This window comes from Hippopotamus amphibius, chromosome 6 (genome assembly GCF_030028045.1).
Source record: "Hippopotamus amphibius kiboko isolate mHipAmp2 chromosome 6, mHipAmp2.hap2, whole genome shotgun sequence".
Taxonomy (NCBI): Eukaryota; Metazoa; Chordata; class Mammalia; order Artiodactyla; family Hippopotamidae; genus Hippopotamus; species Hippopotamus amphibius.
The window spans coordinates 168,785,100-169,340,952 of NC_080191.1; the positions used below are offsets into that span (position 1 = coordinate 168,785,100).

At 43.9% G+C, this 555,853-nt stretch overlaps 6 protein-coding genes, 2 long non-coding RNA genes, 1 other non-coding gene and 3 pseudogenes across 12 annotated transcripts; 4 read left to right on the forward strand and 8 right to left on the reverse strand.

Moving 5' to 3' along the window:
- Positions 1-101,414: 101,414 nt before the first annotated feature.
- Positions 101,415-267,749, reverse strand: XXYLT1 (xyloside xylosyltransferase 1). Its single transcript, XM_057738755.1, has 4 exons — positions 267,097-267,749; positions 238,711-238,858; positions 172,558-172,690; positions 101,415-102,926 (listed from the first exon to the last, which is right to left on the reverse strand). The coding sequence occupies exons 1-4, from the start codon at positions 267,559-267,561 to the stop codon at positions 102,530-102,532; spliced, it is 1,143 nt and encodes a 380-aa protein (XP_057594738.1). The 5' UTR covers positions 267,562-267,749; the 3' UTR covers positions 101,415-102,529.
- Positions 118,972-124,341, forward strand: LOC130855312 (uncharacterized). Its single transcript, XR_009054294.1, has 4 exons — positions 118,972-119,014; positions 120,206-120,317; positions 121,336-121,501; positions 123,715-124,341. It is a non-coding gene; the product is annotated as an uncharacterized LOC130855312 (long non-coding RNA).
- Positions 267,061-337,113, forward strand: LOC130855311 (uncharacterized). 2 transcript variants are annotated; one of them, XR_009054293.1, is made up of 4 exons: positions 267,061-267,187; positions 269,006-269,120; positions 270,173-270,331; positions 336,755-337,113. It is a non-coding gene; the product is annotated as an uncharacterized LOC130855311 (long non-coding RNA). The 2 variants fall into 2 exon arrangements; XR_009054292.1 differs by lacking the exon at positions 336,755-337,113 and adding an exon at positions 283,457-283,772.
- Positions 272,387-416,675, reverse strand: ACAP2 (ArfGAP with coiled-coil, ankyrin repeat and PH domains 2). Of its 2 annotated transcripts, XM_057738753.1 has the most exons (23): positions 416,330-416,675; positions 367,489-367,546; positions 358,098-358,217; positions 357,271-357,324; positions 328,276-328,334; positions 326,480-326,663; positions 322,561-322,605; positions 319,585-319,680; positions 315,207-315,281; positions 309,806-309,918; positions 302,596-302,647; positions 301,220-301,320; positions 300,515-300,620; positions 294,616-294,824; positions 294,198-294,267; positions 291,908-291,999; positions 290,313-290,497; positions 289,063-289,155; positions 287,816-288,003; positions 286,893-287,002; positions 285,516-285,626; positions 282,928-282,989; positions 272,387-276,915 (listed from the first exon to the last, which is right to left on the reverse strand). In XM_057738753.1, the coding sequence occupies exons 1-23, from the start codon at positions 416,380-416,382 to the stop codon at positions 276,815-276,817; spliced, it is 2,337 nt and encodes a 778-aa protein (XP_057594736.1). In that variant the 5' UTR covers positions 416,383-416,675; the 3' UTR covers positions 272,387-276,814. The 2 variants fall into 2 exon arrangements, with proteins under 2 accessions (XP_057594736.1, XP_057594737.1); XM_057738754.1 differs by lacking the exon at positions 289,063-289,155.
- LOC130856223 (U1 spliceosomal RNA) lies at positions 314,322-314,470 on the reverse strand (annotated as a pseudogene).
- Positions 341,313-342,161, forward strand: LOC130855522 (splicing factor U2AF 35 kDa subunit-like; annotated as a pseudogene).
- On the reverse strand, positions 369,628-369,700 carry TRNAH-AUG (transfer RNA histidin (anticodon AUG)). The gene has a single exon. It is a non-coding gene; the product is annotated as a tRNA-His (tRNA).
- Positions 416,676-428,589: 11,914 nt separating the features above from the next.
- LOC130854819 (high mobility group nucleosome-binding domain-containing protein 4-like) lies at positions 428,590-429,045 on the forward strand. The gene has a single exon (XM_057737675.1). It carries the CDS (start codon positions 428,607-428,609, stop codon positions 428,877-428,879), a length of 273 nt encoding a protein of 90 aa, XP_057593658.1. The 5' UTR covers positions 428,590-428,606; the 3' UTR covers positions 428,880-429,045.
- A 14,900-nt stretch (positions 429,046-443,945) lies between these two features.
- On the reverse strand, positions 443,946-470,080 carry PPP1R2 (protein phosphatase 1 regulatory inhibitor subunit 2). The gene is made up of 6 exons (XM_057739547.1): positions 469,646-470,080; positions 458,578-458,685; positions 456,795-456,872; positions 456,175-456,275; positions 448,394-448,561; positions 443,946-446,420 (listed from the first exon to the last, which is right to left on the reverse strand). The coding sequence occupies exons 1-6, from the start codon at positions 469,765-469,767 to the stop codon at positions 446,374-446,376; spliced, it is 624 nt and encodes a 207-aa protein (XP_057595530.1). The 5' UTR covers positions 469,768-470,080; the 3' UTR covers positions 443,946-446,373.
- Positions 470,081-490,761: 20,681 nt separating this feature from the next.
- APOD (apolipoprotein D) lies at positions 490,762-539,003 on the reverse strand. Of its 2 annotated transcripts, none has more exons than XM_057737968.1 (6): positions 538,863-539,003; positions 503,842-504,017; positions 500,358-500,510; positions 496,310-496,431; positions 493,018-493,106; positions 490,762-491,241 (listed from the first exon to the last, which is right to left on the reverse strand). In XM_057737968.1, exons 2-6 carry the CDS (start codon positions 503,881-503,883, stop codon positions 491,006-491,008), a joined length of 642 nt encoding a protein of 213 aa, XP_057593951.1. In that variant the 5' UTR covers positions 503,884-504,017; positions 538,863-539,003; the 3' UTR covers positions 490,762-491,005. The 2 variants fall into 2 exon arrangements, with proteins under 2 accessions (XP_057593951.1, XP_057593952.1); XM_057737969.1 differs by lacking the exon at positions 538,863-539,003 and adding an exon at positions 503,601-503,756 and having other exon boundaries at positions 503,842-503,984.
- Positions 508,933-509,271, reverse strand: LOC130855015 (enhancer of rudimentary homolog). The gene has a single exon (XM_057737818.1). It carries the CDS (start codon positions 509,269-509,271, stop codon positions 508,933-508,935), a length of 339 nt encoding a protein of 112 aa, XP_057593801.1.
- Positions 518,923-539,001, reverse strand: LOC130855082 (ubiquitin-conjugating enzyme E2 L3-like; annotated as a pseudogene).
- Positions 539,004-555,853: the final 16,850 nt, after the last annotated feature.

Consider the following 555,853-nt stretch of genomic DNA (forward strand, 5'->3'; position numbering starts at 1 on the left):
GAATATTTTCTCGCATTATGAGAGTTGTCTTTTCATTTTGTTTATGGTTTCCTTTGCTGTGCAAAAACTTTTAAGTTTAGTAGGAGGTGGATCAAAAAAGATCTTGCTGCAATTTATGGTAGTGTTCTGCCTATGTTTTCCTCTAAGAGTTTTATACTATCCAGCCTTACATTTAGGTCTTTAATCCATTTTGAGTTTATTTTTGTGTATGGTGTTAGGGACTGTTCTAATTTCATTCCTTTACATATAGCTGTCCAGTTTTCCCAACAACACTTATTAAAGAGACTGTCTTTTCTCCACTGTATATTCTTACCTCCTTTGTCATAGATTAGGTGACCGAAGGTGCAAGGTTTATCTCTGGACTTTCTATCCTGTTCCATTGATCTAGCTTTCTGTTTTTTGTGCCAGTACCATACTGTTTTGATTACTGTAGCTTTGTAGTATAGTCTGAAGTCAGGGAGCCTGATTCTTCCAGCTCCATTTTTCTTTCTTAATATTGCTTGGCTATTTGGAGTGTTTTGTGTTTCCATACCAATTGTAAAATTTTTTGTTCTAATTCTTTGAAAAATGCCATTGGTAATTTGAAAGGGTTTGCATTGAATCTGTAGATTGCTTTAGGTAGTGTAGTCATTTTGACAATATTGATTCTTCCAATCCAAGAACATGGTACATCTCTCCATCTGTTTATGTCATCTTTGATTTCTTTCATCAGTATCTTATAGTTTTCCACATACAGGTCTTTTGCCTCCTTAGGTAGGTTTATTCCTAGGTATTTTACTCTTTTTGATGTGATGGTAAGTGGATTGCTTCCTTAATTTCTCTTTTTGATCTTTTGTTGTTAGTGTTTAGGAATGCAAGAGATTTCTGTGTATGAATTTTGTATCCTGTGTCTTTCTCAAATTCATTGATGATCTCTAGTAGTTCTCTGGTAGCATCATTAGGATTTTCTATGTGTAGTATCATGTCACCTGCAAACAGTGACAGTTTTACTTCTTTTCCAATTTGGATTCCTTTTATTTCTTTTTCCTCTCTGATTGCCATGGCTAGGACCTCTAAAACTATGTTGAATAGAAGTGGCCAGAGTGGACATCCTTGTCTTGTTCCTGATCTTAGAGAAAATGCTTTCAGTTTTTTACCATTGAGAATGACATTTGCTATGGATTTGTTGTATTATGGCCTTTACTATGTTGAGGTAAGTTCCCTCTATGCCCATTTTCTGGAGAGTTTTTATCAAAAATGGATGTTGAATTTTGTCAAAAGCTTTTTTTGCATCTATTGAGATGATCATACGGTTTTTGTTTGTTTTTTTGTTTGTTTTTTTGTTCATATAGTTTTTATTCTTCAGTTTGTTAATGTGGTCTATCACATTGATTGATTTGCATATATTGAAGAATCCTTGCATCCCTGGGATAAATCCCACTTGATTATGGTATATGATCTTTTTAATGTGTTGTTGGATTCGGTTTCCTTGTATTTTGTTGAGGATTTTTGCGTTTATGTTCATCAATAATATTGGCCTGTAATTTTCTTTTCTTTCTTTTTTTTTTTTGTAGTATCTTCTTCTGGTTTTGGTATCAGGGTGATGGTGGCCTCATAGAGTGAGTTTGGGAGTATTCCTTCCTCTGTAACTTTTTGGAAGAGTTTGAGAAGGTTAGGTGTTAACTTTTCTCTAAATGTTTGATAGAATTCACCTGTGAAGCCATCTGGTCCTGGACTTTTGTTTGTTGGAAGTTTTTAAATCACAGTTTCAATTTCAGTACTTGTGATTGGTCTGTTCATATTCTCTATTTCTCCCTGGTTTAGTATTGGAAGGTTGTACCTTTCTAAGAATTTGTCCATTTCTTCTAGTTGTCCATTTTATTGGCATATAGTTGCTTGTAGTAGTCTTTTATGATCCTTTGTATTTCTGTGCTGTCAGTTGTAACTTCTTTTTCATTTCTAATTTTATTGATTTGAGTCCTCTTCCTTTTCTTTTTGATGAGTCTGGCTAATGGTTTATCAATTTTGTTTATCTTCTAAGAGAACCAGTTTTTAGTTTCATTAATCTTTGCTTATTTTGTTTGTTTGGTTTGTGTGTGTGTGTATGTCTATTTCATTTATTTCTACTCTGAATTTTATGATTTCTTTCCTTCTATTATCTTTGGGTTTTGTTTGTTCTTCTTTCTCTAGTTGCTTCAGGTATAAGGTTAGGTTGTTTGAGATTTTTCTTGTTTCTTGAGGTACGATTGTATTGCTATAAACTTCCCTCGTAGGACTGCTTTTGTTGCATCCCATAGGTTTTGGATCATTGTTATTTCATTGTCATTTGCCTCTAGGTATTTTTTTATTTCCTCTTTGATTTCCTCAGTGATGCATTGGCTGTTTAGTAACATATTGTTTAATCTCCATGTGTTTGGGGTTTTTTACAGTTTTTTTTTTTCCTGTAACTGATTTCTAATCTCATAGCAGTGTGATCAGAAAAGATGTTTGACATGATTTCAGTTTTCTTAAATTTAGCAAGGCTTGATTTGTGGCCCAAGATGTGATCTATCCTGGAGATTGTTCCATGTGCACTTGAGAATAAAGTGTATTCTGCTGCTTTCAGCTGGAATGTCCTATAAATATCAGTTATGTCTATCTGGTCTAATGTGTTATTTGAGGCTTGTGTTTCCTAATTGATTTTCTGCCTGGATGAACTGTCCATTGGTGTAAGTGGGGTGTTAAAGTTCCCCACTATTATTGTGTTACTGTCAATTTCCCCTTTTATGGCTGTTAGCATTTGCCTTATATATTGAGGTTCTATGTGGGGTGCATACATCTTTACAATTGTTATATATTTGTCTTGGATTGATCCCTTCATCATTATGTAGTGTCCTTCTTTGTCTCTTGTAACAGTCTTTATTTTAAAGTCTATTTTGTCTGATATGGGTATTGCTACTCCTGCTTTCTTTTGATTTCCATTTGCATGGATTACCTTTTTCCATCCCCTCACTTTCAAGTCTGTATGTGTCCCTATATCTGAAGTGACTTTCTTGTAGACAGCATATATATGGGTCTTGTTTTTGTATCCATTCAGCCAGTCTATGTCTTTTGGTTGGAGCATTTAATCCATTTACATTTAAGGTAATTATCGATATGTATGTTCCTATTGTCATTTTGTTTATTGTTTTGGATTTGTTTTTAAAGGTCTTTTTTCTTCTCTTCCTCTTTTGTTCTCTTGTGATTTGATGTCTATCTTTAGTGTTGTGTTTGGATTGCTTTTTGTTTTGTGTGTGTGTGTATCTATTGCATATTTTTGGTTTGTGGTTCCCTTGAGGTTTTGATATAGCAATCTATATATGTGTAAAACTGTTTTAAATTGCTGGTCTCTTAATTTCCAATGTGTTTCCACCATCCTGCATTTGTACTCTCTTCATCTCATGATTGCTGGTTTTGATATCATATTTGTGTGTGGCTGATTTCCTGCCTTTATTTTATGTTTGCCTTTAATGGTGAACTTTCCCATTCATAATTTTCTTGATTCTAGTTATGGCCTTTCCTTTTCTGCCTAGGGAAGTTCCTTTAGCATTTAATTCACAGCTGGTTTGGTGGTGCTGAATTCTCTTAGCTTTTACTTGTCTGTAAAGCTTTTGATTTCTCTGTCAAATCTGAATGAGAGCTTTCCTGGGTAGAGGACTCTTGGTTGTAGGTTTTTCCCTTTCATTACTTTAAATATATCATGTCACTCTCTTCTGGCCTGCAGAGTTTCTGCTAAAAAAAAAAAAAATCAGCTGATAACTTTCTGATTCCCTTGTATGTTATTTGTTGCTTTTCCCTTGTTACTTTTAACATTGTTTCTTTGTATTTAATTTTTGTTAGTTTGATTAATATGTGTCTTGGCATTTTCCTCCTTGGGTTTATCCTTTATGGGACTCTGCACTCCTGGACTTGGGTGACTACTTCCTTTCCCATGTTAGGGAAGTTTTCAACTTCTATTTCATTAATTTATGCTTTCACATTATTTTATTCCTTTTATTTTCTTTAAGTTTACTCTATACTTTTTCTGGTTTCGTGAGTTGTAGGCTTAGCTCATTCATTTTCAGGCTACTTTTTTAAAAAATAAAGCCTTTTATTAAGGTATAATTTACATACCATATTAATTCACCCATTTAAAGTGTATAATTCAATGGATTTTTGCACCTTTGCAGAGTTGTGCAGCTATTACCATAGCCAGTTTGAGGGCATTTTATCACCCTTAAAGGAAACCCTATACCTATTCTCTTAACATGCCTCCCTTTCTCACCCTCACCCCTAGGTAGCCACCAATCTACTTTCTGTCTCCATGGATTTATCTAGTTTGTACATCTCACATAAACGGTACTATACAATATATGGCCTTTGGTGACTGGCTTCTTTCACTTAGCAAAATGGTTTTGAGGTTTAACCATGTTGTGGCATATATCAGTACTCAGTTTTTTTTCACTGACAAATAATATTCCATTGTATGGACATGTCACATTTTGTTTATCCATTCATCAATTGATGGGCTTTTAGGTGGTTCCCACTTGCTGACTATTATTAATAATGCTACTATGAACATTTATGTACAAGTTTCTATGTGGACATATGTTTTCATTGCTTGCGGGCTTATATTTAATAGTGGAATTACTGGGCCATATATGGTAACTATGTTAAACATCTTGATGAGCTGCCACACTGTTTTCCAAAATGGCTGCACAATTATACATTCCCACCAGCAATGCATAAGGGTTTCAGTTTCTCCACACTGACATCAACATTGCTATTATCTGTCTTTTTTATTATAGCCCTCCTAGTGGGTATGAGATGGTGTCTTGTGATTTTGATTTGTATTTCTCTGATGGTCAATGATGTTGAACCATCATTATGCATCATTTCATATGCTTATATGCTTTTTGTATATTTTCTTTGGAAAAATAATTATCCAAGACCTTTGCCCATTTTTTAAATTGGGTTGTCTCTTTATTATTGAGTGCTAAGAGTTCTTTCTATGTTTTGTAACATAAAAAGTCCCTTGTCAGACATATGATTTGCAAAATTTTTTCTCCCATTCTGTGGTTAACTTTTCAGTTTTTTTAAATGGTAGCCTTTGAAGCACAAAAGTTTGTAATTTTGTTGATGCCCAATATTTTTCTTCTGTTGCTTGTGCTTTTAGTGTCATATCTGAAAAACCGTTGCCTAATTCAAGGTCATGAATAATTACACTTATGTTTTCTTCTAAGAGTTTAATAGTTTTAGCTCTCACATTTAGGTCTTTGATCCATTTTGAGTTAATTTTTATATGTGGTATGAGGTAGAGATACAACTTTGTTCTTTTGCATGTGGATATTCACTTATCCCAGCACCATTCATTAAAGACTATTCTTTCTCCATGGAATTATTTTGGTGCCCTAGTTGAAAATCAATTGACAGTAAATGTGAGGGTCTATTTCTGGACTTCTAATTCTATTCCGTTGATCTATACAAGCTACTTTTTTTTAAAAAATAAATTTATTTATTTTATTGGCTGTTTTGGGTCTTTTTTTTGCTGTGCGTGGGCTTTCTTTAGTTGCGGTGAGTGGGGGCTTCTCTTGTTGCAGAGCACAGGCTCTAGGCACGTGGGCTTCAGCAGTTGCAGCACATGGGCTCAATAGTTGTGGTGCATGGGCCTAGTTGCTCTGCAGCATGTGGGATCCTCCTGGAGCAGGGATCGAACCTGTGTCCCCTGCGTTGGCAGGCAGATTCTCAACCACTGCACCACCTAGGAAGCCCATACAAGCTACTTTTTAAATATATATATGTAGGTAATCCATTTCCCCCTAAGGATCACTTTAGGTGTATCTCACATACTTAATAATATTTAAATATTTTCATAATTTTAATATTACTTCTTTAATCCATGGATTATTTATAGATCAGTTTTTAAATAACAAATTAAAATTGGTGTATTGGTTACATATTAATTTTTAGTTTTATTATATTGTGATCAGGGATTGAGGACTATAGATGTTAACTCTTAGATGATTTTTTTGGAGATTTACTTATGACCTAAAGAGAATTCAATTTTTACAAATGTTACATGATATTGAATATATCGCTAACCCCAAACTCCTAATTTATCCCTCCCCCACCTCCTTCCCCCTTTAATAACTGTAAGTTGTTTTCTATGTCTCTGAGTCTATTCTGTTTTGTAAAGAAGTTCATTTGTATCATTCTTTAGATTCCACATATAAGCAATATAATATGGTATTTGTCTTTCTCTGACTTACTTTATTTAGTATGATAATCTCTAGGTACATCCATGTTGCTACAAATAGCATTATTTCATTCTTTTTTATGGCTGATTAATATTCCTGTGTGTGTGTGTGTGTGTGTATTTTTATCTTTTCATCTGTCAGTGAACATTTAGGTTGCTTCCATGTCTTGGCTATTGTAAATAGTGCTGCAGTGAATATTGGGGTGCATGATCTTTTTGAATTAGAGTTTTCTCCAAACATGTGCCTAGGAGTGGAATTGCTGGATCATATGGCAACTCTATTTTTAATTTTTTAGGGAACCTCCATACTGTTCTCCATAGTGGCTGGACAAATTTACATTCCCACCAACAGCGTAGGAGGGTTCCCTTTTCTCCCTTTTATTATTTGTAGATTTCTTGATGATGGCAATTCTGACTGATGTGAGGTGGTATCTTATTCTAGTTTTGATTTGAATTTATGTAATAATTAGTGATGTTGAGCATCTGTTCATGTGCTTATTGGCATCTATAAGTCTTCTTTGGAGAAATGTCTATTTAGGTGTTCTGCCCATTTTTTGATTGCGTTGTTTGTGGTTTTTGTTGTTGTTGTTATTGAGTTGTATAAGCTGTTTGTATATTTTGGAAATTAAGCCCTTGTTGGTCACATCATCTACAAATATTTTCTCCCAGGCTGTAAGTTGTCTTTTAATTTTGTTTATGGTTTCTTTTGCTGTGCAAAAGCTTATAAGTTTGATTAGGTCCCATTTGTTTATTTTTGCTTTTATTTCTTTTGCCTTGGGAGACTGACCTGAGAAAACATTGCCATGATTTATGTCAGAGAATGTTTTGAATGTAGTCTCTAAAATGTTGGTGCATTATCCACGTGTATCCCATTGGTCAAACATTAAATATATTATCCAAATCTTCTCTATTTCTAGTAATTTTAATAATTAACACATTCATATGGCTTAAAAATCAAAATAACATAAAAATATATACATTGGAATGCTTCACTCGCACCCATGTCCCATCTACACATCCATACTCCAACCCTATCATCAACAATAGTTACTAACATTTTTGCATATTCTTTCCATGTCAGTGCAAATACACAAAGATAAGGGTATAAATTTTTATTTCCACCCTCCTTCTTAAATAAAAGGTAACTAATTATATAGACTTTTACTGGCTTTCTTCAGCTAACAATATGTCTTTAAAAAATTTTTTTTTCTTTTGGCCGTGCCCTGCAGCATGCGGGATCTTAGTTCCCTGACCAGGGGTTGAACTTGTGCCCCCTGCATTGAGAACGTGGAGTCTTAACCGCTGGATCACTAGGCAAGTCTCTGTCCTAGAATTTTTTTACATCGGTACATAAAGAGCTTCATTATTTTTTGTAGCTGCATAGCCATCTTTGTAGATGCACCACGATTTATTTAACCTATCCTCTAAACAAAGACACAGGTTGTTTCCAGATTTTTTTTTTTTGCTTTTACAAATAATACTGCCACAAATAACCCTGTCCACATGTCATTTTGTACATGTACAAGCTCTGTGCTAATTTTAGACACACTTGCATTCTTTATCTATTTTCCCCCTTTCCTGGAACTCCAGTCATTGTGTCCATCATGTTGCTAGATTCACGTGCAGGTGGACATGTTCCTCATCTTTGGTGTGGGCTGTGTGTTCCCTGAAACTCTTTTCATCCCAGGTTATTGACTAGTCCCTCCAGAGTGTTGCTATATTCACTCCTGCAGGTAAATCAAAAGTATCAGCAGCCTGGGATCAACTTTTCATTAAGGTTTTTGGCTTGGGAGTATCCTAGACTTCTGGATGGTATAAATTCAAACTTAAATCTATGTGAGACACAAGCCCTGGGTTTTGATTTCTCAGGGGAGAATTTTTTACATGGAGCCCAAGCAGAGACACACATGCTTTCTTGTTATCTTGCTGAGGCAGTGAACAGGTTTCTTTCTAATCTGTACTTCCCCTGAGGGTGTGGCCCTCTTAGCATACCATCTATAAGTTTCATTCTAACTCCATGCCTTATGTGACCCAAGATTTCATTTCCTGTCTCTATGTGGATGTGAAAGCCCAAGCCCCTAGGTGCCTGAAACTGGCAACGTCTACCTCCACAACAGCCACTCCCACAGCTACCCCAACTCCACCTCAGAGTCAGCAGCAGCAGCTCTTTCACTTTCCACTAAAGCTTTTATTCCCCTCTTCATTTCTTGTGCCTGGTGAGTTTCCTTTCTTGCTTGCACCCTTGGATATTCACTTACAATAATTTTTGTTGTATTTTATCTAGATGCCTGTGGCAGAAGAATTTATGCTTATCCAGTTATTTTCCTACAGTCCATTTCCTTCCTGGGCTTTACAGTAATTCACATCAACACTGTTAACCATCCATCTACCCCAGGACCTGTTTGGTAAATGCAAGTAACTACTCCACATAAGCATCATGGTATTTTAGGCTGGTAAAGAATCATACAGATAGTCTAAGACTTTAAGGGCTAAGTTTCAGTTGCTGTTACAGTAATTCTATTCAGGCTAGGATTCTGGTACAGTCCTTTTCTCTTTCCATTTTGCTTCACGGTTCTCCTTTTATTCAGATTAAAGAATCATCTAAGTTATGCATTTTTAATCAAGACCTTTAATATCTATTTTGTAAACAGCCAGAGATGGTGTTAATAAACAGATTCTCATTTTAATCCCAATATTTTCAGATGGGACATGAGGGTCAGGAGCGTTTAATTGATATACTTGTCAGTGCTTTGGTGGGGCGACATTAACCAGGAGTGAAGAGCTCTTTCTGACTCCCCACATAGGCAGTGATGATTGGAGTTTTGATTAATATTTCTGCCCTTTTGTTCTTTACCGTTAGGTACTATGAAGCTATTTGTCAGTGTCAGTTTATTATCTATAAACAGAGTGATAATCTGCATTCCTTTTGTTCTTAGAACATTTTCCCTCTACCTCTTTCCTGACACGTAGGACTTCTGTACTGTTGATATTCCTCTAATCTACTGATGCTGGGCTTGAGGGGGACTCAGGCAATATTTCTTATGCCAAAGAGTGGCATAAAGCCCCATTCCATATGGAAATAGTTCAGTGCATTGGACAGGTGATTTACATCACAAAACATTATGAACTGACCAGAAGATAGAAGGAGACTTCCTGGAACAAAGATCTCCAGACTGGTGCCAGAGGTCATGTTGACAAGTTAATGCCTCCCATTTCTCTCAAAAATACATCTGTTGCTGGTCATTGAATAGATGTTATGGTGATGGAAGTGGTTGGGGGGACCCAGTAAAACTAGATTAGACTTGCAAAGCATTCAATGGTTTTGTGATTTTTATATAATGAGCCTTGTTCAAAAGGTTCCTCTTTCCTTTGATCCAGACTGGGAATATATAGCTCTGTCCCAATATGAAGCAAGCATTGTAGTGTTGGAACAGTCTTTGTTTTCTCCCTATTATTCCAGGACATATGAGGGACCCAGTACTCATATGGAGATCCTGCCATCAGTCTGAAATGTGTGGTTCCTTCAGAGCTAGAACCACATAGGACACTCCTATATCACCTGCTGCCTCAAAAGCTGCTTCCAAGATATAAGCATTAACTCAAATTCTCTAAAGAGAACAAAACTTTGATAACCCAGAGTCAGCAGGGGAAATGCTGAGTTTAGGAATAGAAAATGCCCAAAGTCACCAGCAAACCAAAAGAGTATATATCGAAGTGATACTCCATTTCCAGTCATTCCATCATGCCTGCTCAAGAGAGATGAATACTGTGCTAACTCATCAGTCAGCACGATGGTACATCTGCTCCATGATGATTATCTGATACTTGGGAGAACTGACCTGGAATGAGAGTGCAAGAATCACATAATCTATTCTAAGCACACAGCATTGTTAATCCATTCCCATGGGGAAGCTGAAAGGCAGGTCACTATAATTTGCATAGGCTAGAAGTAATTTGATTTTGTTAACTTACTTACAATACCTAGAATTACAGAATCATAAAATCTCAAGGTTGACACGGAATGTAAATGTTATTTAGCCCATCCAGTTCAGGGATAGATTTACACAAGCTCTGCTTCAATAGCTTCAGTGATGGGGAGCTTGCCTTTCCCCTGGGAAGGCTAATGGGACTATCTTTTCCCCACTATGAGGAGACAGAGATTTCCCAGGGAAGGTCACAGCTTTTCAAAAACCAGCTTTTCATGCTGAGCTATTGTAGTAGGCACCTCCACTTCCTCACCACCCCATGATTCACCTCTTGGGAGTTCCCCAAACCTTTCCCCTTTGTCTCAAATCCTGTCCCACCACCCCTTCCCACCTCTCACCAGGCATCCTCATCTCTACATTTATTGAGGAAGTCAAGACTACCAGACAAAAGCTGTTAGCCTCCTTCCTTCCGACTCTCTCATGGCTCATCGTTTCCTTCCCTTTGTGCTCAAGGAAGAAGTATCTCTCTTCTTGACCCAATGTAAACCTTCCTCTTTCTGTGCCAGGGTGGGGTTTATGGTGAGAGTGTGTCTCAGCTTTTGCTACCTACTTCGATGAGGGTATTTTCTAATTTGCCAAATTGCGTAGGAGTTGCTCAGGTAGCTTCCAGATTTGCTTCAAAAGGAGTTGTTTCATGTGTAGCTGTAGATTCATGTGTCCATGGTAAGAGATGAGTTCAGGGGCCTCCTATGTTGCCATATTGGACACCATAAATCTTCCTCTTTTGCTGGAAATCACACAACTTCTGTCATGTATTAAACTTGAATGGTCAGGCAGGTCCTCTCTTTTCTGTAGCTTCAACATCTCCACCTCTTCTGGGTCATTCTACTCAACCTATAAATATGTTCAAGTGTTCCTTATATTTAAAGGTAGCCTCTCCGGTGATTAAAAATCTCCCAACAAACAAAAGCCCAGGGCCAGATGGATTCATAGGCGAATTCTATCAAACATTTAGAGAAGAGCTAACATCTATCCTTCTCAAACTCTTCCAAAATACAGCAGAAGGAGGAACACTCCCAAACTCATTCTACAAGGCCACCATCACCCTGATACCAAAACCAGGCAAAGATGTCACAAAAAAAGAAAATTATAGACCAATATCACTGATGAATATAGATGCAAAAATCCTCAACAAAATCTAGCTAACAGAATCCAACAGCACATTTAAAAAAAATCATACACCATGATCAAGTGGGGTTTATCCCTGGGATGCAAGGATTCTTCAATATACGCAAATCAATCAACGTGATACATCATATCAACAAACTGAAGGATAAAAGCCATATGATAATCTCAATAGATGCAGAAAAAGCTTTTGACAAAATTCAACATCCATTTATGATAAAAGCTCTCCAGAAAATAGACATAGAAGGAAATTACCTCAACCTAATAAAAGCCATATATGAGAAACAAAAAGCCAACATTGTTCTAAATGGGGAAAAGCTGAAAGAATTCCCTCTTAGAACAGCAACAAGACAAGGGTGTCCCCTCTCACCATTATTATTCAACATAGTTTTGGAAGTTTTAGCCACAGCAATCAGAGAAGAAAAAGAAATAAAAGGAATCCAAATTGGAAAAGAAGAAGCAAAATTGTCACTCTTTGCAGATGACATGATATTATACATAGAAAACCCTAAAGACTCTACCAGAAAACTGCTAGCACTAATTGATGAATTTCGTAAAGTAGCAGGACACAAAATTAATGCACAGAAATCTCTTGCATTCCTATACACTAACAATGGAAAAGCAGAAAGAGAAATTAAGGAAACTCTCCTATTTACCATTGTAACAAAAAGAATAAAATACCTAGGAATAAACCTGCCTAAGGAGGCAAAAGATCTGTATGCAGAAAACTTTAAGACACTGATGAAAGAAATCAAAGACGACACAAACAGATGGAGGGACATACCATGTTCCTGGATTGGAAGAATCAACATAGTGAAAATGATTGTACTACCCAAACCAATTTACAGATTCAATGCAATCCCGATCAAATTACCAATGGCATTCTTCACAGAACTAGAGCAAGAAATCTTACGATTTGCATGGAAATGCAAAAGACCCCGAATAGCCAAAGCAATCTTGAGAAGGAAAAATGGAGTTGGTGGAATCAGGCTTCCTGACTTCAAACCATACTACAAGACCATAGTGATCAAGACAGTATGGTACTGGCACAAAAATAGAAAGGAAGATCAATGGAATAGAATAGAGAACTCAGAGGTAAGCCCAAGCACATATGGGCACCTTATCTTTGACAAAGGAAGCAAGAATATACAATGGAAAAAAGACAGCCTCTTTAAGTGGTGCTGGGAAAATTGGACAGCAACATGTAAAAGAAGGAAATTAGAACACTTCTATACACCATACACAAAAATAAACTCAAAATGGATTAAAGACCTAAATGAAGGCCAGATACTATAAAACTCCTAGAGGAAAACATAGGCAGAGCACTCTGTGACATACATCAAAGCAAGATCCTTTTCGACCCACCTCCTTGAATAATGGAAATAAAATCAAGAATAAACAAATGGAACCTAATGAAACTTAAAAGCTTTTGCACAGTGAAAGAAACCATAAACATGACTAGAAGGCAACCCTCAGAATGGGAAAAAGTAGTTGCCAGTGAAACAATGGACAAAGGATTGATCTCCAAAATATACAAGCAGCTCATGCAGCTTAATACCAAAAAAGCAAATAACCCAATCCACAAATGGGTGGAAGACCTAAATAGACATTTCTCCAAAGAAGACATACAGATGGCCAACAAACACGTGAAAAGATGTTCAACATCACTAATTATTAGAGAAATGCAAGTCAAAGCCACAATGAGGTATCACCTCACACCAATCAGAATGGCCATCATCACAAAATCTAGAAACAACAAATGTTGGAGAAGATGTGGAGAAAAGGGAACTTCCCTGCACTGTTGGTGGGAATGTAAGTTGGTACAGCCACTATGGAAAACAGTATGGAGGTTCCTTAAAAAACTCAAAATAGAACTACCATATGATCCAGTAATCCCACTACTGGGCATATACCCAGAGAAAACCATAATCCAAAAAGAAACATGTACCATAATGTTCATTGCAGCACTATTTACAATAGCCAGGACATGGAAGCAACTTAAATGCCCATCAACAAATGAATGGATAAAGAAGATGTGGCATATACATACAATGGAATATTACTCAGCTATAAAAAGGAACAAGATGGAGCTATATGTAGTGAGGTGGATAGACCTAGAGTCTGTCATACAGAGTGAAGTAAGTCAGAAAGAGAAAGACAAATATAGTATGCTAACTCATATATACGGAATCTAAAAATGGTGCTGATGAACTCAGTGACAAGACAAGAATAAGGATGCAGATGCAGAGAATGGACTGGAGAACTTGAGGTTTGGGGGAGCGGGGGGTGAAGGGGAAGCTGAGACAAAGTGAGAGAGTAGCATAGACATATATGTACTACCAACTGTAAAATAGATAGTCAGTGGGAAGTTGCTGTATAACAAAGGGAGTTCAACTCGATGATGGATGATGCCTTAGAGAACTGGGATGGGGAGGGTGGCGGGGAGTCAAGGGAGAGAGGCGATATGGGGATATGTGTATAAATACAGATGATTGACCTTGGTGTACCTCAAAAACTGGTACAAGAGTGTAAAGCAATTATATTCCAATAAAAAAAAGATAGAAATAAATCCATTATATATAGTATAATATAATATAATATAATATAATATAATATAATATAATATAATATAATATAATATAAATAAAGGTAGCCTCTCTTCACCCTGCTGCACTTCTCATTTCTCTTGCCTCAGTCTTCTTGTATTAATTAGGTCAGGCTAGGTTATGCTGCTGTAACAAACAGCCCCAACTCTACCATAACAAAGGTTTGGCTTATTTTTCCTCACTCAGGCAATGTCCACTACAGGTTAAAGTGATTATCCAGGGGAACTGTCTTCCATGTGGGGGACACAGAAAAGCAGACTACTTTAATCTTGTGTCTCCCCCTTCTCAGCACAAGTTCTTCTTCACTTGCTGCAGCAGGAGAAGTGATAACCTCCTTCTAACTCTAAGGGTGAAAGAAAAGTTTCAAGGAAAAAAAGAACTGGAAATTCACTAGAAGGTTTTCACCATACCTTCACCAACTTCCTTGACTACAGATTCAATGTCTGCTGTCTCCACTTCCTTGCTTCTGAGTTGTACCTTAACTCCTGAAAATGGCTTCCACCCCAACACTCTACAGAAAATGCTCACTCTCCCAATGACCAATTATTGTCTTGGCTTTTCCTACTTGAATCACAGGAATTCAGCCTCCTGCAGAATCCCCTTTACTAGGCTGTGTTTTAATGTCTTGTTCTGGGCTTTTCTTGACAGTCATTATAAGAAACATCTGGAATTAATTTCCTACATTTATTACGGAGGGTTTTTTTTTTTGAAGAATTAGTCTAATAAATGCCCCCTTTCTCCTTATATAAATGCTAGGTGAAAAATAATTTTAGAATTTAGTGCCAGCAAGTGTCTCTTCTCCTAAGAAAATATGTTTACATATTTTACATAACATTCCATGTTTTATTTTTTATACTGGCTGCCAAGAAGCTTAGAACCAAACCATATGATCCATTTTAATAGTGATGTATAGTAAGACATCCAAATCAGAGAGGAAGAAGTAAAATTACCTTTATTTGCAGGTGATATAATCTTATATATAGAAAAATCCTAAAGACTCCATCAAAAAACTGTTAGAATGAATCAGTGAATTCAGTAAAGTTTTAGGATACAAAATCAACACACAGAAATCAGTTGCACTTCTAACACTAACAATGAAACATCTGAAAAAGGAAAAGAAAGAAAGCAATCCCATTCACAATAGCATCAAAAACAATAAAATGGTTACAAATAAATTTAACCAAGGAGGTGAAAGATCTGTATACTTAAAACTATAAGACTTTGATGAAAGAAATTGAAGACACAAACAAAAGGAACGATATCCCACATTCATAGACCAGAAAAATTAATATTGCTAAAGTGTCCACAGTAGCCGAAACTATGTATAGATTCAATGAAATATGTATCAAAATTCCAGTGGCATTTATTTTTACAGAAATAGTAAAAGCAATTCTGAAATATGTATTGGATCACAAAAGATCTCAAATAGCCAAAGAAATTCTGAGAAAGAGGAGCAAAGCTATTGGCACCACATGTCCTGATTTCAATCTAAAGCTATAATGATTAAAACAATATGGTACTGGCATAAAGATAAACACATAGACTCATGGAACAGAATAGGAAGCCCAGAAATAAACCCTAATGTATACAGTCAACTACTATTTGACAAAGTAGCCAAGAATACTCAACAGAGAAAGGATAGTCTCTTCAACAAATGGTATTGGGAAAACTGGATAACCATATACAGAAGAATGAAATTGAACACTTATCTAACACCATTCACAAAAATTAGAGTGGATTAAAGACTTAAACATAAGAGCTAACCCATAAAACTCCTAGAAGAAAACATAGGGGGAAATTTCCTTGACATTGGTCTTGGTAATGATTTTTTGGGGGGGATATAACACCAAAAGCACAAGCAAAAAGAGAAAAAATAAATAAGTAGGACTACATCAAGTTAAAAAAACCTTCTGCACAGCAAAAGGAACAATCAACAAAGTGAAAAGGCAACCTATGGAGTGGGAGAAAATATTTGTAAATCATATATCTGATATCCAAAATATATAAAGAGCTCATACAACTTAGGAAATAATCCTAATTGGACAGAGGAGCCGAATATAAATTTTCTGAAGAAGATGTACAAATGGCCAATAGGTACATGAAAAGGTGGTCATTGTTACTAATCATCAAAGAAATGCAAATCGAAACCACGAGATATCACCTCACATGTATTAAAATTACGATCATCAAAAAGACAAGAGGTAACAAGTATTGGCAAGAATGTGGAGAAAAGAAAACACTTGTGTACTGTTGGTGGGAATGTAAATTGGTATGGCCACTATGTGAAATGGGATGGAGGTTCCTCAAAAAATTAAAAATAGAACTACCATTTGATCCAGCAATCCCACTTCTGCATATACAATATTTCCAAAGGAAATGAAAACAGGATCTCAAAGAGGTACCTGAACTTCCAAGCTCATTGCAGCATTATTCACAGTAGCCAAGGTATGGAAACAGCCTACATGTCCATCAGCAGCTGAATGGCTAAAAGAGATGCTGTGTACCCATACACAGTGGAGAACCATGAGAGAGAAAGAAATCCTGCCATTTGTGACAACACGGATGAGACTTGAGGCAGTTATGCTAAGTGAAATAAGCCAGATAGATAATATGTGTATAATATCACATATATATGGAATCTAAAGAAGCCAAACTCAGAGACAGAGAGTAGAGTTACCAGGGGCTGAGGGGTGGGGGAAATGGGGAGATGTTGGTCAAAGAGTACAAATTTCCAGGGCTTCCCTAGTAGCACAGTGGTTAAGAACCCACCTGCCAATGCAGGAAACACAGGTTCGATCCCTCGTCCGGGAAGATTCCACATGCCATGGAGCAACTAAGCCCATGAGCTACAACTAATGAGCCCATGTGCCACAACTGCTGAAGCCTGTGAGCCTAGAGCCCGTGCTCCACAACAAGAGAAGCCACTGCAATGAGAAGCCTGCACACCACAATGAAGAGTAGCCCCCGCTCACCACAACTAGAGAAAGCCCACACGCAGTAAGGAAGACCCAACACAGCCAACAAATAAAAATAAAGTTTTTTAAAAAGAGTACAAATTTCCAGATTTAAAATAAATAAGTTCTGGGGGTCTAATGTACAGCATAGTGATTATAGTTAACAATACTGTATTATATACTTGAAAGCTGCTAAGGGAGTATGTCTTAAATGTCCTTACCACAAAAAAGTGATGGTAATAATGTGACATGATTGGGGTGTTGGCTAAAGCTTTGGTAGTAATCATTTTGCAATATATGTGTATCAAATCAACATATTGTACACCTTAAATTTACACAATGTTATATGTCAGTTAAATCTCAAATCTCTAAACCTGGAGAAAAATACTAATACTTATTGTTTTAGCTTACTTTCTTCCTCTTTTCCTCAGTCTCAATTTTCTCTACTTATCCCTCCAGCTTACTTGAAAGATACCTTTTCTTGTGAGAACTCCAATTTATTTTTTAAAGCATTGGGGTGTAAACACATTAAAAAGCCTTTTCTGACCAGAGTGGAGAATCTACCTGTAGTGTTCCTAACTCTACAGCAGAGCCGGAGGGTCTTACAGAGGCCAGCTAAGCTGCAGTCAATCACAGTTCTGTTAGAGAAAGTGGGAAAAGGTACTCCAGGCAGCAGAAATCCCCAGCTCTTGTCTGAACCTTCCAAATTCTCCTGCCTGAGCTGCAGGACAGACACAGGAGATTCTGAAGAGAGAACAGGTTTCTGTAGCTGCTGACTCTGTAGCATCCTTCCCCACTAGCAGCACAGGATGGGGGAAAGTCACTGTAGTCAGAGAACAAGTGGGACAGGAAACCAAAGTTCGGAGGAGAGAGCTTTGCTTAAGAAGATGAACTGATGATCAAGATTTGGGTACCAGGGTGACGCTATCTTTGTAGAATTAAATGAGATGTTTTTCTAAACTCTGGAATAAATGGCTTGTGAATTGTGCTTTAAAGTTTTGGCATAATTCACCCATGGAGTTGTTCTTTGAAATCTGTTTGACTCTTCTGATTCTTTTTCTATAATAACATTTATTTTCTGAAGATTTTCAGATCTATCAGCAAATGTACTGCACAATGTTCTCTTTCACTTGAAAACAATGTCCTTTGTTCATGTGGGTTTATTCCCTTTCTCAAATCTAATGTTAGATATGTCTTCCCTTATTTTCTTGGTTAACTCTATTAGAGATTTGCCAATTTTATTGTTTTTTTTTTCAAATGAGCACTTGAATTGTTTATTAATTTTATTATTTTCCAGTTTGTTGATTTCTGCATTTGTTTTTGTGGCTTTCCTTAGGTCTGTTTGTTGGGTAGTAGAGGAAGAATAGCCTCCTAAGGTGAAGGTGGGGTCCATTTATTTTTATTTTTTATTAAATATCATTACCAATTAATGCTATAAAATTTCCTCCAAGTATAGGTTTGGTTGCACCCCTTGGGTTTTATATATAGTTTCTTGGTATTGTAGTTTTACTTTACAAATTATTTATTTTCTAGCCATATTGCTTTGTTACTAGAAAATGTGGCCTCCAAGGTTTCTACATTTTCAAATGCATTGTGTATTTCCTAATGATTCAGTGTGGTAGGGAGCTTCTAACAGACTTCCAATGATCCCATTCTTCTAGTATTCATGGCTTTGTATAATCCTCTCTTCTATAGTGTAGACTGTACCTAGTGACTTGCTTCTAATGAATAGAAAAAGTGATGTGATGTCACTTTCAAGTTAAGATTGTAAAAGACTGATTTATTCTTTCTCTCTCTCTCATTTGCTCACTCTTATGAAAGTCAAATGACATGTTTTAAGGCCCACATGGCAAAAAACTGAGGGTAGCCTCTAACCAACGCACAGTGAGGAACTGAATACTGCCAGTTGTCACATGAATAAGCTTAGAAGTGGATCTTTCCCAAGCTGAGCCTTCATATGAGACCACAACTTCAGCCAACACCGTAATTGCAGCCTTGTAAGTGACTCTGAGACAGAGGGCGCAGCTAAGCTGCACCCAGGTTGCTGGTCCACAAAAACTGTGATAATAAATATTGGTTTTTTAAAAAAATGTATTTGATATTTTTGTTGAAGTATAGTTGCTGTACAATATTATATGTTACAGGTGTATGATATAGTGATTCACAATTTTTAAAGGTTATACTCCATTATAGTTATTATAAAATATTGGCTATATTCCCATGTTGTACAATATATCCTTGTAGCTTATTTTATACATAATAGTTTGTGACTCTTACTTCCCTACGCTTATATTGCCCCTCTCCTGTTCCCTCTCCCCACTGGTAACCACTAGTTTGTTCTCTACATCTGTGAGTCTGCTTCTTTTTTGTTGTATTTACGAGTTTATTGTATATTTTAGATTGCACATACAAGTGACATCATACAGTATTTGTTTTTATCTCTGTGACTTATTTCACTTAGTGTAATACCCTCCAAATCCATCTGTGTTGTTGCAAATGGAAAAAGTTTGTTCTTTTGGCTGTGTAGTCTTCCATTGTATATATATACCACTCCTTTATCCATTCATCTGTTGATGGACACAGGTTGCTTCCATATCTTGGCAATTGTAAATAATGCTGCTATGAAAATTGGGGTGCAGGTATCTTTCCAGGTTAGCATTTTTGGTTTTTTCAGATATATACACAGGAGTAGAATTACTGGAATATGTGGTAGTTCTATTTTTAGTTTTTTGAGAATACACTGTTTTCCACAGTGGCTGCACCAATTTACATTCCCACCGGCAATATACAAGAGTTCCTTTTTCTCCACATCCTCACCAACATTTGTTATTTGTGTCCATTTTGAGGACAGCCATTCTGACAGGTGTGGGGTGACATCTGCTTGTGGTTTTGATTTGCATTTCCCTGATGATTAGTGATGTTGATCCTCTTTCCATGTGCCTGTTAGCCATTGGCATTTCCTTTTTGGAAAAATATCTATTCAGTTCTTCTACCCTTTTTTAAATCAGGCTGTTGGTTTTTTGATGTTGAATTGTTGAGTTGTATGATCTGTTTATGTATGTTGTACATTAATCTGTTATCAGTTCTATTATTTGCAAGTATCTGTTCTCATTCAGTAGGTTGTCTTTTTGTTCTGTTAATAATTTCCTTTGCTGCACAAAAGCTTTTAAGTTTAGCTAGGTTCCAATTGTTTATTTTTGCTTTTAGTTCATTTGCTTTAGGAGACGAACTCAAAAAAGTATTGTCATGATTTATCTTAAAGTGTTCTGCCTATGTACATTATCTGGTCTTACATATAAATATTTAAATGTGGGGGGGTTGGTTTGTTTTTTATTTTTATTTTTTTGTATATGGTGTTAGAGAATGTTCTAATTCATTCTTTTACATGTAGCTGTCCAGTTTTCCCAGCAGCACTTATTGAAAAGACTGTCTTTTCTCCATTGTATATTCTTGCCTCCTTTTTAGTAGATTAATTGACTATAAGTGCATGGTTTATTTCTGGGCTCTCTATCCTATTGATCTGTGTGTCTGGTTGTGTGCCTATACCATGCTGTTTTGATTACTGTAGCTTTGTAGTCCAGGCGTGTGATTCCCTAAACTCTGTTCTTCTTTCTCAAGATTGTTTTGGCTATTTGGAGTCTTGTGTTTCCATACAAAATTTAAAATTATTTTTTCTATCAGTAGTTCTGTGAAAAATGCCATTGGTATTTTTTTAGGGATCGCATTGGATCTGTATATTGCCTTAGGTAGTATGGTCATTTTAATAATATTAATTCTTTCAATCCAAGAACATGGTACACCATTCCATCTATTTGTGTTATCTTTAATTTCTTTCATCAGTGTCTTATAATTATTTGAGTACAGGTCTTTTGCCTCCTTAGGTAGGTTTACTCCTAGGTATTTTATTCTTTTTGATGTGATGGTAAATGGGATTGTTTTCTTAATTTTTCTTTCTGATATTTGGTTGTTAGTTTAAAGAAATTCAAGAGATTTCTGTATTTTTATTTTGTATCCTGCAACTTTACTGAATTCGTTGATGAGTGCTAGTAGTTTTCTGGGAGTGTCTTTAGGATTTTCTATGTATAGTATCTTGTCAGCTTCTTCCTTTCCAGTTTGGATTCCTTTTATTTCTTTTTCTTGTCAGATCTTGTGGCTAGGGGTTCCAAAAAAATGTTGAATTAAAGTGGCAAAAGTGGGCATCCTTGTCTTTTTCCTGATCTTAAAGGAATGCTTTCAGCATTTCACCATTGAGTATGATATTAGCAGTGGGTTTGTCATATATAGGCTTTATGGTGTTCCCTCTATGCCTGCATTCTGGAGAGTTTTTATTATAAATTGATGTTGAATTTTATCAAAAGCTTTTTCTACATCTATTGAGATGATCATATGGCTTTTATTCTTCAATTTGTTAATGCAGTGTATCACATTGATCTTGAAAAATCTTTGTATCCCTGTGATAAATTCCACTTGGCATGGTGTATGATTCTTTTAATGCATTGTTGGATTTTATTTGCTAGTACTTTGTTGAGGATTTTTACATCCATATTTATCAGTGATATTGGCCTGTATTTTTCTTTCTTCATGGTATCTTTGCTTTTGGTATTAGTGATGCTGGCCTCATAGAATGAGTTTGAAAGTGTTCTTTCCTCTGCAATTTTTTGGAATAGTTTGAGAAGGATAGGTGTTAACTTTTCCCTAAATGTTTGGTAGAATTCACCTGTGAAGCCATCTGCTCCTGGACTATTGCTTTTGGGGAGTTTTTTAATTACTGATTCATTCATTAGACTGTTCAGATTTTCTATTTCTTCCTAGTTCAGTCTTGGGAGATTGTACATTTCTAAGATTTGTCCATTTCTTCTAAGTTGTCCATTTTATTGGCATATAATTGTTCATAGTAGTCTCATAATCTTTTGTATTTCTGCAGTGTCAGTTGTAACTTCCTCTTTTTCATTTCTGATCTGATTGATTTGGGCCCTCTCTCTTTTTTTCTTGATAAATCAGGCTAAAGGTTTATCAATTTTGTTTATCTTTTCAAAGAACCAGCTTTTAGTTTCATTGATCTTTTCTATTGTTATTTGTCTCTATTTCATTTACCTCTGCTCTGACCTTTATCATTTCTTTCCTTCTGCTTGCTCGGGGTTTTGCTTGTCCTTTTTTCTCTGGTTTCTTTAGTTGTAAGGTTAGATTGGTTACCTGAGATTTTTCTTGTTTAATAAGATAAGCTTGTATTGCTACAAACTCCCTCTTAGAACTTCTTTTGCTGTGTCCCATAGGCTTGGGATCATCATATTTTCATTTTCATTTCTCTCTAGGCATTTTTTAATTTACTCTTTGATTTCTTCAGTGATCCATTGGTTGTTCACTAGCATATTGTTTAGCCTCCACGTGTTTGTGGTTTTTGCAGGGTTTTTTTTTTTGTTTTTTTTTTTTGTTTTTTTTTTTTGTAGTTGATTTCTAGTCTCATGGCATTATTGTCAGAAAAAATGCTTGCTATAATTTTAATTTTCTTAAATTTATTGGGGCTTGTTTTGTGGCCTAGAATGTGATTGAAGATAGAGAATGGTCCATGTGCATTTGAAAAGAATGTGTATTCTGATGCTTTAGGATGAAATGTTCTTTATCAATTAAGTCCATCTGGAGACTTCCCTAGTGGTCCAGTGGTTAACACTCCACACTCCCAATTCGGGGGCCCTGAGTTTGATCCCTGGTCAGGGAACTAGATCCCACATGCTGCAACTAAAGATCCTGAATACCACAACTAAAAAAAAAAAAAAAATATCCTGCATGCCTCAACAAAGATCCCAGATGCAGCAATGAAGATCCTATGTGCCACAACTAAGACCTGGCACAGCCAAATAAATAATAAAATATTTTTAAAAATTAAATCCATCTGATCTAATGTGTTATTTAAGGGCAGTGTTTCCCTACTGATTTTCTGTCTGGATGATCTGTCCATTGATTTAAGTGGGGTGTTAAAGTCCCCCATTAATATAGTGCTACTGTCAATTTCTCCTCTTGTTTGTTAATCTTTGCCTTATATATACATAGGTGCTCCAATGTTTGGTGCATATGTATTTACACCAATTTATTGTTATATCTGCTTCTAGGATTGATCCCTTGATCATTACATAGTATCCTTCTTTGTCTCTTATAACAGACTTTACTTTAAAGTCCATTTTGTCTGATGTAAGTATTGTTACTACAGCCTTCTTTTGATTTCAGTTTGCATGCAAACTGATTTTAATTTTCTTAAATTTATTGAGGCTTGTTTTGTGGCCTAGAATGTGTGTGTCTCTAGATCTAAAGTAAATCTCTCATAGGCAGCATATATATGGGCCTTGTTTATATATCCATTCAGCCATTCTATGTCTTTTGTTTGGAGTATTTAGTTCATTTACATTTACATTTAAAGTAATAATTGACATGTATGTTCTTATTGCCATTTTGTTAATTGCTTGGGAGTTGTTTTTGTAGATTTTTCCCCCTTTCTTCTTTTGTTCTCTTCTTTAGTAATTTGATGACTATCTTTAGTGTTATGTATGGATTCCTTTTTTCTTTTTTGTGTTTGTGTATCTATTACAGATTTTTGGTTTGTGATTACCATGAGGTTTTTGGTATAGCAATCTGTTATATATGTAATTGTTTTAAGTTGCTGATCTCTTAATTTCAAATGCATTTCAAATGCATTTTTGAAAAAACTTGCATTTACTCTCCTCCCCTCACAATGACTATTCTTGTTATCATATTTTACATCTAATTGTTTTGTATATCTCTTGACTGCTTATTGTAGATATAGACCATTTTTACTACTTTTATCTTTTAACCTCCTTTTTGTGGGTGGATGATTTCCTACCTTTATTATATATTTGTTTTTACTAGTGAGCTTTTTATTTCATAATTTTTTTTTATTTCTAGTTGTGGTCTTTTCTTTTTTGCCTAGAGAATTTCATCTAACATTTGTTGAAAATCTGATTTAGTGGTGCTGAACTCTTTTAACTTGCTTATCTGTAAAGCTACTGATTTCTCCATCAAATCTGAAGGAGAGCCTTGCTAGGCAGAGTATTCTTGGTTATAGGTTTTTCCCATTTTATTACTTTAAATATATTCTGCCACTGCCTTTTGGCCTGCAGAGTTCAGCTGATAGCCTTATGGGAGTTCCTTTGTATGTTTTTAGTTGCTTTCCCATGTTGCTTTTAATATTCTCTCTGTATCTTTAATGTTTGTCATTTTGATTACATGTCTTTGTATGTTCCTCTTTGGGTTAATCCTGTATGGGACTCTCTGAGCTTCCTGGACATGAGTGACTATTTCCTTTCCCAGGTTAGGGAAGTTTTCAGCTATTTTGTCTTCAAATATGTTCTCAGGCCCTTTCTCTCTTCTCCTTCTGGGACCCCTATAATGTGAATATTAGTGCACTTGATCTTGTCTCAGATGTTTCTTAAACTGTCTTCATTTCTTTTCTTTCTTTTTTATTTTTTGTGTTCAGCATCAGTGATTTCCACTGGTCTGTCTTCCAGCTCACTGATCCATTCCCCTGTAGCATTTAGTTTACTATCAATTCCTTCTAGTGTACTTTTCACTTCAGTTATGGTACTCTTCATCTCCGGTAGTTCTGTATGTTTTCTAACTCTTTATCAAAAACTTCTAGCTTCTCACTCCGTGTGTCCATTACTCTCCAGAGTCCTTTGATCATCTTTATGATCATCACTCTGAACTCTTTCTTGGGTAGATTGCCTGTCTCCACTTCACTTAGTTCTCCTTCTGGGGTTTTATCTTTTTCCTTCATCTGGAATACATTCCTCTGTCACCTCATTTTGTCTCTGTTGCTATTTGTATTTTTATATATGTGGTAATTTATTTACATTTCTCAACCCTGGAGAAGTGGCCTGCTGTAAGAGATGTCCTATGTGTCCCAGTAGCCCACTCCCCTCTCATCACCCAAGCTGTATGCTCTAGGTGTTCCCCCTATGAAAGCTACATAGGTCTTTCTATTGCAGTGGGCTGACTATGTGGGTGGTCTAGTAGGCTTGTTTGGCCTCTAGCCCAGTTGATTGCCAGGTGGTGCCTTGTGCAGTTGGTGCTGACTGCTGGTTAGTGGGACCTGGCCATGAGGCAGCTGGCTGCAAAGCCCTAGGTGGCCCTGGGCTAGTGGTGCCTCACTGGTGGGCAGAGTCAGGGGCTAGAAGACTCTGGGGCTTGTGCTTGCCCACTGGTGGGTGAAGCCAGGGCCTGGGGTTAGTGCCAGACTACTGACAGACAGCACTGTGTCCTGAATTCTGGCTGCAGGGCCTAGGGATCCCAGAGCTAGTGTCAGATCACTGGTGGGGGGCAGGGAGACCAGTTCACTACACAGCTGGGTACAGGGTACAGCATGTCCTGAAGCTTGTGTTGGCCTGCTAGTGGACAGGGCTGGGGCCCAGCTGGTCCCAAGGTAGGATCTGGCCTGCTGTGTGCAGGCTGGATCCACAGGTTGTGAGGTTGTGGTTTTCTTGCATCTGGTGTCTTCCCCCTGGTGGGTAAGTCTGGCCTAGAGGCTAGTGCAGGCTTCCTGGAGGGCAAGGCCAATACCTGTCCTCTGGTGGATGGAGCTGGATCTTTGCCCTCTGGTTGGCAAGACTGTGTCTAGAGGCATGTCTACAGGTAGCTGTGGGCTCAGGAAGTTTTAGGCAGCCTGGCTGCTGATGGGTGGGCCTGTGTCCCCACCCAGTTAGTTGTTTGGCCTGTTGTGTCCCAGCACTTGTGCCTATAGGCTGTTGGGCAGGGCCAAGTCTTGGCACTAATGAACTAGAGGGAGGGTTCCAGGGTGGCAGCCACTAGTAGCATATCCACATGGTAGAAGGAGCCCCCAAATATGGTTCCTGCCAAAATCTATTGCTCCAGGGTGAGCTGCAGCCACCCCCACCTCTCTGGGAGATTCCCCAAGACCAGCAGGTATGTCTGTCCCAGGGTTCTATCAAATTATGCCTTTTGTCTTGGGCCCTGGAACAAGTGAGATTTTGTGTGTACCCTTTAGAGTGAAGTCTCTATTTCCTTCAGTCCTGTGGGGCTCCTGAAATTAAGCCCTGCTGGCCTTCAAAGCCAAATGCTTTGAAGGCTCATCTGGAGACTGGGGAGCCCAATGTGGGGTTCAGAACTGTCACTTCTGTGGGAGAACCTCTGCAATATATTTACTTTCCAGTTTGTCGGTTGCCCACCTGCATGTATGGGGCTTGATTATATCGCAAGTCCACCCCTCCTAATTGCCTCCTTGTGGTTCCTTTTTTATGTCCTTAGTTGTAGAAGAAGACCTTATATGGTAGGTTCTGCTCTTTTACATCAATGGTTGTTCTGTAGATAGCTGTGATTTTGGTCTGCTCATGAGAAGAGGTGAGCTCAATATCTTTCTACTCCACCATCTTGGCTGATCTCCATAAATATTGTTTTAAACCCCTAAGTCTTGGGGTGATTTCTTACACAGCAATAGGTAGCCAGCTGATATATTCACATTGATCAATGTGTGTATGTTGCATAATTTTTTTCTTTGAAGAAATGTTTTCTCTGCTCTCTCTGTGTATACACACACACATACACACTTATGTATGTGTGTGTATGTATATATATACACATACACACACATACATATATATATTAAATAAAGTTTATTCATTTTTTACAAGGTTTTCTCTCAGCATTTGACATCAATGATTACTCCTCCTTGGGAGTTTCCTTGACACCACTCTTTGCTGATTCTTCTGCCTTTTCTCTAGTATTTAGAAGTGATCTAATTCAAGCCAAATATAGCCTTCTCCAGAATTTTTCTGCAAAATTTATAATTAAAGGGAAAAAGGGAACTTTCTATTGGAATTGATAGAGTTTCCAGTGGTTATCTTGCTGCCTCATGCAGAGAGGTTGTAAGAAATTAAAGCCTTGCATACAAGGGCAGAAAGATAAACAGTGTCTGAGGCCTGAGGACACTGTTTAAGCCCTTGGATCCAGCCATGCTTACCTTCCTTAGGCTTCCCAGATCCACACATAAATAGACTTTCTGCCTAAACTAATTCAAGCTGGACTTCTCTCTCTTGCAACTAAACATCCTATTTTAATATCACCCCGAGTATTATCTCTTATCTCAGCATTTTCCTGGAGTTTCCCACATCTCCAACTTCATACTGATTCCTTCACACACTAAAACACCTCCAAAAAGTCATCTTTTCTATTAATCATGCTCATTTCTTCATGATTCTGTTTCTTTAGAGGTGCCACCCACATCTGAGTTACTTAAATTTAAAACCCCAAATTTTCTTCAGCGCACCTTCTTCTCTGTTCATATTGTTCTTATCAAGTCTGTCCTTCCCTAATCATGGAACCAACCTGGTTAAGACTTTCCTCTTCTCTCACCTAGACTGTGTCAGGAGCCTCTTCCCTGGTCTCTTTGACTCCCATCTCATGCCCTTGCAACTCAGCCTGCACAGATGACCAGGTGATTTTTCCTAAATTTCAGCTCTGGTAATGTCACTCCTCTAACCAAAACCTGCACTGGCTTCTGATTGCCCACAGAATAAATCTGGCATTAGGAGCCCTCTGGTCACATGGGAGCTGACACTTAGCATCTCCTGCTGCCAGGCCTCACCTGAGCCCTCTACCTACCTTAGTCTTCATAGAACCCTAAGAGGTTCTATCATTATGTCCATTTAACAGAAGGCAAATAACTCCCGAGGTCACAGAGCTACTAAATGGTACAATGTTTGACCTGATTTTCACTCACTGTACCCTATTATATTGCATAACATATCCTTATAGAAATATCTCCTTAGCTGTCACTTTACTAAAGATTACATTTCAATAAAACTATTGTGTGACTCTCCAGTTCCCTCTTCCAGCTTCCCACCTCCATGTTTTTCTTGTGCAGTCCCCTTGCCCAGGACGTTCTGGCCATCATCATCATCCTTTAAGACCCAGCTGATGCCTCTTCTCCCAGGAAGCATTCCCTGAATATCCCAGTTAAAAGCAAGCTCTTCCCTCCATGAAATGCATTATTTAATTTTTTTTAAAAATTCTGGATAATTAACTCATGACAAGGTATAAAATACAAAACATATATTTAGAATGATTTGGAGTAAAACAGAATAGTCTTTGCATCCTATTAACCAGTTTCCCTCCCCAGAGGCAATCAATCCTAACAGGCTCTTAAATACCATTTTAGAGATATTCTATGCATTTATAATCAAATATATGTTTTTTCCTTTTTTTCCCACAAATAATATAGCAATGTAGCATACCATAGATACTGTTCTAAATGCTGCTTTTTTCACTTCATTTATTGAACATTGTTTCATATCAGATGTGATAAGCTGCCTCATGTCTGTCTGTCTTTCTTACAGAGATAAAGAGCTATACTATCTATCCATCAGCCTTTTGAATTGAATTGGGCTTTATTTGTATACATTTCAAGTTCCTCGAGGATAGTAATATTTCTTTTTTTTAATCAATTTTTTAATAATTAATTTTTTAAAATAAATTTATTTATTTATTGGCTGCATTGGGTCTTCGTTGCTGCACACAGGCTTTCTCTAGTTGCGGCAAGTGGGGCTACTCTTCATTGTGGTGTGCAGGCTTCTCATTGCGGTTGCTTCTCTTGTTGCAGAGGATTGGCTCTAGGCGCACAGACTTCAGTAGTTGTGGCATGTGGGCTCAACAGTTGTGGCTCATGGGTTCTAGAGCCCAGGCTCAGTAGTTGTGGCGCACGGGCTTAGTTGCTCCATGGCATGGGATCTTCCCAGACCAGGGATTGAACCCACGTCCCCTGCAGTGGCAGGCGGATTCTTAACCACTACGCCACCAGAGAAGTCCCAGTAATAGTTCTTTTACTTCCTTTATAACACAGCCCGTGGCATGGGTGGTCCAGAGGTCGTGGGGTTTTCTTTGTTATTGTCTTTCTTTCAGAGAAGTTTCAGATTTGCAGAAAGATTGGAAAGGGTGCAGAGTTCCCATATGCTCTTCCCTGTGCCTTTTTAACAGCTGATAGTATTCCTCAGTGTGGATGTTCCACAGTTTATTAAACCAATCCCCTACTGATAGTTATTTAGGTCATTTACAATCATTTACAATGATTAAATATTGCAATTAATGCTCTTAAACATGAGCCATCTTGTACATGTGCAGGTATATCTATAAGATAAGTTCGTAAAGGTAGATTTGCTGGATCAAAGGCTTATGTAATTTTTTGCAAGATGTTGCTAGTGTTCTTCAGAGAAGTTGTACCCACTTACAGCCCCACTAGTAAGAGTGCGACAGAGCCTGCTCCTTCCCACCCTCACTACATCCCCACGTTTTCCAGCTTTATTGCCTTTGCCAGTCTGACAGGCAGAGATTGTAGCTCATTGTAGTTTAATTTGCATTTAATTTTTATAAATGAAGTTGAATATCTTTTTATTTGTTTAAAACCTATTTGTATTTTCTCTTCTGTGAATTATCTATTCACATCCTTCATCCATTTTTCAGTTGGGCTGTGGGTTTTTTCTTATGGCTTTGTAGAGGTTCTTAAATATTGAGGCTTTTATTTATGATATAATCTGTAATTTTCCTAATTTATATTCAGACTTTGTTTATGGTGTTTCTTTCATACTGAGCTTTTAAAAAAAATATGTACCTAAATTTATATGCCTTATGGATTCTGGGTTTGCAGTTATACTGAGAAAGAACTTCCCTACTCTGAAAAATGAAAAAAAAAAATCTTGTGGTCTCCTACAATATTTTTATATTTAAATATTTGATCCCTTTGGAAATTTCTTTTGATGCAAAACATGAGGTATAGATCCAAGTTAATTTTTTCCAGACAGCTAACAATTGTACTAATTCTATTTATTAAATAATCCATATTTGTATCACTTATTTGAAATGCCTTTAATTTGCTGGTATATTCTTGTGGCTAATACTTCATTTGGGATTTCTTTGCATTGATAATCAAAAGTGAAAGTGGTTTGCAGTTTTCCTTTTTTGTGTGATTTTTTTGGGGTTTGGTGTCAGTGTTATGTCGTAAAAAATTTTTTTCTGTGCTCTGGAATAACAACTAGCATTATTGTTATCTACCCTTTTAGATTTTTATGGAATTCTCCTGTGAAGCCATCTGAGTCTCCTGATATTTTTGGTAGTTGTTTGACAATATTTTCTCTCTGTTCTTTATTAATTTTTCTGTTTACATGTTCTATTTGGGGGTAAGTTTGGGGAATGTGTACTCTCTTACAAAATAATCTATTTCATCCAGATTTTCAAAATGATTTGCATAGAGTAGAGCAAAGTAACATCATAGAACCCTCTTAGTTTGCTCTGTATCTGAGAATATCAAGATTAAGTTATAATTATCAAGGAATAAGTTAATAAATAAATGCATTAAAAATTAGTGAACCTTTAGATTAGAAAAATAATAAAAATTAATAAATCTGAGAACTGCTTCTTTGAAGTAAAAAAGATGAACTATTAACCAACCTAATCAACCACTAATCTTTTTACTATCTCCACAGTAAATAGAGTAAATTTTGCTCTTTCCAGAATGTCACATAGTTAGAATCATTTGGTTATGTAGCCTTTACAGGTTGACTTCTTTTACTTAGTGAGACACATTTAAGATTTATCTGTGTCTTTTAGTGAGTTGACATCGCATTTCTTTTTAGCGCTGAATAATATTCCATTGTCTGGATGTACCACAGTTTATCCATTCACCTATTGGAGGACGTCTTGGTTGCTTCCACATCTTAGCAATTATGAATAAAGCTGCTATAAACATTTGTTTGCAGATTTTCATGTGGATGTCTTAGTGAGCTAGGGTTGCTATAACAAAGTACCATAGACTGGGTGGTTTAAACAACAGATATTTATTTTTCCCAGTTCTGGAGGCTGGAAGTCCATGATCAGGGTGCTAGCATGGTCAGGTTCTGGTAAGAGCCCCCTTTCTGGCTTGGAAACAGCTGCCTTCTTGCTGAATCCTCAGCAGTGGAGACCTGGTCTCTTCTTATAAGGGCACTCATCCCATCATCAGAACCCCACCATCATGACCTCATCTAAAACTAATTACCTCCCAAAGGTCTTATCTCAAAATACGGTCACACTGGGGATTAGGGCTTCAATACATGAATTTTGAGAGGACACAAACATTCAGTCCTTAACAGTAGACATCTGCTTTCAACTTACATGGGATGCAATGCGGATAAGAGTGTGTTAGTTTAGTAAGAAACTCCCAAACTGTCTTCCAAAGTGGCTGTACCATTTTACATTACCACCAGCAGTGAATGAGAGTTCCTGTTACACCACATCCTCACCAGCATGTGGCATTGTCAGTGTTCTGGAGTTTGACCATGCTAATTGGTATGTAGTGGTACCTCGTTGTTTCAATTTGCTTTTCCCTAATGGCATATGATGTGAAGCATCTTTTCATATGCTTATTTACCACCCGTACATCTTTTTTTGGTGAGGTGTCTGTTTAGGTCTTTTGCCCACTTTTTAATTAAGTTGTTTGTTTCCTTATCGTTGAGTGTTAAAAGTTCTTCGCATACTTTGGATATCAGTCCTTTATGAGATATAATTTTTGCAAATATTTTTTCCCAGTCTATGGCTTGCCCTCTTATTCTCTTGTATCTTTCACAGAGTGGAAGTTTCTAACTCACAGAGTTGTCCACATTAAGTCTTCAGCAATCGTTGATTACAGTCTAGGTTTTCCTAACTTGGTACTTGTTCCCATGGAGAGTTCTGCTCTAGTAAGTTGTGATTCTCTGTTTATTCAATTTTGGGGGCAGTGGTTTGCCCTGTGATCTCCCTTCTCTGACAGATTTAGGGAGAGTTGTTTATTTTTCAGTTTGTTCATCTTTTTACTTGTTATTAGGATCAAGTGGCAACTTCCAAGCTCTTACATGCTGGGACAGAACCCAGAAGAATACAATTTGGTTTTATTTTTAAAAATTTAAATAATGGGAATTTTTGCTTCTAGTTTTATCCATTTTAATTTGTATTCCATTGAGATCAAAGAAAGTCTATACTAGTTCTACTTCCTGGAACTTACTGAGCTTGCCCTTATGGACGGCAGTAAGGTTTGATCATAGCCATCATATGCTATGTTGATTTTTGTTTCAGCACAGCCTTGCAGGGAGGCCTGAGTCAAGGTGGTAGGGAAATGTAGGGAGGGGTCTGGGAATAATAACAATTCTGTTCTATTTAGCTGTGAAACAGACTGTGCCGGCTATAAGTTTTGTTTGCCCTGAGTCTTTTCTCTTTCTCTTTTCTTCTGCTAACAGAACCCTTCCTTAAAAGTGGGAGCCCATTCCATGTGGATAACTCCTTCCCCCACTATAAGGCTGCGTATGATCCAGGCCTGGGCAATCACAATACCCCCCTTTATGGTAATAATGATTATTTCAGAAAGGGGCACATGATCCTACAAGAGCCAATCAGAGTCTTGGCCAAATCTATCAGGGCTCCTTCAGATAAAAGATCTGCTGGGGAACCACTTTGCCTTAATGTAGGGAAGTCTGTCTGGGAATGAAGCCAACAAAGAGGAAAGCAGGCTGTGAAGAGAGAGAATAAAGAGCCACATTACTGACATTTGCACTTAATCCCTTGAATCCTTAAGTCACCTGCACCCTTTAAAACGTTTTAGTTACATGAATTAATAAATACCTTCCTATTTATTTATACTAATTTGAATTGGTTTTCTGTCCCTTGTGACTGAAAGAGCCCTGACTAATACAGGTATGCAAGGTGCTTTGGTTGGGATGTAGAGAAGAAGAAAGGCTGGGGATGGAGGCTGGGCCACATCTCTTGGCAAGCTCCTAGCCAGCATGTGCCTAGCAGACGGCTCAACATGCAGCCAGCACTCTGCCGAATTGACTTGAACTCACTATGCAGTAATGCCTGTTAGTAATACAGAATTTCAGATCTGACCCCTTATTCATGATGCAGAAAGCAGGCTCTGCCTGGCAGGCTGGCAGAGTCCCCTCTCTACCCACCACTGGCTATGAACTACATCGCTGCTTAACTTGGGGAGTCAGCTCAACAGAGCAACCATGAAATGAGAGAGCAGGCTGAGCCATGCTCCCAGGGAAGCATCTGTCTTACCACACTTCCTGTGCCCTGAGCCTGTGTGGTAGACAGCTGGCCACACCAGAATCCAGCACCCCCATCCTAGCACCAGGGTCTCCCCTTCAGGGCTTCCCCAAGGGCCAGGGACAATTTTAAATCATTTTTAGTGAGGACACAAAAGAAATTGCAAGATGTTCAGTGACAGGATCCTTAGAAAGCATCCAGCTGGGGAATTAGTTTGCTGGGGCTGCTATGACAAAACACCCCAGACTGGATGGCTTAAACAACAGAAATTTACTTTCTTATAGTTCTAGAGGCTGAAATTCACAGGTCAAGGTATCTGCAGGTTTGGTTTCTCCTAAGGCCTCTCGCCCTGGCTTGCAGATGGCCCTTTCTCACTGTGTCTTCATATGGCCTTTCCTCTATGCACCTGTACCCCTGGTGTCTCTTTGTGTGTCCAAATGTCCTTGTCTCATAAGGACACCAGTCACATTGTACTAGAATTCACCCTAACAACTCACTTTAATGTAATCACATCTTTAATGGTCCTATCGCCAAAAATAGCCATATTCTTAGGTACTGGGGGTTGGGGCTTCAACTTATGAATTTGGGGAGGGACATAATTCAGCCCATAACAGAAGGGTGGGCTTCTCCCTCTCTTCTCTTCACCACTCCTACTCTTCCTCCTTCTCTTGCTAGCTGCAGTTTCGGCCCTCCCTAGGGTAGGCACTCTGGGAGAGAAAGATAAGGCAAGGAGAGTAGGAAAGTTTTCACTCACCTGGTTCTGCGGTAGTTTCCTTTGCTGCTTTTCAGAGGCCAGCCCCCACCTATTGCTGCAGATTGCTCACTGCACGTTCCCTTAAATGAGTGAATACATCACCATCCCAGCTCATCCATGCCTCCCCCCTTTTCACGCACAGGAATCCACAGCTCCTTCCTGCTGAAGTAAGTTCACCATCACATACCTGTCCTTGATTATTAAGAAGAGCATGCTTCTCAAACACAAGCCCAAGGTGGTGACAGGTAAGTCCGTGGGCACAGCAGGACCAGGCTCAGACAAGAACCAGACACAGATGGGACCCAGGTCCAGGTGAGAGCTGAGCACAGGTAGAGTGGCTGCAGGTTGTAGATGGAGCTAAGCCCAGGTGTTACAGAACCAAATGTGGGTCCACCTGCAGAAAGCCAATCTATTGACAACAGGTTGTAAGGAAGGAAAGAGAGGCGTTTACTGCAGGACACCAAGTAGGGAGTCTGGGCAGCTAATGCTCAAAAGGCCCAAACTCCCCGATGACTTTCAAGGAAAGGCTTTTAAAGACAGTGAGGGAGAGAGTTGTGGGGGATGTGGTCAGCTCATGGACATTCTTCTGATTGGTTGGTGGTGAGGTAATTGGAAATTAACATCATCAACCTTCTGGTTCCAACTGGTCTGGGGTCTATGTGCTTGTGGGCAGCATGCAGTTAACTTCTTCCACCTGGTGGGGCTTTCAGTATCTGCCAAACAGCTCAAAGGGTGTGGCTCAGGACATTATCTGTAGCCCTTGAGGAGGAACTAAAGGTCCTTGACTTTGTTTAATGGCTAAATTATTATTATTTTGTCTTGCTTGATTGCTTTCCTTTGTTCCTTTATTTTCTCATTTTTCAGATTAAATCTGGTCTTTGGGACTTGAGGAAGGCCTAGGAGGCTAAAGTTTTCCTATAAACAAGAGGCAGGTGGAGGACATGGGGTGGTGGGGGTAGGGAGAGGATCTGTCCTTGGAAGGCCCCATAGGGTCCTGCTCATTTACAAAGGTGCATCCAAGAGCAGATGGTTGAGGGTACAGAAAAGAGGGTACTAACAGTAATAGGTGTGCCACCCTGGCATTAAAGACTGCTTATGCACCAGTAGAACAGAGTTGTTTGCAGAGAAACTCTGCTCCCTTGCAACCAGAAGTGTTGATCCTGCAGGCCTAACAGCAAGAGCTAATGTTGAACAAGTGTGTGTGAGGGGCAAGGCACAGTGCTAAGCACTTTGCATGCACATACTGACTCATTTAACCCTCCCAATCCCTTGGAGCATGTGCTCTCATTATCCTCAGTTTACTGATGTGGAAATTGAAGCACAGAGAGGTTATATAATGTGCCCTGGTTCACACAGCTGGGAAGCACTGGAGCTTCAGTTAACCCAGAAAGTGTGCTTCCAGAGCCTATGTGATCAATTACTATACTATCCCACTTTTCAAAGGAAAGGCTGTTCAAAGGAGACAGTCACTCAACACCTGGTTTGCAGGTTGGACTTGGTGGGAGGAGACCATGTTGGGAGCTGGGTGCTGCCTCCCCCATCTTCTCACAGGAGCCTGGGTTGGGAGTTGGCCTTTCTCCTGTTCTGCTGCCCATGACATCTGGGTGAGTGGCTGGGAGAGATTACCACTTCTATCCCCATTTCCTTCCATAACAGCAGAGATTAAGCCCCCAGATCTTTGCTCAACTGAAACTTGACTTTAATTTGCCAACCATATGCAAACCATGGACAAGTCATACTCCCCCCTAGAAAGTTTCTCCACTTGGCAAACGTAATCAGTCCCATCCACTGACCTCAGTGTTCATTCTCCCTTTCCCTCCAGCTCAGGAGTGCCAATCCTAGCTGTGTGTTAAAGCCATTTGTGGCACTTTTAGAAATAACCATGTCTAGGCCCTCAAATCAATTAGATCCTAATGGGGGTGGAGGGGCACCAGGTAATTCTACTGCACAGCCAGGCTGAGAACCACTGCTCCTTATAACATCCCAATCAAACCCATAGGCCAGAATCATTTCTTTCTCTCCTCAAGCAAGATAAACCAGAGGCACTTTATGGAGGATGATTTTAGGAGCAATTGCTTCTCTCCAAGGCCATTTTTACCCAGATCAACCCAAAATGAGATGTTCTGGGTTGGGCAGGCCAATCCTCAGGCCCCTGAGTGGTCTGTCAGGCTGGGGGAGGCATGGCTCATGTTCTGGGAATACTTCACAGCAACATGGCTCATTCATCTCAGCTGAACACCCACATCAGCTGAGAGAAACCTGGGCTTTCTGGAAGAACTGGAGCAAAACTCTTATCAGCCAAGAGTGCCTGTGGGGACAGGGTCCAGGACTCGAGTGGAAGTAGGTTTAGAATTTATAAATTCAATGAGATGATTGCATTCTGTGAAGCACTAGCAGCTAGCATATTGGCACCCTCTCACAGAACCCATCTCCTAGAAGTAATGGAAAATGAGAAATTTTCCTCAGCAGAAACAGAGGGAGTCCCCAGGAGCCATGATATAAGTTCTGGGCTCTCTTCAGCCCACAGATGAGTTTCCCCTTACACAGATATCTGCTTGTCAAGTACAGGGACAAAGGTGAAGTAACAGGATGGGCCCTAAATTTTCAGATCAAAAAAAACTGGATTTGAAGGCCAGTGCTGCCCTCCACTCACTCCCAGCAGGTGTGGCCTGGCTTCCCCATCTCTCTGGCCTTTGTTCTCCCAATCTCTGCAAAGAGCACATCAGACCCAAGAACACTCAGATTCCCCTAGCTCAAAGGCTCTGGGGTTTCTCCCCATGGAAGGAACTTTTTCTTTCCTACTGTCTCATTCTGGAATAGCCAGCAAGCTTCATGGATAGTTCTTACTCCTGAGAAATTTACCCTGTGAACCATGAGGGACAAATTCTCTGGAGAACATGAATTTTGTTTAACATCTTTTCATTGCAAGAAGACTGTGATCCTGAAGGAAGGAGTATGGCTCCTCTGAGACCCCTCCCCAGTAGGACTTCTGGGGCTCTGATCTTTATAATTTCTTTCCTTCTACTAATTTTGGGTTTTGCTTGTTCTTTTTTTTTTTTTTATTTTTTTTTATTATTTTTTTTTTTTATCTAGTTCTTCTTTACCTAGTTCCTTTAGGTGTAAGTTTAGGTTGGTTGTTTGAGATTTTTCTTGTTTCCTGAGGTAAGTTTGTATCACTATAAACTGCCCTCTTAGAACTGCTTTTGCTGTATTTGATAAGTTTTAGATCATCATCTTTTTGTTTTCATTTGTCTCTAGGTATTTTTTAATTTATTCATTGATTTCCTTAGTGATCCATTGATTGTTTAGCAGTGTATTGTTTAGCCTCTACATGTTTATGTTTTTTGCAGGTTTTTTTTCCTTATAGTTGATTTCTAGCCCCACAGCCTTGTAGTTGGAAAAGATTGTGGATGTGGTTTCAGTTTTAAATTTACTGAGGCTTGCTTTGTGACCCAGCTTGTGATCTATCCTAGACAGTATTGCATGTGCACTTGAAAAGAATGTGTATTCTCCCGCTTTCAGATGGAATGCTCTATAAGTATCAATTAAGTCCATCTGCTCTAATGTGTCTTTTAAAGCCAGTGTTTTCTTACTGATTTTCTGTCTAGATGATCTGTCCATTGATGTAAGTGGGGTGTTAAAGTCCCCCACAATTATTGTGTTACTGTCAATTGCTCCTTTTATGTCTTCTAATATTTGCCTTATATATTGAGGTGCTCCTGTGTTGGGTGCATATATATTTACAATTGTTACATCTTCTTCTTGGATTGATTCTTTGATCATTATGTAGTGCCCTTCTTTGTATCTTGTGACAGTCTTTATTTTAAAGTCTGTTTTATCTGATATAAGTATTGCTACTCCAACCTTCATTTCATTTCCATTTGTGTGGAATACCTTTTTCCATCCCCTCACTTTCATTCTGTATGCACCTCTAGATCTGAAGTGAGTTTCTTTTAGACAGCAAATATATCGGTCTTATTTTTGTATCCATTCAACCAGTCTATATCTTTTGGTTGGAGTATTGAGTCTATTTACATTTAAGGTAATTATCAATATGTATGTTCCTATTGCCATTTTGTTCACTGTTTTGGATTTTTTTAATTAATTAATTGATTGATTGATTGATTGATTGGCTGTGTTGGGTCTTCATTGCTATGTGCAGGCATTCTCTAGTTGCAGCTAGCTGGGGCTGCTCTTAGTTGTGGTGCACGGGCTTCTCATTGCAGTGGCTTCTTTTTGTTGCAGAGCACAGGCTCTAGGTACACAGCCTTCAGTAGTTGTGGCATGTGGGGTCAATAATTGTCACTTGCAGGCTCTAAAGCACAGGCTCAGTAGTTGTGGCACACAGGCTTAGTTGCTCCATTGCACGTGGTATCTTCCCAGACCAAGGCTCGAACCCCATGTCCCCTGCATTGGCAGGTGGCTTCTTAACCACTGCACCACCAGGGAAGTCCCTGGGTTTATTTTTGCAGGTCTTTTTCCCCCTTTGTTCTTTTGTTCTCTTCTCTTGTGATTTGATGACTATCTTTAGTTTTATGTGTGGGTTCCTTTTTCTTTTATGTGTGTATAGCTGTTATAGGTTTTTGTTCTGTGGTTACCATGAGGTTTTTGTATAGGAGTCTATATTTATGCATGTTTGTTTTAAATTGCTGATCTCTTAATTTCAAATGCATAGACCCTGCATTTGTAATCCCCTCTTCTCACGATTACTGTTTTTGATATTATATTTTATGTCTAATTGTTTTGTGTATTTCTTAACTGCCTATTGTGGATAAAAATAATTTTACTATTTTTGTCTTTGAACTTCCCTACTAGCTTTGTGGGTAGATGATTTCCTACCTTTATTGTATGTTTGCCTTTACCAGTGAGCTTTTCTATTTTGTAATTTACTGGTTTCTAGTTTTGGCCTTTTCCAGCTAGAGGAGTTCCTTTAGCATTTGTGTAAAGCTGGTTTGGTGGTGCTAAATTCTTTTAACTTTTGTTGTCTGCAAAGTTTTTGATTTCCCCATCAAATCAGAACAAGAACTTTCCTGGGTAGAGTATTCTTTGTTCTGGGTTTTTCTCTTTCATCACTTTAAGTATATTGTGCTTCTCCCTTCTGACCTGCAGAGTTTCTGCTGAAAAATCAGCTGATAGGCTTATGGAAGTTGCCTTGTGTATTATTTGTTGTTTTCCCCTTGTTGCTGTTAACATTCTCTCTTTAACTTTATTTTTTGTCATTTTGATTACAATGTATCATGGTGTATTCCTCTGTGGGTTAATCGTGTATGGACTTCTGCACTTCCTGGACTTGGGTGACTGTTTCCTTCTTCAGGAGAGGGAAGTTTTCAGCTGTTACGTCTTCAAATATGTTCTCAGGCCCTTTCTCTCTCTCTCCTCCTTCTGGGACCCCTATAATGTGAATATCAGCAAGCTTGGTGTCGTCCCAGCAGTCTCTTAAACTGTCCTCATTTCATTTCATTCTTTTTTCTGTTAAGTGGTGGTGATTTCCACTACTCTATCTTCCAGTTAACTGATCCATTCTTCTGTATCACTAAGTCTATTGATTCCCTCTACTGTATTTTTCATTTCAGTTATTGTACCCTTCATCTCTATTTGGTTGTTCTTTATAATTTCTAACTCTTTGTTAAAAAATTCTAGCATCTCATTCCGTGTGTCCATTATCCTCCTGAGTCCTTTGATCATCTTTATGGTCATCACTCTGAACTCTTTCTGCATAGATTGCCCGTCTCCACTTCACCTAGTTCTTCTTCTGGGGTTTTACCTTTTTCCTTCATCTGGAACATGTTCCTCTGAAGCCTAATTTTGCCAAAGTTGCTCTTTGTATTTTTTATGTATCTGGTATGTTAGTTACATTTCCTGACCTTGGAGAAGTGACCTTCTATAGGAGGTGTCCTATGTGTCATTGTCACCCAAACTATATGCTCTAGGGGTTCCCCCTATGAGGGTTGTGTGGGTCCTCCTGTTGTGGCAGGCTGACTATGTGGATGGTCTGGTATTCTTGTTTGGCACCTAGTCCAGTTGGTTGCCAAACTCAGCCTTGTTCAGAGGCTGCCAGCTGCTGGTTGGCAGGGCCTGGTCATGAAGCAGCTGACTGCAGAACCTCGGGGACTTCCAGGGTAGTGCTGTCTCACTAGTTGGTGGAGTCAGGGTCCAGAAGACTCCAGGGCAGTTGCCTACCCACTGGTGGGTGAAGCTTATCCTGAAATTAGGACCAGACTACTGACAAGCAGAGCCAGGACCTGGAGGATGGTTAAAGAGCCCAAGGATTCCAGAGCTTGTGTCAGATTGTTGGGGGGTGGGGAGGGGAGGTTCCTGACACAGTTGGGTGAAGGGTACCAGGTGTCCCAATGCTTGTGTTGGCCTGCTAGTGGGCAGGGCAAGGGCCCAACTGGTATTACGGGAGGGTCTGGCCTACTGTGAGCAGGCCTGGCCCACAGGCTTCTGGATTGTGGTTTTCTTGCATCTGTTGTTTGCCCACTAGTGTGTTGAGTTGAGTTCTGGCCCTCTGGTGGGCAGGGCTATGTCTAGAGGCATGTCTAGGTAGCTGTGGGCTCAGGAAGACATTAGGCAGCCCATCTTCTGATGGGTGTGGTTCTGTCCCCATTGAGTTGTTTGCCTGGTCTGCAGTGTCCCAGCATTTGTGCCTGCAGGCTGTTGGGTGGGGTCAGGTCTTGATGCTAATGAGCTAGAGGGAGAATTCCACAATGGCATCTGTCAGCACCAGTGTCCATGCAGTAGCAGAAGCTCTCAAAGGTAGCCGCCACTAGTGTTTACATTCCCAGGGTGAGCCACAGCTGCCCCTCACCACCTCTCTGGGAGACTCTCCAAGATCAGGAAGTAGGTGTGGCCTAGGCTCCTATCAAGTTACTGCTTTACACTGGGTCTTGGAGTGTGTGAGATTTTGTGTGTGCCCTATAAGAGTGAAGTCTCTATCTCCCCCTGTCCTTTGGGGCTCCCAAAATTAAGCCCCACTGGTCATCAAAGCCAAATGCTCTGGGGGATCACCTTTTGGGTTCAGGACTCCAGGTTGGGGATCCTGACATGAGGCTTAGAACTCTCACTGCTCTGGAGAACCTCTGCAATATAATAATTCTCCAGTTTGTGGGTCACCCATCCAGGGTTATGGGACTTGATTATATTGCAAGTCCACCCCTCCTACCTGTCTCATTGTGGTTTCTTCTTTATGTCTTTAGTTATAGAAGATCTTTTCTGGTCTTTTTCATTGTTCTGCAGATAGCTGTAATATTGGTGTGTTCATGAGAGGAGATAAGATCAGGATCTTTCTAGTCCGCTGTCTTAGACAATTACTGAAAGATTTTTTTTTGGTTGTTGACATGTAGTTGATTTACAGTGTTGTATTAGTTTTAGGTGTACAGAAAAGCAATTCATTTATATATTTTTTTCAGATTTGTTTTTATTATAGGTTATTACAAAATATTGAATATAGTTCCCTGAGCTATACAGTAAATTCTTGGTTATACATTTTATATATAGTATTGTGTATCTGTTAATCCCAAACTCCTATTTATTTCTTGCCCACCCATCACTTTCCCTTACGGTAACCAAAAGTTTGTTTTCTTTCTGTGCGTCTGTTCTGTAAATAAACTCATTTATATTATTTCTTAGATTCTACATATAAGTGATAACATATAGTTGTGTTTCTCTGTCTGACTTACTTCACTTAGTATGGTAGCTCTATCCATGCTGCTGCAAATGGCAATATTTCATTCTTTTATGGCTGAGAAGTATTCCATTCATCTTATTTATCCATTCCTCTGTTGATGAACACTTAGATTGCTTCCATATCTTGGCTATTGTAAATAGTGCTGCTGTGAACATTGAGGTGCATATATCTTTTTGAATTAAAGTTTTCATCTTTTCCAGATACATACCTAGGAGTGGGATTGCTGGATCATATGGTAGTTCTATTTTTAGGGTTTTTTTTTTTTTTTTTTTTTTTTTTGTAAGGAAACTCAATACTGTTTTCCATAGTGGCTGCACTAATTTACATTCCCATCAACAGTATAGGAGGATTCCCTTTTCTCCACACCTTCTCCAGGATTTATTATTTGTAGACTTTTTAATAATAGCCATTCTGATCAGTGGGAGTTGATACCTCATTGTAGTTTTGACTTGCATTTCTCTAATAACTAGTGATTTTGAGCATCTTCTCAGGTGCCTGTTGGCCATCTGTATGTCTTCTTTGGGGAAATGTCTATTTTAGAACTTCTGCCCATTTTTTATTGGGTTGTTTGTACCTTTAATACTGAACTGCATGAGCTGTCTGTGTATTTTGGAAATTAACCCTTTGTCAGCCACATCATTTGCAAATATTTTCTCCCCCTTTTGTAGGTTGTCTTTTTGTTTTGTTTATGGTTTCCTTTGCTGTGCAAGAGTTTCTAAGTTTGATTAGATCCCATTTGGTTACTTTTGCTTTTATTTCTTTTGCTTTGCCTGATCTAAGAAAATATTGCTACAATTTAGTCTGAGAATGTTTTGCCTAAGTTTTCTTCTGGGAGTTTTCTGGTGTCATGTCTTAGATTTTTAAACCTAAATTTTGTGTTTATTTTTGTATATGGTGTGAGGGAGTGTTCTAATTTCATTATATGTGGCTGTCCAGCTTTCCTAACAGCACTTGTTGAAGAGAGTATCTCTTCTCAATTGTTTATCTTGCCTCCTTTCTCAAAGACTAATTAACCATAGGTGTGTGGGTTTATTTCTGGGCTCTCTATTCTCTTCCATAAATCTATATGTCTGTTTTTTGCCAATATCATATTGTTTTGATAACAGTAGCTTTGTAGTATTGTCTGAAGTCTGGGAGTTTTATGCCTCTAGTTTTGTTCTTTTTTCTCAGGATTGCTTTGGCAATTCTGGGCCTTTTGTGGTTCTATATAAATTTTAGGATTATTTGTTCTAATTCTGTGAAAAATGTCATGGGTAATTTAGTAGAGATCACATTAAATCTGTAGATTGTTCTGGGTAGCTTGGCCATTTTAACAATATTCTTCCAAACTAAGATCATGGGATATTTTTCCATTTCTGTGAGTCATCTTCAACTTTCTTTATCAGTGTTTTATATGTCTACTGCATAGGTCTTTCACTGCCTTGACTGGGTTTATTCCTAAGTATTTTATTTTTTGATGCAATTTTAAATGAGATTTCTTTTAACTTTCTCTTTCTGATATTTCATGGCTAGTGTAAGGAAACAACAAATTTCTGTGTATTAATCTGTATCCTGCTACATTGCTGAATTCATTTATTACTTGTAATAGTTTTTGTGTGGAGTTTTTAGGGTTTTCTATATAGAGTGTCTTGTCATCTATGTATAATGACAATTTTACCTCTTCCCTTCCAATTCGGATACCTTTTATTTCTTTTTCTTATATAATTGCTGTGGCTAGGGCTTCCAGTACTACATTGAATAGAATTGGTGAGAATGAGCATCCTTGTCTTGGAATCCTGAATTTGGCAGGACAGCTTTCAGCTGTTCACTGTTGAGTATAATGTTGGCTATTGGTTTGTCATAAATAGCTTTTATTATGTTGAGATATGTTCCATCTATACCCACTTTGGTGAGAGTTTTTATAATGAATGGATGTTGAATTTTATCAAATGCTCCTTCTGCATCTATTGAGATGACCGTGGGTTTTTGTCTTTCCTTTTGTTAATGTGGTGTATCACATTGATTGGTCTATGTTGAAGCATCCTGGATTGAATCCAACTTCATCATGGTGTCTGATCCTTTTTATATATTGTTGGCTTCAGTTTGCTCATATTTTGTTGAGGATTTTTGCATCTATATTCATCAAAGATACTGGCCTGTAATTTTCTTTTTTTTGTGGTGTCTCTGTCTCATTTTGTATCAGGGTGATAGTGGCCTCACATAATGAATTTGGGAGTATTCCCTCCTTTTCAGTCTTTTGGAAGAGTTTGAGAAGGGTTGGTATAAGTTCTTCTTTGTATGATTGATAGAATTCCTCAGTGAAGCTATCCTGTCCTGGACTTCTGTTTGCAGGGTTGTTTTTTGTTTGTTTGTTTATTTTGTTTTGTTTTAATTATAGATTCTATTTCACTTCTAGTGATCAGTCTGTTCAAATTATCTGTTTCTTCTTGGCTCAGTTGTGGCTGGCTGTACTTTTCTAGAAACTTGCCCATTTCTTCTTCATTGTCCAATTTTTTGGCATATAACTGTTCATAATTTTTTCTTATGATTTTTTTGTATTTCTGTGGTATCAGTTGTTGTTTCTCCTCTTTAATTTCTTATTTCATTCACTTGGGTCCTCTCTTCTTTTTGGTGAACCTAGCCAGGAGTTTTTCAATTTTGTTTATCCTTTCAAAAAAAAAAAAACAGCTCTTGGATTTATTGATCTTTTCTATTTTTTAATTCCTCTTTTATTTATTTCCTCTCTGATTTTATTATTGTCTTCCTACTGCTGACTTTGGGGTTTTTTGTTTTTGTGTTTGTTTGTTTTTTGTCTTGTTTTGTTTTGTTTGCTTTTTGTTTGCCAATTCTTTTAGGTGGTAGGTTAGGTTGTTTGAGATTTTTCTGGTTTCTTGAGGAAGCTCTATATCGCTATGAGTGTCCTTCTTAGAACTGCTTTTGCTGCATCCCAGAGACATTGTAAGATGGTGTTTTCATTGTCATTTTGTCTTGAGGTATTTCTGATTTCCTCTTTGATTTCATCATTGACCCACTGGTTTTTTTAGAAGCATGTTCAGCCTCCATGTGTTCTTTTTTCCCCGTTTTCTTTCTGTGGTTGATTTACAGTTTTATACCATTGTGGTCAGAAAAGATGCTTGAAACAATTTCTATTCTCTTAAATTTGTTGAGGCTCATTTTGTATCTGAGTATGTGGTCTATCCTGGAGAATGTTCTATGCATGCTTGAAAAGAATGTGAATTCTGTGTTTGTTTTGTTTTGTTTTGTTTTGTTTTGTTGGGGTTTTTTTGTATGTATTGTCCTGTAGATGTCAATTATGTTCAACTGTTCTGTAGTGTCATTTATGATCTCTGTTACTTATTGATTTTCTGTCTTGAAGATCTGTCCTTTGGTGTCAGGGGGGTATTAAAGTCTCCTACCATTGTTGTATTCCTGTCAACTTCTCCCTTTATATCTGTTTGTATTTGTTTTATATATTTAGGTACTCCTATATTGTGTGCATATATGTTAACAAGAGTAATATCCTCTTGTAATGATGCCTTTATCATTGTATAGAATCCCTCTTTGTCTCTGTTTATGGACTTTTTTTAAAAGTCTCTTTTGTCTGATATGAGTATTGCCTACCCCTACTTTCATGTCATTTCCATTGGCATGAAATATCTTTTTCCATCTCCTCATTTTCAATCTTTCAGCCTACAGTGAATCTCTTGTAAGCAGCATATTGTAGGTTCTTGGGGGTTTTTTATCCAATCTGCCACTCTATGTCTTTTGATAGGGATATTTAGTCCATGAACATTTAAAGTAACTATTGATAAGTATGTATTTATTGACATTTTAAACCTTGTTTTCCAGTTGATTCTTCAGTTCTTTGTTTCTTCATTTTGTTTTTCCTTCTGTGGTTTTATAGTTTTATTTTGTATTATACTTGAGTTACTTTCTTTTTGGTTTTTATGAATCTATTGTATTTTTTTTATTTGTGATTACCCTGGTTTTCAAGTATGTTAACCCATAACTATATCTCCTCGTTGGAAACTGACATTCATACAAGTTCAAACACATTCTAAAAGATCTACATTTTTTACTCCCCTCCCCACATTTTGTGGCTTTTGATATCCTATTTTACATCTTCATGTTTGTCGTTTTGCTATTATTGTAGTTGTAATTGCTTTTACAAAAATTTTTAATTTCTTTTTAATCTATGTACTGGCTTAAGTTACCTTCAATCCTTTTATGTATTTGCCTTCCCTGTTATGTTTTTCCCTTTCCTATAGATTCTTGCTCTTTTCTACTTAGAGAAGATTTTTCAATGTTTCTTTTAGGGTAGGTTTAGTGTTGCTGCATTACTTTGTCTTTCTTCATTTCTCCTGATATTCTAAATGGTAATCTTCCTGAATAGAGAGAGTATCCTAGGTTGCAGGCTTTTCCCTTTCAGGGCTTTGAATATATTATGCCATTCTCTTCTGCCAGGCAAAGTTCCTGTACAGAAATTAGCTGCTAGCCTTACTGGGGGTTCCCTTGTAAATGATTTTTTGATTTTTCTCTTACTGGCTTTGAAATCTTCTCTTTTTCTTTAACTTTTTCCAATTTAATTGTATGTTTTGGTGTGGGCCTGTTTGGGTTCATCTTGTTTGGGGCCCTCTGTGCTTCCTGTACATAAATATCTGTTTCCTTCTTTAGGTTTGGAATGTTTTCAGCCATAATTTCTTCAAATATATTTTTGATCCCCTTTTGTCTTTCTTTTCCTTCTGGAACCCCTATAATGCATAGTTTGGCATACTTTATATTACCCTATAGATCTTATATATTGCTCTTATTTTCTTTTTATTTGCCTTTCTGTCTGCTGTTTTGCATGGTTATTTCCATTATTCTGTCTTCCAGATCACTTATTTGTTATTCTGTATTATTTAGTGTGCTCTTCATTGATTCTACATTGGTTTCTATCTCAGCGATTGTATTGTCTAATTTTGATTGGTTCCTCTTTATATTTTCTAGTACCTTGTTACAGTGACCTGCATTTCTACTGATAATCTTTCCTAATTCCTTTAGCATTTTTATTATCTTTTTGGACCTGGGGTCTGATAGAGTGGAGTGGTCTGTTTCATTGTTTGTTCTTTTAGGGAATTTCTCTTGCTCTTTTAATTGGCAGTAGTTCCTCTGCTTTTACATTTTATTTAAATTTCTCTGACTCAATGTATTTAGGAGAAAAAATTATCTATGGTGGTCTTGAAGGCTGTTTTTATGTGGGAGTATCCCTGTGTAGACTGTGGGTCAAAACTTTTTGGTGTGGATGCCAGCTATGTCTTTCCTCAGAGTGTGCTGGCAATTGTCCCCTTGACAGGGGGTGTATTTTGTGTTGTGGTGGTTAGAGCCTGCACTGGTTGTTGGGCAACTTCTCCTCTTTTCTCTGTGGCTGTCACAGCCCTATCAGGGGCAGGGTTTGGTCCCCAGTGTTTGGAGTAGAAGTTCCCAGATCTGTCTGTAAGCTGCAGTGTGAGGTAGGTGGAACTGGAACTCTTCCATTGGGAAAGGAATCCCTGTATATTCCTCCCCCAGGGCTGTTCACTGGGGCCATGAGTTTCTGTTACACCATCCACTACCCTATGTGTAAGTCAACAAAGTCCATTGTTCCTTGACCTTCCCCCAGACCCGGCTCCAGTACCCCACCTCCTACATGTGAGCCCTCACAAAGCCTGTCATGGACAGAGCTGCACCCCACCATAGCATGGTGACAGTGGGTGTCCTATGGTGGACCCATGTCCCACCTTGTATGCACTGATAATAGGGATCCTATGGCAGACCTGCACCATCTTGTACATGTTAACAGTGGTGGCCTGGACCACACTCTAGGCCCTTAAGGCTGTCTCCACACAGTTAAACTGAGTCTTCTCCAAGGGTCTGTACTCTGAAGCCCCAGTTTCAGTAACTAGCCACTGCATGTACCAGCAGGCATGCGTTTCAGGCTAGGAGATGCAGTGACCATGGCAGCAATCAGTGCCAGTCTCTCTCTGCCCTGATTGCTAGCAAGCCAGCACTCACACACTCCTCTCAAGCAAAGTCCAGGCCTCTGCAGCCCCCACCTGCCACAGTAGACCTCCCAGCCAGTGAAGGGGATTCCCAGGGCAAAGGGTCATTTCTTCTTTCACAGCTTCCTCCCAGGGGCACAGGTTCCATCCCAATTCCTTTTTTTTTTTTTTTTTTTTTTTGGTCTTTTCTTCATTCTACCTGGTTATGTGGAGATCTTTCTTGCAGCTTTTGTTGTATAAACAACAGTGGTTTTCTGGGAGAATTGTTCCACATGTAGATGTATTTTTGATGTGTTTGTGGGGGGGAGTGAGCTCTACGTCCTACTCCACCATTTTGATCTCCGGCCCTGAAAGACTTTTTTAATTGAGCAAGAATTTAAATATCACCAGAACAATTATCCAAGATAATTGTAGTACTTTTTTATTTTGCAAGAGTTTTACATTCACAGAAGAGTTGTAGAGATAGTACAGAGAGTTTCCCTACACCCTTCACCCAGCTTCTCTCATGTTCATGTCTTACATAACTAGGGTACATTTATCAAGACTGAGAGGTTAACGTTGGTACACACTGTTAACTAAACTATAGACTTTATTTGGACTTTACTAATGTCCTTTTTTTGTTCTGGCATCCACTCCAGGAGACCACATCATTATGTTTCCTCAGTGTCCTACCATCTGTGACAATTTTTCAGAGCCTGCTGCTCTAAATTGGGGGTTCTCAGCCCTGGCTGTCCACTGGAATCACTTAGGAAGACTTTGAAAAGCACCAAGGCCAGAGCCACTCACCAATTACACCAGAGTTGCTGGATGTGGCTGGGACTAGCATCATTTTTTCTATAGCTCCAGGTGATTCTGATGTGCAGCCAGCCAGAGCTGAGATATACTGCTCTTAAAGTATCAGAATTCCTACTTGTCCAGCCAAAGTTCTTAGTATGCACAAATGACTATTTATAATTTAATTTTTAATGACACATGAATGTTTAAATGCATTTCTTATATAGTGCTTTATAACTATTTAATCACATCCGAACATTGCAGACATATGTTAAGTCTGTTTTCATTATCTCTCAGTTATACTCTATTCCCCTTCTCCAGAGACACAGACACCCTTATGACTTTGGTTTGTACAATTACAGACTTTTTTCTATGATTTTTCTTCAAAATATTAGGAAACAAGACGGTATTGTGTGCTTATGACCTTAAATGGTATCATATGTAACGTTCTGCAGTATGTTTTGTTTGTTTGTTTTGATTATTGTTTGTTTACATGCCTTTTCTTTCCCATTTACTTTTTTTTAACCTCTTTATTGGAGTATAATTGCTTTACACTGTTGTGCCAGTTTCTGCTGTACAACGAAGTGAATCAGCTGCATTTATATATATATCCCCATATCCCCTCCCTCCTGTGACTCCCTCCCACACTCCCTGTCCTGGCCATCACCCATCATCAAGTTGATCTCCCTAGGTTATACTGCAGCTTCTCACTAGCTATCTGTTTTATAGTTGGTAGTGTATATATGTCAATGCTACTCTCTCACTTCATCCCAGCTTCCCCTTCACCCCCCACCCTGTGTCCTAAAGTCCATTCTCTACATCTGCATCTTTATTCTTGCCCTGTCACTGGGTTCATCAATACCATTTTTTTCGATTCCATATATATGAGTCAGCATAAGGTATCTGTTTTTCTCTTTCTGGCTTACTTCACTCTGTATGACAGACTCTAGGTCCATCCACCTCACTACAAATAACTCAATTTCATTCCTTTTTATGGCTGAGTAATATTCCATTTTATATATGTGCCACATCTTCTTTATCCATTCATCTGTTGGTGGGCATTTAGGTTGCTTCCATGTCCTGGCTATTGTAAATAGTGCTGCAATGAAAATTATGGTACATGTCTCTTTTTGGATTATGGTTTTCTCTGGGTATATGCCCAGGAGTGGGATTACTGGGTCATATGGTAGTTCCATTTTTTGTTTTTTAAGGAACCTCCATACTGTTTTCCATAGTGGCTGTACCAATTTACATTACCACTAACAGTGCAGGAGGGTTCCCTTTTCTCTGCACCCTCTCCAGAATTGATTGTTGCTAGATTTTGTGATGATGGCCATTCTGATTGGTGTGAGGTGATACCTCATTGTGGCTTTGACTTGCATTTCTCTAATTATTACTGATGTTGAGCATCTTTTCATGGGTTTGTTAGCCCTCTGCATGTCTTCTTTGGATAAATGTCTGTTTAGGTCTTCTGCTCATTTTTGGATTGGGTTATTTGCTTTTTTGATATTGAGCTGCATGAGCTGCTTGTATATTTTGGAGATTAATCCTTTGTCTGTTGCTTCATTGGCAAATATTTTCTCCCATTCTGAGGGCTGTCTTCTTGTCTTGTTTATGGTTTCTTTCACTGTGCAAAAGCTTTTAAGTTTCATTAGGTCCCATTTGTTTATTCTTGGTTTTATTTTCATGATTCTAGGAGGTGGGTCAAAAAGGATCTTGCTTTGATGTATGTCATAGAGTGTTCTGCCTATGTTTTCCTTGAGGAGTTTTAGTGTGTCTGGCCTTACATTTAGTTCTTTAATCCATTTTAAGTTTATTTTTGTGTATGGTGTTAGGAATTGTTCTAATTTCCTTCTTTTACATGTTGCTGTCCAATTTTCCCAGCACCACTTATTGAAGAAGCTGTCTTTTTTCTACTGTATATTCTTGCCTCTTTTGTCAAAGATAAGGTGCCCATATGTGCTTGGGTTTACCTCTGGGCTCCATTCTGTTCCATTGATAGATATTTCTGTTTTTGTGCCAGTACCATAGTGTCTGGATCACTGTAGCCTTGTAGTATAGTTTGAAATCAGGGAGTCTGATTCCTCCAGCTCCATCTTTCCTTTTGAAGATTGCTTTGGCTATTCAGGGTCTTTTGCATTTCCATATAAATCATAAAATTTCTTGTTCTAGTTCTGTGAAAAATGCCATTGGTAATTTGATAGGGATTGTGCTGAATCTGTAAATTGCTTTGAATAGTATAGTCATTTTCACAATGTTGATTCTTCCAATCCCAAAACATGGTCCCTCCATCTTTTTGTACTGTCTTTGATTTCTTTCATCAGTGTCTTATAGTTTTCTGCATACGGGTCTTTTCCTCCTTAGGCAGGTTTATTCCTAGGTATTTTATTCTTTTTGTTGCAATGGTAAATGGCAGTGTTTCCTTAATTTCTCTTGCTGATCATTCGTTGTTAATGTATAGGAATGCAAGAGATTTCTGTGCATTAATTTTGTGTCCTGCTACTTTACGAAATTCATCAATTAGTGCTAGCAGTTTTCTGATAGCATCTTTAGGGTTTTCTATGTATAATATCATGTCATCTGCAAAGAGTGACAGTTTTACTTCTTCTTTTCCAATTTGGATTCCTTTAATTTCTTTTTCTTCTCTGATTGCTGTGGCTAACACTTCCAAAACTATGTTGAATAATAGTGGTAAGAGTGGGCACCCTTGTCTTGTTCCTGTTCTTAGAGGGAATGCCTTCAGTTTTCACCATTTAGAATGATGTTGGCTCTTGGTTTGTCATATATGGCTTTTATTATGTTGAGGTAATTTCCTTGTGTGCCCACTTTCTGGAGAGTTTTTTCCATAAATGGATGTTGAATTTTATCAAATGCTCTTTCTGCATCTATTGAGATGACTGTGGGGTTTTGTCTTTCCTTTTGTTAATGTGGTGTATCACATTGATTGATTTGTCTATGTTGAAGCACCCTGGATTGAATCCAACTTCATCATGGTGTATGATCCTTTTTATGTGTTATTGGCTCCAGTTTGCTCATATTTTGTTGAGGATTTTTGCATCTATATTCATCAGTGATACTGGCCTGTAATTTTCTTCTTTTGTGATATCTTTGCCTGGTTTTGGTATCAGGGTGATTGTGGCCTCATAGAATGAGTTTGGGAGTGTTCCTCCTTCTGCTTATTTTGGAATAGTTTGAGAAGGATAGGTATTAGTCTTCTCTAAATGTTTGATAGAATTTGCCTGTGAAGCCATCTGGCCCTGGGCTTTTATTTATTGGGAGATTTTTAATCACAGTCTCAATTTCAGTGTTTGTGATTGGTCTGTTCATATTTTCTATTTCTTCCTGGTTCAGTCTTGGAAGATTGTACTTTTCTAAGAATTTATCTATTTCTTCCAGGTTATCCAATTTATTGGCATGTAGTTGCTTGTAGTAGTCTCTCATGATCTTTTATATCTCTGCGGTGTCTGTTGTTACTTGTCCTTTTTCATTTCTAATTCTATTGATTTGCGTCTTCTCCCTTTTTTTCCTGATGAGGCTAATGGTTTGTCAATTTTGTTTATCTTCTCAAAGAACCAGCTTTTACTTTTATTGATCTTTCCTATTGTTTCCTTCATTTCTTTTTCATTTATTTCTGATCTGATCTTTATGCTTTCTTTCCTTCTGCTCACTTTGGGCTTTTTTTGTTGTTCTTCTTCTTCTTTCTCTAATTGTTTTAGGTAAGTTAGGTTGTTTATTCAAGATTTTTCTTATTTCTTGAGGTAGGATTGTATTGCTATAAACTTCCCTCTTAGAACTGCTTTTGGTCCGTCCCATAGGTTTTGGGTCATTATGTTTTCATTGTCATTTGTTTCTAGGTATTTTTTTATTTCCTCTTTGATTTCTTCAGTGATTTCTTGGTTATTTAATAGTGTATTATTTAGCCTCTATGTGTTTGTATTTTTTACATTTTTGTTGTTGTTGTTGTTGTTGTTTGCTGTAATTGATATCTAGTCTCACGGCGTTGTGGTCAGAGAAAATGCTTGATACGATTTCAATTTTCTTGAATTTACTGAGGCTTGATTTGTGACCCAAGATGTGGTCTATCCTGGAGAATGTTCCATGTGCACTTGAGAAGAAAGTGTGTTCTGCAGTTTTTGGGTAGAATGTCTTATAAATATCAGTTAAGTCGAGATGGTCTAATGTGTCATGTAAAGCTTGTTGTTTCCTTATTTATTTTCTGTTTGGATGATCTGTCCATTGGTGTAAGTGTGGTGTTAAAGTCTCCTACTATTATTGTGTTATAGTTTATTTCCCCTTTTATGGCTGTTAGCATTTGCCTTATGTGTTGAGGTGTTCCTATGTTGGGTGTATAAATATTTACAATTGTTATGTCTTCTTCTTGGATCAGTCCCTTGATCATTATGTAGTGTCCTTCCTTGTCTCTTGTAATGGTCTTTATTTTAAAGTCTAGTATTGCTACCCCAGCTTTCTTTTGACTTCCATTTGCATGGAATATCTTTTTCCATCCCCTTACTTTCAGTTTGTAGGTGTCCCTAGGTCTGAAGTGGATTTCTTGTAGACAGCATATATAAGGGTCTTGTTTTTGTATCCATTCAGCCAGTGTGTGTCTTTTGGTTGGAGCATTTAATCCACTTACATTTAAGGTAATTATTGACATGTATGTTCCTATTACCATTTTCTTAATTGTTTTGGGCTTGTTTTTGCAGGTCTTTTCCTTCTCTTGTGTTTCTTGCCTAGAGAAGTTCCATAAGCAATTGTTGTAAGGCTGGTTTGGTGGTGCTAAATTCTCTTAACTTTTGCTTGTCTGGAAAGCTTTTGATTTCTCCGTCGAATCTGCATGAGATTCTTGCTGGGTAGAGTATTCTTAGTTGTAGATTTTTCTCTTTCAGGACTTTCAGTATATCCTGCTACTCCCTTCTGGCCTGCAGAGTTTCTGCAGAAAGATCAGCTGTTATCCTTATGGGTTTTCCCTTATATGTTATTTGTTGCTTTTCTCTTGCTGCTTTGAATATTTTTTCTTTGTGTTTAATTTTTGTTAGTTTGATTAATATGTGCCTTGGTGTATTTCTCCTTGGGTTTATTCTGTATGGGACTCTCTGCACTTCATGGACTTGATTGACTATTTCTTTTCCCATGTTGGGGAAGTTTTCCACTATAATCTCTTCAAATATTTTCTCAGACCCTTTGTTTTTTTCTTCTTCTTCTGGGATGCCTATGATTTGAATGTTGGTGCACTTAATGTTGTCCCCAAGGTCTCTGAGACTGTCGTTTTTTTTATTCTTTTTTTCTTTTTCCTGCTCTGTGGCAGTTATTTCCACCATTCTATCTTCCAACTCATTTACTGGATTTTGTGCCTCAGTTATTCTGCTGTTGATTCTGTCTGGAGTATTTTCAATTTCAGTTATTGTGTTGTTCATTACTGTTTGTTCTTTAGTTCTTCTAGGACCTTATTAACTGTTTCTTGTATTTTCTCTATTTTGTTTTTGAGATTTTGGATCATCTTTACTATCATTACTCTGAATTCTTTTTCAGGCAATTTTCCTATTTCCTCTTCATTTATTTGGTCTTGTGGGTTTTTATCTTTCTCCTTTGCCTGCAAGGTGTTTCTTTGTTTTCTCATTTTGTCTAATTTATATTATTTGATATCTCCTTTCCCTATGCTGCCTAGTAGTAATTCCTCTTGTGTCTGTTCTCTGCTCCCTGTGGTGGAGTTGGTCCAGTGTCTTGAGTAGGCTTCCTGATAGGAGGGTCTGGTGCCTGCTTTCTGGTGTGTGGATCTGAGTCTTTTCCCTCTGATGAGCAGGGCCATGTCAGGTGGTGTTTTGGGTGTCTGTGAGCTTAATATGGCTTTAGGTAATCAGTGTGCTTATGCGTGGGTTTGTGTTCCTGTCTTGTTTGTACTTTGGTGTGAGGTATCCAGCACTGGGAGTTTCAGGAAGTTGGGTGAAACCAGGTCTTAGACTGTGATAGAGGCCTCTGTGAGAGTTCTCTGCAGTTAATATTCCCTGTAGCTGAGGACTGTCTAGTGGTCTAGCATCCTGGACTCAGTGCTCCTTCCCCATAGCCTCAGACTTGACTTCTGGTTGAGGAATCCAGATTCCACAGGTTGCTCATCCCAGCAATAAAGGGGATTCAAAAAGACTATCCAAGCCCCAGACTATTGGTAAAAGGTTAAGTCAAACAAGCAAATACTGGATCAAGGAAACACATACATGCACAAGAAAAACAAAAACAGAACCCAATAGAACATAAAGCACTAGAACAACCTGACAGAAGAACCCCAGAATGCAATCAGACACTTAAAGAGAAATCCAACAGAAATTCAAAACCAAAAGAGAAACGGAACCTAAGCAGAGTGCCAACTAAAGACTGATGCAAGAAATAAAACAAACCGACAAGCATGGTGTAAAAAAAAAAAAAAAGCCAACAACCAGAGGAATTATGAAAATGAGCACCAAATATAACAGGAACCAAATAGTAACAGGGAGCAAATATAACAAAGAGCAAGAGAACAACCAGATAGACTGAAGATTCCCAATAAGAAATCAAACAATTATAATTAGAACTAAGATAAAGACAAAACCTAATAACAAAAACCAAATCAGTGTGTCATCTGAAGAATAAAGCAAGGAAACAGAGCAGGCCAATAATATTGATTAAAAGTATAATAAGATAAAATAAAAAGGGATAAAACAGAGCAACAGAAGAGTATAGTATAACTGGAAATATAAAAAGAAAAAAAATAAAATACAAATGTATTAAATATAAGGAAGAAAAGAAGATAGGGGAGATAAACTCAGCACCTCAGAAAAGCTAGCTAGAAATTGAAATATACAAAAAGGATAAAAATTAAAGTAAAGTTAAAAATAGAATAGAAAATATGTTATATAACATGAAGATCCCTTAGGACTAAGATTGTAATTTAAAAAAAAAAAGCCAGAACTGACAACAACATGGATCAAATCAATAGAATTAATAATAATAATTCTGTTTCCTTGGGTTCTCAGCTGTAAGTGTCCTTGTACACGCTTTGAGCCTCAGGCCACCTTTGCTCCCTCAAGAGGCCCTCCTCTGCCTCTGGGTTGGACTCTGGACCTGCTGTGTGTCCTGTGGGGTCCACTTAGGCTCTGATCTGGCCCAACTTCTGTGTGTGCTTGCTCCCCAAGTCCACAGCTGCCAGAGCTAAATCTTTTTCGTTTGTGGGAACATTCATTGTCTACTCAGATATTCCAAAGACATAGGGTCTACCTAGCTGATCACAGGGATTTAGTCTGCAGCTTGTATATCTGATGGAAAGATTTTAGAACCTCTTCCTTAGTCCCCCTGTCCCTGGTGTTCAGCTTTGGTCTTGTCCCTGCTTCTGCGTGTGGTCCAATGGATGGAGTCTGGTCCTGAGGCTGCCTTGGAGCTCTTTGGGTCTGCCTCAGTGAGGGTTTCCTTTTTTGTTCATCTGCAGACACAAGTGTGTGGGGAGAGAGAGGCTTTGATAGTGGCTCCTCTCCCTGCATGTGACTCAACAGTAGCACCCTGCTTGGATTGTGGGAGCCCCGGGGTTGACACCGAATGTGCAGGGATGCTGGCAGCTGTGGGTATAGGAAATCTGGCCTTAGTGTGGTTCTTTACTGGTGCCTGGCATAAGGCACCTGAGGGGCAGCCCTCAGGAGCCTTTTGTGTTACTCTGCGACCAGCAGAGCTTCCTTTATTGTTCATCTGTAGGTACAGATATGTGGGGAGAGAGAGGGTACAATAGTGGCTTCTTCCCCTGCATGTGAGTCAGCAGTAGTGCCCTGCCTGGGTCACGGGAGTCCTGGTGGCAGTGGTGGTGCCTATTGCACAGGGAAGCTGGCAGGCTCAGGTGTAAAAGGAATATCTCCAGAGATGGCCCGCTCTGCCAACTTCTGGCTCTTGGCAGCAGGCACACCAGACCAGCCCCCGAGGGGGCTTTTTCTATCCCTTGTCGACTGGCACTCAACAGCCAGGCTCAGAGGGGGCCTCCCTTTGTTCGTTGCAGGTGCTGAGAGAGAGACTACAACAGTGGCTCCTCCCCCATGCTTGTGACTCAGCAGTAGCTCCCTGCTACAGTGGCATCCCAGTTTTCCCAGTAGCCATTCTCTGTTGCAGATTTCTTCCCTCCTGTCCCCTCAGTCCATCTCCCCACAGCCAACAATTGTTCTCATCCTGGGCCAGTTCTCTGGTCCCCACATTCCAGCTCCCAGACCCCCTGTACTGCTGTGAACCCACATCTCAGTCCAGGACATGCAGGGCCATGGTAAGAACACTCAGTGTGTTTCTCACTCTTTCCCATCTGCCACTTCACCCTCTTTGGACAGTCCCAAATGCCTCCCTTCTGACCCAATCAAATTCCCTGTTGGAGAGGAGGTTTCCGCATCGGATAAGGGTGGTTTCCCCGAATTTGGTAATCTCGCCTCTGTTTCAGCCACCCCTGCCCCAGGGTGTAGGATCCCTCCCTTTTTTTTCTCCTCATCTTTCTCCTTTTTTTTTTTCTATCCTATTCAGTTATGCTGGGATCTTTGTAGCCCTTTCTGGTGTCTAGGGTCTTCTGCTAGTGTTCAGCCAGTTTTCTGTGGGAATTATTGTATCTTTTGATGTATTCCTGATGCATCTGGAGAGATGCACTCCACGTCTTTCTACTTTGCTGCCATCTTTCCTTGCCCCTGCAGTATGTTTTTTCACTTGATATGTCTTAGAGATTTATCCACATTGTGACATATAAGTCTAGCTGATTCATTTTAATAGTTTCATAGTATTTCATAGCATGAAAATACACTAATTTATTAATGGACATTTAACTTATATCTTAGTATTTGCTCTTGCAAGCCCTGCTGCCACGTACATCCTTGGGCATGTCACAGAATGCTCCTTACAGTATAGCATTTATGTTAATAAACACAATACCATCTGGTTTCCAGCATGTTTCTATGTAAAAGAATGAATATCTAGAAGTAGAAGTGCTAGACCTCAAAGGGTGTGGAGTCTGCATTTTTTTTTTTAGCCGATATCTTATTCTCATCCTAACCAGCTTTCCTAATTGATTCTCATTTTATTCTCCCAGAAGGAGTGTATGAGAGTATCAATTTTCCCAATATCTTTGCCAATACTTAATTTATCAAACTTTTTAATGCTTCCCAAGGAACAGGTAATAAATGTTATCTCATTCTTTTTATTTGCATTCAGTGACTATTTTAATAGATCTATAAAACACCAGAGTTGAAAGAGACCTCATTGATTATATAGTCCAATCCCTCTGTGTAAAGAAAAAAAAATTTTAATTGTATGTAAGTAATACATGAACACGTTATCACGGTAAGTCTAAAATGAAATTATGATATATTGAATAAAAAAATGAAAGTCCTCTTTTGCATCTTCCTCTGACCCCCTTACTGAGAAGTAATCTGATGTTAATTTGTTGGTGTGTTATGATGTCTTATTTATTACATATGTACATGCATATGTAAATGCACAAAAAATATAGCAGGTGGTGATGGTGTTTTATGTAAAGGGGCTATAGTTCTGTGTATTTTTCTGTAGTTATTATTTTCTCAAACAACGTATCTTAGAAATCTTTCCATGTCAGCACACAGAGATCTACTCTATTTTTAAACTGCTGCATAAAATTTTACATACAGTATGTGGTGTATTAGTTATTTACTGCTATGTGACAAATTACCCCCACATTAGCACTTTAAATCAACACACATTTATCATCTCTTCAGTTTCTGAGGCCAGGAATCGAGGAACAACTTATCCTGGTGGTTCTGGATCAGGGTCTCTCATGAGGCTGCAGTTGAGCTGTGGGCCAGGGCTTCAGTCAACTGGAGACTTGGCCAGGGGTAAAAGATTGGCATGTAAGGTGGAAGCTGTCACTTACATGGGTATTGGCAAGAAGACTCAGTCCTTCTCTGCATGGGCCTTTCTATAAGGCTGCTCACAAGGCAGCTTCCTTAGTGATGAGAAAGAGGGAGAAAACCCAAGATGGAAGTTGCTGTCTTTTCATAGCCTAAGTTCAAGAATGGCATGCCACCACTCTGCCATGTGCTGTTGGCTGTTGGTCATGTATAACAACCCTGGTTCAGTGTGAGAGCACTACATCTGGGGCAATACCAGGAGGCGGGGTCATTGAGGGCCACCTTGGAGGCCGGCTACCGCATGAGGTTACCATGGTGGTCTTCAGGTTGTCACATCACATGCAGTGCTGCCATGAACACCCTTGGGCATGCTGCTTGATGTACCTGTACTTCTCTCCAGGTCTTAAAAGAATTACTGTGTTCTTTTTCATTTTCAAATAGGGGAACTGAAACCAGAGAAAAGCAACTTCTCCAGGGTTACTCAGCTAATCCCCTGCAGGTCCAGGATTACAACTTCAGTCACCTGACTTTCAGTCTATTCCATTTCCAGAGCCATTCTGTGGGCAAGGTAAACACGGGCTGAGATTTCAAAACATAACCTGAGATAAAGCCTGGCTGGTAATTGTCAACAGTCGATTCCCAGAATACCAGCAAACGGAACAGCGAATCTTGCTTTGTAGGTGCTAAATACACGTCGCTGTACACAAAGGCTAGCTTAGCCAATGCATGAATGCCTGGTCTGCCTTGATTAAAAAGAAGCTGGTGGAAACAAGGAGTCCTTTCTGTGCTGTCATTAACAGAAACACTGGAGTCAGGCAGACCTGTATTTGAATCCCGGCCCTCGCTCTGTGACTGTGAGCCAGCCACACAATTCCTCCGACCCTGTTTCTCCATCTGTAAAGCGGGAATGTGCAGAGTACCTACCACCCAGGGCGGTGCTGAGGACTAGTCATGCTGCTGCACGTGACATGCCAGCACGGGGCTGGCCTGTGCCATGCAGGGCCACCACGGGACCGCAACCCTCTGTGCTCTTCCTGGTGGACCCACGAGCGATCCAGCAAGCTTCCCGACTGAATGAACTATATTTCCCCAAAAATAAATGATGCAGACAGAGCCCCTCTTATTCCCTTTCCCCACCTTCTGACTCTCTGTTTACACCGACCATTATCTTGTGGCCTGTGTTTCCTGTTGCAGAGGATGGAAATCTGGGGGGAAGGGGTGTGCCGGAAGCGTGGAGCCCACTGAGGGCTGCCCCTCCAGCCCAGCGCACGGCGCTCTTCCTGGCCCTGGCATGGGAGGTAGTCGTCAATGCTACTCTCCTGTCAGGCCTAGCCTAAATCCTCCTCACCTCTGCTCCGGTAGAGGGCCCAGCACCTTAGAAACATCTGGAATGAATGAACAGTTGAATGAATGAAAAGGGATCAGTCTGACCAAATCAAGTGAAATAGGTTCATCAAAATGGACATCTTTGGACATCGATGATCACCTGGATTCTGATGTAAGATGTTAAGAGTTTTGCAGGATGTGGAATCACTTTGAGTTCTCAGACGTCCCGCAGAAGGAAGGATAGGGCAGAGTGGACAGAAGAGGGAAGAGGGGCAAGTGAGGAGTTAGTTTCTATGTGGTCATTTTAAGGTGCCCTTGGGACTTCCGGAGTAGACGTCATCTACTGGGTGGGGCTTGAGAGAGACCATGACTTTTCACCAGCTAATTAGCAAATGGGCTTTGGACCACAGGTCACTGGATTTCCCTGAGCTTCAGGAAAGGATTTCTGGGACCCCTACTGTTCTTTAGCATCTAAAGGCCACAGCCAGAGCCGGACAAGGACAGAGATGTATCGATATAAAGGGGAAGTGACAAATGTCCCAGGCAAGTGATTCCCAAGGCCAAAACCAGAAGGATACACGCATCCTCTCTCTTCCAGGATCCTGAAAAGTCCAAGGAGGAACAGATGAGTTTGGCTTCCCAACCCCACCCCCTGCCCCAGCACTGACTCCACAGCCCCAAGGAAGATGCGGCTCCCCGAGGGAGACTGACTCACTGGCTTCAGGAGTGAAGCCCACTTCCTCCTCTGCTTGGGAAGCCGCAGGGAGCAGGGCCGGGCGCATCGGCTGTCCTCACTGATCCGGGGGAGGTGCCCCTGGAGGGACCTGGGTGGGAAGGACAGGGCCCTAGGACACCCATGCAGTGAGTGCTGGACTCAGCGCGGCCACGACGCCACTCCCGGCGGGGCTCTGGGGGCACGCCAGGCAGTAACCCTAACAAGCAGAGGCCTGGACAGGCCAGCACACCCAGCCTCTCGTTCCACACCCCGTCACTGTGCTTCCTCAGGAGGCTTCCTGTTGAAAGATAAAGGTTCTGCCCGTGAGCAAACGGATTTATACTTATTTATTTTCCTTTCCTCCCAGACCTGCGCCAGCCCAGACAGGTCAAGGGGCAGATTCCAAGCAGCTGAGACGGTCTCTCGAGAAGCCTGGAATTTCCCTGTGACACAAGTGTGGCAGAAAGAGGCAGGCCTGGCAGTTCCAGCGCCCCATGATCCCTTGGCAAGTGGGGCACCCCTCAGGGTGGGAAGGGGCCCCCACCGGTTTGGTGAACCTGGCCACTGGTGCCTGAATCTCTGTTTTCAAGGGCCCTGAGGGGCTTATGCCCCAGGAACATGCAGTCATCACAGAGCATTTACACCCGAAATCCACTTTCCTTCAAAACAGTGCCCAGGTCAGAGTAAGCGAAGGCGATCCCGTACGCTGTGGCAGACGAGTGATGGGTCTGTACCGTAACTGGGCGTTGAGAGCTGGCACGGAGGTCCCCTACGTGATTCTCATAGGAGAGCGCTACAGAGTTCCTGGCAAAGTCCCCCATCCGACCTGCCAGGAAACAGGAGTTCCACAGAGGTGACTGTGGTAGGCAAGTAAAGACCGTTCCAAAGGGTAAACTTAAAAAAGTTTTTTTATAATGTAGATGTAAAACTTCCTAAAAACAGTATACTCACTGTATATTCTTAAGCAAATAAATTGAATAAAACAGTGGAGTAAGTCAGACAAAGACAAATATATGATATCACTTATATGTGGAATCTAAAAATTAACACAAATGAATCTATATTCAAAACATAAACAGACTCATGGACAGAAAACAAATTACAGTTACCAAAGGGGGAAGGGGAGGACTAAGTCAGGAGATGGGATTAACAGATACACACCACTAGACATAAAATACATAAGCAACAGGGATTTACTGTATAACACAGGGAACTACGCTCAGTGTCTTATAATAACCTGTAATGGAAAAGAATATGGAAAGAACTCTCTATATATATAACTGAATCACTTTGCTGTACACCTGAAACTAACATAATATTGTAAATCAACTACACCTCAATTTTTAAAATTGCACGTAACTTGGTGGCTCAGGGACCCCCTCAGGTCCACTGGGGAGGGTGGGGCAAGTGGCCCTCCCCAGGTGGTCCCCAAGGGTCCTGCTTTGAGTTCTTGTCGTCGTTGGCTTTTTATACCTTTGTGGCCTGCCCCCTTTGTCAGGCTGTCCGCATGTGACCCTCAGCAGCTTCTCCACCTCCTTGAGGTCATTGTTTCCAGGACTGGAGCCAGAATGTGGTACATGCAGAGCAGCCGAGGGGGCAAGAAGGTCTGATTCTGCCCTCGTCCTCCACCCTGGAGTGTGTAACTTCTCTCCTGCAGACCCCGGGCTCCTCATCTGAAACCCATGGGATTAGAAAAAGTGATTCTGGAAGGCTCTAAGCTTGGTAGTGCTGTAAGTGATCTCAAACTCAGCCTATCAACCCGCAGGAGATTACGCTGCGGTTATCTGTGTAGCTGCCTCGCTCTTCCTGTAAACCGCGCATTCCTACGGGCAGGGACCATCTTATCTTCATCCTCCAGTGCCTGGAAGGTAGCAGGTCTGCGATACACGAGGGTGGACAGGCACATGGATTGACCAGCTAAGACTGAAGTGCAGAGTCTTCCCAGCTGTGAAGCTCCCACCTGTCTGCTCAGCTGGGTGACAAGCTCCCTGGGAGTGAGGAACAGACCTTTCCTTCATGAGGTCTCTAAGCAGGGCTGACGGTCACTCGGGATGCACCGGTTGTGCCCAGGCCAGTTGTTAAAGTAGTGAAATACTTCTGTCCTGCTGCCGCCTGAACCCCAGCGAGTCCCCCACCCCCAGGTGCCCAGCATCTCCCCCAGGGCCCCGGGTCCCCCATTTGGCTGCTACAGGGTGGTTCCCGGCCTGGCAGGGCCTCCAGGACTCTGCTCAGCTCTGTGGCCGCATGCTCCTCACCGGGCAGTGTCGTGCCACGCCATTGTTAAACGTGCAAGTGATGGACCAGCCTGACGCAGGTGACGGGGATGCAGCAGATGCCTGGTAAGTGCTACATGCTGCCCGAGAATCGACATACATGGGCTCTGGTCTCCCAGTGGACTGAGGGAGCTCTCAGCAAGGAAGTGGGCAGAGTCTGCTGCCTGATGCCAGGAAGACAAGTTTACAGGGTCCCTGGCTGTAAAGGAAAGTACAGACCTGCTGGCCTTGCCACCCCCATCCCTGTCCATCCGTCCATCCGTGCGCTGTTTGGGGACCACACTGTGGGCACATCGGCTCCAGGAAGGCCAGAGAGCAGGTTATGCAGTGCGATGAGCTGGACTGGAAGACAGGTGTGGGGGCAGGAAGAGGGCAGACTTGGTGCCAGGAGCAGGTCTGAGCCCCAGCCCTCTGACTAGCCTGGCGGCCAGGCTCTTGGGGCCTGTCTTTCCTCTTCTGGGCAAGGGACAGAGTTCAACCTCCCTTCTAGCTTGTTTGAGGCCTGGTGAGTCTAACACAGCCTCTGATCTGGGCCCACTGTTGGGGCTTCCCCTCCGGATGGGATCTTATTTGGATAAATCAGGGCTTTAAATATGACAGAGTGGCTACACAGATATGTTTTGTTTGCAAAGATGCGTACAAAGCAGATACGGTAAAAACCTAAAATACCAAACATGTTCTCAGGCATTGAAAATATTATCAATAAAAAAGTTGAGAGGCCCCAAAACAAATAGCTGAGCAAAATCTAGGATTTTAGTCCTAGAGAAAATTCCTCAGAAAGGTCATTTTCAATCATCAATTACCTCTTTCAGCACAGAGGTGGGAGGGTATACAAACCGTCCTGGATACATTTTTCTCCTTGAAACTGTTTAACTGGTGCGTTTCAGCAATAGCAGAGCCAGATAAATAAGTCTAAGTGAGAGCCAGCAGAGATGGGGATCAGGTGAGCCAGGGGTCGTTCAGTAGACACGCTTGGCAGAGTAAATGCCGAGTTAGATGGGGTTAATTGCATAGTGATCAGTGCAGGTTAAAAGGGAGAGTGATACGGCCCTTACCGCAAACCCAGAAGTGGGCCTTGGCCAATCAGAACTAACCACTGATCATTTTATTTCTGATCCAGGAAGTGCTGCAATGTTGACCTTCAAGGTTCAGAGAAGTCTGTTGAGGACACAGTGAAACAGACAGCTGCAGCCCCACCACAGCGGCGTTCCTAGGGTTTCATCAGTGCAGGAAGGGTGGGTGGCGAGATGGTTTCAGGCCTTTGCAGTTTCCGAGGACAAGGACAAGGCACTGGGGGACTTTTTGCTTCCCATCTGCTGCTCCAGGAGTGTTTATGTTCTTCCCATCTTGGCTGGTCTTCAGACAGGGCTCCCGGATCTGGTGCGGGGAAATGCAGTGAGTCCCCGAGTTCACCAAAGATAACTTATTCCCATGAGCTTATTTGAAACCAGGCTGTGTGGAACTCAGAGCGTGTGTCGCGTGCAAACCGTGCCCTAAACGGCGCTGCGTGCCCAGCTGGCCCACCACGTCTACGAGATCCGCCCACATACCCGTGAAGTCCTCATGGCTCTAGGGCCCCACCACCACGTCGCCACGAGCAAACACTTTTCATCCAGCGGGCAACTAGGAGGTGGGCTCACCTGTGTCCATCCGCATTCCTTCCGCACACACTGCTGGGCACCTACTCTGGGCCAGGTCCTCACTGGGGGAAAAACAGCCTAGGGCAGAACTCAGGACAGGCGCCAAATACCTACACCCAAGACCAAAAGTGGTCCCATTCGGAGAGGTGTGTTTTGAGTGCAAAGGGGATTCCAAGATTGGAGTGGGGGTGGGAGGGGTCACAGCCAAGGGAACTGAGGGAAGAGGGCACAGGGGGACTTGGAGGAGGGGCTGGCCTGAAAGGCAGGGGGCGGAACATTCCAGGCCAAGGATCAGCATAAGGAAAGGAAGGACAGGCGTTCTCACGAGGCTTTGGAAGGACAGGGGTGAGTCAGGCACGGGGCCGGGACCAGGCCCTGAGCTGAGTGAGGAGGTCTTCGTAAGAAGCCAGGCAGCAGTGGGCAGGAGAGATGAACGCCGAGAGCCTCACAGGACACCCCATGTTCCTGAAGCCTGGGTGCCCCAAGGCAGGCAGAGATGGAATCCTCCAGACACCTTCCATTTGCAACTCACCCAGCCCCTCTCCAGGCTCTCTCCTCTTCAGGTGGAGGGGCCCAGGGCCCGGCGGCACCACTCCTGTCCACCTGGGAAAAGCGGAGGTGGGTCCAAGAGACACAGTCTCCTTCCTCACCGTTGGGGAGAGGTGGGGCGCGTCTCCATCAGCTCCCCAGACGGCCTTCCCGCCTGGGGCCTCAGAGAAGCCTCAGAGAGAGGATCCCTCCCGTCTGGGCGCAAATCTTCAGATCAGTGGATTCACGCCACCGAGGCTGTCCAGACAAACCCTCTGCTACACCCCTCTGCTCCTGGCGGGGCTCTTTCTGGAGCAGCAGAAACAGTGTAAGTAACTTCCTGTGCTTTCCCAGGGAAGTCAGAATTCAGAGCCAGCCGGCCGGGCTCTTGTGGGTTCATTCATCTGGATACCAGATGGGAGGGGCAGAAAGAGGTCTCCTTAAAGCAGAAAGAAATGAGAGCTGAAGATAAAGTCTGCAGGCAGCCAGGGGCCTGCCCACCTGCAGCAGCCAAGCCTTGTTGGTCCCAGAATCTGTTCTCCCTGTTCCATGGGATACTTAGCTGAGAAGGAAGACTGCGTTTCCCAGCATTTCTTACAGTAGATATGGCCATGTGACTAAGATCTAGCCAATAGGTGAGTGCCACTTCAGGGACTTTTTGAAAGGGAAGAGATATACCTTTCTCCTTTTCCTCCTCCTTGGTATCTGGAATGTGGATTTAATGACTGGAACTGGAGCAGTCATTTTAAAGCAACAAGGCATATCGATACTGTGAGTTCTTGACCCCATGGAGCTGCTATACTAGCACTGGGCCACCTACCTCTGGATAGTTCTGTGGAAAGAAAGAGCCTTGTATTTTGCTTAAGTCATTTGCTATTTTGGATTTCTCTTGTACTAACAGTCAAACTTAATATTACACCATTTTTCAAGGTGCAAATCCAGCCTCCTCCAAGAAACACGGCCAGGTAGTAGGTTGCTACTTGCAAAGTCCTTTCACGTGCTTTAAAAAAAATCATTTCCTGTTTTCTGCACAAGCACCCTAGGTAGGTAGTATTGCCAGCACACCACAGGTAAGGAAGGGGTGGCTCAGAGGGGTAAGTGGTTTTCTGATTTGGCAGCACTCTTCAGCTTAATGTGAATTACTAAAGCCTGTGTCCATCTCCCTTCCCGTCTGTGATCTTCTCCATCGCCCAGTGTGGGCTGATTCAACTCTGGTTCCTTCCGGGGCTGAGGGGCCCACCCTCAGCAGGTGCTCTATAAATTTGTGCCAAATTGATTTGCTTTAAATGCAGCAAGTTCTCCTCCATCTGAGAATATCAATTTCTTCTAAACTCCATTTCTCTTGTTTGACATTCTCCAAGAAAGGGAGAAAAACTCCAAGTAGAGAAAAGAGCTTGGTCCTTTCGAGTGAATCTTTGGCCTGCAGAGGGCCAGGTGGCCAATTGCTTGGCAGCGTATGAAGGGACCTGCTCTGGGGTGTCCGAGGACCCGGGACAAACTGCCAGGGACCCGGAGCTGGGCTGCAAGAGGCAAGTGTGGGGAGAAGGGCCTGTGAAGCTGGGTGGCCCAGCAGGAACCCCACTCAGCTCCTGCTGTGGGGGTGCGGAGCCCAGGGAAGGCAAAGAAAGGAGCTGGTTCCATAGCCAGATGGATTTTGGAAGTATTACTTCATTGAACCTCACAGCACTCCCCCGGAGTTGGGTGGCAGGCAGTTTCATCTTGAAGGGAATGGAGAGCTGAAGGAGGAGAAAGAAAAGGAAATCTGCTGACCTAGCTATGACGAAAAATCACTGCCCCAGATTTGCAAAGCTCCTGCGGGGAGGGAGAGCCCCGAGGGTTCTACCTCGTGACAGAAAGAACTGTTCTCCACCTACGTTCAACCAACAGCTCTTGACTGGGTTCAGAGGCCATCAACTTTGATCTGCCCAACAATTCTTTGAGGACAGAGGCAGGCATTGCCCCTTTCAACAGATGAGAAGCCTGAAACCCAGAAGGGGAAATTGACTCACCCAAGGTCACACCGCACCAAAGCTACAGTCTCGATGTCCTGCCCCACACTGCTCGCAGCCTGTAGCAGATAAACCTGGAGAGAGCGGTCAGCCTCATCTGCTCAGCCGCTTGCAAACCCCTGGTGCGCCCTGCTGCTCGTCAAGACGCAGGCCATGGGAGGGGGAGTGGCGACGACTGGACCCAAGCCAGCTCTGCCCCTCTGAATGGGAGCCTGGGCCCCAAGAATAAATCAAAGGCCAGAGTGCTACAGCCCGAAGGGCCGCGCAGAACGTGAGGACACTGAGGCCCACAGAGGGGTGGGGACTTGCCCAAGGTCACACAGCAAGGGCAGCGGCAAAACCAGGACCGCAGTCACTTCTTGGTCTTAGCAATGGAGAAGGGGCCTTGGGTGCAGCATTGTCACCTGGGACTTCAGACCCCTTCTTCTGGCACCTTCTGTTGACAAGGGCTCCCATAGGAGACTGGCTTCCCTGGAGAGACCATCCTGCTTTTGGCTACTAGAGTGCCCTGTCCCACCCCAGGAAGTGCTAACCATCCCAAGACCCTACTCAGGTGCCACTTTCTTCAAGGAGGTGTCATTCATCCCCCTTCCCCCACGGTCCTCCAACAGCCATGACGCACGGTCTGTGCCCTGTCTCTTGTGTCACATGTCATCACTGACCCAGGTCTTGGCTCTCTGACTACTGGGTGCTGCCAGGGCATGCCCCCGTGCCTGGCTGCCCCGCAGGTTCCTTGGGTACGAGAGACAAGTCGGAGTGGCCTCCCGATGGAATGAAGTTAGCTGGGCTGCAGGACGGTGCTAAGCACCCGTGGTATGCACTGGGCCCTGGGCGGGCCGTCTCGAAGGCTGGGGGCGAGCGGAGGGACGGCAGCCTCCCCCTCAGCAGTGCTCCAGGCAGGCGTTTCCCTGAGGGGCTTGCGGAGCCGAGGGGAAGGGCCCATGAAACCAGCCAGGGCCGGGGCTCCAAGACACCTGCTGGCGGAGGCTCCTCCAGATGCCCAAGAAGGGCCCCTTCTGCAAAGGAGAGGTGCCAAGCCAGACCCCGTCACCCCAGGTGGGCCTTCCTGAGCTGCCCTGGCGTCTGCCCAGGGGCGTGGGCTCAGCCCCAGAAGCCACCGTCCTGTGACACCCCGCCAGGGTGAGAGCAGTGTAATGCCCTCCCCCAAATCCTGGGCTCCCACCTGCGCACCATGGCTGATGGATGTCCGTGTAATTCAAATAAATAGCATCAAGCCAACGGCAATGAGTAATCTTAAAACTAAGGAGACGCTGAAGCCAAAAGGATCATTTTCCCTCTTGTGTCTTAAAGCCATTTTCTAGGTAAGGGGCAGACGGCTGGCTGCTCAGCTCTCGGGGGCTGGAGAGCACACCTGCCGGGCGGGGGGCGGTGCCACACGCCTCCCCCTCCCCCTCAGTCCTTCTCTCCCCGAATGTTTCTAAGTGTGAGTTTTGAGGAATATGAAAATGCTAGAAAGGCGGGCCCAGTCACATATATGAAAGAGAGAGTCTACTCCTTTTTTGTTAACTTCAGCCCACAGCTTCCTCAGACACCTCCCAGGACTGCAGCACCTAAGTGCTCCTGCACGTGAACGTCACTCCTTTGATTTCCCCGTCACGGCGCTTCCGCAGGATGTCGCACAGCGTTCCCACGCCCCTCGGCCCCCAGCGCCAGCCCTCCCGGAGGGCCCCTTCTGGAACTCTCGACAGGGTCTTGACTCGCCTGCATCAGATTCTCCCATGGCTCTCCCGTACCCAGAGCCGGCTCCCAGCCCTGCCTACACAGCAGAGTCACCTGCGAGCTTCAAAAATATACTGACGCTCAAGCCCCAATCAGATCAATTAAACCAGAATCTGGGGCCGGGCACAAACTGTTTTTAAAAGCTCCCAGGTAATTCAAATACAGAGCCACTGGTCTAAAGGGTGAAAAGGGAGAAAGCTCCTCTTTCAGTAGAATGCCAGCTAACAAATCCAGAAGGAATGAGAGAATTAGCAAAGCACTTGCATTTGCAACCACTGATAGAATAAAGGACACCTGAGAGTCAATGGAGGCTAAAACCACTGGGTAAGAGGTCACTGGGGAACAAGATATTCACACAGTCCCCAAATAATACGCCATCTGAGGGCGTGAAGAGATGAGACTAGAGCAGGGCGCTCGGGATGTGGCCTGGGGCATGCGGCATCACCCCCGGGGAGCAAATGCGTGGCCCACCTGGGGGCTGCAGCAGGAATTCTAGCGCTTGGGGTTCCAGCAATGGTTTGACACAGCCTCCAGGTGATTTGAGTTGGAGGACCACTTTGCTCGAGAACCTCTGGGGTGGGCACCACTATGGGCTGGTCAGACCCTCTTCCGAAGGAAGGATCCATCGTCCCCACTGCTGAGAGCATTGCCAGACAACAGCCTCCACTCTTGGCCCCATGAGGTTGAGCTAAGCTGAAGAAACCTGCCTGGAACAAGGTCTCGCCTCCCTCTGGAGCGTCCCGCAGTGGGTAAGTGACCAACCTAGGGGTATAACTGTCTGGCCGCTCCCCCAACACAGGACGGTGCCGAAGCACCACCCCTGCCCCCAGCCCCTGGAGCCAGCGGAGGCCTCACCTTCTTCCTTTCTGCAATCCTGTGTCCTCCCCTCCCCCCCCACAGGTGTGGCGCCTAAAGCTCTCCCCAGCACACGCCCTTCATCTCAGAGTCCACTTCCTAGAGAGCCCATCCTGCAGCAGCCGCGGAGGCTCCGGCCCTGGTCGTCAGCAGCACCGTCGTCTGCACCCTCACCACGGCGTCTCGCTCACTCACGACCTGCAGAGCCAGGGGCTGAGGACCCAAAGTGCGTGTTTCTGTTCAGTCCCCAGGCCGCCCCGGATCTCCGTCTCACAGGTGAGGCTCAGAGAGGTGAAGGTGGAGGGTCAGGGCTGGTCTGTCTGACGCCAGTATCACTCTTCTGTCCACCAAGCTTCTGTCTACTCGCTCTCCGGTCTCCCAGGGATGCCCACACGCATGGGGGTCTGTGGGGTCGGGGCGGGAGTGTCCAGGGACTGGGAGCAGGGTCCCAGCAGCTCATTGACACCCTCAAGGAAGTGCTGTGCCGACTCCAGGCTCCCCACAGTAACCCCAGAGCCAGCAGCCAGGGCTCCTGAGCCACACAAACAGTCCAGAGGGAAAGAAAGCACACGTAAGTCCAAAAATGATGAGTGCCAGGAATGAGAAAGGGGAGGGCACAGGGAGGGCACTGGGAGAACTGGGGGAGACTTCCTGTGGAGGTGAGGTGCAGGACACCAGGCAGAAACCCAGGGAGACCAAGGACTTGGTGAGTCCTGGTGTGGGGTGGCAGCCAGGCCAGAGCCCAAACAGCTCTGCAGGGGCAGCTGCCCGGTGGGGGGACGGGCGGTGCGCTGAGTGGGGGAGCCCCATGGGTGGGGAGGCCTTGCCCAGGTCCAGACGGCGATGGGGACAGCTGCAGCTCATGCCCAGAAACGGACAAAGAACACAAGCCAAGCCTCGGCCTCTCGACCCTCCTGGGACATGCACGGTGGCAGGGGCAGGGCGGGGGGCTCAGAGTCAGACGCTCTGGCCGCATCTCAGCTCTGCCACTTGCTGACTGTGAAGCTTTGAGTCAGTAATTTAGTATCAGTAAGACTCATTCCTCATCTGCTAAATTGGTGCAATATGCCTTCCTTTCAGAGTTTTTCATTAGGTTTAAATAACATGAGAGATGTAAAAAGCACCTGGTTAAAGAAGAATTAATGGGAAAAAAAGCACCTAGAATAGAGGAGGGCCACGATGTTTGTTCCATCCTGTTTCGCTTTACCCTGTGGCCAGTGACTTGGAAATAAGCATGAAATGACCACTGTTACCCCTGGAATCAAGCAGTCATACTGAATGGGCCCCACCTGCAAAAGGTTCTTACCCATCCTTGAATATACTCCAAAACAGCAATTCCTTAAAAAGGATTCTGTGGTGAAATAAATTTGAGATGTCTCAGAGTAAAAATAGACATAGTTCTCTCCTGCAGGACTTCTCAGAGTCTTTAATATGTATGCAAGAACACTGTGAATCTCTGAGAAAGGGATCCAGTGTGGGTACGGGGTTTTCCAAACATTTGTCCCAGAAACCTTTTGACTTCCGACCGTGAAATCTTTTCTTTTTTTTCTTTAACAGCCATTAACATGTTCTGAGAGATGCTGATCTAAGCTCATTCCATTACTTTACAGATGGAAACTTGAGGCCCAGAGGGATAAATTAATATACTCAGCGTCACAGAGGAACATAGCTGGGATGAAAACCCAGCCCTCCGCTATTTCCAGGATCCCGGAAGACGGTAGGAGGTGCTTCCTGATGTTCTTGAGCAGGATGGGGTGGGGTGGGGGCAGCTACTGGTGAGTAAGTGGTGCCGTGCTTGGCTTCTCCTGTGGAATCAGGTCACAAAACAGCCCACTGCCATGCACACCTGTTATTATTGTTACAGTTCCTGGGATTATGCTGGTCCCTTCATATACTGTTGCCCCAGTGTCTGCCTGAGTTTCCTAACAGCAATTTCTGTGTGACCTGAGCTGTGTACCCAGCTCTTCCTTCAGCCTCGCTGCCAGCAAAGGCTCCATGAAAATAAGCGTGTCAGTGAGGAGTGGTGGGGTCAGCCTGCAGTGCTGAGGGTGCGGTAGGCAGGGAACAGGCAGGGGACAGCTTGACGCTAAGGCCCCTCCAGGCATGGAGAGAATAAAAGGCAGCCTCTTCCCTCTGCATGAAAGGCTTTGCTTCTCCTAGCAATACGGGTGGAGATGCCCTGCTTCTCCAAGCAAGCTGTTCCTTCTCCATGCTCAGGCAAGGCTGAGCCAATTGGTGATACTTTCTGCTAAGAACAGAACATTTGGCAGCTAGAATCACACCCTACTTAGCCAACCAACCACACAACCAACCAACCAGCAATCTACCCATTCATCCAACTGTATATGCAAGAGGAATATGCAAAGAATTGTGTAAGCAGTGATGTACTGGTATATGTTTAACCACCAGCAATCTGGGAGAAAAGCCCTGGTTTGTGGTGTTTGCCAATTTCTGTGGTGTAAATATTCTCACTGTAATTGAATTCAAGCTACCGACATGACGTCACAGATGCAGAGTTAAGAAAGATGCCCAGTGGTCTGCTTTTAGGTGGTATTTTCACCATACATACACAGATAACCTCAAGAGCATAGAAAATTGGAAAATGATATAAAATCATTAGGAAGTGAGAAGTTTTGAGTATTGGTTATTTTTGCTTTTAAGATAATTTGTCTAATTGAAAGTTTATATAGTTTAATCTTTAATGATGGTTGCACTTAACCTAAATGGCAGTTCTGATCACTATTTCCAATGAGCGGGTGTATGTGCAAGGGCTGGGGGTGGGGCGGGGGTCCCCACGGCACCCAGAAACTCTCCAGACACCGCCTGGGCGTTCTACGATTTAACTGAGTTCTGACACTGTCTACCCAGAGACAGCATCTGATCCCCTAGTTTAAGGGCTCAGTCCCACAAGACTACCCCCTCCCCCACTTCAGACACCAGCCACAAGTCCAGATTGTTACCTGTGCTTGTGACCGACCAGCTACAGATCAGAGGTTTCCACGACCTCCATTTTTGGGTTCAATTAATGTGCTAGAGTGGTTCACAGAATTCAGAGAAACATGTTACTTACTAGATTACCAGTTTGTTACAAAAAGATATAACTTAGGACCAACAGATGGACAAGATGCATAGGGCGAAGTATGTGGGAAGCATGCCCGTGTCCTCTCCAGGTGTGACAGTCTACCTGAATCTCCACATGTGGAAACTCTCCAAATTCCATCCTTTTGGGGTTTTATGGAGGCTTCGTACATCGGCATGATTGATTACATCGTTGGCCATTGGCAACTGAGCCAGCCTCCTCAGGGGTCGAAGGGCGAGAGAGGTGGCACTGAAATTTCCAACCTCCAGTCACAAAGTGGTTTCCTCTGGCAACCAGCCCCATCCTTAGGTGACCTAGGGACATCCCCAAAGTCACCTCACTCGCATAACAAAAGACACCTTTATCTCTCTGCCACTTAAGGGTTTTAGAAGCTCTGTGCTAGAAACGGGACTATTTATTTCTTATTATAAATCACAGTATCACAACCAGACTGCAAAATTCCTGACAAATTAACAGTCAGCTCTTTCAAGCTGATATGCGCCAGCTCCAGAACAAAATAGATTTGGGGCACAGGAGAGAAAGTAGTTCTCTACTGGGGACAGGTGTTGAAAGGGGATCGCTAGTGATGTGACAGCCAAAAGTTTTAAATCTGTACTAGAAGGAGAAGACCAGTCTGATTTAGCTCAGTCTGAGTTCATGTTGATTGCACTGATATAGACCTTCTGGCATTTTTTGGATTGGGTATTGTGTCCTCCAGTTCTGGGAACTTTTCTTATATTATTTCTTGTATTTTCTTATAGGTCTTATATTATTATTCCTTTGGTAATATCCTCCCTACTACTTTCTCTGATTTCTATTTATAGAACTCCTGTTGGACCTTCTGAAATGACCTTACAATTTCTTTCTTTATTTTATTGCTGTATAGTTGGTTTACAATGTTGTGTTAATTCCTGCTGTACAGTAAAGTGATTCAGCTGTACATATGCATACATTCTTTATCATTATGGTTTTTTCCATTTTGGTTTATCACAGGATATTGAATATAGTTTCCTGGCTATGCAGTAGGATCTTGTTATTTATCCATCCAGTGTATAATAGTTTGCATCTGCTAACCCCAAACTCCCAATCCATCCCTTCTCTACCTTCCCTCCCCCTTGGCAACCACAAGTTTATTCTCTATGTGTAGGAGTCTGTTTTGTAGATAGGTTCATTTGTGTCATATTTTAGATTCCATATATATGTGATATTTGTCTTTCTCTTTCTGACTTTATTTCACTTAGTATGATAATCTCTAAATCCATCCATGTTGCTGCAAATGACATTATTTCATTCTTTTTTATTGCTGCAAAGTATTCCATTGTATGTATATGTGTGTATGTATATATATATGAATATATATATGAATAGATAAAGAAGATGTGATATATATACATCTGTCAGTGGACATCTAGGTTGTTTCCATGTCTTGGCTATTATGAATAGTGCTCTATAAACATAGAGGTGCATGTCTTTTTTTTTTTCCTTTAAGCTCTTTATTGGAATATAATTGCTTTACACTTTTGTACCAGCTTTTTTTAAAAAAATTTATTTATTTATTATTTTGGGGGGGTACACCAAGTTCAATCAACTGTTTTTATACACATATCCCCATATTCCCTCCCTTCCTTTACTCCCCCCCGCCAAGTACCCCCCACCCTCCCCACCCCAGTCCTCTAAGGCATCTTCCATCCTTGAGTTGGACTCCCTTTGTTATACAACAACTTCCCACTGACTATCTATTTTACAGTTGGTAGTATATATATGTCTGTGCTACTCTCTCGCTTCGTCTCAGCTTCCCCTTCACCCCCCGCCCCCTCCCAAACCTCGAGTTCTCCAGTCCATTCTCTGTATCTGCGTCCTTGTTCTTGTTGCTGAGTTCATCAGTACCATTTTTAGATTCCGTATATGTGAGTTAGCATACAATATTTGTCCTTCTCTTTCTGACTTACTTCACTCTGTATGACAGACTGTAGGTCTATCCACCTCATTACATATAGCTCCATCTCATCCCTTTTTATAGCTGAGTAATATTCCATTGTATATATATGCCACATCTTCCATATCCATTCATTTGTTGATGGGCATTTCGGTTGCTTCCATGTCCTGGCTATTGTAAATAGTGCTGCAATAAACATTATGGTACAAGTTTCTTTTGGGATTATGGTTTTCTTTGGGTATATGCCCAGTAGTGGGATTATTGGATCATATGGTAGTTCTATTTGTAGTTTTTTAAGGAACCTCCAAATTGTTTTCCATAGTGGCTGTACCAACTTACAGTCCCACCAACAGTGCAGGAGAGTTCCCTTTTCTCCACACCCTCTCCAACATTTGTGGTTTCCAGACTTTGTGATGATGGCCATTCTGATTGGTGTGAGGTGATACCTCATTGTGGCTTTGACTTGCATTTCTCTGATGATTAGTGATGTTGAGCATCTTTTCATGTGTTTGTTGGCCATCTGTATGTCTTCTTTGGAGAAATGTCTATTTAGGTCTTCTGCCCATTTGTGGATTGGGTTATTTGCTTTTTTGGTATGAAGCTGCATGAGCTGCTTGTATATTTTGGAGGTTAATCCTTTGTCCGTTGTTTCATAGGCAATTATTTTTTCCCATTCTGAGGGTTGCCTTTTAGTCTTGTTTATGGTTTCTTTTGCTGTGCAAAAGCTTTTAAGTTTCATGAGGTCCCATTTGTTTATTCTTGATTTTATTTCCATGATTCTAGGAGGTGGGTCACAAAGGATCTTGCTTTGATGTATGTCACAGAGTGTTCTTCCTATGTTTTCCTCTAGGAGATTTATAGTGTCTGGCCTTCATTTAGGTCTTTAATCCATTTTGAGTTTATTTTTGTGTATGGTGTTAGGAAGTGTTCTCATTTCATTCTTTGACATGTTGCTGTCCAATTTTCCCAGCACCACTTCTTGAAGAGGCTGTCTTTTTTCCATTGTATATTCGTACCTCCTTTGTCAAAGATAAGGTGCCCATATGTGTTTGGGCTTACTTCTGAGTTCTCTATTCTATTCCATTGATCTTCCTTTCTATTTTTGTGCCAGTACCATACTGTCTTGATCACTATGGTCTTGTAGTATGGTTTGAAGTAGGAAGCCTGATTCCACCAACTCCATTTTTCCTTCTCAAGATTGCTTTGGCTATTCGGGGTCTTTTGCATTTCCATGCAAATCATAAGATTTCTTGCTCTAGTTCTGTGAAAAATGCCATTGGTAATTTGATCGGGATTGCATTGAATCTGTAAATTGCTTTGGGTAGTACAGTCATTTTCACGATGTTGATTCTTCCAATCCAAGAACATGGTATGTCCCTCCATCTGTTTGTGTCATCTTTGATTTCTTTCATCAATGTCTTAAAGTTTTCTGCATACAGATCTTTTGCCTCCTTAGGCAGGTTTATTCCTAGGTATTTGATTCTTTTTGTTGCAATGGTGAATGGGAGAGTTTCCTTAATTTCTCTTTCTGCTCTTCCGTTGTTAGTGTATAGGAATGCAAGAGATTTCTGTGCATTAATTTTGTATCCTGCTACTTTACTAAACTCATCAATTAGTGCTAGCAGTTTTCTGGTAGAGTCTTTGGGGTTTTCTATGTATAATATCATGTCATCTGCAAAGAGTGACAATTTTACTTCTTCTTTTCCAATTTGGATTCCTTTTATTTCTTTTTCTTCTCTGATTGCTGTAGCTAAAAATTCCAAAACTATGTTGAATAATAATGGTGAGAGTGGACACCCTTGTCTTGTTCCTGTTCTTAGAGGGAATTCTTCCAGTTTTTCCCCATTGAGAACAATGTTGGCTTTTGGTTTGTCATATATGGCTTTTATTATGTTGAGGTAATTTCCTCCTATGCCCATTTTCTGGAGAGCTTTTATCATAAATGGATGTTGAATTTTGTCAAAAGCTTTTTCTGCATCTATTGAGATGATCATATGGTTTTTATCCTTCAATTTGTTGATATGATGTATCACATTGATTGATTTGCGTATATTGAAGAATCCTTGCATCCCAGGGATAAACCCCACTTGATCATGGTGTATGATTTTTTTAAGGTGTTGTTGGAGTCTGTTAGCTAGTATTTTGTTGAGGATTTTTGCATCTATATTCATCAGTGATATTGGTCTGTAGTTTTCTTTTTTTGTGACATCTTTGCCTGGTTTTGGTATCAGGGTGATGGTAGCCTCGTAGAATGAGTTTGGGAGTGTTCCGCCTTCTGCAATATTTTGGAAGAGTTTGAGAAGGATAGGTGTTAGCTTTTCTTGAAATGTTTGATAGAATTCGCCCGTGAACCCATCTGGTCCTGGGCTTTTGTGTGTTGGGAGATTTTTAATCACTGCCTCAATTTCTGTACTTGTGATTGGTCTATTCATGGTTTCTATTTCTTCCTGGTTCAGTCTTGGAAGATTGTATTTTTCTAAGAATGTATCCATTTCTTCCAGGTTATCCAATTTATTGGCATAAAGTTGCTTGTAGTAGTCTCTCATGATCTTTTGTATTTCTGAGGTGTCCGTTGTTACTTCTCCTTTTTCATTTCTGATTCTGTTGATTTGCATCTTCTCCCTTTTTTTCTTGATGAGTCTGGCTAATGGTTTATCAATTTTGTTAATCTTCTCAAAGAACCAGCTTTTAGTTTTATTTATTTTTGCTATGGTTTCTTTCCTTTCTTTTTCATTTATTTCTGATCTGATCTTTATGATTTCTTTCCTTCTGCTCACTTTGGGGTTTCTTTGTTCTTCTTTCTCTAGTTGTTTTAGGTGTAAGTTTAGGTTGTTTATTAGATAATTTTCTTGTTTCTTAAGGTAGGACTGTATTGCTATAAACTTCCCTCTTAGAACTGCTTTTGCTGCGTTGCATAGGTTTTGGGTTGTTGTGTTTTCATTGTCATTTGTTTCTAGATATTTTTTGATTTCCTCTTTGATTTCTTTAGTGATTTCTTGGTTGTTTAAGAGTGAATTGTTTAGCCTCCATGTGTTTGTATTTTTTGCAGTTTTTTTCCTGTAATTGATATCTAGTCTCATGACGTTGTGGTCTGAGAAGATGCTTGATATGATTTCAATTTTCTTGAATTTGCTGAGGTTTGATTTGTGACCCAAGATGTGATCTATCCTGGAAAATGTTCCGTGTGCACTTGAGAAGAAAGTGTAGTCTGTCGTTTTTGGATGGAATGTCCTATAAATATCAATTAAGTCGAGATGGTCTAATGTGTCATTTAAAGCTTGTGTGTCTTTATTTATTTTCTGTTTGGATGATCTGTCCATTGATGTAAGTGGGGTGTTCAAGTCTCCCACTATTATTGTGTTCCTGTCGATGTCCCCTTTTATAGCTGTTAGCATTTGCCTTATGTATTGAGGTGCTCCTATGTTGGGGGCATAGATATTTACCATTGTGATATGTTCTTCTTGAATGGATCCCTTGATCATTATGTAGTGTCCTTCCTTGTCTCTTTTAATAGTCTTTACTTTCAAGTCTAATTTGTCTGATATGAGTATTGCTCCTCCAGCTTTCTTTTGACTTCCATTTGCATGGAATATCTTTTTCCATCCCTTTCCTTTCAGTCTATATGTATCCCTTGGTCTGAAGTGGGTATCTTGTAGGCAGCATATAGAAGGGTCTTGTTTTTGTATCCATTCAGCCAGTCTGTGTCTTTTGGTTGGAGCATTTAATCCATTTACATTTAAAGTGATTATTGACATGTGTGTTCCAATTACCATTTTCTTAATTGTTTTGGGTTTGTATTTGTAGGTGTTTTCCTTTTCTTGTGTTTCCTACTTAGAGAAGTTCCTTTAGCACTTGTTGTAAGGCTGGTTTGGTGGTGCTGAATTCTCTTCACTTTTGCTTGTCTGGAAAGCTTTTGATTTCTCCCTCAAATCTGAATGAGATTCTTGCTGGGTAGAGTATTCTTGGCTGTAGGTTTCTCTCTTTCAGGACTTTCAGTATATCCTGCCATTCCCTTCTGGCCTGCAGAGTTTCTGTACAAAGGTCAGCTGTTATCCTTATGGGTTTTCCCTTATATGTTGTTTGTTGCTTTTCTCTTGCTGCTTTTAATATTTTTTCTTTGTGTTTAATTGTCATTAGTTTGATTAATATGTGTCTTGGTGTATTTCTCCTTGGGTTTATTCTGTATGGGACTCTCTGTGCTTCTTGGACTTGGTGAATTATTTCCTTTCCCATGTTGGGGAAGTTTTCCACTATAACCTCTTCAAATATTTTCTCAGACCCTTTGTTTTTTTCTTCTTCTTCTGGGATGCCTATAATTCGAATGTTGGTACACTTAATGTTATCACTGAGGTCTCTGAGACTGTCTTCTAATCTTTTTATTCTTTTTTCTTTTTCCTGCTCTGTGGCAGTTATTTCCCCCATTCTATCTTCCAACTCACTTATTCGTTCTTCTGCCTCAGTCATTCTGCTGGTTATAGCATCTAGAGTATTTTTAATTTCAGTTATTTTGTTATCCATTGCTGTTTGTTTTTCTGAGTTCTTATGAACTGTTGCTTGTACTTTCTCTATTTTGTTATCGAGATTTTGTATCATTTTTACTATCATTACTCTAAATTCTTTTTCAGGCATTTTTCCTATTTCCTCCTCATTTATTTGGTCTTGTGGGTTTTTTCCTGCCCCTTTGCCTGCATGGTGTTTCTTTGTTTCCTCATGGTTGTCCAAACTTTTGGGGTTGCTTGTCCTGGTGATAGAGGTGTTTATAGAAGACTGTCCAAGCCTCAGACTAATGTCCAAGTATTGGAGTAAACAAATATTAAGTCTAGGAAACACATACATGTATAAGACACACAATTACTGAATCCATTAGGACATAAGGCTCTAGAAAGACCTGACAGAACCCCAGTGTGCTATCAGATATTCAAAGAGAAACCCAACAGAAATTGACAACTGAAACAGAACAAATCAGAGACAAAAGCAAAAGCAAACAAACAAACAAATAACACCCTACACATACAAACATTAGTCCAGGGAGATTTTGTAAGCTAGGACCAAATATAGAAAAGAGCCAGAGTACCACCAGAGAGAATGGAGATTCTCAGAATGAAATTAGACAACTGTACTAAGAATTAAGATAAAGACAAAAACCTAATATTAAATACCAAGGTGGTGCGTCATCTGGAGAATAGAGCAATGAATATGAGCAGATCAATAGTGTTGCTTATAAGTATGTTAAGGTAAAATAAACTTAAAATGGCTGGAAGAAAGGGGAACAGAAGAGCGTAGTGTGGTTGGAAATATGCAAATAAAAAGAAAGGAATAGAAATGTATAAAAGATAGGGATGAAAGGAAAGTATGAGAGATATATTGTCCATACTACCAAAAACTTAGCTAGATATAGAAGTATATAAAAAGGCAAAAAAAAAAGAATAAAAAATATCATTAAAAAATTATGTTATAAAACTTGTAGATCCCTTAGGGCTAAGATCGTATTTAATAAAGAAAAAAAGAGAGAGAGAGAGAGAGAGAGAGAGAGAGAGAGAGAGAGAAGAAGAAAAAAAAATCCAGAACTGATCCCAGAATGGACCGGTTCAATAGGAATTGATACTACTATTTCTCTTTCCTTAGCGTCTCAGCTGTAAGTGTCCTTCTCCTCGCCTTGGGTTTTTTTGCATTATTCTGTGACCAGCAGAGGTTCCTTTATTGTTCGACTGTAAGCGTTGGTGTGTGGGGAGGGAGAGGGTACAATAGTGGTTCCTTCTCCTGGGAGTGAGTGAGCAGTGGCGCACTGTTGTTTCTGTCGGGCTTGGAGGTGCCTGTTGCAGAGGGCACTGGTGGCTCAGGCGTACACAGAAAGTCTTAGAGTTGGGCCTCTCTCGGGTTTTGTTGTTGTTGTTGTTGTTGTTGTTGTTTTTTCTCAGCAGCCTCCCTGCTGCCAGCGTTCCAAGGGGTTTTAATCTAGCCCCGCCCGAGTGCCTAAGGGTGCTTGTTATGCCTGAGCACCTTAGGTGGCCAATGGGGTGTCTCTCCACTGCCTGTTGCAGAGGCGCCGAAAGAGAGAGAGAGGCTATGCCCGCGGCTCCTCCCCCCCGCCCGTGAGCCTGCAGCCTCCAGCCACCATCATGGCCAGGCAGCTCTCAGGGACGGGCACTCCTCGCCGCGGACCTCTTCCCTCCTGTCCTCTCGGTCCATCACCTCACTGGCAAGAATGTTTCTCACCCTGAACCAGCTCTCCGGTTCCCACGCTCCTGCTCCCGGACCCTCTGTTCAGCTGTGGATCAACGTCCTGGTCCGGGAACGCTGAGCTGCGCTGCGGACCCTCTGTATGTTTCTCACTCCCTCCCGTCTGCCACAGCTCCACCGCTTCACCCTCTTTGAGCCGTCATAGATGCCTCCCTACTGGTCATGTCGGGCTCCTTGCGGTCCTTTCCGGCGTCCAAGGCCGTCTGCTGGTGTTCAGCTGGTTCTCTGTGGGAATTATTGCGTCCTTCAGTGTATTCCCAATGCATCTGTGGAGAGGGATGCATTCCACGTCCCTCTACTTCGCTGCCATCTTTTTCCTCTCTGTACCAGCTTTTGAGGTACACCAAAGTGAATCAGCTGTATTTATACATATATCCCCATATCCCCTCCCTCCCGTGACTCCCTCCCACCCTCCCTGTCCTGGCCCTCTAAGGCATCACCCATCATCAAGTTGATTTCCCTTTGTTATACAGCAACTTCCCACTAGCTATCTATTTTACAGTGGGTAGTGTCTTTTTGAATTATAGTTTTGTCTAGATATATGCCCAGAAGTGGGGTTGCTGGATCACATGGCAACTTTATTTTTAGTTTCTAAGGAACCTCTGTACTATTTTCCATAGTGGCTGCACCAGCCTACTTTCCCATCAATAGTGTAGGAGGGTTCCCGTTTCTCTGCACCCTCTCTGGCATTTGTTATTTGTAGATTTTTAATGATGGTCATTCTGGTAGGTGTGAGATGGTACCTCATTGTGGTTTTTTTTTTAAATAAGCTTATTTATTTATTTATTTATTTATTGGCTGTATTGAGTCTTCATTGTTGTGCGGGCTTTCTCTAGTTGCAGAGAAGGGGGCTACTCTTCATTGCAGTGTGCGGGCTTCTTATTGCGGTGGCTTCTCTTGTAGAGCATGGGTTCTAGGCATGCGGGCTTCAGTAGTTGTGGCACACAAGCTCATTAGTTGTGGCACATGGGCTCTAGAGCTCAGGCTCAGTAGTTGTGGGGCAGGAGCTTAGTAGCTCCACAGCATGTGGGATCTTCCCCAACCAGGGCTCGAACCTGTGTCCCCTGCATTGACAGGTGGGTTCTTAACCACTGCTCCAGCAGAAAGCCCTCATTGTGGTTTTGACTGGCCTTTCTCTAATAATCACCGGATGTTGAGCATCTTTTCATGTGCCTGTTGGTTATCAGTATGTCTTCTTTGGAGAAATGTCTGCTTAGGTCTTCTGCCCATTTTTCAATTGAGTTGTCTGGCTTTTGTTGTTGTTGAGTTGTATGAGCTGTTTGTGTATTTTGGAAATTAACCCCTTGTCAGTCGCAACATTTGCAAATATCTTCTCCCAGTCTGTAAGTTTTCTGTTCGTTTTATTTATGGTTTCCTTTGCTGTACAGAAGCTTGTAAGTTTGATTAGGTCCCATTTGTTTGTTTTTGCTTTTATTTCTATTGTCTTGGGATACTGCTGTGATTTATGTCAGAGAATGTTTTGCCTATGTTTTCCTCTAGGAGTTTTATGGTATCATGTCTTATATATTTAAGTCTTTAAGCCATTTTGAGTTTATTTTTGTGTCTGGTGTGAGGGTGTGTTCTAACTTCATTGATTTACATGCAGCTGTCAACTTTCCCAATACCACTTGTTGAAGAGACTGTCTGTTTTTCCCATTGTATATTCTTGCCTCTTTGTCGAAGATTAATTGACCGTAGCTGTGTGGGTTTATTTCTAGGCTTATTCTGTTCCATTGATCATGTCTGCTTTTTGTGCTAATATCAAGCTGTTTTGATTGCTGTAGCTTTGTAGTATTGTCTGAAGTCTGGGAGGGTTATGCCTCCTGCTTTGTTTTTTTTCCTCAGGATTGCTTTGGCAATTCTTGGTGTTCTATAGTTCCATATAAATCTTAGGATTATTAGTTCTAGTTCTGTGAAAAATGTCATGTGTAATTTGATAGGGATTGCATTAGATTGCTTTGGGTAGTATGTCTATTTTAACAATATTCTTCCAATCCAAAAGCATGGGATATCTTTCCATTTCTGTGAAATATCTTCAGTTTCCTTTATTAATGTTTTATAGTTCTCAGCATATGTCTTTCACCTCCTTGGTCTGGTTTATTCCTAAGTATTTAATATTTTTGGATGCAATTTTAAAAGGGATTTTTTTTTTACATCCCCTTTCTGATATTTCATTGTTAGCGTAAAAAATGCAACCGATTTCTGTATGTTAATCTTGTATCCTGCTACTTTGCTGAATTCGTTTTTCAGTGCTAGTAGTTTTTGTGTGGAGTCTGTAGGGTTTTCTATATATAGTATCATGTTATCTGCATAGAGCTTCTAATTTAAAAAATTTCTTTACTATTTTCCACCTTTGTCCTCCCCACCCCCATTTTCTAGTGATTTCCCCAAACTTATCATCCAACCCTATTATTAAATTTTTTATTTTAGGTATCATTTCTAATTTTCAAGAATATGCTATTGAAAGGAAACCAAAAGAAGAGAAAAAAAGAAAAAGAGAAGGAAAAAAAGAATATGTTATGATCTCTGGCTGTTCCTTTTTTTAATAGCTTCTATTTGTGTCTCGTGAATTCAGTACCAACTCATCTTTCTGAGGATATTATCATTTATTTTGACCTTTTTGTGTATGTGTGTGTATCTTTGGGTGCCTTTTTTCTGATTGTTTTGATCTCTGTGTTTTGTGTTGGAGGTTTTCCTAAAATATTTGGTGGAACTTGACTGTGCCTTTGTGTCCAAATGTTACAGGAAACTAGGGCACAGATGGGATTAGGAGATTGGCAAGCTTCCTTGTGGGGTGGTCAGGTGGTCCATGGTATTTTCACTTAGGACCCCCAAAGTTATCCCTGGGCACTTCAGTTTCTCTAGAGAATAGAAAGCTTCTCTTCCCCCTGCCTGCCCAAGGATACACGCCTAGCTTCAGGGGAAGAGGCTGGCGCAGGCTCACCTGTCAGGTTGCAAATCTTGCTTAGTCTGTTATTCTTAGGGCTTCCTCACTGCCCTCCCACTCTCAGACCTCCCTGGTTCATCATTCAGAGAACAAAGTTCCAGTCTCTTGCCTGCTTGGGGAAATGGTACTCATTAGTGGGAATCTGGGCAAGGACTACTTCTTACACAGATTTTCAAAATCCCCTCCCTGTTTTCAGGCTCCATTTCCCTGGCCTCCCTCCCATCTTTCTTATCTAGTGCCCCCACTCCTATTCCTCACAGGGGTTCTGCAAGATGGACCAGATCCCTTCCTGCTGGTACCCTCTGTCTTCAGGCACTTAGACTGAGGCTTTCTCCTCTCTGCTAAATCATTTCTCGTCCCTCTGTCTACCTCCCATCTTCATATATTGTGGTTTGGAGTTACAGATATCTCCTCACTTCATCAGACTTGGAGATTTATTTTAGGTTTTTGTTTTATTTTGTTTTGAAGGTGATTTTCGAGAGGAGAAGGAGGGGGTGCAGTACAGCCTCACTTAACCATCATGAAACCACAAATCTCACTTTCAGATGGATAGCCCATAACTGATCTCTCCCCTGCACTCTGACAGTATATTTGAAACTTATACTTGGTTGTTTTAAAAAGAAATCTCACATTTGTCATCAACAAGACACAATTTCTTCTGTGCCCTAGGGGAAAAAAAAAGACTGCTTCTCTCTAAGTCTTCTCTGTCTTAATAAAGGCATCCACCAAATTGCTTGAGCTGAAAACACAGGAGAAAGCCGTAATCCCCCTCTTTTATTCATCCCAGCCTGCTTGCAGCCCTTTTTCTCAGCAAGACCTGACTGCTTTCCCTTCAAAATGCATCCTGTTCTTTCATTTCTTGTTCCACGTTAACTGGCCACCAACCCAAGCCTACACATTTTTTATCATCTTTTGCCTAAATTATTTTATCACCTCCTAATTAGTCTTCCTCCTGACGCACTTGCCCACCTATAATCTACTTTCTATACAATGACCATATTATGTCACTTCCCTAATTCAAATTCTCCAGTGTCATCCCATCACACTTCGAATAAAACCCCACTCCTTCCTGTGGCTGGTGAGGCCCTCCTGATATGACCTCTCATTCTAACCCCACCTCCCTCCCTGGCCCCCCTCTCTGTCCTCAGCCACCCTGGCCTTCTGACAGTCCTTCAACAGGTCTGGCTGTTTCCTTCCTTGGTGCCTTTGCTCTCGCTGTTCCCTCTGCCTGGCATCCTCTTCCCCCAGGGTTTCACAGGGCTGCCTCCTTCTTGTTCAGTTCTTGACCCAAATGTCACCTACTTCCCTGACCATTCATTCTAAAGCAGCACCTCCCACTCCAGGAACTATAGTATCACCTTTATGCCATTCATCACTGTGTAAGATGATCTTGCTTGTTTATTGGTTTATTTCTTTGTCTCTTCCCATAAGAAGATAAGCTCCATGAGGGCAGGGACCATGTCTGTCTTGATCACTGCTGTATCTCTAGTGCCTTGAACAGTGTTTGATACACAGTAAGAACCAAATAAAGACTTGTTGAATGATAGAATAGCTGGGAACCAGGAGTCTTTGCTATCATGCCAGTTCTATGGCTTTGAAGCTAGGCAAGCTTAAGCAAAGAACTTGACCTCTCTGAGCCTCAGTTTACCTTATATGTACCATGGGGATAATAGTCCGTTTCTTTTCCATCTTTGATGGTTGGGGGGAGGTGGTTGGCACACTGTTGTAAGACTAAATGAGGCTGTGAAAGTGATGACCCTCTGCAAGGGCTTGTTTATGAGCCGTGAAGTCCTGAAGATGCACGGAAGGGCTCCTCTTTGCACCCTTCCCCTGCCACTCACTCCATTTATCCCAAGAAGGAGTGGGAGTGAAAGGAGGGCTGGGAAGGGCAGAGGGTAACTGGGTTTAATACCCTTATTTCAGAGAGAAAGGCCCCGCTGCCATCTGTACAGAAAGAAGCCGCTGGGTGGTGTCTCTGTGGTTTTTACCCCAGACCTGAAGCTGGCGGGGCTCTTGCGCTACCCTGGCCAGGAGAGTGTGGTGGCCCAGGCACTGTAAGCTGAACCCAGAGAGGGCTTAAGCCAACCTGGTGTCAGTCGGTGACCAAGGACTTCCTGGATTACAGTCACTCAACTGTAGTCCAGAGCATCCGTAGCGTTTGTTGAGGACTTTTTCTTTTTTTTTTTAAGAAAAATCACAGCAGGAGCTGTGTGGCACTGGTATGTGTTACTGGGTTGGGTCAGGATGGCTCTGTCTCCATTTTGCTAAGATCATTAATCTTTTAATGTTGTAATTTTTTTTAAAGGATATTGTCTTTTGCTTTCCAATACTACTTTTATTAATCCCCCTCCCTTCTCAGGGTTTCAGCCCATGTGTGTGGCTTGAACTGAGAGCTGAGCAGCACATGGGCCAGAACCACAATCAAATCCCTGCAGCAGCACGAGTTTCCATCAAGCCCCTTTTCACCACCTTTCAGGCCAGGCCCAGCCTGACGCCCCTTCCCCAAACCCCCTCCCTCCCTTCCGGGTCTCTGTCTGCCTGTGGGATGCTCAACGTGACCTTCTATAGTACTTCTTACAGGAGGCTGAGATCACCACATGGAAAGGTGGGAAGGGAGAGTGATGAGAGTATGAAGGGATTTGCACAGGATTCTGGTCCTATAGCCTTTAGAGAGGAGTCTCCTTCCTAGAATTAGGCGGAACCTGAAAATGCTCAGCTGTAGAGAGTAAATGTTTCTCAGTGCAGTTAGTTGTGGAGAAAAAGGGCAGGGAATGGGCTTGGAGATCGAGAATCTCAGAGTTATCAGGGACACAGAGGTCAGGCCATGTGAGCTTCCATCTGCTGTTCAACGTTCATCGCATGTTCTCTCACATGAGGCTGCACAGCCTCTGCTGGCATACCTCCAGTGCCATGGAGCTCACTACCTTTCTAAACGTCTCTTTCCCACTCTACCTGCACCTCAGGATTATCCCCCCCGGTCCCACTGAGCATGGCTAATAGAATATTTGAGGGCATCCTCCAATCAGATACTGGGAATTTTATGGGCAAAACAATTGCCACGGGGACTGTCAAGTCCCAGGAACTCATTTAGCTTGAAGGAAGGACCAATGTGAGCATAGGATATTCATTAAATGAGGACACAGAGGGAGCTTTCCTGGCATGAGTGTTGACTTCCGGGCCTCTACCCATATCCCCCAGGTCAGCTCTAAAGCTATGTCCCCCCAGTGTTCTCCCATTGCCTCTCCTTTGGCCCTTCCTGGGATTCGGTGACGCGGGCCACTCTGGGCCTTTCTCCACTCTTCCCTCTTGCTCCCAAACCCACTGGTGCCATTTCTCTACTCAGGGTGTGAGCATGGCTTTGACTTATTCATGCAATCAGATGACAATGGTTGAATGCACGCCCACCATGTGTCAGGCCTTTGTCAAAGTGCTGGGGGCACAAGGATGCCAGGGTCCCTGCCTTCGAGGTGTGCACTGATTACTGGCAGAGTTGGAAGAGTGGCAAGGCAGCAAGATTACAATGGTGTCTGGGCAACAAACCCGTGGGCCCCACGTGACCCAGTCCCAGCCTTTTGTGGCATCCAACATCATGTAGTCCAACAGCCAAAGTTAAATGCAAGAGCAAGATCAATCTCTATTTATGTGTCATGAAAAAGGGGAAAGGTGATCACATTCATAGCCCACTGCCACCAGTGTCATCAGGTCTTATAGTTTCTGGAAAACTCCTCACATCTCCACGTGCCTCCCCTGCTCTGCATCCCTCACTCATGACCCGTTTCTTAAAACAGGTCCTAGCACTTCTCTGTCCTTTCCCCGATAGTCCAGGCCTCACAGCCACCTGCCAAGGGGCCCCTGGACTCCTGCTTCCCTCTGCAGGCAGGGCCAGGGACTAGAGGACGCATCGAGTCAGAGGGTCTTGGGCCTCCGTCACGCCTGCCGTGCAGGAGATGCAGCCCACTGCTCAGTGTGACTGCTTCCTCTTACAAGAAACCCTTGACACATGAAATCTGAAGAATATCTATTTGTCTTCTCATTTTTTTAAAGATTTTTTTATGTTTTATTTTATTTTATTTATTTATTTATTTGGCTGCAGTGGGTCTTCATTGCTCTAGTTGTGGTAAGCAGGGGATACTCTTTGTTGCTGTGCATGGGCTTCTCAGTGCAGTGGTTTCTCTCATTGCGGAGCACAGGCTCTAGACCTGCGGGCTCAGTAGTTGTGGCGCACAGGCTTAGTTGCTCTGCGGCATGTGGGATCTTCCCGGACCAGGGCTCAAACCCGTGTCCCCTGCATGGGCAGGCAGATTATTAACCACTGCACCACCAGGGAAGCCCTTCTGCTCATTTTTGATTGGGCTTTTTTGCCCCCATACTGAAATATATGAGGGATGTGTGCGTGCGTGTGTGTGTGTGTTTGTATAAATATTTTTTTGGCCATGCCACATGGCATGTGGGATCTTAGCTCCCCGACCAGGAATTGAATCCCCTGCATTGGAAGCGTGGAGTCTTAACCACTGGACTGCCAGGGCGATCCCTGTATATTTTGGATATTAACCCCTTGTTGGTCATATCATTCAAACATTTTCCCCCATTCCATAGGTGGTCTTTTCGTTTTGTTGATGGGTTCCTTTTGCTGTGCAAAAGCTTGTAAGTTTGATTAAGCCCCATTTGTTTATTTTTGCTTTTAATTCTTTTTGCCTTGGGACACTGATCTAAGAAAATATTGCTACAATTTATGTCTGAGAATATTTTGCCTATGTTCTCTTCTAGGATTTTTCTGGTGTCATGTCTTATATTTAGGTCTTTAAACCTAACTTTTGAGTTTATTTTTGTATATGGTGTGAGGGACTGTTCTAGTTTCATTGATTTACATGCAGCTGCCCAGCTTTCCCAACACCACTTACTGAAAAGACTTTTCTCCATTGTATATTCTTGCCTATCTGTGAAAGATTAATTGACCATAGCTGTGTGGGTTTATTTCTGGGCTCTCTATTCTGTTGCATTGATCACATGTCTGTTTTTGTGCCAGTACCATGCTGCTTTGATTTCTGTAGCTTTGTAGTATTGTCTGAAGTCTGGGAGGGTTATGCCTCCTGCTTTGTTCTTTCTCCTCAGGATTGCTTTAGCCATTCTGGGTCTTTTAAAATGGTTCATATACATTTTAGGATTATTTGTTCAAGTTCTGTGAAAAATTTCATGGGTATTTTGATAGGGATTGCATTAAATCTATAGATTACTTTGGGTAGTATGTACATTTTAACAATATTAATTCCTCTAATCCAAGACCAAAGGATATCTTTCCATTTCTGTGAATCATCTTCAGTTTCCTTTATCAATGTTTTATAGTTTTCAGCAGATAGGTCTTTCACCTCCTTGGTTAAATTTATTCCCAGGTATTTTATTGTTTTTTGATGAATGGGTTTTTTTTTTTTTTTTTTACTTTCTCTTTCTGATATTTCATTGTTAGCGTAAAGAAATGCAACAGATTTCTGTATATTAATGTTGTATCCTGCTACCTTGCTGAATTCATTTATTCTAATAGTTTTTGTGTGAATTCTTTAGGGTTTTCTATATATACAGTATCATGTCATCTGCAAACAGTGACAGTTTTACCTCTTCCCTTCCAATTTGAATAATTTTTATTTCTTTTTGTTGTCTGATTGCTATGGCTAGGACTTCCAAAACGATGTGGGACAGAAGTGGCAAGAGTGGGATCCTTGTCTTGGAAACCTGAATTTAGCAGAATGGCTTTCAGCTTTTCACCATTAAGTACTATGTTGGCTATGGGTTCATCATAAATGGCCTTTACTATGTTGAGATATGTTCCTTCGATACCCCCTTTGGTGAGAGTTTTTTTTTATCATGAATGCATTTTATCAAATGCTTTTTCTGTATTTGATCATATTGTTTTTGTCGTTCCTTTTGTTGGTGCGGTGTATCAGATTGACTTTGTGTATATTGAACCATCCTTGCAAACTAGAATGAATCCAACTTTATCATGGTATATGATCCTTTTTATATATTGTTGGATTTGTTTGCTCATATTTTGTTGGGGATTTTTACACCTATATTCATCAAAGATATTGGCCTGTAATTTTCTTTTTTTGTAGTGTTTCTGTCTGGTTTTGTCAAGGGGATGGTGACTTCATAGAATGAGAAGGAGGCAACACTTCCAAAGTCAATCTTTTGAAAGAGTTTGAAAAGGATTGGTATAAGTTCTTTGTATGTCTGATAGAATTCCCCAGTAAAGTCACCTGGTCCTTGACTTTTATTTGCAGGGTTTTTTTGTGTTTTTTTTTTTTAACAGATTCTATTTACTTCCAATGATCAATCTGTTCAAATTACCTGTTTCTTCTGGACTCAGTTTTGGAAGACTGTATGTTTCTAGAAACGTGTCCATTTCTTCTAGATTGTCCAATTTGTTGGCACATAACTGTTCATAGTATTTTCTTATGACTTTTTGTATTTCTGCAGTATTGGTTGTTATTTCTCCTCTTTCGTTTCTTATTTTGTTTATTTGGATTCTCTTTCTTTTCTTCTTGGTGAGTCTAGCTAGCGTTTTATCAATTTTGTTTAATTTTCAAAAAAGACAGCTCTTCATTTTATTGATCTTTCGTATTGTTTTTTTTTCTCTCTTTTATGTATTTCCTCTCTGATTTTATTTCCTTCCTTCTGATGACTTTGAGTTTTGTTTGTTCTTCTTTTTATAGTTATTTTAGGTAGTAGGTTAGGTTGCTTGAGATTTTTCCTGTTTCTTGAGGAAGGCCTGTATCGCTATGAACTTCCCTGTTAGAGCTGCTTTTGCTTCATCCCAGAGATGCTGTAAGGTTTGTTGTTATTTGTCTTGAGGTATTTTCTGATTTCCCCTTTGATTTCATTGTTGACCCATTCATTTTTTAGCAGCATGCTGTTTAGTGTCCATGTAATCATTTTATTCCCATTTTTCTTTCTGTGGTTGATTTCTAGTTTCATACCTTTGTGGTCAGAAAAGATGCTTGAAATAATTTTAGTTCTTTTAAATTTATTGAGGCTTGTTTTGTGTCTGAGTATGTGGTCAGTCCTAGAGAATGTTCCACGTGCGCTTGAACAGAATGTGTATTCTGGGGATTTTTTGGATGTAGTGTCCTGTAGATACAACTAAGTCCAAGTGTTCTATTATGTCATTTATGATCTCTATTGTCTTATTGATTTTTCTTTCTGGAAGGTATGTCAGTTGATGTCAAAGGGGTATTAAAATCTCCTATTATAATTGCATTCCTGTCAATTTCTCCCTTTATATCTGTTAGTATTCTATATATTTAAGTGCTCCTATATTGGGTGCATATATGTTAATGAGTGTAATATCCTCTTCTTGTATTGATTCCTGTATCATTATATAGTGTCCTTCTTTGTCTTTCTTTAGGGACTTTGTTTTAAAGTCTGTTTTGTCTGTTATGAGTATTGCCTCCCTCTGCTTTCTTTTCATTTCCATTTGTATGAAATACCTTTTTCCATCCCCTCACTTTCAATCTGTGTATGTTTTTCACCCTAAAGTGGGTCTCTTATAGGTTGCATAGTGAAGGTTCATTATTTTTCTTAACCAATCTGCCACTCTGTATTTTGATTAGGGCATGTAGTGCATTGACATTTAAAGTAATTATTGATAAGTATGTTTTTATGATTTTTTATTTATTTTTATTATCATTTTAAATCTTTTTTTTCCAATTGACTTCGTAGTTCTTCTTTGTTCCTTTCTTCTCTTTGTTTTTCCTTCTGTGGTTTGATGGGGGGTTTTTTGTATTATGCTTGAGTCCCTTTTTTTCTCCCAGTTTCATGATTTGTGGTTACCCTGGTTTTCAAGTAAGTTAACCCATAACTATATCTACTTCCTTTAGACTGGTAGTCATATAGGCTCAGACATATTCTAAGAGATCTACATTATTTTACTCCCCCCCCCCCCACCAACATTCTGTGATTTTGATGTCCTATTTTACATGATTTTTTCTTTCTTTTTTAAAAAATTATAGTTGATTTACAATGTTATGTTAGTTTCGGGTATATAGCAAAGTGATTCAGTTATACACATATATCTATTTTTTTCAGATTCTTTTCCCTTATAGGTTATTACAAAATATTGAGTATAATTCCCTGTGTTATACAGTAGGTCCTTGTTGGTGATCAATTTTATATATAATAGTGTATCTGTTAACCCCAAACTCCTAATTTATCCCTCCCCCCTTCCCCCTTTGGTAACTATAAGTTTGTTTTCTATGTCCATGGGTCTACTTCTGTTTTGCATATAAGTTTATTTCTATCTTTTTTTTTTTTTTTTTTAGATTCCACATATAAGTGATATATATTTGTCTTTCTTGGTCTGGCTTACTTCATTTAGTATGATAATCTCTAGGTCCATCCATGTTGCTACAAATGGCAGTATTTCAGTCTTTTTTATGGCTAATATTCCATTGTGCATATATACCACATCTTCTTTATCCATTCATCTGCTTATGGACATTTAAGTTGCTTCTATGTCTTGGATGTTGTAAACAGTGCTGCTATGAACATTCAAGTGCATGTATCTTTTCGAATTATGGTTTTCTCCAGATATATGCCCAGGAGTAGGATTGCTGGATCATATGGTAGTTCTATTTTTAGTTTTCTAAGGAACCTCCGTACTGTTCTCCATAGTGGCTGTACCAATTTACAGTCCCACCAACAAAGTAGGAGTGTCCCTTTTTCTCCACACCCTCTCCGGCATTTATTATTTGTAGTCTTTGTGATAATGGCCATTCTGACTGGTGTGAGATGATACTTCATTGTAGGTTGGATTTACATTTCTCTAATAATTAGCAATATTGAGCAATTTTTATGCACCATTTGGCCATCTGTTTGTGTTCTTTGGAGAAATTTAGATTTTCTGCCCATTTTTTGATTGGGTTGCTTGTCTTCTTAATATTGAGCTCCATAAGTTGTTTGTATATTTTGGAGATTAGTCCCTTGTTGGTCACATCATTTGCAAATATTTTCTCCCATGCCATGGGTTGTCTTTTTGTCTTGTTTATGGTTTCCTTTGCTGTGCAAAAGCTTTTGTTTAATTAGGTCCCATTAATTAGGTTTTCAAGTATGTTGACCCATAACTAAATCTACTTGCTTCAAAACGGTAGTCACATAAGCTCAAACACATTCTAAGAGGTCTACATTTTTTTACTCTGCTCCCCCTTCCCCACATTCTGTGCTTTCAATCTCCTATTTTACATCTTTATGTTTATCCTTTCACTACTATTGTAGTTATCATAGCTTTGACAACTTTTTGATTGTTTTTTAACATATGTACTGGGTTATTTATCTTCAATCCTTTTATTTATTTGCCTTTCCTATTGTGATTTTCCCTTTCCTATAGATTCTTGCTGCTATTCTATTTAGAAAAGACCTTTCAATATTTCTTGTAGGGTAGGTTTAGTATTGCTGTATTCTTTTAGTTCTTGCTTGTCTGAGAAATTCTCTCTCCTTCTATTCTAAATGATAACCTTGCTGGGTAGAGTATCCCAGGTTGCCTTTTTCCCTTTCAAGACTTTGAATATATCATGCCGATCCCTTCTGGCCTGCAAAGTTTCTGTAGAGAAGTCAGCTGATAGTTTTTTGGAGGTTCCCTTGTAACTGACTCTTTGTTTTTCTCTTGCTGCCTTGAGAATCCTTTCTTTAATTTTTACCATTTTAAGTGCTTGGTGTGGGTCTGTTTGGCTTCATCTTGTTTGTGACCCTCTGTGCTTCCTGTACCTTGATGAATGTTTCCTTCATTAACTTTGGGAATTTTTCAGACATAATTTCTTCAAATACATTTTTGATTTCCCTTTCCCCTTTTTCTTCTTCTGGAACCCCTATTATATGTAGGTTGGCACTCTTTATATTATCCCATAGATATCGTAGGTTGCTTTCATTTTTTTCTTCCATTTGTCATTCTGTCTCCTCTTCTGATTGGGTGATTTCCAATAAATCTGTCTTCCAGATCACTTGTTCATTCTTCTGCATTATTTAGTCTGCTATTCATTGCTTCTAGATTGGTTTTTATCTTGGCAATTGAGTTATCTAATTTTGATTGGTGGTTCTTTATAGTTTCTAGTTCCTTGTTGCAGTGATCTGCGTTTCTATCAGTAATCTTTCTTAATTCTATCAGAGTTTTTACTGCCTCCTTTTTGAACTTGAAATCTAGTAGACTGGTGAGGTCTGTTTCTTTGTTCTTTCAAGGGATATCTCTTGCTCTTTAATTGGGAGCAGTTCCTCTGCTTTTTCATTTTACTTAACTGTTTCCCCTAAAATTCATAGAGACAGAGAAAGTTATCTACTGTGGTCTCAAAGGGCTCTTTTTATGTGGGAGCATCCCTGTGTAGAAGGTGCGAGTCCAGTATTTTTGGTGCAAGGGCTGTTTTTGATGTGGATGCCAGCCAGGTCTTTCCTCAGAGTGTGCTGGCCATTATCCCCTTAATAGGGGGTGTGATTGGTGTTGTGGTGACCAGAGCCTGCACTGGATTTTAGGCAGGGCCTCCTCTGTGCTTTGTGGCTGTCATAGCCCTGTCAGGAGCAGAGTCTGCTCCCCAGTTGTTGGAGTGGAAGCCATAAGGCTCTGTTGCCCTTGAGTGAATGCTTTGTCTGAAAGGAGGTGATCACTGAAGCAAGTGAGACTTGTGTGGTCACAGAGAACCTATTGCTGCCTGTGCAAGCATCTGTGGTTCTGCCCAGAAGCAGCCCAAGGTCATGTCCATTTCTCCATTGTGTTTGTCCCAAACCTAGTGCTAGGATGTGATGTGGGTGGGTTGGTGCTGGGGGCTGGGGCACTGTGGTTGCAGGAATTGAGATGGTTGTGCTGCTTCCTGGGACCTGGGCTGCCTCCTTGGCAGGCGTCTCCCAGGACTTGTGTGCCCCAGATCTGGCTTCAAGCTGAGGTCTGGGGTAGGCAGAGCTGGAGCACTCTGAACCACTGTGTACTCCTCCCCAGGGGCTGTCCACCTAAGATATGACTTTCTGTGGTACCACTTGATGTGAACTCTGACAAAGTCAGATGTGGCCAGAACCACCCCCACCACATGCACACCAACAAAGTCTGCCCAGCAGACCAGCCCTTGCCATGTGCATGTTAACAGTGGTCTCTGAGGTTTAGACTGGACCACGCTCCTTTAGAGAGGAGTCGAAGCCCCTCCAGCCCCTCTATCTGTCCCAGTAGACCTCCCAGCAGGCAAGGGAGCTCCCCAGGGCAAGGGCCTGCCCATGTGGACCTTCTCTCTTTTATACATAGCTCCCAGGGGTGCTGGCTCCATCCTGATGTCTTTTTTTTTTTGGGGGGGGGGGTCCTACCTGGTTACATGGAGATCTTTCTTGCAGCTTTGTGTAAAGAGTTCTTCTACCAGTTTCCAGTGTTTCTCTGAGAATTGTTCCACATGTACATATTTTTGGATGTGTTTATGGGGGGAATTGAGTTCCACATCCTCCTACTCCATCATCTTGATCCCTCCTCCCCAACTTGGATTTTAAATGTTTATTTCCAGAGTTGGACAGACTCTGGTCCAACTCCTTTCTGTTACAAAGGATGCAAGGTTAGAGATGGGATGTAAGCTCCTCTGGGTCACATGGCAAGTCGGTGGCTGTGGCAGGGCAAGACTGAGAATCCTAGCATCCCAAGTCCCACCCAGACCCTGGATTGAACAAAGTCCTTAGCTATTACTTACCCACTGAGCTCAGGTAATTTCCTCATTCCAAGAAAATGGTAGCTCCTATATTTATGGTAGTAATAGCCACCATGCATTGGAACTCTGGTCCATGAGTTGGGACCAGAGACTATGATACTTATGTTATTTCACTTAGTCCTCACAGAGGCCAGCAGATGGGTATAACAGTGGTCTCTGAGGTTCAGACTGGACCACACTCCTTTAGAGTGGAGTCCAAGCCCCTCCAGCCCCGCTGTCTGTCCCAGCAGACCTCCCGGCAGGCAAGGGAGCTCCCCAGGGCAAGGGCATAACTGGGAGGCTCAGAGAGGTCAAGTATGTTCCTCAAGGGCACACAGCCATGCTGTCTCTCACCAGGGGTTGGGGTTCTTGTTGCATCCTCCAAGACACATCCCTCCCCACTAGTCCGGATCCTAGGGTGCCTCTCTATGTGCACCCATGGCAGTGAGACTACCTCACTGTGTGAGAACCTCTGCTGTGAGAACTTCACCCCTGTGACCCCAGAATCTAACCCACAGCAGAGGCTTGGTAAATATCTGTGACACACACAGAAGAACAGCGTCACAGCTGGGGTATCAGCGTGGGTCCCCCCTCCCCCGAAGCCCATGCTCTCCTTACAGAATTATTCCTACGTCCTTCCCCTACAGTGAGCAAAAGGCGAGCCCGTAGAGGCCCACATCGCCCCTGGCAACAGCAGATGCTCCCTTGTGTTTGGGGGGGTCCCGGACCTGTAGCGAGCACGCCGCCTGTTACGGTGGCCAAGGTCTTGCTCTTCCTGCCAAGTGACCTCCCTACAGCCTGTCCGTGGTTCCTGGGCCACACGTAGATCTTGGAAAGCACAGAGGCAGGTGGCCCACTGGGCTCCTGCAGGGACTGAAGTCTGGAGGGAAGGGACAGCAGATAAGGACTTGCTCCCTACAAACAGCCAATGCCCTTCCCCCGCGTTGCCCGCAGGACTAGCCTGGCACCGTGGGGCGTGCTGGGCTGTAAAAGGGGGCAGCGTCACCAGGGAGCCTGGGCTCCTGCTCAGAGGAGGGCCAGGAAACCTGGAAGAGGGCAGAGCTGAAACGGGAAATGCCCACAGCTGGAAGACTTTGAAAGAAAAAGCGAAGAGTAGTTCAGAGGAAAGCCGAGGAGGGAGATGCAGGAGGAGGGCTGTGGGCAGCTGGGCTGCAGGGCCAGGGCTTCCAGAGTGGACACTGGTGCACGACCCAGAACCCCCCTGGGGCAGCCTGTGTTGTGACTGGACAGGAGACGGTGGAAGGCCCCATTGCCAGGCTCCAAGCAGGGCTCCTCTGCAAGGCCACCCCAGCCCCAGAGTTCTGCGTGGGACTGGCTAAGGGCTGCATCATGACTGCCTCACAGCTCAGCTTCTCCCTGCCCAGTCCTGCTCCCCTCCTCTCCCACAGAACCTTCCCCAGGAAGCCTCTGGCACATGAATCTCCACCTCAGAGCCTGCTTCCCGGGGTGGGGGGCAGCATAAGCCCTGTTAGAGGTGGGGAGTGGTGTCAGATCACAGCAGGTGGTGGTTGGGACACAGGGAGCGGTGGTGGGAGCCTCCGCTGTGAAGTTTCAGAGCACGTGGGGTGGCAGGGCATCCTGAGGGCCCTGGGCGAGGAGGTTGGGCTGGGGAAGGCAGGTGGGAGGGGAGAGGCTCCCGGAGGGATGCCCGGAGGGGAGGAAGGTTGTCATGCTTCCTGGAGTAGAGATAAGGTTAGTTTTCCTGAAAGGTGGGACGGGATGAGATGGACCCAGGTTTACCATGAAGCTGCTGGTCTGTGACTGTGAACAAGGACTTACACGTTTCAAAGCATGTGTTCACGTAGCCTTGGAAGATTACCGACATCCCTGCCACCTTATGGCTCAGCCTGTTGCTAACAAAAGAGGCTTACCTACATCTCTGACAGCACACCTTCAAGCACAGAAACTCTACACACATCTAGCGGGTGCTCTTAGCCCAGCATCGTGCTTCAGGTAAAAGCGTTCTGTGCTCTGGGAAGTGCCAGGCCCAGGCCGGATGAGGGTTAGAGGGTTGGAGCTCCCTGGCTGCCTGGGATGTGAGAGGAGGCCTTCCGGAGAGGGGGCAAGGTGCCATGACGGTGCAGCCTGAGGGTGGTTTTTGTCTTTCCTTTTGTTGATGAGCTCTGTCACATTGACTGATTCGAATACACTGAGCCATCCTTGCAGCCCTGGGATGAATCCAGCTAGATCATGGCGTGTGAGCCTTTCTACGTATTGTTGACTTGGGTTTGCTCATGTTTTGTTGAGGAATTTTGCATCTATATTTATTAAAGATGTTGGTCTGTCATTTTCTTTTTTTGTACTGTCTCTGTCTGGTTTTGTATCAGGAAGATGATGGCTTCATAGAATGACTTTGGGCGTATTCTCCCCTCTTCAGTCTTTCGGAAGAGTCTGAGAAGGAGCGGTGTGTGTTGTTTGTGTGTTTAGTAGAATCCCACAGTGAAGCTGCCCAGTCCTGGACTTTCGTTTGCAGGGAGTTTTTGTTTTATTACAGATTCGATTGCACTGCTAGTGATTGGTCTGTTCAAATTATCTTTCTTCTTGACTCAATTTTGGCACCCACAGGGACTCCGCACCGGGGCCAGAAACGCCCCGGGCTCCACCCGTGTTGCATGGTCCTGTGGGCCAGTGTGCAGGGAGCGGGGCCCGGGGGAGGACGGGAGCAAGTCCCATCGGGGAAGGGGGTCTGGACGTAGCAGCTGGCCTCTAAGGCTCTGAGGATGTGCGGTGCTCAGCGAAGCTGCAGGGTCTGCATGCAGCAGACAGGTCTCCCTCGTACGGGGGTACACCTGGAGACACCCTGGGAGCTGAGCGAGCCCCAGTCAAAGAAGCCTTCACTCCAGAAGGGCTTTTGACCTTTGCAAGCACCTCAGGGAGGGACTGGCCAGTCCCTTCAATGTGTCCTGCAGGGCATCTCTACTGGCCGGGGGGCTCACGGCTCAGGCCGCCCCAGGGTGACGCCCGTGCGGTAGGGGTGCAGCTATAGAGCAGCTCTGCCTGGCAGGCCCTTTGGGAGCTGGTCACATGAGCCAAAAGCTCAGACGAGATTTTAGCTGCCACAGCTGAAACCAGGGGGCTGTGAGCAGAGGGGCTGGGGCTCAGGGAAGGCAGTTGGTTTTCTCTAGATCTTAAATACGCCCCCCCACCCCGCCCTCAGTTCGTCTGGATTCACTTTGCTTATCCCAGCTGGGGGGAAGGGAGTGTGCTAACAGCACGTGTTGAGTGCGTTTCAGTTTGAATGGTCATCAATTCCAAGCCGGTGACTGGTGAGGGGAGGCCTGGAGGGTCTGCATTTGATTTCGACTCCCTGCCGTGGGCACCCCAATGGATGTTACTCCCAACAGAGCCGGGGCGGGGGGACTGCTCGGAGACCTAGCCCAGTCCACTTCCCCCCTTGTTTTTCACTGATGAAGACACTGAACCCAGGGAAGGGAGGGGGTTTACCCAAGGACCCCCAGCCTCCTGGACACACCAAGGCCTCTGCAGAGCGGTGTGGCTCACAAAAAAATCAGCCTACAAGCAAGCACCTGGTCATCCAAGGACTGTAGGGATGACATTTAATGTGCCCGGAATGGCTCATGTATTATTTTATTTTTTTTAGAGATGTATTATTTATTTGGCTGTGTTGAGTCTTTGTTGCTGCACACGGGCTTTCTCTAGTTGCAGCGAGTGGGGGCTACTCTTTGTTGTGGTGTGCAGGCTTCTTATTGTGTTGGCTTCTCTTGTTGTGGAGCACAGGATCTAGGCACGTGGGCTTCAGTAGTTGTGGCTCGTGGGCTCAGTAGTTGTGGCACAAGGGCTTAGTTTCTCCGCGGCATGTGGGATCTTCCCAGCCCAGGGTTCGAACCTGTGTCCCCTGCACTGACAGGCGGATTCTTAACCACTGCGCCACCGGGGAAGCCCTCATTTATTTAAGTGTTTTAAGTAGTAACTCTAAGGATTCCCTTGCATCTGTGTATTACTTCGCAGCCCGCCGAGCCCTTACACATCTCTTTGCTTCCTACAACACTGCTTTGAAGTTCTCATTACCTGTTCCTAGAAATGAGGAAAGAGGTGATCTTGCTTGTCCAGGACTGCCCACGTAGTGAGGGCAGAACGTGGACTCAAAGCCAGGCCTGTCTCAGGTGAGAGCTCCTCTCCATGGTTCCACCTTGCTCACTTGGAAATCTCTGCTTGCCTTGCCAAACTCCACGTTCAGCCCAACCTCGGGCCTCCATGCTGAGGTGCAGAGGCCTTTGGTCAAAGCAGGTACCGAGTCACGGCTGCACTTGCCCCCTTAGCCCACAACCCCCCGGGGTGCCCTAGGTTGGGTTTGCTGAACCAGCATGTCACTCTTTAGCTTGAGATGTTATGGAAAGGGGGTGCTGTAGTTTGGTTTTAATAAACCTCTTCAACAAGCCCACAAGCCTTCCAAAGGCCATCGTCATTTGTGTACACACAAAAGATGACAGTATCCGAAATGAAAGCAGCGTCTGGAGATGCTATTATTAGATCCTTTTTATTTGGAGAACTAGCCCATCCACAGGGAAAGCTGAAAACCCAGAGCCTATTTAACCAAGATTATGTTTTCTTATGGGTGATGGTGACCACGGCCAACCGCAAGCTGTAAAGAGGCCAGGATGATGCCAACCTGTAACTGTAGGGAAGGCGGGTGGCGAGAATTTTACAGCTTTTGTAGCCTTTATTGTTTATCTTTAAAAGTATTTTTCACTATGGAAAATACAGAAGTAAATACAAATGAAGATTAAAAAGCACCTTAATCCTACTGCCCAGAAAGGTTCTCTTCTTGGCCTTCTGTTCCGATCTCACCTACAGGCACATACTGCACTCACAAGGCAACTTAAACAGCACAATTAATTATGTGCGCATTGCACTGATTATCACGGGACCCCAGTCAGGCACCAGCCTTCCAGGATCTGTCAAAAACTTGCTTGTGGAAAAGCACAGGAGCACGTGATGGCTTTGTTAGTCTCGCTGGGTTTCTTACTGAGTTATTTTGCTGTTCACCGTGGAATTGTAAGGTCACGGTCATTGGTGACAGAGATGGGGGAAGCTCCTGAGTAGGTGATCTCAAAGGTAAACAGGCTTTTGTTTGGCTTTTGCCCATTTTGATCTATCAGTTTATTGCTTTTTCCTTGCAATGACAAAAATCTATGCATAGCTATAGAAACACTTTAGCTATGGAAATTATTGCAGCAAAAATACCTTTGCTGTTGTGAGTCTAAAATGCTCTATAGTGTTTCACTCACTTTTTTCCCCATTAAAATAATTTTTTAAATTTATTTGTTGGCTGCGTTGGGTCTTTGTTGCGGTGCATGGGCTTCTCATTGTGGCCTCTCATTGCGGAGCATGGTCTCTAGGTTCACAGGCTTCAGGAGTTGTGGCACTCGGGCTCAGCAGTTGTGGTGCACAGGCTTAGCTGTTCCGGGGTATGTGGGATCTTCAAGGACCAGGGATCAAACCCGCGACCCTTGCATTGGCAGGTGGATTCTTAACCATTATTCCACCAGGGATGGCCCAAAATAATTTTTTTAATGTGGTGTTTGAAACCATGAATTTTTTTAGGAGTTGAACTAATGAAATACAGCAGAACAGGCTCTCTGGCTCTTTATTTTTTAAATTACATGTATGTCTATGTAGATATAAAAACTTAGGATCATACTATGTATATAATTCTGTATTCTGCATTCTTAATAGCATATTATATGCATTTTCCAAGGCATTATTTTTCAAAAATATGATTTGTACTGCCTAAAATAGTCTATTATATGGCTACAACACACATTACTTATCCTTCCCCTATTCAGCATTTTAAGTTGCACCCAGGTTTTCTCTACTATAAAAAGGTTGTGATAAACAATGACTCTCTGTCCACATCTCTTGTTATTTTCTTACAATAAATTTTAGAATCTGAATTACCTTCACGAGGTTTTCACGCGTCTCAGTGATAACGTGTATCACAGGTAATGCAATTCTTGGCACAAGACAGACATTCAGTAACTGGAAGCAATACTTGGGAAATCAAGTACCTAACAGAACACCTCTGTTCTGTCAGAGCTGCGAGTCAGCAGAGACGTGTGCTCCGTTTTGTCAGGCGATGATGTGGCCGGACGGTTAGGGGTTAAGCAGATGAGAAGGGACGGGGTGGTGGGTTTGCTCCCAGAATCAGATTGGCCTGGAGTGATTCTCTACTTTGAGCCCCATAGAGCCTTCTCAGAGTGCTCCCCTCAGGCCCCAGGGACCCCGTGAGCATGCTTCGCTCAATCCCACGGGGAGGGAGACGGACACGGATCACACTCTTGACTCAGGTCCCTCAGGTAGTAGGGAAACTGGTCAGAGAGCAAACAGCATAAATCACTGTGTTCTCAAAGCATATTTATTAGCTAGTCTCACGCATGGTGGAAAAAAATAAATGAAGCTGAAATAAGATGAAAATCCAACAACATTTCTTCCCCAAGGACCTCAGGTGGATTATACAAAATGGACCACTAGGGGCTTACGTGTTTGCAGCTCACTTATAGGAAAACTCATTAAAAGCAGAAATTAAGTAATGACAGCCTAATTTCTTCTAAGGTATAGGGCCTGACCTGGTGCACGAAAGTCACAAGGATAATTCTTCCACGTAAAGAGATGAGAATGCTTATGAGTTTAGGAGCGACACCCCTTCCACGCTGTGTGGTTACACTCGGGCACTGCCGGGCTCCCCTTCGGAATGTGTCTTCCCAATCCAGACAATTCCATCGCCTGTCCTTGGCGGTGGCCAATCTCTTCTCTGTTCTTTGATGGCAGATGTGATTTCTGGGCAGAGTCTGGTCACCTGGAGCTGGCTCAGATGAATGAGGGACAATGAGGTTCCGTGACGCAGTTGGGGGAGAAATGCTGTGAAGGCTACAGTAATGAAGACCAGTCTTCTTATGTGGTCTACAGGTGGTGCCGAAGGCCCTCCCCAAAGAGGCGGTGATCGTCACACCTGCACCAGGCGCCACGCGCATCACCAGAACGACCACAGTCTCCGCGGGTGCGTGCGCGGGAGGCGAGCGTTCATCTGGATGCTTGAACTCTGGGCTGGTTGGTAAGACCCTGGCTCGCGCATTTAGAGCTCCCCGGGAGCTACAGCAGTCGTGTCTGTCCTGTCTCCCTTGTCAACTTAAAGTACGTTTATATTTGGTCTAGGAAGGCCCAGTTCTTAAAAGGGTTTCCATTCCTTGGGGGCGGAAGGCGAGCGGCACCACTTTGTTTCCTTCCCCTTCGAGCGCTTGCTTCCCAGCCCAGCAGGGCCGGTCTAGGTGCTTGTCCCTCTCCCGAGCACCAGCAGGGCGCAGGCCAGCCCTCACGGGGCGGCCTCGGGACAGCGACCTGCGGTGGGAGAGCTGCAACACCCGCTCACAGGCACGTCCCTGCAGTGTCTCTCTGGGCGTTCAGACCCAGCCCCGGGCCTGTCCCAGCCTGAGGGCACGGCGGGCGAGGAGGTGCCTAGGCCTCTGGGATAGGGGTGTTGCAGTTCCCGTGGTAGATCTTGACGTGGCCCTCACACCGGAAGTAGGCATCGAAGACGTCGCTGTAGCCGTGGTCCCTCCACCAGGTGCACAGCTGCCGGTTCCAGGTGCAGTCCAGCACGTGGAAGAGCTCGGGGTGCTCCATGCCGATCATGGTGAAGAAGTCCTGGTCCCCGAGGTGCCCCCGGAAGCGGTACTTGTCGGCCAGCTGCTGCACCCGTGCCGGCTCGAGCAGGCGGCCGTACAGCGGGGACTGGCGCATGGCCTCCAGGTTGAGCAGCATCACCCCACTGTTGAAGCCGGGGAGCCCCTCGGGAGGGGGGCCCCCGACCCGGGTCCTGGGGTTCTCACGGCGGAACTGCCAGAACGTGTGCCTGGGGAGGGAAAAGAGAACAGACTTAGCCTGATGTGTGCGTGTGTGTCGGGGGGGACAGTCTGCCAGTCCTGGTTCCCTGGATCTTCACAAGCACCCAGGAGGGAGGCCCCATCGTCACTCGTCTTATAGCTACGAGAACTGAGACCTTCTGAGGTTCAGAACCTGCACCACGACGCCAGCAAGACAGAGAGCCGGTCCGGGTCTCCCAAGTCCAAGCCTCGTGTTCTTCCCACCACCCTCGGGATGACATCATCGTCTCCATCGGTCACATCTTTACAGGCTTAGCGAGCACCAGGCACTGCGCCCTACGAGGTGGGTGCTCAGAGACAACACGTCACCTCACGCCTGAGGAAGCTGCACAGAGAGGTTCAGAGATCTCCCCAAAGTCACACAGCCAGCAAGCAGCGGGTGCAGAGCCTGAACTCAGGCACCCAGCTCCAGTGTCCACGTCTGAGGAGAGAGACAACCTAGCTGGAGCTTCCCCGGCCCTTGTCTTTGTGATCTTGGAGAGCAGAGGAGGGAGAAAAGCGGGGAAGCAATTCTGAATGGTGCTCAGGTAAAGACACAGGGAGCTAAACGCAGGCTGAGTCAAAATTGTGTTTTGCTTTAGAATAAGCCTCATCCATTAAGACCCCACGCCTAGCATTCCTGAAACAGCTCAGGGCACACCCACGGGCAGAGTGACAGTGCCTACATGGGATAGCCAGGTAGAATTATGGCAACTTTAGAGAGAAGGGCAGCTCAACTTCCGTCTCTCTCTAGGCAGATTTAGAAATCTGAGCTCAGTCCACAGCTCATGGGGTGTGAGAGCCAGGGGGCCCCTCCTAGGTCCTCTACCCAAACGCTTCCATCTGGAGACGGGACGTCCGATCCGGAAACCTCCCGGTGGGTGACAGGGTAAGAGCACTAGCCACTCTGTTCTCCAGCCTCCTCAATATCAAGCTCCTGCATGGGGTGGGCCCAGGACGGGGCAGAGAGAGCCCCCCACCCGCAGAGGTGCCGTCACAGCAGAGAGGCCTGGAGGAGGGAGGAAAGACGGAGGGCCCTTTGTCGTGGGCAAAGGCAGGAGTGGGCCGGGGAGTGTCCCGCATCCGGCTCCGACGCCCCTGGCTCACCAGCCGCACCTCTTGCCGCCCTCTGGCCTCCCACAGGGCAGCTCCCCGACCAAGCACAGGCGGGAGCTGTGCAGCGGAGGGGACGGCGCCGTGGAAGGAAAGCCAGAGGCCTGGCCCTGGGGGGGCCACCTGATGCATCTCCCGGTTCAGCACGTTTCCCCGCGTCCGGGAACAGAGAGCGCGTCCTCGAGGCCTCGCCTGTCACAAGCGGGCCCAGAGTTTGCTCCTGGCCAGGGGCAAGGCATTGCATTTGGACATCTTACAAGTGGAATACACAGGTGCAGTGTCTGAATTTCACCGTCAGTGGACTGTGCGGGGACAGAGCTCTGGCGCCTACTTGATGGGAACAACCTTGGCAAAAATAAGCTTCCAAAGCAAACAGAGATGCTAGATCTTTCTCGCCACCGAAGCCTGCAGTGATGGGATCACAGCGGGGTTAGAATGCAGTTAGACAACTGTTACGCGAAAATGAACTATTTCTTCTGAATGGTTGGTTAATTTACAGGTTTCAAACCAGCTAAAATTCTACCAAACAGACCTGGGCTACCACGGCATGATAGAGGAGGGACTCTCCAATCAGGTGACGGTTTTGTTTGTTTCGTTTTTTACCATTCTAGCTGGAAATTTTATTACCCTCTTCTCAGTAATTGATAGAGCAAGTAGACAAAGGATGTAGAAGATCTGAACAAAGCTATCAACCAGCTTGACCCCGTCGACATTTGTGGAACTCTCTACCCAACAACAGCTGAACACATTCTTTCTCCTGCACATGGAACATTCACCAAGACAAACCATATGCTGGACGACACAGGTCAGTACACCGAAAAAAAAACTCATATAAAGAATTCTCCCTAACCAAAATGGAATTGCACTTGAAATAAACAAGATAAAGAAAATTTCTAAATGTTTGGAAATTAAGCAACACACCTTTAAACAATCCACTGACCAAAGAAGAAATCGTAAAGACAATCGAAGGATTGTGAACTGAATAGTCGTGTGCCCTTTCATTTTCAAAAGCAGGAGACCAGCTGTTCCATGTCCTGAGAAACGCCTAGTCCTAACCTCAGGCAGACCAGGACCGCTGGTCATCCACTGAAATGTCTGGGTTCAGACCAGTCTGCACGTCACCTTAGGTACAGGGCTTTCCTCCCCCGCTGTCTTCTTTAAGGGGAGGGCGGTTTTGCTGCCAAGGCACTGGATTCAGTCTCCAGAGAGGAGAGACCTGGGGCTGGGAGGAGAAGACGACAGCAGAGAGGTGCTCGTGGGGCCCCGGACACCTCACACTCCATCCAGCCCGCCGGTCCTGCTGTGCGTCTCCCACGGTTCTGTGCCCCCCTCCCCGCAGCTGCGAGGGCTCCCAGGACCGCCACTGCTTCTGCCTCCTCAGCACCTGGCGCAGCAGAGCCTCGGGAACCATGACGTGACCATACGGACGGAGGGAAAGGTCAGTGCAGCCCAGGCTCTGTGGCCTTCAACGTCATCTGGCACCAGGGGCAGGAGAACGTCAGGACACAAAGTTGCTGCTGCCGAGAAGAACCCGCTGCTTGTCCGCACCCTGGACCCGTGGCTGCCAGGTCCACCTGTGGGGAGAGGGAGGCGCAGGGACCCACGCCAGGGCGCCAGGTCCACCTGGGGGGAGAGGGGGGCGCAGGGACCCACGCGAGGGCACCAGGTCCACCTGGGGGGAGAGGGGGGCGCAGGGACCCACGCGAGGGCACCAGGTCCACCTGGGGGGAGAGGGGGGCGCAGGGACCCACGCGAGGGCACCAGGTCCACCTGGGGGGAGAGGGGGGCGCAGGGACCCACGCGAGGGCACCAGGTCCACCTGGGGGGAGAGGGGGGCGCAGGGACCCACGCGAGGGCACCAGGTCCACCTGGGGGGAGAGGGGGGCGCAGGGACCCACGCGAGGGCACCAGGTCCACCTGGGGGGAGAGGGGGGCGCAGGGACCCACGCGAGGGCACCAGGTCCACCTGGGGGGAGAGGGGGGCGCAGGGACCCACGCGAGGGCACCAGGTCCACCTGGGGGGAGAGGGGCGCGCAGGGACCCACGCGAGGGCGCGCAGGTGTTTTAAAAAGGTTCGGAAGGGCTTCCACTCTTGAGCAAGCTGGGGAGCGAAGGGGCCCTCAGTAGCCCCAGGACACCCTTGCCAACCGCTGCAGGGAAGCCCCCCGGAGCTTCTTGTCTACACCAGAGAGACCTGGTGCCGAACCTGCTGGGCTCGGCGGGGGGGCGGGCGCTGGAGGCAGAGAGGTGGACAACATCCTTCTGGGCAGAGACCACCACCCAGGTGGCCCTCCGGGAACAGGCTGCCTAGCACCGCTGCCGAATCAAGACAACGAGGCATTTCATAACAGAGCCAGAAGGAGCCAGGTCTCGGACGCCAGCGCACCATGGCTCGTAAGAGGGAAAGGACACTGGAAACGCAAGCTGCCCGGGGTGTCTGAAGCGGACACACAGCCTGAAAATGAACCAATGATTCTCTAAGCACAAAATTATCGCCCTTGTTTAAAGCATTCCTACTACCCCAAGACGAACCCAGCAAAACAGAGCTCAGGGGAATGGTGGGTTTCTGTGGCCGCACGTCAGCTGGTTCTCGTGGAGGAAGTGCGCCAGCCCTGGGGTAGAGAGTGATATAGGGATGTGGAAGGGATGAGAGCTCACGTAAGGGGCTGTGATCCCACGTGCACCAGCCTGACAGGGTGGGGTCCTCAACTCCTCACCCACGGCAGCACGTGCGGGCGGCAAAGCCCTCTCCCGACGTTCTACCCCGCTCCTCTCCCGGCAGCACAGGGACGTGACCGCCTGCATTTAATGGGAGGAAACAGAGGCCCCTGGTTGCCAGAGGCGGGGCCCCGACTCAGATCCAGGCCTCCGATCTCCAAGGTCCCTTTCATCTTTGCCTCCGATTCCACCACGGGCTGATGTTCCCAGAAGCAAGCACTTGGATTTCAATCTGATTTCTGACTTGCGCTGGCATGCCCCAAGGCCAGGGGCGCCGGGGACCGGGCCAGCAGGTGAGGCCGCCACGGCTGGTGCGTCCCTGCCTCGGGGGGGTGGTCAGAGAGCACCCCAGACGCTCGCCCTCCTCCCAGGGCCGGGCTGACCGTATACATTCGACGGGGCACTGCCGGGACACATGCTGAGGCTGCAGGAACCTCTGCTTGAGTGAAGGAGTCTGGTTCTGAGAGCCTCCAGAAGTTTCTCCGGTTAACCTCCATGCCCACGGCGCAGCCACGTGGCGCTGCCCAGCTGCACGCGGGCCCGTGCGGGGTCTTGTTCCCACTCCCATGCTCACCTGGAGACCCACACGAGAGGGGACACTGTTTCTTCCCCTTTAGAAATAACCTGAACTATAAAACGAGCCCCTCTGCAGCGGGTCCACTGTAAATACCACGTCCTTGCAGGAGTCGACGAGGAGACGTCAAGCACATTCTTCTAATTATAGGTGATTCCTAAGTTCTTTATATCCAATATGTCCTAACTAATAATCATTAAAAGGACAATGAAAAGCTAGTGGGCTAGTTCTAGTGAGGAAAACCCATCTTTACAGGAAGGGTATTTGAAGTATTATAACTCTGAAAAGCACAGCCACTTCCTTCCTCAGGTCTCTCCCCTGATGACCACTGCTAAGGTCCCTCCAGCGAGTCTCTCAACCAGAGACCCTGGCTGAGACCCGAAGGCGCACGTTCTCCAAAAAAGAACCCACGTTGCCACGCATCATCCCTCTCTCCTCCTCCCACCACCCCAAATCACAGACCTTTTGCCTCCCTGTTTCGTCGTGACGTTTTCTCCTGGGTTGGCCTTTCTCAGCTCCTAGGGCTCAGTTTTCTACTTGAACTTCCAAGGGGGAGAAGCAAAGATGGGAGCACACACCGGGCCCCGGCCGTCTGCACAACACCCCCCAGGAAGGTTCTGGAGGCCCGTGCCGACTCAGGCGGAGCTCGAGCCCTAGGCTCTCAGGCCGAGAAGGCTCCGCGGCAGGGCTGGGACGCACAAGGACGGCCTCACCGGCGGCACGTCTCACCAGGGCCCCCCCCTCATGTGCTCCTCAGAGCTGAGGGCAACGGCACTAAGCGGGGGGCCGGCCTGCCCCGGGCAGGAACACCAGAGAGCGCGCCGAACTGAGAAGGATCAATCAGCGATCGCTCAAATATTTAACAGAGCATCCACTAGACCCAACCCACACAGAGGCGGTGAGTAGAGCATCCCTGCCCTCAGCGTGCCGCAAGGAGCGGAGACCCGGCTGGGAGCACACCAGCAGTCGCGGTCCCGAGCTGGGCGCTGCGGTGCTCTGCCCGGACCCTGGGTGCCCGGGCTGAGGACCAGCTGTGTGAGCCACTGGGCCTCTCGGGGCCTTGGTCTGTTCAGCGATAACGTGGGGACAGGGTGAAACGCCCCTTGGGGCCGTGCTGGACTCTAGGAGCAAACGCACGCCAGACCCCGCCCAGCGCCAGGCCCAAGGAGTGGCCCTGGCTGTCACCGAGGGGCTTCCTGCCCAGGCTCTTCTCGGGTGTGGTGGTGCCCAGGGGGCAGCCCCCTCCCCATCTGCGCGCCCGCAGGGCTCTGTCCCGACGCGGCTTCCTGCCCCAGGGAGTCTGGAATGGCCATCTGTCTCACTACCAAAGCGGCACCAGCTCTGACCTGTCCACCCCTGTGGGACTCTGGGAGAGCTGGCATCGCACCGGAAACACGGAGCGTGAACGCCCCCACCGGCAGGGCTCTGACCTGCCACAGGACGGCCCTCCGAGTGCCTAAGCAAGTCAACGAAGTGAGAACACACCCTCCCACCAGACACAAAAATAAATTTGAAATGGCTTAAAGACTTATATATAAGACATGACACCATAAAACTCCTAGAAGAGAACACAGGCGAAACATTCCCTGACATAAATCGCACCAATGTTTTCTTAGGTCAGTCTCCCAAGGCAACAGAAATAAAAGCAAAAACAAAAGGACCTGATGAAACTTCAAGCTTTTGTACAGCAAAAGAAACCATAAACAAAATGAAAAGAAAACCTATAGACTGGGAGAAAATATTTGCAAATGATGTGACTTACAAGGGCTTAATTTCCAAAATATACAAACAGCTTATACAACTCAATAACAGAAAAACAAACAACCCAATCAAAAAACGGGCAGCAGACCTAGACACACATTTCTCCAAAGACGACATAAGATGGCCAAAAAGCACATGAAAAGATACTCAACATAGCTGATTATTAGAGAAATGCAAATGAAGTATCACCTCACACCAGTCAGAATGGTCATCATTAAAAAATCTACAAATAACAAATGCTGGAGAGGGTGTGGAGAAAAAGGAACCCTCCTGCACTGTTGGTGGGAATGTAAACTGGTGCAGCCACTATGGAAAACAGTATGGAGGTCCCTCAAAAAACCAAAAATAGAGTTGTCATATGATCCAGCAATCCCACTCTCGGGCATATGTCCAGACAAAACTATTTCAAAAAGATACATGCACCTGTATGTTCACAGCAGCACTATTCACAATAGCCAGGACATGGAAACAACCTACATGTCCATCAACAGATGAGTGGATAAAGATGTGGTACATATATACAATGGACTACCACTCAGCCATAAAAAAGAATGAAATAATGCCATTTGCAGCAACATGAATGGACATAGAGATTATCCTACTAAGTGAAGTCAGAAAGAGAAAGACAAATATCATATGATATCACTTGTATGTGGAATCTAAAATATGACACAAATGAATGTATCTATGAAACAGAAACAGACTCACAGACAGAGAATAGACTTCTCACTATCTATGGTGGGGGAGGAGATGGGGAGGGATGGATTGGGAGTTTGGGGTTAGCAGATGCAAACCTATATACAGGATGCGTGAACAACAAGGTCCTACTGTACAGCACAGGGAACTATATTTGAAATCCTGTGATAAACCAGAATGGAAAAGAATATGAAAAAGAATGTATATATGTGTACAACTGAATCACTCTGCTGTACAGCAGAAATTAACACACCAGTGTAAATCAACTATACTTCAATAAAGAAAAAAAAAAGAAGAAGAAGGCACTCTCCTCCAGGGACAGGGAGCTGAGGCAGACCCCCTCTGACCACACACCCTGCCCTCGCCCTCACGGAACCTGCCTGTTGGTCCCTTGGGAGTCTCTGGGGCCCACCTCTCCCTATTTTCTAGACTGTCAGTCTCTCCTGGCTCCCCTGGTTCCCCACCTGGTGTAAACTGCCCTCACCACACCTCACCGCATGCCTAGAATGTGACCGTGTTGAAAGCTGCAGAGGATGAAGAGCTGGCAGTGCTGCGGGAGGCGCCTGAGACCTCAGAGAGGTGAGTGGTGGAGCCTAAGAGGCCAAACACATGGCCCTGGGGGCCCAAGAGCGGGGGAAGCAGTGGCAGGCCAGGCAGATACACCCGCAGCAAAGAGAGGGCAGAGAGAAATAGTTACACAGAGGGAAGATGAGTATGTCCACCCGCCGAGGGGAAGGGATGCGTGTGCCAGATGAGAGAAGACACACGGGATGAACGGCAGGGTGGCCCTCTGAGGAATGACGATCTTGACAATGGCTAACATTTAGTGAGTACTATGTGCCAGGCCCTGTTTTAAGTCCTCGTTTAATGTCTGTCACAAACCTGTGAGGTGGGTACTGTTATCTCTATTTTACAGATGAGTGTGATAAGAAACTATAAGATATTTGCCCAAGGTCAGAGGAGCCAGGCAGAAGAGCTTGCCAAGAAGAGGGAAGTCCTGGGACGTACCCGAGCCTGGAGGAGGGACAGACATAAGGAGATGCAGTGGCTCTGAGGTGGGAGTTAGGGACATCGGAAAAAGCTCATTTTTGGTGAACGCTAAACCTTGGGAAGGTAAGAGGTGAAGTCACCTCGGGCGATAGAGGAGCTGGGGTGCAAGAGGGCCCAAGAAAGAGACATCGTTTATGAGGGCCCCAGGGAAATGCAATAAGGAATCATTAAAAGATGAATGAAAGAATTTGCCGGAGTAGCGAGGGCACGAGGAAGCCCTGGATTGACAACAGGATGTGCGCTATTCACCTTTATGTGCTGAGAACCTAGCGTGGGCATTTGAGTCACAGCACGCCCTTGAGAACTGTGAGGTTTCAAACGAATGGACGGATGAATGGATTAAAGAATGAACAAAGGAATAAGAGAGACTATAAAATCAGATGGCAGAAATTTAAAAGAGGAGAGTGTTGATGAAGGTGGTGAAAAACAGCTCAGAAAGGGAGCTGGAGGAGAGTGCGCCCCGGGCCCGGCACGGGGCCCTGGGGATCTTCACTGGGGGAGCCAGGTCTCCCCCAGGGTGAGGGCAGAGAAGGCGAGGCAGAAACGCTGGTCCCATGCGCTCTGGAATCCACACCTGTGATGAGATGCAGGTGTGACAGATGCGAGCCGGGAGGCGCCCCAGGTGGTACCCTGACCCGGCGGTGCCCACAGCCCTGTGGACAACGTCCTTCCCAGCGCTGGCCCTGGAAGAGGCCCTGGCCTCCAAGTAGCGGGGCCTGTACATCCCTGCTAGGGAGCAGCTCAAATCTGGTGTGAGCCCTGGGCCCCACAGGAGACCACAGGGCCTGCAGCCAGCAGGCTGGGCTGGTCACCACCCACGCGCAGGGGGGCCCGCGCTCAGCTCCACCGTCCCGCCCTTTCCCAGAAGTCGGGCTGGGGGAGGGACTTCATCAGGGTGACGACAAAGCCAGAGAGAGTCACCTTCAGAACTGGCTCGCTGCTCCCGCGGCAGCAGGACAGCCCTGCGGCACCAGGGGACACGGGGGACGAGGGCCCGGGCCGCCCGCCAGGTGCTTTCCGGGACAGCGAGCAGCGCGCGCGCGTGAGCGGGCGGCTCGGGTGGAACGCAGCCCTGTGTCCGAGCGAAGCTCGGCGCCAACCCAGCCCGGCCGCCCTTCACCCAGCCTGGCTGACCCGGCACAAAGGCGAGCGCGCTCCAGGAAACGGTCACCTCCTGTGAGCCCTGGCGCTTCACCTCGGCTGACCTCTGCCTCTGCCTGCCCCTGCGCGCTGTCCCACACACGGCGGCAAGGGTCTCGGTCAAGGGTAAGACGAGAGATTGGCACGCTGACTCAAACGCTGGGGATCTCCTCCCACCTGTCAGGCACAGGGAGAGGCACGGTGGGGGTGCCAGACGCTGGCCCTGCTGTCACGGGCAACAGCGCGTCTCAGACGTCACTGTGCCGGGGGCTCCCCGGGGTCTCGTTAAAATGCAGGCTGTCACTCGGATGCTGCGTTTCTGACGCGCTCCCAGGTAATGCTGGTGCTGCTGGCCTGAGGGTCACAGGACTTGGAGGGAAAAAATGGTATTTTCAATAATTTTATAAAGAAATGAAAACTACGCTGAGTAGCAGTGATAGTTTATCCTGAAAGTGGCCATGAAATGGATGGTATGGCCACTTGCACATTTTTACGCTAATATTTGCTGAGCCTTCTCACGTTGCAGTCCTGGGGGGCTGCTGGGGAGATGCTTCCTGGAACCAGGGCGCTTGGGGTGCCAGGAGGGAGCGCCCAGGTCTGCCACCTTCCATCCCAGGGATGAGCAGTCCGTTTGGGGTGGACGGGGTGGCAGGTATGTATTCGTTGTCCACCGACTTGAAAAAAAGTTCCCGCGCATGACGGGGGCTAAGAGGTTCTGGGGCAGACAGTCCAGGCTCAAATCCTGGTGCTCCGCTTGCCGCCCAAGGTGCTAACGTGCTTTGTGCTTCAGGTCTCCCGTACGGAGACAGGGCTGCTGTGAGGATTTTATGAGATGCCGCAGGGAAAGTGCTCTGTCCCGTCAGATGAGATGACGGAGGCCGAGGACACACATCACATTCAGTGAGAAGCAGCGTGGATTCTCTGTGGCTCCGTTCCCACCCCTGCCCCACCGAGATGACCCCTGGGGTCTCTCCTCCAGTGTCCCCAACAGCAGAGGCCTCTGTCCTCATCAACTCCTTCTCACCCATATCCCTAACTCTTCAGTAAATACCTGTTCAAAGCCTAGTACGGGCCAAGCGCCGTACCTGAAATAACCAGGAGGAAGAGGAAAAGAGCTGCCGCCACTCACTGCCGCCCTTCGTCAGCTTCACATACATTCTCTCAGTCCCTCGTGACATCTGTGGTCAGTACAGATAAGAGAGTGAAGGCTCAGAGAGGTTAAGTAGTGTGCTTGTGGTCACACAGCCCTCCTGTGAGGCTAAGCCCAGAGGAGAGGCTGTGCGGGCAGGAGGAAGTGCCCTCCCAGCTTAGCGCTGTGCTCCCAGAGGGGCCCTTGAAGGTGTGGAGCCCATGGGGTGGGCTCTTAACCTCCTGTGCTCCCACCCAGTTCAGGGCAGGAGTGAGAAAGGACTCAGAAAATAGATTCTCAGAGTGCTCTGGTCCTCAGAGGAGGTCTGGTTGGTGGAGCAGAAGGCAGGATAGGGCATTCCACACACCAAGACTGGGGTGCGGTCTGGATTCCGTCAGGCCAGTTCCAACCATGGAGCAGGACAAGTAAGGGCAGGAGGCCAGCAGGGGTGAGCCCGCGAGCTCCCTGCCCCAGCTGCACTTGGAGGCAGGAAGCCTGGCTCCAGTTCTGGCCCTGGCCCTGGAACCAACATCCCGTAGCGGAAAACACCTACAGAGATCACCCAGGAACAGAGAGAGGGAGCAACTTGCACAAGATCACCCGGCTGAGCTATAACAGCTCACACGCCCGGCACCAAAAAGCTGCCCGAGGGCCTCCCACCCCAGCAGGGTGGCCGCCTCAACTTTCGTCTCATGCTTTCCAGAGTCTGACTGAGGAAGATCACACTCTTTTTTTAGGGTCATAGTACATCAGTTCTTTCCCTAAAATACTTAGGTCAGCTCTTGCTGCCTGTTCTTCACGTGCCATCATCTGGTGCGTTTAACCACCCAAGGATGCTCTCTGCAAACCCCCAGCCCTGCACACAATCCCAGGACCGGATCAGCCTTTGAAACCAAACCGCAGGGATCCATCCCAGGGGCCTGGAATGTGCAGGGCACTGAGCACACAAAGGTGAATGACACAGAGACCTCTGTCCTGCAGGAATCACTTAGGATGGGACAACCAGTCACCACGCTGGGGACAGCTCACCTTGGCTCTTGGCGGGGAAGTGTCTCTGACGATGCCTGAGACAGGCATCCCGCCAGCCACAGGAGCTCAGGGTAAGAACCTGCGGAGTCCATGCTTCCCACGTGGCCACGATGTCTTCATGCGGACAGAGCCTCTAAAGCAAAGGGCCATCCCCGTGAGACTTAAATTATTCACGCATTCTTAATCCTCCTGCATGAGGTCAAGTAGGCAAAGAAACTACTGTCATTTGAAAGTTCAAGCTGCGGACAAAAGGAGGCTCGGTGGAGTGCCCGCAGGATGGCTCAGAGAAGGGGCGTGTGCTCTGGAGAGGACATCTAGGCTTGCCCCACGGCCCCGCCCCCTCCCAGCCTCTGCAGGGGACAGTGACGTGGGAGCGGTGTCAGAGTCCCATCCCCATCCCTGTTCCCGCAGAGACGTCAGAGAAAGGGGGCGGGCGCTGAGCCCCGCGCGCCCCGAGGGCCCTGCCCTGCCTGTCCGTGGGCTGCGGCGGGTGCTGATGAGCCCGTGCCTGTGGGTGGTGACAACCTGGCAGAGTCCAGCACGGGCGACGGGAGGCCACGCCCGTCCTGCGATCATCCCGACCCTTCCCCCAGCGACGGGCCCAGGGTTTCGTTCACGCTCTCGGGCCCCTCAGAGCCTCGCCCTCCGAGGGTGGTGGTGGCACGACCGCGGGGCTCAGCACAGGAAAGAGGCCCTGGACCGGGGGCTAGGCCAGCCTCTCCCTCCACCCTGGGGGCTGGCCGGGAGGCAGCTGCCCCTTCACCGCCGCCTGCTGTGCGTGCAGGCCACCCGCAACTCCACGGGGCCGCAGAGGCAGAAGGACTGCTCTTGACGGTTTAAGCCTCTCCTCACCGGGGGCTGCCAGGGGCCCACGCGCGCGGCAGCGGCATGAGACGTCATCTGTAGAGAGCACACCTGAGCCGCACGCACCTGGCCTCCGGCCCGCCCGAACACCCAGGCTGCCCCCAGCCTGGCAGCATCCCCACACAGCGGGCTGCACGCTGTGCCCTGAAGCCGTGCAGCTTGGTACTCCACTGCACTATCTTCGCTGTTTCATTTCTTTTAAAGAAGGAAAGAAGAAGAAATTCCACAAAACAATCCGTCCTCCTGGCAGGCCAGCTCAGGTCACAGCTGAGCCAGGCTGAATCAAAGAGCAGCATCCCCCAGGGGTGATCAGGACTGTCTGCCTCAGAAAACACACAGCTCCTCAAAGGTGGCCGGGATCCCAGCCGCTCCCCGTGCACAGCGTGCTGGGACGGAGGCCCCTCCCGGTCTCTACGCACGCCGGGGGTCCAGCAGGGACCACAGACCTGCCGTTCCATTCAACACGCACAGGCATTCAGAGCAGGGGCAGTGGAGTCAGGCCTGGGCTGCCGTCTCAGGGCTGCCCCTCCCCATGGGCGGGGCCTCCAGCCATCTCCTTAACTCTCTGAGGTGGTCATCTGCAAACCTGAGAGAATGAGATCTCTTTGAGGCTTAAATCAAAGCGCCGGGGGGAGCCTGGCACATGTATTAATTGAAGAAATACTTACTGAACATTTACTGTGTGCTAGACACCATCTAGGCCCTGGGAGACGGCAATAAACAAGAAAGACAACGATGGCTCCTACTCTCACGGAGCTGAGTATCTAGGGAAGGTGCAACCCCAATTCCGGCTGATACGAGACCGGGTGGCACAGCAACGGGGAACCGTAAGACCCCAAAAGAGAGGCGCCTCACCCGGTCTTACGGGGTTCACGGAAGGCTTCCTGGAGAACGTGGTATGTGAGCCCAGACGTGAAGAGCCAGGCAGGCGCAGAGCAGGGCGGGCAACCGCGCGCCTGGCCTGGGGAACTGCGCGCAGCCCGGCCCGGCCCGCGGCGAGACGGGTGGCAGGCAGGGGCCGGACCAGGAAGGCTCCTGCGGGGAAGGTCAGAGAGGCTGACCTTGACGCCGAGGGGAGCAAGGGGCCTGGGTGTGAGCAAGGCCCCTGGCTGGGCAGGGAGGGCCGGGAGGCGGCAGGGCTGGAGTCAGCACGATAGGTGGAGGCTGCTGCAGTGACCCAGGGGAGCACAGCAGTGGTGCTGGGGATGCAGGGAAGCAGAGGATCCCGGAGGGGATCGGCAGGCCCGGGACAGGACCCGAGGGCTGAAGGCCAGACAGAGGGGCTGGAGGGGGGGGAGGAACCGTGCCCGGGTTTCTGTCTGGAGCACTCCGGGCCTGGCATAAAGGGCAACAGCTGTTTAACCACGATCGCCGACGTGCGTGGGGACACCGGCCAGGGCATGCCCCTGTTCGGGCCTTGTTCTCCCACCGGTACAACAAGGAGGCCCTCCCAGCCCAGATCCGTGTGGCTCCGTGCCACCCACAGTCAGCTCGGTACCGGCACCACACTCACTCCTGCCTTTGTGCATTTCTCCAAACACAGGACAAGGCTGCGAGGGCAGGGACAGCTGTGAGACGCTGGCCCGTGCGGCCCATTGACACGCCGCCATCTTTGCAGACGACCTGGAGCAAACCCGTCTCTCCCCTGCTGCTTTCTGATGACGGGCACCCTCACCCTCACCCCCAGCCGGTAGGCGTCCCCTGCCTCCCCGCCCACTTCCTAGGGAGATGTGCTCCCCTCCACCCTGGGAGTGTAGCCCGCAGCCACCCCCTTGGACCTGTTCTGCTCAAGTCTCTTCCCCACGCTTTCCAGACACACCACCAGGATCTCTGCTGAGTCTGGCGTGCTCCCTCTAAACGCAGAAAAGGATAAGAACCACCCTCACCCCCTCTCCCCACCCCGCTCTCTACTCTAGCTTCTCCCGGAGCGAGAAGAGCACTGTGGAGAGCGACCCCGGCCCCACAGCAGACAGGGCCCGTGACGTCTCAGCTCTCCCTGCGGCCTAGGCTGGACCAGAACAGCCGACCGGGGTCTGAGTAAAGGAGAAGAGTGGAATTTTAAAAACACAGATCAAAGTTGGCCTTAAACTTAGAAGCTAGCCAAGCCACCACCTGCAGAGAGTAATCAGAATCCTCTGAAAACAGCAGCAGTCTGCTGGACACCACTCCCCGAGCCATTCTTCTGGAATTCTCTGGCTGTCCAGGGGGCAGCTCTTCCTCCTCCAGGGCTCCTGGCCGCCCTCTCCCCACCTTTCTCCCTGTGGCCCTGCAGACTGCCCACTTGCTGACTGAGGAAGACGTGTCCTGACTGGAACCACAGCCAAAAGAATTCGGTGCTTATTTTCGCCCCCGCATCCCACGGGGGCCCGCATCCTGAAAATTCTGGTGCTGCCAAGGGTGGGGGCGCTGAGCTGCTCTGCTCTCTGCCCTGGGTGAAACCTGCAGGGCCATCCTGCTGGGGAGGCCACACGTTCCCAAGTAGTTCTCAGCGTGAGAAAAAGCAAGAAGAAAGCTGGGCTGCGGACACACCTTGGGAAGGAGGCAGAGAAGGAAAGCAATGCAGCCATGCAGCAGAGCCGGGCCGGGCCCCGTGGAGCCCAGTGCCAGCACCCTGCTCACACCTGCATCCACGCCACAGGGGGGCTTTGATCTTCAACACCCCCGTCCCCTGCCGGACCTCCTCCTCCCCCTCCTCAGAGCCTCCTGGGCCCTCGCCCAAGACCTAGATACCTGCCCACACGCATGCAGGCCCTCAGGGGCCCAGCCGGCCTCCCACCATTCATCCTGCCCGGACACACACGTGCAGGGCTGCTCCCACACCTCGTCAGAGCCGGACTCCTCGTGGGACCTCAGGCAACTTTTACCCACTGAAGCCCTTCCAGCCTCTGCTCTCCTCCTCAGAGGCCGTCCAGGCGCAGATGTCTCACAGGGCCGGCTCCGAGTCACCTGCCTCTCCCAGCAGCCGCGGCCTCCAGACGCGTGGGGCCACGAGGCCTGTACAGCTGCCGATGCTCCCGGCTTCCCGTTGTCTGCCTGGCCACACGGGCAGGAACCAAGGGGCTGCACAGTCGGGGCCCCTCTTGCACGGGCTGGGCAGGTACTTGCTGATGCCGTTCTGAGCAGACAGTGCTGCCTCTCCTCCGTGGCACCCCCGGGTGGACTCGCGAGGCTCACGTCTACCCCCGTGAAGGTTTTCTCGGCTAAGCCCTCTCTTCCTCCCCTTCCCAGCTTGGGTTTCCCTTCCCTAAGAGCTGTGCGGTGAGTGGCAGGGCTGCGCACACTTTCCTGTGCACACAAAATGTGTGTCTGCAGATCCAGGCACATGCAGCTGGGGTTCAGCAGGTGGGACAGGCGGGATCCTGCATTTCTGACAAGCTCCTAGGTGATGCTGCTGCGGTGGTCCATGGGCCACACTTTGGGGAACGAGAAAAGAAAGGCAAGAGACGTGGCGGTCAGACGTGGAGTGCCAGCTTCACCAGAACCAAGCATCACACCTCCAGAGACTGCTGTGAGGATTACAGGAGGTAACGCAGAGTCCACAGCCCCTGAAGCCGCAGGTGTGCACAAAGGCGACTTCTCTTCCTTTTGCTTCAGTTTTCTCCCAGTAATCGGAGGAACGTGATACCTCAAGAGAGGTATTGCCAGAGAATTAAATGAAATCACATCTGAAGACCGTGGTGCAGGGCAGGTGACATGAGCGTTCTCCCTCCTTTCCTTCTGCTGTTAGTCCTGGGCGTGGCACACAGCCTGTGCCCCGTGTGATCAGGGAGGGGGCTGGGAGGGCCCGAAGGCCTGGCTCTTAGACCAACGGTCTCCACGTCCAGCTCTGAGTGCCTATGCCTGTGGTGCTGGGGAAGTGGGTTGTTTAGGTCATGCTGAGGGGTGATTCCTTAAGTGACTCTGCGGCCTGAACGCGTGTGCGTGAGCAAGGATGCCTGCTAACACATGGGAGGAACCATACAGAGCAAGGACCTGCAGATGGCAGCCAGCCTGGAGAGCCCTGGGTAAGGCCCCAAGCCCCACTGCCTCCTGGTCGGGGCAGTGACCACTGGAGGGGACTGGGCGTCCTCACTTAGTCAGATTCTCACTGCAGGTCAGCCGCTCAACAGAAGAAAGGTAGGTGCTTTCAGATGCTGCATTAACCAGTCTGGCTGAGAAGAGGACCATTCCTCTCCTGTCCCTTTTCCTGGCCTATAGGTAGTCAAGCAGCTTCAGAGATCTTGTTTCCAGGGAAAGGTTAGGGACTCAGGGAACTGAGCTCAATACGTGATACACAGCAGTGCTGCCTCTAAGGTTTAAGGCAAAGGCAAGAGGAGAAGTTAGACTGATGGCCAATCCACCTTCAGTAAGCTTTTACTGAGCCAGTCTGCATCCTAGCCTCCCCTGCCCCGCACACATATACAAAAGCAAACCCCTTTGATCCTAAGCAGAAAATTACACTGTTTTAGCTCATACAACTCAATATCAAAAGAACAACCCAATCAAAAATAGGCAGAAGACCTAAACAGACATTTCTCCAAGGAATACATACAAATAGCCCACAGACACATGAGAAGATACTCAACACTGCTAATTATTAGAGAAATCTGAATCAAAACAATGAAGCATCACCTCACATGGTCAGAATGGCCATCATCAAAAAGTCTACAACGAAGTGAGAGAGTAGCATTGGCATATATACACTACCAAATGTAAAACAGATAGCTAGTGGGAAGTTGCTGCATAGCACAGGGAGATCAACTCGATGAGGGGTGATGCCTTAGAGGTCTGGGATAGGGAGGGTGGGAGAGAGTTGCAGGAGGGAGGGCATATGGGCATATATGTATAAATACAGTTGATTTACTTTGGTGCACAGAAAAAAACTGGCACAACAGTGTAAAGAAATTACATTCCAATAAAGAGCTTAAAAAAAAGTCTACAAATAATAAATGCTGATAAGGATGTGGAGAAAAGGGAACCCCCCTACACTGTTGGTGGGTATGTAATTTCGTAAAACCACTATTGAGAATAACAGTATGGAGGTTCCTTAGAAAGACTAAAAATAGGGCTACCATACAATCCTGTGATCCCACTCCTGGACATATATCTGGAAAAGATGAAAAGTCTAGTTTGAAAAGATACATGCACCCCAGTGTTCATAAGAGCGTTATTTACAATAGCCAAGACATGGAAATAACTCAAATGTCCATCAACAGACGACTGGCTTAAGAAGATGTAGTATATATACACAATGGAATACTACTCAGCCATGAAAAGAATGAAATACTGCCATCTGCAGCAACACGGACGGACACAGAAAATATCACAGTAAGTGAAGTCAGTCAGAAAAAGACAAATAGTGCACGATGCCATGTATATTCTAAAAAATAATACCAATGAATCTATATACAAAACAGAAAGAGACTCACAGACATAGGAAACAAACATGTGGTTACCAAAGGGAAAGGGAGGGAGACAGGGATACCTTAGGAGTATGGGATTAACGGACACACACCACTGTGCGTAGAGTGGACAGGTAACAGGGCTTTACCGCGTAGCACAGGGAGGTATATTCCATATCTTGTAATAACCTATAATGGAAAAGAATCTGAAAAATACATACATATAAATGAATCACTTTGCTGTATACCTGAAACTAACAGAATATTGTAAGTCAATGATATTTCAACTCAAAAAAAAAAAAAAGAAAATATGCTGTTCCATCATACTTGTAGAGGGCACCTGCTGAGACGGGGGGGGGTCCCTCCGGCATGGTACCAGCCCGCATCCAGGACAGAGGGACACATGCGGCCAGAGAGGGAGCCCTGAAAGTCATGGTGGTGCAAACACAGAGTGCACGGGCTCTGAGTAGGGGCGATGACATGCGATCCCCAGAAACCACGCTGTTCCCAGAGTGCGTCCCTAACACACACACGCATTTCCTCTGCCTTTGGGAAGCTGAGGTTCAACTCCCAGCTGGTTCTGAGTTCTCCTTTCTTCAGAAAGAGGTACAAACTTGCCAGGAGGCCATTCCTTCTCCAGCCCCAGCCCTCCTCCGTGCCCTGATAACATTTCACACAGCTATTTAACAAGCAGGGTTAAGGTTTCTTTTAACTGGCTATTAAAATCAGAGCACAGAGACACGTTTTGTAAAGCTTGGTTTCCATAGAGGATAACATTTCTTCTGTGGGTTTAAAAAAATGAGAATCTTGATTGAAACTGTAGGCACCCACATAAACAGTAAAGCCCACTCAGTCTTCCAAATGGAGACAGAATGTGAGGATCTTTTGCCTGAGGTTAGAGGGAATGCAGATTCACAAGATTTGTTTCCAATTTTCTTTTAAAGGTGAAAACACTAGTAAGACTGCTGTGAACTCAGACGACACCTCCAAGTGCAGGCGGTACTGACTTCCACTGCGCCACCCTCCTAAGAAGACCTTCCCCTGGCATCCATCTTCTGAGGCTTCCTACTTCTCTGCTCTTGTCTTCAAAAGGGCAGGCAATGCCAGCAGGTTTGTTTTTTTCCGCCCCTGGGGTGGGCGAGTCCCCTTTATCAGAATAGCGGCAACTTCTCAAGTCAGAGGCAGCCCCCCGGGAGTAGTTTCAGAGCTGAGCTGGTTTTGATGTAAAAATACATACATACATACGCTCACAGTACGCAGCGCACGCCTGCACACACACACACTCATGTGTGCTCGTAGCTAACGTTTACTAAATGCTTGTTACATGCCAGCCACTTTCAAAACAACTTACACGAGTTACTTCATCCTCACAACCCTGTGACGTAGGTTACAACAATGGCAGTGACACGGGCAGACACTTGTAAAGCAGCACGTGTCCGCACCTGTAAGCATGTTCTCAGTGCTTCACACACTTGAAGCATTCACTTACTCTGCACAGGCCCATAAGGTAGGCACTGGGAGGAGCCTGAGGCTCACAGAGGTTGAGAAATTTAGCGAAAGCCTAGGTTCAAACGCAGGCGGCCAGGCGCCAGCGCCCCTCTAACAATTCCATCCTCACTGCCCCTCAGTGGACGAGAGCCCTGGAATCTGACGAGCACAGCCCTGAGAATCTACTCTGTGCCGTCCGGCTGCTCCCTCCAGGGGCTCCTGGGTCAGCAGGGGAGTGTGGGTGCAGAACACATCCTTAGACGCAGAACCTCACGCAGAGCAGCCAGCTTGGGCTGAAAGACCTCTTCGGACCAGATGTTCCAGATAGAGGAAGACTGGGCCAGGTGAGGGGAATCAAGAAAGGCCCGTGGAAAAAGAGAGAAGCAACAGGATATACTGACAGCACAGGGAATTATAACCATTATCTTCTAACAACCTATAATGGAGTATAATCAGCAAAAATACTAAATCACTGTGCTGTACACATGAAACTAAATAATATAATCTTGTAAATCAACTACACTTAATTTTTAAAATAAAGAAAGGCCCATGGAGAGTAGAGTACAGCCTCAGCAATGAATGAGGAAGAAGCACTGACAGAGGCCCAGAGGCCCAGCGTGGGGCGGAGGAGGGACGGTGTGCTCCAGGGCCTGGAGGCGACAGAGTGGCGGAGGGGACAAAAACACTGTGCGTCCAGGCACACGAACCACCTAGAACAGGCAGATTCACAGGCACGGAAAGGAGACTAGAGGGTACTGGGAGTGGAGGGCGGGGGTGGGGAGCTATTGCGTAATGGGTACAGAGTTTCTGTTTGGGGTTACGAAAATATTTCGGAAATAGTGGTGATGGTTGCATACCACTGTGAAGGCAATTAGTGCCAATGATGGAACGCTTAAAAAACGGCAAATTTTAAGTGTTATATATTTTAACACACACACACACACACACACAGAAGCAGAGGAGAAACGGCCAGTGGGCCCAGGAACCGCCCTCTCACTGCACTGCCCTGCTGCTGAGCCCAGGTGCAGGGTGGAGCCATTCCTTCCCTTCAGGATCTGCGAGCTGGAGCCCTGGCCACAGAATCAGACGCCTGACAGCCTCGCTCTCTGCCCGCATCCCCTAGGCCAGCTGCTCACAGGACCCCCCCCCCCAGGCCTCCCTGCCCTCAGGCTGCTGGTCTCCAAGCCGCCTCCAGGCCCCTGGTCCCTTGGGGCTGTGGCTTTCCTCTTCTCACTGCTTCAAGCTCTACAATCACAATCCGTTTTCCAGAGCTGTGGATGCCAGAGGAAAAGCCGTGGCAGCCGCCGACGGTGTAATTAATGTGGAATGTTCCGAGGGAGCCGAGGACACGTGGGACAGGGGTCAGGTTCTCAAACAATAACAGCTTTCTGCTGCAAGAAGACTGTTTTCTCCTTTCCTTCTCCCTTCTCAAGAGATCAAAACAATAAACCTCCGAGAGATAAACAAACCTGTCCCGCTTCACACGTATAAAGGCCCTGGGGCAGGTGTGGGGACTCGCATTTGGGGCAACAGCTGGACGGAGGGTGTTCTGCCTCCGTCACTACCTGGGCCCTGTGACCACAGAGACACACCTGCACACACCATCGAGGCTGCCGGCAGCCCGGCAAGGCCGTCTGGGGCCTGCACTGTCAGTCTGCATGCAGACAAGTCCCTAGAAGGAAAGTCCATTTTTAGAAATAATAAACTGCTTCCCAAGCCCCTTTTCCTGTAAAAGTGAGCAAAGACAGGGCTTTTGGATAAAGAAATAAACGCACTAATTGTATCTGAAATCCTGTTCAGTATAGAGGTTCTTAAGAAAAATTTCTGTTTTTCAGGTGGAGCTTTGGTGATATTTGGAATCTGTTTGTTGCTGGGCACAAGAAGGAGAGGGGGAAAAAAAGTCACTCATCTATACTTTAAAAAAAAAAAAAAAAAAAGGAAGCCAGATTACATAAAGTGCCATAAATAATCTCTCAGAAGAAAAGTTTGGTGGAATCTGGAATTTCCAACTCCTATATAAAATCCTCTGAGAGCCTGCCTTTGAAATGAATCTTTGCCACTGCTTCATACAACAGGCTGTATCGCTGCTTACAAGTGGTCCAGCCACGTCTGTCCTCTCCTCCCCCACCAGCATGTGGCCCTCTGACGGACAGGTGGACAGGGCTGGTCACCTATTCATCTCCGAATCTCTGGTCTGCAGCTAGCTTGGGATCTTGCTCAGAAAGTGTGACCTATACCCATATGTGGACGTGAGTTACAACTCAGCATTCTGACCGCTAAAATAACAAGACGGCGTGATTCAGCTAGGATGGGGTCAGGGTTTGACCCATCGCCCAGAAGGCGGATGTCCACAGAATCTCCTATGCGGGTCCTGAGGGGACGCCAAGCTCCTCCCTCACTCCCTTTGGAATTAACGGCAGCTCCTCAGCACAGCACACAAGACCCCCACGACCCAGCCCCTGCCCCCGTCTGATCACATCCCCGGCGGCTCCCCCCAGCCCTGCCCCGCCGTGCTCATCCAGCCCGAAGCAGCTGGGCTCCCTGCACCTGCCACCTGCCACGGCCTCTGTGCTGCTGCTCCTCTCAGCGCAGCGTCCTTATCCCTTCTCTTATTAAAGCCCAGCTCGGAGGCCACCTCCTCTGTGTAGTTCCTTCCTCCGGGCCTCGGACGCGTCCGTGGTTGCGGTGTCTGTATCACCGTGTGCCTCTCCGATCTACTAAGCTGTGCGTTCTTGGAGGACCGGGCCTGTGTCTCTTTTTATCTGAATCTCTGTTGCTTAGCCCAGTGCCTGGCAAGAAGTAGGGACTCAGTCTACATTTGTTAAAGTGAATTTTTCTAGACAGGCATACTCTCACCCCCCAATGGTAAGGATAAAACCTGCCTTTCTCCGACATGGCTGGACTCCACACTGTGGCCACCCAGCCGAGGCCGGGCCAATGTCTGCAACAGGCTTTGGGAGCAACTCCAGCTACACTCAGCCTCGGTGGGGCAGCCACAAAGCACCTCACAACATATGACAATGAGGCCGTAACCAGCACATAGCTCGTTATCTTCAGAGCCTGCTGGGCCGCTTGCCGGGGCCGCGCTTCCCCGTTAGAGCCTGGATGTGCACCACCACACGGAACGTGATCTACGTAACTGATTTACAGCACAGAATAAACACTGTACCCGCACTGCTGCCCTCACCCAAGCTGCTCCAATCACACTGGGAAAAACCCGCCGTCTCCCTGGCGGGTTAGCACCTACACTCCCAGGGCACCACCATGGTTTAACTGGTAAACACACCCCCTTTGGCAAAACCTCTTCCTTCCCTCTCATTAATTTCTCTAGAAATGTATACAACGTTCATCTGCTTTATGTAAATATTTGCAAATGGTAATTAGCCCCAAAGATGTGGGCAAAATATGGTGGTTTTGCATATATCTCTGATTAACATATGTTCTGAATGAAAATGAGAGCACCTGGCCCTTAATTAAGATGAAATATATGAAATTCAGATGTGTCAGAAAACACGCCTGGCAGGTCTGGTTCTGATTCTACATTTCTCCAACAGTGAAGTTAGACTGAATGTTTTCTAACTTGGCTACTTTTCGCATCTCTAACGAATGAAAAGCCAGTACCTGATGGGGAGACCGGGGGCTAAAGCTAGTGACCACTGGAGCTCCAGGCAGCAGATGGAAGGTGAGGCTGGGAATCTGAAATGGAAATGGCGACTTGCTCAGGACACGAGACGGGGATTTGGGGCCACAAGCGTGGGCCTCGTTTCTCAATGCCAGCCAGCCAGTGGTTTGGTTGCAAGAAAGAAAGGAGCACAGAAATGCAATTCCACCCAGCAGCCTATATTCATCATTTCTGGAACAGTAAAGTCATACACACTCTCAGGGCCCAGAGAATCCATCTAGGTAAGGCAAGAGAGAGGTCAGATTTTAAAAGGAAAATGTTCTTTGCCTTTCAAAGCCTTTTATAGGTTACTGATGTTCACCATCTCTGTGCTTTTACCTACTCAGATAAATGAGGCATGAGGCGATGCTCTGTGAGACCTCTGGAATCCATCAAGGTGCAAGCTGCTAGGCGAGAGAACTGTGATTCGGGGCTTGGAATAGAATAAAAACGAAGAGAAACGATGCAATCCTGTCAAGCAGCCAATCCAATGGCATCCTCTGACCTCACGGAATAAAAGAGAGCCCCTGTAACATCTCAGAAGCAAACAGGAACGGGGGTCATGCCTCTGACTGCTGAGCAGGGCCAGCACAGGCTGGCAGCGCCTCCTGTTCCTGCCAAACTGTGTGTTCAGACACGGCTTCCCAACAAGGGTGCAGAAATACCACACTCCAAAGGTTCATAGCGTCAAGCCTGTTGTCTGGAAGTCTAAACACAACTGCGTATAAAAGCTATCTCCTCATGGTGTTTGGGCTCCTTTTTATACATGCAACACAGAATGACCTAGAGTTTAGAATGGGACCAATGGTGAAGGCAAAAGGGGCGTTCATGGCCGTGAAATTGACGGGTCAGCAGGGGCACTCTGGGACCACATTCCCATGATGATGGCCCGGAGGGACTCACGTGTGTGTGTGCACGTGTGTTTTGTGGGAGTGCCGGTCTGAGAGAGAAAAATGGGGCTCCAGAAGCTTGGGGAAGTAACTGAAAGACAAGAAGTACCAAGCAGAGGTGAGGATTCCGAGTCCCAATAAGTCCTCAGTTGACGTCTCTCTCTAAAATGACTCACTTCCCAGGTGGGACCAAAGGTGAGCTGTTCCGGGAGTGGGGGCAGCAGGAGACTCCTGTTGTTTGCTGGACCAGGATGTCTGTGACTCAGCTGTTCGTCATGATTAAAGAACATTATGCAGGACCATGTGTTCACCAAGCAGGATCAAAACCTCTGGTGCCCAGAGGGCCAGACAGTGATGTCAGCGAGTGAAGCTGGGGCAGTGTGTGTGGTGGGGGTGCTGGGGAGGACTGGAGAGTACGGGCCACCAAAAATGCTGCCACTGCTCAGCTCTGACCACGGGACTTGGAGAGAGGGCAGGCACAGCGCTGTTGCGCCTTCTGAGTTTTAAATAAACGCTATAAAACATCCTGATTTTAAATGGTGGCAACTAATACATATTAAGAAAAAGAATGCTACAGGAAGGAAAAAAAACACTCTTCTGCCTGGCTGGTGGGTACTAGTTTGCAGCCCCTTTCCCAGGGCCTCTGGTCAGAATAAACTATTCAGTTCTTTGGTTCCCAAACCTAGTTACAGACCAGAATCACTTTGGGTGTAAGTCCAAAACTCAGATTTAGAGACCCCACCCCAGACCAAATGAATCAGAATCCCTCTGGGAGAGAGCCTGGGAACCTGTATTTTGAGGCTGTGATTATGATGTAGCCGCAGACTTTGAGGATCCACTGACAAGTTCATATTACTTTCCTTGGCTTCGTAAGTATAACCAGACACTCACTCTGTCTCATACCTCTAGCTCATAATGATAAAATAATATTATAAGAATAATAAAATGACCATACCACAAAAAATACTGACCAGCGCTTCTAAAACTTCTCTCCAGGGAAAGGACAGAGGCCAGCATATGGGTGACCTGGGACACAGCTGCTGCCAAGTACATAAAATTGTGTCTTCTCTAAAAGAGTTATAAAACTTTAGAATTCTACTCTATAACATACCCATATATATTTTAATACAGCAATTTCCCCCTTACCAAACCTTTGAGTAACACCAACTCTTCAGGAAGATGCAGTACGTTAATCCTGTGAATTCCTCCAGCACAAGTGTCCCAGGATATTTGCCAAGGTTTGAGAAGCACAAACATATCTAGATCCACATTCTTTCATCTGATCTAGGCCCACTGGCAAAATGCCACATGATGTCTACAGGTGAGAGGCTCACATGCAAAATTATCTGGCTTCTATTAAGACTTCTATTTAAATTTGTGATCCAAGAAAAAAGGCATTAGAAAGATGTCAGAAATGCGTTGGATGGGGGAGAAAATGATGACATAATAAGAAATCATCCTTTAACAACACACAGCTTTCACATGTTAATGGATTAAGAGTGGTTTATTTACATTTTTTATAAAAAGAAGCAGTCAAAGGAAATTAAGCGCTTAAACTGCTCTAAAGGCCCTGCTCATCTGGGCAGCAAGGGTCACTTCTGGAGGATTTGCTCACCGCAGCGCTTTGTGCTGTGAGCAACTCAGACTCCCTCAGAAATAACAATCCACCCAGGAAGCCCAGCCACGTGTACACCTCCCGTCTCCGTACAGGCCTCAGAGCAGTGGCCTGGAGACCCGTCTTGGCCGCCCACCGGAGTCAGAGGGACCTGAGCGCTGCCCACGGGCAGCAGAGCCCCTGCAGGCATTCTGCGTTGTCTGCGCTGGGAGGCTGCAAGGAAACCAAGGTACCCGCGCTGGGCTTAACTTCTCCTTTCTTGGTGACATCACCAACGGCCACCAGCATTTAGAGCCACACCTCCTGTTTTCCTACCTTCTCTTACCCTAATATCGTTACTTCTCAGTAACCTTCAAGCTAGGTTCCCTGGAGTTACTGCCTTTTCGTAAGGGTGAGACCTTCCGACTCACTGCAGGCAGCATCTCACCGCGGTGCAGCACTTAACCGTGGCTCTGAAGGCCGCAGCGGCTGATCCCTAGGGAAAAGGCGCTTTCCAGTAAACGAGGGCTCTTTACGTCGAAGCGCCCAACCGGCTATCACGGATAATCACACCGTCAATAAAGTGCCTTCATGAGTCAGAAAGAGAAAATCAAATATCGCAGATTAACACATCCAGCGGAATCTAGACGAAAGGCACAGACGGGCCGGTTCGCAAGGCAGAAACAGGGCCAGAGGCGCAGAGCGCCAGCGCCGGCTGCACGCGGGGTGGCCGCGCGCACATCACGAGCAGCACGGGAACCCCACGGGGCACACTTCAAGTGCGCGCGGCCTGCGGGGTGTCCACCGCCTCTCGGTGAAAGTTCTCCAAGAAGACAACAGCTGCTTCGTGCGACCCCGCTGAGAGCAGAGACCAGACCTCCCTGCGGAGGCCGAGCACACGCCCCGCGCCCCTCCCCCGCCCCCCAGGCAGCCGGGCCGCGGCGGGGCGCGCACACGGCCCGCTCAGGGGGTCGGCCGCTGCGCCGCGCGGCGGGGAGGGGCCGCGGGAGGGCTCGCGCACCTGCGCGCACCCCGGCGCGACCCCTGCCGGCGCGGCGGGGCACTGCGCGCCGAGGCGCGGGCGTCCTCCGCGGAGCGCGCAGGGGGCCGCGGCCCCGAACCAGCCGCCTCCGCCCGTCCCCTCAGCGCCCCGCCCAGCCGCCCGCACGTCGCCGCGGGGCCCCGCCCGCCCGGCCCCGCCCCCGCCGCGCCCTCCTGCTGCCCCCGCCGGTGATAAAGCCGGGGCTCCTCAGGCTCCTCTTCTGTTGCGAGCAGGGTTGGAAGATAAAAGCGGGTCCCGGACGCACGCCCCGCCTTGTGGAAAGAGGGCGATCGTGGGGCTTTGCCTGCCGTGGGCGCGCACCCGCCGCCGACAGCCTGCCTTCTCCAGGACGGAGGGCCGCCCCGACGCCTCTGGCGCGCTCCCGGGGCCCCGCCGTGCCGGGCGGGACGAGCGGCGCCCCCCGCCCCGCGCCCCGCCGCCCCGGCCCCGGCCGCCTGCCCCGCGCCAGCCCGCCGCCCTCTCGGGCCTGCCGCGGCCGCCCCGGGTCGCCAGCTGGGACTGCGCGCGCGCGCCGGCCGCCGCGTCCGGCCCCTCCGTCCGCTCCTGTTTCCTTTCCTACGTGCAGCCGCGCGCTGAAGCCAGCCGGGCACGAGCGGTAGTGAGACGTGCAAGCCACCACGTGCACAGAAACCTCACCCAGGCGAGACCCGAGAACGTCCTAAGGGCGAGGCACGACAGGACCCTTCTCAAGCGCCTTCAGCCGTTATCAGATCGCTGACTTTAACTCGTTTTGACTCATCCGAGACTTAGTTAAATCTTTCTCCTTTAAAAGAAATCAATGTCTTGTTTGAAAAAGACACGTTCAAAGTAAAAAAGCTGGAACACTCTACAAACCTTAAGGAAAGAATAACCACCTCTCTCTCATACACACACACGGACATGAAGCTGGAAGTCAGGGCATCTCAGCAAAGCAGACCCCAAAACTGCCCTGTACAACATGCTTCTCTTACAATCATTTCCCACAAAGTGTTTATCCCTAATAATAAGTAGGGCAGCTATCACCATGCAAAGCAAATACCACCCTCAAAGTTTCACCTGCATTTTCTTCAGTTCTCACAACAACCCCAAAGGTATTATTATTACGACTTCCAATATATCGATAAGGTAGCAAAGTCTCAGGGAAGTGAAATGAACTAGAAAATGGGACAGGATTTTAAATCACCACAATCCATCTACCCTCAAAACGCAGGCTCTCTGCATCACACCAGATCCTTTCTCTTTTTACAGATCTCCACTCTTGAACAAGAGCACAGTTTTAAAAAGGAAGGCACATGCACGGTGCTTCCACATGAGAAGGCAACACCCCTGCAGCCACTTTCATTACAACTAAGAAGTTCCTGTTCACCCAACCCCCCCCCACCCCTCCACCCCCCAGAACAGGCTGTGTGAGAGGGTGATAATAACCAGGTCTCCGTGTGTGTGTGTGTGTGTGTGTGTGTGTGTGTGTCAGTTTGCTAGGGTTGCTGTAACGAAGTACCACAAACTGTGTAGCTTAAACAACAGAAATTTTTGTTCCGCAGTTTTAGAGGCTCGAAGTCTGAGGTCAGGGTGTCCACAGGGTTGTTCCTCCCCGGGGGCTGTGAGAGCCCATGTGCTCCCTGCCTCTCCGCTACCTCCTGGTGGTTTCTTAGCGATCTTTGTGTCCTTTGCTTTCTTTGGAAGCAAAGCCTGATCTCTGCCTTCATCTCCACATAGTGCGCTCCCCTCGCCGTGTGAGAATGTCTCTGTCCCAATTTCCCCTTTTAATAAGGGCGTCAATCATACTGTATTAGGGCCCCTCTCATGATCCCACCTTAACTACTTATATCTGTAATGACACTATTTCTAAATAAGGTCACATTCTGAGACACGGGGGTTAGGATTCCAACATACGTATTTGTGGGGGGACACAATTCAACCAGAACAGTGAGTGAGAGAGAGAAATATATGGGGGGGGGGGGAGCAGAGGATGGAAGGGAGGGAGGGAGGAAGGGAGGGAGAGGAGGGGCTGGGCTGACTGGCCGGGCTGTGTGCACTCCCTCTGGCCAGGATACATCCCCAGGGTGGCTGTGGGCTGACGCCAGTGTTTCTGATGAAGGGGGTACCCCTGTCGTTGTGAACGTCCGTAAGCAGTAGTAAGGGACATGCTAATTGTGACCAAGTTTGAGCACCACGGTGCCATCTCTGGCCCACCCACCGTCCACCACTGGTAGAATCACATAGTGTGCCACGGACTCCTGCCGCCTTCAAGCTGCTAAAGCTGACAGATGGGCTGTGGATGTCTGCTGCCTCAGAGAACCCTGGGGCGATCTTACCGGTTTCAACAGAATAGAATTTTCAAAAATACAAACTCAACTTAAAGATTTAAAATAGAGGTACGGTGTCCTTATCCCATGCCTCCTGCAGGGAAAACATATGTAAATATCAGATATCATTTGCTCACCCCAGTGGTGAAATCTTGCTTCAAGGAGAGCATGCATGCTATAGATGCAAAGTGTACATTAAGATGGGCTGTAAACACCACAGGAGCTCATTTCTTCTACAGTTTACTTGGCATTACCGTCGCTGCATAAATGTTGTGCAAATGATGTGGGTGCTAATATCAATCAGTACACTGGTATACCGCATCAGCTGACGTGAGAAAAAAGGGTTGTAATCATTCTTAAAACCAACAGGACCTTTTCTAACCAAGAAGAGACTCCATAGACTAGGAAACAGAAACACGGCTCGCTGACACCTCAGTGACATCCTGGCAAAAAGGCTACAGGAATCCAGGTCCGATTCCACCAACTGTAACAGCTCAACACTGGGATACGGATAAACACTGGTTTAATGGATGCTTCCGAGTTTTCCAGGCCCCAGGAAGATATGCCTACGCCATCCACTCTTCCCACTCCTGACACCTGTACTGCTCCCCTGTGAGGCAACACAGGGCAGGGCAGGGCCAACACACCCACCCCGCCCCTGTTGGGACCATGCACGCACTCATAGCCAAGCCCCAGGAGGCAGGGAAGCCACATCAGGTGGCCAGGAGAACACAGGTTTTGGAGCCTGATCTGCTTTTCAGCTGTAAGCCACACCACTCACTAGCTGAGCTCTTTGAACTTCAGCTGCCTGCAAGAGGGGAATATGAATGCACATCTAGAGGCTGTGGTAAAGATTAAACAGCATTTTGTACAAATAACCCTCGCACAGACCCTAGCCATAGCCAGTCCTTGGTCAGTGGAACTTTCTGCCCTTCTACCCTTCCGTGGGAAGGATGAAGTCCTTTGAGGGAAAAATCTCTATCTGATTGGACCGCATGTAAACAGAGGTGGCGATCCAGTGGGAGCTCAGAAAACCCCCAGCATCTGGCACTGTCTTCTGACAAGCAAGTAAGAAACTTTTGAAAGTTTCTTACTTGTTTTGGGGAAGAGGGGTGTATTAACATACATCAACACTTCTTATGGGCCAGGCACTATTCTAAGAACTTTATATACTTTATAATAGTTGAATTCTCAAAACAGCCCTGTGAGGTAGGTATTATCCTTATCCTTACTTAATAGATGAGGAAACTGAGGCACAGAGAGGTTAAGCGGCTTGCTTAAGGTCACAGAGCTATTAAGTGGTGGCATCAAGACCACACACAGGCAGTATGGACCCAGCACCTCTGGGCTTAACCACACTACTGTGCTGCCCTTTTTTGTCAGAATCCTTTCTCTGCAACGGGTTGGGACTCCCCCTCTGTTTAATGGATGTTTTGCTCCACTTTTTGTTGTTGTTGTTAGGGCTAGATATAAACTTTTTATTGAAGTATAATTGATTTACAAAGTTGTGTTAATTTTCACTTCACTTTTGAATCATTCACTCCACAAACAGCTGCTGACACCAACTCCGAGCCAGAACCTGGGAAGACAGAGCTTGGCTGGGAGGGAGGCCCGTAGGGCACCCACAGGCCTCGTGAATGGGCAGAAAGAGGCGAGGGCCAGGAGAAGAGGAGAGAAAAGTGCTCTGGGTGTTCAGATAGGGCGAGAGTGGGCTCCTGTGTCTGCTGATCACAGGATGCTGTGACGAAGGTGTGACTGAGCTGGCCGTGAAAGACAGCGTTTCTCAAGATGGAGACAAGAGCAGAGAAGCCCCCCAGGAGGCAGGGGCAGCACAAGCAAAGACAAGAAGGTGAGCACTTGGCACAGCAACGAGGGAGCACAAGCATCCAACCTGGCTAGAGCACTCCGGGCCAGCCACAAAGGCCTCGGATGCCAAGCCCCTTGGGCCTAAAATTCAGAACGCGTCCCAAGACTCAGTTACGGAAGCAGGGTGAGGGTCTGCTATAGGACCCACTCTGGATTCTGCTCGGTAGTGCCGGTAACTTACCATCCTGCAGAAACACTGCCCCATTCCAGGCATTCTCCAGGAAAGCCGCAGGGGGCAGCCACCTGCTCTCTCCTCGACCTGGAGCCCTGAATACAGCTGCCCTGATCTGTTTCCCCCGAAACAGGGGGCCTAGGGGATGATGACTGTCTGGAGCTGGGAGAAGCCGAGAATCGCGAGCCTCCTAACTCCTACCCACGTCTAATCTGTTTATCTTCTTCCATGTGATACACAAACCGTTTTGAGCATCTCATCTGCACATGGTACTGTGTCAGGATCTGAGATGGAAGCCAAGAGGCCTCTGCCCAGGGCACACGGTAGCTCCTGAATTCCACCTCACCCCTGTTTCAAACCAACCCTTGCCTCCAGGCACGGAACACCCCGCCAGTTCTGCGGCCACAAGCTGCTTTCAGCTGTCACACCCCCAAACCCAGCACTCTCCCATGGGCCCCTCTGAGACCCAAGTCACTGTCATTTCCCTGATACCTAAAACACATTTCCCCCTCAAAGTCCGCAGGCAGTCATGTTATACAACCCTGTCATGAGCAGGAAAACGTTCTTGCTCATTACAGGGCGGAGAGAACATCCTTTTAGATGGTTAGTAATGAGGACCAGGATTGGACACGAAATCCTAATGACCTAAAACGAACACTATCTCATGCTGAAGCCGGCAGCACTTAGTTCCGTCATATTTCCCGCATCTCTACTGAGCTCGTCACTCCGGAATCAGGTAAAACTAGGTAAAAATAAAAATATAAAGCTTTTGGAGCACTCAGGAAGGCAGCAATGCTCTATGTGCTTAGGACAGCAGAGACACGTGAAGGAAGCCTGCCTGCTGGCGCCGTCCCTCGGGAGGAAAACACATACTCCACAGAGGGAGCCGCCACCTGCAGCAGGTGCGGCAGCACAGCCCGGGGTCCGGCCTCCGTGTGGTCATTCCCTGGGGCTGGGTGGAGGCGGAGTTCTGGAGTGTGAGTGCAGAATGCCCCCGCCTGTCTCCACCTGTCAAAACCCTGCCTGTCTGAGGTAGCACTCCTTCTCACTCTCCTCTCAGGAGGCCAGACCTGGGCAACCACGTTCTGCAGACTCCCAGGCAGCTGGAGCTCTGCATGTATGTCAGGGTCTGCCAAGCAAAAGTCCATGAGATATGGAGGGAGGGAGGGAGGAAGTGCAGCTCCTGGCTGTCCCTGCGGGTCTCTCCGCACCCAGAGCGCATGCAGCCGCTGCCCGGTCTGCAAACAGCAGGGCAGTGGAGGCAGCTTCTTGTCCTAACCCTAATCCCTGCACCTCAGCTTAGGGCTGAGATCCTGCAGCTTCCTGGAGAGTCCAGAAACAGCTGTGAGGCTGGCAGCTGTACAATCTAGGCATCAACCAAAAGGCCCAGTCTAGAACCTGCCCTTTAACCGCACCATCACTGCTATAAGCACTGAGTCCCCAATACTAAACCCCTTCTGCTTTACGTGGAGTGGATTCTGTTTCCAGCACTGACCCCGGTGGATAAACCATCTGGATAAATCGAGCAAGCTCAAATCCACAGAACCAGAGTGGAAAGGCTCCTGGGAGCACCGCTATTTAAAGGAGCACCACGAGACTCGCGTGGTGGATGAGGCGGTCCCAGGGCAGCCCTGGAGGAAGACCCTGGTGTTCTCACCTTGGAGCTGAGACAGAGGGCGGGGGAGACGGGGAGCGTGTCTGTGTGGAGGTAGATGGTGGAAGGTGCAAGCTAAGTGTGTCAGTGCCAGGACCAGGCTCCGTTACCTACAGGGTGACAAGGTCTGAATTCAGTGTGAGAACTGGAGAAGTGGAGCCTGCAGCCACATGCAAAAGAGAAAGGCTGAAGCTGGGTGACACAGCCAGTGGTGAGGAGCTGGGACAGGAGACTGCAGGGGACCAGGAGTCAAGGCAGCTGGAGCACCGAGTGTCTGCCAGGCGCGGGGCTGCGGGGCTGGAGCAGGCTGTTGATTAGTGCAGGCCCGGGTGCCTATAAAGCTCAGCCACAGGGAGAACCAGTTGGACTTGGGTGTGTTGAGTTTTCTTAAACTGAAGTATCCCTGTCACCAAGGAAGAGGGGTGCTGCATTCTGTTAGGTGACATTACTAAGAGACCTCACAGTCAAGAGGCAAGAACTTGTGCCACCATGCGCGGTCGAACCCATACTATACTGGATCGACGGGCGCATCTCAGAAGTTCACAATTGCCGCAGCATTTCTGGGCAAGTTCTACCTTTTTTTTTTCCCTCTCACAACTCCAATCAATGTGCTTTAAGCCAGTGCGTCTCAAACTTTAATGTGCATCCGAATCACCTGGGCAGGGGGTGGGGGTGTCTCTTTAAAATGCAGGTTCTGATGCAGTAGGTCTGGGGTGCCGTCTGAGATTCTGTATTTCTGGTCCAGACCACACTGTGAGTGCCCATACTTGAAGCTCTGTAAGCATCAGTCAACATGTGAACTACCCACAGATGCATCACCAAGTGCCAAGTGTCGGTTCCCTATTTTACGGATGCAGATTTCACATCAGCAAAAAGTTAAAGAACTAGCTCAGGGCCTCTCAAGGGATGAGGAGAAACACACACCAGCCTGCCAGCTCTCACCTGCTTACAGCTGTTTTCTGCTTTTCCTCACCCTACCCTGGGACCCTTGGGAGAATGTGGCTTAATTTCTCATTTCTCTGGACTCTAAAACCTGTACCAGGGGGACAGAGGTGGGGAAGAGAAATGAGGGGGAGGGGAGGGACAGAGAGACGGGGAGGAGCAGAGAGGGGAGGGAGAGAGCGGTGGGAAGGGGCGGGGGAAGGGCGTGGAGCGCTGTCACCCAGGACCAGGTGAAGGCTGTTATGGAAACAGACTCCTGCTTGCCAGCTGACCCAGAGTCGTGCTGGTCCCTTCCCCAGTGCCAATGGCGCATAATCGTATGAAAGGATGCTCAGGCGCTACCAGAGTCACAGAAATGAAAACCAAAGTAACAAGGAGATGTTACTGCTTACCCCTCAGAGGGTTAACACTGACAAGGAGGGGATGGGGAAGCAGGTACTCCCACCCACGGCGAGTGGGAAGACAGTCTGGAAACACCTACCGAAAGTAAAAGTACTCTATCCTTCAGCTCAGTCCTCTTACTCTTGGGAATCTACCCCGGGGAAATAAAAGCCGTAGTTCATAAGGATATACACACATATACAAGGATGCTTATGGAAGCAGTTTATGGATGTCTATGGAGGTAGTTATTTGTAAATTAAAAAAAACAAAACTGGAGACAAAGTGAATACCCATCAATATAAGAATGGTTGAATAAAATAAAGACCATCCCTTCTAGGGAATAAAAAGAATGAAATAAGAGGTATACCAGCTGGCTTGGAGGGATTTTTCTATGAAGTGTTATTGATGAATAAGAAAAGCAGTGTGCAGGGAATGTGATTAATATGATCCCATTTTTGTAAAACAGTTACTTAAAAAAACTTGTACACATATGTATGTGTTTATGTGTGTTTAACTACATAATTCTTACACGTGTAGACAAAAGTATGGAAAGATTCCAAGTGATTAAAATGGGTTATTTAGTGTGGAGCGGGCACAGGGAAACAAGGGGAAGAAAGAAAGAAAAAACCAATACATCTCTCCCCATGTCCTCTTGTGTATGTGTGTGTGTGTGTGTGTCTCACTCACACTCACACACACACACATGCCTGCACTGAAGAATGACGAAGGATGAAAAGGTCGCCATCGGGGGAGTCCTTGCTCGCCTCCATCCACGCCTCCAGCTCACAAGGCTGCCGGAAGAGCAGACCTGCCGCCCTGCCACGCTGCTGCTTCCAGCGAACGCCTCCCAGCGCCCGCCAGGTGGGACTCTGGAAATGAGATGCTATATAGTCTCGCCTCTCTCAAGAGCCCATCAGAACCAGTCACGACAGCCCAGCTGCAGGCAAGCTAAGCTCTTCTTCTCCACAGAAAAGGCCTATCTCTTCACTGACGGACCTGTGCTGCTGCCGCCGCCACCGCCAACCCCCTCCCCCTCCCCCAGAGAAACGGAGGCTGCGACCAAAAGCACGGGCCCCACGTGGGGAGGCAAGCCCGCGGCCTCCTCGTTCCCTAATCCTCGTCATCCCCCGGGGTGCCTCCCGGAGCCCCGTTCTGGATTGGCTCGGTCCCCGTGGGCAGCTGTCCCTAAAGGACACCGTGGAGGGCACCAGCACAGGCCAACACGTGTAAAGGTACACGGCCGCCTCGTTCTCCACTCAGGGCTGGCGCTGCCGTTCTCCGAACCCTGCGTCACAGCCTCCTCATCAGAGGAACGCAAATTTCCAGGGAGAGAAAATTCACTCTGCTCCAGACAGCATATTCTGTTTTTTTGAAAACACTGCTTTTTAGTGAGTTCCTTTTACATTGTGCTGAATGTCACCCTGTCCAAGCGTCTACTCTCTGGTCTAAGCTCTGCCGCCCCAGAGCCACAAGGAACATGCATACTTCCTCTCTCACATGAAGACAGGGATCATACCCCCATGGGCTCTCCCTTATCTTGACTAAACATCCCCAGTTCCTCAGACTGGTGCTGAGCACACAGCTCAGGAATTTCCTGACCGCAGGGCAAGTCGTTACTCCTCCAGTGAAGCCCGAGGGTTTTGATAGGATACGGGCAAAGACCCCACGTGTCCAAGCACTCCAAAGGAACACCTCCGCACCATCTCTAGCAGAAAAACTCTGAAGGAGAAACAGAGCAGGCTAGGGAGGAAGGCAGTCCCAAAGGCCCTTCTAATTCCCCAAGAGCCCTCCTCTGAAGCGCGTGAAAGAAGCCCACCACTGGTATTTCAACACAAATCACTGCAACTCAGCTTCCACGCTAAGTCCCAAGTGCATCCCACTGAGCTTGCCTGGCCGTGACGTACACACGGACGGCTGAACAGGTTAAACCAGGCATGGACAAGGCAGGAGGAACGGGGAGAGGCAAGTCAGCCGTGTGTCCTGGAGAAGGCAGCGAGCATCCTGGCTCCCTTACAGCTGCCTGCTGAAGGGCTGTGGGCTGGAGGGAGGCACGGGGCATGCCAGGCGCATCGGCCGGCTGTGGGCACTGGGCCGTTCATTTCTGGAGAAATGAACCAGTTCAGAATTAGACCTGGGCCTGGGATCTTAGAGCCTCAATCCTAGAAAGAGCTTTCAAGAATAAAGACAGCAGTGGGTCCACAGTGTTTTAGAATTTCCCAAGAAGCAGAGGCAGTAACCTTTTAAACTTTAATGCCTTGAAGGAGGAATCTTCGTAGAGTTTTAAGAGCCCGTGTTCATCAGGGCTCTGCTCGTTATTACCTGAGCAACACCGTTAACAGGTCACTTCCCTGCTTCGAACCTCAATTCTGCCTTTGATAAGATAGAGATGGCTTCTATATAATGAAACAGAAATAAAGATCCAATAAGGGAAATGACTATGTACACTGGACTGCTATGTGACTGGCAGTAGTTGAAGGTCTCCAATAAGAGACTGGGTAGCTAGTAACTAGTATGACACTATGGTGACCAGGTGATAACGTTCAGCCACTTTCCCAACAAGATAAAGAGAACGGACTAGACAGAAACTGAGTGAGCATTAAGGCTGATTACAAGTATAAATGAGTTCCTAGCCCAGGCCCCGCACAGAGGAGGAGCCTGCCACTGGGCGATGGTCTGAGGACATCAGCTGGATGCTCCCAAGGGAGAGGAGAAGGAGCCATTTCATCCCCGCTCCCCCGGAACAATGCTGAGTCTCCTGAATGCCTCTTTTGTTCCATGAAGCACAAAAATCACACACATTTTTTAACTACCTCGTGTTTTTATAGCTGTTTGTTCTTTTCTCAAAGGTCCTAAGATCACAGAAAGGCTTCCAAGAACAACCGCTGGTAACCTGCTCCGTGCAGTTGAAACAACAAGGCTGAGGGTTTCTGGCTGAAGAAGGGAAGGCCAGCAGAAGGGTCCGGGCGGCGCTGGTGGGTGCAGCCCTGTGCCTGTGCTCCCCCTGGAACGGGAGGCTCCCGCTGGGTCCGCAGGAGCCCTGCGGGAGGACTGGGGCACTTGCTGCATTTCTCCAGGATCCGATTCCAGTCAAAACTCACACGGTCTCTCTTTGCTCTCTGAAAATGAAACGCTTAGGTTTCTACCCTGCTTTCTGTCTAAGGCCTCCATCAAGGCCCCAGGAAGGGGATGAGCTGCTCAAGGAAGGGAAGAAGCCAGACGTCCAGCGAAGCGCCTCCCCGCTCCCACTCTGCTGCTGTAGGGGCCCCATCCTCTCGGGGCGTCCTCCCTTCCAACACCGCTGCTGCCCCGCACGGCGCCCACGCCCCCACACCGGCCTCGGAGGAGGACAGCCTGGCAGGGCGCCTCGGACGGCACGTGCAGTCGTGGCTCCACTGTTGGCTGGCTCCAAGGCTGACCCTGAATGAGCAGGTCAACAATCTGTGCCTCAGTGTTCTCATCTGGAAAATGGGGATAATAATAATGATTTTTTTATTTTACCCCCGTGAGGTATTAAATAGCCTCAGGCTACTTCATACGGGGTGGGGGGGGGGGGTTGGTGAGGATTAAACAGCATCCCACATAAAGTGCTCAGCACAGTTCATTCCCATCCGCAGGGGCAACGCAGCTCTGTATTGCCACTACCATCGCCAGCGTTAGTATTATTTCTTCAGTGTTCTCCTCATGTGAGCTGGGGCCCATGAAAAGTGCTTAATAATTGCTAGGAAGCAAAAGCTCAGCACCTGTTTCCGTCATTCTAATTTCACTCAAGACGTCCCTTCTCTGCAGCTCAGGCACTGAGCACCTACTATGTGGGGTCCTGGAGCAGAGGACAAGGTGAGCCCCATGCCAGCTCTCAGGGTGCTTACCGGGGTGGGGGTGAGGCCCTGGGCGGCACAGCTCCTGCACCCCGTGCCCTGCCCCTCGCCGGTGCTTCCGCAGAGCCAGGGCCTCAGGACTTGTTTCCTGGAACCCTCACCTGCCACGGGGCCTGGGCAGTGCTCCATGCGCTGTGGTCACAGGTCACAGGCAGGGTTGCATGAGTCACAGGCAGGGGTGGCCAAGGTTGCAGCAGTGGGGAAGGGCCCATGAGCCATGTCTGGCTGCCACTGCCTCCTCCTCGAGTCCCTCCCCCAAACACCTGCAACTGCAGCATCCTCCGCTGACACGCTGCCCTTGGAGACACCGCACTTACTGAGAGTCTCACTGAGCTGTGGGGGGGCCTTGGAGGCACCCGGGGGGTCTGAGGCTGCCGAGCCAGCCAGGTGTCTGTCTCTCCACCTGAGGACATGGTCAACCCTCCCCTCAGGCCAGCCTGGGCCTCGTCTGGCTGAAGCTCCCTGAGACTTCCAGGCAGAAAATTGGCCAAGTACTGCCCCGGCTTAAAATTCAAAACATGTTAGGAGAGAAGGGGTCCCTCTAGAGCAGAGAGGAAGTGAAGGAAGTCTGGCTCCCTGCATCAGAACAGGTGCAGAGAGGCAGCCGGGAGCCCCTGGCTCATCCCAGCTCTGCTCCTTTACCTCCTACTGGCCCTCACACCATCCCGAGACCCTGCAGAGCACAGATGCTCCAGGCAATTGTTCCTCTGCTGAGCCCCTGAAGGCCCCTTGGCTGCCTGGCCCAGCCAACTCTCCCATCTTATCTGTCCCTGCACTTCACTAAACCCCCATGGGCCACAGCAGAGTGCTCTCTGCTCCCTAAACCCGCTCTGCACTTTCTAACCACGGGGGTTTGGGGCTGAGACATGCTGGTCGTACACTGGAAAATGACATCCCAAACTAGAAAGGCTGAAGGCCTGTAGCTGAGACTCCAGGAAAAACAGGGTAGAAACCTAAGCTTCACCCCAGCTCTGCCATCAACTGGCCCTGTGACCTTAAACGAGGCTGCCCCCTCTCCAGACCTCGGGGTCCTTAATATAAATAGTGGGTGCAGGACCCAGTCATCTGCAAAGGTACTTCTAGCTCCGAGACGCCACGAGAAACTCAAGACTCCAGGGTGCTTGTCATCCTTCCCCCCATGCAGATGGAAGAGGCAGGCTCTCTGATCTCCCCTCTCCCGCCCCTTCTCTCCAGGCTCCAGGGGAAGGTGGAAAAACCAGCTCAGTGTCTAGCCAGGAAGTAGCCCATGGCCGGGCCCAGCAATCTCCACAAGAGGATGCGAAGGGCTGCTCCCAAGCCCCGCCTCCCCGAGCAGCCAGGCTCGCCTCCCCTGGAGGCAAGTCTCTCAAGGGGGGGGGGGGGACTCGAAGAGGTGACAGTCAGCACCAATCACCACAAATGAGCAGGGAAGCTGAGAGGAGGAGGGTGGAGAGCCCAGCTCCTTCTTTAACCTTACAGATGGCAAGTAAACCTGCCTCAGAGCCCCATCAGCGTGACAGCCAGGACGGAGGTGCTACCCTTGGCGCCACGGCGCCAGAGAAGGAAAAGAGCCTCTGGTGTCCCCACATCACTGTGCCTGAGACTGCCGGCAGCGCTCCCTGTGCTCAGCGTGGGGTGTGTGACATGCTGGAGAGGACACGGGGCTGTGAGCCAGGAGGCCTGGGGACCAGGCAGGCTCTGCACAAACCAGCTGGGTAACCCTGACAGTCACTTTCCTCCGGGCTTATTTTTCCTACACTGAGAAATGAAGGAGCTGGACGAGATGACTTCTATGTCCCCACTCAGCTGTGACATTCTATAATTCTACTAAAAGGGAATGAGAATCAGATCTAATCAGCTAGAACGAATTCTACCAATATTTTTAGGTATCTCTAGCCTGCAAAAAAAAAAAAAAACTTATGTAGTTTTTTCTGCACGGCTGGGGACGCTACAGATAGAAGAAGGAACCTACAGCAGTGGATAAGGCCTCCACCACCCCAGCATGAGGGGCCTGCCTGAAGCCTGCTGTCGGCATCCACGCCCTGGAGCCTCACTGCCAGCCAGCCCACCCACCCCTCCGAGCTGGCTGATATAATTAGAGTGGGATTCACCTGTATCAATCTTCCCTCTTCCGACAGATGAGGCTTTGGGGATTCTGGGAGAGCATCGCAGCGCTACTCCCTGAGCCATTAACATCCGTACCGTAACAGAGAACTCTCCCTGGAACGTCTCTGGAGGCAGCAGACAAGTGAGCCCCAAGGGCTGCAAGGCCTGCGTCTCCAGAAGCTCATCCACTGAATTATGGATGAAACGCTGAATCCTGCTCAAGTTTCCCATGACAGGTGGTTCCGCGAGCTGACGGTTCTGAGGCCAATTAAGGATGAGTGTGGATTCTGAGGCAGTGCCTCTACCAGTGAGTGTCTTAAAATGTCTCTGGAATCTGCTGCAAGAAACGTGGTGAACCGTCTCCTTGGACACGGGCATGACCATCGCAAAGGAGGAGGGGTGCCAGACGCTGCAGGCTCTGGGACCACTGCTCCACGCCAACTCCTGTCCTACAGCACAGAGCAGCCCCGGAGTCCTAGTTACGGAGCGCCAGAGGAGACGGGGCCTTCAAGGCGCTCTGGACCAGCAGGCTCTTGAGAGTCCCAAAGCCTCAGGAAAATAAGTACCACGTGAAAAAAGGAATCTAGGTCCAAACGTTTAAAAGAGGTTGTGCTCAACAAAGCCAGGCCAGACTGTATACTCCAGAACGTCTCAGAGCCTTTGATGTGCTCTGTGAATCAAGAAAAGGGGAATATATATACATAATATATATTTTGTGTCTTTACATAAGACATTGTATATATTTTACACAAAATATTCAATTTCCCAAACTTATTTCATCATGAAATCCTTTTCTCCAGGACATGTTCTGAGATTGGTCTTCCATGGAGCTCACCTTGAGAAGTGTAGCCCTAGACCACACAGCCCTCATCTCACAGACGAAGAGACGGAGGACCAGAACGGTCACACAGCGAGCCGGAGCTACGTAGAGACCCTCATGCTAGACGGCAGTGTTCCAGGTACTTGGCGGCTGCTTTAGGGGAAACGCCAAGGTTTTCTCCAGGAACTGACAAGAGAGCTGGGGACGGAAATGCGTCTGTGATGACGACGGGTATGAATCCACGCCCCAGGACCCACCTGGAGGGAAATGGTTTGCAGTAACAGCACGACAGAGCTCTGAGACCACTGGCTTGGTACAGAAGAACGCTTTTCCCTGTTGGTAATTTGCTTAATGTTTCTACATCTACCCTGCTAGACTGCGAACTCCAAGGGGTAGGGACCGTGTCTCTTCTATTCATGAATGCAGCCCCAGCCCCTAGCACAGGGCCTGGCAAGCAGACAGCACTCGGTAAACACTTGCTGACAGATGGACTCACGAGCACATGCCTTAATGTCCACTTTCAAGAACTCAAGACACCTTGCCAATGAGCCCTCTTGCTTCCAGATGCAAAAGGCCCCTGGAGAAATGAACACAGACTGCTCCTGAGCACTGTGGGGCTGCCCCTGCTGCCTGGGGACGTGGTCAGCCAGGCTCCCACTGGAGCCGACTAGAGTGCGGAAAGGGGTTGGCTCCAGGAAGGCTGGAGTCAGGGCCAGCACTGGAAGCATCTTTCACGGACGCGAGACACAGCTGTACTTCCTCACAATGATGCAGGGTGAGCAAGGCAGCCGTGAGTTATCTGAAATACATGGGGGAAACAGATGCAGTGGGAATAAATGGTATCCCAGCTTCTTTCAAACCAACCTAGGACCCATTCATTTATTACATATTTACTGACCAGTTACTCACGAGGAAAGAGAAAAAAATGAAAGGCTTGGTCTCCACCCTCAAGAAGCTCATGACCTAGAAGGAGAGAAAAGATATGTATAGAAGTCCACGGAACAAGGAGGACAGCTACGGAGATACACAGAGAAACTCTCCCTACGAGACAGGACAAAGAGCCTGATTTTGACAGAAAGCTGCAGTGATGGTAAATTTGGGGCCTGAACAATGATGCTTGTAGCCTCCACTCCTCCCTTTGACTAGAACAGTCCCAAAAATGTAAGGGAAGAGGTAAAGGTGGGGAAAGCCTGGGGCCCAGATCCCTCTCAGTCCCATCTCCTTCCTCTGAGGGGCTCAGGAGTTAGGCCGCAGCTCAGGGCGGGCCTCCTTCGCAGATGCCATGAAACAGCAGGGTCCTAGCCAGCAGGGTCCTCACCAGGAGGGGTGAGGGAGGGAGCTCCCAGAAGGGGGGAGTCGCAGGGCCCAGGGTGAGCAGAGGAGGGCTGTGACAGCCACTCTCCAGGCGGGCCACCTGCTTCAAGCCTCCTGGGGTGGGCAGTGAGTCCCAACGAGAAGCGAAGCTCAGCGAATCCCCTGGGAGTACTGGGTGGCCCCAGGCTTCCAAAGACACATTATCCCCACGAAGTCAAGAAACCGCACTGCTTTTCAACAGAAATCCTGTCTGAAATAAGCTGAAATCTCCGCAATCGGAATCTGCGCCCAGGCGGCTGCAAGGCCCTGATGGTGCCCATCTGGAAGCGGGGGCTGAGCCCCGCATGGGGACGAGCCCAGGAGTCCGCGGCTCCAGTCCACGCACCCCCATCGTCCACGACAGCGGAGCCCGATCAGACGACAGGGCCCGCGGGCAGGGAACGCGGGCAGAGGGACGTTCTGGGCAAGGCAGACAAAGGAGAGCCCTGCCCGTGAGTGCTTTCCTTCATTCTTCTCACAAAACAGTCTCTTCTGAAAAGTGACAGTGAAAACAGCAGGCAGGATGTCTGGAGATGGAAATGGAAATAAGGTGGGGGCTGCTGTTCCTTGAGGGGGCCCCTGAGCTCAATGAAGGATGCCCTTTACTGAGCACAGGCCCACTGAGCCCCCCGAATGGGAGAGGCCCAGAGGAAGACAGCGTCTGCCCAGGGACCACAGTAGTGAGGCCTGAGAGGGGCCAAGAAGACAAGGGACACCATGCAACCCACGTAAGGGTGCGTCATCTAGACTGCAGCGGGGGGCACGGGGGTTCGGTCTAGCCCGGACCCAGGCAAGCGTGCAGGGCCCTCCCAGAACAGCTCTCCAAACAGGCAGGAGGCTGGCGCCGCCACCCCCAGTTCCCATGCCCCCCAGGTGCCCCAGGGCTGGTCTGAGCTCTCGGGAGACGGCTCACCACAGCTGGAGCTGAAATCCGAGCTGCCGAGGGCATCGGACACCACAGGCTTCTGCTGCAAAACGTGTCACATGTTTCACCATAATCTACTTTTTTTCTTGGTCTCCAGGAAGCGAAGGGCTGACTGAATCCTCAGTCAAAGCAATTAAAATATCGTACGTTTTACCTCCCCTTCCTACAGTTTAAAAAATCTTTTTTCTATTTTTAACATTATCTATATCTCCTTTATTAGATGCCACCTTGAAAATCTTTACAAGTAGGTGGGGGTCTAAGGTATAAATAAATCATTAAAAATATGTGAATTAAAACTTTGATTCAAGCACATTTCTAGCAGATTCATGACAACCCTTGAAATCACAGAGAGAGCTAGCAGGGAGGACTACAAAACCACATCTAGGAGTTACTGCTTGGCTGTCGGCAGATGAAAAATGCCACCAGTGACAAACAGCCACATCACACACACTCTGTAAGGTTATTGTTAAATTTCTCTTCCTCGCAGACCTTCCTTGAGCACATTTTCTTTTTCTTTCCTTCTCTGTTTTAATGAGTTGCATTCCACTCCTAATTCACAGAGGTGGAAACTCACTCCCCCTGTGAGCCGGTGGCAGGGTTAGGCCCCGCCCAAAGGCCACCAGACCCGGTCTGAAGAAGCCACACCAGCACCACAGCAATGATGGGGGGAGGCGGTATTTGTTCATCGACCACCCTCCCGGCGCTGGGCTGGCCCATGCGTGCAGATGTGGCCACGACACCGCCCGAACTTGAGAACGCAGGGTCCCATGGGCGCTAACAGAATCACATGCCCCTGGTGAAGGAAGGTCAGAGTCACCGCCTCGTTGGTAAACCAAACCTGTCATTCTGCAGTTCCTTCATTCACTTGGTGAATGTTTGCAGAGACTCTGTGTGCCGAGCACTGTGCCAAGTGCTAGAGACACAAAGATGATGAAGACACAGTCCTGTTCTCCAGGAAGGAGCTCATGGCTTTAGACTGGACTTTCCAACTCTGACATCCCTCAATCTTGTTCAGCCTTCGCAAAGACCCCACAGGACAAGTGACTTCCAGGGAAGGACGTGTGCAGGGACAGAATGTCCACTCTTGAGAAAGAGGTAATACAGAAAAACAGGCAGCCCTGAAGGGTTCCTCCTCCTCCCCTCAAGAAAGCAGACAGTCAACAGCAAGGCCATGTGTCTAAGGCTGGGGGGAGAGGGGGCGGGCTTGGCCTCTCAGGAGCCCTCCTTCTGCCCTGGTCACCTAGTGGAAAAACACTGGGAATCTGGTGGGAGGTGATCTGATTTTCTTGCCTGGTTGTGATGCAATTATGATGCTATAAAGCAGAGGGGCCAACACACTCTCACCGTGAAAGAGAAGGAAAGAGTCCTTTCATCTCTGTATGTGCCGCTCTGCAGCTCGCGGACAGCAGCAACACCTGCTCCACTTCACAGCATGTTCTCCTTGTGGCTTTTCGGGACTGGGCGAAGAAATTAAAAGAAGAGGGCCTGAGAGGTAAGGGTGGGAAGAACTTGAACTACCTGGGATGGGCATCGCCTTTGGGAACAGTCCTTGAGAAAAGCCTTCTCTGACACAGCTCCCTAGTAAATCTGAGTGTTCAGAGATTAGCGCTTGAAAGAGGGGCCTTGGGAAGGCAGGGACAGAAACACCAAAACCTAAGCTTTTGGAATTCTCTCAGAGTGGACAGATGATCAGAAATGAATCTGAAGTGTCTCTGAAATGATTACGGAAAATCATCAAAAGCGGTGACTGTGCAAATGCATAATCTCCCAGCACACAGGAGGACAGACTACTGGATCCGGAAGGGAGTGCTAAGGGCAGCGAATCTACCTCCTTGCTGTACAGACCATGAGCGAGCTCAGCGTCCAGAGACGTGAAAGAGCCTGGCGTGCCGGGAGCCTAGGGCCCACGGGCACCACGACCTGTGACGGCGCGTGGTCACACCACTGGCTGCCGGCCGACTCAGGGACACGTAGTCCAGGTCTGCTAGTGTCACCAGGGCAGCCCCCAGGAGGCAAACGACCAACCGAAGACTGCGTGTCCCCGAGTGCCTCCCAGCTCACAGACAGACATCATCACCCACCAGAATGTCCAAGCCAGAACTCTGAGTGGCGTCCCTGACCCCATGGCACCCTCGCCCTCCTACCCAACCCTCCCTCCCTGTATCTCACCCCCGGTCCCAGGCATTCATGTTTTTCACTCCTCTCCAGGCTGATCTCCATCATGCAGCCAACCTGACCTTCCTAAAATGAAAATGAAATCGGGCCTCCCCATCCCCTACAGGACAAAGAACAAACGCCTTTGTGTGGTTTCTGGGGCACTCCATGTCTGCCCTTACCCTGCCCTCCCTGGTACCAAGGACTGAACTCTCACGGTTTCCTGAAGCCCCCTGGCCGCTGCCCATGAAGCTCCCTTTACCTAAAACGCCCTTTCTTCTTGGCCAATTCCTGCTTGTCTTCCAATAAGTCACCTTTTCCTGACGCCTTCCCTGATTACATCGAGCTGAGTTCAGGAGCCCCTCAACGTGTTTACAGAGCCCCCAGCACAAAACCGATCCGTTACTTGCTTATGTGAATGTCTCCCGCATTGTACTGTAAGCTCCCTGATGGGGGAAACTTTTATTTCTGTCTGTTCAGATCCTAAAACACTGGCACACAGTACATGTTTGCAGTGAACGAATGAATGAAAGAATGAATGAAAGCAGCCACCAACACTGAAGATCAGTCGAGCTCTCTTGTCCCAGTGGCCGAGAAAGAAATCCAAATGCAAGCTGAGTCGTTTTAATTCTCTTGGAAAAGTAAAAGGGCAGCTTGATTATAAAAATGAAAAAAATTTTTCATCTTTAAAAAATGACTTTATATGATTTGTCAGTTTCTTATGCGCATTCCATTCTGGAAAAAACATTGCGTGGGGGAAAGCGGGCAGGCTACAGACAGACAGCAAGAGCATTAAAAGATGTCTTCTTCCTTGAAAAACAAAGTTGAGCACCCACATTGACGTCTACATTTAAATGTCAGCAGTGTATCTACTCCCACCCTTATCTTTTTTGATAAGTTTTATCAACACATAATTCACATACCATACAATTCATCCACTGAAAGTATAAAATTCAATGGTCTTTAGTATATTTACAGAGTTGTGCAGCTAACAGCACAATCAGTTTTAGACCGTTTTCATCACCTCTAAAGAAACCCAGTACTCTTTAGCTATCGCTCCCACAAACCATCCAAACTCAGCCGCCTCAGCCCTAAGCACCCACTGTGGCCTGTCTGGGACATTTCACATACGTGAAAGCATATACTATGCGGTCTTCTGCGACTGACTTTTTTCATTAAGCATCATGTTTCCATTTCACCTATGTTGTAGCACGTGTCAACCCTTTGTTCCTTTTCTGTGGCCAAATAACATTCCCTTATATTTATTTACCCCCTCGCGTTTTGTTTACACACCATCCACTGGTGGATGGGTCGTGCCCACCTCGTGCCTCTCGTGAATAACGCTGCTAGGAGCATTCGTGTATGCGTTTCTGAGTGGACATATATTTTCAATTTCTTGGGCACATACCTAGGACTAGAATGGTTGGGTTATATGGTAACTATGTTTAACTTTTTGAGGAACAGCCAGGCTGTTTTCCAAAGTGACTGCACCATTTTATATTCCCGTGGGCAGTGTGTGAGGGGTTCCGTTCCTCCATGTCCTCACCTACACTTGTTATTGCCTGTCTTTTGTGTTACTGTCATCCCAGCAGGTGTGTAGTGGTATCTCACTATGGTTCTGATCTTTACTTCTCTGATGACTAATGATGTTGAGCATCTTCTCCTGTGCTTTTTGGCCATTTGTATCGCTCTCCTGCTTTTTCCCAGGCTCAGCACGTACTCAGTGTAATCCACTCTTCCCAGGACTTCCTGGCAGATCTCTGGGTCCCTCTCTGGGGAACACTGGGCACAGCCCCAGCAGCCCCCCAGTGGAGAGGACTCACTCACGTGCACCTTTAGAGATGACTCTGGAGCCGACTTGGAAGTGACAATGCTTCAACTCAATAGACAGGGGACTGTGCAGCCCGCGGTCTTCTAGAAACTACGAGGAGGGGCTGGGCTGAGAGTGAAGGATGCAGAAATGAGTGAGGGTAGAACTTGTTTGCTTGCAAAAACGTCACAGTTGAGCTGTGGTGACACCAGAGCCATAAGCAAAGAGCTTCAGAAGCAAAGGGAAAGGGAGATGTGCTTCCACCTTCGGGGTGATCAGGAAAGACTTCTTGCAAGTAGCTCTGCTTGAGCTCAGCTCACAAAACAAGTAGGATTTCAGCAGCTGGAGCTGGGGAAGGGCATGCCACGCCGAGGACAGGCATGCGCAAAGCGTTGCAGGTAAAGGAGAACAGAGGCAACAGGTAATCCTGAGGGGCTGGACTCAGGCCAGCACCTCTGAGAACCTAAACAGATGCACCGAGACCCACACACAGCTCACTGTGCATACAGCTTCCGGGCGGGGCGGGGAGTGGTCGGAAATGGGTCTGAAAGATCAGGTTGAAGCCAGATCAAAAGGGGCCTTTCACACCACACTGTATATGGCCTTGTCCTGCAAGTCACAAGGAACGGAGGCGGTCGGGGCCCCATGGTGGCAGGATTCCCAAGGGTCTGCGCAGCTCAGGACCTGCAAATGCAATGTCACAGCCAAGACCTGCAAGCAGCAACATTCAGGCACCTCCCTCCACAATGCCAACCGGCCCCTCCCCTGCAGCCTGCCCTCAGAAATGAATCACAAAAGTGTTCTGCCTCATGCTGATCTGCTCCCCCAGCCTGTTTCTCCTTCACTGCTGGGAGCAGCAGCCCCTCTCTGGCACAGGCATCCTAACTGCCAAAGCTCTGACCCCCGCGTAGCTCGACCACCTTAGAATCAGAACCTGAACCAGCTGGAGAAGGTCTCTCTCACCCTCTTCCCCATCCCCACTCATTTCTAAACACACACAGTCATCGCCCATGAAAGGGCCATGCAGGCCACTGCCAGCACGACATGCGCTCTGACTTGGTCTTCCACAACGCAGGTGGGTTTTTCAGTCCTAGCTCCACATTGTCATCAGCACCTTCCAAGCAAGGGCAGGCCCTGGCTTTGCAGCTAGCTGTCCCAGAGCAAACTAGACATATAGCGTTTGGCTTGCTACTGTACGGCTATTTCTGCTACTGCAGCAAAATGCACGCATCAGCAGTCATGAAGAATAGCTTGGAATCTGCTGCAGCAGGAAAATGCATCTCCAGAAAGCCCACTCCACTTGTAAGACACGTTTCCCACTCTCTTTCCTCCGCTGTGGTTACAAGTCAACAACGCAGCGATGGTTCAAACTGAGAGTGAGAATGTCCTTCTGGGAAGACTGTTCTCTGAGCAGGAGCTGGGCAGGGCTGGGCTGGCAGAGCAGCCAGCAGGTGACAAAATTCTACGGTACGTGTTTATCAGTGGCCCCGGATGGCAGGCTGTTTTCACCACACAGGACGCAACGTTACCATATAGTAGAAAGAATACTGGAGTATGCTTGAGGCCTGGGGCCTCCATTTCCTAGTTCTGTGACCTTGGGTAAAATCTGTAAAATGGGGACACTCTCTCTCCTGGTTCTCCCCTCAGGGTCTTGCTGACTAGATGTGGCAGTAAAGACGTCCGTGCGGGTGGTCAGCCCCTGCAGGGCCAACAGGAAGATGCTGGAAGCCAGCCAGCAAGACTGCAGAGAGCCAGGCAGGGCCTCACTCCCATAGAACTAAGGAGCCCAACTCCTTAGCCCAACTAAGGAGGCAGCAGGAACTCAGACACGGGGGCCGAGGCTGGAGCCTGGCTGCTGAGCCGGGGCGGCGGGCCCGGGGCCGGCCTGGTGTGGTCGTGGGACCACGTCTGCGCCCTGAGCCTGTAGGGTCTTGGTGTGGATGGGGCCAGGGATGGGCTGGAGAGGGCCACGCACGCACCTCACATGTCCCCGGGTCAGCCCACAGAGCGAGGGGAGCACAGATGGACACACTTGCGTGTCTAAAAGCTGGCTGCCTTCAACTTCCCTCCCTGCCCCGGCAGCCCCCGGGCTCTAGCCCCGATCCCTTCCTGCCTCTGCCCTCACTCCGGCTGCTCCTTCTGACGAGCAGGGCCTTTCCACCGACTCAGCCTCAGGACCTCTCCCCCACCTTCAGAGTCCTCAACCCCAGCACCCCCAGGGCATCCGGCCCGTGTCTGACTCCTTTCTCCCTCCCCAGCGCCTGGTGCTACCTCGACACAGCAGGCCCCAAACACCCCTGATGAGCTTCCTGCTTAGTTCAACTCTAGGGGAAAGGTATGAAACGAACCACACGGGTCCTTGGCACCTGCAGGGGACCGCACACCACGGTCTGAGCGACAGCCGGAGCCCAGGGCTCAACCCTGGGGCCCCGGGGGAGGGGCGCCTCCTCCACAGGTGGGGGAGGGAGCGGCTGCCAGTCCCGGACGCCAAGCAGCTGCCTCTCAGGGGCACACGGCCAGCGCCTGCCCTCAACTCCCGTCTAAACAGACCCACCAGCCCTGGACACGACGCTTCCTTCTCGTCGTCTCAGAAACGCAGACCCCCCGGGAAACGGCCTGAGATACGTGCAGGCGGCTGAGCACAGCGCGTCCCTTCAGGAGAGCGTTCCTGCTTCAGGAGCTGGACAGCCACACAGGGGGCTCGCCCGGGCCCACCAGGGCCAGCCCGCACACCCAGAGCACACGGCAGCGCGGCGCCCGGGTCTCCTCAGGCCGTGACACCCTGGGCAGGAGGTCTGAGGTCTGCCTTCCCGGGCCTCTAGGCTCTCACCTGTAAGACGGGGAGGCAAACAGCGCTGACCTCACGGAGCTGGGACAACTCAACACGCCGGCACTGGGAGGCGGTGCTCGCCACGGGACACACACTCATCACCAACTCTCGTTGTTACCCTGTATATTTCTGCTCACCGTTGCTTTAAACCGCAGCAGAGGAGGAAAGGCTGCGGAGGCAGGAATGACCCGGCCTCGCTGGGGAGATGACGTATCGTCCTCTTGATGCACCAAGTCAGAGCGGACGAGCCAGGGAGCGATGCCACGTTGTTACTCTTCCCCTACTCAGAGGAGACTCCAGTGAAGCTGGCTGCTTAACGTCTGACAATAAACTAGTCTTTCAGAGATGTATACAGCACTTGAGGTTTCTGCAGACTTTCTCACAACTCCGTGAGATACGCAATATGACTCTCATTTTACCACGGAAGAAAGTAAAGGAAGACCATTCAGTTTGCTTAATTCCACACATAATCCTCTATCAAAACTGCGTATTCTGATAAACTGGATTTTCTAGTTTAACAAAGGCAGAAGTATCTACATTCTGTAAACTGAACCTTCTGGCTAGCTGAGTTCCAGTGAAACAGAATCTTACAGCATCTTCTCCAGAAAGACCTTTCCGGGGTGGAGGTGGTGGGCAGGTGTACACACCAGCATGTCTCAGGAGCCTGGTGGGACAAGGCCAGTGCAGACAAGGGACAAGGCAGATCAAGGAGCATGAAATGGGGCGAGCGAAGAGAGCAGAAGCTGGCAATGCAACTCCTGCTAAACGGAACGTTGGCTGCCGGGCTGTGATGAGTGGAAAATTAACGTTTCCTGAATGATACTGGAGTCACAGCAGCTACATCTGCAGGTGGACAGCTTTGCCAGCTCTGTGGAGGGAGAAGATGTGAGGGACCTTTCTCCCAAAGTGGAGAGAAGAAAAATGTTGGTGCATCTGCCCAACAATTCTAGAAGGACTGCAGGCAAACAAGTGACCAAAACCCGTCTGGAGAAATTGTTCCATAAGCGACAGCACCTACCAGGCTCTAAAAGAACATCTTGGCACCCAGAAAACCAGATTTTCAGCCTCTCAAATGATAACATTCCATACGTAATCACCTCTGCTGGAAGAACCGCCACAAGGAGATGATTTGGTGTTTCAGCTTCTTGGACGTGTTTTCTCTGAGTAGTCACCATACGCTGCACTGCACATGTAAGACAACCGCTTTACTTATTTTACCAATACTCACAAAGCACTTGTGCCCGGCGTTGCTCTGGGCACTGGACAAATTTCAACTTGTTCAGCCCTCACAGTCCCACCCCTACCCGTGGGGAAGGCACTGTTTTACAGATGATACCCCCAGGCACAGTGAGGTCGAGGGGCCAGTTCAAGGTCACACAGGTGGTGAGTGGCAGAGCCAGAATTCAGACTCAGTCCAGCCTGTGCCCTTAACCCCTCCACCACGCCGCCTCATCAGCATCACCCTCAGCCCAGCTCTGAGAGAGAAGAAGGAAGCGACCCAGCTTGCAACCTGAGAGACCGGGCCCTTCCTCTCCACACACGCTGGGACCCCTGTTCCGCAGAACCTCCTGGCAGACCAGACACTCAGGGCCCTGAACGCCAGGGCAGAACAACAGCTCCACACCAGAATCCCCTGCATGAGAAGCTTAAGCTTTTCAAAACCCCTAGAGATTAGCCCAGATGTATACCAGAGACATCTAGCGGTTCAGTTCATTTCCATCTCAATATAAGATCTAAGCTAATTTTTAGGTGACGACAGAAGCAGTATGGTCTCAAAGCTGCCCTAGAGAAATCCCCCAAAGCTGTGACTAACGCCCCATGGCCATGAAATCCAGCTGTCAGGAAGCTCCAGGGAGCAGAGACCCTCGGAGTGAGCAGCTGTGAAAGTGCACGGTCCTCACCTGGCAAAACCCCAGAAGGTGCAGGCCCCATCCAGACGGCAGGAAGAAAAAGCAGCTCTTTAGGACAGCATGGTTTGGAAAAAGAATGACAGACCGTGCTCGACCCTGCTTGTAGATGCCAACATCCATCTCACTTCGGTTCTCTGGCTTGACATGGCCAAGCCAGCCCACCCGTCAGGAGAAATGACACAGCCATGGAGAATCTATTTTTTCCTTAAAATGGACATTGGAGAATATAAGTGAGCAGGGGAAAGCACGAGACAGTGGTGTGCACGTCCACGTCTGGGGACGTCGCTGCAGGCAACTCCCAACAAAGTGGAACACTTCTTCCAGACCCTGGCTGTCCCTTTCTTCTCTGAATAGCTCCAGGCATCCTGAAACCCTGCTGGCACCTCTGCCCAGAACCTGAGTATGAGCCCTGCTGATTCCCACGCTCCTGGGCTGCGTGCGCGGCCCGGGGAATGGAGTCCTCCGGGGAGTCTGCACACACACCTGTATCCCTGTGGCAGACCGTCAAGCCTCGGAGGCCGGGTGGGACTCAGGGAAGGCTACAAGCTGGGGCCCTGGCTTTCCAGGGAAGAAATGTATGCCCACAGAGCCCTGCGCTAGAGCGGCCTCCTTCCTGCCACCGGGTGCCTGGGCCAAGACGGAAGGCTCTTCTACCAGTATTTCCAACTTGCTGATGGTCAGAAGCGGCATGCCCTTCCTTGGGGGAGGGAGAAGGGGTGTGTGTGAGGGAAGGGGTAGTAGCCACACATAAGATGACTCAGAGGAAATGAGAGCTTCTCTGCACATCTGAACATCAGAAGGACTTTTGTGGGGAAGAGTACACACACACACACACACACACACGCACACACATCTCTGTGTGGCCCCAGAGTACAGAAGTGAGGAAAGTGGGTAGAAACCAGAGGGAAGCAAACTTTTTTTTACTTAATATACAGAAAAACATTCCAGTGAACTTGGCCAACAATAAAATAATGGGCTGCTTTGAAAGTGGCAAGTTCCCCATCACGGGAGGTAATCAAGCTGAGACCTAATAAGTCTGGGACACTTTAGAGAGAATTTAAACACAAGAAAAGATGCCCTCAGATGTTTCTCCTGTTTCTGAGATTCTGTAATTATTCTAACAGAATCTATAATTGTCTTCTCAAGCTAGGAAAGACATTTCAATTCATCCTTCTCAGGTTATAGAAGAGGAACCCAGGGCAGATAGAGAGGAAGTGACTTGACTCGAGCCACCCAAGGCTGTCTCTCCGTCCCCTCACCCACCAGTCACGCAGCAGGATGAGGCAGGCGTGTGAGGTATGCCGGTGAGAGCAGAGAGGCAGCGGGGGGGGAGCAGGCAAAGGACCAGTGGCTTCAGTTTCCAAGAGCCAGTGACACGCTGAGCACCTCCACACCGCCCTGAAGACCCCAGGCTGGCTCTGCACACAGGCCTCAGGCCTCAGCACCTAGAGGCCGAACAACGGGACCTCAGGCCTCAGCACCTGTAGTAGAAACAGGCTGCTTTTGCAGTAAAAGAGCAGGATGGGATTTCTGTACGTTAAGGGGTAGACACTGAAACTCATCAGATTCAAAGACACCCACAGTACATCTTTCCTGTCATCTTCGATGGGTCACGGATGAGGGAGGGAGGGATGGCTGGAGGGAGGGAAGGAAGAGAGGAAAATGCTCTAATGCTTCCTTAACAGTAAGAGCTATTTAGTCCAAGTCAAGCTGCTTCGTATCACACAAACGAAGCCCACGCCCTCTAAAAACTGAAAACATGCCCTCTTTGGTATAAAAGCTATGAGTGGCCTGACTGGACACAGTTCACACTAAAATCTGCACCACTGAGATGCCCCCAAAACCAAAAATTCCAAGAAACAGACTGAGAACGGCCATCCACAATCTCTTTAATTACACGCTCATCACAGCTTCCACCACCAGGGACATCACCGTGCTGTGAGGAAAACGGATAAAACTATTTTTGTCAGAGGGCCCGTACAGGTCGGAGCAGAAATCCAGCCTTTGCCAAATGCGACTGTGAACAGAGGTGGGAGCGCAGTTTGCTCGGGGCTCACACACTAAGGAGGAGCCTGAGTGCTCTTAAAGTTTTTAATGGAAAGACTGTGTGATTGTCTGTAACAGGCAAATACAATCTTTCCCGGGTTTCTGTGGGGGACTGGTGCCAGGACCCCCCAGGAATACCAAAATCTGTGGATATAACCTACACACATCCTCCCATATACTTTAATCATCTCTAGATTACTTACCGTACCTAACACAATATAAATACTATGTACATAGTCATAAATACAATGTAAATTCTATGTTAATAGTTGCCAGTGTGTAGCAAATTCAAGTTTTGCTTTTCGGAATTTTCTGGGATTTTTTTTTTTTTTTTTTTTTGGCCTGAGGTTGGTTGAATCCCAGACGTGGACCCTGGGAAGTCAGGTGGGTGGAGGGGGGCAGCTGTATATGCTGTGAGTCCCAAAAAAGGGGGACTCGGGCTGGGAGGCGGCTGGGCGTGAGGCTGCAGGGCCTCTCCAGACCCGCTGCCTCCTCGTGCAGGGAGGAGGGGCAGGGCCAGAACCATCCGCCGGGGGCCTCAGACGCAGTGCACAGGCACCCGCGCTCCAGCTCCCACCATGGGCACATCTAACCCACACCCGCATCCGTCTGCTCTGCACAGAGGGGACAGGACGATCTGCCTTACCACCTTGCTGAATCAGCATGAGAAGCAGAGATGAAACCAACCTGGAAACAGCCGAGCCCTGCTCAAGCCTAACGGACCGCAGTGTCGCTCCGACAACTGGCAGCAGCCAAGAAGCTGCCGCGGGAAGCTCGCAGTTCACAGCGCGCAGCCGAGCTGCGGGTAAGCTGACTGCATCTCTGTCCAAGGGCCTGAACAAGAAAGGACCAGGCAGAGGCCTGAGGAAGGAAACAGCTTATTCTCTGCCTCTGGAACAAAAGTGGTGTGGGACGGTCAGACCTTCACCACAAGAGTCTAGATGCAGAAGACAGGTTCTCAAACTGAGACACGACCCCAGGGAACAAGCGTCTAGGACGAGGTGGATAGACTTCAGCTCCATCAAGTCCCGTGAGGCTGTCCATAAACTCAGACTTAGCTGCGGGCAGCCCTGGTCACCCCGCATGGTTACACCAGGCCACGGTGCCCACGTGCCGCAGAGACCGTGATCGCATCAGCCAGCTTGGAGAAACCGGGGCAGAGAAGGGGCCCTGAGATAGTGGAGTGAGAGAGAGAGAGTGGAGTCTGACACTCCTCTGGGGCATGGGGGCGGAGTGGCACCCAGGGATGGGCACATTACAAGGAGAAGCTTGAAATACTCTAATACGAGTGCTTCAAAAACCCTTGGCACTGTATGCTGTGAGCCGTCCAGTCTGTAATTTCCAAAACACAGATGGCTCCTCACGGTCAGCTCCAATCTGGCCAGTTTCTGCACCTCTGCCATGGGGCTTTCCACACGGGCCTTCTGGCCCATGGAATAGAAACGCAAAGCCGCATGTTTCATCATGGCCAAGGGCATGCAACTGGCCTGGAACCCCAAAGACTGTGAAAAGAAAAGGGCCAGCGGCAGCTTCGTGTGAGGCAGGATAGCCTCTTCCTGCACAGCACACTGCCTTTCCAAGCCCAGACAAAGTCCTTCTGGCTCCAAAAGCCGGCCCCACCTCCACTCCACAGTAGCCCCTCTGGGGACACTGTCCACTACTGACCAGCACCAAAGGAAGATGTGGATTGTGTAGGACAGGGGAGAGGGGAGGGCACGTCGCTCACGGAGCCCCTCTACGCCTGGTATCGTGTGATGTGTACAGGACATCACTTCACTCTCAACTGCTCACTGAGTACCCACGGGACGACGCCGGTGATGCTCAAAGAGGGACAGGGAAGGCAGAAACGCCAGCATCGGAACCACCAGGAAGGCGTTTCCAAACACATCCTTTCACCTGCACTGTGACACGTGCGTCACACCTCTCAAACACGCCATGGCGCAGGGAGCAGAGGTCACCTTATAACCAAGATGCCGGCCATGTCCCCATTTCACATACGAGGACACTGAGGCCGTAGACGCTTTACATAGATTATGTGAAGTGATACAACTAGTCAAGGGGTGGAACCAGGAGTCTACCCAGCTCTGTCTGACTCTGAGGTTGGACAATTTCCCAACATCCTAGTCTATCTTCACAATGCAATGAGGGCGTGTACAATATAAATGCCAGAAAACCAAGGGATTTGGTTTTATCCCTATGGCTAAAGCTCAGTCCCCTCTACTTCCTCCTGACCCTTCATGTCATTATTTGAAAATAATAACCAAGCCTTAAAACTCCAAGATGTTCTTAGAGAACCAGAGTTGGATGATGGCTACAGGAGTGGTTTCCGTTCAAGGCTTCCAAACGGTCCCTGTGAGACTGGGAGAGAGAATGACAATGTTTTATTAGCCAAGGGCCCTGTCCTCAAAGAATTCACGCCGTTGTCGGGGGAGACATACGCGCGCGCACAGGAAGCATCTAGCCTCCACGTTCAGACCTGTTGCACGATCTCAGGGCAGTCAGTGCTGAGGCGTGGGGGTTACTGCCGGGAGCAAGGAGGCCCTCAGGGGGCTCTCTGGAAGTGGCGGCTCCCCATGTGGGCCCTGAAGGATGCGTGGAGCAACGAGAAGCGCAGGACGAAGGGAGGGCCTCCTAGGCAGGGGCAAGGGCATCCCCAGAGGCCACACACACGGGTGAGCCCCTGTCGGGGAGAGAGCAGGGGTTCAGGATTCCTGTACGAGGCGCACATGGAGCTGGCGGGAGGGGGCACACGGGGTGCGGGGGAAGGCAGACTGAAACGTCCCCCGAGGGGTGGGCTAACGAGTCTGGACTTTAGAATCAGCACGACACCTAGCACACGGCAGGGGCTCAAGAGAGTCTGGGAGAGGGACGCCATCCGTTAATTTGGGGCGGGAGGACAGGGATGGGATAGGCAGTCCCCTGGCTACAGAACACAGAGCTGTCCGTGAGCCAAGAGACTGTGTGCAGCATGAACTGAAACTGAAAGTCAGGTGGGCAGCCTGGCTAAGGAGCGTCTGAGCAGCAGAAAATGGCGTGAAGTGATGCAGAGGGAACCAGGGCCTTCGGCATCGGAACGGGCAGCAGGAAGGAAGCACGGTCCGGAGGGACCTCCGAGTGGCGAGAATGTGACCACAGAGAATTTTACAGGGTGCTCAGCACCTCAGCTACAGGCAGGACCAGCTGTCCAGACCGCACACTCTTGAGGGTGGGACGTGTGGCTTGTCCCCTGAGCCTGGCATAGAGCAGGCCTTCAACAGATACCTGCGGAGTCCCTGTGAGCTAACCCGCTAGTCACCAAGTCAGCACGGGTAAGCTCAGGTGGCCAGAGATGTGAGGACAAGGGCCACCTCCTCCAAAATGCACCCAAGGCCGAGATGCCCAGTAACTGCCTGAGGCCTTCGTCTTGGGTGAATCCAAGCCCGGCCTGCGAAGCCAGCAGAGCCGGAGTGTCCATTCCTGCCCCCCGCAGCTGCGCTGTGCTGCCTCCACCCCCAGCCTCGGCCAGCGGCTCCCAGACGAGGACCCCTCCCAGCTTCTGGAGATGCTGCTCCAGGCATAACACAAGCCCTCCCAGGAGGCACGCGGTGACATTTCCGGGGCCCCCCGCCCTCATCTGGGGAGACACGCAGACCCCACTCCAACTGCAGGCGTTCTGGGGTGCACAGAAACACGGCGTCAGCCATTCCCAGTCACAAGCTGAGAGGGTGCAGCCCTGGTGAAATTAGGACGTGTGACAAGTACGCACGAAAAGCTCCTGGGAATTTCTGAGACCAGCCAAAACTCAGCGGAGAAAACAAAGCATTTACACTGTTCAGAGGCAGTCGCCTCTCCCTCACGTCTTTCCTCTGGTTCCCTCCATGTGGAATTATGGCCAAATCCCAACAGTTAGTTCTCAAGTTAGTGTCTACGTAGTGTCTGCACCAACCCAAAGAGAAGCCCAATTTTCCCATTCCGTCCTGGGCAAAACGAAGCTCCTTCGCTGACACAGAAAAACAGGAGAGTGGGGGAAAAGACGCATTCACAGAGCCGGGCTGCTTTTACTCTTCACCTTGGAAATCCAGTCAAAAGTCACATTCCAGCCCAAGAACGGCACAACATCCCCTTCCTGGTTCTAACAGATGAGTCCAGATACACCGCTAATCGCAGCATTATTTGTGATCCTAAGTATCTCAGCCTCTGGCAGCTTCCGAAGCCTGCCTCATCCCCGGCCCAGTCTTCTCCCGTCTGCCCTTCCCGGCTCTGTCTCCTCGAGCCAGGGGGATGACACAACCTCGGGTCCTAACCCTAACCCTACACTAACCCTACCATAACCCAACCCTAACCCTACCATAACCCAACCCCAACCCTAACTCTGGCCCAAACTCTAATCCTAACCCTAACCCAGGTCCTAACTCTAACCCTGGCCCTAACCCTAACTCTAACCCTGGCGCTAACGTAACCCTAGCCCTAACCTAAACCGACCCTAGCCTAACCCTACCCTAACCCAACCCTAACCCTAACCCTGGCCCTAATCCTAACCCTAGCCCTGGCCCTAACCCTGACCCTGACCCTGACCCTAACCCTAGCCCAGGACAGACCTGGTTTACCCCTGTGGTCCTGGCGTGAGTATTAACAGCATCCCCTCTTCACTCTCAACGTGTTCTAGTTTCAACAATAAATTAATGGGGAAATTAAATGGCCACCGCACCCACGCTGCACCTCCTCCAGGACTATTTCTCACGATGTTTATCTTTAATTACAACAGGCAGGCAGACCCAGACAGCGGAGACGGATCCAGACTGCATCCCGCTTCCTTCCCTCCTTCTCTCCTTGCCTTTAAACTTTACACACACACGCCCCATTTAGTTCCAGAAGGGTTTATCTTTGCTAGCAAAGATACCAGAAGGCATCCTATAGAGAGCCACAAGCTTGCTACGGGTGTACCCAAGTTTGGCTCTAAGATTTCTGTTCGTCAACTGAAAAAAAAGGACATCTGCGTAGCTGTACGGAAGGGGAAACCAATTCATTATCTGGGAGAAATCAGACTCTTCGTGACTAAGACCAGGGAGAAGAGTCTCCAGCTGGGCCGTCGAGGAGGCCACTCTGTGCGTGCTGACAACATTCCAGTATCCTCACTCCCGCGTCTGTACAGACAGCAAGGCCTGGGGGCTGGGGTCTCTGGGGGTCAGCGCTTCCCTGGCTTGCTCACGAGGCAGCACCGAAGAGACAGGGTGGTGGATGAGCCGCCGGGAACGTACAGCTGCCGTGTGACGCCAGGCCTCTCCTCCTTCCCTTCTGCCTCGGGCTTCTCTCCTCCTCTCCTCCCCACCTACACCTTCAAGCTCCTAAAAGCACCTTCAGACACGGAGAGTAGTTTGAAGATGTTCGCACACACATTAAAGTAGCTGCCCACTCTGATAAATGGTAAGTCTGGGGATCTTTTCATTTTCTTCCCAAATTACATTTCTGGACAAGAATTATGATTAGTCTTGGCATTTCATGATTAGGTAAGTGTGAGGTTAGAAAATCATTAGATGGAATTTTAAGTTACCAATAAAAATCAACTATTTTGAGTAAAGGGAGAAAACATTTGAGAAAAAGTTTGAGCACCCAAAAACTTTTGTCATCAGACTTCAAGGACCAGCCGACAACCAAAGCCTTCAGAAGGTCCAGGCCAACTGGAAGAGGCATTTGGTCAATTTTTTGCCTCAGTGAACTTTCAGACTCAAAGTCTCAAACTGGCAGTTCTTGGGCTTAATCTGGTGTACCATTTTGTTTTGTTCGGCCAGTAGACTGTTTGCTTAATTGCCACTATTTTAAAATCAGGAGTTTTACATTAATGACAAATTTCTGGCTTCTCTTGAAAAAAAAAAATCAAAACACCTGGCAACACAGGGCCCATATTCATGCAAAATAAACAAGATCATCAAAAACACCAGTTAAGGAGTAGGGCATAGATGGATTTTCAATCCACTGCTCTCTTTCCTTCTCTGTCACAATCCATTTTTAAATCTTCAAAAACTTGTATTATTTCCTAAAGGCATTTACCTAAAATTGAACTGCTACAGGCTGGGTCCTGAGTTCCTAAATCACAAATGATCTGTGTGCCTTTTGCAAGATGTTATATTCACTGGATGACCCTTTTTTTTGAGAACCTAAACACATGTCCTCTCATTTTACACTTTTTAAAATAAAAAACCACTCAGCTATCTGACCCTGAATGTGACGTGGCACAGGGACTGGAGACTGGGGCTCCTCTGCTCTGGGCTGTGCAGTGCCTGGTGGGCACCTATCCTCACAGCTAATCCAGATATTCCATCTACCCACACATCTCTCCCAGGTTCTGGCTCTTTCCGTCCCCTCCGCACCAGCAAGGCCGCAAAGGCTCTCTCTGCTCCTTTTATGCAAAATGTGTTGCTTGATCATCTGTACGATGCCTTTAGCCTTTGACAGCAGCTGAAAAGACATGCGGTGTCAGTAGAGAGGTGGTCTGAGGACCAAGATCACGCCGTACTCTTCCCAAACCCTGCTGACATCTTGGCAGGAAGGAAGAGGCAGAAGAAATACGGACGCCTCTCCTCTGCTCCATTCCTTCTAAAAAATATGATTCACCTTTTTGCTTTTACCTTGCTTAGACACTATGTTCCAGGCTGAGAGCTGAATACCAATGAACTTCAGTTACATTATTAGGAACAGGAAAATCTTGTTCACTGCTGAGCCAAGTTAGAGCACTACAATTTTACTGCCTTCTTCACAGTTCCAAGCTCATGATTCTTGGGTCCAACAAGGTAAGACGGTCCTAGCAGTTAGGGAAAGGGTTGCCTCGCTTACACTCTGGGCAGACACTGGGCTTCATTTTATTAAGGAGGCAGTGTCTCCTCACAGGGTCACAGGGGATCAAGGGGAACCAGAGAAGTACCCAAGTGCACTGGCACTCACTCCACGCTGCCGCACAGTAACGAGACCCCACGAGCTCCTCCACAACCTCACGCCTCTGAAAGCCCCCCAGGACCAGCAAGCCTCAGAATGAGCGCTCATCTGCAGAGGCACGGACGGGCAGGTTCGTACACAGAGGCAGCAATTCTGGTTCTACACGCGCATCTCCTTTTACAAAGAGTGACAGAAAAGTCTCAAAGACGGGCACGCGGGGATGACCAGGTCCCTGGATCAGAGTGCTCCTATGAGCAGCTCCTTGACGTGGGGGGTCAGTTCTGCCACCTCCAAACAGAAGCTCGTAGGAATACTCTACGATCAACAGTAAATGGCTTGTTTAAGGACGTCGCCCAGCACAGGAGTGGGAGGTAAGGCGCCTATTTCAAACTCAAGGCCAGTTTAAAAAGCTCTTTAAATCGATATTTCTGCAATATCAATTCTGCAACTAACCTAGAGGCAGAGGGCCTGGGGACTGAATACTCATTTCACTTAATCACCTGCAGAAACACAGTCATGTGGCCGAAATGTGTACCCAAGTGGCCGTGGAGCCATACTGAAATTCCCCTCATGTGGAGTCAGTCATGCCTAGCTCGGCCCTTTTCACACACTGTTTGTCACAGAAAGTCCCTCTTGTACATATGTCACTGTGATTCAACTATGCTATTTTGCCTTTTTTCCCCAGAAAGATGCTTACAGATAAGTCTTTTTTGCTGCCTAGATTACAAATGAGGTTCTCTCAACACGATGTTTATTTGGCAAAAGAAACAAGTTGTAATGCAAAAAATGGACCGTTCTGCAGGGCCTGTCATCCTTTGCTGGGCCTCCACTGGAGCACCTGCCCAGGCCCAGCCCTTAGTGGAGCCATCCAGGGTGCAGTCTCGCCAGCTAGGCTGCCAGCTCTTGGAGAACAGTCTAGTTCTCTCTCTTACTCAGCCAGGCTCACAGCAAAAGCCCACTGGATGAGTTCTCTCACCCAGCGGGGCCAGGTCCATCCTAAGCACGCTTCCTGGAGGCTATACACGCACAGCAAATCCCAGCGCCCTTCCAAGAGACCCTTCAGAAGAAAGACAAAAGCATCACACACACACACACACTCTCGCTCGCTCCCTCTCTCTTAGAAATTCTGAAGGCAGAATATTAAACTGAGGATGACGTGGGCCACACAGTGAAGTTCCCAGTCCCTACAGCAAAACGTCTTTGTGGCTCGTCCAAGGGAAAGCTCTAAACAGCAGCCCTGACTTGATGTTTGCATCTTTGGCATTTGTGTCTTTACTGAATTTCATCCGCCCTACCTCCCTCGCATTGTAATCTCCTTGAAAGCAGGAACCACGTGTTCTACCTCGTAATTCCTCAAAATGCCAAATCTTGTGGTTCACACATGATGAACCCAATAAAAATTGAAAATAACAGTTTCCCATGGATTGTCTTTAAAAAGAAAAACGTGAAAGCAATTTCTATAAAAACACCAGTGATAGGATTACAGACCCTTGCTTCACAGCTGGCTGACTCGCTGTTAAGTAAGGAAGTGCCCTCTGATTAAACAATGGTCCGTTCACGTATTCAGTCAACATCTACTACGTGCCTGGCACCCGGTCTGCACACCCTGAAGTGAGGCTGCAACCTGGTCCCGCCCCATCTGCTCCTTTGTTTCCTCACTCATTCTCCCAGTGGCCTCTGCATCAGGTACCAGCCGTGGATCTTGCTGATTCGGTAGTGCCAGAGGAGTCATAATACACGGGATGACAGAAGAGCTGAAATGAGTTGTGTTTTCAGAGAATGGAAGCCCCTCACATGGTGCCCACTAGGACCTCATCTCAGTCTGAGTGCTGGGCCTTTGGGAGCCTCCCTGACTCCCAGGGCCATCAGCTGACAGCAGATGCTCACAGCTCCCTCGGGGGGCACGGCCATCAGAGAGGAAACGGTTACATTAACAGTAAGACAACTCCACTCAGGTTGTCTGTACACAGCTTTTTCCCAGCGGTGTCATTAAAAAAATAATAATTTTATAATAGATATTTTTATCTCCACCACAGGGCAGGTATTTCTCTCCCCTTTTATTAGTGATTCCTGGAGGGGCCACCCACGGCCTGCAGCTCACACGGGCTCCCCAAAAGCAGTCAGCCCTGTCTTCTAACTCCCAGGGATGAAGGAATATGGGGCTTCTCTTTCAGTCACTATTTTAAAAGCGGGCAGGCTTTTCTCTCTTTACTCAGATATAACTCTAACAGAAACTGACAGGTTCAATCTTGGTTAATTTTTTTAAAAAAACACAAGAACAAGAGCCAAGAAGTTGATCCTCAGGTGTCAACAGAAGCAGAAAATCTACTACCTCTCATCTCCAAGTCCTACGCTTACTCATCCTGAAACGATGGCGGTGGCAGGGCTATCTTAAAAGGCAGAGCTTCACGCCTGGTGAACAACGGACCTGAATTTATATCGGGCCATAAAACCCTCCACACGCGACTGCTACATTAACATACGACAATCTGGAGAGGGATGGAAAATGCCGCTTGGTTAGATGTTAGAGCCACGTCTGTTTTCCTCCCTCATGCAAACTGATTTCAGACTGAGGAAGCTGAAGACAAAAATGACACCATGAGTTCACACAATCTCTCAGCTCCAAACCCAGAAACAAGCACACAGAATTGTTTTTTTTTTTAAATGACAGATTTAAAATGACGTTTACCAATGAAATGAAATGCTATCCAGGTTTGCTTCAAAATAAGGGGTGAGTGGGGAGGGGGTAAGAGGAAAAGTGGATGGGGTAAAGATGGCTGCCCCAGGGTTGGTAATTACTGAAGCCCCGTGAATATTATAAGACTGAAGCACCCAGAGTACTACATGATTCTGTCTCCCTCTATGTTGAAAGTTTTCCAACATAAAACATAAAAAAAAAATTATATTGGGAGACTAGCAATGTTTAATAAAGGAATACTGAGTTAGGTATAAGGATGGCCAAGATATACTGTTTAGTGAATAGAAAAGGATGCACAAGGGTATATAAAGTATGAGTCCACTTATACACATACACACACAACTGATAAATCTGTAGAAAATTTCTGGAAAAATAATAATCCCTGTATACTGTTTGAATTTTTAATGAAAATGTATTACTCATATAATAATTTTTTAATTCGAGGAATGCAGCAGAGGAAGGGAAACAGTAAGGGGTGAAAAATGAGATGAACACCTCCATGGACCAGAAACCACTAGAGCCAAGAGCTGGAGTCCGGAAGCAGGCAGTGGGCAGAAGTTCACACTCTGTAGGGCCTGAAATCCCCCAGGCCCTCAGCCAGGTTTGCGGTATGAAACGGGACGGGTGCCTGTCTCAGGCACAGTCTGTCCTCCTCACACCCCCCGCACCCTCCCAATCCTCTGTGCGAATACCTTCCGCCTCTTTGAGCTCCTGGTTTCTGATAGAGGCATGTTAAAATTTCACTGCATTATTGTTGACTCATTGTTTTCTCCTTGTAATACTGTCACTTTCTGTTCTGCAAATACCTTATATTGCTTAGGGTATATAGTAGCAGTATAAAACCAGTCTGCATAGATACTAAATCCCTGCTGGTGCTTTCCTCTGGGGAGGGAGGGAAGGAGGGGAACATAGCACCACTCCCCAGCTGCAAGGAGTCCAGGAAAGAGAGTCTCCAGCCCTTATGCCTCCCATAAAGGGAGGCAGGCTTATATGGCAGGAAATTCCTCAAACATAGGGAAGGGGTTCAAATGCTGAGAAGCCAAAATATCAGCACTAATTATGCCAAGTTATCAGTTGCTCCAGTTTTACATACCATGAGGAAAATGAAGCTCAGAGGTTAAGTGACTTCCCTAAGGTCACAGAACTAAGTGGCTGAGTAGGACAGGATAAAATTGCTACCACCAATAGGAAGTGCTAGTCTGTGCCAGGCACACTATCTAATTTAGCCTCCAGTCAACTCCACCATATACAGTATTGCACAGTGCTATAATCTCCAGGTCTCAGCTAAAGAAACTGAAGCTCAGAGTGGTCAAGAAACTTGCCCAAGGTCACACAGCCACGAGTGGCAGAGTGCTATCAGTCCACTTCCTCCCCTCCTACTCCTGTACTAGTCCTTACTTCCTTCCCAACATCCCTCAGAGACCTTCTCCAGTCTTAGGAATGGGATAAAGAGGCCTGCAAATAAGCTGGACAGGACTTCCTAGGTGGCGCAGTGGTAAAGAATCCACTTGCCAATGCATGGGACATGGGTTCAAGCCCTGCCCTGGGAAGATTCCACATGCCACGGAGCAACGAAGCCCGTGCGCCACAACTATTGAGCCTGTGCTCTAGAGCCCGTGAGCCATAACTACTGAGCCCATGTGCCACAACTATTGAAGCCCACGTGCCTAGGGCCCGTGCTCCACAACAAGAGAAGCCACCACCATGAGGAGCCTGCGCACCATAATGAAGAGTAGCCCCCGCTCACAGCAACTAGAGAAAGCCCGTGTGCAGCAATGAAGACCCAACACAGCCAATAAATAAATAAAATAAATTTATAAAAAAAAAAAAAGCTGGACATTTTTATTCCAAGCATCTGGAAAGAGGTTAGGCTGGCACAAATTCTATCAATAAAAAGCATGTGACCTAAAAAGGTAGACGAGTGGATACTATTAAAATATTTACCACAAAAGCAAATTCCTGCCCGGTGGCGTTAGCAGCAGCTGACAGGATTAGCCTGCTGCTTCCACCTCACGGTGGGCTTGGGCTCAAACCAGCAGGAAGCCAAGCCTTTGGAGCCAAGAGAGAATGAACCGGAAGCCCGTGGCCCCCACCAACAAAGCTGCCATTCAGCAGCTCCTCCGGTGGCCAGCTTCAAGACAGAGTGACCATGACCAACGGCTGCAACCAGCTCCTCAACACACATACACATACACACACACACACACACACACACACACACACTCTCCCACTCACCCACCCATTCCAGGCTCAGCAGGAGCCTTGTGGCCTGAAGCTAAGCCACTGCCAGGCTTCCTAGCCCCAGGGGCCGCCTGAACAAGCCAGGCCACAGCCTGGGCCCTGGCTGCCGCAGAGGGCCGGCGAACCTCAGGCCTGGGGCCTCACCGAGACGTGGAGGGCTGCCTCTCACCCTCCCACCCTCTTGCCTGTTTCCCTCACAAGCTCCACTTCCATACCCTTTGTTCCTGCTCACTCAGGAATCTTATGGAAAAGCCAGCTCACTGTCTTCTGCTAAAAAGGGAGGGTTTAAACTTGGGTAGGGGTGGACGCGCCAGATTTAGCAAAAAGAAAGAAAGAGAGAGCAGGAGGAGGGAAGGAAGGAAGGGAGGGAGGAAGGAAGGAACTCAACAGGATACCCAGTTAAATTTAAATTTCAGATAAACAACAAATACTTGTTTTGTGTATTTGTTGTTTATCTGAAATTCGATTTAACTTAGTGTCTTGAATTTTACCTGCTACCCTGTATGGCTGGGTATGGGGTAGTCAGAGGTATACAGAACAACAAATCAGCTGGAAAGGAAAACGCAAATGCAAGTGTGATGATTAAGGGGGGGGAGGAAGGGAGGGAAGAAACGCTCTTCACTGAGAGTCTCTTTCACACCGGAAACGTTCATGTGCATTACTTCATTTGACTGTCCTAGTAATTCTGCGTATTAGACATATTTATCCCCACTTACAGAGGAAAACACAGAAGGCCAGAGAATTCACTGACTTGCAAAGTGTCCCATGAGTAATCTGTGAAAGGCAGGACCATACCCACGGCTTCTGAGTGTAACCTGAGCACCGCTTGCTACACACGGCTGCTCTGCCTGCTGATACACCCTTGTAATTTTTATAGGCTGTACACAAAGCGAGTCCAACAGTTCTCTTTACTTGGCCAATACGTTCGTAAGGAAGTACATTCTAAATGGCATCCTAGACTAACACATTTGCAAAATACAGTTGTCTATTTACGGAGAGCATTCTATTCGCAGAGAAAGCACTAGACCCTTCTCTCCTTTTGGCCACTTATCCCAACTAACCATAGTTCCCTGACAAAGAGGCAGAGAAAGAGTCAAGACAGGAAGGACAACGTTCCACCCAAGACGACTGCTCCCCAATTTTCAGATGAGGAAGGTCATGAGATATTTGACTCGACAAAATCTTACAGGGACCCAAGAGGAAGAGAAGCTCCTCTATCACTATGCTAGCATCCCACGAGCCATCATTTTCCTGAAAACAGCTGATGGGGTGTTATGTTTTGTTGGGTTTTTTTTTTTGGGGGGGGGGGCAGGGGAGGAGAGATTATTTTTTAAAAAGCTATTTGTCAAAAGGACAGTGCAAAATACCTTCTCCTCCAGCCCCTCAAGTGTCTAACATTCATGGCACACCATCAAAGGGAAACAACCATAAATATGACTTAATATGGGCCTTTTCTGCAGTACAGTAACTGTCAGACAAGTGACTATAAAAATAACACAGCTGAGAAGGTCTAGATTTACTGCTGCTTAGTGAATTTCCAGATCAGAACGTGCTCTGTCCGCCAGTCCAGTTTTGCTTTCGTGCTGTCTGGTTTCTACGTGCTCCATTCTTTTCACAGATACTAGCAGAGTCTGTTTATGATAAAAACCTTGCCCGCCTCACAGTCCATACTCAGGGAGGCCACGTGGCAGTCGGGCCCCACTGCCAGTTCCTGGGGGAGGGGCGGGTGCCCACGGAGGTGGGCAGACGGCCGCAGGGATTCCCCACCAGCGACTGCGATGGCCAAGGCCGGGGAGGTGGGGCTCTGCCTGCCCTCGCTCAGGCCCTGTTCACTCCCCAGCCGCGCCCCGCAAACACACACACCCAGGCGCGGACCCCAACGTGGCAGACCACGGACACGTGATCTTTTGGGCCTCTGGAGTCTCCAGTTTTCTGGTGGAAGACAGCAAAAAGCCACACTCTGTTTCCTGTCCCCGCCAGCACCAAGTGTTCCCAGCCCCAGCACGAGACAGAAGGCAGATGTCCAGAGGCCACGACCCGGAGCCGGTGAGGTTCCGATTCGCACAGGGCAGGCATCTGCAGACTGAATTATGAGAGAGGTCTTCAGAAGCATTTCAGCGGGAGGGGGATGCAAGGGGGGAAGAACACGTAAAGGACGTCTGATTTCTGCTGATTCTGAGGGTGCAAGCCCTACAAACAGGGCATTTTTTGGATTCTCCCAGCAGCCCTGCTGCAGGGGTCTCATCCGTCTCATTATACAGAATGATAATTAAAGATTCTGAAGGTGAGAAAAACACAATTTCATTCTGGATCTAAAATCTTTCTGAGATTTCTTTTGAAAAGGCCAATTAGATGGATTTGTTTCACTGTTTGTGAAATCCTTAACGTACAGAAAACAAATTCTGGCCAATACCATTTACATTAAGTGTGATCATGTTTCTATTTATATTACATGAGAAGATGCCAAACCAGGGGTTGAAGGCCTCAGGGCTCCAACTGCCCTTAACCGTCAGGCTGGTCTGATGACCTCACAGGCCCTACGGAGCCGCGAGGAGCTCAGCAGCAGACGAGGAAAGACGACGGGGAAACGGCGAGGGCTGGAAGGGCCGGGAGCACGCGTGTCGGGGCTGCAGGAGGGAGGCCTCGGAGCCCAGCTGCTCCCATCCTCGGGCGGGGGGCCCAAGCGTGGGGGCCGGGCTGGGACCAGCACACAGGACAGCAGACTCTCAGTTCAGTGCTCCTTTCACCTCCTCCCCTTGTTAAATCAATGACCCCAGACATAAGATACACCTTTCTGAAGGTGAGGGAATGAGGCGGGAAGGCTGCTATGGGTACAAGGGCAGGTGTGTGCCCACACCATCTCTCTTCCCCATGCACAGCAGAGTAAGGGGCTCTACTCTGTGACTCTGGAGCAACTTGCGAGAGGATTACGTAAGGGAGAAGAGCCCACCAGGCCCAGGAGTTACCAACTCACTCAGAGGCCTTGCAGGAATTTCCTGCTATGTGATCTTGGTTTTGCAAATAACTACCACCAAGCTGAGGCTGTCACTCTCCTCTTAGAGGAAATGCGTGTTCTTGAGTCCCTCGTTGCATGTGCCCTGCAGCTCTCCAAAGACTGGGCCTAGCCCTGAGAATGCCCAGAGAGCCAGCATGAGGGTCTGCACTGAGAACCAAGGGCGGACCAGCCCAGGGGGCAGTGACATCCCAGCTCCAGGCTCTGGGTGAGCGATGGCTCTGCCCGGAGGAGGAAGAACCAGCAACAAGGAACTCTCTGTACCCAGGGCCATGGGCCTCGTTGTTCACAAAAACCTACAGGTGCTTCTGCTTTTCCTTTCCTTTTCTGATTTCTTTAAATTGTAAGATATATATCACATACAAAGGAGCACATGCAAACACACGCACAGCTCCTCAAGTGGAGCACGGGAGCGCCGCAGCCCTCCAGAAGCGATCCCCACCACGTCCGTGCTCCCCGCCACGCCTCCAGAGGCCACTGTCGTGCTGGCTTTGGGAACCGTCATTTCCTTGGTTTTCCTTATGATGTTTACCACCTGTGTATATAGCCCTCACGATTATATTTCCATTCTGCCTATTAGGGTACGTAGCTACCCATCTGCTCATTTTTATATTTTTATATTTACTCAGTTAGATGAATATATTAATTTTATCCATTCTGCTGTCTGTGAGCACTCAGGTTGTTTTCAGTTTGGGCTACTAAACAATGCCACGATGAACACTCTTGAACATGTCTCCCGGTCCTCGGGTGCTGGAGTTCCTTTAAGCTGCACCCCTGATAAGGAAACACTGCAGCACGAGAACGCGCTTTTCACCAGGTGACGCCAATCTGTGTCATGCTGCCTCTCCCTCCACGAGAGACACTGATAAACCCACTCCACTTATACAGAGGAAGGGTCACGGTGACTCAAGGCCAAGAAAACCTAGTTCATCACCAGACTAGCAAGTTAAAGCTGTATCTTGATACCTCCTAAGACAAAGCCCAAGATTTTAAAATTCTGAGCTGAACCAGAACCAACAACCCAAATGGCTGGGCTTTCCACAAGGAAAAAATGTCACCAACTCTGACAAATGAATGAGGTAGCATCTACGGTTTCAGTACAGACCCACCTGCCCGTACTAGTAACTAGCACAGACATATATACAGTACCAACTGTTAAATAGACAGCCAGTGGGAAGTTGTTGTATAATAAAGGGAGTCCAACTCGAGGATGGAAGATGCCCTAGAGGACTGGGGCGGGGAGGGTGGGGGGGACTCGAGGGAGGGTGGGGGGGAGTCGAGGGAGGGAGGGAATACGGGGATATGTGTATAAAAACAGATGATTGAACTTGGTGTACCCCCCCCAAAAAAAAAAAAAAAAAAAGCAATAACTACAGATGCGTCCCTGAGACATTCAGCGCAGAAAGACTGCAGACCGATCGACCCCAGCCTGCTGAGGGGGGCGGGGGCGCGGTGGGCGGGGAGCGGTCCCGGCGGCCGCTGGCCCGCTGCTGCCACATACCTGTACACGGGCTGCATCTCCCTCGCGATGCCGATGACGGCGCCTGGTAGAAAGTTGTCAAACTCCTCAAACAACTCCCGGATGTTGGTCTCGTACTTTAGGTCTAGGTCCAGCTGAATTATCCGCAGGATCTCTGGAGGAAAGAGCAACGCGGTAATGAGAAAGACACGCATCCTGGGAGGCTCCGTCACTGACAGAAAATGAAGTGGAAGGTGCAGAAGAGGGTACTGGATTACTCTTGCTGTCACCAAATCATGCAACGACCCTGCTGGAAACACAGGCCCTTCATCTACCAGCAACCCCCCCCCCTCCCCCCCAGCTAGAAGCTTTAAAATAGAGAACAACTGCCCCGTCGGTTTCCTTCCAATTGCAGACATACGTTTTCTGTAGAACTAAGCAACCAGATCCTCCAGTTTAGGCCACTGTCCTGGTGTAACTGTCAACAGGGCATCATTTCATTTCAACTGTATCTGATGTAGATGATACAGTACATGGACACCTTACCGAAAACTCAAAGAATAGAGGTGTTTCTCTTTGGGGCACAGGTGGTAAAAGACCCACAGAAGTCACTGTTGCTTCAGGTTCTAATTACTGTATATTTCTGCAAACCTAGATATGTGTGGATTTAGGATGCTGCCCCAGAGAGAAACCGCTAAAAGACCTCAGATACTGTCATGTTTTTAATCCACTGTCTGAAAGACTAACTGAGCTATCATTAGACACTGACTCTCACAAGCACCTGGCTCCTAAGAGCTTTTGCTTCTGCGGCCCCCAGATGACTCAGGGCCAAGAAGAGAGAAGAGAGGCGCTGAGTTCATTCTCCATCCTTCATCCAACAAGCCTGTCGAGCTCCCAGGCCAGGGGTGCCGGCAGGGGACCAGACAGCAGGCTGATGGGGCCCCGCCCGCAGGGAGGGACACGGAGGCCACTGAAAACGGGGGCGGGGTGGGGGTCGGGGGTAGTGCCGACGTGACGTGGAAGAGGGGCCGCTCGGGGTTAAGGGACGAAGGAGAAAGAGCAAGTACCCGGTACTAACAGATGCTCTGGCCTGGGAATCAGCCGACGTGAGAGCAGATTCCAGGTCTGCTGCTGATTAAGTCTGTGATCCTGGGGGACTCACTTCCCTTCTCTAAACGTTAGGTGTTTCATTTGCTGACGTGCACATGATGTGTTGTGCCTCACAGACTGCGATGCCAAGAAGAGAGAACAGGTGGGAAACACCAACCAGGCTGCAGGCGCCCCAGGAACCCAGGGTCTGGAGAGCAGGGAACTCGCTGGAGCTTGAGGCAGCTGAGGAAGACGGAACGGAGGAGAGGGACCGGGCAGGCAAGGCGCAGCGCCACATCGGCAGCACCCGCCCAGGACGCCGGGCCCCCCCGCCGGCTCTCCACCGGCCTCCCACGCCGGCCCTGCGCGGCGCCCGTTGCCCACGGAGGCCCCTGAAGACAGGGACCCTCTCTTCGGCATCTCAGCCTCCATCCACTCACAGTGCAGGGCTGGGCATTCAGCAAACGCTCAGGACCATTTGTGGAATTCAACGACCATTCTCTAGACTATCTCATGAGGAAATCACAGCTTATGAGTCCAGAAAAACTGATTCTGTTCTATTTTCCTTTGTGACGCAGAAACAAAACATGAGCTGACATCCCGTGTGAGTTTTCTGAAAAAAGTGCCCGTAGGTGAGAACCCAGCTGCTCGGGCCAGAAGAAAGTGAGAAGCCAGCAGGCCGCTTCTCGGGCCCCTTGGGAAGGGAGTGGAGGAGAAGGGGCCCCAGGCCAGTGTGGACCCGGCAGCCTGCCTGCCTGCCTGCACACGGCCCACCCCGCGTGTACGTGTGAGCAATACTGCTGCTTCCCACTTACACTAAAGGCAACAATCACAACCATCCAGAAACCAGGAGCGGTGCTGAGCTGGGAGCCTGCAGGCCAGGAAGCCCTGGTGGTGATGCGGCTGCCTCCTGAGAAGCCGCCCTAAACCAGGAAGGAGGGGAGAGACGGGCCACAGGGCAGAGTCTCAGCGCACCTGCTGCTCTCAGAGGTGGCCCTGGGGAGCAGAGGGAAGGAACCCGATGGAAGCTTCGGGAAGGACACTGTGTCCTAGGAGAGCATGTCCAGGCGTGAGCTGCAGTCATCAAGAAGTCATGCTGCGGAGGCCCCGCCGCGCACACACCCCTCCAGCCACTTCTCCCCTTTCTTCCGGTCCACCTCCTGCGCCCCGAGCGCCCACATCCAGGGTCTCAGGCAGCTCTGCCACAGGGTAAAGCAGAGCTCTCACGAAACAGGGATAGGACGCTCCATCATCCCAAGCAGAGAAATCACACCATCGCGGAGAGGGTGGGGAGGACAAGGGTGCTTGACCTGGAGCTGGGAGGCCTCAAGGAAGTATGGTGGTAGTTCTGTGGCACTGTCAGGGCTCTGAAAGAAGGGGAAGGCCCATCCTCATGGCCCTGGGAGTACCTCCACTAATATCACCCATGGCCACATAAGAAGCACTCTTTCTCAGAGTGGTTGTAAGTGTCTGGTATTATTACACAGGCAATAGCTTTATTTCTCATAACCACATGAAGTGGAGTTATTCCCATGTTTAGATGAAGAACCAGGGGCTTCGAAAGGTTAAAAATAATAGGCCAAGGTCCCACAACCAGCAAGTGTCGAAGCTGGAATCTGAACGCAGGTCTGCTTGACTTGAAAGCCCAGCACACGCCTCCCAGTAAACCCTGATTCTGCTTGTGATGGGAGAGGAGCTCCAGGGAGGTAGGATTTAGCTGCAATGCTACCTATACAGGGGGCCTGGGAGCACACAGACGTGTCAAAGACCTTGACAGACAAAACCCAGAGCTACAGCCTGACAAAATGGAAATTATGGGGGAGTCCTCTGTATAAAAGCGGTAATTTCACTATAATTAGAGAAATTCCTGGTAGGGGGCCACTCAGTCTGTCGATCAGTCATTCTTCCTCTAAAGCCTACCGTGCACTATGCGTACGCTTTGGTCTTTCAAGATCATCTAAATCCTACTTAATCTGCCTGAAGCAGCCTGAACGTCTCCTTCCCTGGCCTGCCTGGACAGGCCCTGGGTAGAGGGCCGAGCTCAAGGACATCATATTCCCCTGAAGAGACCCAGTTCCTGCATTTGGGCAGAGCCTGGCCTCATCTTAATATGCCCCTCAGTACATCTGCGCACTTTCCCGGCCCTTCAGGGACTGGCTGGGAGGGAACTTGGGAAGGTCACACACAGCCCTTAGACGCAGAAATTTGAGATGCTTTAATATTTTTTATAACTCCTCATTGGTAAAGCACCTTTCAGGAAGGATTTGCTTAAGACTGGGAGCACTTCTTTCAAGAGGGCATTCACCACACAAGGTTAACTGATTAGGAAGGAAAGAGACAGCAGCTCCAGCGTGAAGTGACCCTTTCATACCAATGTGAAAGGACTGACCCAGCTGTCACCTTTCAGGCTGAGGCAGGACACTCCCTTCTATTCAGGGAGGCCCACAGCCCCCAGCACAGCCTGCACGATCATGCGGGCACCTGTCCAGACGGTTATCCTTTTATGCAATTGTGAAATAAGATGCCAAGTTGTAAATGTCGCTGCTGAAAAGAGGACGATGCTTACCAGGAATGCTGGAATTCATTAGGATGAGATTTTTTAAAGGGCCCTGTTCCTCTGGTCCTTGATATAGTTATCTCTCTGTGAGAACTACATCTGGAGGGTTTTACACATAATGCTGAAAGGCTGTTCTGAGGATGAAACAGGGTAACATGTGGAAGTAGCAGCCACGGGGATGGCCCGGAGAAGATGCTGGTTGGAGGACAGCTCTAATAATGATAGCAGTAGGACCACTGAAACGTAAGGAATAAATGAATGAGATCACTGCCCCCAAAGCAAAGAGGAGATGAAATCTACAAAACATGGGGAAGAATGTTTCAGCAAAAGGAGGGCTAGTTGTCTACACAACACAGAAGAATGGCTTGCATCTAAGGCTGGCTAAGTGTCCACCATGTCGGAATCCCATGAGAAGATAGCAAAAAAAAAGGTAGAGGACAGGATGATCTAGGATAACAAATTTGAAAAGGGAACCTGATAACAACTGAGGCCAATATACCCATTTACAGATGGGGCAACTGAGGACCAAAGAAGAAGGAGGACTGGCCAGGGATCACACAGCCAAGCTAAGTGGCCAAGCCGACTCCCCAGCCAACGCTCTCACGTTAGCCAGTGCCCCCGCCACCACACACTCCCAGCACAGACCATGTGCCCCTAGGGAGCGGAAGACACTGTGTAACGGCCCAAAGGGTCGTGCACAAGACCCGCCAGGCACCCAACACAACTAGCCCACGGAGGATCCGCATAGTATCCCACGAAAAGGTAAACCTGACGATTAATAGGCAGTAGCCAAAGAAAAGAAGACTTCCATGACCCACAAAGTTTGTAGGCAACTTTTAGAATGGGAAAATGGCTCTCCGTATTCTCAAATTACTATCAGCCAGCAATGTTAAAAAAACAAAGTTTTACATTCCTCTAAGAACACGCTTTGAGCTGTGCCACCTTCAGAGGGAGGCAGGAACGTAACTTAGCACCTAGGAGCCACCCACGGAGATGCAAACCCAGGGCCTGGTGTGAGAGCCCCGACAGCCAGCAGTCAAACACTGTCCGCCCCACACCCAGCCTCCTCTGCTCCCGTCAGACCTGTGCATTTCTGGGAATGTGTTCGCTGCTACATCCAATTAGTTGGGTAAGGGGCATTCCAACAAGCCCCTTAGACTTAAAATCTTCCCATGTAGGTGTTTAAATCACAAAAACAAGAACTGAAGTGTCATGTTCTCAGGTAGAAGGAAGCATGGCTCACGTGTTAGGAAAAGGCCTGTGTGCGCACCTGGTGTTTAAGGAACACACTTGTGGCTGGTCGTCCTCCTCGGATGAGTTCAGCTCCCTGATGCTGGTTGCCCAGGCCTCTCAGTAAATGACGGAACCTGGAAAAGCTGCCGGCATTCCCACCTCATGGCTCAGCAGCTGGGGCTTTAAATGCTGGTTTCCATGGAGGACAACAGTTTGGCAAGAGCTCAGACAAGCTGACCTGGGCTATTTCAGGAGATGGAAAAAGTGCTGCCTACAGGGATAGAAGGGGCTTCAGGGGTCACACAGGACTGATGAATGTGTGACCATAAGATAGACCTACTAAAGTATGTCAACTTAGACTGGGAAAAGCTGCTCAGGGCCTAGGTGGGCTTTCTGGTCTGAGACGTGCTTCCTCTCGCACTTCAGCTCCAGGGGATAAAGTAGAAACTGTGGTGCCTTCTTCACAAGCGGACAGGTCGGCTCACCTCATCCCCTCGTGCTCCAGTTTCAGGCCAACAAAACAGTGCCACTTGGTTCTAACAAGTCAGAAAAGGAAAGACAAAATCCCAAGTGCTGGCTCCAAATGCACCTTCAAGACCTTCAAGACCCCATGACCGTCATCACCACCCTGGTCCTGGATGGCACCGAGAAGCTCCCGACTGCCCGTGTGATCGTTCTCGGGGTTCAGGAAGCCCACCCCCGCTGCTGCGTCTGAGGCCCTGAACGCCAGCCTGGCTGGGCTGTGGGGTCGATGGTGCGGCACACGTGCCCTGCGCAAGGCAATGTCCACAGCCCTAGAACCAGCTGGGGGGTTCCCAGGTCAGCGTTCCCGGGGGAACAGGCCTCAGACAGCTCATCAGCCTCCAATTAAGTCGGCCACAAGGCATGTCACCTGACCATGGATGGAATTACAACCCAGAGTGAGTAATTAAGGATATCCCCAAACAAACAAAAGGATTAAAAAAAAAACTCCTTTCCTCTCCCCTCCCTTCTCCTATCCCCAGAAACAATAGACACATCTTAACACACACAACACCACACAAAACATACCAGGTCAGGAAATGGCAAGGAGATAAGACGTGCTTAGGTAAGCAATGGGCCCCCATCCTGGGCAGCAGACAGGCCTTCTCTGGGGGCAGATGAACCATGCGAGCACCTTCTCTCCCTTTCTGTTTTGAAAGAGCATCAGAGCTTCCTGAAGATAAATATTTATAACACATCAGAGGGCTCTCCCCTCGGAACATCAGCCCAAGCTTTCCACTAGCCAGGAGGGGGTCTGGGAGGAAGGGAAATTATGACAACCCCAAGCTACGCGGGGCATCATGAGGCTGAGGACCTGGAAGCAGCTGCCTGGAAAGGGAGCTCGCTTTCTCACTGTCCACTTGGCAAGACTGCAGCATGTTGCCACCTGCTTTATCATCCTCCGGAGCTTAACTGCGGCTCAGCAGCGCCTCTGGCCTGCAGGAGCCAAAGGGCAGCTGAAAGGGGTGGAGACTTCCTCTAAGGGTAGGAGGCTCCTGACCGGGGAGGAGACAGCCCCCATGTGCCACACCAGCCTGGCTTCTCCCACCAGAGGGTCTCAAGCCGTGCACGATGGAGGGCCCGCCATCGCGTTGTGCAGACCCACGCTGTGTCGCCAAGGGGGTCCGAGGGTGCCATGGGCTGGGGTGGTCCTCACATCCCACAGGGAACTTGGGTCACCTCCCAGCTGGGCTCTTCCCTGTCCTTCAGAGCTCCTTCTCCATTCCCTTCCCCCTGCAAGGCCCAGCTGCAGGGCAGCGGGCTAACTATGGGAATAGCTGGCATGAAGGAACGCAGCAGAACATGAGGGTCCAAGGGCTCAGACTCCTGGGGCTCCTCCAGCCTGGACAGCCAAACGCTCCCCCCCAGAGCCGGGAGGAGGTGTCTGCGCCAGGCCCGCACTGGGGCTTTACAAGTACTGACTCAGCTCACGAGCCTTCACTCTGCTCTGCTGGGTGGGCAAGAGGACCTCCCGTCTTCCAATGAGGAAGCTGAGGCTCAGAGAGTTTTGGCGACGCGTCTAGGACAACCTGGCAAGGAAGCGTTGGCGTTGAAAGCGAGCACAGATTTGCCTGATACAGGTTTCTGAGAAAAACCTTTGGATATCTCCAAAGTCCCTTTTCAAATTCCGTTATCTTTAAAAACAAGAAATGCTGCCACAATAAGAGCGAAAACACCAGACAGCTCCAGAGCACCTCGGGCAGAGAAGGGGTTTCCCCGCCTCCCACGGCCACCTCCCTCAAGACCCCCACCCTCAAGGATCCTGAAGACTATTGGGGTTCCCTTTCACTGAGCAAGGGCCAATGGAGAAGTTTCAGGAAAAAGAGGTTTCATGCCACAGAAGTAAGTTGAAAGGAAGTGCTGAAGCCCCACACCTGCTCTGCAGCCCCGCACGTCCCTGCCTTCCGGGCCCCTGGGTGGCCAGGAGACAGCAGCGCTCAGGTCTGCAGGCTCAGCGCAGTCAGGAAGTCCCCCAGGCTAATCTACGCCTTCCACAGCAGCAGCCCGCCCCCTCCCCGAGGGAGGAGGGGAAGGGAAAGGAAACGCGGTTCCTGAGCGTGATTTACACAACCTGTTAGCAGCTCCCCTGAACGGCTTTGGGGCCAAGAGGTTGAAATTAATGACCACAGTCAGTTTTATGTATTAACTACACAGCAAATTCTCTCTTCTAGTCTTACGCACCCCTCTCAAAATGAGGCACAGAGTGCTAGCTAGGCTCAGCCGTAACGTTCCTTACAACGGTCAGCTCCTGTTTCGTGGACAGAACAAAGTATTACGAAAAGACGCGGGTTTTGCTTCTGCGACAGTGTAACAGGAGTCTCCTCCCTCACCCTCAGCACCTTCTGTGACTTGGTATAGATCATATCCTTGAAGATAGGACAGAATTTATTTCAAACTTGGCTGAAAAACTTTAGGGAACGTATATAAGAAGACAGCACATAAAACACCCAGCCTCAATTTTCCTCTCACTTCTACTGCCAATATGAAATTACAGCTCACGTTCTTCTTTATGAAGTTCAATATGCAGGGGAAATTGAACTTCAGACTTGAAAAGCAGAATACCAGAACATCCCCTTTCCTTTCACTTCTATGGTATGGATGTCCATGGTCCCCGCTGGCCTCGCCACAGCGTATAGCCCTCTGGTGTCTGCTACAGACTTTCCTTCCTATCTCCAAATGTGTACGCCCTCCTTCCTGTCGGGGGCAGGACCACATTCTGACTGCGCTCAGGAACGCGGAGACTACGCCTGGTCTCTGCTCTTCACCAGCAGGCTTTTTTCACAGACCCCTGAGGATGGCAGCTGTAGAAAGCAGTGCTCTCTGGGCAGAATTAATAGGTGTTTTCTGGAAATAGCGACAGAGCAGCTGCCATGTGTCTGCCCAAACGGTCAAAGCGCGACATTGCAAATTTCTCATTCTGAGGTTCTTTACTGGAAGTATGGAGCTCCTGCTTCTAATCCCAGCTGCCCTCTCTCATTCCATCTTCCAGCCACTCTCTTCCTCTGTACTGGCATTTGAACCTACCCCATACCACAGATTCCATTCAGAATTAGGAAAACTAACAAAAGTTTTGTCCCATTGCCTTGCAGTTCCTCATCCCCAAGCTTCGCCCTGACACACGTTCCTGCCCCTGGGCCCGGCCAGCCCTCCCCGCTTTGGTTTAACTCAGATGACATTGACAACAACAGAACTGACTCCTTATATTTTACAGCACATGTTCAAAGTGCATGCCCAGCTCACAAAACTCTTTCCCACGCTTTAGCTCATTTAATCTTTACAATAACCCTACGGGGAAGGTGCACCTGTGTGGGTTGGGTCCAACTGCACATAACAGAAGACCTAAAGTAACAATGGTTTAAACACACATAAGACCATAGCTAAGCCATCCAGGGATGGGATGGCTGCTCTGTGACGTTACCAGGGGTCCAGGTTCTTTCTACCTTTTCATTCTGCTGTCCTGGGTCTGGTTTCCATCCTCAAGGTCACCTAATGGTGCGAGATGGCTACTGATGCTCCAGCCAACGTGGCTGCATTCCAGGCAACAGAAAATAGGAAGGCGGACAGGCCCTCCCACCTCTTTGCCCCCTGCAATAAGGCAGACCTTTTAAGCAACCTTCCTGAAAGTCCTTAACAGTTCTTCTTACATCACGCCAGACAAAATGTAGTCCCATGGCCACACCTAGCTGCAAGGGAAGCTGTGGAATATATTCTTTTACTGGGCATAATGCTGCTCCCAAATAAATGGGATTCAGTTAAAAATAAAAAAGGAGTGAATAGAGCAGCAACTAGCAGTAGTCCCACAGCAGGCAAGTACTCATTCCACCTACTCTGCAGATGAAGAAGGAGAGGCCCAAAGAGATCAGGTTTTGCTAAGGTCACGTGGTCAGTAATGGCAACACAGGAACTAAGTGCACATCATCTGACCCGTGTCCAGACTCCTTCTCCTGTTCACGAAGTCCCCTTGCTGCAGTTCCTGCCTGGACTCCTGTCTGCTCACCTTCCAGACCACTGCTCAGCCCTCACCTGTTCCGCGCTGGCCTACCCCTGAGATCTGCGCCTGCCCGTCCTGGCCTGCCATCATGAAGGACTCCTGGCCTTCCTCACCTCACACGTGCCTCCCTGCCTGGCTCCTCGCCCTGTGCCCCAATGTGTCTCTCCTAATCCAGGCATGAGCACTCGTGAGGTGAGCCAAGCCAGAGCCAACCCAGACCCCAGAGAGCTGGGGCATACCCTGAGCTCTGTAACGGCCACGGGAGTTCTGTGAGCAGGATGCCTCAGCTCGGGGCCCCCCAGCGAGGGTGGCTGACATCTCCTAACACTGTTTCCGGGGGTGAACCTCCTGTGAGCCTGGCGCCTGGTTCCGTTACGGCACTGAAGGCGCATTTCCTGCGCGCTGCCTGGCTGTGGGCTAGAGCAGGACGCTGGCCTGGGGTCTCTGATGACAGCACCTAACCAAGCACAGGCAGCTTTGCTTTCAAGGTCCTAGCACCCTGGCCACTTCTTTCACTTCACCACACAAACAAACAAAAAACAAAAAGGCTCCTGTATTTTGGCAACAGCTCTTCTTGGTGTGAACAATGGACCCATCACTCCTTCCTGGGGCTGAACTGCCTGAGTCCCTTTTACCCAGCAAACTCATCCTTCTCAAATGTGGTCCTGCAGCCCACCACCACCCTCAGACTCGAGGCCATGGGTCTCCTTCAGCCTCTTCTCTAGCTGATACAGCAGGAGGACCAGCAAGAAGGGGATGGGCACTTCCAAGACACTTACATCAGGAGGGTAAGTGGATCAGGCAGAGCACAGCCAACTTCTCCCCAAGGGGAGAAAGCCTGCCCTCGGGCAGGCGCCTGACTTCTCCCTGGGACCATGGAGCAGTTGAGGAAAGAGAGGTCCCACATCATTCCTTGTGCCCAGAAATCCACAGTATGGCAACTTGCAAGGAGAAAAACCAGTTTCTCCACTTTATGAACCCAGAAATACCTCTCTGAGACAGGTAAAGATCTACCCACTGCCTTACCTTTTGAAGCAGGAGGAAAAAAATCTGCTTTTCTTTCTAAAAGATTAAAACGTTTTAGTCTTTTCAGGAGGAACACCCATGACAGTTTGCAAACTGACTTGCCAATGGCCAAATGGCTCTCCAGGTTTCCTGCCTCCTAAGCCAGGCCTCCTGAAAAAATGTCACTGTATTTTGATTTTTATGCTACATTAAAAAAAAAAAGATGGAAACCATAAACAAAATGAATAGACAACCTACAGACTGGGAGAAAATATCTGCAAATGATGCGACTGACAAGGGTTTAATTTCCAAAATATACAAACAGCTCATACAACTCAATAACAAAAAACCACACAACCCAATAAAAAAAAAAATGGGCAAAAGACCTGTACAGACATTTCTCCAAAGAAGACATACAGATGGCCAAAGGCACATAAAAAGATGCTCAACACTGCTAATTATTACAGAAATGCAAGTCAAATAGACAATGAGGTACCACCTCATACTGGTCAGAATGCCCATCATCAAAAAGTCTACAAATAAATGCTGGAGAGGGAGAAAAGCAAAAGAAAAATTTACATTCCTGCACTGTTGGTGGGAATATAAATTGGTGCAGCCACTATGGAGAACAGAACGGAGATGCCTTAAAAAACTAAAACAGAGCTGCCATACGATCCAGCAATCCCATTCCTGAGCACCTATCTGGAGAAAACTCTCATTTGAAAAGACACATTGCACCCCAATGTTCACAGCAGCACTATTTACAACAGCCAAGACATGGAAGCAACCTAAATGTCCGTCAACAGAGGAATGGATAAAGAAGATGTGGTACATATATACAATGGAATATTACTCAGCCATAAAAAAGAATGAAATGATGCCATTTGCAGCAACATGGACAGACCTAGAGATTAGCATACTAAGTGAAGTAAATCAGAAAGAGAAAGACAAATATTATATGATATTGCTTATATGTGGAATCTAAAATATGATACAAATGAACTTATTTCCAAAACAGAAAGACTCACAGACATAGAAAACACACTTATGGTTACCAAAGGGGAAGGGGGGAGAGGGAGGGATAAATGAGATGTTTGGGATTAACAGATATATACTGCTATATATAAGGTAGATACCAAACAAGGACCTACTGTATAACACAGGGAACTACATTTAATATCCTGTAATTAACCATAATGGAAAAGAATATGGAAAAGAATACGTATACACACACAGACACATATATATAACTGAATCACTTTGCTATGCTCCAGAAACCAACATAACACTGTAAATCAACCATACATACTTCAATAAGAAAAAAAAAAGATGAGCTATCTATCACCTATAAAATAATGAGGTTCCCATATGCCTGAGAACTAGGTACTGGGCTAGGTCATTTTTACGTGTTTTATCTAATTTACTCCCTACAAGTAGGGTTTATTGTCCCCATTTTATAGTTTTCTCCCATCCAAGATACAGTCTATGTTTCCTTGCTTTCATCCCTGTTTACCAAGGTTAAGAGGAGCCCCTTCTACTAGGAATCTAAGAAGAATTACCCAAGAATGTGGAGAAGTCAAAAGACTGGCCCCTGTGCTGGGAGTCCACACTCCAATTTTCATTCGAAATCCTTTTTATAACTCATTACTCTCACAGACACAAAAATTGAAAAGACTCTACCAAATTGTACTTAAGCACTGATTCATTCACCTATTTTAATTTTAATTTCATTTAATTTAGTTTCTCATTTTTAATTAAATCAATTATTCATTTTAAGTTTTAAAGACAAAATGCAATGCCAAATTGACATCACTGCAGATGAAAGCAAAAAAAAAAAAAAAAAAAAGACAACCTCTAAATATTTCAGTATGTACTTCCTATAAAACAAGGACACTCTCATCATAACAGTACCACTGTCAAACCCAGGAAATTAACATTAACACATCACTACCATTTAATCTACAGTCCCGTTCAAAATTTGTCAATTGTCCAAAAACGAAAACAAAATTCCTGGTCCAGGATGGCATATGGTTGTCACATCCTTTCAATATGAAATAGTTCCTGAGTCCTTCCTCATCCTCTGGGATCTGGGACAATTTGAGGAGCATGGGCCAATTATTTAGTAAAAATCTCCCTAAAGTTGGGTTTGCTAAGATTCCCTTCTGAGTAGATTCAGGTTATGCATCCTTGCCAGGAACAACACAGAAGTGATGCTGGTGTCTTCTCACTCCATCATATCAGGAGTACACGTCGATTTGTCCCATTATTGGTGATGTTAATTTTGATGCCCTGTTTTTTAAAAACAAGTAATACAGTGCAGTGTGCTCTGCCTTATCTGATGCAATGTGGACTAAGGAACTCTGGGCAAGTGCGAGCAGACAGGGCACTGGGTTACAGCCCCTGCTCACAGGCGTGACTCTGCCACCGTGTGCGGCCGTGGACAAGCCACGTGCCCTTCGGACAGCAGTTTCCCCAGGCCACAAAGACAGAAGCACTGAAGCGGACACTCTCCCCACCCCTACGGGCCCTGCTCCTCGTGACTCTGAACAGAGCTGGCCTTTTCCCTCACTCGTAGCCCAGCCGCCTGTCCTCAGAAGAGCACGGTGAGGCACAGATGGTACTCCTCACTGCGCTGCTCTCAGCCATGCCAAGCCAAGCCAGCCACAACCCCTGCGATGTGCCCCGTGTCATGTTAGGTGAGGAGGAGGTTCAGAAATGAATGACATTGTTCACAGCTTCAAAAATACAAATACAGCAGCATTTTCATTATATACTCTCTGCTGTTTCCAGCGCTTCCTTATCACCGCTCTCCATGACTGTTCAACGTGACCACATGGAAACTCACACTTACTCAGTGCTTACTAAGGGCCAGACACCGGAATACTTCTAAATCTCCAAATTCCCATTTAACAAATGGAAATAACCTGCCTAAGGTCACAGAGCTAGAGAGGACGCAGCAGGGAGGCACGCCAGGCCTCTCTGGCCCTGGAGTCTGAGCTCCTTGGCCATGTCGCGCTCCCTTTAAACGTGTTTACTTGGAAACGGGCCCCCACACTGTGCCAGTTATCGGTAGCTGCAGGACGAACCACCCCAAAACGTAGTGGCTTAAAACAGTGCACGACTACCCCGCGCGGTTCTGTGGGTCAGCTAGGCTCAGCTGGGCAGTCCTCACCAGGGTCTCCCAGGTGGACGCCGGGACACGGCGGCCGAGGTTACAGTCTCCCAGAGGCTCTGCCAGGCTGCACGGACACCACACATATCGCTAGCAGTGGACGCTGGCTGTCGGCAAAGAGCTCAGCTGGGGCTCAACCAGCGCACTTTCATGTGGGTCTCCCTGGGGTTTTGGCTTCTCCCAGCAGGGCAGCTGGATTCCAAAAGGGAGCTTGCCAAGAACAAGTGTTCCAAGACAGCCAGGCTGCAACTGCACAGAGCTCCTGGTGACGGAGCCTCAGAAGACAGGCTGCATCACTTCCACTGTATCCTATCCACCGAAAACAAGGCAGAGAGCCTGCCCAAATTCCAGGAGGGGGACTGCACACAGGTGTGAGTGCTGGGAAGCACGGCCCCTTAGGAGGTCATCCTTGGGGACCAGCTGCCACATTCCCTCACTCCATAGTAGAATTACAGGTTATTTTAAATTTCTTCTTTATGCTATTCTAAATATCCTATCATATATATGTATGTATTTTCGTAATGACAAAAAAAATTAACATATTAAAATATATACTATTATAATCATAGTACATTATGAGTATGTTATATATATACTAATGTATTATATATTTATGTATATATATACACACATACATGCAACTAGAAGAAAATGTGGTTTTTGTTTGTTTGTTTGTTTTGTGGCTCATGGGCTCTAAAGCGCAGGCTCAGTAGTTGCGGCGCACGGGCTTCGTTGCTCCGCGGCACGTGGGATCTTCCTGGAGCAGGGATCGAACCCGTGTCCCCTGCATGGGCAGGCAGACTCCTAACCACTGCGCCACCTAGGAAGTCCCCAAAAATGTGTATTTTTAAAGTACTTGCCCATCGTTTCAAAATGGACATGTATTGCTTTTAAATTAAAAATGTTTCTAAAGGGATTAACTACCTCATAGAAAATACCCATTTTCTGGCAAAGTCGATCAGATTTAAGGCATTTTGCCATGACCTCAAGTGCCTTTAAGATTCTTCTCAAGGTGGCCAGGGTTACCCATTTTTATAATCATTTTCCTAAGGCAGGTCCATCTAGAACCTTCTGCCTTCCTCCTAGTTCACCACAAGGTAGTTTTCTGGGTTTCCAAGTGTGTTTTTTTAAAGAAAGAGCAAACAATAAGCTGAAAGTCACTCTCATCTGGTTTCTTTTTCCTGTTATTTATCTAACTGTATTTCTGATACAGTTTTCCCATCTCCTGTTGCCAAGTACATCTTGGAAGTTCAAGGTAAATGGCAGGTGCTCTGCATATCTGAGCAGCTTAGAAAAACCCTCAAGTCTTTGGGGATGAGTCTCTCAGAGGCCAATTTGCATTCTCAGAGCTCCAGGCCTAGAGGAATCCCAAAAAGAAAGATCAGCCTTAGAGACACATGAGGACGCAAGATCACAAACAGAAAAGCTCAGTCAACCCTCTGCAGCAAGGGAGGAAGCCTGAGGCAGAGCAAACTCCTCCTGCCAGGTGAGTGACTGTGGACAACGACGGCTGAAGGCAACAAAGCTGCCATGGCCCCAAATGTAGAGACCATCTAACCCGAGCACCAAAGCAGCCAGGGGCCTCCCTCCACATCACGCCCACCAAAGCACACTGGTGAGGCTGGACTGGAAACTTCTGGAATTGCATATGGAGAGAGCAGGGAACTAGGCAGGAGATGACAAAAGTGGGACTGAGTCCTCCTGCCACCCCGCCTTCCCAAAGGAGGGCAGGCTCCGAGCAGCCCAGCGCAAGGGTCTGTGAGCAGAGTCCGCAGGCACCAGTGGCCCTGGGAGCCTGAGGAGGCTGACTTGCTGAGCCAGTCAGTGCTATTTGTATCCAGTCACTTTCCAACCATAAGCCCACACTTCAAATTTCATTGCTTGGGGTGGATTAAGAAATTTGACTTGGCCTTTCTTGTGTTTTAATTTCCTGTATGCCTGCATGAAGGAAAAACTTCAGCATTTCTATGGAAACATATGACATTTTAACCTTTTCTTAGCAGGAGATTGGTGTCTTGCCTGTTCTCTAAACCTACACGGCTCTGATTAAGCAAGGAGGCCATGGCCTGCCCCTTCCCTCCTCTACCCAGGCAGGCAGAGTCCCACAGGTCAGTGTTTACGGTCTGGCTCAAGGAATGCTAGGTCAGGGCGAATCTGCCTTAGGAATATTCCAGCCTGACATCAGGAGACGAAGTTGCCTCTGTGCAATTCGTGTGACAGGTAACTGTGGCATCATTAGAGTCCTTCGTCGTAAACTTCCAGGTACACGGTGTGGTAACTGCTGGTGATGGGAGAGCTGAACAATCTTAACACTATTCCCTAATGATTTTCATCATAAAGCCAGGCGTGGCTGTGTGGTCACAGAAACAACAAGCACGCACCACAAGAAAAAAAGAATGTCTCTTTTCTGTGGAAGCCAGGGCAAGTCTTATTTTCTTTTTAAAATACTTTCACTTTCCTTTATATCTGAAGTACAGTTGCGATGCTTGGTAACTTTAATTCCTTGAATATAAACAAGGTTTCTACGACCTCAGGGTCTTCCTGACTGTCAAAAACAGGGTGAGCTCAGGCAGAGCTATGAGTTTCTATTCAAGGATGAGCTTTCTCCTTTGCGAAAGAAAAATCTGGAACAGCACCAAAGTTTCCTTCTGCATCTAATGAGAGGCTTCAGATGCTGTAATAAAAATGGAAAGTCGATATTGCTAGAAGTAAACCAACCACTCGGAGGAAAAAGGCTCCCCCAGGAAGCTGATCACACTGCCTGGCATGAGCGTGGCCCTGCACGCCCTCCCAGCCCAGGGCAAGCACCAAGCCAACCCCTCTGAGGGCCCGGCCCGCCAGCCGCACACACAGCCGGTGTGCACTGCAGAGTTCCAAGACACCAGACGCCTCCCTGCTCGTGACAAACAACTCTGCATTCCTTCAATCATTCCACAAATACTTATTACCCCTCAGCTGTATGCTAGGCACTGTTCTCACCACTGCAGATACATCAGGGAAACGACAGACAAGGGCTCTGCTGCTGTGTCACTCTCCGTCTGCACAGGATGACTTCAGACAGCTGTAGGTGCTGTGGAGAAGAGAATCAGGGCCGGGGGCAACGTGACACTCTGAAGGGCTACTAAAGTTGGGGAGACAGAGAGGGCCTTTGGAACAAGCAGCACTTGAGCTGGGACCTGCAAGATGGGGAGACGGAAATGAAAAGATCTGGGGGAAGGGAAGGCAAAGGGAGTCAGTAATGAAAAATCAGGGAACACCGTTACCGCATCCGAGTGAAACAAGGACAGGGAGGCGTGGAAGTCGTGGCCGCAGAGTGAGGCGGGCACCAGACGCGCAGGGCAGGGGGGCAGCCTGATCTGGCAACGCCCCTGCTCCACAGACTTGGCACCTCTCTGGGCCTCCGTCCCCGCCCTGCTGCCCTGGGACCTAATGGGACGTGCCCCTCGGGCACCCTGGCTCTCTGGGCTGTGCTCCTAGCAGCTCAACTTGAAAGATGTAATCCCCCCACCGCCGCCCATTTAGAGAGCCGCTTCTCTCCAGCACATAACCTTTGTGAGGCTGGGGTTCAAAGACAGAGGACTTGAAAGTTATTCCTGAAGGAAGACGATACCAGGAAGGCTTAGGGACACGTGCACTCTCTCTTTCCTTGTCATTATGGGCTGGGTCTGATCCTAGCCTCGGTTCATAATTCCTTTCCTCTCACCAACTGAGGTGGGAAAAGCTGCACATCCAGGCACACCGAGGCATAATGAGGGTGAGAAAATAACACCACGGGTCCCCTACCCCTTCCACATGTTAATACCCTGGAGAGATCAGGTTGCATGGTCACCAAGAGCAGAAACACCTGAGAAGCAGCCATAACGGACCCTACGCAGCCTAACAGCCAACTGGCCAGGATGGGCGTCTGTGTGTGTTTAACGCATTCAGTCATGAGCTGAATAAACAATACCTGGCCCTCTGATCAGGATGAGCAAAACAAGGCCCCTGCCCTCAAACTGCTGATAGACTAATGGAAATTAATTCACAAAAGTAATAAGCGCAGGAAGCCTGTGACACGCGTCCAGGGAGGGAGCGGCCGTGCCGCGGGTACCAAGAGGAGGCAGCTCGGAGAACGGACGGTGCTCAGGGGGCCTGGGCTTGGTCTGCTCTGGCTGCCGTACAGACTGCCACAGTCTGGGTGGCTTAAACCACACTGATTTTCCCACAGCCCTGGAGGCCGGAGTCCACGATCGAGGTGCTGGCAAGTCCGGTTTCTGAAGAGAGCTCTCGTCCCAGCTTGCGACGCCGCCCGCGCGCCGCGTCCCCGCACGGCCTCTCCTCTGCGCTCACTCAGAGGGGACACAGTGCGCTGCTGTTGTCCCCCCTTTGATCAGGACATCAATCCTGCTGGACCAGGGCCCCATCCTCATGACCTCCCGTAACCCTAACAACTCCCAAAGGCCCCACCCCCAAATACCATCGCACCGCAAGCTACGCGTCAGGGCAGGAGCCTGGGGGACACGATCCAGGCCACGACGGGCTTTGAGAGACAGGTGTGAACCAGAGCCCGTCTGGGCAGGAAAGGGCGTCACGGAAGGAGAGACTGGCAGCGGCAGGGACGCGAGAGCTGGAGGACTTCAGGGAGAGCAGGGAGCAAGCCAGTGTGCCTGCAGGGAAGGGTGTGTGAGCGGCACGGGGCGATGAGGCCGGGAGGGCACCTGACGGAGGACTCCGGTGCTGCGCCTTGGCAGGGAACCAGGGAAGGTACTGATCACAAGACTGACAGGATCAGGCCGGCAGAGGGCATGGCTCTCCCAAGCCAGGCTGGGGGGGGGACAGTTAACAGGCAGATGCAACAGGCAAGACCAGAGAGGTCTCTGCGTGAACGCGGAGGCTCTGCTTCACAGCCACGGCTCAGGACGACGTGCTGCTGTAGACACAGGGGCTCGGGCTTTTCTGAGACTGGCTGACGGGTGCCCACCCAGGCTGGTGGGGGACAACGCTGAGGGACACCCAGGCTGCAGGCCCCAAACTCCCCTGACAAAAACACCTCTCTGCCCTCCAGCTGCCCCGTGGGGAGCCCCGGCACAGCACAGCAGAGCACGGCGCTGCCAGCTAGGCGGTGGGGCCACGCACAGCCACGTGCAGCCACAAAGGGCTGGGCTGCAAAGGCAGCGTTCCAAAGAGAGCTAAAAAGTGGGGGCTCCCTCCAGCTGGGCTCGTGTCCACTGCTTCTCATCGGACCAAACCTCCCTGTGCCCTGCGTGCCGACTGCAGCCATGGGGAACCTGCAAGAAGAGAACCGGAGCTGCCCAAGCCAACCGATGCCCTGCCCTCCACAGGGCCCTCTGCTGGTGGACGGAAGGGGGGCCCCCAGAGGCCCCAGGGAGCTGGACATGCCTCGTGAGCCACAGGCAGCAGTGCTGACAGCAACGGCCAGACCCTGCGGTTTCCTAGCGAGGCCAGGAAGCCGGCAGGGCTCACAGGGTGCCCGTCGCACGTGGTCTGCCTCACGGCAGCCCTGAGTCCACTTCCTCATGTGCGGAACCAGGGGGTAGGCCTAGGTGGTCCCGCAGACCTCTGCGGGTTCTAACCCTGCAACCAGCACTGCAGCACGCGCCCCAGGGAGGCAGCTGACCGGGTGACTCCCGATGCTGAACAGCCTGCTGCGTTCCGTGAGACGTGGCAGAGGACACCCCCAGGGCACCCGTAACGTTCGCTGAAAAACTGGCACGGAACTGTATTTTGTTACCTGGATCCTACTTTCTCAATGATTAAAAGCATCCTTTCAAAGCTCCTTCATCTTCCTGCCTGGTGTTCAAATATCCAGTAAGCATTCTATTTTTCCCAAATCCCTTCCTCCACCATCCCCACCACGGCCATCAAACAACTCAGGCTAACGTACAGGCTCCGGGGAATCATAATTTAAAGGGCACAGGCAGTGCCCTGCCCCATTCAGCACCTGCCCGCCGTCCAGGGGGACACCAGCTCCGGCCACAGAGCCACTCCTGTTGTCCATCAGAGGCCGTGACCACCCTTCCCGGAAGCAAAGGGACCAGGGGTCACCCCCAGGGCGTCTTCCACAGGTGGCGACTGGATCACAGAACCCCTGTCAGCAGGGATGCTGCTGACACAGCCTTTGGCTTCTTTGCAGGGCGCAGAGTCACCCAGCTTGGCAGGAGGACAGGAAACCCACGGCACAGAGAGGACCCACGGCACATGGACGCTGCTCTTGTGATCTTTTTTTTTTTTTTAAATGCAGACTGTCGATTATCCTATCTGTAAGCTTCTTAAAAACCAAGTCTCAGAGCAGCCGGGAAACAGCCTTGCCACTGGCAGTCAGGAGAAGCTCATTCTCCCGACCCTATTTCTGTCTCAAGTTTGCAGACGTCCCTCCATGAGGGGCCGAGGAGAAGGATCCTGGACTGGGGACCCCCAAAGACCAAGTCCAAGGACTTGCCTGGACTCTTCTGCTCTAGGCACCCCATTCTCTGTCCTCTAAGGACTTTTTTACAACTTGCAATCATACATTTAATTGTCTATTTATTTAGGGTCGGCCCCTCCAGGGTGACTGTAGCCTCCATGAGGGTTTATAATGTTAGCACCGAGCACAGCGCTTGACACATTCAACAGCTACTGTTTGAAAAAGAGGAAATACAAGACATTCCCAGAACCAGACTCACTTGGGAGGGAGCTACCCACTCAAGGAGCTCAGCGTCTTGTGGGGGCGACTATAAAACACTCCTCAGAGCCAACAGGGCTGGGTCCTAAGGGCCACAGAGGCGGAAGGTCAGGGAAAGACATCCAGGAGGTAACACTCCACCCAAGTCCTTAGAGGACAAGTGGCAAGTCCTCACAAGGAACAAGAGGGGCCGCAGGCTGACAGAGCACACGGCAAAGCCAAACAACAGGAAAGGAAACCACCTGGAGCAGGATCCTGGAGGCCCGTAGGCCAGCGTCACTGGGTGCTTGGGGAGTGTCAACTTACCAATCAGAACGTAAGTAATTCAAATTTTTTACAGCTGGGGTGGCCATGCAGCATGTGCTGCCTGAGCCCCAGCCCCGTGGACAGGAACAGGGCGCCGGAGCCATCGAGAGGCCCATGTGAGGCATTCCATGACGCATGCACATCACATCATTATGCCGGGGCTTCCCAAGTGGTGCCGTGGCTGGGAGTCCGCGTGCCAATCCAGGGGACATGGGTTCAAGCCCCGGGCCGGGAAGATCCCACGTGCCGCGGAGCAACGAAGCCCGAGCTCCACAACGACTGAACCTGGGCTCTAGAGCCCGTGAGCCACAACTGCTGAGCCTGAGCGCCACAACGACTGAACCTGTGCTCTAGAGCCCGTAAGCCACAACTGCTGAGCCTGAGTGCCACAACGACTGAGCCTGTGCTCTAGAGCCCGTGAGCCACAACGACTGAAGCCCACGTGCCTAGAGCCTGTGCTCCACAACGAGAGACGCCACCACGATGAGAAGCCGGTACACCGCAACGAAGAGCAGCTTCCACTCACCTCAACTAGAGACAGCCCACGTGCAGCATCGAAGACCCAACGCAGCCAAAAAATAAATAAATTTATTTTTAAAAAATCATTATGCTGTGCACCTTGCACGTACACAGTGCTGTGCCTCAATACAATCTCAATAAAGCCAGAAGAAGAAAGAAAACTGTACGTGCAATTCTGCCTACTGGCAAACAAAATCATTTAATATCTTAAAAAGGGTGGGGGGAGGGGAAAGTATAAGGGAGAACTCATGAGACTTTGTGACAACCTAAGGGGCAAGGAGGAAGGAAGGGAGTCTGAGATGAGTCCTTTGTTTCTGGCTCAGGCAACCTACTGTTGGCCAAGATAAGCAGGGTAAGTTTGCAGAGAGGAAGACCATCCGCTCCGGGCTGCCTGCTGGCTTCGCTGTACCTCGGGGTGTTCAGGTGGGGCTTTCCAGGGCCAGCACTAATAGGGACTTCTTAAAAACAAGTCTCAGGTGGATGGTGGCAGAACATTACCAGTGCTCGCACACACCCTGTTCCCCTTGCTCCTTGCAGCTGGTTGGCCATATGACTGGTTCCTGGCTGATGGACTGTGAGCAGAGGTGATGGGCGTAACTTCTAGACAACAACCGTGAAAGCCACTGCAGTGCCCCATCTACTCTTCCTCTGCAAGCCTGTATGCCAGGGGGCGTGGCTGGAGGATGGCAGGGGTCTGGATCCCTGGGTTGTTGCTTGAAAAGAAGTTGTCCTAGAGAGTGGCTACACCCAGAGTGACATTTTCTTGGGAAAAAAAAGCAAGTATGTGTTAAGGCGCTGACATTTCAGGGCGCGTTTGCGACTGCAGCCCAGTCTAGCCTCGCCTTGCTGCGGCAGGAGTCACCCACGTTCCGTGAACAGGCAGTAGCAGAGGTCAAGTCACGCACCGGGCGAGCACGCACCTCCAGCGGCCCACACACCTCCTCAGAGAGGCACCCTGCCCCACTCGGGGCTGCACCTCGTGACCATGGGCGGGAGACGCTGCACGGACTCTTTACATCGCCTCCAGGTAACCCTGACAATGCGCTCATCCTCCAGCCCCCACGCTGAGCATAACTGCAGGAAATGAGGAGAGAAGCAGACCTCAGGTATGAATCCCAGGTCTGGGTCCATCTCAGCACACCACCCATGCCTGGGAACCAGCAGTGTGGACCACTCCTCTGATACGCCAGTGTCACCGGATTCCTCTACCACGTCTATGAAGGGCCCTTGGCTTCCCCAGCGCCTCACGTTTGGAGAAGAGCTGAAGCTGAGGAGGTGAGCAAAGTGGAGGAGAGCGACGCTGCTTTGTATCTCCCAGCACAGTTCGCGGGGGCGACTCCCCTCGTGCCCACCTAGGGACTCTGAACAGGCAGAAGTTTGGGGCTGGAACGGACGACATGAATAGCTCAGTGAGAAGATGTGAAAGTCCATGTTCCCGTACCAACACTCCTTACCTCACAGAACACTTGCCTACAGGCCTGCTGAAAATGTGATTTTAGACGTAGGACATGGCCACCTACTCAGAACCAATGGGAAGGAACTCTCAAACCCCTCACGGCTGACGTCCCGTCTCCAGCATCTCAGCGACCACGTGCCACATCCTCTCTTGGGCCTTCACGCCAGCACAGCCAGCCAGGAATCCCTGCTCACGGCAGCTCTGCCCCTTCCTCAGGCCGCAGCAGGTCTCCTCCTGCTGAACGCCTTATCCTCGTGTCCGAGCCGAAATGCTTCCTTCCTCTCAGTGTCTGTCTATGCAATTCTACTGCATGCTCGTGGTACTAACCAGGCGTTCATGAGTCTGTGTCTCACCAGCCCAGGGAACAGGATCTGAAGGAGGCCCTCAACTGCAAGATGACCTCAAGCGCGTGAACTCAGGACGTTCTCTTCAGGCTTACTCTGTTAAATATTTCCACCAAAGACTTGCCGGAAGGTAGAGAAGCAAGACCCACCAGGCTTGAGGTCAGGAAGCAGAGACAAAGAACGGTCGTGTGGTCCCATTTTTTGCTATTTCACTGCTGACAGCTCTCAAGCCTCATACCTGTCTTCCCCTTCTGCCCCACACCTGGGCAAGCTGACAAGAAAGCCTGGGGGCTCCCTCCTTTGGTGGGATGTTCAAACCACACCAGCCCTGGCCCATGCGGAAACGTCACCCCAGCTGCACCCACAACCACCATAAAACCTGCACGCTGGTCTCCTTTTCCTACTCTCACACGTCACTCTCAGACTAGTCTGGGAAGCCTGCTCTGCTCTCCCCAGGGAGCCTCAACAGGTGCTCTCAAATCTGGGGGGGTCTACTCTGGTACGAAGTGGGTGACCACAACAAAGGGGATACACATGGGTTCGCGGTATCTGCAAGCACTGCGTCTCCAGCAGGACGCAGCCAACAGCTAAGAACTCCTGTGCAGCTCCACCCACAGAGGCAAACGAGACTATCGATCGCCTTGCTCTGTCTGCCAGCTCGCATCCGTCCCTTGCGCAGTGCCCACCTCTGAAGTACTGTTTTCCACTCTGGGCCCCGTATTTGAAGGGGGGCAGAGACCAAGTGGAGCATCCCCAGAAGCAGGTGGCTGGACCGTGAGCAGTCTAGAAATATTTCCTGTGGGGAACACACGAGGAAACTGGAACTGTTTCCCCTGACTGAAAGCTGCCTTTGAATTTCTACAAGAAAGGAACTAGGCTTCTTCATTGAGGTCAAGAGTTGGTATAAGCACCAACAGATAAAAGCAGGTTTTGGACAATGTAAGAAAGAACTTTCTAAAACCAAAACATGTCTGAAGATGAAAGAGGCTGCTTCTGGCGGTAGCAGCGCCCTGTCATTAGGCGTCCAAGCAGGTCGCGCTGGACAACCTCACGCTCCATGATGCCACAGGGGAGATTCAAGAAGTGATGAAGGGTAAGGCCAGACACTATCAAACTCCTAGAGGAAAACATAGGCAGAACACTCTTTGACATACATCAAAGCAACATCCTTTTTGACCCACCTCCTAGAATCATGGAAATAAAATCAAGAATAAACGAATGGGACCTCATGAAACTTAAAAGCTTTTGCACAGCAAAAGAAACCATAAACAAGACTAAAAGGCAACCCTCAGAATGGGAAAAAATAATTGCCTATGAAACAACGGACAAAGGATTAACCTCCAAAATATACAAGCAGCTCATGCAGCTTCATACCAAAAAAGCAAATAACCCAATCCACAAATGGGCAGAAGACCTAAATAGACATTTCTCCAAAGAAGACATACAGATGGCCAACAAACACATGAAAAGATGCTCAACATCACTCATCATCAGAGAAATGCAAGTCAAAGCCACAATGAGGTATCACCTCACACCAATCAGAATGGCCATCATCACAAAGTCTGGAAACAACAAATGTTGGAGAGGGTGTGGAGAAAAGGGAACTCTCCTGCATTGTTGGTGGGACTGTAAGTTGGTACAGCCACTATGGAAAACAATTTGGAGGTTCCTTAAAAAACTACAAATAGAACTACCATATGATCCAGTCATCCCACTCCTGGGCATATACCCAAAGAAAACCATAATCCCAAAAGAAACTTGTACCATCATGTTTATTGCAGCACTCTTTACAATAGCCAGGACATGGAAGCAACCTAAATGCCCATCAACAAATGAATGGATACAGAAGATGTGGCATATATATACAATGGAATATTACTCAGCTATAAAAAGGGATGAGATGGAGCTATATGTAATGAGGTGGATAGAACTACAGTCTGTCATACAGAGTGAAGTAAGTCAGAAAGAGAAAGACAAATATTGTATGCTAACTCACATATACGGAATATAAAAATGGTACTGATGAACTCAGTGACAAGAACAGGGAAGCAGATACAGAGAATGGACTGGAGAACTCGAGGTATGGGAGGGGGCGGGGGGTGAAGGGGAAACTGAGAAGAAGCGGGAGAGTAGTACAGACATATATATACTACCACCTGTAAAATAGTCAGTGGGAAGTTGTTGTATAACAAAGGGAGTCCAACTCGAGGATGGAAGATGCCTTAGAGGACTGGGGCAGGGAGGGTGGGGGGGAATCGAGGGGGGGGCGTCAAGGAAGGGAGGGAATATGGGGATATGTGTAAAAAAAACAATTGATTGAACCTGGTGTACCCCCAAAAAAAATAAAAAAAAAAAAAAAAAAAAAAAAGAAGTGATGAAGGGATCGAACCTTCCAGTTTTTTCCAACCCTGAAATTCTCTAACCCAATGCAGCTACTCCCTTATCTCCACTAAAAACTGCAACATTCAATAGCCTGACCAGAAAAGGATAGGGAAGTTCAAGGACTGGTTTGCAGTCACGACCTAGTTAAACTGAATCTGAATCTCAGCCAAAGAATCAGCAAGCTAAGGAGATGGGTGTGCTGGTGCAAGCTCATGGGAATAGCTGGGGGATGGGGAGAAACCGTGATGCCATACAAACATACAAACCCCAGAGTGGATACTATTAGGTTACAAACGGATCATCAATCCCAAGAAACAGAAACAAACTAGGCTGACATACCCAGAGGAAAACGCTTTCTAAATGAGGGCTCCGTTTCACCCTTCCCGGGAGGGACACACTCAAAGGTGACTTCTCAAACGTCACTCACAAATTTTAAAGCAAGCCACGATTACCAAACGATTTCCGAAGATGCGGCTTCTGCCCCAGGACGCCCTGTGCCCGCTGCGTCTGCCACGCACCTCTGAGAATCCTGGGCTCCCCACGCGGCACCGCCCCTGCCCTCCCGCCCACGTGTCTCCCTCACAGGCGGCAGCCCCAGGCCAGGACAGGAGAGGGTGGACGTGGAGAGACAGAGCTGCTGGTGAGGGACAGAGATCTCGGAGCAGCACCAAGGAGCCATCTGGAGCCCCGGGGGTCCCTGGGAGAGCAATCTTGACCTTGCAGAGGGAGGAGGGGAGCAGCAGAGGTGCAAGGATGGGGGGAGGGGACAGGCAGCACACGGGGAGGGCCTGGCGCAGACGGGCACAGATTCACTTCCAACTCCAGATCTGCGCTGACGCCGGGGGAGGGGGTGGCACAGACAGCCCCTCAGCAACCAGAGACGTCACTTCTGTCCTGGACACCTGGCTGGCCAGGGTCAACAAGGAAGGAGTCCCAGAGGTTTGGGGACGACTTGTTCCTCCGGCCAGCCTGGTCCTCAAAACTCCCTTCCCTCGGCGGACGCCTCCCCTGACTCCCGAGCTGCTTCCCGATGCTTTTCTCATTTCATCATTCCCTTCTGAACAATTTCCTGTTCCTTTTTCTTTCTATGGAGGCTGTATTCCTCTTCCTGGCTCTGTAGCCCTTGGAAATCAGCAAACAAACAGATACGGGTCGGCCTCTGGGGACCGTCCGCACGGCCCCTCCCAGCCCCAGCGCACGATGTGGCCCCGTCTGGCCAAGAGGACCAGACGGCAGTGGTGGCCGCAGCCGCCAGCATCACTGCAAACGTGACCCAGCTCACGGCCCGACGGCTCCACACGCAGCAAGAGCAGATGGGAAAGGCATCCGCTGCTCCCCCACCCACACCCCATCTGCTCGCCAGCGGCAACAACAATACAGGCGCCCTTAGGAGAAGCCACGAGAACTCGATTGCTATCACAGGATTTTGTTCATAAGGTTTTCAAAGTGATGTAAAACGTTAGCTGTAAAAAAGTAAGTGATATGGTTCATATCCCTGCTTGGCTAATGAAAGGTGACCACAAACCAAAATACAAAATGCCCAACTGACTGCAAAGAATTGAGTTTAGACAAAAGACTTGGGGGTGAAGGTTTCCCGTGTGTCCTATGGGCAGTGAACAAAGCCCATCTAATGGGCCAGGTGTTTAGAACTTGAGTCCATTTCTGCTAATAAAAGAAATAAAAGTGTTCATTTATTTCAGAAGTCAGTGCTTGGGAAAGCTTTGCTTCCTCCTCTCTGATAAGGATACCTGCATGAATGAGGACAATTTCCCTCTCTGCACTGCTGCCAGGCTGAAGAGCTGTTTCTGCAACTACGCATGTCTTTATATCTTTTCTGAGACCCAATCTTTCATTTTCTACATATTTACTCCCTAGCCCTGAGTCTCTATTTGCTTTTATTCCTTCAACTTTGTTATTTTAGTGAGCACTTCAAACACTCTGAGGACTAAGGCAAGGGGTTAAGTAAGAAGACGGTAATAAATACCAACGATAATAGTACATTATCAGACCTCCCTGGGGGCACAGGGGTCGAGAATCCGCCTGCCAATGCAGGGGGCACGGGTTCCAACCCCGGCCCGGGAAGATCCCACGTGCCTCGAGCAGCTAAGCCCCTGTACCACAACTACTGAGCTCACGTGCCGCAACTGCTGAAGCCCACGCGCCTAGAGCCCGTGTTCCGCAACAAGAGAGGCCACCGCAACAAGAAGCCTGCACTGCAACGAAGAGTAGCCCCCGCTCACCACAACTAGAGAAAGCCCATGTGCAGCAACGAAGACCCAACGCAACCAAAAAAAAAAATAGCACATTATCATTGTTTGAACACTTACCATGTGCCAGATACCGTTTCAAGGTCTTCCTGTTACATACATTCATTTGGTTGTCACAACAACCCTGGAGATAGGTATATTATTATCTTCCCTTTGCAAAGGAGGAAATCTGGGCCTGGAGTGGTTATGTGCCCACAGGTGGTATCTGGCAAAGCTAGGGTTTGAACCAGCAAAGTTTTCCTTCATAGGCTATACCCCTACCCAATGTGCTACACATGGAAATATGAGGGGAAGACAGACAAATGAATTGTCTAATTAACTCACAGACAATGACTAAGCGCTCAAACTAAATTCTGATGTTAGTTCCAAATGAGCTGCAGTATTTTTCTTGACGGTCCTGGTCCCGCAAGATCTCCAGTGAAACGCGCTACTACAAACACACTTTCTGTCTCAAGGGACACCTCACTTCTCCAGGCTAACTCCAGACCACTATGACTAAAAACTGCCATATGTTCAGGTCCTGCCTGTGCCATACGCTGTGAAGAGCACGTTAATTAATTAATCCAAACCCCCGGGTTCGTAGTCACCACCTTCCCAAATATTGTGCCAGCCGCTCGACCAGGTGTGTGCTCACGGGCAAGTCACCTAACCTCTCTGCACTAGCCTTGTTCACGTTTGAGATGTACCTACTTCCTGATCTCACAGGGTAGCTGTGTGGTTAGGGGTTGGCACCCACAGAGCGCTGAGAGCGGTGGAGTGGCCAGCATCTGGCAGTCGCTCCATTAACATCGGCTACAGCAGCTGCTGCGGCTGCTATTACCTGACAGGGACAACCACATAAAGCAACCTATTCACCTCTCGAAGCAGTAACAGTAGGCTTTACTCTGCAAGGGACTGCAACATAGTATCTTCATTCTACAGGTTCTAAGTCTCCAATCACTCTCCAAATAAATAAATCAGTCAGCCCTGCGTGCAAGTGGCCAAGCCTCAGGCCACAGGGCCAGACCCATTAGATGAGCAGAGTGTGCTACTCCCACAGCCAAAACTTGTAAACAGTTCTGCAGAGGAGAAAACATCCTGCTTGTTTTTCATTCTCCTTCCTCCTGCTGGAAACTTAGCAATAAGCCAAGGTCTGCTTTCATCATTAAGAGGTGAAGATAATACGAAAAGTCTTGGTGGAAGGAAGGAAATTTAAAAAAAAAGAACAAAAGAACTTAACATTTTTCATCCCTTTATGTGAAATCTATTTTTTTCTCCCAACAACAACTACCTCCCTATAGAAGGTCAAAATTTAAACCATTAAGTTGGGGCTGCCAAAACAACTCCCTAAACACAAAAAGATTTACTGAGAATTTTCTAGTGTGCTTTTGCTAAAGCATGTACCGAGGATAAAAGAACTTCCCAATCTAGAGAACAAGCAGAAAAAATTAACTATGTTATTAAAGCTTACATCATGTTTTCATTTATTTCATCTCCTTTATTTTCTACAAAAACCTACGAGGTACAAATCAAGAAACTGAGGCTCAGGCATGACACATAAATAAAGACGTCACACACCCAGCAGGCGGCGAAGCCAGGCTGAGGCTCAGGTCTGGGAACTCCAGATTCATCACTCTGTTCCAACTACTGTCTGCCTCCCACTGAACCCGTGGGTTCAGGCTGGGATTGGCCTGCCCTGGGGCTCTCTGGGAAACTGGCTTTCATCTGCTGCAGCCACAGAAGGTCAAGTCATTTCCAGGAATCCAGAGGACTCAAGTCACTCCAGACTGGGATCACAGCTCTGCTACGGTTGTGAACAAGAAGGAAATGAAATTGCCCAGAACCCAGTTATTACCCCAGTCCACAGGAAAGGGGTAACTTGGAACCAACTCCTACCCCAGCCCTCAAAACCCCAGGAGTTGAAGGGAACTGGTGTCTCACAGCCAGAAAACTGGGGTTGAACAGCCAGAAAAAGGTTGAAGGCCTGAGACTTCCCAGAGTCAAAGAGCTCTGTGATCCACTCAGTGGCCCTAGGTCATCTGTGAGGCATCTCCTTTTAAGAGAGAAGAACCATCCTACGTTCTGGAATAAAAATCTTCTGTTAGAAGACAGGCTGAGTTTATCATCTAGAGAGGGGGTGAAGGAGAAAAACAAAGATAAAAACTAATGGCCTAGTTTGTGCAACACTTCCTGGCATATATAAATGCATTTAATCTCCATGATGACCCTATGAGGTCCACCAGGGACCGTCAGAGCAAGATACACAGATGAGCCCTGCACCGAGGCCACCTATGTGGAGCCCCATCTGGGTCTTTTATTAACAGTGAGTTAATTCAGTGCCCAGGAACAAAGGACAAGCTTGGTGACTGCACGATTCCTACAATAACAGACTACATGAATGTTTCAGATAACACCTTCCAAAAAATGCTAAGTGTAGAGTGCAGACTGGTTGTTAACACAGGGTGTGGAGCCCTCCACATTTTAGACGATTTCCTTTTGGATTTCAAACTGTCAAATGCCACTGGATCACAGCAACGGGCTAACAGAACAGCATCCATCTTCCCTGCCTTTGTCTTTAAACTGAAAACATGATTGAAATCCCAGCTCCGCTCAGTGGCTATCACCATACCCTCAGACCAGCTTAAAAGAAATGGCCTCCTAATTCTGGAAGTTCAGGAAGATCCTCAAAATGATTCAGAAGAACCCCTCCCCCCAAGAAACCTGGTGAGTCTATCTAATCTGGGTCTATTTACCCAGAAACAAGGTCACTCCCTCTTCAGGTCTCGCTGGGCAGTCAACACAACTTCCTCCAACTCCCGCACAGCGTATAAAACTTCCAATATTCAAATCAGCACAGACACTGTGGGCGGAGAAAAGTCTAGGGAAGTTACCAACCCTGAAGGAAGTGTCTATAACTCAGTTAGAGAAGAAGCCTGGAGTCCTCCCCCGCCATGTCAAATCACTCTTATCTTCACCAAGAAAAGGGACCACAGTAAAAAGGAGAGTTCTGTGTATTCCTGTATCTTAATTCCTTCAGTTTAATTTTCTCAAATGCTGGGTACCTTATACGGCTCACTTTACAGGCTGCACAAATCAGACGTCGTAGCAAGGAGGGCTTGGCGTCCCTTCTGGCTATCCTTCCGCGGGGCAGCAACAGCTCCACACATGACCTCACTCCAATTAAAGAAAGTGAAGAGAGGAGGGAAAAGGAAAGAAAAAAAGGGGGAAAGGATGGGGAACCCTGCAGTACTGAGAAGAAAGGACTGTTCTGAGAAATAGAGAACAAGCCATGTTTTGGAAGGCTCACTGTCTCAGAACTTAGAAGACTAAAGAATAAAAAAGCATCTTGCGTAGGGAACGTTCCATCATGATAATATGATTAGTGGAACATGAAACTCTGAGCACATCTACAGGGGACAGGGAGGAATAACAGCCTGGAAGGGATCTTCCCCAGAACGAGCACCAGGAGGACAGACACACCTGAGCAGAAAGCCAGCCGCTGGTATCTTTGTCTGGGTCCTGCTTCCAGAGGAAAGCTGTGGTCTGGAGTTTTTGATCTCTTTTTGTTTTGTCACTTTGATCTCTGCAGTCCCTTAATGACCATGGGTAATGAGGGCAATTTGTGCTCATTTATAAAAAGCAGTTTTCCGACTTCAGAGCTTGTGGTACAAATGACACTAGCCCTCCACCCTAAGGTCGTGGAGTTACCGGGATGGGCTGACCTGGCCAGAGAGGCAGATCCATCCCCCCCCCCCGCCGGATGCAGAGGGACACAGTGAGGACAGTGGCTTCACGACCTTCCCTCAGGTCCTTCTTGACTGCTGAAAGTGAGCCCTGCCTCTTATTCCTCTCACAGGGGGCTCACACCCCCGCTCTACACCCGGATACCCACCTCTCCTTTCACAACAAGCCCAGAAGCCCCTCTGGCCTCTCTTCCCTCCTCTCCTTAGTCGCTTTCACTCAGCTCTGTAACCTCCTCAATTTCCTGTGAAGGCCTTCTCCTTCCTTAGCACCTGAAGACTTCAGACTAGAGCTTTCCAGCTCCACCATCCCTCTGAAACCTGCCCTAAGTACTAAACCTCCCTCTTACTTAAAAATTCCAAGCCACTTCCCTCCTAAATGCCTGGACTGGCTTCTTCAGCTGCCTTCTGGTACATACTCTGTTTCCCTGAACTTGAAAGCCACCACAGAGCTGCTCCCCAGACTATGTCATCCTCCTCTTCAAAACTTTTCAATGCTGGCTCCCCAGCCACATGCCACAAACAGAGCTCTTCACTGGGCTTTGATGTGCTCCATGGGGATCCTCAAATCCAGGCTACCCTCTGATCCATCCCACCAAAGAATGCATGAAAAAGCACGTGAGCCACTAGATGAAAATGCAAACCATGTTTCTCCCTTGCTGAAAATTCCATCAATCGTTACGAATCCCACTGTCCCCAGCTCTCAATCCTGCATGGCCTGGTCCAGCCCACCCCTCCAGCCCTGCTCTGCAGTTCCCTGGGCTCCAGCAACACTGGTTAGGCCTCCATGCTTAGGGTACGTCAGATACCTTCTACCCCCAAAGTCTGTACTTCCCCTATGCTTTCAGACTATGCCCCTCCTGCTCTGCTTTCTGGCCCAACTGAACCCCATCCACCTGTCAGTCTCACTTTAAACATCACCCTCTCAAGGAAGCCTTTCTAACACCCCACACACACAAACCCTGAATCCCCACTAGCACAGCACCTGCAGCTCCCTTCACTGCCCTTATCACAACTGCAATTAATTAACCACCTGCTCGATGATCTGATTAATGTCTATCTGCACTGTGTGCTCCATGAGGACAGAGGCCACATCTGTTTTTCTAAACCCTGTACCCCTAGCACTTAGGGCAGGATTTGGCTCACAGCTGGAATTCGATAAATCTTTGCTGAATGAATGAGGTGATGAAGTTTGGTGACAGCTTCTCCATCTACCTGAGTCCTCTTACTGGCAATACTGGCTGAAGCTTCGCTTCTGATCCTTCCAAATTTCTCTTCTTCTCCACAGGCATTACCCCATTCAGTTCTTTCAGAAAATTTCAAATTATCTAGGCAGCACTGTGAGGACCCATAAGAAGACAGTCAATCAATCAGAGAGGCGATCTCCCCCAATATCTTGACCTAATGTTTACTGGAGTGACGTAACTCAAGACCTGCAGCACACAGAAGGAGAAAGAAATGGGATTCCACCTCTGGAAACCATCCCACGAAGCTTCTGTAACTGTAACTGCAGTGCACGCAAGCTGAGGCAGAATTCCAGTTGACTGGAACTTTTCATTTGTAGCCAGAAGTGAATGATGCAGGCTGTGTTCCAGTGAACACGCTCTTGATATTATGGGAAGCCTTGGGGCTAAGGACATGCCTGGACATGATTCTGCTCTTGTAAATTAGATGAATGCCAGGAAACATTTAAAACGTCCCTATCTTACTAAACACTTCAAAGATGTGTCCTTGTTTGTCGTCAACCTTTTACCCTCCAATTGAAAAAAGGGCAAATTCTTTCTCTCTGACAAAGCCCTACTAAAGAAAGTCACTGTGATAGCAAACGCCTCCCAAGGACGCGAGTTCAACTAACGCTCAACCAGTTTCCTTGGCTCTAAATTTAGATATAAGATTAAACCCCTGACTCTAGGAAAGGTTTGATTCCAGAGATACCGTTTCTAGACAGGAAGAAAGTCTAAGGGACAGAATTACATGAGCGTACCTCCCAAAGGTATAGTTAGTAGAAACAGTCTCTAGCCAGCGAGCCACACATGTAGGACTTGCCCTTTACTCTCTGGGGAAGGAAATCCAGGAAGCGTGACTGAAACAATCCTCCGTGCTGGCTGGAGAAGACTCTGGGGCGGCGGCAGGGCCACAGGGACGTGCATTCCAGCAACAGCGACATCTGATGTGCGAACTTTCTTCTGCAGTTTCCTCTCATTTCTTAAGCTGGGCAGACAGTGACGTAAGGTATGCTGGCCCCAGGGAGCTCTCCAGAAATCCAGATTCCTGCAAAGGCCCCGGTGAGGTGAGCTCTGCCAGGCACTTCCCAGACTAAGGGCCAAAGATGCCTCCCGGTGCACATGGTCTTTCCGACTTTAGACCCTCAGGAATCTGAGGCCCCAGTCGCCAGCCAACACTGAGTGACCATACGGGCCCACCCAGCTCTACGCTGAACAACCAAACCTGTTTGCTCTCATTTCTGTCCATTGTGCAGTATCTCAGAATCACCATATCTTGGGGTTGCAGGGTCAGAATTTCCTCCAATCCTCACTCCATCAAGCACTTACTCAAACATTTTGTGATTTAACTTGGCAGAGACATCTCAGAACCAGGAGGTACAGCCTGGTAGAATAGCATCAGACTGGCCTGAGTTCAAGCTCTGCTCTAGCTTTCACCAGATGTGTGATCTTGAGTCACTTCATCTCTGAGCCTTACTTTCCTCACACAATAGTAAATAATTGTGCTCACATCCGTTGAGCACCTACTATGCACTAATCACTATGCTGAGTACTTCAGACCGATTAGGTAATTCAAATCTCCCGAGACCTTATTAGTGGAGTACTACATTATTCCCATTTTACATAAGAAACCAGGATCTAAAACATATGTGACTTGCCCACTAAGCTACACAAAGGGGCAACCTCCAGTGATCCAGTCTTAAAAATTAAATTAAAAGACTATACAGTGCACAAAGGCATTGGTGGCCTCACACTGGAGATGAGACAGATTTCACAGATTTACTCAAGGCAACTTCTGAACAAAGAAAGGAACAAATAAATAGAAACAACAACCATCAGGGGAAAATATCAGAAACCAGAGCTGCTACAGTATATTATCAAAATGTTAAGTTTTCAATAAAAAATATGAGACATACAAAGAAATAGGAAAGTGTGACCCATATTCAGGAAATATAGCAATTAATAGAAACTATTTTTTAATGTACCCAGATGTTACATTTAGCAGAGAAAAAATTCAAAGCATATATTATAAATATGTCCAAAGAACTAAATGAAAACACATTTAAAGAATTATAAGAAAATATGGTAACAATGAATCAACAAATAAAGATTTTCGATAAAGATAAAAAAAAATTTTAAGAACCAAATGAAAATTCTGGATTTAAAGAGTTCAGCAACTTAAATGAAAAGGTACTAGAGGGGCTCAACATAAGATTCAAGATGGCAAAAGAAATAATCAGTGAACTTGGATATAAAGAAACTGAAATTACCCAATCTAAAGAATAGACAGAATATTGTAAAAAAATAAACCAGAGCCTCAGGGACAACATCAAACATACCATATACATGTAATGAGAGTCTCAGAAGGAGTGGGCAAGGGGAGATAGAAGAAAAACTATCTGTGGAAATAATGACTGAAAATTTCTTATATCTGATGAAAAATATCAATCTACACATGCAAGAAGCTCAACAAACACCAAGAAGGATAAATACAAGGAAATCTATAACTAGACAAAGCATAATCGAACTCTTGAAAGACAAAGAGAAAGAAAATCTTCAAGGCAGTAAAAGAAAAATATCTAGCAAAATAACTCTTCAAAATTGAAAACAAGGTAAGTAAATAATTTATTTTAATATAGGCACAGATAAATAAAGAAATAGAAAACTCATCATTCACAGACTAGCTATATAAGTAAGAAATACTAAAAGAAGTCGTTAAGCCTAATTATGTCAAATGGTAATCTGAAATGATGGAAATTATGTCAGATGGTAATCTAATCTGAATCCACAGGAAGAAATGAAGAGCACCATATTAAAAATGTGTTAATATAAAATATATAAATTTTTTCTCATTTATCTTAAAAAAACAAAATCGTATGAAGCAAAATAACATTGTATTGTTGGAATTATAACATATATGCATATAATAAGTATGACAACAATAGCACAAAAGGAGGGAAAGAGAATGCAGCTTCACTGGAGCAAAGTTTGATTTTACAGGAGACTAAGTTCCTATTAATCCGAAGTAGATAGTGATTAAGATGCACATTGTAAGCCCTAGAGCAACCACTAAGAAAATAACTCAAAAAATACAGTAAAGATATCAACAGAATTGAAAGAATATACAGACTGCAGAATATACAATGCACAGATTCAGCACCCTGAAGTACATATGAAAGATTCCCTGGGATAGATTATATGCTAGTCCATAAAACAAGTCTTAATAAATTTAAAAGGTTTAAAATTCTATCAAGTATGCTGTCTGTTTAAGAGTAGAAATCAAAACAGAAAGAACCTGGGAAATCTCCACATGTTTAGAAATCACACACTTCTAAATAACCCACTGGTCAAAAAAGAAATGACAAAGGAAATCAGAAAATATTTGTAACCCAGTGAAAATGAAAACACAGCATGTCAAAATATGTGGGATACAGCTAAAGCAATGCTTAGAGGAAAATGTATACCTTTAAATGCCTGTAACAGAAAAGAAGGGTCTCAAATAAATAACCTAATCTTGACTTTAAGAAACAAGAAACAGAAGAACTAAAAACCAAAGCAATCAGAAGAAAGTAAATTAAAAACAGTAGAGCAGAAATCAACTAAAATGAAAACAGAAAAATTCTAGAGAAAAGAAGAAACAAAAAGTTGGTTCTTTCTAAAGATCAAAAAAATTGACAAATCCTTGACTATACTGATCAGAGAGAGAAAAAATTAAGAGTGTGAGGAGATACACATTACAAAATGATGAATGAAAGAAGGGACACCATTACCAATCCTACAGAACAACTTCATGCCAACAAATTAGACAACTTAGATAAAATGGAAATCTATAGAAAGACATAAATTACCAAAACTGACCAAAGAAGAAATAGATGATCTGAATAGGTCTATAATAAGAAACTTATTTTATAACTTAAAGTCTTCCCACACAAAAAAAGCACAAGCCCAGATGATTTCACTGCTGAATCCTATTAAATATTTAAAGAAGAAATAATACCAACCCTTTGCAAAATCTTTCAGAAAATAGGAGAAACAGATACTTCCCAACTCATTCTATGAGACCAAAAACAAAACATCACAAGAATATTTTAATTCTTAACAAAATATTAGTAAACCCTACCTACCAATATATAAAAAGATTATACAGGATAACCAAGTGGGGATTTATCCCAGGAATGCAAGACTGGTATAACATCCAAAATTAATTAATGCAATACACCATACTGGTAGAATAAAGGACAAAACCACTGATCACCTCAAAAGACAAGATAAAAACTCTCAATAAACTGGGAAAATAAGGAAATTTCTTCAACATGATAAAGGGCATCTATCAGTTTTTCTAAAAAACCTATAGGCAACCATAATACATAAATAGTGAGAGACTGAATGCTTTCCTCCTAGAATTGGGAACAGGGCAAAGATGCCTGCTTTTGCCACGTCTATGCAACGCTATACTGGAGGTCCTAGCTAGTGTAATAAGGCAAAAATATTATTAATCATCATCATCTAACTAATTAAAGGCATCCAGATTGGGAAGAAAGAATTAAAACTGTCTTTATTCACAGATGACATTATCCTGCATGTTAAAAATCCCAAGGAACCCACACAGAAAAACGAATAAAAGTGGTCACCTCCCAGAGGTCCAACCTCCAAATGCCACCACATTTGGGGATTAGAATTTCAGCATATGAATTGTGGGCAGACATAAACATTCACTCCATTGCACCTAAGAATCTACCCAAGAAAAATGAAAACAGATGTTCACACAAAACACACACATGAATGTTCATAACAGCATCATGCATAATAACCCAAAATGGAAACAATCCAAATGTCTAACAACTTGTAAATACATGAACAAAATACAGTATATCAACACAGAGGAATACTAGTCAACAACTAAAAGGAATGAACTACCAATACATACAGCAACAGGAATGAACCTCAACAAGATTATGCTAAGAACCAGATGCAAAAGTTACATATTGTATGATTCCATTCATATGAAATTTTCAGAAAAGGTAAATTTACAGAGAAGGAAGATTGGTGACTGCCTATGGCTAAGGGTGGGAGCAGGGATTAACTACAAACAAGCACAAGCTAACTTTCTGGAGTGATGGAAAGGTTCTAGAACTGAATTGCGGTGATAGCTGCATTATTTTAAAAATTTACCGAAATCACTGAACTGTGCATTTACAATGTGTGAATTTTATGGTATGTAAATTGTATTCCAACAAAACTGTTTGGGAGGAAAAAGAAGACAATGTATGTTAAAAAAATTTTTTAACCTTAAAATATAGCAGCTGCTATTACAATGGTTATTGATGCTATTAAATTTGTAGTGCTGGGCCTTTCCAATTGGAAGCCCTCCAGTGATGAACTTTGCGACTGTCTCATGAATGTCCTCTTAAATGAATTTAAATAAATCACTTAGAACAGTGCCTGGCTCTTAGTAAGCACTGTATAAATACAGGCATATCTCGGAGATATTGCGGGTTCATTTCCAGGCCACTGCAATAAAGCAAATATCACAATAAAGCAAGCCACATGCATTTTTTGGTTTTCCAGCACATGCAAAAGTTATGTTTACACTACACTACAGTCTATTAAGTATGCAATAGCATTATGTCTTAAAAATATACATACTTTAGTTAAAAAGTACTGCATTGCTAAAAAATCTGAGCCTTCAGCGACTCATAATCTTTTTGCTGGTGGAGGGTCTCGATGGCTGCTGACTGATCAGGATGGTGGGGTGGCTGTGGCAATTTCTTAAAATAAGACAACGATGAACTCTGCCACACGGATTGACTCTTCCCTTCACAATTTCTCTGGATAGCATTTTACCTACAGTAGGACTTCTTTCAAAATTGGAGTCCATCTTCTCAAACCCTGCTGCTTCTTCACCGGGAGTAGATTCCATCTCAAGAATCAACTTTCTCATCTAGAAGAAGCAACTCTTCATCGGTTCAAGTTTTATCATGAGGTTGCAGAAATTCACTCAAGTCTTCAGATTCCGCTTCTAATTCTAGTTCTCCTGCTACTTCTACCACATCTGCAGTTACTTCCTTCACTGCAGTCTTGAACCCCTCGCAGTCAGCCACAAGGGTGGGGATTAACTTCTTCCCAACTCCTGTTAATGTGGATATTCTGACCTCTTCTCATGAATCATAAATGTTCTTAATTACATCTAGAATGGTAAATCCTTTCCAGAAGGTTTTCAGTTGACTTTTGCCGGATCCATCAGAGGAATCACCATCTATGGCAGCTACAGCCTTACAGAATGTCTTTTTTTCCTTTAATTGAAGCATAGTTGGTTGACAACGTTGTGTTAGTTGCAGTTATACAGCAAAATGATTCAGTTTATATATATATTTTCTTTCTCAGGGCCTTTTCCCTTATGGTTTATTAGAACATATCTAGTATAGTTCCCTGTGCTATATAGCAGGTCCTTGTTGGTTATCTATTTTATATATAGCACTGTGTATATGTTAATCCCAAATTCCTTATTTATCCCTCCCCGCTTTACCCTTTGGTAGCCATAAGTTTGTTCCATGTGTGTGAGTCTGTTTCTGCTTCGTAGATAAGTTCATTTGTGTCATGTTTTAGAATCCACATACAAGCAATATCATATGATGTTTGTCTTTCTCTGTCTGACCTACTTCACTTAGTATGATAATCTCTATCCTAAGTCTTTCTTAAATAGTAAGACTTGACGGTCAAAATTACTCCTTGATCCATGGGCTACAGAACGGATGCTGTGTCAGCAGGCATGAAGACAGCATTAACCTCACTGCACGTCTCCACCAAAGCTCTTGGGTGAACAGGGACATTGTCGATGAGCAGTAATATTTTCAAAGCGATCTTTTTGTCTGAGGACAAGGTCTCAATGGTGTGTTTAAAACGTTCAGTAAACCATGTTATAAACAGATGTGTTGTCATCGAGGCTTTGTTCTTCCATTTCTAGAAAACAGGCAGAGTAAGACTGAGCATAATTCTTAAGGGCCCTAGGATTTTCAGAACAGTAAATGAGCACTGGCTTCGATTCTGGAATTGCCTTATATACATTAATATGTATAAAATAGACGACAAATATAAAAACATCAAATTGTACATTTAAATATATGCAGTTTATTGTACATCACTTATATCTCAATAAGATTCTTTTTTAAAAGGAAAAAGAAATCAAGTCACCAGTTGCATGAGCCCCTAACAAGAAAGTCAGCCTGTCTTCTGAAGCTTTGAAACCAGGCATTGACTTCTCCCCTCTAGCTGTGAAAGTCCTAGGTGGCATCTACTTCCAACAGAAGGCTGTTTCACCTGCACGGAGAATCTGTGGTTTAGTGCGGCCACCTTCCTTAGTTATCTTGGTGAGATCTTCTGGATAACTCGCTGCAGCTGCTACTTCAACACTTGCTGCTTCGTCTTGTTCTCTTATGTTATGGAGAAGGCTTCTTTCCTGAAACCTCATGAACCAACCTCTGCTGGCTTCAAACGTATCTTCTGCAGCTTCCTCACCTCTCTTAGCCTTTACAGAATTGAAGAGAGTTCAAGCCTTGCTGTGGATTACACTTTGACTTCGAATGTGCGGCTGATTTAATCTTCTATCCAGATCACTAAAACTTTCTCCATATCAGCAATAAGGCTGTTTCACTTTCTTATCACTCCTGTGCTCACTGGAGTGGCCCTTTTAATTTCCTTCGAGAGCTTTTCCTTTGCAATCACAACTTGGCTACCTGGTGTAAGAGGCCCAGCTTTCATCCTATTCTGGCCTTCACCATATCTTCTTCACTAAATTTAATAATTTCTGGCTTCAACTGAAAGTGAAATGTGTCTCTTCCGTTCACTTGAACACTTAGAGGCCATTGTAAGGTTATTAACAGGCCTAAAGTCAATATCGTTGTTGTCTCAGGGACAGAGAGGTCGGAGGAGAGGGAGAGAGACAGGGGAACGGCTGGTTGGTGGAGCGGTCAGGATGCACACAACATTTATCGAGTTCACCATCTTATCTGGGTGTGTTTCATGGTGCCCCCAAATAACACAATAGTAACATCAAAGATCACTACAGATCACCACAATAAATATAATAATAATGAAAAGGTCTGAAATATTGCAAGAATTACCAAAATGTGACACAGAGACATGAAGTGAGCAAATGCTGTTGGAAAAATGGTGCCAACAGACTTGTAGGATGTAGGGTTGCCACAGACCTTCAATTTGTAAAAAAACAAAAACAACAACAAAAATGCAGTATCTGCAAAGCACAATAAAGCAAAATGCAATAAAACAAGTGGGGCCGATATTCACTACAGTTGACCCTTGAACAACACAGGTTTGAACTGTGCAGTTGCACTTACGTGCAATTTTTCAATAGATCTGTGCTACAGCAGTACACAACTTGAGGTTGTTTGAATCTGCAGATACGGAGGGCTGACTATACAGTCATAGCAGATTTTCAGCTACCCGGAGGGTGGACACCCTAACCTCTGTGCTGTCATTCCTGTCCCTCTCATCTCCAGTGTCATTATTATTAACGCGACAGGCACGCCTGGGAGTGCCCTGAGAAGGTGGTCCCGAGCCCTCCAGGGGTGGCCGCTGCAGACTCCCCCAGAGGCTCTCGGGCAGCCAGAACTGTCCCTAAAAGGAGGCCCCCCGAAAAGTGGCCACATTCCTTCCATTGAATAGAACCTCTTGTAGCTTTAAAAACACACAAACAAAAAAAGCCATCTTTTTCTTACTTGTTCCTTTGCTCTTGGAACCATTCAGGTGTCTGGGGAAAGGCCACCCCTAGCGTACTGTGAAAGAAAAAGATTCAGGAATGACCAGCCTTTGTGTCCCATTTGCTCAGCTCTTGAAGCACCCTCCTCTGCTCACCCCACCAGCTCAGCTCCCAGAGCTCTCTAGCAGCTCTGAGGGGCAGGACAGGGCTGTACTGGGAGCCCTGCCTTCCCTGCACCCCAGCTGTAGGCCCAGCCCCTCCAGTGGGCAGGGTTTCAGCAACCCCAGACACAGCCGCAGGCTTTCCACGTGGTGAGGCATCCAAGGTGCTGCAGCGGGCCTGGGACCTGCCCTGACCTCCAAGTCATAGTCCCTTTCCCTCCTCACTGGGGGTGACCCAGGGTGTGTCTGGGATCCTGTCTTAGTTTCCTCGCCGGGCACTGCTGTTCCTCCCAGCCTGAGGCCACAGCCTGCCTTCCCAGATCACCCACAACGTCCCTTCTTCAGGAAGCTGAACCCCATCCCCCGCTCAAGGGGCTTGGCCAACTTGTACCCTAAACGTTGGCCTCTCCCAACTCCCGGGAGGTTGCCCCGCCCTCTAGAGCAGCGCCGTGTAACAGAAGTTCCCACGGTGATGGCAATGTGGCCCCTCTGCGCTGCTCAGTGCAGTAGCTGCTGATCACATCTGGCTAGTGAGCACAACGAACAGGACTAGTGTGACCGAGGACTGGAGTTTTAACTTCATTTACTTTTAATTAATTTAAACTTAAAACAGCCACACGTGGCCAGTGGCTGCTGATTCAGACAGCACAGCGCTGGATACTGAACACTGGCCTAGCAACCCTGCTGGGGGCTGCTGGGCAGGGCTGGGTGCCCCCTACCCTCACCCGCGGACCCTGCCCCACGCCCTCACGGCACACATGGGCCCTGGCGTCCTCTGCATCCCTTCTAGCACTACCACAGGACCAGCAACACTGACTTGTACAAATACTCCCCCTGGGGCAACAGGTGTGCTCACGGAGGTCTGACACCTGTTCCTTTAATGTTTCGACAATACACCTTAGGGGGAAAAAACACACACGGGGGAGAGACCACACAGATGAGTCAGACCCGAGATGCAAACGTGACCGGTGGATGAGGCCCCAGCTTTCTCTTTTGAAACCTGAATAAATAACATGCTTGGAATTGTGTCATGATTTCACTACTATATTAAGAGTTGGGGCCCAGATTATGTAAAACAAAATTTAAGAGTCACATTAGACAGGAAAAGAGATCATTATAAAATGCTTTTTTAGGAACTAAAATACCCATGTAATGAATATTAGAATGAGATAAGACTAAATCAGCTATAATTTCAAGTCATTAATTGTCTTTTCATGCAAATATTTTAAAAAGAAGTAGCAGGTTTCAAGACAGGCAGAGCAACCAGCTCTGCTTTGCCTTTGCTTTGCGACGGATATGTCCTTTTAAAAAGCCACTGCTGGTCAATTATCTCACTGTATAACCACCTTGGATTGAAAGAAATCAATATGCATGGAGGCAATTATTTTCTGCACCTCCTGCTACTGAGCAGACAATGAGTCTTCATGGCTCAGTTAGCTTTTAGCCTAAAACAACAGCAGCCAGTCTCTATTTCTATCTGAGATATTTATTTACAGCAAAAACGGAATGCTATTACAAATTGTTTTAGGGAAAAGACGGACTGAGAGGCAGATGTCAGTGGTAAGCTATTAAAGTGCCTTCATCCCTGTTCAGTAATCGTACTGTGATGATCCACCTCATGAAACAATACTCGAAAAGAGAAACTATGCACCTGAAGATGTTCACAAGTGTCATCATCTCAAACGGCAAAAACTGAAGCAATCTAAGTAAATTAAACGTCCTATAAAAAGGGAAATGATTCAATATCCACCTCGGTCAGGCTCACACGCGTCCCTGCTCCAGAAGCTGCTCGTCAAGGTCACAGATGACCTCCACGTTGCTAAATCCAGCCCTCGGCATACCAACCAATGATCAGCGTGCGACGCAAGTGATCACGCTCCCTCTCTAGAAATGCTCTGCTCATCTGGCCTCACGCACTTCCCTAACCCAGGCGAGAAGCTCATAGAAAAGCAAACCCAGAGGCGTCCCCCCAAGGACCTGCAGGCTCGAAACAGAGGGGAAGCTCACAGTGGCCCCACGCACCCATTACCGTCCCTTCAAGTTGGGGAAAGAAGCCAACCTGGGCTGCACCTGGTTCCTGTGCTAATCACAGGCTTCACCCCCGTAAGACCAGACCAGCCCAAGTGAGACGAATTCATAATGGCAGATAATCCAATAACCGTTCAACTGGGGCTTGGAGATATACAGTGTATGTCCGGTTCACCCAATTCTGTCTGACTTGGATTATAAAAACTAAGCTGCATTTCCTGATTGTGGAGTAATTACTGCGGGAAACATCCCAGAAGCATGCTTCGCAAGGAAAGGAGGCAAACTAAGGAGGTCATAATTGGCACGGGTGATTCACACAAAGGATGAGTACCTCTAAGTAGGAAAGGGGCTCCTAGAGAGGTGTCGTACAAGGTAGAACACCTCTTCTCACACCCCTGGCGTTTTAGAAAAGAGCCAATCAGGAGCAAGCCGCCCAGACGTTTCATCCCGGGAAGGCCAAGTGCCTGAAGGAGTCCTAGGCTACGATGACTCCATGGTAAGTAAAGGTTATCAAGTACAGAGAGTCCAGGGCCTGGCTGGCAGGAGAGCCAGGCTGTAGGGATGTCCCAACTGAAGCCACACGACAAGCGCAGGACAGCGAGCGCCCATCTAACACGCGTGAGCCCGGGGCCATCTGAGCACAGTATGTATAGTAACTCAATCATCTTCAAAGCAGGTACTGTTATTTTCATCGCTAAGTGGCAGAGCTGCCTTCAAACCCAGGCAGGGTTGTTCCAGTGCTCTCAACCATCATGTGACACGTAACAAAACCTTGAACACAACACCTCCGTCATCAGAGGAATGTTCCACGGTGCTCACAGGTCAGGGCACCCACAGCTCTCGATAGCCAATTCGGGAGGTGACGCTTCTGTCACAGGGAGCAAAATGCTCCCTCCACCCCACACTGAGAACACTGATCACTACAGAAAATTCAGATAAAAGCCGCAGAGTCCTCAGACGGGAGCACGAAAACCAATTCTCGAGTTAATGAGTAAATATTGGTAGGCATTTTGCCAAGCACACTGGAAAAAACAAATCTCTACAAAAATCAACTGAAAGAGGCTTGCTGCTTGGAAATTAATTTTGATCAATTGCACTACTGGGGCTGAAATTAACCTGCAACGTGAACGAAGAACTGGGATATGTGGGTGCTGCCCTTGGGCCCGGGCGCCCGTGTGGGGACAAGCAGGGCCCGTGGAAGAGGCCCCATCGGCGGGACCAGAGGAGGAACCCAGACCCGACAACTGCCGTCTCCTCCCTTAGCTTCTGGCTCAGCCGTCCCATCACCACCTTGGGAGAGAGGAAGTGGGGTTTTATCCAAAGCCGCTCAACATGTAACCTCCGTGGCTCTGTATACCTATGGATAGAACTAATCATTTCCAACAGATCTTGCTGCTACCTTCATAAAGGTCCAAGATAAAGGGCCTCTTTAAGGGTTACCATCCACCTGCCTCCCATCTGGACTCAAGGTGTCCCCTTGAAGATGGCCATCCTGGCAAAGCTTAGGCTACAGACATCCCCAGCCCTGTGACACACTCATGTTGGACATTAGAGACGTCCTTGCCCTTCTATGTTCACTGAAAATGAGAGAACTGGACTTATCAACCATGAAGGTGTTTCCCAAACTGGTGTTCGAGGAACAGCAGCCTGAAAGCCTTTCAGGATGATGTGGAAAGAAGTGTTCCATGGGTGAATCAATCTGGGAACTGCTCCTCAGTCAAAGTTAAAGAGACTTCCCCGTTGCTGTCCACGTCTCCAGTATGACGAAGCATACTGTCAGTCTCCAAGGAGGGATCGAATGCTGTGTTTCCACATATTCTTCCATCACTGCTTTTCACATTTCCTAACCCTGGAATATGCAGTTTAAGGAATGCTGCTCTACAAGATTTTTTTTTTTCCAGACCTAATGCTCTGGAACACCGTGGAACTGCCAGCACAGGAGCCCAGGGCTGGAGTCATTATGTCTGGCTTGAACTCCTGCTCTGACCCAGCCAGCTGGGTAACCCTGGCCATGGTACTTAACCTGCTTCCTTAGCCGTAAAATGGGATAAATGACTACCCATTCCCAAGGGTGGATCACGTGAGATAATTCATCAACGTGCATAGCACGGTTCACTGGCAGCAGCAGTGGAAACAGTGGTAGTGGAATTCCATAACTCCTCTGGAATTAAGCCTAGAAAATGCTTTTCCCAGTGCTTACCAAGAGACCTGCACCAAGACACAGACCTCGCCTTTCATCCTTACAACTTGGCTGCCCCCAGGAAAGGGCTTTGGTGACCAGTGCTCACGGACCTACAGTCAACTGACCCACGTGAACCCCCTCCTGGATTCCGTAGGGCAGATGCAGGACTACACTGTGACATGCAGGAAGCCTGGAAACATCTGTTTAGACTGCGCTGGGAAGAGGAGTTCAAACAACACTGCCCTATTCTGACTTCAGCCACTCATCTAAGGATAACAGTCACTTGGTGGAAAGAGCCCTGGACCACAAGAAGGAAATCTGGGCTCCCGTCCCTGGTCCAATATAAGCCCCAGGGTCTAATGTGTTCCACCACTAGCCACCTCTCTGGGCCTCGGTCTCCCCATCAGTAACATTTAGGGGTGAAGTGAACACAGGTCCTCAATTGCAGATGAACACTAGGCTTATTCAGGGCACTTTCTGGAAATAATCCTGTTTAGATCCAACCCCAGACCTACTGAGTCAAAAATCTCTATTTTCACTGCATATAAAATTCACCTTAATTAACAACAACAAAAAATCTCAGAGTGCTGGAACACAGGCAGGCAAAGCATTTTGAAAAAACTCCCTGGGTGATTCCGATCCACCCACTTGTTAAGAGCTAACTTGCCCAGATAACCACAAGCATCCCTTCCAGCATCTTACAAAAGGCCACCCGGCTTCTGGGTTCTCTGTGAAGAGGGCGTCAAACCTACTGCCTTTCAAGTCACCTTTATCACCGGCCAGGGAATAAAGGTGCCATAACCCAGAGGGACCCAAAGCCTCGGCGTTCGGTTTAATTCTGAGTTTGGGACTTAGCCACTTCTCTGCTCCTCTCCTCCATCCACACAGGTAACTGAGAGATGACTAAGAGCCAAGAGTAGAAGGGAACTGGATGAGGCCAATGTCACACTTAGAACAAGTTTCTGGAGGGTTGAATCTCACTTTGTTCCAGTTGTCAGCACAAAGGGCTACAGAGAAACTTATAATAATGTGAAAACAAAAGAAATAAACATAAGTGTTTAGAACTAATCCTAAAATCAACACACAATGGAATAGGGCAGAGATTGCAATGGAACCTTAAGGAGACCAACTAGGTCCCTGGCCAAAAAAATTGGCAGTAACCTGATAGAATACATTAATAAGTCTTAAAATGTAAGCTGTCCATCAAAAGACAAAGAGAGTCTCAGAAGCAAATGTGACAGTGCCCCCTGAGCCCTGTTCTGGGAGGAGGAAACCTCAGGCATGGGCTGCAGAGCACACGGTTCCACTGCCCACCATCCTGTCCATTGTCCCTTAAAGTTCTATACACATACTCCCATACGTATAGCCCGCCACGTCTACCAGCAGCCCTCACGATGAAAACCTAGGAATCCTGAGGACACTGTTGATTTGGCAACCACAAGCCCAAGCTACAGGGATATCCTCAGTGTCAGCTCCTTAGCTTCTAAACTTCTGCATCCAGTCACTCACTTGAGTCACCTCAAAAGAAGAGTTACTTTAGATGAATTCAGAGAAGAAAGTAGGCCAGAACAATTCTTAAGGATAATAACAGTTCATTTCTCTATTAACACACTACAATTTACAGACTGCTTCATCAGAAATCATGAAATAATATTTTTTATAATCTTGGAGTGAAGAAGAATTTTCTAGGTGTGACACAAAATCTAGAAATCACAAAGGACTGAAAGTATCTGACAACAATTATTTTTAGAATTCATGGGGGAAAAAGAGTCAAAAGATAACAAACTATAAAAAAATTTTTTTTCAATGTTTATCAGGGACAAAAAAACCCCACTGATTTCCTTAATAAATAAAGAGTTTCTTGAAATCAGTAAGAAAAAGTCAACAACTCAACAGAAAAATGGGCTAAGGATATAAATAGTTCAAAGAAAAGTAAATTCACTGGTTCTTACCATATTAAAGGAGATCCAATTTACTCAAAATAAGAGCAAGAAAAATTAATATTTCATTAGATACATTTTTTCACCTATAAAATTGGCAAAGATCAAATAATTTGCTTACATTCTGAGCTGGGTATGGGAAAACAGACAATCTCATTCATGCTGGTGTATTTAGAAGTTGATATAAACATTATGGAAGGCAATTTGGCAACATCTATCAGTCTTAAATGTGCACACCTTTGATTCAACAATTTCACTTTTAAGGGTTCATCCAACAAAATCCTGCATATGTCTAAAATCACTGGTGAACAAGGTAATAATTGCAGCATTGTTTTTAATTATAAAATTTGGAAATAATCTAACAGTACATCAACAAGGGGCTAGTTAAGTAAATTAAATTCCATACAATAAAAGTCTGTAGCGGGGGGGGGGGGGGGGGGGGGGGGATGGATTGGGAGTTTGGGATTAGCAGATGCAAACCATCATATATAGAGTAGATAAACAACAGGGTCCTACTGTAGCAAAGCACAGGGAATTATATTTAATACCCTGTGATAAACCATAATGGAAAAAAATATGAAAAAGAATGTATATATATGTATAACTGAATCTCTTTGCTGTATAGCAGAAATTAACACATTGTAAATCAACTATACTTCAATAAAATAAATTTTTAAAAATAAAACTGTAGCTATAAAAAATGAGGCATCCCTAAATACACTGATTTGAAAATATCAACAAGACATATTGTTTAGTGAAAAAAAAAAAAAAAATAATGTGCAGAATCTTTCCAGGGAGTTGAAAACTTGGTGGCAGAGATGAGGGTAAGAAGACTTATTTTCTCTGTATATCCTTTTATGTTTTCTGAATTTTCTACCATGAGAAAGTGGTTGAAAATAAGACAATAAAAATTCTAAATGAATTTCAACAATGTAGTAAATCTATATGCATCAATATCTAAATGTCTCTCACGTTATTAAGTGGGGAAAAAAGCAAATCTCACTTATATTAAAAAAAACCTTTTGTTGTGTGTTGACGTGTATTCATAAGTGCATAGAAAAAAGGCTTAAAATGAAACATACCAATCTATTTACAGTGCTCACCCTTGAGGAGGGGAGTCGAACTGGGGTAGGAAAGAAGGGACGAAGGAATCTGTGCACTGGTTACCTTTAAAAGTCTGCATTTTTAAGATTTTTCTAATTGACCACCCATTGCTTTGATTACTGTATTCTTTATTTCTGAAAGTTCTATTTGGTTGTTTTTCAAATATGTTAGGTCACTTTTTAAAAACTTCCCTGCAAGTATCCTCAGGCTTATCTTTTGTTTCTTTAAGCATGGTTAGCGTGCATGTTTTTTATGATCTGAAGCTGATAATTCCAACACCTGAAGTCTTAGAGGCTCCACTTCTGCTGTTTCTTGTTTTACTGGTTCTCACTCAGTGTGCCTTGTTTGCTCTGTTTGGCTCCTTTGAGCTGTGCACTGTTCATTGTCCTCGAAAGTGATCTGTGAGGAAGAAGGTGGCCAGGGCAACGTTCTAAGGTCCTGCCAGGGTTATGGACCATCCAACCCCCCTTGAACTTGTAAAGAGCAGGCCCTGGAGTCCGACAGTCCACGTTCTGTCCAGCTCTCCTGTGGTCTGTGCTGTGTCTTGGGACCATTTACCTGATCCCTCTGGGCCCAGTTTCCTCACCTGTAAAGTAGGGAATTATACCTCTCTCTGGGTTAACAGGAGATAATACGATATAGTAAGGCACGCAGCACATGCCTGGCACAACGTGAGGCTTCTCTACATCATTACTGTCATTATTATGACATTTTACAACAAGGATCTGACCCAAGGAGACGGCAGAAGATGAAGACAGGGAGAGCAGCTGGGAGGGAACGGCTGGGAACAGGGTCTCTCCCTAAGGAGCCTGTGAGCTCTGTGGGGCCAAGAGCCATGGAGGCTGCGTCTCAGCCCTCCTCAGAGGCCACCGCGTCCACAGCAGGTGTTAACAAAAGTGTGACAGAAAGTAAGGCACGAGTGAAAGGGACTGGGTGATAAGCAGTGCGCCCCCTGGGCCCTCAGGACCTCCAGAGAGTGACGGCCCAGAAAGGCCACTGCAGCGTCACCACAGCCCAAAGAAGAGGGGCACAGTGTCACCAAGGCAACAGCCTGGCTCCCAGAGCCCCCGCCGCCAAAGAAGGACAGCGTGTCAGGGACAGTGAGACAGGAACAGCCAGCACGTTTCGTGCAGAGTAGCCCCAAAGGAACTCTAACTGCCCTCTGGCTACAACTCCTGCTCACACCTCTGTGCTGCTTGGATGTGAACACTCACGCCAGGGTCCCCCACTCCTGGACCTTCACGACCATTATTTGTTAATTCAGTGACTTGTACCCACCACTGCACCTCACTGAAAACCCTTTTGGTTCCGCACATCCTTCAGGAGAGCAGGAGACACAACCCCAACCCAGGCATGGACCGACAGTAATACAGAAGGTGAATGTGCTGACACTGGCGAAAAGCCATGGAAGAAGCGAGTCTGACAACACTGAAATCTCGTTTTCTAGAACACAAAGAACAGAGATCTAGCAATCCCTTGGCGTTTAAAGTAAGGTGCAAATAGCCTGACAAAACCATCCTCTCTGCTGTTAGTGTCTCTGCAACACAATTCCTCTGTGCAGTGTTTTTCCATAAATCTATTACTGATTCTTCACAGCCCCCCGCTGCGGAATGCTGGGACTGTCATTCTTGATGCTGAAGGAGCTGGAGGCCAGGTAACTGCAGTGCTTCTTGTCTGAGGTCACCCAGGAACCTGGGGACATTCAGTCAGCTCAGCCCTGGAACAGAGGCTGCCACTAACATCAGGGACGTCGGTCAACAGCTCAGCAAGTGACGGGGGAGGATGACGACACTGAGGAAATCACAGTCGTGGCAGACACCGCACAAGGGAGGAGACAAGAGCAGTGCTTTGAAAAAGCCTACATTTTTATTTCTAATAGAACTTGGAATTTGCTGCACACAATGTTCTAGAAAACTGTCACTATCTGAAGCAAACCTGGTGTGGACCTGTGGCTGAAAGGGCAGCGTGCACAGGCACACACAACCACACTACACGCTGGCATCGCCACGCTCCGGTCAGCAGAACTGCCGGCCAGGTCAAGGAAGGTAAGAGGTGACTGGAGGACCCATCCTCGCAGGCAGGGTGGTGGGCAGGGTTTCATGGGTTGCTCAGGCAACCTGAATATCTCATTCCCGCCCTGCCATGTTCTTTAAAAGCCAAGCTGTACTGAACATGTCTGACATGCGGCCACCCTGGTGACCCAGCTGCCCTGGGAATCCAGCCAGGCCGGGGAACGCAGGGGCGGATGGTCAGGAAGCACCTACTGTGCTTCCTGAAGGTGCTACGATGCCATCTGCAGACACCCCCCAAAAGAGAAGCACGAATCATCTCAGTCAGGGCGAGTTTACAAAGCAGTTTCACGTGTATCATCTCAATCATGCAAGACAATCAGGGCATGGGTTTCTATGCCAACTTGGTAAGGCAGAAAGACGCAGAGGGAGAGAAGACCTACAGACTGAGACTCAGGAAACACTCACACGTTGCTTGCTGGGCATGTAACATGGTATGGCCACTCTGGAAAAGCTTAGCAATTTCTTACAAAACTAAGCATGGAACTACTATAAGACCAAGCTACTATTCTTTCAGGCATTTATCCCAAAGAAATAATTTCTGTTCACATGAGAACTTGTACACACATGTCCTAGCCGCTCTAGTCACAATAACCCAGAAGTGGAAACAGCCCAGACATCCCCACACGTGTGACCCGTGACACACACAGGGCACACCTGTCCCAGTGACCGCTGCTCGGCAATAAAAAGGAACAGATTCCAACACCCGCGACAGTCTAAAAGAATCTCCAGAGGATTATGTTGGGTGGAAAAAAGTCAGTCTTAAAAACTTACATACTTTATAATTCCATTCACACAGCATTCCTGAAATGACAAACGTTCAGGAGTGAAAAACAGTGGTTGCCAAGGGTGGGGTGGGGGTGCGGGGAGTGGGTGTGGAGCCTTGTGACGATGGATGCTCTGTACCGCGACCACATCCATGTCAGTATCCTAGCTGTCAGGTATTATAGTCTTGCAAAATGGTACCACTGGGAGAAAGTGGGTTTAGGATCTCTATATTCTTTCTTACAACTATGTGTTCATCTACAAGTATCTCAAATCCAAAAGTTTAATTTACAAAAAGAGAGAGACTTAAGAGACATATAGCCCTTGTCTGAATCCCAATTTGAACAAACCTATAAAAACACATTTCTAAGACAAATGAAGAATGTGAATACTGCTTAGATATTAGATAATAAGAAATTATTGTTAATTTTGTTAAATGTAATAAAGATACTGTGTTTATGTAAAAACAAAAAAGGTACTTACCTGTCAGAGTTACTTATCAAAGTATTTAAGAATAAGACAATATGATACTGGTGTGTGCTTTGAAATAACCCAGGGTGGAGGAAGAAGACTGGGTGGGAGTAGAGATAAAATAACGATTGAAGCTGGGTGATGGATACGAGAGAGTTCATTATGTTATTCTACTTTTGTATATATTTGAATTTTTCATAATAAAAGGTGCAGGAGAAGTCCCAGGGAGGACACTCACGCCTTGCCTAAGGCCACACCATCAGTAAGAGAGAAAACCTGATGCCAGAGGCATGCAGCTGAGCTGTGAACCCAACGCTGTCTCTCTAACCAGTGGCTGGGGCTGAGCAGCCGGGCAGGAGCCCCCAGCGCCCAGGAGACCCCACCTTCATCAGAGATGCCACACGGCAGCGGAGCAGGAGGCTGCAGGAGACAGCAAGTCCCGCCCTTCTTCCACAGAAGACACAGACGTGCTCAGAGGCCACGCAACAGAAAAACAGCGTGTTCACCTGACCCACCTCAGAAAATGGGACGGCCAGCTTGGCCTCCTCGCCCTCTAGATGTACGAGAGACCGCTCCAGGGAGAAAAGGCAGGCCGCGCTCAGATGCCACATTGTTCTCAAAGCCTTCCCCAAGTTCTCGGCCAAAGGTGCGCCCTCCTTTACCCTCTCACAGCTCTGTGCTTACACCCCTGAGCAGCTGCCCATGGCTGCATAACAAGCTAATCCAAAACTCTGCTGCAGAAAACAGCAATCATCTGTTACCTCGCAGCCTCTGAGACAGCGCGGCCTCGGCTGAGCTGGATGCCTCTGGCTCACAGGCTGCCACCACCGCTGCGCTCGCTCACGTGGCTGCTGGTGGGCCTCGGGGCCTCTGGGCTGTTGGCCAGGGACATCAATTCCTTACCGTGGAGGCCACTCCCCAGGGCAGCCAGCTTCCTCCAGGGCGAGGGCGCAGAGAGGAAAAAGATGCCCAAGATGGAAGCCACCGTCATTAATAACATAGTCTCAGAGTTTCTGCCATGTTCTATACACCAGAAGTCAGTCCAGCTCACCGTCACGCGAAGGGCGAGAACACCAGGAGGCGGGGAGCAGCCGGAGCCCGTTTAGAGGCTGCCTACGACACCTCCAAAATCCATGCGTCTGTGTGACAGGAGTTTTCAACTAGAAAATAAAGTCCTGAGGGCAAGGCCCACATCTGATGCACATCTTTTTGCTTCCCCTCCCTGCCAGGGCGGACGGCTGCTCTGTGTCTGAGGGCAATCACGCACCTGTCCCCTCCCACAGCTTTGCTGAAGAGGCAGGCCTGGTGGCCCCACCTGCTCTGGTCCCAGCTGACTGGATCAATGACAAAAAAAAAAGTCAACCATTCATGGCCTGCAGGCTGGCTAGAAGATTCTCTTTCAGGATCTGAAATGGAAAATACCAAGAGAGGATGCCTGTTATGGGGAACTTACAACAAACCAAAGCCCCACGCAAGCTTCAGTTCCGTGGGAACAGAAAAAACGCTTTTTAAGACAGCAGTGTACAGAGAAGAAAATGGAGAAGTAAAGACAGAAACAGAGATACCATTAGAGAGGGGGAGAGAGAAAGAATCACCAGAACAGATGGGTCCCCAGAGCTGCCCCCAATTACAAGCTCTCTCCCGTAACAGTCCCTCTCCCTGTGTTGACCTGCATGGGTCTCACTTTCTCATAAGCCAGGAAGAAGACAGGGAGGAAGAGAAAGAGCCTCTAGGGTTCCTGGGAGGCCATCAGACGAGGGCCAGCACGCCCCGTCAGAAGGCTTGCGAGAGGGAGTTTGAGGTTAGCCACCAAACCAGCTCACAGTCAAAAGTTCAGTCCTATCCCAAGCACTGCTAGTTCCCCAAATTTTACAGGTCTGTGATTAATGACTATAATGGACAAATCTCAGTATGTGACAGATGATGCTTTAAAAAAATATATCAACCTTGAACCTGACAACCGCAGTTCAACGCAGAGGGAAGACCACCCGCCGCTGCACCTCACGTGCTCACTCACCTCTCAGGGAGCCGTTATGTCCCAGAGCTTAAGACGGGAGCGAGATCAGGGCAAAACCTGCTAAGCCTGGCTAAGAAGTCAGTTCTGAACTAAGGCAAGAAGCTGGTGTGAGGGGGAGACGCCAAAGAGCCAAGGTTTAAAGCCAGCTTTAGAGCGACCTGCGACAGCTTCCTGAGAGACAAGCAGCTCTAACACAGTATCTGCTCACCGGAGCTCCACGCCCCCGTGGCTGACTCTGCGCACTTAGTGGAACCCCTTGCCTGCTGAGAGCTCTTATCCACGTGTGACGGGAGTCGTCCCCACCCACCCACAAAAGGCTTTCGGATCTTACAAAAACGTTCGGGACGTCCTTGGTGGCACAGTGGTTAAGGATCCTCCCGGCAATGCAGGGGACACGGGTTCAATCCCTGGTCCGGGAAGATGCCCACATGCCCCGGAGCAACGAAGCCCCTGCGCCACAACTACGGAGCCTGCACTCTAGAGTCCCTGAGCCACAACTACTGAGCACACACACCACAACTACTGAAGCCCATGTGCCTAGAGCCCATGTTCCACAAGAGAAGCCACCACAATGAGAAGCCTGCACACAACTAGAGAAAGCCCATGTGCGGCCACAAAGACCCAACACAACCAAAAATAAGATAAACAAATTTGTTTTTAAAAAAGTTTATGTTCACGTCATGTCCCATCACACCTGACTTAGGACTCTCAAGGGGTTTTCACCCCCTAAAGGTCTAGGCAAAGGCCTCCTGCGGACACCCTGTGCTGGGCAGAGCGGTGCCTGGGGATGCAGGGAGGCGTTCGGGCCGAAGGAAGAGCTGAGCAAGGCCAGGACGTAGGAAAGCCGAGTGTGCGTTTGACCACGAACAACTTCAGGCAGCCGCTCTGGCCGGAGAGCAGCGCGGCCACGGGCGAGCAGCGAGAACCTATGCTGGCGGGCGGGGGTGACAGCAGCCGAGGCGCCCGTCCAGCGCCCGCTCCCTCGAGGCCCAGGCACAGCCAGGAACACCCCAAAGGCTGTCCAGCAGCCAGAGTACGCGGGCGGGGAAAAGAACGGAAGAGCAGGCCTGACAGGCCCTGGGCATCAGCAGGTACACACACAGCCTGCGGAGAGTAACGAGCCTTCTCGTGCGAGGGGGCGAGGCACCAAGACAGGGACGAGAAGATACACACTTAATGCCAACCCCGGAGGTGCCTGCCGGGCACGCTGGACTGACGGCTGTGGGATCTGCTGCCGCCTGAAGAGGCAGCGTCCCTAGGGCACGCCGGCCTCTGCCCAGGCTGCCCAGCACGCCTGCCCTTCTCCTCCCCCACCCTCAACCCCGCAGCCTTCAAGGCCTGGCACAAACCCACCTCATCCTCAACCAAGCTCCCCCTCTGAGTGCTGGCAGAACCGGTCCATTCTCCACGCAAATAAAACCACACCGTCTCCTCAGTCCAGGCCCAGGACTGTGGACCCCTAACCTCTGGCCCTGTGAGCACCCATGCGCTTGGGCTCTCTCCCCAACCAGAAGGGGAGCTCCTGGAGGGCAGAACAGCGGTGCCCTGCATGTGGCAGGAGACAGCCGGCCCGTCACAGGTGACAAGATGCCGAGCATAAATGCCGCTTGACCTCCTGACGGCAATAAATGCGGGCTGATGCCTTCGACTGGTAGCCAAGAATTTAACAGAGGATCTCAAAAAGTCAAAAGACAGACTCTAATGGGGGGACCAACATGGAAGGTATCACTGTTCAATCAGCTCGGCAACTGCTTTCATCAGCTTACAAAGAGCCTCTGGCACTAAGTTAAAAGAAAGTGGTCTATGTCACATTATTATTTTTAGCATTTGATGAGAAATCTGCTCAGTTGTCCCTTTTCAGAATAAGAAGGCTGAAATGCCTTAAATTTGTTCCATAGGAGCTGCCAGAAAACAGTTTTCACTGCCATCACTGAACACATGCTTATAAGCTTTGTTCAGTATTTACTCAGATGTCTTCACTCAGGCAAGTTCCTGAGTATCTGTTTTCCCTTGTGCTTTCCTCTACAGGAGAACGCCCGCCCCTCACGCCACGCTGACCGCTGGCAGTCAGGGCGTCAGCAGCTGCACCAGGAAACCAGGACCCACTGCGCTTCCTCGAGGCTTGAGGGGGCCCATCAAGAAGTGCTTGTCCAGGAAATCCACGCTCCTGGTTGTAACTAGCCCACAAAGAGCACCCGGTTTCTCTGCAATGTATCAGAAGCTGCTGGACTTCATCCCCAGGCAGTCACCAACGGGCTTAAGAAAACATGCTGAGGCAGTGAGTCAGCACTGGCCTATGGAGGTGACCCACAAAATACACACCTAACAAAAATGGATTCACTTAATTCACCTGACGGATATTTCCTGAATGCCCACTTTGTGTGTGGCATTGTTCTAGGCACCCGGAGCAGAGCCGTGAACAAAACACATAAGACTCCCTGCCCTCATGGGACCTACATTTAGATGTGGGAGACAGAAGAAAGAGGAATACATTCTCCACCAGATGGGATAAGGAAGATGAGGAGAGAGCCACGTAGGGGTCCCAGCAGGGTGCTCCAGAGGGGACGAGGACACAGCATGCTCAGACACGCCTCACCGAGGAGGTGACACCCGGACAAAGATCCGAAGGAGGTGAGGGAGCGAGCCCTGGGATCTCTGGGGAGGGCGGTCCAGGCAGAGGATCAGGGGAGCTGGTGAGGCTGCGGGAGGACGCACAAGGGAGCGCTCGGCGGGAGAGGAGCAGAGCTGAGCGGACGGCACAGCTTTAAATGGGGCTGCAACCCACAGGCACCGCAGGCCACATGGAGACAGGGAACCAAGAGCCGCGAGGCTAGAACAGGTGGTTCCCAGCCACGCTGCCCCTGAAAGCCCCTGTGAGGATGGTGAAGTGGCCAAACCGATCGTGGTCTGTAGCCGCAGCGGCCCGTCTCCACGCTGGCTCTTACTCAACCCCTCAGGCTGTCGGCGAGGACCTGCCCCCTGGGCCCCCAGAAAGGTGAGACAGAGTTGGAAACTGCCGTCGGCCGCACCTGGGGTGGGCTTCAGGGCCACACAGAACGGGCCGGCTTCCTCTTTCCCAGGACGGCCCTTCAGAAGGCATCGAGTCCTCACAGACATCGAGCACAGACTTGGGGCTGCCAAGGGGGCAGAACGGAGGGGGAGCTCGGGATAAGCAGCTGCAAACTATTCCGTGTACGATGGAAACACGACACGGCCCTACCGTCCAGCACAGGGAACTATAATCCACATCCTGTGATAAATCATAATGGAAAAGAACATGAAAAAGAACGCACGCGGAGGTATAAGTGGATCACTTTGCTGGAAGAAGGCGGCGAGGCGTCCCTGGCGCAGGGCTCCCCCGAGGGCCCACCGGGCGCCCCGCTCCGAGGCCACACCAGTGCGCCCAGGCCCTGGGGGCGCCCTGTGTGCCAAGGGGCCCCAGACACACCGCTCCGCTCCCCGCGGCCCCGCCACGGGGCGCGACCCAGAGAAAGCATCCCTCGCGCTTCCAGGCCCGAGGCAGACGCCGGGCGGCCCCAGGGCTCCTTCACACCCGCCCCAGGCGTCCTGCCCCAGCCCTCCCCACGGGGCGCGCGACACCGGCGTGGGTGCTTCGGAGGCTCGTGGGGAGGCGGCGTTGCTCAGGGCGAGCTCTGAAACAGCCCCGCGCGCCGTGTGCGCATGGCGTGTGCACGCGGCCTGTGCACGCCTGCTCCTCAGAAAGGCGCTCTGTGATGCGTTATGTTTGAGAAACACTGAGAGACACTTTTTCCACTTCAGTACTCCAGTCCTTTTCCTACTTCAGAGCTTCTGACGTGCTGACATGCACGGGGCCCTCCAGGAGGAAAAGCACGCGTGACGTATGTGACTAGTCCCCACGTGCCAGACTCTGGCTCTTCAGACGCCAGGCCAGTCCCCATGCAGCCCTAGGACGCGTGCACAATCCATTATCCCCTTTTCTCTAAACAAAGAGCCGGCGGCACGGAGAAGCTAGGCTCTTCCCCCAGAGCCTCTGCTGGGACTCAGGAGGGCTCAGGCAGCCCCAGACGTTGCTTTGACCCGAGAACTCAGAGAGGCCCCGTGAGCCCTACGCCCGAGGAGGCTTCTGAGGCATTCAGACACCCCAGCAGTAACAGCAGGTGGGAAGGACACCTTGTTATCAGCGGGGCTGCGGTGCAGAACTCTGGCAAGCCAGGTTGGAGAGTGCGGCCGAGGCCCGAAGGCTCAGCAGGACCTGCCACCCCTCGCACACGCGTGACCTGAGGGCGGCAGGAGAGACAGGAACACGACGCCCCACCGCCACCACCCTGCCCTGCTGAGGCGGCCCTCTTCCCGCCTGCCGCTCCTGTCTCAGAGAGAGAAGAAAACTCCAGAGAGGAGGGAAGCCACCCTCGACCCTGCACGCCGTGGCCGTGCCCGTGCCCGCGAGTCAACAGGGCCCTAGCCTCAGTCTACGTCCCCGTCCTCTGGGGAGGACTCAGGGAGGGGGGAGAGCTCGCCGGCCCCCCCACAGCCGGGATAGCGGGGAACGAGCAAGAACTCACCCCCACCCTGCTGACACCACGTCCACACGAAACCACCCCTACGGCCACTTCGCCCCCGAAATAAGCAGAGGCCATGGCACTCACTGTGGGCACAACTGCTACCTTTCCCATGAAGGATTTCAGGGGCTGGCAAACCAACTAACATGGCATCAGTGAGTTTAGGGGGACCCCTGCTTCCGCTTTCCCCTGACACTGAGGCTGATGGGCTGGAGAGGCGGCCACCCCCAGGATCCCCACCCTCCTCCACTGCACCCCAGGTTCCAGAATGCACGTACATTCCACCGCAGGACCCCGCCGACCAGACACACGCCTGCCTCACCGATGGACGAGTACACACTGATGAAAGACCCGTTTCCTGATTTGGGTGCTAACTGAACGAAATGATGAAGTTCCACAAACCAGCCTTAAAAGCCTTCTCTGTTTTATAAAACTGCTATGAGAGAACAGTGGGGAACATGAACCACCCCCCACGGTAGCGACTCAAAACACAAAAAGCACAGAACAAAGAAGTCCAAACTGAATATAGCTTTTACTACATTTGTCAAATTTCACCTAAGAGGGGAAAAAAAAAAGATGGCATTTAAAGGCTTTCTACAAAAGGCTGCACACTGACCTCAGTGTTTCAAAGCAGGAATGAATGAATGAGAGCTGCCACTCTGGATGTTCCCATTTTGGTTTCATCCCCAGCCTGCAGGCTTTCTAGCCCTGACTCCATCCTTTCTCACGTGGGCCTGTAAACCTGGCCTGACCTGCACCCGTGCACGAATTACCTGAGATTCACATCAGCCTTTTCCATCCAGCACCACTGACTCGAAGTGGACCCAAGAATGTCCTCACAAGAGTCCCACCATCTGCCTCCAGCCTCAGGACAGCAAGGCCCCAGGACAGATCACTGAAAGGAGGATGCGCAGGGCTGATGGCGCCTGCGGTGCCAGGAGAAGGGGGGCAGGGAGCAGGACTGGGCCACCCCCTACTCATCACCAGTCACCTATTCACTCTGTTCTACAACAGCGATCACCACACGAGGCTTCAAGAAGGTGACTCTGGGGCAGAGGAGCTCAGGGACCAAGGCCTACACTTTCAGGGTGTTTACCACATTTTGCATTTGCTGGATCTTTTTACACACAGATCTCCTCAGGAAGCCTGAGCAGGACGGGGCTGACCGCGCTGGTGATAATAGTGTGCTATGATGGCTCAGACCTCAGGTACTCTGATTGTGCAAGCTGGTCTTGAGGGGTGGGGGAGAGGCATTTTAAGCTGCATTACTCCATTTCCGGCTCCCAGGAACCCTGAGGGGAAGGCGGGTCTGAGACGGCAGTCCTCACCCTGGAGCCAAGAGGTCACATGGCTTGCCCACGAGCACCCAGGAAATCTCCTTCTCCTGTAGCAGAAGCTCTTTCCAAGAGGCAAACTGGGTGGCCTCAGAGTCTGAGAATAACTCCAGCCCCACATCCTCTGGTACTGCGTTTGGAGGCACGTCTCATACTGCCACAATGACTGGGCACTCACCATGTGCCAGGCACGGTACTGAGGGCTCCTGGAGGTATCATCTCGTTAACCCTCTGAATGTCCCGTCCACAGGCCAACTCAGGAGAGGCTGCCACGACTCGTACCCACCCCTCCCCCGTGCAGACACAGCATCGCGCAGAACGTACTCCTCCACTGCAGGCAGGGAAACCTACAGAAACACAAGGCACCTGGAGACGGGACCCCATACACTCACACACCAGAGCGAGAGGCTGCCCAGGCTCCACTGGGGCTCGAGGTCTATAAACGCCCCTCTCCCACGGAGCTGGTTTTGCCCAAGGCTCATCAAGAAGCTGGAACTTCTCACTGAGACATTTCTACGCCCCAACCCCAAGACACCATGGTGAAAACAGCCAGGTGCCCAGGCGAGCCCACAGAAGCCGAGTAGATGCACCCCGTGGCTAAAGCCAAGCTCTACCGCCCAGGCCTGGGTTCCAGGGCCCAGGAGCCAGACTCATGGGGTCTAGGAAGGAAAGCACCAGCAGAGGAGAGCAGGGTCTCCTTGACCTTTCCACAACTGAGACCTCATCGAGGTCTAATCAGGCAGTTGGCCTCCGTCCTCCCAACCTCCTTCTGCCTGGACTCAGCGGTTCCTCAAGATAAGCCTGAGCTTATCTCCGAAAGATCCCAGGAGTGCACCAGACTCCAAAATCCCTTTCTCCTCCTTCCTTCCACGTTTCCCTCAACCTCACCTGTCATTATTTAGCATATTCATCTCATTCCCTTGGGTCGTCTATCTCCCTTCAGTGTCAGAGGAAAGCAATCGGACTGGAGGCCAACTCACGTCAGCTTTAGTTCACACCTGCCATGGACGGACGGGCCAGAGGCTCCAGGGCAGGAACACCTGCACGGTCTTACAGGGGGTTGTGAGCGCAGAGGGGAAGGCTGTCTGTCCTGCCCACGCTCCGAAGTTCTTCACTTCCTTCTGTTCTTAACCCACAGAGTTGCTAAAAGCTGAAGTTAGTTCATAACTGTTCCCACAGCAGCCAGTGTAAAAACATCCACAGCCCCTCCCTGGGCTCTCATGGAAAGAGGGAGGCTGTGCAAAGGCTGGGATGCCTGTCAGGTCTCACCCAGCGCTGAGTTCACCTTCTGTATGTGACATCTTGGTAAACACGTGCACGCACACACACTCCAGATGAGCTGCTGCTTGAGGCCAAGGAGCCCGCCTGTGGGCCTCTCACAGCCCGTCCAGCCAATGGACACCCAGTAAAGACAGGCAGCAGGACTCCAACAGCTCCCCTGGTAATCCACTCCCAACCTTAGACACATCCTAAAGTGTGGATCTGGTCGCGTTCCTCCCTGCCAGCATGCTCACAGAGGCTCTGTCCCCCGTGTTCACAGCAAGCCCCTCAGCCTGACATCCAAGCCCCCACACACATGCCAACCTCCTTCGCCCATCTTTCCTATCACTGCTTCCCCAAAACAAGCCCTAACATGTTGTCAAAAGAGGTGGTGTGCTGTCTGCCCAACACTCACCATACTCTTCCCAACTGCCTGAACTGCTCACTACCTGTTTCCACACAATGAAATTTTACCCACCCTTCAAGCCCCACCTCAAATACCACCTCCTCCATGAAGTCCTCCTACTTCCCGCCAAATCCGTGACATCCTCTTCTGAATGCTCAGCACTGTGTGGATCTCCCTTGTGGTCTTCATGACGTCCTGCCAAAATGCTGGACCGTGCCACCCACCCCACTGCCATGAGCCCACCAAGCGGCAAGCCAGCAAACATCTCTGCGGCACCCAGAGTGCCTGGCACAATGTTGTGCAAACGTCAGACCCTTGGCAAAGGATGTCTATTGGCAAAGGATTGACCACGGGACAAGAGAGCCTTGCAGGAAAGTCTCCCAGGTCCTGTGGCCAGCGTTACCCACTGCTGACTGTCTGGACACCTCCTTCCCTGCCCAGGGGAACCCCACCACAGCCATGGACCAGGCCTCGTGGCTCAGTCTGGGTAAGGGCCGTTTTTATGGCCTGTGTCTCTAAGTCAGAGCCCAACAGCTCCTTGGAGCCGTGTGACAAGGAGAGGGAAGATGCTCTTTGCACCCTCCAGCTCCAGTTGGGCAAAAAATATTTTCTTTTCCATTACATAATGCTTCCAGTGGTGACAAACCCAACACCACGGACAAGGGGAGATAAAAGCCCTGCGGGTGTGAGTGAGGAGCAGAGAGGCTGCGTGTCTGTGCAGGACACATGGGCAGGCAAATGTGAGCGGCAGGACCAGCCAGCCACACGTGGCCCTGCCAACAAGCAACAGAAGGAAAAACAAGGTCTGACTAAAATCAGAGCCAGCGCATTCCACCAGCACGGCCCCTTCATGTGTCTCTGAGGACGTGATCTGAGCAGAAGGGGACCGTCGCGGCAGAACACAAGGGGTTAAGCATCGCCCACCCAGCCCAGCCAGGCCCCCTCTGCAGAGCTGCAGCGAGGGGCCCGGAAGAGGAGAGGAGGCCACGCTTCGGAAGGCCCAAGGGGCTGCGTGGGTGTGAGGGGCTGGCACTCAGGTCCTGCCGTCAGAATGCGCACAGGCTGAGGCCGCAGGCACCCGGGGGGAGGCCCAGCTCACCCTAGAACGTGGAGAGGTGGCCTGCCTTCAGCTCCCTGCGCGCTGTCCTGTCACGCAGGGACAGCGACGGACCTTCAGCTCGAGTGCAGCTGCCTCTGGCTCCCCTGAGAGGCCACACATCAACGGGCTCAGAAAACTGTACCAAACCTCGCACGTGCAGGCTGAGACAGTGGGGCGGGGGCCGTTGACACAGGCTGGCTTTGTAAGGCTCACCTCTGGCCCACGAATTCCACCTGCGGGGAGCTCGCCTAGGGAAACAATCCCAATTAAAAGAAAATAATCTTTATGCGTGAGGATATTCATCACACTATAATTTATGATCGTAGGAAAAAAACAGAAAACGTCTAGGTAGCTGAGAACATGGAAATGATAAAGTGAACTAAGGTTCATCTACTCAATGGAACCATTCAAAAAATTTCCAAAGACTATGACTACACAGAAAATGGTGAGTGACATTAACGGAAAGTCATGATACAGATTTACTTGTACCATTTCTTTCATTTTTGAGCTTAAATGAAGGTTCAATTTCAGATGTTGATATCTAAAAGACTCAGAATGCTTTAAATATATTGTATAACTCTTACTTTGCCTAAATTTTAAAAAAGCTACATGCTGAGAAGATATTAGAAGATAATCGGAGAACTAACAGTAGTGATATTGATGTAGTAGTAAAGGGATAACTTTTTTCCTATTTTAATGTAGTTTTCAGATTTTTTTTTTATGAATGAGTGTTACTTTTAGAATAGAAAAAGAAGTAAACATATTGTAATGGCAATTTGAGTACAGAAGGGTGACACTTATGCTTCAGAAGGGGGAGGGGAAAAAGAGGCTTCAACGCACAGAAATAATCTGAATAACCTGAATTTGGGGGGCAAACACCAGATAGGACCTCCTGAGACATATCTCAGGAGAACACATGCTTTTCTGACCCAGCTCCCTTGGACGAGACCAACGGTTTAAGATCCACCCACATCCCTTCCTCCCTTTCCCAGAGGAAAAAGAACACTGTGAAAGAAACAAAATAAACCAAAATAGCAAGAATGCAGCAATTACACAAGAGCAAAACCATCAACAAAGCACAAAACAACAGCGATTTCCATGAATGAAAACAATGAGCACCAAGCAGGCAGCAAAGATGCCGACTCAGCAGCGCTCACTGCGCTGGGAAACAGAGCATCCTTCCGAAAACGGCAGGAGCCCCAGAGGACCTGCCGGGTAGGAGCCCTGCAGCACTGCCAAGTGTTGTGCAGCAGCCAGACTGCTCCAGGGAAAGAGCCAAACTCCGCGGGAACTCCAGGACGGCTCGTTTTATTTTATGATTATCAAACTTTAGTAACTCCTAATAACGTGCCTCTTAGGAAGAGGACTTTGGGCGGATGTAAAAATGAACGTCTGGCAGCACAGCGTTCACCTAAAGAACCCAAGAAAAGAGTCCGTGCTTGGGTCCGCACATCTCACACGGCTCCTTCCCCAGCTCCTGACAGCGGCCCCTCAGAGCCCACGGACCACTTGGAGGGACACCTATGGTCTGATCTACTGCTTGGACCGCAAAACTCCAGGCAAAGCCTCTTCTCTGCGGACATGGCCCCGGGGGCAAGGCCGGACAACGGGGAGGGCAGAGCCGGCGCGGCAGAGGGGCGGCGGCCTGGGCCCCCACCTCTTGTCATCTGCACTTAGAGTTCACAGCCTGGTCCTCGCCAGTGCTGTGAGGCAGAAGTACCTTCTCTGTCCTGACACTCCCCTGCCTCTGGCTGCTCCAAAGCATAACCTGGCCTAGAGTTTAGCACATCACGGGCAGAGACCTACCAGCTAATGAGGAAGGGAGGCAGGAGGAGGGAAAGGAAGGTCAGGCACACCTCCTTCCAGATCTCCTGCTCTCCGTTGCCGGTTCCTCTGTCACAGAGCTTCATTCAAGGCCCGTCGTACTTGCCGGACCACAGCACTGGGCAGCCCTTAAGGCCCACCTAGTGAAGACATTTCAAAGTGCTAGTTTAACCACAAAACCTCTTGACCAAACAGAACCCTAGAACCAAGCCTGATCTACACAGCAATCAAGATGCACTGCTAAAAGTGAGGTGGGGGTGGGAGAGAGAGCAGGATAAGGGTAGAACCCCTCTTCCTTCTGCTCCCCAGAACTACAGAATCCCGTAGGAGATTCCTGTAACCCTGGACTCTTCACTAGACCAGCCCCCTCATTTCTAGGTGGGGAAAACTGAGGCCTCAGCAAAGGCACACAGGGGTTAGTGGCAGAGCTGGGACCAGCAGCCACGTCTGTCACCTCCCCTGGAATCCACGCAAGAAGGAACCACACCTTCCTCCAATCTGAGATGCCCAGAGCACCTGCACAGGGCCTGCCCAGAGAAATCACACCTGCTCACCCAAGGGGAGAGAAATAACTCAGCTCCTCAGTCAGCTCTCCCACGTAACCTCCAGGGCTATGGAGGGAACTCGGGGAGCTGACGGAGCTGCACCTGGTCTCCGTACAGAATCACAAATGCTCGCTCTCCTCCCCGTGCCCTTTAGGTGAGTTCATCCCCTGTCTCCTTCAGACCTGCACTCACTGAAGCTCCCTGAGCCTCTGCCTTACAGCTAAGAGAACATTCAGAGGCCTCTGTGGTGCAGGGACTTGCCCTATGGAGACAAAGTCCCAGCCAAAATGGATGGGCTAGATTTTCCAGTGCTATGACAACCGGCCAACAGGAGCCCAGCCCCATCCTCCGACTCCCGAGTTCCTACTTCACTAGGAATTCGAACGGTGGTGCTGCCGACTCCTCTCCACCTTCAGGCTGCTGGAGCAGCGGGCCTCCACCAAGTGGCCTGGCTGTCCCCTAGGCTGCCGGGTCCTGTCGGACCTGGGAACTGCAGGAAACTCAACTAGTCACGCTTTGGATAGCCGCTACCCCAAGACCCCAGAACTCCCCCACACCCCTAAGACTCTCAGCTCACGGGTCACTGCGGCCAGAAATGGGCCGGGGGCGGGACCCAGGGTTCCAGAGCCAATCGTGGGCCACTTGGAAGGAAAGAACCCCGGTAGCCTGGGACACGCCACGAATGAGGCCCCTGCCCCCTTCAAGGCTTCTAGTCCGAGGATAACCTGCCAGCACCTCCACACAAGACCAGGCAATCACAGCTCTTCTGCCCTGCAGGGACCAAAGCCCAGAAAATACCTGAATTGTGCATCAGAGTTTCAGAAAAACTCCCAATAAGTCATAATTTGCATCTTTAACATCTATCGATTTGATATTTTAAAGTCAGATAAGTACAGGTTCAAACCAGAAAGAGCAAGATCACAGACTGGGATGGAGGGTCATCTCGTCCAACCTGCCATTTTACAGATAAGCAAACTGAGTCCCAGGGGGGCTGCATGTAAGACACAGAGTCAGGGCTGGAGCCCACATGCCCCGATCCAGGGAATCCACACCGCACAGCTCACACTGTGAACTCTGAATGGACCCCAGGAGCTGGGCAGCCCAGGGCCCTGCCCTGGAGTCTCTGCCAGGAAGCTCTGCCCATAGAGGGCTTGGCTGGCCCCCTCGCCACCTCCCCCGTGCTGGAGTGGAGCTCTTATCTCTTATGCAGGGCACCAGCAGTACTGGGGCCAGGAAAACAGGTGCAAAGTCACACCCCAGGAGCTACTGTCCCACAGCTCCGGTTACCTTTGGGCATGATCTGATGCATGGCCACCGAGAGGAAGAAGATGGAGTCGCTGTAGTAGGTCCCGGAGCCGGCACTGAAGTGCTTCTGCATGGCCTCCACGACAGGGAAGAGCTTGTCCGTCAGCACGCCGACGTCGTGGAAGACCACCTGCAGGAGGGCACAGGAAGCGGCAGCAGTGAGTACCCCAGCCAGGCACCTGGCACACACGCAGACTGACCCACGACCAGGGGACCCACAAGCACACGGCGTGGCACCCAAAGAGCGAAGGGACCAGGAGCAGCGGGGAGTCGGCAGAGGCTGGCGCCAGGGCCGGGGACGCCACGTGCGAGGGTGTGCAGGCGGGGGCGGTGTAGTGGAAGGGCAGTGGGAGCCAGCACGGGGAACGGGAGCAGCCCCCAGTCTGCTTCTGGACTTCACACTGGGGCAGCCTGGAGGAAGCTCTGCGCCCAGGGATTGGAAACCAGGTTGAAGCACGCTCTACTGCACACAAGAGGCGCTCAATGAACGCATCCAGGCCAGAGCCCGGACGGTCCCCCCTTCCTTCTTCGACCCTCACAAGAGATCGGATGACCTCCCACCCCCCGCTTCCCCGGCGGCTAGCAGGACAGGACGCGCCTGCGCCACAGCCACGAGCTGCTCAGCTGCCGATACCCGGACGCGAGGGCCGGGAGCCTGCCTGAGCTGGGCGCCGACGGTGAGAGGAGCGGCCGTCGAGGCCCCTGTAGGGCTTGCCTGCGCTCTCGGTGGCCCCGCCCGCAGGAGGAGTGACAGGTGGGGGCAGTGCCCGAGGAGCCCCCAAGCAGGCCCCTCACCTCTGCCCTCTCCCACAGCTCTGCCCCGGCTGCTCCTCTGCTGCGCCCCTAGAGTAATTTTCCAAATACAAAAATTCACTCCTCTCTTTCCTTGGCTTCCAACGTCCAGTGGTTCCTCAGTGCCCTGGGTTCCAGCCCAAATGCCCCCACAAGGCCCCGCACGAGCGGCTCTGCCTGGCCCTCGGCCCTCCCCTCCCCCGGGGACTGGGCAGAACCGAACCAGGCAGTCCGCGCCCTGCCCACCACACCCTGCTGTCCTACGTCCTTACGTGTTTGGACCTGCTCTTCACACGTCTGGAACGCGTCTACCCAGCCACCGCCTGCCGGGTTAAACCCCCATCCAGTCTTCCAGCCTTGCTCAGACACCCCCTCCGGCCTCCCCACGGACCCCACAATGCGTCTCGCTGCCCTGCACACCCTGCGGCACAGGGAGGGGGCTCCACCTCCCTGTGTGTCTCCTCCGCTGGGCCTGTTTCTGCATCCGCTGAACAGGACACTCCCGGAGGCCAGTGGCTGTGCCTGCCCCGGGCCCCGGGCCCAACCCCAGGCCATCAGGATGGGCTCGCTGAACCAAACGAGCTGCATTTTGCACAAGTTACCAGGCCTCTCGGAGCCACAACTGAGCCTCCGTTTCTTCGTGGATAACACAGGGGTGATGACCCCTCCCTCCCAGGCTGTAAGGTCCACCTGGGACAAGCAGATAAAACGCCTAGCTCAGGGCTCGCCACGCTGCACTTATGCCTAAGTGTTAGCAGCCTGCTCCCCGCTCCCCCACCTCCTCGGTCCCCTGAGTGCCCTCTGTTCACAGACCAGTCCTCACTCGTGAGCCAGCCTCTCCCTCTGAGCCTCATGACATCTCCAACCACTGCTGGAAGCTGGAATTGGACAAGAAGCTGGAAGCTGACAAGAAGGCCCTCAGAAATGGAAGCCGCTGTATTCATTAAAAAGGAAAAGAAAGCACAGACATGAGGAAACACACACACTCGGAGCAGGACCTGCACCACCGAGCTGCGCGAGAGAGCGGGAGCTCCACCCCGCTTCTTCCCCTACCCAGGCCGCCACCTCACCCCAAAGCGTCACAGGAGACAATGACATCCCATCAGCACGAATAGATTTATGAGGACAAGCTGTACCAGCTACGCTGTTCCAAACGCTGTACAGCAGAGCCCGCTCCAGTGAACACGTCGCATAATAAATCTACTTAAAGATAAATTAATGTTCCATGGAACACACTTTCTGCGGCAAAAAGCAAACCACAGACACGGCAAGTGTGAATCAAAACACCCTGGCCTGCCAGCGTCTAAAACAGGTTTGCAAACCACGGTCTCCTGAGGGCAGGGTTGGAGCCTGGCACTCCCCGAAGCCACCAGCCCAGCCAGGCGCTGATGCCTGGCAGGGGGAAGCGAAGCAAGAGTGATGGAAAGAGAGGGAAAAAGGAGGAAGCGGGGAGAGAACATGGCACCCCTCCCTCTGTTCCTCCTCCTTTTCAAGCCCCCACTTCAGAGGCTGCAGGAAGAAGTCCCACATTACCGAGAAGCCCAGGACCACAAGGTGACTCCAGTATTGAAGGCAACCAACCAAAGAGAAGATCCAAGGCAACGGCTTACGCCAACTGAGTATACTGTTTTAGGGATGTAGAGTTAAAAGCCAAATCATTACTTGTAACTTTTATTAATTCATACATATTTAAATTCCCATTCACCATTTCCACCCCCAACCTAGCTTACAACTGATTTTTTCCAAACCCTGCACATCCCTCCCCGATGTGAACGTCTTCATCAACCCCAAAGGCAAGCTGAGTCACTCAAAACCCGTCATCCTCATCATCTAGTCAAGACGTTTTGGGTACAGCCCCTCAAATATCTGTGTAGGATGCTGTCATCGGAAATGTACCCATCCCAACCCATGAGAACCCACGTTGATATCATTAAGGCACTTGGGTTTTCATCAGCCTATAACCAGATATTTGTAGCCACTTTAAAAGGCTTGCTTATATCCATATTCCACATTTATAATTAAGAGGTCAAAATCCCAAAAACAGTGGCTCAATCGGGGCTAAATTTCTTTGCTTCCTTTTACCTTTAATGAATGTTGTCCAGTCAGTCCTAGAAGCACTCACATTCAGTAACGACTGAAGCTGTCTCTGGCGAAGGTGGTCTCAAGCTGTACTTTGTTGTTCAAAATAAAGCATGTAGTTGAGAGAGTGCCCTGTAAAATACGAGACTGGAAAGACTCATCTCTCTTGCAAAGAACAGCTTGGGGAAGGGGGGGGGAGAAGGGAAGCTTGCCTCGCAACCACCACGCACAGCACCTTCTCAACACGTCCTCCACGGGAGGCCACAGCACCCAGAACGGCAAAGCCTGGTGCCCGGCAGGGGTAGAGCTCCAGCCCTGGTCTCATCGGCACAGACAGGCTTGACGAGCCAGACCGCCACTCCTCTAAACGTCCACCGGGGACACGGGCCATGCCAAGCTGTAGCTCAACTTGCTATAGAGAACTCAGGTATCACTTGGCATGCCCACTGGGAGTCAGGACACACTGAGCTCTCGGAGCCAAGAAGGGCGGTGGTGCGGCTGGCCCTGCGCAAAGGGAGATGCCAGGCTTCCAGGAAACGCCCAGGCCTGCCTGAAGAGCAGCGGCTCCTCCAGCCGCAGGCACAGGGCCACGGGACGGCCACGTCTCCTCCCTGTGCTCAGCTGTCCCTGGAGGAGCTCTTGGAGGAAGAGTGACAGCAAAATGCTCCGAGACGCCTACGCAAATCACGGGGACCCACACATTGCAGGAACAGCAAACAGGGGTCCGCTTCTCCCAAGGGGCTGCCCCGGGCACTGGGCAGGAGGGCTGCGGTGCCAACATCTGGACGCGGCAGAAAAGTGCTGACAGCAACATCCCCCAGGGGGCTGGCAAACGTGCCGCCCCCAGAGCGATCACCCTGCTCTGCGGGTACCAGTTTTGTGAGGAATCACACCTGTGCTGGGGAGTCCGGCTGGGGCTGGGGCAGGCAGTTCTGGGTTAGATGCTAACTCCACCACTTCATCCCCTGGCAGCCCTGGTCAAAACACCCACACCACCTCATTTACAAAATGAGAAAATCATGGTGCTGGTCTCCCAGGTGTTTGCGAGACGTGTCGCAGGAGCTCAAAAAAGGACCGTTGACATTTTCACCCCGTTACACGATAGCGAGATGACCTTTCCCATGCAAGAATACCTAGATTTCACACAAAGGACGCCTTCTGTAATAAACAGCCCAGGATGCGACACAGCAATAAGCAGAGCTGCCTGGCTTCTGCAGCACTCCAGCCGGGGTGGGGGTTACCGAGCGGACCCCCCCCGGCTGGTCCCTCCCACAAACGCATTCCCCATTTGTGTGCTCTCCGTAATCCGTTCCAGCAAGAGCTGGAGGGAAAATGATTTCCTGGAGAAAAAAAAGTCTGTTTTCTCCTTGATGGGCCCGAGGCATGTGAAAGCATACTTCCACGCCGGAAAGAGACACCTGCGAACAGACTGGCAGCCTTTCAAATCCGCAAACACGCCCAAGGCCTCCACGCCTCAGGGGCTCTGCACCAGCTTCTCCCTCTGTCCAGAAGGCGCTCCCCCAGAATCACGGCATGCCTAGGTCCTGCCAGCTCTTCCGGCGCCGGTTCAAATGTCACCTCCTGGAGAGTCCCCACCAGAAAAAGCTACTGCCCCACCCCACCGACACACAACTAGTTCTGGCTCTTCCGTTACCAGATTTATCTTCTCCAGAGCGTGTCTCAGCACCTGACATGTTAATTTTTCAGTATTGAGTCATGCACTGCTGTCGCTCCCCAGGCCCCAACCAGCCTATGAGGGACCATGGGGGCGGGGGGGGGGGGGGGCTTGGTCTTTCTTACTCATGGCTAAGTGCCCAGCTCTTGGCAAAGTGCTTCACTCCTGGTAGGAGCTGAGCAACTGCTTGCTGTAGGAAGGAACGAGCAAATGGATGAGCAGAGATAAAGGTGTCCAGAGAGGAGGCGTGACAAGGCAGCCTGCCCCAGGACGCAGAGCGGGCGCCCTGCAGGCCCGGAGGCGCCTTTCTGACCCCAGGATCTCTCCCGGGCCTGTCATGTGCTTCCCCGCTTCCATCCTGGCTCTTCTGCCAAAGGAGAGGCGCTTCTTCCACATGGGACTTATCCTAAACCTTCAGGAATGTGGGTCTTCTTTTCACGTGAGCCTGCTGAGCAGACTGTCCGGCCGCTGGGCTGCAACGTCTCACTCTGTCAGAAGCAGAGCAGCTGCCTATTAAGTCCTGTACCCAACCTGCAGCGGCCTCAGGGTAACGATGTTCTAGCTTTTAACTTTATGTCAGAAATGATACCAAAGGTCTCTCCTTCAACAAAGTTTTCCTGGACAAAGCAGCTGCAGACAGATGACGGACCGGAGGATGGGCAGAGCAACGGAGAGATATATTCGTCTCTTGTGTTCAAATCACTATCAAGTCCTAAAAACACTATCAGTTACCAGCGGCTGCCTGTTGTCCCCGTCCAGTAACTTCAGCTCCTTTGCAAACAAACATCTCCCAGGATGAGTGAAAAACGCTGCACATGTGTTAGTTTTAAACGAAAAAACTAAAAATCACAACTGATGCACAGTTTTTATGAGAAAAGGAAACGGTAAGTCCACAGGTTGCCCCCTCCATGCAACTCACCCTCTCGTTCACCTTCTGCAAGCTGTCCTAGATACAATCCGTTTTTGTCAGGCAGACCCACCAGCAGCTGAAGAGGAAGAGAGAAGCCGGCCCCCCTAACGTCCAAAGCAATCTCCAACACCATTCTCAGGACCCAGTTCGCTGACAGCACAAAAGCGGCCGCCCCTCCCAGCGCCCTCACTACAGGGCGACCTCGTCTGCTTCCTTCCCTGCCCCCAGGCCCACCTCACACCTACGGCTCCATCAGCAGCGTCCGCATGACCAGACGTGCAGCTGACGTTCTGGGACTCCTACAAGGTGCCCAACATTTCAGGCGAGATGGGCCGCACTCCCGTCCCCCAAAACCTCGGTATGACCGGGGTCGGACAGGACGAGAAGGAAACAGAACATAAGAGCAACAGGCCTGGCACCTGTGGAGAAGGCCCCCTGGACGGGCGGTGACCGAGGGCCGAGCAACCTCCGCAGGGGGCCTGTGTCCAGCAAGCCTGCGAGCTCCAGCCACGCTGCCAGGAGGGCGGTCTGGACCCGGGGTCCCCCGTCTTCAGTGTGTGCGGGCCCTCGCTGGGGAGTCTGGTAAAAATGCAGACTCCTGGGTCCTGACCCCAGACGCTGAGTCAGGGTCTGGGATGAGGCTCAGGACTCTTCATTTAAAAGCCACCCCAAGTGATCCCACCGCAGTCATTCTTCAGTGCACCCAGTCACTCCCTACCTTTCCCAGCACTCACTAAAGAATCTGTTTAGTGATCTCAAGTAATCTGTACATAGTGGGTATAGTCATTCCTTAATTCACCTCTTTTATAAATTACGAGGTTTGAGTTCTTTAGATTTAATACTGAATTCTCCTGAGAGTAGGAGCCAGTTTTCTACAAAATAATGTTTTCCACCCCCAAAGAAAAGAAAAGGTATGAAAGAGAAAGCAAGTAGGGAAGGGAGAAGAGATGGAAAGAGAGTAGTGACCCTGTAGTATAAGGACTTATTGTGAAATCTGGGGGCACGTGTCCCAGCCTGCCCACCCACCAAGGAGTCGGGTGGCTGTAGGGCTATCAGGTCTTCTTCACCAGATTCCTTGATTTGTCCTATTTTATGTGGTCCTCTTCCATGACCTATGATCTCCCAAGGAACACTGAGCCAGCTTCCTGCTTCCACTGGGCAGGCAGGAAGGCGGCTTCAGCCAGGCCTCCCACACCCCCTCCTCTGTCCATACTAGCCCACTCTCCTCCTGGCCCTCTGGGATGGGGACACAGTGGGTACCCAAGTAGGGGATCCGTGGCCCCCACAGCACCCTGCTGAGCTCAGACTAGCCAGCCAGGACAGTGTCCGTCATTTTCTGAGCTGCCTGCTCTCCTAGGTTTCCTGAAACCCCCTCATCCAATGCTCCCCGAGATGCGGTACACACCTCTGGAGGGGTACAAAAGGGACTCCTAAAGAGGCAAAGAGACCAACCACTTTAATGCTCACAGACTTATTTTGATACATAAAACACTCGAAAAATTAAAAACACTTTAGAACTACGATTTCACAGATACCACCTAAGAAGAAGCTAAGGAAAAAAAAAAAAAGTCAGTTTAAAATACGTATTAAGCAGCTAATGCGGCAGGTGGTTCTAGGATACTGGCAAAAACCGTGAAGGAAACCGTCGATGGTCCGCCTCTGGGGACACTGCTCACGTCCATCACTTCCCTTGGAGGGTGAGATGATGTGTTTAAGATGCCGCGCACAGACCCGGCGGCCAGGAGGTGTCCACAGGCTGAGTCCCCGCCTTCCCCAAGGTCACATACGATGACGTCAGGCCTGGGTCTCCCGACTCCCCGTCCGCAGCTTGTCCACTACGTCCCCACCTTAACTTCAAGCTAAGACAGGCCGCCCGCCACGTCCCGTTCCCAGCACTGCTCTGAGCCCTGCCACGCGAGGCCCTGGCACCTGCTCATCACGGGACCCCAAAGGAACAAGAGGAAACGAGGGTCAGACAGCAACGTGGACAACCACGGGTCCATCCGACCCTCACCAAACACCACGCCCTCCAGGAAGGAGGCAGCCATGGCCGCTCGGAGAGGTGGAGCCACCCGTCCCAGGGGACTTGGTGGATGGCCGAGGCCCAGGTTTGAGCCCAGACCTTTCTGATTCCAGAATGTGAACAACCTCCGTGGCCTGCCCTCACCCCCCTTTGCCACTTTATCCCCTAGACGAGGGGCAGAGCCACACTGCGTGAGCACGCTACAGCCCAGCTCCGCCGAGAGCTGCATCTCGTTCACAGCCCTCTCGAGGCCACAAGCCCGTGTCTGAATAAACTCTCATGTGGAAAACCCCTCTCCTGGATGGGCCCAGCATCCCCCCCACCTCTCCCCAGCCCCCCAGCTTCCACCTGCCCCTCTGGGGTAGGACACTGGTCTCCCGTTCTTTCTGTCCAGAGCGATCCTTCTCTGCTCACAACCCGGAAGCGGCCCCTCCCACGACTCCAGCAAAGCCAGGACCCTCCCTGGGACTGGCCTGGACCTGCTCTCCCCCCGCCAGGCCTGCCCCCTTCCTATCCCGCCCTCCCCCCCCAGCCCACCCCCCGCAACTCCACTGCAGCCACTGGCCCCCTGCGGCTCCTCAAACATGCCAGGCACCTCCACCCATACGCCCTTCCTGCAGCTGCCGGGCCAGCTGCCTCACTCCTCCAGGCCTCTGCTCCAGTGCCACCTTCTCGGTGACAGAGCCCCTGTCTGCCCAACTGCAGATCGTGACAGCCCGCACCCGCCTCACGCTAACATCCTGAATCGCCTCTGAGGACGCGGTACCACTTACTCACCTGCTTCTCAAGGAACAACAAAAAGATGAAATGAACCCTAACCCCCGAGCCCCTACTACTCGGTGTCCCAGGCAGCAGAGCAGACGCGTATTACCGGCTCGCTCACACCTCTTCCTGCCAGGAGGTATGCTCCACAAGGGCAGGGGTTTTGACTATTCCTCTGCCCACGGACACACCCAGTGTGAACCGATGTCCCGGGACAGTGCGGGCGCCTCTCACACACACGGGACGTTTTGGTTCCATGGAGGCTTCACACGGCCGCAATGCTGCATGGGCGCACACGGGCCTTGGAAAGACAGCAGCGCCCCTCTGCCTCTGGCTTCGGTGAGGTCCCCCAGGCCCAGCAGCGACCTTCGGCTTCCCCTCTGTCAGCATGAATCTGCTCTGGCCTCAAGCCCTGGGATCTGAGGCTGTCGGGGAGCACGGACCATTCTACTGGGGGACAGCCAGGGCATCGCTGAGCGCCAGGCCTCTGCTGCCCTGCAAGGCAGCCGCCAGCCTCCACCCCGGCCTGCCGGGGGCCCACGGCTCAGGCCCAGCAGCCGTGGCTAGAGCAGCGGAGATCCCTCTTCCAGTCGCAAAAGCCAACGTGCGTGAGCAACACGGACAGAGCCAAGAGGCCATATGTGCGAGTCACAGATTCGACCCCTCACGTCTCAGGGAGGGAGAGTGGGGCCCCGTGAGGCGGGCAGGGCTCTCCCCAGGTTCCACGACCAGTCACTGGGGGAGCCAGCCCCAAAGCCAGGCCCCGCGCCTCCCAGACCAAGGCACTCCCCCTGTAGCTGGAGACACCCTCCCCTACAGAGATTCAAAAACGTTGGGGAATGCTGGGTCAAGCCTCCACACAAGCAGAGAGCTCACAGAGGCGCCAAGAAACACTAAAGTCTGCCTCAAAGCTTCCCTCCTTTCCTATTCCCCAAATTGCCCTCAAGTTTCCACCTCCTGTCACAAAGGCAGCCGGACCCACACCAGGAAAAGGCCATCTGCTCCAGCCGCTCAGCAGCACTCGGAGAGAGCCAGGGACCCCTGCTCTAGGGAAGACGCGCAGACCCTGGACCAGGACAGGCCCCTCCAGGTGTGGAGGCCGGAGATGCTCAAGCACATGTGTGTATGCAGATGTGCGCCCAGATGTTCACTGAGAAATGTGTGTGATGACAAAGTGGGGGCAACCCAGCCACCTCTCACAGGGAAAACGGATAAGCTGACATCGCCCCACAACGACATCCTACACGGCAGTTAAAATGTGCAAGCAAGACTGCCCGTATCAACAGGAGCACGCCTCAAAGCCATGACGTCACGGGAAAACAGACACAGCAAAAGGGTATATAATGCGAGCATTTATATAACGGTTTAAGATACACAAAGCGGTAAAACATACATTTATACATAGGTACATACGTGTGTGTGCAAGGACACATGTATGTGCTAAAAGTACAAAAACAAATTCCACAACACACACCACCTCCTTGTGTGTGATAGTGAACACTGTTGGGGCAGCGGGGAGGGAAAAGGTGGGCTTTAGCTATACCTGTAACATTTTCTTTCTTTAAAAAAAAGAATCTAAGCAAATGGAGCAAAATGTTAGCCCCCTATCTAACCTACATAACAGGAAAATAGGTATCTTATTTTTCTCAATTTTTCTAATTTTGACACTTCATAATCTCATGTATAAGAATAAAATATTTTAAAAATTTTATTGAAGTATAGTTGATTTACAATATTGTGTTAGTTTCAGGTGGACAGCAAAGTGATTCAGGTTTTTGTTTTTTTTTTCAGATTATTTTCCATTGTAGGTTGTTACAAGATATTGAATGCAGTTCCCTGTGTTATGCAGTAAATCCTTGTTGTTTAAAACAACTTTTTTAAATAAAATACTAATTAGATGAGAGAAAGCAAGGCTGTGCGATTTAAATTAGCCCTCAAGCCCTGTAATAACAGAAAGCCAAGAGAGAGAGCTTGAGGAGCATCACTGCTGGGTCCTAATTTTCTAATATTAATGTGTAGACACAGGACCATTTAGGATTGTAAAGTGTTCCTTGTAAGGAGTCAAGGAAGTGTTTCTGGGAACAATTCAAAAGAAGAAGGAAAAAAAAATATACAGAGATGTTCTTTGTGGTGTTATTTATGGGGTGAAAAATCAGGAAATTACAGACATGCTTACAAAAGAAATAGGACAGTAACTTATGCTACAGCCATACAAACAATAAAGGCAAGATGAGACAGGAAAATGGGAAGATGTTTATGAGATGCACCACCACGTGTGGGTCCCATATTAAGTGAAATGAGCAGAAAACCCCTTCCCCGGCGACACAAGAGGTACCCAGCCAGCGGACAAGGCTGGAAGGGAACCTGGACAAACGAGGACGGCCCATCCCACCTACAGCTTCACACTCTTGGTAGGAGCCGGGCGTGAAGGGGCTGCTGTCGCGGCTCCCGCCTGCCCAGCTTTAAGCCCTTCCTCCTCACATGCCTCTCAAGGCCGAGGACTCCGATTCCTCAGAGCTAAAGACGCTCACGGGGCGGCAAGAACTCCCTCGCATTTTTCCAGGTTCTAAAAGATCCCCCAAAGATTTCCAGAAATCCATTCCAGATGCTGCCATATCACAGCAAGGTCCTATTTCACCTCCCAGAACCAGGGGCTTGAGACCCAGCGTTCCCTGCAGCAAAGAGAAATGCTCTCATTTTGCATCTGCTCTCAGAGTCCTGGACACTCGGAGAGCCGTGCGGGTGACTAACTTCAGTGGCTCATGTTTCTGATCCAAGCAAAAGCTGCTTGGGGGTCAGAAGAACAGACAAGTAAAAGCAACCGACCTCCCTGACAGCTCACCTGCTCCACAAACTGCTCACCACACTCAGTGAACTAGTGAACCGTCCAGTCTCCACAGCTGAAGGGAGTCACTAGCCAGGCTGGGTTTTAGAGGGGAACACGTGGAAGAAGTGAGGCTCGGAAACAAGCTCCCACCAGGAAGCCCCTTCCACTGTAGACTGCAGGTGACCCGCGCCCCCGCGGCTGGGCCGCGTGTAGCTGGGCATCCCGTGCCCCGTCCATCACCCGCTCCTGGCCGAGGGACCTGCAGCACAGCCGGACCCCACGCGGGCAGGCGATCAGGAATCTGAGACTTTGGCCAAGACTCAGGCATCACTGTAACGATGAGTGCCCCACCGCGGAGACCCAAGACCAACGTCTCACCCGACACTGACCACAGGTTGAACTCACCTTAAAACAAACCATCAGCCGCCGAAACGCAAGCCTCTCGCCCTGACAACCACCGGGCACAGGCCCGCCTCCCTCCAGGGCACTCCCACATCGTGTCTCCTCCCCAGAGCCGCTCTCCTGAGCAGAAAGCGCATCCCTTTCCCACTGGGAGGGAGCTGGGACCACAGGACGTGATGCTGCTCAGCCAACCCCAGGGCTCCGTCACCATCTGCCTCTTACTCAGTACACACACCAAATGTAATAAAGTGTGCGGGCCAGGCCACCTCCGTGCCGAACTTGCTCTTTTATTTTATAAGACAAACCGGAGGGTCCACGTGGCCGGCTCACACAGCCCAGGCTGGGGCACGGCCGCCTGCACCAGGATCTGACCCGGGACCCCCGACGAGCAGGCGCAGACCAGCAGGGCAGGGCCATGAGGTCGTATTCTGGGGGTGGACCCAGGCAGGGTACTGCCGCTGGGGGGCAGGAGGCAGACCTGGACGGCCTTCACGGCAGATGGGGCCGCCGTGCCCCAGGTCCACAGCAGACCCCCTACCACGTGCTGGGCACAGACCGGTCCTTTAGACACGCTAAGTCATCTTCATTTCACCCCCCAACAGCATCTCGCGGTGGGTGTGGTGTTGTGCCCCCTGTGCAGATGAGGAAGGAGATCAGAGAAGGCAAACAATACCCACTGCCTCCCAGAGGGATGCGGCAGCCTGCAACCTGCCCAGGCCCACCTGTAGCCGACACCTCGCTCACTCGAGAAGCTCCTGCCCACGCCCAGGCCGTGCTGCACCGAGAGGGACGGAAAGCCCACACGGAGCCTGCCCTCGAGGCTGCCCACCTGGCAGCTTCCCCAGCACTGCAGGCCGTGCAGGGGAGAGCAGAGGCATCAAAAGACCGGCCCCGGCAACAGGCCTCCAGGGAGAGTGGGCTCTCCAGGTGGGGCGAGTGGACGGTAACTCAGAAGAGGCAGCAGGGCGCCCACTGCGTCATGCACATCAGCTCACATACATAACGGGGGGCCCACCCCCGGCACCCAGAGATCCTCGTGGCACAGCAGGCCTGGGTGTGACGGGGTGCAGACCCAGGCAGGAGACAGAGAGGGATCCTTATACCCCCACCACACACGTGTCCACACACGCACAGGCTCAGCCCCCTCGAGGCCCCGCGTGGGCGGAGCAGGGCAGGCAGAGGGGCGGTGGGAGCTTTCGGGGGCGCTGGGGCCGGCACCCGAGGCGCCCGATCAGCCGGATTCTGGAGCAGCTGCTCGGAGGGGCGGGAAGCAAGGCCGTTCCACGTACACAAAACACAGGCGCCTGCAGCGCAGTCACAGGTGGGTGACGTGAAAAATGTGTCAGGCTGGGCACAAAAACAAAAGACAAACACGCGCACAGAGACCAGCGCAGCCCGAGAACTGGCTTCAGAACAAACAGAGCAGACAGCAGACAGGGAGGCGGTGTGGACCGGAGACCTGGCCCCAAGACCCCTGTGCACTGATTAGCTGTGCGGCCTTGAGCGAGTCCCTGCCTCTCTGAGCCCGCTTCCACACAGGTGATGTGAGGGGCCAGGACTGCATGGCCTTTCCAGGTTCCTCTGGCCCTGTCCCCGTACCTGCGGCCACGGGAGGGAAGTGCAGCCCCAAACACCACGGTCCTCAAAGACCCCACACCCTCAACAGGGGCTCCTGGCTGTTCTCAGGGCAGAATGTGGAGGAGACACGAGAGCTCCGCCCCGAGCAGGCTGAGGCTCCCCTGCGCTTCTCACACCACTTGGTGACCAGGGGAAGAGGATACATGAGGCCGCGGAGGGCACCGGGGCACCGTGGGCGCCCTCCTGGGGGGACCCCAGCTCTCCCAGAGCACCCCCTGTTTGGAGGGCCTGGAACAAACCACCAAAACAAACAGGCCTCACAGGCACGAGGGCACAGACCCTCCAAGTCAGAGAGACCTACTCCCACCTGGCTCCACCACCTCGGGCTCACGCGGCTCTGAGCAAGCGCTGAACCTGCTTTGGGCTTAGCATCCTCACCTGGGAAAGCCCTTCCTCGGGAAAAGTCCCTCCCTCCTCACGGGACGGATCGCTCTGAGGTTAAGTAAGAGAAGGGAGGTGGACTCCAGCAGGGCGCCCACCCCTTACGTGGCGGCAGCTGTGCAATACCAATACCGATGCTGGGAGACACCTGAGAGAACCTGGGCGCCTCCACAGCCCCGCGTCCTCAGGTGCAGCCTGGCTTGGGGCAGAGGCCGGGAAATGAACCACTATCTCCCAGAGGGGCAACGCTGAGTCGGCAAGCAGGACTCGGGACGCTATCCCAGAAAGAGATGAACAATGGCTTCAAGACCCACCCCACCCCCCCGTCTCCTACCCTCCCACTCAGGAAAAGTCTGCAAAGAACACGTGTTTTACAACGTCTCACGGCCAATGTCAACATGCCCGTAAGAGAGCTAGGGAGATCGCTTAGGGCTAGAACGCCCCTGCCCACCTTACAGACGAGACACTGAGGTTCAGAGACACGGAAAGCCTTGCCCGTGGAAGCCGGGGTCAGGGAGAGCCCTGTGGAACCCAGGATCAGGAGACCCGGGCAGGACTCCGAGGGCGAGCGATGGGCAGGACTCTGAGGGTGAGCGATGGGCAGGGGCCGGGATGCTTACCAGACAGGCTGAGCAGCAGCGCCAGGCACTGCTCACCAGCTGGGGGCTCCGGGCAGATCAAGTGGCCACTGCAGCCCCACCCTCCCTCTCTGCATAAGGCGAGAGGGAGACGCCAAGCCCCTCCCACCTTCTCCAGACCAGCGTCCGTATCTCCGCACAGTAACACACGGGAAATCGCTCTGACACCCAGGAAGCCGTCTCCAACACACACCTGGGTCCTCCCGGCTGGTTTCAGACTGGGCAACGTTCTGTCCAAAGGACCTGCATGAAAAGGTGCAGGGAGGGCCTAATTTAAATCAAGGGGCCTCTCTAGAAGGCAAGGACCCCCCGTGTCGCCAGCCACATCCTAAGGTGTGAGAGCACGCTCACAGAATGTCTGAAGGAGCAGGGCGCTTGGCGGCCCACCTGCGCCCGTCGCACACGCTCGTGCTGGGTCTGACTGTGCACCGGGCCCTGGGCTATACCATGTCCTGAGACACAGAAGGAAGTCAGACAGCCCCGCGCCCAGGAGCTTGCACAGGGGCCCACTTCAGCACAGGGGGGCTCAGAGGAGAAGGGCTATCGCGGGCGGGGTGGTAGGGGACAGCCTCCTTCCGTAACTGGCGCCCACCAGAGCCTAACTGCGAAGGGTGAGAAGAGTCAACCCGATGAAGAAGGGAGGGCTGGGGGTTCAGGACAGGAGGCACCTGAGCAAAGTCCCAGAGGCGTGGAGAGGCTCCCACGCCACCAGGCGACTGGGTGAGCAGAGACACACGACGGCCAGCCACGCCCCGAGACAGCCAGCCTCACAGGTGCGGCTTCCTCTGCCTGTCCCGGAGCCCCGATGGCCCAGGCTACGTCTGACCACTGACCACCAGTCAGAAGGCCCCTCCCTCCCGCGCTCTCCTCCCCCATCTCCTGGGCATGACTCTCCTGCCAGGTACGGGAGACAAGGCCAGTCTGTTGCCCCAGCTGCCTCAGTTCCCTCCTCGGCAAGGCCGGGAGGGCCCCATCCTACCCACTTACAATGAATACACACCCCCAAAGCTCCGTGACTCCCACAGCCCCTCCATGCTCACAAAGCCAGCCCCAGACACACCTGGAATCCCCCACCCTGTGTCTTCCTGCCCCCCTCAAACAGTGGTGGCCAGGGGTGCCCAGAGCATAGCTTGCACTCTGCCTGATCCTGTACAGGTTACCAAACAATGACTAATCCACCTGTCCACCTGCCAGAGCCAGTGAAGCCCCTCCAGAATCCCACAGTTACCCGGACTCAAGGGGCCTGACCACCTGGGCAGGTCTCAGGGAGCGACCCCACGTCCTGAGCTGCCATGCTGGTCTGGTAAGAACAGGAGCCCCTCACAGCAGTTGGTGGGCACGAGCCACAGAGGGTGAGGCCTAAGACCCCACTCAGAGGGTTGGGTGGGAAAGGGAAATGAGCAAGTTCAGGGGGATGTGGGTCTCCCCTGTAGTCTGGCTTTTTAAAATCAGTTTATACTTCATTGAATTCCCAAAAAGATTATGAACAATTGCTGTGTGCAATTAGGCCAAGAAGACAAACACCATTAAGAAGAGGTAAACAAAACACGAAAAATGCTCACTTTACTATTAACAACTTTGAACTGGAACCTTCTAGAAACTTCTAGAATTGGAACTTCTAGAAAGGAACATTCACAGAGAAGGTGCAGCAAGATCATCCGTGTGGCCTACACAAAGACTACAATACAAAGCATAGACCAGCTTCCCCATCCTGATAAGAAATGACACCTGCCCCAGAACACAGGCCAAAGCAAGCTAGCATTTGCTGAGCCTCTGCCCAGAGCCAGGTGCGAGCTAGGCACGGTGGGGAAGGGAGAGTTGATGATCAGGCCCTCTTCCTTCCAGCAGAAGAGAGAAGGCACGGACACACCTGAGCACCAAGTGAGGCCACAGCATCCGGTGCTTTCAGAGAGAGGCAAACAGTGCACTGCTGAGGGAAATGGGGGACCGAGGCAGGGTCAGAGAAGGAGAGAACACTGTAAGTTTGGGGAACTGGGGAAGACCTGAAAGATCACAAGGCATCCTGCACTATGGTCTGAATGTTTGTGCCCCCCCCCCCCCGAAATGAAAAGCCACATGTTGACATCCTAACCCCCAATGTGATCGTACTAGGAGATGAGGCCTTTGGGAAGTGCTTAGATCATGAGGGCAGAGCCCTCACAAACAGGATGAATGCTCTTACTGGAGGCTGCAGAGAGCATCCTAGCCCCGTCCACATGTGAGGACACAGGGAGAAGCTGGCAGTCTACAGCTGGGAAGAGGGCCCTTGGCAGAACCCAACCATGCTGGCACCTGATCTTGGACTTCCAGCCGCCACACCTGTGGGAAATAAATTTCCATTGTTTATAAAGCACCTAGTCTGTGGTATTTTGTCATAACCTGAACAGACTAAGACACCCTGAAAAAAAAAAACCTGGGCAGAACGCTGATTTTCAAGCTCACGCCACTGCGCTCCAATTGAATCAACAGGTGTCATGCCTTCCGAAATGATGAGAAAAAGGTCCTCCCCCAACACCTACTCAGGTACCCCTAGTAGCAGCCACCACTCATTCACCACCTGCCATGTGCCAGGGCCCTGGTGTTGCCTCAGTTTTGCTTCATAGCCACTCTGGTGAGGTCATGTGTGAAGGGTCGGCGGTTCAGAGGGGTTACATCCAGGGCTACACTGTTCCCAGATGCCACAGACTGCATGTGAGCCCAGGTCTCGGGCTCCAAGCCACGCGCGCCTGCCCTGGGGCCTCTCCTTGGCAGGCCCAGGACAGACTCACTGGGGCGGGAAGGGTGGTGAGCTCTGGCGAGGAGAGAAGAGGAGGCTGAGGGAGAACAGTGTGCGCCCAGGACCAGTGCAGGGCAACACAGGCCAGCCTCTCGGCCACACCGTCCCACTAGCCGGAGGATTGCTTCATCAGGGCTGCTTAACAGTAATCACCTCGATAAATAAAGCACATGGCTTTCATTTAAAAGACATTAAGTTAAGAGCAGGCTTCGTGCCAGCCGACAGGGCCTGGCTCGGCTGCTCAGAACAGGTACTGAAACAGGAGTGGAAGCACAGAGCTGCCTCTTGGGACCAGGCCTGACCAGCCGGACCGGCCACACTCGCCACCCCCCCGCAACCAACAGGCCAGGGTGAGCGGTCCCCAGGCCATAAGGCAAGAGCCCTGGACCAGGAGGGGTGTGAGGAGGGGAAGCGGGGAACTCTGCAGCCCGGTCAGGTACCCCGAGAGCCTGCGTGCTGCCGCAGGGGCGGGAGCTTCCCTTCACCTCCAGTCGCAGCCCGGCGCCTCCTCTCCGCGGGTGGCCCATCAGCCAGAGGCAGACTGCGGAAGCGGCGGCGCACCACGGCGACGTGGCCTCGGGGTGGGGATCCGACCCACCTGACAGCTGAGGACAAGGGGGCTCCAGGCAGTCGGGCAACAGGGGGCCTTCCAGGCCCAGCACCCTCCCCACCAGGCTGTCCTCTCGGAGCCAGGCCACCCGGGGCCGCCGCCTGCACGCGAACCCTGCGCCTCTGGAGCACTCATCGCAAGCGAGGCGCACCGCCGCCCCAGCTAAGCGGAAGCCTGCCTCCCGGCCCCGGAGGGCACGTGCGAGGCGCGACCCCACAGGAGAGGATGCGCCCCGGGAGGCCAAGCCGCGAGGCCCACGGGCAGCGCCCGGCTGGAGCCCGAGGGGCCAGGGAGGCCGCCCCCGCCCGTCCCTCTGGGCGACACGGGAGCACCGACGCCGCCTCCGTCCGGGGCCCGGCTGCCCCGCCGGCGTCCCACCGCCGTTCCCCAAGGCCCTCACCCAGACGGGCGGACACGCGCAGGGGCGGGGGGACCGCGCACCGCCGGGCACGTGCCCTCTCCCGGCGGCCTGCCGTCCTCGTGCACGGGGGCGGGGGGCGGGGCGCGCTGGCGGAGAGGGAACAGGCGCGGCTCTGCCCGCGCCGCGGGCTTCCGCGGAGGGAGAGGCAGACGCGGCTGCGGGCTCCGGGCTCCCGGGCTCCGGGCTCCCGGCTCCCGGCTCCGGCCGAGCGCACGCGGTGCCGCGGCGCCCCCCAGTGGCCGCACGGAGCGCCGCACGCGGCCTGGGAGCAGCAGCGCAAGCTCGCCCCCTACTGGGCGTCAGGGAGGAGGCCGGAGGCCCGGGGCGGGCGGCTCTCCTGCGGCTCCTCCTCCTCCTCCTGGCCTGGGGGGGGGGGGGGGCGCCGCGCGCTGCCGCTAGCCCTGGAGCGCCCTCCAGCGCGCACCCCCAAGCAGAGGACAAACCGCGTGGTCTCTCGAGGGCTTACAGCTCCCCCAGTGTGAACTCCCTGGTCGTCTCGGGCACTGGACGGCTGGAAGGCGGGCCCCGCGGGAACAGCAGAGGTTCGGCCCGCTAGAGCGCAGGGCGGTGCCTCCCCCCCCTTCCCAGCCTGAAGAACCCTTGGAGACCCAGGAAGAGGCTCCGCTGGGACGGAAGCGACCCTGCATCCTGACCACTCTGCTGCGCGGTTCAGGGTGAGCTGGCTCTCACCCACCCTCCCGCCAGGGTCAGAGGCTGCTAAAAGCACGGACCCGCAAGCAGAAGGGGGAAGGGCCTGGGCTGGTCCTAAGCCCGGCGTTGTGGGCGCTGAGTAAATCACTGCCCTGCCCCCCAGGATCTTCAGCTCACCGGGAGGACGCTGCACTCACAGGTTCCGAATTTCCTCCCGGCTCCAGTGTTTGGTGACTCCGCAAGGCTCTGCCGAGCGGTGCTGGCAGCGAGCACAGTCTTTATTCAGACTGCATGTTACTTGGCGGCATCTGGGCAGCGGAATGATCCAGACTGCACACCTCAAAGTCCTGTCTTGTCCTGCCTGCTACTCCCCAAAGCATGTGACACAGTCCAGCCCCACGGCTTAGTGTGGGACCTCAGGTAAGTCACCCCACCTCTCAGCCTTGGAGGCTCCTTCACAGGTCGCAGTGATACTCACGTGAGACGTTTTTGCAAGCACTTTCATAAGCTCTTAAAGTACTCAATAAATAGTGTAACTCTTCTCCTAATCATACTAATAACACCTCCTCCTTGATTTTAGGCATGGTTACTGTAGACATCAGAATTTCCAAACCGTGTTCTTCAGAAACAGGTGTTTCCAGAGATGTAATAACATCTTTCAGGATGAGGAGGGGAGAGTCAAGATACCTGGTTTTTCTTGTAAAGTGCATTTTGGTAAACATGTAAGAAAATTTCCAAATACACTTATTTGACTGTCCTTATCAATCGTAATCATCTCATCTTTAATCACTAGGGAAATGCAAATCAAAATCACGAGATGCTACCTCATACCCACTAGGGTGGCTATAATCAACACAGACGTGCTGACAAGGATGTGGAGAAATCGGAACCTCACACAGTGCCGACGGGAATGTAAAACCATACAGCTATTCTGGAAAAGTCTGGCCGTTCCTCACAGTTACCATATGACAGCCATTCCATGCCCAGGTATATACCCAAGAGATCTGAAGACAAACCTACACAAAAACTTGTAAATGAATGTTCACAGAAAATTATTCATAATAGCCCAGGAAGTGGAAACTCAAATGTTCATCACCTAAGGAATGAATAAAATGTGGTATACACACAGCAGAATATTACTCAACCATAAAGCGGCATGAAGTACCAACACATGCTACAATGTGAATCTTATCATTATGCTAAGTGAGAGAAGCCTGACACAAAAGGTCCATTTATATGCAATGTTCAGAATAGGCAAATTTACAGAAAGTAGGTTAGTGGTTGCCAGGGCTGAGAGGAAAGGGGGAAGTGCGAATGACTGCTGATGGGTATGGAGTTTCTTTTTGGGGTGATGAAATGTTCTGGAATTAGTGGTCATCACTGAACAACCTTGTGAGTATATTAAAAACCACTGAATTGAATATTTTTTGAATATTAAGCAATCTGTCTACAAAGCCAATACTAAAATATATTTCTGATTCTAATGACATCATGATACAACTGCATTTCAATGATCTGTGGCAATGTTATAGTAAGGGAGATCTCAAATTTTTCCAGTTTTGTTGAATAGTATATTTTAAAAGGATGAATTTCATGGGATGTGAATTACATCTCAGGTTTTTTTAATTGCAAGAAAATGTAATTATCTGTCTTTCCAAAACGACCTACTGGAACAGAGAACAGTCAAGTAATCGTGAAGAATGACTGTTACCCAAAGCTGGAACATTTCATCCATGCACTGAAGCCCCCACAGCATTTGCAAATCACCCAGCTATCAGTGTATTTCATCTACATGACAATCACTGGTCTTATGGTATGGGCTTTGCCTTACAATTTCAACACATACCTGTGAAATTATCCAGAGTATACTGTGCGTGATACAATAATACTATATAAAGTTCTTCCCAGTCGAGGGAGGGAGGGAATATGGGGATATGTGTATAAATACAAATGACTGAACTTGGTGTACCTCAAAAAAATAAATAAATAAAATGAAAAAAAAAAAGTTCTTCCCTACAGCTCCATGACCAAAGTTTTCCATGAGAAACATGCATTGGTACATGAACTACTACAGTTGTTTCACAAACATATTATAATTTAAAAGAGTTCCACTGCGTTTTATAAAATACCACTGCTCTAAATTCTATAGTATAAAATGTCAGCCAATCTTTCCAAAGAGCCTCTCACTTCAGGACACATTTCTCTGATCACCTCTTTCCCAGACTGTCATAACTTACTCAAAAGTTTCCTTCTGGTCAAGGTACCTGCTGCTGTGACAGCCGGAGACTCTGCACTGCAGCGTCACCTTGTTTGTCATGAGCTTCACTGAGACGGCCAGCATACTCAGGCTGTCTTTATACTCAAGCTTCTTTCAAACCCCAACTATGAGCTGAGGCTTTTCAAAGCTACTCAGAGTTTTGCTCTTGCAATAAAAGAAACTCTGCAAATTCAAAAACGGTGTGCAAAGAGCTTTAACATTTTTCTCATTACATCCAGTCCTCAGCACACGCTCCTCCTGGAATCCAACAGTCACTTTTAAGTGTGGAAAGCACAAGGCCTCCTTCTTGTTCCTAGCTTGTCATCTGGAGATGGAGCAACCCAGCCTTGTGCTCTGAGGAGGCTGAAGTTTGACGTACAAGGGGCAGATCACAGAGAACTCTTCTATGATTTCTTAGATTGAATTAATATAGCTATCAGTCGACTATAAAATATTACGGAGAGCCTAGGAAGTGCCAGGAACTGTGCTAAAAATATAAGTGATGGAGGAATAGGGAACACCTCTGTTTCCACTGTTCCATTCTAGTGGTGGAGGACCCCCCAGCAGACCATCACTCCCTGCCTCCTTCCCCCGCCAGCCCCCCTTCCCCCCCCAGCCCCCCTTCCCTACCGTGCACACTACCGCCTCCCTTAGGGAAGGAGGAGAAACTGCTGTGACGGATGAGTTTGGGAGGCAGGTCTGCCCCACCCTCTTCTCCTCTCCTCTGGAATTAGCCTCAGAGAGCCTGTCCTCCCTGCAGGGTGGCCAGCAGCTGTCCAGGGCTGCCTGTCCCTCCAGAAATCTGTCTGCTCTGTACCCCAGGCTGGGAGGTGCCTGTCCCTGTGTCTGTCATTCCCAACTCAGGCCAGAAACTGGGGTGACATTTACGGGGTGCCTGCCCACGTCAGCAGATGAAGAAGGTAACTAATGCCTGCCCCCGTGGAGATGAGCCTCTAGTAGAGAGAGGCAGAATGCAAAATAGGAAACAAGGTAGTGACTTTTGCAAACTTGCTTCCTGATGTCCAAATAGCTCTCTCACTTCCTTCAGCCCCTGTTCAGATGTCCCTGTATCCACGGGGCCTCTGACCGACTGTACAGAACAGCCCACAACGCCCCACCCCAACACACGAACACTCTGTGGCCCTTAACCGCCTTTGCTTTTCTCTACACGAAGGATCATGAGCTGACTCACTCTACATGGACTTGTTTGTTTAAAGACAATCTCCCACACACACCCCCCCAGAGCCCCAGAATGTAAGCTCCGTGAGGGCAGGGACCTGCTTCTGTTCCCACTGGCCACAGGCTCCTAGAACAGGGCCTGGCCTCAGGTGAGCACTCAATAACACCTGCTGAATGAATGAACAAATGGGTGTGTGCTACAAACAAGGTGGTGGGAAAGAAAACGAGGGCGAGGGTGGCTGCTGCGTTAGAAGAGGGGTTCGGGGAAGGCCTGAGGCGTTACCATCTGAGTGATAACAGCGACTGCACAAGAGAGACAGCATAAGAACCAATCCTGCTGTACCCCTGAGGGTCCCCACAGTGCTGGGTAAGCCCCCCCAGGCCTCGGTAAGGGGCTGGCCACCCCCAAAAGGAGGGAGGAGATGGCTGCAGGGTCCCACCCGTGCTGAGTCCCCAGAAGTCAGCAGGGTAGAACCGTGTTGTGAGACTGGACACACAACAACGGACACAGCAGCACTGGGCTACTTGCGATACGGCAAGGCTGCATTTAATCCCAAGCCCTGTGAGGGACGGGTGTTTAATCCTCATCTTAGAGGAGGTCTGGGAGGGCCTGAGAGGCAAGGGGGTTCACCCACAGCCCCCCAGCTAGTAACTGGCCATTGGGGTTTAAACTCAGTGCTGTCTCCCTCCCTCAGAATCATCTTGTGTCCAACCCAGCAGGTTCAGCAACGGGACAGGCTGTATGTGGGGGTGATGCTAAGTGACGGGTACCTGGGTGGCAGGGGCTGTGCCTGTGTCCCCTGCCGTTGTGCATTCAGGGTCCAACACACAGCAGGTGCTAGGTCTTTCATGGGATTTCAACATACATGGTGGGCTCCTGAGGGCTCCTGAGGGCTGGGCAGAGGTGACTGGCTGCCTACCCCAAAGCCTCCTCTCCTCTCCTTATTAACTGAGCCCGTCTTTAACTGGAACTCTGCTTTGGTTCTTCCTCCATCCTGCTGCTGCAACACAGATGTGATGACTAAAGCTCCAGCAACCATTCTGGTCCATGAGGACAAGGGCCACTCCGTGGGGATGGGAAAACAGAGCTGGAGGGGCCAAGACCCTGATGACGTCATGAAGCTCCTGTGCCAGCCCGGGAACGCCTACCTTTGGACCCCACTCAGATGAGAAATAACGCTCCATAAAGAGCTTTAACCTACCACTATTTGGGGTTTCCATGGCATATTCTAGCAAACTTAATGCAGCAAGGAAACCTTATGGAACAGACAAGTCTGGACCTAAGTTTTAGAAGGGCCACTTGACAGACAGAATGAGACAACTGATGGCTCAGAAGCAAAGCGAGCAAGGCTCCAAGAGAAGGGACAGCATCCCCTGCAGCTTAGAGGGGAAAGGCTGGACAAGGACGCGGAAGCCAGCCAGCTACCGTAGGCCAGAGTGTTGGAATGAGCTGGGATGACCGTGAGCCAGGAGCCAGGGGGTTCTGAGTGGAAGTGATGTGATAAAAGCCCCCTTTTAACAAGATGAATGAGGCAGGCTTCCCCAAGCCCACAGACCCAAGATAGCCTGGGTGAAAGGCAAATGCTTCCTGAAGGCCTACTATGTGCTGGGCACTGTGTTCACAGGGCAGGCCGCACAGGGGAGAGGATGCCTGAGCTGCATCTGAAGGCGGGCAGGAAAGCACTAGGCCCTCCTGTATCCCTTAGAGCAGAGACTCCCACGCCTGCCCCCACAGCCTCGTACAAATTCAGATTTCCAGGCCCCACCAGGAGATTCTGGCTCACAGGCTGGGGCAGGGTCGATGAGTCTGTATTTTGAGTAACTGTCCCCAGGAGAATCTGAAGCAGTTAGTTCACAGACTCAGTAAATCAGCTAGCAGTAGCTCCTAACCTGGAACCTCAAACATAACAGGCTCGGATGTTTATTAAAGAAATGAGCACATAATATATTTCCATACTGTTAGGAGATAAACTAGTGGATTTTGAAAGACTTCCAGAAATAATTCGAAACAAGATTTTTCTGGTTAAGTGAATGGCTTTTTAACTAATATTTAATGAACCAAAATATAATCCAAGGTCACTAGTAATATTCTATGATCTACTTCTACAACCATTTTGGCTCAACCACTTCTGTATCACTTGAAAATGGCCCCAGAAGAGACACCTGCGTGTGAACACAAGTCCTAGGCCGGCTCACTGCAGCCCTGCCCTGCATCCTGCACACCTGGAGGAGTCCCAGATCCCACCCTGAGGGAAGAAGAACTTTCAGGCTGTCTCTAGGCAGCTGGGTGGGCCAGGAGCTGCCTTCCTCTTCCCAAAGTGTTCTTACACACTTAGGGCAACTCTCCTTGGGAGTGGACTGTGCTCTTATCTTATCTTACAAGAGAGATGTGCTCCTTAAAGGGGGAACATGGTACAAAGGGAAAAACATTGGCCTAGGACTTGAGTCAAGCCGCAGCCGGGTCAATAACTCCCCAAGTGGCCTTAGGCAAGTTTTCTGATGCAACTGGGGTGAGAATTTCTAGTTTCATTCTTCCTAATTAACACTGAAAAACTAACTCTCATGTAAGATGCACTCCTGTATGTAAGATATGATGCTCTGTGCTAGGGATACACTTAAGAGAGGTCAGGGTCCATGCCCTTAAGGAGTTTACAGTCTAGCAAGGTAGACAAATAACTCATTCAATAATTACATAATGACAACTGTGAGAAATGTTACTAAAGAAAAGTCCTTGGTGTGATGAGAATGTACAATGGGGGCTCAGGAAAGGTTTAGTAAGGAAAGAACATTTATGCTGAGACTTGAAAGCAGAGGACCAGTTAGGATGCGGGGCAGGGGTGGGAGGTATTCCCGGCAGAGGGAGAGGCATGTGTGAAGCGGTACCAGAAGCATTCCAAACCTGAGGACTAATTAAATGACAACTAAAATAAGGCAAACCTTTTAGGACTGCACACTGGGGCGAGGCGGGGGGGGGGGGGGGGGGGCACCTTTTGTCAAAAACAGAAAACAGATTCACAAAAAATAATTCAAAAATGAACAGGAGCTATTTTAGCTAGATAATAATGATAAACCCTTATCTGAACACAGCCGTCTGGCTGAAAACCACCAGGCCCTCCTTCCTCACGCCTCAGTAGGGGTGATGCCAATTCCCTTAGGTCACCTGCAGCTGCGCAGGCCTTGGATGATGGCTATGGCTGTCGGAACTGGGCCCAGCAGAGGGAGGGAGTCAGAGCATGAAGCACAGACTTCAAGAAGGGAGACTGCCCCTGAGACCAGACCTGCCCTGGACCAGTATTTCTGGTGCCCACTATGGGCCAGGCATAGGGATGGGAGATAAGACATCATAGAGTCTATAGAACCAGGCAGGTACGTGAGGAAGAGTAAGATGTGCCTTTCGAATGGGGGTTCCTTGGAAGGCTCCAAGGAGGGGATGGTATCTGAAGATGGGCAAGACCTGGCAATGCAGACAGAAAGGGTATCCTGACAGTGGAACAAAAGAAGCAGAGGCATGTAGGCTGGAAAGCACTGGGTTTGCAACAAGATGCTATGGCTGGAGCTCAAGAAGGGGACAGTAGAGCCCTAGCAATGGGGTAGATGGCCTGCGTTGCAACCTCTGACTCAGAGAGTGAAGAGAAGACAACACTGGTCTTCAAGGTGGTGTCTGGAGAGCTGGTCAAATCCCAGCTCTGTCCAGACTGGCCCTATAATCAAGAGCCCTTGGTTTTCTCCCTTGGACTAGCACAGAATTTCTCAAACATTAAAGTCCTAAGGACCACCTGGAACAGGTCTGCCAGGCCCTACCTCCAGAGACTGCAATTAGCGAAAAAGGGATGGGCCCCAGGTTGAAAAACCCCAGGTGAGAAACGGGTGCCAAGGGCCCCTCCAGCCACAAGCTCCAGGACCTGGATTCTTGGTCTCCTGTACCATGCAGTCCAGACCCAGGTGCCTCTCCCTCACTGTGGTGGGTGTTCCTGATGGGCTCATTTGTTCTGGGCAGGGAACAGACTTTTGATGCTATGGGGGGAAGCTGGAATGGAGAGCTGTGGAGAGCTGGACACAGATTGTCTCCAGGTCTAGGGACATTCCTGGGGGAAGGTGAAAACTAACTAAAGAGTGACCGAGGATAATGGGCTTCTGGTTTAAGCCTTAGCAACACAGTCTTGGAGAAGCCAAGCATTCCTGTATTTTTCAAATTGAGATGTCAGTTCTATTGAGAAGAGTGGGGTGTATGATTTATCTTCCTGAGAGAAACACATTGTGAATTGAAAACCTATTTTTGAAACAGTTACAAAATACACAGGGGAAGAGGCTGTGATAACCAAAGAAAAAGAAAAGAAAAACTCAGTTCTTTAAGTATACAAAATCATATACACTAAAATCTCTATGCAACAAAAATAAATAAGGACTCTTCTGGAGGTGGCTGATGGTGATGGTTGCACAGCTCTGCCAACGTACTTAATGTCACTGTTCACTTAAAAAGGATTAAAATGATAACCTTTGTTATGTGTATTTTACCACAATTTTAAACGTACAAATAAAATAATAAACAAAGACTTCAGATATTTCCAGATTCCAAACAACCAAAAAGCAAATACAATAATGGCTTAGAAACTGTTGCTTTGCACAAAAATGCCTCTCTCCTGGTATAGAAAATTACAACATAGAACATTAATGTCTCCCCGAAACATGTGGTTAGAAAAGAAGCATTAGCATGTTGTTTAGGCCAAATGTAATTTGGGTAATTCTGTTCTAGCTGTCTCGAAGTCCCCTGAAGTCTCTCATAACCTGTGCCACTTCTATGCTTAATCTGTTTACAGCAGTCCACACTCTTTCAAGCGGTCATTACCATCTGCCCCTAAGGTGGCTGCATTTCAGCAGGAGAGGACATGATTCCTATTACAGAAGTACCCAACATGAACAATTACTCCCCGGAAGGTTGACGGCGCAAATTTACCTGGAAGCACCTGGGAAAGAAACGGGACGTCTCCATCAAGATAGGTCACTGTTAAAAGTGATCAAATCAGCCCCCTGTTTTTCCTGTCTTCTGAAGTTTGATTTATTTAATCAACACTTTTTCAGGATGGAAGAACACTTTGTAAAAAATAAAAAGAAAGCATTTTATACCAGAAGAAAAAAAGAAAAAAAAAAAAGAGTGGCCGAGGGCCGGAGAAGAAAGGAAGGACATTCTGGGCAGAAAGTACAGCTTATGTAAAGGCACATTTAGTACAGTTCAGATCTAAGGTGCATGTAGGGGAAGGACAAGAAGGTAGGCTGAAGAGAAGAGCCAGGCCCACAACACAGACAGCCCTACCAAGAAATGAGGACTTGACTCTGTAGACAACAAACAACAGACCCCTGAATTCTGCAGGATCCTGGCATCAGCTCCCCTTAGCCACTCACTGGGCACAAACACATGGAACACTACTCTTGCCTCACCGCCCCTCCTCCCCCCACCATCATTCTCCATCCTTTAAGATCACTATTTCTATTCCAAAATCGGATACTGGATCCCCTCTGTGCAACTATTAGGTCAAAGTGAGGCAAACAATTCAACTGAGGCCATTAACACTGAGCTAGGAACCCAATCTCTGAGAAGCAGAGCCAGGCGGTGAAGTGAGATGATGAGCAGGCAGGTGGGTCCAGCCTGGGACAAGGTGGCTAGCTCTGCCCTGCTCTGCTCTCCCGAGATCTTAACTGCACCTCCGGGAGCTTTCCCTTCCTCCCTGGGAGGACCCGGGTGCTTCTCTAAATGGGTTCACGACCCTCGGGGGCAGCGGAGAAGGGGGCACGCGGAGGAGATGAGAAGGCGCACGCGGGCCGGGTCCGGGCCTGCCTAGGTCCTGCTGAAATGCCTTCGCGCTAGGAGAAAAGTCACCGCACCTGGCACAATTCCAGCGGCCTGAGACCCCGCCCAGCAGACCCTGCGCCGGAAGAACCCCGGCGCCTTGCAATGACCTGCTCCGTCCTCAAAGAGTCCACAACGGAGAGGAATAAAAGGAGGGGCAGACGCCGAAGGCACGGACTGCCGAGTCTGGCAACGCCGGGAAGGCGGGGGCGTGCCGGGCCCCGGGGGGCGGCCGCGGAAGGGGGAGACCGGGTCGGGGTGGGCACGGACGCCCAGGCGCCGGGCCCGGGCCCGCCCCCGACCGCGCCCCTCGGGCCAGGGGTGCGGCTGGGGGGGGGGAGGGGTGCGGCTGGGGGGGGGAGGGGTGCGGCTGGGGGGGGGAGGGGGTCCGGCTCCCACCGGCGCCGGCAGCGCGCGGCGCGACGGAGACACCGCCCTCCCGGGGCCCGGCCGGGCGCGCGCAGCGAGCCACCCGCCGCAGCCTCGGCGGAGGCCCGCTCACCTTGCACTTGAAGCCGGCGGCGGGCGGCAGCAGCTCCCGCAGCAGGGCCTTGGCCACCTCGCGGCTGGCCTCCTCGCTCACGAAGTGCAGGGTGAGCACCTCGTGGGCCTCGAACTTGGCGAGGCGCAGCAGCGAGCGCAGCGCCACGCGGGCCTTGGCCTGCAGCGCGGCGCTGCGGCCCGCCTTGGTGAACATCATCAGCAGGTGGTAGTCCACCGGCCCGGCCGCGCCGCCCTCCAGGCCCTTGGCCTTCGCGCCCGGGGCCGGCGCCGCGGAGCCCCGCGCCAGCTCCGGGGCGGGCGGCGAGGGCGCGGCGGGGGCGCCGGCGCGGGCCTCCCTCAGCCGCTTGGTGGCGCTGGAGAAGGTCTCCCGGCCCGAGCCGAGGTAGTAGAAGGCGCACACGGCCAGCGCGGCGGCCAGCAGCAGCGCGCAGGAGGGGGCGCGCACCGCGCCGGCACGCGCCATAGCCCGCACGCACGGGGCCCGCCCGCGCGGCGCGGCCGGGGAGCCGCGGCGGAGACCGGAGGCCGGCGGCGGCTCGGCGGCCCCTCAGCGGCCCCGGCGGCGGCTCCTCGGCGGCCCCTCAGCGGCCCCGGCGACGGCCCCTCAGCAGCCTCTCAGCGGCCCCGGCGGCGGCCATGGCGGGGGCGGGGCCGCGCTGCCCGTCCGCGGGCGCCGAGGGGCGGGGCCGGGCGCCGAGGGGCGGGGCCCCGGCCGCCGCGGGGTCCTCGGCGCCGAAGGATGGCAGCCGGGAAGGGCCGCGGGTCCGCAGTCGCCCCCCTGCGTGGGCAGAGGCGCCCGGGAGGCGCGGGCCCGCTGGCCGCACCCTCGGTGTAGAATGGCCCGCTCCAGGGCCCAGCCCCAGACGCCGGAGACCGCGGCCACGCCTTCGGTAGCAAGAAGACTAAACTGGACGCACAGAGAAAAGCTTTCTCTGTCTACCTTTCCCCGCCTGATGTCCGGAAGGCTTCAGATCCTCTCCCCGCCTCCTTTCACACCGTGGGGACGCTCTGGGGCTGAAGGACTCAAACTCCCAATTCCTTCCCCTTTCCCGGTGAAGGAGGAGTGACAGCCGAGGTGGGAGTCGCCTGTCACCTCACCTGGCACCTTTGAGGCGGACGAGAGGCGCTGTGGTGCAGCGGATGTGGCCACCAGGGGGCCCAGCTGCTCCAAACTCACGTAGTTCAGAGCTGCCCCGGAGAGTGCTGCCAGGGCTCGTGATGGAGCTTTGTCTTGTCTAAGCAAACTTTAACCCTTTGAAAGAGGCTTAATAGGTACCCAGCGGCCTGGCAAATTCTTAACTCAGGTCACTTGCCCAAGGTCACACAGTGGGAGTTTTCACGATATAGTTGGACACTACCAACTACATAAAAACTCATTAACTGGGACTTCCCTGGTGGCACAATGGTGAAGAATCCACCTGCCAATGCAGGGGACATGGGTTCGAGCCCTGCTCCAGAAAGATCCCCCATGCTGCAGAGCAACTAAGCCTATGGGCCACAACTACTGAGCCTGCGTGCCACAACCTACTGGAGGCTGTGCACCTAGAGCCCTGCTCCACAACAAGAGAAGCCACTGCAGTGAGAAGCCCACGCCCCACAATGAAGAGTAGCCCCCGCTCGATGCAACCAGAGAAAGCCCGGGTGTAGCACGAAGACCCAACAGCAGCCAATAAATAAATAAAAATTTATTAAAAAAAAAAACTCATTACCTTCATTCTTATAAGGACCAAGAACACGTAAACACGTACATGTGGTCTGTATGCTTGAAAGAGGTGAGGGTGAAAACGCAGGCACAAATGCACTCACACAGGCTCTCACCCCTTTATTGATTGTGTCTTGCCATTATTTCTCAAAGTGTGGTCCCCAGAACCACAATTCATCTCATTTTTAACTCTTGTTCTTTTCAGTTGGAGCAACACTTCTCTGAAAAACACTGGACCTCTGAAGTAGGCTTGGCAACAAGTTCAATACGTGCTACTCACCTTGGGGGAAAAAAGCAGAATTATCGAACTTTAATAACAGGTATTACCTTAGTTCATTTAATCCGCACAGCTCTAAGAGGTAGAGGTATTATTTGCTTATTTGCACTTTACAATTCAGGAAATTGAAATTTAGAGAAGTAAATTGCCCAAATCTAGTAAATAATGGAGCCAGGATCCCAACCCAAGCCATACCACTTCCAAAACCCAAGCTTTTAGCCAAGATTAGCACTGAAAGCAGTTAACTCAAGCTCTGAGTTGTGTGTATTTTACCACAACCTACAGCAGATGAGTTATGGTTAACAGAGCAAGTTCTCTTAAAAGCTTGTTATAAGCAAGATAAGAGAGCTGGATTGGGGTGGGGGGGGGTGTCGAGATCACAGAGCAGGAAGACCCTGAGCACAGCTCCTCCCACAGGCACAAGAGAGCTGGATTTACAGCTAAATAGGAGTTATTAGACTCCAGGTGAGTTACTTAATCTCTCTGAACTGCAAATTATACCCATATGTAACACGGGGCCAATATTAGTACTTATGCCTCATAGCATAAGAGATAATAGATTTTTAAAAAAGCAGTTGAAATAGTGTCTGTTTAGTAAACAATAAACTATGCTACCAAACTCAAAGTCTAAATATCCAGCAAGTACAAAATATAATTTAGCAACCATAGCTTTTCTTGTGTTTACAAATACTTAACCCCAATCTCCATTAATGTAATGTAGAAATCTGATAGTTCAGCAGACTTTTTTTTATTGATCACTACCCAATAGTGTCAAAGATATAGAGAAACAGACACTCCTCTACAGCAGATGAGGGTACCTATATTGACACAACTTTTCGGGAGGGCACTCTGGCAATACCAAAATCTTCCTAAGAGAACTTTGAGTTCTCTCTCCTATCCAGATGAATGTTTCTTCCTGAGACAGTGGTTCTCAAATTTTGATTGGCATTGGAAGCAATGGGGAGCTTGGTAAAAACACAAGGACTCAGGACCTATTATCGTAATGAGCCTGAAACTTGATGGTGATTCTTTTACAAGCCAAAGTTTGAAAAGCGCTACACTAGATCTTCACCTAGCCAACCTCTCTTGCTTCAGACCTTCGTTTAGATGTCACTGCCTCGAGGAGTGGTCTCTAAACACCAATCCATCCAGTGTCCAGATGTGGCACCACCCTCACGGATCCCATGAGGGCCACCTATGAACTGCCCAGTCCCATCTTTCTGCACTGCAAGAAGGCAAGGCTTCAAAAAACAGGTAGCGTGTCTACCCTTTTTTTTTTTTTTTACCATATCCCCAGTACCTAACACAGTGCCTGACTCACTGAATGAGCCTCAGAAGTATACCCACCCATTGTGAACCAGCATTTTCACATCCAGGAATTCACCCTAAGGAAATAAGGAAGAATATACTCAAATATTTAGCCATAAGGGTAATGCAGAGCTAGGTTTCTGATGACAAGATACTGAATCAAATGTTCATCAGTAAAGTGAAACTAAAAGATGCTATCATTAAAAGTGATATATTCAATAAACCATAAGTGGAAATTTTTTACAGTAATAAATGGAGGAAGAATCTATAGAGACTCGATATACCAGCCAATTGCAATGAATGGAACTTACATGAATTCTGATTTGAAAAATCTTTTTTTAAAGAATGCACTTATGATATTGAGAAAACTTGAATATTGACTATATAGTTTCATAGTTTAAGGAAGGTGGTATGATTTTTTTTACAGTCCTTTTCTTCCCCTTTATTTTTCTAAACTTCTTATTTTATATTGGAGTATAGTTGATTAACGATGTTGTGTTAGTTTCAGGTGTACAGCAAAGTGATTCAGTTATACATGTACATGCATCTATTCTTTTTCAAATTCTTTCCCCATTTAGGGTGTTACAGAATATTGAGCAGAGTTCCCTGTGCTCTACAGTAGGTCCTTGTTGGTTATCTATTTTAAATATAGCAGCATGTACATGTCAGTCCCAAACTCCCTAATTATCCCCCCTTACCCTTCCCCTCTATGTCTATTCTCTAAGTCTGTTTCTGTTTTGTAAATAAGTTCATTTGTATCTTTTTTTAAGATTCTGCAAATAAGCGATATCATACGATATTTAGAGATGCATACTTTACAATTTGTTGAAATGTCTGGCATTTGGTTTAAAAAAAATGAAGAGGAAAAACGGGTGGGAGTATAGATAAAATAGATAAAACAATGTTAGCTATGAGCTAATAATAGCTACTGAAGTTATAATCTCTTTTATGTTTGAAATTTTCCATAATGAAAATATTTTAAAAAATCCCCCCCAAGGTGATACAGATTACTTAAGGACTTATAAACTTTTTCCTCATTTATTAAGTGAAAGAAGCAGTTGACCAAACAGTATGATCCCACTGCATATAAACACACACACACCCAAAGGTCTAGAAGGGTATATACCAAGGAAGTAACAGCTTCCCCTGTAATCGGTACTATCCAACAGAACTTTCTAGGATTAATGTTCCGTAATCTGCCCTGTTCAAAACAATAGTCACTGGGCACATGGCAATTCAACACACGAACTGAACTCTTGATTTTGTCTAATTTTAATTAAATTTCAGTAGCCACATTTGGCTAGTAGATACCATATTGAACATTACAGGTGTATGATGGAATTAGGATGGAATTCCTTTTCATCAGTACTTATCATTATTTAGACATTTTCCTACAATGAAAAAGCAGAGTTTTGTAACAAGGAAAACTAGGCTGTTTTCATTTAAAAATATTTACTGACTATAGGTTTGGATTCTCTGTGTCAAACAACTCTTATGAAAATGAAATGAAGTGGAATAAACCAAATTACATAGAAACGTTTTAAGTGTCTGCTTTCAATTAACTTTTAAAGGAAAGGCAAAAGCAGGCAATTCACTTCCAGGTCTGTGCTTTCAAGCCTCTATTCCTTCAATCTAAATTCATACAAAAACATGTTTTTGTTTGTTTACTAAAAGGACTGAATGTAAATGTGTTACCTAGATGAGAAACTTCAACAGGTATCTCACCCATAATGGAAAAAAATTAGAGCTACAGCAAAAAAGGCCTTTTGTGGTTTTTAGCTAATGAACTGGGAGCCACACAGCTCTGTGATCAGGCAGAAGAAAACATTTAAAAGATCAAAATGGATTTCATGGTTGAGGCAATCAGCAAATAGGCTCAGTCTGGACCAATGTGACAGGGTTGGAAAGGAATGCAGCACCTTAAACATGACAGTTGTTAACAGGCATATCTGCAATTGTAGTTCACAATAAAGTGGAAGTCTGAGCATGAAAGAACTATGCCAGAGGTGAGATTTTTATTGACTTGACATAATTTCTTGGCATACAAAGAATTTAACCAGGTATAATATTTACAATTCTTACATAATGTACATTTTAGAATAGCTATAAAGATAATGTACTTTGTTCCATTTACAGTGACATCCTACAGTAAAACTACATTCATGAATTAGATACAAATAAATCCTCTACATACTAATAAAAAGTAAAAGGATTGTTGGTTATACATTCTTTAAAATATACCTTTTCACAGGTAGCAGGAAATATTACATGTAATAAGTCTTTATGACTGGAATGATCCAGAAATATCACAAAGCACAAGTAAACACATATAGAAAAGTAGCTCATCATTTCCAAAAGTTAATTTTTAGCCTTTGTGTAAAATAAACGGTGCCAACATTCTTTATAACGTAGCGAGCTTTCCTTGTTTAACATGAACACCCATGGGAGGCGTGCTGAGGAAAAGTAGGAAAATCTAGTACATAAGACAGTGAAAAGAGGACTACAGAGACGTTTATTTAATCAAACCTTGCTTCCCTCCCTCAATTACCTCATTTTAGCAGATCAGCCGATGTAAACACAGAAGGATGCCCACAAAATTGTACTTATAGATGTCAGGATTTGGCCAGACTGAATCCATGCCCCTTTCAGTTGTCTTCATTTAGAAGCATCAAGAAATGGATAAGCATACAGTGAATTAAAATCACCTTTACAACGTTTTGCCTTCATCAATGTCTGTTATTGGAAAAATAGAAAATTCCCTACCATTTAACATCTTCAAACCCTAATCTAGTCCTTCAAAATAACCTTATATCCAGGTTCTCCAGAATATTTGGAGTCTTTGCTTTCAAAACACAAGGAAAGCTGGCACTCGTTATCAGATTTTGCTGCTTTACAATGATTTCAGATAATTTCATAATATGAGTAAAGTGCCTCTGAATACTAGTCAGACAGGGGTTCTGGTGTCAACTATGCCACCAGCCAGCATACCAGTGACCTGCTCTGTAAAACAAGAGGCGCAGCCTAGGATCAAAGAAGAGACAATGTTGGTGCTCTTAGATTAAGATCTCAGAAGTCCTATTGTGAAAATCCTGCTAGATAAAGTAAGGGCAAAGTACACTGAACAGCTGTGAGCCGGACACAGTACAGGAGGGGACGTTGTTACAGTTTCACCTTGTTTCCTCCCTCTCATTTTATTTGTGAGGAGCTCTGAATCCAAAAAGAGTAGTAATTACTAGCCCAGTGCTCTTTCCACTATATCATGCAGGTCTGAAGTCATTATGGACAGACAAATCTATAAAAATACAGCATTTTTCCAGCTCACGTCCACAGTCGAAAGTGCTATCAAACAGAAAAGTTAATTCAACAATGCAAGAGTGATACAGGAATGTCTTATTCAAAATGGATGGTCAACGTAGTCTTAAATACAATTTGGTTTACTGGGACGACACTTTACATATGTAAAATTATGTTTTTAAAATACTGCTTAGCACATCACAAACTTAAGCTGTCCAGACTGTGAAAGTATAAGTTTTTTTCAAAATGCACCCATGAAGAACCAAAGTAATATTCCAAATGAAATCTATATGTTTTGGGAAGTCAACACCAAAGTTGATTAAAATCTACAATGAAAACCAGTATAAATTAGGCAAACACTGTAATATAGGGAATCCATGGAAATTTCTGAATTTCTAAGGATTGTACCAAAGGTAATTTTTAAAATCTTAGAAATCTTAAACATATAAGTGTTACAATGAAAAACTGCAAATAACTGCGCAATTACTTTTAGTCTAGTTCTAACATGAAACTGCATTTTATGAATTCCTCATAGTACTGCTACTTTTATTTTGAGATTAATCTAACTTTTAAGTTAATGAGCTAATAATAATGAGTTAATGGAATAATGATAAGGAATCAGAAACTAATACCAGCAGATCAGTTAGGGAAAGAAAACAAAGGACAGTCAAATTGATTTCTGAAGCCCAAGACTATGACTGACTATAGTTTATCATATCGTACTGAATAATTCACAGCATAATGAAACCCAGATTTGTTACATACTATAGAAAAGCTATTAGTTGACACAGCTAATTCACCTTGGTTAAGAGCCAACCTACTTTGTAACTACTTGTAACTGTTAATTTACTTTAAAACCTTGCTGTTGCTACTGCATCATTTCTGCCAAATTTAATCCAAATTGGGTCTGGGCATATTCAAGAAATCAAGCCACAGAAATATATTTTTGTATGTACAGGCTCCCTGTACTGTTAAAGATTTCACTTTCTCTGAAGATATTCAGAACCATGACCATCTTTAGTGTACTTCAAATACATCTCTAACAATTAAATGTAAGTAGACACTAATTACTGCTACATTAACAACTCATGACTGAAGCCACAGGAGTTAAGAGTGTCATAAAGAACTGCTTTTACATCCAGAGATCCCAGAGGTGATCTGAAGCTCAAAGGCTGGATCCAAAGGGAAAGCTGCCTAGGCTTCCTCAGAAAAAGGTCAGAGGGACTCCTAGGATCAGAACAGGAAGAGGCACTACAAAGGAAAAGTGCGGCTCTCTTCTCTTTTCTTCTCTTTTCTTCCTTCACTTCTTTTCTCAACACATTTCCTTCTCCTTGAGCTTTTTGGACAATTAATTTCAAAGTACACTAATAAAAATGCTACAAATCAGACTTTTGCAAAGCCAGGTGATCTGTGACTCTGAGGTGAAACAGGAAAGAATTAATGTTCGTGTTATTGCTGCAAATAAACACAAGGCTCTGGAAGTTAGAATTTGCTTAGAAATAATCCATAAATATATTTTTATCCTTATCTAATACACAGCGATTATTACTAAATAAGCATTATATGCATGCGGTTTGGCCAAATATGGAACCTTTTCTGTGATGTAAATTCATTTCAGTATAATTCTTGTTTAGACAGATTCTGATTTGATGTTCAGTCAACTTAGAAAACTCTACTTACTGCTGGGAAAATGTCAGAAAATTTATTATCTACCCAATGAAATATAATTTCTCTACTTATTTGATAACAAGTTTAAAAGCCTCTCATTTAGAAACTGAGTATCAATAATATTACTTACATGTAACTTGAAAAAGAAAATTAAACTTAATTATGACAATATTAGAAAGAAACCATAAGGCAAACTACTTATTTTTATACTCCTGACAAGATATATCAAAGATGGAATCAGACTAATCTGTAGCATATACATCGAAAATTAGTATATACATAATATTTTGGAATTCAAGGATCTGTGATTCATGTAACAAAATACTAAAGCTATATAGGTGCTATAATTTAAAAGAATGTATATACCGTGTACAAGTACACATGATAGATGTTAGAAGAATTAAAAAGCAATTTATTGCTGTATATTTTAATATAAACTAAAAAAACTTGAGTTTTTTTTCTCCTTTTATGAGAGATTTTTCCTTTCACTAGGAGCAATAGCAAAAATATATCTGGAAAAGGACACATTTCAAATATAAAAATGTTCTACATTATTTTATAAGTCAGCATTTCCTTTGATAGTTACAATCTGATGAAAGCATAATTTTGCAACATTCAGGTAACCTTTGAAACACAGTTTTATTACATCAATAAATTTTTCAAGGTTTTAGGAAATCAACCCAACAATGAAGAACAACTTCTACGAGATTCTTTTGGTAATTAAAAAAAAAAAAATTGTCAAGGGCTTTTTTTTGCTTCATAAAATGGAGTAAGTCTAAAAGGACTGAGTTACGTCAATCTGTACAGCCACTGTATGTATATTAAAGTACTGGACAATACCAAGGAACGTAACTGCATTTATGAGCAAATGGGGGGGGGGGCATATTCTCTAGTTCTAATAATTAAATTACATATTGTGTATATGATAGATAGGCTAACAACAACAACAGCAACAACCAAAAAAACCCAACCTATTTCTGAACCACCACCATCAGGAAAGCTAAAGCAAAGACATACTCCTGAGTCAGGCAGGACATCAGGCTCCCACTCGATGCCAACATGCTTGACTGAACGATCCTGGCCACGGTGCACAGGAGAAAAAAAATCGATGCTACCACCCATTGGGGAAAAAAGATTATTTTGTCTAAACTCTTAGCATCTTGTAACCTAGAGATGTCCTAAGTCTAGATTTAACTTTTATCTCCAAAAAATAGCCCTTTAAACAGGCTTTTTTTTTTTTTTTAATAAAGTCTTAAACTAGGTTCCTCTCCCAACTACTAGAGATCTATGTTTGGATTTATAAAAATATCAGTGGATTTATAAAATATCAATGAATGGGTACCTTTTTTCGAAACCATTCAATAGCTACTAAAAGTAAGTAGAATTAAAGCAGTAAAAATCTGTGAGTTTTCAGATGTACACTTTAGGGAGTTGCCCGATTTACTATTTTCCCCTTCTTAAAAATATTCAAAATTTCTGTGAATCTTGCTGGAAACGATTTAGTTTCTCTGGATTATTGGATGCCATTTGGGAGAAATCACGAAAAATGTCCTGGTAAGTTTCATCACCTGCATGAAAGTAAAATGAGGAGACATTTAAAATTTACACAATGAAAATATTAAATAAACATTCATTTTTATGACTAGTAACTATTTTACAATTCATTACATTAAAATTTTGTTCAGATGAGCATTTTTGGAAGAAAGAAGACCAACTAATATAAGTGCTGGAAAAAGTATATAGTGGAAGGAAAAAAAACTATACCTGAAAAAAGCACCTCAGATGCAGCCACAGAGGAAAGTTCAGAGTTAGAAAAGAGCAAAGATGCAAGTGTTTTAAAGCAATTTAAAGAAATACATTTATTAACACATGAGAAATAAAAGTCATTCTAAATGAGATATAATAAACAAGGCATTCTTTAAGTAAATATTTCCCTTGATCAAAGCCAAAAGAAAAAACCAAAAACAAATACTAATGTTTCCGATGGATGCAAGTTATTAGCAAGACAAAACTCACAACCAGGTGGGAAAAAAGCCTCTTATTTTAATATTATCTTTCATTTAAAGGCATTTTAATTTAAATAGCATGTAAAAAAGTAAGTCTTTACTCAAACTTTAATGTGTAACTAAAATTAATGCAACTAATCCACGTTTTACTAAGCTTACAAAATAACAAAGCCTAGAAAATGACTTTAAAATCATAGTTTCACATTTAGTCAGAAGTTTTTCATTTACTGTAGGTCATATGAGCAAGGATGCTATGACAAAAGGGGGATAAACATCAAAGACATGTTAAATTAGAGTAATACATATGTATATACGTACAAATATGTTTGTAGAGAAGATTATAGATACTGATATTAAGCAGACTGAATACTATTCTTCTTGCAATGAAAAATGAAATATATATACACACATACAGGCTAACTCCTCAGACAAAAGATTTGTATAAAATGAAATCTTATTTTCAAGATGAATCATTCATCATGAATGCTTCCTGTTAAACATATTAGCTTTATACAGAAGCTTGGCAGAATTCTGTTTTCAAGATTTAGACTGTCAAATACTGTTTAAGATGATTATTGTTGCAACATGGTTTTATAATTATTCCCCGTGAAGATACCTTGCATCCATCTTATTACACACTAATTGCTAGTTGTTGTTAATAGTGCAGTTAACTTTTGTCAGCTTTTAAAAAGCAAGATTTTTTGAGGCAACAGATGTCATACCAAAAGCTAGAGAACTAGAAAAAAATTGAGGGAGGATAAAGATCTAGTAAAAAGGCCTAAGAGCATAACCCAAGATTTTCAATAAAAAATTTTAATGCTTGTAATATTTAGTCAATGTAAAAAGCAAGTTATTAAAATCTCTATAGAGTTTTTCATTTAGCCCTGGAAATTTTCTCATGACCTGAATCAATCTACTTTAAAAAGAAAAAATACAGTAAGGAGAGACTCTTAATAAGTTGGCTAAGAGTAACATCTAACTCATATTATTGTTACTAAAACAATAAAGGTTGATATGCTAGAACAACTGGTAAGACAATTCAATTACACCCATGTTTCATTTCATAAGAGTTCACCCCCACACTAAAAGACAAACTACAATCTATTCCCATTTTTAGCCATTCTAAAAGATATAAAATAAACTAAGACCAACATTAAACATCACTTAACAAACCATATAAAATATTTAAAATTTTTTCTTATTCTTAGATATTGAATTCAAATATTTAAAATATTTATTGTAAACATTATAAATATTTTAAAAATACTATTTAAACTGGAGAGTCTGGAATTTTACTTTCCAACAAAGTGTAAAGTGCAGATTATAATACAAAAATACTACACTGATTTTACCATTCAACACCAGAAGTAACTTAAAAGGCACACATTATACATTCAAGAAGAAACAGGAAGAAGGATCTAGCAGACGCTAACGCCAAATACTTTACAGATAGCACCAGATGAGCAATCTTAAGTGTTACAACAGTACAATGGCAATATATGGCTTCTACTATTAGCAATGCATATTTTGTATAACAAGCTGTGGGATTTGTGTGTGTGTGTGTGTGTGTGTGGTTTTCCAGTTTTTGTTTCTAAATTATCTAGTACCTACTACACAAGTACATTTTAGTAGAACCATTGTACCATGCAAAACAAATTATAAGATTTTTTATTCACTGAATTAAATGCTTCCTTGAAGGAAAGTGTTGGTGCTACACTAATCATTGGTTTCACTTACTGAATACATTTTAAAAGAGTTAATACAATACAAAAGGAAGTCTCACCTTCACACACATACACGAAACTTTTTGTTAACATTCAGTTTCTAACCAAACGTTAATTAAGGGACTATCAATATAATACCTTTCTTAGACCTCAAAATGTGTTGTCAAAAAGGAAACATTACAATAACAACAGTGACTACGATATTTAATATAGTTAACACAAATTGAACTTCAATGTGATTCTTTAAATACATTGGTAATCATGTAGAATGTTTCCCACGGCAAATATAACTTGTCTACACTAGAATACATAAACAACAACCCAGAGTACGTTGCCCTGGAAAGTTCATACAAGTACATTTAACAGTTTACTATAAACAGTAAACAATTAACCACCCAATATTTGTAATACTAAGTTATATTCTTTAAATTACTTAATCATATTCTATTTCTTTTCAGAAAGTTACCTTTTCTGTGTGCCTGGACAGTTCTGAGTTTTTTAAATGTGGACTGCTATATTTCCACGGATAGTTTAAAATAGTTTTTGATTTTTGGTATTCAGAATAAGCACTGCAACAGCAATTATGATCCAAGATTTTGCTAATTTTGCTCTTAAAATGTACTCCCCTCAAAGATGTGGCAACATGTGAACCCCACTCCCCGGTGATCCGGGTATGATCCTGACCCTTCTGGGCTGGTGACAGCTTCCTTTCTGTAACTGATTAGATCAATGATGAGTCTTCGCCCAGCAACATACTCACGCAACCAGAAGCGGTTCACTAAAGCAGTGATTTTTCAACTGGCTAAGAAATTCTGCCAACAATCAAGAGGAGTCACAGAGCCAGAGACACTGTTTGGTGGGAACCACCAAACTAGCTCCCAACAGCTGAGGGCAGGGCGGGAGCTGCACTCACCCACCCAGTCCTTCTAAGAGCTGTGGGAACTGACAAAGAGGAAAACATCTTCCCTTCAGGAAACATGTGCTCTTAGGTCACCTTGCAAAAAACAGGGAGGCTCAGGTCCTTAGGGTTGTAGATAGAAAGTTCAAAAGTGGGGTTTCCTAGGAAAAGGTCCATGATTTCCAAAGACTGTATCTGAGTCTTTTAAATGGTAGGGATCTTCATAATGAAAAGACTGAAAATACCTGCATTTTAAAACTACCCAGAATTCTGAGGTTTTCCTTCTATTGCTAGGCAACAAAAAAAGGATTTAGATAAAACAACCAGCCAAAATCTATGAGAGGGAAATTTACAGTGATAAGCAGAGAGGAAAAAAGACGTGCTGCCTGAGCAAAAATATCTGCTCTCCAAAGACTCATAAAGGAAAAGCAGCCAGAGAGCAAGCGCTGAGCCATCTCGCCACGCCGCCTGCCACGCCGCCTGTATGCGTATACAGTTGTTCTGCTTTAACTACAAATTCCCCTAAAGGAATTTAAAATCCAATTAGTATCAAATCAGAATCTCATTTTATTCTGCTGATATACCATTTCCAGACTTCTGATCCATTTTATAATCTTTTCTAAACTAAACTTTCAGAGTGGTAGGAAAGCTTTTTTTTCAAATGAGCCTTTTTTTCTTCAAATTTTCATTCAAATAAACTGGAAAAGTCTATTTTTCTACTGTTCAGCAGAAGGTATACACTGATAACATACATAAACGACAGTGAAAGAGACATCTGAATGCTCCTAGATGGGGGCAGAAGCCCAACCAGTGCAGGTAGAACTAGAAGCTGCAAGAACATAAGAGGACCTGTCCTTTCAAGCTTCCCAGCTCCAGAGAAAAGTCACTCACCAACCTTCTGACTAATCAGCTGGGTGCAGCTTCATCAGCAAACACCTTCAGGAAAGCACAGCTGACCAAACATTTACATTTAAAATGTCAGGGAAAAAAAAATATGGTTTAACTTAAAAATCTTCAATTCACTCTTATCAGGTCATATTCTCTGAATAATTTTCATTTTAAAGTGCTTAAACACAAAGGCCTCAAAAATGGCCTAGTAATACTATCACTTAAGTATATCTGTTACAAAATTATAACACATTTAAAATTTAACATTCAAGTTTAAAACAATGGGTGAAATTCAGAATTAAGGCTGAGACTTCACCCTTAATCAGCACTCTCACATCTTGGTACAACACGAGTCACTAGTACTGTTTGATCCATAGGATTAAAGTGGGACACCCTAGATTAGAAGTATCTAGCTCAAGTGCCTCTATTCTCAAAGTTTTTACTTCTTTCCTATTAAATTAGACCAAAAATAATTAATAAAGTCCTCTGAGAAAGTAATGGCCCCATATTTATCTTAGTTATATATTAATCTGGTTAAAATAAAAGTAAATGGCTGGGCTTCCTAGGTGGCACAGTGGTTAAGAATCCGCCTGCCAATGCAGGGGACACGGGTTCGATCCCTGCTCCAGGAAGATCCCACACGCTGCGGAGCAACTAAGCCCATGTGCCACAACTATTGAGCCTGTGCTTTAGAGCTTGTGAGCCACAACTATTGAGCCCATGTGCTGCAACTACTGAAGCCCACGCGCCTAGAGCCTGTGCTCCGCAACAAGAGAAGCCATGGCAATGAGGAGCCCACGCACCACAACGAATAGTAGCCCCCACTCACCACAACTAAAAGAAAGCCCACACACAGCAAAAAAGACCCAACACAGGCAATAAAATAAATTAATTAATTAAAAAAAAAAGTGAATGGCCGAAGCTAGCATAAAGTACAGAAATTTCAAAACATACTTAAACAGGAAAGACAGATGATATCACAAGCCACTTTTAAAATAATATATTAATATTCATTGAAAAAAATCAAACATACTCACTGAAAATGGAACATTCTCAATTATTTTAGTCATGAATTCCTGAAATTTTTAACCAGCATGTATATGAATTTAAAACGGGTAAATTAGTAATTCATATACTCAAATTCATGAAACTGGAGATCTAATTCTTACTCTCTTCTTTGCAAAGAATGTCTAATCAGGATGTGTTCATCAAAGAAAGAAATCTGATCAGCAACATCTCTTGCTTTTCTTGACATCTCAACTCAAAGATAAAAATTACTCAAAATGAGACTTGAGCTGATCCTGAGTTGAGATTTCTCTAATAAGAATACGTCTACTTTGCCATCAAGTTCATGAAATACTATTCTAAATACTTCCATTTATCCAACAAATATTATATAATTACTTGCGGCAAAGCTACAAGATAAAATTTGACCTTTTCCCTATACCTTTTAAACTAACTCCATTCCTTTTATGGACTTCTTAACCTATTGGTAAATTTTATTTTTAAACCTTCAACTCATTTTTAGATCAAATACAGAACTCGTAATTCAATAAACTTTTTCTAGGTATCTTCCATACTGACTTTTATATGTCAACACATAGTGATTTGTTTTTGTCCCTGAACACAATTTATAGAAATTCCCTGAATAACAAAAAGAAACAATTTTGTTATATTCACTTGACAGCCAAAAAGAAAATGACTGTTGTGCTGCTGTAAGTGTATAAAGATATGTTATCATTCCATTCACCTCACTGGAATGTATATGGAAGACATCTGTACAGCAGATAAAGAAGTCAGCAGCCAGAGTTAAATAGGGCAAGTAAATGTGTACTATAATAGGAATAGTTACGGATTTTTAAAGGCTCGGGAGTGAGCCACTCCCAAGAATTCAGTAAGTACAGTACATACCTAACAACTCACAATTTACAAGTAATTTTATAAAAACTCTATAGTATTAAGTTAGTTTGCTAAAGAACTATGAATCTTCCAACTGTAAACTGATAAATTCCTGGATGCATTTCTTATACTGCATTTCAGTATGGTTATTAGTAGAATATTGACCTGGCTGTCCATAAAGTCCTTCTGATTCCCGCATCTCTTCATTCATTCTTGCTAAACGTAACCTAAAAGTAAATAAAATAATTTTTAGATAAGTTATACAATATAAATATTCATAAACTAATGAATTATATACACAGCTAAGACGTACTAGTGAATTTTTTCTTTTCACCACTATTTGCCACTGAAATAAAAGGACTTTTAGTTTATCAGACCCAGCAATCTGAGATACAAAAATAACTGTATTACATCTCAATCAATTCTCATGACAGAGGACAATAAAATAAAAGATTTCTAACAAGTGCATTTCAGTTCTGTTTAAGCAGGTTCCTTGCAGCACCTCCAGCAGCTTACTTCCTCCAGACACAGAGAATTCCTGGCTTCTAAAGCAACCTGTCAAACTTTAACTGCCAACTGCTGAAATTATTGCTTCTACAGAATGGAACCAGCAGTCTGTCATAAGATCATTCTGGTTCACCCTGAGGTACAGTAGTTCCAGATGTATAAATAACATGTTATTGGGACTTCCTAGGTGGTGCAGTGGTTAAGAATCCACCTGCCAATGCAGGGGACACAGGCTTGATCCCTGGCCCCAGGAAGATGCCACACGCCTCAGAGCAACTAAGCCCATGTGCCACAACTACTGAGCCTGTGTGCCACAAATGCTGAAGCCCACATGCCTAGAGCCCATGCTCTGCAACAAGAGAAGCCACCACAATGAGGAGCCCACGCACCACAATGAAGAGCAGCCCCCAACTCGCTGCAACTAGAGAAAGCTCGTGTGCAGCAACGAAGACCCAATGCAGCCAATAAATAAATTTATAAAAAACAACAACAACAAAAAACATGTTATCTATAAATACTGGGGATATATTGTGACATACAGAGACTATAATAAATGACCACAGGTTACCAAGATTTTCCCGTGGTTACCACATTGATTATACATTCTTTTTTGGGTTATTTATCCTGGCAGCAGGAAGTCCTATAGCATTGGATTAAGAAAACAAGAATTTCCTCTCATTTTCTTACTAACTTTAAGCAACAATTTGAAACAGGCAAATGTTACCTGTGCTGCCCCTCTACTACTCTGCTCTTCTGGCCTGTTCTCCAGGCCACCAAATACTCACTGCCTTTCCAGACTCCTGTCACCCTCTTCTCACATGCTCTCTCTGGCAACTGCAGCATCTGACATGGGCTTTTCTTATCTTCAAAGTACCACAATTCTCTGCCACTTCCTTTTTCAACCATTGTGTGAATTACTAATAGCAAGATAAGTCTCCCTTTTTGGTGTCTGGATTTTTCAGAGTGGATGCCTATTTCAAAAAATTTTAAGTGAAACCGACATCCTCATACAAAACAAGAAAATTTAGATAATTTTGGAACATATTTGGGGGGCAGAAGGGCAATTACTGTAAGAAATGCCTGGGAAGCTGCAGCCAGGGTTAATTTCTCTATATCACTCCTATCTTTTCTTGAATAACTTTTCTTTCTCCAATTTTAAGTCTGTAATGATGTAACAGATCTAAATTTTCCTACAATAGTCTCCACAATAACAATAACCCCTCCAGTGAGGAAAAGAAGCTAAGTACAGAGAAAATGTGCTTTGCTCTTTGAGTCGTTTGTTTCGTTTTACTGGGGCAGGGGTTAGGGAGAGGTGACCTAAGGCAAGTCAAGAGTTCTCAGTGGGAGCTCGGGAGCTCACCACAGTCAAGGGTGTGTCTCTTCGTAAGTGACTGAAGTCCAGTAAGTGTGGATGAACTCCCTCTGCTTATCTAACAGGGAATCAACAATCCTGGGCTTCATTCAAAACAGAATCAATAAGTGACTCATACAATATATGCTTGAGAGCTCCTACATAACAATAAAGTGTATGTGACAACCACATTCCTAGATTCCAAGTGTAATGGACAACTTTGATCTAAGATGAAAATCAAATAAAAACCTCAAGACTCTTTCTTTAACAGGTCATATTAAACTGTACTCAAATATTCCAAAACAAACACTTTTACCTCAAAATAAGGTACTGACATGAATAATTCTTTAAAAAAAAAGAGCACAAACCAGTCCCCTAAGTATCACTGCCCGAAGGCAATGCAACTGCATAAGTCACTAACGTCAGCGCAGCTGGTGTCCTTGCTTATAACCCTCCACGTCTGGAGACAGTAGCGAGACTGCCTGTTACTGTGCCGGTCCAGCTCCCGCCCCAGTACTGTACCGAGAGGTAAAGAACACAGTTCAGAAAAGTCACTGACTTTCTGTTCTTACTGGCCAGGCACACGGGCTTCAGAGCCAGAATTCTTGATTTCAAACCCCACCTCCACCACTTACTAGTTTCTCAAATTATCTGTGGCTTGGCTTCCTTATAAATAAGGCTGATGATAATAAAACCTTCCTCACAGGGTTGAGGTGGGAACCAAACAAGTTCATGTATGTAAAGCGCTTCATACATTTAATGTGCCTAGAGCAGTAAATGGCTTCCAGCAAAGAACCAAGTTTACATTTCATGCCTGCACATGGAACTCCATGTTAAAACCCTGTGTAAGTGACACAGTGTATGCGAAATAATCAAGTGAAAAGAAGACACTTACAAGGTCACTATATCAGCGTTGGCCGCTTCCACAGCTATACTCAAAGGGTCCTTCCCTTCTTCATCAGTGGCGTGCTGATTGGCGCCTCGTTTCAGGAACAAACACACCTGCCTGTTTAAGGAAACAGCATTTCTGAGATACTGCCAGTAATAAAAACAGCATTCACCTTAAAAAATAAGAAACACTACTTAAAGAAATAACATTTTCATTAGGAAATTCTTGATTCTATAAAGATTTACTGAATATTGACTCTAATAATAAAAATCTACCATGATCAACATTTTATAAATCTCAAGGTATTTTCACATTTAACCTGGTAATATACAGCATAGTGGGATGTATAAATTACGGACCCTACCCTCAAAGAATATGATAAAAAGATGTACACAGATACTTAAAAAGAACAAAAATCACTCAAGGTAATTATGTGGGAAAGCAGGAAGCCAAGGCAATGGTAACACTATAACATACTAATGATAATACAACAGGAACAAGTGGGAAGTAATGTTGCTGCTGTACTCCACAAATATTCGTAACTTTAAGAAACTGACGCAAATGAAAAAAAATGAAAAAGGAATAAATGGAGTCTACAAAGTAAATGGGAATAATTATGACTAAGAAGAAAATACAAAGGATGAGTTATATATAACCATTTTTAAGTATAGAAAAGTTTTTGTGATAAATTTATTGAACTGAATCATCTTGCTAATAGAGGGAACGAAAACAAGCTATGATGAAAATAGAAGATGCTACAAATACACATTAAAGAAGGACAGCGCCTTGTTGTCCAGGTAATAAGACTTGGAGATCTTGAGATGTTTTATTGAAAAACAATGACCTATGACACAAACTTTATATAAGGCCAATATTTTGATTTTATTTGTACCCTCTAGCAGAAAGCCCGTTTTTATGGCTTTATTGTTCTGTGAATCTATATATTGCTCCAGAAGCCACAACATCAACAGCATAAAGTAAGAATTAACTATCCTGTGGGAAAACTGAAATTTATAAAGGTACAAAATTCTCCCAAAATGTGTGTGCTGTGTACATAATGTATGTACATGCATAAATACACACAGAGACTTAAGTCGTCCGATAAAACCACCACAATTTCAGTAAGAGTTTTAAATACTAAAATAGATCTACATAAAGAATTGGTGAAGTTCAAGGTAAGCTTGGCAATTTTCTTATCTGAAAAGTATCTTTTCTCTAAATGAAATTTTTTTAAAATTTCAAGTTCCATCATGACAATATAAGTCACAGGAAAGTATCAATTTATACACTCTACCTAACGATCTTAACCTGAGAAAGCAAACCATTATTTCAAAGTAATTTTTCAAATAAAATCTACCTAAATATACAAGCACTACAGTTTACCCCGTGTGTCCTAAGACGGTGGCATGGTGCAGTGGTCCCCGCCCTTGCACATCTCTTTGGTTCACATTAGCACCATTCTGAAGGAGAAACTCACAGGTCACCAAAGAGCCCTTGGAGGAAACAAGAAGATAACAATGGACAAAAAGCAAACAACAATGTATTTCTATTAAAAACAGAGTATGTACTTTACACCAATAGCCCTTCTATTGTATTTTCCCCAAAAGAGAAAATACCCCCCCAGCAAAAGCTGAGAAATAATACATTATATTATTTTCTTCCCAAGAACTACTTCTAACTGGGATTCAATTTGCAATCTGTGATCTAGCAAAACGCACTACTTCCATTACTAGAATTCCCTTTCATTAAGAAAAAAAATTGAAGTGACTTCCTTGGTGGCACAGAGGTTAAGAATCCACCTGCCAATGCAGGGGACATGGGTTCTATCCCTGGGCCGGGAAGATCCCACACGCCACAGAGCAACTAAGCCCGTGTGCCACAACTACTGAGCCTGTGCTCTAGAGCTCGTGAGCCACAATTACTGAACCCTCGTGCCACAACTACTGAAGCCCTCATGCCTAGAGCCCGTGCTCCACAACAAGAGAAGCCACCACAATGAGAAGCCCATGCACCGCAACTAAGAGTAGGCCCTGCTGGCCACAACTTGAGAAAGCCCTCGCACAGCAAGGAAGACCCACCAATGCAGCCAATAAATAAATAAATTTATATTAAAAAAAAGTGAGCTTACAAAAAGCGATATTCAGAAATCACTACTAGCTACTGCTTCTATTTTCCAACCCATCTCTTAAAGCAAATAATAATGTTAAAGCTATGCTCAAAATGAATTATGGTCTTTTGTTGTCTACTGAAAAACAGAAAATTTCAGTTTTTATTACCACTGAAAACCTGAATTTACAAATTCATACCCCTAATACAGCCTGAATAAGTGGTGTTGCTTTGTTTTCCTCGGAATTAGCCCAGTTCACATCTGCGCCGTGAGCCAAAGCTTCAGCCATTTTAGGAAGATTTTTTTCATATGAGGCCCTATAAAGCTGGAGTCCTGGATTAAGATGTTTAGAGTCGAGAAACACAGAAGAATCCCGCCTTTCTGGCTCTGAAAAGTAAACACAAATACATCAATAAAAATGAACTCTTGGCAGGGAGGGAGAGAATGAATGGGAAGTCAGGGCTTCACAGGTACAGAGTTTTAGTTTTGTGAGATGAAACGAGTTCTGTGGACAGATGGTGGCGATGGCAGCACAACACTGTGAACAGACAATGCCACTGAACTGTACACATGAAAATGGTTAAGATGGTAAATTTTATGTTATGTTTTTAGAAAAGTGAAATCTTACGTGTATCACAATATGAAAGTCGTGACATAAGAAACCACTAGTTTAACAAAATGAGCTAATGGGAGATTTTCACAAAGGTATCTTATTTCCTATAGACTAATCACTCCCCACAACCTTATTCTCTTATAAATACATCGACTAAGTACATGAGGCCTTATAGTCTTGCCAGTATCCAGTGGGTAGGTAAATTACTCTGTATTAAATTAAAATTAGTTGTATGACTATAAGCCTGGACTTAGGGACTCAGAAGAGGCAGTAAGAATCCCTAAAGAATTTCGCTGCTAGACCAAACCTCCCTTTATTCCTAGGATGGTCCAATACCATCAACACAATGTGCAGTACAAGCAGTTCAAATAATTTAAAAAATGCTTACTACCCTAAGTATTCTGCAACATCACAACCACCGAAATCATAAAGGAGAGAATACAGGAGGAAAGCACAAGTCAGAAGAAAAACCTAATGTGCTGGGCGGGGGGAGTATGTGTGTGATCCGCTGATCTCTTTCTCTTGATAAGAAAAGACAGCCACAGAAGAAGATAACAGGTAATAAGACATACAGTTCGTGTGGATTAAAAATTATCTTTAGCTACTGACAAGTCACTTTTAGCACATATCATGAGGCTGAGAAAAATGTACACCTAGGAGAGAACTTCCAAACATGAAACAGCTGCTTTCTCATTTAGCAGTACTAACTGCTCCTCAGTACCTTCTAAAAGACTAACCACTTCCTTTAGAGACTCTTTAATCAAACTTGACATGTACCACATGCATTTTTCAGCAAACAATACTGATTAACAGTGAATGTCACCAAAACTCACCAGGCTCATATAAACTATTGGCTGACACCGTGGAAGGTAAAGATTCTCTTCCATCATCAGAGCTCTGCTGGATTCCACTGTCATTACTTTTGACTGTTTTAAAGAAAAACCAGCTAGTGGTTAAAGTTTGCACCATTAAGAAAAAAAGTCCCACAAACAATGAGGTTTTAAGATGAGCTCTGATACATCAGTGTGAACTCAGCCACCACCAGCAGAACAGATTTATCACAATTTTAATCCTTTGGAACACTTCGCTTATCAAAATATGAATCAATCATGAAGCCTGAGAATAAGCTTATTTTCAGAGTCGTAACATATCTCATTACCCCATAATCCGTCAGGGGTAGCAAAGAGTTAATTTAATGTATGACTATAAGTAATGTGTAATTCTGAGACAATGGGTAACATCTAGAGAAATGGCCACACCGCACAATGACCACTGGCACAGACTTGGAATGCTCCACAAGAGTAGTACTTACTACTACGCAGTTTTGAAGAAGTATCAAAGTAGGAGAAGAGTGAATCTAGCTCATCAGGACAGAACAGAGACTCCCGCCTGGCCTCGTCGCTATTTACAGCAACCACTGGGGACATGCAAGTTAGCAAAGCACAAAGCAGGCCATAAGAAGGGAAAAGGGCAGGAAACAACGTTATTGGGAAAAATTTAGGAGGAAAAAATAGGAAGGCTATTAGCTATTAGGTGGTTAATCAGATATTTAAGGCTTTTTGCATGATAGATTTGTAATTCCCATCTCCCCTTGCATTTTAAGCAGTTTTATTCCTTACAATATCCACATTACAGTTGACCCTTGAACAACACAGCTTTAAACTACACGGGTCTACCTATACACAGATTTTTTCAATACTAAATACTACAGTACCACATGATCCGGGGTTGGTGGAATCCACGGATGCGGAACTGATGATACAGAGGACCGCAGGGCAGACATGGAGGAAACGCATAAATGGAGGGCCAACTACAAATTATATGTGAATTTTCAAATGAGCAGAGTCAGCGCCTCAACCCCCGAGTTGTTCAAGGGTCAACTGTACCTAGAAATGTGAATTACCAGAACACTATTTAAATTTAACTGTTTTAAAGACAGAGAAATCCAACTTTTTCTTAGGATATATAGAAGGAAACTGGTTTTTACCATTTAAAAACTCTACAACAGCCACTAATTCAGAGATTAAGAAAGTGACTTCAGCTTAACAAAATATTTATACAGACAACAAGCAAACTGTAATACCTGAACTTTGGGGAGATGCTCTAACTTGTTCAGTTGGCCCAAGTTTAGAAATGCTCAGCCTCTTTTCTTCATAACTTTTGGAGACAATCTTTTTTTCCTGCTCAGGAGGTGATGATGATACAGAATATTTATCCACAAACTTCCTCTCCACATATTTTGCTCTGATATACGCCTCTTTCTCCTGTCTGGTTGGTATACACAAAAATGTCATGATGCTCTGCGTAATCTCTTAGCATGGCTAACACTGGAAAGAAGCCGTTACGTATGGAATTTTTCAAAGAAAGTCACTAAATGTAATACTAGTTAAAACTGAACCTGCAACATTCTGCAACATGTTTTCCTTCCAAATATTTAATAAGCTATGATTTCATGTTTAAATGAAATACAAATGATAAACTAACTGAAAAATCACAGGTATTAACATGGCACTTTCTTACTGTCTTAATTTCCATACTCATTCTTTTCTATACATATTTCCTTTTGCTTTTTATAGAATGAAAAGCTTTACCAAGAAACTATTAAAATTTATAGAAATTAACTTCAATTCCATTTTTACTCTAATAAATAACGTCACATACTGAACTATCACTAGTCATGGCCATAATTTTTCATAAGACAACCACTTTAAAACAACACAGCATTTCTAACTTAAGGGGAACCAAAAAAGGTATCACATTTAAAAAGTTTTGATTTATGATACAACTATAAAACGCCAGGGTTGTTCTATACCTTTTCTTACTTACATCCTTCTAAATAAAATGCCTAGAACTTTGGCTAAAATAGGATATCTCAAGGTCTGAAATAACTCAGACAGGCATGCTTTAGCAAAAAAAAAAAAAAAAAAAAAAAAAAAGAATCTGACTTCATGGTATTGGTTTAGAGAGCAATAATTTTTTTAAAATTATTAATTTTCATAAAGATAGTCAATCATAGGATTATGGCAAATAAAATTTTAATACCTAATATAAAGAATCATAAAGAACAAAAATAACATGAACAACAGAACTAAAAAATCCACCCTGCAATTGCAGGCACTCTTTGCCACTTCCTTCAATGAGTCTACATATATAGAATTGGAAGTAAAATTTCCAACACAGCAATTAAGTAAGTACTTTCCCCTACCAGAAGCTACCCTGTTCATCTGTAATTCTACAATATAATAATGCCATGTATGAAATACGTAATTAACAAATATTTGCTGAACTAAGTCAAACAATTTGAAGCTATTCATTGTAGGTAGTAGAAACTTGATCCTTGGAGATATTAATGAACAGATTACCTCTTTTTAAAGGCCTGCCACTAACAGAACTTTGTCTACTTTTAACTGCTAAGATTTTTATATTCCTATGTAGAGCCTTAATTTTTAAGATTCCTTCTCATCTGGAGACTATAACTTATTATCTAACTAATAAAATATAATGATCCAATTAACAAAGCCAAGAGAGAGACAGCCACATTTTAACAGAAGCAGTAATGATCTCTTCTGAACAGTCTGTTTCAATACTCCATATTGATTAAAGTGAAATAAAATAATAGCTATATTCACAATGGGGGGGGGGGGGAATGAGGTAATATTAACACAACTGAAATAGTACCTTTGTCCTGGTTGCGGTTTCTTTATTCCCATTTTTTCCACATTAGCTTCATAAACTCTATTTATAACATCATTCCCCAACTCACACATAAGCTGTTTGGCGGAAAGAAAATAAGCTATAATTTCCTAAAAAAGACTATATAAATCCTTAAGCAAACAGAGCTACTTAATTCTTTTTTGCATGTTCTGCAAATGCTCATTTCACAAAGTTAAAACAAAATGCGACAAGGACTGAGAGCAATACCACCGTTCGCCATTCTTCACCAGAACACCTGCCCTAGAAGATTACTACTCCTCAAGAAAGGGTTTCTGCTCCCTCATCTCCTACCAGATTTCTGTCCCTCCACTGTGGCTAGCACAAGGCTACATACATACTCACAATGTCTGCTAAGTTAACTGAAAGAAAGAAGCCTAAGTCCGGACAGGTTAAGTTTTAAACAACTCAGAATTGAAGCAAAACTGTTTTCTCCCTACACGTTATTTGTAAGTATTTCTAAATATTTTTTTAAGTTTCAGTACTTTTAAAATTTATCAGACAGTTATGTTTCAATCAGAGTTTCTAAACTGAATCCACTGAGTTCATATCTACACAGAAAGTTGATGTAGAAATTAGATTTCCAACCCCCACTCTCTACTTTCTTCTCCTTTGAATTCATAACGATTTGTAGAATCTATCAAAATAGGGCTCTACCACAGGAGCCAACTAATCACTTCCATGTAGATGTTTACACAATAATTCCACAAAGAAAACTTTTTTACTTTATGTAATTGACAGGATTATTGATTTATCTATGGATTGAAATAAAAACACAAGCACATCAAGAACACAATTTTCAGACAGAAATAAATGTAGAATACACTACATTTAAACAAATACATTTTAAACAAAACTTTAAACAAACATGTATCTTTTATAATATGGTAAACTAAATGGTGGGAATTAAAATGGGTTTACTATTAATCAGTATAAATTCTGTAAATCTTATTAAAAACCCAGTTGTGATCTAAAATTATTTAGGACATTTTCATAGATATGAATCCTTACACAGGGAAAAAGGATATCTTAGTTTGATGACTACTTCCCCTGACAAATGTAAATTTGCAAATGTGCTTATGGTAAAATAATGCAATGATAACAACATGCTATACTAATCCATTATGCATCTCACTACAGCAATATCTCATATTTTTAACAAGAATTTATATATTATATTACAAAATATTAAAATTAAGGCACAGAACCTAAGATAATTTTTGAGAAAACATAAAAATGCAGGGGTGCTGGTTTCCTTAAAAAGTGAACTGACATGGAGTTAAGACAGCTACATAAGCTTAGCAATTTAAAAAACCAGGACTTCCCTGGTGGCACAGTGGTTAAGAATCCACCTGTCAATGCAGGAAACACGGGTTCGATCCCTGCTCTGGGAAGATCCCACATGCCGCGGAGCGACTAAGCCCGTGCACCACAACTATTGAGCCTGCGCTCTAGAGCCTGTGAGCCACAACTACTGAAGCCCACGCGCCTAGAGCCCATGCTCCGCAACAAGAGAAGCCACCACAATGAGGAGCCTGCGCACCACAATGAAGAGTAGCTGAAGAGTAGCCCCGCTTGCCGCAACTAGAGAAAGCCCGTGTGCAGCAATGAAGATCCAATGCAGCCAATTAAAAACAAACAAAAACAACACAAAACAATAACAGGGTCTTCCCTGGTGGTGCAGTGGTTAAGAATCTGCCTGCCAATGGAGGGGATGTGGGTTTCATCCCACGGGAAGATCCCACATGCCATGGAGCAACTAAGACTGTGAGCCACAATTACTGAGTCTGCACGCCTAGAGCCCGAGCTCCACAACAAGAGAAGCCACCACAATGAGGAGCCTGTGCACCACAATGAAGAGTAGCCCCCGCTCACCACAACTATAGAAAGCCCACGTGCAGCAATGAAGATATAATGCAGCCAAAATTAAATGAAATTAAAAAAAAAAAAAAAGAAAAAGAAAAGAAAACACTAAATTTGCCAAAATAACATCAGATATATTCCAATACAATTTAATTCATTGTTAGCACTGAGAAACTCACACATTTGTAAACCCAGATTCTAAAATCTTGACTTTTGGGAACTCCCTGGTGGTCCAGTGGTTAGGACTCCACCTTTCCACTGCAGGGGGCACAGGTTCCATCCCTGGTCGGGGAACTAAGATCCCACATAGCCGTGTGGCAAAAAAATAAATAAATAAATAAAATCTTGACTTTTATGTGAAAACAAAATATTTTTAAGCAAATATTTATTTTACCTTTAAAAGTTCAGGCTCCCAGGTGTCTAAAGTTAAAGATCGTACTTTTGAAAAATGAACTCCAAGACTCCTAAGCAGGAAAAAAAAAAAAAAAAAGACTGTATTAATATATAAAACTTTCAAGTCTCTATCTGCACACTGTACAAGTTATTTTTCTCTCTTCATGTGACACAGTCTCCAATACCGCCCTCGATACATACATAAATAGGGACAGATCTTCTAGTTAGTCATGAATGGTGAATCAAAGTCCTCAAAAGTACTTCACAAACCAGAATTTTACCCACTTCATAAAAGGTACAAAGACACAAGATGGCAGTCAAATGAGGCACGTGGGCAAGGTCGCCCAGCCCGTGGGACACGCGCGTCTTCGACGTGTGTTTAAGCGGAAGCAGCCTCTCAGCCAGGCAGGCCTACCCACCGGTGGATCCCAGAGCACTCGATGCACAGCGCGATGCCCAGGTTGATGCTGGCCCAGCGCGGGTCCGCCAGGCCACAGTCACAGCAGCTGCTGTTGCCAGGGATACACTGGACGCGCTGCAGCGCGCTTTCTCCTTTCAGTAACTGATCTTTGGATTCATGTCCAGAATCCACGCTTCCTGTGGATGGAGATGATTTCTTATCCAGCTTCTAAAAGAATTAAGAATTATTAAACAAACAAACAAAAGAACAGGATTTTAATACTACGTTGCGCACTACATGCTCCAAACAAAAGCTTCCAATCAACAAACTGAAGGCCTATTACGGGCCTAAGCCAAGCACTGTTATAAGCACTAAGGATTCAAGGACAAAAAGATACAGTCTTCCTCCATCAACTGGCCTTTAGTCTTGTAGGGAGAAACACATTAATATTGAAAAATAACTCAACACAATGAATTTATGTCTAAGATAAAATGGCAAAGAGAAAGGGGAACAATAATTTAACATGCAGGATGAGAGACAGAAAGAGTACACATGAGACTATTAAGACTCAAGAATAAAATAAATATTATTTTATACCAAGTTTTTCCAAGGTATTCAATGAACTGGAAGCAAGGTGTTTCAATTACTGCGGTGAGTTACTGAAAATGGTATGACCTTTTACTAATGAAGAGATCAACTGCATAGTTATAATTACGCAGTGAATCAAGAATAGAATGCACGATGTCTAAAATCTCATGGGAAACCAGGAGGAAAGCAAAAGGTGGCAGATATGCAAAAAGCTGATTTTTTAAGTGCACGACAAAGTCTATACCAATAATGACCAACTTCAAAGATGTCGTTTGAGGATCCTAAGCAATTAAAAATATGGCCTAAAAAGTCTTCTGGTCTAAAAACATTTCAACTTCAACAAGCCAGTATTTTAGTACAGAATCAACAGAAATATAATTTGGCCCTTGTCTTGCCCTTCTTGAAAACTCAACTCAATAGGCATTAGGTGGGGCTAAGGAAACGAAGTGTGGGGATACGGTATTCCAGAGAGGACTGAGCTGGGTGAGAGGCATACCCTCAAAGGAGAGGGACCCTGTGCACGGGGCTGTTCCCAAGCAGGAGAAGGAGGGTACCTGCAGAGGGAGACAGCCCAAGAGTGGAAATGAAAGCCTGAGGACAGAGAGGAACTACCAAGTAGCAGTGCCACCTAATGAGAGGTGTTAGAGCCTGGCAGGTGGGAAAGGGCAGCAGAGGAAGGATGCTGGTCACACACTGGGGCACTGGTCACATAAGTAAACCTGCTAAAAATAAATGGGAGCCAGACTTCTCGTTGCAGAGAAACGAGTTATTTATACAAAGAGAGAGAGACTTAGAACAAATCCTGTTGTATTAAGTTAGGACTGGAGATACCAACAGGCACCCAAACTGGTTTCACTATAAATAGAAAAAAAGTAATACAGATGTAAATGTGTGTATCTGTATATACACACATATATTCCCTTATCTTGGTTTCTAAAAACTATTTTCCACCAAAAAGAACTAGGGTACTTTGGAGAAACTACTGATTTCAAGGCTAGTGCAGAGAAAGTACTAGAAGCTGAACTCGGAACATCTCATCATGTTAGAAAGTAGGGAAGAGCTCAAAGGTTGCTGGGAACATGTCAAAAGGATACAGAACCAGGACTCCACTGGTCAAACTTGGGTCAATTTGAGCAACAAAACAAATAATGACAGTAATGAACTATAACACAGTGAATAAAATGGGGGGCTATACTGAGATAACCAAATTTTAAAATTTAAAGCTTGATGAGGAATAGAGTATTTACGTAGTCTCAAAGGACGCCCCCCCACACACACACAACACTATTATAAAGACAACATTATAATCGAGAAGTCTAGCAGACATCACCTAACTAAGTGATCAAAGTTAACACCACCAACGATGTGACAAATCAAAATCTTGTGCCACCTGAGAGGATGCGGTGAGAAGAACACAGCATCACTTATATAACATTCCTACCAAAGATGCATAACCTGTAAGTAAACATCAAACAAACCAACAATGAGGGAACACTCTACAAAAGTCTGTAATCTTCAATACAATCAAGGTCGAGAAAGTCAAAGTAAGACTGAGGGACATACCTAACTGAAGGAAACTGAAGAGTCACAACAAGTAAAAGAGAGCTGTGCTTCTGAACTGGATCTTTTTGCTGTAAAGAACATTACTGGGACAACTGTTAAAACTTAATGGTATTTGAGAATTAAATGGTACTAATGGATCAATGCTCATTTCTTGATTTTGATGACTGTACTACGATTATATAGGAGAAATGTCCTAGTTGTGGGAAGTACTCATTAAATTAATAATGGATGATGGGGCATATGTTAGCAGCTTACTCTGAAATAGTTCAGGGGAAAAATTATTTGTATTATACTTGGAACTTCTCTGTAAATCTGAGATTAAAATTAGAAAAAAAAAAAAGAAATACAATCTGCTTTACTAAAATATGTTTCATAATGTGAATTAGCTCATAAGCAATTATCATATAGAGAAAGGATGTCAACATAATGCAGAAATCATGTTGGTTCATTCCCAATTTTTCCTTTATTAGCTAATGTTTTTGCACCAAATTAGAGAAGCCAAAAGCAAAGTTCACTAACACAGCAGAACTTGGGCTGGCCACCTCAAGGAACACAGGACTGAAAATGACAACCATCCCCATTCTTTGTAGCTCACTTTGGCCATGTGCTATGACTTCAGAGTGTTTACTGCACCATTCTTCCTCATCTTTATGTATTTTGCATATGTCACCAAAGCCTCAACCCTTCTGTATCCTTCCTTTAAGCTCTCTTCACCAATTTTTAAAGTTAAGTCCTATTTGTACTCTATACTACAGTGTTCACGTATCGGGAATTTAATGATGCTAATATTGGGTTGGCCAAAAAGTTCATTTGGTTAGTGAATACGTTGTTCAATAAAGTTCTTCGTGAAAATGAAAAATGTCTTTTATTTTTTACTTAAAACCAAACTTTTGGCCAACACAATATTTTTATTGAGGTTTTAAAGTTCCTAAAATTATTGAAGTTACAAACTTACACAGGTTTTTAGGTTGGCCCTATCCCTATTTTTCCTGTGACCCCTACTATTTCTGGTGTATGATTTTGCTAACACAGGTATTTCAGCAATACCACTAGCTTCTTCATCAAGATGATCTGGATACACGACTAAATTTGTTCCTTCTCAAAACTCTGCATAAAAACTAGAGAAATTTTTAAAAGGCATTACCCAGAGCCCTTATTTGGACAAAGCTGTGATAATCTGAATGTGAAAAAAGAGTAATTACTGCAGTTAATTGGAACCCACTGTATTTATAAAAATCCATGAGTGTATAACGACATCCCCCAAAAAACATATCTGTCCCCACTTAAGGTAGCTAATAAATCAACCAAATGTGATAATTAAAAGCAAAAAATTAAGCATCTTATTAAAGTAACTAAATAGCTCCACTGATGAAGAAAACCTGTATTTCACATAAGAATGCAGGTTAATAAATGCAGACAGGATGACAGAATTAGAAAATCATCATTTGGCAATTCCTAATGAAATTACAAACTCAATTATAAAACTCAGATGAATGGTTGATGGAGTGAAGATCTCATAGGGTCAAAGTAACACAAAGTAGATTTGTTACACAAAATAACAAAGTAGACTGGGAACAAGAAAGGAAATGTAAGTGACAATGGAGGGATCATACTGTCATCTCCCTAATCCAATCTGTCTGCTTCATCTTCACACAGAAAATTTTAGCATTAGCAATGGTTGGATAACAATATTTTGTGCCTCCTGTTGCAACATGAAGTATACACATCACCTATGTTGCAATCTATGAGAAGCAATTCTACAGGAACAAATAGCCTAACCTTTTCAGCAAGTCACTGTCATGAAAAAAAGGAACTGTTCTAGATTGAAAGACAAGGAACATAAGACCACATGCAATGCCTGGTCATAGAAAAGATCCTACTTTGTAAAACAGGTTGTAAAAGTCGTTTTTTTAGGACAACTGGAGACATCTGAATATACACTGGGTTACAGACGATATTAAGAAATTACTATTAAGTGTGGAATGACATTATATCTGTAATCTACTTTAGAAAACTTAAGCCTTTTTAATTAAAAAAATTAAGACATTTATCCACAAGAATAGGGAGAAATGGAAAGAAAATAAAAGCAACAAAATTTGGGGAGCTGGAAAGTGACTGGATGAATGGTAACTGAGTAGACCACGGTAAAACCTAAGGAAATAATAAGAAAAATCTAAGTCTATCAATTTACATCACATAATACTCAAAGGATTCAAGGATTTATACCAGTGAATCTTGGAAGTGGGGATGAAAGTAGGAGGAATGACTGTTTAAGAAGCAGTTAGACTGAAGGTCCCCTCCCCAATGCTGCCATTAGTGGACTGCTCTCTACAAAGACACGCAAAGGACTAGAGGTTTATTCTCTGAGAAAGTAAAGCAGAGAGTGACTGGATGAGGTTTACCTGAAAGGTGGAAGGCAGACGACTGAATGAACACATACACCCCGAATGCCAAGATCCCCAGCAATGCGCTCCCAGCCAGCTCCTTATCCCTGTGCAGGGATGGGCGAGTCTTCTCTGGCGCGCCTTCGCTGAAGGCTCCAAAGACCCTGACTCGCTGTTCCTCAACAAACGGTCCACACTTTGGTGAAGCTCACAATCAACAAAGTCCTAACCACGTTCTCAGAGCTTCCAAAGAGGTCAGCCCTTCGCTTGCAGCCATGAGAAGATGACCAGGTAGCTGAGGAAAGCCCCTAATAAAATGGTTCTCCACAATGCCTGCACACACAAATCACTTAGAAAGCTTTTATAAATATTGATGCCTGGGTCCCAACCCCGTTCAATTGTTCTGGGGTGGGAACTACGCACTGGGGTTTTTTAAAGCTTCTTGTGTTATCATCATGTGCAGTCAGGATTAAGAACCACAACTCTAACGCTGCATGCGTGAAAAAAGAACAGGTTTATGTGTATAAACACTCAGCAAACAAAAAGGAACAACTCTTGGAAATTAAATATGTGCTAACAGAACTGAAATATTCAATAGAAGGTTTCGGAAGACTGATAAAATCTCCCAGAATGCAGAGTAAAAAATACAAAAAATAAGAAAATCATAAGAACAGTCCAGAAATTCCAGAAAAAGAAAACAAAGAAATTGGAGAGGAGGAATATTAAAGATTGGTAACAAGAAAGACTTCAACAGCAACTCCTGAAACAAGAAAAACACTGCCATTAAAAATCTTAAGAATAATCGTTTCCAACCTAAAACTTCAACACTCAACCAAACTATCAAACAAATGTGAGGATAAAATAAAGATATTTTCAGACATGCACAGACTCACAAATGCCCCGTTTTCAGGAAGCTGGTAGAGGAAGTGGTGCACTCCATTTCTGAAGACTCACTCATGGTCTTGCTCAAAAGAGTATATAAACTCGCTGGGTAGCAAAAAGCCAGACTACGATCCAAGACTCTATATTCACCTTATCTTCTCCAGGGAGATGTCAACTAAAAATATGAGCTTTCCTTTTTTGCTTTTCATCCCATTTTAATTTTAAATACCTTTCACATTCACTGTTTTATTAGAATAATAAAATATGTGGGGAAAATATTTGCATCAGAATACCTGGGACACATATTCAAATACTGGATTAAACATGTTGAAATATTGGAATAAAATAAGAGAAACTGAATCTCTAATTTAAAAATAAAACCCATTTCAATTACAAAAAAATCCTCCTCCATAAAAAAGAATGTTATGATCATGCAATGTTGCAACTAAAATTAAAAACTTTGTCAATATATCATTTGGTACTGCAATATTGTCTACTAACCTCTGATTCATCACCCTTCTCCCTGTAAGCAGTAGCAATGCTGGTCTGAACAGCCTTAATCCATGCCTGGCGCAGCTTTTCAGAATCTGCCTGAAGCATACAACTTCTAAAAGGAAATAACATTGTTTTCTTAGATACTAAATTAACCCCACAAGTAAGAAGGTTTACTTTTTTGTCCACTCTGCTATTTAATAATTTTCTAACAAAAAAAATAATTTCTGTTGAAAGGTTTTTTTTCACCCATCTTTAGGACAGAGCATGTTCATAAAGAAATCAAGGAACCAATGAAATGAATTACCTACTGAAAACTCATTCCTGTAAATTAAAGGAAAAAAAACAACTTTAAATTTGCCACATAAAATAACATTAAGTTTTTCCACTGGAGAGATATATGAAATGATAGTTATCAAAGAAATTTATCTGAGATATGACTTCAGTTCATTACCATGACAGTTAAAATGTTTTCATATGGCCACATCAATCATCTTTATAGAATTTAAAGAATATGATACTGGGTAGAAGTTACATAAATATCTGATTTAATATGTGTAACCATTAATTATTAAAATTTACTTTTAGAATACTTTTTTCCTCTTTAGCTCATATAATCACAACTACAACAGAAATCTTTCTGTAGTTTGGAAGGTTCTTTAAGACAACTATAGAAACATAAAAGCAACTCTCAAATTCTTTAGAACCACTCACTTTGTCGGAGAGACCACCTCAAAGCAGAACCGTCGTTCTATGTCCTCACAATGCTTCACCGTGCAGAGCCTCAGATCCTCCACCACCACGGTGGGATTATCCTACAGCAGGGAAACAAGACTCCCATTCTTACCAACCTAGGTTTCAAATACCACTACCAATAAAAACATACTTAAAAACAGTACTTGAAATAAATGGTCTAATTTTAAAGGTTTATATTTTATCTTATTTTAGATTAGAAATAGGAGTTATCAACATAGATATAACTAATAAAGGTAATTCTGTCCTGTTAATAATTTTCTCTGCTTCATAAAACTGCTGTATAAGAATTAAATGAAATAGTTTATATAAACTTAGTCCAACACTTGGTAGTTAACTAGCAGGTGCTCAATAAATGTTAACTTCCTGTTAATTTTCTTCCATTTGCTTTCATATCGATTTCTCTCCTGACCCCCTCTGGCATATAATAAAAGCTACTTTCCTCCAAAAAAGAAGCCTTTCATAAGTCAAGTTTAAATAACTGAAAGAAAAATAAGAAGCCTATACATGCTTCTTAAAATACCTAAGAAAACGAGAAATTTTTTATCATATTTTAGTACTTAATATAAATATGAACTCAAAACCAAGCTTATCAGAGTAGAAAATACCATGAACTGATTAGTTAGAATAAAGAAATTGTATGGAATAAACCTGCTACCATAGAACCTAGCAAGTAAAATTTCACATTGTGTCATCTCAAGAGTAAAGTGGATATTTGAAATTTACAGTTGAATATATCATTCATAAAGGCTAACTAGTAAAAATCGTCATCAATTAACTAATAGTTCTTTTTCTCTAATTATCGTTAATATTCTCAAGTTACATATAATCTCATTACACCTTTCCATTAAATAAAAATACCTCATTCTTAAAATCAGTTTCAGGAAAACAAATATGCAAATACAATATTAACAAATTTAGAGGTTTCCATTTAAATTAATTCAAGCTTACATTTTAATGTAATTATTAACCTTTCTCTATTACCACTTTTGGCCCTAAGCTGGTATTTCTTAAAAGGCATCCTTTCTTTCAGCACCAAAACAGTATTAGGGAATTCCTGTCTCACAGCTGGACAAAGAAACATGTGAAGGAATACAAGTAATAATCCTGGGACACAGAAAAATCCATCTCAAAGCTAGGAATTAAGAATTCAGGAAACAACCTTGATACTTTCCACTTCTCAGTCTTCTTATACATACCCAAATATAAAACTAGTAAACGGTAATTTTGTATACATGCATATTTATGGACTTCAATGCTTTACCAACAGGGACAGGTAAAAAACTGAAACTGGGGACTCCATGAGTTTTCACTTAATTACTTAACAAAACACCTACCTTAAACTTTTTCTGGTAAACCAACTGATTATTCTGTATTGAAAACCAGCGTCTAAATAAATACAAAATAGGTTACGTTTTCACAAACAGAATTTATTTCAGTTGTTGTTAGAAATATTTGGGAAAGCACTAGAAAATCAGTTTATGGTAATTATGTTTTTAGAAATGCATTGTTTTGTTTTGCTTTATATAAACTGATGTCAATGAGAAAACCACTGAAAGTAAAAAACAATTTCAGACAATTTTAAAACCAAAGATTAGGAAAATAAAATTACTATACTTTGATTCATTGTTATGTCAGAAATTCATATCCTAACAGAAGTTGTTATCCTTTATGCCATTACCAAATAATAATTGTTTTAAAATAAAAATTTAGCTTTTTGAGCTTCCTCAAAAATAACTAAATCTTCCCCCCAAAATAAATTGCTTTTGTTATAAAGTAGAAATAAATTTATATTATAAATAAGACTATTCACTTGTATAAAAGACTGAAATAAATGGTGCTTTGTTTTCAACTTTTCTGCAGCTAATTCAGCAAGCATTTGATTTGTTAAGCAAAACAGAAAATTATATCATCCTTTTAGAACTGATATCAAACAGAACATAGTCACCAATTCACTTGGGTTTACTTTCATGTAAAATACTTCTAAGCAGAATAATCAAAGTTATTACTAAAAATGAGTCACCCAACTATTTATATTGTTCTGCTCATTACTGTAAATTAATTGGCAAACACTTTACTTGCAATTCTTTAGAAGAAAAAACTAAGCTATGCATGGCATATTTACTAATTCTAATTTATTAAAACAGTAAAAGGACCTAAAGATTTACCAAAAAAAAAAATCACAGCCAAAAGCCATTCATAAAAGGAAGCAAAAATTCTCATCAAGCATGAAAGGTAAAACAATATTTGACTCATTATTTTAAAATTAGTTTCATGTGAGATGATTTCTATTGTAAACATTAGTTATTAATCTATTAGCAGATAGAGATTCTACCTTTTCATTGATACTAATACAAAGCACTAAAAATTGTATTTAGACATATTTAGAATTTCTATTTTAAAAAATTAAGTTACTTCTCCAAAGCTGAGAAAATGATTAGATGCTTTTCTATTTTTAAGCTAGACAGATTGTTAGATTTTCTTGCTATTTAAAAAGGTATCACCTTTACCATTAAAATAGAGATTTGTTAAATAAGCAACTACATAAAACCAAGTGGGTTGCCTCTGAATGCAAATCATCAAGAGGTGGGCTAGAAAAGGAAGAACTTCTGGGTCTCTTTGCTGTGGGACACATGGTTGGTTAGAACTGTTAAGGAAATACCTTCAAACAAACAAAATGGTGCAGCCCTGCCACATGGGATGACATGCAATGGAAACAATCTCTGATATTGATTAAAGTGCTTTTTAAAAAATCATTTGAAGTAGTGTAAACTATATTAATAAAATGTTTTGTTTTATATATAATAATCATATTATACAATTTGATGAAAAACTGCAAGAATTTTATTGCACAGTGGAAAAACAGCCATGTAAACTTTTCATGCTTCTGAGGTCTTCAAAAAATAAATTTCTTCTGACCTGCTGAATCTTAGCCTCTAAACACAAGAATAAAATACTAGATAAAAACTCATGTTTTTTTGTTAGAGGCCATTTCCTCTGAATATTAACTTCATAGATCATTTATATTTCTGAAACTCAGTTCCCCTGACATCTATCTGCTCCTGGGTAACTTTCTCACATCATCGGTTTTTGTATACACCATAAATTCAAGACACTATAAATTCATCTTAATCTGACATCTCCTAAGAAAAAAAAATCACAATGTATCCTAGGTAGAAAAAAATTTTAATGACTAAGATCAGTATGTCTTACAATACTATCTCCCCTCCTCTGCCATTAAAAAAAGAGAAAAGAGCTAACTTTACTCATTTACATTGATCAAGATCTTAATGAGGTAAGTAAAATAAAATATAATTTTAAATTGCTCCTATAGAATAATCCTAGTTATTATTAACAATTCCTATAAAAGGAAAAGTAAGACAGTTCATAGTCTATGGGATATGGAAAAATACTTAATATTTCAAGCTCATGCTAACTGCAATTTGAAGATTCTTTAAAAGGTAATTTAATAAAAAAGACAAATGTTGGAAAGCATTGTGCTGACAACTACACTATATTCTACAAGATTTAAAAACTGACCACAAAGCCAAAATGTAAGTTTCTAAAAAGGAAGATTCCTTGGTTTTAAGAAAACTAAGACATCACTTTATACCTATCTCAAATTGAGATAACTCAATAAAGATTTTAGATCAGAGTATTACATTCATAAATAAGTATTAATTTTTAAACACCAATGAGAGCTTCCAGATGGCAAAAATTTGGGGGGGGGGGGAATACATTAAAAAATAAATCAAGCATCTTTTACAATTTTTGATCCCTGGACTTGAAATCAAGAACATGGGCAAAAGTCAAACTTCTATATCTGTATAAACTTTTATCACTAAAACTATACAGATGATGGATTCATGCACACATTCACATAGGTGCCAAATACGTGAACATTTAACAAGCTTAAAAGCTTGAGCACATATGTGTTTCCTTTATTTAAAATTCAATTTAATTTTTCACAAGTTAAAAAGACCAAAATGGTAAAACAAAATAGCTAGGAACTGACAATGTTTTCTTTAAATACAATTAATGAGGTGAGGAGCAAAGGGGCTAATTTCTGATCACTGCTTAGAACCCTAAAGAGCATTTACTCGCTTATTTCCCTTAAAAATACATGTACACACGCGCACACCACACACACCACACGCGCACACAAAGACGCGCACGTGCGCGCGCACACACACACACACACACACACACATAATATGTATGTATCTGTATTACTCTTCTTTGGATAACTATGTGACACATAGCAAATGTTCTTTTCCAGATTAAAACAATTGAGATAAGCAATGAAAAGGTACAATTCCATTCCTCAAAGAAGATGTTTGCATCTTCTTCCCAATTTAAAACATAAGAGACTTTATATCCATTGCAAGTAATCCAACTGAAATGCAGGTTAATTATGAGCCTTCTCGTGCCAAAGAGGAAACTGGAGTAAGGTAGGGGTGAGAGGAAGGAAGCCATTTGGTACCTGATATGATCGGGCTTTTTCCTGTCATGTGAAAAAATGGGGCAGGATTAAAACATAAAGGAAAGGTGGTAAAAGGATGAAAACGCAAATGTGCAAAATAAGCAAAGGACTAGCATGATATGAAAATAAAGTAAGAATTAAAGGAACCAGCTTAAGCTCATAATCTAACAAGTCAAAAATATCTGTTGCATTTTGCTCACATATTATACATACATGCATTTATACAATGAATTTCAAATCTTAGGAATCTGAAATGCTAATATTTCAGAAATAGTCAAAATTTTATTCAAAGTATTATGGTATAGAAAGTTCAGGTAAGACTTAGCACACTCTACTATTATTTTCTGCCTCTATGGTCAGAGCTATAAAATATAAATAGTACCTTTCCTCATCTTAAAAAATTAAAGGAAATAATCACTACAGTTATACCTATATAAACCTGAAACAAATAAGAATTTTCCATACAGAAAAGTTCCTTCCACCTGCTCGCTCTCTTTTCATCAAGTGACAGCAGAGACTCTAAGGCCACACATGAGCAGAGCTTATCTTTAATCTACGTGTACACTTCTTATTTGTATCTGTGCTAGAAGCAAATAGAATACTTTGCTTTATGATACTGTATAATACATTTTATGCTTTTAGCTATACTTTCTAGTTCAACAAAGACTGAGTATAGTACGTAATTATTCAACTTCTTTATTAAACACCTCATTACTAAATAATGTTAATATTTAATTATTTTCCTTGTTCCATCGTCTCTAAATTCATCATGAAAAGCAAAAGAGAAACAGTATTAGTAACCCATACAGCACTGACTTGAGCTTGAAGTGAAGCTGCCACATTGAGAAGATGGCCTGGTGCAAAAAGACTATTTTGTAGATATCACATCTTCAAAAATATATGTATTATAGACATATAAAAGTCTTAAGACACCACAAACCAGAAATCGGAAACCAACCAGAAACAAGCTCAACAATTCACATAAGCCGTAAAACGTTTCACTCGTCACACTATTTCAATCATATCACACAAAATACCATCTCTTTGGTTAAATTTCATATTGCAGAATGATGCTTTCAAGATATACTTAGATTTTACGAAATACGGGGTCAGCTTTTAAAACTATCTGGGAATTCCTAGTCAAATTCATATTTCCTTCAGGAAAATCTTTTTAAAAAGTTGGTTTTGAAAATATTATATGCCACTATTCCATACAACTATAGACAACAGCAAATTTGTCATCATATGATTGGGACCTTATAGTGACTACAAGAAAGTATGTTTCCTAAAACTAAACCACAAACAATCTTAAAAAAAAAAAAAAAAAAAAACTTAAACAGTGGGCAGAAAAAAATATGTATATTTGAACAGCTGAATTCCTGGCTTTTTAAAGTTAAGGCACAAATATCACAAATACAGTCTTTTATTCGGAGGCTAGTAGAATATATTAAATCAAGCTGGACAGAGAACTACAGAAGTAGGGCAGAGTCTGAAGTCATATACAGGTAAAGGGAAACATTTGCAAGTATTTAAGATTAGATTTTTGGGACCCTCATATAAAAAATTTAGATACATTCCAAATTTTTCAAATTGAAAAAGCAGAATTCTAAATAACATTTAATAGATTTTCTTTCTTCTCGCTTTTTTAGTTACTGACCTATAACCTAGAAAATATTTAAGACTTTTATTACAAGGTTTTGACTTATGCTTTTGTTTTTGAAAAGAGATTTTTATAATGTTTATATGCTATATTCCTTACAAGTCTGCTTTTAACTAGTGTTTTCATCAAAATATTCTTTAAAGGCATGTGAAAATGAAATTAATTTGCTATCCATAATTTATTCCTAATAATGCAAATGGATTAGGAAGTTTTTAAAAATTAGTTTTTAAGCTATTTTTTGTTGTTATTGAAGTTGTATTTTGTCCTATCAAAATACAGATTGTTTGGAATTTCCATAGCAAGTTTTTTAAAAAGCCAGGTTTTGAGCCTCAATTCTGTCACAAACCAGCTGTGTGACCTTGAATGAGCAGCCATCTCCCTGCACCTCCATTTCTTTACTAAAAATTAGGGTGTTAACTACAATCTATGAGTCTAATCAATAACTGTCATCCTACCACATAGAAAAGGCATCTCCTTTAAAACATGGTCTCATTTCCAAAGTTATTATCTTTCTCACTTGGCAAATTAATAGTTATTCCCTACTTGATTTTAGTTACATTTTAATGTCTATGCCAATGAATAAAATTCATGAAACATATAATAAAAAAACCAAAATGTCCATGCTTAAATCAACTAATGTTCTTCTGTTGTCCTAAATGGGAATGCAATTTTCCACTAACACTTACTGTGCTTCATTTTGAAGTCTGAGAGCTTTCTGATTGGAGTAGTCCATGGAAGTTCATTTCATTTCTTCTTAACATAATGGTACAGTTTCTACGGATTTACTGTATTTTCACTGTGTTAAATTTTAAGAAGGTTGTTTTGAAATCTGAAGGTTAAAATTCAGTTCTAACATTACCCCATGGAACTGTACTGGTTGAAAAATCTTTATTACAAAAATTTGACAATCACACTACTTTTTAATTTCCTACTCTGGCTTTGGAAATTTGCCAGGGAAGGCTTAAAAGATTATTGGCTTAATACAGAATTTTAATTTTTCATTTTTACTTTACAATAGTTAAAACATTATTTCTTAACCAGACCATTTTAGTTGATCCCTCTATATTCATGTATTATTTTTTTAAAGTTCTGCATAACTCAAGAGACTTAATATCAAATATAATCATTTTTTCCAGTTTATAATCATCCTCAAGTAAAGAAAAATTATTCCAAATACAACACACCATGCACCATTTAAACGTCTGACAATATCAAATGCTAGGGAAATACTCAATGTATCACTGACATTTGAAAATATCAGTAAATGTTTTTTCTATATAACCTCATCACCATGAACTCAAAATAAGTGCACTAGGAATCTATTTCAATACATTGAATATCCAAGCATAATCGTTTCCATTTAAATTAACAAAAATGTATACTAAATTAAACTTACCAAGAAAATTCTATTTATTTTGCTAATGTCCATTTTTTTAAAAGAAAACAATGTTCTCTATCATTAAGTGAATTCATATCCTGTTCAAGTAGTAAATAAAATATATACATTCAACCAATAATATAACAGTAAATCAATTAACCAGAACCCAATACTACCCTCAACTATTACAAAACTGTTTTGACTACTCTTTTTTTTTTTTTTTTTGCAAGAAGGGAAGCATCCTTGAATAAAAGACTAATCACTGCTATTCAGAAGGATGATCCTGAGGTAATTCAATCTTTTTTTTTTTTTTGCCTTAACATCTGAAATTCTTTCACTTTATTAATACATGAGAAAATATAATAAAATATTTTATACATTCATTCAGAAGATGTTTACTAGGTCAATATTTCCAAATATCGATTTAGAAAAAAAAAATTTTCAGTTTTTGATAGGCATCAAGTTTAGGAAAAAACAGCACCAGCTGCCATACGCACTTCACATACAGGAACAATTCCATATTCTAAAACCCCTGGTTAAAGTTACTGCAAAGATCAGGATCACCGCTTAAAGATTCACAAGCCAAAATTAAGTTAAAATGTACATAAACAGCATATACAGGAGGAACTCAAATGGAAACAAAAGCTCACTTGTCCTATTCATCCCCTATATTCAATATATAATTTGCAATCAGATCTATTTTGTAACAAACATGGGAGGAAGCTCACATTTAAAAATTTATTCATTGTAACAATCTAGTCACTACAAACCAAGCATGATAAAAATTCTCCTTGCTCCCTGGTTTAAGCTGTGCTTAAATTTTAGAATTTAGAATTACTACTGTTATTTTCCACTTGCTTAAGGTCCCTTTCCTAGAACAGCATCTTATCTTCAATGGACTGGGTTCAGGAAAGTTACTAGAGACTGTGAATCTAGAGAATTATGAAGGAAAGAGCTGCCAAACCATAGGGAAAGTCGGAAAACTGAGAATATGGAAAGAGCAAGACTGGATTTGAAATATATTACCTGTTCCAAGTTTTGAAGGCATTGCTGGCTCGTTTGAACAGATAACCTTCCATAACAATGCCATTTGCAGCATCTACATTATATTCTAGCTTAGAATCATCACTGGAGAAATCCTAGACAAAATAACACATTAAAAAAAGTTCATATGATTTTTACTGATTTCCCTAGACAACAAATCTATCCTAGAGAAACAGCTCAAACAGGAAAAAGCTTTGTATTAAGATAGTTATATGAACAATATTCATAAGAAAGGGGAGAGACCTAAATGTTCAATAATAGAAGAATGCTTCAACATATTAATGTATTTCAATTCAGTGGACTATTATGCAATAACACAGACAAGTATACAGAATACACATTAAAAGAGAAAAAATATAAATTTTATAAATTATATAACTTGGATAATAAATTGTATATACACTGTAATTAAAAACACAATACGTATACAAATAGACAAAGGGAACAACTTCATATTCTATAGGTATTACGTTTAAAATGTTTTTATTTAATCCCAATATTTTATGGTGATGTGTCTGCAACAATTTTTTTAAAAGGAATATGGGTATATTTAATTGGGATTATTTAAATCTATCACTATTTTCTAAATATATTACTATTATGGTAGTTTCCTAAATCTGATAGAAACAATAACTCCAGTATTTGGGAGCTCAGAAAAAGGATTAAAATAACATTTATTTTTGCAAAGGAGAAGCACCACAACGTGAAGTGGGCATTCCAAGCTCACTGTTTTATGAGGACTACAGAATCACTCATAGTCCTCTTCTATCATTCTAATCGTTCTAGTTTTCACTTGAATGCAATTCAAACTTTCAGTTTTTCTCCAAAGATTCATTAAGTTTTGAAATCAGAAATCCTATTTTTAAAACATTTCCTGGTGAAGTTTCAAAGTAATTTCAACAAAACTGCAAGACTGCTGCGATCCCCAAACTGAAAACTCTAAAAGTCAGTCTTGAAACTTTCAAAATTACTGCTGGACCGATAATCAAAATTAGAGTGCTATTCTATTAAAGAGTAGTAGATGTTCTGTCTTGAGAAAGACTTTGGTAGAGGCTGGATGACCACCTGCCAAGAAGCTGGGATGTGGGGATCCTGTACCGGAGGGGAAAAAAGAGTGAGCATCACCTAAGGGCTTTCCAAATCTAAGAGTCTATGATTATGGGAAAAGGAAATAGACTAACTTCAGAATTAAAAACAAACACTGCTGACATCTCTCAAAATTTAAAAGACATGATAATCCAAACTAATCAAATGAAATAATTTGTAAATAAATTGCTACATTTCTTCCTACTTTTACTTTGGGGGAAAAAAATCAGGGAAATTTTAATTTCTTCATTTAAAATGTATTTGAAGCTATAATTTATTTAATTTTGCAGACAGAATTAAGTCAGCAATAGATATAATTGAGTTTGGCAACATTCTAAAGATTTCATTTGTAACATCCGCAGCTTTTTCTAATAATCCTGAAGCCACTTAAAAAATAAGACTTCTCTGAAAGTGCAGTGCATTATAAGTATTTTTTCTAATTTCAACTGTTTTTCTCAAGATAAATTGTCTTCAATGTAATTACTATTAATATCAATTAATATTTTAAGGTACTGAAAATGTGACAGATATGATTTTATAATGAAGCAACTAATAATGTCAAATAAAATATATAATATTAGAATTTAAATACACTGATGAGCTGACAAATCAGGAAGGAATACTCACAGGCGAAAAGGATAAGTGAAAATTGGAAGCCACAGAGGTAAGCAGAGCAAGGAAGCAAAGTTTCACCTTAAGGGCATTTAATTTGTCTCATCAGGAGAACGTAAAGCTTTGGTGTGGGGTCCAAGGAATAGAAAGCAAGACCAAGATTGGCCAATGAGGGGACTCTAATAGAAGTTTCTCTTTTGAAATTGCAAGCAAGACAAGAAGGACCACTATTACCACTTTGATTCAAGATTATTTTGAAAGTCCTAGCTGGCAAAATAAACAAAAAGTAAAGGAAATGATTATTTGCAGATGATGTGACTGTATACACACAACATCCAAAAGAATCCAGAGATAAATTAGTATTAAAGAGAGTTTGAACAGACTACAGGTTACAAAATCAATACATAAAAAATCAAATGCTATTCTAATATATAACAAAAGTAAACAGTGAGAAAAGAAACTTAAAAGATAACATTTATAATAACATTTGTCATACAAGTATCTAGAAATAAATCTAACAAAAGATGTACAAGAAAATTAACAAACTTTATGAAAGACATTAAAGAAAACTTAAATAAATGGAAAAATATTTCAAGCTCACAGACTGGAAGACATTTAAAATAAAGATATCAATTCTTCCCCAAACTGATTCATAGATCCAAAGCAATCCCAATCAAAATCCCAAAAACTATTTTTACACAACCTGAAAAGCCACTCCTGAAATTTATATGGAAAAGCACAACTTTGACAATTCACTCTTGAAGAAGAGAAGGTAGGAGGCTTTGCTGTGTCAGATATCAAGATATACTATAAAGCTAAAATAATTAAGATAGCATAGTACTGGCATAAAGACAAAAAGACCAACAAAACAGAAGAGAGAGTCTGAAACAGACCTCACATGTATGGAAACGTGATGCATAACAGAGTATACAACACTGAGAAGTAGGGAAAAAACAAACTTTTTAATAACTGAATCTAGATCGTTTAGCTACCAATGTGAAAATAAAAGGAACTGGACCCCTACCTCATACGATGCACACACACAAAAATTAGACTGATTAAAGATCTAGATATATTGATAAAAGACAAATCTATAAACACTTAGAAGGTTGTACAGGCGATATACCCTTATGATCTTGGGTTGGGAAGGACACAGAAAGTACCAAACAGAAAAGACATCTTAAAAATTATGTGAGGGGCTTCCCTGGTGGTGCAGTGGCTAAGAATCCACCTGCCAATGCAGGGGACACAGGTTCAAGCCCTGGCCAGGGAATATCCCACACGCCCAGGAGCAACTAAGCCCGAGAGCCACAACTACTAAGCCCACGTGCCTAGAGCCCATGCTCCACAACAAGAGAAGCCACCACAATAAGAAGCCTGCGCACTGCAATGAAGAGTAGCCCCCACTCTGCACAACTACAGAAGCCCGCGCGCAGCAATGAAGACCCAACGCAGCCAATAAATAAATAAATAATCAAACATTTAAAAAATAATAATAGTAACAACAACAAAAAAAAAACTATGTGAAAATTTAAAGCGTATATACCCCAGGTTGGGGGGGCTAATATCTAGAATATTTGAAGATATGATCAACGTTAGTTAGGCAACCTGATGGAGAAAAGGGAGAAAGACTAACAGACATTTAACAAGGAGGATACCTAAATGACCAACAGACTTAGGAGAAGGTCATTAGTGACTTAAAGCATAAATTGAAACCACAAGATGTCAATATCTACCCACCAAAATAGGCCGAGAATGTAAAACTCTCACAGTATGACGAGGGGGCAAGGCGCAATGGGCCCTGTCACACAGCGCTGCTCCCCAGGAACAGTGGAGCACTTTGAGGAACAACTGAGCATTATCTGCTGACACGGAACATACATACACACCCTCTGGCCCAGCAGTGTTACTCGCAGGTGTAAATCCATGAGAACCGTGTGCACAGACCCAAAAGGCATGCGCGTGAATACATATGCACAGCAACACTGTTTGCTCAACTGATCAATTTCAATTCTTGAAAAATCTAAATCATTACATTAGACATACTTTTCCTTAATTTTTAGTTTGACTGGATCTTTTTGTTTCCTTTCTTTTTTTCTTTTTTTTTTTTTACCTGTAATGCAGCCTTGTGTCAGCATTTAAGGGCAAAAAAAAAAAAAAGGTAAGTATTCCTAATGAGCAAAAACAGCATTACTCTCTTTAAGGGAAACAATAACTGACAATTATTTAAAATCAAATAAATTAATCAGATTTAACAATCTACTACTCTTGGATATTTGGTACAACATTGAGCTGTTTATACAATAGGGGAAGATATTAAAAAATGCATAATATTCATTACATAATTCAGTTTAAACAGTCACATGTTTCTAAATATCAAGACCTCTTATTTTAATTAAAAATAATTGGTCCTAATTCTTAAAAATCTTTCCATGGTAATGTCATTAAAACAAGTTATCCAACCAAAAGTGGTACTAACTTTAAACAAAATAAAACATGGGGGTAGTCTTACCTGACTATAACTAGAAGTAAAGAATTAAACATGATCTGGTAGGAAATCTTCCCCTTTTTAAAATTTGTTTCTCTTTGAGTATTAACAAACCCATCATCAATAAAATGTTCCTTATTTTTATTACTGATTTCAATTTCACTTTTTTCCACTGACATCTACATCAGATCTAGTTTACTGGTTATTTGAAATGCTAAATAAACCATAACAAAAGTTGATTTGACTGCTCAATACCAAGAGAATAGATTTCTCAAAGCAATGCTAGAAGGTTTTTGTGTGTGTGTATGTTTTTAGGGGAAAGTGTGATAGCAGTCCCCCACAACCAAAAATTATGCTATCAAGTTTCCCATATTTGGGGAAATCGCAAGAGTGGGATGGATAAGCCTCACCCTGGAAAAACCACCTTCGTGATGATGGTATCTCTCCTGCCAGATGAGTACAGAAGACATCTTTTTTCATACTTTTTACATACATTCAACCTCCTGTTCTCTCCTTTTATTTTCAAATTACTACACACACAAAAAAAATCAATGACTATATAAGATAAAATATTATTAGACTGAGTTCCAAGTATATTATATTCAAAGCTTTTAGCACACAGAAATAAAAACTGGCTTCGCATTTAAATCTTTATTTTTAAATATATGTTTTTCAAATATTAGTTTAGCTAGGCTTAGGCAAATTAACAAGAAATGCAAGTGAAATTTTGGCATCATCTGAGAGGGGAAGTGCTGTCTTAGAGTGACTGCAGCTGGAAACTTCTAGTACCAAACACACACACTGATGCTACGGTGTTCTCCAATCCCTGCCCATCTCCACCTACCCACCCCCCCACACACATTTTTACAGGGGGTTGCTGATATGCTAACTGGGACTATAAGTAGCATTTTAAACTCTAAGGGCCACTTTTAAGGCTCTAAGAGACTGATGTTTTTATACACTGGTTCAAGAGCATGGCTTTCAAATATTTTGATATACAAGAATAATAAAATGCATACCTGGACAGTGGAAAAACATTTTATTTTTTTACAAAACAAGGAGGGATTTATCTATACAATTCAATTATTAAAGCAACTCAAAGGATTTGTGCCAACACAATGAAATCTTGCTGAAACCAATCATCAAGAAATTGTGTAAAATGGGAATTAACTTCCTTTAACTTCTCCCCTCCAGTACCTTTTGCTGAATGGTGGAATGTTTTTGCTCCATTTCTCTTTTCTCCTTTGCTGCATCCACAACCAGTCGATCCAACTATAAAAGGAGAAAAGGAGTAAATTATAGAGACTTAAAAGTTAAAGAAAGACATGATTATTTTTCAAAAATCACATTCCAAATAAGTCAGTCAATTTAAGTTTACCTACAAAGGCATTTTGGCTACAACTTTAAAGTGTCTGGTATCATATCCTCTTTGAGAATGTCTATAACTCCTCTAAGGAAAACGTTTCTAAGAACAATCATGGTGCCAAGCAATTGTGACAGGTGGCCTTGTCCAGGGCACACTGGTGATAACATGTTCACTCCTTGAGTTAAGGAGAATGGCTCTAGATTAAGCTGCCTGCTGACGCACTCAGCACTTCTGGCAGTCACTATCAAAGACAGAAAGAAGATACACTGGGGATTTTTCTTCCCAGACAGCAAAAGTAGCAGCTTAGGCTAGTGTGTGCCAGCTCTCACAAGTTCAATGTAACAGACACTTTCAATTACTCAAGATGCATGATGTTTTCAAGTTGGCATCCTAATATAATAAAATCTAAAAGGTAAAAAAAAACACTTCAACAGATAAAAGAGAAAGTAAATGAGAGAAAGGAAGGAAGGAAGGAAGGAAGGAAGGAAGGAAACAGAATAGGACAGGACAGGACAGAACAGAATAGAATAGGAAAGAAACCATTCATTAGATCAGGGTATAAAATCACCAACTTTTAAGATTCTTTAAGAAAAAAAATTTAAAAACTTATTAAATCATAAAATCCCATTTCTTTCTTGATCCTTTCCATGAGAAAAGAAATATCTGATTTCCAGTATTATGACAAAAGCACTGGCTTCTTGAGCTCCTCTTTGCTGAAGTAACAAACAACTGGGTTATAAAATACTCCATTATGTGGGTTTACTCTTCTAAACTGTGATGTATGTCATTTCATCTCTGAACACCCATCACCTCGAACTGACTAATGTGTGGTAAATGAATAAATAAAAATGTAAATATCAACAGACTATGGAGAAAGATAAAGTATTAAATGTCCACATGTTTTCACTGATATTCTTTAAAAACCAAACAGAAAAAAGCCTTCTTAAAAGACTATGTGATCCTTTATCCACTCTCTACGGTGTTTTTATTTTCTATAGGAGACTAATTCTGGCCACAGAATCTTAATATCACTGAATTCTAATAAAGGACCAAAGAAAACATACTGAAAGAGAACTGTCACTACTATAGAATATTTTCTTTAGATGGTAACTATACTACTCCACTTCAGGATCTAACGCACACATACCTTAGTAACATGTCGCATTGATTTAACGGGTAATGCTGCACTAGGAAAATGTTGTCCTCAATAGTTTCTTATACTGAATGAGTGGAATAACCATTATGCCCTGGTTTTACAGCCTTCAACTGAATGGCACATAAATGTTTTTCATACATTCTGACTGAAGTGCAGTAGAAGGCAGCCCCCAAGATTCAAATAAGCCTGGGTCCCTACAGATTAAGTGACCACCATACTAGGCCTTTGATTTTACATAGAAGAAATAAAATTTTTTCTTCTTAAAATTCCTACTATTTCTACTTTTCTCACATGCAAACAAATCTAATCTCAATTTATATACCCAGACAGGGCACTCAGCACAGAGACTGAAGTGTAGTGACTTGTTTTTCTCTTCCAATAGATTAAGTTCCGTAAAGGCAGGGAAGAGCATTTCTGTCATTCATAGAATATGGTCTGCACACCATCTTTCTCCAGCACCATCCACACACACACACACACACACACACACACACACACGTGCATGCACCATATTTATTTTTGGTCAATGAATGCAATTCTCATTCTGCGCTTACCTTTTCCCCATTTTCCTTAATCCCCTCTCCTCAAAAAGTAACCTGAACCACTTTGGAAAAGAAAATCAACTGAAAATTGGCAGAAATCCAGAAAACTCACCAGTCAACAACAAAAAAAATGGCCAGGAATAGATCTAACAAAGTTTTGATTAGATATCAATAAATAATTTGGATATAATAAAATTTCTATATAATATTCTTATATATAATTCATGCATGTGTATGTGTGTGTATAAAATGAAAAAGCTCCCAAGAGTTCTATAGTCATAAGATTCTAAAATTTTGTTATTCAAAATAGCAAAATGCAAACTTCTTTGAAAATAAAAAAAAGAGCTGTAACCTGGTGCAGCCAAATAAAAAATAAATAAATAAATAAATTAAAAAAAAAAAAAAAAAAGAGCTGTAACTCAAATAAAATACCAATTAGGAGAGTAACTCAATAATCCAAATGTAAGATACAAAACAATAAACCCAGCTATGTATACTGTAAAACAAACATACTGTTTCAAAATTCTTCTCTTCAGTACCCTCATATATTATCTATAACATTTTCTTTAACTTTAATCTCATTTTTGGTTACACATTTAACCCATTAATCTCTGATAGCACCAAACTTCTTCATTAAATAAGTTAAATGTCAAATTTTCCAATATGCTAAATCTCTTTAAAAATACAGATACTAGAAGAAAGATAACAAAAGGAAAAATGAACAAGTCAAACTACATCAAACTAAAAAGCTTCTGCACAGCAAAGGAAATATCAGCAAGATGAAAAGGCAACCTACCAAATGGTAGAAAATATTTAAAAATCATATATTTGAAAAGAGGTTAATGTCTAAAATATATAAAGAACTCAAACAACTCACTAACAACAACAACAAAAGATCCAATTAAAAACAGGCAGAGGCCAGGACATGGAAGCAACCTAAATGCCCATCAACAAATGAATGGATACAGAAGATGTGGCATATATATACAATGGAATATTACTCAGCTATAAAAAGGGATGAGATGGAGCTATATGTAATGAGGTGGATAGAACTACAATCTGTCACAGAGTGAAGTAAGTCAGAAAGAGAAGGACAAATATTGTATGCTAACTCACATATACGGAATCTAAAAATGGTACTGATGAACTCAGTGACAAGAACAAGGACGCAGATACAGAGAATGGACTGGAGAACTCGAGGTATGGGAGGGGGCGGGAGGTGAGGGGGAAACTGAGACGAAGCGAGAGAGTAGCACAGACATATATATACTACCAACTGTAAAATAGTCAGTGGGAAGTTGTTGTATAACAAAGGGAGTCCAACTCGAGGACAGAAGATGCCTTAGAGGACTGGGGCGGGGAGGGTGGGGGGGACTCGAGGCGGGGGGGAGTCAAGGAAGGGAGGAAATACGGGGATATGTGTATAAAAACAGATGATTGAACCTGGTGTACCCCCAAAAAAATAAAAAATAAAAAAAAACAGGCAGAGGATATAAACAGACATTTTCCCACAGAAGGCATACAGATGGCCAACAAGGGGTCAAAGGTACTCAATGTCACTAAATCATGAAGGACATGCAAATCAAAACCACAAAGAGATACCACCTCACACCTGTTAGAATGGCTGTCATCAAAGACAAAAGAAGACTTTGTAGAAGTACATACATAAAGGATGGGGAGAAAAGGGAACCCTTGTGCATTGCTAGTGAGAATGAAAATGGTGCAGCCACTACAAAAAACAGTATGGAGGTTCCTAAAAAAATTAAAAATAGAACTACTATATGATCCAGCAACTCCATTTCTGGGTATTTACCTGAAGGAAATGAAGACACTAACTCGAAAAGATCTCTGCCTCCCCACATTCACTGCAGCATTACTTAGCCAGGACATGGAGATAACCTAAGGGCCCACAGATGGACTTTAAAATGTGGTGTACATATACAACGGAATATTACTCAGCCATAGAAAAGGGAAACCCTGCCTTCTGCAACAACATGGATGGATCCTGAGGGCATGACACTAACTGGAGTAAGTCAGAGAAAGACAGCTACTGTGGGATCTCACTGATATGTGAAATTAAAAAAAAAAAAAGAAGAAGAACTCATAGAAAGAACAGATTGGAGGTCGCTAGAGGTGGGCAAAAACAGGTGAGTGGGGTCAAAAGGTACAACGTTTAACAAGTTATACAAAAGGTATAACTTCCAGTTATAAAATAAACAAGTCCTGAGGATGTAACAGATAACATGGTGTCTGCAGTTAATACTGTATTGTATATCTGAAAGTTGCTAAGAGAGTAGATCTTACAAGTTTTTATCAGATTAAAAAAAAAAGTATAACTATTTAGGGTGGATGCTAACTAGACATACTGTGATAATCATTTTATAGTAATACATATATTGAATTATTATGTTGTACACCTGAAACAAAAATGTTATATGTAAATTATAATCTCAATTTTTAAAAATACAGATATTGGTACATAACACATAATCAAGAAGTACAGTACATTACCTGTGCACCAAGATCCTTCATGTAGGGCCCAAGTTCACTAAATAGATCATATCCTTGATGAAAGAAAGCCAAATGGGCATACATAAAGGATAACATCTAACAGGAGGAAAAAATGGTTAGCATTTTAAAACCAATTCTCAGATAAATATTCTGAAATTAAAAAAAAACTCTGATCCTATCTATTGTTTAAAAATTATTCCACCAGAGCCCAAAATGTCAAGCCTATTCAAAATTAAGCTGACTCATTTTTCTTATAAAAGTATTTCAAAAACATCTGCAAATTTATACTGCAGTGATTCAAAGAATCAAGTTTTCAGTAGCTTCACCATCTTCCCAGGAACATCATAAAATATCTACGCATTTTTTTCAACAAAACTCACTGGCAAAACCTTAAATTACAAACAAAACATTAAAAGATTAGAAGGGGACATATGAAGCTCTCAAAATAAACAATCACAAACACTTTACAACCTATAGAACACTAAGTACAACATGAAATAAGGGAATGCTCATTTTTTTTCTCAAGACAGTAAACTAAAATGAGGCAACCGACTTTGTCAATATGGAGATTCTGTCATATTCATTCCAAAATTCCAAAAATGTCATTAATGGGTTAAGATTTTTTTCTAAGTTTTCCTATGTTTTACCTATTCATGAGAGGAAAAACACTTATTTTTATTAGTTCTTATATGAGAGGGAATTAAATAATTCAATCACAATACTAAAAGAATCCTCCAAACATCCATGTTATTTTTAGCAAGAAGAGACATCTGTTTAATTCTCTAAAATCTAAAATAGGCTCTAAAGTCCTTAATACTCAAGAATTCTTCCAAAGAAATTTTTTTGGAAGAGAAAAACCAATAAAAAAAATACAATGGTAAAAGGACAAAGCTCACTGAAAGATGATTCTGGAATTAGATAACGCCAGTTGTACAACTTTGTGAATGTGATTTAAAAAAACACCAAATATATTTTTTTAAAAAAGAGAAAGGGAGCGATTAATAGTTACAAGTACATAAAAACATAAAATATGCCTGCACATCAAAACACAGAGTAAGCATATTAGAAGATTAATAATAAACTAGGGAAAAACATATGACGAAGGGTTAATAGTCCTAATAGGTAAGAGATGTTACACATCAATATGAAAAACATGAAGACTCCAACAGAAAAAGAGACAAAGGACAGAGAGAGAACATAAGTGACCAAGAAAATAAAAGGGGGGGGGGGGACATTCATGCTCACTTGTATCAAAGAAACCCAGAATTAAACAGGGAGATGACATCTTCTACCTACCAAACTGTGAGTAGACTGCAGGACCCAGTATTGGTAATACGTGGGAGAATGTTCTCTCTCACACACTTATAAGTGGAAATTTTGTGTAACCCTTAATATTTGACGTTATTTTTTAAAAGTCTCAATAAATGCTTAAACCCTTTGACTAAGTAATCTCTTGTGTCAATCCATCCAAAGGAAATAATCATATTATTCACCAGGGTGGTCACTATAATGCTACACTTACGTCAAAAACAGGGAAGTTACTTTAAAATCCATTCATGGGTAAAGTTAACTTACGGTATATTCAAGGTCAGCAAACTGTGACCTACGAACTACATCCAGCCCCATCACCTATTTTTGGATGGCCTATGGGCTAACAATGGTTTCTGCCTTTTTAAATGGTTAAAGACAATGAAAATAAGACGTGAAATTCATGACACATGAAAAGTATATAAAATTCAAACTTCCATGTTCACAAAAAAGTTTTATTAGAACAGTCATGCCATTCATTTACATATTGTCTATGACTGCTTTCTCATTACAATAGCACAGCTGAGTAGTTGCAACACAGACCACATGGCCTCCAAAACCTAATATATTTGCTACCTGGCCCTTCAAAAAAAATGTTTGTTCACCCCTACTATATTCACATAGTAGAATTCTACCTGGCCACAAAAGTCATTGTTAAATAAAAAAATATTTAATGACACATGATGATGTTCGGAATGCATTAGTGAAAAAAGAAAATTATAGAACAGTGTGTAGTAATGATTCCTATTTTGTTTTAAAAAATTAAATGTACTTTTAAAAGGCGTATATACATATTCACATACACACACAAACAGGCACGTGCACACACACACCCCCAAAGAGAAAAGACAAAGATTACACCAAGATATTAACAGTGGTTCTCTCTTGGTAGTACCATTTGTAAGGATTTTTATTTTTCCTTCATATATTTTATCTTCCAGTTTGCTACAATTAACACATACTACTCTCAAACTGGAAAAGGAGGTGGAGGTAAACAGGAAGTATAATGTACTCATCTGATAAGAAATAACATAAAATATTAACAGAGAATTTGGGGAAAAGCTAGGTGGGGACAGGATCAAAAGTAATTTCAGTAGACCCTTTGAGAAAAAAGGAAAAAAAAACTTCAGTGAACAAAATCAGAGCTAAGAAATTATTTCTAAGGTTCTCAAAATATAAAAGAGTCCTCTGCCCACCTCTTTGTTAGGTTTAAGACAAAAAATGGGCAAATAAAAAAATCACTGTTGCCATGTCATCCTTCAGATTTGATCTCTTCTGTTTTCTACCTGCACTCCAAAAAGCTGATACACCATCAACAACCCTCAGGGAAAATTTCTATAAAATGACACTATTTATGAATGCCCTAATCTCAAATTATTTAAATGTCTGCCATAAGGATCTTACAGTGTATTAATAGATGAGACACACATAAATAACTATAATATAAAGGAGACCAAAAAAAGTGGGTGACATACAAGAATTACAAAAACATCATGAAGAAGTAAGATTAATTATGAACCTGGAATAAATAAATAAGTCAATAAATAAATACACATATACATATATACACACATATATGGTGCTATTTTAAACACAAATACATACTTTTAACTTCATATTAAAATAACAGAACATAATTTCAGTAATCAATAAATAAATAAATCTTACTGATTTCAGGATTTCTGATCTCCTTTTTGATTGAAGGACATTAATCTGAGGGAAAACACACTTGGTTAATCACCTATGCATTATTTTAAAAACTAATCCAAAAGGCAGTATTGTAAAATTTGCTTATTCTAATGCTTTAACACTTTTCCAGAAAAAGTAAATGAAAACAAAGTTCAACTTTTTCACCATTTGACCTGCTTTTTGCAAAAACAGTTAAGACAAACATACCAACAAAACTTTCATGCATTTTTCAACTCAAAGAAAAACTGGCCATGTTAAATCATAAAACTGTATTGTACTGATAAAAACTATCACCTTGATAAACTTTTGAATTTCTTAGAATTCCATCTTTTCTCCACTCTTCTTATCTAATTGCTCTTTTAACATACATCTTTAATACAAATCTTCATCACTTTTCCCACTACCACCAACCATCATCATATCTTTTCCTGACTGCTACAGTAGTCTATGAACTAGTCTGCTTCTGCTCTTGACTCCTGACACTTCATTCTCCACACAGCAACCAGAGTGATCTTTTCAAACAATAAAAAAGATCATGTACATCTATCTTAAAGCCTTCCAACTCCCTACTATAACCTACAAGGCCCTTTGGGAAGAGGCTCCTGCTACCTCTCCAACCTAATTTTCTACTACAGTACCTTCCCCTTTTCTGTGCTCCAACCACAACCCAAGAGTACTCCCACCTCAATGCCTTCAAACTATTTGTTCTGTCTTCATGTCATGATTTTTAGCCAAGATGGGCTTACGGTTCTTACCCATCAGGCCCCAGCTTAAATACTATCTCCTCATAAAGGTCTAAAGTAAGCCTTTAAGCACTCTTTAGTACACCAACCCTATTTATTTTCTTTACAGTATTCATAACTACTTTGTATTTTATTTATTACGTCTTTTCGCCAGGTAAAACATAAGCTCCATGAGGTCAAGGTCCTGCCTTATTCCCAGTTGTATTCTGCAAGTTGTATATATTAAGCACTCAGTAAATGTTTGTTAAACAAATTAATGAATCTTAAATAAATATTTTAATTAGACTAAACTACTGAAAGACCAGTAATGATAAAAGTTGCCTTTTGTGGTATCTTCCCAACTCTAGAAATTCACAACAAGCCTTTTATTTTGGTCTGTTATTATATATCAGCTTAATGAAATAAAATGTTTATACAAGAAAACAATCATTCACTCTCTGCTAAAATTTCCAAAAGATTACAGAATAATCTATCTTTTTAATATGTCCTTTCCACTGAATATTCTGCCTGTTGTTTTATAATTTTAAAGCACTGACCAGAAAACAAAGAGACCAAGAAAAACCTAATAACTTTGTTTACCTAAGCACTAGTTTCTTCTGCCTGTCTGTTTCAAGGTCTATTCAGTTTTCAGAACTAAAATATTACCTTTCAAATACTCTAAGTAAAAGCTTATAAAAATGTTAAAAATGTCTCTGTTTGACAGTGAAAAACACTATACACTTGAAAAAACAAAAGTATATTCAAATATCTAGAGAAGCTAAAGCATGACAAACTGTGAATTTGAATATTTATTACTTACTATTCTCTAAAATAGACACTTTAGCCAGTTAATAAAATAATACAACAGTTCTCATTAGAAAAATCAAACAAACTAATAGTTATAAGAGAGGTGAGGTCCTAACTTAAAACTATTAGCTGAACACCAAAGGAAACGGATAGTTTACAATGTATAAATTTGAAAATAATGAATATTTCAGCTAACTTCCCCCTTCCCCAAATAAAATTTAAAATTAAGCCATTCACTCTTTCAAAAGACATTACCTATCTATTTTCCAACCACTGGACTAGAGGGAAGGGATATAATCTAGGAGTAGGAAAGACATATAAATAAATAATTAGAATAAATCAGATAAGTGCTCTAACAGCAATGTGTATGGCAATAATACGGCAGCACAGAGGAAACAGAGACAAGGATGATTCATTCTGCCTGGAGAAATGTGAGTAATTCTGACCACAGAACAGAGGATGAACTGCTAATGGGCAGGTTAAAAGCAATGCAAGAAAGACCAATTTCTATGAGAACATCTTAATACTCCAGATAAGAAACAGAAAGAACTGGAGTTGGGGCCACAGCAGAATGAGAAAGAACAGATTTCAGGGGTACGTAGAACTTTCCAAGGCAATTTCGATTATTAGATACAGTAGCTAAGAATCATACCTGATATGATTCTCCAGTTCTCACTTCTGTGATTAAGAGGGTAACACCACCCAGTTTGGTAACAGCAATAAGAAGCCATTTGAGAAGAAGACAGATTTCAGTTTTGGACACAAAAGGAATGAGGTGCTTCTGAGAAAAAACAGATTTTGTCATCTATATATTGTGGTAATTCAAGCAAAGGGCATGATGAAACTGTAAGGGAAATCATAAAATCAGAAAACAGGAAGACCAAAGATGGAATCCTAAAAGAGAGACTGAAAAGGTAGACAAAGGAGAGAAACCCAAGGTAGAAACTGAAAAGAAACAGAAATTAAGATGACAACCTACAAGTGGTTTAAGACACATCAAGATAAAAGTATGTTTCAAGAGGAGCGTTGTCTACTATTTCAGTGAAACACAATAGTCAAGTTGGTTAAAAAGCAAAATATATTTAATGAATAAGACCTTAACATGAGCCATTTCGGTAGAATGGGGTAGGCAGACTCAGTAATCATGGTACTGCAGGAAGTGGTATAAATGTGAGGTAGGTAAGAGGAGATAGGAAATACAGACTACTCCATCCTAGAAGCCTTTCATTAATAAATGGTGTACTTCATTTTTTAATATTTAACTTCCCACTTACTGAATACAAACTTAATAGAAAAAAATCTTAAAGTCATTTTCTACTGTTTTTGCAAAGTTATCTGAGTTTTTAATCACTAATTTGCAACATGGTTACTTAAGTATTTTTTTAAGAAAAACTCTGTGACCACTGTTAAGTCAACAATCTACGGGGACTCCCCTGTCCCTGATCACCTGGCAACTTAACCAAATATAGATCTCTACTTTTAAAGAGCAGCACCTAGGCCTTCCCTGGTGGCACAGTGGTTAAGAATCTGCTTACCAATGCAGGGGACATGGGTTTGAGCCCTAGGCTGGGAAGATCCCATATGCCACGAAGCAACTAAGCCGGTGTGTCACAACTACTGAGCCTGCGCTCTAGAAACCTCGAGCCAGAACGACTGAGCCCACATGCTGCAACTACTGAAGCCCACACACCTAGAGCCTGTGCTCCACAGCAAGAGAAGCCACCACAATGAGAAGCCTGCGCACCACAATGAAGAGTAGCCCTCACTCGCCGCAACTAGAGAAAGCTCGCGTGCAACAATGAAGACCCAACTCAGCCAATAAAATAAATAAATGTATAAAAAAAAAGCATCTAATGCAAATATAAGAACATTATTTCTAGAAATAGTTTTCATTTGGCAATACAGTGAGCCTTTGCACCTCTAAGAATCTACTCTAAAGAAATAATCAGAAATGTGGCAAAAGATTCGTAAACAAAGATGTTATTATCATTTACAATTACTGAAAATTATATTTTCACTATTGCCAGCAAAAATTGGCAACACTATATCTAATAATTGGATATTAATTAAATTGACACAGCATGTCCACAGAATAAAGTACATCAATTAATAATGCTTTTCATGACATTTTAGAAAGGGGGAAAGCATAACGTTAAGTGAACAGGGGAAGAAATCAGAACTAAAGGTATACACATCCACACACACACATAGTGCATACACAGGACAGACACTCACACACATGAAAATTTTTCACAAAAGATCATGGCTTAATTTTGAACTAAAAGAAGTAGTAGCATTTATCCCCTTCAGTGCAATCACTCAAAAGTAATAACATTAGTAAGCATTTTTTGAAAACATAATAAACATACCTGAAGTACGTAATCTAGGGCTATGTGTCGAAAACATTTTCTTGTTGCTGTCAGAATGTTTGTGGCTTCTTCAACTTCGTGCTGTTTGTTTCTTTGTACTTGAGCATTTTTTACTAATGCATTTTCTTTTTCTTCACTGACTTTTTCAAACTGCTTCTTGGCATCTTTGAATTTTCTAAGATCCCTAAAAAAATTAAAATAGTGAAACTTCCATAAAATTTTCTTGATGAAAAACTTCACCAAAATAACATCTAGAATTTAATTCTTATGTTCCTCTACTTATTTATCTGCAATGATATGCAATAGTTCTTCTAACTAATATATATATTAGTTTATGAGTACATATTACTCCTGATATAGTCAGCTAGCATTTCCTTGCTTAACTCTATACAATTTGAAGTGGAAATAAATTATCAAATAAACATGACAGAAACATAAAAGGCAGAGTTAATCTGTTTTTTCTAAAGACAAATTCAGGGACACGTATCAACTTTTAACCAAATGATTTTTAAACACTACTATTAAATATATACCATAGGGAACTTGTTTAAAATGCAAGTTCCAAGGATCCTCTCCCAGAAATTACAATTCTTCATGTTTTGGGGATAAGCCCTAGAAATCTGAGGGATTTTCTTAAGACATGCCCTTGATTTCACTGTTATGACTAGTCTACAGACCACACTTTAAGAAACAACATTCATTTCTTGTTGAAGAAAATTAGTAGGCCAAAGGGCATGAATATATTCTTAGAACACACAGACATGATGCTTTCTAAAAGAATTATGTACCAGAAAACAGTAACAGTATCCATTTCAAACAGTCTAAGAATCTGAACCTCAATTCATTGATGATCTTAGGTAATAAATACATAACACCCCCTTCTGCTTTTATTTTTTCTACCAAGGAATTAAGCAAAGTAACTTAAAAACAATTGACTTTAAAATAATAACAATAGTAATAAAGTATACCTAGCAAAGACTTTAAACTCTTCTCTTTATAAGAAGCCATAAACTTTCATGTATACACGCTACAAGGACATTTTGAATATTAGTCTATTATGAAGTAATTTATCCACAATCTGCAAGACATCACTTCCAGGACAACAAATTCTAACCTACTAAAACAGAAGTGCATTATGTTCATGAGATCTACCACTATTTATAGCCTGTAACATCTGAATACTATAACATAATCAACTTCACCTGTAATTTAATATATTCTCAGTCAGGACTTAAAAAACCGAAACTGAAATTATTAATGTGGAAAAGGAAAACGTTCCTACCTGAAAAGCTCAGATTTCTTTTTTTATTTCTAGTTTCATTTTATTTCACATAAAAATGTAATGAATGTGACACAAAAGGTTTGCTTTCATTACTTATTATGCACCTTCATTACTCATTCTCATATTTCTATTATCTTCTCTACAAAGAAAATACCATACTGAGACAACCAGAATAACTGATAGTATTTCAACCACTTTTAGGATCTGCTTCGATTTTTAAAGACCATTAGACCATTTATTCACATTAAAAAATTGTTTTCATCTGTAACAATTTGAGCCATATATCTTGAACACAAATTTCATAGTATAAATGATTCACTGAATGGCATGAAGTCTGATTCCTTTACAGAGTAATTCAGGAAGAAATGCAATATAAATTTCACAAAGCAAAAAACAAATAAAAACTCCCATATTTTCACTAAGTCATGGCTCTAAGTTCTCTCAAAAGATACCAACTCCCCAATGCAATCATTCACTGGTTGCTTTTCTTTTCTTTTCACTGCAATTCACTTACTCTTTAACAAAGTTCTGAAGCTGTGCCTTAATTGATCTTTGAGTTTGATCAAATAGGATCTAAAACAAAAGAAGAAACATTAAACAATTAGAAAAGTAAACAAAGAAAATAATTTTCATGTAGTTCTGTAAATATTACATCCCTCCAACAACATTCCAATTCTAATAACACCTACATTTCTTACTGAACAGTGCATAAGAAATATATATTTAAAAAAGAAACAAACTGATTTTCAAGCCAATTTCACCTGTTTAAAAAATAAAATTACTTCTATTTACAGAGGAAATCAAATGTGCATTGATATTTACATACAATGTTCAATCAGTAGAGCAATTTATTTCCTTGATTCTAATTCAGGCTTTGGAAGACAACCTAAAAGAGTAATACAAATTCTACTCTTTCCACCACAGAAATTTCTTAACTCTAATATATTAAAACACAACAAATGAAAACAACTCTAGAACTGCCTTATACCTTAGTTAGAGGTTTCTCATTTGGGAAGACCTGTGGATTTAAATGCCTTACATTCTGAATTCAAGTAAATATTAAATAGCCCTTCAGGGTTAAATTACTGCTGAGATTAAAGAGAAGAATAAAATTTTATTTCTCATGACAATACTTTACCCCACTTAACGGATGCCACATATTTAACTCTGTGTGTGGTAAATCTCACAGGGCTTAGCACAGGAATTCCAAGTACTTTCATAATTTAAAGATGTACTTCATTCAGAATTTGAAACACATGTCAGATTAACAGGCAGAAAAATCAATATTCAAAACAAAAAGAAAATCCTCTGTCCTTCAATTAGCCAAAAGCAGTACCAAAATAATTCAATCTCTATGGGATCTTGCTATTAGCAAAGTCTTACGTCCTTGCCTAAATCACTCACTCACTCACACACACACACACACACACAAAATCTGGATTGAGTACAGGGGTTTAAAAACCTATCAGTTTCACTTCCAAAAGAAAAACGTTTTGTATTATGTTAATCCCAAAGTATTAAACTCAAATTAAGCATAAGAAAGGGAACAATAAAGATCAGATTGGAAGGCAACTAAACAGAAAACAAAATCAACAGCCAAACCCAATGAAACTTAAAGCTAGTTCTTTAAGAAGATCTAAATTAGATAAACCCACAACCAAAGTGATGAGGAAAAAAGAAGACACAAATTTCATACAACAAGAAGGAGAGAGATGACTTCACCACAGATTCTACAGATACTCAAAAAGGATAATTAGGGGAGCTGGGAAACAAAATTTTACGCCAAAAAATTTGATAGATGAGATGGGTAAGCTCTTTGAAAGACAAAAACTAAGCTCAATTGTAGCAATGTTTTCTTAGTTCAGTTTCCCAAGGCAATAGAAATAAAAGCAAAAAAAAAAAAAAAAAAAAAAGCAAATGGGATCTGATCAAACTTATAAGCTTTTGAATAGCAAAGGAAACCATGGACAAAATGAAAAGACAAACCTACAGACTGGGAGAAAAAATTTGCAAATGATGTGACTGACAAGGGCTTAATTTCCAAAATACACAAATAGCTCATAAAATTCAATAACAAAAAAACAAACAACCCAATCAAAAACTGGGCAGAAGACCTAAAAATACATTTCTCCAAAGAAAACATACAGATGGTTAATAGGTACATGAAAAGATGCTCAACTTCTCTAATTATTAGAGAAATGAAAATCAAAACTACAATGAGGTCTCACTTCATACCAGACAGAATGGCCATAATTAAAAAGTCTACAAATAATAAATAGCGGAGAGGGTGTGGAGAAAAGGGAACTCTCCTACATTGTTGGCAGGAATGCAAACTGGTGCAGCCACCATGGAAAACAGCATGGAGGTTCCTAAAAACAGTGTTGCCATATGATCCAGCAATCCCACTCCTAGGCATATGTCCAGAGAAAACTCTATGGAAGAACTATCTACAACAGCCAAGACATGGAAGCAACCTTAACGTCCACTGACAGATGAACAGATAAACGGAATACTACTACTCAGCCATAAAAAAGAATGAAATCATGCCACCTGCAGCAACATGGATGGACTTAAGAGATGATCACACTAAGTGAAGACAGACAAAGAAAGACGAATATTATATGATATCACTTATATGCAGAATCAAAAATACAACACAAATGATTTTATCTGTGAAACAGACTCACATAGAGAATAGCCTTATGGTTGCCAAAGGGGAAGGGAGGTGGAAGAGGGAAGGACTGAGAGTTTCAAATTAGTGGATGCAAACCATTATATATAGGATGGATAAACAACAAGGTCCTACTCTACAGCACAGGGAACTATATTCAATATTCTGTAATAAACCATAATGGAAAAGAACATGAAAAAGAATACATATATATACACACACATAACTGAATCACTTTGCTGTACACCAGAAGCTAATACAACATTGTAAATCAACTATATTTCAATTAAAAATTTTTTAAAAAAGAAGATATCAGGGACTTCCCTGGTGGTCCAGTGGTAAAGAACCCACCTTCCAATGCAGGGGATGAGGGTTTGATCCTTGGTCAGGGAACTAAGATCCCACATGCCATGGGGCAACTAAGCTCGCACACCACAACTACAGAGCCCATGTGCCCTAGAGCCTGCACGCCACAACTAGAGAAGAGAAAACCCGCACACGAGAGAGAAGCCTGTGCGTTGCAAGGAAAGATCCCACATGCCTCAATGAAGATCCCGTGTGCCACAACTAAGACCTAACACAGCCAAAAAATAAATTATTTAATTAATTAATAAAATAAAATAAAAAAGAAGATATCAGAAACCTAAACAGAGTTCCCTGGTTGCCTAGTGGTTAGGATTCTGGGTTTTTACTGCCATGGCCCGGGTTCAGTCCCTGGTCAGGGAACTGAGATCTCACAAGCCGCATGACGTGGCCAAAAAACAAAAATAAACCTAAACAGAATTAAAGAAATAGAATCTACAGTGAAAAACCTCCCATATCCTATAGAATTAAAGCTACATTTACATAAAACCAGCAATCCCAATCCTAGGTATTTGCCCAAGAGAAATGAAAACTTCGGTTTATCACAAAATCTGCACGCAAATGTTTTTTTAGCAGTTTCAATCCTAATTGCCAAAAACTGGACACAACCCAAATGTCCTTGGAGAAACAAACTATAGTGTATGTATACAATGGAATACTACTCAGCAATAAAAAACAAAGAACTATTAATACATGTAATCACATAGATGACTCTCAATGCACTTTGATAAGTAAAATAAATCATATTCAAAAGGCTACAAGCTGAATGAGTCCATTTATATGACATTTAGGAAAAGGCAGAACTAAAGGATAGAGATGAAATCTGCAATTTACATTGGTGGGGGAGGGAGGAAAGGCTGACTAACAATGGGTTAATAAGAGTATTTGTACAGTTAATGAAACTGCATCTTGATTGAGGTATGGAGACCCAACTATATGCATTTGTCAAAACATAAAACTGTACACCACAAGGAATCAATTTTGTTACATTTAAATTTGACAATAACTTTAATACCTTCTAGGTCCACCCACGTTGTCACAAATGGCAAGGTTTCATTCTTTTTTATGGCTGAGTAATATTCCACTGTATATATACATATATGATACACATCACACCTTCTTTACCCGTTCACCTATTGATAAGCACTGAGGTTGCTTCCACAGCTCTCCTATTGTGAATAAGCTGCAAAGAACACAGGGCTACATACAACCTTTTTAACCAGTGTTTTTGCTTTCTTTGGCTAAATACCCAAGAGTGAACTTGCTGGACCATACGACAGTTCTACTTTTCGTTTGTTGAGGAATTTCCATACTGTTTTCCACAGTGCCAGTACCAATTTATATTCCCATCAACAGCACACAAGGATTCACCTGTCTCCACATCCTCACCAATGCTTGCTACTTGCTATCTTTTAGATGACAGCCATTCTGACAAGTGTGAGGTGACATGTCATTGTGGTTTTGATTTGCATTTCCCTGATAACTAGTGACAGTGAGTATCTTTTCATGTGCCTGCTGACTACCCGTCTGTCTTCTTTGGAAAAATGTCTACTCAGGTCCTCCGCCCATTTTATTAATCGGGGTACTGGGTTCTTTGATGTTGAATTGTATGAGTTCCTTGTATATGTGGCGTATTAACCCCTTGTTGGATATAACATTTGCAAATATCTTCTCCAATTCAGTAGGCTGCCTTTTCGTTTTGTTGATTGTTTCCTTCACTGTATAAAACTTTTTTAGTTTGATGTAGTCCCATTTGCTTATTTTTGCTTTTGTTTCCCTTGCCTGTAGAGACATAGCCAAAAAAATATTGCTAAGACACATGTCAAAGAGCATATTGCCTATGTTTTCTTCTACAAGGAAGGGTGAGTCAAAAATTTTCCACACTCTGGCTGTAGAATTTATTTTAATTAACTTTTAGAAAAAACAAATATTTTCAACATAATTTCCTTGCTTTTCAATATACTTTGTCCATCTGTCAGCAAGCTTTTGTATTCTCTCATTAAAAAAAATGTTTCGGGCTGAGCTGCGAGCCACGAATGCACTGCTGTCTTCACGTCTTCATCAGAAGCGAATCTTCATCCTCATAGGGCTGCTTTCAGGGGACCAAACAGGTGAAAGTCCAATGGAGCAAAATCAAGACTACAGGGAGGATGCTTTAACATCTCAAAACGAAGTTTCTGCAGAGTGTCGACAGTGTGGGCAGAAGTGTGCAGACATGCATGTCATGCAAGATCACAGCACCCTTCGATAGCAGTCCTCTGCGTTTAATCCGAAGTTTAGGCTTCAGTACAAACTTTTCAAAACCTATGTCTGTTGTGGATTATTTCGTAGGCACAGCCATGACTGATTTGCAAATGATTTGCCACATAATCCACTGTCACTCCTCTATTCGACAGAAATCATTTCACGTGTACACTCAATATTGTCATCAGCTGTGGATGTGGACAGGCGTCTGGCTCCCTCTTGATGGCTAACACTTGTGTGACATTCCTTGAACTTCTCTATCCATTCATAAACGCTTATTCAGGATAAAACACTTCCCCCACGCTGCACAGAGTCTTCGGTAAATAATAGCACCAGGTACACCCTCAGACCACAAAAAGAGAATCACTGCATGCTGCTCTTTTTTCATGTAGATCACAGGTGGGGCATCCACTTTTGCTCACACCACAGTTACAAATGAACTAACAGAACACATTCACACCTGCACAGCAGCGACTGGGGAGACAGTAGCCTTAAATGGAAAGCATTGATAAGACACTGTGGCCAACAGAAGTTTTAATATAACTGGAGTGCGGATAATTTTTGACTCACCCTCATAGAAGTTTTATGGTTTCAGGTCTTATATTTAAGTCTTTAATCCATTTTGAGCTTATTTTTGTGTGTGGTGTGAGAATGTAGTCATTTGATTCTTTTGCATGTAGCTGCCAGTTTTCCTAATATCATTTATTAAAGAGACTGCCTTTTTCCCATTGTGTATTCTTGCCTCCTTTGTCATAGATTAATTGCCCATATAAATGTGGGTTCATTTTGGGGCTCTCTATTCTGTTCCCTTGATCTATGTGTCTGTTTTTGTGCCAGTACTATACTGTTTTAATTACTGCAGCTTTGTAGCATAGTTTGAAATGAGGGTGCATGATACCTCCAGCTTTGTTCTTCTTTCTTAAGATTGTTTTGGCTATTTGGGGCCTTTCATGTTTCTGTACAAATTTCAGAATTATTTTTTTCTAGTTCTGTGAAAAATGTCATTGGAATTTTGATAAAGATTATGCTTAATCTCTAGACTGCCTCAGGTAGTATGCTCATTTTACAAACATTTCTTCTAATCCATGAGCACAGTATACCTTTTCATCTGTTTGTTTCATCTTTTCATCTTTAATTTCTTTGATCAGTGTCTTATAGTTTTCCAAGTATAAGTCTTTTACCTCCTTAGTTAGATTTATTCTCATGTATTTTATTCTTTTTGATGCGACTGTAAATGGGACTGTTACTTCATTGTTAGTAGACAGAAATGCAACCAATTTCTGCATATTAATTTTGTATCCTGCAACCTTACTGAATTCATTGACGTGTTCCAGTAGTTTTTTGGTGGCATCTTGAGAATTTTCTAAATATAGTATAATATGGCATCTGTAAACATTGACAGTTTTACACCTTCCTTTCTAATCTGGATTCCTTTTATTTGTCTTGTCTGACTGCTGCAGCCAGGACTTCCAATATTTGCCATTTGCTACAATATGCATGGACCTAGGAGGTATTACGTTATGTGAAATAAGTCAGACAAAGAAAGATAAATATTATATGATTTCACTTACATAAGGAATCTAAAAAACAAAACAAATGAACAAACATAACTAAAGAGAAACTACAGGAAAGCCTATTAGAACTAATAAGTGAATTTAGCAAGGTTGCAGAAATAAAGTCAATATACAAGAATCAATGGTATTTCTATACACCAGCAATGACCAATTAGAAATTGAACTTTCAAAAGATATCATATACAATAGCATCAAAAAACAGGAAATGCTTAGGGATAAACTTGACAAAAGATATGCAAGACTTGTACAATGAAGACCACAAAACACTGCCAAGAAAAATTAAAGAAAACCTAAATAAACGGAGAGATATACTGTGTTCATGAATTAGAAGATTCAATATTAGTAAGATGTCAATTCTCACAAATTGATCTATATAGATTTGATACAATCCCACTCCAAATCCCAGTAAGGCATATCCTAGAAGTTTAAAACTTGATTCTAAAATTTATATGGAAATGTAAAGGACCTAGAGTAGCCAAACCAGTTTTGCAAATAAGAAACAAAGTTGGAATACCAAACCTATCTGATTTCAAGACGTATTATGAAACCTACAGTACTCAAGGTGTTTGTAGTATTAAGGATAGGCAAAAAAGATCAATAAAACAATAGAGTCTAGAAACGACCCATACATATGGTCAACTTTTTTTTTTTTTTAACAGAAGACGTCACAGGGAAAAGATGATTTTTTGAGCAAATGATGCTGAAACGAACAACTGAACAGCCTTATGACCAAAAAATTAATCTTGACCCTTACCATGCAACATATATAAAAATTAACTTGGGATGGATCCACAGATCTAAACTAAACATAGAATAAAGTCTTAGTGAACTTCGGTTAGGCAAATATTTCTTAATAGTACACAAAAAGAAAACTTATAGAAGAAAAAAAGATCAATAAATATACTCCATCAAAATTAAAAACTACTGCTCTTCAAAAGATACTGCTACAAAAATAAAAACGATGAGCCAAAGCCTGGGAGAAAATACATATCTGCAAAACACCTATCTGACAAAAGACGTATCTGGAATACAGAAAGAACTCTGACAACTAAATAATAAGATAAACAACCCAATTTTTTTAAATGGCTTAAGGATCTGACATTTCACCAAAGAAAATACATGGGTGGCAAATAATACATGAAAAGATTCTCAGGATCACTAGTTATTAAGGAAAGGCAAATTAAAACCACAACAAAATTTAAAAGAGTACCCATACCAAGTGCTGGCAATCATGTGGAACAACTAGAACTCTCAAACACTGCTTGTATAAAAGAATACAAACCATTTCCAGATTTTTGGAGGTTTTCTTTAATTTCTTTAATGAAATTTAAAACTTTCAGAAATTTAATGTATAAATGAATATCAACATTATTATAAGTATTAATAAATAAAAGAACTTCTTCTTACCATAATTTTTCTTTGCAATTTTTTTTGTAGATTTCACTATACAAGTAGTTTTGTAAAAAGTTAAACATACTGTTCATTCTACTTCTAGCGATTTACACAAAAGAAATAAAAGCATATGTCTATACAACCTTTTACATATATTTTTTATAAGCAGCTTTATTTGCAATAGCCAAAACTGGGAAACACTCAAATGTTCATTGCACTGGCTTTAAAATATGTCCACAAATTCTTTGACATTCTTCTCTTCAAAAGTGGAACTTAGGGACATCCTAGGTGGCACAGTGGTTAAGAACCGTCCTGCCAATGCAGGGGACACAGGTTCAATCCCTGCCCCAGGAAGATCCCACATGCCGCGGAGCAACTAAGCCCGTGAGCCACAACTACTGAGCCCATGTGCCGCAACTACTGAAGCCCACGCGCCAAGAGCCTGTGCTCCGCAACAAGAGAAGCTGCCTCAATGAGAAGCCCGCGCACCACAAAGAGTAGCCCCTGCTCTCCACAACTAGAGAAAGCCCGTGTGCAGCAACGAAAACCCACCGCAGCCAATAAATAAATTAATTAATTTAAAAAAAAATGGAACCTAATTCTTTTCCCCTTTAGAGTGGGCTGGTCATAGTGACTTACCTCTAACTAATCCTAATATGGAGGAAGTGACAAAGAGTAACTTCTTAGACAAAGTCATGAATAGTATTGCATCTTTCTCTTTGCCCTTACACTTGTATCATTTGTTTTAGGAGTAACCAGATTCCATGCAGTAAAAACCACTGAAGCAACCTTGCAAAGGGGGAACTGAGGCCTGCAGTCAACAGTCATATGCATGGTCCTATCCTGGAACTGGATCCTCCAGCCCCAGTGAAGCCTTCAAATGACAGCAGCCCCAGCCAATATCTTATCAGCAATCTCATCAAAGACTCTGAGCCAAAGCCACCCAGCTAAGTCTCTCTAAAAATTCCAGGCCCAGAAACTGAGATAATAAATGTTTGTTGTTTTAAGCCACCGTATTTTGGGGTAATCAGTTATATGGCAATAGATTACTAACACATTCATCAACAGGTGAGTGGATTAACAAATTGTGATATATCTACACAATGTAATATTATTAACCACTAAAAAAAACAGGAATAAACTACTGATACACAGACCATGACTGAGTCTCAAAATAATTACACTGAAAGAAATAAGACCAAAAAAAAAAATTCTATTTATCTATAAGTTTGGAAAATGCAAACTGACCAATAATGACAGACGGCAAACCAGTGGCTGACTAGGAATGGGGTGGCGGCAGACTGGAGGAGGGGTTATAAAGCGGCACAGGAAAACTTCTGAGGCATGACTGTCATGTTCATTGAATTAACTGAGGAGACAGTCTTATGGAGGTATGCACAGGCCAACACTTATCCAACTGTACACTTTACTATGCAGTTTATGTCAGTTATTCGCCAGTAAAACCCAAAATCAATATACCCCAGAGAAAGAAAGAGAATGGTTTATCTATTCTTATTGTTGTTTTAAAACTATACAAACATTACTATCTAATTTTTCTAAAATATACCATTACCTAAACTAAAGTTTATATACATTTGGATAGAATGAGAAGTATTTCAGGCAATTGTCAATAACCTGGCCTACCCATTTTTAACACCTCCATTAGAGTGAAAATATGCTGTAATGCAAAGGCAACTGAGTAAAAATTCTGTCTCCCACTTGCCAATTTCAAGCTATCCAGCTACCTAACAGCTAACTCTTTTTTTTTCCTCTGGTGAACTGTTACAAAGTGGTGCCTCAATAGGGCACTAATCTACAACCCACTAAGAGAGAATACACAGCATTCCTTTTCACATGCTGAAGGCAAAAAGCTTTAAGACTTTGCCTTGTCAATCAATGTCCCTGGAAGTGATGTGGAAGGAAGTTTGCGAGACTCTTCCCTAAATTTTTGCCCTTTACCCCATTTCCTCATTTTCCTTGTGTCGAGTTCTACTGTCCTGACTAGCTGCAGATTCTGACCCACATCTTACCCAAAGTGCTCAGCAACCACCCAAAAATTTTATCTGGGATGTAGACCAAAAACAAAATTTGTTTCATCCTCAGAATTGAGGGCATCTCAGGTCTTCTATTCCATGTCTACATCACAACACCTGGGATGGTATAATAAAGCCACAGTGAGAGAGTCCTGGGGGCGTAGGGGTTGGGGCTACCAAAACAAAAGCTAAGGTTCCGTTTCACTTCTGGAAGTGAATGGCATTATTCTTAGCAACGCATGTGTGATAAATAACCAACAATGTCATCTGACCGAACTGCTTGTTAGAAAGGGATCTTACTAAAGTGCATAAATATCATGGCTGTTCAAAACCAATGGCTTCCTTTTCTCCACACCCTGTACAGCATTTATTCTTCGTAGACTTTTTGATGATAGCCATTCTGACCTATGTGAGGTGATACCTCATTGTAGTTTTGATTTGCATTTCTCTAATAATTAGTGATGTTGAGCTGCTTTTCATGTGCCTGTTGGCCATCTGTATGTCTTCTTTGGAGAAATGTCTATTTCGGTCTTCTGCCCATTTTTTTGATTGGGTTATTTGATTTTTTGATATTGAGCTGCATGAGCTGTTTGTATATTTTGGAGATTAATCCTTTATCAGCTGCTTCATTTGCAAATATTTTCTCCCATTCTGAGGGTTGTCTTTTCATCTTGTTTATGGTTTCCTTTGCTGTGCAAAACCTTTTTAGTTTAATTAGGTCCCATTTGTTTATTTTTGTTTATTTTCATTACTGTATGAGGTGGGTCAAAAAGGATCTTGCTGTGATTTATGTCAAAGAGTGTTCTGCCTATGTTTTCCTCGAAGAGTTTTATAGTGCCTGGCCTCACATTCAGGTCTTTAATCCACTTTGAGTTTATTTTTGTGTATGGTGTTAGGGAGTGTTCTAATTTCATTCTTTTACATGTAGCTGTCCAGTTTTCCCAGCACCACTTACTGAAGAGGCTGTCTTTTCTCCACTGTATACTCTTGCCTCCTTTGTCATAGATTACGTGACCATACGTGCATGGGTCACCTATCCCTGGACTTTCCATCGATCTATATTTCTGTTTTTGTGCCAGTACCTCATGCACTGTTGGTGGGAATGTAAACTGATACAGTCACTATAGAGAACAGTATGGAGGTTCCTTAAAAAACTAAAAACAGAATTACCATATGACACAGCAATCCCACTACTGAGTGTATACCCAGAGAAAACCATAATTCAAAAAAACACATGCACCCCAATGTTCATTGCAGCACTATTTACAATAGCCAGGACATGGAAGCAACCTAAATGTCCATCAACAGAGGAATGGCTAAAGAAGATGTGGTACATATATACAATGGACTATTAGTCATAAAAAGGAATGAAATTGGGTCATTTGTAGAGACGTGGATGGACCTAGAGAGTGTCATACACAGTGAAGTAAGTAAGAAAGAGAAAAACAAATATCATACATTAATGCATATATGTGGAATCTAGAAAAATGGTACAGATGATCTTATTTGCAAAGCAGAAATAGAGACACAGATGCAGAGAACAAAGGTATGGATACCAAGCAGGGAGGTGGGAGGAATTGGGAGATTGAGGTTGACATATACATACTCTTGATACTATGTATAAAATAGATAACTAATGAGAACATACTGTATATCACAGGGAACTCTACTTAATGTACTGTGGTGACCTAAATGGGAAGGAAATCCAAAAAACGGGGGAGATATATATATATATATATATATATATATATATATATATATATGTGTGACTGATTCATTTTGCTGTACAGTAGAAACTACAACATTGTAAAGCAACTATACTCCAATAAAAATACAAAAAGAAAAAAAAGAAAAAAATAAATAAAAGCAATGGCTTACACTGAAGTTATTCCCTATTCATGTCTGCACCCAGTTAAAGCCACACTATCTCGGCTGTGTTCAGGAAAGGAGGAAAGCTGAGATACAGTACACAGGTGGCAGACACTCTACTCTAGAAGCTTCGCAGAACAGGCTGCACATCCATAGATAGCACTGAACTATTTCCAGTTCTCACCATTTAGGTCCCACTGGCCAAGGGTAAAAAATCTGTAAAGTCTTTGTGATCCATTTAAACATTACTGAGCTACCACAGTGCTCTCGTCTGCTGATTCTGCATGACATAATCATTCCTGTCCTTTCCAGAATCTATAGGCACAGGACTATGGCTGTTGACACTGTGGAGGCATTGAATCTTTTAGTTAATCTCATTAGGCCTGTTTATTACAGGCCTATAATAATCAAGAAGACTCTTCTTTGCTTTGATCAGAAACAGGTCCTGATATACAAGTGAATATTTATTATGAGTCCCTGTTTTTCTAAATCCTCTGCCTGTCCTAATCTACCCATTTAACCTCTTCTTTCTCCATTTCTTCGTTCCTCTAAGGCAGTGGTTCTTCACTGGCTTGGGTGTGAATCTAAATCACCTGCAAAGCTAACAGACCATACAAAGATTCAAGCTTGTTGAAGAAGGATAGAATCCTTCTGTATTTTTCAATAAGTTCACTAGGTGATTCTGTTTCTTAAAGTTTGAGAAAAACTGCTCTGACCAGGGGTTCTCAATTGGTTATACAGTACTACAACCTGGGGAACTTTTAAATACCCCGATGCTGAGATGATCAGAAAACCTGGTGAGACGCAGGAATCCGTATTTTTTAAGTTGCCCAGATGTGAACCCGCATTATCGACATCACTTGAGTGCTTCTTAGAAATGAAAAGTCTCCAGAACCACCCCAGACTTACAGAATCAGAAGCGGCTTTTACCAAGATTTCCAAGTGGCCTGTCTGGGGGAAGCAACACGCTGCTTCTCAAACTGGGCTACACACTGGGATGACCTGTGGAGCTTTAAAAATTACTGATGGCTGGTCCTTACTCCCAGAGATCTGATTTGAACTAGTCTGGGTTGCCGCCCACCAGCACTCCACTGAGAATTCATTAAGGCAGCTAAATCACTAAATGACTTTCCGGAGAGCAGAAAGGGGCCTCTCCTCAGTGGATGTCATGACAGATACGGTCCCTACAAGTGGGCAAAAATGGTCTTGAGAGCAGCGGTCAGCACATTTTTTCTGTAAAGAGCTAGATAGTATTTTAGGCTTGTGGGCCATGGGGTCTCTGTCACAACTACTTATCTCTGCCATTGTGCGAAAGTAACCACAGACAATACAGAAACAAATGAGCATAAAATAAAAATTTATATTAAAAAGAGAAGGGGAGGGCGGCGGCGGCGGCGGGTGGGACATGGCGGAGTACTGGGCCTCCATCTTCGGCACCGAGAAAGACCGTCCACTGTTCATTTTATTTCAAAATCGGAGCATGTCGTCATGGAGACAGATGCTCTCGCTTGCACAATACACCGACCTTTAGGCAGACCCCCGCCCTCTTGAACATGTACCGTCCCCCTCAGAACTCCTCCCAGTCTGCTGACGGTTGGCGCCGTGCCGTGCGCGCTGTGGAGATTCAGGGACACTGGGACGAGCTTTCTGAGGAGGTTTTCACAGAAATGGAGGAGACGTACGGGGAGGTGGAGGAGACGAACGTCTGCGACAGCCTCGGAGACCCCCTCGTCGGGAATGTGTCTCAAGTCCCGCCGTGAAGAAGATGCGGGAAAGGCCGTGCCGGACGTGAACAGCCGCTGGGTTAACGGGCAGCCCAGCCGCGCCGCGCTCTCCCCGGTGACCGACTTCAGAGAAGCCCGCTGCCGCCAGCGCGCGACGGGGGAGCGCACGCGGGGAGGCGTCCGCACCTTCGGAGCCCTGAGGCCCGTCTCGCGGGCGCGGCCGCAAGAGGCACAGATCGCGCTCCCGCTCTCGGGGGCGACGCTCGCGGCGGCGACGCTCGCGGCCTCCAGGCCGTGGTCGCGGCGGCGGCGGCGGAGGACGGGAGCGCGACAGCAGGCGGTCGAGAGATCGGGAAAGATCTGGGCCATGCCATTTTTACCTATGTCTGCTCGGAAGTCTTGCAGTTGATAGACCAAACCAGTTCATAATGGGCATTTTTTTAAAAAAACAACAACAAAAAAAAAAAGATGGGTTTCCGAATAAAATTTGTAGTGATACAAAAAAAAAGAGAGAGAGAGAGAAGGGGTGATGGGCTAGATTTGGCCTGTAAGCCACAGTCTGCCAACCCCTGCTCTGGAACAGTGGTTCACCCACTTAAGACTACATCAGAATCACCTGCAAGGCTTGTTCAAACACATATGGCTGGCTTCCAGCCTCAGAGTTTCTAATTCAGTAGGTCTGGATGGGCCCTAGGAAGCTGCCATTCTGACATGTCCCTAGGTGATGCTGATGCTGCTTGGTCCAGGGACCACAATTTGAGAATCGCCGATCTAAAGAGGTGGTTCTCAAATTCTACTGTACGTCAGAATCGCCTGTGGAGATTTTTAAAATTCTAATGTTGCACTCCAGATGACATAAATCAAAATCCCTAGGAATGGGAACCAATGTACTACTGTAAAGGTTCTCAATGCTTGGGTCAGGGCACACTAAAATAGTTACATTTCAGGGGAAAAGTTACATGGCATTACCATTTGAATCATCCAGAGATATTGTAGTCTCCATGTGTTTGTCTTCACGTCTCTGTTTTGTACCCCTTGTCAAAATATTGCATCTTTCTTTTGCTTATCTTTCACAAAGCTTGCTCCTATTGTTATGTCCCACATTCCTCCTACTAACAAGGTATGAATGTTTCCTTAGCATCATCACCATTTGTTGTAAGGTTACTCCTATTAGAATGTAACTTTTTGTTATTTTTTGGCTCTTACCTCTTGGTATTTATTATTGGCTTTTCATGTTAATTAGCTGAAGTCTGACTCAATGAAATTTAATTATGTTTTATTTTAAATTATTAAAAAACACTTATTTCTGAAGATGGAATTAAATGCACATAATTATATCATTTTAAATGGGACTGCAGGCCTTTGCAGATTCAAAAACATTTTTTAAACTTCATTTTCTGATCATACATGAGCATGACATTTATTGAATAGACTAAAATGAATTAATATTCCCTATCTTATTTACTAAATGCCTAATTTTATAATCTTGCAATATAATTTACCTTTAAAACATTTTAAGAATGCAGAAAATTATACACGATCAATTTCTCAACCTTAAAACATATCCTATTTTACCTCATATTTAAATAGATCTGATTTTTAGTGATTGTTGTTTTCCACTATAATGGACAACTTTGGCATTAAACAGTATTGGAAAGTCATTACATTCATAAGGAGAACACAACATCCCAAAATTCTCTTCTTCAACCAAAATGTATTTTTACATGAAAGAATTATTAAATAAAGCAATGGCAGAAGCAAATCATACAGGACTTCAAACAAAATAAATCCATTTAATACAGAAAAAGATTTGTACTTTAAACTTCTGCAAACACAAAATAAGAAACAAAGTTCTCTTAGGATGTTAGTTATAACTGTATCAGATTAAGAAGCTGCTTAAAAGGTTACTCAATTACTAGCTAAAGTCAGAATGCCTCATACAATTGCAAAATTGCATAGTATACCAGCCTGCAAGGAAAACGTCGGAACTTTGCAATTTCCAAAGAAGCAAAGGAAACAGAAAATGTGCCACATTCAAATAACAGAATTAACAGATGCATTTGATGGCATGCCAGATAAACACAGCAATAATTACTAACCCAGAAGACAACTGTATCAAAAAGTTTTCCTTGCTGCGTTATGATTCTACATGTTAATAACTATGCTCAAATTAACAGCAATAGTTTAAATTTCTGAACAGATTATCTCGGAAGAACACTGACTGTTTTTCTAAGTACCAAAACAAATTCCTAGGGATGAAATATGCAAATGCCAAAAGAAAACTTTAAAACAAAGAGGATAAATTTGGAAACTAGTAATTTTGCCTACTGATAGTGCAGCCACAAAGACAGCAAGATGTAAATTTACATTAAGAATTCATTTAGAAAGCTGTGAGAATCTAGTAAGTCATTATTTCACAAAGTATTTTACACGTAAAAGGTTACATGCAGATATAAATTTCAAATTAAATTTTATGAAAGTGATGAATGAATCTAAACAAAATATTCAAAACATTTCATTCATTTTCAGCTTCTGGTATAGAAATGAGACAAGAGTATCACTGTCTGGGGCCTTCCCTGGTGGCACAGTGGTTAAGAATCCGCCTGCCAATGCAGGGGACATGGGTTAAATCCCTGGGCCAGGAAGATCTCACATGCCACGGAGGAACTGAGCCCCTGCGCCGCAACTGCTGAGCCTGCGCTCTAAAGCCCACAAGCCACAACTACTGAGCCTGAGTGCCTAGAGTCCGTGCTCAGCAACAAGAGAAGCCACCACAATGGGAAGCCCATGCACTGCAACAAAGAGTAGCCCCCGCTCACCACAACTAGAGAAAGCCCGCCTGCAGCAACAAAGACCCAATGCAGCCAATAAATAAATTTAAAAAATTATTTTTTAAAAAAAGTTTAGGATGAACAACTTTCAACTTGCAGATTTGTTTAGTGCTAAGTATTGACTTTAAAAGGTGGCTTACTTAACTAGTGTTCTGCCAGCTGATGATCTTATTTCAAGCAATCCTTGATCTTTTTGACAATTAACATGTACCAACAATCTTTATAGATTCAAAGTGCTGGAAACAAGGGGTTGAGAATGAGTCACTAGGGACTCAGTGCTATAATGAATCCACAAAGAGAATTATTAAAAGCAGGTAGATGGGATTTTGTAGGTAGAGCAACTTCTGTGTATACCTGCAGAAAAGCTTCATCATTATTTTATTCAAAATCCATTCAATTTATCCCAGAAAATTTAAGCATTATATGTGTCAATGAAAGAAAAGGAAGAGCAGTCCCACTTAATCAATGATTGCTCCTTTAAGGTATTACTTAAATTCTAATTACAAGTGATAAAGGACTTCCTGTCAGTCAGGAGGAAAGATGAACAATAAATGTTCACCTGCCTTTCACTAATATGTCTACCTATGCAGACAAAGTTTTCATCAATGACAATGGCCAAGAATTTGAAGAGATCATCAATGTTCATATCTTGATCAGGAATTGCTGGAAATCATTTCATGCATAAGACACTTTTTTTTAAAGTTATGTTCAGCCAGCTCACGTTTCTCATTAAAATATTTTTTAAATATATGGAAGTGTTTTACACATTCAATATGTAATATCTTTCCTAACACTGTTTTACTTTAATGTAGTTCTATAAAAATAAATTATTATTTAACATAACTCCATAAGAAAGAAAATCTAAACATTTTTCACCAACACCCAGATAGGACATGACACCGTATATCCCCCAGAAGTTTTCTCTAGTGTCTCATACAAATACAACCACCAGTTTCTACCTGTGCCATGAGATGAGAACAGTTGGGAAGCACTGAGCTACTATATTCTCACTACCTAAAATCATTTGTGGAGCAAATGATTAGACAGCTGTAAAATGGAAAGCCAAAGTCACACGCGCGTGCACACACACACACACACAGTCACACACTTCCATAGAATTTTATGTAGCAATTTAACTTGAAAACTTCATTCAGCAAGTAATCAAGTAAATATTCCAAGTTCCTTAGCAACAGCAAATTAGAATCCAAAAGAGTCATCAATGATGTTACAAAAACAGAGCTCTAAGTTCCAGGAAAGCAAGTCAGTGGTCAAATCAACCCTAGTACCTAGTAAAATGTAGCATATATGACCTGCTCTTAAAAGTCATGAGGGGGAATGAATTGGGAGATTGGGATACCAAACTGTACACTCTAAATATATGCAGTTTATTGTCTGTTAACTGTATCTCAATAAAAGTTCTTAAAAAAAAAAAACTCATGAGGTGGCACCTTATAAAAATCATATGAGTTAAAGAGCAACCCTTAGAAATTCTCATTCTATAAGGAATAAGGAACAGTACTATCAATTTTTACAGAAGAATTAAATCACAAAGGAATCCAAATAATTTATTTTTTAAATGACTGGATAATCCAAGTACAATCTATCTTTAATCTTACTTGGCTAAAAACCCAAATGGTTCTATTATTTCAAACATTTATTTAAGCCCACAAAATTACTCAAAAATATCATCTCTATAACATCCAGCCTTTTATCCTGATACAAAGTCAAATACCAAGACTTCAGTGTTATGAGCTGTGCTACAGAATGTAAAGCAGACTCCAGTGTTTATTGCCTTTTAGAAAGCAGTTTTTCTTATCCTATAAAGCCTTTATCCTGTAATGCTACTGATTAAAATTTCACTGAACAGAATGCTACTAAAATAAAGCTTTTTATACCTAGGTTTTTCCCACATTTTTAACAAATGACTCTGAGATCATATTTAAATCTTATAATAATTAATTCTTTATAATCTTAGAATTTTTATAGTTAAAAGTCATCTAGTAAAGCCCCTTCATTTTACAGAGGTAGAACGTAAAGCTTAGAAAAATTAAATTACTTCCCCAGAATAAGAATTATGCAAGTACTGAAGATTTAACAGTAAACAAGATATGTGTCATCCCTATCTTTAATCTAGTTGAAGTAAACAGAGTTATGATGGGGAAAGAACTTTTGCACAAATATAAAAATTCTGACACAAGGACACAGAGGTCACTCTCACTGAAAAAATTAAAAGAATTTTTTTTTCTTTTGATCCTTATTGGAGTATAATAGCTTTACACTGTTGTGCCAGTTTCTGCTGCACAACAAAGTGAATCAGCTGCATTTATACATATATGCCCATATCGCCTCCCTTTTGATCCTCCTTCCCACCCTCCCTATCCCAAACCTCTAGGTCATCACGAATCATCGAGTTGATCTCCCCATGCTGTGCAGTTGCTTCCCATTAGCTATCTATTTCACATTTGGTAGTGTATAAAAAGTATTTGTTAACAAAAAACAAAAATGCCCAGGAAAACACAAAGCATAGCAACTATAAAAGGAAAGAAAATTGAAAGAAAGTAAACTAAGGTCTCACAATTTCATACCTACAGCTATTAGTAGGAAAATTTCTGAGATGGTACAAAAAGGAATATGGGAATAAAATTAGAAAGGCACTAGACATCTGGGTGTAGTATCAGACAGAGTTCTCTCTATGTGTACATATATAAGTATGTATGTAAACACACACAAGCTCACCAACCTATGTAGCCTTTAGGCAGACAGGCAGACAAACAGTGATGTCCTCTTAGTTTGCAAATTATCTTTCTAAAGCATATTAAGCATATTTCTAAAGATTAAATACTTTTAATTGTCTATTTGTTCACTGAATTGTCACTGATTTAACACATCTTATTTAATGACTGAAAAAAACATACAAGGGTTGTCAGAATCTCAGTCTCCTCAACCCTGCCATGAGTAACTCCTTCCTACCAAGGACTCTTCCAGGCGGCAGTATCAGAAATGAATATAACAAAGTGTCTACAGTCATGAAACTCAGAGAAGGACAGACAATAAAATAAGTACATATATTTAAGAACGAGACCATATACATATATATGGTGTGTGTGTATTCGCAGTGCACAGGCACGTAAAAGGATAGAGAGTAACCACACAGTGGTCAAGGAAGGCTTCTTGTATAGAGGCAGTGAGCTATTACAGTGAGGGAGACCTAGAGAAAGAGAAAGAACACTGTAAGGAGACAGTCACACATAAATATGGAGGAAGAACATTCCGCACACAACAGACAGCAAGTGCAAAGGCCCTAAGGTGACAATTACTTGGGCAAGTTCAAAGAACAACAAAGAGCCCCAGGGGCTATGCCCAGGCAGAGAGCAGAGGTGAAATTAGGAAGTTATCAGCAGGAGCCTCACCACACAGGGCTTGGTTAGGATTTTATTCTGAGGGTAAAAGGGAGCTAAAGCAAGTGAGTGGTGTGAATTAATTTATATTTTTATGAGTTCATTCTGGCTGCTGTATATAGAACTCCTCGTATTTAGAAAGGCTACAAGAGAAGCAGAGATACAAGTTATATAATCCTCAACAAAAGTTCAGACTTGGAGGGGACAGGGAAACTATCTATAGTTGAACCTGGAGTAGATTCTTCTAATGTGTGGGATACGGAGTATGGAAGGAAAAAGAAAAGTCACAGAAAAAGATTTCAAGGATAAAAATTGTTAAGACTGCACAATAATTTGCCTACGAAAAGTGTTTTCAAAATTACAGCCTTTATGGTTGGTGTGCCGCTTCTTTACTGGCTTTCACCACTATATCACCCTTCCATAATGTCCTCCCCTGTGCTGCCAGGAGCTAGAGATCTGCAAAGTATATTTCCCAAACCCCCTGCAATCTAAGAGGTTAGTTTCTACAAATGGGATCTGATGTTAGATTAAGAGGCAGGAGATAAGAAACCACTTTTTTTTTCAGCTTCTGTTCTAACACAGCTTTTAGTGAGCAACTCACCTACTCCAATTTTCAGCAGCATCAGTGACCAATGCAGGAGTGTCAATGGGACTGCAATAGTGCAGTACTTAGCGGCCCTGGCACCACCACTTCCACCCTTGCTCCTGCAGCCCTAAGGACAATAGCTCTTTCCTATGCTGACCGATCTCTAGACAGCATCATTGCGGCTTTTTTCATTCCTCCAACCCTTCCAACATTTTGTAACCAATTCACTATATTAAAACCTTTCTATAAGAAATACCATATGTGGTTTGTATTTTCCCAAATAGACACCACCCAATATAGTAAAGGAGAGGCCCCACTCTCCCGGGTCTGGCGCACACATTTATTCCTCATCACAGCGCCCTCATGTGTTAGCGTCTACTGTTCCCCTTCTCTACAGAGCAGTGAATTGAAAAATGAAAGGGATCAAATAAACTGACCAAAGTTACATAGCTAAAAACAGTGAAGTCTAAACTCAAAGCTGTTTGTATCTAAATTCTATGTTCTTTTTACAATGTTAAAATCAAGAAATATTGGTTGTTTCCAATCCTGGAAAAATAAAAACACACATTATTGAAATCAATTTAAGAAACTAGCTGCACATTAACAGCACTAGCACTAAAAAGACCAATCTCTATCCTCTTGAAGCAAACTACACTTATATACCTGGCTTCAAACAAACGTCATTTTTAAAGACTCAATTTTCTTTAAGACAATGATTTATAAAATACTCCAAACTTAAGATTTCTTGACAGATTTCAACATCATTTAAACTGTTTATTTACCAAAAGGTTATCTTAATCATAATTTTTCACATATAAAACTAGAACAAAAAGCAAGATATTCTTATACAAAGCAATAATATAAGACTTACTAATTTAAAGAAAATATCAGAAACAGGACTATTACAAAGTATACTATATTACCAAAAAAATTTAACGTATTATGTAAATTTAAAATCAGTAACTTTTTAAAAAATTTAATTCTCATTATAATACACTCTAAGAAGTTTGAATCCAAAACATCCCTTGATTCAAAGAGAAAGCAAATATACTACACACTAGCATCCAAATTCAATAGAAGGCAAAAAGAGAACTAAAAAGAGGTCATTAAAAACAAACTGGTGCAGGGACCAATGGTTAAGAATCTGCCTGCCAATGCAGGGGTCACGGGTTCGATCTCTGGTACAGGAAGATCCCACAGCCACAGAGCAACTAAGCCCATGCACCACAACTACTGGAGCCTGCACTCTAGAGCCCACAAGCCACAACTACTGAGCCCACATGCCACAACTACTAAAGCCTGTGCACCTAGAACCCGTGCTCCGCAACAAGAGAAGCCACAGCAATGAGAAGCACACACACCACAAGGAGTAACCCCCTAATCGCCACAACCAGAGAAAGCCCACATGCAGCAACAAAGACCCAACACAGCCAAAAAATAAATTAAAAAAAAAAATTGGTGCAAAATATCAGAGCTAAAATCATAAAACTCTTCGAAGAAAACAAAGGGATAAATCTGCATGATCTGGGATTTATCAAAGGATTCTTGGCTATGACCCCAAAAGCAGAAGGAACAGGGGGGAAAAAAAGATAACTAGATTTCAACAAAATTAAAACTTTTAGAGAGCAGCCAAGATAACAGAGTAGAAGAACCCTAAGATCACCTCCTCTCACAAGCATACCAAAATCACAACAATCTGCAGAACAACCATCATTGAAAAAGACTGAAACCTACCAGAAAAGATTCTCTACAATGAAAGACAAAGACAGTACCACAACAAGACTGGCCAGAGGGGTGCACCGTGATATAATCAAATCCCACACCCCTGGGTAGGGGACCAAAAACTAGAGAATAATTAAATTACAGACATTCCCCCACAAGAGTGAGAATGCTGAGCCCGACATCAAGCCCCCCAGCCTGAAAGTCTGGCACCAGGAAGAAGAGCCCCCAGAGCATTTGGCATTGAAGGCCAGTGGGGCTTGATTCCAGAAGCTCCAGAGAACTGGAGGAAAGAGAGACTTCACTCTTAAAGAGCACAAACAAAATCTCAAGTGCACCAGGACCAAAGACAAAAGCAGTAATTTGATAGGAGCCTGGGCCAGACTACTGCTGGTCTTAGAGGGTCTCCTGGGGAGGCAGGGGGCAGCTTGTGACCCTGGGGACACAAACACTGCTAGTGGACATATCAAGAAACATTCATGTATGTGAGCTCTCCTGGAGGCTCACCTTTTGTTACAAAGACCTGGCCCCACCAAAAAGCCTGTAGGCTCCAGTGCTGGGACACCTCAGGCCAAACAAAAAACTGAGCAGGGACACAGCCCCACCCATCAGCAGACAGGCTACCTAAAGAATTCCTGAGCCCACAGCAGCCTCTAGAACCCCTAGAATGGCCCTTCCCACCAGAGGATGAACACTCAGCCCCATCCACCAGGGTGCAGGCATTGGCCTCTCCTGCCAGGAAGCCTGTACAAGCCTCTCGACCAGCCTCACCCACTGGGGGCAGATACCAGAAGCAAGAAAATTACAGTCCGCCAGCATGCAGAACAATTCCACATACACAGGCCAGACACTACCCTGGGACTACCTGGTCCCCAGCCCTGTGACTACAGGGGAGGCACTGCTGAGACGCACAGGACATCTCCTACAGAAGGCCACTTTTCCAAGGTCGAGAAATCTAAGAAACCTACCACATATACAAAAATACAAATACCAATTTAGATAAAATTAGGCGACAAAGGAATGTTTCCGACAAAGGAACAATATAAAACCCCAGAAGAAGAACTAAGTGAAGTGGACAGGCAATCTAACCGAGAGAGATCTTGTTCAGAGTAATGACTGTAAATATGATAAAAGAACTCAGGAGGAGAAGGGATGCACAGAGTGAGAAGTTATTAACAAAGAATTAGAAAATATAGAGCAGAACCAAACAGAATTAAAAAATACAGTAACTGAGATAACTACACTAGAAGGAATGAATAGCAGACTAACTGAGGCAGAAGAATGGATCCATGAGCTGGAAGACAGAGCACTGGAAATTACTGCCCCGAACAGAAAAAAGAATGAAAAGAAATAAGGACAGTTTAAGAGACCTCTGGAACAACATTAAGTGTGCTAATATTCGCATTACAGGGATCCCAAAAGGAGAAAAAAGGAAGGGCCTGAAAACATATTTGAAGAGATAATAGCTGAAAACTTCCCTAACCTGGGGAAGAAACTAGTCACCCAAGTCCAGGAAGTGCAGCAAGTCCCATTCAGGATTAACCCATAGAGGAATACACTATAACACTGTAATCAAAATGACAAAAATTAAAGATAAGAGAGAATATTAAAAACAACAAGGGAAAAGTAACAAATAACATACAAGGGAACTTCCATAAGACTATCAGCTGATTTTTCAGCAGAAACTCTAGAGACCAAGAATACTCTACCCAGAAGGGCTCTCATTCAGATTTGACAGAGAAGTCAAAAGCTTTACAGACCAGCAAAAACTAAAAGAATTCGGCACCACCAAACCAGCTTTACACTAAATGCTAAAGGAACTTCTCTAGGCAGAAAAGAAAAGGCCACAAACTAGAAACAAGAAAATTACAAAATGGAAAAGCGCATTGCTAAAGGCAAACATACAATAAAGGTAGTAAATCATCCATGAACAAAGCTAGTAGTAAGGCTGAAAGACAAAAGTAGTAAAATCATTTGTATACACAATAAGCAGTAAAGGGATACACAAAACAATCTAATGCAAGATATAAGGTCAAAAAACAGTGATCATGAGGGGAGAAGAGTACAAATGCAGGGTATCTAAAATGCGTCTGAAATTAAGAGATCAGCAACTTAAAACAAGCATGTACAAATACAGACTCCTATACAAAAACCTCATGGTAACCACAAAATAAAAATCTGTAATAGATATACACACGAAGAAAAAGCAATCCAAACATAACACTAAATAGAGTCATCAAATCATAAGAAAAGAGAAAAGAAGAAAAGGGGGGGAAAGACCTACAAAAACAAATCCAAAACAATTAAGAAAATGGCAATAGAAACATACATACTGGTTATCATCACCTTAAATGTAAATGGACTAAATGCTTCTACCAAAAGACAGAGATTGGCTGAATGGATACAAAAATAAGACCTGTATATCTGCTGCCTACAAGAGACTCACTTCAGATCTAGAGACACATATAGACTGAAAGTAAGGGGATGGAAAAAGGTATTCCATGCAAATGGGAATCAAAAGGAAGGCGGAGTAGCAATACTTATACCAGACAAAATAAACTTTAAAATAAAAACCATTACAAGAGACAGAGAAGGAAACTACATAATGATCAAAAGATCAATCCAAAAAGAAGATATAACAGTTGTAAAGGTATCTGCATTCAACATAGGAGCACCTCAATATATAAGGCAAATGTTAAGACATAAAAGGAGAAATTGACATTAACACAATAATAGTGGGGGACTTTAACACCCCACTTACATCAATGAACAGAATACTCAGACATAAAATCAACAAGGAAACATAGGACTTAAATGACACATTAGACCAGATGGACTTAATTGATATTTATTCCATCCAAAAGCTGCAGAACACACATTTTTTTCAAGTGCACATGTAACATTTTCCAGAATAGATCACATGCTGGGCCACATAGCAAGCCTCAGTAAATTTAAGAAAACTGAAATCATGTCAAATATTTTTTCTGACCAGAAGGCTATGAGGCTAGAAATCAACTACAAGAAAAAAACTGCAAAAAACACGAACACATAGAGGCTATACAATGTGCTACTAAACAACAAAAGAATCACTTAAGAAATCAAAGAGGAAATTTTAAAATGCCTAGAGACTAATGAAAACAAACAAGACAAATATCTGAAACCTATGGGAGTCACAAAAGCAGTTCTAAGAAGGAAGTTTATAGTGATACAAGCTTACCTCAGGAAACAAGAAAAATCTCAAACAACCTAACCTTGTCTAAAGCAACTAGAGAAAGAAGAACAAAACCCAAAGTTAGTAAAAGGAAAGAAATCACAAAGATCAGAGTAGAAATAAATGAAATAAAGACTAAAAAAACAAAAATATCAGGGAAACTACTGATTAAAACTGGTTCTTGGAAAAGATAAAACTGATAAACCTTTAGCCAGATTCATCGAGAAAAAAAAGGGAGAGGGCCCAAATCAATAAAATCAGAAATGAAAAAGGAAAGGATACAACTGACACCACAGACATACAAAGGATTACAGAGGGAATACTACAAGCAACTATATATGCCAATAAAATGGACAACCTAAAAGAAATGGACAAATTCTTAGAAAGGTACACTCTCCCAAGACTGAACCGGGAGGAAATAGAATATATGAACAAACTACCAGTACTTAAATTGAATCAGTAATTTAAAAACTCCCAAAAAGTAAAAGTCCAGGGCAAGATGGTTTCACAGGTGAATTCTACCAAACATTTAGAGAAGAGTTAACACTTATCCTTCTGAAACCATGCCAAAATGCTGCAGAGGAAGGAACACTCCCAAATTCATTCTATGAGGCCATCATCACCCTGATACCAAAATCAGACAAAGATATCACAAAATAAGAAAATTACAGGCCAATATCAGTGATGAACACAATGTAAAAATCCTCAACAGAATATTAGCAAAGTGAATCCAATAATACATTAAAAGGATCATACACCATGATCAAGGGGGATTTATTCCAGGGATGCAAGGACTTTTCAATATTCGCCAATCAATGTGACACACTACATTAACAAATTGAGGAATAAAAACCATATGATAATGTCAGCAGAAAAAGCTTTTAATAAAATTCAACATCCATTTATGATAAAAACTCTTCAGAAAGTGGACATAGAAGGAACCTACCTCAACAAAATAAAGGCCATACATGACAAACCCACAGCTAATATCACACTCAACAATGAAAAGCTGAAAGCATTTTGTCTAAGATCACGAACAAGAAAAGGATGCCCACTCTCACCACTTTTCCTCAACATAGTTTTGGAAGTTCTAGCCACAGCAATTAGAGAAAAAAAGAAATAAAAGGAATACGAACCGGAAAAGAAGAAATAAAACTGTCAATGTTTATAGATGACATGATGCTCTACAGAGAAAATCCTAAAGATGCTACCAGAAAACTACTAGAGCTCAGCAATGAATTCAGTAAAGTTGCAGGATACAAAATTAACATACAGAAATCTGTTGCATCTCTATACTCTAACCACCATGCATCAGGAAGAGAAATTAAGAAAACAAGTCCAGTGGGGGGGAGTCAAGGGAGGGAGGGAATATGGGGATATGTGTATAAAAACAGATGACTGAACTTGGTGTACCCCCAAAAAAATAATTAAAAAAAAAAGAAAACAAGTCCATTTCCCATCACATCAAAAAGAATAAAATACCTAGGAATAAACCTATTTAAGGAGGCAAAATGAAAAGACAACCTACAGAATGGGAGAAAATATTTGCAAACATTGCAACCGACAAGGGATTAATTTCCAAAATATACAAATAGCTCATACAACTCAGTATCAGAAAAAAACAAACTCAATAAAAAAACGTTAAGACCTAAATAGAAACCTCTCCAAAGAAGATATACAGATGATCAAGAGGCACATGAAAAGGTGCTCAACATTGCTAATTACTATGAAATGCAAATCAAAACTACAATGAGGTATTACCTCACACTGGTCAGAATGGCCATCATTAAAAAGTCTACAAATAATAAATGCTGGAGAAGGTGTGGAGAAAAAGGAACCCTCCTACACTGTTGGTGGGAATGTAAATTGGTGCACCCGCTATGGAAAACAGTATGGAGGTTCCTTAAAAAAATAAAAACAGAACTACCATACGACCCAGCAATCCCACTCCTGTGCATATTTCTGGAGAAAACTCTAATTTGAAAGGATACTTGCACCTCAACATTCATAGCAGCACTATTTACAATAGCCAAGACATGGAAGCAAACTAAATGTCCATCAACAGATGAATGAACAAAGAAGATGTGGTATGTATACAATGGCATTTTACTCAGCCATAAAAAAGAATGAAATAATGCCATTTGCAGCAACATGGATGGACTTATAGATTATCAAATGAAGTAAGACAGAGAAAGACAAATATATGACATCACATATGTGAAATCTAAAAAAATGATACAAATGAACTAATTTACAAAACAGAAATAGACTCGCAGACACAAAAAAACAAATTTCTGGTTACCAAAGGGAATAGTGCAGGTGGGGGGTGGAGGGGGAGGAATGATTAGAAGTTTGGGATTAACATATACACACTACTATATATAAAATAGGTAAACAACAAGGACCCACTCTATAGCACAGGGAACTATACTCAATATCTTGTAATAACCTATAATGGAAAGGAATCTGGAAAAGAATATATATGTATATGTATGACTGGATCACTCTGCTGTACAGTTGAACCTAACACAACATTGTAAATTACGTATATTTCAATTAAAAAGTTAAAATTTTTATGCATCAAATGACATTATCAAGAAAGTTAAAAGACAACTTATAGAATGGGAAAAATTACTTACATATCACACATCTGATAATGGTTTAATATCCAGAATATATAAAGAGTTCAATAAAAAAACTAAAAAATGGGCAAAGGACTTAAGTGGACAACAATGGTAACAATGGCAGAAGAAAATACATGAATGACCAATAAGCAGATGAAAAGATACTCAACCACATTAGTCATTAGGGAAAAAGAAGGGAGGGAGGGAAGAGGAAGGAAGGAAGGAAGCAAGGGAGGAAGCAAGGGAGGAAGGAAGGAAGATAACAAATGTTGACAAGGATTTGAAAAACTGGAACTCTCTCGTACATTGCCGGTGGGAATGTAAAATGGTGTATAGCCTCTGCGAAAAACAGTCTGATGGTTTCTCAAAAAGATAAACACAGAATTACCATATGACCCAGCAATTCTACACCTAGATATATATCCAAAAGAACTGAAAGCAGAAACTGAAGCAGATACTTGTATATCATAATTTTGGTGCAGATAAAATCTGAACCACAATTAAAATAAATATCAGATAACTTCATCCTTAATATGTTGTCAAGAAAATTTAAGAAAATCAAGTTAACTAAGGACCAAAAATTAACAGATTTTACAAAGAATATAAGTATTGATATTCTGATTAGAGATACCCTGCTAACAAGTTTTGAAGCACCAAATAAATAATTATATGACAGCCATATATGTTAGGCTTTTTAAAAAAATTATAAGAAATATATAGCTTACAAGTTATATTTTCAATAAACTTTCACAAAACTTATAAAGGAATTTCATGACATTCCAAAACTAATACATATCCCTCATTCCTGAAGATTTGCCCTCAAATCTTAAACACACACATAAATAGCTCAAAGAATACAACAGTATTTAATATTAGCAATTGATTAGACAAAGGGGATATATTTGTATCTTAATAAAAAATAGCTAAATTTAGAATGATGACTTGTATGTCTTTCTTCTTGAAATAACTGCTTAAAAACTTACAAAGGCACAACTTAAAGGAAAACAATTAACTTTTATGGGTGTGTACTTCATTGAAATTAAAGTTCACTATTATAGAATGGGAAATAATATACATATACTCTCTCTTTCTCTCTCTCTCTCTCTCTCTCACACACACCCACACACAATTTAGATCCACTCAACTAAAAAGTTGTTAACAAATCAAAGTCATTGATTTCCAACTTGAGTAATTTTATAAAATCTTGCCACCAAAGAAAAATACTAAAACATAAATATGGTCATAATAACACCTACTTACTAACACTTACTGTGTGAAAATTTATCATTTCTTGAAGACTGTCAGAAAATTTGGTCAAACTTGTCTATGAGAAAAAAATCAAAAGAAAACCAAGTCATTTAAGAGCCACTAATATAGGCCACAAAAATGTTACTTCAGCATTTCTGACAAAGATCAAGTTAGATTGTAAACAGTAACCTTTATTTCTCACTAGAACAATCTTACTACCTCTCAGACATGCTCTGCAGAGACATCAAGTCTACACGTAGTAACATAAAACCCTAGAACAGTCAAAGACTTAGACTGCCCTATCAACACTATTATGATAACAAATCGAAATGGCATATATAAACCTAAAGGTGAAATTGAGTATATCAAGACTGTGCATCTATGGATCAAATAATCATCAAATTACACCCATTTCTTCACCAGTTATTATTCCTTATAAAAGAAATATCACAATACCACATAGTACAGCAAGCAGCCTAAGTTAACACTGCATAGCTAGCTGACCGGAACTTTCCTACGCAGCCCCCAAACGTGCAGGCAGATGCTAACCTTCGGTTAACGCTCTCTGCTTGCCCTGATAAGCATGACCCTACTCTCCCTGCTCAGGTCCCCGTGCTGATGCTTCAGCTCACCTAGCAGCAGGTACAGTAAATTTACATTCACAATGCAAATCAACCAACACCTCCTAACCGTCCCAGAAAACAGGATTACATAAGACAGTACCAACAGGTGACAGCTTTTCCACTTCTAATTTTAAGGACCACTACTGCTCTTAATAAGGTAAATGGATGCATAATACTTTAATATCTTGTTGCATTTATCATTTTAACTAAGTTTAATAATACTAACCTCAACTACAGCATCATTGCTAGAATACTGCGCCAGGTCTCGAATCCCATTCATGAACTGCTTATTTGCAACACAAAAGGCTTTTCCAGTATCAATCATTGCAATACATAGCTTCACAAGCTGAAAGAGAAAAAAATCATATCATTGAAAATAATTTTACATATTACTTAATTGAACAAGTGTTACCAATAACCACATGAGATAGCCTAGTTAAGATAAATTATAGTTCATCAATAAACCCAAAACAGACTAAATGAAAATTGTTCTTCTTTTTTCTTTTGGCCTATAAAGTAAATTCATAAGAAAGCTATACCAAAAAAGCTGACCTTTCAGGAGGCAGAGGCTGTCTGAGAACAACTACCAATCATTTCATCAAGTTAAATTCCACCCCAGAAATTAAACTCCATAAAAATGAATTAAGCACCTCGTGGAAGGAAGAGAAGGAAACTTTAGGCAGAGCAAGCAGTATGAAAAAAGATTTTTAAAGACCACAACTGTGGTACGGGTACGGTGGAGGAAAGGGAAGTAACCTGGCATGGAGGGTTAGTCATGCTGGTCATTTTAATATCAGACCATCAAAGCAGAACTGATTAATCAGCCGTATTTCTCCAATGCCTACCATTCTGGGCACTGTGCTAAATCTTAGAACTGAGCTTCCCTCTCTCTTTCTCCCATGCATCCCCTCCTTTTTTTCATCTTTCTCTTTTTCTCTCTCATTCCTTTTCTCTCTCTCTTTTTCTCTCTTCCTTTTTTCTTTCTTTTCTTTATTTCACTCAGATACAGAACACTTTCCTTAAGCAAATAAAATCTTGGGTGAAAGTCAAATATAAAAAAAGATAAACGTGGAGCTGCTCTAGGGGCCACCAAGAAGAGGATAAAGAGTGCAGGAAAACTTTAGAAAACACCTCAAGGATCTCAGGAGTATAATTTAAAACTGCTACCTTGGGGCCCAGAGGAACAGAAGTGAAAAACAATCTCTGGTCTAATTCTAACCATTAGAAAAGCAGATAAATTCTATTTAGCACAAACACAACTGCTATGTTCATCAAAACCATGAAAGAGAGAACAAAGGAAGAATGTCTAATGAGGACTGTTCCTGGAAAAGGTAACACCTGAGAAAAGCCCTGAAGACCAACAGGAACTAGCCTATCAGACGAGGCTAATAAGAAGACACTTCTCTAGCAAGAGCACATGCTAAGGCCCCGAAGCTTAGAAGGCAGGGCAAACCAGGGGCGCTAAGTAGCTTAGCACAGGGTGACAACACACACAAAGGCCAGATCAGGAAAAGCCTTGTGCGCAAAGCTGAAGTGTTCACATTTTACATGAAACGAAATGGGGAACAATAAAGACATTACATGGGTGAGCTAGATGCATCCTGTGAAATAAGCCAAGTGGAAAGTCTATCAAACACAAGTGAAAAGAGATGTTTAAAGATCAAAAAAGAGAAGTGTGCCGTAGGTAGACAGGAGTCAGTGCTACCGCGCTACAGCCCAGACAAAAAGCAGGGGTCAGAGCGTGTAGAGCACGGGTTCCCAACCCCCAGGCCACAGACTGGTGCCCTGGCCTGCCAGGTACCAGGGTGCACAGCAGGAGGTGAGCAGCAGGCGAGCAAGCAAAGCTTCACCTGTGTTTACAGCTGCTCCCCATTGCTCACATTACCGCCGGAGCTCCACCTCCCGTCAGATCTCTGGCAGCATTAGACTCTCACAGGGGCGTGAACCCTTCTGTGAACCGTGCACGAGGGATCTAGGCTGCATGCACCTTATGAGAATCTGATGCCTGACGACCTGAGGTGGAGCTGAAGTGGTGATGCTAGCCCTGGGGAGCGGCTGCAAATACGGATTATCAGCAGCAGAGAGGTCTGACGGCACAGAGACCATAATAAATCAATGCACTTGAATCATCCCGAAACCATCACCACGACCACCCCACCCCCGTCCCCGGTCCACGGGAGAATGGTCTTCCATGAAACTGGTCCCTGGTGCTAAAAAGGCTGGGGGCCGCTGGTGTAAAGTGAGAACCCCACAAAGGAGACTAAAGAGGAAGCGGGAAAAAGGTAGGAGGAAAAGTGAGAGATTAAGTTCATCAAAGTTGAGAAAGAACAAGTATCAACAGATGGATGATAAATAGGTTGAAAATCCATAAAGGTCAAGTTTTTATTTAAAAACACTTAAAAAAGGCTGTTGAGTCTGGTGACAGAGCCCCCAGCATCGCCAGTGAGAACAGTTTTAAGAGAAACTGGGGGGGCTGTAGCTAGACTGTAGTGAGTTATGAACGTTGATGAAGAAGACATAATGATAGATCAATTCTTCCCCAATACATACTCCACAGAATATCCAAGTGGAACATTCTATACCAAAATAAGGATTCTGTGATCAAATAAGTCTGGGAAACTCAGTTTGTCAAGTTAAATAGATTTCTTTATTACTAAACTTTTAAGAGCCTTTGATATATTAATGTGTATTATGAATTCTAAAAGAGAAGTATAATCTGCAGCATTTCTCAAAAATATCTGACATGGAATTCTCTTTAGAGGAAGCATTCTCATAGGACCAATGTTCCACAAAATCTACTAGGAGAAATGCTAACAGAGACTAGTCCTTCAAACAGTTTGCTATTTTCAAAAAAAAAAAAAAAAAAAAGAGGGTACCTCAAAAACCAAAAAAACTAATTCTAAAATTCATATGGCGTAACCAACATGCAAGAAGAACATTAAAAAAACTGAAAAAGAGAAATGAGGTGGGGACATTAGCCTCATATGTTATTAAAATATACAGGTACAGTAATTAAAAGTCTGGTAATGGATGTGACAATAGATGAATTGGTCAATGGAAGAAAATACAGAGTCAAGAAAGAGATACAAATATGCAGTACTTGATTAAAGTAACACTCCAGCCAGTGGGGTAAAAAATTATCCACTAAATGACATATGGACACTGGATAGCCATGTAAATGGGAAAAAAAGGAAGAAACTAAGTTGTATTCCAAACCCTCAAATTAACTTCAGATGGAATACATATTTAAACATAAAATATTAAATCAGAAAACCAAGAGAAAGGAGGTAGTATTTTTTCTATAACCTCAAAGTAGGAAAAGTCTTTCTGAGAAGGATGCAAAACTCAAAAGCTGTAGAAGAAACTAATCAATTCAAATACACAGCAATAAAACATCTAGGTAAGAAAAAAAACTTTGTCAAAAGACAAATGACAACATTGGAAAACAATATTAGCAACAAATCACAAGGGACCAATTTCCCTACTACAAGAAAGGGTATACAACTCATTTTTGAAAATCCAACCAGCCACTAGGGAAAAAATGGCTGACAGACATGTACAGGTTAATTCCCAGAAAAGAAAATTCAAACATACCTAATGTCCATGAAAAGAAATTCAATCTCACACATAATAAGAGAAAGGTAAACTATTTTTTAGAGAAGAGCAAAGACCAAAAAGTGTGACAGCATGCTGTTTTGGAGAAGGCAGATATGGGGAAATATGCACTCACACATTGCTGGTGGAAGAGTAAACTGATACACTTTCTATGGAAGGCAACTTAGCAAGAGCTACAAAAATTTTAAACATACATGCCCTCAAATGTAGCAATTTCACTTTTAGAAACGTATCATACAGATATATTTACAAAGAAGTCACATGACACACATGTAAGTCATTCACTGCAGCCCTAGTAAAACACTGGTAGCAATCTAAGTATCCACCTGTGGGCAACTGGACTTGTAAATTATGATACATCCATAAAATAAGATACTATCAGCCCTTAGAAAGAATGAGGCAGCTCTATAAATAACAGTAAGGAACTAAATCTAAATTATATACTTTAAAAAAGCAAAATGTAGAACAATGTTATTATCTTTGTCCCAGTGGGGAGGGAAGAATACAAATACATGTAATCTTTTACATGCTTAAGAAATTTCTGGAAGAACACACAAACTAGTTCAGGTTCTCCTCTAGGAGACAGATTAGATGACTAATTTTTCACTGGATACCTTTTGTACCTTTAAATTTTGTACCACATGTGTGGTACTGCTTATTCAACAAATCAAATAATTCAAAAATAATTAAATTGAAAGTTTCCATAAAAACAGAAACAGAGAGACGGGTTGCAGGACATTACAGTTAAAAACAGGTTTCTCGGCTCAGTTGGTTTAGGTTCAAATTCTGCTGCCAAACTTAACGCTCTGATTCTGAGAGACCTAACCTCAAGAAGCTTCGGTTTCTTCCGTATGATACCTAACAGTGGCACCAAACCATAGAAGGTTACTATAAAAGAGTTTAGATAATGCACATAAACATCTCAGCACAAACTGTTACTGGCACATGGTTAATACTTGATAAAGATTTGCGATTCCTTGTCAGAGGTAAGATTTTTCTTTTGTTTGGTTTTGTTTTCATTCAAGAGAAACAAACATTTTTGTTTACTTAAAGAGGTGGTAGAGAAGGGAAAGGAGAGAGATGGCTAAAGCAAAGTCCTAAGAAGTTAGAGTTTGAAATTGCATAGGAAAAGGGATACTTTTATCACTCAAATGGGGAAAAAATGGAATAAGGACAGATTCTGTTAGGTTTCTAGATTAAAAGCAAGAAATAAAGGTGTTCCCAAAAGGAAGGAAGAGGCAAGTTCCTCCACTAAGAATGAGCAAGGTGGTAAATCTTGAGAAGACAGTTAAATATAAGAGCTGCTAAAGATAGTAAGATAACCTGATTGAGTCTTGAAAAAATTGCTTTGTGTCAAGAATCCCAGGAATGTGTAGCTCCACCAACTAATTTCACCAAACAATTGTGTCACTTCTCCTATACAGCTTTAGAGACCAGAAATGGGACAGAGAATACAGATGGTTTGACAAATATAGTCAGAATTCTGCAGAATAGGTGTTATGGAAGGGAAACTAAGGTCTTCAGAAGAGAAATAATGATGTGATAAAGATTATACGTTATAATGACACGATAAAGATGTGATGTGATTAAGAACAGACTGGTAGGGTTCATAGCAGTATTATCCATAATAGCCAAAAAAGTGGAAACAACCCAAATGTCCATCAATTGATGAATGGATAAATAAAATATGGTACACCCATACAACAGCATATTATTCAGCCATAAAAAAGGAAATACTGGAAATATTACAACAGAGACAGATGAACTTTAAAAAACATTATGCTAAGTGAAAGAAGCCAGTCACAAAAGGTCAAAGGTTCCATTTATATGAAATGTCCAGAACAGGCAAATCCATAGAGACAGAAAGTAAATTAGTGGTTGCCAGAGGACGTAGGGATGTAGGCAGAAGGAAACTGCAAGTGACTGCTAACAGGTACGGAGTTTCTTATTAGGGTAATGAAAATGTTTTGGAATTAAGTAGTGACAAGGGTTGCATACATTGTGAATATACTAAAAACCACTGAGTTGTACATTTTAAAATGGTAGGTTTTATGTTAGACGAATTTTATGTCAATAAAAAAATTTTTTAAAGTGCACTGAATAAAAAAGGGATCTCAAATATTGGAAGTGGACAGACTAAAGACTAGAAATCTAGATAAGCCTGAAAAACAGAAGCAGGAGGAGTCCAAGATGAGAACTGGAAAGACTGGAGACTCACATCAGAAAATAAGATATCAATGAGCATTCCAGTTTCAGAGATTAGACTTTGAGCAACAAGGAACAGCATATGGCCAGGAAAACAGGCATCAGAATTAGAATAAAGGTCACTATCACAGGACTTGGAGAGAAAATGAAATTGTCACTGCAGCTGAACCACATATACACTGCAGCTATCCAGGAAGAAGGACTGACTTGGTGATAGACAGATAGACAGATGGATAGACAGACATACTTTGCCAGTGTCAAAGTCTTTATTAGATGACAGCGATGACAGCTATAACTAAATAACATAAGCCTACAAAGAGGGAAGAATTTTACCTAAGAGTAAAATGGGGGGTTTTTTCCCCCGTTAAAGACAATCTGTCTTCAAGGAGCTCTAACAGTCTGTTGAAGAGATACCAGCATCATTAACATTGATTTAGAATTTATCATGTGCCAAAGCACTTAACATGTATTAACACATTCACATAATAACCCTATAAGATAGATACTCTTATTTTCCCAACTTGCCCAAGGCCATACACCTTAGTAACTGGTACAGCCTTATTCAAATACAGCAGCCTTGCTCCAGGCTTTGTGCTTTTAACTACCAGACTACGCTACAAACCAAAAATTACAGTAATATTATAATTTAAATGGAGGTATAATTTTAAAATGTAAGAAATGTAAAAATGCAAGAAATAATGCAATACTTGAAAAAGAACCTAAGTTTGGTAGTACTTGAGCTGTCATTGAAAGGGTATCTGCTTAACAAACAAGGAGCAAGCATTCCAGTGAGAAAATGCAATAGATACAGAAATTATATCTACATGGCAACTTTGATGCTCTGTGATGTTGCCAATGCCAGAATACCTGGCAGAATGGATAAATAACTGGACCTAGTTAAATAATGCAATCCATTCACGGAGCATTATTTATCAGAAAGAGGGTAACTAGTAGTGGCATACATTATAAGCAAAATAAATATAAGCTGAGTCATCAAGCCAGTTAAACCTGCTGCTGCCATGATCTGCAATGATATTTACAGGTGCAACCCCTCCCCTCTACCAGTCCTCGAGTGCCACCACCCTCAATAACAACCATTTCTTTCTCCTCACAGGCTCTCATCTCTAATTTTAAGGCCTCATAATTCTAAAGTAAAAATGATCAATAACAGCTTAAGAATTTGGGAAAGGGACACTATATAAGGGACCGAGATCTTAAACTAGAAAAATGTAAAAGTAATTATAGAAGTTCTATTTGGGTGAAAGATGATATTTTAAAAGATGTCCAAGTATCCACGATGTCCTTAGTAGCCCTTCAGGTAATATGGACCTTAGAAAGGGTTTAGGATCCTTAGTACTGAATGCCAATAGTTTAACAATTTGCCTTAGACTTGAATCTTGTGGTTTTAAGATTCTACCAGTCTCTCAAACCCCAAGTAAATGATATAAAGGGGGGAAAAAAGATAGATGCTCCTAAGAGCAAAATCATTAACAAAAATACCATAAGAGGATTCTGTTTAGATACTTTAAATTTTGAGGTCCACCCCTGACACAAAGTGTTTTGATTTAGATGCAGTTCTACGCAAAGAGGATTGATATCCTTATTGTATGAGATGAGTCAAAAATTACCCGCACTCCGGTTATATTAAAACTTCTGTTGGCCACACTGTCTTATTAGCGCTTTCTGTTCAAGTCTACTGTCTCCCCAGTCACTGCTGTGCAGGTGTAACTGATGTAACAAAACTGGTGCGAGGAAAAATGGATGCCCCATTTATGATCTGCATGAAAGAAGAGCAGCGTGCAGTGATTCACTTTTTGTGGTCTGAGGGTGTGCACGTCTGCACACACTGCCCACGCTATCAACACTCTGCAAAATATTCATTTTGAGGTGTTAAAGCATCCTCCCTATAGTCCTGATCTTGCTCCATCGGACTTTCACCTGTTTGGTTCCCTGAAAGCAGCCCTACGAGGATGAAGATTCACTTCTGTGAAGAAGCGAAGACAGCGGTGCGTTCGTGGCTCGCAGCTCAGCCTAAAACATTTTTTAATGAGGGAATACGAAAGCTTGCTGACAGATGGACAAAGTGTATTGAAAAGCAAGGGGATTATGTCGAAAAATGATGTATCTGTCTTTTCTAAAAGTTAATTAAAATAAATTCTACAGCCAGAGTGTGGATAATTTTTGACTTACCCTTGTACTACTCCATGATTCTCTAAAAAGCCTTGTCCTCCTATATCCTTTCTAACAAATCTACCAGAAAATCAAAACTATATCTTCTGCTGCCTACCTTAAGGGTTTAAAACTTTGTTTCACTGAGTCCTTAAAAATAAACGTAACACCTCAGGGGAAAATAATAATAACAATGACAACAACAACAATGATCCCACGCATATAATTTTAAATACAAAATAAAGGTTTTGAAAATAATATGCTTACCAAAAATTCTAACTTAGTTTTTAAAAACACTTGCCTGGAAGCTTGCTAGTGTTCCTCAGAAAATTTCCAAGTGGCATGTGCTCCCTCAACACGGATCCAGAAATATAGCGGTGCACAAGAAGAGCACTGAACTAAGAATAGAACAGATGGGTTCTAACCCTGGTTCCGCCTTTTCTAACTCTGTGATTTGAAGCTAGTCCTGCTCACTTTCTGGGCTTTGGTACCCTTGTATATAAAATGGAAGTAATTCACTTGTCCTACTTACCTCACGGGATTATCATAAAAATTCAAAAACATACTATATGTCAAAGTGCTTTGAAAACTACAGAGTACTGCACAAAAACAACTTACTACTAAAGATATTCTAAAATTATTTTGTTTTACATATATATCTAATAACTATTGCCTTATATAGTTTCTATACCATTTGCATTATATACATATATTTAATGATTTTTCAAAACATCTGAGAGCCATCGGTCTAACTGATGTATCCTGCATCCCTGCTATCCCAAGTGCAGTCTGTGGAACAACAGCATTGGCATCACCTAAAACCTGGTTAGAAACACAGCTCTCAGATAACCAAGACTTACTGAATCTGGACCTGTACTGTCACAAGAACCTCACATATTTCTATGCACAGGAAGGTTTGAGAAGCACTGCTTTACATAACAATTCCATTTACAATAATAATTACATAAATAGGAAATAATTTTCAGAAAAGGTATTTCAAATTTATGCATCTATCTCCAAGAATTTTAACAATGAATGATGGTTACTTAAGGTCAGAAGCCATGTCTTACTCATTCTCATGTTTTTCTCTGTTATACAGCAGATAACATTTCTTGGGTAGAGGCAGGAAAAAAAGAAAAGATTATCAATAATTAACAGAGAAGATAGGAAGCAATGTACATTTCCCCTTGCACAGACTATGACGATTTAATATCCATTATCAAATACATATTCAACATTTCTGGCACTGGCTTTAAAAAATGGAATGAGTATTTAAAATTTTATATTTGAACATGGCCACACTCAAATTTATAAACAAGAGTGGTTAGGTTACGTATAATGTCCATTAAGCATCAAAAAAGACTGCAATCTTTTTTGACAGAGAAGGAAACAAATTTCCAACAACATAAAAGATGTCTAGTCAGACATGATTCAAATTCTTGCTCTAGCACTCAGATTAAATTTTCAACAAATTACTTAATGTCTCTAGCCTCAACTTCATGTGTAAAATTGGGATAATATTAGCATTTACCCTCACAGAGATAAAAGAAGTCACCTGAACCATCTAGTATTACAGGCACAAATCATTATGCAAAACAAGAATTAATGTTTTAAAAAGTTAAATTTACCTTATCAAGTTTTAGTTCCAATTCTGCTACATCTCCTTCTACTTCTTCCAAAGCAGCCCTAGAAAAATTAAACATAAAGTAAGTTATTTTGTTTAAATGTGTACTTTAGTCTTGAAAAGTAACTCCAAGTGAAAAAATAGATATGAATGCTTAAAAATTACACTTCACATAAAGTAATAACTCCCTTAAAACAAAGTATGAATACTTCATAATGATGTATTACAAAAGACAATACAATTATTGTTTAAGGTAATAAGAGAACATTATTAGGCTAATTTACTCAAAGCAGTTATATTATTCAAATTAATAACACTAATTAGAACTACTTAGCTTATCTTTTTAAAAACAAGTAAGAAATTTTGAAATTTTGAAAGTTGAGCCTTAACAAAGACCCGTATTTCTGTTTAACAAAGCACATGTAACCAAACAGCAAAGCATCCTTGACAACCAAAAATAAAGGCTTTTACCTTAGAGGACTGGGGCAGGGAGGGTGGGGGGGACTCAAGGGGGGGCGTCAAGGAAGGGAGGGAATATGGGGATATGTGTATAAAAACAGTTGATTGAAGCTGGTGTACCCCCCAAAAAAAATAATAATAATAAAAAAATAAAAAAATAAAGGCTTTTACTTTTAGAAATAGTTTGGAAAGATGTTATTACCCTTGTTTAACACACACACATTTTGTTTCCAATGTATTTTTAAAGAAATCAGCAGATTCTCTTCCTTGTCAGGGGAATGATAAAATTCTAACACTAAGTAGTACTTGATATGCCCTGTAGGGCAACATTCCAAAATTGGAAATTTGGGATAAAAGAGCAGCAACTGAAACTTTTTTAAGGATAACAAGATTTTATACTTAAGAGTAAAAAACATTATTCATCTATTTTAAGCCATCTATCTATTCCATTTTCAGACAACTACTTGATAAACTAGCAGCTTTGCAATACTTGTTTTTTGAATCAACCAAAATTTGTTTCAATTGGATAACAGTGGGGGAGGAGCCACCCAAAATGCTATTTTGAACTCTGGGCAAGAATCCTCAATTAGACAGTGTTAAGAAGAGAAAAAGAGCTAAGATATAAGCTCTATTCCCAAAACTACCCACTTAACCTCTGTATGACCTCTTAAATAACCATTTTTATCAGCTTGTGGTTCCACTTCTCTACCTGGTAACACTGATTGAGAAAAGTTTTTAATCCCCAAAATAAGAAAATTATGTAACTATAAAGTATTCAGTAAAGAAATGTGGATTCCAAAAAAATGAGATACTTTAGCATACAGTTAAGAAAACAAGAGGTGTACACTTCCACAGCACAGAAAGAGAAATGCTTCTCCCCTAACTAAAAACTAAAAGCAGTGTTTTTCAAATTACACATTGTTTCCTTGGCCTAGAAAACATTTCCCCTTCACATTAATCCTTATTCTCTTCACCTGTCTCTATGTTACTCATCATTTAAAACTTAATTCACAAAAGAAAACAAATATATTAATACAAGGATATCTATTTTTTGGAAATAGGTTGAAAACCTACAAATCCAGCAATGAAAAATAATGTAATAAATGATGGTTTTCCATCCCATTATGTGAGGAGGCAGGTTTTTAAATGACATTGATCTGTATCTACTAAAATGGAAACATGTACATTACAGACTACCACAAGGGAGGAAAAACAAGTTACAAAATTATACATAGAGTGAGCCCCAATTTGGTGGGGGGGAGCCTACTGGTATATGCATAAGAAAAAATCTGGAAGCATATTTACCAATTTGCTAACTATAACTTTGAAGAATGGGGATCGGATAGCAGAAAGTGAAAATAGGGATTTATACTTTTTACGAATTATACTTCTAGACTGTTTCAATATTTTCAATGAATATGTGTTTTTTAATAATTTTTAAAGCTAATAAAAGGGGAAAAGAAATAAGCTCAGACATCACCTTCGCAGGAGGTGGGTCCTCCTGGAATCTCTATCCCTGTCCATTTCTCTCACCAGTCTGAACTCCTGGTAGCAGCATAGAGACTCAAAATGCTTGCTGAGTCAAGAAAGAAACTCCACAATTATTTACTCTGTCAGAAACTTTCTTCATTTATACCTTTTTTTGATGGGGGGGGGGCACGCCCCATCGCTTGCGGGATCTTAGTTCCCCGACCAGGGATCAAACCTGGGCCCCCAGCAGCATAAGCATGGAGTCCTAACCACTGGACCACCAGGGAACTCCCTCTCCATTTATACTTTTTTTTTTTAAGATTTACTTTATTATTTATTTATTTATTTTTGGCTTTGTTGGGTCTTCATTGCTGCACGCAGGCTTCCTCTAGTTGTGACGAGTGGGGGCTACTCTTCGTTGTGGTACGCGGGCTTCTCATGGCAATGGCTTCTCTTGATGCAGAGCACAGGCTCTAGGCACATGGGCTTCAGCAGTTGCCTTGCGTGGGCTCAGCAGTTGTGGCACACGGGCTTAGTTGCTCTGCAGCATGGGAGATCTTCCCAACCCAGGGCTCAAACCAGCATCCCCTGCATTGGCAGGCAGATTCTTAACCACTGCACAACCACAGAAGCCCCTCCATTTATACTTTTAACCTTCATTTAATTTAGCTTGACTCAATCTTCAACTTCAAGAAAATTAGTTGAAATGATCAGCTTAAGATCTGATTTAATCATTGGTTTCTACTAAACACAGTTTGATAGAAACTTCATGTACATTCCTCAATCTTACTTCATTGTGAGATTTTACAAATTTATTTATGAAACACTTTTAAACACCTTTCTTTAAAGAGAGGTAAGAGTTTATGCACAAGAGTAAGAGGGAAATGTATTTTTCCTATCATTTTAAAATAAAGCCCATTGTAATCATATTCAAAGAATCTGAAAGTTTATCATGGAGGTTGTTCAAATCAACATTTCATCTTCTCTAAAAAAAAATCTCTGTCCTTGGTCATCTAAGATGTGTGTGAAAACTTGTAGCAATAAGTAAGTAGCTAGTGTCTAAGGCAGCCTGGTTAATTGCTGAATATTCCTTAATATAAAAAGAAAAGTATATGGAAAGAACATGGTCTTGGTTCTGTCCCACCACTCACTTATCTAAGGCTAAGGTACTTTATCTAACTTTTTCATCTGTAAACTGAGTAAAAAAATACCTATTTAAGAACTACCATATGACCCAGCAATCTCACTGCTGGGCATATACCCTAAGAAAACCGTAATCCAAAAAGATACATGTACCACAATGTTCACTGCAGCACTATTTACAATAGCCAGGACATGGAAGCAACCTAAATGTCCATCATCAAATGAATGGATAAAGAAGATGTGGCACATACATACAATGGAATATTACTCAGCCATAAAAAGGAATGAAACTGAGTTATTTGTAGTGAGGTGGATGGACCTAGAGTCTGTCATACAGAGTGAAGTAAGCCAGAAAGAGAAAAACAAATACCATATGCTAACTCATATATATGGAATCTAAAAAAAAAAAAAAAAAAAAAAAAAAAAAAAGGTACTGATGAACCTGGTGACAGGGCAAGAATAAAGATGATAAAGATGCAGATGTAGAGAACGAACTTGAGGACACAGGGGCGGGGCGGCAGGAAGCTGGGACAAAGTGAGAGAATAGTACTGACATATATACACTACCAAATATAAAATAGATATCTAGTGGGAAGCTGCTGGATAACACAGGGAGATCAACTTGATGATGGGTGATGACTTAGAGGGGTGGGATAGGGAGGGTGGGAAGGAGTCACAGGAGGGAAGGGGCATATGTATAAATACAGCTGATTCACTTTGCTGTACAGCAGAACAGTGTAAAGCAATTATACTCCAATAAAGACCTTAAAAAAAAAACCACATATTTAAAAGAGTTGTAAAGGTTAAATGAGGGACTGTCCACATCACTGACCACAGTATGTATGTACTATGACACAAAGCACACAATTCATAAGAGCTTCTTTCTCTCCTTTCCCGTCCCTGCGTTCTGAAGTGAGTTCTGCCTCCCTGTTACTACTCATAAAGCAAGAGAACCATTCTGGAACACATTTTTAATATATAAATGAATAAGTAAAACAATCTTCACAACAATCCTTCAAATAGTTAAAGACAGATGTTGTTCCTTTACAACTCTCTCAAATATTTATCGAGCAGTGTGCAAGGCATTAAAGAGGACAATACTATAGACCCTACCCTCCACAGCTTAAAATGTAAGAAAAATTATTAAATTTTAAAAGTTGCATACACATTCACAATGAAAGAAAACACATGATTAAGTAGCAAAATAAGAAAAATATACAATAATGTTGAAAGATGGTACAATAAAGGGCAATAAAACAGAAGACAGCAAAGTCTCACAGGATTATTCTAAGCAGGGGTCAGCAAATCACAGCCCATTAGGCAATGTGGCCTGCAACCTGCTTTCACACAGCCCACGAGCTAAAAATGGTTGCTGCATTTTTAAATGGTTGAAAAAAACCAAAAAGGAAAATAATATTTAATGACATGAAAATCATATTAAATTCAAATTCCAGTGTCCATAAATAAAGTTTTACGGAAACACAGTCAAACTCATCCATTTACCCACTGCCTACGTCAGCTTTCACGCCCTACTGGCAGAGCTGAGTTGTTGGAAGAGAGACTGTATGGCCTACAAGCTTAAAATATTTACTACTATCTGGCCCTATATGGAAAAGATTTACTGACTCTTTAGTATGAGTATCAAATACAAGAACATGAACGAATACGCTTTTTCGTATATGAACTACATACAAAAAAATAATTTTTAGGACTCAGCTCTGGTTGGCTGTACCCTAAGAAGCTGAATAAGCCCAGATTTCAGGAACTCACTTTTTTTTTTTAATTTCATTAAAGTATAGTTGATTTACAATGTTGTGTTAATTTCTGCTATACAGCAAAGTGATTCAGTTATACATATATATACCTTCTTTTTCATATTCTTTTCCATTACGGTTTATCACAGGATATTGAATATAGTTCCCTGTGCTGTACAGTAGGACCCTGTTGTTTAATCCATCCTCTATGTAAGAGTTTGCATCTGCTAACCCCAAGCTCCCAGTCCTTCCCTTCCCCACAGCACTTTTTCACTTCATGTTTTTTACTTCAGCATTTGTCAACCTTATATGGGAAGCCTGGGGTACCACTGTGCTATACAGCAGGACATTGTTACTAGGGTCTCTATTTTTAATGATAGAATTTCATTCTTTTATCTATTCTTGCATCACAGTTTTTTATGATCAACTCACAAGAGAGTGGACTAAAAATAAAAACATAAAACTAGAACAGGAAAAAATCTAGCAGCAAGTACTAACACTGAGACATGTCTAATCACATGGTGATCACTTTGGGCTGTGAATTAAATAAAGCTCTATGAAAAGCACAAAAATAGAACTCTCTCCACCCAGATAATTGCACACCTCTGGTGCAGAAATAAACTTTTTTGTTGTTTTTGTTTTATTTTTTTATTGAACTATAGTTGATGTACAATAAACTTTTTAAACCACTGCTTTTACAAGTTTATCCATAAAAATAACTAAATAGTATGTGTAACATGAGCATTACATTTTCTTAAAAGAAAATTATTTGAAAGAAACAGGAAGTATGATAAAGAAATTACCCATCCATCTGAGATCCTTTAAAAAAAACACTGCTTCCACTTCAAGTTTGGCAATACTCTTAAAATGGAATTGATAATCTAAGACTAGGTCACATGATGATGCAATCTAAAATGCAACTACAGGACATTCAAGATCACTTATTAAGCACATAAACAGCCTCAAAAAGCACTAAAGATGGATTTGAGGCTCTGTCATAACTACCTCCTAAAGAATTATGAAAAAGACCAAATAAATACGTAAACTATAGTGTATACATTTTGAAACTACATCTATGTTCTTTGTTTTAATAGATATAGTCCTATAAACTGCATATAAATTGAACAGCCATCTAGATACTCAGAGGAACTGCCTGTATGTCTACCATGACCTACCATCCCTAACCAACTCTTTCAGCTCAGCAACTTTACCCACCGTGGGCAATGCTGGGCTCTTTGCAAAGAAAGGACAACAGCAGGATCAGGGATAGTGCACTGATCCGAGAGTAGCCCTATAACTCAACATATGGCAAAACTAGATGACCAAACTCCCCATATAATGAGATGGCTCCCTCTGGGTTTCTGATCAGAGAACACAGAGACGACACACTCTGGAAACTTACTTTTTAAAGGAAATCCCTCATTAGATCATTCTGTAATGTGAACAGCCTCCCCTTACTTTGTTGAATAAGTTCTGAGTCCTTTATAATTGGGTCTCTGTAATAACTTTATGTTGAGAGGCAATGGAATAGTTTTTAAAAACTGTTTAGGTTTAAATCCATATTTTACTTCTTACTACCTATGTAATATTGAACAAGTTCTTTGTGTTTCAATTTCACTTATAAAATACAGGTAATAATAACAGTATCTCCCATAGAGATATATGAGAATAAATTTTAAAATACATATAAAAACCTTAGCACAGTACCTAACACTCAGTAAGTAATCAATGAATGTTTGCTATAATTATCTATAGTGGTAAAGGAAATACACAATCTCTTTTTCACTTTCATTTCATGGGGCCAAAAGGGAAGAAAGCGGTAATAAGATTAAGTTATCACATACTTCAACAAGAATTTAAAGTGGTTTAAAAATGAGCAAAAAAAGTTACAATAGGCCTATGATCAGCAGATAAAACAGCAAGTCCAAACCGTTTGTTTATTTGTTTATTGGCTGTGTTGGGTCTTCGTTGCTGCACACAGGCTTTCTCTAGTTGCGGAGAGTGGGGGCTACTCTATGTTGTGGCGCGCGGGCTTCTCATTGAAGTGGCTTCTCTTGTTGTGGAGCACGGGCTCTAGGTGCATGGGCTTCAGTAGTTGTGGCACACAGGCTCAATAGTTGTGGCTCACGGGCTCTAGAACTAGGTTGAATACTTGTGGCACACGGGCTTAGCTGCTCCGAGCCACGTGGGATCTTTCTGGAACAGGGATCGAACCCGTGTCCCCTGCATTGGCAGGCGGATTCTAAACCACTGTGCCACCTAAGAAGTCCCTAAACTGCTTTAAGAGACAACACTTCAATACTTTGCCCTCTAATAAAAATTTCATGTCAAATACACACTGGAGTCTTCTTCTCCGTAACTTCAATCTAGGCCACAGGACTATATAATAAAACTCATTTGAAAATCCACTAGGTTTTCCAAGGTTATCAAGGAGGGTTCTATCTGACTCCTCTAAGAGCCTACAGAGAGAACCAACACTGCAATCAGCACCGGGGCAGTCAAGGCCCTGAATATGTATTTATGACACAATAACAGTAAGCCACTTCTTAATAAAGTCCTCCCGTACAACACAGGGAACTATACTCAACAGCCTGTGATAAACCATAACGGAAAAGAATAGGAAAGAGAAGACATATAAGTGAGTCACTCTGCTGTACAGCAGAAATTAAACACAACATTGTAAACCACCTATACTTCAATAAACTCAAATAATAACAATAATAATAGGACTTCCTAGGTGGCACAGTGGTTGGGAATCTGCCTGCCAATGCAGGGGACATGGGTTCAAGCCCTGCCCCGGGAAGATACCACATGCTACAGAGCAACTGAGTCTGTGCGCCACAACTATTAAGCCTGTGCTCTCGAGTCCATGAGTCACAACTATTGAGCCCATGTGCCACAACTACTGAAGCCCACACGCCCAGAGCCCGTGCTCCACAAGAGAAGCCATCATAACGAGGAGCCCACACACCACAATGAAGAGTAGCCCCCGCTTACAACAACTAGACAAAGCCCATGTGCAGCAACAAAGACCCAACACAGCCAATAAAAAAAAAAAGAAATAAATCCAATAAATAAATAAATTTTTAAAAAATTAATAAGAAGCAGCAGCAGCAGCAGCCACCTTTTCAGAACATCTCTGCCTTTATTTTGGGGAAGTCTCAGTAAAGTTAAAAGGATGTTCTCCAAATATTATGCTAGAAATGTTGTTAACTGCTTCTATTGGCTCAGATTGGTCAACTAAGCAAACTTGGAAAGATCCATGAGAAATTCAGTCCTGTAATGGAAAAAATAATAGTGGAAAAACAGACTGGAAATTGAAAACAAAATTTTAGTCTAACTCTCTACCAACTAATATGAGTCCCTGGAAAGATCTCTGAGTCTCTCCAGACCTTAATTCTCTCATCCATAAAAAGTAATGAATGGACTGAATCATCGTTAATACCATTTTCAGATCTTAACATTCTATTATTCTGGAATAAGCATTCAAAGGAAAGCTAGAACCTGGATTTGATTATCTTCTCCCGAGCAAGATTTCCTCCAGGCCCTCACTCGAAATTTTGATGGAGAGAATAAAAGAAAAAATGTGTAAGCCATGAAAACCCTCACTAAAATGTGTAAGTTTCACACATCCCTTTCAAACGCCTCTTCTACATGCTACTTAAAAGACAATGAGTATAGACGAAAATAGTGGGGTCTTTTTTTTTTTAAGTTTTTTGTTCAGCTCAACATTTTAGGGAAAAAAATTGTATCTTCTGTTCACACGTGTATCCTTCTGAGTGAGCACCATTATATTTCAGTTTTAAAGATCGTAAACATTATTTTGCCATTTCTCAGAGAAAACAAAACATTTTTTAAAAGGTAGTTGAAGGAACATATACCCCCTCTCCTCTCAAGTTCTCCCTTGTCATTACACAGTATCCAAAGTAAAACCACCGAGGCCACAGAAGAGTGTAACTGAAAAGACAACCAAACCACAGCCCAAGATCCAGATATAAGCACTAGGACCAAGTGAATGAATACCACACTCTCAAGTCATTACTCGGGTTTCAATAACCCTATCAGTCAAAGCTCATTATAAAAAAAACTAACATCCAGATCACCCTACATAGAGAATAGGGGGTGGGAGAAGGGGAGAAGTACAGGATCTTCTGTTCCTAGGGTTCCAAATTCTCTCCTTAACAGGGATATAACTTCAGTATCACTTCCAAAATTTGCTCTGCGTAGTAGACAGGAACTGTACACAAAGTCATTTTTTTTATCATGTGCTGTGGCAAGTATTCTCTATTTACAGGAAACTAGTCTAAGGAAATACTAGTAATGTTTTATTCTGATCAGATAGGAAACTATTTTATATTTTTTCCTCACAAAAAGTCAAGAGAAGGCCATATTTCCATTTCACCCCCCTCCTCTAACAGGCTGAATTTCTTGTCCAGGGAGTCAGCGTATCTAAGCAGGGGCATATCCTACTTCTAACTGCAGCAGGAGGTAATGTCCTTCTACTGTGCCATAAAAGAAGGTGGTGGAAGAAGGGGCGGCCCCACTATTATGTTGGGATCAATAAGTGACATGTGACTGGTTAACAGTCCCTTCCAGTTTTCACAGTAGGAGATGTAAAGCTAGAATGAAAGCACTGCTATCTAGAGAAAAGTAAGGTCACTTTCATGAGGGGGGGAAAAAAGATTAAGGAAAACAAAAACAAAAACAAAAAACACCTTCCATATTGCCTTCAACTGGGCCCCCAAAAATAAAAGCTACAGAAGAAAGTATTTTCTGTCTTGAAATCACAACAAACTCGGGCAGGTCTACTTAAAAGAAAAAAAATTTTTTCAGTTGACTTTCTACAAAGGCAGTCCAGTTCCAAGAATTCTTGACACTGCAGTAGCTGTTGCCACAGTAGGAAAATAAGGTAGTTACCATTGTTGTTTAGAGGATTAAAAGCAAATGTTAAACCAAAGCAGTTAAACTGCAATGCTTATTGTAGCTGTAGAGTATCACAGGCAATACCTTTAGGGAGAAGAAGTTCTGTAAACTTCATGGTTCATAACAGAGGGAGAGGAGATTTCTCATACTGGGCCTTTTGGGGTTCTCTCCACAACATAGCATAGGCTAACAGACAAATCACATTTATAACTTTCCCAGACTGTTCCATTAACAACAACAACAAAAATTAATACAAAATTAAAATAATTTTGCATTATATCTTCTTTATGTTTTACAATTTGCATGGCACCTTTGTGCATGATATAGCATATATTATACTAAGAGATGAATATAAAATAGCAATATGAAATAATAAACAGAAAAATATTAAGAGGAAGTGAGCAACAACCCCAGAATCATAGAATCGAATTGGAAGAAACCTTAGCAAATTGCTGAATGTCAGAACTGTTTAATGAAAGTAGAGCAGCTGTGTTTAGAAAAGCACTTCACATAGTATTTTATCTCCATTAAAATGCTGCAATTTTCCATAGTGGGTACAGCCACTATGGAAAACAGTTTGGAGGTTCCTTAAAAAACTAAAAATAGAACTACCATATGATCCAGTAATCCCACTCCTGGGCATATACCCAAAGAAAACCATAATCCCAAAAGAAACTTGTACCATAATGTTTATTGCAGCACTATTTACAATAGCCAGGACATGGAAGCAACCTAAATGCCCATCAACAAATGAATGGATAAAGAAGATGTGGCATATATATACAATGGAATATTACTCAGCTATAAAAAGGAATGAGATAGAGCTATATGTAATGAGGTAGACAGACCTAGAGTCTGTCATGCAGAGTGAAGTAAGTCAGAAAGAGAAAGAAATACTGTATGCTAACTCATATATACGGAATCTAAAAATGGTACTGATGAACTCAGTGACAAGACAAGAACAAGGATGCAGATGCAGAGAATGGACTGGAAAACTCGAGGTTGGGGGGAGGGGTGAAGGGGAAGCTGAGACGAAGTGAGAGAGTAGCATAGACATGTATATACTACCAACTGTAAAACAGATAGCCAGTGGGAAGTTGCTGTATAACAAAGGGAGTTCAACTCGAGGATGGATGATGCCTTAGAGAACTGGGACGGGAGGGTGGGGGGGAGTCGAGAGAGGGAATACGGGGATATGTGTATAAATACAGATGACTGAACTTGGTGTACCTCAAAAAAATAAATAAATAAATAAATTTAAAAAAATAAAATAAATATAGGTGTAATAATAATAATTAAAAAATGCTGCAATTTTATAAGACCTGTAAACAGGATGCAGAAGAATACAAATTTAAGAGCGTAATAAACAGGCTTGGGGTTTTAAAGACAATATTCATACCATAAACCATCTCTGGATAGTAAACTTGGAACACTGAAGCCCCTTCTACTCCTCAGTGGGATGAGTACCTCACCACCACCACCACCCCCCCTCCACAAAGCACCCTATGTTCACTTCAAATAGAGCCCTTGGCACTCAAAATGATAATTCAACCATTGGTCTAGATGCCTAAACTGAGAGGCCTTGAGCAGAGACTATGGCTCCTTTAGCTATATATCCCTAGTTCAGTTAGTTAACAAGTAAAACACCTATTTACTGGATGGATGGAGAGATGCAGCATTTAAAACAATTATGTAATCTGGGGCCCAGGGCCCCTTATGGTGGTTATACCTGCATCTCAGTGTACATGTACTTACGTGTAACTTTCCAATTCCCTTTCCAATTACAATTCCAGACTTTAGCTATTCCAATCTGCCATAATCTCTCCAGCCTCGTTGTAGGTGTTACTATAAACATCTTTAGAGAAAATGAAAGAAAAAAGAACACAAAAACAATTCCATAAACCTCAAAATCAGATTTACAATGAAACAAAGAAAAAGTTCTTCCCACATACAAGGAGAAGCCTATACACCTTTACTGAACCATTACAATACCTATAATTTCTTTTAAAGTTGAGAGAAATGGGAATTCTTTTTCACCATACTTTAGAATGTGTAATAACAGAGGGTTTGGAAAGTGACTTAAACTAAAGAGGATTCCCTCAGGGACTGGATGTGGAGTGTGAACACAGGCACACACAGGTGTGCAGTGAGCAGAGATTGCTGCAGTAATCAAAGATGGATCAAAAGGTTTTGGCTGGGGCAGCCAAAAGGATAGAGTTGCAACCAACTGAGACGGAGAAGACTATGGGCAGAACAGGTCTGGGTAGAAAGGACCTAGAGTTCAGTTTGGGACTTGACTCTGAAATATTTTTTAGATATTTAAGTAGTGACATCAAATAGATGGATAAATACAAGAGCCTGGATTTTAGAAGTCTGAGCTGGGGGTACAAGTTTAGGAATGATGGGCCTATCGATAGCATTTACAGCCATGCCACTGGACATTATCCAAAACACTGAAGACAGAAAAGAGAATTAAGGACTGAGGTCTGGGACATTCTGATATCGAAGGTCAGGAGGAACAAGGGGAACTAGCAAAAGAAACTGAGAAGAAGCAACTTATGAGATGCGGAAAACCAAGAGAGTGTGGTGTAGAAGGGAAGTGAAAAAAAGCATACCAAGGAGGAAGGAGTGATTATGTCTAAAGCTACTAACAGATCAAATAAGACAAGGGCTTAGAATAGACACCAATTTTATGACAAGTCAAAATGGTTGGAAAACAATTTTTTTATGTTGAAAAACACCTCTAGCCTGGTATTCTGATGAACCAAGGGTGTGCTCCTATGGAAGGGATTAATTTAATATTTTAAAATAGAAGTTTGGAAATTTTTCGGGGACTTCCTTGGTGGCGCAGTGGTTCAGACCCCACACTCCCAATGCAAGGGGCCCGGCTTCTATCCCTGGTCAGGGAACCAGATCCCACATGCATGCCGCAACTAAGGAGCCTGTGTGCCACAACTAAAGAGCCTGCCTGCCACAACTAAGACCCATCACAACCAAACAAATATTAAAAAAAAAAAAAGAAGAAGAAGTTTGGAAATTTTTCTAGGACTATAAAGCACCTGAAACTAAAATAAGAAAAAAAAGTTCCAAATAGAAACTCTAAAAATATATATTAACGATAAACAAGGAAGACAAGTAGCTAGGTTTACTCTTCTCCATTCTCAATCCCTTTCTAGAAGCTAAAGCTAATTAATTACATGAAAAAGAAACCTTCCTATTCTTTCTCAGGAAGTCCAGGGCAAAAGTTCTATTGTTACTCATAATATTAAACACAATCTAACTCCTACAAATACAAGGACTGCTAACCTAGCTCTTACTCTCCATGAAACAAGTTATGGATCAAGATCTGTACTTCCTTGTCTTTCTATAAAGTTGGGATATTCTGCATTCCAACTCTATGGTTCTTCTTCTATAGCTACATTACCCTTTGTTAACAAAGTCTCAAAACTAAAAGCAACACATACACACAAGACCAATCATTTTAAATTAATTTCATTAATTGCTTAGGGATGGGTTATAATTCTGTCCCACAAATTTGCTTATCTTATCTTTCAGCAGTGAAAAAAACAGGAAGTCTGGGTTATCTTTGTTTAATCTAGCAACAGTAGTCTTAAACGCAATCATATTAACTATATTGCTGAAGAGCCAAGAATCTTTATACTTCACATTTTATTTTCTATCAGCAAGTCCTCATCCTCCTGTTTAATAATCCTGATACTCTAAAGAAGATCGTGCAGCTTAAGTAAAGACTGTACAGTCTTGGTAATATGTGTATTTAAGCTGAGCATTTATTCATATTCTGTAGTTCATCACTAGCTCTAATCCACTGATTTATAATGGCTAACAGATACAATGGATGCTAATATTATCAACTAAATATTTGATGTCATTCTAAGACATCAAATGACCTGAGAGAACTAAAAATGTATATACCTTCATAAAACTGCTAATGTGACACTTCCAAGTAAGTATAAACTAAGACTAAAAGTTCAAGGCATTTTGTGTTTAACACAATTCAAAAGGAAAGAAGTACAAACTACTACGTAAACATTTGCAGATTTATGACTTGACATAAATCTTGCTTGTTCTATGGTATGACCTGTAGCCTATCTATATCTGTGTCTAACAACTAGTCTTATAAAGGAATTCTACTGAAGTCCCAAAATAACTGCTGACAAGTCTATTTTGAATCTGTCTTCGTTTAATGCCATAAGGAGTGGAGATATATGTGTATATGACATACACTAAAAACTAAAATATATAAAGACGCCAGAAGGAATTCTCCTGGAATAATGGGAACCACATCTATCTCTGACCAAATGACAAGCATGTCAAAATACAGACTCCTAGATCTCCATCCCACTCACTGTGACATAACCTTAACTTGCACAGCTTAAGTATGTGTAACTTTAATAAGCTCCCAGGTGACTCTGATGCAGTCAGCCACAGGAAGTCACACCTTCATGGGCAAAAAAAATACATTGTAACACAAACTTTTTCTTGTAAAACACATAACATTTTAAAATAAGAAGAAACCATATGTATGTTAATGCACTGGGAATAGAAATCACCCTTGGTTTCAACATTCTAGTGATTACCTTAAAACTATTATTACTGTTTCCAACAATGCTGAAGAAAAGTAAAAAGTGTGTTTCTTAAGGAAACAGCCCCCCAACACTAACGTTGTACTTATTGTATGGATATGTGGCTGTGTTATATCCTGATGAAGCTATATTATTTAAACCTGCAGGAATAAAACCACACTCCTAAAAGAGACAAGGGCTCCCGGAAGGAGAAAGTCATTCCCTTCATGGCAACTGTTAAGGTAGCATCCATCACCTAGATAAAGCCTAGGGGAAAATACTGCATTGTCCATCAACAAATGAATGGATAAGCAAAATATGTTAGGTACATACAACAGAATATTATCCAGCTTTAAAAAGGAACAAAATTCTGACCTATGCTACAACATGGATGAAACTTATGCTAAGTGAAATAAGCTGGTCACAAAAAGATAAATATTGTATGATTCCATTTATATGAGATTCTTAGGGTACTCAAAATCACAGAAAGTAAACTGGTGGTTTCCAGGGACTAGGGACAGGAGGAAATGGGGAGTTATTACATAATGGGTACAGAGTTTCATTTTTGGAAGATGAAAAGAATTCTGGAGATGAATGGCGATAACAGTCGCACAATAATATAAATGTACTTAGTACCACTGACATGTACACTTAAAAATGGTTAAGATAGTACATTTTATATGTATTTTACCACCATAAAAATTGGAAAATAAATTAAAAGAATTTCTTCACATCAAAAGACATATGCATTTTATTTAATTCTTTCCTTGATAATCTATAATCTGTAGTCTTTTGCCTGTGACTGGTATATTCCTAGTACTAACCAATTTCAAATTTCTAGGTCAAGCCATCAGGAAATTTACAGATAATTAACATAATTACGTTGCATTTAAACTCATACTGGATGGCAAAACTTGTTTTAAAGCTGGGTCTCGATGATGGTAAGGGATTACATCACATACTACACAGACCCACTGACCAACCACTTAAAAATCTATAGTTGGCTTTAAAATAAGAATTAGCACACTCGATTAAGGGAGCATAACTTGTTGCTCAGAAATTCTGAGCAGTAGTTAGTATTGAGATTTAAGCCCTTTTGAGCTGTGAGGAGTCTTTGTAAAATCAATCTTGGGGATAATAGCAAATTAAGACCCTAACAACTGCCTCTGAAATCAGCAGGCATTTTTTTAAGCTTTGCATATTAAAATGTAAGTAAGGTTTTTATTCATTCAACAAATATTTCTTTAGCATTTATTGGATGCCAGACACTATACAAGGGACTCAGGATACAGTAATAAACAAAACAAATCTCTGCTCTCATGGACTCTAAGGGGGTTACAACAATTAATAAAGAAATCTAAGCAGGGTTAAGACTATAAATAAATACGTACACATATTTTATCAGGTAGTATAAGCACTTTTTTAAAAAGCAGGATAAGAGGATACAGAGTGATGGAAGGGGATTCAATTTTAAATATTTAAGAAAAATACAGCTTAAATATACTAAGGAATGGAAAGAAATTTCTCCAGCAATATAAACAGTTAAGAAAATAGCTGAATAAATGTGATTTTTATTATATCCCACAGAGGGGAGCTCTACATAAATTTAGACCTTAACGCACTCAAGCTTTGTTATTTTTGTAACTCGTTTTATTTGCAATTATTTATTGATTTAAAATTTTATTGATTCTGCCTTATTTTATTTGGTGGGCTACATCACAACCAAGATTTCTTATCTTAGGACGCTAATCAAATAATTAGAAAATTATAGTTCACAAACAAAAGTGCCTGATGTATATTTAAACGTAAATATTGCTTAAGAGAATAAAAAGGCAAGCCATAAACTGAGAGAAAATATTTGCAAAATACATATCCAATAAAAGGCTGCTATTCAAAGTATACAAAGAACTCTTAAAACTCAGCAGCAAAGAAGCAACCAAATTAAAAAACAGGCCTAAGATCTGGACACCTCACTAAGTAAGATATACAGGTGGCATATAAATATACTAAAAGATGCTCCACATCACAGGTGATCACAGAAATATAAATTAAAAAACCAATGAGGGGGATAGGGAATTAAGAGATATAAACTATGTATAAAATAAATAAGCTACAAGGACATACTACACAGCACAGGGAATATAGCCAATACTTTATAGTAACAATAGAGTATAATCTTTAAAAATTGTGAATCATTATGTTGTACACTTAAAACACATACTGTAAATCAATTATATCTTGATTAATTAATTACTTTTAAAAAACAAGAACAAGATACCTCTACACACCTATTAGAATGGCCAAACTCCAGAATACTGACAACACCAAATGCTGGTGAGAAGGCAGAGCAACAGGAACTCTCGTTCACTGCTCTTGGGAATGTAAATGGCACAGTCACTTTGGAAGACAGTTTGGGGGTTTCTTATCAAACTAAACATATTCTTATAATACACACCATACAATCCAGCAACTGTGCTCCTTGGTATTTACCCAAATGAGTGGAAAACTTATGCCCACACAAAACCCTGCCACACAGATGTATACAGCAGCTTTATTCACAATTGCCCAAACCTGGAAACAACCAAGGTGTCCTTCAGCAGGTGAATGAATAAATAAACTGTAGCACATCCAGATAGTGGAATATTATTCAGTGCTTTAAAAAAAGGACTGAGCTATCAAGCCATGAAAAGACATGGAAGAAACTTAAATGCTTATTACTAAGTGAAAGAAGCCAATCTGAAAAGGCTGCATACTGTATGATTTCAACGATACGACATTCTGGAAAAGGTATGGAGATATTAGAAAGATCAGTAGTTGACGGGTCAAGGGGGAGGGAGGGATGAATCAGCAGAGCACAGGGGATGCTCAGGGCAGTAAAACTGTTCTGTACATCACTACAGCATGTCACTACGTACTTGTCAAAATCCACAGGATGTACAACACTGAGAGCAAACCCTAATGTAAACTTCAAGGTTTGGTGATAATGCAGCTTTCTTGATTGTGACAAAGGTACCATGGTGCCTGATGGAGTATGGGGAGGCTGTAAATATGTGGGGACAAAGGGACACGGGAATTCTCTGCACCTTCTGCTCAAGTTTGCTGTGAACTTAAAACTGCTCTAAAAAAAAAAAAAAGTCTAGTGAAAAATGCATTTGCTGATGTCTGTATCATCAGTTTACAACTTCAAAATATTTTCAAATGTATAAACATTGAATACCATTGATTTGATAAATTTTCTATGTATAAAAGATATAAATAACTTTTTTAAAAAAATAAGATGTATATATTCAAAATAAGCAGTAAATGAAGCAGCAAAAAATTTTTAAAGTGTCATCACAGAAGGTGAAGTTTTAGGGTGGAAAAAAAACATTAAAAGTAAAGAGAAACCACAGATTGGGAGGAGAGATTATCACTGACAACAGTGTTCAGAAATTCCACAAATCAGGAAGAAAAGAATAAACTGGCCAACAGAAAGCAGGGGGGAAATGTGAATAGGCAACTTGTAGAAGAGGAATCATGAGTGGACAATTAACATGAAAAGATGTTCAACCTCACAGGCAATTAAGAAACAACTTTAAAATCACAAGATACCATTTCACACCCATCAGATTGGCAAAAATTTTTAAATCTGACAATACCTAACATAGGAGAGGATATGAAACATACAGTCTCATACACAGGTAGTAGGAGTGGACACCCGTCAAGATCTGGTACAATTAAAGATGCATATGCCCTGCCACCTGGTAGAGCCACGCCCTAGCTCTCACACACGTGCAAAGACGCACACATGCTTCACAGTAACACTATGAACACAGCAGCACTGAGAAAAACAGGAAACAAATGTCTATCCACGGAAGAAGAGATAAATACAGTGAAGTATTTTCTTAAAATGGACTTTAAAACACCACGAAAACTGAAAATAAACTAAAAAAACAAGAATCAATTAAGTTGGGGTGGGCACTCAAGGCAGGGGGAGTCAAGGAAGGGAGGGAATACGGGGATATGTGTATAAAAACAGATGATTGAACTTGGTGTACCCCCAAAAAAATAATTTAAAAAAAAAAACACTTGCTTAAAAAAAAATCAAGTTGAATCTCACCAATTATATATAACACAGGAAGTGAAAACATGACCAACAAAGTACTTTCAGATAAAGCCTGTCATTTGGCAAGGAGCTCTTTAAGTATAAGCATACGCTGTCATAAAATACAAAAGAAAATTATCCCAACTTATAAACCCAATTTACCCGCAAGGAAATAAATATCAAGATCCCAAATATTTATCTCCAGCCCATTACCTCTCTCAGAGCTTCAGACTTCCTATTGAACGTCTCTGACTGAATGAACCATGCTTCACTAAAAAAGTGGGTATTATGTTCTCCACCAAATTTGCTGTTCTCTATCTCAGTGATGAGCAACAGTATTTGCAAAGTTGATCAAGACATAACTCTGGACATCATCCTGGCCTCCTTCTTCACTATCCCTCATATGCAAGCAAACACATCCTATCATTCTACCTCCTGAAAGCTTTGATGCTGTCCCACCTCTATCTCCACTAACTACCCAGAGCCAACCATCATCTCCTCTCATCTGAACTGCACCAACCACCTTCTAAAGGACTCTCTCTTGCTCCAGTGAAGTTAATCCTATCAACACACTGCAATCAACATGTTCTTTAACAAGCAAAATATGATCAAGATAAGCAACCTCCTACTTAACATTTTTCAATGGCTCTCTACTGCCCTCAGCTTAAAATCCTTCATTCTCACAAGGTCCATGACCTAGCCATATTTATGCCCCCATCCTCACCATTCTACACTCTTACTTACTTTTGGGCCATTCCACAAGCAGCTTCTGCCAGAGCCCTTCTTCTCAAAACTCATCTTCACCTTGGTAATTCCCAATTTGTCCATCTGTCAGCTTAAACATTCCCTGTTTTAGGAAGCCTTACTTGCCCATGCAAGACAGAGATCTTGCTTACCTGCCCCCAGGATTTAATTCAACTGTATCACTTAACACACTGTAATTTAAGTGTCCCTTTGCTTCATGAGGCAGAGACAGAGTCTTCTCACCATTAAAGCTCCAAAACCTAGCTTAAAGGATTAACAGGTTGAATTTTCTTTAAAAAGCAAGAAACCACAATTTCTTGCCATCTGCAATTAACTTGCTCTTGGATGGTTGCTCAGTCTGCCTGAAACACATCTTGAAGATTGTTGTTTTTAATAATTTCTCAACAGTCAAAAGAAATAAACAAGATGTTCAGATAAGAACATTCATTCTATAAAAGTGTTTTGTAGGGAATATTCTGAAATAAATAAATAAATACACACACATACATGGCTATTCAAAATACTGAGACATTATATAACATGGAGACACTTGCAATAGACTGTTAAGTGAAAAAAGCTTCAGGTATTATAAATTTCTAAAAGTGGAATTGCTAAAACAAACATTTTATGCGTATAAATATTTTAAAGGCTACTTTTTTCCTTACACAGTAATACACAGCCTCCCACAAAGGCTGATCAATTCACACTCCCATCAACTATATATGAGTAGACTCAAATCTTTGTCAACTGAAATATCTTAACTAATGGCATTGTAATGTGGATTTAATCCCGTTTATTGAATACAAAAGGTGAATAATTTCTAGGTTTACTAGCCACCTACATTCTCTTTTTTTAATTGCCTATTTATGATATTAGCCTATTTTCTATTAACCGTTTTTCAATTGAAGTACAGTTAATTTACAATGTCTTAGTTTCAGGTATACAGCAAAGTGATTCAGTTACACATACATAAGTATTCTTTTTCAGATTCTTTTCCATTATTACAAGACACTGAATATAGTTCCCTGTGCTATACGGTAGGTCCTTGTTTATTTTATGCATGATAGTATATATATGTTAATCCCAAACTCCTAATTTATCTCCCCCTCCCCACTATCCCCTTTGGTAACACAAGTTTGTTTTCTATGTCTGTGAGTCTATTTCTGTTCTGTAAGTCCATTTGTTTTATTTTTTTAGATTCCACATGTAAGTGATATCATATGATATTTGTCTTTCTCAGTCTGACTTACTTCACTTAATATGATCAACTTTAGGTTCATCCACGTTGCTGCAAATGGCATTGTTTCATTCTTTTTTTACGGCTGAGTAGATATTAGCCTATTTTCTACTGAGGCAGGTTTGCAATCAAAAAAAAAATTTAACACCTTTATTGAGATATAATTCAAATACTATAATCACTTAAAGTATACAATTCAATCTTTTTTAGTATATTCACAGAGTTGTGCACTCATCACCATAGTTTTAGAACACTTTCATCACCCCAAAAAGAAATCCAATGCCCATCAGCTAGTCACTTCCCATTCCAACTTCCCCTGTTCACAGGCCTAGGCCAACCACTAATCTACTTTCAGTCTCCACAGACTGGCCTATTCTGGACATTTCATACAAGTGGAACTGCAAAAAAAAATTTCCCAGTAAAGCACTCTGGATTTATTTAAATGGCTTTTGATGAGAGGACAGGGAAAAATTATTACATCAGAGTCTATTTTTATAGATCAGAAGTTGATAGAGACATTTTCAGAGATCCGAGTTAGGTGTTATGTTTCTGACTTTTAAATGGAGACTTCTTGCATGTCCAACCAAACACATTCTTGAGTCTAGATATGCATTTGTATCACCTCTTACCTAAATAGAATACAGATCAGCAGAGGCATTCCTATGATCCAGGAGAAATACACTCAACTCAGGAAGAGCCAGATAGAAGCGATGCATAAGGTAAGGTGCCTAGAAGGGGCACAGAGCTTCCATGCTCTCTGAGTTCGCCACTCCCCCGCAAATCTCCACGTGTTCACCAAATTAGTAGCTCCTGCCAGACACTTCTAAGAACTTTCTAAATATAAAAGATTTGAAACTTCTTTCACATATTCCAAATATTTTCCCAACTTCCACCTATGGAGGGGAAGTTGACATTTTTATAGTCAAATCTATTTTAAGGCTTTTGTCTTTTGTGTCATGCTTAGAAAGACTATCCTGATCACAAGTTAATAAATAATCTCATCTATATTTTCCATGACTACATTCACAGCTTCAATTTTAACATCCACCTAAAATTTATTCTGGAGAAGTATATGTATCCTACCTTGTTTTTCGCCAAGTAATGAGCCACCAGTCCCTCTTTATTTCTCAAGTAACTATTTTCCACTGATTTGAAATATCACCTTAATCATACTCTAAGCTCATATACATTTGAGTCTGTCTCAGAACTTTTAAAAATTCTGTTCCTTTCACCTGTCAGATCTGAGCTCAATACAACACTATTTTAATCTTGGTATTCCAATAATATGTTTTAAAACCTGATGGGGGGGACATCATTGCTCTTATTTTCCAAAATTTTCTTGGCTAGTCTAGCATATTTGTTCTTGCATTTAAATTTAGAGATTTAAATTTAAAAATTAATTTAGGAAAAATTTACACTTCTACAGTTTTGAGTCTTCAAGCAACAGACATGATTCCTTAGTCATAGTTTCCCTTTTTGTCATCAAGCTTTTAGTTATTGTATAACTATAAAGTTCCACATATTTTTCTTGACTTCATTTCTATTCATTTATGTATTTTTTCATTAACTTAAAGGAGATTTTCCTGAACATGTCTTTATTTCTATCTGCTTAATCTGTATATAGGAGAGTTACTAACTTTAATGTTTAAACGTGTTCAAAGTCCTTTTTGAATTGTTTTGCTCATCTTCATTATATACGCCTTATACTTAATCAGACCTAAACATTATAAGCTGGAAAAGGACTACAGGAATATGATCAGAAAACAGATGAGATTCAGAGTAACATTTACACATGATTCCAAAGATTGTTTTATAAAGTGTATTATCTTTCCATTCCTTTAAAGGGGAGCACTGTGCATTGTTTTGTATGTTACTTTTTTTCAGGGGGGTATTCTGAGGATGTTAAAGACAGAATAAATATATTTTAAATTCAAAAAGAAAAAATAAAGAAAGAAAATGGATTCATCTCTGACTATATTCAACAAGCTAAATTTCTCAAGGAAGACCAGAGACATTTCGAAATAAACAGCAGAAAGAATTACACAGCCATGAACTTGGGAGAAAAGGACCATGGATGGAAGTAAAAGAACCTGTTCTACTCAGAATCCATCTGACATAGCTTTCAATCTAAAAATGTGATTTACTACTTAACACTGAAACACTAAATGTGTCTCACAAACTAACACATATTTGTTTTTCCAGGAAAAAAAAAAGCAGCCTATTGTCATGGCACAGAAATGTATTCTTGTTTAAGAGGAATCTAAGTCTAAAATAACTATCGATAGAAAAATTATGAAAATCTTTTTAGTGGTGAACCATCTGGAATGATTTTTTAAAATATACTTATTTATTTATTTATTTATTTATTTATTTATGTATTGGCTGCATTGGGTCTTCGTTGCTGCGCAAGGGCTTTCTGTAGTTGCGGTGAGCGGGGGCTACTCCTCATTGCGGTACACAGGCTTCTCATTGAGGTGACTTCTCTTGTTGCAGAGCACGGGCTCTAAGGCATGTGGGCTTCAGTAGCTGTGGCACATGGGCTCAACAGTTGTGGCTCAAGGGCTCTAGAGCACAGGCTCATTAGCTGTGGCACATGGGCTTAGCTGCTCCGCAGCATGTGGGATCTTTCCGGATCAAGGCTCAAACCTGTGTCCCCTACACTGGGAGGTGGATTCTTAAGCACTGCGCTCACCACTAGGGAAGCCCTGGAATGACTTTCGTATTAGACTTAATTTGGGATGAAGAGGGTGACTACGTTGCTTTTCCCTCTCATAGTCATTTCCTCTCAGAGTTCCTCTTTTGAGTCTCTTTGAGGCTCAAGATCAAAATAAATGACCTCTTAATTATGTTGATCACAATAAATCTTACTATACTAATGGCTTCCCTGTGATAAGACTTCAAGGCTAACTTAAGCAGGCAGGGCAGAAAGACAGTTTCTTTTCCTATTTTTTTTTTCTTCCTGTTTACTCTGACAACATTCTTGTATATCTTAAATGTTTCACTTAATTTCCAGAATCAGGTCTATGTCACAGGAACTTTCATAAGGACATATTACCTCTTAACACAGGCAGTTTACACAAAAAAGCTCCTTTTTTCATTATTCAGATTAGACTTTGTAGCCTACAGAGTTAAAACAAAAAAAGAGTAGGAAGAAACATACACAAAATTTAGCAATTAGCCTGGGGTTTAAGTAAATTTATTGGTACTATGGTCATTTCTGACCAATCTATTACTTTGATAACTCCCCACTACATGACATGCAGTAGAGAATAAAACACCTAATAAGTGAGACTTTTAACAAATGCAATCCCCATTCCCACATTACCTATCACTCCAGCAGCAGTTATTCCATCTGTCAGTTCTAGACTCAATACATAAACCAATTATGGGAGGCAGGGGTCGGGGCGTACACATCCCTCAGTAGAAAATCCTAAAACTTCTAGTACCCAGACAACAGAATGGAGTTGGTAAAAACTGAGCTTTAATGCTTACTGTCATTAATTTGCTATGTTATACTAGCCAATCACTTCAAATTTGACTTATTCATTATCTATAAAACTCCAAATAATATTACTTACCCTACTTTTCCCAAAAGAGCTTTGAGAATTCTGAAACCTCTGAGCCAGGGGCTATCAAAGATAACCCATGTTAACTGCTCTGTTTCAAAAATGCAGAAAACAAACCAATTCCACTAAAGCACTTGAAAAGAAATAAACACAAAAGAATAAAACACTACATAAATATAAATAATAAGTATTACAAAGAAATAAATTCTGCAGAAATTTAGAGATGATGGAAGTCAGTGAGGGAATGATGAGATGACTGTCTTAAGCAAGGAGACTTGACCGGTTTTTTTCAAAAAAAGGAGACTGGTAAGAGCATGTTTCTTTCCTTCCCTAAAGTTTACAAATATAAATAAAAAGAAAACAGTTATGATAGGAAACTCCACCTACTATGAAACTAGGGAATGGCTACAATTCCATACCACAGGTAAGAATATAGGTCCAATATCATGAAGTAAGGACAAAATGAAAAGTAGGGCTCCCACAATGTCACTAATCTTATGCAAAGTACAGAATTTTAAATTAAGTCAGAGTTCAGAAATGTCCTATCAACAGCACATGACACCAAATAAACTTCTGTCTCAGTCTTAGCTGAGCCTCCAAGGTACTACCTGCCAACTATTTACTTCCACTATCCAAAATGAAGGGCTAGGAACTTCCCTGGTGGTCCAGTGGCTAAGACTCCATACTACCAACACAGGGGAGCCGGGTTCAATCCCTGGTCATGGAACTAGATCCCATATTCCGCAACTAAGAGTTTGCGTACCACATCTAAAAGAGCCCACATGCCATAACTAAAGATTCCGCGTGCCGCAACAAAGACCCCACACAAGGCAATACCACAACTAAGACCTGACACAGACAAATAAATATTAAAAAAAAAAAAAAAAAAAAAAAGAAGGGCTACACCACAAAGGAAGTAGCCAAAAGGGGGGAGGGGCAGTTTTTACAATACTTAGCTGATCACCCAGCTCCAACTATTTTTAAAAAGGGTGGGACTTTTGGTTAAGAATCCGTCTGTCAATGCAGGGGACACGGGTTCGAGCCCTGCTCTGCGAAGATTCCACATGCCACGGAGCAACTAAGCCCGTGCGCCACAACTATTAAGCCTGTGCTCTAGAGCCTGTGAGCCACAACTATTGAGCCCGTGTGCCGCAACTATTGAAGCCCACGCACCTAGAGCCCGTGCTCCGCAACAAGAGAAGCCACTACAATGAGGAACCCATGCACAACAATGAAGAATAGCCCCCGCTCGCAGCAACTAGAGAAAGCCCATGTGCAGCAACGAAGACCCAACACAGCCAATAAATAAATAAATAAATTTTAAAAAATAAATAAAAATAAAAAAATAAAAAGGGTGGAGGTGGGGAGGATCTGGAGAGATCTAAAGAGCAGATGAAAACTCCTCTATTTAGAGTGAGTTGTCAATAACACTCTCAAGTCAAAGGTGAGGAATGGTGTTTTACCCTCACCTCTCACCCAGTAAGGAGGGCTTCAAGGATACCACTCTGAGAACTTGGTATTTGTCTTTTGGCGCTTAGGGACTCCGTGGACTGGTTTTATCTGACCTCTACCTGAGAAACCTAAAGACTAGCATTTGATTGGAGGGATCCACGGCAGCAGAGCAAAAGACTACAATTACAAAGTAGCTGCGCTGTCACTGATAATAGGCCAAGGAGAATGCTTCCCAGGTAAGAAATACGAACCACTTTAAAGCTGTCTTGGACTTATTTTATATCCTGGAATGAGGAAACTTCTGCAGAGGCTGAAGTGTACCACCGGATGCCAATGGACAGAAATATTGTAAACAACCAGCCTAACAGGAAGCACTGGCCTATGACAAGAGAAAAGCAGTTCGAGATCCACACTGATGGATTAGGGAGTAATAGTAATAGCATTCTCCAGGCTGTCTGGTTTTTTTTTAAACACATTTATTGAGGTGTAACTGACAGTGCATATATTTAAAGTGTACAATTTGATATACACACACACACACACTCATCCGTGAAATCATCACCACAATCAGGATAATAAACATATCTATCACCCCCAAAATTTCCTCATGCCCCTCTGTAATGTCTGCCTCCTGCCCCTCCCCACCCCCCAGGTACTTTCTGTTGCTATAGACTAAATTTGTAAGAATTTTATGTAAATGGGTTAATATAATATGTACTCTCTGATCTGGGTTCTTTTACTCAGCATGCATATTTTGAGATTCACCTACGTTGTATCAACAGTTCATTCCTTTTTCTCACTGAGTAGTATTCTGTTTCAAGGATATACCAGTTTGTTTATCCACTCACTTGTTGATGGACATTTGGGTTGTTTTCAATTTTCAGCAACTACAAGTAAAGCTGCTATAAACATTCAGGTACAAGTCTTTTTATGGCCCTATGCTTTCTTTTCTCATGGATAAATACCTAAGAGTGGAATGTGTACATCATATGATAAGTGTATGTTAACTTTTCAAGAAACTGCCATACTGGTTTTCAAAGTAGTTTTGCCATTTAACATATCTACTAGTGTGTATGAGAATTCTAGCTGCTCCTCATGGTATGATCCACCTGTTTCATTTTAGCCATTATACTGGGTATCTAGTATCTCAGTAGCGTATTAAATAATTTGCATTTCCCTAATGACTAAAGAAGTTGAGCACCTTTCTGTATGCTTATTTGCTACCCTACATCTTTAGCTAGTCCTGAGAGGTGAAGGAAGGCTTCTGGCAGACAGTAATGTTGACATTGAGACAGAAAGGATGAATAGGAGTAAGCTAGTAAAAGAGAGTGGCAAAGGGAACAAACAGCCTGTTTGAAGCCTGGAGGAGGCAGGAGGGAGTACGAGTTGCTTGAGGAGCTGAAATAAGACCTTCTGAGGAAATTGGAAATCCACATATGTATATAAAATGTCTAAATTTTTTAATACTGGCACTTTTAATCAATGTTAATTTTTAACATTATGCAGGCTGACACGATGCATGGCAAGCAAAATATGTGTCTGTGAGCCAAATAAGACCATGTTAGCCAGTCTATAATCTCTAAGAGATTATTAATATAATTGATCTAATAGACACATAGCTATCAACTAAGATTTGTACTCTGCAAACAGAGTACACACCTTCTGTTGAAACATTCATGGACCACTGTAAGAAAATGATTAGTTAAGCCATAAAGAAAATTCATAATTTCATAAAGTAAAAATACATCTAATCGCACTCATTAACCAGCATGCAATGAAAATTGAAATAGCGGAAGTAAACAAACAAAAAGAAATCCCAATCTCAGGAATTTTAAAATTTTCTCCTAAACAGTGTTGCGTTAAAAAGAAAATCAAAACTACATAGTAACAATATATGATAATCACAAAAACATTTCACATCAAAATCAGTAAAATCCAACAAAAGCTAAACTCAAAGAAAAACATACTCTTAAAGACTTTATATTGAATATTTGACAACAGAATGTAAATGAACTCAATATCAGATTTACTTTATTCTTTCTAGGAAGCAAAAAAAGGAATTATGAAAATTAAGGCAGATATTAATACAAAATAGAACTGATCAAACTCAGGAATTCCCTAGCAGTCCAGTTGTTAGGACTCAGTGTTTTCACTGCCAGGGCCTGGGTTCAATCCCTGGTTGGGGAACTAAGATCCTGCAAGCTGTGGGGCACGCCCAAAAAAAAGAGAAAATTGGGGACTTCCCTGGTGGTGCAGTGGTTAAGAATCCACCTGCCAATGCAGGGGACACAGGTTTGATCCCTGGTCCAGGAAGATCCCACAGGCCACAGAGCAACTAAGCCTATGCTCTAGAGCCCAAGAGCCACAATTACTGAGCCCACACGCTGCAACTACGAAAGCCCGCACATACAAGAGAAGCCACCGCAATGAGAATGAGAATTCCACGCACCGCAACAAAGAGTAGCCCCCAATCGCCGCAACTAGAGAAAACCCACGTGCAGCAACAAAGACCCAGCACAGCCAAAAATAAAATTAAGTTAAAAAAAAAAAATTAAGAAGTCAATATGACACTATAGTAGTCCCCATTTCAGTTACCCAAAGTCAGCCAAAGTCCAAAGATATTAAATGGAAATTTCCACAAACAACCAATACATTTTAAATTGCACGCCATTTTGGATATTGTGATGAAATCCTGTGCTTTATCCTGCTCCAATCCACCTGCCATTGACATCATCACGGCGTGATGATCCAGGATCACCTGAAGTAGATGATAATCTTTCTCACATATAATCAGAACATCAACAGTAGCCTTGGGAATTCTCTGGCAGTCCAGTGATTAGCACTTGGTGCTTTCACTGCCAGAGGCCTAGGTTATCACACCATTCGCCGGCTTAAAAAACACTTCAACGGTTATCCGCTACAATCCTGAATGCTCTACTTGTTCTAGAGAACAAGTAAACAAGAATAAGGAATGAAGTTATAGACAGCCAGTAGAAAATAGTACCTTGCCTGGAACTATTAGGTTAAAAAAGACAAGAAGACTGTAAATCACTGTTTTATTATCTATTTATATACATTAAACAAGAACTCTGACACTCTTAGAACAGTAGCCCCTGAACAGTCCTTGAATAAAGGTTCGCATGAGAACCACCTAAAAGGACATTTTCAAAGTATCCATGCCTAGGCCTTCTTCTCCTCCAAGGTTCTGATTCAGCAGGCCTGGAGCAGAATCCAAACAAAGGCACTGTGGCTAAAGCTCCCCGGGGGACTCTGATGGGCGCCCCTGGTCCTCTGGTTTAAAACTACTTATTTGACTACACGGATGGCTTCTCAAATAATCAAACATGAAAATAGGAAGAAAACTAACACACTGTTAATACAGAGGGCAAAGGCCTTGACAACGAGTCATCTGTTCACTTTCTTAGACTCAAACTCTACCTTCATAACATGGTCACATTTTTACTTCAATGACTGCAACTAGCACCTGTGGCCAGAATACAGCTGGCTGGATTCACATCAAAAGAGATGCCATTGTTTACATCTCTTGGAATCACAGTAAAGCAGTGCTAGCAATGCATTTAGTGCTGTAATTATAGGAAAGATGACACACAATTTACACAATAGCTGATTGATTAAGCAAGAAATCTCCACAACAGTGTTCTACAATTGTGAGTGGTGGTTTGAATTAAACAGTTTTGTAATTTGTACAGACTTTTTCTATTGTTATAGCTAGCTTTCTGCCACACTTAAAAGATGGCAGTTTTTAAACACTGTTAAGAACAAGATTATTTCTTAATACCTTAAAACGTTGGATTCTTTGCAAAAGATTCATAAACATATAGTCATTTTTGCTAAGAATTATTTTTCTAATCAAATGTTTAGAAATGTTTATTTGGTGTATTTATTTGATACTATATATAAAGAATTTCTATGGAAAATAACAGAAGTTTTAGATACTGGACAACTTTCACATACAACTTAGCTTCTAGTTCATTTTTCAAGTCAAAAATGAGGTGTCAGTGGTTATGCCTTTTTTACTTATGAAATTAATCAAACACACATAAAAATAGAGAGAAGTGCATGATGCACTCCCCCACATACCTATCACCTAGTTTCAACAATTATCAAAACTTTGCCATTCTTGTTTTATGTAACCCTGCTTTATGCTGACGTACTTTAAAGAAAACACCAACTGTTGTATTCTTTCATTGACCCTTAAGAGATAAGAAACTTTTACTAGAACCTCTTTATCATTATCATATACTAACAGTAATTCCTTAAAATATTCAATAACCATTTCATGTTTGACTTTCCCAGACTGTTTCAAAAATGTATTTTTTAGTTTTGTTCAAGGCTATATATCATTTTGTATCAAATGTGATATTCTAAAATATTCTGCCTCAAAAGTTAAGGTTTTATACACTGTCCAAATTTGAACATCATATCTCTATAAGAGCGTCCCACTATGTTTCTATGACGATCCACCAAAATCCTTAACGTGATATACAAAGTCTTGCATGTTCTGGCCCTTACCCGAATCAAGGCCTCAGGTATGACGGAGATCTCTCCTAGCTCCAAAACAATCTAATATTTTCTTAACGGTAAGCTGCCCCAGTGAGAGATAACTGACTAAAATAATCAAGAATGTACACTCAGCTAAAGGTAATGAAAAAGCAATCCCCTGCATGAACTTTAATTGGATGCTGAATCAAAGAGAAAAAAACTACTTACAAAAGACCTTACTGGCACAACTGGGAAAATGTGAACGTGTAATTACTGTTAGTGTTATAAATGTAGTTATGAAGGAGAATGTCTTTATTTTTAGAATATGCATGTTGAACTTTCAAATGTTTTTTTTTTAATGTACATGCTGGGGAATTCCTTGGCAGTCCAATGGTTAGGACCTTTGTGCTTTCACTGCAAGGGCCCAGGTTCTATCCCTGGTCGGGGAACTAAGATCCCATAAGCCAAGCAGCAAGGCCAAAAACACTTTTTAAGTAAATGAATAAAATAAATAAATAAAAATGTACATACTGTATGTATATACGAGTGTGTGTGTCTGTGTGTAAGACAGAAAGAGGGAGCAAATGTGCCAAAATATTAACAACTGGAGAATCTAGATGAAGGTTAGATAGGTATTCACTGCACATCCATTCAACACTTCAGTAAGCTTGAACATTTTTAAAGCAAAAAGTTGTGGGAGGCAGAGGGGAAAGGGGAAGAATGTATTGCCTCCTTTTCTCCATAATATCATTTTTTTTTTGACTAACAGCACTTATTTTTGTAAATAAAACTTCAAAATAATAGCCAGAAAGCATATTCCTATTTCCCAGATATAAAATACATTAATAGTTTTCCAGACTTTTTAACATATAGCCCTTTGACGTACACAGTGTCATGTTATACATTCTAAAGTATACTCTGTATTCTACTTTTTCTTTTCACATAATATGTCATGGACATTATCCCCATAAATTGAGATCTGTTTCTCATTCTTTTATGAAAGGCAGACTAGAACAGTGGTTTCGATAGAGCAAGCGTTGGCAAATTTTCCATACAGAGCCAGACAGTAAATATTAAGCTTTGAGAGCCATACAGTCCCTGTTCCAACTACTCAATTCTGCTATTGTAGCAAAAAAGTCATTGATAATATGTAAATAAATAAGCATGGCTGTGTTCCCATAAAACTTTATTTACAAATACAAATTTAAATTTTGTATAGGGACTTCCTTGGTGGCGCAGTGGTTAAGAATCCACCTGCCAATGCAGGGAACAGGGGTTGGATCCCTGGGCCGAGAAGATCCCATGTGCCACAGAGCAACTAAGCCCACACACCACAACTACTGAGCCTGCATGCTGCAACTATCTAGAGCCCGTGCTCCGCAATAGGGGAAGCCACTGCAATGAGAGGCCCAAGCACCACAATGAAGAGTAGTCCCCGCTCGCCACAACTAGAGCAAGCCCCCGTGCAGCAATGAAGACCCAACACAGCCAATAAATAATTTTACTTTTTTAAAAATTTGGGGGCTTCCTAGGTGGCGCAGTGGTTAAGAATCCACCTGCCAATGCAGGGGACATGGGTTCAATCCCTGCTCCAGGAGGATCCCACACGCCGCGGAGCAACTAAGCCCATGCACCACAACTACTGAGCCTGTGCTTTAGAGCCCATGAGCCACAACTATTGAGCCTGTGTGCTGCAACTACTGAAGTCCACGCGCCTAGAGCCCGTGCTCCACAACAAGAGAAGCCACGAAAATAAGGAGCCTGCGCACCACAATGAAGAGTAGCCCCCACTCACCGCAACTAAAAAGCCCGTGCGCAGCAAAAAAGACCCAACACAGCCAATAAAATAAATAAATAAATTTACTTTTTTAAAAAGCTGTATAATTTTCATTGTGTCATAAAAGTATCTTTTGGGTTTTTTCAACTTTTAAAGATATAAAAACCTAGTTCACAAGTAGAAATGACAACATAATTTGCAGGGACCATTGGAAAAAAAAAATGAGGTCTCTTGTTTAAAAATTAAGAATTTCTAAATAGTGACAGCAGAGCAATAAACCAAGCATAGGGCCCTTCTAAGAGTGAGGCCCTACATGACTCCACAAGTTATATAAAGTACATAGAATGGTCCTAGTAAATATAAAGTGCTTTTTAAGTGTTAGCTATCATTATATTTTAATAGCTAAACAGTATTTTACTTAACCAATATTCTACTTACACAATTTTTCTTATAAATAATGTGATAAATATATCTGAAAAATATCCTTGTTCATATAACTTTGCACATTTTTCCTATTATTCCTTAGGAGAAATTCATGGATGTAAAAACGCTAAATCAAAGTATACATGTTTTTTAATTCTGAGATATTTCACTACTTTACCCTTCACAAAAGCTCTACCAAACCACACTCCTTCCAACAGTATGAGGACTGTTTCCCTATACCTTTCCTAGCAATGGGAACTCTTAAAACTGTCCATTTGACAGACAAAAAATCACTCACTTTAGCTTGAAATACGCACTCTTATTGCACCTTTATGACTGCCCTCACCTTCACGATCAAGGGCATTTCTGGACACACTGTGCAGTAGACCATACTTTCCAAAGATGGCCACGTGTGATCATCCACAGCATGACCTGGCCACTCCCCCATCAAGATGCAGAGTCGACTTCTCCGCTCCCTCAAATCCAGGTGGCCCCTGTGAATGCCTTAACAGAATACAGTGGAAATGATGCTGAACCTGTTCCAGGCTTAGCCTTTAACGGGCCTGGTGGCTTAATTAGCCTCCAGGATGAGATGACATGAAGAGAGGGCAGAAGGACCAGGAAGCACAAGGGCATCAGACATGTGGATGAAGAAGCCATGTTGGAAGTGGATGGTCCAGCCTCAGCCACCCAGCTGTCATAACAGGGATCAGAGATGAACTTTCCAGCCAAGACCTTTTCAAACTCCTGACCCAGGAATCATGAGCAAAATAAAGTGGTTGTTTTAAGTCACTAAATTTTAGGTTGGTTTGTTACAAAGCAACAGATAACCAGAACATGATTTAAAGTAAAACCTGATAAAAATTTTAAGATCACATATCCCCAAGTAAACATGCATTTCAAAGGTTATCTTAGAGAAACACACTTATTCCAATGATTTCACGATGACTAAGAGCAACTTAAGAACAATTATTTTACAGTCACTTAAAGAGTCTTAGTTACATTTCTTTCAAATATCTCACTCTGAATCAGGTTGTCCAGGAACAAGTTTCCAAAAGACTGTTACAGATGTTCTAAGGTAGTCAACTGAAAAATTAACGGTTTATCAAGGTGACAAATATGATATTTTAGAGAACTCCCTGGCAGTCCAGTGGTGAGGACTCCTCGCTTTCACTGCTGAGAGCCTGAAGTCTTTCAAGGTAGAAGGGGGAAATTTTTTTTTTAATTAAAAAAAAAAAGAATACGACACAAAATTTTTTCTATACAACTGCAACAAGCACTAATTCTCTGAATAGTTCAGTTTGTGAAATTAACTATTTCCTTATAATCCCCACGTATAAATATTCTGGTAGCTGAGAAGCAGACGAGGCTCTCAAGAATTGTAACAACTACCCAAGAGGATCTAAAGATTTTGGTTTGATTTAATTACTGTGTTGTGAAAGAAAAGTTAAACAAGCCCTAGCACCTGCCATGTATTACTTATAGTTGTGCAGATTCATCAATACTACAATAACAAAAAGATTTAGAAAATAAAAATAGTATGTTATGTGAAAATAGAGAATGTATGACTTTTACGAACTTAACTTTTGGCAACAGAAGTCCGCAGCCTAACTACTGTGTGCAAAGAATTATGCTGAGAGAGAAAGGAAACAAAGACATTTGTGGTCTCTGTACCAGAGTTTATAATCTAGAAGGGAATATGGGATGAGATCATATCAGTTTGTAAAGTAAAACTGCAAAAGCCTACACTCTATGCTGACTCTACTTAACAGCTCCACCTGGGTGTCTACTAGGTACCTCAAACTTAACAAGTACAAAAACAGAACTCTTGATTTATTACCCAAAACCTGTTCTTCCCTTGCCTTCCCCTTATCAGCAAACAATAACTCTATCCATCCACTTGCTAAAAGCAAAAATGTCATTTTTTTTTTTCAGGATTTTTTTGTTGTGGACCGTTTTTAAAGTCTTTACTGAATTTGTTACAATATTGCTTCTGTTTTATGTTTTGCTTTTTTGGCCCTTTGGCTGAGAGGCATGTGGGATCTTAGCTCCCAGACCAGGGATAAAACCTGCACCCCCTGCACTGAAAGGCAAAGTCTTAATCAATGAACTGCCAGGAAGTCCCAAAAATGTCATTTTTTATTCTTATTCCTGACAAGTAATTCAACAGCAATTCTTTTTGATTCTACCACCAAAATTATCTCCACTATCTCCCCAAATCATCTCTTGCCCAGCCTAGTCTGATAACTAGTTTCCTGCAATGGTTTCCTTACTGGTCTCTCCACATTCACCCTGTCCCCTCTACAACCCATTTTCCAAACAGTAGTCACAATCTTTTTAAAATATAAGCCTTATCATCTCTCACCAAGACTTTCTAATGGCTTTCTACTGCACTAATCGTAAAATCCAAACTTCTTACTATGGGTGACTCATAAGGCCTAACATGATCTAATTCCCGTTGACCTCTCTCATCTCCTACCACTGTTCCTCTTGCTCACTCTGCTCCAGCCCACACTGGCCTCTTTTAGTTCCTTGAAGATCATGCTCCTTTCCATTTCAAGGCTTTTGATTTACAAGCCTCTCCTCCCCCAGTTTCCAATCCATGGTATCAGAGATCAAACTCTGCACTGTCAACCAGAAGATAACCAAATACCACGGGCCTCCTGATGGAAATGATAAATCATCACTTACGAGTATTCTTGCCAAAAACGTTTCAACTTAATTTATCCAGAGGAAACAACCAGACAACTTCAGAATGTGGGAAATTGTACAAAATACTTTGTCTACCCTCTTCAAAAAAGTAAGTAACATGACATAATTAGTTATATTATCTATAACCAAGAAAAGTGGGGGATCATCACTTTGAATACAGGATTAGTAATAACTGTTATGCCATAACTTTTTTTTTTAATTAATTTATTTTTGGCTGCATTGGGTCTTCACTCCTGCACAAGGGCTTTCTCTAGTTGCAGCGAGCGGGGGCTACTCTTCGTTGTAGTAGGTGGGCTTCTCATTGCTGTGGCTTCTCTTGTTGCAGAGCATGGGCTCCAGGTATATGGGCTTCAGTAGTTGTGGCTCACAGGCTCTAGAGCACAGGCTCAGTAGCTGTGGCACACAGGCTTAGTTGCTCCGAGGCACATGGGATCTTCCTGGACCAGGGCTTGAACCCGTGTCCCCTGCATTGGCAGGTGAATTCTTAACCAGTGTTCCACCAGGGGAGTCCCATAACATCTGGATAGAACATATAATACAACCATTTTCTTTAAATCATAAAACCTTCCTAGCAATACTGAAAATTTATAACATACTAAATACAAAATAGCACAGCAACCAAAACTTTGCCCTATGATATGATTTTAAGAAGGTAATGTGTAAACTAACAAACACAGATGAGACTTTTGGCAAAACTGTAACCCGACTGAGATGAGACTTTGGGGGAAGTTACAATGAGGTGAATACATTTTGCATGTGAGACAGAGGTAAGACTTTAGGAGCCAGAGGGTAGAATGTGGCAGACAGAATAATGGCCTCTCAAGAATGTCAACATCCTAATTCCCAGAACCTGTGAAGATGTTAGGTTACACTCTATAGGTGAATTAAAGCAGCAGATAGAATTAAGGTTGATAATCATCTGACCTTGAGATGAGGAAATTAACCTGGAATTATCTGGGCAAGTGCAAGGTTACAACAGAGTCCTTGTAAGTGAAAGAAGGAGACAGCCAGAGAGTGTCACAGTCATTGCTGGCTTTGAAGATAGAAGGAGGCCAAGAATCAAGAAATACTGGGAGGGAGGGAATACGGAGATATGTGTATAAAAAACAGATGATTGAATTTGGTGTACCCCCCAAAAAATAATAAATAAAATTAAAAAAAACAAACAAAAAAAATATGGGCAGCCCCTTGAAACTAGAAAAGTCAAAAAATATTCTTCCCTAGAACTTCTAGAAAGAAATGCAGTCCTGCTAACGCTTTGATTTTAGCTAAATGAGACCTGTATTGAAACTCTGACCCAGAACTGTAAAATAATAAATTTGTGTTGTTTTAAGCCACTAAATTTGGGATAATTTGCTACAGCAGCAATAGGAAATTAACAAAGTTTACTCAGTGATTAGACTAGGATGACCATCTGCCACTCTATCTACCTAACAAAGGAAAGAGTTAACCCTCTCTGGAGAAAGAGAATATCATCCAGAGCATCTACAGTTTTTCATATATTACATACAGAATTAAGTTAAAAACTGGGCCCACCAAAAGAAAGACCTAAATAACAACAAGAAAATACAACACAAATAGAAATAGACCCACAGATTATCTAGATATTGGTTTTATTAGATAGCGAGTTTAAAGTAGCAATAATTAACATATTCACAAAACTAGAGAAAAACCTGCAAGAAACAGAAGAAAAGTTAGCAATTTTCACCAAAGAACAAGAATCTATAAAAAAGAAAATCAAATGAAATTTCCAAAAGTGAAAAGATATAATTGAAGAACTCCACAGACAAGTTTAACAGCAGTTTACACACAGCAGAAGATGAGGAAATACAAGTCAATAAAAATATCCTATTTCTCTATGAAGAACAATATTTCAAAAAAAGAACAAGAGACACGTAAGACAGCAAATAAATAAATAAATAAGTAAACCTAGCATATGTGGAATTGACTCCGAGAAGAAGAGAAGTGAAGCAGAGGCGACATTTAGAGATAAAACAGCCAGGAATTTTACAAATGGATGAAAGATACTCTACAAACCAAACATACTGAAGAAACCCAACAAGCCCCAAGCAGGATGAATACAACAGAAACCACAACTACACATCATGAAAAACTGCTTTAAAACCAGTAAAAGAAAAAAATTCTAAAAGCAGCCAGAGGAAATTAGACAAATTATGCTCCAAAGAGCAACAATTAAACAAACTTGTAACATAAATTATAAGAATATAAAAAACATAAACAAAAGACAATGAAATGACATTGTGCTTTAAAAAAAAAAAGAAAGAAAAAAAAAGCCAACCTACTATTCTATGCTTTGGGAAAACAGCCTTCAAACATCAAAGAAAAACAAAGGCTTTTTCAGACAAACGAAGATGGCTCTTAGCCACCAGATAAAACCTAAAAGAAATGCCAAAAGAGGTCTTCAAATTAAATGATAAATGTGCTAGGAAGTATCTTTTTTTTTTTTTTGGGGGGGGGGGAGGGTACATCAAGTTCAATCATCTAAGGAAGTATCTTAATTCACTTTATTCATACAAAACTATTACCTGACGCTAACCAATAAAATCTAGTCTTTTTATTGTTGTATTAATTTAAATACTTTAATTCAGAAATTCATAGAAATGGGATTTTTAACTTACTAAAAAGCTCCTCTTTGAACAGAAAATTGAAAATCAAAGTAAAACAACATATCATCAAGCTAAAAACTATTTCTTATAAGAGAAAAAGTTTTGTTTATTTAAAATGGAACATGGGGGATTCCCTGGAGGTCCCGTGGTTAGGATTCCAAGCTTTCCCTGCAGAGCGCCTGGGTTCAATCCTTTGTCAGGGAGCTAAGATCCCACAAGCCCGAAGGATCAGCCAAAAAAAAAAAAAAAAAGACCACATTTCTGGCTAGAAGTATAAAATCAAATCATTAGTTCCGTCAACTTATTTTACATGAGTCAACTTAAAAAGTCTACACACTCGGGGCTTCCTAGGTGGCGCAGTGGTTAAGAATCCACCTGCCAATGCAGGGGACACGGGTTCAAGCCCTGCTCCAGGAAGATCCCACATGCCGCGGAGCAACTAAGCCCGTGCGCCAAGAAAAAAAAAAAAAAAAAGTCTACACACTCTGCTCATATTTTTGTCTGAAAGTGACTCTAAAATATATACAAAGTTAAATCCTTGATATTAACTGTCCTAGTGCCCATTCTCCATTGCCTGCCTTCAGTTAAACTATTTTACCATTTTTTACACAACACTGAACTACAACCTTCTAAACAGTGAAAAAAAACTATATTTAAATTTGAGTATGTCTGTGGCATCACAGAAAATATAAAAACTTTAAACAGGAAAGCTGACTATATTTCAATAAGGAATGCTAACATATTTCTGGTACAAATTACTGCAAGATTATAATCAAGTCGATTTCTTCTATGAGAATTTCTTCATGTATTCATTTACCCAAATCTTTGCAGAGGTTTAACTTGCATTGCTTCTCATTTATCTAACCTCCAAATCCTAGGTACAATCCAATGGAAACAGATTTCATGTACTCTTAAGTAAACACATACATTTCCTCATAGTAGTTTTCTTCTACAACAAGGATAAGTTTACTTCTCTTATCCTTTGCTCTGTCATCATTCAGTATTTAAATCCTTAAAGCACCGTTTCCTCAGTTGCTTTTTCTCCTCCTATTCTTCTTTTGCTCACTCTTCCTTCTTAAATACTCTACACATAAAATCTACATATGGCCCTTTTTAAAGACCTTTACTGCTCTCCTTCTACAAAGTGAACTTTGTCCATCTACTTTTATTGTTTCATCTTTCACAACACAGATGATTTTCGTATTTACAAGTTAACATGCCTAATCCTTCATGCATTCTACATGCTTCCAACCGATAGTTGATTATTCCACGTGGGAATGCCAGCATCCTTAACTAAATCATCCAAGCTTCTCTTCAAGGATACGAGAGAGGAGGGGGAACTGGCATTAGTGAGTGGGTACTCCCCACCCACTTCTATGAAAGGCATTTTGAATTCTCAGTAATGCAGTATTGTTCCCACTGAGCCTAGGTAAGAAAATCTACCCAAGGTCTCACAGCCAGTAAGTGAAAAAGAAAGGAAACAGGTAATCAACCTCCAGGAGCCCACATACTTGGTCCACATTCACTACCCTAAAAGAGTGTTCTCCAGTAGAAATTATGCTTTGCATACCAACAGCACAGAAACCTTCACATCACAGATCAAATAAACTCATTTATCTCCATTTTCTCAAAAAATCCAATTAAAATGACAGAAAAGGAACAGGAGTTAATACACAGGACAAAGAACAGAAGCAATAACAGTAGCAACACGATTCTGGAAACTGAACTGTGGAGGAGGTGGGAAGGTGAAAACAGGACTAGTTGAAATTTTATACTCATAAGGAGCAACCAGATTCTTCAGAGCCTCACACCACTCCTCCAACCTGACATGACTACCCCTCCTCCACCCTGACAAAAGATGGAAGCTTTATCTTCTATAAAGGTTTACATAACTAAATCAAAAGTATTGATTAAAACTCAAGTTAAAAATTTCCTATGAGAAAGAAACTCCAGTGAGAAGTTTCTACCCCACAGCCCTTCTCCAGCCCCTTCCCTAGCTCAGTTCCCTGAAATTCAGGACTTAGGCTCTATCTACCAGGCAGAAGATGGCTCTTTAAGGACATGTAAGATTAAACAAGAAAAGATCTAAAGACCCTGACATTTGAGAGTGGTCCCAATGAAAATACTGCGCCGCAGTAAAATTCACCAGTCAACAAGCCATACCAAAATATACCATACTTCCAATAACTTTTTAAGTGCCTCATTCTTTGATGTGAACAGAGAGCCAAGGATCAGCAGAAATACTTAAGGAAAACTTCTAAAAGAAGACCAAAACAAACAACAACAACAAACAAACAAGCCAAAAGCTTAGAGGAAATATAATTCAAAGAGAAAAAAAACTGACTATGACTAATTTCTTCAGATGTATAAGGAAAGCTCTTCAAGAATGGGTTGACATTAAAAAGGAATATTCAGAGTAAGAAAGAATTCTTGAAAATTACGATTAGTAAATAATTTGGATATATCATCCAGAAAGTAGAAAAGAAGACAAAGAAATAGAAAAGGGGAAAAGAAAAAAAATTAGAGGATTCATTCAAAATATGAATATAAAAACAGATTTAAAAAAAAGAGGAACATAAATTATCAAAGAAATAATATGATTCCTAAGAATTAAAACACATGAGTTTTCATATTGAAAGTAAGCGTCCAAGACAATAAATTAAAAAGACCCACCCAAAGGCACATCATTATGAAATTTCAGAATTAAAAAAAATTAAAAAAAACCTTCAGGGACAAAAAAATGAATCAGGAAATAAAAAGAGCAGCACATGTCAACAGCAACACTGAAAACCAGAAGACAACGGAGTAATGCCTGCAAATTCTGAGAAAATGGTTCCAATCTACAATCCTGCAAACATTTCCAGACAGGTAAAGTCTAAAAGGAAAAAAAAAAAAGTACCTTTTCAAGGGAAGGTAGTAGAAACTGCACTCTGCCAAAATAAGTAAACAGGAAAGACAACAACATGAAAATCAAGAAAAGTAAACCCAATATATGAAAGACAGAGGGAATTTCCATATCAAAAATAAAGGGAATTAAGAAAATGAAGACAAGCTGCAGACTGGGGAAAAAAATTTCCAAAATACATATCTAATAAAGGACTGTTATTCAAAACATACAAAGAAATCTTAAAATCCAATAAGAAAACAAACAACTCAATTAAAAAATGGGCTAAAGACCTTAAAAGACACCTTGACAAAGAAGATATACAGATGGCAAATATGCATATTAAAAGATGCTCCACATCATATGTGAGAAGAGAAATGCAAATTAAAACGAGATACCACTACACACCTATTAGAATGGCCAAACTCCAGAATACTGACGGCACCATATGCTGGTGAGAAGGTAGAGCAACAGGAGCTCTTGTTCACTGCTCTTGAGAATGCAACTGGCACAGCCACTTTGGAAAACAGTTTGGAGGTTTCTTATAAAACTAAACATACTCTTAGAATATTTAAAACATACAACATACAACCAGTAATTGTGCTCCTTGGTACTGACGCAAATGAGTGGAAAACTTATGTCCTTACAAAAATCTGCATATAAATGTGTATAGCAGCTTTATTCATAATTGCCAAAACCTGGAAGCTACCAAGATGTCCTTTGGTAGGTGAATGCAAAATAAACTGTGGAATATCCTGACGATGGCTTTGTATCCTGTGACCTTGTTGAACTTATTAGGTCTATTTGACTTTTGTGCATTCCTTAAGATTTTCTATATACAAGATACAGCCAGCCCTCCATATCCTTGGGTGCAGAACCCACAGATACAGAGGGTTGACTATACCACACCATTTTATACAAGGAACTTGAACATCCACAGATTTTGATATACACAGGGGTCCTGGAACCAATCCCCATGGAAACCAAGAGACAACTGTATATAATCTAAAAGTAGAGATGGGTTTACAACTTCTTTTCTTATATGGATGCCTTTATTTTTCTTTCTTATCTAATTGCTCTGGCTACAACCTCCACTACACTGTTGAATAGAAATGATAACAGACTTTTCTTTTTTTTTTTTTTTTTTTTTAATATTTACTTACTTATTTATCTATTTGGCTGTGCCCGGTCTTAGTTGTGGTACATGGGATCTTCATTGCTGGTGTGGGGTCTTCATTGCAGCATGCAGGATCTTTTTTTGTTGCAGCATGCAGGATCCTTAGTTGCAGCATGCAAACTCTTAATTGCAGCACGTGGGATCTAGTTCCCTGACCAGGGCTAGAACCCGGGCCCTCTGCACTGGGAGTGTGGAGTCATAGCCACTGGAACACCAGGGAAGTCCCAGAACTGACTTTTTGCTTGATCTTAGAGAAAAACTTTGTCTTTCACCATTAAGTATAATGTTAGCTAAGAGTGTTTTATAGATGTCCTTTACCAGGTTGAGGAAGTTTTCTACTCCTAGTTTATTGAGTAGTCTCATCATGAAAGTGGGTTGGATTTAGTCAAATGCTTCCTCTGCATCTATTAAGATGATTACATGGTTTTTAATCATTTGTTCTATTAATATGTTTATTACATTGTTTTTGCACTCCTGGGATAAATCCCACTTGGTCATGGTGTACAATTCTTTCTATATACTGCTATATTTGGTTTGCATATATTTTTGAGAATTTTTGTACCTGTATTCATAACAGATATTGTTCTGCAGTTTTCTTGTGATATTTCTGGCTTTGGTAACAGGGTAATACTGGCCTCACAGAATCAGTTGGGAAGCAACACCTCCTCTTCCATATTTCTTGGAAGAGTTTATGAAGGACTGTTATTATTTCATCTTAAACATTTGATAGAATTCATCAGTGAAGCCATCCAGGACTGGGCTTTTCTCTTGAGGAAGCTGTTTGATTAGTAATTCAATCTCATGTCTATTTAGATTTTCTATTTCTTCTTGAGTCATTTTCGGTAGTTTGTGTCTTTCTAGAAATATATCCATCTCATCTAGCTTAACTAATTTACTGTCTGAGAATTATTCATCATATTCTCTCATAATCCCTCTTCTTTTGTTAAGACAGCAGTGATGTCCCCTCTTTTAGTCCTGAATCTAGAAATCTGAATCTCCTCCTTTTTCTTCTTGGACTAGCTAAAGGCTTGTCAGCTTTGTTGATCCTTATGAATAACCAACTTATGGTTTCATTAATTTTCTCTACTGTTGTTTTAGTTTCCATTTTCATTTATTTCTGCTCTAGTCTTTATTTCCTCCCTTTCCCTGCTTTGAGATTGGTTTGCTCCTCTTTTTCTAGTTTCTTAAAATGGAAGGTTAGATCACTGATTTGAAATATTTCTTCCTTTTTAATACAGGTGTTTGTAGGTATAAATTTCCCTCTAAGCACTGCTTTAGCTGCATCCCATAAGTTTGGTATGTTGTATTTTTGTTTTCATTTGTCTGAAATTATTTCCTTATTTTCTTGTAATTTCTTCTTTGGTCCACTGGTTATTTAGGAATGTGTTGCTTAATTTTCACGTACTTGTAAATTTTTCAGATTTCCTTCTGTTACTGACTTCTAATTTCATTCCATTGTGGCCAAAGAACATATCTGCATGATTTCAATCCTTTTAAATTTACTGTGGCTTGTTTAATGCCTTAATGTACAGTCTGTGCTAGAAAATGTTTTCATGTGTACTAGAGAATATGAATTCTGCTATTGCTGCATGAAGTGTTCTATAGATATCTATTAAATCTTATTTTGGTTTATATTGTTGTTCACATCTTCTACCTTCCTTGTTGACCACCTGCCTAGTTGCTCTACCCATTATTAAAAGTATGTCTCTACTATTGTTGGATTTTCTATTTCTCCCACCGATTCTGTCAATTTTTGCTTCATGTATTTTGAGGCTCTGCTAAGTGCTTATGTTTATAAGTGTACGTCTTCCTGATAGATTGACCCTTTCATCATTATAACATTTCCTTTATCTTTAGCAATGTTTGTCATAAACTCTATTTACCCGATATTAGTATAGCCATTCCAGCTCTCTTCCGGGTACTGCTTGCACTGTTTATCTTTTTCTATCCTTTTACTTTCAACCTATTTGTATCTTTGAATCTAAAGCATTTCTCTAATAAACATGTAGTTGGATCATCATTGAAACTTTACATAATAAAAACTTCTAAGGCCAAAATCCACAGAAAGACATACTCTCTTCTGAAATTGAAGAAGCTACTATAAAGACAAAATATTCAATAGCCATTACATTTTTGAAAAAACAGTAACAAAGGAAAACATGTCCCACCAGATATCATAACAGACTATAAAACTTCCCAACTAACACATTAACAGTATTTGCAAGAGTACAGACAATTACACTGGCAGAAAAGAGTAGAATCCAGAAAAAGACACATGTTCATATATGTGTATGTAAATGCAGGTATGTGTGTAATTTTAAACCAACGGGGAAAGGATGGGTTATTCAATAAAAGGTATTAGGACAAGGGCTTCCATTGGGAAGAAAATAAAATAGGATTATCTCCCACACTCAAAACTAAATCCAGTTGCATTACATGAAACTAAAAATTGCTATAAACAGAAAATATCATATAATAATGGGAACATTTTTATAGGGAATACATGAAAGCCAGTTTTTAAGTTTCTATATAATAAAAGACTCCATACACACACTTAATGCAAATTTAATTAATACAATAAAGCCTATGGCTTGAGAGATGTAAAAAGAGTAAGAGAGTAAATTCACTTACAGTCCACCACTTCAAGGTCCACCATTAAGAAGCCAATTTAGGGGGGCTTCCTAGGTGGCACAGTGGTTAAGAATCTGCCTGCCAATGCAGGGGACACGGGTTCGATCCCTGCTCCAGGAAGATCCCACATGCCAAGGAGCAACTAATCCCGTGCACCACAACTACTGAGCCTGCACTTTAGAGCCCGTAAGCCACAGCTATTGAGCCCATGTGCTGCAACTACTGAAGGCTGTGTGCCTAGAGCCCATGCACCACAACGAAGAGTAGCCCCCCACTCACCACAATTAAAAAGAAAGCCCGCACACAGCAAAAAAGACCCAACACAGCCAATAAAATAAATAAATTTATTAAAAAAAAAAAAAAAAAAAAAGAAGTCAACTTAGGACTTCCCTGGTGGCTCTGGTTAAGAATCCACCTGCCAACCCAACACAGGGGACACAGGTTTGATCCCTGGGTGAGGAAGATCCCACATGCGGTGGAGCAACTAAGCCTGTGCACCACAACTACGGAGCCTACGCTCTAGAGCCCATGTGCCACAACTACTTAAGCCCATGAGGCTAGAGCCCATGCTCTGCAACAGAAGCCACTGCAATGAGAAAGCCTGTGCACCCCAACAAAGAGTAGCCCTCACTCACTGCAACCAGAGAAAGCCTGCGTGCAGCAACAAAGACCCAACACTGCCAATAAATAATAAATAAGTAAATTTATTTTTTTAAGTCAATTTAACTTTTCAAAATATCCAGTTTGGTATTTTTTAAAACATTTTAAAAACAGAGATAATAATCCCTGCATCATAATATATTTTAACATTAAATGAGATGGTAGCTATAAAAGTATCTAGTATGAGGTCTGGCATGTTATAAAAGCTTGTTGTTCCTTATTTCAACTTAAGCTGATACTATGTTAAATGAGGAACTAGAAGCTGCAATGAGGAATAGCTGGGTTACTGTATTTTGGTTCAGGATACAACTATTGATACTTTGTAATTCCACTCTACCACTTCTGAAAAAAAAAACATTTTCTTTCACCTCGTGCCTATTGTATTTTCCATGTATATAAAGTACCAATTCTTGAGTGTACCTTTTCTAAATATGTAAGGTAAAGCAGCAAACCAGCCAGAATGGGCACCAGCTAAATAGCAAAACATTATATACGTGTGTGTGTCTCTGTGTGCTTTTGTGTGAATATATATTTTCTCATTCCAATGTCTTTCCCTTATTTTTTTAATATATTTATTTATTTATCTATTTATTTATATTTCTTTAATTTATTGGCTGAGTTGGCTCTTCATTGCTGCACACAGGCTTTCTCTAGTTGTGGTGAACGGAGGCTACTCTTTGTTGCGGTGCTCAGGCTTCTCACTGCAGAGGTTTCTCTTGTTGGGGAGCACGGACTACCGGCGCCTGGGCTTCAGTAGTTGCGGCACGTAGGCTCAATAGTTGTGGCTCACAGGCTCTAGAGCACAGGCTCAGTAGTTGTGGCTCACAGGCTTAGTTGCTTCACAGCATGTAGGATCTTCCCGGACCAGGGCTCGAACCTGTGTTCCCAGCATTGGCAGGCAGATTCTTAACCACTGCGCCACCAGGGAAGTTCCTCTTTCACTTAAGAAAACCTTTCACCCTAAAACATCTTTTTAAGATTTTTATCCTAAGTTACTGAAAAGAAATCCTATCTGAAATAGATAAAACAAAAAACCTTCAGAATGGTGCAAAATAAATGCTGCTAAGGGTTAAAAAATAAATGCACTGGATAAAGACTCAATATTTTTATATTTGAGCAAGGAATTAGAGCAAAAGTCTTCCACAGTACAAAAAGCACTAATTAATTAAACTTTTTGTTTCAAACACAATATTCACTTCCTGAGTGAACCACATGCCTATATAAAGGAAAAGCACAATTTTTATAAAAATTTTATAAAATTTTAAAGAGCAACTACACATACAATGTAGGGCCCAAACAAGTTCAGAGTTATTCAACCAATGTTGGTCAAAATGGGTAATTCTCACTTTAAAAAACTATACTCAGACGCATTCACTTTCCTGCAGATTTTAAATGAACAAGATTTTGACCTTTAGACTGGTTTTTAAAAAACTAAGGGAACCCAAAATTACCCAAAGAAATGTGCCTTCCAATCCAAAAACAAAACAAAATGTTCACAGGAATGTAAAAGTAACCGCTGACTTTATTCAAATTACTAAAAACAATGTTGCAACTGCAACATACTTCTCCCCCATTTCAACCTGTCTTCCGCCTGTTTTCCTTATCGGTTTAACAGGAAAGTTAATGTTTAAAGCTTGAACACTGGTGAAATTTTTCTTCAGCAAGAGCTGCCAGTTTACACTGATTCTACAAGATTCAAGACAGTTATGTCCACATACCAGACTTAAATGCCAGAAGATTCATTTGTGAAGGATAATAAAAACAGGAATTAGTTTTAAAACAGCACAGCAGATCAGGACACTACAAGGAATAAATAGTACAACTGCCTTGCTATCAAAAAAACGAGCCCTAAAAAATATTTTTAAAAAAAAAGCCCAGCCGCCACAAATCTCTTTTGATAAAAATACTTCAATACATCACTCATAAAGTGCAAAACGCTCTTAAAAGTTTCTTTTATACATAAGACGTGAATAAAAAGACTTCTGAAATATTATTTTCAAATGCTATAGAAACCTACACAATAACGAGGTTACTGGAAAACTGTAAAAATTAGGAATTTGAATGATGAGACTTTTATTTCCTGGCATTCTTGCCTCTGTTGCAAATCTAATCTAGTCTCACAAATGTATACAAGATAATGGAGTTCTCTGAGTCTTGGTTTCTCTTCCCAATTTGCAGCCAACAGTAACTGGAATACTGGAAACACCTCTTGAATATCCCTAATATCTTAAGTAATACAGAATAGATATCATATTCAAGTCTAACAAACGTTCACTGGAATAGTCCATGCAGCTTAATCAGTATCTTTTCCTTTTATTTTATATTCAATGATTCTTTTATTTCAAACACAAAGACAGCACATGGTCTGTGACCAATACCAGTGATTAGAAGCATTTCCAAATCACTTCTCTCAAATTTTTTTTTAAATGAAACTTAAAATGTGAAACAAACTGAGCACAAAGGTACATTCTCCAGACGAAAAATGCAGTGATTACATCATTATCCGGTAATAGCTGGGTCACATTAATAAAAATTTCACCAAAAAAGTACAACTTTTAAAGGTACACTTTAAAAATCACTTCCTTTGCCACACAGTCCCGGAATCTAACTTGCAAAGCTGTCCTAAACCATCCATTTGTATCTCCTCTGAGTCTGTCAAATCTCGCACAATATGTTTTAGAAACTACCACCACCACCAACAATCAAACCAGGTGCACGTTTTTACAAGCAACAGCCCTAAGCTCCAAATAAAATTAACACTTTAAAAAACAAACAAAAATCAAAGGACGTTCTCTTAGAAGTAGGAGTTCTTTCGTTTTACAATAGTTTTCTTCGATTTTCACTGAGAAGAAGACGGCAAATCAAACTAACAGTGTTGAGGATGAGAACGGTCAGTTCCCAAGCAGAGGATGCAGGACTCCACACCGCAGGCTTGGCCTGGAGATCAGCGGGCACACACATCCATGTTCAGGGGACGCTTTCAAGACAGGTCACTCTCTAGCGGAAGCTTCGGAGGCCTTACTTTTAAGGCCTAAGCACAGCCCTATAAGTGCGCTGTAATAAAACACAACCCAGCAAAACTCCGTTCTCCAAAACAATTCACGAGTTTCCTACGATGCCCTACGATGCCCGAAACCGAAAGAGCGTGTGCTCTGGACACCCCAAGGACTGCCGCCTCTCGAGGGAGGGAGGCCGGCCCACGCGAATCGCAGTGCCACCACGTCCGTGTCTGTGACAGGTCCCCTGGGAGCGTCCCCCGGGGATCGGGGCCCTCCCGGGCCGACGCTGCCGGGAGAGGAACGCACACGCGATCGCCAGGGCCCTCCTACGTCCGTGCCCAGAGCCCTCACCTCTCAGCCCGGCACCTCCCGACCGCGGTGCCCCCTTCCAGGAGCTCGGGGGGAAAGGGGCGCCTAGAGCCTCGGACCGCGGCGGACAGGACGCGCCCGGTCAAAGCGCTCCCACCCCCGCCCCCCGTGCGAATCAGCCGCCCGCGCCTCCCTGGAGCCCCGGCAGGGGACACGCCACCCGCGACACCCACGTCCCCGCGCGCCCCCCGCCCCTCCTCCCGGGGTGAGGGGAGGGCAGAGGCGCAGAGGGGGACCAAACGAGCTGCAGGGGCGGCCCCGCGAGCTCCCCCGGGCACGCGCGGGCGCGGGGGTGGGCATGGAGAGAGCGGAAGCAAGAGCGAAGGACGCGCCGCAGGAGGAAGGGGACGGGAGCGCGCGGCGCAGGGCACGCGTCCTCGGGGCCGCGGCGACCCCCGGGGCCCGCAGCCGGCGCGCCCGCCCGCCCGCGCGCTCCGCCCCGGGCAGAGGCCGAGGGAGCCGGACGGGAGGCGGCGTCCCCCGGCCGGCCGGCCCGCCCCACCCCGCCCAGGGGCTCGTCGCGCCGGCCGTGCCCTCTCCGCGTCGGGAGCGGCGGCCCGCCCCGTCGGGGGGCGCGCACTGCGGGGCCCCGCGCGGCCCGCGGCCCGGCTCGCACGCCCCCACCGCCGCGGGAGGCCGGCCGGGCGCCCGGCGGCCGCTCGGGTTACCTGAAGCGGGGCGAGTCCTTCAGACACTCCTCGAAATCCACCGTCATCTTCATCCTGCCTCCGCCTCGCCTCGCCTCGCAGGCGGCGCTGGAGGAGCCGAGGCCGGCGGCGGGACGGCCGCGCTGGGGACCCGGACGGCGACGGCGGGCGCTCGGCCGCGACTAGCGCTGCGCGGGGCTGCGGAGGGCGCGTCTGCCGGTGGGCATAGCAGCCTCGAAGGCGGCGGCGGCGGCGGCGGCTCGTCAGGCCCCAGTCCGGCCCCTCTTCCTCCCGCCCCCAGCGGAGCTCCGGCCTCAGGGAAACGGCCCCGGAGTGACAGCTGCGGCCGGCCAGCCACGGACCCGGCGGCCAATGCGAGGGGCTTCCGGTAGCACCGCCTGCGGGCGCTCGGGCAACGCGCCTGAGCGACGGCAGCGCAAGCCAATGAGCGGCGCGACCGTGGGCGCCTCCTTGCCACGGGAGTCCCTGAGGGCCAACCAGGATGCGCGAGCGTCGCTAGGCGGGACGCCGCGGTTGCTGGGAGGCCGGGCGCGGACGCTCCTCGGGAAGGAAGTCACGTGGCTACGCGCCGCGCGTCCCCCAGAGCCCCCGCCTCTGCTGCTGCTCCTGCCGCCCCGCCCCGCTGGGCGGCCGGCGCGGGGGAGCCGCCGCCCGCGGGTCTGAGGAGGGCCGGCGGCTCTGCGAGGCAGCCTTGGCAGACGCCTGAAGAGGTTCAAAGCGTTGAGACTGTAAAAGGAAGAGAGGGCCCAGGGCCCCGCCTCCTTGTAGCGCAGAGAAACTGAGGCCGGGAGAAGGGCGAGGGCAGCCTTAGTAGCAGAAGCCGTCTTTCGCTCGCGGGCTTCCTCACGCCGTGGTCAGAAGGGGCCCCCGGGCGCACACCCTCACGCAGCCGGGGGGTCCTTTCCGGAGGGGCTGCGCTGGGGGTGGGCGAGGGACGCGGGCGGGAGGCGGGGCGCTCTGCCTGCAGCCCGCGCTCCGGAGGCCGCGGGAGACGCCCTGCCCTCGGCGGCCTCGGCCGGCCCTGGGACGGCGGGGTCCGCCCGCGGCGCAGGACTCGCCTCCGAGCCGCGGCCGCCTGCTCGCCACCTGACCCCAGCACCACCCCACAGCCCCGCGCTTCCGAGGCCTGGACGCCACGGACGCGTGGCAGGCGGGAAAAAGTACCACGCGCACGTGTGTGCAAGTGTGCACGCTGAAGCCCGGCCTGCAGCCCGCATCCGTGGGGCTGCGCAGGGAGGCCCTGGAGGTGGACGTCCTGGATCTGCCCTCCGGCTCTCCCGCTGAGCAGGAGGGGGACGCCGCTGATCTGACAGAGCTGTCCCCGGGGCTGGATAGAAACGAACTCTGAAGGCCTGTCACGCGGTGCCACGTCGTGATCATTCAGTAAATGTTGGCCGTTATCCTACTTTACGCTCTTCTTCAGTGCCGTCGTCAGAGGTTACGTTTAAGTCTTCTCACCTCCACCGCCTACAGTCGTACGTAACTCTTCTGACCACCGGCTTCAGTGGAGCATGATGGCATGCTGTTTTTCATAACCTATGGTTATATCTTGAGCTCTTCATCACCTTTAGAAATTAACAGCATACTTTTGAGACATTTCGTAGGAGCCGTTTTATATGTTTCTTCTTTGCTTATAAACTTGATTTCTTTTTTTAATTGAATTGCATACCCCTAGAATCTATGCAGCTTCTCCTAATAACTGGAAACTATTGACAGTTAAACGTTCACTGTCCTCAGGCACTTCAGTTGGTCAAGACAACCTCTTCTAGATTTATAACTTCAATGTCAAATTTACAGGGTTGGCCTTTTCTACATTTAATTGTATTCCTGATGCATGACAACTAATCTGTATATACAGTACCTTATTGTTTCAATGCTTCAATACAATGTAACCTTTTGGAAGACACCTGACACTTTGAGATTCGGATTAAAATTCAGCCACATGGCACCATCAGTGCAGACAGCTCAACTAAGCTACGCATCAAATGAACACCTTTCTGTGGTTGGCTACATTTACATACACCCAGGAATGATAACACTGTCGCAGTTTGGGGTGTCAATTGTAAGATATGCCCTAAATAGAGACATATTAAAAGTGAGATAGGGTAGGAACATTGTCTTAGAATAGAAGAAATACAATATTATTATTCTTATAATAATGGAAACCAAGGCCCCAAGATATAAAAATAACTTGCTCAGTGACTCAGGCCCCATGATGCCAGACTCTTAACTGCAAACTGCCCACTCTCCCTTTAGAATTCGACCGTTGCAGTTGTGGTTCCGTCTGCCTGTGAAGCACTTCCTTTTCATCTCCTCTTTAAAATGCAGCTCAAATGCCACCTCTTTCAGGAAGCCTTCTCTGTTTGCAGAAATAGCCCTTTTCAACACACAATGAAAGTTCGTTACCAAGCCCAGTCTATACTCTTAGATGATGTAAATGATCAAAACTTAAATCCCTTCCAAATGTCTTCTCCCCAGACATCCCAGTTCCTTCCTCCAAACCCTCAGAACCCCTGCATACCCACAGTCCTTCCCAGAATGCTTCTGATTTCCTCTGAGAATACTTCTGACTGTATATCCTCTGACAGAGGTTGTTCTGTCCCCACTCTCTGATCCTTCTGGGCCAGGATACATAGTCAGCAAGAGTCTAACTGTTGACAGCAACTTGTAATTGATATTCCACCTTCATGTAAGAATTTCTTCTGCTTTGAGGCTAATGTCATCTCACTATACCACTGTCTTACTTGCCTCATTGCCATTACCAACCAACTTCCTAGTAGCTCCCTCCCTTAGCTTGGCTGGTTGCATTGCACATTATCTCAAGAAAAGGGAGTTATGATGAAGTTAACTGTGAGCAGGTACTGGAATTGGGAAGCCCAGAAACTCAGGCATCTCTGGGCACTGGTTTCCCTCTTTCAGCAGCTGTATCTTCTCTTTCTCGCCTACTCCCCAGCTCCCACCAGTTTCCTCTCTGCTCTCTTAGAGATTCTGTTTCTCTGTGAACCTGGCTTGCATATAAACCCTCATTGCTATTTGTTCCTTCAGGTTCGTTGTCAGATGGCTATAGGGGCCAAGTAGATAATGTAAATGAATGAGGCTGGCCAGGTGTAAGCACATGGCGTGGGGGAGGCCATGGTGAAGGGAAAAGCATGTGCCCTGTGTTCTGCTCGGCTTCAGTTTTTGCCATATCAGACTTTTGAATTTTACAAGAGAAACCAATTAGCCAGATTTCAATGTGAAACCTTCCAATTCTCAAACGTTGGCAACCCGTTCAAAATATTAGAAAACATTGCACAGGTCATAAAAATGTCTCAGGGCCATGCTGCAACTTCTGCTAAATATTTCTTGACAATTCTTGAGGTATCCTTTCAACCTATGCTCCTGGAGCTTATCATTTTAATCTGTTTTCCAATTCCCAGATGCCAGGAGAAAATCTGATTCACCCAGCTCATCTTTTCATGACAGGTCACACAGGTCCCTGGCAAGCTGAGAGCAGGGCAGGATCACTCAACTTAATCATTTGTACAGGAATGGGGTCAGGATAGGGGATGCAGGACAGCTGACTACTGGACAAGGCATTTCCCTCAAAGGTGTCAATGGCCAGGTCCCATAGAGCACAGCTCGAAAACTCTCATCTAAGACCTTGGCCTCTGACTCACAATCTTCCACCCCAACTCCTACCCTCAGCTAAGGAGATTTCAACATTAAGTCATTCCTTTTTCATTCAATAATATCCACTGAGCGTGTACTCTGGCCAAACCCTGTGGTAGGCTCTGAGGTTTACAGGTGAAATAAACAGTGTCTCCCGTTTTGAGCTGTCAGACCAGAGAGGAAAACATGTGATTAGTTCTGGGCCAGCAGCATGTGCAAGCGGCTGCCCGTACTCTGACGGCCATTTCTCCTGGTGGAGGAAATAAGGTTTCTCATACATTCTCTCCGCAGATATGAGGGATCTTGCAAAAGTAAGATCCAAGAGAAGGTGTGGAAGGTCTTTCCAAGGACCTTTAATCACAGAGAACTGTGTGACTAAACTAAAGCACAGAGGTAAATGGTGACCAAATACCAAGAACCTTGTCTGCCACACTAAGGAATCTGTATCTTAAGGCGATGAGGACCCACTGGGAGAATTTAAGCCTGGGAGTGAGATCTGGTTTGAATTTGAAAGGAGAGTGGGGCAAGGGGGTGGGGCCATCAAGACTGACAGTAAGCAATTTTGAGGTTTTCGATCAAGGCAATTGCCGTCAAGAGATGTTTAGGAAATACAATTAAAAGGTTCTGACGGCCAACTGAATGTGAGGGAGGAAATGAAGACTGAACTCCCAGGATAACTCCAGGTTTCAGGTTTGGGTGATGGTGGGAGGTGTCTCCATTCACAGAGAAGAAAGCTTGTCTCTTTTTCTCAGAATAGGTCACTCCAGAAAGTCCTTAAATGTTCCCACATGAAACGTTGCCTCACCGAGAACATTCCATGCACAAGCTCAGCCCTCAGTGTTCCCTGCTGTCTGTCTCACTCACACACATTCACTTCACACCCCAAGCCCCGACCCCAGGACTCTCTTTTTCAGGCTGTTGGTATCCACCTGTCTGTTCTTCCTTCTCCACTTCAACAACTTTTTTTTTTTAAACCATCCCCCCTACCTCTCCCTAGGTCATCCGCTGTCTATGTCACACGCCCGGCGCTGGATCAATGCACAGATTTCCTTTATGATGCCGTCCACGCCACCCCCCAGCTCTTGAGCAATACTGGAGACAATATCTGAAAGCAGTGGAGCCGCTGGAAGAGCTGACGCAGAAGAGTGTGATGTGATCCAGTTTGTATGTTAACGGGGGCTGGGTAGGTAAGAGGTGAAGGCTTTTAGGCCGGAGACCGTATCACTGCATTCAGTCGTTCAAGAGTTGGACACTACATACTTAGGTGTTTCAGCTGTCTTTGTACTGTTTATCTGTTGCCACATCCCTGACACACGGACACAATGGCTATTCCCAAACTTTGCCACCCATGCTGTGGCCCACCCCTCCTTGATCTGTAGATAAGTTTGCCTCTTCACAAAGAAAACAGGAGTCATTAGGTAGGAGTACTCTTTCCAGCCCTGCCCCACATGCTCATCTACATTCCCATCTTCCTTACTTCTTACCCACTTATCTCAGAGGAAAGTGTATCTCTTCCCCCTTCCATTCTCCTCTGAGAAAAGTTCTTTCTCGGTATCCTCACCCTTCCTCTCCACTGACCTTTCTTTTCTCTTTGAAGAAAAGAGAAATAGAAGCATATATCCGCTGTATCAGAAAGGATCTTTTTTGTGGTAAGAGAAACTGAGTAAGGCAAAAATAAAGAGTTCGTGATAAAATAGGATGATTTCACCTGGAATGGGGGTGGCAGGCTTTCCGCGGACCTTGAGAAGTAGTTGGAACCAGGCCGTATAAAGCCTGGATGCTCCCTCCCCTCTGTCCTTTCCACACATTGGCTTTGTTCTTCTGCACACCTGAAGCCCACTTCTTTTGACTGCCCAGGCCCAGCTCCTGAGATTAACCAGCCAACTAGAGAGAAAGAGTTTTCTCTCTTGACCCAAATTCTCAATTTCTTGGGGGAAGTATAGGCCCAGCTTGGATGATGTACGCCATCAAGGGCCAACTGACCACACCAAGGGGACAGCCACATACAGACACAGCTTCCAGAAGCCTGCCCCTGTGAGCGTGTGGCTAGGGGATCAGTTAGCAGAGAAGGGGGACAGGTGAGTGGGGTATTTGGCTATTGCCAAATCTCCCTCCATTGCTTCCTAAGAGTCTCAAGAGCACAGTCGCCACATCTTCTCCTCCCGTACATTCCACTGTCCTCTGCGTTCTGTTCTCCATGCCCTACCCACCCCCATCAGCTGTTTTCAATAAGGTCGCTTTCCAATTGCCAAGCCAAAGAACACTTTCCAGTACTTATTTTTCTTGACATCTCTTCAGCACTTGACACTCTTGGCAACTCTTTCACCTTGGAAACTCACAGCACTCTTCTGCTTAAAATTCTTCAATAGTTTGTCATCATTTAAAGCTATAGTTTTTAAGCTTTCCTTAATCATGGGACCCTTTGTTTAAAAGAAAAAGGCTTTCACCAGTGCCCACTATTTAATGGATGAAAGCAGAGCTGGTGTGGTTGAATCAGAAGTGGGAGACCCAGACCCCCACCCACCTGGCCCCACTCCCCATTCCCAGCTGACCCACTGGCAGTCTCCAAGGAGTTCTCACAGCTCTACTGAATAGAATTTGAAAACCACAGATCTGTAGGATAAACTCCAGATTCCTTAATTTCATAAATAAGGTCCTGTCAACCTGCCAACCTTTCCTACATTCTTTTTTTTATATATAAGTTTATTTATTTTTTATTGTCTGCATTGGGTCTTCATTGCTGCACGCGGGCTTTCTCTAGTGGTGAGTGGGGGCTACTCTTTGTTGCAATGTGAGGGCTTCTCATTGCAGTGGCTTCTCTTGTTGTGGAGCACAAGCTCCAGGTACGTGGGCTTCAGTAGTTGCAGCAAAAGGGCTCAGTAGTTGTGGCTCACAGGCTCCAGAGCGCAGGCTCAGCAGTTGTGGCACGCGGGCTTAGTTGCCCCAAGGCACGTGGGATCTTCCTGGGGCAGGAATCAAACCCGTGTCTCCTGCAGTGGCAGGCGGATTCCTAACCACTGCGCCACCAGGGAAGCCCCCTTTCCTACTTTCTTTGCTGCCAGTCTCTCTACTCCAAACAGGTTCAGCCATCCACAAAGGGATTCTTTCAGTGGCTTCCCCGTGCTTTTTTCTCAGCCCCACCTTGGTATACAATGTTTCCTCTGCCTGAGTGGGCCTCCTCCCTCTGTGTGCCTGGTCAGCTCCAATTCATTATTTGCAGGTTGGCTTAAATGGAATCTGCTCAGGTGCTTCCCCACCACGTGACATGACTTCTCCTTTGTGTCACCTGTTGCACATAACTCCCATTAGAATAGAGTTCAGTGTTATAATTTGAGATTTTTAAACCCATGTTCTCTTCAGACCTGGAGCTGTTGAGTGGTGACATTATGTTCTTTTCATCTTTTTAGTTCTAGAACCTAGCCCCGTGCCTGGCACTTACTACGCGCCTGATGAATATTGAATAAATAGATGTATTTCTCTCCCCAAATGATCTTTTTCTTATTCATATCTCCATGATTACTTGTGCACATCTATATGTTTCCCCACCAGATTATGAGCTCAGATAACAACACTTGTATGTTACAGTGATTGTGAGAATTAAGTAAGATATACATAAAAGTGCCCTACGATGCCTGATTCATCGGGAGGTTTTCCACCCTGGCCATACAACAGAATCACCTTCAGTGTCGTTCTCTGTTTGCTTTAATGTAGACTTGTGGGCCTTACGTACTGAATTTTCCAGAGGTGGGCCAGGGCATACGTCCCACAGATGGTTCTGATGGGCAGCCTTCAGAACTGAATCTTCCTCACTGATGCTACCTCACGTTCATTTTGTAACTCCAGGACCCAGCACAGGTCCTGTTGGGTTTATACTTCAGCACAATCTGTACCTTCTTCTGCTCTTCTTCCTTCCTTCTGCCCCTTCCCACATTCCTGCCTTTATTACATGGTAAGAAGACATACTCTTTGCCCAGCCACGAACCCCATAGATCCAAAACACCAAAGTTTCTAAGCATTTGCTTCCTAACGTCTTGATTTGGCTGTGGTCCATCTCTGAGTGCTTTCCTGGACGTCCTCGCTCATAACGACCACATGTAATTGATGCTCAGGCCCTGTTAACTTTCTCCTGTGCAATAGCTCTTGAATTCGTGCCCACCTTCCAGTCCTCAGTGCCACTGCCTTGGTTCAGGCCTTCAATATCCCTTGCCACGATTATTCTAAATAGCACCCCAACTGGGCTCCTGCCTTGTTAGAGGTTGAACTGGGTTCCCTTCAGATTTATATGTTGAAGCCCTGTCTGTCAGTACCTCCGAACATGACTGTGTTTGGAGATAGGGCCTTTAGGGAGGTATGAAGGTTAAATGAAGTCACAAGGGTGGGGCCTTCATTTAATAGTATGACTGATATCCTTACAAGAAGAGGAAGGGATACCAGGGATGCAGGCACACAGAGAAAAAGCCAAGTGAGGACACAGGGAGAAGGCAGCTGCCTGCAAGGCAAGGAAAGAGGCCTCAGGAGATACCTGCCAACACCTTGGTTTTGGACTTCCAGCCTCCAGAACTGTGAGAAAATACACTTCTGTGGTTTAAGCCACCCAGTCTGTGATGTTTCTGTTATGGCAGTCACAGCAAACTAACAGAGTCACTCCATCTTGGAATGCCCTGGGTGTCTGGGGACTCCTCCACTTTACTCAGCAGAGCCGACCTGCCACCATCAAGGCCAGAACGGCTGTCATTCTCTTTCCCAGCCCTCCTCACACAGGGGAGGAGGGATTGTGACCTAGGCTTGGCCAGTGAGAAGCAGCCACCCCAGACTTGGTCACAAGTCACAGACAGAAGAGGAAACTAAAAACATTGTTTTGTCCAGTCCCTTTACTCTATAGGTGAAGAAATGGAGGTGCAGCGAAAGCAATCTGTGCACTTGTCAGACTTCACGGGGATCACATGCCAGAGCCCAGGCTCGGTGCACTGCTTCCCGCTTCCCCTAAGAGCCCAGGAACCAAGTCCAGCTCCATGGGTGCTGGTCACCTGGCACCTGAGCACAGTCAGGGCCTGGTCAGCAAGGACAAAGAAGTGGCACTGGTGTCTATCACTACGGCAAAGGATCAATGTGGTTACCCCTGACAAATCAGAAAGAAAAAGAAGGGAAAGACCAAGAATGGTCATATTAACAAACTGGAAGTAAGACAAATGGATACAAAATTACTGAATTCAGAAATCAAATACATGCAAATTAGAAAGATATACCTTTTCCTCCCCTCTCAGACGGTAAATATGAAAAAGAATGTCTTAGGAAACAACCCATTAGAGGGCAAATCTCCTGGGAGCAGCAACTCCCGTTTGGCTCACCACTGTGCCCCTATCATGTGGCACAGAACCTGGCAGATAGTTGGGACCATTTAATATTTAATATCCAATAAGTGACGGGCACACCTGTGAGAGATGGCTTTCCTTGTTGCCCAGGGAGGCAGGCAGATCCAAGCTCTGCAGCCTTCCCTCTGCCGTACGCAACACGTAAGAAAATGCCTGTTCTTTAAAGAAGTATAACTGGCTATACCACACAGTTCTGAAAGCTGTGGTGCATGAGAAGATAAACTACCTTCAAAAAGGAAACAGGAAACGTGTATAAGGAGGACAAATTAAGTAAACAGTGGGGAGATTGTGTGGATAGAGTTTCTTACATACTGTAGAAACACAGCACTTTTCTGAAGGACCATTTGGCAATGTGTATCAAAGTGCTAAATATATTTACCTTTTGGATTTATCTTAAGAAAAGGATGGGAGACATGTATATATACAAGTTTTCTGCAGTGTTATTTCTGGATAAAGAAAAAGGGATATATCCTAAATTTTTACTAATAGATGGGTTAAATAAATTACAATAATTACATATTCTACTGTATAACCATACAGTAGAATATGATATGTCATTCTTGGGAAAAAAGGAGAGAAGGAAATAAATCCAATATTAGCAGCGATTATTTTGTTTTGGATTATTCCTTTATGTTGTATCTCCTTTCTTTGTAAACATATATATTACGTTTGTAATTGGAAAAAAAGTCTTCAGACCTATTATTCCAAGAAAAGTAAACCCTGAAGGGTTTCAAATTTTACCTATTGGCTCTATTTTAATCATGTCTATCCTGCATATCTCTTAAATTGAGAAAATATTAAATAATAAGGCAGTTAAAATGAAAGTTTTTTAAAAAATGAAAACTATGGGGAAGAGAATAAAAAGTTATGCTAAGAACCTTGGCTCTCTCTCGCTCTCTTTTTTTTGGACAAGGTTAAAAACAAAATACACTGTTATGTTGTTCCAATTAACTGAGGAAAGAGTTCATACCAGTAAGTCAGGGAAGAGAAACATTTTCCTGAGTTCCAAGAGAAGTCTATACAAGCTTAATTTCTGTTCCTATTACCTGTTAGCCAACTCACACGCACGTCCACTGAACCCTCTCTTTAGTGCTGAATTCATGGCTTTGAAAGTGCTTACACATGAGGATGTGGTATTATCACAAGGACATTTAGGTACTTCCTTCTAGTGGGCCTCAAACACATACCCTGTTTCCTTTTTAAAGAAAGTTTGGTATTTCCAAATATGAAAATGAAGCTTTCATCCAAATACTGGGGGACTTTAGATGCGTTGCTGTTGTTTATGATTTAAATACTTTGAGCATTTGCACATGTACAAAGGGGTGTGCAGTGAAGGGTAGGTCTCCTTCCTGCTCCTGTGGATGTTAGGGGCTCTCACGTCTTGGGCTTCTCTGCTTCTTTCCTTACCTACCAAGTGCCAGCTGTGACCTTCAGCAGAATATTTACTGCTTGTCTTCTGAATATCTGTCTTTTGCCTTTAACTGCCTCTGGGCAGAAGCATTAGGGAAGTAGAAGGCAACAGAAATAAATTTCTCTTCTTCCTCCTCTTCTTCCTTCCTGTGCTAAAGTTGGTATTGCTAGGTAAAACCAAGCTATGGATTTCCATGGCTGAAATTAAAAACATTTTTTTCCATTGTTATGAACAGTAGGAATAGAGCCAAATATGTCCCTTACTAGAAAAGCTAAGAAGCTACCTACCTCATTCCTTTATCTCTCCTGGTGACAGAGTGGCTTCTTGTTGTTGTTGCTTTAAAAAAAAGAAAAAGAAGAGGGAGGAACTGATGAATTTTACCTGTTTATTAGTTCCTTTGAACACACTGTCCTATATCAAGGTACAGACCTACATTACAAGGGAAGTATTCTTTTTTCAAATGTAATATTGATGTTGCTAATAGCCTTACCAAAACAAATGCTTGCCCAAATGCTATAAATCCGAAACTATACATTCAAACACCAGACATGTATGCTCTGGGAAGGCAAGGGGGAGGATGATGTCAAGTTAGTACAACATCGAGAAGACTGAATAAACTGTTAGAGAAGTAGCAGAGTCCAGGAGTCCAAGGGGTTAACAGCCCCCTCCGCACCTGGGGCTCAGTGTGCTGTGATCTCTACATGGTTGGTCACAACATGGCTGCATTCAAAGAACAGAAGTTGTCCAGCTCCTCTCATCTCCACCACCAGGACTCCAGGCCCTCACAGTTCTGACTCTGGCCTCTTGCCTCTCTCAGAGAATTAGAAGATGTGTTAAGAGCAAAACTAATAGGTGGGCTAGTGCCCGTGGCATGCCGCCACTGACGAAAGGGGTGTGTATCACACCGGCACTGGTTAAGTTGCTACATACACATAATTAGCCAGAGTCAACCCTCCCCTCCCCCACGGAACAGCTGAGCTGCCAGGCAACTCCCGGCAAAGAAGTTCCCCAGAGATGGCCATCAGGCATGCAGAGACCCGCAGTCTTCTGACGGACGCACCAGCCCTCACTGTTCTCCTCAGCTGATTCCATCACTGGCAGCTGAAAGCGGCCGGGTGGGCAAGGGCACTGCCACAGAGTTGTCGGCAGCGTGTCCACGTGACTCCTGAAGGCAGCCGAGGTGGGTGGCACTGTGGAGATAAGCAAGTCACACCTCCCCATCCTTCCTCCCACTCCCTAACTTGGAAACACGAGGTACTTTGGGATCTGAAATCAGCCTCCCGCAGCTGCTCTGCTCTGGCTTGTGCTTTGCCAACTGCTTCCTTGGGGCCGTCCCTCCAAGAGTGGTTGGGTTTTGCCTTTTAACTCACTGTAGCTTACAGCAAGACATACGGCCGCACAACCAAACAGGGAGGCCCTCCTGTGTCGGGAGACGTGCTCTTACAGAGCCATAAGAACCTTCAGGAGGTTCCCGGCAGCGCCCGGCTCCCGGCGTCTCTTCGCCTGCCCACTGTCCGCGCCGGCCCTGCCCCAGCCCAGGGCACCTGCGCGGCAGACCCGCAGCTGGGAGCCTCGCGCCCCTCGGACGGCCGCGAGACTCGGGCAGCTTGTATAGGCATCCCTTCCCCAGCCCTATTACGCCTCCATTTTCATACCTTCTCTGAAAGACCCATGCTTTTATGATCTTATAGTTTCCCTTGTTAGCAAGACAGCAAGTTTGGCAGGTGCTCAATGCAAATCCTCTCTATACCACTCAGAAATACAGAAGTCTTTCTAGGAGCAGTGAGGAAGACAGAAGAACCCTTGGGGCTGGAAGAGCCATCTGCCAGGCGCTGCTGCCACCATGCCCAAGAGAAAGGCAAAAGCAGATGCTAAAGGTGACAAAGCAAAGGTGAAGGATGAGCCACAGAGGAGATCGGCACGGTTGTCTGCTAAACCTGCCCCTCCGAAACCAGAGCCCAGGCCCAAAAAGGCCCCTGCAAAGAAGGGAGAGAAGCCGGCCAAAGGCAGAAAGGGAAAAGCAGAAGGCAGCAAGGATGGGAACAACCCTGCAAAAAATCGAGATGCCTCCACAGTCCAGTCACAGAAAGCAGAAGGCACCGGGGATGCCAAGTGAAGTGTACTTTTTGGATAGCTCTGTACTTCTAGTGACTCTGCTGTTTGAAATACTATTTTTTTTAAATCAAATTTTGTAAAAATGTAGATTTCTTTTTAAGTTATGTTGTCAGCACACAAGACACTTTGTTGTTGTCTTTTGTGGAAAGGGCAAGTAACCACTGGTAGAATGTTTCAGAAGCTGGACTGAAGTGGAGGGAATAGAATTTTCTGTCCTTGTATTTGAAGATTATTCTTGGTTCTTGAGAGAGATTCTCTGACATTCATACATGACAGCCACTATGGCTCAGAAGCCTTACCGTGTGGGGAAGCACAATTTCATGTCTTCTCCTTTCCTGACGCCATCAGCACATCCGTGACTTCCAGAAACCGAGTCATGATGCGGCCTTGGCACCCCTAGAGTCAGCTGCGTCAGGTAACAATCCTCAGGCTTTCTGGTGATGACATCAAGATGGTGCTGCTCAAGAGAGCCAGGACTCCTGTTTGTAGTTTGTGGATCATCTCACTAACGTCCTGGAGTTTTTAGTTCCTTTCCTCCATGTCAGAGTTGACCTGTGAAAAGCTCTTCTGTGCCTCATGTGAAATAGTCACCCTTTCTGAAAACTCTTCCTATTTGTTGGCAGCAACAGACGTTGTTGACTTTTTGGGGAGGGGAGTTTGAAAGTTATAAGAGGTTATGGGTTGTCACCCATGTCCTGTTGGAAGTAACTATTTTTGAAAAGTATCTTATAAAGCTGGATACACGTTGGCTTCATGGTAGCGGAGGGACCATTTCTTACTCAAAGTCATACATTCTTTACTGCCTTGTAGAATTTGTGTAGTTTTGCTTTTCACATTTGTCTTTTGTCTTCCCTGAACTGATTTTTGCAAAAACATGAGATAGCAATTCAATATAGTATTTTTTCCATATGGGAAAAAAAAAAAAAAAAAAGAACCTTCAGGAGCCTGTAAACGACTCACCCCGTGTGGCACAGCCTGCTTGCAGAACAAGAGTCTGAACAGGTCCCCTGAAGCAGTGTTTCTCAAACTTGTGAAACCAGGACCCATGGTCAGAAATACCTTTAACCTCGTAAGCAATGAGCATGAGTGAAATGTAGACACACGTGTGATTGAAGCACACATGGCATGACACAGTATTACCCTTTCCAAATGCTATGCTCTGTTTTCTGTTATTACTATCATTATTATTTATTTATTTATTTGGCCATGGCTCACAGCTTGCAGGCTCCTAGTTCCCTGACCAGAGGTTGAATTCAGGCCTTCAGCAGTGAGAGCACGGAGTCCTTATCACTGGACTGCCAGGGAGCTCCTTCTGTTATTTTTAAAAAGCTTTTTTGACCAGCTAAATTGGTTTATGACCCACGAATGAGTCACAACCTGCAGTTTTAAGAGGCCCATGCACATAAGCAAAGACTCCTTGTGCTATTTCATTTTGAACCATCTAGCTCATTTTTAACTAGATACATAGTAAAAATTTCTGAAAATAAGAGTATTGCCAGGCCTCTGTATCAGCCCTCTCCCGCTGTCTTCAAAGCCAGTAGCGTAGGGCTGTGTGTCCATTCTTCTGCAGCCGCGTCTCCCTCTGATCACTACCAGGAAGAGTGATCTACTCTTAAGTAGTCATGTGATTAGGCTGGGACCACCTGAATAATCCAGAATAATCTCTGCATCTCCAGATCCTTAGCCACATCTCAGGGTCCCTTGGTCATGTGAGGTGGTATATTCACACGTTCCAGGGATTGAAGCAGGACACCTTTGGGGAGGGTATTACTCTGCCAACAACAAATGACATGATCTGACTTAGATTTTACCAGGATCACCCTGGTGCTCTGTGGGGAATAAACTGCAGGGGACAAGGGTGGAAGCAGGGAGACCAAGTAGGAGGCTATTTGAGTAAACCAGGTGAGAGCCAGTCAAGGCCTGAGTGCCAGCAGTAGAGGTGGTGAGATGTGGTCTAATTCTAGATGTTTTGTGCAGGTAGAGCTGACATGATTTGCTGACGGACTGGATGTGGGGTATGAGAGGAGGGTGTCCAGAATAACTCCAAGGATGACATTCTCCTACCTACCCCCTTAGAGTACTTGACATATGTTGTGTTTATTTGTTTATCTTCCCTGTAAGACTGAAAGTTCTAAGAGAGGAGGGCTCATATCTGGCTTGTTCATTGCATTCTCACATCAAGGAATGCTTAGAACATAGCGGTTCAGCTCATAGCTGCTATTTACTGAGCTGATGCTACTGTCAGGCACTTAACATAATCTCATTTCATCAGCAGCACAGCCTTATGAGGTAGGTACTATTATCCTCATTTAGTAAATGAGGAAACTGAGGCCCAGAGAAAGGAAGTGACTTATACCAGTAAATACAAGGGTGGAGTTCAAATCCACACTGAATAAATAAAATAATTCTTACAAGTTACGCAAACATTTGGGTTTAGCTAAATATTCTAACCACATACGGAATGGGAGAGGGAGAAAAGGACACAAATTTACAAATATTTCAAAGTTTTAGCCGTAGAAAAATCACATCAAGAGACAACAAATGTTAGTATCACTAACTTAAGAATTCTCAAACTATAGTCCATCTTAGCTGTGGTTTGGTTACTGTGATGACTTATGCAGACAGTAATTTCAGAAATGTTTTATAACCAATCTGGAGGCAGAGAAGAGAAAAACAGATGACATCAGGCGGACCATGGAGGCAGAGTGAAAAATAAATGTCCAGGCCTGAGCGTGAAGGGGGAGGGAGTTTAGTCTCACTTTAGTCCCATCCACTCATTAGCCAATACACTTGAGATATGTATTTCATCTTTCTGAGACCATCTCAACCATAAAAAGGGTATAATATTTCCTGCCTTACTGCCCCAAGGACTCCTGGGAGGAACTAAGTTTATGCATTCAGTAAGTAGAGCACCTGCTGTGTGTGCCTGGCACTGCTCTAGACACCAGGAACACGTCATGAACAAGACAGACAAAATCCCTGCCCTCGTGGAGTCTGCATTCTAGTGGAAAGGAGGATTGACAAAAATAATAACAAAGATATAGATAATTTCAAGAATGATACATGCCATGAAGAAAAGTAAAAGAGGAAAGGGATTACAGAGTGATCATAGAGGAGGCAAGATCAGACAGAGACTTGAATAAAAATAAAGAAAGCTAGACGGTGATCCGGGGAAAGGGCAGCTCAGGCAGAAAGGACAGAACGTGTGAAGATTCTAAGGTCTGCATGAATTTGGGCTTCACACCTGAGGAAGAGCGAGGAGCAAGCGAGGGGGACGGTGGCAGATGACGCTAGCGCGGTAGGCGGGGGCCAGATCACGCACAGCCCTGCGGGCCAGGGCAGAGGGCAGGGCTCTCACTACGCGTGTGCTAAAAAGACAACGAAAGCAAAAACACGCAGAGAGCAGCACAAACAGTGGACGACGGAGGTGTAATATGGGCTTCGGCAGCAACGCGGCACACCTGCTAAGAGGCGCGTGGGCAGGCCCACTGCTGGGCACGTACCCTGAGAAGCCCTGGTCCCCAGAGACGCACGCACCCCGACGCTCACTGCAGCACTGCGGACAACAGCCAGGACACGGAAGCAACCTAAATGCCCATCAACAGAGGAGTGGGTAAAGAAGAGGTGGCACATACATACAATGGAATGTTGCTCAGCCGTAGAAAGGGATGGAATTGAGCTCTTTGTAGTGAAGTGGATGTCATACAGAGCGAAGGAAGCCAGAAAGAGAAAAACAAATACCGTATGCTAACTCACATATATGGAATCTAAAAAAACAGCACTGATGAACCCAGTGACAGGGTAAGAATAAAGATGCAGATGCAGAGAATGGACTTGAGGACACGGTGGTGGGGGCAGGGGGAAAAAAGGGGAAGCTGGGACAAAGTGAGAGAGTAGCATAGACGTAGATACACTACCAAATGTAAAACAGACAGCTAGTGGGAAGCTGCTGCATAACACAGGGAGATCAACTCATGATTGGTGATGACTTAGAAGGGTGGGAAAGGGAGGGTGGGAAGGAGTCGCGGGAAGGAGGGGAGATGGGGATATATGTATAAATACAGCTGATTCACTTTGTTGTACAGCAAAAACTGGCACAACAATGTAAAGCAATTACATTCCAATAAAGAGGGTAAAAAAAAAAAAGCAGAGCATGAGCTCTAGAGGCTGCCTGGGTTGGAAATGGAATCTTGGATGCACCACTTACTGTGTATAGGCTTGGACAGGATACTTAATTTCTCAGTGCCTCAATTTCCTCACTTGTAAAATGGCAGTAGTAATAGTACCTACCATATTAGGGTTGTTTTGAAGATTAGATGAGATATTACATATATAACCCTCAGAATAATTTCTAGAACTAAAGCACTCAATAAATGTTAGCCATTAATATTATCGGTTACCAAGTTGTACAACAAATTGAGTTCATTAAGGTAGACTTCACTAATTCAGAATCTGCAAGTTATCTTTTAAACAGAAAATTTACATATAAAGAAAAAACATTTTTAAACAGAAAATTAAATATAGATTTCTTCTATATAAAGAATTCAGACAACAAATTAAATTAGTCTCTCCCCCCACATTCTGAATGTGCTTAGATATAAAAGGTTTGAATAAGCACACTGAAGAGCTTTACCTGCCTGTTGTTCTTTCCTTTGGCGGGGCCAGCCCTCCCTCTTCCCCAGTGATTCTTCTTGGTCTGTGTCGTCCTGGCGAGGAGTGAAGGTGAGATCCAGACTTGCCCAGAGTCCTCCATTCACTCTCTGCCACCTCCCTTCCCGCCTCCTCTGGGCAACACACACGCACAGTGATTGCTCCAAGAAGGAGCAGCACAAGACCCAGGCTGGGCCACCAGAGTTCTCCTGGGGGTTTTTGTGGAGGATGCTCTCTCTGGCATCCCAAGCCTCTAAAGATGATGCAGACCAGGAAGCGGCAGCCAACTCTACCACCAGGTGGAGAGAATTCAGCCACAACTAACGTCAGATCTACCTCTGGACTTTACAGTTATGTGAACCATAAATTCCTATTTTGCTTAAGGATTTAGTTTCTTTGCACCGAAAGATTTGATATACATACCTTCTATGAAAGACACTCTGATTTTCTAAGATATCTGTAATAGTCTGTCTCTATATAACATTCTTTGTAAGATGATTCAAGAACCTGACCAAAAAAAAAAAAAAGTCAATATGGATGTTATACAATGTGTAAGGATGAAAGTTAGAAATCAGTTGTCAACATCACTAATTATTAGAGAAATGCAAATCAAAACTACAATGAGGTATCACCTCACACCAGTCAGAATGGGCATCAACAGAAAATTTATAAACAATAAATGCTGAAGAAGGTGTGGAGAAAAGGGAACGCTCTCGCACTGTTGGTGGAATGTAAATTGATACAGCCACTATGGAGAACAGTATGGAGGTTCCTTGAAAAACTAAAAATAGAACTACCATATGACCCAGCAATCCCACTGCTGGGCATATACCCAGAGAAAACCATAATTCAAAAAGACACATGCACCCCAATATTCACTGCAGCACTATTTACAACAGCCAGGTCATGGAAGCAAGCTAAGTGTCCATCAACAGATGAATGGATAAGGAAGATGTGGTACATATATACAATGGAATATTACTCAGCTGTAAAAAACAATGAAACTGGGACATTTGTAGAGACATAGATGGACCTAGAGACTGATACAGAGTGAAGTGACTCATAAAGAGAAAAACAAATATCGTATATTAATGTGTATGTGTGGAATATAGAAAAATGGTACAGATCAACTAGTTTGCAAGGCAGAAATAGAGACACAGATGTAGAGAACAAACATATGCACACCAAGGGGGGGAAATGGGGGTGGGGTGGGGTGGGATGGATTGGGAGATTGGGATTGCCATATATACATTACTAATAAGAAAAAATATATAAAATTGTACACTTTAAATAAATGCAGTTTATTGTATGTCAATTATATCTCAATAAAAGTTCTTAAAAAGAAAAAAGAGAATTCAGTTATCAGGTTAGTTGATAACCCAAGGCACAGACTTAGTCAATATTTTTGGTAACCCATGTTTTCAGATCTACAGTGGATCTCATGTCAGTTATTGGAGGCACCTTACGAATGATCTATGTCATATTAAGATTTCATTGTATTTGTTACTTTTCAGGGAAAGTGATTTCAGTCTCAGTAAAACCTAATACATGTAGTAGTATCACAGTGTTGCTATTTCTGCCATCTTTGCATAATAATAAAAAGGCATCATCTGTTTTCAACAGTCTAATGGGATTCCATATCCACAAATTCATCGTATTTAATATTTTAGTAACTTCTCCCTTACTTTCATAGCATTTAGCAAAATCTTGTTTTTGTTGTTTGAATGTAAGAAGGAAATTGGAGTAATGTGTAATTGAAGCAAACCAGATTTAAGAACAAAGCTATTCTAAAAACCAGCTGCCAACCAGCTACTCAGTCACCCACCTTACTTAATTTGTTCTCTTGGAATTGAAAAGCAGCCAAAACCAAATTCTCTTCAAAACTGGATTAAGATGCACGTGGATAACAAAATACTGTTAAACAAGCCTTCCCATATCAGTAAATAACTTGAGAGCAAAGGCAGATGAAAAATCCCTGGGAATTTATGAAAACTTGGCAGAGATGTTTATCATTTAGGTTATGCAAGAAGCTATCCTAATAAGTAAGCACACTGAGAAGGTCCTTGTGTAAAGTGTAGCATATTTTACCACCATTTGAAAAGTATGTAAAAATGTTTTTGTTTTTATTTTTAACCTTTCTAAATTCAGGCACCCAGTGCCTTCAAGAAGCTATTTTTGATGCTGGTACAGTGTTCTGACACCTTCTCCCTGAGGAAAATCAACACATCTGCTGAAATTAACATTTTTATCTCCATGGACTCACATGTCCCCAAGAAATATAAAATATCATTGTGTTATTCTGCTAACCAGTATTTGGAAGCAGACAGCTGTTCAAGCCAAATCTACTCCAGTCCTCTGAGAGAGGGACCTTGTAAGGCCTTACAGAGGGTGAATAAACTCAGCTCAAACTAAACCAAAGAGATGTGTCTGTGGCAGCCCAAATCCCATCTGTTGGGATCTGCATATAGATAATACCTTGGCAATCCACAAGTTTGCTTGGTGCCCAGATCTAGAGAGGAAGGAAGAGCAGTGCAGCTGTAATGTTTCCTTAAATCCAAAAGAGAAAGAGGTCCAAGGCACGGGAATCTATGCAACCTTTCCTCTTGGTCCCTCTACCCACATCCCCTTTCAGTTGAGCCTAGGGTTCCATCACTACAGATTGGAATCACAGTCTAACGTTTCACTGGTCTGTATACCTCAAGACTCAAGAACGATTAAACATCTGTCATGCACTTTTCTATGTGTTAGAAAATACAAGAAAGATGAATTTAGTCCAAGGGAATAGAAGACAGGTACATCAATAATTACAACACAGAGCAGAATGTGGTAAGGGAGAAATAAGTACAATGTAACAGGGATTCAAAGGAAAAAAACACACATGAAAAAGCGTAAGGAAAGAAGTGCATATTGACCTAAAACACAGAAAATATCAGAATGACAAAGATTGACAGAGAAAAGATAAAGGAAAGCCTAAGCTATGTTAGTGAAAAAAGGGCAGTCCAGCTTTACACAAACCTAGGGAATGTATAGGGGGTAGGAATAAAGGATCTAAGGGCAAACAGTTTTGATTTTATCCAGTATGCTGCAGAGAGCCAGGGCTCTCTGAGCTAGGAGAATTTTAATGCATAATTATGTTTCTCTTGAAAGGAAATTAACATCCAGGAACATGATGGATATAGATTAGCAAGGATGACAGAGGAGGGACTAAAGAATGAGACTAGTTGGAGGGTAGGTAATAAAGGATTAGAGTGAGAAGAGTTACAGAGAAGTTAGAAAAGGAGAGATTCAAGTGATATTTTGAAGGTAATATTGACAGAGCTTAGTCATTTATAAGATGTTGGGGTGAGGGCTGGGAGAGCATCAAAGATGGCTTTACATAGCATGGGTGACAGGAAGACATTGCTCCACAATTATGGCATTGTTTGGTAGGGAAATTTTATGAGTTTAGTTTTGTACACATTGAGTTTAAACAGAGGAATGTAAACTTAAAATATGCTTTTTCTCAGATATCCTTTAGAAAAATTTTGCTTTGACTACTGAGTTCCAAAATTAGCTCCGAGCTGTCTAGCTCTGTGCTCAAGTATTTTATTTTGGGGCTTTGGAATATCCCGTTTCTCTAAGACCTGCCACTTTTACTGTCCAAAATTTCATTTAACAAAAGATAGATGATGGTAATTTTAAATGTTTTTCTCAGTAGCCTTTTTAATTTTAATTTATCTACTGCCATCAGTAGATATTTTAATTTTTATTATAACTAAATTTTTGGATGCAATAACTTTTTTAATAAGATGTGTGGACAAAGAAGCATAACGCTTGGGGTTCTAACTTAATATGTACCAAACCAAAAAAGATTTCTTAGTTGTTGTGCCATCTGTTTGGAGACTAATTAATGGTTTAAAAATAGATGATCTTTTGAAGGCAAATGACATCAAAATAGAGGAAAATATTAATATAGATCTCATAAACCTGCACACAGAAAACAATGATGTGCTTCAGGCACTGCATTAAACGAATGGTCTGAGATGATGCCAGATGAGATGCTGAATGAACACTATGTATACATTATCACGTGCACAGATAAGGAGACAGCTCCTTCAGGGAAGAGTAAGGCAGGGTCATTTATTAGGTACTTTCATAGGTCTCTTTTCAAATGTTATTGCTGGTGATTTAGATTAATTTTTAAACTTTAGTCATATGTGCATTTTTAACCTATATAAAAAGATGAACCTTCTCTCAAGTCTGTACTAAACATTTTCTAAAATATAAACGTACAAATCTCTGCTCCACTTCCCCTACTGTTCTATCCCCCTCTTCCCTTTCACAACTAAAGTTCTTGAACAAGCTGCCTACGCATGCAATATCCATTTCCATGCCTTGTACTTGTTCCTCAGCCCCCTGCAACCTGGCTTCCACCTTCACAAGGCCAGTGAAGTCAGTTCTCACCAAGATCACCCTGACCTAGGTGACCCTAAATCAAAAGAAGATTTTGTCCCGTTAGCCCTCTTGTTTTGGTGATTACATGAGTTAATTCATCTAATATACTTAGTAGAGTATCTGAAATATTCAAGATATGTTCTAAACTTCTGTCTTTTCTTGGTACCTTCTGACTATTTATAAATCCAGCAAATGATCTTTCCATTATTCAAAACTGAAAAGTCATCACCTTTTTATTCATTTGTATTTATATAACTAATCGAGAAAGGTAGCTAAAAGAAGAATAAGGTAAGTATGCTCTTCCATTTTAATTCTTCAGGGGAATCTCATCAACATATGTAATATAATTTTCTAGAATTTGGGCAAGAGAAAGCGCTAAGTATTCAGCCTGGTTCTCAAAATGTATAACTTCTTTGATTCATGTTCTGGTTGGATCACAGAACCCAACAACTGATATTTTTTCAAAAGTGTTAAAGACCTTCCTAAGATAGGTAGGGCTGCGAGGCGTTCAAGAAGTATTACGCTATGGAAACAACCCATTCACCCTGGTGTGAGCTTTTCGGCAATTACAGCCAGAAAAAAAGACAGGAAGCTGGAAATGAAACAAGCCTCTTGGCATCAAGGGAAACGGTCACAAAGGCCACATCCAGAAGCTGGTAACTACTCTTAGATGTCTTACTTTTGAAAAAGACCAGCATGTTAAGGCTTGGGGAAAATCCCTTCAATGTGCTCTTGAGGGCAAGACTGTATTTTAGACAGTACAATAATCAATGTTGATAAGAACAAACCAGAGTCAGTAAGTAAAGATTATGTCTGGGGACCTTGGTATGTGAATATTGGAAAATGCACCATTCTTTAGCAAGATTTACTTCCAAAATTTTTACAAACTTCCAGCTATAAAATAAATAAGTCACAGGGATGTAACATATATACAGGAAACAGAGTCAATAATACCACAATGACGTATGGTGATGGATGGAAACCGGTCTTACTGCAGTGATGACTTCATAATGTATAAAAATATTGAATCATACTGTACACCTGAAACTAATACAATATCATATGTTAATTACAGTAGCAAAAAAGTCACAGTTTGGGTAACTCAGCTTTGAGAAATTCTACTTGGGTGGAAGAACTCATTTTCAGATAATCCTGAAAAATGAGTTAATTTTTAACTCCCTCCACTATGAAAAAATATAACCACCAAGCCTAGACAGGGCTAGAGTTCTTCAATCCAAGGAGAGGTTTATTGTGAAAATAAAGAGTCAGAGAACCTAGATTCTAGATTCTCCTCTGCCAAAAGCCAGCTGGGTAATCTTGATTTCTCTTTGCTTTGGTTGACTTCTCTGAAAAACAAGGACATTAGACTAGCTGATTTCTAAAATCCTTTCCAGTTCTAATATTCAAACATTAAGTATATGAAGATGCTAAAGAATAATGGGAAGGAAAAGTTAAATCACATTATAAACAATTATCTTCCTTTTATTCATTCAATACACGTTTATTGAGGCTTCTGTTGAGATGATTTATACAAACTCTGAGAATACTGTAGTTAGTAAAAGAGATCCTGCCTTAAGCTTTCTGTTTAGTGAGGGAGTCGGGCAACAACAAAGCAAACCAACCAGGAAAGGAAACAAGAGTCTGAGAATAATAGGAAAGATTTTTTTAGATAAGATGGTCAGGGAATGGCACCTCTAGAGAGGTTATATCTGAACTTAAATAATGAAAAGAAAAGCCATATGAAGTATTAGTGAAGAGCATTTCAGGCAGAGTAACCCTCTAGTGCCTAGGCCCTAAAAAGGGGGAAAACTCAGTAAACTGGAGAAACAAAACATAACAAAAAGTATAAGAAGTAAGCAGGAGAGTGGCACAGGAAGATTTGAAGAAGTATCTGGGGGTCAGTACACACAGTCTTTTTAAGCCATTCTAAGAAATTTGGACTCATTTTTGTTTTTTTAATACATTTATTCATTTATTCGCTTATTTATTTATTGGCTGTGTTGGGTCTCGTTGCTGCGCGCAGGCTTTCTCTAGTTGCAGCGAGTGGGGGCTACTCTTCGTTGCAGTGCGCAGGCTTCTCATTCCGGGGGCTGGGGGTGGCTTCTCTTGTTGGGGAGCACAGGCTCTAGGTGCACGGGCTTCAGCAGTTGTGGCTTGCAGGCTCTAGAGCACAGGCTCAGTAGTTGTGGCGCGTGGGCTTAGTTGCTCCGAGGCTTGTAGTAAGCGGATTCTTAACCACTGCACCACCAGGGAAGTCCCTGCATTCATTCTTAAGGATGGTAGAGAAATCACTGAAGGGCTTTAAGTAGGGCAGCAACACTTGCTGTTATAGATGGATTGGAAAGGGATAGAATGCAAGTGGGAAAATCAATTACTTGGGAGGCTGTGGCAGGAGTAAAAAGTCTGATGGTGGTTTGACTATGATACTGCAGTAAGGATTGGAGAACTGGAGAGATTTAAAATATACCATGGAGGTAGAGTCAAAAGGTTTTATAATGGATTGTTTTTACGTATTTGAGAGAATGAAAAGAATCAAAGTTGAGAAATAATATGGTGCTAAGTTATTTTTGGGAGAATGTTTTGGGTGGGCGACAGAGCAATTAATTAGAGGAAAAATAAAGAGCTCAGTTTTATTTATACATTTACTTATTGGCTGCGTTGGGTCTTTGTTGCTGCACACGGGCTTTCTGTGAGTGGGGGCTACTCTTCATTGTGGGGCGTGGGATCCTCATTGTAGTGGCTTCTCTTGTTGTGGAGTATGGGCTCTAGGCACGTGGGTTTCAGTAGTTGCAGCCCATGGGCTCAAAAGTTGTAGCTCACGGGCTCTAGAGCACAGGCTCAATAGTTGTGGCACACGGGCTTAGTTGCTCCGCAGCATGTGGAATCTTCCCAGAGCAGGGCTTGAACCCGTGTCCCCTGCACTGGCAGGCGGATTCTCAACCACTGCGCCACGGAAGTCTAAGAGCTCAGTTTTAGATGTGGTGTTCGATATATATGAGACATCTTATGTAAGCAACAGACACCTGAACCCTTTGTTTTTATATCTTTTGATTTTGGTCATGGTAATTGCATACTTTTTTCTAAGAACCATCTTCTATTTACCTTTTTATGTACATTACCCAGCAAATTCCTGGACACACAGCTGGTGCTTAATACATATTTAAAAATATTCTCAAAAATAAACATTTTTTCCCCTGAATTTTACATTTACCAGTGTGTCCTCATCCAGACTGTAAAATTTCAGATGATTCTAGTCCCGGTCTTCAGAACAGTGTTTGAAGCTTAGAATAGAGAATACTATTCTTGGTCCAATTCACTTTGCAGTCTGGTCAATTTCCCACTACCCCCCCCCCCCGCCCCCCCTGCCTCCCCTCCAGTCCCACCACCCGTGAGCTGGTTTAAAAATTCCTAGATTGAATTCTATACTTTGTGATTTAACATTAAAAAAACTCAAGATACTCCCACTTGGGGAATTGGGGACTGCTTTTTGAAGTTAGCACTGGACCAGAGCACATTTCCTGATAGCTTCAAACTACAGTGGGACTCCCATAATTGTGGTCTGGACCCAGACCCTACCAACCTGCCCCCTTTCCCCCAATAACCTGACTTAGGGATAACTAAAGTGGCAGCAGAAGGTTAACTGGCAACAATCCACAAATCTGCTTCAACTTCTGAAATTCAACATTTTGGATTAAGTTTTGTTTAAAAAAAAAAAATGGTCATTTAACATTTTTGATTTCTGTGGGCTCTATCTTGCTTAGTAACAATTCTGTCTTAGGTCACTAAAGAAATCTTACTTTCAGGAAAATTGCATAAAAATCTGCAAAATAACAAAGTCTTGCTAATTATAATTAGCCCAGGCTTCCCTATCAGAAAGGCCTCCTCAGAATGACGCAAGCAAGTGTGTAGCTTACTCCTTCCTTGTTCCCCCAGTGTGTTTTTTGCTTTGTATATACATGTAACTTTAAAAATATTTAAAGGCAGGGCAAGACTCTTATGTCCATATTTCCCAATTAGCTTGGCGTGATGCCCTACAATAGAGTGCTTGCTTATTTTTCCATGGGCATCTCTTTTACAAGGGAAGATGAAAATATATTATCTTGTAAGTAATTGCTTATGTAAGTGATACTGCAGATAACAGGTAGTGTAACTAGATAAGAACATAACTTTCTTCTTCCTATGCTTGTTAGGTCTATTACTGGTTAATACTTTTTCGGGCTGAATTATTTATTAGATCAAGCCATACTGCAAAGCTGCTTATAATCCCTTTGCCTAAAAAGTGAGGTCAAATGATATTAAGATGCCAAAGATCAGCCTGCACAATCCTCTTCTATTTCCAGGCAACACACTGTCATCAATCCAAAAGAATTAGAGAACAAAAAAGTAGTTTTCTTCCAATTCCAATAATTCCCATTGGTAATAGAACTGAAATGCTAAACACTAACTTGGCAGACTTACCGAAAAAAATTTCAGGTTGCGCAGTTGAGATAAAATCATGACTAAACACTTGCCAAATCCACCCTCACTTACCTCCTCTCAGCATTACCTCCCCCAAATAATTCCTCAAATAAAAAACTAGATGAGTCAATCCCAAATTTAAAGTGTAGGAGCCAAAATCCCCCAACACCCCCCCCCCAAACACTGGGGCAGCTAACCAAGGCCTGGGGGTACACGCCACAGGCCAGAGACACTTGCTACCTGCTCTTTTACTTTCCCAGTGAGTAGCAGATGTGCTCTTGTCAACCAGTTATGTGAGCTGATGGGGAGGACAAGGCATTTTGGAAATTTGCTTAGAGCAGCAAGTCTTTTGAGCAACAGTTGTATCAATACTGAACCACAGCAGCTTGTAAGCGACCACAGCAACCACACCTTCATCTGTCCTGGATATGTGTTTTACAGTTTCTTGCCTAAGTTACCAAAAAGTAAAAAGTCTTATGTCTGGCAAATTACATACAACCCATAATGTGCAGTTACTGCTACCGTGTCTTCCCTCTTTCAGCGGTAAACTGTTCTCTTCTTTTAGGAGGAAGTTCAACTTTCACATATTAGAGACCCCAGCCTATTTCACTACTCTTATTTGGGATGCTACTTGAGGGAAAAGGGAGTTGGGGGTGGTTGTGAAACGTCTGAAAAATGCTAGGTTAAACCAAGTTTTAAACAGGTTCCTTAAGCAGGGTGTCTCAGACTCTTTAATACGATGATGTGCATTATTATAACCTCTGGGGGTAGGGCAATAAAGCATACAGCACGTGCAAAGCATATTTGCTCAGGGATCCTTTTCATGGAACATGTTGTGCGATTGAGGACTTCATGGAACACACTGGGAAATGCTGGCTTCGGCATATGTCAGTTTTCACAGGCTAGCTTGGTACTTGTTTTATAACGCAGAGCCTATGAAAAAAATCACGTTTTGAGTTTGAAACATCCTGTTTAAAAAGAAACTTGTGGAATGCATTTAGACATCTCCAGCTACCACCATCTCCATCATGTGTGCTTTTGAGACTTTTCCTAAATGCTATGTAAACCTCAAAATTTTGATATTTCTTCAAAGTAAAGAACAAAAAATCAAACTAAACACCTGAAAAATGTTACTTCTAAAGCACATGATGTGTATCAATAATCCAAATAAAGTTTACTTGTAAGGTACAACTTTAAAAGTGCGGGAATTTCTACATCTAAAAAGGCATGGATAAAGAGTATGAAATTTAGTTACATCTGGATTTGAATCCTGTCATTTGCCACGTATGAGACATTCAGACTGAAGAACTTGGCCAAGAGCATTTCCCTCACTTACAAAGTGCTGGTAAGATACCTGTTCTGCGTGGTTGTTTTGAGGATTATATATCAGAAACCTACATAATACTGGGCAACTGCATAACCCACTCTCCCACAGCGCAGTCCAAGACCCCCTCCTGGTATCCGGAACGCCTGGCCAATGGAACAGGATAGCTGGGTAGCAAGAAAATAAAATCCACACACAAGCAACCGTCACAGTACTGCATTTTATTACAATGTGTTCGGTGTACTAATTTAAGGGAAAAAAATGGAAACAAAACGAAAGTCTAGGGAAAAATGGCACTTTGCTTTAATCTTCAATTTAAAGTTATTTTTAATAACCCATTTATACCATTATATGTCTCAGATTTTAAAGAGCATCACTGCTGAATTTCAGATTGAAATATGAATAAACAGAAAAGATGACATCAAAAGAGTTAAGCGGAGAAGAGGTACTGATTAAAAAACTTTGGCTAGAACTACTAGCCATCTACTTTGGCTAGAACGGAACACTGACAGATAACTTTCTCCAAAGGAAAATCTAACTTGAGTCATAAAGGTTCATTTTTTGTATAGTTCAATACCATGTCAATTAGGAACTCAGGACGACGCAAACAGTTTTGCTCAGTCACATCTGACTACCTAAAATCCTACCGAGCATGCTATTTGCCATGTCTTAGTCCTCTGAGATAACTATCTACTTCCTGAAACCAGAAATGCCAGTTTGCCTGTAATTTAAGTTTCAAGAAATAGTTTGTAGAAAACACCAAAAGGATCAGTTGTTAAGTCTTACCTTTTCTTCACTGTACAGCAGTTATTTCTACAAATAAAGGACACACGGATACTTTCTAAGAGCTGGAAATGAGAAAACCAAACACAGAGATCTGTGTGCATGAACACACGCATACACAAATGTGTAAGCTTAGACATCCCCAAACAGGTTTAGGCAGCTTAAGAATACCTCAATATTCTGAATTCAGAAAGCAGAGATAAACATCATTTTGTTTATAAAGCAGTGGTATTACTAGCTAATATGTTTTAGTTAGAACCTACAGTTCAGAAGTACTGGTTGGATTCTATTAAAAAAAAATGACTTTCAAATTAATAAAAACATTCTTCTAACAGCAAAGAATTCTCCCACTTTTTATTTATTTCGACATATTGATATTTCCATAAACTTGCAAGTGGAAGAAAAGCTGTCCAATAAAAGCCAATTCATGTATACAATATACAGAAATTATTTTAAAAGTCTGTTCATATAATGGATTCTTTTGGTACTGACAAAAAATTAAGATACAAATAATTGACTAGAAATGAAACCATCACTAAACTAAGATACACAGGAACTGCACTTCATTTCAGGGTTTAAGTCCAAATCTTGCTGTGTTAGAAGAATAAAGTATATTTGTCAGAGTATACATTATCATATTTCCCTTAAAGCAGGAACTACTTCAAGTTTTTAAATTAAAAAGTGTTCAGAATTACTTCTGTCTATACATTCAAGAACTATCATCATATCACTGGTTACACACAATTCTCTCATCATGCAAAAAAACCCCTCAGTTAGTTGTTTTCTAAGCTCTAATTAAGTTAAACAATAAACTAATAATAGCACTTTACTTAGCAAGCTATAAATTAGAGGTGTAGAAATTCTGCAGTTGAACTGTATTTTCTGTCTATAGTACTGCTGCTATTCAATCTATTTTCTCCATGTATTAGAAGAACTAATAGGCATTGATAGTCAAAATAAGATTTTCAATGTTGCAGCAAATGACAGAATATGTGAGAAAAGGAAAAGTTGCTAATGTCATGACAATCTTTATGATCTTTTATAAAGGTAAAGGATTCTGTGCGTATGTGTGGAAAGGAGTAAGAAACAAGGGCAGGAGGTTAAGATAGGTATATAAAGGGAATGCTGAGACTATATTAGAATCATATTTATTTTAAAAACTGATCTGAAGTCTGCCCATTGAGTGTACAGAAAAAAGTCAGAGCAGAGGTTAGTGCAAGTTTAACCTGATAGTTTATTTGTGGAAAAAGCTAGTTTTGATGAGAAACAGTTTAATCCTTTCCTTGTAAACACAAAAGAAACTCAACAGGAATTTTAAAGGTAGTATGCCAGAAAAGGCAACAGTAACTCATAATATAATCCTTTTCAATGAAACAGGCAAGTTGAAGACCTGTGTTAAAATACTTTCCAGGATGAGTATTTATCAGCCTCTATGATCTGTTGCTGCAATCGCATTTTGATTTTTTAAAAACCCAACTTTTTATAAGAGCTATCACATCTAGAAGTGAAGAAAATAAATTAGATCCCCTCTCCCTCCCCAAAAGATATTAACTTCTAAAGCATAAAAAGCTATATATCTTATACAAATTAACCAGCGTTCTTACAAAAGTAATGTAGTTTTGGACTGATGACATTGCTGTATTTGTGGTGAAGTACTAGGCACAAGAATATATGTATCAATTAGGCATTTTCAGTCTAATCAGTCTCTAAAGTTATTTAATTCTTGGCAATATATAATAACTGGTATGCACGTTGGTACTTAAGTCATGAATTGTAGAGAACAAGAAGCAGTATATTATAGTAACAGGGTTTGTATCTGACAGTTACTGTGCTGAACAAATCTCTTCTATGAACTCTGTGATTTGTTCTGCAGTTGGTCACTTGCAGCAGATCCTGCAATGATAAAAGAAAAAAACAGCAACATAATTTGTTTGTTGAGTATTGCCAAACTTGGAACTACCTGAACTTAAGTTCCCTTCTACTGCTACGGATGATAAACAAATAGAAAGATCTAAAAAAACAAGCGATGTCTACAGTTCATGAAGACTGATCAATATGATATGAAAGAATCTGTATACTCTGTAAATAGCCTAAAGAGCAGAGCAGGTGTATCTACTTAGTGGTAGGACAAACAGGTTTCAGATTGAACACTTCTGTGACTAAATCACAGGTAGATAGCTAAGAGTTTATGACAACTCAAATATCCAAAGCTATAAAAGATTTGCATTTATGATGTAAAAATGATAAAATATTTCCTCAGAGTCTAAACATGCCACATTTCTTTTCATAAAAACAGTAATAAAATAGGCAGAGATGGGCAGGAGTGTAGAAGAGGGGGAAAAGAAAGACAATGATAAGAAAGTAATGGGTGCCACAGAACCTTGGAGATTTTAAAAGCTGGCAGAATTTTTTTTAAGGGCCCAAGCACAGATAATAAATAACAAACGTTCTTCTCTATGCCATATTATGTAGCCTTTTTTCTATCTTTGTGGACATCATTGAAGAGAAGTAGTATATACTCCTATGTAAGGAGTACTTAGTCTCCACTGAAGAAAAATCAGGCATTGAGTCAATACAAATTTTAATCATCTATTAAACTAAATGAAAAAATGTTTTCATGCACTAAATCTGTGAAATTCAATGTTTTAGAAGGAGAGATAGACAAAAGGCCAGTTATTTTTCAAAAGAAAGCCCTTTAATCTTTAGCATAATGGTGCTGGTATAAATATCCACTGGCAAATGAGGTATTCCCAGTGCTTTGTTAGAGTTGCTACCAACGGATACTGAAAGTCTGAAAAGAAACTGATGAAAAGTTATAACCAAAGAAACATTTACATTGAATACATAAAAAGAAATCACCAAGACATAGATAACAGGGAAACAAAAACCAACTAAGAGATAGGTCACCTAAAAATGGATACTAAATTTAAAAGGAGAGAGAGACATACAACAATCACTCAAGATAAAGTCTGTTCAAGTTGAATGCAAGCTAAACAGACTATGGTGAATAGAATGGAAAGAAAATGCTGTATGAAACAAACTGATAGGCAAAAGCATAACATGGGATAACAAAAAAAATTATAATCCTTATATTATAGTGAGACACAGTCATCAGGTTCAACCATAGAAGAATCACTTATATTTCATATATGCTCACCAAAACAATAATATAATAATAATTTACTTTCCTAAGACTCAACTATCCAAGGCACAACATATAAAAGTAAGTATATCTCCACTCAAAAGCACTAGTTTGCAGCACAAACAGCAGGTAGATGGGCACCAAATCTGCATTAATGGTACAGAAGATTCACCTTCGTTGAATGCCAGAATAACAGTTTATTAAAAATAAAGAAAATCGATTTCCTATGACTGATCAAGAGTTGGTAGGCTGCAGGGATGCTTGTCTGAGACTTAAAAACAAAACAAACAAAAATCGGCCAAATAACTTGTTGACCCAACAGTCAAAAGAATCAACACTGGAAAGATATGACATACTTTATACCTGAAGGGATGTTAAAACATATCTTCCAAACCTTAACTGACATTGTTACAACAGATAAAATATGATCTGAAACATTAAAAACAAAGTATAGCTTAATATGAAGACAAACATCATTGCTTAAAGCCAAGCAGACCAAACAACATAGACATATAACATAACATATGGTCCTAAGTCAACTCTGAGCATAAAAACCATTATTTTGAAACTGGCCAACAGGGGTTAAAATTTCCCAAACTTTTGGCATAAAAAGTGAATTTTAGCAAAATTTTCTCAGGTTCTTCAAAGTTTCAAGCAAGATAAAGTATATTATTAAGGCACAAAGTATCGCAAGTGTCTCAGTGATATTTTCAAAACATCTAACCTTGATTTGATTCTTCTGTATTCATGCTTTCTCCAGCTGCAGGCTCTGACATTTCTTCATCCTCCTCATCATCATGTAGGTCTTTCGAAATTAACTGTCTAGCTAATTTAATATTCAGTCCTTCATTGTAGTGAAGCTTCCTTTTCATTTCAAACTGTCGCTTTTTTTCTACAAGATACAAAAAAATAGGCATAGGAAGTCCTTAGCTCAAAGACTGGCAAACTACAGCCTATGTCTATTTGGTGAGTAAAGTGTTACTGGAACACAGTCACACTCGTTTGTTTTTGTAATGCTGAAGGCTGCTTTTGTATTCCATGGCAGAGCTGAGTAGTTGCAATAGAGACCGCATGGCCATGAAAACCTAAAATATGGCCCTTTACAGAAAAAGTTTACCAACCTTTGCCTTAGATGGTTCAAGTACATCTTAATGAAAGACTAAGAGCAAGAGCCATTAGTAGTTATATTTGTGAAGGAAATTTAAAGATATGATAGAGTTGAATGGGAAAAAAGGAAAACCGCAACACCACAGACATACTGTGTACAAAGCCTGCACGGGAGCGCAGGCGCACACGCGCACACACAAAATAAGACTTGACAATTAACAGTCGTTAATTCTGGGTCAAGGAACTGTGGGGTAATTTTAATATTTTCAAGTTTTCTATTTTTATAATTAAGAAAAAATTCCTTTTAAAAATTCCTATTATCCATTAAGAAAGTGCCATGATTTAAAACATTGCTGGGCTGAAGGAGGGAGCAGGGGAGGGATGCGGGGAGGAAAAAAAAAAACCACAACACAACTTTGCTGGCTGAAAAACATAACCCCATTCCCAGAGTATTTTTAAGAAAAATCTGTTAGGAATAGTGAAGTGATTCTAGACTATTCTTTCATTTATAGTCTTCACCACAGAAACAAAAAAACAGCTGTAAATCAACACAACTGACCATATTTTAAAGATTAACTGTTTATCAAAAAAATTATAAGATTTTAGAATTTCTTAGACTAGTAAATTAAAAAACAAAAAAAAGGGTTGACATACAATTGCCAACTGTTTACTTTGTCAAGAGCATTAAAACTCATTCAACACAGGTTTATTATGGTATTCATAAAAATATTTTAATGCCAAAAAGGCCTAAGAGAAATCTCTCAGAATAAGGCTATTCAAAGTACTTTCTCAATGTCCTCTAATACCTCTACTGAACCCACGCCCCTGCAGTGGAAACTCGGGGTCTTAACCACTGGACCGCCAGGGAAGTCCCTCCCCCTAAGTTTTTATCATCTATTCTTATTTATGTTTTAAAAACAAGCATTTACAGTTCATGTCATTACTGATCAATCACTTTTCAGCCTCTGTCTGGGTTGGGACAAGGAGAGTTCCAAGATCAACATCCGTATCCTCATGTTATAAACACTGGTTTCAAATGACCAAAATCTTGCCAGGCATCCTTCTTCTTCTCTAAGTCACTTTTGTGATTTGTTTTACTCTTTGAAAGTACCACATTGTAGAAGTAAAATTTAAAAAAAAAAAATCAATAAAAGACCAAATTCTCATGACTAAATTTTTAGTGATGATGTTCAGATGATGTAAAAGCCAATATTAAAAAAGCAAAAAATGGTTCTAATTGCCTCCAATACCAGATACATTTACTAAAAAGGTAAGACTTTTTCTCAGCACAAAGTAACATGTGTTCTTTTTAATGCAACTTTAAAAAAACTTCTAAAAAGTTTTAAAAAAATGGTAGAAACCTAAGAAAAAAAATCACTCAATTTCCTCACTCAGAAATTACCATTAACATTTTATGACTAGACTTTTTTCTAAAAATATATTTTTTTATAAAAATGAATCATACCTTGTATATGCTGTTTTCTCACTTACTATATAGTTAGAATGACCACGTCCCAGGAAGTCTCAGTTTATGCCTATTGTCTGATGGAACTATATTAGGGACCCTTTCACTCTTAAAATGATCCAGTGTTTAGACAATAAAGTATATGAAGATACAGTAAAATTCTGCTGTGTACATAGCAGATTTACAAAATTTCTAAAAGGTTACAAAGTAATGAGTTATAATTAAATCCCCTCTCTTGGTTAAAGGTTTCTGATTTTCCCCTTTGTATTTTCATTGTTTTTTATGATGTAAAATACAGTTGACCCCAAAAAAAGAAAACTACAGACCAATATCACTGATGAATATAGATGCAAAAATCCTCAACAAAATACTAGCTAACAGACTGCAACAGCACATTAAAAAAAATCATACACCACGATCAAGTGGGGTTTATCCCTGGGATGCAAGGATTCTTCCATATACGCAAATCAATCAACGTGATACATCATATCAACAAATTGAAGGATAAAAACCATATGATCATTTCAATAGATGCAGAAAAAGCTTTTGACAAAGTTCAACATCCATTTATGATAAAAGCTCTCCAGAAAATGGGCATAGAAGGAAATTACCTCAACATAATAAAAGCCATATATGACAAACCAAAAGCCAACATTGTTCTCAATGGAGAAAAACTGGAAGAATTCCCTCTAAGAACAGGAACAAGACAAGGGTGTCCACTCTCACCACTGTTATTCAACATAGTTTTGGAAGTGTTAGCCACAGCAATCAGAGAAGAAAAAGAAATCAAAGGAATCCAAATTGGAAAAGAAGAAGTAAAATTGTCACTCTTTGCAGATGACATGATATTATATATAGAAAACCCTAAAGACTCTACCAGAAAACTGCTACCACTCATTCATGAGTTTAGTAAAGTAGCAGGATACAAAATTAATGCACAGAAATCTCTTGCATTCCTATACACTAACAACGGAAGAGCAGAAAGAGAAATTAAGGAAACTCTCCCATTCACCATTGCAACCAAAAGAATAAAATACCTAGGAATAAACCTGCCTAAGGAGGCAAAAGATCTGTATGCAGAAAACTTTAAGACATTGATGAAAGAAATCAAAGATGACACAAACAGATGGAGGGACATACCATGTTCCTGGATTGGAAGAATCAACATCGTGAAAATGACTGTACTACCCAAAGCAATTTACAGATTCAATGCAATCCCGATCAAATTACCAATGGCATTTTTCACAGAACTAGAGCAAGAAATCTTACGATTTGTATGGAAACGCAAAAGACCCCGAATAGCCAAAGCAATCTTGAGAAGGAAAAATGGAGTTGGTGGAATCAGGCTTCCTGACTTCAAACTATACTACAAGGCCATAGAGATCAAGACAGTATGGTACTGGCACAAAAATAGAAAGGAAGATCAATGGAATAGAATAGAGAACTCAGAAGTAAGCCCAAACACATATGGGCACCTTATCTTTGACAAAGGAGGCACGAGTATACAATGGAAAAAAGACAGCCTCTTCAATAAGTGGTGCTGGGAAAATTGGACAGCAACATGTAAAAGAATGAAATTAGAACACTTCCTAACACCATACACAAAAATAAACTCCAAATGGATTAAAGACCTACATGTAAGGCCAGACACTATCAAACTCCTAGAGGAAAACATAGGCAGAACACTCTTTGACATACATCAAAGCAACATCCTTTTTGACCCACCTCCTAGAATCATGGAAATAAAATCAAGAATAAACGAATGGGACCTCATGAAACTTAAAAGCTTTTGCACAGCAAAAGAAACCATAAACAAGACTAAAAGGCAACCCTCAGAATGGGAAAAAATAATTGCCTATGAAACAATGGACAAAGGATTAACCTCCAAAATATACAAGCAGCTCATGCAGCTTCATACCGAAAAAGCAAATAACCCAATCCACAAATGGGCAGAAGACCTAAATAGACATTTCTCCAAAGAAGACATACAGATGGCCAACAAACACATGAAAAGATGCTCAACATCACTCATCATCAGAGAAATGCAAGTCAAAGCCACAATGAGGTATCACCTCACACCAATCAGAATGGCCATCATCACAAAGTCTGGAAACAACAAATGTTGGAGAGGGTGTGGAGAAAAGTGAACTCTCCTGCACTGTTGGTGGGACTGTAAGTTGGTACAGCCACTATGGAAAACAATTTGGAGGTTCCTTAAAAAACTACAAGTAGAACTACCATATGATCCAGTAATCCCACTCCTGGGCATATACCCAAAGAAAACCATAATCCCAAAAGAAACTTGTACCATAATGTTTATTGCAGCACTCTTTACAATAGCCAGGACATGGAAGCAACCTAAGTGCCCATCAACAAATGAATGGATACAGAAGATGTGGCATATATATACAATGGAATATTACTCAGCTATAAAAAGGGATGAGATGGAGCTATATGTAATGAGGTGGATAGAACTACAATCTGTCATACATAGTGAAGTAAGTCAGAAAGAGAAGGACAAATATTGTATGCTAACTCACATATACGGAATCTAAAAATGGTACTGATGAACTCAGTGACAAGAACAAGGACGCAGATACAGAGAATGGACTGGAGAACTCAAGGTATGGGAGGGGGCGGGGGGTGAAGGGGAAACTGAGAAGAAGCGAGAGAGTAGCACAGACACATATATACTACCAACTGTAAAACAGTCAGTGGGAAGTTGTTGTATAACAAAGGGAGTCCAACTCGAGGATGGAAGATGCCTTAGAGGACTGGGGCAGGGAGGGTGGGGGGGACTCGAGGGGGGGGCGTCAAGGAAGGGAGGGAATATGGGGATATGTGTATAAAATCAGTTGATTGAACCTGGTGTACCCCCAAAAAAAAATAATAATAAAAAAAAAATTAAAAAAAAAAAATACAGTTGACCCTTGAACAACACCTACTCTCCTCATAGTTGAAATCCACATATAACTTTACAGTTGGCCCTACATATTCGCAGTTAAGCATCTGTAGATTCAACCAACTGCAGGCTGTGTAGTACCGTAGTAGGTATTTTGTGTAAGTGGGTCTGCACAGTTCAAACCCATGTTGTTCAAGGGTCAGCTGCACATGCATTTTTGTGCATGTGTTCTATTATTTTCTCAACATTAGTATTTTTTCAAACTGTGCCTTATAACCCTTTAGTAACTCATAACGAACATTTAAAAAAAATGAAATAAAACAGAATAAACTAGAATGTATCACATATAGTAAAGGTTAAGTACTATTTTGTGAAATTTTAATTTTTGTAATTTTATGTATACATGTATACTAAGTGGGACTTGCTAAAAAATGTTTGAGAAACATTGAAATAAACCTTGGGAAACTGAATTGCTAGATCAAACGGTGTCATTTTCTTTTAACGCTTTGGGCTCATATGTTGCTATACTGCCGTTCAGAAAAGCCACATCATTTTTCACATCCACCAATAGTATATGAGTAACTCATTTCTCCACAGTCACACAAAAAGGGAAATTGTCATGCTTTTTAATTTTTGTTGATCTGAGAGGAAAGAAGGGAACCATGATGTTGTTTTAATTTGCAGTCTTATACCTAAGAGTTGATCTTACAGTATTTTTCTTTTGCCAATTATACTTATAGTCTAAGAAAATGACTTCTTTTTCATTCCAAGAGATATTAAACTTGTTTTTCCTTGTTATAGATATATTTTAGTTTTGGAATACTCAAAACTTATTATATAACTTATGTATTTGTTTTGCAGAAAGCTGCTAACGCAAGGGCCTCCACCGTCTTTGACTATGAGCTTCCCTCATGATCTCTGTATGGCAGAGCAGCACGATGCGAGACAGGCCCAGCGCTGATGACAACTAACTATCTATGTGAACCTGACAGGTAAATTACCCTTTTTATACTTTCTTTTGCTATTTTACAAAATAATATAATGGAGAATAAACCAATTATTTTAAGTTATTAAAAGTTAATATTTACCGAATGCGTACAATATGCGAGAATCAGTGCTAAGTGTTTTAATTCTTTATCTCATTTAATACTCATCAATTACTCTAAATATTTTTATAGCCCCCAATTTAGAAATGAGGACACTGAGGGTCAGAGAAATTAAGCAAATTAGGTAAGTGACATACCTGGAGTACAAACCTAGATCTATCTGACTCCATAGCCAATATTTTAACTGTTACGCTACTAGTTACAAGATAAAATTTTCTAAGAATTTCTTCAATAAACAAGGATGTTCAGACATGTAATTTGTTTAAAAGCAATACACACCTGCAAGTATGAGAAACTATACTACTGGGAACTTGAACTTGTGAAATTGTAACTAGTGAAATGGTTCCCCCTGCTGGCTAAGTCATGGAACTACAATTTGAGGGAAAATCCCTTAATGAAAACTGACAATTAGAGGTTAATAAAAAATTCCTTGTTCTCAATAGATCATGTTTTTAGAGAATAAGGAATTAACAAGAACTAGGAACAATTTCTATCTGAAACCCATTTCAAGGGTCTTTTGGGGTATATTTTGGGAAAATAAATCAGGAAGTCACTCAAGGAAGAAGACAGACAATATAATACAATTTGAGATTATGTTATATGTAAAATGTTTCTCCTGTATAATACTTAAGACTCAGACTATCATAGTTTTGTTCAATAAACTACATTCTAAAGATGACAGGAGGGAATAGCCAATTGTACCTTTGCAGGTACACATGACAAAGATCCTGTCAGTTAACTAGCAAATATTCAGAATCTTAGTTCTAAAGTTTCTAAACTTCTTCACAATACAGGTGGTTCCTGCATTTCAAGGCTTCAAGTAAACTACTTAATCTCTTATTTCTTTTTCTTTTTTGTGAGGGTGTGTGTTTTTCTTGCATCTTTTTTTTTTGCCTACATATACGCTTGGTTTTCCCTTTTAAAAATAACTGAAAATAAACTAAATAAGCAATTTTTAATTCTTGAGATTATACGTTCACATACTTCAAAATTATAAAAAGCAACAAGGTGAAATACCTTCCTTCTTTCCTAACCTCCACAGATAAGAACTAATACTTGTAAAAACAGGAACAATGAATAGGTAGCAATGCCTTAACTATGCATGTGCTGTATGGGCTAAAAGAGCCTCTTCCATCCTTGTTGAGAGGGCTATCTTTCTTTTTCTTTTTTTTTTTTTTTTGGCACACAGGCTTAGTTGCTCCGCGGCATGTGGGATCTTCCTGGAGCTGGGATCGAACCCGTGACCTCTGCATTGGCAGGCGGATTCTTTTTTTTTTTTTTTTTTTTTATTATTTTATTTTATTTTTTTTGGGGGGTACACCAGGTTCAATCAACTAAGCAGGCGGATTCTTAACCACTGTGCCAGCTAGGAAGCCCGAGAGGGCTATCTTTATTTCCTTTCCTGTGACACTACTGTTGTTTTTGTTCAACGGGACCTAATAAAAATCTTTACTCCAAGTCTGACCATCTTGATTCATGTGGTAAGCTTCACCACTGTCTTAATACAGAAAAACCACAAGCAACTGGGAAATCAGCTCTTACTGCTATCCACTTTAATATCATCCAAACACTTAATAACTCTAAATGCATTAATGTAATAAATATTTACCAAGCATCTACCTGGTATAGAGGAGATGCTCGGTACAAAGAAAGGAACAAAAAGTACAAAGAGAGGAACACTTGTAATTACTGATACTTTAAAAATGGTAATTACTGATACTTTAAAGATGGTAATATTTTCTTGAAATGAAGGGGGGAAAGGTGTTATACAATAAACCCACACAAGTAGAATCTGAATTATAAAAATTTCTCCCTAAGCTCCCACCATCCATTCCCTAAAAAGGAAAACCATTTGACAATCTTCTATATAATGAACTTATCTTAGCAAAATTATTAGCAATGCTAAGAGCAGTAAAAGAAATTACCTCGTTCTTCAGGTGACAGGTCACTATCCTCATCTCCACTGCTTTCTTGTTCACGAACTCGATACTTTGGTTCCGAGCTTTCAGCAGCAGCAGCAGTTAATCTACACAACAGTCATTTAGAAGGAAATCAACACTGTGATAGTCATATTAACGGAGGGTCTTATTCAACTTTTGAGCCTCACAAAAACATCTAAAGATCATTAACGTGCTAGCTATGACTTGAGGAGGAAAATAAAAAGCAAGAGAGTGGGAATGTGTATAAAAGCCAATAAACAAGAAGAGTGGAAAGTGACAAATCCGTGAACAACAAAAGAATAGAGCTTTTTTTAAGGAATGCAACTTATTTTTGCCTTTCTCACTTCTATATTTAAAACCCAGGTGGCAGGATACTAAAAAACAAAAACAAAAAAAACCTCCACACAAGGAAATGACACAGGAAATCTGTGTACCAGCTTCTGTTACTCGTCTACATACCTTGATTTTAACCTAGAAATAAGACAATAGAAGTTGCTATCAAAAATCCAAAAATCCAGTTTTATTTACAACTAAAGTAAAATGTCTTTAACTCTGCAGAATTAAAAACAGCATGAGGAAAATGCTTTCCAGGCATCAACACTTACTTCCTAGCTAAGATATCTGGGGCCAGGGCTTCGGTGGTTTCTGAATCACTCAGTGCGTCTTCATCGTCACCGACCACACTAGGATAACAGGCACAGTATAAATGAATACCCGAGCTATAATTTTTCAAGCAGGAAAACAAGGTAGAGAAACATAATTCCACTGACTAAAAGTATCAATATATTTATGACTCTGCTGTCATCTCTGAAGTTTAATTTTAAATTGTTTCTATTCAATGCAAATATTTAAAAGTACAGCACCAATCAAGAAAAGCCTTCAAATAATTAAAGCAAACAAACAAACACAAACAAACAAAACTACTGCAACCATGAAAGTAAATACTGAAAACCCAAATCATCCGGGGAGGGGAAAAAAAAAAAAAAAAAACTTCAATTATTCCACCCAATGGGAGGGAACAAATAATGAAAAAGAACCCTATCCAGTTTTAGAACATGTATTTGTACATCAGCTTGAAGATAAGATACAAATGATCTATGCAGACACAGGTTAAGTAAAATAACAAAATTAGATCCTAAGACCTAATTCAGGAAGTTTAAGAGCTGTTTAGCTTTCACAATCTACTCTCTAATGAAACATTTGCTCCCCACAATTGCAAAAAATGGTTATCTTTATTATTTAAATATAAACATTTTTAAAATAATGGCCACAGCTGTTTATTTTTGAATCATGTTTGATTTTAATTTTCTTTAGGATTGTTATCTCCAACCAACACAGATAAGGGATGTCTACTACCTTCACTGAAAAGGAAGAAAGCACTGACTTTGGCTTCTGGTACAATGAAAGTTTTAGGATATGTTTTAAAGTACATACCTGTAATTAAGAGAAAAATAAGGATCACTTTCATAAATGATATGTCTATTTCTTCCCTCAAGCTTTATTAGTACTAGTTTCAGTATCTGTACCTCCTATTTCATTACTCTTTCTCCCCTTGTCACAATCTTCACGTTGATTCTTTTTACTGTTTTTGCTATCATCAAGTTATCTCAACTTATCTTCCAAAGCTTCATCCACTGATTTAAAACAGAATCTCTTTAACTCTATTTTAATAGTAATTTCTGGATTTATGTTGTCTTACTTCAATGACAAATACAAAATATTTCAGTCCTGAAAATCTTTATTTTTTTCAATATAATCTAGGCATGATCTGAATTTAGTATTTCTAACTTATTTAGAATCTCATTATGTTTACTGGTACATTATTTTTGTCTTCATACTAACTACAGACACTTACTACCATTTTACAACTCATAAAATTCTGGCAGACTCAAAACTAACAATTACAATGCAATTATATGAACTACAATATCATGTAAGTTCAAAAACAGGGACATGAAACAGCAGTAACATCCACTTGTCTCTGCATGGGTTAAAAAAGAGTTACCACCTGTGAAGTTATCCCTTTCTGCAAAGAGAATGAATAAGCCCCTGATATCTACTTAGGAAGCAAACAAGCCCAACTCTCATCTTCCTTTTTACAAACAGATTACTTCAAGGAAGGCAAAAGTCACTAACCTGTGTATATCATTAGCAGCTAGGGACCACTGAGGTGCAATGAGTAAACATATACTACTATAATTATAATGTAAAAAATGGGTTGCATAAAGTTCCATATTACTTATACTATTACACAAAGTTGGGTTATTAAATTAGTGTTCCAATAACAAACATAAAAAACAAAGATTCAAATCATCTGTTATCCAGAAGTTCATATCAAATGCAAAATGGAAACAAGTGAAAAAAGGAATGATGTGTACAAAACGTTACCTATGGTAAGGAGTGCTAGGTTCATCTATTTTCATTAAACCATAGTCTTTGTCTGCTGGATGATATGTTGCCAGGATGTTCATTTCATCCCACTTCTGGGACTTTTTACTAAAATAGGAAGAAAAAAAAAATTTCCTGGATGTAGTAAAAGATACAAAATGTACACATCTAAAATTCACAAACATCCAAATCCCACATTTCAATTACTATTTGACTGCTCACTTCTATTTTTAGATCTACTTTCTTGGAATAGAAACTGACATGGGTAAAAGCCGTAACTACAATAAAATGTCAGTAAGTATCCACATATTAAAAACACACTACAGTTGTCCCTCGATATTCTTGGGGGACTGGTTCCAGGACCTGCATGGATACCAAAATCCAAGGATGCCCATATCTCTCCTATAACATGGTGCAGTATTTGCATATAATCTCTGCACATCCTCCCGTACACTTTAAAAGCATACTAGGTTACTTATAGTACCTAATACAATGTAAATGCTACGCAAATAATTGTAAATACAATATAAAAACTATGCAAACAGTTGGCAGCGCCTGGCAAATTCAAGTTTTGTTTTTTGAAACTTTCTGGAAACTTTTTTTTCCAGAATATTTTTGATCCATGGTTGATGAATCTGGGGATGCAGAACCTGTAGATCTGGAGGAGTACTCAGACTCTTCACCAGGCATTCAGAAAACTATTACATTATGGCATGTTTAACCTTCATCTAGCCTACAGAATAACAGCAAAAACTGCAACTTACATATTGACTGATCTCAGTAGTTAAAAATATATCAGAGATCAGATGGAAGATGCCTTAGAGGACTGGGACGGGGAGGGTGGGGGGGACTCGAGGGAGGGTGGGGGGGGAGTCAAGGGAGGGAGGGAATACGGGGATATGTGTATAAAAACAGATGATTGAACTTGGTGTACCCCCCCAAAAATAATAAATAAATAAATAAAATTAAAATATATATATATATATATCAGAGATCAAAAATCCTTAACAGTTTGACAAAAAACACAACAGGAATATTTTCCTCAGCCTAATTTTTTTTAGCAGTATCCATAACAATCAAAAGAATCAGAACATAAAACTACAGAGAAAATCTCAAATTCAGATATCATTAATAAAAATTTAGATTGCACATAAAATTATAGCTCAGTTTTTTGTTTTTAACAGAAATATTACGGTTTGGTGAGAAATAGTGTATTCTGATCACTTGGGATACATCTACTTAAGAGAACTAGAAATGCTTCGTCAATGCTTTATGAACATCCATTAATATCTATTCAACAAAACACCTGTACAACTACTAAGGTGCTGAATAATTACATGCCTTAATTACAAATCCTTATCTACTCATTAAAAAGGACATCAACAACTTCTCTGCCAGCTAACAATATTCTGTTACATATACAATTTGTGACTTGCTTATATAACTTGAAAATAAAAGTACTTAAAAAAAATCAATGTAAACCTTACACAGATTCAAATCATCCTTTCCATATTTGCTCCACATTGGTGAGGTTTTACTGCAGATATGCTCAATTTTCCTAAATCTACTAATACCTGGATCTTGAAATGCTTTTGAAGAATGACATACTTAAAAATTTAATATCATATTCTCTTTTTTATGTTCTGAGTCACCTTAAAAATTACATGTGCCCACTTGTGGCAGGTGAGCCTGACTTTATGTTCTATTGCTTTCCATCCTAAAGAGCCCACAGTGTCCCCATTTAAGACTAAGCACTTTTTTCCTTCATATTTTTGTTGTGGTAAAATCTACATAACATAAAATTCATCATTTGAACTAGTTTTAAGTGTATAGGTCTGTGACATTAAGTACATTCACATTATTGTGCAACCATCACCATCATCCACCCATCTCTAGAACTTATTCATCTTCTCCAATTGAAACTCTACCCACTGAACACTACCTGCCCCCCACCCCCCATAACAACCATTCCATTTTCTGTCTCTATGACCACTCTAAGTACCTCTTAACAGTGGACTCATACAGTACTTGTCCTTTGTGAATGGCTTATTTCACTTAACATCTTCATGGTTCATCTACTGTGGCATGTGTCAAAAGTTTCTTCCTTTTTAAGGCTGAATAATATTCAATTGCAGACTAAGTACTATTACCTACAACTTCCTTTTAAGTATACTTACCTTTCCTTTTATCAAGAGGCAAAGGCTGGCCTAGATATACTCCACAGGTGACTGACACTACAACTCCCATTTCCCCTCCAAACAGTCAGAAGCTGCCTAATGTTTCTTCACCATGAAAAAGTCAAAATCTTGGGCTTCACTGGTAGTCCAGTGGTTAAGAATCTGCCTGCCAATGCAGGGGACATGGGTTCAAGCCCTGGTCCAGGAAGATCCCACATGTCGCGGAGCAACTAAGCCCGTGCGCCACAACTACTGAGCCTGCGCACCTAGAGCCTGTACTCCGCAACAGGAGAAGCCACCGCAATAAGAAGCACCTGCATTGCAATGAAGAGTAGCCCCAGCTCTCCCCGCAACTACAGAAAGCCCACGCACAGCAATGAAGACCCAATGCAGCCAATAAATAAATAATTAATTTAAAAAAACTCAAAATCTTAAGTTTATAAGAAGCTTAAATTTAATGGGTCGTTAATTTTTAAGCACAGAAATAACATTTCTTCTTTAAAGAACTGCTTTTTTATTCATTCAGCATGGAACTCACCTGAATTTTCAACTAATCAAACTCAAATGTTGTTAGTGTGTGTATGTATATAACACTTGATTGAACTAGACTGGGTATATAAATGTTGCTTTACAATAGTATTGATTTCTTTAGATGACTAGTTTCTGACTATCAGAGTAATGGTTTTGTGGCAAAAAAAAAAAAAAAAAAACAGTAACAAACAACTGGGAGACAGATGTTTAAGGTTCAAGTTCCAGTTACCCTCCATTAGTCCTGCTACTATAGGCAAGTCCAACACACATTCTCTCTTGGGCTCTATTTACTCTACATGTAAATTATAAAAGATGGAATTTTTATGATTTTTAAATCTAAATTTTGTTAAAAGTCCTGAACCCATATCTCACTTAGCACTGTAGAGAATGGTTTGCAATAAGGCATTCTGAAAAAATGTTTAAATGGCTTTTGTACGAATGCCTTCTCCCACTGTCCCACAACATTCAAAATTTAAATGATTTTGAATATTTATGATCTGCTACAGAATGAGTTTTTCTAAAAATCAATCAGTCTTTTATTTGACTAAATCTACAGTTTCAGATTTTTATTTTGCTATGTAGTTCTATTATCTACAAATTTCTGTAAATTTAGAAAGCAAATGATTTAGGTCTTCTCATGGTCATATTCTATACAAGGAAACTCTTTAGAGATACAGTTCTAAAGATTTTAGACAGTAGAAATGATCAAGAAACTTCTGATTAGAAGGATAAAGATATATACAAGTTTTAAGAGAAGTAGATTAATTTTGTGAAGAAAGCAATTCAAATAATGAAGAAAGGGAGACCCATGATATGGTAACTCAATGTTTCCCCCACCCTAGACAAGGCTTCTGAAACAAGCCAGAGTTAAGTTAGAGTCAGAAACAGAAAAACACAGGTAAAAATTTCATAAAACCTGTATTGGGCTTCCTAGGTGGCGCAGTGGTTAAGAAAAGAATGTGCCTGCCAATGCAGGAGACATAGGTTCGATCCCTGCTCCAGGAAGATCCCACATGCTGCGGAGCAACTAAGCCCGTGCACCACAACTATTGAGCCTGCGCTTTAGAGCCTGTGAGCCACAACTACTGAGCCCATGTGCTGCAACTACTGAAGCCCACACGCCTAGAGCCCATGCTCTGCAACAAGAGAAGCCACGGCAATGAGGAGCCCGCGCACCACAACGAAGAGTAGCTCCCACTCACTGCAACTAAAGAAAGCCCACGCACAGCAAAAGAAAGACCCAACAGAGCCAATAAAATAAATAAATTTATTTTAAAAAAACCCTGTATTATTAATACAGTCCAATTAAGATTCCCTATTAAAGATACTGTAAAAGATAACTAGCACATATCTACTTATACAAAGTTCAAAAGCAGGCAAAAACTAAAGTGTCTAGAGATGTATATATACTTAGGGAATTACCATAAAAGTCAGGATAATGATTATATTACAGAGGAGGAGGAGATTGTGATTGGACAGGGCAGGAGATACTTCTGAGGTGAAGGAAACATTCTTCTTCTTGACTAGGGTGTTCACTTTATAATTATTCCTAAAGCTTTAAAATTACATCTAATATACTTTCCTGTATGTGTATCACGTTAAAATAAACACATACGAAATGACTTTCTTAGGTGTGTCCTAATCTCAAAGAAAAACAAGCTATTTCCTAAATTATGCTAACAATATTCAATTAAAAATGACAATTTATCATCACTACAATAGAAAAATGAAGACGGCCCTTTGGAGTTAAAAGGTATCCCCTCAAACATCCTGTAAATCTGCTCTGTGAGATAATGATAGAAGAAAAAGAACTGTAGGATATAAGAAGAAAAGATGTTTTCTTAAAATTAAGGATAAAACGTAACAATCACAATCCTAGCACTTTAACCCACTAACAATTTTGATTTCTGTATATTCCTTCCACTCTGTACAACATATATGAAAAAATACCCAAGCTATTAGTATATATAAAAATATACAGACAAAACAGTACATATAGTATATATAGAAATAGCTTCTATATCAATATATATATTTTATAAGCTGCTTATATTTTCTAGTCTTTACCTTTTTAATATTATGTGCACAATATTCAATAACAAACTATTCATCTAATATTAGATATTTAGATTGAATCCAATTCCTTCCTTCCTTCCTCCCTTCCTTCCTTTCTGGCTGTGTTGGATCTCTGTTGCTGTACACAGGCTTTCTCCAGCTGCAGCAAGTGGGGGCTACTCTTTGTTGCAGTTCGTGGACTTATTGTGGTGGCTTCTCTTGTTGCCGAGCACAGGCTCTAGGCACGCAGGCTCAGTAGTTGTGGCTAACGGCTTTAGTTGCTCCGTGGCACGTGGGATCTTCCCAGACCAGGGCTCGAACCTGCGTCCCTTGCGCTGGCAGGCGGATTCTTAACCACTGCGCCACCGTGGAAGCCCTGCCTTTCTACTTAAAGCAGAAATGAACATGTTTGTGCATATTCTATTCAATGATGTTTTTAGGATACTTTGCTAGGATAAGCATACCTGGGTTAAATTTATCAAGGGCTTTGTAGTTCAGTCCATGCTGCCACATAGCTTTTTTTTTTAAAGAGAGGACCATTTGTAACATACCCAAATAATTATCAAAACTTTGCCAGGCTTTGGTATCTGTGTGTGTGTTTTTACCACCCGAGCAGGTATAAATTGATATTTAAATGCTGTTTTATGTTTCTCTGCTCATTACCTAATAATATGAAAAGTGCTTATTTTACTTTCCTTGTGTGAACTGTTTACATCCTTTGCCTATTTTTTGGAAACATTCTCATTAATTTGAGTGAGTTCTTTATATCTACATAAATGTAAAGAACTCACTCAAATTTATGAGAAGGTTTAAACCACATTATACATAACTCAAAGGTATATATAAGGTATAAACCATATTATACAGAACCACATAATATATAACCCATATTTTCCCCAGTTTGCTTGCCATTTAATTTACTTTCTACTATAAAGAGAATTAAAGTTTTAAATATCCAAAGCTTCACTCCACTTCTTCAACACAATACTAAGAGAAAAAGAAATCCTTACAATTGTTGAGATCCAGAGAAGATATCCTGCAAAACCATGAATTTAAATAAGGGCAAACAACACTAGGCTCCAGAAAATGCTAGAAATTCTTAGGAGGAAAGTAATGAAGTCGAAGAATTAACACTGGTTGAGTAACCAAACCCAAGGAGTGGGACCGCCCTGGTGGCGCAGTGGTTAAGAATCTGCCTGCCAATGCAGGGGACACGGGTTCGAGCCCTGATCTGGGAAGATCCCACATGCTGAGACTAAGCCCGTGCGCCACAACTACTGAGCCTGCACTCTAGAGCCCAAGAGCCACAACTACTGAGCCTGTGTTGCAACTACTGAAGCCTACGTGCCTAGAGCCCATGGTCCGCAACAAGAGAAGCCACCACAATGCGAAGCCTGTGCACTGCAATGAAGAGTAGCCTCCACTCGCTGCAACTAGAGAAAGCCCTTGCAGCAATGAAGACCCAACGCAGCCAAAATAAATAAAATTAAAACAAACAAAAAAACCCACAAAAATACCCAAGGAGTGAACTTCAGTTTAATTCCAATATTACCACAAACCATTCATGTGACCTTCTCTCTACTTACAAAAAATAGGGGCACTACCACTTACACTGAAGATCTGCAGTGGGGGTGAAAGCACCTGCTTGTTTTAGCTCCCCTCCCCCCCACCCCCGGGGTGACTGGTTTTCCTGAAGCCTAAATCTGTACCAGAAAAAGTCACCACTTCTCACTTTCACTTTGATAGCTCCTATGATGCCATCTCACAGATCTACTCATATTTCTTGTTGCTTTTGACCATCTCTTTTTTAGTTTTAGCTGAGTTTGGAGTGGGAAGCAGGATTTTGCTTCGATGTGTTAAACTTTAACCTCACATTTCAAGAAATGGTTCTTTCTTAAATGAAGATTCAACTTCTGTGGGTTGACGAGGTATAAGACTTTGAAGCTTGAACAATTAAAGTAAGACTTAACAATAAAAGCAATTAGTAAATAAAAGGTCACTTTTGGAAAACTTTACTCAGTGAGCCTTTGACCATATTCCATATCCCTTTATGGGTAGAAAAAGACAAAACTGAAGCATTCTTATATAGAATTATATTAAAGGAAATTAATTAAAGCACAATTTTCCAAGCAGAATTTGCCTACCTTACCTAAGACTACTATAGACTTTGAATTGAATAGTGAATCCAAAGCATATGGTGTATAACAACCTCAAATGTGGGGAAAATTAGATTTCTATATTTCCAATAGAATAAGACTAACATTTGAGGGTGAGGTACTGGGTTAAACACTTTACATTTAGTAACTCATTTAATAATTACACTAGGCAGGGATATAATGAATAATTCACTGCAAGTCACAGAGCTAATAAGTAGCAAAGGGGATATAAACCCAGGCAATCTGGCCCCATATCAATCACTAACCTTTAACACTTCTAGTAAGATATGCTTTAGTAACACATTATATTTTCAACAATTCCAAATGCACATTTTTCTCACTTTAGTATTTCTGAAAACATAACAAATCTTAAAATGGATGGCATCTTATAATTGGCAGTATTTTTTTTTTCTTTCTTGGTGCTACATAAAATCATGGTACATCTTAAAACCAATGGTGTCTTTTCTTTGATGAAATACACATACTTAATCATTAAACCTGTTATGTCTGACCTTCACAGGTTGTTCACTATATTCAAAGTATCCAAAAGAATGGGAATTCCACAATCACAGGGATGACAGCCGTGTTCTAACTAGCTGAGCAGTGTGCTACAATGTACTGCGATTATCTATGCCCTAATTATGTGGATTTACAGACTGTATCTGGTTTTAACTGAACTAACCCTCAAAAAAGTGGTACCTGACAAATGGTACCTGAAGAAACCACTCACTGAAAATAACAGTACCAATGCAAAGTATAGAGAATAAGAAAATAACAGCACTGTGACATAAAAAAAATGGTTTGACAAGAACTGCATAAAAAAAATCCTGACGACTATTTGAAATGTGGCAGTATTAAGTGTATATTGAACCTTCAGATATTATCTAATGGCAGTAGTATACCTATATAAATCATAAACGTATTTGAAACATATTTCAAGTTTTTCCTACTAAAATGATGCATAATCAAAAAATTTAGAGACCACTGGAATAGCACAACTCAATTTATGACTTTAAAGAATCCCTTAGTAACATCTTTTTATGTTAAATAAAATGTTCTGTTAAATTATACCCTCTCACAACTGATGTGTGTGTGTAGGGGGGGTGGGGGAGTGGCTTTTGCAGAAAAGGGAAACTACCATTGTATTTCACATGATAAAGGCACGAATAAAAGGTATGGTTATTCAAGGATTCTGTATTTGCAAATTTGCCTACTTGCTGAAATTTATCGGAAACTCCAAAATCAATACTTGAGGAGCTTTCTCTGTCTCTCTGACACACACAGAGCAGGGAAAATTTTGAATTGCCAGATATACGTTCCCAGCTAAGATTCAACTTTCTTGTTTCAGCTCTCTTACTGTAAATGTGTCCTTTTTACAGTCTATTTTGCACCATGTTTTTCGCCGTTTTGGTGAATCAGCTGTTCAAAATGGCTCCCAAGGATAGTGCTTAAGTGTCGCCTAGCGCTCCTAAGCCCAAGAAGGCTGTTATGTGTCTTATGGAGAAAGCATGTGTTAGATCAACTTCATTCAGGCATGAGCTACAGTGCTGTTGGCCATATGTGCAATATTCATGAATCAACTATATAGTAAATTAAGTGTTTTTAAACAGAAACAGAAACTTTAAAAGGTTATGGATTGATTGGTTGTTGTGACCAGAGGCTTACCAGGAACCTAAGTCTGTATTTCCCCTAGGAGTAACAGTTCAGTATTAACTAATTCAGTGTTTGTGGCAACTTTACAGAATGTCTCAAAAACTACTGAGAACAGTGAGAACTGACTTAAATTTCCAGTCATTTTCACTTTAGTATGAGATTATTTTGCCTTATACTCTGGTTCCAACATTTAAAGTTAGACCATTACATTTATACTTTTTTACATTATACTTTTTAGTTTCTGCATAACGGTGCATTGCAATTGAAAGAGTATTTATTTCAGTCCTTTATACATGGAAGGGAAAATACTGGTTGTAATTAAATTAAAATTAAATATTACAAAAAGTTAGTTTCAAATGTGTTCACCTATACTTTCATTGTTTCTGTTCAGAGGCTCTCATAAAGGCACTAATGTTGTCTGCATGAGCTGTGCCATAAATAACAATGTGCACTGTATACCAACAGAGTTAGTTCACTTGTTTTACAGTCATACGACACTTACCATCAAAAAACCCCATCCCCTTTTACTACTTAGAACCAAACATCATAAACCCCAATGAATTAGGGCTTGGTAGCTCCCCTTGAAGATAGGACTATTACCTTCTAATTTAGACAAGTCAAAGTCAACCACCTTGCAAAAGGCCCCTTCTAAGTGAATCTGCCCTGTAAGCATCTCCCAGAGAAGGAGCAACCTTATGTAGGTGAGCCAGTCTAGCATAGTGGCTTTCCAGGCAGAAGGATCTGCAGGTAAATCCCAGTCAATTATATAAAGAGGCCAACACATAGAGTGCGGTCACCAGAAATTACAGCAGACCAAAACTGAGAACAGATGCAGCAGTGAAAGATAAAAGAAAACAGTAAGCTACTTGGTAGCCAAACAAAAAGAAGCTCATGCTGGAGAATAGCTAAATAACTTAAATGCCAGTGAGAACCGCATTCCTGCTGCTGAATACCCTGAAGTCATATAAGAAGCCTTTCATAGTTTGTTTTTAAGACCACCTTGGTTTCCCTGTTATAGCTATGCTATGGTAAAATTCTACTTTCTTAATCCATTACAACCCCTCCCCCCATTTCCCATTTGAAGCAACTTACCCCAAATAGAGATTGGAAAACTGAATGTTAGAGAATGTAAGAGAGTCAAGCATCCAAAAGACAGTGGGAGTAGGAGAGCTGCTAGACAAATTAAGGTCCTTTCTAACCCCCAAAGGCCATGATTCTGAGCTCTGATCCTACTTAATGTTTTCCTCAAGATAACACAAATCCCCATAAATTCACCATCACCAAACTGTAGTTTCTTTTATACCTCTAAAATGATCCTTTTAAACAGGTGTGCCCTAGTTCCAGTATTCAAAGTTTGGGGGATCATCCTCATTTTAGCTTTATGACTTCACAGATTTCAAGAACTTTTCTTAAGCCTTATTTCCAAAATGTAGAGTCTTCATATGTTTAGTATCTTAGAACACACAAACCCCCTAGGACTTCTAATCCACTGTTATATTTTACACTATGTACACGGTTTTGCACCTTTTTTCCCCCATTGAGGACTGCACCCTGGATATCTTTCTCTGCGCATTAACATCTATTTCATTCTTTTTAAAAGCTGGTCTGTCTTTCCATTATACTAATGTACCATAATTAATATTTCACCAGTCCTTCTTAATGGACCTTGGGTTCTTCCCGATTACTTACTATCACACACATCTTTTCACATACGTATTTGTGAGTATGCAAAAGCAACTATATCACAGGATCATTTTAAGTTGGTACTTTCTGAACCGTTCTGAGTTTAGATACGTCTTTCAAGAGGAACAAAGACTAGAAAGCTTTCAAACTCTCGCTGCAGATACAAAAATAATTAGCAATAAGTAGCTTTCCATTAAATAGAGATCAGACTGGGAAAATTTCGGTTTCCTCTAATGCAGAGATAATAACAAACCAGGACCCAAGAGAGTGAATGTGCCGTGATGCTTTTGATAGTGTTCACCTAAAAAGGAATGACTGTGGAAGAAGGACAACTGGAAAAGCGGAGAAATCATCTCTTTTTCGGAGGAGTCTCTTATTAGCTTGAAACTAGATCTTAAACGGTTCCCAAGCCAAGAAAATACACTTCAGTTACTGAGCTGTAGACACCAGGATACGAGGTGAAGAAATAAGACATGCTTAACGGGTGAAGCTTTAAAACTTCAATTTGATTCTTTAATAGTCCCCATTTCCAAAAGCTCAAGGATCAGGATGTACGCTTTAAAATTATTTCACATGTGTACATACTTAAAAAAAAGAGAAAAAGAAAGCCCCGTAAACGCCACGGCTCCTGCCTTCTTTACAATCAGGCCACCCCTCAGGCCGGCCGGCGGAGGAGACCCGCACGGACGCAGCCCCCGCCGCCGGCCGCGCTCGGGGCCCGGGGTCGGCCACGGCGGCGGCGGCGGGCGGGCGGGCGAGCGGCCCGGGAGGGGCGACCCAGGCCGACCGCGCGACGAGCGGCGCGGCTCTCACCTCAGCTCCTCGTCCACACTCCTGCCGGGCTGCTCGGCCGAGGCCACCACCGAGGAAGCCGTCGAGCTCTTGTTCTTCAGGATCCCCTTGATGGGCCGGTGCGAGGCCGTCGAGGCCGCCATTGCCCGCCGCTCCGGCGGTCGGCTCAGCGTCGCTGCTTGGCGCCGGGTCCAGAAAGGGAAGGGCTGGGCGCGAGCAGACGCTCGCCAGGCCGCCGCCAAGCCCGCCCGGGGCCGCAGCGGCCGCACCTGCTGTCACGGAGACAGCCACCAGAGTCGTGGTCACGACACAACGACTCGGACGCTCCGGCGTCTACCCGACGCCGCGTGGCTGGCGGCCTCTCGCGCGCCCTCGGCCACCGGCACCTCACCCGCGGCCCGCGGACACAAGCCGGCCTAGCGCCGGAGCGACGCCGACGCCGAGCGGGCCTGCCCTCTCGCGATAACTACTGGGGCGGGACGGGGGCGGGGCGAGAACAATGCCAGCCCCCTCGCCCCGCCCCTCCCCGGGCCAAGCGCGGCGGCTGCTCGGGGCGAGAGAGCCCTCGCAGAGGTCCGGGCTGGACCCTGTGAGGGGGTGTGCGTCTCTCTCGCTGCCACCACTTCCTGAGGTTCATGGTGTTATTTCCGCATTTTATAGATCTGAAAGTTGAGGCTCGAAGGTGTCATCATTCTCCAAAGATATTAACAGACTTTCAGAGAAATGAAGTATATCTCCTCTTTCCTTCCATTTAACCAGCATAAAAAGCTTAACTCTCCATTATACGTCGTGAAATAGTATCGGAATGGTCCTTAGAGACCTATTGTGAGATCACAGAATGTTGACTTCTGTGAAATCATAGAACATCAGCCTTGAAATAGTCCAATTTATTTTTACCATCGGAAAAGCTGAAGGGTAGGGAGAAGTGAACCAACCACCACTGTAACACAGCCCATCCGTAGTATGCGGTCATAGAACTTCAGACTTCTGCTTCTAGTCTGATGCTTCCCCATTTCACCAAATTCTGCCTCTGTGTTGGTAATGCCATGGAAGGTATTGCTGGCAGAAGTTGTAGTTTATAATGTCTCCACCCACATCTTGGGAACTCAGTGTAACCAGCTGTCCAACACTGGGTGAAATAGGCCAAAAGCCTTGGGACCGTCTAGGTCTTTGTAAGATGAGTCCCAAAGAGAAAAAAAAAAAAAAACAACCCTCCCCCCCACACTCTCCCCATGTTATCTCTGCCTGGTGTGAATGAAAGATACCAGGGAGGACTTTGATGAGAGAGAAGAGAGCGTGAGGCTTTAAGGCGCCGGGATACATATGTGTCCTGGTTGTGGGTGCTGTGGCTGTTGTGGGGAGAAGTGGGTTCTAGGGAAGGACAGGCATTTGAGGCCCTGGGAACACTCTTAGAACTAGGCTGCATCTAAAGTCAAGCTTAGGCCAGCAGAGGGGGTAGTGTCCACTCCCGCCACGCAGCCTCTGTCCATGCAGCACCAGCACTGGAGTTGTAGAGGTGGGAAAAGAGGAAGGCTCAGAGATTAAGCAAGTTACCTCCTGTTACGGGTTGAATTATGTCCCCCTAAAAGTAAGTTATGTTGAAGCCCTAACCTCCAGTATTTGAGGATGTAACCTTATTTGGAAATAGAGTCATTGCAGGTCTAATTAGTTAAATTAATATGAGGCTGTACTGGAGTAGGATGGGCCCCTAATCCAATACGATTGGTGTCCCTATAGGAAGAAGGCCACGTGAAGACAGAGGACTGGAGTGATGCATCTACAAGCCAAGGACCACCTGGGGCTACCCAAAGCTGGCAGAATCATGGAGAAGATTCTCCTTTAGAGCTCTCAGAAAGAACCAACCCTGCTGACCCTTGATTTTGGACTTCTGGTCTCTAGGCTGTGAGATATTACATTCCTGTTGTTTATTGTTTTTATTTTGGCAGCACCACGTGGTTTGTGGGATCTTAGTTCCCCGACCAGGGATTGAATTTACGCCCTTAGCAGTGAAAGCACAGAGTTTTAACCACTGGACTGCCAGGGAAGTCCCAGATTTCTGTTGTTTAAAACCACCCAGTTTGAGGTACTTTGTTAAGACAGCCGAATACACCCCTCCCCTCCCGCTCCTACCCTTAATCTCCAGCTCCCTCATCACCAGGTTCTTTTCCATCACCCTTTCCTTGATCGGGGCTCCTTATTATCCTCATGACATGTCACAGCAGAGCAGACTAGTTCATCCAGAATTGCCACCTCCAGCAGACCAGCCCCCAGTTCATTCACGGACTACTAGGTCTTGAAAGGACCTTGTCAGTTCCACCAGGTAGCTATCCATCCTCTTCTCTGACAACCCCAGTGGCCAGGACCTCGCCACCCTGCAACACAGCTCATTTTATCCTTGGACAGCTCTGGGTCAGAAAGTCATTCCTTAGATTGAGCTGACACCTGGTTACCAGCACCATCTGGCCACTGGTGTAGGGGATGAAAAGGTGTAGAGAAGGTAGAGGTACTTGATCATACCTTGATAGCAGTAATCTCACTCAAAGCCCCTATTCCGGGGCCCCAAATCTCGCCTCCCTTAACGCAGGCTCTGAGCCTTGAAGAGCAACGCTCAGTTCATTGCTTTAGGACTCTGCTCCTCAGGAACGACTGCAGGGTTCCTGAAAACTATTCTGTTTTTAGTGCCTGACCCCCAGCCTGTAGCTGAGTTCCTGGCATGGAACGGGGCCTCCCTGGAGGAATGATTGCTGAAAGGAGACAATGGAGGGGGCCTGAGCGGGAAGGGCAGGAGGGCAGCAACTTGGCTAGTCAGAGCTGCATGTGTCCCCGGATCTCCCCAGGCAGAGGCCTCCACAGCCCCCTTGGCACCTCCCCTTCCTGGCCCCACCTCTGCTCCTATCCGCAGATCTTTCACCGCCCAGTGGATCTGACATCACACACTGAGGCCCTGCCCAGCCCCTGGGGCAGAGGGAGGGTTCTCATTGAGGGGGACGCTGGATGGCTACCTCCCTTCCTGAGTTCTTTCCATCCAAGTTTCCAACATCTGCATTGCCTCTTCTGCCCTGTCAGCAGGATCCCAGCTCCAGTGGTGGTCATCCTGTTTTCAGGGGATACACAAAACTTCCTTCATGGTGGAAATCATGGGGCAGATTTGCTGGGTTCCTGCTTGGGCCTAGCAGTCATCTCCCTGAACCTAACCATGACTGGGCTCTAAATTAGGCACTGTGTCACTTTGAAACACTAATGAAAAGAGCTAGCACAGTATGACATAATGTTTTATTACAGTTAATAAAATAAAAAGCGTTGGAACAGGAAGTGATAAAGAGTTCTCTGAAGAATCTTGAAAAAAATATTTCCATCATCAAAAGTCAAACTTTTGCCTCTAGTTTTATTTCTTCCACTCCCGACCCCGCTAAAAGCGAATGTAGATGAAGAGGACTTTCTTAGTGTATAAAAATATTAATGAAATATTAATTTAACTGCAAGATTATGAGTGCCATTACAGCTTTTCTTTATGTTTTGGAATAATTGAACCACTTTCCTCCTTAGTGTGGCCCAAAGAAGATTTCCAAATGCCTATAAAGAGAGCTTTCCTTCTATGCCTCTACTGAGATCCTCTCTCGTAGGAAATCATCTGGACCAAACAGCCCAAGCGCTGAATTTGGCTGTATTTGTGTTACATTTCCTGTGTGTTGAGGGTTTGGCTGAGAAGAGATGGATTATGGATGGAATCTTCCATTCTGGTTTCAGTTTCTGGAGGTAGCAGAGATCACGGCAAATCATATATTTAAATATATATATACATGTTTAAGTGTTACCTGATAATTACCAGTATTTCTGCTCTCCTTTTGAAGACTTCATCACGGTTGCCTGGTTCAATGCTACGTGTAGAGAGGAGGAGAGGAGACATGTTGAATGTACCTCCTTACGTGGCTGAACCAGTTGGCTCTCTGCTTATTGGAGTAGGCAGCGGAGGCTAACACCACTTGGTTTCTCACCAAGAACAGAATTCCAAAGCTAGAAATGGCTTCCATGACTGGCCTGCCTAAGTCATCAGCCAGGGCCCACTGAACAGAGAAGTGAGAGTGCCCACCGCGAACCTCTGGAAAAATACCCAAGGGTTGGGACTTAATGACCACTGAGTCAGCAGCAGCTCTTTGCTTGTCAGGAATAGTCATTGTCCTTTTCCTTTTCAGGTAATCCTTCCAATGGACAAGAGAAATCACAGATTTTATAGTACATGGTAGAAATTCATGGTAGCAGGGGCAAGATTACTTAAACAAAAGTACAAAAGTATTCAAAAGCAGGAGAGAAGGCCAAGGACAAAGATTAATCATTTTATTGCTTAAAAAAATGGCTTTGATTTGCAACTCTTCACTGTTTCTCTTCTCTTCAAAGATACCTACCAAAGGGATTCCTTACCCTCACCACAAAACACCACCAAAATACTTTTCTAAGAACCACACAGCATAGGTACACCTGACACGTATACAAAGGTTTCATTAGCTCCTAGATGTTTCCTGACCCATTAAAAACCAGTTAAATTGAGGAAATCTAGAGAAGTATTTACTTTTTTCAAAACCTATACGACAAAAAAATTGAAAGAAAAAAGAAGGCAGGATAAGAAGTGTGAAGAGCCTTACGGTAAGTAGGAAATGTGAATAATTTTCTTGGCTAAGCTACAAATTTATCTTGTGCCTGCCAGAAATCTCTCAGCTTTTTGTGACTGTAAATTTTCCGTAAGTGTCAACGGTCTGGTTTGTAAGTTACTGCAAGTAGTAAGCAAGCAATGCCATGTATTGTAATTTCATTGTGCTAACATTGCCAGATTCTACTGCATTTTATTACTCTGTGAACTCGTAATGCAATGAGTATAGACTTTGATTCCGAGTACATGTGACATTGGTATAAGTACTTCAGGGAAAATCCTAAATATATTATGAAGCCTGTAGTCATTGTTTATAATAGGAAGACTTGTTACTTTAAGCACTGTATGCTCACTTGCATTTGTTCTACTGTGAAATTTCTCAACCATGTAACCTTATTATTTTTTATTTGACTGTTGTAACATTTCTAGATTGGTCTAGGGACCAATTTTCATCTTTCCTTACTGTCCATTCATCTTCATACTGCTCTCATGTTATAAAAAAATAAATTGTGATATGTAATAAAACATAATTTGTAAAATCAACTCTGCCTTGTCACATGCGGTGTTAGGCATGGAGCAAACAATTAATCAGAACCTTCCCTCCCCTTTCGTCTTTTACTCAAGGAGCTCAGTCTTCGGTGACTGCTTATTGCATAGGATAAAGTCCAAACTCCTTAGGCCTTCACAGCCTGGCCCCATCTGTTTTTCTAGGCTCCCTGCCTTTTCACATCCAGTTTCTTTCTCACTGTGTGCTTCAGACCAATCTCACGGCTATTGTCAAGGTGCCAGAAAGAAACCGTGGGCAGTGAGTCAAATCCATTTCACCTGCCTTCCCTAATCAAGGTTGTTTTAAGACTTGCGTGTCCTCCGTGCAGCACGTAGCCTAAACAGTCAGATATTTGCTAGAGCTGTTTTCCAGAAACTTAGAGTCAGCTGCGTCTAGTTCGAGCTGAACTGCTTGTGACTAGATAGGACCACGGACCCTCCAACAGGACATGCGCGAGGGTCCACTCGGTGGGCCAAACACTCCACTCCCAAAGGATGCTGTGCCTCCACTGTGGAATGCGCAGAGGCCCGGAGCTCCTTTACACCTGCACAGAATGACGGTTACCACACCTTTTCCAACCACCTTCCGCCCCGTTCCCCAGGCCTCCAGACACCTGGCTGTTTGACGCCATCCATGCGCTGAGCCCCAAGCATGTGGCAGGCGGATCTGAAACTTGTTCTCCTCTCCTGGCTGCCTTGCAAAGAAGCCCTGTCTGCTGCAAACCTCCCTGTCTCCGTGTTTTGGCTTGCTGCATGGCGGGCAACACAAACGTGGTTGGGGTAACAAGAGCACCCCCGGTTCCTTCACCCTGCCACACTCCACGCCTCTGTGTGAAGCGCTTGCCCCGTTCTTGCCCTGAAGTCGCCCCCGTTCAAAGGTCACCTGCTCCCCACTCCGCTCTCCGAGGAGCCGTCGGCACGCCTGCCTCTCCGGGTGGCACAGCTCCCGGGGGCTCCGGCTGTCTGCCCCGCCGCGGCGGCCTCCTCCCAGCTCCCGGGGTCTGTCCGGCGCAGGCGCCTGAGCAGCGGCGGGGCGGCCGGCGAGTGGACGAGGCCGTGCCTCTGAGGGTGTCCCCCAGGCCAGCCGTGGGTCCCCTAAGAACGCCAGCGTCTTGGGAGACCCCCTGGTCACCCGTCTCGCTCCCCATGCGCAGCGAGCTACGAAGCGGCTGCAGCGCCGGACAGGACACGGCAGGGAGGGCCGGAGAGGCGGCGCGGCCAGGCCTCGTAACCTCGACTGTGGCGGCTGCAGGCTCTTTGCGGTGTGGGTTCAGAATCCTTTCTAAAAAGATGGCTTCCTCGCTCTCTCACACACACACACACACACACGCCGTTTTAACGCGTGCCGTCTGAGCCTGGGCCTGTGCTCCGGCGGAGCCGCGGCGCCGGCGTTCGCGTGGAGCGGCCTGCGCGCCGTTCGGGCGGCGGCCCCCCGCGTGTCCCCCGCGGCTCGGGCGGGCGCGGGGCGGCCGCGGCCCCACGGAGCTCTCCCGCGGCGGCGGCTGCCGAGCCGTCTCCTCCCGCCGGGCGGGGGCGGGGAGGGGGGGAGGGGGAGGGGGGAGGGGAGGCCGCGAGAGACGCGCGCGCGGGGAAGCCGCCGGCCGGGCGCGCGGGGGGCGGTGTCAGCGCGAACGCTCCCGCCGGTGAGACGCAGAGCAGGACGTGCGGAAGGGTCCCAGTGGTTGGTTTTGTTTTTTTTTTAATCTCCTGTGGAGAACATTCTAGGGCACGGAGGAATTTGCTCCTCACATGTTCTCATCTGGGCGGTGTTCCAGCCGGCTTCTTGAACTGAGTTGAACCAAAAACGAAGCCAAAGTCAGGTGAATACTCGCTGTCCCTAGAATATTTTTTTTTTTTTGGTCGTGCCACATGGCATGAGGGATCTGCCCTGACCAGGGATTGAACCCTTGCCCCCTGCGTTGGGAGCACAGAGTCTTACCTCCTGGGCAGCCAGGGAAGTCCGTCCCTAGAATTTTTCTCTAACGGTGGCACCTATATGGTTGTATTATAGGTAACGGACTAGAATATTCTTTCGAGTTGCCTCTCATTAATGGTCTACCTACTTGGAAACCCAACTGTGTCCTAGATAGGCCCTTAGTAAACGTTAGTTTTATCTTAATTTTATGAGGGTCCACTGCATCCCTAATACTCCAACAGTCTTAAATACACTGCTCAGCAGTGCTTGTCAAAGGCCATGAACTAGATTTGCCGCATCTCAGAGGAGAGTCCACAGGCATATCTGAGTCTGTGCTAAAATGGCTGCAGTGCAGGATCGGGGGCCTCTGGGGGTGACTGTAGCGGAAGCTCACTTTGATCTTGCTAAATCCCTCTAAATAGGAAACAGTAAATTACCGCTGCAGGATAAATTCCCTCCAACTCTTGCAGGGTCAAAGGGAACACATACACACATCAACTGCTCTTGCTTCCTGTTTCTCCTTCCACAGAGGGACGTGGAAATAAAGAAAATGTATGCAGAGTGGGCAGGAATAAAGTCTCCTGGTTAATCGAGTTAGCACACTTATGAAATGGGAGATTATACTTGTTGCAGGATTAGAATGTAATAAAGTTAAGTCATTGCTAAAATAACTAAGTGCAATTTAGCATACATGTCTTTTGCTCCCACCTCCCCCGCACAGGCATCAAACTCCATTTTCAATTTTTCCAGGCTCTGGAGTTTGGGACCCAGCCAATCCCTTTCTTCCTGGGACAGCTGCTTCCAGGAGCCAAGTAGGTTAGCCATGCTTCTCTCCTAGTTCAGGCGGCTTTCAGAGAGTTCACATACCATGGACCAGCCCTTTCACACCCAAGGCCAGTTCCGCTCCCTAGGCCACCAACCCTGTCATCCTCAGCCTCCCTGGACATGCAGCCTCTTTCCCCACTGTCATCTTTAGGCATCTTCGTGCTCATTTTCCTCCTCAGCCCTTTCTGCTGGCACTCCAGCCTCCATTCCTCACAAATAAACTGCTCGGAATATTTGGTAACCAAAACGGTGTGGGCTAGCTCCAAACAGAAAGAAGAATGTCCATCATGCAGGTAGGGGTTCATATACTTCATGGAGGCCTCTGCAGTACCAAGTGTCTCTCCTTCAGTTTCTAATATTTTATGTATTTATTTATCTATTTATTTAATTTTTGGTTGCGTTGGGTCTTGGTTGCAGCACGTGGGATCTTCTTTGTGGCGCTTCTCTCTAGTTGTGGCCGCTGGGCTTAGTTGCCCTGCAGCATGTGGGATCTTAGTTCCCCAACCAGGGAGCAAACCCACATCCCCTGCATTGGAAGTCAGATTCTTTACCACTGGACCACCAGGGAAGCCCCCCTCCTTTAGTTTCTGGGCTCACTGGGGGACCCAAGGAAGGCCAAGTAGTGGGGACACTCCAGAGGCTCAGAAGAGTGGTCGCTTACCAAGTGGGACTGCTGTGAGGGCACACATACTGAGGATCAGTCTGTCTGAGACGCCAAGTGGCTTCCCAGAACGTTGCCTGCATTCCTCACCTTAGCAGAATTCTGGGTTTTCTCTCCCATGCAGCCCTTACAAATCATGGCTGGCAGGTCACCCACGTGCCGTGGAGCCCAGGGATGGAAAGGGGTGGGCCTTTCTCCTTGACTCTCAAGGCTGCTTCCCTCATCATACTCCCCCTACCCTGACCCAACACCCCAAGGTAAGAACTCCTTGAGGCTCACTTCAGCTCCTAGGTATCCCTGTCTGCCCTTTTCAGTTGCGGTCATTTTGTAAGCTCCTGCCAATCTCTACATTTCATCAAGAACTTTGGCTCATTTTTTTCTCATATAAGAAATATTTGGGAATTCCCTGGCAGTGAAGTGGTTGGGACTCAGCACTTTCACTGTGGGGGGCCAGGTTCGATCCCTGGTGGGGAGAACTAGAATCCTGCAGGCTGTGTGGTGCAGCCAAAAAAAAAAAAGGAAAGAAAAAAATATTCATTAGTAAGCATTCATTGTGCCAGTGTGCAGTATGTACAAAGATGTGTAAGATAAGCTCAGAGTTTAAAGAATAAATATAAAAAAAAGACTCACCAGACTAGACAGCAAGTGCCTGAGCGGACATATGGCATTTTTAAGTAATGGAAACATGGGCACATGGAAATGGTTGGTATATTAGTGTTTTGTAGCTGCTGTAACAAAGTACCATCTAGCAGCTTAAAACAGCAGAAATGTATTCTGTCACAGTTCTAGAGGCTAGGAGTCTGAAATCAAGGTGTCAGCAGGGCTGTGCTCCCTTCGAGACTCTGGGTAGAATCCTTCCTTGGCTCTTCCCAGCTTCTGGTCGTGGCCAGCAATTCTTAGCCTGCCTGAATGGCCGCTGCATCGTTCTAATCTCGCCTCCGTTGTCAGCGGGGTTCTCCCCGTGCATTTCTGTCTTCACATAGCATTTTCTTCTTATAAGGACAGCAGTTGTATTGGATTAGGGTCTACCCTAATAGCCTCATGTTAATTTGATTAAATATGCAAAGACCCTATTTTAAAATAAAGTCACATTCACAGGTACTGAGGGTTAGGATGTCAACATATCTTTTGGAGGGACACAACTCAACCCATAACAGTTGGGTAGGAAGGAGAGGAAGGGAAGGGCCAGAGAAGGTTGTCTGGACAGAACTGGTGAGCTGGTAAGTTGGAGTCATTGGGATGGAGCAGGAAAGGGGGCGGAGCTATATCACCTGCAGCGATGTGCACAAAGGGCCTGAGGTCTGAGAGGATGGCACCTTTGGGAAATTGCAAGTGGTCTAGTCTAGCAGGTGTGAAGGATCTGTACTCAGTAGTGGCAAGAGATAATCCTAAAATGTGGCAGGAAGCAGGCCATGAATCTCATCGTCTTCCCACACAAACATGCCTCCACATCTTTACTCTCCCTCATTGGCCCCTGGTAACCACTTATCTTAGACTCCTACTTCCCCATCACTTCCCACATCTCGTTGGTCCCTAAGTCCACCTGATTCTGCCTCCAAAGACGCTCCCAAATCTGCCTTGTTCTTTTCATCCCCACTGCCTTAGTTCAGGCCCTCATCATCCCATATATTAGTGTAACAGCCACCTCACGGATGCTCCCACTTTCATGCTCACCTACCCCTCGCCATTTTCCTTTGCTGCCAGAGCCATCCCTCAGCTCAGGACAGTGCCCTTCCCAGGGGAAGGTGTCTGAGCAGGTGGTAGGTGAATGCCCATTGTGTCATGAATGAGGCGGCCTTAGCCTGCTGCCTGAGTTTCACCAACCCCTTCCTCATCAGACCCTGGCATCCCCTGCAGTCAACAGAAGGCAGAGCATTTGCTTCCCAGAGCACTCCAGCCTCTGATCTGCTCTTTAGGGACTTTGTCACTGTGAATTAATAAATAGGTATTCTTTTTTTTTTTTTTTTTAATGCAAGTTACATTACTTCCTAGATTTAAATCCTTCAATCAGTACCCTTCACCTTCAGATCGACATCCAAACTCCTTGTCATGGCTTGCAAGGCTATAGGTGATCTGACCTTGGCCACTTACCTAGCTTCCTATTTCACTGCTACTCCATAGACCCTGGACCCCAGAGGCTACTGAATTCTTTGAGTTCTCTCGTGTGACAGTCTTTCTTCTCCCTGGGATGCCGCCTCCTCACCCTTCTATTTCTGGCTAACCAGCTTGTTCCTCCAAAGGCAAATCAGGATTTGCTCTTGAGAGAAACCTTCCCTGACTCTTCAGATCGGGTCAAGTACCCCTCCTTCCCTAGTGCTCCCCTAGTGCCCAATTCTAACCTCGATTCCAGCTCCTAATCCTGCGTAGCTTCTGAATCCTACATTGTGATGGTTGATTTTCTTGTTTATGTTTCTCTGTAGACTGTGAACAAATCGAGCAGGCTCCAGGTCAGTTCACCTAAAAGCAGTGTACCTAAAGGACTGCTCTTTTGGCTTCTCTGGGGATATCCTGCGCTTTTTTTGGCCTACTTTTTGGCATTTTTATTTTGCTTTTTTTTTTTTTTTTCTGATGGAATTCCTGGATTTACATAGACTTTAGATGTGGACACCCTCCAGACAGGTGATGTTGGCAGGTACCCATGATGGAGACCAAACAGCAAAGCCCGAATCAGATGGGGATAGAGCACTTGGCAGGCAGCTGGAAGCACTGCTGCAGATGAGATGTGGAGATTATATGGAGACCCTGAAAACTGTTGTCTGTGGGTGAATCCCAATTGTAAATACTTGACAGAACTTGCTTTCAGTCACCCATGATATTTGGTACAAGTTAGTTTTTATAATTTAGTATTTATGATTAGCGTTTTAGGATCCAGAATATTATTTGGCGATTTTAAGCTCTTGATTCGTAGTAAATGAAAGGAAAATAACAGCCACAAGGGAACTAACATCACCATCCTTCATAAATATTGCAAATCTCTTATAAGCTAATCTGAAATACAAAGTCTGAGGTGCTTTTGGGTCAAAATACTTTAAAAAGTCCTTCAAATGCCAAAAAGATAGAAATAAAGAATAGAGCAGATAAAATAAGAAAGAACTTTAAAGGAGACTGACTTTTGAGGCAGGCTCCACACCTACCCAGAGGAGTGTGTTAAACGTCATTCCTCAGTACTAGAAGTGAGGGAAACAAAACTGAATGACAGCGTCCCTGCCCTAAGGCCCTCATCCTCTTGTTGGAAACACAGGCTGGCCAACCAAGAGCTAAGCGTGAAGGAGATGATTTAGAGTTGACACATTGGTCTTTGGAGGCAGTAATTCTAAGAACGAGAAGAGCTGCCTTCCTGCCAAATCTAGTATGTGAGCTGTTGGCATTCTTCAGCGTAATTCAAATAATGAGTCAAACCAGTGCTCATAGCAGGGAACTGGAAACACCGCGTGGGTTACAGCCTTTGTGCCTCAGGCAGAAAGCTATCACACTGCTTCTTGACCATATTGAATTTGGTGGCCTAATGTTTTCTGGGATGTTCTGTGGATTCTGTTCTCATAGAGTTGCTCTACTACCTGAATAGTTTTCTTTTAGTTTTCTTATATTATGCTGAAATAATAATTTTTCTTTATTGTAAATTGCTTTGCAATTTTTTTTTGTTTCTGTTTAACATTTAGGGTACCATCATTGTGTATTGAAAATTGTCTCTCAGGAAGCCATCCATTGGCCGTTCTTTGTGACTTTAAAGGGAGGTGTTTTTGTTTAAGATGATGGTGGAGGTGGTTGTTACAATACTAGACATAATTAATAAACAGTTAATGGTGAGGTTTGAGAGCTAAGAAAGATTCTCTAAGGTAGGCTAATCTTTGGTAAATCACTCATCTTCATAGAGTCTCCTTTTACTGTGGGTAATTCTTTTGCCGTCGGTTGGTAGTGAACTTACTTCTGAGATGATATGGGCTTTTATTTGTTTGAAATGATAAAAATTCTTTCTTTCAATGACAGTCATACTTTTCTATTGTAATTCAAAACAAGTTTCAGAATGGGTGATATTTTCAAAGAGAAAAAAATAAGAAGGAAGGAATGGATGAGCTGGGGTATACTTTCTTTTTTTAAAAAATTAATTAGTTAATTTATTGGCTGTGTTGGGTCTTTGTTGCTGCACACGGGCTTTCTCTAGTTGCGGCGAGCGGGGCTGCTCTTCTTTGTGGTGCGTGGGCTTCTTATTGCGGTGGCTTCTCTTGCTGTGGAGCATGGGCTGTAGGCACATGGGCTTCAGTTGTTGTGGCGCGCGGGCTCAGTAGTTGTGGCTCACGGGCTCTAAAGCGCAGGCTTAAGAGTTATGGCGCAAGGGCTTAGTTGCTCTGCAGCATGTGGGATCCCCAGACCAGGGACTGAACCCGTGTCCCCTGCATTGGCAGGCGGATTCTTACCCACTGCGCCACCAAGAAAGTCCCAGGGTATACTTTCTATAACATATAAAGGGACAATGAGAACTGCACACAGAGAAAGCATTCACACTTAGTAAGAAATTAGTAGTTTCTCAATCAGTGTGGTAAGCACATGCAATCAGTATTTGTCCCTCAAATCAGGAGGCAGCAGAGTCTCATGGGAGGAGGGGTATCAGAAACTCCTGTTCTTCATGCTTCCTGTGCTGTCCTTGTCCAGATGGCTCTAGATGCTTGGAAGATCTCATGAAGTCAGTCAGCCCCCTGCTTCCTGGTGGAGTTGCCCCTTAGCCATATGAAACCATATTCCTAATGCTAAAAATAACCAGAGTCTGAGTCCAAGACTTCCTTGTTGACATCTCATGTGTCTGGTGGCCCAGGGGAGCAGCATGTCCTGCTCTTACTCATCTCTAATCGCATAGAGTATCACCAGGCCTAGCCAAAACTACCTTCTTAGTCATTATTCCTTGACTATAGCCTCCTATGCAGAGGTTGTTGACTTGACAAATATAACACTGACTTTGTACCATAGTTTTTTGTCTCATGGAGACAAAAACGTTTTTCTCATAGGAAGTGTTATGTTGTTGTTGTTGTTGTTTGTGGGGAAAAGGAACAGAAAGAAATAAAAAACTCCAGTTATCCTGTGAGTAAATTACTTCTCTGATAGAAATTAGTGTCCAAGTCATCACTGTAACTAGCCACATAGTTTTAAGCTGTTTCACTTTGCTGGACATCAGTTTCTCCATTTGGAGAATGAATATGCATATGAGGGGATGATATTCCAGTGGTCAATTGTGGGAACGTAACAGAAATAGCAAATTGGGAGACAGGCTTATCTGAATATGTGGAAGCACAGGAATATAGGATGTGTACATTTATTTGGGTTCTGTTTTCATTTCCACAACTGATTCTTTCTGGGCCCTAGGGCATTTACTCATTTGTTCATTCACTCATTCATTTAGTAAAACTTTATTGAGTGTCTACTATGTGTTAGGCATTATCCTAAGCTCTGAGGATATGAGAATGTACAAAAAAGCAAGTTTCCTGTCTTCAGAAAGCCTATATTCTAGTGGGGCAAACAGACAATACATACATAAGCAAATAAGTAAACAAGATAATTGCATGGACTTCCCTGGTGGTGTAGTGGTTAAGAATCCGCCTGCCAATGCAGGGGACACGGGTTCAATTCCTGGCCCGGGAAGATCCCACGTGCTATGGAGCAACCAAGCCCGTGCACCACAACTACTGAGTCTGTGCTCTAAAGCCTGCGAGCCACAACTACTGAGCCCACGTGCTACAACTACTGAAGCCATGTGCTTAGAGCCCATGCTCCACAACAAGAGAAGCCACCACAATGAGAAGCCCACGCGTGCCACAATGAAGAGTAGCCCCCACTCTCCACAACTAGAGAAAGCCCATGTGCAGCAACAAAGACCCAATGCAGGCAATAAATAAATAAATTTATTTAAAAAAAAAGATAATTGCAGATTGTGAAAAGTGGTAAGAAAGAAATTTTAAAAAGCGTATGGGATAGATGGTAATTAGGGCAATCCCTTTTAGGTAGATGCCTGTAGAGATGCCATCTGAGCTGAGAAATGAATGCCAAATGGCATGCCAACAATCTTAGCTTCTAAGCCTGCCAAGGTAGAGAGGTTATTCATGTTAGTAACTCACAGGTGCAAAAATGACGCATGTAGACTGTTCCTCATGTACACAACGTCTTGTTGACACAATGCCCTTAGGCAGAACGCCAGAGATGTCAGTCGCACTTTTGCAGATTTCCACAGCATCCTCCAGTAGGGCTGGTCCTGGTTGTTACCAACCACGTCCTCATTTGAGGAAGGTGGACGCAGGGAGTCTTCTGTCTCTGGTGCAGGCCCTGACCTCACCAGTCCTGCTCCGACCAGGCTGAAGGCAAGGAATGAACATGTGCGTAGTCACAGCTGAACTGTGCTGACAAACGAGTGGCCACCTGCTTTTTCTAGTACCGCCCATTCTGGCTAGGGAGCTCCTGAGCCCATTTGTCGCTTTCTGGGGACAGAGCAGACTCACAGAGCACTGGCAGCTCTTTTGACCTGGGAAGGGTTGGAGACAGAATGCTTGGATTAAAAGCAGGAGGAGCTGGTGGCTGCCAGCTCCACCTGCTTTTAATCTCATCTTAGCCAGAATTGCCTCACCTCTGAAATGACAAATTCATACACCCTGCTCTTAGAGCACGACTCCTAGTCTTCTAAGCTTCCCACTGGGTTACTCCCATTACAGCTGCTCTTCAGCCTCCTGGAGACCTCTCCTTCCACTACAGGTTCATGGTTGGTGTCTGACCTAAGACACATGCACAGATAACTATGTCTGCTATTCCCACCACTCCCCCCCCATCCAGCGTAAGAAATAAAGCATTGCTGTGGTAGCTGAAATTGCACCCCCTCCCAAACATATCAGGTCCGAATCCCTGAAACCTGTAAATGTTACATTTGGAAAAAGGGATCTTTGCAGATGTGCTTAGGTTAAGGGAACTTGAGATGGGGAGATTATCCTGGATTATCCAGATGGGCCCTGAATGCCACTACAAGTGTGCTGTAAGAGGGAGGCAGAGGGAGATTTCACACACACACACACCCACGTTCATCTGCACAGGTCTTGTGAAGACACAACAGAAAGAGATTTGAAAATTGGAGTGATGTGGCCAGAAACTAAGGGATGCCAGCAGCCACCAGAAGAGGCAAGGAACAGAGCCTGCAGAGGAAACACGGCCCTGCTCACACCTTCAAATATTGGACTTCTGGCTTTCAGAACTCTGAGAGAATAAAGTTCTGTTGTTTTAAACCACCAAGTTTGTAGTAATTTGTTACAGGAGTCATAGGAAACTAATATAATTACCACCTGTGCTACGGTATCCAATCGCAACCCCCTCTCTGAATTTCATTATATTTTATTGCATGTGTATGTATCCTGGACTAATATGCCATTTTATATATACAATCATACTGTATCGTTCTGAACATTGCTTTTGGCTTCTATCCTTTTGCATATTTTAAATTTATGTATATGTAATACATATTTTATAAATTATATATGTTGATACATGAAGATCTAATTCATTATCACTGTTGCATAGTATTCTGGGGTGTGTGGTGTGTGTGTGTATACCACAATTTTTAAATCAGCTCTTTTGTTGATGCACATTTAGGTTGTCCCTAGTTTCTCAGTCTTTCAGGTAGCAAATGCAATGAATATTTTTGCACACGTCTCCTTGTGCTTGTGTGCAGGATTGTTTCTAGGATATTTACCAGAGAATAGAATTACCAGCTCAAAGTTTGTGTCATCCTCAACTTGCTAGATATTGCCAAATTGCTTTGCAAAAGTGCTGATGTATACTTGGTGGGTTAGATTTTGGCAGCAGATTTCAGTAAGGGGAATTATGTGCTCCAAAGGGGTCGAGATAGGAGACACAGGGAGAGGTCATTCTTGCTGACAAAGCAAGAGTTCTCAATTGAGGCATGAAAGCAAATCTGAATTCCTTGGGGGGATGTTTTGTAAAATTTGCCCTCTTTTGCTGACCCTCTCCCCATTCTGGGATGTCTTCCCAAGGAATGTATGTATCCTCTCAGGTAACTGTTCGTGCTTTGGCCGAGAGCCAGTAGACTGGGTGCCTGAGATGCAGCAAGGGGAGGAGAGGCAGGAAAGCTGGGCTGGGGGGACCACTGGGAGGGCGGAGATGTCAGGCCAGGAGGGTGCATGTCCATCAAGGGGCACTGAAATGAGCAGCAGCCGAGCACCCCCCTCTGCAGGTACCCAGAGGCGTCATCAGGGCTTCAGCACACTTGGGTGAAGGGATTGTGGATAAAGGTTTGTATATCTGACCATGTGTATTGAGCTTTGGCTTTTTTTTTAAATTTTTTCATCTTTACTGGAGTGTAATTGCTTTCTACTCTTGTGTTAGTTTCTGCTGTACAACAAAGTGAACCAGCTGTATGCATACATCCACCCCCATATCTCTTCCCTCTCGAGCCTCCCTCCCACGCTCCCTATCCCACCTCTCTAGGTCTTCACAAAGCACCGGAGCTTCGGCGTCTGACAGCACGTGTCTCAAGCCCTCTTCGAACCTTGCTCATGGAAGAGTCACTTTATAATTCAATGAGCTGTCCCTCCCCTGGGTCTCTGAAGAGGCTGAAGAGTTGACTTAAGGTTGGCATTCTTATACTTGAATAATTAGCAGCCTAGGAAAATTCAGGAGAGTTATAATACTTCCAATGCATCTAGAACATAACATGTTATGTGAGTGCTATGTGTTTACCCCTATGAAAAAATGTATACATCCAAATAATTATAGTATGAAAAAAGATACACGTATTGATTGAAAACCAGAGTAGTGTGTGTACGTGTGTGTGTGTGTGTACATTGATGAGAATCAGGGGCCAAAACAATTCAAAGAGTTGCTTATGTCTTTTAAATTTATGGCTTCTTTTCTCTATAAAGGTACAGGTATCCCTTCCTTCGTAGAAAAAAATTTACTTAATCATGTACAAAACTATAATGTATAGAACTGTAAATGTTTGACCTGGAAGAGTCCTCAGAAGTACCTCATCTAGTTCTTTTAATGATGCAACACGCAGGTGAGGACGGAGGCGACTGGAGCAGGGACAAGCCCTGGATCCCATCGCACTGCGCTGTCCACCACACCCCCCTCAGCACGCCCAAATAGTTCAGAGCACCTTATTCTGCTGGAAAACCTTAGATATGGTGAACCTATTTTCATCTCATATTTGATATTTAGACAAAATATTGATTTTAGCATAAACGTTGACCATATTTAACAAATACTCAAAATGTTAATAGTTTCTCATAATTATCAAGATGAAAGTGATTGCTTTGGAGAGAAATTTTAAGTAAAAGAACACAGCATTTAAACGACTGTGTGAACAGATCGAATTGCTTATCTCCCTGCATGCCGCCTAGTGTGCAGAGGACCTTGCTGGCAGTACGTAAAGACTGCTTTACTCACACGTCCCACAGCCACAGATCAGGCCATCATCTCAGGTGTCACGGGAGTGCGGTGGGATGGGAGTCTAGAAAGGTCTCGAAGCCTGAGGTAATCGCTGGGAGGAGAAGCCTATTTCTTTGGGGCTTGGCACTCGACGTCCCAGAGGGTCAGGCTGAACTAGGAGGAAGTTTTAGGGTCTGAAGTTTTAGGGCCTGCGCTACAAACACCAACAGCAAACACGAAAAAGGAAAATAAATCACTCTGTACGTCCACCATTCTCACATATTAGTTGCTTTCATTTCTCTGCACTTTTAGTCCTTGATTTTATGCCATCATTTTATGTGAATACAACTTAGGTACAACGCTGCCTTCTTTTTTTCACTCAAAAAGTGAACACTTTTGTCTTAGGGCTATTTTAGGTCGCAAGGAACATTCACTCAGTCAAGTTAAATGAGCTCAGGAAAGAAAGGTGTGTGTTTGTAGGTGTGTGTGAGCCTAATCCTCTAGAAATCCAAAGACAGGAACCCAAGACAGCTAAGCCCCCAGGAACTGGAGCTAGGACACGGATTGCCGTCAGTTACTGAAGCTGCTCTGTTGGAGGCCTTGGTGGGGTCTGGGCTTATCTTTGCATTTCTGTTCTGCACTCTCATCACTTCAGTTGTGCACTGACAAAAATGGCCACCCCAAACGACACGACTTTATGGTTATGGCTTACAGAGTTTCCAATTATCCTCTCTCTAGATCTCTTAAAGTCAAATTCTGATTAGATTGGCCTAATTTACCTTTTCCATCCAGGTAGGCCACAAAAGTCAGAGGTTTCTGTTCAGCCTGTGGATTGGCTGTCATCAGCTCAAGTGGACACACCTTGGTCCTATCAGATGTGGCTGGGTAAGCAGAGCACATGTTGCAGACTCCACCTCTGGAGGCAGCAAGGCCACACGCGGGACCCCTCCTCATCCTCCCCTCTTCCCCCCTTGTTTCCCCTCCCCCCACAAGTGGTGAGTGTGGGCAGGCAGGCACCGGCTCCCATGTGGCCTTGCAGTCTTCATAACTACACATTTTAATGAGTACACCACATTCCAGCAAGTGTCTGTTCCAAATTTATGAGCTCATTCCTTTGCTGTTAGTTTTAGTTTAGCTCCTTTCAGTTTAGGGGCTGCTACACATAAAAGTATGATGAACATTTTTGTACACATATGTTTCCTTTCATCTGCATAATATAATCTTTAAATTACATAAATTACATTCTCTGAGCGCCTTCAGGATATAAAACATAACCTTGCTTTTTTGTTGTTGTTTCAAAAGTGTCTATACTTGCTAGAGATTTATCCTTAGGTAGTTAATGAACAAAATAATAGGATGTGTTATTTAGGATTTGCTTCAAAACACCCTAGGGAAAAAATTGGGAGCGGGTGGGTGATAGCTGAAGCACCATTGGTGAGACGTTGATGACTACTGGAGCTGACGATGGGTACACGGAGTTCATTTATTTAGGGGACCAAGGGGATTTACTACTGCGCCTATTTCCCACCTCCCTTCTCTTGCTTTCCCCTCTGGGTTTTTTGATGTTTTTCTGCCATATTTCCTCTAGATATTTGGTGCCTCCATGCTGCTTTCTGCCCCCGCCTCCATTTTCTTAGGTTCAATGAGCCCTGATATCTGCTTCCTAGTTTCCTTTTCCTTTCCTGAAAATCCTCAAGCCCATCCATCCATCCACTTAGTAATTCATTCACACAAGAAATTTGAGCCTATGCATTGGGCAAGACACTGTAAAGATGCAAAATGTAGCCACGTTCATTGTTTTAGATGCTACCAGACAGCTGGTAAGAGGGACACAACGATAACTTACCTTGCACCATGAGGTAAGAGATAGGTAGGTAGTTTAACATTCTTGGCAAGAACTGTATTTTAGAAGAGGAGCCAGGTACCCTCTGGTGGGGTAGGCAGCGTGATAAAGCACAGGATGCAACAGCAGGCCAAGCTGTGGGAAGAGGCTCTTCCTCAATACCTACCCTTTCATCACCACCTTTCTGTCCAGTGGTTTTCAGCCTTTAGGAATTTCGAATTGCAAGCTACATTTTGAGGTCATAGTCATTTAGTAAAATGCAAATGATACAAATTAAGTTTCTGGGAATTTTTTTTTTTTTAATGGGATCTTCCTGGAGCAGGGATCGAACCCGTGTCCCCTGCATTGGCAGGCGGATTCTTAACCATTGCGCCACCTAGGAAGCCCTCTGGGAATTTTTATAACGTTTAATATAAAGCAGTGAAGAGTCTCCGGTGCCCAAGGAAATATTTTATATTCATGCTGAAAACGCAAAAGTCTAATAAAATGGCTTCACTGTCTATTCACGTCCCAAATCATTAGTGGATTACAAATGTTATGTGAGCTAAGAGTCATCGCAGGGTGGTAATTCTGAAGTTGCTCTGATTTTAATAGTTAAAAAGTAAAAAAAAAAAATCAACAACAAACGCCAGGTGGTTCCTGACTCCTTGAAGCTGGAACACCCCCAGGTGTGAGCGTACAACCCTGTGGGTGCCTGTGCCTTGCAGGGGTTGAGACCTTCTCAGAGCTCCCAGGGCTCCCTCCACACGCCTCTGCCTTTGCACCCCTCAACTTAGATTACAATCGTATCTTTACTTGTCAGTCTCCCTCACAAGTCTGTGGGCTTCTGTGGGAGGACAGGGATTCTCTATTTTCCAATGCCTGGAATGCAGTTAGGTCTCAGTAAATACCAGTTGAATAAAAGACCAAGAAAACTATTCTCTTAAAAACATTCCCACAGCTTCTTCCTCACAGATTTTCTTCCTTTCACAGACGCAAGATGGTCCCATTCTTCACCTGACTCTGAAGACCTCCTGATAAGAAAGTAAATGCTTCCAGGAAACTGCCTGTCAGAGACTCAGAACCTCCAAATGATTCCCCTTCTAGGGACCGCCTAGTGCAGGATGGGGGCACCCGGATTCAGGTCACCTGGAATGTGCCTTTGCCATCAGCCTTCCGTGTGTAGAAACAGGATTGTTACCTTTCAAGTGTTCAGTGCTTAGTTTTCTCCACATAACTGCTTCAGGATTTCCAAACATAAGCTTATAGTTAAAAACCCACAATAATTAGTCCAATTTGGAAGCCAGTGTGAGCACAGCAGGTCAGCAGCAAGTTTATTATCAGGCTCGCAAGGTAACAGGATGGTGCGTGGCTAAGTGTCTGGGCCAACTTGCCTTGAGTTCCTCTCCCCTAGCTCCTGCGGTCACGTTTCCCTTCTGGTGTTTGTAATAGTTTGCTATGGTGGTTTGGTTTGTCTTTATGAGGGGTGGTGAGGGGAAAAGCAAAGCAAAAGAAGGAACATGGAGGGAATGCAGCCTCCCGTTACAGCCTGGTTACATGAACTCAGGGCAGTTCACCTGATCGGTGACAGTCATTTTCTCAACGTCAATGTTATTAGAGGTCAGGATATCTTTGAGACGGGTCACTGTTTCTGGAGGGAGATAAGGGTTTCTTCCCAAGATCCAAACATGATCCATGTGAAAAAGCCAGATGATTGTGGTACAGGAGTACACGAGGGCGTAGTTCTCATAGTCGGTGGCCAGGACCCAGTACGGAGCTGATGGCATGACTGAGAAGCAGAGGAAGCAGCATTAGGAGGGACCAGGGCAAGAGAAACCTTCATCTCCAGCACCCTGGGAGCCAGGCTCTGGGGTTCTGGTTCTTCTACATCAGTGGTTCTTAATTCCAGCCTCGTGTGGGAATCATACGGGAACTTTGAAAAATACCAGGCCCACCTCCCCCCACCGCAACTGCCAGATTCTGGACTGGAGGTCACTGGTGCCTCTGAAAGTCCCTCAGTGATTCCGGTCTGCAGCCACAGTTCAGAGCCATTATTCTGGGCCCCTCCCTGATCGCAGGTTGGTACCTGGACGTCCATGATACCTGGGGGTTTGGCCGCATCCCCTGAACCAACGGGCTGCATTTAGCACTCGTGCATGTGGAACCACCACGTACGAAGCGGAGTCAAGAATGCGAGGTCAGGGGCCTCAGGCTTCCCAAGTCTGCACCACCCAGCTTCCTCTAAAACCCACCTACGGAAGGAGGTAGGGGCGAATGTTGGTTTGCTTGTTTTTCTTCTCGCCTGAACTCCGAACATCCCACCATTCTTAAGAACATGGTAAATCAGGTGGTAACAGGTTACAAGCTCTTCCTCCCAAAGGGCCTATGAGAGTTCACCGAGTGACAGCTGTATAGTGTTGAAAGCTCCACATTAAGAGGGTCCTTAAGAGAGATGGAGGAGTTACTTCCTCCATCTGAATCCAGAAACTTCCTACGTGAACTTGACCTCCACAGCCCAGGTCCAGGTCAAGTGTGTCGCTAAACCACACTGGCTCCGTTCTGTCAGCTCCGTCCTAAGCCTGCCATCCTAACCCCTCCTCTTTTCCGCGTCACTGAGCTTTAGCTTACTCACAAGGAATGCACCCCAGCCAGATAAGTTCCCTATAAACTTCATCTGATATGAACACTGGAAGAATGCCTTTTGCTGACACGGGGAGTTAATGGTCATGAGACCCCCGGGGTGAGGGTGGGGGGAGGAAAGCCCCTCGGTTCCTATCCGTGTGGACATGCTTCTCTCTGGCAGCAGATCCCACTTTCAGCTCTGGCCCCTTTAAGAGCCCCTGTACCCCTTTAGGCGGAATGCAGCGCAGCTGTGAATGCCTCTGAGGGTCGCACGCCTGCTGCTACCCACAATAAACTTCCTAATTGTTCTTTACGGAGTTGCCTACTTCATTTTCCAGTCTCAAAGTTCCTTTTCAGTTTAGAAGATATAATTCAATGACTCCACTTCCTGACACCGAGGAGAATTCATTGCCCAGCCTGTTAAAGGGGAGGATGGAACCAAGTGAAAGCCCAGCATTTTGGCGAGCACGTGGCAGACAGAGCCAGGACCCCAGCTCACCTTCACTCTCAGCATCGCGTGCCTCCACGCTTTCTCACGCTAGTCGTCCTGCTAGTCGTCCTACTCATCTTTCAGTTATTAGTCTCCTCTGGGAAACAAGACCGGCTTGGGTCTCCTACGGCTCATGCCTAACGGGCTCGAATCTGTGCTTCCTCTATGGACACACTTGCTGTAGTTTTATAGTAAATCACCTGGGTGCTTGTCAGTATCCACACTGACATGTAAGCTTCGCAGGGACAAGGGCAGCCAGCTCGGTCTTGCTCATCTCTGCATCCCTAGGGCCTAGCCCAGCGCGTGGCAGGTAGGAGGTGCTCAACAAATAATAATGTGTTGAGTCAATAGGGGTGACACTCAGATGTGACATGCGTGCTCTCACCCAGGGCTCTAGGCTTCAGTTTGCACACCTCCTGTCCCTGACACTTCCTGCGAGAAGTATATACTTACACCAGTAAAACTTAACTCCCAACTTGGCGGGCTCCGTGATGTTCTCCTGGGTGGCTTCACCTTCAATTTGACTCACAGTTCCATCAGCTCTGCAATCAGTTAGAAACAAAACCCAGAAAACCTGAACTCATTAAAAGCCCCAAATCAATGAAAGGCAAGATCTGTGACACCCACAATCATGGTGGCCAAATTGCAATATCTGGGTAGGAGGTTCCTGAAGGCAGGCTGGGTCCTAGTGCCTTCCCTGCCCTTTGCTTTCTTGCTGTCTCTGAGCCCAAGCAGAAGAAGACAGCTTTGGGGTGATAAGAACAATTGCTACACCCCAGGACTGGATAATATGTGAGGCCCTGGCACTCCAACACTGTTTTGCAGCGTATGCAGTGGCCTGCGAGGCCGTTTCCTGTTCCTGGGCTCCAAACCAAGACGGAGGAAAAGGGGAGGGAAAACAAGGTTCACTTCTTTAGAGATGAGAAGGGGCCAAAGGAAAAAAGAAGGACTGACTAGATTACTGAAAATCATGCAAAACATGGAGTCTGGAGATTTGCAAAATTTTCCCCCTCTTTGGGCCTCCGTGATATCATGTGGCATCATCTGTCCCATAGGGGTTCGTATGCCTGGGATCACAGCTCCGAGACCCCATCCAGTTCAGCAAGCCTCCGGTTGTGTGCGGGAGGTTCTGACATCAAAGCAGGCAGTGAGGAAACACTTCCCTCACTTCAGGGATTCTCCCGGGCGTCCAGACCTCAGAGACGTTATAGGTGAAGACATGTGCATCTTACAGTTAACGCCACCTTACAGCTGTCAGTGTCGTTTCTTTTTTAATGGTATATAAAATGGTGGTGTGTTTTAAACGTGAGGGTCTTTGCTTGGATGGATGAAATACTTTCACTCTTTTGAAGGGAGCTGGCCCTGTGTCTGGATAACTTCTAATGACTCCGTGGACCAACGGGAGAGGGGAAAGGCCTAGGGATTGAGGCTGTGAAGGCGGGTGCTCTTCCTAGCAGGCCAACAGAGGAGTTGCCTGTCCACCAGTCCTCAGAGAGGGGCAGACAGACTAAAATCAAAGCAATGGACGTGTTAGAAAGTCAGTAGGCTACGGTTAGTGGGGATGGATGTCCTAGAAACCAGACAATAAGGAGCAGGTACGGGGGGTCGGGGGGGGGATGTTCTCTGACTCTCCTGGATTGCCGAGTCTGTTTATCACTGAGGGGCTGGAGACCGCGTCCCACTCTCTCACCGGGAAGTCAGCCCTTAAGATGGAAGATGGTCCATTTCCATCTGCATGCAATTGCTTAGCAACACCAGTCTCTTTCCAAAGACCTTTCCCCCTTTCACCATCATTTATGTTTTGCTTCAGGACAGTTTTCAAAACACCAGTCTCTGACCATAAACTCATAATTTGGTCATAGGAAAAATGCATTTGTATTTTCAAGGGTAGCAGCAGATTAGCAACAATAGGTAAGATTAAATAATTACTACATGCCAAACACCATCCTAAGTACTTTACATGTGTTACCTCATTCAATGCTTACACAGCCTTATGGACGGAGGTACTACGATTAGTGCCATTTTACAGAGGAGGAAACAGAGGCCTAGAAAATTACCATAGCTAACCTAAGACCACATCCTTAGTAAGTGGTAGAACCAGGATTTGAAACTGGGCAGCTTAACTGCAAAGCCCCAGCCCCGAGCCCACCGCTTTGGCCCTAGCATTCGGACACCGGCTAAGGGTACGTGGCTCAGGCTCCCTGCCAGGCCCCATGCTTGTCTGCAGAATCTATACCATCTTCCTGAACTAACAAACTTTTCTCCATATGCCCTTGCTCTTAAGTAGAAGTGACTCTAGAGGCAGAATGACCGAATACTCCAGATAGAGCTAAAGAGGACTCCCGGCCAGCTCAGCAGGAGGGCTGGGGGCATCTGATGGGTTTGGGGATCTCTGTCATTGTCTGACTCTTGGTCTTAGGATGGACAAAATATTTAAAATCAAGTCATTGCTACTTTGGGGCCTACAAAATTCCTGCGAGATCTTCCAGGGGTCTGCGTCTCAATTTCTGTAGCCCTTACTGTGCTCTGAAATGAGCAAGATTTTTCTTTAGTGTCGCTCAAGACTCTTCCCTTGCTTCTCTGGTTTATGTGGGCTCAGAGAGACCACTGTGTTGTGGCTCACAGGAAGCTTACTGGGCAATAGGATGGCCGTGCTAATGCTCTCTGAGCCCGAGTAACCTCCACGCTGGGTGGGAGTCGTTTTCTTGAAGTTGAACACAGCTCTTACACAGTTTAGGAAACAGGAATGGCAACCCTTCACGCCTAGCCTCTTTCATTTGTCTTCTGGTCTCTTCCCCGTTTCACTTCTCCCTGGTTTTGAATCTCAGCTTCATCACTTATAAGCTGTGTGACCCTTGGGCAAATTACTTTACCTCTCTGTACCTCAGTTTCCTCATCCATAAAGAGGGGTTAACAATAGTACCGACCTCAGGTTGCTAGAGGAGTAAATGAATACCTATGCGCATTTCCATATACACACATAAATACATGTATATGTACACACGTATATACACACATGCAGAACCGTGCCTTGCACGTAGGAAATAATATTAGTTACCACTGTTTATTGTTACTCTTTGTGGATCGTGGGTGGGTAGGAGTTCTTCCTAGGTTTCTTTTTAAGTTTATATTTGCTTTCTAAAGTATGAATTTGGGGATCAAATATCAGTCTGTTAGAAGCCCTCAGTAATAGAGAAGTATATTTCCGTAGATTCTCCTGTTCACACAATCTTAAGTGTGACTATGTATGTACTTGATTCTCGCTTAATAAGAAAAAGAGTTTTCTGAGAGTTAAGCTGTCTGGAGATGGGATAACTTGTCATGGAAGGTGATGAGCTCCCAGTTTCTCCCAGCTAAGCTGGAGATGATTGAGAAAGGGCGTCTCTCCTGGGCTGGAGGTCAGACAAGAGGGTCCTTTGCTGTCCTTTGCTATCAGAGGGTCTATTTTGCAATGAGAGCAGGAACCTTGTAGTTTGTGTTACCACTGAGTCCCTAGGACCTCTCACAGGGTGTGGGACACAACCTGGTGCTCAACAAGTGGTCATGGAAATGAGCGAGTGACTCCTAGTCCCTACCATCCTGCCTGCCCAAATCTTTCCTCTCAGGACCTGTTGTGAGCAGGCAGCCCAGACCCAGCGATGTCTGCGTTCTCCCTGCAACACAGCAGGGTCACCCGTCACTCCAGGACAGTCTCCGCAGGGCTGCCTCTTGGATGTGCATTGCCTTTGAAACCACAGCCACTCACCTCAGCTCCTTGTTTATCACTTTGATGTTTCCGTTTTCCATTACCGAGTAGTTGGCTTGGATGCAATTTCCCTTCTCAAAGCTCACTGGGATCTTCTCAATTTCATACCATCTTCCAAGATACTGCAGAGACAACAACAAACAGAGCAAATCCTGTGGCTCTCTGGGGACCTGCAGACTCTTCCCCATTGCTGTCTTGCAGAGCAGAGCCCTTTCCTGGAGAAACCAGGCGAAATAGGCTGCACTGTTCCCAGCAGCCCCCGGGGAACAATATCGATTCCATTGGGAGTAAGTGAATCAGATGTGTGGGCACTGGTTGATGCCACAGCCTGTTCCTAAAATGCTTTTCACTTCGCTATGCTCTCGGCGTCCCCTTTGGTCAAAACCTATGTGAAATTCTAAACTCCGTGAAAGGAAGGGATTGGTTGAGATGATGTAAGATGCTATCTCAAATATTTTATGATTCTACAAGGCATCTCTGAATTGTGTGCAAAGTCAGATATGTTTACTTTGGGGAGCTGGGACTTCAGAGTTGGTTGAATTCTCCTCATAAGACCCCACAAAGGCTTTTGGCAGGTGATCAGGATTTAGAAGACTTGTATCATTCTTCCCCTAGGGGCTTGCTCTAGGTCCGTAACTTCGGTGCACAGTCAATTTTAAAGGAAGTGAGCAACTGTGTGGGTGAGGGGAGACAGGCACACTCCTTTCTCCATACATTGCCCGGCATAGAGACTACTCCAATCTACACCTTCATGAGGGCAACTTGGGTGATATCTAGCAAAACTAAAACTACAGATACTTGGCCCACCAATTTCACTTCTGGGAAGGTATCCTCCTGAAAATAAGAAATGATGTATGTATAAGGTTACTCATTGCAGTCCTATCTGTAATCATAAAAGACAGGAAACGCCCTAAGCGAGCATTAGTAGGGGACTGATGGCACAACCATACAATGGAATGTTATACACCCTCTTTTAAAAGAGCTACATGCAACGATCTCCAAGACACATTTAAGGGAAAAAGAGCCAGGTGCAAAATAGTGTATATATTAAGCTACCTTTCATGTAAAAATGGGGAAAGGCTATTACATCAGTTTTCTATTGCTGCTGTTAACAAATTACCACAAGCTTAAAACACCACAAACTTATGGTCCCATAGTTTTGTACATCAGAAGTCTGACACGGGTCTCACTGGGTTAAAATCAAAGTGCTGGCAGGGCTACGTCACTTCCCAGAGGCTCTAGAGGAGAATCTGTCTTCCTGCCCTTTCCAGGTTCTAGAGCCCATTTGCATCCCTTGGTTTGTGAATTCCTTCCTCCATCTTCAGGGCCAGCAAAAGCTGGTCAAATCCGTCTCACACTGCATCTCTCTGACTCCTCTTCCATCATCACACCTCTCTGACCACAGCTGGGAAAGGTTCTCTGTTCTGTTCCTAATGATTAGATTGCCCCCACCTGATAATCCAGGATACTCTTGCCATCTCAAGCACCATAACTTCATTCACATCTTGCAAATCCCTTTTTCCATGTAAAGAAACATATTTGCAGATTCTGGGGAATAGGGCATGGACATCATGCTTCCTACTGCAGTTATGTATGTACTTTTTTATATACATACACATTATCTCCCAAAGGATACATCATAAACTGTTTTTACTAGTTGCTACTGGGGAGGAAAACTGAGTCTGGGACACAGGGGTAGAAAGGAAAGTTTTCATTGTATGTTCTTTTGCAGCTTTCAATTTTGAACAATGTGAACATATTTACCTAGGCAAAATATTAATTGAAATTATTTTAGAAATTTAAAAATGTATTACTCAACAAAACAAAATCAAGGAGATGCAGCCACCTTCAAAAAATCAGAATTTGAAATGAGAACATACTGCAAATAGGTGGCAGTATTGTTTCGCTCACCTGGCTCTCTCCTAAAATATATACCCACATTTATGACATAAATTTTCCACTCATTTGTTAAGAACATCTTTCAGTTAAAATTACTGAACTTAACACATATTCAAATCACCAAAGAATAAGGTTAAAGGTCAATTGGTTTCATAGGCATCCTCAGAAAATCTCCATTTTATACAGTGCATTTAAAATAGTTATATTATTGTTAAGGTCACTTTAATGCTCCACAATTAAAAATGAGGAAGGATGATTTTCCAGGAAGGAAGAAACTCAGAGGCAGAAGATTGCTTTTCATGTCATGTTCCCGCATGATCTCATATTATTTTTGTGAAGGTCTTTTTATCTTTGGGGGTCTTTGTTTCTCTATCTACATAAGGAGAATGCAATGTTTAAAAATAATTATGAAAAGGAAGAAGTAAAACTATCTCCATTTCCAGATGACAGGGTTTTATATACAGAAAATTCTAAGGAATACACACACACACACACACACAATTATTAGAACTAATAAATGAATTCAGCAAGGTTAAAGGATACAAGAATTAATAAATAGAAATAAAATGTATTTTTATACTTACGATGACCAATCTGAAAATTAATTTAAGAAAATTCCATTTATAGTAGCATCAAAATAATCAAATTCTTATGAAAAAAAACTTAACCAAAGAAGAATAAAACAGACTCTGAAAACTACAAGACGTTGAAATAAAGAAGACCTAAGTAAATGGAAAGACATCCTATGTTCATGGACAGGAAGACTTAACGCTGTGAAGATGGCAACACTCTCCAAATTAACCAATGGATTTAATACAGTATCAAAATTCCAACTAGCTTCTTTGCAGAAATTGACAAACTGATCCTAAAATTTATATGGAAATACAAAGGGCCCAACATAGCCAGAAGAACAAAGTTGAAGTACTCATGTTCTGATTTCAAAACTTATTACAAAGCTACAGTAATCGAGACTATATAGTGCTGGTATAAATTTAGACATGTAGCTCAATAGGATAGAATTGAGAGTCCAAAAGTAAACTCTTACACGTATGGTCAATTGATCTTCAACAAGGATGTCAAGACTATTCAACGGGGAATGAATAGTCTTCTCAACAAACAGTTCTGGAACGACTGGATATCCTGGTGCCAAAGAAAGACGTTTGACTCCTATATCACACTATAAACAAAATTTCACTTAAAATGAATCAAAGACTTAAATGTAAGAACTACAACTATAAATCACTTAGAAGAAAATATAGGAGTAAATCTTTATAATCTTAGACTAGGCAATTGTTTTTTAGATATGCCACCAAAAGCACAAGCACAAAAGAAAAAGATAAATTGGACCTCATTAACATTAAAACGTTTTGTGCTCAAAAGACACATCAATAAGGTGAAAAGACAATCCTTACTGTATACGGGGCAGCTGATTATATCGATATCTTTTTAGTGCAGGTAACAAGAAAGCCCCTTGGAGGAGTGCTGTCCTCTCCTGGGCCCTGTTTGAGTAACCTGTTGGGGTCCTGCACTCCTGGGAAGCCTAGTTTTGAATCCTACTCTGCATTTACTGAATGTGTGACCTGAGTGGGTTGCAAGCTCTCTGACATTCAGCTTCTTCAGCTGTAGAGTGAGGATAACCGTTCTGCAGCAGCTGCTGTCGATGCCCTGGCCCGTCCTCTCAGCCTACCTCTGGGCTCACCTCCATCATGGCAGGCAATTCCCCTACACACTGCCAGCTTCCCACCGTGAGCCCCTGGGTCTCCTCTGCCAGGGGCTTGGCCAGTGCCACGGGAGCTAGCCCTGCCCCCCCGCACCTGTCTGTGGGACAATCTGAGGCACGTTCTACACGTTTCCTCGGAGGATTCCCGGCAGGACTGCCCCCCATGGTGCTCCGAGTAACCTGCTCATGAATTCACCTCTTACCGCTTTCCTGCCTTCGCTGTCTGTTTCCCCACATGCCCACTCAGGCTTCCTGGGATCATCTCCTAAAACCTCTCTGTCCCCCACCCCTCCCCGTTCTGGTCTCAGAGTCTGCTTTGTGGGCGCTCCCAATACGATAAGGACCCACCCCAAGGCTTGCTGTGGCCGTTAGAGCAGAAAAACAAAACAGGAGACAGCCAAGCGAGTGGGAGCCAGCCTCTTACCGCACCTTGTTCACGTCGAAATTCTCCTGCACGGGAGGGCTGGGGCACTTCCCGAGACGGAAGGCTTGTCCCTCAGCTGCTCCGAAGAGGCCGGCCAGGGCAGGCAGCAGCAGCAGCAGCAGGGGCGCCATCCTGGGGCCGCGGGACTGGGGATGCACCTGGAGCGGGGAGAGCACGGCAGCTGGAGGGGCACGGCGTCCCGGGAGGAAGCTTTCTGGGCCGGCCGGTCCCTCCGTGGGCACCTCCCACTCAGCCCACCTGAGCCCCTCACCTGCCGGGGCGCCCTCGGGCACGGGGTCTCCGCGAGGCCCTCCTCCCCTGAGCGCCTCTCCGGAAGCCTGTGTGCCTCCATTAGAACACATTCTGCCTGGTATGAGCGTGTGCTGGATTTATTTTGCCAGCTGCCCCTGACCCCACACACCTAATGATGCATTTTTCAAGGGGGAGCATCGTGTTTGCTTCTCCCTGGACTCACCCTGGGAACCTGGCAGTGCCAGGCGCAGCAGACACTTGTTGAGTGAACAGGAACAATGTGTGTGGGGGGTGGGGTGGGGGGAGGCAAACTGGGAGAGGGAAGCCATCAAGTGAACCAGGAGAGAGAAAACGGAAAACAAACCACTCGCTACATTTCCTGGCCTGTGAGGTTCATCAAAGGAATGCCTCCCGGAGTCCACCTCCCGGCCCTGCCCCCATCCTGCCGGGCTGTTTACCAACCCAAGAGCAGGCCTGGGAACTCTAACAGGGCTGGGGGGCTGCAGGGGGGCCCTGACCGGGTTTGAATTCTGGCTCTGCACATACTGAGGATAACCGTGTCCAATGGATGCATTAGCTACCTTGGCTATTAAGTGGGAATAATCATACCAACCTCATGAGGTTTCACAAGAATTAAATGAGAAAATATAGTGTTTAGAGCAGTGTCTGACACAGAGAAAGTGCTCGATAAATGCTAGTTATTATTATTATGGAAAGCAGAAACAAATGACTGTTTCCTGAATTTCTTTTTCTTTCTCTCCCTCCCTTCCTCCCTCCCTCCCTTCCTTCCTTCCTTCCCTTTGACATTCTGTGGAGGGTATTTTTCATAGATGCTGTACATTTAACCAGAGAAGGACCAGTTGCTGACTTGTGATTGTGAAAAAAGCATCTGAGCCCAGTACCCTTGGGTGTGGAAGCTGCTTTGAGGAGGGGCAGTGGGCAGGGGTGGGGCTGTTGACAGGGTAGCCTGGGCTGCTCCCTGCTTCTTTCACTGACTTGCTCTCAGTCTGTTCTCTTCTTTGTGACGCCTGGCCTGTAGCTGCACAGGAGCTATTTCCAGCTCTTTGCCTTTCTTTCTGTGATGAAGGGGACTGAATCAATGCAAGCAAGATGTTCTCAGATCTGAGTATTTAAAAGGATGTGTCATAACAGGAATAATTATAACCACTTTTTTATAAATCTCTAAACCTCCAAATAACCTTTAATAATCAACAGGTTTTCTTCTGGAGGTTTTGTTGCCCATTTTTTCAAAAGAACAGTTACATAATGAGTAAAAGCTGATGCGAGGTTGGGGGGAGATAGGGTGGTCCCTGAGTCCCTGCCTTGAGCAAGTCTGCTGTGGGGCCACTTTCCTTAGTCTTTGAGGCTCCACTCCCATCAGCCCCTACCACCACGTAAACAACACATGTCTTTTAACCTTTTGGAGGATGATGGATTTGCCAAAATCCAGCCCAAACCCACAAAAATTTGCATTCCTTTCCAAGAGGTTCACAGAACCACTGAAGTTCTACTCTTGGCCCCTAGTAGGCTCCAAGCTCAGTGCCTTGCCCAGGAGTCCTAAGCTCAAAGGACGGCCACACACTATGCAGTCTACAGTATACCCTCCCCCCTGCCCCCACAACTGGACAGGACCTTAGAGGTCGTTGATCCAACCCCTCCTCTCAGGTATACAGATGGGGAAGCTGAGGCCCAGAAGGGGCAGAGGGCTGGGGCTTGGACCCCATCTCCAGCTCTTCATTCTGCCGCACCCCTGAGCCGTGCTTCCTTCTGTGACCACTTTTGGTGGCTTCAATAAACACCTACCTCTGTACCTCATAAATCTCCTTTCACCACATGACAGTTCCACCAAAAGTCAGTTCCTTGTCTTACTCTGACAAGTATCTTGTTACAAATTGTTCTATTGTGGGCTGAAACACTCCTTAGCTCTGTAGGAGGATTTCAGAGCAAAACTAATCCCCCTTGTCTGCAACTCTTCCAAAGATGCCTCTTTATTGCAGTAGTCTTATTCCTATGATTAAAACTTTTTGTGAGAGAAAGAGTTGATAACATCTATTTTTTTTCAGTGCCCCTTGCGTTTTAATTCACCCAACACTTATTGAGCACCTTCTGAAGGTAAATCACAGTACTAACATATCTATGAACTTGGGTACGTATGACTTATTTTTGCATCTTCTTCCATCTTTATACTAATGGGAAGACTGTCCTAACGAGGAGAGTTTAAATTCTTTAAAAAAGATATAAATTAAATATTATTTTAACTAAATATTAAATAACTAAAAAATAATTCCACCCCGGTTATGGTGCACCCACGCTGGGCCAGAACCGCCTCTGTGGGTCCCTGCTCGCACGTGCTGGGCTTCTCCAGGGAGAAGCCCTGGCTTGAGGATTTACATGTGCACCGAATGTCCACAGCATCCTATCTGGAAGGGTCCTGCGCTGACAATCTTCAGGGTACTCAGTGAGGTTACTTCCTGATAAGCTGTGAAACCAGAACTTAGGCCAGGTTGCCTAAGAGCCTGCACACCTGCATGTGAGAGTGGACCTGGTGCCTGGTTTCAAGGAGCCGCAGAACATTAAGGACTAGTCTTTTAGATTTCAGGTGACCAAAAAAAAAAAAAAACAAACCCAAAAAACATTTCCACAAGTAAATGGGTCTTAAAAACCATTTTGCTATTGAATCTAACAAGAAAACATCTTCTGAAGAAAATATTTTCACATTTTCTATTAACTTTATTTAATTTAATAATTACTTCTATTAATATTAAGTGCATTTTCTATTCACACAGTGTATTCCAATTCACTTTTCAGTCAATTTTACTGTAACGCACACCGGATAACAGCCCCCCAGAACTCATCCACCACAGTACTGCTGTGCGGACTGGTTCCCTGCTTCTCTCATACAGTGCAGAGGGGCGTGCACGGTGCAAGCAGAAGACTTTGAGGTTGAGTCAACACCGCATGGGCACCCCAGCTCTCGCATTTGTCGGTGGTCTTACCTTAGGCCTGTTGCTTAGGATGTCTCAACTTCAGTTTCTTCATCTGAAAAATGGCACTAACAATATCTCCCTTGTAAGGCTGTTTATGGAAAAATGAGACCAAGCCTGCAAAGGGACTGGCCAAAGGCCCTCAGTCGTGTTAGTTGTTATTTTTAGCTGAAAAAAGGCAACGAAAAGTCAAGACTGTCTCTATTTTTAAGCATTATTTATCATAGATGAGAGTTAAAACCACAGTACATACCTTTTTTATCAAGGTGAAAGCAGTTTCCACATGCAAAATCATCCAACTTGAGATGCCTTCTCTTGGTGACTGGCTTCTCCCAATCTGTTTTATAAGCGTCCTCAGGTCACTGATGTTTAATTTTAATGCATGCCACACCCCCTCCAGTTCAGGAAGGCCGGCCTAAAAGCTTCGCTCTGTATGAAACACAAAGATGGGATGTTATGTTCATCTCCCTCCCCCAATTTCCTTCACAGCTGCTCCCTGAAGAAGAAACAACGAGATATTGTTTGTGTGTGTGTGAGAGAGAGAGAAAGACAAAGTGCATTTCATTTAAAACATCTTTTTTGCTGTGTGGATTTTCTAATTTAATTTTCTCAGTTAGTATGCACTTTTAAGTTCCAGTAAGATGAGTTGAAACATGTGTTCAAACATCTGGTATTTATTTTTCATTTTTGTGTAAATGAAAAAGCAATAATCCCATTTCCTGAAAATGGAGCCTGAATTCCACTCATGTGGTCCCTGGCCTGGAAGATGATGCTGGCAACAGAGAGAAGGTTGGGAATGAGTTGGCATTCTCTGTGATCCTGGGCAAGCCACCCATTCTCTGAGTCTCCCTGCTGTGAAGCATAGGCTCATTTCTGTCTCCACCACAGCTGGGCGTGTAGGGGCTAAAAGCTGGGAACACCAAAGGCGTCCTCTGCAGCTCCTCTCTCAGTGCCTTAGATGACCCTCCCAGGTACATATTCTAGGCAGCCTGTTCTGCTTGCGGTGGGAGTAGGGGATGCGGTGCAGATTTAAGCCCAGGGGCACTTTTGGTTGGACCTCACCTCTCTGTGCAATGAAAAGCTTTGGAATGACTCTTAGAAATTGGATTCTGTGTCCTTGTGATAGGCAGAAGGTTTTTGTTTTGTTTTGTTTTTATTGACGTATAGTTGATTTACAATGTTGCGTTAATTTCTGCTGTACAGCAAAGTGGCTCAGTTATACATATATATATATAAAGTATATATATATACTTTTTCATATCCTTTTCCATTATGGTGTATCACAGGATAGTGAATATAGTTTCCTGTGCTGTACAGTAGGACCCTGTTGTTTATCCGCTTTATATATAATACTTTGCATCTGCTAATCCCCAATTCCCAATCCTTCCCTCCCCCCACCCCACCCCCACCTCCCCTCTTCCTTGGCAACCACAAGTCTATTCTCTATGTCTGTGAGTCTGTTTCTGTTTTGTAGGTAAATTCATTTGTGTCGTATTTTAGATTCCACATATGAAGGATATCATATGGTATTTCTCTGTCTGACTTACTTCACTTAGTATGATCATCTCTAGGTCCATCCATGTTGCTGCAAAGGGCATTACTTTGTTCTTTTTTATGGCTGAGTAATATCCCATTGTATATATACACCACATTGGCAGAAGGTGGCATTTGATAAGACAGTACTTTTGTAGCAGACTTATTCCTAGATAAAATTCATTTTCAAATTTGTAAGCAATAGAGAGAAATCTACAGCACTAGGCCTTATAAACATTATAACAACAACACGAGTAAACCTTAACATACCAAACTTTGAGAGCGCTTTCTCTGGGATGTTCTTTACCTTTTCAGGAAAAGAAGGAATTCTTATCCCTGTTCAGGGCACTGACTCTGACTGTGCTCCTGCAGTGCTTTCCCCTCAGAGCTCTGCATGGCTCCCTCTCTCCCTGCAGGTCCCTGATTTAATGTCACTTCCTTTAAAGGCCTTCCTGACCTTTCAAAAATAGCACTCATGTCACTATCATTTTACTTAGTTCATTATATCCTTACTATATCTTTACCTGAAATTATATCCTTTATTTATGTTTTTTCTCACTTACTGTGTTTTCCCCACTGGGATCTAAGCTCCACAAGTGCAGAGGATTTGCTTCATTTTCTTATTGCTGTACCCCTAGTGGCTACAGCACATCGTAAGTGCTCAGTAACTACTTATAAACTGAATGGAAGGGACCTATATATTCAAAGAGTTTACTGAGTATTCTAAGATATGTAGAAGGAGCTAGAAGTAATATTCAAGAGACTTCTATCTGAATTGTTTTCTGAGGAAACTACTGGCCTGTAACAAGTACACTAAATAGCTGCACAGTTTTCCACAAAGCAATGTTGCTAAATTTCCAAGTGTGTAAGATAAGCTTGACATATTTATATATTTGAATCCTCAGCATGAAATCGAGAACTGTGGAGCTGAGGGTACTAGTCTAGGAGTCATAGTGTGAGAAAATCACATTATCTTTCTGGGTCTCAGTTTATTTTTCTGTAAATGATGGCAAATGATATAATTTAGGGAAATCCTCTTTTTATGTTTCTGGAATGTAGAGCCAAGCACAAGTTCTTAAACATCATAAAACCAATCAGACCTGTGTTCTAAACAAGTCTTTATTTTTAAATTACAAAATAGTGCACATTTGCTATAAACAAAATAGTACCCAAATGCAGGCCTCAGAAAGTGTGTCTCATAATTCCACACCACAGAGATTGTTACTTTGTACTTATTCGTCTAGATATTCCTAGACTGATCCCAAAAGAATAACAATAATAGCAACAACATTCAGTGTTCTGAAACTTGCTTGTCTTCAGGTAATAATGTATCTCTCGATATCAAGTCATATAGATCTACTTCATTCCTTCATTTGGTGTAAAACCTTTTTAGTGACAGCACATTTCTTCAAAGAGATGGCCTATGGTTTCATAGGAAAGTAGTTCTTTAGTTGTGTGATCTTTCATCATATAGGTAATTGCCTCAATGATTTCACCATAAGACCCTCAGGGAAGATGAAGTTGTTTTCATGGAAATTTTGTAGCAAGAAATAGCTTAAATAAAAGTTTCCAGGACTTCCCTGGTGGCGCAGTGGTTAAGAATCCACCTGCCAATGCAGGGGACATGGGTTGGAGCCCTGGTCCAGGAAGATCCCACATGCCACGCGGAGCAACTAAGCCCGTGCAACACAACTACTGAAGCCCGCACGCCTAGAGCCCATGCTCTGCAACATGAGAAGCCACCACAATGAGAAGCCCGCGCACCACAACGAAGAGTAGCCCCTACTCTCTGCAACTAGAGAAAGCCCTTGCAGCAACGAAGACCAAATGCAGCCAATAAATAAATTTATTTTTTAAAAAGTTTCCTTAATGGAAATTTCTGTATTTATTAATAAGTGGTTCTTTCAACTGCCAGAGTCATCCTGTATGCCTTTCTAAAGTGATTTTTCTGGGATTTCCTATGTGGTGCACTGGTTAAGCATCCACCTGCCAGTGCAGGGGACACGGGTTCGATCCCTGCTCCAGGAAGATCCTACATGCCACGGCGCAACTAAGCCCATGCGCCACCACTACTGAGCCTGTGAGCCACAGCTACTGAAGCCTGTGTGCCTAGAGTCTGTGCTTCACAAAGAAGAGAAGCCACCTCAATAAGGAGCCCATGTACCACGATGAACAGTAGCCCCCGCTTGCCGCAACTAGAGAAAGCCCGTGTACAGCAACAAAGACCCAATGCAGCCAATAAATAAATAAGTAAATAAATAAATAAAAAGAAAATAAAGCTATTTTTCTTTTGTCAGTTAAAATGAAGGCGAAACACAACTGTACTTTTCATGTGAACACCCAGACTACAAGTTTTCAAAAACAAGCATTCACTCTTTAAGACTCAGGTCAAAAGTTCCAGTCTCTGGTTGTCTTCCTGAATTCTTGCCCACTCAAAGCAGTGTTCATCACTCTCTGGTTTGTGCTTCCACAGCACGTGTGACTTTGTTCTCAGGCCCATTACACCATGTCAAGCATCCCACAAGGCCCACCATCTCCTCCTGGAGATGGTCAGATCTTTCAGAGTGGGTTTGTCTTAATGTCCCTGGTAAGTTGCATAATACCTGGCACATAAGTGTTTACTAAATGTTATTTGATGATTGAATGTTTAATTCTCATTATTTGTGGGGATGACCACATACTTCATGATTTATTCAGATGCCCTCTTTACTCTCCTTCCTGCTCCTTTGTGGCCATTTCCTTTATCACTAGGAGCTGGAACCAGTTGAGAGTTGAAGGATACCAAGCATCTGCTGAACAGCAAGAAAGCAATCAAACTGGTGAAAACTGCAACTTGACATGGCACTGGGGGAGGAACACGGAACTGGAAGGCAGGATGCCTGGGTTCTGGTCCTAGCTCTGTTACTAGCTCATTTATCTATCCATTCACTCTTTCAACAACATATATCAAGCACTGCCGTGTTCAGTAAGTGTTCTAAGTCCTGCATATGTACTGGTGAAGAAGAAAGACAAGGTCCTAGCTCTTGTGGGACTTACCACCCGGAAGAAAATCAGACACACAGACAGGAAAACATATACGAGAGAACAGGGTGATGTAAAAGGGAGTTTCTGGGTGGGCTACTTCAGTTTTGTGGGTGGGCTACTTCAGTTTTGTGCTAAGTAAGGGTCTAAGTACTGACATTTCAGTTGAGATATGAAATGATGAAAAGGAAATAGTCATTCAAGGATCACGGGGAAGAGCATTCCAGGAAGAACAGCTAGTACAAAGGTCCTAGGGCGGGAATAGATTTTAGGTTTTCAAGGGACAGAAAGACCAGTGTGGCTGGAGTGCAGAGATGAGGAGGAAAAGGATTCAAAGTGAGTTTGGTAAGGTAGGCAGAAACCATGTTACATCCTTTTTTTCTTTTTTTTTTTTTTAAATAACTAAAGAACATTTATTTGTTTTCCACTAAGACTTTGTCTTGAGGACATAACTAAACTGCATCACCGCCCCCCACCCCAATTTGAAGAAGGGTTAGTACAGTGAATGTTATAAAGCAAATAGAACAGTTTGAAGGACTGGAACCAACATTAACTGACAAAAACCAATCAATCTACATCATCATAAAAATGTTTAAGCTAAAAAAAGGGGGAGTGGGCGGAGAAGGGGGTTTCAGATTGAACAAGATCCTCACATTTCATCGAACACATTCAATCCTGGCTAGAGTGTACCAAAATGGAACCAGGATTACTATAATACAAAACTTCCACAACAGCACGCTGTACACACCTGTGCTCCGAGCCCACCTCCATCCCCCCAACACTTCCAGACTCAGCTATTTCCCAGCCTGTTGGGCCTGTGACGAGGGGGCACGAAGGTCTTCTCTTTAATCCAGTCTTTGTTATAAGGCTGGTATGTCTGGGTATCAGCTCTGTGAACAAGGCAGCTGAGGTCTGCCAGGTCATCACTAAAATCAAACAACTGACTGATATCATACATGACAGAGGGGCTGTCGGGATCCATTCTCTTCAGATGTTCTTCACACATTTTACAAATACCTTCCATGGGTTTATTCACAGATTCACAGTCAGCATAAGTTCTGCCTTCTGGCCTCTTGGTAGGCTGTACCAGCAAAATGGTGCGAGACGCCGCTGCCGACTCCGCCCCCATGTTACATCTTGCTTTGAGGAATTCGGATTTTATTTCAAGTACAATGGGAAGCCATGGGAGGGTTTTATGCAAGAATGTGACAAGATGATTCAGGCTGCCCTGTCAAGAATGCATTGTAGAATGCTTCCAGATGGATCAGCTGGGAAGCTACTGCAGTCATGCAGGTAATGGTGGCTTGGAGCACAGTGACTGTGATGAAAATGGAGAGAAGTGGACGAATTTGGGATATGCTTTGGAGAAGATCTGCTGATGTATTGAAAATAGATAATGAAAGAAAAAGAGGAATCGAGACTGACTCCTAGATTTATAGGCTGAGTGACTGGGTGAGTGCTCACACTAAGGACTAAAGCTCGGAAGCCTGAGGGAGGAGAAGGTGTGGGAGGCAAAGTCGAGTTCTTTCCTGGGTAAAGGATGTCTGAGTTGCCTGTCAGACAGCCACGTAGGAATGTAAAGAAGACAGTTGGATATTCAAGTCAAGATCTGGGGAAAAGTCAGGACTGGAGGCAGAGATTTTGGAATCGTAAGCACACAGATGGTCTTCAAAGTCATGGGACTCGATGGGGTTATGAAGGGAGAAGCACACAGTAACAGGAGAAAAGGATGCTCAGGACAGATCCCTGCTACCCTCTAACCTAGAGGGATTGAGTAGAGGAGAGAGAAGGAGCCAATGCAGGAGACAGAAGTAAAAGAGGACAATGGGCTATCACAGAGCCAAGGGAAGAAAATGTTTCAAGAAAAAGAAAATAATCAACTTTTGCTGAAAGTTCAAAGAAGATAGGAATGAGGAAGTGGCCCCTAGATTTAGCACATGGAGGCCACTGGTGACCTTGACAGCAGTGGTGACCACAGTCTCTTTGGATAATGGGTCTAGAAGCCCAATTTGAGTGTGTTGAGGAAGGGACATGGAGACGGCAACTTGCTTTTGAAGTTGAAGGAAAGTAGAGAAATGGGTTAGTAGCTGAAGGGAGACACGGAGGTTGAGGGAGGCACTCAGAGCACGCACGTGGGGCTGATCCAGCTGGGGAGGAACACTGACTATGTAGGAGAGGAGGGTGGAGACTGCAAGAGCAATCCTGAGCCGGAGAGAGGGCACGGGATCCAGAGCACAGACGGAGAGGCTGGCTTTTGAGAGGAGCAAGGGTTCTGGGTCCATAGAAACAGGAGGGGAGGCACAGGGGAGGCAGCCAGATGCAGAGAGGTGTAGCTCTGGTGGTAAGAGGATGCGGGGTTTTCTCTTTGTGTGACTATGGTCAAGTCACTTATCTTGCTGAGATCTGTGAAGAAACTAAACAATTCTTCTCTGATCATGGTAAATGGGTTTCCTTGAACACAGTCACTCTGCTAATGACACCTGCCTTAACACCTGCTCTGTTCATTAAGGTATAGAGTGGGGAAGGTGCAGGGTTCAGTCTAGGACTAATTGTAATCATAGCTCCTGACTATTGAACACTGCAACACCAGGTCCTGTAAAGGTGCTTTCCATATATTAGCTCTAGTTGTCACACACCCTGCAAGGCAGGCATTAGTACTAGTCCCATTAGAGGGATGAAAAAACTGAGGTGGGAAGAGAAGGTCATGCAACTTTTCTAAAGCGATGAAGAATTTAAGTCCTAGTGTGTGACTCCAAACCCGTGCTTTTTTTAAAAAATTAATTAATCAATTTATTTTTATTTTTTGGCTGCGTTGGGTCTTCATTGCTGTGTGTGGGCTTTCTCTAGCTGTGATGAGTGGGGGCTACTCTTCATTGCTGTTCGTGGGCTTCTCATTGTGGTGGCTTCTCTTGTTGCGGAGCACAGGCTCTAGGCACGCATGGGCTCAGTAGTTGTGGCACGTGGGCTCAGTAGTTGTGGCACATGGGCTTAGTGGCTCCAAGGCATGTGGGATCTTCGCAGACCAGGGATTGAACCCGTGTCCCGTGCATTGGCAGGCGGATTCTTAACCACTGTGCCACCAGGGAAGTCCAAAATTAAAACTTCTTGTGCTTCATAAGACACCATCAAGAAAGTGAATGTGGGAGAAAATTTGTGCAATCATATGTTCGACGAAGAACTTGTATCCAGGATATACAAAGAACTATCACCAACTCAACAATAAAAAAAACAAACAACCCAATTTTAAACAGGCAAAGGAACCAAGCCTTCTGCTATTGACAGACATTTGAGTTGTTTCCAGTTTGGGGCTATTTCAAAGTTCTGTTTTGAACACCCTTTACAGTGTTCCCTGGTGCACACGTGAAAAAGTGTCTTTATCTAAGAGTGGAATTACTTGTGCATGTTCAACTCTACTAGGTAGTGCTAAACTGTTTTCCAAATCATTTCATCAGTTTAGACTCCCTCTGGCAGCGGAAGAGAATTTCATGGTTCTATATCCTCACCAATACTTGCAAACCCATGCTTTTAACCACTGTGTTCTATTGCCCCTGCAACAGAAAGGGGTGAAAGGGTTCACTGGGAGATTGGCCAGGGGTTTAACCCCTTCCAACCTTCTCAGCAGAGAAAGATGATAGCAACGGCTTACTAATTCCCGAGAAATGCTGAGGCAAGCGGGAGGGCTGAGTTTTCTGCACCAGGCTCAGAAACTAGTGTTCCAGACATTAGTTGACCAAGGCCATCTTTTAGCAGAGGAATTGAACCCATCCATCTAGTCCATCATCCAACACTGTCATCCAACAAATTCCAGGAGCTGGGACATGTGCTACCAGTTACCAGTGCACTAGATGAATCCTCAGTCAACCTATTGTGACCTTAAGCTTTTCCAGATGTTTTTTGGGAAACAGTCTTTGTCCGGTTTTGCAATCCAATATAAAATGAGGCCAGTTCTTATGAAGATATACAAGGCCAGCGGGGCCACCTCCATGCCTTCCAACGGGACCAAAATTCAGGATTTTTTAATGCAGAAGCAGTAAGAGTTCTGTTTTGATTTTTTAAGTTTCTAAGATAATAAATAGATGGGTGGACTGAGCTCGGGTTCAGGAATAGGGAGAAATGGGGTTCTTGCCTCGGCTCTCTTACCCCTTAGCTGGATGACTTTGCAGAGTTTCCCAAGCTTTCAGTCCAGGGTTTGACTATCAGGTGTTTATAAAATGGAATCCATGGGTCTCCATGGGAGGCTGATAGAATCGTATTTCAATAAAACTGAATTCTTTCGTGATCCTGTTTTGTTTTATGCACTTATGGATATTTTTGCCCAACTGTCAATGGGTCCAAGGCACAAAAAGGGTAGGAACCTACCAGAGGATCTCTGGGGTCCCTGCTTGATTTGACATAATTTCCATTAACATACCTTCTGGGAGAGAAATTTCTTTAATGAAGTCCAACTGAGGGTGGAGGAGTGAAGGGCAGTCTCCCAATGCTGGTGAGAGAGGCCAATAAGTAGGAGGTGATGGAGCATCACATGTGGGCTGGGGCCCAGGTGGCAGAGGGAGAGCCAGGCTTCAGGCTCTCACAGGCTGTCTTCCTCTGGGTAGAGGGGCTGAACCGTTGCACACATAAATGTGCATTTGGGGAGCACCCCTGAGAGGCAGGAGCGGCCTGCAGACTGAGAGTCACAGGTGCCATGTGCTGCCTCGAGGGAGAAGATTAGAGGGAGAGGGTGGCCGCAGGAGGAGAACCATGACCTGGCCATCCTTCTACCTCCTGTGTTACTCCCCCCCGTAACACAGTCTCTGATGATAAGGTGATGCTAGCATAAATAAAGAGTTGTCACTGACTGATGAGCTGGCGCCCGTCTACAAGACACTTCTTATGCTGGGTACTCTACATACAATACCTCCTTTACGCCAAGAGCAGCCACGAAAGGTAGGTATAATTATAGCCATTTCGTGGAGCAGAGAACTTGCTCGCAGGTTAGTACTTGCCTAACATGGTGCAGCGAGCGGCTGAGCTGGACTCACACCCACTTGCGAATTCACCTGCTCGTGAACGGGAGCTATAGGCCAGTCTCTCGGTCCAAGGCAGTTCCTCTTACAATGGGGCGTGCCCCAATTTGAAGAACAGGATTTCTATGTCTCCATCTAAGTCTCTAAGAAAATGGCCATTTGATTTGATTTATTATTTACTTTGTGAAAAGAGGTATTGTTGTACTGTGTCTGGAATTTTGTGTTTAGCCTGGAAGCCTCCTTTTAAGTTTCCTGAAATGAGTATTTACAAGTAGGTCCTCATTACAGTGATGAGGAGGGTACCGCTGGATTTGAGAACCACAGCATACTCCATTAAGAATGGCAAGTGCTTTTCCATGGGCTACATCTCCTTGAGGAAGTAAGTGGATGTGGGGTAGAGGAGGTAACTGAGAACCATGGATTTCATTGGTTTCTGGATTCAGGTGGAGGCTGTACAGTAGATCTGTTATCGACTCAAGCATAGATCAATGCATCCCTTGGTCTTGCATGCTTTGCATGGGGTCTAAGAGCCACTGTTTTAGAATTATTGATGGTGTGAACTATTACAGAATTCTCTGTGCTTTTCTTCTCCAAGTATCTTGTGTTAGTGACTCTTCCTTAGACCAGTGGTCCTTAACTCTGGTCACATATACCTGGGGTGCTTTTAATAAGACTGATTCCTGGGTCCCATCTCCAAAGATTCTGACTTAATATAATGGATCTGTGTGAGGGCCTAGTCATCAGTAACTGTTAAAGCTCTGCCAACATAGAAAACAAATTTATGGTAACCAAAGGGGAAAGGGAAGGAGGAATAAATTAAGCATTTGAGATTAGCAGATACAAACTACCACATATAAAACAGATACACAACAAGGTCCTACTGTCCAGCACAGGGAACTATATTCAATATCCTGTAATAAACCATAATGGAAAAGAATATGAAAAAGAATATATATATCTATATCTGAATTACTTTGCTGTACACTGGAAACTGACACAACATTGTAAATCAACTATTCTTCAATAAAAAATTATAATAATAATAAAAAGAAAAAGCTCTGCCAATGATTTCAACGTGCAGGGAGGTGAGAACCATCGAGTCATGGTCTTGGTTGCCTCTGGCCATCCTGCTTGCTGTTCCCTTACCTGGAAGGCCTCCCCGCCCTCTTCACCTGGTCAACTCTTGCTGGTCCTCCAGGAAGTCTTCTCTGAAGCCTGGTTGGGCTCTGTGGCCTCCTCTGTGCTCCCAGAACTGTTTGCGAAAACTCTAACACATTCCCCAGGGTTCTATTCTGTGGTTTGTCTGTCTTCCCTGCAGGGCTGTACATGGGAAGGGATGTGGCCTTATTTCTTTGAAGCTCCAGCTTCCAGCACAGTGCCTGGCACAAGGTAGGAGCTTGGTAGATGTTTGTTGAATAAATGAGGGCATGAAAATATTTGGAGGGAAAGAATCAGACATGTGGCTAGACACATGTCTGGTTCTTCTTAGTTCTCCAAGGGTCTTGAAGACACATCAGGAGAGCTTAGGATGAGTGTGTCTGGAGAGGTCTGAGGCTGAATGTAAACCTGACATTCAGAAATACACATATTTGGTTTTTAAAAGGGTCTCCTGCACGTTGTCATAATATACACCACGACAAGTATTGAAGTCTCAGGGGTTCAGCTCCAGCTACCCTGCGCAGTCATCACTCAGCCCAGAGCGTCTGCCCGGCTTATGAGTCAAGCTGCCTCTTTGTGCCTTACAGAGATGTTGGTTCTGTCTCAGAGGAACAAAGAAAACATTCTGACTGTGAGAGAATGGCTTTCAGGGTTTTCCTGATGCAGCCCTGGAGAGAAGACACTTTTATTTCTATCTGCTCAGTGGGGACCAGTAGAGGCAGGGGTGTGTCCACAGCCTTCAGTCATGAGATTCGGATAAAGACACCAGTGGCAGAGCCTCCTTGGGGTGGACACTCTGAGGTTTTCAGGTGGGATAGTTCTTGCCTTTATTGAAAATGGAGAGGGATGAGGAGGAGGAAAGCTGCTTCTATTAAAAACCTGCTCAGCGGTACTCAAATACTACTCCAGAGACTCTGTGTGTTTACAGCAACCCTGTGAAGTAAATATTGTCTCTGTTATTTTTTACTTTTGAGTCACTTTTCTTCAACACCTACATACTTCGTCTCCAAATTCTCTCCATCCAGCCTCCTAAATATCTATTTCATCCCTCTCTCTTTCCCCAGTGACAATACCTTATCTCAAGCCACCATCTAACTTGACATGAGAAGTTTCAAGTGTCACTAAGCTCAGACCATAGGTCAAAACCTTAGTGGAAGCTGCATTTGGAGCTGGGTCTTGGATTGAAGGGAATTTCTCTGTTCAGTCAATGATTCTGAGACTTGCCAGGATTTCCCCGAGGTTCCAGACGAAGCCCCTTAGGCTTCCTTCTGTCTCCCCGACCCCAGGCCTAAACCTGTGACCTGCTCTCATAAATCAGTCATTTATTAACTTAACTGAGTTCACTGAGCACTTCGCAAGGACTAGTGATGTCGTTAGGCACCAGGAAGATGAGATGTACAAGATCAAATCCCGGCCCCTGTGGACTTTGTTATTCTGTCTCCTTTCCACCCTGAGTAGTTGCTCTGGTTACTTGGTTTTCAGCCTCTTTCACCCAGAGCAGAAGCTGAACATGGCCGTTAACCAGACAAACTCCTGAAGACTCATGAACTCTGCATCCTGCAGTGAAGGGCCCTGGGTAACTCTGTCCTGCCCATCCAGGGGCTGCAAATGGTCTCTTACCTTTCCCCCTCTCCCAGCCACATCCACTCGAGAGAATGACAAAGCTTAGGGGCCCTCAGCATCGCAGGTGCCTAACTCAGCCTTGCAGGTATCACTGGGACCACAGGGGACGCTGGTCTCCAGGGAAAAAAGCCTGTTGACCTGTCAGGCAGAAATCCTTTTACCTTTGGTGTCATGAACTCTCAAGTAAATATGCCTTATTTACATTTTGCCCTTAATGATCCAATGTCTGCTTTCCTCGTACATTCTGTGTCTTTGGACTGGGCTGCTTTGATGTAGTTAGAATTTGTTAAATTTAGGAAAACAAACTCAACTTTTAAAAGAAAAATATGTGAACGAAAGAGTCGGCTCATCAAATCTGCTTCAAATAGGGAGACTTCAATCGTGACCAGAAGATCTGTGATTTTTCTGGAAAGGGCCAAGGAAGGTCTCCCCTGAAGAAAGTCTGCTGGGCCTGAAGGAGGGTCCCACCTCACAACCTGAAGGGATGAACACACACACTTTGCCTTTTTTCTCCGCAGTTTGACCTGAGATGCTCTTCATGTTGTCATAATAACTATTTCAGGTTGAGAATTTTTTTTTTTCACTTCCTTGAGAGTCACCCTAACTCACTCAAAAGAACCCAACAGATGGCCTAAAGATTTAGGCATCTAATTCACTCCCTCCCCTTTTCTCCCGTTAGCCAGGGCCCAGAGCTGTGGAATCTTCCAGAAGCTGGTGCCTCCATCTGAGGGGAAGTGACTGGATTTCCCAGGACCTTCCCACTTCAGGAGGGTTATTTGAAAAGATATCCGTGGCCTGCTTAGGGAGTAAGTACACGTTGTGGTGTGGGGATATGCTTAGGCAGGGAGGGCTTCAAATGAAGCCCTGAGGGACTAGGTTTGAAACTAGGGAGAAGGACAAGTAAAAAAAAGCAACCAAAAAACAAAAAACCAAACAATGGTACAAAGGAAGCACTGTTCTCGTGAGCAGATGGAGTGGCGGGGTCAGCCCAGCCCAGGTCACTGTACCAGGCCTCCCAGAGCATCCGTGCTGGATTGGGAGGAAGCACGTCTCTGGTCCAGGGACAGCATGGGCCAAGGGAGTGGCCCAGGGGATAAACGGCTACATTAGGACATCCTGCAGAGCAGAGGGATACCCTCAACACTGTAGACTGGAACGCTGGATAAGTGGAGGGGAATTTCTAGCTCTACTGTAGGAATCCTGCAGTGCAGACTGCCAAATAGAATAATGCAAGTGGCATAGTGAACATTCTGGCTTGAAATATGCAGCTTAACTTCTACCTGTTCAGATTAACTAACCAGATAACTGCCACATCTTCAAGTCCCACAGGGATCTGTGGACACAGGCATAGGAGGCTGCCTTTAGACCTGCAGCTGCTTCTAACATACGTGATCATCTATACACCCAGACACGTGTGGTTATTCCGTATGCCCTCTAAGGCTTGCTCCTTTCCCGAGCATCTAGAGTTCCACAGAGACCTGTACTAGACATGTTAGGAACGAGTCATGCTGTGAGTAGTCACTGCGGACGGCAGAGGGAAGGAAAGATTCACGTGGCCAACCTGGTCCTCTGTGATAACATACCCTGCTCAGATCCCTGCGTGTCTCAGGGATGAGGGAGTTTGTAGTCTTCTCTCAGTGATGGTATAGCCAACTAAGGTTTTGTCTTATTTCAATTTTGGTATCTTGACAGGCCATTATTATTTACAGCCAAGAATCCATGAGAATCTCTGTAACAGCTCAGTTAAAGAATCCTCTTAATGTTAGCAGTGCTGGAAAGAGCACAGGTCTGTGAATCAAGACAGAAGGGTGGGGACTTCCTGGGGGCTCAGTGGATAATACTCTGTATTCCCAATGCAGGGGTGCCAGGTTCGATCCCTGGTCAGGGAGCTAGATCTCACATGCACGATGCAACTAAGAGTTCGCATGCCACACTAAGGAGTCCCCGTGCCACAAGTAAGGAGCCCATGTGCTGCAACTAAGACCCAGTGCAACCAAATAAATAAATATTAAACAAAAAAAAAAAAAAAAAAAGAAGGGTTCTAGATCCTGCTTTGTCATCAATTTGTGGCTGACTTTGGTATGGTACTTCCTCTGCCCAGATCAAAGTTCATCCTTTCTTGCCACTAACGTTCTATGACTGTGATTTGGTACCTAGTCTGGGAAGAAGACAGGACCCCAGGCAGATCAGGGGAGTCAGAAAGGGAAGTTGGGGGAAGGTCGTATCAGCTTAGCAACGGTTAAAACCCTTGCATCCCTACATAACTCTGCTTGCCCCTTTAAGCCCACTGGCCGCAATCCACCTCCCAACTGCCAGCTCTCATCAGGGCCTGCGGGCTTCCTCAGAAGCCCCAAGACTCACTGGGTCCCCATTTCTTTTCCATGCATGCACCCATCATGGGGGTAGAGAGTCAGAAAGACAGGCTATGAGCAGAGAAAGCAGGGCATGCGGAGAGTACAGCTGGGGAAGATCCTTCTGTTTTGAAACCATGTGCTGCAGGCCCTCCAGCCTCAGCAGCAGGAGAGGACTATAGTTGTGGAGAAACAGCATATGCTGTTCTCTTAGATGAAACTGTTCACATGGAACAGGAAATGCAAACGCAGGTTCTAGTTTTCTCCACTGTGTTTCTCCAACGGGGACAGTAACAGTTGTGTAACCCGGAGTGTGGTTATAAAACCTATCTTATGGTCACAAAGAAGCTGTGAAAAAGCCAAGAGGCACAGACTCTCCAAGTCAGGATTTGGAGATTTCGCAAATTTCAAACTATTTTCCCAATGAACTGTAGTAACCTACCATGAGACAGAAGAGATGGAGTTGAACTCCAAGTACATTTTGTCCTCACAGAGTTTGACACCAGAAGAATTTCCTCTGTGTGATGTTCTCATGGTCTTACCCCAGCGAACTTGTTTAGCACTCAATCTAGTGGACATTTAGTGAATATAAAGGTCTGTTACTCTGGTTGAGATATGGGATCATTCCAGGATTCCATGGGTTAATTACTTGCAGAACCCAGATGGTCTGGTTGGTTCTTACTACCAAATTGAAGAACTGATTATTTGAGAAGGAGGGTTTATCATAGATACATTAATTATATATCTATGTAACTGTGTGTGGCTGAGAGCTGAGATCCTTGGACTCCAGGAGAAAGGCAGACTTTTTACGATAAGCCTCTAGTGGTCAGATCAGAACCAGCCTTGCGAAGTTAGTGAGAGCCCTGAGCTGATCTGGAGAGGGTAGAACGAAGTGCCTGGCTGATTCTGGACAGGCTTTCTTTGTGGGAAAAAGGGGTCACTCTCTCATCTACTGCACACCAAACTGGGACGCAGACACATACACACAACATTCCTGTAATTCTCCTCGTCCAAGGCGACTGCTCCTTTCCCTTCCACATGCTTCTCCAGCAGCCAGCTTCGCTTTGCTGACTCTCCCTGTCTCCATCCTTCACACCCTTCCCAAGGCTGCCCTTGATACACATTTTACCCACTCCTGCCCGGATACAAATGATGGGAGAGGGCAGTGAGCTTGTCCCCAGACCAAGCCTTCACCCCTCAGGAGGGCCCTGGGACTTGCTTAGCTGAAGCACTGAACTTGGGGGTAAAATAAGGAAAAAGTCTGAGAGAAGAGGAGCAGCAGAGGGAGACCAAGGCTGTGACTCAGGACAGAAGTGAGTTTTCCTCTTACTGACTCACCTCTACCAAGAATTAGGGCAGGAGGAAACTTCTAAAATTTAGCTCTCCAAAGTCTAGCATGATGTTAATCTTCCATATGCACTTTACTGAGGACACCTCTAGTGATTTGTTTGGAGATATTTGGGTGGAGAAACTTTGATACTTTTTATTGTCAGTGGATTTTAACCAGCTATGAAAATAGGGATGAATCATAAAACTTGGTCCTCAGATATGCCCTGGTTTTCATTTAAAGCCAAATATTCAGTTGTTTTCTTCTTCTTTTTTTTTTGCTTTATACTGCTTAATAGATCCATGACACAGTGATAACTGCATTTTTCACACCCACTGACACCATTTATTGACATCTTTTCTTTTTCTTAAAACACCTTAAAAATTTAACCTTCCTTTATAGGTTACCTAGACCACTTTTGACAACAAAAAGTGCAGGAAACTAGTAACTGCCACGGGTGGATGCCAGGCAGCGGCACCTGTCAGTTTCCCACAGAGGCCTGCTTTGTGGGTGTCTGCATGCACTGCTCAAGGTCTCTGCTCACACGCTGGAATCGACAGTTGGCGGACTTTAGTCCACAGGCCGCTTTCCCCCACGTTTCTTCGTAAACTCTTCAACATTCTTACAGAACTTCTTACAGTCCTTAGAGTATTCTTTAGCTAGGTCAGCCTGAAGGGGGTGCTTGGGCTGGGGGTTCATTCACCAGTGCTATGAGGGACTGGATGACTTGGTTGGTTTTGGCTGCTGGCTTCCAGTTTTCAGCACTGATTACTGTCAAACAGACCTTTTCCGTCAATGTTCTGGGTGACAGGTCTTCATTTTCAGTGTGATCTTTGGTGGTCTGAATGGGTATTCTGCTGGAAGGTTGTTTATGATTCTGAAGGTCCCCTTATCATATGGAGGGGTGTCATGATATAAGCCCTTGCCAAGTCAATAAATTAGCTTCATCATCCTGGATATAAAGGAAGTTTTTCACCCTACATTTGAGGATTTGTTCAAGCTCCTTCATCAGCCTCCTGCTGGCTGCCATCTTGGATGTGGTGCTGCTGCTGGCACCTTGACATCTTTTATTATTTAGGTCTATAATCCTGCAGATACCACACATAATAAATGGAAAGTTATCTCCTTTTACTTTATTTATTGCATTTTTGTGGACAAAGAGTCTCAGTTTATATCCGGTATAAAGATCTAAGAAAGTCTTATTCAAGCTGAAAACCAACATTTGGCTGATAATAAACTTCCCCAGGGTGCTACATCTAGAAGAAATTCAGTGCTGAGAACAAGTACCATATCGCTCCCACATCCATAGGTGTCTCACTTAGGGTGACATGGTAGCTTAGAAGTAGAATGTACACTTTAAGTTGCTCATGTAAGATGCTGCTGGCAATATTTATTTTAAAAACGTACAAACAATAGACCTCTTTTTCATTGCTCCAGCCACCCTTAGTTAGAGTACTTAAAAGTGCTTTCGTACTGTTTTATGTGTGTGATTATAGAAGTAATTCGTGTTTAAAAAAAGTGGTAAACAAAGGAAAGCACAAAAAAGAAAAGCATATGAAAGCCAGTAATTCCACCAGCCAGAGAGAATCATGGTTACCATTTGGTATTTCTGATATATAGAGATAGAGTTGTAGAAGAGTTATAGAGAGGCATACATCTTTTGAAACAAAAATGAGATCATATGAGGGGTAGGGAGACAGAAAGGTGAAAGAGATGCTCCAATTGCATCAGAGTTCACGCGAGACGTTCCAACAGACAAGTAGAATATTTGAGCTAAACTTTGAGCCCCCCACAACTAAGTTCTAAGTCTGCCTCAGGGTACAGCCTGGCTCTGACTGAATGGCTCTAGCCCTGGGGTATCCGTGGCCTGTCAGGCTTCTCAGCAGGTCAAGGCCCTTCTAGGAATGACTCTGCTTAGTAGCTTCCCACATGGGCCTGGAGAAAGGCTATGAATAACACACATCTAACTCACTTTTCCTCTCCCCTCTCCTCCCCCTTAGACAGGGTTCTTGGCTGAGCAGCCAAGCTTCTCTATAATTGATATACAAATTTATGATATTTGCTCCACTGTCACTACAACGATTTTATATTTCGCTCTCTTGAGATATGTTGTAAGAGAAGGAAATATGGTTCTCCCTTTGTTTCACTTCAGGACCATTTATGCTAAATGTATAAAATGGCTCCTCATGTATTTCCTACACCCTGTACCAAAGAAAATTTTCCATTCATTCGTTTCTTCTAATGACTCCACACAAGTCCTTTTGACTTAGGACCAGAACCATTCAATATTCACTTCACAAAATTGTCTTAAGCACCCACATGGGCCAGGCACCATTCTAAGCGCTGGGATACAGCAAAGAATGAAACCGGCAAAAACCCCATCCCTCGTGGACAGCTCGTGCTGGTGAGGCCGGACGGCCAAGTGCCTCCTGCTGCCATGCCCGCTCGTTCACTCATTCATTCAAACAGTCATTCCATAACAGTGAGCGCCGACCACATGTGTGGTTGTTTATGTTACAACATGTAATGTGTTGACTTGGCTAGGCGACATCACATTTTCCTTCCTGTATGTTTCTGGAAAGGGTGGGCCGCCAGCGGGATCCTCACGTGAGATTTGGAGGGTGGAGGTGAAGCAGCAGTCACTTTGTAGCTCACACACATGGTCTTTTATCTGCCGGCCTGGCCCCTCTTGCATGAAGCAGTGACCAGGCCCACATCTACCCTCACCTCCCCTAGGTCCTCCCTCGGCGTCCCTGACTCTGGCAGCCGAGGGCACTCATGCCCGTGATGACAGCCTCCTTCGTTTGACTTGTCAGCTCCGGTAGCTCCTGCGCACTCTGCTCCACTCTCCAAAGACCCGATTCTGACGTATCTGGCATTGCTACCCTCCACTCTGCTTCACCCTGCTTTTCACTTTTAATTAGCTAAGGAAATTTATTTAAATTTGTTAAACTTATTTAAAATTAATTAGCTAAGTGATATATCACTTACAATGAACACTATTTATCCATTCAACAAGTATTTTAACAAGATTCTTGTACATGGCAGACATTCTGCTAGGAGCTGGGGGGTACATAGGGCAGAACAGATGTGGTCTCTCCCCTCATGGAGCTTACAGGCCAACAGGGGAGGACAGACCAAAAATTCAAATAAACAAAAAAAACTAGATTTTAAAAATGAGTGGGGCTGTGTAAACAGAGAAAAGTGGGCCAGGGTGGATAGGAGGGTAGGACCTATTTCAGATAAGATAGACAGGGAAGGCCTTTGTATCCAAACGCATTTTTAAATATTAGAAAGTCAAAAGGACATGGACCAATTAAGAAAGCAGTGTTTGTTAGACGTGTTCATCCATTTGAAAAATACTCCACAGTGGTTAAATTTCTTAAGAAGAAATATAAATAAAGATGGAAAGCTAGCAGTTTGAGAGACTCATGTTCAGAAGGAAAGAGAGTGATTTAAGATTCATTGGGATTGCACGGCAAAGGAAACCACAGACAAAACAAAGAGACAACCCTCAGAATAGGAGGAAATATTTGCAAGTGAAACAACTGACAGGGGATTAATCTCTACAATATACAAACAGCTCATGCAGCTCTATATCAAAAAAACAAACGACTCAATCAAAAACATGGGCAGAAGATCTAAACAGACATTTCTCCAAAGAAGACATACAGATGGCCAACAAATACATGAAAAGATGCTCAACATCACTAATTAGCAGAGAAATGTAAATCAAAGCCACAATGAGGTATCACTTCACAATGGTCAAAATGGCCATCATGAAAAAATCTACAAATGATAAATGCCACAGAGGGTGCAGGAAAAAGGGAACCCTCCTACCCTGTTGGTGGGAGTGTAAACCGGTCCAGCCACTATGGAGAACAGTACGCAGTTTTCTTTAAAAACTAAAAATAGAGCTACCATATGATCCAGCAATCCCACTCCTAGGCATATATCCAGAGAAAGTCATAATTTGAAAAAATACATGCACCCCAATGTTCACTGCAGCACTATTTACAACAGCCAGGACATGGAAGCAACCTAAATGTCCATCAACAGAGGAATGGATAAAGAAAATGTGCTGCATGTATAGAATGGAATACTACTCAGCCATAAAAAAGAATGAAATAATGCCATTTGCAGAAACATGGATGGACCTAGAGATTGTCATACTGAGTGAAGTCAGACAGAGAAAGAAAAATATCATATGCTATCACATATGTGGAATCCATTGAATAAGAAAAAATGGTACACATGAACTTATTTACAAAACAGAAATAGAATCACAGATGTAGAAAACAAACTTTTGGTTAGCAAGGGGGAAGTGGGGAGGGATAAATTGGGAGATTGGGATTGACATATACACACTACCATATATAAAATAGATAACTAATAAGGACCTACTGAATAGCACAGGGAACTCTACTCAATACTCTGTAATGACCTATATGGGAAAAGAATCTAAAAAAGAGTGGATATATGTATATGTATAACTGATTCACTTTGCTGTACAGCAGAAACTAACACAACAGTGTAAATCAACTCTTCTCCAATAAAAATTAAAAAAAAGATTAAAGTAAATGTAGAATGATTAAAAAAAAGATTCACTGGGAGAACAGGAGATAGTGAATTTTATCTTTTTCTTTGCTTTTGACCTGATGTTGAAAGAGGGAAACACATGGAAAGCAAGTCTTTCACTCTAATGGCGACGATTTACTAAGAATGAGTTACTGAGAGTGAGTCCAGGCTGTGCCATTAGAAACCCCTCCATTAAGACAGGGGTCAGGGGAAGGGGTGGGATGCAAGGTGGGCCCTGAGGGAACACGTAGCAAGTACTTGGGACAAACAGCTGGGGTGGGTGTGTGCGTGTGTGTGTGTGTGGGGGGGGGGGGGGTGATGCACTTTTCCTACACAGAAAACCTGCGAGATTAGCCCCTTCTGGGGAAACGAGCAAGGGGATGGTTCTGTATTTTCTTTGACGCAGCCCAGGAATCCAGGATGAATCCGCTCAAGCTGGTTGTGAATACCAGGTATTACCTGAGTTGGAAATGCTCCCCAGTTAGAGTCAGTTCCTTGGTGAAGGGTTCCTGGTGACCCTGGATTAAGTCCCATCTGTCATCAGAGAGTGAGGGCCATGACTTTAATCCTTTTGTGTCCCCTCAGTGTGCTAAACAACGTGCTATGCACCCAGAATCAGTACTGATGGATGCCTTTATTCAGAAGCTTCCCCTCTGTGTCAAGTCAGCGTTTAAAGCTTTTAAAGGCTGGGCCTGAAGTGTGGGTTCCGGACACGGAGACCCCAGCAGGGAACGCGTGTCCTTCTAACATTTCTCATGCTGCTTCCCGGTCAAGTTACTGGTTTTGGATCCAGAGGAACAACACTCTCGTGTCTGGAACTCTACAGAGGAGAGGAAGAGCTCAAGCAAAGAGCTGGGCGATGAGCCAGTGTGAGGAGGAACAGGTTAAAGCCCCTTTCTTCTCAAGCGAGGACACTGCTTTCAAAACGAGGAGGAACGCTGTGTTGGGGAATTCCAAGTTCTCCGTACTACTTTGCTCTCAGGGCAGTTTTAGTAAAAAGATCCCACTGTTATTCATCGGCTTCTCCAGATTTGCTTTAAGCTCCTTTAGCTTGGTGGTGGCAGGCTGATAGGGTATAAAGAAAACACAGGAAGAGAAATCCAGGCTAAAATGTTTATTTAAAAGTTAGTGCCCTTTAATGAACAAGAAAAAAACTTTAACATGAAAAATTGACAAAAGGCTGATTAAAATATACACCCTTAATATTCTTTTCCCTCACTTCTGACTTCAAGCATAAAACATTAAATTTGTACTTATCACTGAGGGTTTTTTTCTTCTACTTGATATTTGTTTTGTTCTAAGAAAAGTATGTGTATGTAGCTGCGTGTGTGTGACAGAGAGAGAGAGAAAACACAGACTTGACCTCATTGCCAGTTAAAGAACATGGGCATTGATTATTGAAACCAAGTCAGAAACATTTTCTCTTGCTTTTTTTCTTTCTCCCTGATGCCCTCAAAGCTCTTCTTTTTTTTTTTTTCTTTATTATTTTTTTGGGGGTACACCAAGTTCAATTGTCTGTTTTTTTTTTTTTTTTTTTTTTTTAGGCGCACAGGCTTAGTTGCTCCGTGGCATGTGGAATCTTTCCAGGGTAGGGCTCGAACCCGTGTCCCCTGCATTGGTAGGCGGATTCTTTACCACTGCGCCACCTAGGAAGTCCTCAATTGTCTGTTTTTATACACATATCCCCGTATTCCCTCCCTTCCTTGACTCCCCCCCACCTCGAGTCCCCCCCACCCTCCCTGCCCCAGTCCTCTAAGGCATCTTCCATCCTCGAGTTGGACTCCCTTTGTTATACAACAACTTCCCACTGACTATCTATTTTGCAGTTGGTAGTATATACATGTCTGTGCTACTCTCTCGCTTCGTCTCAGCTTCCCCTTCACCCCCACCCCCTCCTTTTGTCAATTTTTCATGTTAAAGTTTTTTTCTTGTTCATTAAATGATGCTAATATATCGTTACTATGTCAAGATATGTCCCACATCCAATGTGAAAGAACCCATCCCATGATTCTTAAAGGACAGGAAATTTGTCTTTCTTTTTTCTTTCCAATACTTATCTGTTTCTGTTTACATGTCATATCCCTAGTACCTCTATATTGAAATAAGTCTTTGAAACTTCTTGCATTATCTTATAATTACACTATGCAAACATGTATATTTCATGCTGCACAAGGATCTTAGAATAATGAATAGTATACTATATGATAAAATCTGTTATGAAATATGAATAAAATAATTAGGTCTGGATAAGACCTACATGAAAAAAAAAAAAAAAGTTAGTGCCCTTGAGGTTACCATTTGATTCAGCCTCTACATATTTTTCCATATATCTTATTATTTCTGAACTCACTTCACCTATATGTCCTCAAAATACCCGTGAACATCCACTCCTTCCTAGATGGCATTAAATTTCATTTTAGGTTTTAAAAAAGAAAAAAAGTTAGTGCCTTGTCCTGGAATCTGACATTCTCTTCATGGGTCAGAATATCCAGAGCGTCTGTGGTTCATCAACACCTGGGAGACCAAGCACCAAACATTTCACAGATTTGTGTTATAAAGATGTTTACAAACATGGACCCGTGCAAAGGCTCAGTTGTCACCTCTAAAGACAAGGGTGTCCCTCAGCCTCACTTTCTGGCCCTGATTAGCAAAGACGTAAATAGTATCACCTCTGGTGTGACCTTGTCACAATTCCCTCACCTTGGATATTAATGGCCTTTACCTGACATAAAGCAAAATGGCCTGTCATGGATCAAGTGAACAAAAGAAATCATAAAAATTCAAGCAAAATGGAAAAAAAAAGTATGCACTTATAAAGTTCTAACCCAAAGTCACTCGGCCTAAAGCTCTCAGCCAGAAAAGGTGTCACCATCTTTACTCCCACGAGGCATTACTGGGTGGAGCATACACAAGCACCATCAGTAGCGTCTGCCCCGGGGCAGCCGTCTCACAGTTCTGACAGAGGACCTGCGGCCCGAGGCCCCCACTGCCAGCACCAGGGAGCCTGCGGCCTGGCTTCCCCCTTGGACTCAGAGGCCAAGGCCTGGTTCACCACCCCGCACCGCAGTGGGAGCTCAAGGAGGTTCTGCTCAAAACTCAGTGTTTACTTCATGAAGTACTTTTAAAATCCTTTGTTATCAAAAGCCTTTCCCTTGAGCCTTGGAGAGGATTACAAAGTAATGCTTTCTTCCTTCAGCTTATTTCTTAGGAAATTACCTCCAAACCTGCCAAAGTCACTAAGAGATGCAGGGTTTCACTGATATCTTCATACATGGAACATCTGGACATCCCTTGTGACTTTTTCCCGAAGAGAAAACAGACCATCTGCGAAAGAGGGGCTGCCTGCCTCTGGTCTCTTGGCTGCCCTGATAGGAAGAGTCCAAGTGACAGTTCCAGGAATGAGGCTGGGACCGTGAACAGATCCACACCTGTTGCTTATACCTTCTCATTTCACAGCGTGAGGGCTGCTATCAGGTGAGGGCCACACTCCTTCTGTCCTTTGTTAGGTGCTTTGCCTTCACAGTGTTTTGTTACCACATTTTCCTTTATTTTCTGCCTTTCTTCCATCTATATATGATAAATGCATTCACCATCCATCCATCCATCCTTCTACCCATTCATTACAAACTGATGACTTCCTATGTACTAGGCTTTGTGCTAGACGCTGACTCTAAAGAGGAGTGAGAGTGATTTCTGCCTCCAGTCTTGTGGGAGAGGCACATGTAAATATGTAATGCATATTTAACATATGTAAACAACCCTAATGTGGTGCGGGGTTGAGGTGTGCATAAGGCCAAGGGACTGCCTGCATTCAAAGGAGGGGCATCACCTCCAGCCATCACCTCCTGAGTGGGCTTTCTGTCCAAACGGCCCCTCTGATCCCACCTTCTGGTGTTCATGTCCTTATGTGATCCCTTCCTGCTGAGCGTGGGTGGAACTAGTGACTCACTGGATCCTACCACAAGGCAAAGGTGACAGGATGTGGGTGACTGTGTATGTAATTACCTTATTATGCTACATAAAATTACAGTGCCCATCTTACTGGAGTTTCTGTCTCCCTTGCTAGCTTTGAGGAAACACATGGCCACGCTGGGGAGTCCCACACGCCCAGGAACCACAGAAGGGAGCTAAGAACAGCCTCTAGCCAACAGCCGGCAAGAAACTGAAGCTCTGTGTCACGCAGCCTCAGGAACCGGGCTCTGCCGACACCCTGAGGGAACTTTGGAAGTGGACCCCTCCCCAGCAGAGCCTCAGGGGAGACTCAGCCCCAGCTGACACCTTTTTCTTTTTTAATTGATATAAAGTTAATTTACAATATTGTGTTAATTTCTGCTGTACAGCAAAGTGACCCAGTTATACCAGCGGACACCATGATCACAGTTTTATGAGGCCCTAAACAGCAGCTCAGAGAAGCTCTGCTGGGATTCCTGACCTACAGAGACTGTGAGATGAAACACGTGTTGTTTTAAACCCCCAAGTTTGTGGTAAGTTGTTATGCAACACTAGAAAACTATCCCAACTGTCCCAACTGTCAGAAATACAAAGTTCTAGATAGGTGTTGACAGGGGGGGAATGTCTCCAGCTCCCATTTTCATTCGTTCAGCAAATATTTATTAAGTATTTATGATGCATGAGGCGCTGTTTTAGATACATTAGTAAACAAAAGAAAATCTCTGCTCTTACGAAGCTTATACATTAGTCAAGGGATAAAAACATTAATAAATAAATTGAATATAATATGCTATTCGGTGATGCGTATTACAGAAAGGATAGAGGGGCTGCGGATGCCGGCGGAGTGGGCTGAAGTTTTTCACAGGGTCATCAGAGTAGGTCTCGCTGAAAAGGCAAACACTTGAAAGAGGCAAGGAAATATTCCACAAGAAGCTCCAGGCATCATCCATGTGTACAACTTCACGCATGGATTCAAGGTCTAGTCCTGCCCTGGGGGGGTCGTGGGGGCCATAACTGCCCTTTTCAACCTCCATCCCCACCTCTACCCCTCCATGCCCAGGTCCACCCTGCATCCTCTCCTCCCAACCCTCTGCCACTCCCCAAACCCACCCGCCAAGAATCCTCACTCCTCATTCTGTTCCCACAACAAAGTGCTTCTCCCCCAGAAGCGCCGGTCAGCTCAGTGGTCACCTCCCCCGGACGCCTCCCCCGGTGCCCCCCACCCCGCCCCCAGACACGGTGAGCCCCTCCTCCACTTCCCTCCAGCTTTGCTTATGACTACTGTGAGCGTCCCCCTTTCCACGTGTGTTACAGCTGGTGGCCTTTGTCTCTTGGAAAGAGTGTAGCACGCAGGGATCCAGACCTGTCATCACTGAGTTTCCAGGCTCTGGCATATCATAGGTGGGAGTTGTTGAAAAACATTAGTTGGAGGTCCGTCCTCTGTGGGTTTTTTTCTCTCTCTTTCCATCTACCTCTTGCCCGACTTCCTCACTAGCTTTCTCTGCACACCTCTTTCTGCATTTCTAAGTGTCTTTTTCTGTTTCTCAGTCTGTCTCGTTTTCTCCCTCACATACATAGACACGTGCACACGGACACTCACACAATCATCACGTAGAAGTTTCTTTTGAGCATCTTGTTTTCCCACGGCACCAGGGGGACAGGTGAGAAAGAAATGAGGGTGGGACGGGATGGGATTGGGGTGGAGGAAGAACCTTTACTTCAAGGAAAAACCTAAAGTATACAACTGGCCACTCTTAAATATAGGTTAAAACAACCACATTATTACCCACACATCCACCTATGGAGGAAACTCATTCTCTTATCTTCCTGTCACCCAGGGTTTCTCAACAGTGGCACTACTGATTTTGCGGATCAGATAATTTTAATGTGGGACAATGTTCTATGGCTTGTAGTATGTTTAGCAGCATCCCTGGCCTCTAACCACCAGTAGCACCCCCCAGTCAGGACAATCAAAAACACCTCTAGATGTTGCCAGCTGTCCTTTGGGGGCACCCCTCCTCCCTTCCTCCATCAAGAACCACCGACGCAGCCCTTTTCTCCCAGGATCTGCAGGCACTCATGCGCAATCTTTCAGGCAGCCTTCTAATAAGCATACCATTTCTACAAGGTGCAACATAACAGCAACCTCAGCCTGTTGTCACGCTTCCCTAAGCTCTGGGTCTGGCCTTGTGGGACCCAACACTGACCCTGTTGGGGCCTCTAGCTGCCTGCAGGATACCTTTGTGCTGCCCCTTTGGGAAGAGCCACCTCTAAGTCAGGACACACAGCTTGGATTTCCATCCCCATTTACCAGCTCTACTGGCCCTTTACGTGCAGTGTGCACAACTGTACACTGTGGCCCTAGACAAACAGTACCCTTCTGCTACTAAACACTGGGGTGGCTGCCAGTGAGTTGCTCTTCTCAAACCGGGACAGCCCTTTTCTTCTCAAATGTATCCATAGCTGAGGTGATGTGCATCAACGAGGGTGAGGTGTAGAGAGGTACGTTTTCTGCTTATTAAAGCATCAGATTGGGACTTCCTTGGTGGCGCAGCGGTTAAGAATCCGCCTGCCAATGCAAGGGACACGGGCTGGATCCCTGGGCCAGGAAGATTCCACGTGCCGAGGAGCAACTAAGCCCGTGCACCACAACTACTGAGTCTGCGCTCTAGAGTCTATGAGCCACAACTACTGAGCCCGCAGGCCACAACTACTGAAGCCCAAGAGCCTAGAGCCCGTGCTTCACAACAAGAGAAGCCACCACAACGGGGAGCTCACGCACCACAACGAAGAGTAGCCCCCGCTCGCCACAACTAGAGAAAGCCCTTGCACAGCAACAAAGACCCAATGCAGCCAAAAGTAAATAAAATAAATACATACATAAATAAATTTTTTTACAAAGCATCAGACTGTCCTTACTAAATGCAGTACATCACGTAGCAAAATGTGGCCATTTTGCAGGAGATGAGATCAGACTAGAAGGAAAAGGAGACTATACTGTGAAAATCTAGGTAGAACTCAGAGAATATCCAGGTGAAAATACAGTTGACAGAAGACCAGAGAAACCGATGACCCACACTTGCAAAACAGTTTCTGAGACGATGTGTGACAGGATCCAGGGACTCTGAAAGGGAAATCTGACTATACTTGCGACCTTAGAAGAATCCACCCCAGAGGGTTTATGTAGCTTGATTCTCACCCTGCTTAACGTGTGCAGTCAGCCTGCAGTGATCTAAGCACTAGCATTTTAGTATGATATCTAAAATGTTGTTTAAAAATGTTAAAGGTTACAGGAGGTTTATATCATTTTTTATTTGGCTTGTTACTGAGAGAGTATTTGGACAGAGTATGATTCGTTTTCCAAATTCTACTTTTGAGCCAACTTCGTCCACAGCATAGACCTGACCCTCCTCACAGAAATGTACACACGTTCAAGACACAGCCTTGGACTCTAAAACAGGTAATTCATGCAGTCGCATCTGTCTTTCCCACAGAAGAGAAAGACAGAACGACTTTTCAATGTTATTAGTAAGCAGCAAACATCTTGAGAAAGGAATGGTTTCCCATCTTGAGTACAGAGCCCCAAATATGATGACTAAAAAGTCTGGCTATTTCATTAATTATTGCAATTAAAAATAAAACAAACACTGCAGGAGCAAAAGCCCTGCTGATGGAAGCTTCCTCATGAAGTTCAGGCACCTGCTGGTCCGTGACATCACTCATCACGTAAGCCAGTGACTTGGGGAGAGAATTAGTCTGCCTCTGATGACATCTGACTGCCACCAGCGATGACACGGCACAGGGTAGAAGGACCAAATGATACTTGTGAGAGGCTCAGAAAGGGCCTGGGAAACACTTTCAATTGAGGATACACAAGAGAAAAAAATCAACTGGGAGTCACGTAGATAAAAGGCGTACTGACTTAAAACAGTCATTAGAGCAGTACAAATTAAAATAACAAAGTGATATCACCTTTTACCTACTTGACTGGCAGATGTTAGAAAGCTGAATACTGCCAAGTGTTATGGGGCTGTGTGTCAGAGGAAACCTGAGCTGCTGGTGGGAGAGGGCACATGCAGCCATTCTAAAAAGAGTCAGGATTTAGTCAAATCATATTCTGGCCAAATTCCTAGAAGAAAACCAAGGCCAGAGTCTTTGTGACTCTGGTTAGGTAAATTTTCTTAGGACACAAAACGTACGGGCTATAAAGGAGAAGTTATCCATTGGACCTCATTAATTTTTAAAAATTTACTCTTCAAAAGACATTCTCAGGACTTCCCTGGTGGTGCGGTGGTAAAGAATCCGCCTGCCAATGCAGGGGACACGAGTTCGATCCCTGGTCTAGGAAGATCCCACATGCCACGGAGCAACTAAGCCCATGCACCACAACTACTGAGCCCACATGCCACAACTACTGAGGCCCTTGCGCCTAGAGCCCACGCTCTGCAACAAGAAGCCACTGCAATAAGAAGTCCGTGCACCACAATGAAGAGTACCCCAACTCGCCACAACTAGAGAAAGCCCGTGTGCATCAACAAAGATGCAACACAGCCAAATAAATAAATATATAAACAAATAAATAACAAGACATTGTCAACAAAATGAAAGACAAGCCACAGACTGGGAGGTAAATATTGGCAAATATATCTGGTGAAGGTCTTATATGCTAAATAGATAAAGAACTCTTACAATTTAGTAACAAGAAGACAAACAACTTGATTAAAGAAATGGACAAAACAATGAACAGACACTTCATTTAAAAAAGTTATATGCATGGCTAATGAAAAATGTTTAACATAATCACTAGGAAAATACAAATTAAAACTGCCATGAGATTATCACTATTATCACTATCACCATACAAGCACTAGAATGGTTACAATGAAAAAGACTTACCATACCAAGTGTTAGTGAGGATGTGGAGTGGCAGAATGTCTCAGACATTGCTGGTAGGAATGCAAAACAGCACAGCCACTTTGGAGAGCAGTCTGACAATTTCTTATAAAGTTAAATACACACATATCATATGACCCAGAAATTCCACACCTCGGTATTTACCCAAGAGAAGTAAAAACATACGCCCACATAAAGACCTGCTACTTGGATGTTCACGGCAGCTTTATTCTTATTGACCCAAATTGGAAACAACTGATATCCATCAGCTGGTGAATCGATGAATGTCTGCATGATGAATGCTGCAAACTGTGATAAATCCATACGATGGGATACTACTCAGTAACATAATGGGGCAGACTGCAGATACACACGAGAACAGATGAATCTCAAAAGCGTTATGCTGAGCGGAAGAAGCCAAGCACAAAGGCTACATATCATTTCATTTATATAACATTCTAGAAAAGGCAAAACAATAGTGACAGAAAGCACATGAGTGGTCACCAAGTGCCAGGGGGTGGGGAGGGGACCCACCGCAAAGGGCAGCAGGCACGTGAAACGCTCTGTCTTGGTGTGGTGGTGAGGCAGAAGACAGATGGGCCCCTGGGCCGGACAGCAGGTGTTTGCCAAGTGGAGTAAAACTGAAGTTTTGTTCCTACCCAGACCCTCCAAGGACAAAGCTAGTGGCCGAAGCTGAGCTCTGCTGAAGTAAAGAGATAAGGTGCTCACACCTGAGGTCAAGGAAAACTTCCCTGTCTGCACATGCGCAGGAAGGCTCCTTGGGGGTCTAAACGGGAGGGGCACCACACCATAATAAGTGCAGACATGCACCCACAGGCCTCTGTGGTGGGATCTTGGGGAGGGTCCCAGGACCAGTCAGGTGTGAAAAAAGAAACAAGATAATTGGCCAAAGGTAAACAAAGACCCAGAAGGACTGTCCTATATAAGTGATTTAAATTACCTCTTTACGGTGCTTCTCGTGCAGGACTCCCGCACTCCTCTCCCGGTGTGTATCTCTGCCTAGTTTCTGACTTCTGTGCTCTTCCTCATTACAGAGGACGCCCATAACCTCCCTCTCTGGGTGTGTATTTCTGCCTTGCTTCTGTCTTAAATAAACTGTTTCTCTGTGTGCTCTCCCATACATGGTTCTCTGTCTCTAATAATAAACTTTGTACCTGTTTTACAGTTTTTGCCTCCTTGAAAGAGCTAGGGCCACTTTGCTTCTAGCCTCTAGCCCCTAGGGAACTCGCAGTTAGGATCCCTGGTTTTCATCCAGGCTACCCAGGTTCCACTCCTGGGCAGGGAACTTAGGTCTCTCTTCAGGACTGCTCACTGCTGTCTCTCCAAGATCAGTGGTAGCTTCCTGAATGGATACATTTGAAGAAACTTAAAATGACTGAATTTTATTGCATGTGTAAATTTTACCCCAATAAAGTGAATTAAAATATATATACATGAGACAATGCTCCTTGAAAAAAAGATGAGGTAGAGGAAGTTGAGTGTTGGTAGGTGAGAAGAGGGAAGCAAAGAGACAATGAGAGACAGACAGACAGACAACCAGAAAGGAAAGATAAGATGTGCTGACAGAGACAAAGAGAGGGACAAAACCACCTGTAACAGAGACATGCTAAGAGAGAAACAGAAGGAAAGAAAGGAAAAATGGATAGAACCCCCTAGAAGATATGACAATGATAGAATAATATTCATTACTGTTACCTTTTGGAACATCAACCCTAAAAAATAAATGCTGTTATAGTTTTGTAACTATAGGCTCATACAATTTTGAATTTGTAAGGATCTCAGCATTAGAAAGGATTTTGTAGTTTACCTAGCCAGCCTCTGACACAGCAAGAATCCTCCTGCAGCACCCCCAGAGCTTGGGAGATCAGCTCCTCCTCCTCATCGCTGTTGGGCGAGGGTGCTCAGACTTCACCCAGCAGCGGGTCCAGAGTCCCACAGCTGTGGCTCTGAGGGTGAGTGGGATCTGCCCCCTCCCTCCCAGCTTCTACCCCACCTCTCCTGTGGGGTCACGCAGGGTACGGAGTATGCTTCCTGCCCCACTTGAGTTATCTGAAGGCTGGGGGCCTGTGTTCCTTTGAATCCTCTCTGTTCCAAGGTAGACATTTTCTGTTCCTTTAACTTTTCTCACATTCGAAGGTTCCCAAGCCCTCCAGCATCCAGCCCGCCCCCGCACCCCACCCCTTGGTGCCCCCTGGGGAGTGTGGCGCCATCATGTGGTAGAATTGAGAGACAGAGCCTGGTTCTGGTCTGGGGCACACTGCTTTTATTAGTGTAGCCTAATCTTCATTTAAAGCTCTCCCAGCCCTTGTCGACAAAGGGCTTTTCAAGATGTGAAATATATTGGGTATATAAAAAGCACTGAGTAAAATAATCACCTAATAACCCACCCCTCTGCTCTGGCAATATAATATGATGCCACATTTGTTTCAGACTTTAAAAGTCACCTTTTAAGCCACATTTGCTTCAGATATTACAGCTACAACTGAAGCCTCCTAAGCACCCCTTTCACACTCCCTCCATTCTCTCCCCTGGAGAAGCCATTATTAGAACTCCATGTTTAAATCAACTACATTTCAATAAAAAATTTTTTAAAAGGACTCCATGATTAATTTTCCCTATGCATGCTTTCATATGGTTAAATGTATGAATCAACAATACTTAGCATTGTTTTACATGTTTTCAACTTCAAATAAATTGTGACACTATGTATTTTTCTGTAACTGAAGTTTTTGAGATTTGATTCATTTTAACTGTGATTTAGCAATCCACTGAATTTTCTACAATGTGTTTATTCCTGCCCCTGTTGATGGGCATTTAGGTTGTTTCCAATTTTCCATGTACAGACAATGTTGCAATGAACATGGTCAGTCAGCCTCCTTGTGCGCATGTGTGGGAATCTCTCTAGGGTCAGGAGCTGTGACTGGAATGGCTGAGTCATGGCATGTGTGTATTTTTTCCTTTACTAGACACTGCACATTTACTGTTTTAGCCATCTGATTCATGCTAAGCTTGTGACCAGCCAATGTTATCATAGAAATGCCTATCAAGCCCAATATGTTTTGTTTTTAAAAAGCCAACATTATACTCACTAAATGTTTCCTATATGCAAGACACTGTGCTAGGAACCGTGGGCATACAGAAAAATGGTAGGTCCTCTGCCTTCAAGGAATTTACATATATATGAAGGCAAAAGAAGGGCAGGGCTGGGTCTATCTGTGGAGCGCCCTCACTGATGCTCCTGACTACTTATGCAAATCCACTGATGAGATGCATGCTTTGTTACCTGGGAAGAGAAGCAGGAAAGGGAAACACGGTGACTGTACGCTGCATACCTGGCAGCCTTTCCTTCAGGGATCACATCCTTCATAATCGCTTACACTTGTGTAGTGCTTCGTCATTTACATACATGTTACCTAACCACTTCTCATAATCTCTTCCCTGGGAAGCTGAGAGGGCACCTCTCATCACCCCGCAGCAGAGATGAATGAGCTGAGGCACAGAGGGGGAAGTGAACTGTCCCACATCATGAGGCCAGAAATGGCAGAGCCCAAGCTAGAACTCAGGTCTCCTGACCCCAAGTCAGGGCCTTTCCCCAAATATCACCAATTGTCCAGGAAAACCCTTTGCCCGCCTCCCCCTTCCCCCGTCCTTATATCAGGCTGAAAGTCAGACATGTAATCAAGAAAAGTTCACAATATTAAACCCACGCTCCATGGCTGGCAAAATGCCCTTGACAGCCAGTCACAAGTGCTTCTAGGGTCTCCTTCCCCTCTTCCTCTCCAGGCCTGGGTACTCAAATCCCCATGGGAAAGAACAATCCTACCTGTGATTAGAAGCATCTGTTTTCTAGAAAACACAGTCTTACTACATTTATAAAACTAGGATACAGACAATTGGAACTACTCACTGTCCTCCAATGCATCTCCCCTTTCCTCTACTGAACCTTTGCTCAGTTCCCTCTCCTGAGTGCTCTCAACTCCATTTCTACCCATCAAAATTCTATCTAATATGTGTATAAAAACAAATGATTGAACTTGGTGTACCCCCAAAAAAATAATAAATAAAAATTAAAAAAAAATAAAATAAAATTCTATCCATACTCAGAATAGCCATTATGATATTGAAGAAGAACAAAGTCAGAGGATGGACACTATCCAGCTTCAAGACTTTACTATAAAGTTGCAGTAATCAAGATAGTCTCATATTGGTGAAAGAACGGACACATAGATCACTGGAACAAAATGTAGAGCCCAGAAACAAGCCCACACTTAAGTCTTTAATCCATTTCAAGTTAATTTTTGTATATGGTGTAAGATAAGGACCCAGTTTCATTCTTTGGCACGTGGATATCCAGCTTTCATGATGCTATTTATTGAAAAGACCATCTTTTCCCTGTTTGTATTCTTGGTGCCCTTGTCAAAGATTAGTTGACCACATATGCGAGGATTTATTGCTAGGTTCTCTGTTCTGTTCTATTGGTCTATGTGCCTATTTTTATCCTAATACTACACTGTTTTGATTAGTATAGCTTTGTAATATAGTTTAAAATCAGGAAGTATGATGCCTCCAGCTTTTGTAAGATTGCTTTAGTTAGCCAGCAATCCCACTTCTGGGAATACACCCAAAAGAAATGAAATCAGTATCTCAAAGAAATATCTGCACTCTCATGTTCATTGCAGCATTATCACAATAGCCAAGATATGAAAACAACCTAAATGTCTGTTGGCAGAAGAATGGATAAATAAAATGTGATATATCTATGCAATGGAATATTATTCAGGCATAAAAAAGAAATTCTGCCATTTGTGACAACATGGATGAAACTGGAGGACATTATGCTAAGTGAAATAAGCCAAACACAGAAAGACATGTGTTCTCATTGATATGTAGAATCTGAAAGAGTTGAATTCACAGAACCAGAGAGTAGAATGGTGGTTGCCAGGGGCTGAGGGTGGGGGTGGGATGGGGGGAAATGGAGAGATGCTGGCCAAAGTGAAAAAACTTTCAGTTATAAGATGAATAAGTTCTGGGGATCTAGTGTACAGCATGGTGATTATAGTTAATACTGTATTATATACTTGAAATTTGCTAAGAGAGTAAATCTTAAGTGTTCTCACCACACATACACACAAAGGTAACTATGGGAGGTGATGGATGTGTTAGTTAACTTAATTGTGGTACTTATTTCACAATGTATACATATATTAAATCATCACATTGTACATCTTAACAAATCACATTGTACAACCTAAATATATACAATATTCATTTGTTAATCATACTTCAGTAAAGCTAGAAAAAGATAATAAAAGCAAGTGAGATGATAGAAAAAAGAAGCAGGTCCACATAAATGTAGTCAACTGATCTTTGACAAACTGAATTGCAAAGGCAATTCAATGGAGAAAGGATAGTCTTTTCAACAAACGGTGCAGGAATTACTGGACATTCACATGTACAAAAATGAATCTAGACACAGGCCTTACACTTTTCATAAAAATTAACTCAAAATGGATCATAGATGTAAATGTAAAATGCACAATTTAAAAACTTTCAGAAGATAACACAGAAGAAAATCTAAGTGATCTTGGATTTGGCAATGACTTAGATACAGCATGAAAGAGAAATTTGATAAGTTGAACTTAATTAAAATGAAAACCTTCTGCTTTGTTGAAAGACAATGTTCAGAGGATGACAAGTCACAGAATGGGAGAAAATATTTCCCCCAAATATACAAAGAATGCTTAAAATTCAACAATAAGAAAACAACCAATCTGACTTTGAAATGGGCAAAAGACTGGAACAGAGAACTCACCAATGATACACAGTTGATGAATAAGCATATGAAAAGATGAAGGTGACAGCAGGGTTGGCTTCTTCTGAAGTCTCTCTGGCTTGGTTTCTCCCTGTGTCTTCACATGGTCTTTTCTCTATACTCATCTGTGTCCACATTTCTTCTGATAAGGACAAATCATATCAGATTAGGGCCCATTCACTTGACCTCATTTTACCTTAATTACCTCTTTCAAAGTCTTATTTCCAAATACAGTCACATTCTCAGATACGGGGGGTTAGGACTTCAACACATGAATTTTGTGGGGACACAATTCAGCCCATAATGGCCCCTTTGGAAGATAGTCTGGCAGTTTCTTACAAAATTAAACACATTCTTACCATATTACTAAGCAATTATGCAACTTCTTACAGACTCAAATTAACTGAAGACTTATGCCCACACAAAAGCCTATACAGAAAGGTTTATAGCAGCATTATTCATAATTGCCAAAAAGTGGAAGCAATCAAGATGTCTTCTGGTAGGTGAGTAGCTAAACAAACTGGTATATCCAAACAATGGAATATTATTCAGTTATAAAAAGAAAGGAGTAATAAAGACATAAAAAGACATGGAAGAGTCTTAAGTACACATCACTGAGTGAAATAAGCCATTCTGAAAACGCTACATACTGCATGATTCCAAATATGTGACATTCTGGAAAAAGCAAAACTATAGAAACAGTAAAAAGATTAGTAGTTGCCAAGGGTTGCGGGCAGGGGATGAATAGGCAGAGCACAGAAGATTTTTAGGGCAGTGAAACTGTTCTGTATGATAATGTATGGTGGATATATATCATTATAGAAATATAGAGAATGCACAATACTGAGTGAACCTTAATATAAACTATGGACTTCAGTTAACAATAATGTGTCAATACTGATTCATCAACTGTAACAAATGTACCACATGAATGTGAGATGTTGATAACAGAGGAAACTGTGTGCTTGGGGGTGGTAAGGGAGGTATATAGGAAGTCTCTAAATTTCAGCCTTCTTACCTGCAAAGTGAGGATAAAATTACCTAGGGGGTTCTTGTGAGGATTAAATTAGATAATACATGAAAAACAGCTGGACACAAAGTGCCTCTCTTCCAGCACTGCCACGTTCAGGCTTGTAGAATAGAGACGTTCTGCAAACTCAGGGTTTTTTAATTCTACCCCTGAGTGCCTGGAGGGTAGAAACACACCGGGACATCTGTATGCCCTGCAGGTGGGTGGGCTCCCCTTGGTGATCTAGTGGAGCAGGCCAGTGGACATCTTCTGGATAAGGCTGCCGGGCTGCCTGTTCCTTGACATCAGGGTAGCAGGTTGTGAGGTCCAGGCAACCACGGAAAAAGAGGTCCAGGCCCTCCTAAGGCCACACAGTTAGAAAGTGGCAAACCAGGAGGAGAGTTCATGTTTCTACACTCAAGGCTCTTTCCATGAAAATAGAAAGGGGGAGATAGAAGAGGGATGGGAGGGGCATTGGAGGGTGCAGCAAGAGAAGGAAAAGGAAGTGAAGACACTGTAGGAGTGGTGCAGAAGGAGCTTGTTCAAAGAGCAGGATGTCCGGCCAGGAGGTCCAGTCCCTCCCCTAGGCCTCACCCAACCATGTGATTTAGTGTCATAGGATGATGCCTGCTCTGTGAGGTTGCAATAAGGTAATGTAATGGATGCCAGGCTATCTTAAAAAGAATGACATACCATATAAATGTAAGAGATTCCTGTCTCTGGTCCTCAGAGCTCTGCCACTTGCAGGTGTATAACCATCTTTCTGCATGATGGGACCCTTGGGCCTCAGTGACGTATCAGGAGGCCAAATGAGATCAAACACCTAGCCACAACAGGTACTCAGTGTTGGCTGTCTTTTCCTCCTGTCTCACCTAGGGCCAGGGTGGGCCAGGGGCATTCACCAGTTCCTGCTTACCCTCTCCACAGGTCCCTGAAGATTAAGGGCCAGTGATCCTAGGAGGGGTGTATTCAGCTCCTAAGTAAGTTTGCTGATAACAAAGCTAGCCTGTCTGCAAGTGAAACTATTCTTGGGCCAGGAAATGGCCCTCTCTGGCCCCCCAACTCCTTGCTATTGTGGGAAATGCTTCACGTGCGGGGCTCCCACGTGGTCAGGATGACTATTGCCGCCACCCTGAGTCTTAGGACAACTCACCTGGGACCAATTTTTGCATCAGAATTGTGAAACCAAAAAGGTTTATTTTTGACAACCACCCAGTGTGTGCTTCACTATAAAGTGGGCATAATATCATTAGCCACTTCACGGGACTGTTACAAAGGTTAAATGAAATAATACATGTACAACGTTTAGTATAGCACCTGGCACACAGCAAGTACTTAGTGAACATTAGTGATCAATACTTCTATTATCAGGGCATGAGACTAGGTTTGCGGGGGGCAGGGGGGGTTGTTGTGCATCTAGGATTATTACATTGTTCTCAGTTAGAAATGGCTGATCCAGATGGTCCCCTTTGTTTTTGTAAGGAAAGGCTGGGGGAAAATACCCTAACATGAGACAGGTTTCTGTGTTTCCCCGAAGGCAAATGCCTCAATCCAGGGGCACGTGTATCACCAATCCCAAGCCTCTATCAGTTCCCTTGGGATAGCAGCCTGATCAGTCTGAGAACTAAGAATGAACGGAGAGACACACACACCCTCTTGCCTCTGAAACAGGGTGACTCATGCCCTGGCAGGTGGGATGACAGTCATGCCTTTCCCACTGGTGGGGAAGAGAAGCAATTGTCAGTGACAATCTTCTCCTTGAAAAGGTTCATGACAAAAGGTAAAGATTTCTGAGGTGGGGAAAAATGATTAGGTTCGCATTAACCACAACCCACAGAGATGCAAATCCTATTTCGAGCAAGCAAGAGGCAGAAACTACAGGAGAGAGAGGTATATCTTCTCCCCTGGCAACTGTACCAAATCTAAGCATTCTCTGCAGGCTTAATTGCCATGTAACTTTCAACTTTATAAACATGTTTTAAAAATAATAACTGTGGCCAGAATGAGAGTTTTAGAAAGTAGCAGCCAGCAGGTTGTGAGCCTAGGTTAAATCGTTTAAAGAGACTGAAAGTGGCCTGGGACAAGGATAGAGCCCTGTTCCCAGGGAAGCAAGTTCCAAGGAAATGAGGCCTGGGTATCACCCAACGTCATGCACAGGATCACTTACTGGAATTAATCATTTCATTGTCAAATAATTCTCTCAAACAGATCTTGGAAGAAAATGAAAAATTCAACCAATTGTAATAGAAAGCAAAAGAGAAGAAAGAAAATTTACCCTAGACTCTATCTCCTCCAAATTTAACTCATTTTCTGGGTTCCCCTATGTAATCTTAGTTAAGATTATACAGTTAAATTGTTAAACTCCTTTTTTCCCAGGCATAGTCCTGAGAAAGGGGTCATTTGGGGGTTGTTTATTTTGGCGTAGAATTGATCTAGCAGAGTGGTCATGCCTGGTGAGAACTTTCTGGGATCTGTCTAGTTGGGTGATGACACCAGAAAGCTATGAAGCCCTGGGGCAGGAGTGTGAACGGTGGCTAGAGAGCAGGGCGTGAGGCAGCTGACCTTGAGCAGGTCTACCACTCGGGGGATTCCCAAGTGGGGGAAGATGCTGGTGGGGTGGGCTGAGATTCTCAATTAAGTGGGTGTGGGTGACAGAAAATTAAAATGTGCTTTTATGTTAACATGACCTTCTTGTAGCCACAGGCTGGGGCTTGGGGACATTTTAGCAATAGACAAAATCTTGCTTATATCCACCAGCAAGGAAAACATATAAAAACCTCAGGGATATTTTGTCTTATTCCCTGACAGTTTAAAGATGATCTTCAAGGTCGGAGAAGAGCGGAATAACAGCCTGTTCTCAAGACTTACCTCCCTTCTGGCACAATCCAGTTTCTCAAGGGTGGTGAAACATGTTGAGGAAGGCACTCTTGCAAAAAAAAAAAGAAATTGGTTCTTGAGAGAGAAACGGAGAAGAAATATCACAACAACATGTGGTTTTGGTAGACAGAATGCTTATGAACGGACTTTTCTTCAGAAGTTAATTAAAAAAAATTATAAACAGATGCCTTTTGGTTGTTATTGTGTTTCAAAATGTTGACTTGTTATTTACATCCAAGGATCCTCCCTGTATTCCAGAATAACAATTTCTACCAAGAGAAGTACTTCATTCAATTCCGCGGTGAGGTTACAAGAGGTTGGATTGGAAGAGCACTCCCTAAAGCACCCATCATCCGCCTTGTGTCCAGGCCTGTGGGGGAGACACGTCTAAGATGAGTCGCCATGCTTCCTGTCCTCAGGGTGCTCACACTCCAGCTGTAGAGAGAGCTAGTGCTCAGCTGGATGAGTTAATTCAACATGCACATTAAACACTGGTTTTGGCACCACATAGACCGTCAACGTGTGCCGCAAACCAGCATGACTCGTAACCCCCAAGCATGCCTGGCTTGGACAGCCTGTCGAAGGAGGACCTCTAGGTCACTTTACAGGTGGGCCATGGATTGCGCTCTGCCTCCCAACGGGAAGAGGAGGGGCTACCACGGGCCGTTTGCGTGGACCTGCCGGGCTCCCTTGGGCTTCAGGTGGAACCATCACCTCTCTGTTCTCCAACTGAAGACGCAATGGCTGCCCTGCACTTGGGACACACGGAGCACGGGTGGTACACAACCACCCAGCTGAGCTCTGCCACACGGTCTGGACGAAGAAAAGCTTGGGGTGCTACAGAGGCAGGCAGCTGGCCCCTCCGTCCATCCCAAAGGCCCGCGTCCGAGGGCTGACGGATGTGAGTCAGGCACCGCTCGCAGGGCTCAGAGGCATGCTTGCTTCTGGTCACTGTCTGTCTCGTTTCTGCTCTGGGGCCCTTGTCACCTTTGGGACTTTTCAGCGTGGGTACACTGTCTTCGCGGCTCTGCCCCTCCTGCCGAGGGAGGCAAGCGGCTCCCGGGCGACAGGAGCAGCCCGGGGCGGGGTGCGCGCGCTGCCCGGCCCAGCGCGTGTCCAACCTCGGCGTTCGCCCCTGCGCACAAACTAACCCTCTGGCTTCCCGGAGGAAGGCTGCGGCCAGAAAACGACAGACGGTAGAATTGCCTTTTTACACAGAAAACCAGGGCTCTGTGAGAAAGCCTCGGCCGAGAAGAACACTCGGGGGAGGGGCCCACACGCGGGCCGGGCTGCGGGCCCACGGCAGCTCTCAGGGGCCGCCCGGGCCTCCGCGCGCCGTGTCCGCACCTGGGAGGACGGCGGGCCCGGGAGAGAGCGTGCGGGCAGCACTCCCCCCGCCCCACACACACTGCCCCGGGCGCCGCCCCGGAAGCCTCATCTCCCGTGGAGAGCGTTTCTCCCGGCACCTGGGCTCCCCCAGCGCCGCCAGCAGGCGACCCCTCGGGCCCCGGGGCGCCGTGGGTGGGAGCGCAGCATCCTCCCCCCAGGAAACGGCGGGGACGGTACACAAGACCGTGAGGCCGGGGCCTCTTCGCAGCCCGCTCACCCCTCACGGGCCGGCCCAGGCCGCGCGCCCTCCCCCCCGGCAGCGTCGGCGGAAGCGGGAGCGTCTCCTTCCGCCGCCCCGCGCCTGGCGCTGGAGAAGCGCGACCCCTCGTGGCGGCCCTGGGAAGAGCGCCGCGGCTCCCCGCCCCGGGGGAGGCTGCGCGGCCCGGTCCCGCGGGGGGCGTCGAGGGCGCGGCTGCGCGGGGCGTGTTGGCGAGCTGGGGAGCAGGGCGGGGGGACGCCGGAACGCCAGGGGGCCCGGCCGCGCACACCTGGCCCCCGAGGCCCGCCCGCGGTCCCGACACGTCCGTCCCTCCTCCTACGTCTTCCTCTTTGGTGACACCCAAGACTCGGCCCGTGCCCCCCCCGTGCCCCACCTGGCTGAAACAAGCTCACCTGCCTCTGTTACGGAACCGAACCTGGGTCAGCTCGCCCCGCCCGGTGAAGCCAGTCTGCGGACCCGGGCGGGGGTGGAGGAAATGCAGGGTGTATCGCAGCGCAGCAAGCAAGGAGCCCCGGGGCCGCTGTTTGAAAGACCCGAACTCCTCGAGGGAGAGGGCTTTACAGACGGGGTGGGAGAGGGCGGCTGTGGGCGTGTGAGCCGCTCCTGGACACTCTTCCGACTGCTGGTGGTGAGGCAACTGGGAGGCAACACCATCAGCCTTCTGCTTCCAACCGTCTGGGGGCTCCTGGTTGTGGGCAGCACGCAGTGAACGTCTTCCACCCGGTGGGGGTTTCAGCATCTGCTCCAAGGATGTGGCTCAGGACATTACCTGCAGCCCTCGAGGAGGAACTAAAGGTCCTTGACTTTGTTTAATGGCTAAACTATTATTCTCTTGCCTTGCTTGACCTTTTCCCTTTCTTTCTGCATCTTCTCACTTCTCTGATTAAATTTATTCTTTGGAACTTGAGGAAGGCCTGGGAGGCTAAAGTATTTCTACAGACAAGAGGTGGACAGAGGACATGGTAGGGAGGGGTCTGTTTGGGGACGGCCCCATAGGGTCCTGTGCCTGAAGAAGGGGAAGGTGGGAAAGGCATCAAGCAGTGTGTCTGGGTATGAACCAGGGCACCTGGTTGGAAACACCTGGTTGCAGTCCTCAGGTGGCCTCCATCTATGTCTCCATGGTCCTGCCGTGACCAATCGGTCAGTCCTATCTTCAGCGGGGGTGGGGGTGGGGAGGGCTTGAGCAGGCAAATATCGAGTGGCTTGCCCTGTGAGGCAGCAGGACTGCTTGGTGAATGTGACTTTTCAGGGCTCCACCACCTTCATCAACACCACCCCATTCTTTGAGATGGAAAATCCACATTTTTCCCAACCTTCAGTAAAGTGTTACGCTATTTGCATTAAAGCCCTCCTTCCCTTTTCGCTTCTAAACAGACTGCCTAGCTTAAGCCCCTCCTATAAGGAATTGTGGAGATGCCACCAGCCACAGGATGTGATGCCCATGGGGCTTAGGAGGCAGAAGCTTTAGGAAGTGAAGGGTATGGGGAACGCTTGAAGGGAGAAGGCTCTGTCCTCAGCACTGCACCCTCTCCCTTCCTAGTCTCGCAAATACATTCAGAACCTTTTTGTTGCTGTTGTTTCCTATGAATCATAATCCATCTTCAGTTCTATGTGACTTTATAGAGTTTAATGAGACCCCAAACTGCTATACCTACAAGGTCAAATTGAGTGTTATTTGTATATCATTTTTGCCAAGTCTATTTCCAATCATAGATAGGGTGACCTTCCATCCCAGTTTGCCTGAAACAGTCCTGGTTTATATCTGTCACCCTGGCATAATTGTTCATGGTATTCTCTTTCACTCTGAAAAGGGCCCCTTTTAGATGGTGAATTACACTGTCATGCTAATCACAGATAATCTATGTAAGAAAACATTTAGGGGACTTCCTAGGTGGCGCAGTGGTAAAGAATCCGCCTGCCAATGCAGGGGACACGGGTTCCAGCCCTGCCCTGGGAAGATTCCACATGCCACGGAGCAACTAAGCTCGTGTGCCACAACTATTGAGCCTGTGCTCTAGAGCCTGTGAGCCACAACTACTGAGCCCATGTACTGCAACTACTGAAGCCCACGCGCCTAGGGCCCGTGCTCCACAGCAAGGGAAGCCACGACAATGAGGAGCCCGCACACCACAATGAAGAGTAGCCCCCGCTCGCAGCAACTAGAGAAAGCCCGTGTGCAGCAACAAAGACCCAACACAGCCAATAAATAAATAAATTTATAAAAAAAAAAAAAGAAAACATTTAGGCATGAGGATTAAGAGGATGTGAGAGTTAATGTTACCAGGAATTTGAGATTTAAATGGTTATAATCTTGGCATAATTAGCTCTAAGCTTCCTGGCAGCTGAAACAAAAGAAAAATATGAAGAGTTAGGAAGTTGATTCTGTCTTGTAAAATGATGCCTATTATGTCTTCTGGAGACATGTTTATCAGGCACTTACTTTAGGAGGAAGTTTTCACATAAATTGTTACATAAGGGACACTGAGCAGCATTTTCTATGTGGCCATTTTTAATAATGGTCCTTAAAATTATTGTGCTTTTCCAATTCTCTTTCTCTGTGAAAAATGGGGAGGGAATAAAGATTACTTCACAGGAGTTAACTGAGATAATATGTGTGCACGTGCCAACTGTAAATATCAAAATACTGTCATTTTCATTCTTATTACCTTGTTGAAAACCCTCCTCTTATTGATGGGGAAGCCAAGGCCCAGAGAGAGAGAAGTCATGTGGCTAGTTAGTGACAAAACAGGGATTAAGATTCCTGTTTAACTCTCAGTGCTAATAAAACCTCACGGAGCCGTTCACGGACATTCTGAGATTCTGTCAGGCTGCCTGTGCGGGCTGGAATGGAGGATGGGAAGATGAGGCAGAAAGGCCTTGGACAGTAGTGGCCCAGATACAGATGCTCGAAATGCTGTTTTAAGACAGCATCATAAAGAGGTGTTATTAACGTAATTTTCTTTTAGCAAGACAGAAAGCGTCTTCTGGCGCCTGTCTGAGTTACTCTCAGGTGAAAGAACAAGGCCTCTGTTTTTTGCAAGAAAAAAGTTGCTCCCAGTCTGGTTTCCAGGGGCACAGCCTTTTGAAACTCGTTCCAGCAGTGGGTTTTCCAGCATTATAGCACAGCCTTCTTTTCAGTTTCTCCTCCTCCCAGCCAGTGGGTCTCGAAGTGTGGTCCCAGACCAGCCGCATCAGCATGGCTCAGAAACTTGTGAGATACGCATAATCTCAGGCTCACCCCAGACCCACTGAATCAGAAACTGGGGGGTGGTTCTGCTGCACACTAAGGGTTGAGGTCCCTGCTGCAGGCTGTTCTTTAGGGCCCTGCCTGCCTCCCTAGACAGAAGAGAAGCAAAATTATGGAATAATCACTCTTGCTGTGCTCCCCAGCCCCCAAGAAGGCTGTTCTTTCCAAACTCCTAACAACCATTGATTTTTCAGCTGTGGCTGTCGCACCTGGACTTGCTCAAAAGTGAAGTTGCATGGCCTCTGTTTGATGGTCTGCCTAGCCAAGACCAGCTCTGGATAATAAAAACTACCTTTACCAAGCACTTCATGTGTGCCAGGTTTGAGAGCACTACAATCTGATGGCCCGATTTCGGTTTTGTTTTTTTGTTTTTTTGTTTTGGAAGGTTATTAACTATTGGTTCAATTTTTTTAAATTAATTATTTAATTAATTGGTTATGTTGGGTCTTCGTTGCTGTGCGTGGGCTTTCTCTAGTCGCAGCGAGTGGGGGCTACACTTTGTTGCAGTGCGCAGGCTTCTCATTGTGGTGGCCTCGCTTGTTGCAGAGCACGGGCTCTAGGCACGCGGGCTTTAGTAGTTGTAGCATGTGGGCTCAGTAGTTGTGGTTCGCCAGCTCTAGAGCGCAGGCTCAGTAGTTGTGGAGCATGGACTTAGTAGCTCTGAGGCATGTGGGATCTTCCTGGACCAGGGCTCGAACCCGTGTCCCCTGCATTGGTAGGTGGATTCTTAACCACTGCACCACCAGGGAAGCCCCCAATTTCATTTTGTTTGAAAGAAAAAACACTTAGATCTTCAGCCTCTGATATCTATGGCTGATTTCCAGTTGGATAAATTTAAAAGGATATTTATTTATTTATTTATTTATTTATTTATTTATTTTAAGGTTAATCAGTTCTCCAGGAAGTGAAAGCTATATAGCCTTTCACTTTTCACTAGAATGTAGAATTCTGTAGGAACTGCGATTCCCTTCTGAAAGAGCTTTTCCCGTTTCCAAATAGATCTCAGCGGAAATAGTCTGTCCTAACCTGAAAGAATATTGATTCACTTTTCAAGGCATCATGAGCCTAACAGTTTTACCTGCTCACGCCACCACTGCAGCAGACCAGTCTTATGGGTCTGGACTTATCAATGAGGAAACAGCCCTCAACCTTCTACGCTGAGGGCTTTTCTGGATTAGACAGAAAATGAGAGGGAAGTGAAGAGAATTCTGGTTGCATAGATCTCAAATTGCCCTCTTCCATGTAGTTCTTCCTAGTGGAACTTTCTGGACTACTCAAGGCACTCTCCCCCAAGCTTTGTTTTGTACGCAGTCCGCTGCCAGGAGAGTGGGAGGTGTTTCCAGTCATGTGGCCGAGGAAAGCTGGAGGCTGGGATGGTGGGGCTGAGTCCCTGCACAGGTAAGCAGGAGGGCACACCCCAGAGCTGGCTCCCACTCCTCAACCTGAGCAGTCGGCACAACCGCTCTGAGCTCTGGGGCGAGCTGTCTTGACAAGTAGCAAGGGGGAAAGACTCTTAAGAGCGGGGAGTAACTGAGCAGGATCGTCTGGGAACTTCCTGGGACAGAATCCTCTCCCCCCCCCCATGTCCTCCACCTGCCTCTTGTCTATAGAAAAACTTTAGCCTCCTAGGCCTTCCTGGAGTTCCAAAGAATAAATTTAATTGGGGAAGAGAGAAAATGCAGAAACAAAGGGAAACAGTCAAGGAAGACAAATAATAATAGTGTAGCCATTAAACAAAGTCAAGGACTTTTAGTTCCTTCTCAAGAGCCACAGAAAACATCCTTTTAAGCAGTTTGGCAGATACTGGAACCCCCACCAGGTGGAAGGCGGTCACTGCCTGCTGCCCACAAGCACGGAGACCCCTCGGCCGGTTGGAACCAGGTTGATGGTGTGGACCCCTGAGCACCTCACCACCAGCCAGTCAGGAGGATGTCCACGAGCTGATCCTGCACCTCCCAAACTCCGCTCCCTCGCTCTGTCTTTAAAAACCTCTCCCTGAAAGCCATGCGGGAGTTCAGGTCTTTTAAGCACTCGTTGTTTGGACTCCTTGCGTGGTGCCTTGCAATAAACACTGCACTTTCCTTTACCACAACCCGGTGTCAGTAGACTGGCTTTACTGCACCTGGGCAAGCTGATCGACCGGGGAGAGGAACAGATGGAGACAAGTAAACAGGATCAAGAACAGAAGTATCTTTCCTCCAGAACACTGGTTCTCAGCCTTGAGCCGACGTTAGAATCACCTTGGGAAGCTTTTAGTGCTTCTGGCAACCAGGCCATACCCTAGACCAATTAAATTAGAATCTCTGGGAGTGGTAACCAGGCAATGGCATTTTTGAAAAAGCTCCCTGGGTGGTTCTAATATGCAGCCAGGGTTGAGAACCATCTTTCTAGCACTCACTTCTTCCAGTAACTGCTGTTTTCCTGCCTCCTCTCGGGGCGTGGGCCCCTTCTCATTTGTCTTGCTTATATTTCTTCATTCTTGTGGACTTGCGGACCATGATGTAGAATTGGGCATCTTGCGCTTAGTGAAAGTTTAACCTGAATTTCTTTTGCTCGGACCCCTTATTTCCCTTTGGATCTTGTATCTTTATTAAAGAGTTGGAGTCCCAGAAGAGGTGACTGGTTTTATGCTTCAGGAATGAGATATAAAGACAGATTTATCATTTGACTTTGAACTTCTGGTCACTTCTGGTTGAATGTGATGAACAAATGAGCCTTTCCATGAGATAATGCTTCATGGTAGTAGTTAAAGAGAGTCTCAACAATATGGATAGACTCAATGTTTTCCTGGACAAATACAGTGATGCTTTCACCAGGGACCCTTCCAAACAGCCATGTTAAAATTTGCCAACTTATAACCACAAGATCTACCTCTCTCTCCCCCTGCTGTTGGGGTTTTATCTCCTTTACAAGTCCCCTCCTCCCTGACTGACTACAAAGCCATTCTTGGAAAGGGTTGATGGGGAAATTGAAACTTCCATACTTGTAATTGCTTACTCTCCTCTATCTTGCAAAGGCCTGCTCGCCACTCTCAGTTACACAGTAAAATGAATTACTAAGAGTGATTAGATAAGGGAAGAATGTCTCACTCTCAGGCACCCACCCCAAGCCTTTGTTTGAGACCCTTTGCACATAGACTTGTTAAGTGACCATTCACGTCAACCCGCAACCCATATGAGAATGCACATTGGGACCTTCGTCCTGATAGGAATGGAATGTCTGGCTCCTACAAGTTCCTGTTAGGACCCCCTACCATGTGTGTAACCCATGGCAACTCCCGCGCTCTGTAACTGCCCGTGACCTAGAGTAATTTGTAGCCAATCAGTTTGTACCAATGATAGCTGTATGTTTTAACCTATATAAGGAGAAAACTCCCCTGAAACGGGGCCCAGAATTTTGGAGTGTTCGCTCGTCTGGGTCTGCCGGCGTAATAAACCTGAGTTCTCCAACGCTCTGAGTGTGGTGCTTGGTTTCTCGTGGGATCGGTTTTCTACAACAGGGTCTTGGGTTGAACTTGTATGCAAAATAAAGCCTGTGATTTTGGAGTCTTAAGGAACCTGAGTGTGGAGGTCACCAGTTTTTGCCTAATAAACACTCCCCTCCTTTCTTGCAATGCAGCCCTTATAAACACTAAACCGGTGTTAAAATTCTGAAACAGTTTCCCGTGCCCCCTCCCTCCCCCACCTCCTCATCCTCCCCAGTACACGGACTCGCCGTACTTCTGTCAGCATCTGCGGCGCCATGGGCCACGAGGAAAGGAGACGTGCACTGCAGGTTGTGAGCCAAGTGAGCCCTTGGTGCTCTCTCCCCTTCTCCTTTACTCCTCTGTCTGCTGCCTGGGGCTAAGTACCATCTGCAAATGTTTTCAGTGAAAAAATGCTGTGTCATTACAGGGGCTAAAGTTTGAACCTGTTAAATGTCCATTTAGCCTTTATGTTACCCTTCCTAACATTTTAAATCTTTCCATAAAAGTTGGGTTTTCTGCTTTCATCCCTAGGCTGGATGGACTTGCTCTGGACACTCCCCAGTCCAAGGCCAGGAAGAAAGCCTCTCCTTTTCTCAGAACAGCTAAATTCAAGAAGATCCTGGCCGCAGCCCAGTTTCCCCAGAAAACAGAGCCTGAGGCAAAGCTTGCGTGCTAAATCTCTACTGGGGAAAGGGACTGAGTTCCAAGGAAGTAAGAGTAAGGGGGAAAGGGGTGTGAGGAGACAAAGGAAATACAAGGTAGCTCACTACCAAACAGGCCTCAGCTTCTTAAGCAAACACAGCTGGTTGCTTAGGGAACAGTGCTTGATCCAGGAGGCTGAGCTCTAAGCCCAGCTAAGCAGGGCTTGTTACCGTAATAACTAGGCTACTCTGTTCACCGAGGCCGAATAGAAACACGGAGACAGAAATTTTGGAGGAAGGGAGAGATGGCTTTATTTTTCTGCCAGGCAGAAGGGAAGACACAGTGCCTCAAGAACTGTGTCCACCCCACCCCCCACCTTGGGGGTCAGGGAAGAGTTCATACGTGGGGCTCGCCGTCTGGGGTATGTGATAAGGGTCAAGGTCGTGGAGGCTTGCATTCGTTTTCCTTCACATTATTTCAGAACAGTCATAGCTGGTGTCAGGCCACCCAGTAACTGGGGTCTGGCAGGCAGTTAATTGTCTGTTTGTCTCCTGTTTATCGGCTGGAGACCTCCTTTCTGAAATGCAAAGAACACTACAGGGAGTGATTTCTTACCGTGGTCGCATGGAATGCAGCTTCCAAGTTGCAATAAAGTTAGGGAGTGAGAGGCAGGATGTAACTCACACAGAGTTAGGGGTGATAGGTGCTGCCAGTAATTTGTATCCTGTCAGGGAGTTAGCTTTGTGAAGTGAAAATCTAGCTACTACAGATCAGTGACAGCTAAAGTAAAACAAGCAATGATTAACTCTTTCAGGCCAGGTTATCTTTCTCCTCTAGCTTGTTCAACGTTCTCTTTGTTTTTCTTGCTCAAGAGGAAAAAGAACAATCACTTCTATTTGCATTGCAGCAAGGTGACTGGGGGGCACTTTCTCAGGATGACAGATTTAACATCCTGGCAAGGACCCCGGGGAGGAGGCAAACTCTAGGGTGGCTCCTAGAAGCCTGGAGATGCCCACAGCCAACTCTGAGTGCTGACGTGGACACGCCTGGGTCGCCCTGGCAGACGGTAGTGGGGGAGTAGAAAGGCTGGAGAAAGTGGGCACCTGGAGTGGATATAGAAAGCGAGACCAGGTGATCCACAAAGGGGAGCATGTTCCGTGGAGGTTTCTGTTGGAGCAGGAAGATGGAGGGAAATATAACTTTTATCTTATTTGACTGGTAATTTTTATTTTCTAAATTTTCTAGAATAAGCTGTCAGTATTAAAGTGAGCAAGTCATCAAGAGTTCCTCCCTTGGTGAGTTTTCCCAGAGGCATAGTGCAGCTTCTGCAAGAGCATGGCCCACCTTTAGGAGCTGAGAATTCCAAAACCAAAGGAGTGACGCTCAGGAACAGTCAACTGTTTGCAGAGGAGGTTTGATGTGGCAGGAGAGGGGACAGGCCCCGCGTCAATTCAGCAAACGTCTGTATAGCATCATCTACATGCCTGTGGTACAGAGATTAATCCAATCTGGTCCCTGTGGTCCAGGAGCTCCCGAATCAATATTCGAGACCTCGCCACGGAGGACTTCATGCCCAGGTAGAGATCACCGCTTCGGGTCTTTCTCAGAATTGGGGGTGTCGATATTTACTCAGTGCTGGGAAGGGTTGACTTCAAGCTGTTTTCCTAGTAACAGAAAAACCCTCTGACCCGCTGCCCGCACTGGGGAGACTAGGCCAGGTGAGGGCCAGACCTTGTCCCTAAGCCTGCAGGGCCTTGTGTGTGAACCAGCAGTTAGAGGGGCTGTGACCCACGGCTGCCCAGCTGGCAGCCTTCCAGGGAAATCCACGAAGGAAACACCTCTGTGGCATATTTTCTCCAGGGTTTCTGTAGGGGTCCTGCCACCTTGGAAATGAAGGAGGAGAAAAAACGGGCAGCAAACGGCTGAACAAAATCCCACTGGACTGGAGAGGAGATGCTTGGTTGTGTTGCCCTGGTGCCTACACACTGCCTGCACGTGGTGGATTCTCAGTTGCTGCCATTGATTGAGGCCAGGTTGTTACTGACGGCATCTGAGAAATGTTACAGAGTACTGTGTTTGTTATTGTTTTAATTAAATGCACTGACAACAAATTCAGACAGACGGAGGTGTAAAAACTGCCCCGCATCAATCCCTGTTCTTCAAATCAGAGATAGTTACTCGTAATAGTTTTTTGTAATTCCTCGTGGAAAATTTTTTAGCAAATGTAAGCATAACAGACACACACAGTTGGTCACACTACATAAATATTAATTTGCTTTTCTTGCTTAAAAATATATATTGAAGATCTTTCACACCAGCCTAACCTATTTAGTGGCTACAATATATGTTTCAGTGTATGAGTGTATCATAGTTTAGCTACCCATTCACTGTTAGATATTTATATTGTTTGCAGCCTGTAGACTTTATAGTGTTAGAGTGAACAAAATCATGCATATGCCATCGGGCATGTCTACAAATAACTCTAGGTGATTCATTACTAGAAATGGAAATGCCAGGTTGAATTTTGGAGGTTATTGACAAATTGCTCTCTTCCTTGAATTTATTTGAAACAACTAGTGCATGAATCTGCCTATTTCCCTACATCTAGTACCTCCCTAGGACCAGGTACAGAGGGATCCCTGCCATGGGCCGCAAGCTGTAGAAAGCTCCATTCTGGCTCTGTTCTGGCTGTGCCCTTTGCACAGGGCATGGGCTCTATAGGGTAAAGGGGGTGTGGCCACCTAAAGTGTACACTGCTCCCCTTCTTGACCATGCTCTGGGTATCTGAGACCCTAGAATTTCTTTCCCAAAGAGCCCTAAGCCTGCCTCTGGGGTCTGCATAGGCCTCTTCCCAGATCCATCTTCCAGAATGGATATGGCTGGAACACTCCACCCTAGGTGGCCAAGGGGTAACCACATATGGAGCATAGAGGGAGCTTGGATGTGTGGGCTGGGTATACACACACCCACACCCACCCACACCCACACCCACACCCACACCCACGCGGCATAAGGCATCTAACAGTGGAGGATGGAGCTGGGGTGGGAAAAGAAGGGGCAGGCTATGAACTAGGGGCTGGGAACTGTCTTTGGTTCAGAGGTCTGAGGAGTGTAAGAAGTCTAAACCTGAACCTGGCCTTTCAGATTGTGAATGAGAAATGTTTGTTAAGGTAAGAGAAAAAAAAATTTAATGGTTTACTCGATTTATAACCTTCAAGTATTCAATAATATGATATGTGGGTATGCATTTGTATTGTTGCTTTAACCCTGCAAGTGTTAAGGGTGGGTCATTTCTAAGTTGTTAATCTCTGCCAGCCTGCTGGGGTGGGGGGTGAGGAATGGTGCGTGTGACTGTGATGGGCATGTCTTTAAAATTAGTAATGTTGAGCACATCTGCATGTTTCTTAGCCATTTTCCTCTGTGAACTGCTGCTTTATATCTTTAATCGCTCCTTCTTTCTTCCTTCCTTTCTTTCTTCGTCTATCTTTATCTTATTTATCTGTAAATGTTCTCTTGTGTATTAAGCTAATTAGCCCTTTGTCACCTGTGTTGCATATGTGTTCTCTCTTTTTGTCATTTATCTTTTGATTTTGTTTAGGGTATTTTCTTTTTTTCTTTTTCTTTTTTAAAGTACATGAACAGTTTATTTTTTTAAAATAAACTTATTTATTTATTTATTTTATCAGCTGCATTGGGTCTTCATTGCTGCACAAGGGCTTTCTCTAGTGGCGGCAAGCGGGGCCTGCTCTTCGTTGCAGTGTGCAGGCTCCTCATTGCTGTGGCTTCTCTTGTTGCGGAGCACAGGCTCTAGGCGCACAGGCTTCCGTAGTTGCAGCACATGGGCTCAACAGTTGTGGCTCGCGGGTTCTAGAGCACAGGCTCAGTAGTTGTGGTGCACAGGCTTGGCTGCTCTGTGGCATGTGGGATCTTCCTGGACCAGGGATCGACCCGTGTCTCCTGCATTGGCAGGTGGATTCTTAACCACTGTGCTACCAGGGAAGCCCTAGGGTATTTTCTTTTTTTTTTTGGTAGTGTTTAAACATTTCCTGCTTTCATATGTATCTATCATTTTCCTTCTTTTCTCCTCTTTTTAATGGCTGCTGTTTACATACTATTTATATGTTTTTCTAAAATCTTTCTC

Excerpts from the sequence above, each read along its gene's own strand:
- XXYLT1 (XM_057738755.1), bottom strand. The coding sequence starts at position 267,561 with ATGGCGCGTGCCGGCGCGGTGCGCGCCCCCTCCTGCGCGCTGCTGCTG. Across the intron at positions 172,691-238,710 it reads GCATCAGATCATGCCCAAAG|AGATCCTGCGGATAATTCAG; the intron begins GTAACCGGAGCT and ends TCTTTCCTCCAG. Across the intron at positions 102,927-172,557 it reads GAGATGCAGCCCGTGTACAG|GCACACGTTCTGGCAGTTCC; the intron begins GTATGTGGCAGC and ends TTCCCTCCCCAG.
- LOC130854819 (XM_057737675.1), top strand. The coding sequence starts at position 428,607 with ATGCCCAAGAGAAAGGCAAAAGCAGATGCTAAAGGTGACAAAGCAAAG.
- LOC130855015 (XM_057737818.1), bottom strand. The coding sequence starts at position 509,271 with ATGGGGGCGGAGTCGGCAGCGGCGTCTCGCACCATTTTGCTGGTACAG.
- APOD (XM_057737968.1), bottom strand. The coding sequence starts at position 503,883 with ATGATTTTGCATGTGGAAACTGCTTTCACCTTGATAAAAAAG. Across the intron at positions 500,511-503,841 it reads CTTTCACCTTGATAAAAAAG|GTGCATCCCCAGTCCCGCGG; the intron begins GTATGTACTGTG and ends TCCCCGCTCCAG. Across the intron at positions 493,107-496,309 it reads GTGATAAACAAGGAGCTGAG|AGCTGATGGAACTGTGAGTC; the intron begins GTGAGTGGCTGT and ends AACTGATTGCAG.
- ACAP2 (XM_057738753.1), bottom strand. The coding sequence starts at position 416,382 with ATGAAGATGACGGTGGATTTCGAGGAGTGTCTGAAGGACTCGCCCCGC. Across the intron at positions 294,825-300,514 it reads AGAAGGGTGATGAATCAGAG|AAGCTGGATAAGAAATCATC; the intron begins GTTAGTAGACAA and ends TAATTCTTTTAG. Across the intron at positions 294,268-294,615 it reads GAGTGCTCTGGGATCCACCG|GAGTCTTGGAGTTCATTTTT; the intron begins GTGGGTAGGCCT and ends TTTCCTGCTTAG.
- PPP1R2 (XM_057739547.1), bottom strand. The coding sequence starts at position 469,767 with ATGGCGGCCTCGACGGCCTCGCACCGGCCCATCAAGGGGATCCTGAAG. Across the intron at positions 456,873-458,577 it reads CCTAGCACTCCTTACCATAG|TGTGGTCGGTGACGATGAAG; the intron begins GTAACGTTTTGT and ends CTGTTATCCTAG. Across the intron at positions 456,276-456,794 it reads CCAGATATCTTAGCTAGGAA|ATTAACTGCTGCTGCTGCTG; the intron begins GTAAGTGTTGAT and ends ACTGTTGTGTAG.